This window comes from Falco biarmicus, chromosome 2 (genome assembly GCF_023638135.1).
Source record: "Falco biarmicus isolate bFalBia1 chromosome 2, bFalBia1.pri, whole genome shotgun sequence".
NCBI classification, from domain to species: Eukaryota; Metazoa; Chordata; class Aves; order Falconiformes; family Falconidae; genus Falco; species Falco biarmicus.
In genome coordinates this window covers 63,156,625-63,733,340 of record NC_079289.1, presented here as the reverse complement: position 1 = coordinate 63,733,340, position 576,716 = coordinate 63,156,625, and the positions used below count along the sequence as shown (strand labels likewise).

General features: G+C 41.5%; 5 protein-coding genes and 1 long non-coding RNA gene across 15 annotated transcripts; 3 read left to right on the top strand and 3 right to left on the bottom strand.

The window, feature by feature from the left end:
* Positions 1 to 5,093: 5,093 nt before the first annotated feature.
* On the bottom strand, positions 5,094 to 7,203 carry LOC130145125 (uncharacterized). The gene is made up of 2 exons (XR_008820380.1): positions 7,058 to 7,203; positions 5,094 to 6,510 (listed from the first exon to the last, which is right to left on the bottom strand). It is a non-coding gene; the product is annotated as an uncharacterized LOC130145125 (long non-coding RNA).
* Positions 7,204 to 7,288: 85 nt separating this feature from the next.
* Positions 7,289 to 44,959, top strand: CARS2 (cysteinyl-tRNA synthetase 2, mitochondrial). 3 transcript variants are annotated; one of them, XM_056329657.1, is made up of 15 exons: positions 7,290 to 7,557; positions 7,657 to 7,707; positions 11,748 to 11,865; positions 14,547 to 14,618; positions 15,229 to 15,334; positions 16,068 to 16,151; positions 18,948 to 19,077; positions 21,811 to 21,944; positions 26,159 to 26,226; positions 28,971 to 29,037; positions 34,061 to 34,196; positions 36,227 to 36,350; positions 38,337 to 38,435; positions 41,583 to 41,843; positions 44,795 to 44,959. In XM_056329657.1, exons 1-15 carry the CDS (start codon positions 7,349 to 7,351, stop codon positions 44,867 to 44,869), a joined length of 1,734 nt encoding a protein of 577 aa, XP_056185632.1. In that variant the 5' UTR covers positions 7,290 to 7,348; the 3' UTR covers positions 44,870 to 44,959. The 3 variants fall into 3 exon arrangements, with proteins under 3 accessions (XP_056185633.1, XP_056185632.1, XP_056185631.1); XM_056329656.1 differs by having other exon boundaries at positions 7,292 to 7,557; positions 34,058 to 34,196; XM_056329658.1 differs by lacking the exons at positions 26,159 to 26,226; positions 28,971 to 29,037 and having other exon boundaries at positions 7,289 to 7,557; positions 34,058 to 34,196.
* A 4,027-nt stretch (positions 44,960 to 48,986) lies between these two features.
* NAXD (NAD(P)HX dehydratase) lies at positions 48,987 to 99,417 on the bottom strand. Of its 7 annotated transcripts, none has more exons than XM_056329651.1 (12): positions 98,876 to 99,406; positions 96,608 to 97,185; positions 94,968 to 95,339; positions 91,419 to 91,569; positions 90,072 to 90,117; positions 88,269 to 88,357; positions 75,258 to 75,366; positions 62,081 to 62,131; positions 61,896 to 62,000; positions 61,416 to 61,536; positions 52,519 to 52,639; positions 48,987 to 49,396 (listed from the first exon to the last, which is right to left on the bottom strand). In XM_056329651.1, the coding sequence occupies exons 2-12, from the start codon at positions 97,164 to 97,166 to the stop codon at positions 49,246 to 49,248; spliced, it is 1,875 nt and encodes a 624-aa protein (XP_056185626.1). In that variant the 5' UTR covers positions 97,167 to 97,185; positions 98,876 to 99,406; the 3' UTR covers positions 48,987 to 49,245. The 7 variants fall into 7 exon arrangements, with proteins under 7 accessions (XP_056185626.1, XP_056185625.1, XP_056185624.1 ...); XM_056329650.1 differs by lacking the exon at positions 98,876 to 99,406 and adding an exon at positions 98,715 to 98,846; XM_056329649.1 differs by lacking the exon at positions 98,876 to 99,406 and adding an exon at positions 97,922 to 98,596.
* Positions 99,418 to 135,031: 35,614 nt separating this feature from the next.
* Positions 135,032 to 163,429, top strand: RAB20 (RAB20, member RAS oncogene family). Its single transcript, XM_056328974.1, has 2 exons — positions 135,032 to 135,415; positions 162,336 to 163,429. The coding sequence occupies exons 1-2, from the start codon at positions 135,244 to 135,246 to the stop codon at positions 162,854 to 162,856; spliced, it is 693 nt and encodes a 230-aa protein (XP_056184949.1). The 5' UTR covers positions 135,032 to 135,243; the 3' UTR covers positions 162,857 to 163,429.
* Positions 163,430 to 169,143: 5,714 nt separating this feature from the next.
* Positions 169,144 to 318,696, bottom strand: COL4A2 (collagen type IV alpha 2 chain). The gene is made up of 48 exons (XM_056327320.1): positions 318,570 to 318,696; positions 318,113 to 318,216; positions 317,915 to 317,975; positions 275,318 to 275,398; positions 222,322 to 222,456; positions 222,195 to 222,239; positions 219,977 to 220,093; positions 219,207 to 219,278; positions 217,662 to 217,697; positions 217,505 to 217,567; positions 215,195 to 215,230; positions 214,484 to 214,525; positions 213,889 to 213,963; positions 212,747 to 212,791; positions 211,462 to 211,524; positions 210,696 to 210,740; positions 208,290 to 208,343; positions 207,971 to 208,037; positions 206,472 to 206,573; positions 205,932 to 206,087; positions 204,857 to 204,949; positions 204,377 to 204,543; positions 201,521 to 201,593; positions 201,327 to 201,433; positions 199,924 to 200,125; positions 199,111 to 199,170; positions 198,262 to 198,324; positions 194,604 to 194,711; positions 192,518 to 192,739; positions 190,135 to 190,296; positions 189,380 to 189,550; positions 187,971 to 188,114; positions 186,596 to 186,721; positions 186,077 to 186,258; positions 184,700 to 184,763; positions 184,229 to 184,303; positions 183,510 to 183,617; positions 182,439 to 182,546; positions 181,090 to 181,161; positions 180,575 to 180,700; positions 179,052 to 179,168; positions 177,291 to 177,452; positions 177,057 to 177,155; positions 176,238 to 176,384; positions 175,516 to 175,632; positions 174,506 to 174,697; positions 173,842 to 174,128; positions 169,144 to 170,864 (listed from the first exon to the last, which is right to left on the bottom strand). Exons 2-48 carry the CDS (start codon positions 318,154 to 318,156, stop codon positions 170,610 to 170,612), a joined length of 5,148 nt encoding a protein of 1,715 aa, XP_056183295.1. The 5' UTR covers positions 318,157 to 318,216; positions 318,570 to 318,696; the 3' UTR covers positions 169,144 to 170,609.
* A 71-nt stretch (positions 318,697 to 318,767) lies between these two features.
* COL4A1 (collagen type IV alpha 1 chain) lies at positions 318,768 to 443,473 on the top strand. Of its 2 annotated transcripts, none has more exons than XM_056327321.1 (52): positions 318,768 to 318,907; positions 372,051 to 372,101; positions 390,006 to 390,095; positions 390,186 to 390,230; positions 391,804 to 391,848; positions 391,953 to 392,015; positions 392,119 to 392,172; positions 392,318 to 392,344; positions 393,666 to 393,749; positions 393,862 to 393,924; positions 394,964 to 394,999; positions 395,555 to 395,596; positions 397,188 to 397,277; positions 397,883 to 397,918; positions 398,060 to 398,119; positions 400,237 to 400,281; positions 400,504 to 400,557; positions 401,035 to 401,076; positions 401,962 to 402,055; positions 402,711 to 402,746; positions 404,302 to 404,466; positions 406,245 to 406,340; positions 407,310 to 407,393; positions 408,070 to 408,140; positions 410,782 to 410,973; positions 411,782 to 411,950; positions 412,200 to 412,292; positions 412,391 to 412,495; positions 414,001 to 414,098; positions 414,390 to 414,540; positions 414,877 to 414,990; positions 415,393 to 415,560; positions 416,110 to 416,199; positions 416,775 to 416,927; positions 419,806 to 419,904; positions 419,996 to 420,085; positions 420,944 to 421,083; positions 421,976 to 422,102; positions 422,207 to 422,287; positions 423,046 to 423,144; positions 423,659 to 423,709; positions 425,587 to 425,772; positions 426,435 to 426,568; positions 429,580 to 429,652; positions 430,324 to 430,395; positions 432,384 to 432,512; positions 433,919 to 434,017; positions 434,166 to 434,378; positions 435,887 to 436,064; positions 438,871 to 438,985; positions 440,032 to 440,204; positions 441,951 to 443,473. In XM_056327321.1, exons 1-52 carry the CDS (start codon positions 318,845 to 318,847, stop codon positions 442,030 to 442,032), a joined length of 5,010 nt encoding a protein of 1,669 aa, XP_056183296.1. In that variant the 5' UTR covers positions 318,768 to 318,844; the 3' UTR covers positions 442,033 to 443,473. The 2 variants fall into 2 exon arrangements, with proteins under 2 accessions (XP_056183296.1, XP_056183297.1); XM_056327322.1 differs by having other exon boundaries at positions 421,976 to 422,106; positions 422,211 to 422,287.
* The last annotated feature ends 133,243 nt before the right edge of the window (positions 443,474 to 576,716 follow it).

The following is a 576,716-nucleotide window of genomic DNA, read 5'->3' as shown; positions in this document are numbered from 1 at the left end:
GGCCGGGCTTGAAGGGCGGTGCTGGGGGGCGGTGGCGGCGGCCCAGTCCCGCCCGCGGGGCCGCGCAGGGCGGGCTGCGGCCGCCGGGGCAAAGCGGCGTTGCCCGAGCGCGGGGCGTACCCGGCCCCTCGCTGGGGAGAAGCGCTCGCCTGTACCCGGCGCTTCTGCTCGGGCTGTGCCCGGAGCCTCGGGCACCCAGCTCCGCCAGGGTCGGCGGTGTCGGGCGGGGAAGGCGGGCCTGGAAAACCTACCTCGCCCGCAGCGAAGCAAACCAACGCAAGCTTTCTGCCTCAGTTGTCTTTTTAAAAAACAAAAACAAAAACGTCACCGGCAATCCCCTAATTTAGGGGAGACTGACTCATCATTCCTAAACGCTCAGACCTGCTGGTACAGTCGCTGTTTATTAAGGCGGTGATGTTCTGCTGCTCGTAGGGAGCAGGGGGAGCGACGGCCTGACTAAGGACCTCAGCATCTTAACCCCCTTTGAGTATTTCTGCTACTGTCATCAGCTTGGTGTGTGAACGCCCAGAGTGGGGTTTCCAGGGGAGTGCAGACAACTCTTTACCAATCCCTCCAGTATCCAGTGGGAGCCAGCCTCTGAAATGCTACTGAGGAGTGGAGATGATACCATAGACTAAACCTATTTTGAACTGACCCTGCTCCACCGCTTCAGGCAGGTTTCAGAAGGCACTTGCTCATTTTTCTGAAGATACCTGTAAGTTCTGTTCTTTTCTTCCCCTCATTTTCCGTTTCCATGAGTTGCTGTACATGCCGATGTAAACCTCGAAAACCTGAGATCTTATGTATGTAAATTATGGTGAGTACTACAACATCCAGGCAGAGCTCCAAGCCAGTGTTTCTCGAGCTGTGCACTCTGGTTTACAGTGGCATCGAGAACGACTTGTGCAATGGCAGTGCTAGCCTGGGAACACCTATTCTAAATTTTTGGCACCACCTGGGTAGTTATAGCCTGTTTCACTCTTGCCTTGAAGAAGCTGAGCCACTGTCTGCAATTGAAGGTAGTTAGTCCCCTGGCTAGTATAAGAACCCAAGCTATTAATTATGACTCAGTAGAGGCAAGACATCTGAAAAGAATTCAAATGAGTTCCAGAAAGTCATTCTTGCAAAAATGTTAACCACCGTTCTAGACACACAGTAGTAATTACACATACTAATAAGAAATCGGTTTGTAAAAGTACCTGCTAATTCACTAAACAAGAATTTCTGTCCCTCAAAAAGAAAGGTACCACTTTCAAGTGTAGTTGTGGCCTGATAGGCTTCTGTGATTTGCTCAAAAGTATTGTTAGGCTTGGATGCACTGAGGACAGAGAGCTTGGTATCATCTGCCTCTTAAAAGTGCTGTCTACTAGATCTTCCTCTGTTAGCCTCTCATGTTGCCAGAAGAGTGACTGAAAAACAAACATCACAGGACATTGCACAAGTCCTAGGGAAAGAATGGGACTGAGCTCACCTGAGAATGCATTGGGTATATGCTCTGAAGGTCCCCTTTCACCGTTCTCAGAGATTCTCAGTGCTTTGTGTAGTGCTGTAATCAAATATACTTGTACCCAGAAATACCTATTTTCTGCACCCCCTCTAGGCAGCATGTCAGCCATCATTTTGGAAAGCTGCAGGAGGGGTGTGTGTGTGTGTGTGCAGAAATCAGGTATACATGCACATCTCCAGGTTGGAAAGTTTTGGAATATTTGGAGGTAATGCCCATTGCCCATCTCTCCTTTTCTTCCTCATCTGCTTTCTTTTTATTTTGGCCTCCTGCCTCTCAACTGCAGTAGGAGAGAGATGGGAGATTCTGAATGGAGTTTCAGTTCTTTTTTTTACATATCAGGGGCCCATTTCTTACTCACTTGTGGAGCACTCACAAGTAGAAGCATGGGGAATGACTGTCATTTATCAAAATTATCAAATTATCAAAACAAGAAAGCAAGCTGTGGGCTCCATTTTCTTCTCTTTACAGGAGGACAGATTCTAACTCTTCTCCTTCTGTTCCCATGCCCCTTTGTTCTGATTACAGTACATCTTTCCTGTTTAGAAACCCAAATCTCTGGGGTTTTCAAAAGTTCCTCGAAGCTGTTACCTTATTAAAGATCTAAATTCCCAGCAATGGGAATCAAGGGAACCTATAACCAGATCAACAACTTACACAACTACTGTGTAACATACATATTATGTATACATCTATAATATTATATAAAATTATTTCATATAACATATACATATTCTAGTTATCCCAGCTCATCAGCATAAAGTTCAAAATTCTTAATATGAGCAGCATAAAATCCCAAACCTCCAAATATGTTCCACAAATGCAGACGCTGAATATGTATGAGGATAGTTGGTACAAGGAATTTTGGCTACCTCCTTTCTCTTTCTCTGCCTTGGTTCAGTACTGCTGTATGAAATACTATGTAATCACTTCAGCTGTGTGTCTATTAGAAAAGACAGTGTCTTCTGATCATTAGTCGTTACACTTTATAGGTACAGACGAATCAGATTACTTACTCCTCCTAAGGAGTTGCTGTTTCTGCACGACTTAATAACTTAATCCTTCCCTTCTACAGTTACATATGGTGGGTTTTTTTTTTTAACAGAACAGCAAGAGGTTAACATGCAAGATGAGCAGAGCTGAGGTTTGCAAGTACGGAGACCAGCAGACAAGTCCTATTTCACACTTTCATGCAATATGCACTGTCTGTGCAGTAGACAGTGTATACTATTTACAGATATTTGGGCCAGAAAGTTACCTGTTGATATTGGCAATTATGTGGGATTAATGGCTTCTAAAATCTGGAAAACAGATCTAGCTGAGTTTATCCTTTTTCTGTTTCCCATAAAGGCTCAAGAACTTTCCAAACACTTACCTAACATAGGCCTGCCATTCTAAACTTCTTATCTTTTTTTTTTTTTTTTTTTTTTAAAAAAGTCAGGTCCTACTTAAGAAAACATCTGTTTCACTGGATACAGCTCCTCATCTGTCCCTCAGCTTGCCCTGAGCCTGTTGCACTCACTGCCTCTTTTCACACCTGTTTTCTGGCTGCTGCCATCCCTTTTCTTGCACCAGCTGCACCTAGTGAGCTTAAACAGCACTGGCATTATAGGTGATCGAAAAATTCTGACTGGAACTAGTAACTGTGCATTGCAGTACAGGGCCAAGGCAGAAGTACATCTGAGTTGTTCCAGCATGCATATCAAAGGGAGCTTATTCCATGGGCTGCACGTTCCCACAGTGAGTTCAAGAGAGACACCTCAACAGTTGGTAACCACTGACAAAGACACTGATCTGAGCCCTGACTGAATTGATACCGACCCTCAGGCTCGTTTCTGTAGACTGCGGTGCATACATAAACACTTCTGATGAAAAACGGGCAGCATTTGTTAGAGCAGCTGATGGGCAGGTTGTTTGAACAATAGTAGATGGTGTTGAAAACGCAGGGTCCAGTCTATGAGGCTTTTGATAAGAGCGGGAAAGTTTATTTTGTTCTTCATGTCCACCAATTAAATTTCTTTTGCAGTTTTATTTCATTTCCCCAGAATCACACTTTTAGAATAGGTATCTCAACGTGATTTCTCTTTCAGAAAACATACTCCTTATTTTGTGATTATTTGGGAGAATGGCCACTCAACATTTACAGTATTTCTGACTCAAGCATTTGTGATAAGCTTGAGACAATTTTTATCCTCCTTTTAAAAATTAAACGAGATTCTTAGACAAGCTGATAAGCACCTAGGTTTTGTAAAAGTCAAAATGTGTCTGTTATTGCAGACCACTATGGAGTGCCAGGAGAAAGTCAGTCCCCTGTGGTGGATTTAGCTCATCTTCGCTTTTGGTTTGTAGTTTGTCCTTACAACACTTTTTCCTCCCTTATTTTCTCAGGGTCAGCTTCCTTGTCAGGTTCCTGAACTAGAATCTGACAAGAAGAGCCACAGATACTGGAAACGTGCTTTTGATAACACAACAAATGCAGCCTTCCTGCTCTGTCAACAATTCTAAGATGGTGTGGTTTAATTCTTTAGAAGAAAAATGCAACACCTTTAATAATAGGGGGAAAGCTTACAAAGCATGTATCTCTTAATAATAAAGAGGAAGGAAAAAATGAATTTTTAGCTTAACTTTCATTTATTTACTTACAAAACATGCTCTGGGATTTGCCCATTGATCTTACTTCTGGGGACATATCTTTTAAGTAGTCCTGGGACTGGAAGCTGGAAAATACAGGAGGAGCCAGGTGAGCCAGAGCCCCCAGAGACCTTCCCTGCCCACCACAAAGGTGTTGCAGAGCCTCTGGTGGTGAGCACACACAGCTGTGCTTCTACCAGATTTTCTCTTTGGATCAAGCCCAGCCCGGAAAGAGTGCCTTCTTGCACATGCAGATAAAGGGACAGAAAATACATAAATCCATTCTAGGGCGTTCAGGAGTCACCTCTTTGCCTTAGTAAGCTCCAGTTTTTCTTTAAAAAAGAAGCAAGTTTTAGCCTTAACGGCTCCTAAGAAAAAGTGAGAAGATGGCCTGACAATATCAAATACATGGGTGTCCCCTTGAAACAAGTTTACCTGAAGCTCAGGCAGACACACCTCAGTGGGATTCTGACTGAGATGTACCACTCTGCAGACTGCATCTCCTGCTAGCCATTCAGCAGAAAATAAAGAAGTAGCAGGATTACAGCAGGCTCAGGCCGAGCATTGATCAGGTGTACCAGCTGCTGGCAACCTTTGAAGGCATCTTCTACTCCAGGTGGAAGAAAGATGAATCTTGTGATGGAGGCAGAAAATCCTTTGCCGCTATTCTGCCTCTCTGGTAGATGACTATTGTCTCATTCCACATGTCTCAGGCCAGGAATAAGTATATCAGGAAGGCAGGTATTTATAGGTGTCAGGAGAGGTGTGCCCACAGCCACAGACCGATTGTTTCTGAGAATGTTGGTATTTTTTAAATAATGAATTTATGCTTCTAATCCATCAGGATTAGTATTGCTTTTCTTTTGAGATTATATTTTTTTACAGTACTTGTAGAATACCTTCCACCATTCCATTGAATTTCTTCTACTGCATAAAAAAAAAAAATCTCAAGTGTGAATGATGTTAACTGTTTATTTCAGGCATTAAGGAATTCCTTTCCTACCTTCAGAAAATCATGTTTTATAGTAGGACATAGAGGTTTCTGGACTAAATCCTAAAAGCTAGTCTCGATAGCACAGGCACTAAGCCTTCTGAAACCACCAGGGAAAGAAAAAGGTCTTACATTCTTCTGATCTGTTGGCAGTTTCATCCATGATAGCTAAACCTGGAATTAAGGCTAAAAAACATCCATTGTTACTTGGCATTGATTTGGACTCTGTCAAAGTGCTCGGCATTGTACAGAACAAAGGAGACAACAGAGTTAATGACAACTCTTAACAGGGTATGTGTTGAACGGCAAAGACATCAAGACCGTCTCACTATGGAAACTGAAATAATTGGTTTGTGACGCTTCCTGAGAAATATAGGAAGCAAACATTTACAGAGGTTATTGGACGGTATCTTCAGTTTTATCCTAGCTAGTCTCAAATTAGCAAGCCCATTAAACAGGTTTCTTGTCTAACCAAAAAGTTATGACTGTTAAATGAAAAATATTGTTGAAAGTGCGTATTAAGAAAAAAAAAAAAGGGCTTTGTATCAGATACTCTCTAAAATGAAGCAAGATGTAGATGGGCATCTATTATTACATAAAAGCAATTATTTAAAATGATCATATTACATATGAGAAAAATCTATCAAACCTGTCCCTGGCAGACAGAAGAGGAAACAATGCAAGGACTTCTGTGAGGCAGCTCACCACAGGCAGACCTGTTCCCTGCAGCATCCAGTCACGCTGCGATCACTCAGTATCACCTTCCTCCCAAAGGCCAACAAGATCCTTTAGCAGGTGAGTAACACAGTGGTCTGGGAGACCTGAAAAGGCTCTCCTCTGAACAGCCTGCGTAGAGGCTTGTATGGAGGAGGACAGTCAGGGCAGACAGCACGCGCTGGAACCAATGGTTCGCTCTCTCTTCTCATACAAGAGCAAGGGTGGCTGCAACTGGAGCTAAAGGGCTTCAACTTCAACACAGGCCAAGAGGATGCTTCCTAAAAATGGCAGCACACCTGCGGTACTCCTTGCCAAAGGCTGGAGTTGATGTGTATTCACAGAGGCCAGGGAAATTAACGGTAGAGGGAAGGTAAAAAAACTGGGGGGCGGGGAGGGGAGCGGGGAGAACTCCAAAGCATTCAGCTGAGGATGTCATCTGGTCTGAAGCTGGGAAGCTGGGAGACACTAGCTGGGAAAATATTATATATGCTTATAGAGTTCTCACATGTTTCCTTGGTACCCGCTGGCAGTTACTTTTGGAAACAAGACGCTAGTTAAAGAAGACTGTTGGCACCATTACGCCTGTTCCATTATACTGCTATTCACTCTAGTTTCCCAAGTGGATCAAGGCACTGCAGCCAGCTAAGCTCCGTTTCCTCGGTACGCTCTGAAAGAAAGAAAGAAAGAAAAAGAAATCCACAACGAGATGAGAGAATCATCACCAGAAAACACACACCCTTCGCTTGTCCTGACTCCGGGAAGGAAGCGGCCCTTCCTTGGCATCAGCCGGCTAAAGCCCAGGGTACCGCACCGAGCGCCGGCCGCAGGTCACTCAGTTTTGAGACCGCCCAGGCCGGGCAGGGCTTCACAGGGGCGCGCGGGGCAAGGGAGGCGCGGGAGAGGTTTTTGAGACTGCGATGTATTAAGCCCAGCCTAGGAATGTCACACCACGCTTTTCTCCCAGGAGCTAACAGGCTGCCCGCCGCTCCCCGCGCTGATAGGCGGCGTACAACGGATTCGTCCCCCGCGTTTGACCGGATCGACTCGACACGGCTGCGTTAAACCTCCGCTCGCAGCCCGCAAACGCCGCGCCACAACCCACCGCGCTGCCGCCGCGCCGCAGCACCGGGCTGGGTACGCGCTCTTCGGCCGGATCCAAGCGGGGGGTGCGCCGCCCGGCCCCGGCCCCGGGCTCCCCAGCCCGCCCGACTCACCGAGGTCCGCGCCGAGGAACGCTGGGCCGGGCCGGGCTGGGGGCGGCCGCAGAGGTGACCCCGCGGCCCGGCGAGAGGCGGTGGCGGCCCGGCCGCGCCCCCTGCCCGCCGGCCCCGCCTCTTCCTGCCGCTCGGGCTGTAGCTACCCCGCTCGCACGCTGTCAGCCGGCACAGGCGGCGCGGCTGTCGCGGTGACAGGCGCGGCGGGTTGTGCCCGCTCACCTCGCCCCTCCCCGCGGGGAGGCGGAGCCCCCGTGTCCCCGCCCGCGGCCCGGGGCTGTGGCCGTGGCCATGGCCATGCTACGCGGCGCGGTGGCGGCGGCCCGGCGGTGCGGCCCCGGCCCCGGGACGGGCAAGGCGGGCGCGCCGCGGCGTTACAGCGCGGCGGAGCGGCGGCGGTGGGTGCCGCCGGCGGGGCGGGACAGCGGGATCGTGGCTTACAACAGCCGGAGCCGGAGCAAGGAGCCGCTCGTGCTGGGCACGGAAGGAGTGGCGACCTGGTAGCGCCCCGCAGCGGGCGGGCGGGCGGGCGGGCGGGGGGAGCGGGCGGCGGGGGCCGGGCTGGCCGTGACGGGTGCCTTTGCCTCCCCTCTCCGCAGGTACAGCTGCGGGCCGACGGTGTACGACCGCGCACACCTCGGGCACGCCAGGTGAGTCCGTCCCGAGTCACGCTCGGGGGGCGCTTGCGCGTGTCGCGTCCTGCGTGGGCCCGGCGGCGGTGCGGGGCGTCCGGCTGCGGCGGCAGCCCGTGTCCCGGCTGGTGGCGGGCCCCGCTGCGGGGGCGCTGGCGCTTCGCCTCCGGCCCCGTGCGAGGGGGGAAACCCGTGCTGGTTATATATGTATATATGCTTATTTAATATTATTTTTTTTTTGTCTCGGCCTCAGGAAGGGGCTGTCGGTGCAGCTCGCACCACACAGCAACAAAACGGGGGGATGGGAAGCATTAGGAACGTGGGCTTTTCGGCTTGGTAGGGTGAGCTGTGCCAGGTCACAGACCCAGGGGGCTTGGGGTCCAGGGGCAGGGCCACCTCTCTGTGCAAAAGCGTAGTTTTCCTCGGATGTGATTTGGACGCCGTGTCGGCACCAAGGAAAAGCCATTCAGTGCTGAGCATTAAAAAGATGCTTTTAAGGTTAACAGCCAGGTTAACGCATCTGTTCTTAAATCTGCAAAAGGCTGGGTAGCTTGAAGGCCTTTTTGCATAGTAACTCTGCAGTGGCTTACTGTGTTTAAATAAACCCCAGAACAGCACAGCATTTTTTCTGTAGGTCATTAGGATAATTACAATAATAAACCAGCTTCATTGTAAGTAACTTTGGAAAAGTGCTTTGGGTGCAGCCGGTGGTGTCAGGATGACGTGCCGGAGGCGAAGGTGCAGGGCGGCTGCAGCAGCGCAGCAGCTCCTCGCTCCTCATTCTTAAAAGAACAAGGAGCATTGGGCTCCCTGGAAGAGCAGGGGGCTTCCTCAGGTAATGCTGTCTGTGTGAATTTCATAGCTTCTGGTCCTGTTTCCATTCAGAAACTTGTGATGAGTTTTGCTCAATGCTGAGCTGTCACAGTGCTGCACAACTGCTCCTTCTTTCTGTAAGAGGGAAGTTTTAAAATACCAGTCATGTAAAAACTGTTGTTGGCAGCCTCTCCTTAAACGCTGCTATACTGTTGTGTGCATGTAGTGGTGTCCTCCTTGCTTTTGTCCAGTCATAGCAGAAAACTAAGCTAGCTTTTTACTGGTGATTTAAAAATCAAAAAATCTGTATTTTGAGTTTTTTTGTTTGTACTTAGTACCCTTAGGGGAACTTTAAAAAAAGAAGGTTAAATACACAATTACTGTATTTAAATCTACAGTTGTTGTAATACAGAGTATGTTACAGTTTACCTTGAAATAAATACAATTTCAAGTCATTACTTGAGAACATCTGTATAAAAAGATGGTAATAAATTCCTCGGGTTTGTCACTCATTTGAGGTTCTCTAGTATGGTAGAGCCTATCTTCCCTGACGTGTAACAGAAGAGGGAATTGCAGATGTGCACCTGTCCGAAGTGGTGTAGTGGATCTAGAACGCAATGTTTGTAGAGGTGAAGAATTTTGTCTCTTGGTCTCGCAGCTCTCTGTGGCTTTTGGATGTCTGCTTTTGTCAGTGGATCTCTGTGTTCTGCCTTTAGGCTCTTTTGATCAAAGGAGGGAATAGGAAGGCCTTGCTTGCTCTGCCTGTTCTCTTACCCATCTCTTCTTATCCCATGTCTAAACCAGCAATTTCAAGCTTTCCTGATGTGGAGAGGTTTGCCATACGTCTGTGCTACCTGGGTTTAACCTCTTCACTTACTGATTTAAGAAAGCATAGTTAGGGCTGAATATTGCCTTTGGAGTGGTGTATTGTGCAGATAAGTAGCCTTGTTTATACTCTTTCTGCTGCCTCTTTAGCACCTTCACGTGTTGTTCCGCTGAAGACCTTCCTCTCTCTTTTCTGATCAGTTAAACCCTCCAGTGTGTGAGGAGTTGGCTGTTCCTTCCCAGTGTCTGTAGTCTTGCACATGTAAGTGTTGGCAAGCTGTTGCTCACCCAATTTGTTCAGGATGGTGGAGTGCTCTTGATTTTATATATTATTATTTTTTTAACTTGTGGTGGGTATTTTTGTTTTGGTTTTTTTTTTTTTTTTTTTTAACCCCAGTAGCTACGTCCAACTATAGAGCTTTGGTAGGTGCAGCTGAAATGCATGCTGCTGATGGAGATGCGCTCGGAAAAAGCATGAAGTCAGGTGGAGTGGTGGCTGTTGTTACCATGCCACTCTTGTAAAATACCATCATTTTGTTGTACTCTTGCAATATAGTATCACTAGAATTCCTTTTTCCCCTCCTTCTCTCATTTGCCTTGCGGCAAACATGGCAGGTAATAATGCAGAAATGAACTTGAGATTCTTGAGAGGAATTTGAAAATAGTAGCATTATTATTTTTCTCCCCTCCTCCTTCCCCTCTACAAAGATTTTTTTTTTTAATTTCTCTAAATAATCCAACTTTCTGTAGTATGTTGTGCTTCCAGTCTTCAAAACAGGTGCTCTGTATGCCTCAATACAACAACCAAACCTCATCCTACACAGAAAATAAAAATCAGACTGGTAGATAATGCCATCTTTTTCCCCTCAGTTCTGAGGCTGGTCTTGATCGTGCCAGTATGAGCTGCAGCCTAGTTGGCATCCAGGTTCCTGGCTCAATGCTTGGAAATAAGAGTAAAACCAGGCAAGAAAGATTTCATTCAGTCTCCTGTGCCTGTTCTGCCACCCCTCTGATTTTGACTGCCTTTTTTTTTTTTCTTTTCAGTCCTGAGGTGGTAAGGACCCTGCTTTCTGAGGTGTCAGGAGATGTGCTCTGGCTCTTGCAGTGTTTCTTCCATCAATTCAGTTGGAAGATTAGAGGAAAAGAAGCAGTGTGAAATTTGTGTCTGCTCTGGGAACTACGACTGCAGGGCTGTTGAATCTAATATCAAGCTTTTGATGCTGCCATTGTTGCTCTGAACGGGGTCCAAAGACAAATGTAATATTCTTATGGTATCATGTCACCACATTAGATGAACCGTACTCCCGGTGAGCTGGTATTCATTAAGAACTATCTCCCTGGCAGCAAGGCTTTCAAAAAGCCTTTTTCAACATGGGTGTAGTGTGAGCAACAACAAAAAGTGTTTTTCTTCATTAAGATACTACACATCCGTAAATCTTAACCTTAATGCCACCTGGTCCTGCAGCTAAGGGGAAGGATGCAAATCCGTTTCCAGTATCTGCTTACACATCTTTGCTCTGACAGCCACAGGAGTTGCAGCTCATGGAGGTGAAGTGGAAGCCTGTAGGTCTGCGGGTCTCCTTTTGGGCTCTGTTTTCTCCAAAGCCAGCAAAGGCAGAGGATTCTTATCACCTTACAGGACAGACCTGGAGCTCTAGTCACCTTCTAATATCTCATCTAATAATTGAGTTTTACTCAGTCAGAGTGTGTTTTGAGACTTACAAATGGGGAGTCGGCAAGCAGAAGGGTCTGCCACAGCCCTGTACAGCTTGTGGGTATGCCAGTCTATCAGCATTAAATACTATGTTTTGTGACAAAGAGCCTGAATAATCTTGAGAATTTATTCTTAAGCGTAGATAAAAGAAAATAACCCACAGAGCAGCTCTCCTTTGCTATCAGAAAAGATCTGTGGTGGTGTATGAATGAAATAGTTTATCAGTGGCTGGTAGCTGTAGTTACTCAGCCCTAAGAAAAGTTCATTTGAACCCTGTTTTATTTCTCCCTCTTCTTCTGCCCTGTGGCTTTTGAAAACCTGTTAGAATATATGAAGCCTGAGTGATGTAGTTCAAGAATATCTGATCTGTGTGTCTTCATCCCTTTGAGAGGGTCTCCTGGCTCGCTTGTAGCTTCCAACACACTTTGGTGCTTGAATAAAGAGATGCAACAAAAGAAAACTCAGACAATTGATGTAATGTGTCACTAATGCCAGAAGAGGGTAGGCCAGTTCAAGGGATATTTGCTTGCCTTTTGTGCAGGTGTTAACTGGTTCTGGAAAAGCACTTTATGCACTGAAGACCTTTTCATTGCAAGTGTTGGGAGTATTTAGATTGTCCCTGTGCCTGTTAGTGCTGTTGGTTCTTTTAAAGTTTATTCTTACTACTGGATGTTTAAAAGATCACTTTTTTTTTTTTCTTTTCCAGCTCCTATGTTAGGTTTGATATAATTCGAAGGATAATGACTAGGTTCTTTGGAATTGAAGTTATCATGGTGATGGGGATCACAGACATAGATGACAAGATAATAAAAAGAGCCAATGAGGTAGGTGTTTGCTGCAGTCTCTGACCCAAACTTTTGGTATTTTCTACAGCTACTTACATAGGAAAGTTAACCTAGGTTTGTTTTTGTTTGGTTGGTTTGTTGTTGAGTTTTGTCTGTTTTAGTAAGTATTATTAAATGTTTAATAAGTATTAATAAATGTGGAGATTTCTGGTCCCTGGCATGGCTGTAGTGGGGCCAGGAGCCTGGGAGGCTGGGCATCAGGAGCCATGTGGAGGTAAAGGGGCGCAGAGCTGTGTGAGGGTGACAGGCAGGGCGGGCTGTGTTACAGCACCCACGGCTGGGGTCCTCCTGCCTGCGAGGCCAGCGGCGAACAAAAAGCCAGGGTGAATCCGCAGCAGAGTGAAGGGTGTCTTATCCCAAAAGCATCCCAGAACTTAGCAACCAGGAGGCTTCTGGCTGAGTTCTGGAGAAGCCTTGTGGGCTGCCGAGATGTGGCCTTGCTACCCGCAAGGCCGAGGGCGGTTCCTGAAAGGTGCCGAGCACCATCTAGCTGCAACATCAGCGCCGTGGAAAGCTTTGTCAGTCTCGTTTGAGTTTGTCACCTAGGTGAAAGTTGACATTGAGTGTAGGGGTAAAGTGGTGAAACTGGGGCTGTAAGTGGTTCTCAGTTGCATTTTAATCGGACCTTTTTAACCAGCTGAGCTTGGTGAGTGATTATTCCAATTATTTTCTTTTTTTCTTTCTTTTTAATTTAAATGCTTTTTGGACCCTGAAATGCTAAGAATGTTTTCTGTGGCTTATTCTACATTTTGAATTTTTTTTTTTTGTTTTTAGAAGCTGTAACTTATGTCTGCTGGATCATAAATGAATGTGTTGGATCAAATTGCAGTTGCAAGCTTTAAGCTAGTTTCTTGGAGCCAGAGAATTTGATGGCTGTCACTTTTTTATTTAATCTTTAAGTAAACAGTTACTACTACAGTTAAATATAGGGTACTGCATTCAAACAAATAGAAGCACGCTGCTCCTGTAGAAATGCCTGTGTGGTCTTCTAGTCCATTTACTTGCAGTTTGCTAAGGCAGTAGGCTATCTTAAAAAATTGTAACCCCCAGGCATTATAAGTCCGTCTGTGAATTTTAGAATTTTTCCTTATTGTCAGAACATTACGGAGATTATGTTTGAGGAGGCGGAAATGACACAATGTTTTAAAGAATTTGTGTTCATTATCTGTATCCTTTGGTCTTACAAAGTAATCTTTCCATGGCTTTTTAGTCTCTTTCATGCCTGCTCTGCTCTGTACACTTTGTTTGGGCGGCCAAGGCCTCTACCTCAGTAGCTTGGTTTTGTTGGGACCTCTGTACCTGAAGTGTTACAGTGGTAGGATCAATGTGCCTAAGCTTGTTCTCCACCCTCTAGTGGGTTTCATCTAGAGAAAACCTGGAAGTTGTGTATCTAGTCTATGATGAGCATGCTGCCTGCCCTCAGTGGTCCTTTGAGAGAGAGAGAGAGAGAGAGAGATGAGTGTCTGTGTGTGTTGAACATCCATCTCAACAGGAGGAATTTCCCCACCTTCCTCCTATAAGCACCTTTGTGTTTCTGTTGATGGAAAAAGCAGCTGAGCTGTCTGGGGAGATGAGTGCAGTTGCTAGGGTCTGGAAGAGCACTCTTTCTGGTCTGTAGGCAGGAGTATGCCTTCATTTCTCAGTGCTGAGCATCTTCCTCATTTCATTGCTGGATGAGCATCTAGTCTGTCTTCACCAGAACTCCTGCCTTGTCCAGGAGCTTGTCCAAATAGTGGTACCCACCAGCACTCCAAAAATCAGATCCCTTAAAGATGTTCCAGTAATGAATTGGAGGTGTTGAAACTGGATTTATTTTGCTAATGATTCAGTTACCTGCAAACTGGAGAGACTGAGTATGTTGTGTACTCCTCAGAGAAGATGTAAAAGCTCACGTTTGAAACACTTTGATATCATGGTTTTGCTTGCTAGGGCAGGTTTTGCTGTCATACATCTTTCAAGCTCTGACGGCTTCTGAATATTTGAGAACAAGTATCTTGCCACATGCAAGTTGTCTCTTTCCTTTTGGGCTGCACTTTCTTGTTAGCTCTGTGAGCATCCCTGTTCCTGTCCATTGCCCCGTGAACGAGAAATATGGAGAAGGTGCCTGAGAAGCGCCACACTTGATGAAGCGTGGGACTGAATTTCAGTTCATTTCCCCTGATTGTACAGAGATCTACAAATAACTGTGATCAGCTGCAATAGCTTATTTTTCTTAATCACTGAAAATTAATACCTTGTCTCATCCTGCAAGTGTCTGATCTGTCTTCCTGACATTTAGGTGGTATCTGTGTCCCCTGCCAGTAAGTTAAATGAATTTCATGTCCTGTGTACTGTAGTCTATCTTGTCTCTGGAAATGGAAGACCCTCTCAAGAGGAAAATAATGAGAGAAGGAAGGAGTTTATTTTAATCTTGGGTTGCTTTCTCTTAAAAGATGGGTATTAATATTTTGGTAATTCAGAAGTGTAAATGATATACTACTTTAAAGTTATTTATAGCTTATATCTCCTCCACATCAATGTTAGATTAATAAGCCTTTCTGATTCTTTACCTTGGGGGCTTTGTAAGTCTTCCAATTAGCTACTAACTGTCTGATAGAAGATTGCAATATTTTATATTATTACTTTGATTTATGATTTACTAATCTGCTTCTCTCTTTCAGATGAATATATCGCCATTAGCTCTTGCTCGTATTTATGAAGATGACTTCAAACAAGATATGGCTGCCTTAAAGGTACAGATATTCAAGCTTCCAAATTTAAGAGTATTTTAAAGTAATGTATTTTGGCAAGGAATCTGATTTTGACAGGATGATCTGAAAAAATAAATTGCTTGTGTGTTGAAGCATTGCCTGGAAACTGAGTACTGATGTACTTTTTTGTTCTTCTGGAAAGATACTGCACACCTTTTGAGTAAGGAAATGGAGGGAGAAGAAAACCATAGCTTTAGAACAGGGGTCCTCAAACTATGGCTCCCCAGGGTCCTCAGTCCAGCCCCCAGTATTTACAGAAGCCCCTGCCCACCCCCCCCCACCCCCCACCCCCCGCCGGGGGTTGGTGGGGAAACCAAGCAGCCGCAGATGACTGCCTGCCACTGCATCCGCGCGCCGGCCCCCTGGTTAAAAAGTTTGAGGACCCCTGGTTTAGAATGAACAAGTTTAACTTCCTTTTTTTTGTGTATTATCTTAAATTCTGCCTATGAACTTTTTATGATACTTGCAATTTATTTGTTTTTAAAGATAAATTTGAGGAGAATGTTCTTTACAGTTGGTTTCTTAGGGTGAAAGAACTTGTAAGCAGTGTGTTTCATGCAGGTAACGAGATGTTACTCTTTCTTTGTTTAAGGTCCTTCCTCCTACAGTATATATGAGAGTGACTGACAATATTCCTCATATAATTTCCTTTATAAAAAAAATAATTGCTTGCGGACAAGCTTACGCAACCTCGCAAGGTGAGACTTCTAGTAAGGCAACTCCTTGTTCAGCACATGTACAGGAAATTGGCGCTCTTAATAATCCTGTTTTGTGATCAAATGAGATACCCTGTGCCAGGCTTTCCTTCTGTTGATTAACAGACAGGGTGTGAGCAACTCGTTTGTGATGACATGGGTGGGCAGAACAACTATTACTCAATTTCTATGTTAGATGTAGCTTGTTATTTAATATAATAGTTTACTGTAATGAACTGCCATCTAAGCTGCTGTGGGGAAGTCCTAGCCTGGCTTCTACAAGGGAGCTGGGGGAACCTCTTAGCTCTAAGCAGGAGGTGGGTATCTCCTATGTGCTGTAAAAGATGTGCTTGTGAGGCACAATATGTGGATTTTTTTTTTTTTTTTTAAGCAGAGGTGGTGGTGGTAGAAGGATTCGAGTGCATTATAACTGGAGTAGCAGCAGGCTGCGCTGCTGGAGGGGATTGCTGATTGTGCTTGGGCAGGGGAGAACCTGAGGAGACCTCCAGAATGCAAAGTTATCCTGTATGCAGAATAAGTAAATGTGCTGAAGTCAGTGAAAAGCTGGTCACATGGAAACTTCTGCTACTACTTTTGCAGTATTTCTGAATTTCTAAATCTGAAATTAAAATGGGAATTGAAAGGGCATTTTGTTTTGCTTTCAGGAAAATGTTGTCTCCTCATCATGAGTGTGCCCCATCTTTGCTATAAAACTAAACTTTTCTTTTTCTGCTAGGCAATGTTTATTTTGATGTTAAGTCTTTGGGAAAAAGATACGGAGTGTTAACTACTATTTGTCCTGATACCCAGGATGAAGCAGGTAAGTTCACAGCACCAACTTGTTTGTATTAATGTATTGTTTGAAGTCCTGATATATCTCTGTGTAAACTTTCATTCAACAGTCTGAAACAGTTTTCTAACCTCTTGTGTATAGCCAACACTTCGGTTAATTAAGATTGCATTGCTTCTGTAATTATCAAGGCACTTGCTGTTACCAGTGCAAGAGGAGATGTGGCGATCTCTTTTCATACTTGGTTCCCTCTACACCTTTGTTCTGGTACCTTAGAACAATTAGGAATCTTAATCAATTTTATTTATATACTTGGGAGTGGTACATATAAACTTCATAGTGAGGTGGTGGTCTCAGCCATTGCACTAGCCAGCAGTGAGATAGTTAAAGGTAAATGCAGGGAAACTTCAGCTACTGTGTTATTGTTTGGGCAGTTGCACTCCTCGGTTGTGTGCTAACTGGATGAATTTGCTTCTTTCATTACTTCCCACCAGACTACCGCTAAGCAGCCTGTTTGTGTGAGTGAGCAATCTCTTGATAGGCTGTGCTAGAGCATGCCTGTACCCTGGGCTGTGTGTTTTTTTGCTCCACTTACCTAGTTGCTGAGCAGGATTGCTGAGCCTCTTTGTAGCTTCTGTTGAGTTGAGTCTGATCTGGTCTCTGTGGTGGAGAATTTGACGTGGGTCTCCTGCATCCTTTTGCATGCTGAAGTTCAGTATTTCTTCATTGAAAAAAATCTGTTTGCAATTACTGAAAATGCCTGGCAGGCTGATGCTCGGGTGGATTGCAGCCAGAAACTTCTCACAGCTGCACTTCAGCATTACAACTCACAGAGGGAATGTGTTTTGTCTACAGTTATTTAGAGGCAGTTACCGACTGCAAAGGCAGCCAGCAGCCCCCCTGGGCTGCACTGGGAAGAGCATTGCCAGCAGGTCAAGGGAGGTGATCCTTCTTTGCTCAGCACTGGTGAGATTCCTGGAATGCTGGGTCCAGTGCTGGGCTCCCCAGTACAAGAGAGATATGGGCATACTGGAGAGAGCCCAGCAGAGGGCTACAAATACGATGGAGGTACTGGAGCATCTCTTTATGAGGAAAGGCTGAGAAAGCTGGGACTGCTCAGCCTGGAGAAGAGGAAGCTCAGGGGCATTTTACCCATGTGTACAAATACCTGGGGGCGGGTTAAAGAAGATGGAGCCAGGATTTTCTCGGGGTGCTTGGTGATGGGACAAGAGGCAATAGGCACAACCTGAAGCACAGGAAATTCCACCTTTTTTACTCTGAGGGTGATTAACAGAAGAACACGTTGCTCAGAGAGGCTTTGAAGTCTCCATCCTTGGAGAGATTCAAAACCTGACTGGACACCATCCTGGGCAGCCTGCTGTAGCTGTGTGTTCTGATCAAGGATTGGACTGGACAATCTCCATATGTGCCTTCAAGCATCAACCATGACTGATTACGTATTTTACTCTGTTGCCCCTCAAGTCACTTACAATTAAATTTACTGTTATTTCTAAAGACTGTTGTTTTGCTTATAACCGAGAAGGTGAGGAGTGCGCTTTTTTTGTAGCAATATGCTCAAAAAAAGGCAGAAGAGGCATGGAATCAGCCAGAGATTTGCAAACTAGCGAAAGAGCCAAGATGAAGGTTCATTGGGTAAAAGTAGGGTTATATTTCTGTCCCTTTATTTCTTATCAAGTTTGAATGATGAAGCAGGTGTAATGGATTTTTGTAATCTGCTAGTCTTAATATTGCATGATGTTCTGAATAAAACCTCTGTATAATATCAATAAAGTACAAGTGGAATGGCTCAAGAAAAATGACCACCTAACAGATCTCCAAAAATAGCTGTGAATCATCATTAAGATGTGTTGATACTGGAATGCTCCAGGGATTGGTTCAGACCCAGTGATACACTGTGGTTTTGTTAGAGATCTGAAATAAGTAGAGAAAAAAGTAGATCGAGTATCAGCTGCTGATGAAACGGGTGAGTCATGTTAAATAAGGGAACTTAAAACAGCGCAAATAGCTTGCCAAGCTGGAGCCTGTCAAGCCAAATAGGTATTTTGTTCCGCATAGGTCAAATGCGAGGTTATGTATTTGTCAGCAAAAAAATATGGAGTCCAGAACCCTGTTCTGTAGCTCCTGCCAGGTAGTGGTTTGTATCTGACCGGGGGTTACAAGCCAGCAGAGATGAACTCTGTGGTACTGTGGCAAAAAAGGACTGAATCCTTGGCTGGCGTAGTGAAGGAAGCAGCAAATATGGCTGGAGAGGAGACCTTTGTAGAGAAGCAGTTGGTGAAAATGGTACTGGAAGGTTGCTACTGTCCAAGAACACTCATTTCCACGCTCTTGGTTTTATAGAATCTGAACTAGAAACTATTTGTGCCCCAGAGAAACAATAGTGTGAGTTGTTGGGGTTTTTTTTGTTTTGTTTGTTTGTGAGTTTTGGTTTAGGTTGTTTTTGTTACTTTGCTGCTGCAGTGCAATCCGTTTGTTGAAATGGGCTGATAAGTAACTAAATGAATGATGTAAAACCAGAGAAGGCCAAAAGGAGTAAAAGGATAGGATGTATTAGAGAATCATGAATTCGTCTTTTTAGCCTGCAGAAATCTAATTCAACATTTTTTATTTTTTTTTTTTCAAATGCTTGATTGGGAAACTGGAAGCCCTGTAGAAGGAGTAAGGGTGGAAAATCACAGGAAAAGAAGCTGAGCAAAAGGGATTAAGAACAGGGTAGTTCACTAAACACGCATTTCCACTTGCTTTCATCTGGTCTTTTTTTTTCTTTTAGACATTTCCCATTAACCAATCACTTATTCTTGGCAGTTGAATCTGATAAACGACATGGTAAAGATTTTGCCCTGTGGAAGGCTGCCAAACCTCAAGAGCTATCTTGGACTTCTCCCTGGGGAAAAGGAAGACCTGGATGGCACATTGAGTGTTCCACAATATCAAGGTCAGATTTCTTGGATTTTAAATCTAGTGCTGGTTTTTGTTTTCAGTCACAGCACAATGGTAACAGCAGTTTCAAAAGTGTTTTCCAATCAGTAGAAAGCACCAGTTTCCATGTGAATACTTTGTGCAATTTGGGATGTCACACGTGTCCCAAAACCTCTGCTTTGCGTTAATGGCACAGCTGTCTTGTGATGTCTTGGCACTTTCTCTTGAGATAGACTTGGTATTTAAAATAAGGTGTGCAGGATCACGCGGATAATTATAAATCTTGAACTGAGTAACCAAAGTTTTAGTGAAAGTTATGGTGGTACTTTCATTTACCTCCCTTCCAGTCCTTGCAGCCTCCATGAGACTCAGTTCAGTGTGTAGTGCTGTGTCAGGAGGACAGCATATGGGATTCCATCCTCACTCCAGCAAGTGCATGAGATCTTGCTGACCATATCTTAACAGCAGTTGTGGATGTTCATGCTAATAACCTAAATGTTTTTCAGCTTTAAGTCAGCCACAGTATTAAATATTCTGATTTCTCTGTGGCAGTATATTCTGTGGGCATGGTGTGAATTGTGCATAGTATTGTTTTGCTTGTAGTTCGTTTATATTAATTTGCTCTTAATTTGGGAGTTTTATTTTCTCCAGAGAATAGTAATACTTTGTCCTGCACTGTATTAACTTATGACCTATTAGTTTGTATATTAAAAAAAGAGACTTTAAATCTTCTCTCCTGGAAGATTGATGGTGATATTTAGTTTCACATTAGTCTCAGATCTTTTTTTGGAAGCTAATAACAAATTATTTAGATCTGGCCCCATTTAACTTACGTTTTCAACCCAAACTGAAAGCAGATGGAACAGGTACTTTAGGTTTGTTTCATGTGCTTTGCTGGTGCACCTGAGATTAAGTCATTTCTAACATTGTGAAAAGCATTTATAAGGGTGATTTGCTGTCTGTAAATAGTTTCAGCACTGTGAAACAGTTCTTAAGGCAACTGAAGTGCACAAAAGCGTGCTGTATTTGAAGTGCAACCTGTGACAGAAGTGCACAGGTAAGAAATGCCAATTACAAAATGGCTTATCTGCTAACATGGTGCTGTTTATAGTCTGCATTTATTTCTGTAAAAACTTTTTTTACCGTGGCTGAATGAGGCTTCTGCCATGTAAATGAGAGTTGACCCATGCAGAATCTAAGAGTAGTAATCCTGGACTGTGAAAAACGGAAAGCTTGTTTTGGTAAGCTACCTAAAATGTTTTGCTGTCCCAGGTCAGCTATCCAAGGCCCATGTTAAGCAATACCTACTTACCCAGCTCTTTTGTCAAAGACCATAAGGCATTTTAAGCAAGCTAGGCAAATTAATTTAAAGTCTTTGAAACATGCCTGAGGAAGGTGAATGAGAAGGACGTTGGTCTCTAGCATGGCATGGAGGAGGGAACCACCTGCTGTGGCTTGTACCTGATCTCCTCTCTGGGGTTTCCCTTGCGGTGAGATGGGCTGCTCCTCCTGCCCTTGAGCATTTTGCAGATCTGTCTCTCCCCAGCTCTTAATAGTTATGCTGGAGGAGACAGCAAGTGGCTAGTGCTCCTCTGTAGATGTCACAAGGGAAGGCATGAGCCAGGGCCATTCCCGGGAAGATCTGTGCTTAAGCTGATTTTGGAGCAGACAGGAGGAAGCAGAGGAGCATGAGCTTGGGAAATGCCAACAGCTGGTCTTTATTCTGTCTTCTCTCCTTGTTTTCTTTTCTTCCTGTGCCCCAACAGCTTCTGCAGAGCCATCATGAGCCAGGGTGTTTTGTCCCAAAAAGGGACAGAAGTATTAATACCTAGCCGACAACCAGGAGTAACTTCTCAACATGACATATGGGATGACTGTGTATCTATGTTTACACACGCGTGCATGCATGTGTGGGCCTTGCCTTTTGTCTTCTACTTGTGTAGACCTTGTATCTTCCCCACCTTGAGTGTCCCTGGTTTCTGGGCACTTAGCATTGATTTACCTCCCTGTGTTCTCGGTTTATCATATGGGCAAGTTAATGACTTCATTTTGCCCAATGTGGCCTAGCAGGGACTGGCTGGAACAGTGGATAGTGTAGCAGCCTTGACTCCTGGTGTTTAACAAGAGAGCATCTAGGTCAGTCCCACTGCCACGTGAATACCTCACTTCCAGCCACCAGTGTTTGCAGAGAGACCTGTGCCACGCAAGCCCGTGGGTGACCTGCACTGGTGCAGCAGTGGTGTTGGGCTGAGAGGAGTGGCCTTGGGAGATCAGAGGCATTGATGCTTTCTTTTGACATTATAACAGTATAAGACTAAGCGTTTTCTATCATGACTGCCTACAGTCATTGCCTGAACTCTTACAGAAAAGGTACAAGGTAAAGAAAAATAATACCAAATTTACAGACATGTTCATTGCTTTGAAGTTTTTAACTTCGCAGATGAAGGTGGCTGTCTGATTCTGAAACTATAGCAGAACAAGGCAAGGAGACATCCTGCTTGCCATTCTTTAAGTTAGGAAAAAATAATTGCTCCTGCTGAGGAGAATTTTGCGGGCAGATATTGGTCCTGTCCATCCAAGTTCTTCTGCAGTTTTGGTATCCAAGATCATTGTAAAGTCTTGTTTTAAAACTGCAGTCATTAAATTGTACGCTTAAATTTACGTTCTTTTGTCTTATTCTTTTCTGCATTTCTTTTTGTAAAAACCTTTTGTAGTATTCTACTTACCGACCAGGAAAATATTGTTACAGTGCAGTGTTTGGAAAGCAGCTGGACATCCATACTGGTGGAATAGATCTTGCATTTCCTCATCATGAAAATGAAATTGCACAGTGTGAGGTGTATCATCAGTGTGAGCAATGGGGGAATTACTTTCTGCATTCTGGTAAGTAAAATACTAATCGCCCAAGAGGCCTCTACAAATGTAATGGTTCGGATTTTAAGATTTAGCATTTCTGTGGTATGAAAACAGATACTGTACTACAGTGACCCAAGTTCCTGTCCTCACTAAATGAGAATGAATCTTGAAAATGTAGAATTAATGCCTTTATTAATAAAAGCAGTTACAGTGATAAAGCCCTGAGTTTCACCTAGGGAAGTCTCCAACTAATAACTGTACATGCATTGTCCATGTACAGTGTTTACATCTGACTTAAAAATGTGGGAAGAAGAGTTTTTCCTGTACAATCTCATTCCCTTTCATTTGAGTTTCCTCAAAATTTGAGGGTACCCTTTGTGATCTTTTTTAAATTGTATTTTAGCCGTAACAGTCCTTCAGGAAGAAGATGAAAATAATTGATACTTTCTATATGTGTTTATGTAGTTCTAAAACCCAGAAGTTCCTGCTGTCTTAGAACCAGAACCTGCAGTATCTGATGGCGAGGAATAGAGGTGGCAGGTGGGGAGATAGCTGATTGTAATGCTTTAAAAACATTGGGAGCAGAATAAATCAGTCTTTGTTTTCCAACATCTCCAGGCACCAGTTGCTTGTGGGCTTAAAAATTATTTTTCAGTAGCGTGCAAAAGTGCATAACGTAGCCTGTGTCTGTAAATAGGTGAAAGGCTTTTAATAATGATAAGATGTCTGTAGTACTGGAAAGAAGAGTGGAGAGAATGCTAAGATACATGAACTGACAAAGCTCACAAAGTTGTGATCCTGCAGAGAAATATCTGAGCTGGAATGTTTGTATGGTTTGAAGTGTGGGGGAAGCGTTGCAAGGCAGATGCTCTGCTGCAGCAGCCACCCACTGGACATTCTAGGTGTGCAATTTGTATCCCTCTAACTACTTAAATTCTTCTGGGAAGCTTTTTTTATCCACCAGTAGCATTATGCCTAGTAATGGCTATGAGAAACAAGATTCATGCTGAAGACCAAGTGTGTCAGATGCTTTGGTCTACTCGGGTGAGGTGTGGCCAATGAGGTTGCTGGTGGGTAGAGCTAAGAAGATCTTTGAAATCTGAGCTACATAAAACCAAGTCACTTGCCCCTCAGCTCTGTAGAAAAGTGGAGATACTGAGTCTTGCCACTATGGTCCCTTAATCCTCTGTAGTGCTTTGACCAAATTCAGTGTGTCTCTGCTTTTCTATGGAGTATGAGTGACTTGGTATTGGTGTAGCTCATGGATGTTGGAGACCTTGTCTCTCTTTCCCCAGAAGTGAAGTCACTGCCCATGCCTGACTGAACTCTATGAAAGTGTCTTTTACTCCCTTGGTCTTCAGCATACAATACTGCCTGGCATCAGGTAGAACTGCTCCTTGCTGCCTTTACATGACAGTGCTTTGGTGAAGTTTGTTCTTCTTGGTGCACTCATGGTGGTTCTGGATGGTCAGCTGAAGTCAGTGGAAAGTCAGGTTCCAATCTGCAGTCTCTTTTGCTGAACAGTACTTTGTGCAAGGTGTCTTGCTGAGCTCTTTGAGTGCTTCTCTAAGACCTGCAGAGTTAAGCCTGTGGTACACTCTGTGAATTACTTGAGCTTCCTTTTTTACATATATTTGTACTGTATGGAATGAATATTGAACTCTAGTTCCAATTCCCAGTGTAGAGCCTGTTGTAAATCAATAGCAATTGTCCAGAGGGCGGTGCATGCTCCAGGGTGTGCTTTGCTCCTGAAGTGCTGGAAAACTGTTTGCACTTCCAAAGAGATGCACTGGTTTCTGCCAGGTGGAGCTTTCTGCTGAATGCTAGTGAATCTGACTTTCCAAGCGTGGAATTGATACTGTAGGAGAAATATTCTTTGAAACTAACTAAAGAGGAGTAAATTTGTCTTGGGGGGGGAAAAAACACCCTCGAACTTAATTCCAAGGGCAATTTATACACTGAGGTTCTCTAGGAGCTGACAGATTACATTGATTAAGTCAGAAAACTTTGCTGGAGGGCGATAGTATGAATTATTTAGGGCAAATGAATCGGGTTCAGAAACAATTTATTCTGGAAACAGACTTCAGAATTTTAGCAGGCTCAGAATTGGAGGAGCAATCCCCATTAGAGGAAGAAAATCCCTGCACTGGGGATAAATCTTCTTATAAGGACTTTATTTTTAGACTACTTATACTCTGGGAAGAGCGCCAAGCCAAAGTTGTGAAAATCCTTGTATTTTGTGGTCCTTTAATGAAATCATTCTAAGTGCTGAAACTCTTGAAGAAGAATATTATTTCAAATTCCAATGTTACCTGTACCTTATTAGGAAAACACAAACAAACTATTTTAAGCTTGGCTGCCTAAAGTTAAGTCAGTCAATATTTAGGCACCTTTGCAAAAGAAAAAAAAAAAAAAATAATTATACCCTTGCTCTTCCCCTCCTTCCAGGAGAAGTTTGCGGGTTTTACTTGTTGCAAGAGCTGCAGTTGTCCAGTGCTTCTGACAGCCTGAGTGTTCTTATTGAGGGCCCCAAGTTTAATGATGCAGTGGTGAAAATGGCCTCACCTGCTAGCACTCAGGACAAATACGATGAAAATGAGATTTTTTGTTTGATCATGGACTTCTGCTGTAGCGGTTTATGTATGCACGGATCTCTTGATTCTATCCTACTCTCCATAGTGTGTATTGTGCAAGCGTAAATTTCCAGGTGGATGGGGTAGGAGTGGAGGTAGCCTTCTTATAGAGAATTCCCACTGCTTTGCCTCATTGTTAGAAATAGTTAAGAAGTGAAACCAGATGCTTTTCATGTCCATTTGCTGGGTCTGAGCATGTTGCTTTTCTATCCAGATGAGTGTAATGGGGTTTTTATCTGCTTGTGGAAGAGAGGAGGTTCCAGGCAAGGCTGCAAAAGCAGCACTGTACGGAGAGTAGCACAAAATGCAGACAGCTGCTTGGGCTGCTGAACAAGAAATGCCACCTCTGCCACCACCTGTAAAAGCAGAAGCCTGATCATATGCTGTCGTTGCAGAGCACTCTGAGGCACTGGTAATGCTGGACTGCCAAACCTGAGAGAATGCTGAGCGCTGATGTGGTAGTACAGAGTAAGAGGAGTTCATGCTTAACAGTCTGCCTCTGAGTACAATGAAGTGCTGGATCCTGCACGTCATGAAGTGCCTGAAAATTGCGTTAGTTGTGGGTGCTTGGTAACTTACAGGATTGCTCCTTCTATTAGGAGAAGCCAATCAAGGCTTTTAACATCTCTGAAATGAAGCTGAGTAGTCTTTCATTGGCTAAGTCTTCAGCATCTTTCCAGTGCTGTGAATAATTGTTTTCCATCAGTGGTGCTGTGGCTGGCACAGATGAAGCTCGGGAGCGTGCAGCCTGAGGTTGCCCATCTTCTGTCTTGCTTTGACAGAAATTTCAGTCACGAAGCTGAGCTCTGCATACTCTCCTAAATGCAATGGAGATGGTCACTGCCTTTTTCCTATACCACAGCCCGGCAGAACAGCAGTCAGCGTGGGTATTGAAAGCTCTAGTAATGCTCAGAGACTGCATTTTAAGATAAGCTAGTTCAAATTGGGCGTCATAGCTGAATCCCTCCCTCCAGGCTTTTGAAGACTGAGAAAAAGAAGGGGGGAGAAAATAGGGAAGGTGCAGAAAATTAATTTTACACGTAAAGGTGTTTTGAACCAGCATAATAAACCTGGAGTTAAAAAAAGCGTAACAGCCACCAGCAGCAAGTAGTAAGTACAGAAAATTGTTTGAGTTTCAAGAATGTTGTGATGTAAGATCACCGGAAGATCTTTTAAAGGTCTTAAAATATTGCTGAAAAGTCAAGAGTAACAGATAAGGCACTTTTCTGTGAAGACAAAGTATTTGCTTGCTTGTTTTTACCAGTCTATCGTCAACTCTGAGCAGGGAGACTTCTTGTTTTTTCCTTATCAATGTTTCTGCTCGTGGTGGTGGTGTTTTGTTGGATATTTTTAAAAAAACATTTTATTTTACTGTGTCTTAATTCACCCAGTGAAAGTTGAGAATTGAGAGGTGTGCAGGACTGCAGGCAAAGCTGCTGAAAAATGCTACATGTTGCATTGAAATGGTTGGTGTGTGCCCATCACAGCATATGCTGCCTCCAGCGTTTCCAGTGTCTCAGTGCAGTCTCTAATTTGCTTTGCATTCAGAAGTGTGCTCATTTATCCTGATTGTGTGTTGGTTTTGTTTTTTTTTTTCTTTTGTTCTAGGGCATTTGCATGTTAAAGGAAGTCAAGAAAAAATGTCCAAATCATTAAAAAACTACGTATCAATTAAGGTAATCTCTTCCTATGAATTGAAGCAATGTATATTTGTAATATGTAAACGTTAATCACAGCTCTCTTTTTCTCAAAAACTTTGGAGCATGTGCTTATGCTGCGGTGAAAGACCTGAAGTGGAATGTTTCTGTAGTGCTGGTGTACCTGTTATTGTGGATCTGGATGTAGGAAACCCATTCAGACTCAGTGTTTGCTTATGTCGTGGATCTTGCTGACCTGAGAGTGTTTGTAGGAGCAACGTTTGTGCCCAGACTTCTGCATTATAGGTTTATGGCTGGACTTGATCTCAAGTGCCTTTTCCAACCTAAATTACTCTGTTCGATAGTGATGGGTTCTTGTCCGCCTGCTCTTAGTAGTGTATATGCTTTTGGGACTTAGAAAAGAACTGATATTTTCCCTTGTTCTGCTTTGGGTGAGATGGGACAAAGTGTCAGCATTTTGTCGGGAAGCTGTTGGATGTCCTGCAACTGCACTATGCCAGTGCTTGCTCGTATTCTCCTTTATTTTTATACAGTGACCTTGCTGATGCCCAGAGGGCTTTTTCTTTTGGTAGCCACAAGCCATGTGAATATGTCCTGTTTTACCACGTCCCAAAGTTTTTGGTGTAGCCTAGAGCAGGGTTTCTCTGCCGGGTCTGTGCAATGCAGCTGTGCTTGGTGCAAGGGTGGCTCCCGAGATGGCTGACGCCTATTGCTGGAAGTGGGTAATTTCCATCCTTTAGACAAAGCTTGAGAGGCTGTTTCAGCACATATGTTCCCCTTTGCCCTCACAGAAGACTTGATTAAAATCCCTTTAAAAAGGAGTTCAATATGAGCTGCTTTATTCTTAATTCTCCTGATGTTGTCTGGGTACAGCTAAGCCTTGTCTCCCCCAGGAAAATTACCCGTCACTCACAATTTTCATGGAAATTTCCGGAGTCTCAGCAGATGTTGTGGACAGGGTGGAGAAATGGCCATGAGTGCAATGCAGGCAGTTAAAAGTAACGTATAAAAATGCTCCCCTTCATGTCTGCGGTGGGACTTATTTGTGTTGAGAAAACAAAAAAACTTCAAGTCCGTCTCTCTTCCCTTGCGGTCTCCACTTTTAATTTCGGCCCTTAGATACAGCTAACAAGTATTAATCCTTCCCTGTAAGCAATTTTTCAGTCCAGTGAAATAAATTTTCTTCCTGTGCAGCCTTCCTGCATCTTGGAAAGTTAAGCCCTGTGTGGAAGTCTTTATGCCTGTTGCAAAAGAGGGGAGACCTGTCCGGGACCTGCCCTTGGTCCTGCTGCTGGCTGCCTGCATTGCAGGCTGTCACCTGGGCACAGCTGCCCCGCACCCTCCACATCCAGCTGCCCTGTTTTCCCTCCCCCTTGTCCTCTTCTCTGATTATTTTTTTTTAAACAGCTATTAATTCTGACCCCCAAAATCAAGCACGTTGGGGTAACGCACAGCTGAGCAACCTGCTTTGAAAGAGCTGTCATACTTTCTCTGGACTCCGTTTTTAATGAAATGCAAAATTGGTTTTTCTAGTTCAGATGGTCCTTTTCCAGATTTGAATTTATTTCTGTACTTTACTCATATTGTTCTACTTCTATTTATTAGTGTAAAGCTTCTGGGCACTTTGGGTACACTCAGTGTAACAGAGTTTATTTAAAAAACAAAACAACACACACACCCCTGCCCCAAACCCTCAAAATCCAAAAAACCCCACCCACCAAAACAAACAGTATCACTGTCTATTTCTTGATTTAGCTTGCTGTTATTGCCTCAGTTTCTACTTTCACTTGAAAGACCGCACATTGCTGATGCTTTGCTACCTGCAGTGTTCAGGCTGCTTTAGTCTGGTGGAAGAAGCTAAATTTCAAAATGCGCATCTTTAAGCAAAGGACACTTTCCAAATTTTCTCAATTGTACTGACTTCTCCTTATGATTTTTCTGTTTCGGTCACTTCAGTGGTACAAATTTATCATCACCAATCTGCAAATAAAAATAATAAAAAAACCCAAACAGGCAGGAATGCAGTGTTTGGTTAGTCTGCCAGTGTCCAGCCTTGTTGAGGGCAGAGTTGGAAGTGATTGAATGTTTTATGAGTGTACCTGCCAAGCAAGTTCTTTATATTATTAGTATAAATTAATTATGCTTGTAGTAATGGCAATAATTTACTGGTTACTATAGTAAATTATTTGTAAAGCTATGTAAACATGAGGGTGAAATTAATGAGGTTTCATACAACACAGATAAATTCTAGCAATACTGAAATAAAGTTATTTTTGTTTACTCCCTGTTTTCCTTCATATTTTAGTTGTGCAGAAAAAGTACACTTACCTTCTTTTTCAAGAAATCTTTTTTTTTTTTTTTTCGTAAAGTTTACAAAACTTAGAAGCTGTCCTTCCCTGCAAGATTGTATCCCAGTCTTAGTCTGGCAATTTCAGTTTGGTTTTTTTGCAAAGATCGTTATACAGTGTGTGTTTGATTATAACTGCAAAGTACTTTTCGCTGTCTTATGTTTGATATTGTGTGTATATTTATTCTTGCATATATGTATGCACATCTGTCTTACATGGAATTAATTATATTTAGTTTAGGCTTTAAACCAGTGTTACAGTTTAGAGCTTTATGCCTATCTTAAACTACAAAGATGGGTTGTCACATTAGTTTGTCTGAAATATGTTGTGAAACTAGTGTAAGGGGGGTGGAACAACTCTTGAAGAAATTGTTTGATAAAATGCTGAAGCTGTTTTTTTGTGGGTGGAGTTTAGGATTTCCTGAAGAAATTTTCATCGGATCAATTCAGGATGTTTTGTTTGCGCAGCAGATACAGCTCAGGTAAGGAAAACACCCTTATTTGATGAGAGGTGCGTGGCTTTCCACCCGTGCTTCCCAGGCTGGTGATGCAGAGGTGCGGTGGTGGAGCGAGCTCTCCCTGTGGTGCTTTGCAGTTCCCCTCCGGCAGGAGGAAAGGTTGGCAGTGCTCTGTGGGGCTGCTCTTTGGCTCTCATTTTGAAAAGCATCTTTACTGAGCACAGCACATAACCATTTGTCTAAATACCTTCCTGAGCCGCAGTTAATTGCAACTCTCAGTTAATTGCACTTTCAGTTAATGAATTACCTCCATCTCTGATTTGCATCTGTTGCAGTCCCTTGTATTTCAGTCACGATCAGCTGGTTTTTTGAGATATATCTAGGCAGAGCTTTGCCTTATATTCCCACAGGGTATGACAAGGGCTTGCTAATAACTTTTTTTATCTCCCTGCTGTGTTACCATTTTTTGTCCCGTGGAGTTACTGAGTGTTCAAGCATTTCTGTAGTGCAGTGCAACTCACTTACACCAGCACTTGATAACCTAACGATCGTCTTACCCTGACAAGCACTGCTGGTGGGAAGAGGTGTGGGAGATTCTGTCAGCTTCCCAGTCTACACCATGGTGTTTCCAGCAGGCAGATGCTACTTTGAACTGGAAGAGATTTTTGTACGGATAGTGTTTTTACCAGTTTATTGGGGCCTGCCAAAAGCAGATGGTAGTTCCCTAACCACTGCTGGGTCATCTGGCTCGTTGCCTGTCCTGACGCGGTAAGGGAATGGTGGAGTGTGGGACAGCACCTGCTGCGTTATTTCAGCAGGTCTCTAGCCGCCTTGGGTAAAGCACCTCTAGTAGCATGACTGGGAGAGCTGGCGTAGTTAAGGCTCTGTGGCTTTGCTGTGGTCCATCGGTGTGCAGCTCGCTGCACACCTTCATAGACGTGCGGCCTTTGTGCTGAAAAGTCTTTTTGCGTGTTAACACCTGTAGCTGCTCACAGGAGCCACTCGTCTGATTTTCCTGGTGGAGCTTGCTTCTCCTAAGGCAGCTGAGGACATCGGGCATGCCATGTATCTCTGGAATATTTCAAAGCATGGGATAGTAAAGAGACTGCTGGTTGTTAACTGCTGACCTCCACGTTGGTAGTAAGGGAGGAGCACGTCCAGGTGGGAGGCTCGCTGCAGAACAAGCTGCTGTTTGGAGCAGGAATGGGGGCAGTCATCGGGGAGCACTGTCACCGCAGGCTGAGGCAGCGGGATGGTGGCATGCCTGGCTGCTTTGGGGCGATGCTGCAGGACAGTGGCATGCCTGGCTGTTTCCTCTAGGTCTCTGTCAAGAGATGAAATACATTGTGCACACATAAGTGGCTCCCCGGCTGCAGCTGGGGCACTTGGGAGTCTTGAACAAACGTGTATATAACACAGAAGAGGAAAAAAAGCTAATACCTACAACGCTGTCATATATGTTTGTCCTGTAAACAAAAGCCAAAAGCCTGGCAGTTTCTAAGCCTGCCTTAGAGCAAGCAGTAGCACTGGAGCCCTGCAGCAGAGGGTTGCAGGCTGGTCTTCTCTGCTGCTGCATGACAACTGGCTGCATTTGAACCTCTGTGAGACAGACGTGACCCCTTTTTTTTGCCTTACTTCTAGGTTAAACGCCTTCCTGTGATTAAAAGCAGAGGGCTACCTATGCAAATATAGGTGGCTTTGAAAGGATATGGTGGTGTTATGTCAGAGTACAGTGCCAGTAACTCAAGTGGCACATAAGGATTGCTCAGAGGTCCGCTGCACTTACCACCTCTGCCTTGTGATGTAGGGTGCAGCTCTTCACTGCCTGATAAAGAGCCAGAGTCAGTCTCTGCTGAGCCAGGTATTTACTATGCAGCCTGTCAGTTTGTCCCTGCCATCAATTCACTTTGGTCTAAAAATAAGTTTACCACACTCCTTTTTGTCTTGCTGTCTACTTCCTAAGTATTTTTATTTGAAGTGAGAACCCAAGCACCTTCTGTTTGTTCCCAGAAATGTTTTTGTAGTCTAACCTGTTGGCGATGGCTCCTGCCATCCCTGCTGGGGAAGGAGAGCCTTTTGTAATTGCTGAAATCCAGGTCTGGGGGCTCGAGTGATGTTACCGCGCTCGTTGGATCCAGCCCGTAAAAGATCTTCGTAGGCATGCAGATGAGGGCAGTGCCTGGCAGTTGGGAATGGCGCTGTGGTTTACATGGATCTTGGACTTGGAATTGGCCTTTTGTATGGTCTGGGCTACCGTAAAAAAAAAAAGTGGGACCCTCCAAACTGCCACAGCTAGGGAAGGGCAAGGGCTGGAGGGGTGCGTGCAGGCAGGTGTATGTGTTTCGTGGGAGTGGGGGGCCCCCCTCCCATGGCAGTCATTTTTTGCAGGGAGGATAAAGCTGCATGCCTTGTGAGGAGGAGGAGAAAAGTCAGAGGGAAGAGGCTTTGATGCAGGACATCACCCTTCTTCTGGAGCGTGTCTCAGCAGGGGGTTCCTCTGCTCCATCGCCCCCTCTGCCTGCTTAGGCTGGTGGAGTGGAGCCGCTCGGGGTTAAGCTGAGCTCTGGGGGCAGTGGTGGTGATCCAGGCTGCCTCTTTTGGCCGATGCCTCTGGCTGTCCCCTTGGCCTGATTCACCACCCTTCAACCCACCTGGGGCTGCTGGAAAAAGATCTTCCCTAGGTTCCACAGGCAGTGGCGTGGTGCCCCGCTACCAACGTGCCTGCCAGGCTGCTTCTGGCTGCATCTGAAAAGGAGAGGTGCCATCTCTGAAGCCCTCTTGGACCCCGTGGTGGGGCACTGCCTTTCCTCTTGCATCTTGTCAGGCTTTGTTTTATGCAATTAGGTGAAGGGGTTGAGAGCCTGCTGCAGGCAGCAGGGTTCTGTCCCCAAAAATGCTCTCCTGGTCACCAGAACTGCTCCAGTGATTTTTTGCGAACCTCAGTGAACTGTAACATTTTGGTCCCTGTGGTCTTCAGTTTCTTGTTGTGCTAATAAACATGCATTTTGTAATTTCGATGATGTAGCGATGATGCCCTCGGTGGTGGAGGAGGGAAGGAGCAGGGAGTGTGATAAAGGTTTATAGAGCCGGGCTTGCCTGTGCCCACGCAGCGGGGTTTGCAGTGCCTGCAGGCGGTGGTTTAGAAAAATGCCGTGAATCGAGGAAGAAGAATGGCTTTAATCAGAGCAGGCTGCATCGGGATAAACTTTCATCACGTATTCCTTACAGAGTTCCTGTAACCAGGGTAATCAGTTGAGTAATCTTAGTGGATATAAATGATCTCTTTCAATATCTCAGTTTTCTAAAAGTCTGTACCTTCGTCTTTTTAAAAGCTGGGTAAAGCTTGTTGTAAAACCAGTGTTAATGAGGCAGTAATGCAGATTTTTAATTACACACAAGTGGAAAATCTGACAAATATGGGTCCAGGCTTATGCCTTAGTTATACTGGGGTAAATCCTACAGAAAGTCTGTTTAACCAATTAGGCTTCTCTGGGATTTAGGCTAATGGAACCGGGATCAGGTCTCACATCTGGCTGCTTCTGCCCTCTTAGCTCTGTCCTCCTGCTCAAACTGCTCTAAGGAGCCTGTGTCTGGGCAGCGTTGGGTCATTGCACAAAGCAGTCTATTGTAATATGTGCAGTAGCAGAGGTGTGAGATTGCTGTGGGAGCTACAGGTGATGCTCAGTGCCGATGAGATTAGGAATACGCTGTAAACTGTAGTTTGGATGTACCTTAGTGCAGAGGTCAGGTGTAAAGTGTCGAAGCAATACTGCACGGGCTGCAAATGGCACTTTGATATCGGTAATCAGCTCTGGTGTGATAGTGTGGGAAGGATCGCATTTAAACTTGGGCCTGTCCTTGGTGGACACAACTTCCACCAAAGTCAGGTGAGCTGTCTTGTGTGGGGTCTGAGTGCTCTTTTACAGAAAATTGCATGTTGCTGCACAAACAACAAAAAAAACGCCTCTTGCTGATGGCAGCTTGCAGTAAAAGTGACAGGAGGCCAGTCCAGCACCTGCACTTCTGAGGGTGTAGGCAAGGCGAGAGGAGCCTGCTCAACCCTAAGCTAGCAGAAGTGGAGGCCGATAGTCCCTGAAGCACAATTGCCTGCTGAAGCTAGTCCTGCTGAATGCAGTGAACGTGTCTCTGTACCTGGATGCCATGTTAGTGGCGGGGACTCATGTCTGCTTGGTCAGTAGAAGAGAAGCACTGTAGGGTTAAGGTATAGCAGATCTCATCATAAAGCAGAGCTCTGTTTAGTATGCAATGAATCATTTACCTTAAGATTTTAGCTTTCTTTCCAGGGACTTAGATGTAAGTGTGTAAGTTGGGTGTGATGAATCCCATCCCAGACATGCCCTTATGAATTTAAGCAGTTTGTATTTTCTCTAATAGTTGCTATTGAAAATTAATGTGATCAGCTTGATATTGTGAGGGAATTGTATATCTAGTGAAGAATCTAGACTGCAAAATCTCAGGTCTGTCTAGTTATTTTAGATGTTGGTGGAGCAGCCCTTTAGCTATAAGTGCCTGTATTCAGCGTAGAGTCAGTAGTGAGGGGTTAGGTCTTTTTGGAGGTCTCCAAATGCAGATCGTGTCTACGTAAATTGGAATAGAAGCAAAATTAGGGGTGAGATCAAAGGTATGTCTTGCCAACTTAAATCTGGGGGAATGCTTAGACATACATCCAGTGCAAATGCTTTGGAGTAATAACTTCACAGAGAGATTCAATAATGAAGAAAAAAAAAATTGAAGTCCAGTAACTATTGCTTTGGTCAGCTTCCAGATGCTTTTTTTAATCAGTTTGACACCTTTCCGGTAGGTTATACTTTGTCACATGTAGTGATTGTCTATATATTGATGTAATTCACCTAGTGCACATGAATAATGGAGTTTTTAATTAAATGTGCGATTAATTGTAAGAAAAATTTGCTATGACAAATAACAACAAACTTCCTGGAATGACTGCGTCTCAGAATATTGTTCCTACATATGACAGACAACATCCTCTCTATCATAATGCCCTGGTAATTTTTTTTCTTAGCAGTAGAATTTAGTGACGAGAGCATGGAAGATGCAAAGCACCTTCATCAGGCAATCTCATCGTTTATTAGAGATGCAAATGCTTATATAAAAGGACAGCTGGTATGTGACCCTGTTAGAGAAGACATACTGTGGGAAAGGTAAGTGCACCTCCTGTATCTTAAAGATTGTGATTATGTGAGCAGTAGCTTGCTGACAGGCTCAGAGGGGTGAACAATGTGGTGTTCTGAGCTCTGTTTAAGAAGCAGGACGAGGAGGACTGAGAAGCAGTGTTCCCTGCCAGCCCTCACCAAAGGCAGCTTTTTTAATCTTTTTTTTTTTTTTTTTTTTTCTAGCCAGCTGCTTTTCCTTGTAGTCTGCTATACTTAGTTCATTGTATTTTTAAAATCGGTGTTATTTACCTAGTGTGCCTGTCCTAAGACAGGCATTTTTGCCCCTCCTGAGTGATGTAGAAGGCAAAGCTATGACTGCAGTTGTGATGCTACCTGGTTTATAAGTAGAACTGTCCATTAGTGACTGAAGAAGAAAGAGCACAACTGGACAGTAATACCCCTTAGGCACGTGAGCTTGTAACAAACCTGGCTGGCGCTGTGGTGTGCAGCAGAGGAGAGAAGGGGTTACTGAGAAACTGGCCAAGGGCAGAGAAGTCACAGGGAAAGAAGAAACTACAGTTGTTGTGACCCTGACAGTGATGAGGAGAATCTTCTTTGGAGTCCCTTAGGAAAACCAGATCATCTTCCAGGAGAGAGACGTGTGGTGTGTTGGGTGCAAATCTGAGGGGATGAGCGCAGTGTCCTGGGGTCAGGGTCGGCGGGGTGTTGAGCACCATAAAGAAACATGCATACCGGCAGCTCTGGGACCTACGAGCGGAGGGGAGCGGCCCTGTGCTGTAGACGTGGTGCTGCACCTCGCTGTTGGCTTGCAGCTGCGCCAAGGCTTGCAAGGGGTGCTGGAAGGTGTTACAGGGAAGTGGAGTTAACTAACTAGTTGTGGTATTTAGCAAAAGCAAGTCCTTCAGCAGGAGGCTGCAGGAGACCTGCTGGCGAGAGATAAGGCTGAAATGTGAGGTGTATGTGGAAGTTAAAATGGATTGTCAGTGGGGGACATGTGGGAGGGCACAACTTGCTTATCAGTAGATGTAAGAACAAGCAAAATGAAACAGAGCTCTTAATTAGGAAAGTGGTAGATGCTCGGTGGAGAGGGGGAAGCTTTCAGGAAAGAGTGTTGGGAGGAATGAATTATGGCAGCAGCCACATGGTGTCTGAGGGGAGGCAGGCATTCCAGGCAAAACCACTCAGAAACAGGTGAAACGGGCAAAATGGGGTTCAGGAGAGACGCAGAGGTACTTGAGGCTCCCCAGGTAACCCTGCTTCTGGAGCTTTATCGTGAAATGGCATCCTTGGGCCAGTGCAATCAAGGTCCAGTTCGCCTGGCTGTGTACAAGAGTGCACTGCCAGCAGCTGTTTGCAGCTCACCGTTTACTCCTGCTGCTGTCCTCATTCTGCTGCTCAAAGCAGCTGCAGTCAGTGGCACTGGTTCTGCAGCGGTGAGTGCTGGTTGCCTACTGGCTTTTGGCACTGTTACGGAGGTGTTTCTACCAGACCTTTCCATCTGGGCCAAGCTGAGTGGAGTTCCAGAGCTATGATTGGGCTTAGCTGGGAAATGAGGAAGCGGTGCCCTCTTCCGAGCCAGATCCTGCCATCGGGACCCCTGGCCGACCCCGAGTCAGCTCTCTTGCCAGACACTGGAGTGATGCTTGTGATGTGGCTTTGGACGAGAAGCATGCCCTTAGTGTGAAAAACAGGCTGCTGGGGAAAAAAAAAAAAGAGGAGGACTTAGAAAAATCTCAAATGTGCTTAACAGCAACCTTATTTTCATCTGTTTTTAAATTATTAAGGCAAACCATGCTCAGCTGTTGTTGGCTCCTGTGATTAACCATGTATTTATTGAATGGTTGTAGCACTTTGGATTTTGACAAGTGTCGAGTTTCTCCCTTGGCAGCTGGAAGATGTGTTCTCCCTGATCAGTGTAGCATCGCCCATCACAGGATAGCTAGGAAGGAAATGACAGTGTCCTTTCGATGACTCCCTCTGGCTGAATAGCTGATGAATTCAGCGTACTGCTGGCATCTTGTTTGTCTTATCTTAAATGTTACCTTTTCTTCTTGAAGGCTAGCCAACACAAAAGTAACCGTGAAGGCTGCGTTTGCGGATGACTTTGACACCTCCAGGGCTGTTGCAGCAATTATGGACCTCATTCACCATGGCAACAGACAGCTTAAGGCTGTTACTAAGGTAACCCATTAGGATACAGAGATCAGAAAATGACAGCTGTCCACTGTCCTACTGTTTAATGCAGACAGATTAGTTTATTGTTCACATAAGAAACCAGCAGAAACAAAGCTCCATAAATTGTTGACCTTAATAGTGCCCATTTGTCCTGATCACATCACAGGAATTGTGTGTGGCTATTGTTTTGTGCTTCGTTGTGTCCAAAGGATGTTTCTTTCCTGCTGCTCTATATTATTTATACCTAAAGATTTTTGAAAGTCCTGAAGCTGTTGTGGCATGCTGCTGATTTTAGTGCTGGTTTTATGTTCTTACCCTGCTTCTTTGCTTAATACGTATGCACAGAAATCAACCTAAATTGGGAAGTGGGGGGCGGTTGGTCGCTGCGGGGGCTTTGGCAGGCAGCCCCAGGTGCACGGGGCAGTCACGGTGGTGAGTTCAGCTTTGGGGACTAAATGGCTTCTGCTGCTGGCAAATTATAACTGCGGCCTCAGCATGCCTGCGTGAGTCTGTCTTCAGATGGCTTTTGGCAGATTGAGACCCTGTTAAGATCTCTTGATGCTGACACAAAGGAGGCGTCTGGTAAGGACCAGACCCGAGCAGGAAGCACAGGCTGAAGCACTTTGGGGTCTCCTTTTACTAATGGCTTCTTTTCTTGCTCGAGGCGAGCGGCTCTGGCTTGTTGCTGTGCTTCTTGATTGCCGATGTCATCATGACCACCATGTTTGTGCTGTAAAATAAATAGCGATAACTGACTTTAAGAAAGAATTAACCTGTTGGTTTAGAAATTCTGCCTCCTTCTGGTCCTGTTTTGGTGCTGGTTTTAAATTCTGTCCTTAGCCTTACCTTTACAAAATGACTCTCGCTGAATCCCTGACCCGAACCAGTTTGCAGCAGGGATCTGTAACAGCGTTACTGCTTCTAAATACAAGTAGCCTCATTTTGCCAGTCGTTGCTTGTTTCCCCCGAGTTCCTTCTGTCAGTGGCTTTGTTGAGAATTCGCTGGGGTATTTGTGGGGTGGCTGACTCAGATTTCTGGTTGCGGTGGTGGAGCTTTTCTGGGTGCAGCCCAGCTGTCTGAGCGTTACTTCATACTGACTGCGTGTAGTTTTTCTCCTTAACTGTGAGTAAATGCACATAAATATAACTACTTATTCCTCTTTTCAACTGTCTTGTCATTCTTAACTTAGTTGACATGTTCCTGTTTCTTTCACCTGGTGGTCCACTTCGGCTCCTTCCGGTTCAGATCTTTTGCAAATTTTAACTTACGGCTTATTTCAGGCCCTAATGGAGATGCTGGATAGCATCCAGTACCAGCTGCTAATCCAGTTGTGTATGTTGTCATTCTTTTTTTTTTTTTTTTTTTTTTTTTTTTTTAGGCAAGGGTTAGTTCCTTAAATTGCTTCTTGGTCTATTATTTCACCTTGATTTTTGTTTTTTGTGTGTGAAATAAATACGGAGGAAAGAAAGAAAGAAATGTGTTCTTAAAAACGCTGTTCTGTTGCTGGTGCTACTGGAACATGACAAAAACACCATAAGCTATCTCAAAGCAGCCTTCACGTTGCTTAAATCAATAAGGCACTCAAAAAAGAATTTGAGGTTTTTTTAAATCACTTATTTTATAGTTGCCCTTGAAGCTGGGATTTTGTTCTTTTATTTTGTTTTCATACACACGGCTCTTTCACGCCCAGAAGTGTTATTTTTAGGTCTAATTTACTGCGCGCATGTAATGCATGGCAGCTTCACGCACCTCTTCTCACTGTGTATGCTGGTAATAATTTCTTCCCCTCCCCCATTTACTTAAGTCTTTTGCCTTTGTGTTGTGAGGTGGTTTTAGATCTCTGTAAAAGTTCCCTCTGGGCAGGTGTTTACTGGTGGGGGTAGATCTATATAATTAGTCATAGTTTTCCCTTGTGGACCAAGCTACAGAGAGATGCTGAGTTCTGTAATGTGTATTGACTGGACAATCTCTTTTGAGTGTTTTTCAAACAGGATGCTGGATCTCCTAGAAGCTCTGTTGTGTATGGAAGCATTATTTCCTATATAGAAGGCTTTTTTAATGCCCTTGGGATGTCCTTTGGAGAAAGACAGGTACGAAACATGTCTTCTATGTGTACTAGTATATGGTAGCAGCACCAGTGTTTTGGTTTATAGAAGGCTTTCCGAAAGCATCAGATGTAACAGTTATTTATGGTTTTAGTAAACCTTTCTGCACCGCTTGCAGTTTCTGCTGTGATGTCTTAAGAGAACATGTAAGCAGGTGGAACAAAGTGTGGGCTTTCTTGTTCTTGGAGGTGCACCCATGTGACTTCTGAAGCAATTATGCTGTGGAAATGAAAGTCTGAGGAATGAAACAACGAGAAGATAGCATTGGAGGTCTTTAAGTTGGTCTTGTTATGTGTCTGGCTTTCCCCTGGCTCTTCCTCTTCTTTCTGATGGTTGCACCCAGGCTGACCTTGATAGCTGTACAAATATTTGCAGTTGTGATCTCCCTGCACAGATCTTCTTCTTTCTGCAGAAAGCCATGGTGCGGGGAAAGGGGCTGCTCTGCCTTGAGCTGTGGCAGGGTGCGGGGAGGGGCAGGCAGTGGTGGGGAGTTGCGCCATCATTGGAAATACTTTACATATCCTCTGGTACTTGGAAAGGTAGAAATGGTGAGGGGGGAAGAAAAGGAGAGAAAATCTCAAAGTACTGCACAGGGAAGAGAGTGATAAATATGGAAGTGATATCCCGATGTATGGAAGGGGAGCATTTAAAATGACACAAGGTGTTAAGAGACTAGCAGGCGGTTCTGTGCTTGTCTCCTGCACAAAATCTGGAGCCGAATGCCAAGAAGTTGAAAACTTCCTTTAGAAAAACTGTTCTTCAAAAATTCCTTTTGGAGAGGAGGAGGAGAAGAGGATAAGAAAATGTAAATAACATTATTCATCCTTTGAAAGTCAGGCAGTATAGCAATAAATGCATTTATTTACTTTGCCTCTTTGTGTATTTTTCCACAGTTTCTTTCAAAACAGCGTTTGGATGTGAATTGGTTGTGTGTTACTCCTCATAATGTGCGGTTTGTCCTGTTAATTTTTAGCGGTGTACTAAACACATCTGTAAGTTGGATGGCAAAGTCATTCCTTTAGATTCTGGGCTGTCTGTATGCAGGTGCCTGCTGCACCTACATTTTTTGCTGAAACAAGTGTGTGAATGCTTTTCTTCTTTGTATGCTGTGCTGCTTTCTCTGGGATGGCAGGGTCAGCAGAAGATGGTGCAAGGTAGGCAGGAAGGAAGGAGCAGCACATCAGACTCTTCTCTGTCCCTCTGCTCTTTCAGCTTCCAGTAAATGAATCAATCAAAGCCTTCATCAGAAGGGTCCGTGGGCTGCCGTAAGCTAGTAAATTAAATGGTGCAAGGGTTGTTCTCTGACCTTGAGACCAGCTGCAACAGCTCAGCATCCAACCTTTCTTGCCCCTTAGCCAGGTGATCCCGGGCATGCAGCTTGCTGGGAGCAGTCCCTGACCACCACAGGTCCCAGCATGCGGGCTGCTGGGAGGGGGCTAGCTGGCCTAGCTGCCACTGTGCGAAGTTAATACAGAGGCTGCAAGGAGTGGCGTTGGGGCCCTCTTCATTTGAGTATTTGCATATAGCCTGTGGGTCTGTCTTGCTCTTAAGGCTAATTAGCCGAGATGAATCCCACCCTACAGTCTAATGTGGCTGCCTGTGCTTTGCAGCGGTGCAGAAGTAGGTGGAGAGAGGCACCACCCAGGGACGGTCTGGCAGTTGTAAAATTAAGACTGCCTGTGTCTGTCTCTGTGGTGGCAAGGGAAGGAGCCTGGACAGCCACAGGCAGGTAAGGTGAATCTGGCTGAAATGACAGTGGGTGGAAACCATCACGCCCATTGCAGAGCTGGGGAGCAAAAGGTGAGGGCTTCTGCTCTGCTGAGGTATGCTGTATTGTGGGTGCAGCTGGGGGCAAACAGGTGATCATCTGTGGGGTAGGCAAGGGCCAGATTTCCATATAAAAATTCTTACGAGCTCTTTGGATTGGTTGGTACTTCAGGAGAAGAAACTGGAGATCAGCCCTGAGAGGCTACACAGTGTTTTACATGGAAATCTGCTGGTTCATCTCCTAAAGCTGCCCCTCCTTCTGGAGGACCTTGCCTTGTGTCCTGAGCGGGTGCCTGGTTTGAACGTTGGCAGTGGTGTTTGTAGAAGTGTTTCCTGCTCCCCTCATCGTTTGTCATTGCTCCCCATTCTGTATGTGAGCATTTATCCTGCTCTTTTACCTGCCCCAGGTTACAATGGAGCATTTCGGCTGCTTAGATTTGTTGCTTTCTTCAATCTCATAACTTCCTCTTTAATACGTTTACATGCTTTGGAATTCTGGGGACTTGGCTACCTTTTATGATTATGGAGAGCATCTTGTACCTCACTCTATCTTTGATAGCTTCCCCCTCACCTCCTTCTCCTCCTCCTTGTTTGCTGCAGTCAACGGCCTCTGAAACTACTCCCTGTCACTTCCATCCTGCTGGTCAGTGTCTAAATACAATCCCTTCTGGCTCTAATTACTCAGCTGCTCTTCTGCTCCCAGCCAGGCATCACTGCCGGCAGCTTCACCCCCTGGCCTTGGTGTGCTTTACGTTTCAGTGCTCCGTTGTCTGCTCCCCCTCTTGTGTCTTAGCGATAGGGGAGGTTTTCTGTAGGTGCAAGGAGAAAGGGTAATCTAGAGACTTAAAGCCAGAGTACGTGCTCCTGGTTTTGTGTTTCCTGAAGGTCTGGAGCTCAAAGGCCGAGTAAGGGGCTGGTTTGCTCTCTGGCTCTGCTGACCTTTGCAGCCGAGGGGCCGTCTGAGCTGGGGGCTGGGCTTCCCTTGCTGTGTCGCATGGCTGTTGCCAGGCCTTTCTTCCATTAATTTGTCTAATCCCTTTTTAATTTATGCACGCTTCTGGCATCTTGGAGGTTTCCTGTGGCGATGCGTTCCACAGTTGGATTATGCAGCATGTTATGGTCACGTGAGAGCTCTCTGCTCCAAGGTAGAGGCTTTCCTGCACAGGAATATGCTGAATTACTTCCAAGTATGACTCTACTGTAACTTTTTGTCTGGCATTAGTGAGATTGTGGCATTTTAATTGTACCAATATATGGCAGATGCACAGTGAAGAGAGGTGATGAGGCCTCAGTGCGTGCTACTGAGTTGGGCTTGATTTAAAAATCATTCGCAGATGTTTGTAAAGAAACCTGTTTGATTTCCAGGTGGCTTTGGGAGGAGACAACTCTGCTGTGCTCTCTAATGTCATGGATGAGCTTGTAAAGTTCCGCGCAAAGGTCCGTCATTACGCGCTCGCTCTGCCAGAAGCAGCAGGCACCGTGCCGTTGGAGGGGGCCACGGCAGCCAAAGGGCCGGAACAGGAACAGAAGGAAAAGAGGCAGCAGTTAATGCAGGAGAGAAAACCGCTCCTGGAGGCTTGTGACAGTCTGCGTGGAGACCTTGCTGCCTTTGGAATCCACATAAAGGTAGAAGACAGTAATAACCCTCTTTGTGAGACCGATAGTTTTTAAGACAACATTTGTTTTTGCCCTTTGTGCCCCTGCAGCAGCTTTCGGTGTTGCACCCGGCCCCTGTATGACTGCAGCAGCAGGAGGTGGGAGCTGAGCCCTTGCCTGGTTGTACCGCTAGCCTTCTCTTCTGCTTTCCCTCAGCCTCGTGTCTCCGTGCAAGCTGTACCTGCTTCTGCAGTTAAGGGTGTGCTATATGCGCACTGAAAATCCTGTAATACTCAGAAATCCCCAAGCTGCTCAGATTCAGTCCGGAAGGAAAGGTTATGAGTAATGCGTGCAATCTTTAAAAAGACTGCAGAAGAACTGGAAAGTAAACTGAGATGACTTAAATAATGCCTTCCCTCTACCCCTCCCCACATTCCCCCACCAAAAAAGTCCTCACCAGAAAGCCTCCTCTGTCTTCAGCAGCTCCGTTCCCAACTGTTCCTGAGCCACAAGTACTCTGATTCCTGTACCACTCCTCTCTCCAGCCTACTTTCTACTTTTAGCCTATACCTGATGCCAGTGTTCTTTTCCATTACTCCAGTGGTGGCTCAGGAGAAATCCCTTCATTGGCTTACTGTCCCCTCCTGGTCTCAAGGTGCTATATTACTACTTTAACAGGTGCTGCTTCTTCCAGTTCCTCTTGCTTCAGTACCCTTCCCACCTCTGCTCCAGCCCCTGTTGGGTCAGTGTTGTTCCCTATGTGAAAAGTAATCCTCCCTTTTCCCTCCAGCATCTTTCTTCCTCCCTCCAGTTCATGCTGCTCAATTTTCCCCTGGCGTGGGAACTGAGCCTTGCACGGTCTCCTTACATTGTTTTACCGGTGGGAGGATATAAACCACAGTGACATTAGGGAGTGACAGCATACATCCTCTTTCATTGCTGAACATGAGACGTGTCATTTGTCAGCACACCTATTAAGAACAAATACAAGGCATGGTCAGCTGTCCCATGATCTCAGATGAAAGCGAGTGTGCTGGTACAAACTGGGGAGAGGGCCAAAGCACAGTGGTGGTGAGCTACAGCTGTGGAAGCAAAGGAAGGCTGTGGGAAGTTGGAACGTCTGATTCCTTAACTTGTTTATAAACAAGCTAAATCCTTGCTCCACTTACCTGTCAAAGTTGGCAAATCCTAATAACTGCACTGAGACAGTGTCTTGGACAAGTCTCTCCCTTTTGATCTATTTGGCAAAACCGCCACAGCCCCACCTCCACCTTCTTGCAGATTTGTTTTCCTTTGTTTTTAAAGGAATTTACGGACATTTAATAACCTTGTAGAAATTTGCCTTAGCAAGGATTCAGCCCATTCCATTTATTTAATTTTTTTAATAACCTGAAGCTTAGCATAATCTGTCTCCTGCTTGTCCCAGAGTAGTTTGCTCCTGAAGATGAAGCATGCATGCACATATGAGTGCACACAGCTTGTGTCCAAAGCTGAACTCTGCTTTTTTTGCTGATACGGTGAAAGTATCTGAAGGTGTGCTGTGAAGGTTGCCTTTGCAAATCCCAGAAGAGTCCTGAAAACCAGGTGATGCAGCTTTGCGGTTCCTCACGCAGGCTCGCTGGAGCACATGATGGACAAGCCGTGGTCCTGCCCAAAGCAGAGCTCTTGCCACGCTTGTGCTCAGCATGAGTCTGCTTGGCTGGGTCGGTTGGCCACCTTGGCTTGGCTATTGCCAAAAATGCCGTGGTAACACAGCACCTAGCAGCTGCGTCCTGCTCACCTACTAAGTGCTTGAGGAAGTAATTTGAATTTCTCTCTTTTTCTACCCAGCCTCTGATTTCCATGAAACTTTTATAAGGCACATGATACACACGCAGTAATGCATCTGTTGATAAGCTCTCCTTCTGTTGCACGGGGCTGAAGTCAGCCAGCAACTTCTCGAGTCCATGTGCAGGAGGAAAAGCAGTACAACAGATGGAGCAGACAAGCCTCACCTCCACCCAGTGCAGACTAGGAACCCCTTCAGGGAGGGGCTGGCCGCTCCAGGATGCGAATAGCAATTTAAGAGTATGCTAGTAACTTAAGTCCCATAACAATCAGCTTTGTAGAAAGGGTAATTTCTCCTTCAGCTTATAAACTTGCTGTTTCTGTACACTGGTTTCTTTTCCATGCTGGTCAATGTAGACAATGTTCTGTTTGTCTGAAGTTACAGAACTTGTAACAAATTGATTAAAATAGCCACCAGTCTTTTCATGTTGTTAGAGCGTGCTTGAAATGCAGGCTAATCTGTGCTACTAAGTGAAATGTAGTAATTGGGTAATTACACATCAGAAACAGTTTTCATTTTCATGTAAAGAAAATTCCACATTGCATTGCAGCCTCTCTCATGAGACAGAACTCATGTAACACTGTCATGTTTCAATATGCAGATTAACTTCTATTTTCAACTATTGCAGTCAGACAGCCAGGCCTTAATAGTCAGAAATGTTCAGTTTGACTGTAATATCCTCTTTCAAAAATATGACAGTATTGCATTACAGGTATTTACAGCAACAGGCTACTATCCTAAAATTCAGAAGATCAAATGTTAGGTAGTGTATTCTCATGTATTGGCCATAAGAGCAGCAGTTTTCCATGTACATGAGTCATTTAAACAAGAAAATGTGATTGTCGGAGTTTATCAGAAGTTACTTGTATGAGAGAGACTACACACTGCTGCAGCATCCCACACTGAAGAGATCACATCTCTAGTGTGGATTTTTTGTGTCTTAACTGGGGAGAATTACCTGGGTTTGGTGTACAACTTTGAGCATTATTGGTAATAATGGCATTCCTGTGAGATGGCATTGCCACCTCTTACCAAACTGGACGATAGCTTTGCTGTATTAAGCTTGGTTAAAAACCTGCACCTCCAAATAGCTGCATGTGTACGATCCCTTTGTGATCCAGCCTGCTGGGACTGACCCGCTTGCTTCTTGCAGGACAGAGCTGCTGTCTCAACCTGGGAAATTGTGGAAGGAGGCCAAGCAGAGCAGCAGACTGAGAAAAAAAGCTGATCCTTCATCCTTGGACTTGTTTTTTATTTCAGCTGCTTTGGCCACAGTTGTAAATACTAGTACTTTCCAAATAAAATCTTTGGAACAGAATGGCTAACAAAGATGTAGTATATAATCTGAGCAAAACTGTTGATGCTACTACTAGGTAAGTAAATACAGGACTCGCAGCAGGTGTGTATGCAGCGCAGGTGGTGGAAGCATCCAGAATACATGGCAGTGTGCAAGCAGCTGTGTTGTCTGACACAGGCCCCAGTATATTCTCATGCAGGCAGCGCCCCAGCCCCGACTGCTGTGTGATCTCCCCTTGCCCCCTGTTTTGCTGAGCTGGCCCTGCGATGTGTAACACAGTGAAGACAGAGGCAAGAATTTAAGCCTGCCTTTGAGGGTGAAAACACTTAGTTTTATGCCCAGTGGTTTAAACAATTGTGTTCCTGTCAGACGTAGAAGGAGCTGACACTTCTAGCCTTGAAGCATTTCCTTGTTGCGGTGTTGTTGGTGTGGTCCTGTGACATCTTTAAGCCTGGTGTCACGGTGTGCAGTTAAGTTATCTGTGAGGCTGGGTGTCTTGTCAGTTTGTGCACTGAGATTTCCCCAGCACTGGGATTGCAGCATGCTCAGTATCTCTCCATCAGAATTGGGAAGATAAAGGTAGTATGTTTAGTTATTATTTGTTCGGTTACCTTTTTTCTTTTGCAATGTTTGTGTTTAAAAAAAAAAAAAAAAAAAAAAATCATCCCTGGGTGGTGTGGCTGTGGGCAGATGCAGAGAGGCCCGCCTTACACATGAGGCAGCTGGGGTTCTAGTGGCTGAGTTTATATGGGGCTTGTACTTACCTGCTGGTGTACTTTCTTTAAAACAATTTACGATAAAGAACAAAAATAAGAGGGGTGTTTGGTATGTCTTGCCCCCCCTCCCCTGGGCCACTCTGATCTCGGGAAGATCCCCATTATGCCTCAGCCTCCGTGTCATGAGTTGGGTGGTTAAGCATCGCTTCGTGATTCTTGCCTGGCTGAGGTGGGAAACGCCACTGACCATACAGACACATTCCTCATCTGAATCCTAATGCCCCCTTGGGGCGTTCCTTATCTGAATCCCAGTGGTGCGGTACCGCTGTCACTGGTGTTTCGAAAAATTGCAGCAGATTGGGGCCAGGATGGAAAATTACTGTCGTCTCCACCCCTACAAACAGCGGTCGGTCCCAGGGGAGGCCGTTTGGCCTGGATGTGGCCTGTGAACGGCGTCTCCCTCCGAGCAGGATCCCTCTCGGAGCTCGCCAGCGCCCAAGGGTGCAAAGACAGGAGGGCCCAAGCTGATGATGGAGCCTGGCTGATACCTCCATGCCTTAAGGCACGAGCCTTTGCCTGCTGAGAAATGCAAAGGCGTTTGACGTATCTCCCTGAACTCGAGGGGAACTTTTGGTACATAGCTTTTGTACACTTGTATATGTATCTCTATACATCTATCTCCTTTGTGCTTCTAGGCATGTGTGTGAATGGGTGTGGGCACCTCGTAACAAGTACAGAATGAATGTTCCCATCTTGGCTCTGTAATTAACTTACTGTTGTGACTGTAGTAAATACTATTGATCCACTTTGATAAATTAGTCCATGATTAAGTGCTGCTAAAATCTTGTGTTTGCCCTTAGCTATAAACTGTTGTCCTAAGCCCGAGACTAAGATCGGCTCTACCTGCACCAAAGTTCTATTAAGAGTTTAGAAGGCAAGGGGGTCCACTCTGAACCTCGTGACACAATAGGAGGGTCTCTTTTACCCTTTTAAGTCTTTAGTCTCTGTGTACATTCCAGCTTAATTTTAATTTGATTCTTCTTTGTGTTACTTACCTACATGTGAACCTTGCCACCAATCTTTGTGAAGTTACACTCCCACAAAATCACATTAAAACTATTTTGCTAATACCTTTGGTGTTTCTTTAAGCGACCTAAACCACTCACTCGTGACAGGGTTCATCCACAAGGATTTTCATTTGAAAATACAATTCACACAAGTAATCTGTTCAAAAGGATAAAGGCTTTATTTTATATTGTTGAGAATAAAATGTGTAGCTGTTTTTTCTGCTCCCTTTCTGGTTATTGGTACTGCTGGAGAAGATGGGGTGTTGTCATTGGCACGTTGGCTAAAGCTTATTTGACACTGTTGGTATTTTAAATTTGCTAGTGGCTGTATTGCTCCAGTCAACTAGAACGAATGGCAAACTTAGCTGGGCTTCTGTGGGGAACGTGATTGGAACACACCAAACAAAGTACACGCAGTTAATTTGCTATTCTTTTTATTTCCTACCAAAAGAAACTGCTACATTTCCAGAATGTTTAAAAATTGTAACAATTTGTATACATTAATGAATAACAGTTACAACTTCTGTGTAGCTTTAAAACCAACATGGCAGGTTGAAATCTGTACTGATTTCTGTTAATTGACTTCACCTACAAATGCCATTTAATGGTAGTATCACTGATGTTTTAAATACAAAAAAAAAAAAGCTCATTTTAAAGGAAATCCAGTAGCTGTTTTAAAATCAGTTTTAACTTTCTGATTTTATTTAAAAGGAGTTGAGCTTCTCAAATAGTTTTAATGGGAAAAACAGTGGTTGCTTGGTTTCCCCAAAGATGTAGACAGTTTACAAAACTGCTTAGACACCAGAATCCCATCTCTTATGAACAGATGTTGCTCTAATCTAAAAGTCTGTGAACCCTCATAGACCAAAATGAGCAAACGTTTTAAACCCTATTTTAAAAATAGGTAACTGGTTTGAAAAGAAAAAAAAATGCATCGGGGTGAGGTAGTAGTCACAGTGCATCCAGAAATATCAACTATAAGGGCTGAAGGGAAATACTTGGAGCAGCCTTTCTGACTGCAGGTGTGTTCTGTGAGCAGCTATTGCAAGGTACGAGAATGCAATCTGACTAGTATGCGTGACACCATATTGCAGTCTAAAGCTAGATCACTGGAAAAGTGGCTGCAATGAATATATAACATCTATTGCAATAACTAGACACGTTTTATGCTTGTTCCTGCGCTTTAATGAGTATATACAGTTGGAGCTAGATTGTAGATTTAAGGGCAGTACCCACTTAAATGTCCCATGAACTTGCCCCTCTTTCCATATTGGTTCAATCCCTACAAGCTTTGACTGAATTTCCAAAACTTTAAGAAATGATACTTGTGCAAAATCCCACGCAACTTCCCCTTTATACCCAATGTTCATCTGCCCTGCCAACGAGCCAGCCAGCTCTGGCCCTGCCTGTCTTGCTAAGGGTTGAGCAAAAAGCCCCGGGAGCCAGGTGCTGCACTTGGAGCTCAAACACCAACCACTTTTTTTCTGTTCCTGCCTTTGACTTGCAGCACGTGGCTGCCTGCACAACACTAAGAGGGTACAGGCACGTGCTGCTGGCTGCCTTCTGTTCCTTCAGTTCGTATTTCTGCTGGTTAAATGTATCTGCACACTGATCTTCCTCCTTAGGGTTCTGACTCAGCAGGCAATTTGAGTTTTAAATTTTTTTATTTTTTTTTTTAAAAGCACTTCACTCTTCCATGATAACTAAGAGTCTGACCAGTTCAGTTGGGTATCGCTAAGTTTCTTACCCTGCCTCATACCTCTCCAAATGGTAATTTCACAAAGTTCATCATATCCAGTTCAATATGAGTCAAGGCCAGCTAAAGGAATTTTTTTTTTTTTTTTCAGGTAAGCATAATTACTGTTTAATGCTAATATACATACAGTATATCCTTATTCTGCAATGGGGGAACCTTTTGAAAAAAAGAAAACCAAGATGTTGCAGGAAGGGATGTCCTGTCAAAACGAACGCTGCCTCTGGACTGGGAATGGGAAAAGGCAACTAACTACATTCGAAATCTACAGCAACTCTCATGCATTCCCTTTCCAAAGAGGCTGACTTTTTGCTTTTTAATATACTAGTATGGCAAAAAAATGAAGTGCAATAGCTAATTCTAGTCAGAGGATCTAAATGAAAACATGACAAGCTTGAAGAAATTCAGTTGAGCTGGTGGAAGAATTTTATCTAAGTATCAAGTGCATTATTTTTTTTTTTGCTGTTCACACTTCAGTTATTGCTCAATAACTATCAAAAAGAACAGAGGAATTACTTTCAGTTTAGTTTTATTATAACAGATCTGCAACTACAGCTTATTTCAGCCAAAACATTTTTGTATTCCAAACTCTTAAAAAATATCTACATTAATCATATTTTTCTATTCTTAAAAATAAAAAAAAAAATCTACCTAGCATACCAATGCTGCTACAGCACTTGAAAGGGTGCATTACTTATGTAAATTCTACAGTAAATGTAATTACTCTTGCAGTCATTGTTCTTTCTCCTCTTCTCCTCTGCTGCTTTGGCTTCAGGTTTCAAAAAGTTTGTTAAAAGCTGTTCCAACTTCTGAAACCATGTCAGAGGCAGTCATTGAACGTCCGAATTTTTGAAAGGCTTGGTGGTTAGACTGCCTCGTAAGAGAGCAAGCTCCAAATGCAGCCACTAGAAAGGGATTTTGACTAAAAGGAGAAAAACAAAAACAAAAACCAACATTACAATCTGAACACTCTTGTGTAATTCATAATGTGGTGGACAATTTTTGTACCTATAAGTGTTTGTCAGCATTTTCAGGGAAGTCTCTCAAGCAAACATCTGTGTTTCTTAAGATTCTTGCATTGCAGAGCACCTTTGGCTGAATTTTTTTTTTTTTTTTTTAAACAAGTACTTCCCATGTCACAGCACGTGACTGGATGAGAAACACCAGCAGGGCCGAAGGATGCAAAAGCAAAGAATGCTTAAAAAGTGGGCAAGAAGGTGTTCCATGTCTAGTTTTACCAGTTTGAAACTTCATCCTTTCATTCAGAGGAAGACTGGCAACCTTTTAACTCTTCTTCCTCCCCACATGCTGGGCAACTCAGTTTAGTTTTGTATTGCGGGGGGTGGGGGAAGGATGTGGGGATGCGGACAAGAGATGATTTTTCAACAGGGGCATAATCACTGCTCCAGGGCCTTCATTAGATCAGCTTAAAGGGGGCACCATGACAGCTGCAGACCCCAACGGAAATATTAAGGCACATTCTTAACACTTCCTGTGTGCTTAGGAACTGCCAGAGCGCACCCAGCCCCAGGCCTCGGGTGCTAAACCTCCCCTGGAGAAGGCAGCGCAGCCCTGCCACTTCCAGAGCACCTTCTCACAGGCCGGGCCACAGCAGCTGCTTCTGCTGCCTTACAGCACCAGAGCAGAGGGAGCCAACTGCAGAATAATTTGGGCTCCGGTTGCTGCTGGCTGGTTTCAGCTGGGATAGAGTTAATTTTCTTCTTAGTAGCTGGCGCAGTGCTGTGGTTTAGGTTTGGTGTGAGAACGGTGTTGACAGCACACTGATGGTTTTAGCTATTGCTAGATAATGTTTATATGAAATCAAGGAGTTTGCAGTTCCTCAGACCCTGCCAGCGAGAGGGCTGGAGGGGCACGGGACGTTGGGAGGGGACACAGCCAGGGCAGCTGCCCAGAACTAGCCAAAGGGATATCCCGTACCACGGGATGGCACGCTCAGTATATGAACTGGGGGGAGCTGGCCAGGGACTGGCTGGGCAGCGGTCAGTGAATGGTGAGCAACTGTATTGCACGTAATTGGTTTCCTTTTCTCCCTTCCCTTCTCCCTCCTTTTCATTATAATTGTTATTTATTTTTATTATTAAATTGTTCTTATCTGAACCTTGAGTTTTACATTTCTTCCTGATTCTCCTCCCCCTCCCTCGGGGCAGGGGAGTGAATGGCCAGCTGTGTGGTACTTAAGTTACCAGCTGGGGTTAAACCATGACAAAACCTGAGAAAGCTCAGCCTCAGCTGTAGCTGGGACAGAGCTGCCTGTGAGTCACTAAGGACCTACTGGCTCCTGTGCCAAGTAAGAGTTTTGTGAAGGATCATGATACAGAACACAGCCAAAGCAGAATGTGGGTTTACAATTAGGTGTTACCAGGGCAGCTTTGTGTATCTTTTCCTTGAAAACAGCAACTGCATACACTCATCAAGGTGCCAGAGTTCGCACTTAAGCCATCCTGAGAGTCAATCCTGGATGCTCAAATATTGCCGTGAAACAAGAGCTGTTGCAAGGCTTCTGGGCTCAAGACAGTTAAAGTTCCTATTTCTAAGGTTGCTACATAACCAGTTTGATACACACTATAATCCAAAGACATCACCTTAGCATCCTGTCTACTTAAGTAAACAGGGGAATCCTACCTACTATGCCATTAGTACCCCTGAAAGCCAGTACAATCTTAATGTTTCGAAATCCTGCTCTGCAGAGACCTGTTTTATAAAAGCAGAGCTGACCACATGCATGAAAGGACTGGCTGGACTGCCTGCAGTGCAGCCTACAAGCTGATGCCCTGATTCACTAAACCAAAAAAGCTCCTCCTTTCCTGAAATACATGAGGTAAACAGGATTGCTACAGCAGGTGTTTGAGAAGGGTCACCTTAACACCACCACAGGAGATACAATGTATTGCTGATGCCAATTATACTCTCCCACTTTTCCTTCATCTATAAAATAAATGAGTTTCTAGGCAAGCTGTTTGGAAAAGCCACAGGAGCCCAGGACAGGACAGCCTGGAGAAAATGTGCTGTGTTTGCTAATCTCTTCAACAATTTAATACCGATCTGTTCTATACCATGCAAAAAAGAAGTCACTCTTCTAATGAAGTAAAACAAAATTCCTCCTTTAGTGGCAGCTGCGATTTCAGGTACACAATCAATCTTGATTTCATTTCTCACTGTTAGATTTCAGAATTTTAAAGTCTGGTTCAACTGGTCCCTCATTCCTCCTGGGGGACCAAGTGCAGTTGCTCTTGCAGTAAACGCGAGCACAGAGTAGTTAACTCCTGTGGACGTCTAACCATGTGCACCTGCATGTAGCATGCAAAAGACAAGAGACCTCCACCCCTCGAGCTTCAAGGGCTCCTTACTTATTGGGAAAGGGATTGTTGTTTCCTAACTGCCTGTGTCAGGTTCCTTTCAACTTTATTTAAAGCAGCTACTTTCACAGAAAGACTACATGACTGTATGGAGCAACTAGTCGGACAGGAATTGACATAATTTGACAGGAGAGCCAGCTGCATGTATGACCAAACTGGACTGCCACTTGGCCTTAAAATGGCTACCCTCTTTGAATTGTATTTTATTTCCAAGTTTCCACTTACCTGCCCCAACTGATTTACTTTGGTACACTGCAAGAGGGTTCACCAAATTACAAAACCAACACTAAATGACACGCTTTCTGAACTACAGAGATGTTGCTGCCAGTGACTACCACTTATTTATTCTTCATACTTTCTGCCTACATTCGATTGTTTTGAAAACACCTACCTCATACATATATGTCCTGGGGAATCGATCCAGGTTCACCCTCTTCTTCTGCCTCAAACTTGGGAGATGCTAGATTACTGAAGAGTTTGTCGTATTAAAATTGTATCTATTATGCAGACTGCTCTAGAACACCCTTACATTTTTCAAAAGTACATGGATACCTTAGTTCCAACAACTTCCATTTCATTTGGAAATTTCTGTAACAGGTCTACAACAGCTGCCACAGGAGAACACAGACTCACAGGAATTAAAGAAGTTATTAATTAATATTCATACCCATTTGTTTTTTCTGCTCCAGCAAGAAATGCCCAGTGTGCTAAGACTCCAAGAGAACCAGAAAGGAGGTCCCCCTGTCCACCACATCTCCGGCTGCTTCCTTCATGACTGCATACAAGTACTATGAACAGACAAATCAAAAACAAAGTCATGTGCGTTTTTTCTTCCATTTACAATGATATCACTGTAGCTGTGAGGGTTAACCTCTGAGGCACACAGCAATTAACAGGTGAGAGATTAATCACAGGCAGCAGCATATGCCGAAATACACTATTCTTAAAAAAAAAATATTATTGCATTAACATTTTAAAAATACTTTTGTAATTCCTTTTCAATCGTTTACGAATAACATCACACAATGTATATGCTTTCTCCACTTCACTCAGCCTGCACGGAAGATTCAGTCACTCATAGGTTTAGTGATTCACGTGAACTGATGCTGCCATGATGAGCGATCACCCCAAACTGGACCAAGTACCTCCACAAAGCCACCGCACAAACACAGCTCTCCAGAGTCTCTGATGTTCAGAGTTTTCAAACGTAAACCAAGGTGTTTTACAAAGAACAAATGCAAAATAGAACTAAAAATCTCAAATCTTCTGCCGTGCTCATGAGAAAGGTGTTTTACTGAAAACAGGCTTTTCCTTGGCCTTTGTAAAAACTATGCAAAGAGAGAGTTCTCAGCCAATTAACGTGTTCTCAGCATCCACGTGTGTTTCTGTCGGCGGTGTCACTGTGGATAGGCTCTGTCAGAATATCAGATGCTACATTTCTCTTTTAAATATACAAAGGACCTTGGGCAAACTGATCTTTGTGGAGTTTTAACTGTGAAGAACATGCAGATGTTTTCACTAAATTTAACTCCTTTGTTCTCCACTCTCAACAAGCCCAAGCAGATAGCCTGAAGGATACATAAGGCACACAAAAAGAAAACCGCATCAGTTCTTCTACCCTTCTTGAAACTGTCTTGTGAGTATGTATCTACCCTTAGCTTTCCTTCTTGCTTGGCTCTGAAAAAAAACCAGGAGAAATTTATTTTCCTCTTGGAGAACAGAAGAGCTGGTATAATCATCAGTGGCCAAGTAGTGATCCTTAGCATCTCCAGTCACCTGCTGCGGAGCTGCACAGGTTCAGGACTATGCACACGATCATTTGTGTGCTCCTGAGCACGCCAAGTACACAAGCAAAGTATAAAGCAAGACACTGCTTCGACAACAGCTCTCACCTCCATTTTCTCAAGTCACCTATGCTGGGTTTCTCCAAGGTGTATGAACAGAACAGCCCAGCTGTTTTAGAGGGAGTGCTATCTATATTATTAAAAGGAATTTTTCTCTTACAAAAAATAGGAAAAATCTGCACAAAACTGAAGGACTTGCAGATAAATCTTAAATAGCAGGAGGTAAAAAACTACTTAATGCAAATAAACCCCCTTCCAGTTCATTAGCATAATTCATTTCTGCTTTTTGTTACTTGGTGCAATAAAGAATTGTACTTCACTTCCATTTCCTACCGATTCTTCCAGCAGTAATTGCTGGGCTCATGAGGCCAGGCAGTTGTGCATTTTTTCTGCCACTGAGAGGGCAAAGATTCATTAGTCACCGTGAAAACAGTAGACACTGCTGCAGCACTGCCAGCAGTTAATTTTCCCAATCACTCTTCTCCCCTCCCCCCTCCCCCCCAAATTAAGATTCTGGATGTGTTTCTCAGTGAGCAATAGTTAATGTCAAATTTCACAAGTGTAATGCTCTTCTGAGTTAGCTGTCTGAAGAAGGTAGGCCCATTCAGGTGGCATAATTTTGGTTTGTTTTTTTTTGTTGTTTGGTGGGGGTTTTTTTAATACGGTGCTTTGGAGAAATTATCTCTAATTGTGCTACTTTGAAGATGGTATCTCAGAGGATTTTCACTTTGAGGGCTTGAACTCCTGGCAGGAGGCAGGATGGAAATCCTCTGTTCAAAAGCTTTGGGGCCTTCTGACTGACAGCTGAGCACAAGCCCCCGCTTATTAGCTGTATGTCACCATCTGCCACTATTCTGTAGTCCCACAACCTTCCAGTCAGTTTTGAGCTGTACAGGAAAGCAAGACCTCCTTGAACCAGGCCAATTATAATACCCTGCTACAAAAAAAAAAAAAGAAAAAAAAAGAGTGGTCTTTTGTTTGTGGATTTTTAAAAAGTAGGTCTCAAATACATGCAGACTACCTCATAGGCAACCACAAAAGCAGACCTTTGTACCTGCACAGAGGTACTGGAAAACAAATCCATGCAATACCTTCAAAGAAGCAGAACTACAGGAAATTCATTTGAATGAGGGGGGGGAAAGGTATAACGCTCAGGCAATTCTTGTGCAGAGGCTCAGTTCCTCAAAGAACACCTCAAAATAAAAGGATGATGAACATTACAAAAGGCAATGGGAAAAGCAATGAAAAACTCCTCTGAACTACACTCACTGTTAAAAGCTTTCAAAATAAAAGAAGGAATCCCACACTACCATCAGGACGAACTGGCATACTGCCAAATCTGCAAGGACAAAGTCTTCCTGATGCTTTTCCCAGCCTTCTCCTGTAACAACAAAAATAAAGCTGCTGTCTTCCCACTCCCCCAAACCCAACTTCCCCCACTAAATATCTGGGACTCTCTGTGAAGACAGCTCAAGCAGTTCTTTAAGGACCCCAGAAGTGACATCCATATATGCTGCAGTGACAACCAGTGGCAATGTTACAAGACCTCGATTACACTGACATGACTGAAGAGTCAGTGATGATGCTGAGAAGACAGGCAGTTCTATTCCCTGGAGAGAAGCAGAACGATGTATTTACATGAGGATACAGTATTTTCTGGCCCATTGCTCAGTAAGACTGTACCACATTCAACCAGGGATGAACGTGTACATCACAAAGCCTATGAAACATGGTTCTTGGAATAGCTGAGGACACCAAGATGACTGGATGCTGGACAACAGGGTACTGCAAAGACTGAAATCACCACAATGTGTCAATGTTGAAAGGCAGCAACCAGGGCCACTTAAGGTCAATCAGTTTGACACCAGTCCCATTCAAAATAATGGAGAGGTTCACCTATAGTTCAGCCTTAAGACAGAAACACACAGCCAATGCCAGCCAAATTGGCTGTTGGGGCAGGGTGTCTTGTTTTGTTTTTTAATACGTCTGGGCAACCAAATCTGATACCATTATTTCACAGGGCGATAAACCAAGAAAATCCACCTCGTAACAGAGTCTTTTATCGAAAACTATGCAAAATAACTTTCTGAGAACTAACCCCCCCAACACCCACACCCCCCCAGCTCCGTAGCACCTACCCACGGAGCGTACATATACTACCATAAGAAAAGGCCAAATGAAATAAAAATTGACGTAATTGAAAAAATTGCTGAATGAAGTATGGCAAGGAGATCTGCTGGTGTCAGAACCACCACAGTGCTATTCAACAGTTTCAACATAATCTCAGCAATTAAACACCACATAAATATTGCCAGAGCTGTATGCAGCAAATGTAACGCATCCCTCACATATAGTCACCCGTATTTCTTGCTTAGCTAAGCCCATGTAAACAATTTTTACCAAAATCTGAGTGCAACAGAAACAAAAAATTGAGGGCTGTCATACTGACAGAATATTAGAAAGCGGAAATTCAGGAGTTTTTGGCTCCACACAATTCCCCAGACTTCCTAGGTAACTACGTCCAAGTCATTTAGTAGCTCTATGTTTAAGAGATTTCAGGCCATAAAGAAGTTACCATTAAACCCTTTTCAGCACTCCTTGAAGATAAGATAAACATTAGCATCTGAGGCAGCATTCAGCCTATGGTGTCATACTTAATTATACCATTACCAGCAGGAACTCCCAGCCCAAACTTTGCTGGCAGATCAAAGCCCAGAACAACCCATTTACAGGTACGGTGCACTTAATTAAAAAAAAAACCAACCAACAGTCTGTTATGTAACTGAAAATAGCTGTCCTCTCTTTAAAGGAAAAAAAAAATTAGGATTTACTAATTTCTCTGAGATCAAGCACTACAAGTTAACTGGGAACCACGAGTTTTGATACGGCTGTACACAGGCAGCCCCACTTGCGACACTAGTTCCCAGACACATTACAGTCAGAAAACCAAAGGCCCATGTACAATACAAAGTACTGTACATCCCTGTGCTCTTGATTCAGTGTTCACACAGTAGTGGAAACACCCCAAACCCTAGGGATTCGGTTTTTATGTTTGTATGTAGAACACAGAATGTGAAATATGGGATAGCTAGTTGAGGCTAAACATGTAATATTGATGATGACAAAGAAGGCCAAAGAGCCTGTATGAAGCGTCACATCTACTGAGACTGCAGACCGAAAGACAGCCTGGAGACTAAAATTAAATTCTTGAATCTCCAATGTCCTGAACAAGTTCTTTTCATTTTTTTCCCAATTACAGAGCAGGAGTATTACACTGATTCTGATGTGCTCAGGAGTCCATATATGAAAGATACGACCATTCTGACTGCCAACATGATCCAACTAGATTGGATCAGCTAACACCAGCTGCCCCACAGAACAGCAAATACTCGTTTAATTAAAATACTTAGGATTTCCATTTTCTATGCAAAATAATGTAGCTATCAAGACCATTGTGGTCCATCAAATGCAAGGTTTAGACCATTATCAGATCTTCAGTAAAATATTTTACAAATATGTATCTCTGACCTGGCAGATACTCACACTAGTAAAAAATTTATCTTTTTCCTTTTGCAAGTTAGTTCACAAAAGCACATAGCTGGAGGTTGTGGACTCCCAGAAACATGTCCCAAAGTGCATACAGACAGGGAAACAAAGATTAATGAATTTGGCTGGAGAAATCACTCAACTGATGTGGAAAATGTAAGTTGGCTTTTATATAAAGGGTGCTTATACTTTTATATTCCCTAATCACACTTTTAAAACTTAGATAGGTCCTTGAGTGTGAGACACCAGGCCATTTAAGTTACAAGAAAATGATCCAAATTTTACAGTACTTTTCTCGGACAGGTGCAGGAGCGCCAGAGGACAGATGTGATGACAAGTAAGCAGTGCCAGAGAGACAGCAGGCTAGGCTGCACATGTGACGGAGAGCGCAGTGGCACAATGGGCAGGAACCGTGACACCTCTGTTTTGCTCACTCTGCAGAAGCAGCACAGGAGACAAAGGTGCTGCCTCTCACTTAAAAATCTAGGCAAAATTTGCTAGGCAGCTGGACATCGTAAGAGCTTTCAGCTGAGTGAGTCAGGGACTGACAAGCACGGAATAGCTTCCCTTTGCAGCTGCAGAGGGAACGAATGGCAGAAATCAGAAGTGCTGCTTGGGGATTTGGGGCAAGAGTTGGCTTTTGACCCCACAGTCAGTACTCAATAATCTTGCTCACATGCTGCTTTGCATTTCTTCACCATAGCTATGGCTGGACAACTGGACAGAAACTATGTTTGGCTCCAGGCTCCAGGTGAAAGCAGTCACAGGCAGCAGTGGGCTGGTTACCCATAGTCTGCTTTTTGGAAGGGAGGAGAGGACAAACACAAGTGCTGGGGAAAATGCAGAAAAAAGTCATTATAACATTTAAAAAACAAAAATCCAAATCCTTTACTTCAAGGACCTAACCAAATTTTAAACATGTTAGGAACTAAGACTGGTATAACCACACTTTATTATTGACCAGTTCTCCAAAGAATAATGAAAAGAAAACCTTAGAGAGCTGTGCCATAGTGAATAAAAGCTGACTTACCTTTTACCCACAGGCTGAGTACTCATTCCTACCCTGGTCAGTGATGGCACTGATATCACCTACCAAGAGCATGGTGAAGCTCATCTTTGTAGAGCAGGGAATCAACAACTGTAGACCAAGCTATAATGTGAAATTGCAAAAGGAAAGAGAAAAACAGTATATAAAACTTAATTTTAAATTTTGGTGATTACGTTTACAGGGCAGTTGGCAGCTCATAACTGTAAATGGAGATAAATTTTAGAAAAACCTCCTTTATAGTAGAGGACTGCTACTGATTTCACAGAGGCCATGTATTGATTCAGTACTGATTTTAAGGCCATAAAGAACCACCTGCACCATCTAATCTGATCTATAAAAACAAACCTCAAAAGTGTCCAGACACTTCACAGTTTGGCAACCGATCAAAGTTCTAAGTATGTTATTGTCATAGCTAATTTCTTCGTCCGTTAATAAAACCTGCCTTTTAATCTGAATTTATTAAGCTTCAGCTTCCAATCAGAATGTATTGTGCTTGTCTGCTTAGATGACAGAGTTATCTTCTGACAGCAATCCTTCAGCAACACCTGTACTTCCAGCTCACTATTCAAATCACCCGGTAACTTTTTTTGTCTTCAGCTAACAGAAGTCAATTGTCTCTGAATTTCCTACTGACTCATGAATAAAAGTACTGTGAAAATAACCACTACAATCACTCTGAGCTATAAAGTATTCACCAAGCCAGCCTTCCCTGCTGCAAAATTCAGCATCCTCAAAAAGCCTTCCTTCCAGAACAGCCAAGCACAGAACACTAAAACTACATAGTTAAGTTTGCAATTTCCGGTTTTCCTGGAGTGCACTGAGACTTACTTTTTAAAGTTTTTCTTCCCAGAAAGCATGCATGCAGTATATTCCAAAAGGAGAAAGTTTAAAAGTCATTTATGGAAACTACAGTATCAGTGTGCTAAGCACATAAGCTCAAGCAGTAAACACCTGAAAACAGGTAGGGCTTAAGCACTACGAACAGATGATGACATGAAAAATGACACAGATCTTTTCATAGTATTTGATTGTGCTCAGAGGACATTGGCCTGATCCAGTGATCTGGTTTTCCCTCACACTGGAATCATGGATGTATGTTGTCTTAGCTGAAAAAAAAATTACATCAGATCAAAAGAACAGACAGATGAAAAAAGAAGTTAGGAGCGAAACACCTGGGAGAGAATTCAACGTCAGTAACATGGCAGCATGTTCTGTGTTGTGGCACAGAGCAGACAACAGAATCTTCTCTCTCAATGTAATTTTGCATTTGAGAAGCTTTTAAAAAATTGACTGACAGTAATTCCCAGACCCAAAGAACACTCTTGTTGAAAGGAAGCTGAAGTCTATAGTTTCTGTAAAATTCTCAGGAACGTTCTTGCAAGCAACACGAACCCTAAAACCAGTATTTGTAACAGGCATTATAACCTGTATTAAACCTGACAACTGCTTTCTTACAGCTCAGCAATGCTGCCTGTAATGTCTGTAATCCAGGAAAGAGAAAACATCAGTGACAGAACCAAGGTAAGAACAAGAGAGCAGCCCTATAGCTGGACATCAAACAACTGCTGTAAAGGCCCAGAACTGTTTTTATTTCAAAGCAAAGAGCCACTTAACTAAGAGAAAAAAATATCAGAACACAACAAAGAACAAGGTGGGATAAAAACAACAAAGAGCCCCCAGAGCAAGCAAGCCATACATCAAACTTGTGCCACACCTGAACATACGAAATTGAAATTGGAAAGAATTTCAGTTGTTTCCTGGTTTTTTGAATCCTGCATGACAAGAGACAATGGAGATGGAGTGTCCCCTCTCTTCAGCAATGGTGGGGGTACACTTGTCTCAAGAATAACAAAAAAGAACAGAAGATATACTACGTAATGTGCTCAATCTAAAGCGCTCACCCAGTTTTCCTGACAGGCATTAAAAAAGCAACAACTCTGCATAAAAAGAACACTGTTGACATAAAACCAGTGGAAGAAACCGGTACTTTCTACAGTGCTCTAAAGCTCTCTAGCTGGCATAAACTGGAGGTGGGATATTTTATCCTCTGGCAGAGTTCATCCTCCCAGTTCAGCCTGGCCTGACTGTCCAAGGTTACAAATTAAGTCTGCTATGGGTGCAAATATGACAGCAGACTTCATGCAGGGCAACTTGGGTACTATATGACCAATCAAAGTCCTTCACTACATAGGTGTAACTACATTGCTTCTAGATCCCAGCTTGCTTCACAGTCTGCTATAGTATCTGTACTAACAGGGGCATGTAGAAGGTGGCTCTGCACAAACTAGTTGTCATATTACATCTGTTTTTCTGTTATAAAAGACTCCTAAGGCTTCTGATGATGAAAAATTGACTGTATATACAAAACGGTTCTGAAGTGGCATAAACGTTTAACGGAGATTAGCATTTCAAGTAATTAGAAGCAGAGCTGCTGCTGGTTATGTATGTGAAGTAAGGCCACGTGGTCAAAATGCGATGAAAGCACTCATGAATTACTTTTATACTGATCACAGCAAATGATCAGTATAAAAAGCATCAGACAAGCAGCTAGGTTTGTTAAGTATACTTTAACCATATGAGTAAATGACTGTTTTAAAAAGTTGTAATGGCAATCTAGAGTTTATTTTTTTTTAATTGTCAGTGTTAACGTACAAGTCATATACATACAGGCTAATCTACAGCCCCATGGTGGGCAGTATCAAGGAACTGAGCAGCTCATGAACCTCAAGACATCTTTGTTTATCACACACACCAATATATTGTGAAACAACAATATTATTCTGCATTAATTCAGCAACGACATCTGTGCTTATATAGACCATCTCAGCTAAGGACTTTAAAGCAGTTCACAAAGATTAAAAAATTAATTTCTCGATAGCTGTGTAATGTAAAATATAAGTTATAGCCATTTAAATGAGAAATGAAATCAGCAACTTTTTTCAGCAAATAAATTAAGTTGCACTCAATCTACACAAATCATCCAAAGGTGATCTGCAAAGACAGCCATCCCTCCCCTTCAGCCTTCAGGGGAATACAGTCAACCAATTATTACACAGTCCAACCACTGGACTATAACTGAAAGCAAACAAAACAATCACGTTGCTAAAAGCAAAAGGCTTCACTTACCTTTCTCTCCATCTGAAATAAGATCTCTTTCTCCCTTTTGAACAATTGTCAAATTCCCCATGGCTTGGCTGAGTCTTAATACACATCCATGATGATCACTACTGTCTACGGGGTCTCTAAGCTACAACACAAGAATTCCATACACAGTACATGTTTTATACTAGAACAACATACTCTAACACATGCTATTTCAGCATATGTATGGGGGGAAAAAAACCAAAAACCCCCTAGCATCATCAGTCTTTCCAGGTATTTTTTTTCTATACCCACTGCAGTACCAAAAAAAGCCTAAGAAAGGGTCGTCTTTTTTAAAGAGCTCTGTTTAACAATATCCATTGTGGCGATTATCCTACGGAATAAAAACCCTCTTCCATGTAAGAAACAGCACATAATCTTTAAGCCAGTAATAAATTGTTTATTTCTAAAGACTAAAAGACTAAACTTGCACGTACTTAAAATTCAAAAAGGAAAACAGCTCACCATAGCTTCATAGAGTCTACTAAACTCCATATAGTTTGGAGTAAGAATAGCTCGCTGATAGCCTTGAATAAGAGAAGGCTGCTGGGAAATGAGCCACAGTCCATCCTGCAAAAACCAGTGAGAAGAACATTTACTGAATAGATTCTTAAATGTCAAACAACTGACTGAATCAAGAAAATACTTACAGCATCAATAATGATAGGAATTCCTTTCACTTTCGATTTTTCTATAATACCCTGCAAAAAGTTCAGATAACTTTAGGATACTTGCTAAATTAAGTCTCACAAGATACAAAACAAATTAATCCAATAATTCTGATCATGTAAGTTGTTTTTACAAAATAAGATTAAAAAAACAACAACTGTTACAATCTACAAACTAATGCAAGATTTTCATATCAAATAGTAATTTTACAGTTACATTGTTTTCTCCCTGGTTCAAGTATAAGCAGTGTCAACAGCGTTCCTATAACTGACACCAAGGTGTTGATATGCAAACAAGCAAGCAATCTCCCTCACTCTCCCTGGGGCAGGAGGCATGCAATGCCAACAGAAGTCGCACCTGGTAAACTTAAATCTCTAACTTTTTAAAAATATAAGTAATCAAAATAAGTATTGCCACGACAGAAATCTACCAACAACTACAACACTGATTTTAGTTGCTTTTCTGATGATAGCCCCACTGCAATATTTGAGTTTATGTACAAACAAACATCCCGAGACAAGCAGTATGTAAGATGTTACTTCATTTATGATCCTGGAGGTTTTATACTTTCAAAGCAAAACCAAGGCAGTCCAGACAAGAGACCATTTGCAAAAGCGTTTTTTTCAGCAAGGAGTACCTACTAGCAGACTGTCTGCCCTTGTTCTCTCTCGTAACCAAGCAGCGGCAATGACTGATACTCAAGCTTTTTTAATGAGCAATGGCTGACAGTCAAGTTTTTTGAATGTTCGTCATTACCAACTTGCCTTTGAAGCTGGAGAGTTTATCTTTTTACTGTATAAGATAACCGAGGATGGTATCCATCCAAAAGTCTAATTATTTTGGAATGCTATTAAGCTTTTCAAATTAGCTATCATATGGCACTGAGCTTCACAAGTTAGCAAGACTTTATGTGAGGAATAAGGAAGCAGTTTTTAATTAATGTTCAGGGTATGAATGTCCTTCTGTTCTTGCATTGTGGTCAAAACAAACACACTCTACCTTGTTTCCTGTAAATTAGTAATTATGGAATATACATAGCCTCACAAACTCACTCCTACCCGATTCAGTTTTTTCCAGTACCCAATACCAGTAGAAATCTTTCCCTTCTATTTTTAAATGGAGGATCAGAATTCAGCAGTGTACTTCAAACCTAACACTACTTTCCTTTGCTTGGGCACTGTTTGCATGTTGGAAGCAGGAGACTGGAACACTACCCACTGCTCCAGGCCCGAGGACTTGTCTCAACACACAGCTGCGGCTACAGTAGAAACTACCGCAGAATAAAAACCTTTCCATGACATACACACATTTGCGCAGGTCTCTGCTCAGGCTGGGTGTCACAGACTGCCAGGTGCCCCCCCCCCTCCCCCGTGGGATCCCAAGGGAACACCACAGGTCTTCTCTTACATTCAGCTACTTAAATAATTTTGAACCAATCACAAGTTTTACACAACTCATACCATTCAGCTACTACTAAATTATTCAAATTTATGAATAAGTATATTTAACAGCTGTGCAAGGACGGAATCTTAAAACATGCCTGGAATTAGTTGTGGCATACTGAAAGCCAGAGAGCCTTACTTTCAAAGCTTTTAAGAAATTTATGAGAGTAATTTCTTTATTCATTAATGTTAATCTGCATGTGCACAACTCAGTTTTCCTTCACAGAAGCTGTACTGCTTTGCCCCTGCTGTGTTAAGTTCATTAACGATTATGTTTAATTTGACTCACTTGGTTATAATAATATAAGGCTGTGGATCTAGCAACCACGTTTATGGGGTTTTTCTTTTATATAAATGAATGTTACACAGCCAACAGTCCAATTATTTTTGAACCATACTAAGCTCTTCTGATTAGATATCATATGACACCGAGCTCCACAGGTTACCAAGATATTACGTAAGAACACATTCAGATCATCCTCCCCCAATTTTTGAAGATAGAAATACCATTTACTGCAACTTTTTCTAACTGGTTTTAATTACAGTATTTTTGTACATTAGCAGCTTCACCAAAATACTTCAGTATACTTAAAATGATTACTGCTCCACTTTCCACTAATATGAACTACCAATTTATTCTAGTATGTCACCTTTAGTAAGCCAGGCTTTCATGACACTTAATCTTTTAAAACCAAAAAAAAATTTCCCCAACAGATTCCATAAGGATGTCTGAAGGAAGACACCAGATCTCAGAAATCCTTATCCTTCTAAACTTTTCTCTTAAAATGCATTATGAGCAATCCAGGGAACTCATTTTGCCATAGTTCTATTCCTGAAACTGTTAAGGTTTGACTGGTTGCCATTACTGTCTGGCCTCTTTTCATGTTTCCTCATAACTGCCACCTTGACTGGTTAGAATTTATCTTTTTGTCTCTATATGTATCTAACAGGCTAAATAAAAAATCCTGAAGATCATCGTCCACCAAAAGAATGCAACTGTAAGGAAAAAACAAAAGGTGGAAGTTACAAAGCATGGAAGTATAGGTACGGGTAAATAGCTTCTGGAAGGCTGGGTCACTGGAACACTCCAGAGAAATAAGGCATTTCTTGCTAATAACTTTGTGAGTTCCTACCTCTCCAGCACATCCTCCACAATCCTGAGCTATCTGACCTCTGCTCTAAAGAGAAATTTCATCTTGCTAAGTAAAACCTACTGGCCAAGCAACTTTTATTGTGTACTGAGTCTCTGAGGTATCAGTTTCTAATCTAACACACCAAGTGATCTTTGCTTTTTCTTTCTATCCTTATAAAACAAACAATCGGGATACAAAGTCCTTTGTGTTATTTAGGAAGCTCTTTTCTGATTTAACAAAACAAAACAAAAAACCCTTCCTACCCTAATCATTTTCCTTTCCTATTCCTTCCTTAAACCCAATCAGAAACTGCCTGGAGACAGACAAGGAACCTCAGAGAAGAAGTTCTGGGGAGGGAGCGGGTATTCTGGCAACCCTAATAAAGCAGTAACAGAGGTAAGAGAACCCCTGTATGACAGCCACCTGTTTGAAGGACACAACATACACTGGAGAACCTGTTTCCTACTGATTGTGGACCGGTCCCATCTCACCTGCTGCCATTTAATAAAGGTCAAATGATTCACCAGTGGACAGTAATTCATCCTATGTAGCTTAGACACTGCATTTAGGGTGGGATGAATCACCAACAGACATACCTGTTTCTCCTCAGCTATCATAAAGGGAGCAGAGACACTTTATTGTTTTATTTTTAGACACCAAGAATTAGGTGAGATGAAGCCCACTTTTAAATGCTCTATTACTGCAAATACTCTATTAAAAAAAAAAACCCAAACCAAACAAAAACCCCAACCAACGTGTCTAAGAGGTGTTTACAGCAATAATGGCAACATCCTCTCCTCTATGTAGGATATTTTTTTCCTGGAATCAAAAATCAATTTTCAGCTGAATCACTATCTCAATATTTGGCATGGACTTTCCTGGTTAACACTTGCAGCATACAGAAGAACGTTCACTGGTAATTGCACAATTAATACAGCTCAGACTAACTGCTTTCACACCAAAACCTATTTAATGGTTTCTGATAGGACTCTGTGTATGAATAGGAACCACCTGTTCAGTTTTATCCAACATAACAACTACTTATATGGGAAGGGATTTAGAAGACAATATCACCAATTGAAAATACTAAGAAATGTTACTAAGATAATCAAAACACCAACCACACAAGTGAACAGCAACACAGAGAGGTATCCAAGACATCACTCCTTTCCTTCAAACGGCATTTTGAACATTAAGGTTTTGGAGAGTCTAGCTCCAAGATATCCCAGTGGACTACCCTTCTGTGCACAGAATATATTATACTACAACAGCAGTGGTTCAGCTTGGTGCAGACCAAGGCAGGAGCACTTGCCTCACTCAATTCCTAAGCACTCGAGGGCATCCAGAAATGAAGGACTGGACGCTCAGAGCAGAGATGAGGAGGACAGAGTGACACACTGTTGCCATCCAACCTCATGACCCGTGGTCACACTGGTTAGCTAAGATACCAAAGACTGAAATTCGGATCCTTCCTCTGTGATATTCACAGCCAGGCCCAAATGTCAGTCTTCTGCCTTTCATGTAGACAGTCCTAATAATGGGGGTTTGGGCAGTCTCTTACTAGAGATATTCTACTTTCTATCAGTTCAGTAAATACTTGGTGGCTCTCTGAAACAGTAATTCTACAGCCCACAACATCTGGATGAGAAAAGGGAAACAAGTTCCAGCCTGCTGTGATTAAAATCTGTGATGATTAAGTGTATTACAAGACTGCAGAACTCATGCTAAAACAAACACGTAACAAGAGTTTCCTCTCCTAATAACTGAACACAAATGTTTTAAGTTTCTACCACAATTAAGCCAAAGAGGATATGACTTGGGATTCACACATCCCATGAAGTTGTTGTATGGTACAACCTCCCACAGAGTCATCATTTATTAGCAGCACAAAATACTTGACATTTAGGAATGCCCAAAACAGTATTTCAGTGACTGCAGTTTTTGGTGGAGATGGCTGACGGAAGAAGAGCCAGAGGTGGGGTAGAATTCACCTGAATCTACTACCTCTCTATTCCTGAAATACAATTTCCTGAAAAAATTCTGTTGTCTGCGTATCCAGAACTTGTATGCAAGCAACCTACTCAGTAAGAACTGTAAAAAAACCTTGTCACAGTAGAAACCAGTGGTCGGTCTGAATAAAGGTAACCCTTTAATTAGGAAAATTTACAAAGTAAGGGCAAAGAATGTATGTGTTTAATTCTTTTATTATCATGCAAGCTATTCCTTGAAATGCAATGCATTCATTTTGGTAGAAATCTCTGTTCTCTGTCCCAGCATGAGAATTTCAAAATAGGTTCCCAAAACCGAATTCCAAATGTTTTTTGAAAACCAAGCCCCAATACAACACCCCACCACACTGAAACCAAAACAACACACACATGAAATCAGAGTAATTCAGGCTGGAAAGACTGCAGGAGGAAGAAGCCTGAAGGAATGAATGGACAGGCTACTGCTGAAAGAGGGCACAGTAATGAGAGAAGTGTGGTAATACATCCATTTGATAGCCTGTGGCTGTGCTGTGCAACCCAATATTCACCCATACTGCACTAACACGGACATCCAGGACTCCTGCACACTTCCACAATTATTATGGAAAAATGGAATGGGCTGAGATGAGCCAGTGCAAGACACTGGCTGCAAAAAACAGCTAGTAGGCGAATGGGAGTAACATGAGGGAGGAATAAATTGCCACGGAGCTCCTAAGTATAATCAAAGGATATCTAATCAGCCATGGAAGTCTTCGTAGAGCAGCCACCCTGAGGCACCAGGAGCAGACAGCAAGTGAGGCACTCACAGTGAGCACCCACAGCCTCGAGTAAAACTCTGCAGTCAGTCTGGACTCCTCCACCCAAGTCCACGAGCCAACAACACCACACATATCTTATTTACTGTGCCTGCATACAAGCTGGTTCTCCATGGCTCCTTGGAAAAGACAGTTATGGACAGTTTTGCCCATACCTGACAGACACGCTTTCCAGCTTTTTTAATTAGATATGGATTGGCAGCAGAATGCCTGCAATGACTTTTAATAAATTATTAGTTGTATCACTGCTTGTGTCTTTCCTGATGAACTGGTTTAGCTACACAATAACTTTGGCATACGGTGTTCACAAAGGGAGGATTCAGGAAATTAGAGCCAGTAATTTTAATAAAAGATTGAATTTTAATGAAATAAACAGAAAACTAAAATAGCAGCATATATAAAGCAACATCTATCTTGCAACAGTAATTAATTTTCACCAAGGATGCACCACATTGTCATCTTTCTACCTTGCCAAGGAAACATACTGCAGGCAGTTTCCTTTACTGACACCAGCAACTAACTGCATTTCCTAGATCCCTCCAAGAGTCATGTCTTGGCCTACTCTTGGCAGAATTCCTTACCCATGTGCTCAAAAAAGTTCCAACATGCCATAATAATGGATGGCATTGACCATAATGATATCCAAAGATTTTAGCGAGCAGTATAACCTTGCCTTCAGCCCACTGAAAGTACACTCTACTGCAACCTGCAAATGCCAAGGATGTAATTACATACTCTGGTGTGGTAGAGATATGCAAATGTGCATAACTTGGCACTGGTTACATCTCCAACAACTTTAAATCATCAAAAAGGAGTGGCAGCCCTTTTTACAAAGAACCCTTTACTGAAAGTTAGGGTCTGAACCTGCTGTTGAAATACTACCTGTAACTGCTTTGTGTTTTCTGCATGGATGCTGCTCTCATCCAACAATCCTGACTCCATGGTTTTGTCTGGTACAGACAGATAAAAGGGAAGAAATAGCCCAAATTTCCCTGTAAATGCTGCAGCTGGAAGCACTTCTGCACACCCACCTCCCCAAGGTGCCCAGGAGGAACAAGTAAGTTCCACCCCAACACACTGCAAATCAATTCCTACAAACAGACACTGAAAGCCCTAGGAAGCATTTCTTCGTTCCTTGCTTCTAGTCTGGATAAATGCAGAGTTAGCAGGGACTCGGCTGCAATAGAGGTCAGGATGCAGCTCTGTGGTGGAGATGCTCTGAAAATGGGCTTGGCGTGCCGAACTTTGTAATTTTGCACAGCTAGAGGTAGACAAATATCCTGAACACAGGCTGTGCTCAAGGCTACAGTCAGGGTTGGTAGAGGAGAGAAGCTTCCCTAAATATAATCTATTTGACATAGGAGGTTTTGAAAAACATTAAAAATGGAATTTCACTGTTTGATATTCCTCACACTAGAGCCATATTTTCAGTAACTGGTTTGTTGGGTTTTTTTAAATTTACTCACTGCTGGAAATCTCCAGTCAGCTCTGAAACTTGCTTTCATTAGTTCCTACAAAATCATCCAAGAGCTCATTCTCCTTTCAAAACTCAGCAATATCAATCAAAAACTCTCTTTGTGGACAAGACTGATATAAATCACCTTTAACTAGCCTAATTGCCTGAGTTTTACTTTATACATCCTTGTGTGCATGACTATCACTAGCTCATTAATCACTCGAGTAAGCTGTCAAACCTCACATAAGAAATGACCGCTACTCCTACTACTTGAATGAAGAGTCACATAACAGGGATGAATATCCTTAAATAAACAGAGCACTCCTTTTCAGCTGTGCCCCCCAAACTCATGATCAACCAGACACCCCCTAAGAAATTACATGTATACACTTCCAATCCTAAACACATTCAAATCCAGTTTAAGCAATAATCCTGTTTAGTCCAATCCAAAGTAAAAAATCTAAATCAGAATAAAAGGCACAAAGTTTTCTCATGCTGTCTCATCCATTGAATGTTTGCATTCACAAAGCAAACTCTACAAGGTTTCCAATTTACGAATGTTAGATTTGGCTTAAGATATTCATGGTCAGCTGTTGGCATTTTATCTTACAATAATAAAAAAAATGAACTCTGGAATTTATCACTGTCAGTTTCTTTTCAGGGTTTCTAACTGAATGATGCTCAGGAAAGGCTGAAAAGGTACCCAGTTTCAGTGTTTTGCTTACAAATGCTTTTAAGTATCAAAATCAAGTTAAACAACAATATAAGCCTACACACAAACGGCAAATAAACATCCCACTTCACTGTGAATTACCTTCATCAAGATACATTACATATATTAGAAAATAAATTCTGCTTGCGAGGTGCATAAACCTGTATTTAAGGTCCTCTTAGCATATTTGCAAACACCGTTTTTTCTAATCAAGGCAGTTGCGAGGAAGCCACAGAATACCAACAGTTCCTAGCTCAACAAGAGGATCTCTCTGCCTTGAGCTGGCATTCCCAAGCTTTATCTGCACCATCACCACCATCACAGAGAAGTAACTGCATCCTATCCCAGCAACTGCCTCATCTTAGGTGAAGGCATCCACAAATTCTGACTCTCATCAGGCTGTCTGAAAGCCATGAGGCTTGGCTAGTAAAAGAGTAGTTTTTCACTGGATACTACTTGTGGTATACGCATCAATATTGGGGGCTGGGTGAGGGCTGAGAGAAATATAGTTTACATGCACATTCTCACAGTGGGTGCACATACATGCCCTCTGGTTTTTGCTTCTGTAGCATCACAGGCACGAGAGACCATCTACCTCACCTCCTCCTAGCTGAGAGACGAGAACAGAAAGCAGCATGTCCTACCTGCTACTTCAGTTCCCTACGAGCTGCTGAAGCCCCACAGCAAGAACCTTCAGAGGACTTTCCAGAGGGTATAAACAGGGCAGGAAGCAAACATACATGACACACTGAAGAACTGTTTCTGGTAAATAATTCCTCTGCTAACTTGAGCCAACATGAGCAGCGATTCCAAAGAGTAACACATCCTGTTGTTCATATTCTTACATGGCGGTAGGTACCACAGACAATGTTACTAATCTACTACTAATCTAATCTACAATACTACTAATGTTGCAACTGCAGCATTAGCCTGGGATGCTTCTCAGGTGTCTTGTATTTGGTACGAATGGAACCCAGAAGGCTGCTCAGATATCAACAGGAAAATGCTTCTCAAGGCGCACAGCGGCAGATTTTAGCTTTAACAGACTGCTATGACAACAAAAGGTGGCTCTGTTTTCTGTAGTCCTCTTGATCTTGCAAGCAACAGTACAGAGATAGTGTACTGAATCACCTGGTCCCACTCTCACAACTTATTAAGGCTGTGAAGTGTTGCCTAAATCCTGAAGGCATGAGGTTTGAAAGCAGGAAATTAATCCAACCAACCAAAAACAAACAGAAAAGCTGGTACCCCAGCTGAGGTGGAACTGAGAATCCATCTGAAAGAGAAAATCTCAATGGGCTCTCTCTGGGCACACTCAATGGAGTCACATGGATGTCACATCCATGACAACAGCCCAAACCTCTCCCACCCTTGGACAGATGCTAACTACAGCCGAGACATTTCCACACAACCTTAAGATGATGTCACTAGGGGTGGAAAATGAGATTTCTGAAATTTATATCCCAACAGACAGCAGAGATCTTCAAAGGCAAATGACTGGCTGAGGGTAGCATTGCAGGGCGAGGGGGTAGGGGGAAGAGAAACAACAACAGCAACAGGCAGAAATGGCAGCTAGGCAGGGTATCAGCCAAAAGAAGAACTCAGGCTGGTATTCAGGACATTTTCTTGGAGCTAAAACAAAGATTAAGGATTGAGCAATAGGAACAAGCATGCAGTTTGAGAACAGAGTCAATTTTACCATGTAATCTGTGTTACACAGAGCCATTCTTGCTATTAATCATTACCTCTCCTACAGGAGGGAAGCAAGCATGCTCTGCTGTAAACAGCAATCTAACTTTGCTGCTGCAAAACGAAACACAGCAAGACTGGAGTGGCAGAGTCCAGGATTTGGTGCTACCACTTCAGGGAGAGAGGCAAGGAACCCAGTGACAAGCAAAGGCAATTCCGACTTCAAAGTCTTACTTCAGGTTAAAGACAGGACTCTTCATATGGATGAATGCTTTTCTTTGTTTGATCCCGACAGTAACTACCATTCCACCAGCAATTCTGTATCAGCCCATTTGACTGCAAAGCCACTGGCGTACCCATTAAAGATTCACCAAACTCAGCAGCAGAAAATTTGACAGGAATATCACATTCATGCATGAAGGAATAGGGGAAAGGAGATGACAAGAGGCTGGAAACTGATAAAGAACATAGCTAAGCCTGTAACTGCCTAACTGCTAGGCAGCAGCAGAATGCAGAACATTCTGGAGCATTAGGTAGCATTGTCTCCTCTCCCAGAGGGCTATGCAAGGAATAGAATATTCTTTCCAAAGTCCTCTCAGGAGCTGCAGTCATCACACTGCAGGAGCGGAACTTGGTTCTCTCACAAACCTGAGGAACAGCCTTTGATAGCAGAGGCAGGAATTGCCGAACTTTCAAGCCTCAAGCTACAAGAAAAATCAGATCAGAGTAAGACCAGAAGTGCAAACATCCCTGGAACAGCTGAATGAAGAACACTGAGGTGGGTAGATATAATAGGGTCATAATACTGCTATTGTGTGAAAGAAGGAGAACATCCAACAGCTTTGGAAATACGCTGTTTCTAAGCACTGACTAAGGACAGCCATAGGGACTTTGGCTTTCCTTCCACATGGTAGCTAAACTCTTTCTCAACAGAATCTAAACTATCACCAGCAGCATACCAACTCAGGTGAACTCAGGGAGGTAACAGTACTGTCACCTCTGGCCAGAATCAATCACAGGCACTGAAAGGGAAAAACAGATGGCCTGAGGTTGCCTTCAAGGAAGCTGGCTGTGGTGGTCAAGTTCCACAGCAGGTGTGGTAACAGCATTTCAGAAGTCTGAAGTAGAATGGGGAGCAGAAATGCTTCAATCTGTACACTGCAGAGCTGAGAAGTGGAGCAGAAAAGTGTTTCAGTTGAAGAGAAATAGCTTGGACTGCTGATTTGCTCTGGAGTTAGAGGGTCTAACCAGGCCAAAACTAGGATTGCCACATGTGCATGGGATCCAGCTGCACAGCTATTAGGACACAATACATTTTTTCTTTAGGGGATTCTTCTGAAGCTGCAGCTCCTGGTCTTGCAAAACCCATGGCTAGAAAGCTCTGACAGCGCATCAGCCCTCACCCAGGCAACTGATGAACAGCATGTGAGGGTTTTGGTACAGATCCACACAAGTGGCATATGAGTGAAGGATATAACTTGTAGAGTGTCTGCGACAGCCAGAACCAGAATATCACAGGAAGCCAGTAAGCATGTATGTATTCCAAGAGTATCACTATCCTCTCAAGGAAACGATAAATAAATAAAAAAATAAAATATCAAAGGAAACTGATCACAAGGCATTTCTTTTCCATCAGACCATTGAAAGATGCTGACAATCCACAGTGTGCACACTGCAGGCATTAAGTGTAAGGGAGGCAGGTGACACAGTAAAGATGCTGAGGAAGCAAAGCATTCTTTGATCTGCAGAGGCAAGATGCACCATCTGGGCAACAAATACCCAGGCTATTCCACACTAAAATGCTGTCCATGGGCTGTATACCAGAAACTGCAGATTACTGCATTTGTATCTTTATTTCTCAATGCTCAGAAGACAGAAGCAGCCCAAACACATGACGGTTTGGACAAGAACATTCATTGGCAACATGCTGGCATAATACCAACAAGGACTGACATAAGAACAGCATCAGAGAGGTGACAGACCGCTATGGCTCAGCAATTCACTTGGGCAGTAGGAAGAAGAGGGGAAGCGCTCTCCCATTGTCACTGCCACTCCGATACAAAACCCTGACCAGAAAGCAGACACTAATCTACATCTCAGCCCTGTATTCATTTGACAGCATGCTGAGGTTAGCTTAAAGGGAAACCAGAAAATTAGATACCCAGCCAGACTCCTATAAAAGTTTAAAATAGCAACACTATCACCACTCGCTTTTTTTGTCTTGAGGGTGAAGAGTGATACAAAGCTTAAAATTCGCTGTTGAAGCAAGGAGACTCAGCCTTTCCTCAGCACAGAGAAGCACCAGTCTTCCTGAAGGAGGCAACCAGGGTTCACTTGTCCCCAATTACATGTTAAAAAAACAACACTGGGTAACTAATGAACACTTACATAATTACAGTGAAGACAAAGAACTTGAGCTTTAATGTGACTTGAAATTAATAAGGTCAGATCCACAGCTCGTATGAACACGGCCTGAGATTTTAGCATGAAGTAACTTCCAAATGCCTTGTCTTCATTGGCTGGGTTTGTTTCTTTAAGCTAGCTCACACAGGACTGCCAGGCTGAAGTAAAAGTATGCTTGTAATTCACTAAGAAAGCAAAATTATTTTTAGCAGTGATAAAAAAAAAAATTACAATCAAGGAATCTTCCAGTAACTTCTGTAAGATAAGCACATTGACAGATATTTATAAAACCCAGATAGAATTCTGATATAAAAGAAGCCTATGTTAGATACCGTTGATATTCTAAATGAAGTCTTACTTGTTTAAAGTTGTTTTCCTTTAGAAAAAACCCTATTAAAAAAAAAAATGGAAAAAAAAAAGAAAAATAATTGCCCAAATTTTTTTTCTGTAAAAAGGATTCTGAAAAAAATGTTTTTAAAAAAGAATAAAACATCCATTGAATTTTTCCATTCAGAACAGAATTTGATTTCTGGATCAGCTGTAATAAATTTATTTTTTCTTTCTTTCTGAATCCATGCTCTTTATTTGTTTTACACATCTGTATCGTAAACCAAACATTTTTTGGAAGCAGAAGGAGAAGTAAAGAAGCAAAGAGCTCCAAAAGCAGCTTCCTCTAACAAAAGCCTAGCAAAGCCACTCTCCATAGCTCTCAAGGTATCCCAAACACCTTGGATAGCATGGCCTCCAGTCTCTTGCCTCCTTTGTTTTGCAATTTCACTGTGTAACTGTCAACACTTCTGTAAATTATATTAATTCCACTTGTTTGTACCACTGATTAATTCAGTAATATTTCTCAGGGAAGGAAAAAAAAAAATCTTATAAAATTAGATTGACATTAGACTGAAAGATATACTTTGAACACACAAAGATGTGTTGAGAGTAATACAAGACATCATCTGGAACAGTGTAAGTACACGTTATTTAGAGAACAGAGCTATCTATGCTCCTGTTTACAGACCTTCACTAAAGCTTGAAGGAAAATAAATTACCTCTTCATCCAGAGGGGAAATTTGAAGCATTTGATAATTAAGAGTATTACTTCTCATTGCAAGGGGACATAGTCCCTGTTCTTTGGTACATCTCCTGATACAAATTGTCAAATATGGTTCCGAAAATTAGGAACTCAAATTCATATTTATGTTCTTACAGTAAAGGTGCCTTCCACCTAAGAATGCAAAGAGCCCTTTATCTGGAGATGTCAACATCTATTTCTTAATTAGCAACTTTCACAAAACAAAAGCAAAGCAAAACAACCATATGGGTACCTAAAATTCCGAGTGATGCTTACAGTTTAATAATGAAGACCATGACTAACAGCTGTAATTTTCAGTCAACGTTATTTTATTAAATTTGTTATTTAGAAACCCTATCAAAAACATTTGTGGAACCAGGTAAAAGGCAGGAAATTGGTTAATAAAATTCAACATAAAGACACAATAAAATACCAGTATACACATTACCTTAGCGTTCTCAAGTAGAACTTCATCTCTACCTAAGCCAGGTCCTATGACAACTGAGTGCAGTCGCGGTAACCACTTTTCCACCTCATGGACAGCATTGGGACTATCACTAAATGGAATTGGGAAAAAAAAGGCAAGTTTAAAAAGGCTTCATTTTAGTATTCTCAGAATCTGAGTTGAAGATGAAGACAGAAAGAGGTATTTCCTATCCTGAGTGTCAGGCAATTTTACCCTTCAAACTACCAAAACTCTGTAACCCCGGAAACATGGAATGGTTTGTCCAAATAGCTAAAATGAAACATTTCTCTCCATTCATTCCTTAAGGGATACCACATAAAAATGAGGAGGTAATTGCAAGTATCCACTATGGTTGTTACAATGTAGAAAAATAAAATCCAAGCAGGAAACCAACAATTCTTACAGTCTGTCACAATTCCCCATTTAATGCTTCTTTGCAGAGATTACACCTTGGAGAGAGATCCACTATCTCACAGGTATATACTGCGGCTTGCTGAAAACGATGCAAATATTTGTTACCCTGCATGGAAAAATGATAAATCTACTCATATACTTTTTTTGTCAGTTGCTTCACAAAAATTTTCTCCAGCTGAATTACTGCCAAAATGTCCCCTCTGCCCAAAAGGCAAAAGGAGAATCAAGCTATTCAGTAAGGCTTAAAAGCTTGCAATGCTTAAGATTTCTGTAGGACTCAGGTTTTGTCTACATTGGAAAAACGGTGACAAAATCCACTGCCAAATATAGCTGCCACAATACAGCATTCAGCCGCTGACCAGAACTGTTTATTTTGTTCTGATTAGTTTTGTTGTGTAAATAGGTCAGAATATTTTGAAAGCACTGCCCAACAAGGTAGGTTAATTCTTAATGACAGTACCAAGGGAAAATTTAGCCTCCCTCCCTCCCCACCTCCGACATAAGCGATGACAATAAATTAACATTTTAACTGAAGGATGGGGGAATAAAGCTCCCTGTAGGCTAAGCAAGGAGGTACTGTCTGACACTATTACTTAGAATATTTTGAGCTTGCAATACTTCAACAAAGCTCTATTATTACGGATGAAAGCCCTTGCATGTTTTTCATAACCAACAGCTGTACTGATGGGACACACCACTTGGGTACAAGTGTTTTGGTCGCGTCTGGCAGAATCAGCAAATTCCACAACAATTTCTGCAAGTGCCAGGCAGGAGCCCAGAGCTTTTGCAGCTGCACCGAGCGAGGCAGCCCGCTCAAGGCCGCAGGGATGCTGTGCCTCGCCTGGCCAAGGCCACCGACAATAGCTGCTTCAGAAATCCCTGGCTGCAGCAGTGCCGGCTCCCCAAAGGCGCCCCGTGCTGACACCACAAAACAGCTCTGTCAAAACAAGGCTGCTGCGTGGAAGCGATGACCCGCAGCAAGGGCAAGGGAGACAACGAACCACGTGAGGACACTGTTGTCCCTGAAGCAGTCCCCTGCTTAGCGAGCTGAAGTTGAATTTCCATTTGAACGATGCAGCTCCCTCCCATCTCCTCTCACTCGCAAGGAAACAGCAGTAGCTTGAGAACTGCCGCACAGCTTACCCTTTTTCCCCCCCCTGTATAACCACCTATCGGTTTATGATGTAGATACAGGCTGGCAATAAAAAATGATTCAATAAATACTTAAAGCACTATTAAAAAAAGCCAGTGCTTTTGTACATGGTAGGTTGGACATGTGAAAAACTGTCTGTGAACGAAACTCTAATAAAGTATCACCAATTCTGAATACAGACCACTTTTTTATTTACATGCTGAAACTGATTTTATCTCTAGAAAAGAAATATGGATGTCAAATAGATGTATTTCTCATATAAATCATATATATCTATATATCATATAGAAACAGGAATACTGCTATATATACAAGGATGTTTGAATGGATTGGGTTCAAAATACCTCCGGATAGTAGAAGCCAAATACATTAAATAAATGTTCCATTAAACATAAGCTAAGAATAGAGCCATAGATAGTACCATAATTGCTCTGCTCTTTTACAAATATCTCATGCTAATAATCTCAAGGTAGAAAGTATGCCAATTTATTTATATTCAGGGTTGAAAAAAGGTAATTTTGTCTCCAGCCCAACTGATAATGTGCACTCTTCAAAACAAAGCCATCTCCTGGGAAATGAACAGTCCAACATTAAACCACTCCTGCTCACTTTGCCTCTGGTAGTAATAAAAACCTACTGTAGAGCTTTTCATCTTCAAAGCATTTTACAAACATTACATTCACATAACTCCTTTGCAACTTCACATCAAGAAGCAACCCAAGGCACATGAAGGGCCAAGAGATTTAAAATGGTGATAATTACTATTACGTTGCAAAATCAGCTATAAAAACATGCTGTAAAATAACTGATGGGTTTTGATTCTTCATAAAGAAAGGAGAACGAACATGGCCTCAGAGAAGCACCATGCCAACTACACTTTAAGAGACTGGATGTTCATAACAGCTGTACTGATGCAGCTAAAGACACCTTACAAATAGCCTGTATCTACAGCTTCTCTGAAAGTGGAAGGGCTATCGTGTCATCTTACAGTTTATTCCCACACACAGACATCAAAGTCGTAGCATTTTAAAGCTGATAGGGTACAAATGATTCACATGCAACTTCCTTCAGGAAGGGGTGTCATACTGAATGTTCATGACCATGGGATTTAGCATGAAGACAGAAACTCTTCTAGCTCTTAACAGCTACAGTCTATACAGAACATTTAAACATGCCCCAAATAATTCTCTACGCTGAGGTCAGCAGTCCTCTGCACCCTCAGGCTTCAGAGCAGGTAACACTCAAGCTGCCTATCAAGCACAGTCCCTGGATCACGTAGTTCCTCACCAGTTGAAAAAGTTGTTGGGAAAGGCTAGCTGGCACAGGCCAAAATCCTTGCCAAGGATCATCTGGATAATTTGCCAGTACAGATAAGCATGTTCAGGTACCTGGGAATAAATATTCCTTGGCAGTGTTTAGTTTATTACTACAGAAAAAGCCAATGTGTATTCTTGTTTGCCTGTGGATCAGAACCAGACCAAAAAAAACCCAAAATAATTGGGAGGCATTAGCACAGAACAGGAGAGGTCCTCAGCTGTATGCTGTGTACTATGCTCACACAAGTAACGTTGTTACCTTCCTTTGTCCTTTCATGCCAATTTCTCCACCTGATTACTAACCTGATTTCAAACCTCTCCATTTAATTACCACCTCCACTGCCCAAGACATGCATGCACAACTGAAATTAGCACTGCATTTTTTAAAAGAAAGGATCTAGAAAGGTATTAGGCATGAAGAAGTCCCCTTGATGGTAAGAGATGCAATCTTCAGGCTCTGACAGAAAGGGATCAAGTAAGCAAGAACCAGTATTGCTTTTAGAGGTATAGAGCCATACGATATGTGACTTGGCTTTTTTCCAAATAGGAATCACAAATACAATACCCCTTCTCTAAAGCACAAAGCAATCCCTTGCGAGGCCGCAGGAAAACAGCATTTGAATTTCTGAAACGAACGCAAAAACCTTTGAGAGAGACTTTGATTAACTAAAGGTGAGGGATTTCCCAAAATAAAGCAAGATTTTTGGAAAGGTTATGGGGCAAGAGACTGAGAAACAGTCTGGCTTTCCCATAATTTGAAAATACAAACCATGGACATACACGACAGGGATAATCGGGGAAGCTGAATCCAAGCAGTAACACCTGTAAACATGGAGAGTGAACTACAGTACTGTTGTGCAGATGTGTGCAATTAAAGATTCTAGTGACAGACCACAGCTGTAGATTTGCAGGGAATGGACAGATCTTCAGACAGCTACTTAACTTCAAGCTAACCACTACGTTTTATGTGACATGTTATCAGATGCCATTCTGATGAAAATCTAGATTATGACAGCTCACTATTGTTCAATCAAGCAAGCAACCAACACCCCTTCAAACCCCAAAAGCTTTTTCAAAGTCTTAGCTTGTCTGCAAAGCAACCAATAAAAGTTCTGACTGCATACAGAAAAGAACTATCACAGGATAAACACGATTAATAAGGAAAACTGAAGGAGCTTCTGTAACTTGTCTCATATCTGTGAAATTTAGTAAGTAAGAAAGTGTTTTACACTACTGTCAACAATAATTCAATGAATTTTATATATTAGTCAAAGCAGATCTAAACAAATAAGCAAGCATACAGAGAGTCTCACAGGGGGCCACACTATGAAAAAGGACCCCACAGATGTTTACCTATCAGTTTCCTTTGGCTATTAGTGAGAAGCAGGGGAGAAAGGCAAAGTTTCACTCAGTGAAGGCTGAGAAGACTGTGATCCCTTCGAAAGACAGACACAACAGCTTTTATCATTTGCCTTCCTTGAAATCCCTGTGTAGACAGAGCCAATGTGTGGTGTTCAGCATTTTGTATGTTCACCTTTTTGCTCTTTTCTCCACCTCCAGAACATAGTGAGAAAAGTACTTTCCATGGCAAAATCTAGAATGATTCTTCAAATTAAACAGCACTGTGTCTCTCAAATGGTGAGGACAAGTTTTCTTTGTAAATTATTGGTAGCTTTAGGTAACTTCTGCCAAGTTAAAATCAATACACACAAAAAAAATCCTTATGTCTTGCCACCTCAATTATTTTTGCATACAGGAACAGCACTGGTTTGGTTATGGTGGTTATGGCAGTAATTGCTGGATTTAGTACTGCATGGTCTCACTATTGCCTCTTAACGCACAACCTCACAGTCTCTTACAACACCTTTAAATGAGTTTTGAAAAGCTAATACAGAAAAACTTTCAGTCAAGTTTTTTATTCCTCAGGACTCTTCTGTATTTCACTATGACACAATAAAATTTAACATAAAACACAGTTCTGTAGATTTTCATCTTGGTGCAAGCTGGATGTAATAACCCTCCCCAAACCAACAAAAAGCCTGAAAAAACCAACAGTGGCTACTGCTCTTGTATCGCTTAGTTTCTGAACATCTTCCACAGCAGTTTGTAACAGACATTTGACAGGTACCACCTGCTTGAAAGTCTGCTCTAGGCTGGTCACTGCCTAGAGTGGGAGGACACCTGACAGTTAGGGCCTGAAACGCAACTCCCATCCTCAGCCCTCAAAAAAAAGATAATTTTGCTGTAGACTACATTTTATTCAAACACTGGGTTTCACCAAGGCAATAGCTTTAAATTATTACAGAAATCTCTAAACACAGCAGCCTTCCTCATTCAGGATGAATGACAGTTACTGTTGTTGCTTTCTATTGCTTTCTAGAGAAGGGAAAGGAATAACTGTGATAAAGTGCAGCCCTGTCATATTTTACATGGAAACAAGAAAATGTGAAGCAAAGTCAGCATGGGTATAACTGTGAGCTACAGAAATAGTAGATAAGCATGAATGACAGTGCAGACAGGAGGCGGTGAGACTGCAGCTCTTCACATGTGTTTTAGGCAGAGCTGGAACCACCTCAGTAATCAGAGATGAGGTTTGGACCTCACAAAACACCTATGAGTGAGACCTCCTGCTAGAGAAGGACACGGGACACAAGCAAGACTGCTGTCACCTGGTCAACTATACAGCTCCTTGCTGGACAGCATATTTTTTAATTCTGCTCATTATCTGTGCACACTCGGTGTGACTGAGGCAACTCCAAATGCATTAAAATGTTTCGTTGCAAAAGTCTGTTACGTAAACTCAGTCAAAGCCACTTTAAGAGGGCAGTTTCAAAAGCCAGCCTAGAGTCTTCTCTTCAAAGATGAGAAAAACTCTCTGATCTGAGGATGAAAGAGTTTTGGTTTTGTTTGTCCAAGCACTGCAGGTAATTATACTAATGTGAATCAAATGTTAGACCTGCTGACATTTAGATCCTGTCATGTTATACAGTACATCAAAAGGGTGAAAGATGGGACATAATGCGTAGCTCCAGAATTTAAGTAGTTATCTCAGAAAGCTAATCATTAACTACTGTGGTAAACCTTGGGTGAGGTCATTATTGGAAACCAGGCAAATAAGATAAGGAAAGACACTATGCTGGAAAGGTTAGGTCAAAGGAATTAAAGGCAAAACCAAACAGTGCAAAAAATGTTTGAGCATAAAATTAAACTAATTCTGTATTTCAAGAGTAGCTATATATGTCAATGTTTAAATCATCATTCTTGTAAATGAACTTCTAATTTCCAGAAGACCAAAAAGCTTGAGGCAGCCTCTTTTGGCCCCACGAACAGAACTGGAAATAACTTATTCTAGAAAAGATCATTCATTCCATTACCAACTGATGTGTCTCTCACCAAGCGCCTCAATCAGGTAGAGCAAATCTCACATGGGCATGAAGTTGACTGGATGCAATTTAGAGACCAAAAAGACATATATTTAATAAATTAAGATTAGTATATTAAAATGTCCCAAAAAAAGTTTAGAAGACAGAATTGTCATTTTCACCTAATAGGCTGTTGAAAGATCTTTCAATAGTGTTTAATCTGTAAATGCTGGGTAGACAGTATCTATTTTTTCTGCTACAATCTGGTTAAATGACAGAGAAGAAAATGAAAAAAAAACCCACAGACTGTAATGAAAGAGGGATTCAATACTATTCAAATCAAGCGTTCCTTTTCAGCCATTGAACAAGTTAATTTAGACACCAGAAGTGAACCTAGTAGGCTTTATCTGAATATTAACAACACAGCAGCAAGAACAGCAACCCATCATCCAGGTGAAGCACAGGTGTCACGAGCTCACAGTAAGAGACTGCTCTTAATATGTAGATACCACAGTATTTACTTGCTCCATATTCTACCTTCAAGGCAGCTAGAGTGTGAATCACCTACTGAGGTACACATTTACAAAAATGCTGTATTTACCATACCACATTTTTTATATCATAATAATGACAACAAACCCAAAAATGTTTTCCACAGCTGTTACTAGGACACCAGACTCTCATTTAGATATCAGATCTGTTTTAGTAGGGATTGGATTGTCAACACACTACAGGCATCAGAGCCAACAACAAACTCTTTAATAATGAACCCAAATGCACTATACAAAGGGGGTCACCTCTCTCATGCACAGCAGAGCCTCTCACATCCTGTCGGAAAGAGCCTCAGAGGAGAAGAAGCTATTGCTTGACTATTTTCCGAGCTTTCTCACACAGACATGACAACAGCAGTCAAGGTCAACCTTATCTAGCCTTGTAAAGATAGCACAGGTATCAACACAATCATTTTACAACTTGCATTTAGATATATCCAAATATTTAAAGCAGCTGTAGTATGTTTTGATCTCAATCACATTACCAAGGCACGTTGTAACACCATCACCCCCCCACCCCACCCCCCAAAGTATAATGATAACAAAATATCTTGACCTCATATTTTCAGAGTTCATGGAAGTTGTCTGGACCTATTAATACTTCCTGTGAACTGACTTGATAAGCAGAGTCTGTCAAATATTCTTTCAAACAGACTACAATTAACTAAAACCATGTGACAGAATGAAGATGACAATGTAAATTCCCTCAGAATGAAACAGGCTTAAAACATCCCCAGAAAAACTAATGCACTTTTCATTTTTAAATGTTAAAACCAGTAAATAAAGGGACAAGCTTTTATCACATCAATATCCCTCTTTAGTTGACACTCAACTCTTAAGGCACAGATGATAGCTGAATCAATACCCAGAAGGCTAGAGTACTTCAAATCAGCTGTGGACACATGAGAAGACAGAACAAGTCTCAGCCTAAATGTCTGCTTTGCTGATTGTCAGCTGGGAAACAGACCTCAAAACAATGAGACCCTAAAATCTTCAAATTAATAATTAAAAATACAAAAAAACAGAAGCAAATCCCAGGCATGCCTGCCTTCACTCGAACTCAAGACAGATTAAATACCAAAGAAATCTAGTTCTGGTGTCAAATCACAGCAGTATGGCAGGTGTTCAGAAGGATGAATTTGGCCAGGATCTAACTGGAGTAAAACGCTGCTACACACATATATATCTCTTTCTGATGTATCAGAAAGCAGCAAGCACAGCAGCACTCCCCACAGTGATGCTAAAAATCTTTGGCTACTTCTCACATTTTGAAGAGGTGGCAAAACCTCTTTTAGTATCACCTGGGTTAAGGACCTTTGCAACAACAGGGAGGAAAGGGACTACAGTATGGGGTGAATACACCTCCTGTCTTTTTATTCATTCTGCAGCATACAGCACAGAAGCAGCAGCTTTTTGCCAAGAAAGCTGGACACAAGAACACAGGTCCATAAACAAGTTTTGTTCACGGCACTGCACAACAGGATTAGAAACAGTTTAAACATACTTCTCTGAGTCAGCACATACAAACTGACCTTTATCTCTCCCTAAGTAGTTTGAAAAAAAAAAAGAAAAAACCCAAAAATGTTCTCATGTGATTCCTAGCTAGGCTGCTGTCTAAATGAGGGGGAGAAAGATCACAAAGTTTGTGTCTGCATGTTCTCTGCAGGTTTAATAGGGATCCAGCAGCCAAGTCACTTGGGAGGCATCTTTTGGGTAATAGGAGCGATCTGTGCTTTCTCCTTGACTCTCCCTGGTGACAAGAATTCTTGCACTTCTTCCAGCAGCTGATTCAAAAGAGAGGTTAGTCCCACATTACACAGAAGTAGTGTTTAATAGCTACCCTTGGCTAACACAAATAAAAAGTATGAGCTTCCTCCCACAAAGGACCAATGTTTTTGAATCTCCCCTCCCCATAATGAATCAGAAAGAGACAAAAATCTCAAAGATTGTTTGTGGGCCTTCTTTAAGACACTTGGCACTGATAAAAAGTCCTCAAATAACTTACGAGGAGCTCGCTACCCATGATTCGCTTTCATGATTTTTTTCAAATCATCAAAACATAGACAAAATCCAATAAAACCAAGTAAAATATGTTCCAGCAACACTGATCTAAGTTAAGCTTCTTCATTAATGGTAACTGGCCTCAACACAAAGGCCAGCCTCATCAGAGTTTTCTCCCCAGTTATTTTTATTTCAAACTGAAAAGAACAATCTTTTCCAAAATCCAAACCAAAACTTGAACTCTCCAATGAACTAGAAGACTTTCAGCAATTCTGGCAATCTTTACTAGTCCATACAGACCCATTGGTATAACCAGCTGGGAGGAAGGTTCTAAATCCGTACCTAGTTCAAGGGTGACTTTTTTGGAGATAATGGAAAAATTACGTGACTTCTTCAGGACCACAAGAAATTGATGACCTGACATCTCATTCTACTTCTCTGATAAAACTCTGGAGATCAAGGAGTGTATCGACTGTTGACTTTACAAATTGTCTGACAATCAGGTTAGAAGTGGGCTACTCAGCAGTATCTTGATCTTTCCTGGCCTACAGAGAAAGAAAAACTCTGTAAGATTATAAAAAAAGTCCTTGCAAAAGGAGCATCTAACACAATAGATTTACCCTCGCTTCTTTTAAAATATAACCAGCTGGGTTCATATAGCTCATTAAACTCTGTGATCACTCACCTATCAAGACAGGATAAGCTAACCCAACACAGGTATCCAAGAAATCTATTCAACCTGACCTGAGTGAGGGAATTAACATCGGGAATATAAAAAAGCTCCTGAAAACTGTTCTCCAGAAAGTTGCCAACACTAATGCAAGAATGTAAGTATAAACACATATAAAGTAGAAATCCATACAGAAAATGCGTGTAATAAAACTCAATAAAATGCAAAACCTAAATTTCATCTTGTCTGCATTTGTGCAGAGTTTGCCACAGGAGCATGTTAGCTGAGAAAACAGAAGAATGTTGCACAAACTGGGGGCAGTGGTGACAAAAGCAAGGCAGCTGTGCCCAAGACTCAGTATACTCCCTATTCAAAAGACCTCGACCTCTGCAATACTCACTTTTCATTTCTCCACAGGGAAGCAGAAAGTCACTCAGCAAAAATACTGCACTGGTTAGCTGGTCAGTTTTTAATTAATACTTTTATTAATACCAAGTCGCCATTGAAGGGGCCATAATGCATTTGACAGAATCCCTGTATAAAAAGGAAAAGCTACTATTGACTATTCATGGCCCATTATTATAGTTGTCATTATTCAGCTCAGGTGGTGAGGATGCACAGAGCCAGGTGCTGAAAATTTGTCTTTCCAGATCCCAGGCTACCATGTCCAGTCCTAGCTCTCTTACCTTAACTCACAGGAACAGGGAATGAAGTAATGAGACAAAAACCAGAAAGTTGCGTTATGTGTGTTCCCAGCACAGGATGTTACACCAAAAGGGATCCCAGGATGGTCTGCAGCTGGGGCCACATGGAATTGCCCTGGCAATGCTGCAAGATAGATGACCATTTCCATAACCCTCCTTCTGCAATCTCGCTCACTCTCACATAACATTCATTGCATCCTTGAAGTGACAGACATTTGCCAAGGACATGAAATGCAACAGTGCAACTTCTAGCTCTCACATACCTTCCCTAGTCATGCCACACAAGATCCACGATGGCAGCTCTAACAAGTAAAAAAAGCCCTTACATTCAGGGGGCAGCAGCAAAAAAAAGAGCATGCTCTTCCCCTGAGGTGATCCTCTGTGAGGTGAAGGCAGTAGGGAAAGGTAGTAGCAGCCAAGTCACAGAGCAGATGATAAAATGTCAGACTCCTGGCACTACAAAATGGCAGCTGAACCCTGGCGAAATGCCAAGCTGTTCAAACAGTGAATTGAGGAGTACATGGGGCCATAATTATGATTAGCATAATAAGAGAGTGGTACAACAGCTACCTAGTTACTCTGAAGGGTCATGGAGAAATCATAACAAAGCAAAGTTTTAAGGAGAGACACAAAAGAAAACAATGACGTAGCTGCTCGGTGGGTTTTACCCGGAGGTTCTTCCATGCGTGAAGTGCGGCCCCGGAGAAAGTACAAAGACTGTTTAAGAGATCAGGCTCTGAATCAAGAGCGGCTGGCCGTGCCTGCAGAACTCGAATGGCTCCACAACATATAAAAGATCATATGAAAAGTGTGACACTGAAGACAAAGGACTTTACGAGAAAAATAGGCTGTTTGTGTAAATTTGAATAAAACCTGGGCTCTATAGTCAGTCAAGAATTCTTCCTTTCTAACCAGAAAAGACTGTTTTCTCTTTTCCTTGAATGAAGCAGAAGAGATAAAAATACGAGAAAATTTGACAAACAAAATCAGAACATTCTGATATTTGCATTTTTAAATTTTGAATGTCATATAAACAATATTTACAGATCCATTGCTTCATGCAATTAGCCAGATGTCTGGGTGAAATTAATCAGAGTTGTAATAAAAATATTAAACATTTGAGTTTCAGACATAAAGCTATATGGATATGAAAATTTCTAGATTCACTGCACTTAGTACATCTGGAGGAATTTATAGACAGAGTTGAAGTTTAAAATCAAAAGTTGTCTTTGCGAACAGAAAGATCAGAGTTTTCTTTAAGATGTGAATTCCACAGAAGACACTGAGAATCTGCATATAAAAAAAATATCCTTATTTAGTAGGCACAATCTGGACCTACATGAACAGAATTTTTACTGTTTACACATTGTCACCTCCCTTTTTCTCTATGCTGCTTCTGCTTCTATTAACATTTTCCATTGCCACAGACACCAAGAACCTTGGGCATACAAAAAATGCTTCTCCCAAGGCAAGGTCAACTCCTTCCCATACAAGACAACTCTGTGCTGTACACTGAGCGTCATCCATCAAGACAACCTAAGTTACAAGCTAATACTGCTATTGAGATCCTTCATCTCATTTGTTATCATATGATATCAGACATCAACTAAAGATGTGCCTTTTGGATTTTAGAGGCTAATGCAGTTGGACTGGTAAAAAACCTACCCTTGTATCTTCCCCTTGCTTTCAAACATCATTTTTTCCCTATCTAAAATCCACAAAGTCATGGATTTCTCCTCTCTTTGGAAAAAAACCAAAGCAACAAACCTGAAACCCAACAAAATACAACCCTTGATATCTGCCCGTTTAACTGACTTCTTTCTAAGCACCTCTCTCTACACCAACAGAAGTGAAACCCACCTTTAGAATATAATAAACTTATGACTTCCAAGCGCTGGCATGCCCATAAGGGAGATCATATTCTTCTTCTTGGGCACTGAAATATTTCTACCGTCATAAATCCTTCCTGACAGCAATTTTAAATTATGCTTTTTCTAGCTTAATCACAGCTTTGCTATGTACAGCAACACACTGTGACACGCATTGGTGCAAGCTAAGCTCAGGGAAATACACCTAAGACACACACCTTAATTCTCATTTGCATTGTAAACCATCATAACACCTAATTGAAACAATTTACCCTGTAAAAGTTCATCAATCAGTAACGTACTTCAGAACACAAACTCAGAGAAGCACACACCGATTTTTCCTATTAGAACAGCTACTTATTAAACTTGTCATCCTCTTGTTAATAAATTCTGTATTTTAGCTCATTTTAGAACACACATTTATTCCCAGGAATAGGTGTGTATCTAATGCAACATGAAGAAAAATGAGAATCACCATCCCTCTTGCCCAGTAATTTTGCATAGATTACTATATACACAGCAGTGACAGGAAAAAAGATATGCTACTGTTAAATACTATTAGGATTGAAGAAGCAAAAGAACACACTCTATTTGCTTTTCAAATGCAGATTCTAAAATGCTGACTTGTAGCGATTCTTAGTTCTGGATTTTGCTACTGTTCACAGTTAAACGCATTACAATCACAGAACACGTCAGCAAGTAGTAGAAAGCAAGATCTTTGCTTTTCAACAAATTGTACTTCGACAGTAACGAAAAAAATTCACAACTGATTGTACCTACATTAAATATCTAACTGTTTGTAATGTAAGGACAAACCCAGTAGGTTTTGTAAGCTCCAGCTCATCCACCCTGTAACTCAGAAAAAGAAATAACGCAAACTAATCAACTGTCAGACTTAAATGCTCAAACTAATAATCCTGACTTGCTCATTTAAACAAAAATTAAGTCACTTACAGAACTGGATGAACAATCAGCTCTGGACTATATGATTTGATTACTGTTGCTGCATCTTTGGTACAAAACACATGGGACAAATCTGCACCCTAAAAAAGAAAATTTGCAAACAGAATTACCAAATTTATACTTAATAATAACTTTATCATTCCAAATTTTACTCAGTGAATAATTCACTTGAATTTTACTTCTCAGTAGTTCAAGCAAACTTTATTTTTTCTATTTTGGCACAGACTATCATGCAATGTTTTGGAGAATTTTTTTTGTATCCAACTTCCAATGTAATTTTTTTCTGTTTCTCACCAACAGGACGACTGAAAATACAGTCATTGTGTTTTGAACCTTTATTCACTTCAGAAATGTTTCTCATTTGCAGATGAGCAAGACTAAAATGTCACATGTACAATAGGAAGAAAGGCAAAAGAACACAGCTGAACAAGAGACAGGTTACATTACAGAGGAAAGATAGTACTGTAATATAATTGCAAAATACAGCTATGGCAATCTTATGTGTATCTTTCCAGCCCTACCATTTTTACTCAGTGGGCCAGATCCATATCAGGTAAAGGCTGGCACAATTTCAACAACACCCCTTAAGTTAAATAAACATTAAAGCTGAGGAGTTTAGCCTCAAGCTTCTGTTATCAACTCAAAAAAATCAGACATACATATAAAAACTATGTAAGCAGTGACCAGAAAGCTTGATCTTGTACCTGTCTTGCATATTAACATTTCCCAAGGTTAAGAAAGTGTCTGTTCTGCTTTATTACTATACATTTAACATTTCAAGCTACCAAACAATGCAGGCAATTGATCCTATGACTCTTTATGTGCAGATGTAATGATCTGAGACCAAGTGACTTCAATGGGGCCCTCCTAGTATGCTACTGTACTTGCACAAAGTGAACAGAAAGCTGAGCGGCCTTGGTATCTTATAGAAGATCATTAAATAATATAATTTCAGTTTTAAATCCTTGAGGGACTGCAGCCTGGGGGGGGTGGAGGGGTGGAAATGCCGGGATTGGTTACCTACTTACTGAAACAAATCTTCAAAAGAGAAACATACACAGTGAACTGAAAGTACTGACAGACTACAGAGTACTGAAAAGTATATGTGTTAGGCAAGTATGATTTTTTTACATTTGAATAATGACCACTGTATTTACATAGTCCACAGTAAATATATTTTTAGCCAGTTAATATGTCACTAAAATAAGGAAGCTCACACTTCTAGGAAAAAAAAGCTTTGAAAATACTTCTGCTGAAGATTATAATGTAAATAAAACAGGCTATTAAAAATCACATTAAATTTAATCAACAATTTTTAGACTTAGAGCACATAAGAATTTTACTAGCCTGAAGTTGTAGGTTTTGAAAGTTACTTCATTCAACACACTTATCAGGTCCAGAAAAAAATTCTGAAAAACTGACTGCAGCACTGAAAACACAACTTTAAACATTAATCTCAAGCTATTTTGTTGTCCACTTTTGGAGAAAATATTTCATCAAGTTTTGAAAGTTCCTATCCAAGTCTCTGATAAAACAGTTCTGCCTCCAGAATCTTCAGTTTGTTAACATGTTTAACTTCACCTTGTACAGAGAAAATACAGAAAACTTAGCAAATGACACATATTTACAAAGTATTTCCAAATATCCAGAACTAAGGATTTTCTTTGTTAAATAGAAGACCTTTTAGAACTCAAATTTCACATGCAGCACAGAACGAATGCTTTTTAAAAAATGGCACTTCGCCAATACAAATGATGAAAAGTTCGTTTTGGATTGGTATAAAAGATCACGTACCACTTTGAGAGCTGTAATTGCAGCAAAATATGGTGCTCCAGTGTATCTAGAACGAAATACAATTTAGGTTAGGAAACACAGTCATGAGATTAGATAATCTTAAAATTAGCCTGCCGTAATGAAGTCCCAAACCGAAGAGCAAATTTTTTTAAGTTTTCCCTTTTTTTTTTTTCTCTAAAAGACAGATAGTCTTGCTACACTGAAACCAATCTCAAACCTTGTTCTGATTTCAAAGGTGCAGGATTTCACCTTAGCCACCTGATCCTTTCATAGAAATATTTATAAAGATCATGCCATAAAAAACCCAAACTTTTCTCAGACAACCAACTTAAAAGTTTAGAGGCAAACAAAACAAAACAACGGTCAAGCACTGTTTGCAAGTCAAATCTGGGATCTGTGACCTGGATCAGTCCCATCTGGTTTTAGATGCTGAACTAAAGTGCCAAAACTGTGATTCCAGTTGCCCTAAATTCTCTTTATGAAGACTGAAGAGAGAGATATGGGCAGAATCACCCTCCAGAGGTGCTTACTTCTGCCAAGAGGTAAGAACCTAAGCCCATCTGACCAGCAGGAAAACTAACTCCTGGCTAATCAACCCAGCTATAAGACAGCACCTTTTTGCTCATCATGGAATTTTTATTAATGGCAGATATCCAATGGCAGATCTCTCTCACAGGAGAAAGATGCCATCTCTACTCCAAGTGGGGAAAATGAAAAACAGGAAGGTGTAGTGCCTCATTCAAAGTATTGTGCAGATTACTGAACATGGTCAAGAAAAGAACAGCACCTGATTTCTTTCTAGGTCAACAGAGCATTTAACTGATTTATACTTTATCTCTTTTTTTTCTCCTGAAACACACTATTTCTATTATTCCAGAACATAAAACAAGGTATTGACAGAATCTAGTAACCACTACATTTTATCCTAATAAAAAGTACACAGTAAGAAAACACTCTATTTCTGATTTAAGAGACCCAGTTCCCAAGATACCAAAATGTATTAAAAAAAAAAATTAAGATGTGCCACTGTCTTACTCTACTTATTCTAGAACTTCGTCATGCAATGGGAAAAGAGTAACACTGAAAGCAGAGAGAATGTGGTGGTCAAAAACCAGAGAGAAGGTAGACACAGACACAAAGAGTGTTCTGTTTCAACCACATTTACTACCAAAATTTTGCAACACAACTGCAGGGAAACATGTTTTTTGATAAGTATGCATGATCATGATGGACTAGTAAAGCTCTCTGGAAAATACTCATGGAAGGTGAGTTTGAATGGCTTCTACAAGTACCTATGACATCCTCAAACTCTCTCAGAAACAAAAATAAAATCTCTGTTTTACTTACTCTTGACATCCTCCAACAATGCCTATGCGTCCATCTTGACCTTTATGCCTTTTCCCTGTTAAAGGGGGGATAACATTGCGCACCAGTTGAAAAATATTCTCCATATCCTTTAGAGAGTGTGTTCTGTGCAGTGAAAAAGATCTCTCTATAACTGAAAAGAAGAAAATAAGTGTTACTTTAAAGTATGTTCTTCCTTAAACTACTATCAGCATTTCTTTTGAAACACTATTCATAAACACTGATAAAATCAGAGATACAAAGTGACATACTTCTAAAAACCAAATGCTTCATCACTCAAAGGAAAACAGTAACTAGAGAAGGTGATCATTTTAAAAACGAATTTAGGGTCTGATGCAAAGAATATTCCCATCGACTGCTCACAGTCCTAATTTAGGGCTTAGGTACAGAAAGAAACAACCACCCAGAAGAAATAACCCATAGCTACATGAACATTTTGTAACTAGAAATATCATCTTAGTTCAGCCTGAAATCACTTCCACAAATAAACTCAACAGTAATAGGTACACTTAGTAAGGGCTAAGCACATACAGATACAGAGCAAGCACAGAGCAACTAAAACCACATTTCAAATGTACACCCTAGCTTTATTTTTTGCTTCCCCTTAAAGACTTCCACCTCTTAGCAGAACCACAGCCTATCTCACTGCTTTTTTTATTTTGGCAGATGGTTACAAAGCGTAATGGAAGTCTTTCTGCAAAACTATAATCCAATGCACTGGATGCACAACATTACAAATAGCACACAAAGATAATTTTAAGCTATAATACCACTACAGATCTCTGATGCAAAGCTACATGTCAAGCTACATATTACAACAACTGCACACTCAGAAGGCTACATATTCAAATTAGTGTTTCAAAAGACTAGAAAAATTTAGAAGAAAGTATTTCAACAATTACAAATAAAGAGAAACTGTTTACCTAACATAGGACAAATCTGAAGATCAATACTTCTCTCAACAATGAGTTAACTATAAATTGCAGCAAATACACTAAAAGAATAAGCACTTGTATTTGAACAAAGCTCCTCATTAACTGCACAATTCTGTTCATAAGAGGGGTTTATTTGAACATTAGTATTAGTCTCCTAGACCTTAACTCTGGTTTTTCACAGATCTTCTAAAAAGTTTTCAAGGAACTGCTATATGGTAATACATTATTATGTAAAAAAATCCCATGATAACTCCTTATTTTCAGCTGTATGAAACTTAGTAACTCCACCCCCTAATTCCAAAATCGGGGTGGGGGTGGGGGGTGGAGATGGTGGTGGTGGTGTAGGAAAAACTGTTCCAGAAATTTTGGACATAATAGTGGGGAAAAAATGTAATACACAAGAAAACTCTGCATCTGTGCGCTATCAGCAGAAAGCATCTTTTTCTCAGTCTTCCACTGACTCTACACCTAAACCAGACACACTAATCTTCAGTAATAAAATGCTTTAGTGTTCAATAATGATAAATACTCCTGGCTGATCTTTTGCTTTTAAAATCCTTCTATAATACAGGCATCCCATTCTTGCTGAGATTTAGAAAAAAAAAAAAAAAAAGAAAAAAACACCCTGTTTTGGACTATGGCCAAAATAGCACTGCAGTGACCCAGAGGAGAACAAAACGCTCATCTCCTCTGGAAATAAGGCAGATTATTGTCTTTAAATCACACTTCATACACTCAGTGGTTTTCAACCACACAAGAAATACACTTATCATGTAGCTTGCAACCCTTAGAGTGCAATGTTGTTAAGGAGGTCCTCTGTTTCTTTGTCATTTTTTGTTTATATGTAAAGTAATTGAATAATAAAAAGGGAGAAAACAGAGAATTGTACAAACAGCAATTCTTAATAGAGCCCCACTCTATCTACAGAATCACTAAGGCATATTTAGCTATACACAACTGAAATCTAAAATCCTTATCAGATGTGCTGACTGAAGCATTATTTTCACATTTTATTATAGCTTTGTTACACCTTCACCAATTAAAATATTAAAATAAAAAATTAAAATATGATAATCCCGAGTTGCTCTTGCTATAGTTAAATATATAATGCATTTTTGCACAGTGTAGTATGATTGTATACCTACATGATGAAATCCAGTAAGAAAAACTGAACTTTAGTTTCAAGTCTTTACAGATACTGAAACTCTTTCAACACAAAATGTCTCAGAAGTAATGGCAAGTTCTTGTAGGTACCATCACCCCAGTCTAGAACCTTAAACAATTTCCTAAAGGGTTTTCTAAAGCGCTCCAGATTTCCTTTTAACTTAAAAGTAAAAATAACATTTAAAACACAGAATCCATATGTATGCTGTAATTTACCTACAGAAGTCTGCTGCCATCAAGGAATGCTACAGACCAACTGTCCAGTCAAGAAGAAACACCATCAAGTCAGCCAGCCTAAACCTTCAATAGGCCTAACCCCCCAGTCCCTCATCCATTTTACAGGGAAACGCAGTAGGTAACAGAACTGAAAAGGCTCCAAGATCCTCTCAAGTAATCATAGAATGCCCTTTAGGGTCTGGCATGCCAGATTATTATTCAGCACTGAGGCTGAGTGTTTTTCTTTCTCTTCAAACCACACTTTTTTTACCTGAGCAGTGTGAAATTCAGAATTCAAACAGAATGAGACTTGTTTCATTTCCACGTGGCAGGCTACAACCACTAAGCCCCAAACTGACTCTGGTTTCAGCATTGATAACAGTATCCCTGTTTTCCTCCTGCCCATGCAGTCTACCTCCATGTACAAAGAGACCATGATAAACATAAATGACATGGAGCCACAGATCCCGAGTCTGATAATGAATGCCAATATCTGATTATCAGCTTCTGGCCCACGCATACGGTACAGAAGGAAACGTCCGTGCATAAATTCTAATTCTAGAGTTATTGCTTTGCCTTTTTATTCAAAATAAATTCAGACACCCAAAGAATTTATAAATGAGCTAGTGTAGAAAAAAAAATATACCAATATTTTCATCTTCTATTACACCCACTACATATAATGATGTTTAATTTAAAGATAAGATTTAGAATTTTGATTAAAAGAAGCTGGATTTTAACATTTGACTGAGTTCAGTGTAGGCAAAACTTCACTCTTTTCCCAACCCTGAAAAAACACATGCACAGCCACAACATCATGTACTGGGTTACGCCTGTTAACAGCAGCAGAATTTCCGCTACAAGGTACCTAATGTTTCCAGACAATTTTCAGCAAAGGTGCTACTTGCCTTTTACATATAAAACTTCTAACTTCACTTTACAGAACTGTGAATGTGGAAGGAAGTCCCCAATGTTTACAGGGTTTGAAAGGTTTTATTTTTTGCCCATCAAAATTTGTGTTGCTAATGTATCTATATTAAATAATCAGTACAATGGTACGAATGAGGTTTTAATTTCATTTTACATCAGACAGACACCTTCACCACAATATTAAATAATTCCAATTAGCTTTTATTTCCAAAGCTACTTACTACCAGTGCTTTCACACAGAAGTTTAAAAAAAACTAGCTTTTATTTATGCTATAGAAGGAAGTACCTATCGGTGGAGAAAGTGCTGCTGTCATAGCATTATAATTAAAGTTATCCCCATATGAACGATGGTTCGCTCTCTGAGGCGGACTTGCTGGTATAGATTGTGACCTTTGTGATACCGTAGAAGAAATTCCTGCCAACATCTGTCCCAACATCTGTAACATCTGGAGCTCTCGAGCATGCTCAGCTTCCCGACGCTTGTCCTCAATTTTGAGCCTCTGCTCTTCATATCTGTAAAATTTCTCTTCTGTATCCACACTCTGCTGCAGGAATTTTTCCATCATTTTATCCAATGTTAAATTTGCATGGCGTTTTTTTGATCTTTTGGGCTGATTGAGAGGTGGGGTAATAGTTGGAGCATTAATTTCTTTAAAGCCTAAAACAAGAAGAGAGACAATTATTTTTCTGAAGAAAAGTATTTTTCTAAGAAGCAGTTAAAAAACTCTCTATTGAGATGTGCACCTAATGCGCCACAATGTTGTTATACTTTTTCAAGGTGAATTGTACTTATTTCAGATATTTTTATTTCAGAGTACCAAAGCAAAACCAGAACCTTCTATAAAGTTATAAAGGTTACAGGAAAATCACACAGAGGCATCTTTTAATTGTTGTAGTACTAAACTTCAACAATAGGAGTCTTTTTGATCTTCTAAAAAGGTTTAAGTGAAGGCTATTAAATAGTATAGTCTCATTTGTGTATTGCAGGTAATTACATTAATCTAAATTGAGTTTCAGTCTGCTGGCATTCTGAATTTGCATTTCAAAAGACATTAGTGTAAACAACTCTTTGATGGGGTTTATGTGCAAAAAGAAGGTTGGTAAGATGTCAACCAATTGGCCAGTTCCTCAGTGATGTCAACTTCTGAAGACAGGTTCATGTTTGTATTAAAACCACAGCACTAGTCTAGATTTAAAACAAACAAATAGCACTGTCCCCCCTCCTCCACAACAGAAATACGGAGCCGAGGGTAAAGAATGAGCAAGGAAAGGACAGGCTTTATCTAAGGGCTGTTTCTGTCCACATGCCCGCTAAAGTTAGCAGCAGTGTTTCTGAAACAACTCAAGCTATTAATTCCATAAAAGCTCTCCCCTAGATTTCTTGCCCATCTGCAACAATAAGCAGATTTTTCAGGTATTCTCGTCATCACCATTTTAATACCGATTAACAAAACAGTACAATAGTCTGCAGGGAAAAGGCAAATCCTCCAGCGAGGATGCCCGTTTTCTTGTACGGCGCTACCTGACACTTTGTCTTGCTAATCTCTGCGCTAGTTTTCCATTGGTTTCCTATCGATAAACACCGATAAAAGCTCACTATGGTCTCCGTCCCCCAGCATCTCCCCCTACCCGGTTTGCAGCGTTTCCCGCCCCCCGCAGGAGCCCGCTCCCCCTCCAAGCGGCGGCGTTCGCGGGGGGCGGGGGGGAGCTCTCAGGAACGAGCAAGGTGCCGGGAGCGGGGGGAGACATGGGCGGATTTCGGAGCGCAGCGGCCGCCGCGAGAGCCGGAGGGTATGGCAGAAGCCACTAGAAGCACGCTAGCTGGAGAGAGACACCGGCAGTTGGGCTGTGAGAGCCCCGGGGGGGCCGCGCTGCCCGAGGGGTGAGGGGAGGACACCCGGCGCCGGGAGCCCGCCGGCTACTCACCGTCGCCCGGAGGCACGGGGATGGCGAAGGGGGGGCACTCCACTTTGATGGGGTGGTCGGCGTAGGAGGAACACTCCCCGGAGTCCTCGGTGAAGTTGTCGCGGGGGGACTCCAGCTCGGCGTCCTCGTCCAGCTCGGCGTCCACCTCGCGGCTGTTGTGCGGCGTGCCCGGCGTTGGCGGCCCGGCCAGCGGCCCCGCCGGCTGGGCGCCGTCGGGCGGCGGGGCTAGCGGCTCGGGGGCGCCGTCGGGGCCCCCCCGGCAGCTGAGGATCCGGTCCATCTCGTCGTAGTACTTGCATATCTTGCGGGCGTGCCCGTTCTTCTTCAGCCCGTCCCGGGCCTGGTAGTACTGGCGCTTGAGGCCCTTGATGCGGATGCGGCACTGCTCGGGGGTGCGCTCGAAGCCCAGCTCGGCCAGGCGGCAGGCCACGTCCCGGTACACATGGCTGTTCCGAAAGTTGCCGTCCAGCGCCGACTGCACGTCCGCCTCGCCCCAGATCTCCAGGAGCGCCCGCGTCTCCAGGTCCGACCACAGGAAGCCCCGCGTGTTCGTGATCATCCTTGGCCGGCCGGGGTCACTGCAATGGCCGCGCACGGGGGAGAGGGAGGGAGGGAGGGAGGGAGAGAGCGAGGGAGGGAGGGACGGAGGGGGGCGGAGGAGGGCGGCGGGGAGGAGGGAGGGGGGTTTAATGCCCGCACTCGGCTCTCCCAGGGGGCGCCTACGCCAGCCCCGGCCGCGGCAGCCGCGGTGCGGCGGAAAGCGGCGGACAGCCGGGCCCCGGGCCCCGCATCCCAGCCCGGGCCGCCGCCGCTCGCAGCCCGCACGCACGCGAACAAAACTTTACAGGCACCGCTTTGCGCTGCGGGCACCTGCAAAAAAAAAAAGGGGGGGGGGGGAGGGGGTGTAAAAAAAACCCACCAACGACCCACCTTCTGCTCCCCCGGCTCGCCCCCCTCCGAAAACAATGACAAATAAAAAATGAACAAGCGGGCGCCCGATGCGGAGCTGCGGCCTCCTCCCCCGGGGCAGGACGCGCCGCCACCCCGCTCAAGCAGCCGTCCGTGCGCGGCCGCTCCCCCGCCCCGGGCTCCTCCGGGAGCGGCAGGACGACGGCGCTGGCTGGACTTGGAGGCCCTGCTCATCACAGTGCGCCTCCCTGCCTGCCTCCTCCCTTCCCCCCCTCCCCGCCGCAGTGGAGCGCGATCCCTGCACACACACACACACACACACACACACACACACACGCACGCACTCGGGGGGCTGCGGCTCGGCACACGGCAGCCGAGAGCCCGCGGCTCCGCTCGGCGCCCTACCTCAGCCCGGCACACCGCCGCGCCGCGCCAGCACGGGCACAGCATCCCTGCCCCCTCCCCAGGGCCGCCGTGTCACTCAGCAGCGGGGCAGGCAGCCAGGCTCCCGCACGCACGCACTAGCGCACACGCACACAAGCGGTGCCTGCGGCTCGGCTCGCCCGCGCAGGCCGCCACAAAAGCCCACTCTGTGGCTGGCGGAGACGGCGCCTCCCGGTGGCCCCCGTCTGGGTCGGGCAACCGCTGCCCTCGGCGGACCCCTGCGAAGGTGCCGGGGGTCGCTCCTGTGTGCGCTCCCCCCCCGCTCCCCGCCCTGGCCGTCCCTTCGCAAGGCAGGTGAGCGGCCCGGCCGGCCCCCCGTGGCAGAAGGGGGTGCGTTTCATTGTGCCGCGCCGCCCCGGGGGCCCGCTGCCGCCCACACGCCGCTCCGGCCCCGGCCCTTTCGCTTTGGTTTTGCTGCGAAACCGTGCTCCGGCGGGAACTGCGGGGCGGCGGCGCCAAGCCCACCTCCCCGTCACGGGGGCCCGCCGCCGCCTCCCTCACGCCCCGGCCCAGCCCCCCAGCGGGGCTGCCCGGCCGAGGCCCTGCGAGGCAGCCCTTCCTTCCGCGGGGAACACCCGCCCGCCCACGGGCTTCCGCGGCCCCCCTCGGAGAGCAGCCCTCGGCACCGGGAAAGCCCGCCGCCGCTGGGCGCACTGCCGGCCCAACGCGCCCACCGCCCGGCCCGCCCCCGCCTCCCCTCAGGCGCAGGCCCCACCCCCTGCCCGCCACAGCCCCGGTGCGGAGAGGTTTATACCTTCATCGCACCGCAGCCAGAAGGCCGCGGCCAAGGCCAAGGCCAGCGCAGCCAGGGCGCCGGCGGTGACAGCGCCCTGTCCCCACATCCTCCCGGGGGAGAAGGCAGGGGCTGTGGCCGGGCTGGGCCCCGCGGCCCGCCGCTCCGCGGTCTCCTCTTACCTAGCCACAGCGCGGGGTTCCCCACACCCCTCGCCAAGCAGCGCGCACAGCTCATCGGCGCGGCTTCCGGCTGGGCGCCGGGCCGGGTAGGGCCAGGCACGGCAGGGCAGGCCAGGCCTACGCGGGCGCGCCCGCTCCGCTCCGCGCCTCCCCGCGGCGCGCCGCGGCCTCCCCCCACCCCCGCCGGCAGCCAATGGCGGCGCGGGGCCTGCGCGGGCGGGCCGCGCTGAGGTAACGGCCGCGGCTCCCGGCCCCCCGGCAGCCGGGCAGGGCCGCTGCGGCCTTCTCTGGTGACGGGGCCTGCCGCCCGCGGGCCTCCCCGCTGCCGCCCGCCCCCGGGCCTCCTGCCCCCGCCCGCGCCGCTGGGTGTCGGGCGGCGAGGTAAGGAACGGGACAAGGCCGCGCAACGTGCGCCCCGGCGGCGCGGCAGTGCGCCCCGGGCGACTGTGTGGCAGGGCCCCGGCCCGGAAGCCGAGAGATAGAGCCGGGAGCGCTCGGTCCGGCCGGCGCGGTGCTTTGGTGCTGCCTTCCTGGCCCGTTTAGTTGGAAACAATCAAAACCTAGGAATTACCATTTATTGTTCTCTGCATTTGAAAGCTCTTCACATCCCTCACCTCACCAGGCATTTCTGAGCAAACACCTGGTTTATGAGTGTGATTCATTTCTCAGCTATTTCTAGCTCAGATGCATCATTTCAGAGCACTATTCTTGTGATATTTTCTTTGACTCTAAAACACACCAGAGCCAGTAAAAATACTGGCTGATGTTCACCTCTGGTCCTACGGCACCTACTTAATTTAAACAATAAATCAAAATACAGCATCACCCAGGAAAAACTAACATGATTATATGCATGAGAAATCTGAAACATTAAAGCTCAAAACAGCTGTAATTTCTGCTCTAGACCCCCGGGTATTTCAAGCAAGAGTGTCATTATTAACTCATAAAAGCTTCTAGCCTAACTACAGCAGTAAAATGCCGATGTTTCAATCAATTAGTATTTTGAAGGGGTGAAGACAGACAATATTTGCCTTTACTGTTGTGTGTTACAGATAAGCTGTGGTCAAACAGGCCTGCTGGTGGACCAAACCCAAGCAGGAAAGATCTGTGCCCTTCAGCTTTGGAAGCATCGCTTTAAACAGGCATGCAGGCTGCAAGACAACCTGAGCCTTTAGTAACCCAGATTGAACAGTAACCCACGTACCAGAGCAGAACGTGGATGTCTGACAAGCTCACTGTAATATATTAACTTGTTCATTGAAAAGTTACTCTTCTATAGGTCCTGGTATCTGGTAAGATTTTAAAAGCAATACCGGATCGGTAAAATTTGCCCTGTATTCAGGCAGCTTAAATAATACTTTTTACACTTTGATTATCTGTCTGTGTGGCAACCCAAAAGACAGATTTAATGGCCAATCACATTTAGTTTTTACATGAGTTTTCACCCAGAGAAAAAGGTTATTGGGTTTTTGAACCACCATTTTCCTTATACTCATGTTTTGATTCCAACTGGAAGGATAAAGAGCATGTAGATTTCCTGTAACTCCAGCAGTGATGTAATGTCTGGAAGAGAGGGGGGAATGAACGATGTAAATGTTTTTTTCATCTCATCGGGTATCTCTGGCTCCACCAAAAACACCTTGTGCCCAACAAAACAGAGGGGAAGAAAGATACAGTTGTAATGTTTTTCGCTGGGTTCTCTGGTTTCCTTTGTAGCAGAGATGGAAGCAAGTTCTTCTGATGCTGCAGAGCCCTTAGAAGTTGTTTGTGGAATCAGTGAAGTTTTCAGGACTCAATTCTCAATTCACATGTGGAAGAAAACCTAAGGGTATCTATGGGCTTCCTCTATGCCAGTGTTGTTAGGTTGTTATGTACAACCTTGACACCAACTAAAACAGTCTAGCTACTACTATTGGCCTACATGAATGTAAGAACTTTGAGCAAAAGACATTGCTGCCTCTCAAATATTCTACTATTCTGCATCTAATTCAAGGTACCTTCTTTTGGTACGGCACTGGCTGCCATCTTCATACCCTGTGCAGTATAAATCCATAACTACCAGTGCCATCTCGGAACCCAGCATCAGCGATGTTACTTCACCGGAGGATGGGGCGGGGAAAAGGAGCCTTTTACAGAACTACAGAAGGTAAAAGGTGTATGAGGCAAAAGTTCACACACCCACAATAGAATTAAGAGGAAAAGCAAATGCAAGAGGCACTTATTTCTTTAGGTATACACTGTGTGGTGCATTTTTTATCAAGCTTCTTGGTCTGACAGTTCTGTCACTTTGCTTGTCCATCTCTTCCATTGAGGGAGGAATGACCCTGAGGAATTCCCTTTCATGCCTTGGGCAAAATCCTTCTGGCTTCATTGCTTGTTGCTCCATTGCTGGTCCCTACCTCTTTCTCAGTTTTGCCTCTCCTTCTCTAGCTCTTGATCTCAGCCTTCAGTTCCAGCATTTTAACCCTTATCTAGCTGCACTGTCACCGCACCATATCATCCTCATTAGTGGAATAATTACTGCAACCTCTTTCTCCCCTGCTACGCAAAGAAAGACTAGCCATCAATGGCCAACCTGAGAATGTCCTACTACTGTCAAGGTAAGCAAGAGCGTGGAGATTTGACTTAGTAGTAGATGGCAGCAGTCACTGACAGCTGATGCTTGCTGGGAACAGAATGTATATGCACAGATAGGGGGATGTATGGACTATAAGTTAGATGTCCCTAGGTAGAGACCCCAAAATAGTGACCACTCTGGACCATTTTGTGGCCTCTTCTGCAGGTTCCTGCTCAACCTTTGTTCACAGTATTTCTGTTTGGTTTTTTTTTTTTTTTTTCCTTCTGATCACTTTGTACCCACTTGGCACTTACATCTGAGTCCTTGTCATCCATTTGGCAACTGTTGTGCAACCCTGCCTACCCATCCCATTCCAAGGAGAATGTGAACAGCAGGTGGCAATAGCAGAGCTTGCAACATTCTTTGTGTTCTCACCACAAATAATTGTCAGCTTGTACTGGAATCATTTAATTTCATAAATATTATAAACATATCCATGTTAATGACTCTAACAGGAGGTTTAAGCATTCATTTGGAGCGAGGGAATGGAAGAACTGAGAGTAATAAGTGCATGTAATTGAAACTGCCCATAAAATATGACCAAAGATCTCTTTGTTGTTGAAATAGGTATCTGGAAGCACTCTTCAGAGTGAAAAAGTGGGAAGTCCTCATTTCGTTTGAATGTTTACCTAGCTAAATTGTAGGAGTTAGAATTGATAGTGGTAATAGACAAGGCAGTAATGGCATATAAGATCAAAAGGGAGCCAATTCTTTAGATGTTACTAACAGTACTATTTACTGCCATTAAAGCGAGTGGAATGAGCATGTTTTACACCAAATATTACGTTTCTCTTAGTACAGAGCAAAATGTGTTTTTCTATGGTGTAAATTTTAGTTTGTTAGTTTTGCTGTCTCTAGGCTGCAATGAAACTAGAAAGAGGGTAAGAAGACCTGAAGCTATAATAATATTCCTGTCACTATGCTTCTGTGCATTTTTATATTCAAGAGGAAGGATAGCAGCAAGCAATTAACAGCAAGCTGTTACAAAAACACATCAACATGCTTCGGTTTACCTGTAAAGCTTACTAAACAGGAATGGGCCAAAGAAGTGAAAGGAAACTGTAAAGGAGAAGAAATAGGTCATTTTTGTTTTATGCGAAGTGAACAGTAAGGTTTTTTTTCTTTTTGCTGAGTGTTAATGCTGACAAAAACAGATATCAAAGAAACAATAAAGAGAATTTTTCTGTTTTGTCCCCTTCTTAGAGCAGGTGGTAAGAATGATCTATGTACTGGAATAGAAGCAAAGATAGTTTTTGTGGCTCACCCAGCCTCTTCAAACAAGTTCCTGATACCTAGTGCAAACAAACATATATAAACTCACACATCTTTTAAGCCACATCCAAAAAGTTAAAACAAATGGTCTCTTTTTCATTAGGGAATAAGGAGACTCTAAGAAAGTAAATATCATGTAATTACACCATTTTCTGTAAAACTTCTTTTGCTTTGTCCTTTGGTGGCAGAAGGCAACATTTGCCAAATCCATTAACTTACACAATTTAAAACACCACTATTATTATGAAATATACTATTAATTTATGTCAGATTTTGCCATTCAATAGCTACATGATGTTTTATTTTAAATGTATTTATTTAGATGTAGCTGACTGTGGGGCTTTGTCTGGGTATTCTCTTTTCCATTGTACAAGTCAACCTCTTGCTCAAAACTCAGCTTTATGTGCATTTAAGAGACACATGGATACTCAGGATGATGGACAGATTTGTAAAGGATAAATCAGTTTTACCTTAAATGACACAGTGCAGTTCAGTCTTGGAACCACAGTATATATCGAACATGACTGCTAGAAGAAGACAACATGCTATATCCACAAAGGGATTTAAATGCCGAAAGGTTCCTCTTTCAGGCACTCTGCTCCGTTTTTTTTTCTTGTAACATGCTGCTGGTTATCTCACAGATCCAGCATATCAACTTTAGTAGTTGTGTCCCCAGTTTTTTCTGGAGACTTTGTAGTTGCTTTCCCCACAATCCCTTAAGCCTTGCATTTGTAGTCAGTCTCAGATTGCTGTAATACCACAGGTAATGTATTTGCCTCCAGTTGCTTCTGGAGTTGTGCATAATCTTGTTGCCCAAAGGAAAAAGCTGTAGTACTCTTTCCTCCCTGCAAAAGCTGTTCATGTTAGGTATTCCTGAGATCTCCTGTATGTAAAGTATACTCTAGTCCTTAATATGCCTGCTTTTAATGTACAGGTGTTAAAATTTAACACACATACCTCAATTTCATTACAGCATCACCTACTTGAAAGTCAGCATATATGCATGTGGATTATTTCTTCCTGTTGTTGCCACAGCTGTATAAGTGTATGGGCAGCAACAATTCATTTTCTTCCTGCCGAGGCCAACCCTGCAAGTTTTACTGGTGTAATTAATCCCATTGTGGAAAGAGAAGGTCATTTAAAAATAAAAGCCAAAATAGGGTAAGAGGGTAGATATAACTATGTCATTATAAAGTTGACACATCAGAATGATGATTTTCTTTGCTGTATGGGAATAGCTGTCTCAGTATAAAGCACGTTTGTACAAATGTAACTGTAGACATGTTAAGAAGTTGAGGTAGCAAGGAATATGTATTGCTTTAGTTCTATCACGATAATCAAAATGGTACCTATTTTTGACAGACAAGCCCAAAAGAACCTATGGCAATTTTAAATTACTTGGCCAATATTTTTCCACAAAGAAGCTTGTCGTTTCCTGTGAAGTAAACTTTTCAAAGCCACATTTCCATTTTCTGTCCTTCATTATTGTTAACACCTTTCCCAGAAAAGCATGCCACGTCAATGAATCCTGTTCTCCTAATAGCATGTTTTCATGAAGAACAGTTAATGAAGGAGCAACAAAGGTCAAGATGGGTGGGAATTTTATGTGGGGGTGTGGGAAGGAGAGTCTTGGCATATGGTTCCCCAGAACTAGGGCTGCCAAATGTCACGTGTCAAGAAAGAGGATGCATGACCAGGGAGGAAGGGAGGCAGGTAGCCCTTCTGCCCCTGATCTCCTGCAGTCACCTCTGGATTCGCATTAGAAGAGTTCAGGCAGCCCATGCCAGGGTCACCACTCTGCACCAACCCACCCCTCCTGCACTCCCACTGTCTTCCAGTGTCTTCTACCAAACCAGAGTCTCATTCACAAATTAAACTCTCAGTGAGTAAAGGGGAGAGGTCTCTGTGTGCCCATGCAGTTAAGAGAAAGTCTTGCTGCCCTGAGGACATCACGCTGGTGCTCCCCTGCTCCAGAACCTTTCCTCTCCGTCCACACATGGCCACTCAGCCCCTTCCCTTGCTGGCCAAGCTGTGGCTCAGCACCCGATGCTAGCTGGCTCCAGCCTTCCCCTGCCATGCACTGAGGCTGTCCATGGTGGGGTTTGCCCCCTCTCTCCCTGTGCAGGAAGCGGCTCCTGCTGCCGGCAGTAAGGCAGACACAGGCTGCACTCTACCGAAACCCACCCACGCAGGACCCTGATGGAGGAAACAGAAGAGGCGTGTGCAGCAAAACCCAGACACCTTGACAAGTACTAACCACGCCATTCCCTGGTACTGTGGTAGGGGGAAACAGGTGGCAGAGTGATCATGAGCTGGAATGTCTTGAGCTGCTGAGGGCAAACCTCAGCTAGGGATGCAGAGCTCAAGTGAGGGTGCAATACCGTTGCATATCATTAGCTTGCAGTGTTGGCTGATATCCTGTCGTGCTAACCCATCTTTTCAACCCCATGCAGGGAGAGGAGGGCTAAAAATCCTCTTCAGGTACCTCCACCCTGCAAATAAGGACTCCAGGACATTTATCTTCCCCATTCTTTAATTATACATCCCATTCTCTCAGGCTAGCACCCCTAACCTTTGCATCCCTACTCTCCCCTTCTTGTCTCTCGAATACCTTCTTGTCCCACTGCAGAGCACCCTTTGGTCCCTGCTCTGTGTTTTCTTTTGCAAAGAGGGTCCCAGCACTATGTTGAATGTGAGGGAACACCTTACAGTGGAGCAAGCACTACAGCTGGGTGCCGAGCTTCACACACTTTTACTGGATTGCTGTTATTTCCATGCAATATACTGTATGTGCCACAGGTGAGCAGTTTCTGCAGGTGACAGCAGAGGACCAAAGAAATAGTCTGTAAACTGCCTTCAGCTCAGTTGTCAGCCAGTGAGTTACCTGCTGTAAAAGAGACTTTTCAGGCACTGCCTTCCAAGTGGCTGTGAAGGCTTCCTTCCATTATATGGAAACCAGATTATCGCTGAACTTATTTGATCCACTCCTAGGGAGTAGTAAAATATACATTTTGCTCAGTAAAAACTCCATCTGGTCTCTGAGATATATTGGCATGGCAAGCGTCCACCTTCCATTGCTGTCGCTCGCAATCCCCATCCAACCACTTATCAGCTGATCTGTCACAAGAAGCAGAAAGATTTCCCTTGAATAGACAAAAAGTCACCTCCCTGAGGCCTCTAGTCACTGGTCCTGCCTCTATCCTGGCAACTGAAGCAGCACATTTTAAGGCTGTAACAGCCTAAAAAGTATTTAACAGGCTGTCCCTTCTGCTCAGGCATTCAGAACTGTCTTGGTACAAAGAAACTGTAATGGGGAGGGAAAGCATTGGGAATTAAAAACTAATCACTCTTGGTTTTTTTCTGGAAGAGCTCTTTCACAACGCTTCAGAGCAGAGAGGAGTTTGCTGGTTAGGAAAATCAGCAAACTGAATGCTGTTCTTTTGAGATAGAATGTGATGCCTTTCATTTGCAGCTGTGCACACAGTCTTAGTGCACCCTGTGTTTATCAGGTTCAAAAGCACTTTTATCAAATTCACCGAGGAAAACGAAGTGCCACAGGTTTGGGCTTAGCTATCCTTCTGATACCTGTGGGTGAAAGGCTGAGACGTCAGGTCTTTCCTTTCTCGGAGGGGGGACCTACTTCCGTCCCTCTTAGGCTGAGTTTATTAAAGCTGATAACTAACAACTGAGCTGTGGCAGTTCATCGCGATTACTCAAGTGACTCAGTCACCTTCCAAAAGCATCACATTATTTCAGGACAAAAATGTTACTGAGTAACATCATGGCAGTAAATATGTGATGGAAAAAATACTCTTTATCAGGTTTAACAGATGTTTGAGGTTATTAGCTCTTCTGTCAAGCGTGTTTTTGCATGTGTTTCGTTGAGCCTGTTCAGAGATGCCCTGTCTCTGTGCCCTTCTCCCTCCCTGGTTTTTGTCCTCTTGAGCCAGAATTCACTAGTACAGTCATTTTCTTGAGAGCACAAGGCTTCTCAGTCTTGTTTACCAGCCGTAAGATTAATCTTAGCTACTCTCTCAGTGATTCTAGGATCTCAAAGATGCCAAAGGACACCTATTGATACATTAACCTATGAACATCTCATGTGTGCAGAGTCTGGAGATTTTGCTTTTCCTGGGCTTCTGAAGTCTCATGTCTGTTACAAAAAGGCACTTTAGACTATTTGATGTGAGTAAAAAGACTCAGAATTGGAGGTCAAAGTGACAGAGGACAAAGATGACCTAATTGTGGAGGTGTGTGAGGACTGTTTCAGAGTAGTGGAAAAAACGGAAAAAAAGGAGGTCAAAAAGTTTCAGAAGATGCTTCTGGCTGAGTATTTTTGCCAGGTCATGAGCTGTAACGGGAAATATGGAGTGTAATTCAGCTCCAGATTGTAGACATCTAAATTTAGCTGTTAAATGTAGGTAACTGCCTGTGAGCCACATACCTAAACTTCCATTTCAAGCAATGGAGATCAAGTCCTTAGAGTTATTGGGGCCTGGAGAGCTACTGAGCTCATCCTAAATTAGACACCTACCAGGCCAGTCAGTCAAAGACATGCTCCTGCTGCTGCTAAGGTTCTTAAACTTTGGTCAGTATATCAAGTACATGCTCAGATGCCTAGGGTTCCCCAGAGCCAGAGGAACCACACACATCTTTCTGTTAGCTGTGTTGGTTGGGGGAAACTATGAACCTGTTTGCCCACACAGAAACACACCAGATGGTTGGGACAGCTGAGTGTAATGAATCCTTCCATGCAAGCTTTCTTGGATGTCCCCAAAGCTGTTCATACACTTGCTTGTTTCACATGGTAGACACATAAAGGATGTAAACATGGCATCAGCTGCTCCTGGGAAGCCCAAGAGCTTCATCTGTTCAGAGTCTCTCTGCCAGGCTTGCTAACATGGGCATAGTCTTGACAGTGAGGCTATGGACAGAGCTGTAGGACTCAAGGCTCTTTGATAAAAGTGGCTACCTATGTCTGCAGTAAACACTATTAATTGATATGATATGGCAAGACAACCATGGCATTTTATACATATGGGGTATATAGAGAACATACAGGGAAGGCTAAAAACAAATTGTATAGCTCCAGCACTAACATCTATAGCCTACTTGTTGAAAACAGAAAGGGCACTTTCCTCACGTATTTCTCTTTTATCTTACACTCTACTCAACCTAGAAGTTGGTTTTTTTTTAAAAAAAAAGCCCAAATAGACCCACGAAAACATTATCAAAGCTTATTTTTATCTCTTTCTTTGCAGAGTTCACTAACAAGGTTACAAATATTTTTGGTGTATTGTACAAGGATTAAAAGAATTTAACTACTAATGGATTTTCACAGTAGAACATAAGATGAGTACAGAGCATTTCTGGAAAGACAGTATGTTCATACAGTTCAACATAAGATGTGTGAACACACAAATACTGAACAGTGGATATAAAGAACAGATACCATCAGCTAACATAGGAGGATATATGCATAGATAATTAACTTGCACTTCATGAGAAGGTTCTTGGTCTCCTGCTGCTCATTGCACATTCCCTTCACAAGGTATTCCATGGTACATATCTACCTGAAAAGCATCATCAGCTTCGTCTGTGCCACTGTTTCTACACAGTCATGTCCTTTCTTACTGTTGTCAGGCTTCTGTTTGCAACTAAAGGCTGTTACTTCCATCTGCTGTAGGCAAAAATCTGTCTCTGAAAGACTCTTACTGTCCCTTGGCAGTGTGCCACACAAATGTCTCTTCACAAAACCAGTAGCTGTCAGTGCTAGATCTTAGGGACGTGGGATCATCTTCAGTACATAACAGTGCACCTTTACATTAGTTATTATTAGGTCCCTCTAGAAGATGAATTTTCTGGGCCTGGACTTCTAAGCCTCATACATTCCCCAAATGGGCAAAGTGACTGATGTGTAGCCCACTGTTCATGCAAACACAGAGCAGCCTGGCAAGTTGCAGTGCTATGAATCTTGTCCTTCCCTTTCTCACTTTTAAGGAAGAGAGCCTGAAAGAGAAGTGATTCCTCTCTTGTAACCTATATATATCACTGTGCTCTGCTGTCTACCCAACAAAAGCTTTCCTCTCTCCTTCCTTGCCCTTTGTAATCATTATTGACTGCATGATTCTTCTGATTGTCAATCAGATTTATAACCCAGGCAGCACCTTCAAATTAAAACTTGTCTTTGAGTCCCTTGCATCCAAACTATGCTTAAATCTTGCAAGTGACTTTTGCCTACTGTTCTGAGAAAGCGATCCTTCCTGTCTACTCACGCACCAAAAAGCTCGTCAAGTACAGGTACTGCAATATTGGAAGAAGAGTGAGAACTGCTATTTTGTGTCAGAATCCTTGTCTGTAATTCCTGTCATGCTTAGAAGCACTACTCACTGATCCAGACCCCATTGCACTAGGGATTGTGTAAAGCTTTTGTAAAAATCACAGAGTCCCAGAAAATTTTACAATCCAAGTATATGACACAACATTTGGGTGGATACAAACAAGCAGGCAGGAAAATGGAGAGAATCAAGAGGTCATTATTGATCAGCATGGGGGTGGCAGTACTTCCAGCACACTTGCAGCATAAATTTCAAGGTTTTTGCTGGAAAACTTAAAAAAGCACAATGCATTCACTGCATGAACATTTATGGCATTCTCCTCCCATACGAGAGGGATCACTAAAGGGATGCATTGAGAAATACAACTGATGGCCAGTTGGTGGCTGGAATCAGCATCTTTATAGAGAATGAGGGTAACAAAACAGTGCAAACATGTTATGAAAATTCTTGAAAATGAAGGCAAATATATATTTGGTAAGGGAAAAAAAAAGAGCGGAGAATGTGAACTTCAAAGACAAACTGATGGAGAGGAAATAAAAGAAATGAATGCAGGTCAGAAGCTGTTACCTATGGTGGTAAGAGTGCAACTTTTAGCTCAGCAAGTCCCTAAGCTGCTAACTATGGGAAGAAAGAGAGGAACCCCCTAAATTTCTAGTTTTCTGCCCACGCTCTGAGTATCTGTGGTCCACAGGTGATTTCAAGGAGTGCAAGATAAGGTAAATACAAAGGAGAAGTCTCACAAGTAGGGTTAGGCATTTGCACTGGCAAATGTTTTGGAAACTTTGCACTGAAAAGTAACGGTCTGTACATTATTTCCCCCAAATACACCTGATGACCAAAAGTAAGGTATGAATTCAGATGCCATGTTTTTATTACCAAGACAGATGGAAGAATGAAGGATGTATGTAGGATGTGGGACTTAGCACCAGAAACTTACCTGTATTACAGTTACATATTTCTTAGCTGTATTTAGCTGTCTAGAGAAAAATGATGATATTTGACTAAGATGCTGGTATCCAAATAAATCCAATTGATGTATAGTCCACATTAGATTATTTGCAGGATACTAAAGTGCCTCTTAAATTTATTGAGTTTTCCCACCAACCACTCAGCATGCTTTGTGCTACAACCCATTACCCCTGCAAATCTCTGCCTTCAGAGCCACTCACCTTGTTTCAGCTTTTTTCCCCTTAATATAAAATAAAAGAAGTTCTGAACCAAACATCACTTACAGTGAAATTCTTTTCACCTAACTCTTGTCATTTAAAAGTTAGCCTATTAATCTAAAAGTAAATGTACTGATTGAGTTCTGGACGAATAAATTGAGAGAGTGATTAATTTCATTCCTTAAAAATAAGTATGTACTTATATTTGTAAAGATATTGTAAGTCCTTTAAGGTAGGACTTTGATTTTTCTTGACCTTGATATCAAAACCGTGGTTCAAGTGCACTCAAAGGTAAATCCTGTATTAATAGTCACTTGTTGCACATTGGGAAACCTATTGAAGTATGTCACTGCCCCTTCCTTTCTCATCTATCTAGGTCTTCCTCAGGTGGAGAAGAGCCTCAGAGGAGCACAAAGATCTGGCTTTCCCCTTAGTACACAGTCAGGATGGAGTCAGAATGGATATCTGGGCCCCGATGCTCTTCGACCTATGACGTATTACCAAATAATCTCCCTTTATATTTCTTATGTAAGAGTAGTGTGATTTTTTTTTTTTAGCTGTCAGACATGGTATGCAAATCTGTAACTACTTTACAAAGCAGCTGTACAAAACCCAGGAAGGGAAAGAGGTTAACAGGACCATATTCAAAGACCTTTGGCAGCCACTTCTGCCTCTTTCCTGTATTTTTTATACTAATATCTTGACATTTTATGATGTTTTCTTATACTTTTTCGACATATATATATCCTGAGAATATTATTATGTTATTATTGAGCTGTTTATGTGTCCGTGACTTCTCATGATTCTTCTCATTTTTAAAATGTTCATTAATACTTTTGTTTGAGAAAAAAAGAAGCATGCGCAGTAATTCATAGGCATAGTAAACTTCAGAAAAGCTGCTTAGGTTTCTGAGCTCTCAGTTTTAATTCAGTCTGCCCCTTTAAAGTCAGCTGAACACTTAATACTGATGAGAAGACAGCTGGTTGCTCAGACATGGATGTACAACATCTGCTGGCTGCTGTATAAGCATAAGACTTGGAACAGCTTCCACTCACTGTGCACCTGACTTTTTTGAAAATGGTCCAGTTTTTGTGTTTGTGAACTGATTTGGTGCCTTTATTCATCATAGAGCATCTCTTCATCCCTTCTTTATTCATCCTTGAATGTGTGCCACACCATCTGAAAATAAAAGATTGAATTGGAAGGATAACACTTGGTTTTTAGCTTTTGCACATTTCTTCCAATATTTCCTTTAGTTAAAACAAAACCAAATTATTTTTGGAGTGCCTGTAAGTCCGTGTGACTCTTTGTCTCCCTTGCCACAGGTGGTAGGAGTGAGGAAATGAAACACCCAAATGCTCACAAGCTTGGAGCTATGGGCAAGGGGCTGCTAAAGAATCTGCATAGTGGTGAAGAGTGTCTGGTCCTGCAGCAGCTGAACTGTGAGGTCTCATTTCTTTAGAGAGGAAACAGGCAAACCTTGTGACTAGTAAGTGTGCACAAGAGATTAATTAAAACAGCAGTGCTGGAACCCACTTGCAATAAAGAAATTTAAAGAGCTTCTGGATCCCTGATTGTAGCTGGGTGAGCATCCAGCAAGGACAAAAATTTCTGGGGTTATAGCCCACACTTAAAATGCTTCCCATGCTGCTGGGATCTTTCAGCAGAATGCCACAAGATGGTCTGAAAGTACTGAATATGTACATGGCTTTCTAATTCTGAATACTTTCTTTCCAACACACAACGCATGCATGCCATTCCGTGTCAGTGTGAATGTGCTTGTACAGTTTGCTAAAAACATCCTTTATGTTAAAGTGACAGATGGGGAGATGGGAACTTTATTTACCACCAACACAAAAGTAAGAGGGGATGCATTTCATTGCCTCTTTCCACTTCACCTTAGGTGCTTTCTCAGGGCAGGACACGCAGACATACACACCTGTATAACCTCAAGTGTGCAAACTGATTCCCAGGGTGGAGTGGGAAGGCACTGATGTGCTCAAAGTTAGGCACAGGGCCAAAAACTTGCAGACCCAAAGTTGGGAAACTAAGTTCTCCAGGGGCAGTAGCACGCCTTCTCAGGCAGCTGGATATATATGTCGTCAACAGCATGCCCTCATCCAAAATTCCTGTCACTGTGTTTGCTGGCACATCACTTGAATCTCTTGGTCATGCTTAGTAGCTACAGATGGTGCTTCATGAATGCATCTACACGTGTTCTGTATTGAAGTTAGCTCCCTGGAGTGGGGGTGAGGGGAGCTTACTGGGATAGGTACTAGGTGTTATCAAGTTTCCAGCACAGCCAGGACTTCGGGTCTTGCCCAGAACCTGTAGGCACTGTTGCTATAGAAAGAATACCTTTTGCCTACTTTGTCAAAGTATGAGAGGATTTGCTGCCTTTTTTTTTTTTTTAAAAAAAGGGAATTATTTACAATTTCAAAGATTTCTACAAGGTATATTTTTGCTCCACTTTGTTAGTATTCTGCATTTTTACCCCTTACTGAACCATGCTCACTGGATTGCTTCTTGCTCTCTTTCCAAGCAGAATGTGTGAATTGTGCCAAGAAATATTGCACTTTTTAGGTCCCTGGCTCACCTGTACTGGACCAAATAACTGTGGTGATTTAGTCTTTAAGAATTTCAACAGCTGTCTGCTCCTTCCTTTTGCAAGGGAGAACAGAATTTCTTCTTTTGTCTGGGCTACTGCAGTCCATAGGTCAGGGTAGCAAACTCACTTCATCTGCTTTCTAGCTGCAATAACTTTGAATTTGAACAGTTAAAGTAAACTGGTACTCTTCCGACCAGGTGTGGATGGACTAGAAATGTTTGTGGTGACTATAGTGCCTTTGTCAGGTCCCTTCTACACAGATGCCTTATGAGGAAATATGGATGCACCAATCTCCATTTTTTGTTGTAGACAGAACCAGATTTGAGCTTATGCCACTGGTTGTGACAAGGCTAGAGTGTATTTGCTTGTGTACATGTCCAAAACCTTGGCAGGTGCGTTCCCTATGAAGGTTGAAAGTCAAGGGTAGAACTCATTTACTTTAATTTAGGTGTCTGAAGGTAAAGTATTTAGCCTTAGATTGTCATTGTAGGCTCCTTTTATAACCAATGGCCAGGGAAACATACCATCAAAGTCGATACGTGTCATCCTAAAATGAATGCCTATGAAGAGTCAGGCAAGTAAGAGAGACAATTCCTGTTTCCTTCCATTTTACTGAAAGAGAACATAGGGTACTAGCTCCAGCTGCTGTGAATGATGGTGGAGTGGTGGCAGCGTTTCAGTGTTTACTGAACTTGGACATCTCTTTCCATGGGTAACAAGAGTAAATCACAAATATGAAGGCATAAGAATAAGTGACAGAAGGACTTGAAGTGACAGACATTTACAGTGACCATCAGGACTGGATGGCTCTCCTCCAGAAGTGCTAAAGAGTGGAACAGCTGACTTGTTAATAAATATCTACAAGTGATCATCTCACATTTATTAAGCCACACTGAGATGAAACTCTAATCCTGACTCTTAACTCTAGCCCTAGGAATACCAGTTAAGTTATATTTTATTTTTGCATTATCCTGAGGAACACAAATATTGTTAACACTGAATTCATGCTAAAGAAATTCCAAAGAAATACTGACCAGTCATTGTAGTCTCATTACTAAGAATAGTAATTAGCAAACACATTGAGAATAACATGCAGTTATGCTTGCAGTTTAAGAGAAATTATCAGCTTTCACGAGGATAAATTCTGACTGCTTTTGTGTCTTTTTTTTTGTAGCAAATTAATAAACGAAAGGAGAAAAGAAATCAGGCAAACAATTTACAGGCTGAACTTTCATACAGTAGACTGTAAAAGAAGCTTGAAAACCACAGGGTTGTAGAAGTTGTTCTATCATTAATCAAAATCTGAAAGAGAAAGGAAGCAAAGGATGATAATAATACCAGTCTGAAATGATGTTAAATCTGAATTGTTCAAGTGACCAGTACACGTAAAAGTTTCTTGTGTACTATCATCAGCCAGAGTTAAAAATAGTTAGCTAATTATCATAAAATGTGGGTATAATCAATTAACAAAATGTTACAGATCTGAAAAATTATTTCAAGTGGGGGATTAGCACTTACTTTCCTTAAATTTCATTTCACCCAGCTATGCTGCAAAACCTTCCTACAGTATTATTTTATTCACATGTCTCATAGAGTGAAGAAGGATTCAGTTTCTTCATCCAAATCCCTGGAATACATCCATTTGATAAGTTTCAGCTTCTGCATTTTTTTGGTGTCCATGCAGTAGGATGGGAGTGCAGCTGGTCGCAGTTGCTCATGCTTTATACCTCTTGACATATAAGAGCCTGGAAAAAAGCCGCGAGCGTGCTGTCATGAATATGTTGGCTTGAACATTTGGCCAGTGGCATACAAAATAGAAACCCTAATGCCTGACGCCAGCACGCAAAACAGAGACTCAAAGTATGGCAATACTGCTACAGAGAGAGAAGAAAACAACCGGTAAGGTAACACTGTGTAAGGACATGGTAAAAATCTGACTCCAGTCTTAAAACTTCCTCTGGACTTTTGCATAGGTTTGCCACCAGGTTGTTTTGTAGGGGCTTGTGGCAACAGGAGCTTGGCAGAACTGTGCAGGCGATCTTATTCACTGAACAGTTGTGCTGACCAGGTGGTCCTCTGAGGTTGGCTGGGGACACAGACGCTTCTTTTTACACTTTCTAGGAAGCATCTGTATGCCATTGAGTGAGCCAGGAAAAAAATCTGTTCTTCATTCCTTGGAAAGCTGAGGTAGTACGGAAGAAATGCCTTGAGTTTTCCAGAACACACTCCTAAAATCATTTGGCAAAGAAGCGTGTTTGACCAGAGAAACACAGATGACAAGTATCACATTTTTGGAGGGGTGAGGTGAGGGGGGGAACTCCTGCAGTGTGGAAACAACCCAAGGTTGTTTTTTTGCTGCCTTCTAGACCTTGTAACACCATGGAAGTGTCACACAACAGGAGCCACAGGGTGTGGAAGGATTACCAGAGGCAATTTCATTTACCTGCCCTCTGCCTCCAAACTGCCTACTGGTACTGAGTGAAGAAGGTCTCGGTGGGGGCAAGCTTGTGGTAGAATTATTTCCTTGCTTACAAGGATGACAGCAATGGGTCTAACTCAGTTTGACACTTTCTTAACCTCATTTGAGTCCTGTTAAAGACAAAGTCTTCACCTGATCTGTTCTTTTTGCACACTCCTCTTCTTCAGCCTTTGGAAACACAGCAGCTTTCTGGACAAGAATTTGTCTCTGTCACTGAGAACAAGGTGGCTAACCAAGTAATCCAATCCAGAACCACCTTCAACATCACTAACACATCCATTAAGGCCTGTGAAGTACATGTAAGTAAAATTTATGGAACATGATTGTCATTTGCCTGTATCCAGTGCCTCTTAGACTGGCAAATAAATTGTTGAAGATTAGGGCTTCGTTATCCTCTTTATTGGAGGCATGAACTGTGGGATGGAATAGTGAAGGAATATGAATAATAACAAAGAGGAAAGTCACTCCTAAGGTTTTGGCCAGGATGGCATATTTTCAACGAGCTAATGAAGACTTTGCAACAACCCTTTTTTTAATGCCTTCAGCTTAAAATGCCAGCTGAAGGAATCAAAATTAGGAGTGTTCAGCAGAGCAAGAAAGACTGCAGAGGACTGCTCCCTTGAAAATTAATAGAGATGTTCTGGAACCCCAGCTCAGATGCATGAACAAGTCTGTAACCTCAACTATCAAAAATTCATTACATGTGTAGCTTTGGGGGATTTAACAAGCTGTTTGAAAGATTGGAGACTACAGGAGAAAGGAAAAACAAATTAAATATGTTTGTTACAGTATCATGACTTCATTTTGCCTTCAGAAACTGGCACATACGATTTGGCTGAACAGACATGGAACAGCTTCTTTTGATCAGCATGAATTACAATGCATTTTGCCCTGCTGCTGCTCTCTGTTACTCCTTCCATGGCTCAGATGGCATGGGGTTTGATTCATGAACATGCTTTACACAGGGTCATTCTTTCTTTTGTAGCCCCACTCATAATTATATAAAAAGAGAGTATCTACCTTGGGTCAGAATTCCCTTGTTAGAGAAAACACACACACATGCACCTTTTTTCCCCCCAAATTTGTTCTCTACAGTTTTAAAGGAAAACAACTCTGAAGCTCATAATTTCTGCTTTTACATAGTTTTCATCTAGTAAGAGAGAAAATCTTGAAATTAATAATTAGCTAGAGTCTCTTACAGAATACAGGCCTGACGGGACGCACTTTAATAGAGTCTCAGCCACTTGGAATTGAATGCACCAACTAACTCATTGGCCCTGCCAAGACCATTTGATGTAGGGATCTAGTTTTAGGTATCCAGGTAAACCCAGTTACTCCTCGTGTTCTATATTTTTGTGATTGGAGTGTGTGCATTTAATTGGTAAACAAAATTTAAACCAATGGAATATTATTGTGTTAATATATATCACCACTGAAAGACTCGGCCTGCTTCTGTGCTGAAAAAAGTTCAATTATGCCTTTTCAATATGGATAAAAGTAGATACTTTTCCTTTACTTTTCAAAAAAAACCCTTGTGCAAAATTTCATTTTGCACAGACTTCAGCACTGCTTTTATGCTCACATAGATGTAACTCTACAGGCTTCAAAACGGCCCATATTTTTTAACTTGCAGAAGACTTGGCTAATAATTTCCATTATTTGAGTTAGTGTGTTGAAACTGTTTGGGTTACACTAACATTTACAATCCTGCAAATGGTGTCAGACGCTGGCTCCTTGAAAGTAAGGCAACTTGCAGCTAGTTGCATTGCCGCTTTATTTCTAATGGCTTACAACACTATACCATGCCTGACTAAGAACCTTCTTTCTCTTTCGTTTTCTGATTTTGGCTGTCATCAGTATTTCAAGGCAGCAGAAGTAAAGGCTGCTCTTTCTTCTTAACTATCCCACCGACATATGGGCATCGCTGATAAACTGAAAACAAGGCAGCTCACCTCTTAGAAAAGTGTTTCTAACTAGCTGCAGGCACCAGGGTAACACTGGCTATGTAAGTGCTGCTCATGTACCCAGGGCTGGCAGAAGCTGCTCCACAGAACTCTGCAAGCAGCCGTGGAGAGCTTTCTACTCACCATGAGCAACCACTGAAATACATTCGAGAATCTATATATTATCATTAAGATTCATTACAAATGAAGGATAAATCCCCAAACCACCTAAAACTCTCAGCACTGCAGTTTGTGTAAAAGGAAATCCTCAGCTTGTTTTTGCCCCCCAGTGGCTCTTTCCTTACCACAACCTTTGCTATGCAAGGCACTTACCCAGATTTGGGTTAAGACGCTACGATATTTAGACCACAGCTAACTCAGAGTTGTTCATTTACTTTCTTACCATACAAATGGCTGTATTTTTTCATGCTATCAGAGTACTTAGTCTATTCAGAAGGTAATTGCTGAGGTGGGTGAGAAAACATAATGTATAGACATTTTGTTGCTAAGATATACTGACATTACATATGAATATAAATCACGATTAGGGAAGCAGGGGACGTAGAGGTGAAAAATGCCGTTTGATGGCTGACAGCATACTTGGAAGCCGACTTGACGACTTTCACTCCCAGCAGCCTAATCTAGTACACCTGCTCATTCCTGCAGGCTGTGCACAGTAAAGAGGGCTGAATTCCTCTTCCCAAAGCTTCAGAAGCACCCTCAGGTAGCTCCCAGAAGGTGAAGGCCCCTGTGATTCCTGTGGTCAAGGTAGTACCCGTCCACCAGGACACAGCTCTGCAGCCTTCAGGACACATGCTTCTCCAGCTGCATTTTCTGTTCTGCACAGCTCAGGCACTAGCAAAAGGGTGCAATGCATCTGGAGGTGGCCAGCAGAGAACTTCCTCCACACAAAGGGGCTTTTCACTGGCATTAGGTGTGCAGAGCAGGCAGAACTGTGCTGTGCACCGGCCGTGCTGCCCTTCTGTGGTTTACTGGTGCCAGGGGAAAAGGACAGACTGGAGAAGGACTGTCAGACGTCCATGTCCATTTTCCAGAGAGCCCCAAGATGGGGGGGCACCGGCAGCCTGCACACAGAGCCCCTGCACTGAGAAAATCACCTGCTGTTGATGAGGAACAGCAGAGTTTTTCATACATCTGTAAGCACAGCAGGAAAAGATATCCTCAGCAGCTGCCCCAGCACAGCTAGGTGGTAACACACAACCTGAAAATTATCCAGCAGGCAACAAGGGGACACCTGACACAGGTTTTGCTCAAAACCAGGCTTCTGCAAGGTGCATGCCTGCACGCGAGGGACCAGAGGGATATGCTGTGCTGCGGGCCTGTGAGATTGGAAGCAAGGAATACAAACTGCACTTTAAAGTTACTTACTTATTTTCATGCCTTTAAGGGATGCTGTCAGTCTGTATGCTTACCAGAAACAAATAGCAAACAAGTTTTTCATGAAAATGAGTGTGATCTTAACAGCATCTGACTGCACATGTGAACATTTTCTGAATACAATGACATTTCTATTGCTTTTTTATATAAAGCATCCTTGGGAAGAGCAATCCATGACAGAGAATTTACTGTAAAAGCAGGACAGAAAAAAGTGACTGAAGAAGGAAAACCTCATTTCAGTACTGTAAACATGGGAGGTGGCTGTTCGCATCCAGCTTGAAACCCAGCGCTTGCACTCAACACTCTTCCTGTGGCATCCATTTCCAAACGGCGTGAAGAGGGGTTCTCACGTTGGTCTGTGAATCCCCAGGCAGCGTTAGCCTCTGGGCTGTTATGACAGTCACAGGACTATGGCCACGGGCTCTGGACGCTCACATACACTGCATGGCTGTTGGGTTTGTGACTAATCCTTCACCATCAGCTGACTGTTGCCCTCTGCCAATGCTTCTTCCAGTTCTGAAATCATGTGAAGTCATTTCCACCAGGCCGTTCATCTGTATTGCTGACTTAACAGTACTTCTCTGACTAATGGTACCAGATTATTCCAGGAAATAATGTATCAGTTGACCATTTTATCAATGGTCTAAAAACCAGTATACACTCTTTTGTCTCCTTCAATTCAGCAGTGACCCCTAAACCATTTCCATTTCGTTCCTAGGTTCACGGTCATTCTTGATTACTGCAGTGGTAGGCTACGGCCTGTGACAGAGAACACAAACAGCAATATCCCAAGCATGTCAGCATCTCAGCGCAGTGTGACTGCAATACAAATGATTTTTGGACTCATGCTGTGACTGTTCAGGGGAAGAGCCTCTCCACCTCCACCACAGTATCTTCACAGCGCTTACGAGTGGAGCTTTTCCAGAGGGTGAACATCCTAGGTAATCTCTGCTGTTTGAATCATTAGTCTTTGCCAAATATTTCTTGCTGCGATAAGCTTTCAGTTTAATTTGTGGACAGGATCATTCGTATTCAAAGTTGCGGTAGCAGAGCTGTATCCAAACTGGATAAATGCTGGTCCTTACTTCCACGGTACTACTGCAGTTTCACGATGCTGCTGTTCCCTGCCTGAATTAGAGGGAGAAGGATTAAGAGTGCCATAGTCCTCTGCTGACACACCGGGGATGTGCTCCAGGAAAACACGCAGCCCCCTGCTTCCCCCGTCTGCATCTCAGCATTGCCGAGACCAGCCCTGAGCTACACCAGGGTGACCCCCAGCCAGGGCTGGGGTGAGACCCGCTGAGCAGCGGGAGCCCCGGGCACAGGCTCCGGGCAGCTCGAGGTCTCCCTCTCCAGGAGCAAGGCTGTTGAAAAGGCAACAGCTGAGGCTGATTGTCAGTTTGCCAGCTTCTTCAGAACGTAAAATTGTTAATCCGGCACTGAAGAAAAGCTTTCTGATTGCAGCCACACGACTGTTAGGCATCTGAGCATTCAGGTTAAGCAGTTAGAGAGCAAAAAGTAGCGAGGAAACACTTAGAGACAGCCGATCTCCCGGGGCTTCAGAGCCAAGGGGCTTCCCCTGACTCTTTGAAGCGAGTGCAGTTGTTAGCTGCTGGGGAGCAGTGGTGACCACGTGACAGTATTTGCCAGAATTTGTCCCCGATACCCTTCCCCACGAGGCGGGGTGGCCCCTCCGCAGCGCTGTGCGGCGGGAGGTGGGCTGAGGGCTCCGCGGGTCCGTCGGTGGGGGGCTGGCGTCCTCCCCGCGGCCACGGCAGCTCTGCCGCAGGGGCTGCTGCCTTTGGCGCTGCCACAGCCTGCTTACATGGGATGGGGCTGCAACTTACACCGCGAGAAAGAGGTGTGGCGTTAGTTACGATTTCCACGGCTACTTAATTTCCCTGGGAAGTGCACGCTTCGACCCCTGCGCCTATAGCGGTGTCCACCTTTCTCCTTCAGCCCTGGCAGACGTTTCCCTCAGCTGGGTGACTATAGCTCGCGGGCACCCGGCGCGGACCGGGACATTGGCAGCTGGGGTGGTCTGTCCCATTCCTCCTCATCTGCTTTCCTGCTGGTTCGACAGGCCGAGCTGAGGGACGCGCAGGCACAGTGACAAGCCCTACGGCTTTCCAGGGGCTCTTCCAGCGCAGCCAGGGGAACGGGCTCATTGTGGGGGCCCTCCTCAAGGCCACCGGTGTTTGTAGCCCGGATGGCCCGGGGGCCGGGCTATGTCTGGGCACTGGTGTCGCGCTGAAAGACCATTCAGCGAGGAGGGGCACCCGGGGCAGCCCGGCTGGGCCCCCGCCGCCGCGAACTGCTGGGGGTTCGGAGGCGGGAGGGAGCAGAGCCCCCGCACGGCCAGCGGGCCGCCACGGCGAGCCCGGCGGGGGAGGGGGCGACGGGTGTCCACTAACGGCCCCGGCCCCGGCCCCGGCCCCGGCCCCGGCCCCGGCCCCGGCCCCGGCCCCGGCCCCGGCCCCGGCCCCGGCCCCGGCCCCGGCCCCGGCCCCGGCCCCGGCCCCGGCCCCGGCCCCGGCCCCGGCCCCGGCCCCGGCCCCGGCGGCGCGGCTGTGCCCCGTGCTGCCACCTGCCGGCGCCGCTGCCCTGCAAAGCCCCGCAGTGAAACCCCGGCACCCCCAGACCTTCCTCCCCACTCCCCTCCTTTCTGCGCTACGCAAATTACCCCATATGATCCGTTTTCCAAACCCGTCTGGGACCAGGCATATGCCAAGCACTCGCATGACATCCAGCATGTTTCACTCTGCTTTGTAAGGTGAATATTAATAAAGCATGCTGCACGTTTATCAGGGGAGATTTTGGAAAAAAAAAATACGTCCAAGAGAAATGGCAATCATGTTTTTACTTTGCAAGAGCTTGTTTCAGAAGTAATTCCTCCAATTTGTGGCTGTGCCAATACTGTTGGGGCATGTATATTGTATATACGTCTGCAGTCTCAATTCTCCTCCTTGTCCAGATAAAGCCACCTGCCCAAGTTTGCAGCTGTCCAGGACTGCACCTGCTCCCTCCTGCCTGAACATCAAGGTTTTTTTTTTACATAGGAAAAAAGGACAGTGAACGGACAGGCACGGTGCTTCAAGCATAAAATCAGGACACAAGTTTTTAAGCCTCTAGACTTGGCAACAGAGAGATGCCCTCCCGCCCCATAATACCACCATACCCTCAATGTCCTATTGTGTCTGGAGCCATTCGTGTTTCAAGACATGGCAATGCAAATCTGCAAAACCCCCACGTACTGTAGGCCAAGACATATGTTGTAGATTCTTCCAGGATGTCTTCTGAAAAGGTACCTATCTCCCAAAGGATATCTTCTTGGGATGATCACTACAAATCCCATCGAACTGCAGAAACTGGATTTCTTCTGAACTGTTCCATGGTTGGGAGGATGTAACTTCACATCATCATGGAGGAAGTGAGCATCACAATCACCAAACTCCCATGATTTTGGACAAAATCCTGTGAATTGTAACATATCTGTGAGGGATGGCATGTGTGAGCAGAGAGCTCCTGCTTCCACCTTCTGATGAAAAATGTTCTTAGTCAGAGAGGGGAAGTTGATGCAACACATTAAAATCCTCATTTTCTTAGCCAAAATAGAAACGCCTTTATGGGTATTGCCTGCATTGCAGCCAAATTCATGACTACAGCTCCAAGTAGTTCAGACTGCCGTAATTCCCACCCACAGGCTTCTGCTGTGTTAGCAATAGTAAGGGTAAAGATACGTTGACTCAGCTCTCCTCTCTCTGACATAACTTGGGTCAAATGGAAAGGATTTTTTTTCTTCATTTTACTGGAAAAAATGTCAAGGCGATGACCTTGAGCATTCAACCATAAAACTATGGTGTCATGTGCAAATTTGTAATTCATTCCAAATTAATACCTTATTGTGCATTTTAAAACAAAAACCCCCTGGAAGTTACAAAAGGAAACACGGAGTCTCAAAGGAAAAAATGCACAGCAGATACTAACAAAACCCCACCTTTTTTTTGCCAGACTTGGCCCATGACTATTCGGTATTTTTGATAATGTCATGTAGCCAGTTACCTTAAAGTCTTTTGAAAGTCTGCGTAAACCGTGCTAGCCTTTTTTTTTCCCCTGCTTAGGAACACATTGAAAGAACTGTAATCAAAGAGGGAGATTTTCCAAGGTGAGACTGCTTGATTAGGCATCAGACTGTGACAGTCAGCACATTTGTGTGGATCACAAATAATGAGCAGAAAGCGTGCTAGAAGTGAATACTACATTTCTTCATGACAAAAAGCTAATAGAGGGTTGTCTCAAGTTTCTGTATTAGATATGACAAGGTTTGATATATAAAATAAAAGAAAGACAAAAGGCCAGTTAAAGAAGGGAGATGAATGAGGTAACTCTCACAAATTGCACAATCTGTAGGATGCATTTCTCTAACGCCAGCCATCTTACCATGCCTTGTGTAAGCAGGTTGCTTCACCCTACTCTGCTTGTCAGCTGGAGTAAATTGCTATGGTGAGGTTCTCGTTTCTCTTCACTGACCACAAAGAGAACCCAGACATCTACCCTCTCTCCTTGCTCACGTTTTCTTCTGCCAAGTTATCCTTCCTGCTTTAAGTTCTTTTATTTACCATGTCCAGAAAAGACAGAGCAGAAATTCAGAGAACCTTAAATGGATTTAACTGAAGGGCTAACACAATAGTAGGTGAAACTCACAGCTAATAAATGGGAAATAATTCACCCTGGGGAGACCTACATTGGCTGACAGGGTTTCCTTACAGGAGGCCTTCAAAAACACCTCTCTTCATTGACTGTATAGCCTATGCCCAAATCATTCAGTCTGGGAACTATGAGGAAGAAAAGTGGTTCACAGGTTGAAAGAATGCAACAGGCTGCTTTCAGGACAAGGTACACTGTATATCCACAGCTCAGGTCAGCTCATAGAATCATAGAATCATAGAACCATAGAATCATTTAGATGGGAAAAACCTTTAAGATCGTAGAGCCCAACTTGATTGCCAAGTCCATCACTAAACCATGTCCCTAAGCGCCACAGCTACACTCTTTTAAATACCTCCAGAGACAGTGACTCCACCACTTCCCTGGGCAGCCTGTTCCAAAGCCTGGCAACTCTTTTGGAAAAGAGATCTTCCCTAATATCCAATCTAAGCCTCCCCTGGTGCAACTTGAGGCCATTTCCTCTTGTCCTGTCACTAGTTATCTGAAGAGACTGCCCCCCACCTGCCTGCAACCTTCTTTCAGGTAGTTGTAGGGAGCCATAAGGTCTCCCCTGAGCCTCCTTTTCTCCAGGCTAAACCACCCCAGTTCCCTCAGCCGCTCCTCACAGAACTTGTGCCCCAGACCCTTCACCGGCTCCGTTGCCCTTCTCTGGACACGCTCCAGCACCTCAGTGTCCCTCTTGCAGTGAGGGGCCCAAACCTGAACACACGATTCGAGGTGCGGCCTCACCAGTGCTGAGTGCAGGGGGACAATCACTGCCCTGGCCCTGCTGGCCACACTGTTCCTGATACAAGCCAGGATGCTGTTGGCTGCCTTGGCCACCTGGGCACACTGCTGGCTCATGTTCTGATGGCTGTCAACCAGCACCCCCAGGCCCCTTTGATGCAGCCGGAGAGGATGGAGTTGATGAGTTTAAACAGACTGATTCACGAAGCTACTGTCAGGGTACCTACTTTGCACCTATGGTACAGGTGCAAAGGTCCTTTGTGCTGTGGAAACAACAGTTTCCACTCCTACCAGTTTCATGATGAGTTGCTTCTTACAGGATGCTTCCCATTGTGGGCTGAGGTCCTAAGAGCCCACCCATGACCAGTTTTTTTGTTTTCTGAAAAAAAGTGGACTGTAAAGAAGGCTAGAGTACTGTGCTGCTAATTCAGAGAAACAGTGTCAAAACTGGAGTCTGGGCTGTTAACCCCTGAGTACACCCTGGTGAACAGTTACTTTTACTGCTACATTTGTTATCATATTATATTAATGCAATTAATATGCACATACAGTAGATGCTAATCTACTCCTCTCTTAGAAGAGGCTGATTTTTTTTGCTGCAATCAGAAACACAGTTTGTCAAGGTCATGAATCATCTCATTCTTTGGAAATAGCTGATCTCAGGATGTGACCAAACCAGCTTCCATTTACTGGTTAATAGTTAACAGTTTATTTCAAGTGCCTGACAAATTCTGGGTCAGATGTCCTGAAAACATTTGAGGGCTCAGAGTTAATGTTTATTTTAGCGGGTGAAAATATGAACCACTTTTTTCTATAGTCTCTTGTGATTCAATTTTATTTCCAGCATGAAACAAATAGGGCACGAGCAGCCACCTGCCTCATCAGGGAGACCTAATAAGAGAGCTGAACAGCAAAATCTCTCAGAAATAGAAGACCAGAAGGCCAAACATCTACCCTCATCTTTGATCAAGTTATGCATTTTTTGCAAAGGTGTTTCAATTCTATAATCTCTTAACTACTATCTCTACTTTTCTTTGCTTAAATCCAGTAGATTATAGTACTTCCTAAATTCCACACTACTTCTTTTCTTCTTTCCTTTCAACTATCTGGGTCATGTCAACTTAAGTTTTATGATCCATCCAGCTGATAACTGAGAAACAAAAGAGCACCTATGGCTTGTTATTGAAAAACTTGAAAAATAAAACCTTAGACAGTTGTTAGCCTTCATGTGTGTCTAATTTACACTAGAGGATGCATTAGCCCAGAATCTGTGAGACCTTTGCAGCCCCTTTCTACAGTCAGCTCCTACCCTGACCGCACCTCAAAATCTCAGTCTCCCCAGATGAGGAGGACGAATGAGCCGTCATTTTCATCTCCTGAAATGCCACAGCTTTTAGATTAATGCTTTAAGACAAGCTGACCCACATTTCTCTTTATGTTTATATGTAACTGTAGCGGTTCAGGGGCTGCTTCATAAAACCATTCCTTTCACAGAGGTGAAGAGAATTCAAGTGGGAAACAGAGCAAGCGTACAAGAGCTCTGCCCTAGTAAATGCTGCAAGTGCTGGAGAGTTAGCAGCTTTGGGACTTTCTGATTTCCATTAGTCTAACCTTTTTATTTTAACGTTTGGCTTCCACAAGGCAAGGAGTTCTACAATGTAATCATGCACTGAGAAAAAACAATTACTTCCTTTGGTTTAAAACCTTTCACCACAAGATTATAATGGCTGCTCTCACTATTGGTAGCTTCCCTCTAGTTTTTCATCCTTTGTATTGGCAATTTGAGGACAGAGGCAATGAGGTAAGTGTTTTAGCTGGAGAACAAACTCCACTTCCATCCCCTGAATTGCCTAAATTCTTCCGTTTTAAACAGGCCTTGAGTTTCAAGTTACCGTTCTTATGCTTTCATACAAAGGTTTGTTACAACTCTTTTCTCTGTCACGATCGCAAGTTGTGCGTATAATGAATATAAGCTCATTGTGAACTTGCATGCCTTACCCTTCAAAACAGAGGCTTCGACCTGAAGCTCACTGAAATTGATGGATTTTTTCTACCTGCTCTGAAGATCACAGCTAACAAGTGTTGCTGTAATTTCTCCATTTGTACTCTATTGGGTTTTATTTCCTCATAACAGAATTTAAATACAAGTCCATCGTTCTTCACTGAAGAATTTTAGCATAGGCTTATTTTAGATATGCTTTTAATGGTTAATAGTACTCTTAAGAGCTAAGAAAATACTTCAGCACTCAGCTGACCAGCAACAGACTATGTGATCAAGTGCTTACTTGAATTTCACTGAGAATGGAAATCTTTGTCTACAGTCACTGATGTCTTCCAACCAGAGTGGATATTCCTATTTATTTTTCTTTTGCCCTCTTGCATTCTCATTTTCCATGTACATATTCTATAATGAAACTTTTGTATTACACTTTATATTCTGTCTCTTCTCTTTTGAACAAGGTCCCTTTTGTTTCACCTTTTAATTTTGATTATTTTTTCCACTTGGTTTCATTTGTCTCTAGTAAACAAATTGTCTCTTTTCTCCTTTTTCTGATTTAAGAATAGTGACCTTGCTATGTTATTTTATAGTAATCTCATCTGAGCTGTAGAGAATTACAAGGTTCTTTATTTGAATTCAATAGAAACAAGCTCACTCCAATAATAATATCTCAAGTTAACATCTCCAGTATGTTCTAAAAGTGCTCTTCATGCTGGTTTTTTCACTCCTTAAACAGAGCAGCTTTGACACAAGCAGGTATTCGAAGTCAATTAGACTATATCTTATTAAATCTGGAATGAGTTTCACCCAACACTTCTGTTTAAGTTAGGGATTTAGATTAAACAGCAACAAGCAACTTCCTGCAACTTCCTCTATCTCACAGGAGCTGTTTTCTCAGTGTATTAAAAGGATGCATATAATTCATAGTCTATGAAAAAAATATCTCATAATGGACAGAAACCTTCTCTTTGACCATTTTCCTTCTTCCGTCCTTTATGGTTCCAAGTTATCTCTCCGATTTACAAGTTTCTTGCCCTGGGTGCGAAGGAGGGTTGGGATACCTTATCCTCAAAGCTGCTGGACCCAATCAGTGATGTTTCAGGCCAAACATGGAACTGATTTTCTCCCATAAGCAATTTAAGCAATGTTTCAGCAAAGCTGGCATAAGTGTAAATCAGCACAGAACAACAGAATGGAGTGTTACATTTCTGCAATGCTCTGATGATGAAAATGTCGTGACAATACTGATTATTACTGGTAACTAAGTAGCCAGAGAAAGGCAATCTGCAATTATGTTTACTTCCCACTTGGCATTTCAAATGGAAAAGAGCAAGCAAGCAAATTTTCAAGTAATATTTTCAGAGCTGAAGCCAGACCGGGAGGTACTAAAGCAATTACTTCAGCAGCTTGCTTTTATAATGGGAGTCACCAGCAACACGTTTCATTTCTAGGTAACTTCCCAGGCTCCCAAGGAACATGACATCTAAAGTCTGGAAAGATGTCAAAACAGTAGCATGCAATTCACAGCAACTCAGAAACAAAGTGCCAAAAATATACTCCTTCAGCAAACATAATTTCTGTCAATTTTTTCCTGAAACAGAACCACATAGAGGATAATTATATTATAGCAGGAGAAAAAAGTTTTGTATTCAGCTGTGAAGAGTAGACACTGTTTGTCAGAGTTGATTTTAAAGTATTTTTGCTCTTGAATTTAGAGCAGGATTGTGTCTATATAATTAGATGGGAGAATATTTTTTCGAGGTGGCTGAAGGTCAAATCCCATCATGCTTATTTATACTTTGGCTATGAATAGTTCCACTGATCTCAATAAGACTTCTGGAGGAGTACCCAAGGTGAGTAATGATGAAAAACTTGGTTATTAAAAAAGAAAGGGCAAAAGCAAACCAGAATGGTTTCATAAGATCAATCAACAGCAAATTTCTAAATAGTGAAATTGAAAATGTGCTGGAAAGAATGACACAGAAAAGAATTCCCAGAAACACTATGATGTGAAGGGATCCACTGGGGAGTGGTGTATTTTATTTTAATAGTAAATATATGGATATATCGTAAATTATGGAAAAATAAGAAATTCTTAAGGCAGCATCTTTATGTAAACTCTCTACAGGATATTACAGTATGGCAATGTTTCAAATATAATGATGTTGCCCTTATGCTGTGTTTGAAATTATTTTAATAAACCTTAGGGTTGTTTTAGTAGGCTTTAGTGCCTGGATATAATGTCTAATACAGTGAAAGTACAACTAACTAGCTATCAACCCAAATCTGAAATACTCTTGTTTTTTATGTCCTTACACAAGTTAGAAAGCAGCTGGAAGTCCTCTTTCATATCCTAGGATGGAAAGATTTTCTGTTACAGAAGTAACTTACTAGCAAAATCATCATAGCATCCTTTTTTCTAGTTCTAAATTAGGACTACAAGAGGGCTTGGAAGTTTATACAGTAAGTTTCTAATTTGAAGACTACAAACTTCAGCAAAATTTTCCAGTATCGCTCTCCAAAAACATGCTGATATCAACTATATTTGCATATTCTAATTTCCACTTTGATCATCCTTTCTTCTCTTAATCTCCAAGTCCCATCTTCACACATGTAAGTAAATCATGACTGTCTTTCTACCCCTAATTACGTTAATATTTCCTTTCTAAATAAGTTCTGTTACCCACCAATAGCTGGTGCATCCCTTGCCCAAGGGCCAGATGTAGGTGGATGAAGCAAACACCCGTGAAGGGGTTCCATGCTTTCAGGAGCAATCACTGTGATAAATTTCATTTCACAGTGATCAGTTTATGATTTGAAGGTCACAACGTTATCTTTCTGTAAGGGGATAAAAAGACAGCTGTCCTTTACTGCCAAATGCAATCAAATTCTTTTGACCTTTAACAAGGGCCCAGAGGAGAAGTCCCACTTCTCTCTGCATACTGGTGGTATGGGTGGGTAAGAGTTCAAAGAGGAAGGAAAAAAAGGGATCACAATGGCTCATCTAGCCAAGAGGTGAATTAAAAGTGTAGTAACATGGCTAGAGGCAGGACAAAATATAACTCCTGACTGGATGTGATTATGCCCTGAGGCAAAGTTGTCTGTGACACTCCTTAATGGCCTTTTCTTCCTGACCAGGAACAAGGTGGACAAGCTTGGTACCACATGAATTTCTTCATAAAGAATAGCTATGGCTCACAGCCTAGAGAAATGACTTTAAATTAGGGTATAAAATGCAGAAGATCCTTGATCTGAATGAATGCCAATAGTAATAAGGTGGGCCTAACTGAAAACACAGGTCTATTTTTCTGTGTATGTGGCTTGTTAAAATTATTCACATGATGACAGTATTGAACTTGCAAATAAAGTTCCTCAAACTGTCACAAACACTGTAACTTCACACTGAAAGGTCACAAATTGTATTTGTTTTGGCTCCCGTGTCATTATTAGTCACTAGGAATGTGCCATCTGATTCTGCCAAACCTGCACACAGATTTCCATTCATGGGCTGCTGCAGTCCATAGGACTTCTCATAGATACATGGATTTGTTTATCATGAACAAGAATCTTGATGAGGTTTTAAGAACTAAAGCACCTTCTGTCTTACTACCAGGTAATTTCCTCCATCCCTTTCATGATGCTGGAAACAGTGAAAAGCTTTTTATAGTCCATAATTCTCTAACTTCTTGTAGGCATATAGACCTCCGTACACATCCAGAGGGCCCTATTAAACTCCAGGAACAGGATGTAATAGTAGGATAGCCTTGGGTTCTCATGTTTTGATGGACTCTGATTAGACCTTAAAATGCTGCAGACAAAGAAAAGAAACCTCTGCAAAACTTGTATTTTGTGTACTTACTAGAACTTCTGCATTGTGACCACTTTGAATCACAATTGCTTGCTTTCTGATTGAGCCCTCAATCCTATATTTCCATGTGATTTGGTGAGTACATCCAAGCTAAGCCCCCCAGAAATTCAGGACAAATTATTTTTCTTTCACATAGCAGAAAATCTAGAAAGACTAGAACATGGATTCTTTCATACAGTAAAACACACCAATCTATCTAGATAGGTACAAAATGCTGGAGGACCTGGATGATTCTTGGTGAATGGGAAGTGCTAGGGAGGAGAGAATCGAGCAGGCTAGCAGTGTGGACACAGCAGGGCTGCTCCCTCCACACGGTGCTGGCTGCTGGCCGTTCACAAACTCAGATTCCTTGCTGAAGAGAGCTGATTTGAGACCTTGACTCACAGCTAAGCAATGAAGGCTAAGCTAACTTCCCACAGAAGACCTGGCTGGGGACCTCCTCCTGAGCCCCTGTTTTCATCTGCACTTCTAGTATCTGTGCATCAGGGAAGAGCTTACTACAGCTTGGTGGCTGTATCTACAAGTTCAGGTTGCTTCATGGTTTCTATCTAAGACCTTCTTTTCAGCTGCCTGTAACAGACAAATTCTAATCACCCAGGTCAGGCTTTTCCATGATGAGGATGTCTCAGGTTGGTTAATTTACTTGCCTCATTCTCAGTGTGCTGTGATTCGGACACCTACCAGGCAGAAGTATATGTGCTTGTTCAGTCCTGGTGGAAGAGAGAAGTCCTACAGCTGAGGTGCTCCAAGGGCTTCGAGGGGCAGGGCACGGACACCTGCTGAGGGGAAGCAAAGGCCCATGCACCTCACTGGTGCTAGCGTGAGCTGCAGGTTGGGGAAGGGTCAGGCGGAAGCACAAGGAAAGGGGTGGGAAAAGGAGAGGGAGAAAAGGGTGGAACTGCAACCCTAGAGAGAGCAGACTAACTCCTGATTTGCTGTGCAGGGTGATTTTGCTTGACTAGGGCATGTAGGTTGTGGACTAATCCATGGGGTGAAGAGGAAGAGCCCAGTCTCTGCAAGGGTAAATATGCAGACAGAGCAGTGGCAACGTGATGAATAGCTCGCTCAGGCTTTGTAGCCTGAAAGAGAACACCTTGAGACTGAGCTGTAGGTAGGGCTGTCTGGAAGATGATGAGTGCAAATATTTCTGTTTAATGAGCATGCACGCTCATTTGCTCATTTAGAAGAAAGAAGTCATAAAGGAAGGCAATAAGCAGAAACAAAACCAGAAATTGCTGTGCCTCACAAACTGCTACCTGCTTGTAGCTTTTGCAGTGACCTCATGCCTCGCAAAGAGGTGCAACAAATAAACCGCTGGAGTGCCAGCACGTTTTGAGGACAAGGAATAAGCCGCCCTTATTGCCCTTCTCTTTTGTTTGTAAGGCCTTGCCTAGGATGCACTAGATAACTGAGGTACATGCCTCTATTTTATGGATTCATCCCTGTTTAAAAAGCAGCAGCGTGTTTCTTTCAGCAGTTTATACCTCCTTTTCACTACCAATAGTCCCACTGAGGTCCCCTGTGGTACCTCCAGAAAGCACTCATCTGGTTATGGATGTTCAGCATCCCAGAAGACAGAAACACTGCCAAAGGAGGAAAAGGAGAGGTGGATTGAGGTGCCGAACAGCAAGGCTATAGCAAACCTGTGACACGTTGGGAGCAGCAGTTAGCAGCTGACATGATATACACCTTCAGCCACTTGCTCAATTTGTCTCCAAAAGAAGATCATCTCAGCAAAAATCACCTCTGTTCTGTGACAAACATCTCACCCGATGTGAACTTACAAAATACTCTTAGCCTGGAGACCAAATGGGGCCCATAAGCAGGACAGTGTGTATAAATACCTAGGGAAGGCTGGCAAGGAAGGAAACAACAGGCTCTAATTTTCTCCTGCAAAATTAGGCAGCTTTCATAGTGTGGGAGACTAGAAAGGTCGAGTTGCCCTGACGCCAGTACAGCCATTATTGGCTCAGGTTTTTGGCTAGTGCACAAGGCTGACATTCCCATTCTTGAGGGGTTTTTACTCTAGCACAGAAATCGCTAGGAAACTTTAATGTGTTGTCTGCTTCCATAAGCTAGCCCAAGTGTCTGAGTTCCAGAACATCTGGAGACCAGCCATGGTGACCACATCGCCACGCTGTCAGAAAGGCTAATGAGCAACCTCACTGTAATTAAATGGTGTCCTCAGATGCTCTCCAATGAAAAAAAAATGAAGCCCAGACAGTATGTGCAGCCTGCATTCATGCACTACCCAGACAGTGAAGTATTCCATAGTCCTTCCTATCAAGCAACTTTTGACATTCTTCATGCCCATACTTACTACAGGGGAGACCTCCTGCTACAGGCCACTCAGTGATTTGGGGAAATCCTCTTGCAACAGGCCTACACATCTGAGGGCTCGAGAGCAAATTACAGGCTCTTAATGTTTTCCCAAATATTTTCACATATGCTCTGTTATTATCTATATTGCATTACAGACTATCATGAGCCATTCGACTTTAACAACAGGCGACTTAAATTGTATGCTGTAGATTGGAGTGCATTCAACAGAGAGAGACGTTGGCCGTAATAACCAAATGCACTGTGCCTAGCAAACGTGTCCTCCTGAGGTCAGTGGAAGCTCAGGCTGCTGAGGACTTCACAAACGTGAGTCTTCAAAAGCTTACCTTGGGAGCCCTTCTGCGTACCTTCTACATACCTGTCCACATCACCATTTCCCTGAATTCTCCCAAGGATTTGAAACAACACGTGGTACCCTCCAATACTATTGCGCCTGATTATCAGGGGTAGATTACTATGAAACAGAGATGATCCTTTAAGAGGTGAGTGGGAGGTGCACAGTAGTGGGATAATGCTCATCCCTGGCCCAGTCAGAGTCGTCAGCTGTGGTACCAGGTCCAAATGAGTATTGGGCCGGATGGATTTGTTGTCTCACTTAGCTAGGCTATGATTATACAAAAGTAATGCATTGCCATCAGTGCAAGTTGGCTGGTGGCACTTTCAGGAGAGCCCCTTGTCTGTCAGACTGCTGCTAGCTGGACATACGGACGCTCAGAAATGTGGGGATGTGGGTATCTGTTTCAAGCAACCATGGAAAACATCTGTGAAGGGAGCGGTGTTGTCTCTTTATCGTGTATGTTATTTATTAACAAAACCTAAAATCCCAGTTGCATTTTCAGCCTATTATTGAAACTGGCTTATGTACTAATTTCTCTGTGTCACTGTTAGAAACTATTGATACCTGGTTTGGACACCAGAAAGAGCTACATTTCACTAGTACATGCAAATAACTAAATTACAGCAGAATCTTGGTAAAACACAGGTATAATTGTTTTAAGTGCTTCAACTGATACGATTTGGTAGCAGAAGCACTGCTGTAAATCAATAGTCGTACTTAAGCTTTTAGGTGTTTCTTTATTATGTGGACAGTAAATCAAGGCATAAAGTGAGAGTACCTACACTGAGGATCCCTTTACCCATTCAGATCTTCATGGGCTAAGCTCACTGATAGAAGATCCTTCTTTCCTCTTTCTGAAATGGTGCCTGCCGCTTCAAAAGGGTGTAACATTGCACGTGGGAATTTGCAAATAGCATCCATGCAAAGAGAATGTGTGTTCTTTCTATACTTTCATACCAGGCACCCAGAAGAAACTTGCTAGCTTTGCACACCTTCAGGGAATCGCTTTGATTCAGTGAGCTTTTTTTTCCCAACTCTGGGATTGTGATGGGAATCCAGGCAGGAAACAGGAATCTGAGGCAAAGGCTGCACACACCACAGCAAAATATTGTCATACAGTGATGAAAGTGAAACATCCCCCACCTCACATGGTATTTCACACAGCCCTGAATCACATCCCATATTATTATTTTTGAGTCTCTCGTACAATTTCCCCCACCCCCAAATAATTTAACATCTTTGCTCTTTGGGTACCTCCGGTGCTTTAATATCTGGTGGATACCTGATTCTGAACTGAAATTATTTATCACCAGCTACAGCTGCAAAACCACAAATCTGGGCAGTAAAAGCAGAATAAGCAAAATTAACTGGGCATGGCTTAAAAAAAATACTGCTACGCAGCTATTCCTTTTTAGCAGGTAAGCTAAAATCAAAACACCTAATAAATGCGAAACCCAGACTGGCTAAAAAAATTCTAGCAGTTTCAATGTAAGATATGCAAGAGTGAGGATGCGTGTTCGTTCATTTTGAAAAGTGCTGCTACCTGAACACTTCTGTGTGGGAGGAGGGACAGGAAAGTGATAACGGCTAAGTTATCTTAAAAATGCTGTTTACAGTTGTTTCCCCTCCAGTTGGTTTACACATTATCCCTTTCCTTGCCCAAAACTTGTAACATGTTTACTTCCCATCAAAGTATCTTTCCAGATTTCTTTGGCACGAAGAGAACTGATGCAAAACCGATAAGCTAGGTCTCTGGGTGATGTAAATGATGGCAGTTCTGACACCCGAACTGGAATTAAGCTGAATTACAGCAGCTGGGCAATTGCCTGTGAAGGTGGGTAGACCTGTCACTTGGAAAATAACCCCTAGTTCCCGCAGAACAGCTAGCTCTCACCAAGGCCAACGTGCCTGGCAGCTCTCACAGCCCCGTGGGACATCCCGATTTCGGAGCAACTTTCTGCCTCTGCCTTCGCGCCCTGGGAGGGGAGCGGGGGACGCGGGTTTCCCGCTGGGGCTCGGCGGGCTCCGCGGGTGCTGCGGGGCCGGTTACTTCGTTATCTCCGGCTGGAAGGATTGCGGCAGCCCGGGGCGCGCCAGGATCCCCCGCAGGCTGAGTGTGGCCGGGCTCCGGCCCGACGCCCCCGCAGGATCCGGCCCTGCCGTGGGGGTACCGGGGCGGCCGGGACGAGTCCCGCGGCTCCCCCGGCGCAGGGCTGAGCCGGAGGCCCGGGGGCTGGGGGGTGCGCGGAGCTCTGGCCGCCTCCCCGTCCGCGTCCCCTCCCCCTGGCGCCGGCGGAGGGCGGGGGCAGGAGCGGGGCCGGGCCGGGGGTAGGAGGAGCCGGAGCTGGGGCCGGATCGCGGCGGCTCCGGCGGAGCCCCCGAAGTTTGCGCTGCCGGCGGAGGGCGGCCCGCGGGCCTTGTCCCGCCGCTTCCGGGGCTCCGCCGCGCCGGGCGGAGCGGGCCGGCGGGCGCCCGAGGGAAGCGGGCGGGCAGGCGGGCGGCAGCCGACCGCCGGCAGGACGGACCGGGCCGAGCCGAGCCGAGCCGCGATGAAGAAGCCGGACGGGAAGGTGGTGCTGCTGGGGGACATGAACGTGGGCAAGACCTCCCTGCTGCACCGCTACATGGAGCGGCGCTTCCAGGAGACGGTCAGCACCGTCGGCGGCGCCTTCTACCTCAAGCAGTGGGGGCCGTACAACATCTCCATCTGGGACACGGCAGGTGAGACCCCGCGCGGTGCGGTGCGGTGCGGCCCGGAGGAGCGGAGGGGGGTGTCCCGTGTCCCCGGGGGTGTTTGCCGGCGGGATGCTCCGCTCCGCTCCTGCGGGACCGGTGAGAGCGGCGCTTGCCTCCCGCCGCCTCGGGCTGGGGCTGCCCGCCGACGCCGCCCGGGTTTCGGTCACTGTGCCTGTGTTTGTCGTTCCCCTCGTTTTGGTTGGGCCCGAACGTAGGAGCTGTCGGTGCGGGGTAGCTGCGGTCGGGTGGCCTCGCTCGGGACAGCCTCGCCTTTCCGAGACCCGGAGCGCAGGACGGAGGGTGAACCCCGCTGTGCCCCGGCGCGGGGGGCCGGCACCGGGGCGTCCGCCCTGCCTGCCCGGTGCGTTATTTCGGTACTACCGTAAAGCCAAGTCGCCTAAAACGAACAGTTTGGCGGTAGGACAAAGTCTGAAAAGAAACACGTTTTTGACGGGCCAAAAGGGGCCTCACAACTGCTAATCTGTAGTGTCTTTGGACCTGCTTTGCAAAACGTGGGTGTACAGGGGAGGCTGCGGTGCCTGTTTGCTTCCTTCGGCTCGAGCAGACGGCGACTGACTGCACATTCAGGCAGAAGTTGAAGAGGTTACGGCTTCTGTTCATCACTTCTCTTCTCGCTGCGTGCTTTTGAATGCCCAGTTGATACCAGCTGGTGTCAGACTTTCAAATACAGGCAGCTCCCGAACCGTTCAGACGTGGCTTGCTCTTTCCCTGCAGGAATAAGAGCCAGCACATAAAAGATTTAATGTGTGGAGAGCATGGGCTGCAGGCAGTTTCTCCCTGGGATGGCAGTGAGGGGTTGTCTGGCCCACTGTGTGACTGCAGGCAGCATCTCCGGGATGCGGGAGGGAGGGCGAGTTGTGGTTTGAAGCCCCGGGATGGAGGACGTGGGAAGGCATAGGGTGGAGAAGTAGTTTGTGGTCTTGGTCATATGAATATCTTGGTCTTGGTTATTAGGTCAGGAAGCTCTGCTCTGTCATGCTGAGGGCCAGAGTAACCTGAAAAATTGGGTCTATGAGCATTCTTCCCGTTAAATTGCTCACGTGAGAAATATCTTGTTCAATATTTTCCTTGTTTTCACGTTTAGCCGAATTTTGTAAAAATTCGTTATTGGCAACATGGAGAATGCAGGTTATATATTCTTGTGAAACTTGGGGAGCTGCAGCATCTTGCAATATTCCAGTTTCCTCTTGATGACGTTTGGGAGGGAAGTTCATTTGCTGTGTCACTTCATGTCATAATCTAGTCCAAAATGTCTTTTCCTGTGTCAGGAAGGGGGGAATGAAACTGCCGAAGTTATGCTGAAACACTTTTTGGAGGGGGGGGAGGAAATGGTTAAGAGCTTTTGCTTTTTGCATTTCTTAATCTATTACTATGGTGAAAGCCCTCTGCCAGTAGTTCTGTTTTAAATACACTTTCCATGTCCTTTGCAGTATTTTTTAACAAAAAATAAATCTCCTTTAGTTCTAGAATTGACATGTTTTACTGTGGGCAATTGCTGCTTGTTTCTAGTAGGCCAGACCCACGTGGGTGATTAGCAGTGGGCTTTGCTTCAACAGAGGGTTATCTTGGTGAGATTGTTCTTTGAGAATTTCCCTTATGACCTTCTGCTTTTTTTTTATCATATGTGATAAAATGAGCCCCTCCAAAGTTTTGTCTTCTGGTTTTACAGCCCTTTTTTCAGTCGTTTATTCTTATTGCAGTATTTTATTCACTGTTAGTTGAGGATTCGGGTTCCAGCTCTACGTGGGATCTGGAAAGCTCCAGAGCTGGTTCTTCATATGCCAGGTGAATCGCCCAGGCTTGTGTTGTCTCAGGGCAATGCAAGTGGATAGAGCTCCTTGCCTTCCCAGTGGCTGGAGTTCCCTCTGCACCCTGGAGCAGGGCCACTGCCGATGCTGCTGCTGCCTATGTAGCACTGCAGTAGAAGCTCCTGCTGCTTCCCAAGCTCAGCAGGGAAGCCTTGGAATCCTGTAGCAGGATTGCTGAAGCTGTATTTGCAGAGTGCCAGTTGAGAAGTAGTGTTGTTTTGTACTGAGGGTGGCATAACGCATCTTCCTTGCTCTTCTCTGTTGTTGGAGCGAGTACTCAGCCCAGCATCCCCTCTCTTGTGTTTCAGAGGCAGGTATGGACTCTTGCACTGTCTCCCTGTTGACTTGCGTTCCTGCAGAGCAATGGAAGTTGCCAAGACCAGGCTAGACTGCGTTGGGGCCCGTGGGCTCTGGGCTATTAACAGCTCTCATTAATCTTCTAAGAAATAGCAGCTCCCAGAGCACACATATGCTTTCTTGTGTCCTGTGAAGAAGGAAGGGACCTTGTGGGTGTTGCAACTCTGATGTTAACAAGGGGATTCAAAAGCCTGTGGGTTTATTTTTTTATTTTTCTTTTGTGTGGACCTTAAGCTTTTGCTGGCTATGTGTCTGCAGTCCTTGGGCTGTGGCTCTTATCTTTCTGTGGTGTCGCTGTCTTATCTCTACCAGGTGGGTACCAAGTAAGCTTGGAATTTTTGTAGTGAGGAGGAGTTTAAAATTTAGCTCTTTTGTCTGTTTATTAACCTGACATTGCGTACTACTGAATTCTTGTGAAGCAGTTAATGGATCATCAAATACAGATACATTGTTTTCTCTTGTGTGTGAGATATGTAGGGGAATCCAGAAAGAAAAGATCGTCCAGGAGATTAAACATTCTTTAGCACAACAATATGACAAAAGTAGGGTTCAATGTTTGCAGCCATCTTACCTACCTAAATACTGAGTGCTGGCTCCAGATGTCTGTCTTAATACCCCAATAGTACTTTACACCATGTACAATGTAGAAATATGGAAGATTTTGCCTAGAAAATGAGGCGATGTCTGATAGTAACTGCTACACTAGTTCAATACTGTAGTAAAATACACAATTATATAGGATTAACTGGAATGCATGTTCTTTTTTAATTTTCTTAGTTCATGTTATATTTGGTATGTGAATGTATGTTTATTTTTGTTGTTGCTTGCCAGCATTATTTTGGGGATGTTTATCTCCATAGGAGTCCCCTATATTTTACTTTCAGTTCTGTTTGGTTGGCTATTTGTTATTCTGGTATGGGTTAGGCAGTTGGCTGTAACAATGTAAACCTTGATAAACCAAAGCTTTGTTCCTGTAATAGGGAATTTTGTTTTTACAAGATTAGACTTTAATAATTGATGAGGATATCCGCAGTAGTGGTGATCAATCAAAAGTTAAATATGTGTGGATGTTAGTACTACATCAGTTTAATTGCTGATCTTCTGAATTATTTAAAATGTGTCATTTTTACTCATCACACTCTCGATCTTGCATCACTTCTCAGTCTGTTATTCAGAAAAAATTCACATTTTTTCCAGGAAGAATTAAATTTGCTTGCCAAAGTGCTTAAAATATATGTTTCTTATCATTAACACTCAGTAAATCACAGAAGTGCACACCTGACCTGTTCTACCAAGACAGCCCTGAAGTGCAAATCAGTTAGTTATTCTAGGGAGGGCTCTTTTGGCTGTAGGTTCACACCCCTCCTTATCATGGAAAAATCAGCTGCTTAGTCTAGTCTACATGTTTCATATTCTTACCCGCAAGTCTTGTAAAATGGATGTGCAGAAGTTGTCAGACTTGATTATTTTTTTATGTAAATGCTCTCAGAGCAAATAATTCAACATTTCCAGTTTTCCAATCTGATGATTGTGAGAGAAGTTATTTGGCAATTGCATTCAACACAAGGAGACAAATAAGCCACAGATGGAAAAATACTTGGCAGAAGTATCATATGCTTGCTATGTTTCTATGCTCTTTTTTTTTTTCCTAGCCATCTGCTTTTGACTGTTTCTCCATTGTCAGGGTCTTGGATAGATGGTCTTGTGTCTGACCCAGCATGGCTGCTGTTGTATTCTTGGTTTAGAGAATTATTTATTTACTACTTATATTCTGGTGCTGCAAATTGTATTTGCTGTTCTCTATTGGGGTCAGTTAGTGCAAAGGAGTAAAAAAAAAAAAGTGCATAAACTATACAAAAAAGAGAAACTGTAAACTTTTAGGAAGGCTTAGTCTCCGAAGCATTTGAGTGTATCCTTTGAGACCTTCATAGTACTATGCTTGAAATAGTATTTTTCTGAACTAAGGAAGGTAAGCAACAGCATCAGCCAGAAGAACTTTCTCACTTTAAAGGATTGAAGGCTGGAGATTCAGGATGTCAAAGCTATATATATGTATATGTATGTGTATATATATACCTATCTATCTTGTAGGCAGTGCTGACAGCAACTGTGGAGTAAACCAAAACTTCCTGCTGGGTGTTGATGGTACGCAGCTCTGAGCTAGCACATAGCCTTTTTATCTCAGGCAGAGCAAACACATCCTGAAGTTCTGAGGGTCTCTGTCCTGCTCCACCTTTAAACCTGGAATATGAATGTGTTTATTTTTCTTATTAATACTTTAATATTATACAATAACATACAATTATATATTATATAGAAAAATAAAATATTTTTATTAATTATTAATGTTAGCTGCAGCTCACAATGTTGTGGGAGTCTTCTTGGGTGTTCAGGCATGTTTTCTGATGCCTTGATATTTCAAAAGGAAAAAGTTGTTTGTGTGTTAGATTTCAGTCTCTCTAAATTGGCATCTGTTCATCTGACGGATAAGTGGTGCTCCCAGCAGCAAGATTTCTTGATTATTAGTGGTCATGTTCCCTGTGTTGCTGGCATAGTATTAGTGGCCAACTGGTAAGTTAATGACAAGTATTTCATAAAGTTCACTTTCTGATCCTGTAAGTGTATTTTAAGAAAGAGGCTGGGTTTTGTACTTACCAACAGATAGTCATGCAGCGTTATAATGGGGAAACGTGAAGGTTAACTGGGAAAGCAAACTTCCGTTCTTTTCCTTCCTTTTATCTTGAGCTAGCTGTCTGCATGTGAGAACTGATTTGACTGTTTTCTTCTGTGAATTCTCAGCTATCAGTTCATATTTTTACACCCTCCACTCCTCTATTTTGCACCTGCAGATTTTTTTGGTAACTTTTCACTTGTCAAAGCTGGTAGGGAGAAGGGAGATAAACATAGCCTGGAAAAGGCTTTTTGGTGGCTTGGGTCAGCTGCAGTTTATCTGTGTAACAAACGCTTACATCTCTTGTGGCTGGTTTGCTGGTGTCTGATGGATTGTGCTGCTGGGCATGTGTGAACTGCTCGGAGTTTTGGATCTCTGATCACCAGCTGCCTGTGCTGAGCTTTCTGGGGCTAGGTGTGAGTGCTTAGTTGGTAAGAAGCATTAGGTTCCTCCATCCCTTCATTAGGCTTTGAGTTCCCCCCTCCCCCTGAATTTATTTGTTTCGATGTACGCTTCCTTCTGCACATGTTTTTCTCCTGGAAGGGGGGTGGCCCAGCGAAGTTCTCAGAGGAAACCTGGGATGGGTCCGTGCTTGGAGTATGAACTCAGCTCAGGTGGGCTGGCCTCGGTGCTGCCCCGGAGGCAAACCTTCCTGTGTGGCCACCAGCGTCCACATTGGCTGTAGGGATGGAGGGAGCATGGTCCTCCATCATAGTGAAACAGAACAAAGAAAGAGTTGGATTAAGTGGCATATTTTCCTCACAAGTGAAGACTGATAGTAGCTACTCTGTGATGTTCTGCTGGTTTTGATTTTTGGAAGTAGAGGATTACAACAGCGGAAAAGAAGCTACTCATGAGATAGACGGTTTAGGTAGGTTAGTCCAAGCCAAAGAGGACTCGGAGGCATGTGCCTTTCTGAGCCTGATGGAATGGTGACAGAGAAGCAGTTGGGGTTGGGTGTTGCTGAATGTGTGATGAGGTATCTTTAATCAAGGAGGTGGCTTGTTGGAAGGGTTTAGGGGATATCACCTCAGAAAGTGTCTTGGGCATCAGGGATCATTTAGTGAGGAAGGTGGCTGAGTGTGTATGTGTGCTCAAGAGGAGGCAGCTTAACAAGATATGAGACGGAAATGACAGAGAATAAAATGCCTTAAGTTTGTTGCCAATGAGTCATGGCTCTGGGGCCGGTTGCCACCGAGAGGCTTTGATTTTTTTGCCTGTTGCCTTTGGGAAAATTATCATGCAGAATATGGTGTTGGCCCCTGCGTATTGGTTGTTCTTAATTGTTGCATGTACAACAATGGCAGCTGAGGACCAGCGCCTCATACACAAATAGTGTGGCTTCCCTGGAATTACTGGGTACAGTTATAGTCCCCCACGTCTTTTTCTTTTTCAAGAAATTTTGAGAGCAGAAGTTCAAAGGGGCAGTACGGGTAGCTGCTGAGAAAAATCTCTTGTGCATGCTGGGAAAACCCCTGAAGAGAGTTCACTGTCAGCAAGCTCCATATCTCAAGCTTCTGAAGCAGGTTCAGAGGCAGGGATAATGGTTTAGCTTTAGCCCATCCCTGGAAGCATGGTTTTGTTGTTGGGAAACAATGTACCAGGTTACTTTTTTCTGCAATGTATATTTTCTGAGAAGAGCAGAAAAACTTGGAAAGTGATTAAAAGTATGAAGAAATAATGAATTGTCTGGAGAAACTCCTGTTTTCTGTGTCCCACAACTTAAAAATGCAACGATACATAAGTAAACTCAGAGGCAGCAAACTCGGTGCTGCTGAAAGAGTGCTTTCATATGCAAATGAAGTAAAAATATGGAAATACCTTGACAGAGTGAATTGTGAAAAATACACATCAAAAAGAAACAGGAGACAAAAGTAACACTTTGTTTATTCAGCTATGGCTAACTTGCTTTATTGAATGAGGAATTTTGCTTCTAATGTGTAATTTCAGTACCGACTCTTGGGGAGGAGAGCTAATGGGGAGGGTAAGCCACTTTGTTGTGACAACTAGACATAGACCAAGATAGATGCTGCGTACGAACCTCTGCGGTAACTTCTGTGTTCCAGCCCCCACATTAAATCCCCACTTTGCACGCGGTATTTAATGATAGCTTGCAAAGTGACTGTGCCCTTCTAGCCTGAGTGGGAAACTGCTTGACGGTTCAGTGAGACACTCTCTGAATAGTACCAGTGACCCTGAGGTCTGTGCAGTCAGACCCTGAGGTCCAAAGCAGTCCGGTGGCGTTGCAGCTTGGCAAACATTGGCAGCTTTGGAGTCCTCGGTAGCACCTCAGCTTCTATAATGAAAAAGGTTGTCTTTGCTTTACAATATTAGCCTGGAGTGAGGCTTGAGTTTGAGAGTCATGTTGTAAACGGGGGGGGGGGGGGGGGGGCGGGAAAGGGGTTAATGTCGACTATTTTTCAATAGCATCTGCGTGGAGGGTGGAAGGGAGAACAAGAATGTGTGTTTGTTTAGTCTCTGGTGCATGTCTGTGTTCTTGTTTTTCTGTGAGAAATGTGCTTCTTGCTTTGGCTGATACAAATGAGTTTGAAGTCCTTGAATTGATTGAATATGTCTATCTTAAATCCATGTTTTAAAGCCCTGGATCCCAAGTTGGAGAGGTACTGAGAATCTTCATAACGAAGAGTTTGTGCCTTTGGAATTGCATCCTTTCTTCCCTGCTTACTGGAGAAAAAGGTGTATTTTCCAGATACCTCTGTCAAAATAGACTTGTCAGCTGAAAGGTTAGTTTAAGTGTTGACTGCTTTATGACAGTGTTGAAAATGTATGAGGGAGGGAGGCATGGACAAGAGAAGTGGTTGGTCAAATAATGTAAATGCAGTGGCAAGGCCGCTGATGAAAATTGCACACATATGGAAACTCATCATTCTGGTGGATCAGAAGCAGGTGGGAGAAATTGTAGAAAACTTCAAAAGGGTGTCCAAGAACTGGATTGTTCGCTCAGTAAAACTAGTCTGCTAGTAAGGTGTGTGCAGAGGTGCACATAGGTGTTCTGTGCAAGAAAGCAAGTTATTAATACCCAGTTGTACTCTTCAGTTTGACTTCAGTATTTGTGAAATGTATGCCAGAGCTGCCTAAGAAATCACCAGTCTTCCAGCAGTTTGAGTGGGAGGGGATGGGATATTTTTCCGCCCAGTAGTTCTCTCTCTAGCTGAGTAAATAGTGTTGAGCAGAACAGCAAAAAGCTTCGTTAGCTGTAACGTAGAGATGAATGTGCACAAACTCGTGTTGACTCAAGTCTGGTAACTTCTGGGGTCCCAGGCACATTCCGTAATGGAAAACAAACTATTGTATGTTTAGGTGCCTGAACTTAGGCAGTCTGGGCTGTGACGTCTTGTTCTATTGACTATGCAATGAACTTTGACTCTTTCCTTTGGAAGGAAGGTGACGGTAGCTGCTTAAAATACAAGTACAGGACAGGTAAGTAGCAGTTAGCTGTGTGGTTTTACAACTACTTCTTTGAGAGCTCATGTATGGCAAGTACTTTTCTTGTTTCATCTCACACATACATAACACGCTAGGGCACACAAATGTCAAAGCCAGGGAGGCTTGTAGCCAGCTTCACAGTGCCTTGGCTGAGCTGCTCCTGATGCTAAGGCTAGTTTAAGTAGCTTCACGCTGCAATTACGTCTTATGTCATAGATGAGTTGTTTGCTTCACTACAGTTACTATCTTGTGTTGAAGCCACTAGCCATGTGAGCTTCCAAGTGACTTCTCCTGTGGCAGTGTTTCACTGCCTGAACTGAAGGTACAATTAGTAATTCCTCATCTGTGTCACATTATACTATTGCAAAATATCAAAACAAGTAACCTTTTTTTGGGTCTCCATCGAGAAGGACGCCGAGTCGGTCGGTGGTGGACACATCTGAAGCCATTAAAAATCATGCAACAGAAAGAATCATTTTCTTGCCCAAGTCTGAACGATTTGATTTCTTCCAGGTAAACCATCCTGGGATTTGATCAAAAGGCATCAAACCTCTGATAAATTCCTTTTCCTGCGCCTGTCATGTTAACTATTAACTTCATCTGCAATACCTGAAGATATGCCTAGGAAATGAGATCTGAACTTGGTGATTAAACTTAGCTTATGCAAGTGCTACTGCTGAGAGCAGAGGTGGTCGAAGGAAATGAGTTTTTTTTGCTCTTAATTTGAATGAATTCTCCTTCACCACAGAAGATCCAGGATAACATCCTTTAGGACAACCAGCTCAGTAAGCATACAAGATTTCCTAATCCTATTAACCTACCTGAGCGTGGAAAAACACCAAATCTAGCAGAGAACTTCTTAACATTGCTTTTTTACAGGGAGTTAAATAATCAGATGTGTTTGTGACTCTTGTGGTATATCTTTCCATCTCTTAGGAAGCAGACTAGAATTGAAGTTGGCTTTGCTTGGGCCACCAAGGAGCCATTCATGGAAGAACTCTGCTGACAGCATAAAGACTTGTGAGCTTGAATTTATTAGTGTTTTATAGATAAGCAAAACCAGGAAAATGTGTGTTTGAGCTCTTGCCTTTTCACCAATTCTGTTGGAGTGAAAATACATTTCAGTCTAATTTGTAGCATGGTGGACACTTCATGTACAGGACTCCAGGAGGGGAGACATTTAAAACTCTTAGTACTCAAACAGGCTAACATGTTATTATGAGTAAAAGCTTTTGTGCTTTTAGGTTGTTTCTGTTCCACCCTTTCACAAATCCTTTTTTTGTTTTTGCTTTTTTCTGTTGTGAAAATGACTTGTCATACCCTCAGCTACAGAGAATACCTCCTTTTCCCTTTTTTTCTGGTCTTCAGGTTAATGAATTGAAGATTGGAATAATTTTGTTCAATAATGATGAAGCATCTGAGGTAGCTACTTCTCCCTTTCCCTCAGCCTCTCCTGTTGTTTCACTAACATTTTTTCTTTCGTCTGTTCTGTGATTTAATATTCCTAACCACTGTTTTTGTACTTCAGGAAATTCCTGCAAAATACAGAGAAAATATGTTGTCCACCCATCCAACTGCTCTTATGTAATTATTTTAAAAATAATGGTCTTCAGCACAGCTGAAATAGTAGGATAATTTTGTTTTACATTTTGCAACTAATGACTACTTAGGAATTCTTAGTCATGTGTAATATTAAACCCTAGATATTTAAATGCTTGAGGTTTTATTTTTCTCTTAATTATATCATTATCTGTAAAATGAAGGATGGCTTAGTTAGACCTTCAGGGAAATGCTCTTCCTGTAAAAAATACTAGAAACTGAAAAGAAACAATTTGGGAGGCAGCACAAGAGGAAAATATGGAGTACACTTCATGAAGAATGTGAAGCAAAAGGTAGGTCGGTAGAAATAGCCCTTAAAACAAGAGGCTGGGTGATCATTTTTCTGCATGGAGTCAACCAACTTTGATTTCTGCTTTAGCTCGTGCTCCCTGGTTGCAGTGACCTTCAGTTGAGCTCCTATTTCCCTTTCGCCAAGGGGTTTGGGCTGATTGACTTCCCTTTCTGGTTGTGCAGGGTACTTCAGCGATGGGACTGAAGCTTCATGCAGTTTAATGCCTTGTGTTGTGAAAGTGCTCAGAAGTCCGGTTTCTGTTCTTCATAGTGGGCTCTGTGATCTGGATGTGCAAATCTGTTGTTGCTTTCTCAATTGCTGAAGTTAGAAGTAAGGCTCTTGGTTATATTTTAGACAGTTTTTTGTTTATTATTTATTTGTTTCCATTCTCCGGCTGTCTTTTGCGCTCAAAAAAAAGCAAAGATTTTGGTTCATTCAGAAAAGGGAGAAATTAGCAGTTTATAGTTAAAAAATGAATAAAAGAAAAAGCCCTATGTAGTTGAGTTGTCATCTTCCAAGTTTTGTAAAAGGGATCATCAAATCTCGTGGGTTACTGCAATTGAGACTTTGGTGTTCTAAGACAAAAAAACCCCAAACAACCCACTGGTATAATGAGTGATTTCCACAAACATTGCCCACCCCCTTCCTTCTGATACAAGTTGTTGCTTATTTAAAAAGTAAATCTCTACTTTTGTGAAGCTGAAAATGGCTCAAACTGCTCAGTTCCTTTGACCCCTGTCGGTATGATTACTTATGAGGAACAACAAATGCTCCTGTAAGACTATCTTTAGGATATGAATTTTCTCTCCCACAGCAGATAGCTATATATATCACATTTGTATTGTTTACCTTATCTCCTTTCCTGTTCTAGCACTGTGTGCCCCTTTCACATTGTCCTGCTCAAGTTTTTTTTACTTCAAGCCTTGGAAGACCAATGGAAGTGGAACAGTTGGCATCTCTCCTCTTTTTGAGTATCAGAGCTCTTTGTGACCTAGGGATGCTACCTCATTGCCTTAATTATGAAAGAAAAGGATGCAGTGCTTGCATATCTGTAGGCAGTTCCTTTCAGTAAGTAGCTTCCCCAAAGGATGCAGTGCTTGCATATCTGTAGGCAGTTCCTTTCAGTAAGTAGCTTCCCCTCATGGCCTGCGGGTTGAACGGGTAGATGCTGGACGATGGTAACATTGCTCTTTGTAGCTTATTCGGAATGGAAGGTCCAGAACAGAGTTGTTCACGTTTTTTAGTGGTACTCCCTTTGTGCCAGTTTGGAGAATGTTATTGAGATGACATCGATTTTTACCGTGCCTGTTATGGGGCTTTCATTTCTTTAATCCTCAGATTGGTGCCTCTAAACAGCAAATACTAAATATGTTCTTAAAAGTGCAGGCAGAGAAGCCAGAAGCAGAACTAAAAGGGAGTAGTAGTGCTGGAAATGTAAAAGTCATGTATTCACCTTAAACAGTGCAAGTTCAGAAAACACAAACCACGCATCCTGTGGTAAAATTATCTGAATGAGGTGAACAAGTTTTAAGTAGCTTCCCATAAACCCCAGGCAGCAGCTGTATGTCTGGCACAGTCTCCCACTTTTGATACTGGCCAAAAGCAGCCCACCAGATCACCAGAACTTCCTCCTGCTTTTGACAAATTGCAACTGTGCAGAAGCACCCTGTGAAGAAGACTTCGCTTCCGAATAGAAACCAGTGGTGCTTGGTAAGGAATAGAAGCAGCTGAAGTTTTCTTGAGGATAAATCAATGTGTGTATGAACTGCATGTGTTCTTCATTGAGAACCTGCCTATAAATGGACTGATATAGAAACAAATCATGAAAATATCTATTGAGTGGTCTACATTTATGTCCCATGTTACTAATGTGAGTTTGTCTTCAGAAAATAGAAAAGTAGATTTTTCATTCAGTTTGCAGGATCATGGCCTTTACAGATTTTATCAAGGCTTAAATGTTTTTCAAATTGCTAGCAGAGGTTGGTTTAAAGATAAACTAGCTAGCATATAGTTATCTACTACAGCTGAGTTCCATTTCACCATAAGATAGTTTAACCCTAGATAAGAGGCATTGACCAGGTGTCTGCTGGGGCAGACCGTCTGTGGGTGCCTGCTATTGATCCGGTAACCATAGCTTCTTAAGGCCTTACAGGCAACTCTGTGTTACTCGTTGTGTGTGCAGGAATCATTTCACATGTTTGAAACGTGACACAAGGTCACTTCTGACAAGACAACCTGCCAGTTCTCAAATATGTATTTCTGAATCCTGGTCTCTGTTTTTCAGAATATGAATGCGGGAAACATTGCCACAAAAGATGAGGAAAAGGCTGAGGTACTTAATGCCTTCTTTGCCTCAGTCTTTAAGAGCAAGACCAGTTACCCTCAAGGTACTCAGCCCCCTGAGATGGAAGTCTGGGATTAGGAGCAGAATGAATTCCCTGTGGTCCATGAGGAAACAGTCAGTGAACTGTTGCTTCACTTGGACACATACACAAGTCCGTGGGACTGGATGGAATCCATCTGAGGGTAACTGAGGGAGCTGGTGGAAGTATCTGCCAAGCTACTCTCCATCATTTATCAGCAGCCCTGGCTAACCAGGGAGGTCCCAGAAGACTGCAGGTTAGCCAACGTAATGCCCATCTACAAGAAGGGCCAGAAGGAGGATCTGGAAAACTACAGGCCTGTCTGTCTGACCTTGGTGCTGGGGAAGGTTATGGAGCAGATCATCCTGAGCACCATCACGCAGCACATGCAGAACAAGGGGATCAGGCCCAGCCAGCATGGGTTTATGAAAGGCAGGTCCTGCTTGACCGGCATGGTCTCCTATGACAAGGTGACCCACCTAGTAGATGAGGGAAAGGCTGTGGATATTGTCTACCTGGACCTTAGTAAGGCCTGGAGTTTAGCCTGGAGAAAAGGAGGCTCAGGGGAGACCTTATGGTTCCCTACAACTACCTGAAAGAAGGTTGTAGGCAGGCGAGGGTCAGTCTCTTCTGTCAGATAACAAGTGACAGGACAAGAGGAGATGGCCTCAGGTTGTGCCAGTGGAGATTTAGATTGAGTATTAGGAAAGATTTCTTGACCGAAAGAGTTGTCAAGTCTTTTTTAATGACTTCTTTTGCCAAGTCATCAAGTTGGACTTGATGATCCTAAGTTTCTTTTCCAACCTAAATGATTCTATGAGTCTATAATGTTGTGACTTGTAGACACCTTCTTTTCCCCAGTGGTGAACAGTGATGACTAGCAGCATTCAGCTGCTGTCTTGCACTAACTTCAGTTTTGTAAAAGCTAGGTTATTTAAAAGTATTTCTAGTAGGAGAAAAGATTTACGGAAATAGCGCTTGAAGTACTGTCTACATATGGGCTTAGTAATTAATTTTATCTCTGTAAGGAATCATGGCCAATATTCTTAGGTCCCTCTCTCCATACTGTAGCGCCCCAGTGCCTGTATAGAACAAAGCTGCTGTGAGAGAAGACGGTCTCTGGCTGTGAGGATTGGTGGGAAGGTGTGTTCCCAGGGATGTGTGACAGGGTTGTTCTCAAAGGCTTCCAGGCTGATGGCTGTTGCTTCTGGTGACCTGGTGCTGTGGTAAAAGCAGTCTGAAGATCCCTGAAAATGTCTGAAGACTGAGGGTTTTGCAGTGTCTTAAAACACTCTGGCTGGTGTTGTGGGATGGCCCTGAAGTGGGGCAGCGTGTGAGGGGCAGCACTGGCCTCAGTCACCTTCCTGAGTATGGTGGGATGGAGAGAAGTGTCATTGAAGTGGGGGTGATGGAAAATGGGTGCTGCCATAGTTAATGTTCTTGTAAATAAAGCTCTCCTGTGGGTCTGTGAAAGGGAAACGCTGACTTACTGTGTTACCATATGACCCTCCTTGGGTGGGTGTGCACAAAAAAGTTGGTAACTGCACGTTGGTGATTTGATTTCCTGTATTTGGGAAGAAAGGATTTGAGGACTGACAGCCAGGAGGCAGAAATGCATATGACGTGTTTGGGGTTGAAGTGGTAATACGGAAAAAGAATAAGGTTTCTAATAGATTAGACCATTTAATTTTTTTTTATGGCTGGATACAAAACTTAATCCGAAGAGGATATGCAGTCAGTTACAGTGAACTATTTTTCTTCTCTGAAACGTTACTGTTCGTAATTAAGGTGTTTAAGTTCATGGTATTTTCTAACTCAGAAAACGGTAGGGTATTTTATTGACTGGCTTGGTACGTATGTAGTTACCCTTCTGCAAACAATCCTAAGGGGAATTTTGATTAAAAAAAAAAAAAGCTGAAAAGGCATATCTAAGGCCAAAGCAAAGTATCTAATGAGGAAGTTGAAAAACCTAAGTAAACTTAAAAGAGGAATAAAAATGAAGAAAACCAGGAAGCATTTCTTGTCTGTGAGGGAGTGGGCAGCGGCTGACTTGCGGACCCTTTGCTGAGACCTGGCAGGAATGCCTGACAAGTGGCAGCATTTCGGAGTGTGGGGTGATCTCAGTTAACCTACCCATCCCTGGATTTATTTTATTTTTTAAAAATTACACACCTGTCTCTGTGTTTGCTTGGGTGAACTGGAAGCCAAGTTAACTTGCCCGTTCCTTATTGAGCAATACAAACCATTCAGTATGTGCGGAGTGACCTCCTGCCCCGCACGCCTGTGGAACCACGCTGAAGTATGCCCGGCCGTGTGCTCCTGCCGGGGCTAGGGACCCGCTTCTCCCTTTGAGAAGCAAACTTTGGGAGGGTGTGGGCTGTGAAGGTCTCCTCTCTGAGTGACTCTGAAGAGAAGGGCCTGGTAACAGCCTCCACTTAGCAATTGCTAGAGAAGTGGGCTCATCTGCAGTGCCCATTTCCCTGTGGAAGGGAATTGTGAATTTCAGGAAAAAGCATTAGTTTTCAAGTACTGGAAAGAAAAAACCAGCTGCTTTTAGAACACATCCTGTGGAAAATGAATTGCTTTTCTGTAGGAGGGTCTTTTCTTGGAGGACATGGGTTGGTGGTCCAGTGGGCATTAAAACGGAAAGGTATGTTGCACAACCCAAAGCCAGCATCTCGTGCAGCCCTGTCCTCTAACTGGCCTCTTCGTTACCCACCGCTGCGCTACTGACCGTCAAGCTCTGCTGCTGCGCCGCAGTGTTCAGTGCTGTTGCTTCCTGTAGAACTCTTCCAAAGTAAGTCAGCAGGGTTTTTTCCCCTTCATGGTTTGCTTCCAATCATATGTTTCCTTAAGAAGGTAATTTGCCAAATGGCCACTTCTTTTTAAGTAGCAGTTTAAAATTGTCTTTTAAAAACAAGGCTTCAGAAGAATTCTACATCGACGCTTACATTTTACTTCTATTTAAATTTCTAAATTCGTCCTTGCAGTCCTGCTCTCATTTTAGTAAAGCATACAGGAGCTTCATAAATTTAACTCTCAAGCACCCTGCCACATTTTCTTTGCAGTTGAGATGGTGTCGATGCTGTGTTGCAGCTGGAGTTCTGATGGAGCATTTACTTATAGACATGAGGACAATGTCTCATAAATCTGGCATGCCCTCATTTCTTTTGCCAGACTTCAGTGTTCAGGTAAAACATCTTTCTACAGGACTGTGAGGTTTCAGAGGGAAATAAATACTGGTGGTGTCTTTCTCAGTTTGTGTTGCAGATGCACTCAAGATATGCTTGCTGGTCTGGCAGGGGTAAGGTCAGTTCTGTTCATCTTTTACAAGGTACTACCCTTCCAGACAGCTGAAAACACATGAACTGCTTGAAGCTTCTGGGGTTATTTTCTTCTCTGAAAAATAAACACATTACATCAAGAGAACTAACTGAAATGGGTAGTTTGAAAAAAGTAAGTCTTACCTAGCTAAATGAAGAAGTTACTCGGGATTGTAGAGGCGTTAGTGGGTTCTTTAACTAAAAGTAGGTTTTGGGTTTTTTCTCTTTGCAGGTCTAGCCAAAGTTTTTGTTGGCAAAAACGTGCTAGGTAGTGTGTTTAGCAGGTTTTTTCTATGTAATTCTTTGTGTTACTAGGCATAATATGATTACATTTAAAACTTTGGATAGAAAGCATATTGGTGGAGTAAGATTGGTGTTTCTATGGGAACTTTGATTTTGAAATTAAAATTCTTGTGAATTTAGAAGCTTGGGCTTAATTTCATTATTAGAATGGCAAGTTCTGATTTATTCTAGCGAAGAAGAAAAATAGTTCTGTATTTATGCAACAGAATAGATTCCAGATACTCTTCTGTCTCAGAAGAGCTGAAACTACTTTATGGGCTTAATCTTGTATGTAATAGGGATCTTCTATATAGAGGAGAAGAAATACGGTAAGAGCAGTTTTGCAGCTCCTTTGTGTGGTGAAGGCGTTGCTGGTTATAGATACTATGAGTACGTATTTAGTCCAAAGACACTCAGTTTACAAGTCTCTTTACAGAAGGATGATTGCAGCTAGAAATATGCAGACTAAACAAATGTGTAAGGCTGCAAATGAAGAGAGGTTAATGGTATGGGGAGCTGGTAACAGGTTAAGCTAGATTCATTTGGGCAACAATACGCATTTTGCAAGGTCCATTGAGCTGGTAGTAGATGACAAAGTGAGCCCTGGTGCCTTGTGGTATCCCAGAGCCCATGAACTGTTCTGGAAAGTGTACCAAACGTAGGGAGGGATGAACGTAGTGAGCAATTTAAGTAACCTCATAGCTTCGGTAAGACTCTTTTACAGTCTTGTTTATAGAATAATATGGAAAAATTGGAGAAAAGAGCTGTAGGTATGGTTAATGGTTTAGAGGAATGTGCCAGAGGCAAAGAGCCTGAATATAAAAAAAAGTTGATTTCTCTGGCTTAACAAGAAGGAGGTTAAGTCATATAGGAATACCTTTAGGGAAGAGTGTGGAGTTTTTCTGGATTTTGGGGTATGTAGTGATTTTTAGTTTTGGGTCTGGGTTTTTTAAAAGGATACTTCATGAAGGTGAATGTCTATCAAAATCCAAAGCCTGAAAGCTGAAATACAGCAACCTAATTTGTGGGATATTACCTTATCTTTCTTTTTCTCCTTTATATAGTAAAAATTCCTCCTCAGTCACAAGATGAGGGCTGAGTGAAGTTCTATCATCTTTATTACACAGGAGATCAGACTCAAATGAGGATTACGCTTGATTTCTGGCCTTGCTTTGTGAATATTCCCCTCCCCCCCCCCCCCTTCTGTCCTGTGTTAAATTGATCTTCTCCTTCCCTTGAGTATGTCCAATGGGTCTGTCTCTGGGAACCACTGATGGAAGTCTTCACTGCCAGTCATGGAATGAAAATGAACAAACTACTCTTCAGGGATGGATTAAAAAAAAATTTCTGGGAATATTGAAACTAGTTCATGACCAAATAATACAGGATTTGACAAGATGACTGAGGGATGTTTATTATAGTTGAGGTGTGGGTGAGAAGGCTTCATCTGCCGTAACCAGCTTTTTTGGATACCTCTGTGACTCGGCATGCTCTGCAGCATGTTACAGTGGATTGATGGGCACTGGTGTAAGCTGCTAAGCATCTGCTTTAATTCAACTACCTTTATAAAATGAAGCGTTTACTTAAAAACACATTTCTCCATAACCTATCACACTGTTAACTGTCAAAAAAACACAGCAAATTTTTACCCATGTTTCAGCTGTGGGTTCTTTGAAGGTGTGTTATGAGTTAAGGCTTACATGTCTTTTGAGTCATTTCTTCAGCACATCAGAAAAATATTGTGACTAGACATTTATTTTGGAGCTTCTACCAGCACATGCCTAGAAAGATATCCTTTTTGGAGGATATGAAATAAAACTGACGCTGTAGCAAAAATTCTCATTATTTTCTGGTTTGCCATTTTTATTAAATGGGGTTTTGTGTGTGCCCTTTTGCTGAAGAAAAAGGTACTGCAACAAGCTGTCTTCTTCAGATAAAGCTCAGATGATCCTGTAGATTGTTAACGACATCTTAGGGAGTTTGGCATGTGATGTGCAGCATACCGTGCTGACATTATTCTTGCATAACTTCTCAGTGTGCCATTTGTCCTAACAATAAAAGGCCTATTTAAGTGAACTCCTTTGGAAGAATTGTTTTATGTGAATTGTGCCAAAGTATCATTTCTGGAATGTTAATTGAATGGTGTTTTAATAGTGATTAAAGAGTCGATTGAAACCGCTTGACCTGTTCGTATAGTTCAAGTTTGATGGGGGAAAGCTGTTCTCAGAAAGGATAGGGGTGTGATGGGGGTTGTGCTCCCAGCTGGTCAGGGATGTCTTGAATGGGTTGTGCTATAGTCATTCTGGGTGTATATAGCAATAAAAGAAAAAAAGGAAACAGCCAAAACAGAATTATGAGCACTTTTTACTGATGGAAAAACATAAAAGGAGAAGCAAATTCATAATAGCTGCTGCTATCATCTGTTTTTGCTGGCTGTTAAGATTAGTCTCCTTTTGAAAAGGTTACAAACTTAGAAATAAACTTGAACCTGTAAAGAAATATAGACAACGTTACTATTAGCAGAGTTATTAATCCTTTTAAGGGAAGGCTCACCTCTCAGAAGGTAGGTGAAGTGGCTAGAATTTTAGGGTAAAATCTTCTATGTACTTTGTATTTGTTGCTCCCCATTGAAACATTCCCTGCAAACCTTGTTAATGGCCTATCAGTTATTTTTAGTATAGTTATTATATTTAAAGGAGATGAGAAAGAAGTAGGCTAAAAGAATGCTGGATACATTTTTTTCACTAAATATATTACTATTCTTTGGTATAGAGTGTACTGAAATTTCCAGTTCCAGTAAGTAAATACCCCCTTTTTCTTTATTTCAGATGCTTTCTAATGATTCTTTTTGTTTGTTAAGATTCTGAGTTCATTCCTTTCCCAGCCATGCTGGTGGTGATTACAACTCAAAGCCCCCTGAGTTCATATGCTGCCTTTATATTAGAACTAGCAAGAAGACCAAAACTTCATACCAGATACAGGGTGTGGTGGGTTTTTTTCTCTGTAATTCGTATTTATGCTCTTTAAAAACTTCTTTGTCCTGCTTTATTTTTGTGTTTGTGTGTGTGAAATGTAATAGGGGGTAGAAATACATGATTTGGATTTTTAGTACCCTTAACTAATGCAGGGGAAGTTAGAAAGAGTGAGTTGCTTTTCTTAATGCACGCTGGTAGCTGCTGGTGTGGAGTAGCCTTCCAGCGGGTAGTCCTTTTCTCTTGGCAGAATGTTAACAGCTAATTTAGATGCCTGAAAGGATGTTGGTTTTGTTACATAAGGGAATGGAAATAAAGGAGGAGTTTCATTTTTTCCCTTGTATATTACGTTGGAGACAGAATCCCCAGTAGTAAGCCTTGATGCTTGGTAACGGTAACGGTAATCATCTCATCCAGTTTTTCCTGAACACTATCGCAGTTTCTCCTCTTACATTATGGAGAATATATTAACATCTGTTAAATGTTCCTGTGTGAGCTTTCAAGGGACAAGTGGTTATCCTCCAAAGATAAAAGATAATATTTATGCTTCTTTTAAAATTGTGCTTAAGAATTAGTTGTTTCAAACAGCCCTTTGGTTATTTATTCATTGGTGTGTATTCTTCCTCATTTTTGCTTCCTATCAGAATTTAGGTTCCCTAACAACATAGTTCACATGTATTTTGGAATGTATTTTATCCAGACACTGCTGGATCACTGATAATAGTTTAGTAGATATCTAAAAGAAAAAAAAAAAGTCTCTAATAGTTTTATTTACATAGAAGGGTGCAGCTTAATCTCTCAGGATAAAAGCCATACTGTGGTACCATAGCACATAAATCTGGGATTATAGTGCCAAGGCATTTCCTGTTTCACCAAAACCTTTATCTGTGTGCAGCTGGATGACTGGTTGGATTTTTCTCAAGTAACTTATCAGGCTGTTCAGACAAAATCAGATCTATTAAATTGAATATTTTAGTATTTGGTAGAATTCTATTCTATGAGCTGCCAGTAGATTGTATAAGATTGGTGTATGTGGATTCATCAGGGACTAGATTATAGGCACATAATGTAATGCCATTTCCAGGTCAGGAAAATAGTGTTACATTCCTCCTGTGTAACAACGCACTGAACTCTTGAGGTCTGCCTTTTATTCAAATGTCATGGAGTTTATTGTGTTAGAAAGCATCCTCTGGTTCACTGTTTATGGTTCCCAGGACTTTCTCATCTGTGGCAGACAGTTCAAATACATTGTTGGTTCCTTTGAATCTGGGTTTTGCATCCATTTGAATATTGTCACCTTTTTTTATGGGAAGATACTTGTAGTTCTTGAAGCAAATGTCCTGAGTATATTTGCCTTCCTGAATACCAGCCTCTGGCAGAGGAGGAGACTGGCTTATGCAGTATATTTCCTTTATATAAAAGCAGCAGAATAAATACTAAATAATGTCAGACTTGGATCTTAATAACTTTGGACCTAAGCTTGTGAATAACCTGTGATAAGGGGGGTGTGTGTGTTGGTGAGAAGGAGCCATGTGTGTAACATGATGGATACTTTTATATGTTTTTATATTTTAAATTGAAATGAGAAGAAAAATGCTTTACAGACTGCAGTTGTGTTAATTGTTCCTATTTATTGCAAAAGTGTTTTTGAATAAACCTCATTTTCAAAGACCTGAGGGGTTTTAAGTAATTCATAGCTAACGATCATATAGTGGATAAGTTCTAGTCTTTCTAGTCATCAATTTCTGTGTCCAAGGGAAACATTTGTTAGTGTGGGTGTGGTCATTCTAGTCTGATAATTAAAGCTGAGTGAAGGACAGGGTTCATTTCAATTGTGCTTTCTTGTCTTGCCTAAGCGAGAAGTGAACGGCTGCTTCTGTTCATGTGGCTTTCTCGCTCACGCTGAACTGCTCTTTTGCAGAAGGAGCTTTACAAGCCTAAAATGGTTCGTGTTTGTAGAGTAGGGATGTTTGCAAGCTCTTGAGAATGTCAGACTCCCTCAGAACTCAAAGTATTTGTTCATTAAGTTGAAAATACGTAGATTTAAGGGAAGAGATGGTCTCACAGTTTTGAATCTTCTTTTGTTATCAGGTAGTGATACCTGACTTGGTGATTAAGTTGCATTTAGAAGTGGAGTAGGTTTGTCCCAATAGTGTATTACATTGAGCCTGCTTTCTTGACTGACTGTTTTTGATGGTTTTTCTTTGGAAAGCTGTATTGAAGAATTTTCCTTTGTTCATTGCTTACTTAACACATGTGGTTGTTATTTTCTTCTTCTATGTATAGCTCTTTCTACTTTAAAACATGAAAGTGAAACTCTTTGGATATTAAGATCAGTACTTTCCTATGTTTATACTATGTTCTGCTTTGGCCAAGACATCCATAACTAATTTTAATAACTTAAATAGAAGCTTCTGCAATGGGGCAGAGTTCATGCCTTGACTGTTGATTCATATCTAAGTAGTGAGTATAAACAAAATAAATGTAATCTTGATTTTTAGTAGAGCTGGAGATCTGTTGCATTCTGAAACTTCAATATACACAAGTATTTCCTAAAATGTAGCATTGTGAAGGTATAATACTAGGTGAAGGTGGAGTTTAAATTAATTTTGTAGTTGGTCAACTGTAATTGTTTTGGTGGTTTGGTTGGGGTTATTTTGGATTTGTGGTGATTCTTCTGTTTAGTAACCCACCCCACCCCTGAGACTTTATTCTATGGAAAATTTTGTCTTGGAGGAAACCCAAATGTTGGCATTTTTCTAATGGATCAGGAAATAATGTATTCAGACAGCTCCTGGATATGTAAAAATTGAGCTCTCCAGTGCTTTCTGACTCATTTGTTTCCACTAATTCCTACTTATGTCCTCCATGTTAATCCTTTGGGACAGTGAACTTTTATTTTTATCCTCAAGTAGCCACAGGCATATCTCGTTCTTAATAAAGCTCGTGACTTCAAGGAAAATGTGATAAAGCTACCTAGAAAAATAAATACCAATCTTGAACAAGAACCTTGACTTCATCACTGTCAGAACTTGGCAGCCTGGCTCAACATGTGGGCAGGGGAATTTTTCTGAAACCTTTAGGGACCCTTATTGTTTGTCCTTTGACAGTATGTATCTTGGTATACGTGCACAAACAGAAAACTCATTTTCCAGCAAAATTGTTTCCTCTAATGTCTTTTAAAGGGTCACAACTTTACTCCTTTGTCTTCAAACAGATGGAAATCTTGTTCCCTTTTTAAGAGGGAGCTGCTTTGTCTGTTCTTGTGATCACGCAGATGTTCCTGCTGAGGTAACTCAAGAGCATCAGGGTCACCCTTTGAACCTTCATCCGCTGCAGCCAAATGCTCAGCTCTCGTTTCTTTCTAATACTGATTTCTGTGGTGTGTCATGGGTGTCATACTTTCTCTTTTCTTCCCTGTGTTAGCAATCTCCTTAGGGCACAGCTGCCGTGTCTCTTCACGTACACTCAAGTTCAGACTCTTATAAAGGAGAAAGAATTTGAATGGCAAAACCTAGGTGATACCTTGTGTTTGTGTTAATTCCTATCTACTGTTCAGATTACAATTCTGCTGAAATTACAGTGGAAATCCTTGGAAGATACCTGCTTTATGGACTGAGAACTTTCTGGACAGCTGTGTGCTCTCGTTCATTTTTTAATGCAGTGTTAGTATGCTTCTATCACTCACCTTCGTGTACTTTTCCACACTACATGTTTACTTTAGGAGCTCAGGATTTAAGACCCCGCTCAGACTGTGTTATCAGAGTAACAGCAGTACTTTTTGCAAGTACTTTCTGGAAGACCTTTTAGCTCTTTAGTATTTGTGGTGGTTTATTCCCTCATGAGTTAAAATTAACACCCTGTTTTGCGTTCTTGTATGTGCTCAGCGTTGAGAGATTTAAAACTTGTTCTTCCAGTAGAGGGATTTCTTGAAAGAGTGCGTGTGTGGGAAGTTATGCTGCTTAAGAAGCTGTGGTGAAAGCCTTTGAAGAGGTGGTAGGTAAGGAGCATTCAGATCTGGCTGGAGGAAATCTTTTGCTCTCACAAACATCAACAGCAACTTCACAGGCTACTTTGGATACTGCCCTCGGGGACAGTGGGCAGGAGAGCTCCAAGAAGGAGATGGGGGCAGTGGCTGGCACTGCTGCTGTCAGTGAATCCCACAGCTGGGGAGGGCTGGGGATGCTCGGTCAGGCTGTGGTCCCAGCCAAAAAAGGTGTTTGTGTGGGCTGCTGCCTTCCAGCTGGAAGGTGGGAGTGCTGTGGGAGGCTGGCTAGACCAAAGCCTCAGCCTTAAGTCCAAGTCTCATCACTTTAAATCTAACTTTGGTATTTGTCAGGCTGGCGTCTTGCAAGGTCTACTTTTCCCTTCTTTCTCCCTTGGGTTTCTTACAAACTTTACGGTACTGAGGTCCTTTCGGCTTCAGACTTCTTGATTTGTTTATGACAACATCATAGGACTTTGAAAATTCTCAGTGGCTGCACCGCTCCTGAGTGGGTGAAGTCTCCAGCAGGACTTCATATACTTGGTGGAAGAGCCTCTGAAAAGCTAATGGTGCTGCAGGTAGTGTTGTGGCTGTAGGGTTATTGAACTGCTGTAAAAAAGGCAAAATGCAAAGATTAAAAGAAAAATGGAAATTAGTTTTTGGTTGCTTGGCTTTAAGAAATTGCCCTAATGTTGTGCATTTGAGGTTGATTTGGTTCTTCTTGCAGTTCCTTTGATTGCAAATTATTTGATACTTCTGCTGCTCTTCTCCGTTACCTTTATTTTTTGAAAGAGTGAAATTGTTTAATTCTTGGATTCAGGGTTTACCATTTAATTTTGTTAATTGTTTAAAAAGGTATGTGATTGGAGTGGGACCAGATGAGTCCAGAGAATTAATAATTGGCTATAAGAAGGAAGCAGCTGCTTGCATGCATTAAGTTTTTCACGCTAATGTCTGATACCATTTTACCTGACACCTTGGAGACAGATAAGATGTTGGTTTAAATACTTTGTGTAGTTTTGGGGTTTTTTTCCCCCACATCTAGGGTTCTTTCAGACCATAAGTGCCTGAAGTGGTCTGTGCAAGGGAACTGTACTGCAAAAAAACATTATGCATTTTTTCCTGCGTGGTAGATTTTGCTGTGTGGGTGAGTGAGAGAGACTATCCATAATTCCTCTGACATAATTGATCCCTTATGCAAAGTAAATTCTTCTTACTGTTTCTTTCCCCTTTTCAACAATATATTAGTTGTAGAAGTAGCCAGTTTGTAGTTATAGTGTAAAAGTGTCATGGTTTATATTATGCTGTGCAAGATTAGATTAGCATACAAATTCCGTAAAACAAGTACTAGTATTGTTCTAGTATTTGGTTGCTGTAGCAAATGATTCTGGGGGCTGGGTTTTATGGCTTAGGCATCTGAAGTGGGAGAACGAGGGAGGATGTATGTTCCATTGTGGTTTCCAGACCGCAGTATAATCAGGGTTCGGATGAAAACAAAGTAGGTCATGGCACGAACGTCTACTGAAAAATTGGAGATTTCTAAAGACTCGGTTGCAGTGCAACTAAAAGCACAACTTTGAACATGAGATTGCAGGAAAAAGTGTAAAAGCATTGACCTCTTCACCATATCCTAGTCTCCCTTGCCCTGACCCAACATACCTAAACAAGGGCATATACTCCACACCCCCCCCCCCCCTTTTTTTTCCTACCTACCAGATCATTAGTTAGAGAATTTCTTTCACTAGGGGAAAACAATTGGAGGCTATACAGAATTGCACAGAAGCAATTCTCAGTAAACTTCACCTAATGCTTTTCTGAACTCTGTTCATTAACTCTTGACTTCTGCAATGTCATATAACACTGCCAATTATCCACTGTGCAGGGAAGTATTTAAACTACATGCATGATTTTTTCAGGTGAAATACTCATTTTCTGTGTTATAAGAAAGAATGAATGCTTGTTCCTGCATTGCTTTCTCAGTATTAGGCTGGAATTTATAGACATCTGTCTATACCCTTTTTTCAGTCATTCACCAGCCTGAGAGATCCCACAATTTTTCCTCATACAAAAATTTTGCATACTTCTGAGTGCCCTCACTGGCTTCTTTCTATATTTCTTTATTGTGTACTCTTACACTTTTTCAAATCTATTTCTCTGGCAGTTACCAGAATTTCTCAGTGTTAAAGGTGTGGTGAGCTTTGGGTTTTGTGTTCTAGCTTGGTGTTTTTCAGTTTTGCTTTACGGATGACTATGAACACTTTGTCTGTCTTCTGGTCACTGTGGAGTAGAGTCCTGAAGTTTGTCAAAGGACTTACTACAGGGACTCAAAGATCTTCTTTACGTTTTGTTTCCTGACTGGAGATAGGCTGTAAGTTACTTTCACAGTGTGCATGTTCATGTGCAGATGTGCTTTCCCAATATATGCTGAATTTCTTCTGCCTTTCCTATTCCACAGTCATTTACAAGGGTTTCATAATGCTGTAACTCAGGGTGGCCTGTAGCTTTGTGCAGAAAATGAATGTAAACAGATCACTTGCAGATTTTCTGTAAATGGAGGCTCTGTGCAAAGAGACTATGAAAAAAGCTGAAAATTTATGATTCTTAAATGATTCTCAAACGAGCATAGTCGGATAGTTGGCTTTTTTTGTGTGTTAATTTTTTTTTTATTCACACTTCTGTAGTGACCTAAGGCTGGCTGACTAGCTGGTTGAAATCTAGTGCGTTACCCTTTTCTCCATCAAGTTTTGGGGAGTCAAGTGAATGTGCTACAGCAAATTCTACTTGTAGCTGGTATTTGGGGAAAGTTGCAGTTCTCTATAGGAATGGACAACACTGTCTGTCTGTCTGCTGCCTCGTTTCCCTTAGTCCCTTTGCAACTAGTGAAGAACATTGTTTGGTCCCCAGAATTTAGAGAGTCAGTTTTGTCTTCCAAGAGATGAATTTGATGGAGACCATCAAGGCTTAGCTGGAGGTGCTAGTAGATATTCACTGAATGATCAAGAGGAAGAAACTTTTTGTTATTAACTGTTGGTTGTTGAGTGATGGTGAGGGCAACATAAGGGATAAATTATTCTTAAAAAGTAGTTAGGGTTCTCCATGTAGTGTGTGTTTAATACCCAAGAAAAAGTGTGAATGTTTGTGGTTGGGTCAGATACATACCATACAGGCTATATATGATAGCATTAAAAACAAGTCGTTTTCCTGTAAAGCCAATGTACCTGAGAACTGTGAGCACGTAGCACAGGACTAAATTGCTTACAACATCCTTCCGAACCTAGGAAGAAGTGGGTTACTGACTTCGATCCAGATTTCTGAACTAGATGCACTTGAAACTGTGTACTGAATTTGTAGGAGTAGTAAGTAGTAGCAGAACTTGAAACAGTAGAACTTAATTTTTGCTTATAAATGGTTAAGTAGGTGGAATGGGCCAGCTGTGGGTGCAAGCAGGGTAGTAGTTAATGTGACATAAATAAACTTTTTTTTTTTTGCGTTCTGCAACTGCGAATGCTGCGTCACACTTGCTCGCTCACTCGTCTATACAGATTCCCTGCTCTGAAATGGAGCCAGTGGTGAGCTGAGCTGTTCTGTAGCACTGTTTGTAGCGCTGTCGTGCTCTTAAGGAAAAGCAGATGGAAAAAACTGAAAATGCTACAAAGAACACATTTTTACCTTCACTGCTCCATCCAGAGCTGTGAAATTGGCTTAAAATTCCTTAAACTCTTTCACTTGGTTAATAACGTATCTTCCAGCACACTAACTTTGTGTTGTGTTTAAACCTTTGCCAGGACGGGAGCAGTTTCATGGCCTCGGGTCCATGTACTGCAGAGGAGCAGCTGCTGTGATCCTCACGTATGATGTGAACAGCCTCCAAAGCCTGACGGAGCTGGAAGAAAGATTCTTGGCACTGACAGACAGCGCGAGTGCTGACTGCATCTTTGCTATTGTTGGAAATAAAGTTGACCTCACCAATGACTGTGCTTTACCACCGGATGAAAATAAACCTGAGAAGTCTGTTGCCAGCTGTGGCTCGAAGGTGCGAAAACAAGTCCATGCAGAGGATGCGATTGCGCTCTATAAAAAAATACTGAAATACAAAATGCTAGATGAGAAGGATGTTCCAGCAGCTGAGAAAATGTGCTTTGAAACCAGCGCGAAAACAGGATACAAGGTGGACTACCTCTTCGAAACTGTGTTTGAGATGGTAGTCCCAATAATTGTACGGCAGAAAGCTGAGGGGCCGCCGCAAACTGTAGACATCACAGACTACAAGCCAGCAAAAAGGACAAAATCTGGTTGTTGTGCCTGATCCATTTAAGTGACGTACGAAAAAGGGAGGGATTGTTTGCTCCAGCAAACTGAGGAGTAACAAGTGCTTGCTGTTCACTGGAAAGGAAAAGTCAAAGAATAACTAGACTGAAATGGTGTATGTGGAAAAAAACCAAAAACAACCAAACCACAAATCTTCTGGCTGTTAAAGGTTTCTGGGAAGCTCTGTGTATGAAAATAGGAATGTGAGCGAAATTACGAAGGAAGACTTGCCAGTTTCCATGGTCTCTGAAGACAAATGGTGTGTTAGTACAGTTGGTAGCGACAGTCATTTGAACAGTTTTGAAGGAGTCTGATTTCTAATGACTCTCCATTTCATGTTGCATGTAAATGATCTGTTTGTGTACTCCTGACAGCTTTCACATGATTATCATATTTCCCCTTGTGATTCTAACTTTGGAAGATTCAACACATGGTACTTTTTTATTCTTAAAAAAAGAAAATCCAAGTATAATTTATATTTGTAGCTAATAATTACAATCTTTTTATGTCAGATACGACTGTAAGATTCATCAGCTGAACTATTAAAATCACTGTGGATACATACTGTTAATTTTCAGACTTTATTAATGTGAATTCTCCTTCCATAGTGGCCTTTCGTGTATTTACAGGCAGCACCACAGCTCTCACTTGCGAGTTGCAGGGGGAAGGTTTTTTTCCTTTCAGTTTTCTCTTGTAATTCTTTTTGATGTGGATAGCAAAGTTTTTTTGGGGGGGAAGTGGTGTTCTATTTTTGTCTGCATTTTGTAGAGATGTCTTTGCAGTGCCTATAGGATACCAAGGTGCTGAATACCCCTGTTTTGTCTCCTTTCCAATTCCTCTGTAGTTGTGCCCAGGCAAAGCTGCAGCTCTGAGTTTTAGCAGCTATGCATGGCGTTGCCATCTACCTGGCAGGAGGTGAGGGCTGGCATTTTCTGATGTGAAACTGGCTAATGCAGGAGGAAGGGAGAAAGAGGCTGCCAAAAGTGGGGGTAGAAAGGCGCGTTAAGGAGCATTGATGAGGTACATGGTTTCTCTCCTGACTGCAGTAAAAAGGGGAGGGGGTAATTCTCAATACTGTTCCTAAACTTTCCCAACGCTCTTGGCTACAAAGAATACATGCAGTGATCCAGGAACTCACACTGAGACACCATAACCAGAGTGAAGAACTACTAGTTTAAAAACCAAAAAAACCCACAAAACAACCCCATCCCCAATCCCCTCACCCCCCCACCCCCTACCCCCTGGAAAAAAACAACCAACCAACCAACCCACAAACCAAATCTTCCCAAACCAAAACCAAACAACAACAGAAGGGGAGAACCCCCAGAGATGCAGCTTGCATGTTTCCAGCTCTGCAGGTTGTTGTGTGGGGACTCCATCTTCCCATGTATGCTTCTGGCATAATTTTCTAAAACTAAAGGTGGGTTGTTTTTATGTTTTGTCATTGCCTTTCTCTGTTCCACCTAAATCACGGTTGTTTAGTACATAGGGAGACAATTCCTAAATGAATAATGAATGTATTACTAAGTATATTTAAAACATGTTTTTTTCAAAAGTGCGTCCTCTTGAGCAACTTGCTGCAAAGCAGTACCTTTATTTTCTGCTTTCAAGTTTATGCATGGAGCACGTGTAGTGGGGAAGAACGGCTTGAGAGGAAAAATCTCTGTACACTTAATCATAGAATCATAGCATGGTTTGGGTTGGAAGGGACCTTTAAGGGTCATCTACTGCAACCCCCCTGCAGCGAGCAGGGACATCTTCAAAGAGTTTAGCTTGCTTAGAGCCCTGTCCAACCTGATCTTGAATGTTTCCAGGGATGGGACATCCACCACCTCTCTGGACAACCTGTTCCAGTATTTTCAGCACCCTCATCAGAACTTTCTTCCTTATATCTAGTCTGAATCTACCCCTTTTTTAGTTTAAAAGCATTACCTCTTGTCCTATTGCTACAGCCCCTACTAAGGGTTGTTATGTTTTGGATTTGCTAGGGGTTTGCAGTTTAACACCTGTCAATCTGTTAGAGACTTAACTGCACCTGCTCTGTGGTATTTAAAACTGCATAAAATTAAAAACCTTCTAGCTATTAACAAAATTCTAAGGGCAGTATATAGTCTTCCCTCAGGACTGGAAAGAGACAAACAGGCTACAACCTCAAGTCATCTTCATGACCAAAATGATCTGCCGACACATCTGTGAGAGGTCCACCACTGGCTTTGCTGCATCTGTTGACAACTGAACTGGCAGCACACACTGGTTGCAAGGTCAGGCTTTTGGGAGATGTACACCTAGAAGGTACAGAACAGAAGAAATATTTGTAAATTTAACATCTAACACTTCTTAAGATAAAAATATTTCCGATTCCGTTGTACCAGCGTTGGATTCATGTGAGATCTTACGGAATTCTTGCAGTCTTTCCAAAAGCTCCGGCTTGTGTGTTTTCACTGAAAAAGATGACGCAGGAACCAGACTTGCTTGCTGTGCTTCAGCCCTTAGGGCTAGATTTGTCTGGCACGATGTTTGTGGCTTTTTAGTGTTGCTGGCTATTTTTCCTTGGGAAATGTCTGGGTTATGATGTGCTATCACTCTGCCGGCCTGTGAGAAATCATGGGGTTGCACAGCAGAACCTGGGAGGATGTGTAATACATGGGAGCTATTGATAACGGGTCAGGAGGAGCTGTGGATTGCTTAATATGCATGCTAGTCCCATTGCTTTACTACCGTCTGAAGTCAGATTGTGCCTTCAAGTAAAACTTTATGGCTTCTGGAGTGTGATGGTGGATTTCTTTTTATTAATTTATTTTATTGGCAATTTAAACTCTGCTGTAGCTGAGCTCCATTTTTACAGCCCGATCTGTTGCAGCAGTGCCTGTGCATGTCTGCAAGCATTATTAGAGAGCACAGGTCAACCCTCAACACTGAAATTGCACAGGTTTTTTTCTTTTTAGTGGTGTTGTGTGGAGGGTTTTTCTGGGGTTTTTTGGTGCCTTTTTTTTCTTTTCTTTTTTTTTAACCAGCATACCAATATGGCTTGCTCTTGTGCTTATTAAGTGGCCTAATGTGAATTCATTAATTTCCCTGTTGCTTCTGCAGATGCATCCTGATATCCCAGCACTTCTAAAGGCCACCCCCATCCCGCTGTCCTACATAATTTTACTGGAATAATTCAGTAAATTCAGTGGCTTATTGACAGGGAGGAGCAGTGAAGCTGCAGGGTAGGGACTGGCGGCCCAGGAACTGCACTGATGCACACTTGTTCTAATTCTTGCCTTAGTAGCCTCACAGCCTAGCAGCTGATGTACTTCTAGCATAGCAGCTGTGGGCTGGGCCACTAGTCAGGCTGGACCAGCGCTAGGACACACACTAAACAGCAGCTGTGCCATGCACCTCTGCGATGCCAGCTCTTCTGCATCCCATCGGCTGCAGCAAACATTTCCCTCCGTTGCAGCGAGGTTGCTTTCCCTATTGATAACCTTGGTGCACAGCCTGGAGCTGGGCTGGTCATGGCTGGAGGCAGGTGGAACCCCTCCCTGCCAGGACTAGCCATGGTGGGTGAAAGTGGGGACCCAGGTGCTCTGCCTGCTTTGCCTGGGAGGGGAACCTCATTTTACAAGTCTCCATTTCCCCCTTCTTTCTCCCCATTAATTTTGTCTGGGTTATGTGAAGTTTGAACAGTGAAATAGAAGAGGTGTTATTTTTGGCCACACTGGGTGAATGTGAGCTGTAGGCTTGCCTGTGCCTGAGGTGATGGCCGTGCCAGGCTGTGACCGAGGTTACCATTGGCCCCCGACAACCCCAACGAGGCTTCAGGTCTTGCAGGGGCCAGGAAGGGAGCCTGAACCGCTGGGGCTGTGCAGTCTCCTCCTCTGGAGACATTCAAAACCCGCCTGGATGTGACTGTGCAGCTTGCTCTGGGTGAACCTGCTGTAGCAGGGGCTTGGATGAGGTGATCTGCAGAGCTGCTTTCCAGCCCCGACCGTTCTGTGATTCTGTGGGTGCCCATGGGGCAGGCAGTGCTGCTGAGCCACCTGCTTTGGCTTAGTTACGCCCTTGCCCATGTCATGGCGTGAAGCACCGCTGCCTGTTTTACTTCTCTGCTCATGGGTCAAGGGGTGCAGTGATGTTACTTGTTCCCCTTGTCCCGTATACCTTGGGCTGTGTGTGCCTAGTCCCTGGTGGCTGTGAGGCCAGGTCCCAACTCATGCTCGCTGGGTGCAGGTGGCAGCCCCTGGTGATGTCGCTGGTCCCTGTGCTGTTATAGGGGCTGCTGCTGACTGCCTGGGGTGCCAGCAGCACATCAGCAGTGACCTCCCAGACTCTCTTCTGGCAGCAGCCCAATACCTTCTGTTGTGCGGTCATTTACTGCTTGCCGTTTGCTAATTTTCTTTTTCCAGCAGCCATGGGCAAGCCCAGTCATGTGGGGCGTGAATGAACTCAGCTGATCTGGTCGATACACTCTGAGGAAATAATTGGCATCAACTGTTGCTGCTGTGTTGACTTCAGTATATCTGTGCCGATACACTGATGTACTGCTGCCTGCGGAAGGGGAATAGAATCTCATTTACCTTCTCCAGGCTCAGCAGCATGTTATACTTCAGTGTGTTTTGAAACAGGAAAGTGTAGGAAGCAAACGGCACACTTTGAAGTTTTAAAAGATTTGACTTGGTCAAACCCAGCCAGAACACTTGTGGGTTTTACGTCCCAGGCTGGAGCTCTACAGTTCAGTAAGAAGATTGTTTTGCTCTGCTGTAGCCGTTTTTCCTGTATAAAAACGTTTTAACTTCTTGGAAGTGGGTTCTGGGATCACAGAATTGTGGAATGCTTTTAGTTGGAAGGGATCTTCAAAGATAATCTAGAGCAACCCCCCCTGCCATGGGCAGGGACACCTTCCACTAGACCAGGTTGCCCAAAGCCCCACCCAGCCTGGCCTTGAGCACCGCCAGGGATGGGGCATCCACGGGCAACCTGTGCCAGTGTCTCGCTACCCTCATCTGTAACAAATGCCCTCCTTCTGTCCAGTCTAAATTGGACCCTTCCAGTTTAAAACCACTGCCCTTTGTCACGCCAAACCCTGGTAAGAAGTCTTGCATATAAGCCCCCTTTATAGGCTGATAGGCCACTATAAGGTCTCCCTGGACCCTTCTCTTGTCCAGGCTGAACAGCCCCAACTCTTTCAGCCTTTCCTCATAGGAGAGGAATTAAACTTGCAGCTAAGAGGCAGTTTGAGTAAGTCCCCTTCATGCTGTGCTCTAGGTTGACTCACCAGGTGAAATCCTCTGGCTGCTGCAAGTATTCCGCGTGTTTGTGTGCACAAGCTCCCTCGCCTTCTCAAACAGCAATTACGCAGGCTTTGGAGAAACGCGGCTGTGAGTACACATACCCAAAGCACATGATGTACGCAAAGTACAGAAGTTCAAGTCTGCTTGGCACCTTGGAGGGTTTTGTGGTTGGTTTGTTTTTTTCCTGCACCATGCCTGTGCATTCAACTTGATGCTGTGCCGATGCTGTGCTGAACAGACTTGTAAAGAATAGGTTATGTGAGTCAGAAAATTAAGAGGCAAAACAACTGTTGGAAGAAGACCAATCTGCTAAATTTTTACATGCAAAAAAAATAGAAAAAACCCCACCTGCATAGGAAGATTAGGCAACGTATTAGCCATGACAATCCAAATTGTTTTCTGTTGTTGTTGTTGATATAACCGTTTTTTACAGATTTGTATAATCTCTACTTGAATTCTCTTAAAACACTGAATATGCTGTATTGCCAGAGTTGCGTGCTGTAAAAATCACAAGTGGTAACTGCGTGATCGTCCCATGACCACTGACGTCTATCAGCACCTGGAAGAGGTAAGTTGCTGATTCTTGGATGTTTGTTACAGCCATTTAAAAGAATTGGTGAACATGGAATAGATTTGGCTTGTGTTGACTGCAGTGTTTTCAGTTCTGTTTTATTTAGCTGAAACAAATACTAGTGTGATTAATTTGTTTGAGGGCTGCCTTTCAGAGCTCCAGCATGGCCAGAGAGCTGATTTCAAGCTCATTATGGTTATTTATAGTTCAGCTTAAACAAGCAATTTTAGAAACGGAGCTTCCCTCTTGAATCTTTTTAAGGGCCACGAAATAAACAACTGTATTCCTGGTTGAAGAGTTTGAATTTGAGTGGAAGGAGTTTTCGGGTAGTGCTTTTCTAATTCCTTAGGTGCAGACAAAGTAATTCAACGGAGCAGTCCACATGTACTGTATAGAAAGCCACTGTTTACAAAATGGAAATCATCAGTGAACAAGGTGTAGAAAAAAACAGGTTTTATTTATGATACAGTGAGGATGGAATGTAATTACAGAAGCCAAGAAGCACCTCGAGCGGGAGTGAGGTGAACTGTTGAAAAATCAGCTGTCATTGGTATAAAAGTCTCTTTGATTTCAGTTTTAAGAATTCCAATAAATAATCACACTATGTAAAATTTGGAAATTTGCAGCTGATCCCTCCCTTGCAGTGGTGACTGACAACTTGGGGCTAAATTGCTTCTTTCTACAGAAGGAAAGAGCTAGCTGTTCTGGCCACTTATCAAGCCTGGCATGCAGTAACCTAGTTCCCTTTGGGAAAGATGGTGCCAAATAAATGCCTTGCTTCCTTCCTCTTTGCTTTTGCAAGGATGGCTGTGTACAAGTTGGAATGGTGGCCATCCCATTGCCACGTGTCCCCAGCTGCCAGGACAGCACGCCTTCAGATGGACAACTGGCAGGTCAGGAAGTTCTGCGTTTGCAGGTCATGTATTATCAAACAGTATGTCCTCCTGCAAAACCTAACATGTGCAATAGCTGCTCCAACAAGAAGTGGTTAAAAACTGTTTGTGATGAGTGGCTTGGTATCAGAAGGGAAAAGCTGCAATGCAAAAGCCAATCAGTGCTGCTGCTGTGTGGGTGGTGTGACCCAGCTGAACGTCCACAACACAGTGGAGCAAGAGACCTTTGTAGTGATCCTTTGGCCTGGGGTATATCTAGAATAAAATCATCAAGCCTGTAAAATAAAATGCTGATCTTCATCATATAGTCTTTTAATCAAAATAGGAAGAGTTGAATTTTGTGGTCACTATTTTGAGGAGGCCTGTGGGTTTCTCTGCTATTGCCAGTGGTTAAGTGCTAAAGCATGGTGAGGCTTGAAAAAAACGAATACCATAAAAAGATGATTGTTTTAGGTGTGTTTGAAATGCCCAAGCATAAAATACTAAAATCAAAGTTGGGTTTCAATGCTGGACATAAGCACTTCCCAGAGTATATTTTCAGTGTTTTGCAAGGGTTTAGCACTTTGATCACCCTGTGTTAATTTACAGAACTGCAGCTGTTAGTGTTTAGTGTTGTGAAAAATACAGTAAATAGAAAAGATACATATATTCTCTTTACGTAAATGTGGTGGGTATCTGATCAAGGTAACCATTCATTACTGCAGTTTTTTGGGTGTTTCAAAACTGCGAGTATTTGTATCATGTGGCAAATGATGTAATGTTAAGACTAGCAAAAATGTGTATATATACTGTATAGTAGGACAACACAGCACTAGATGTGTGTTAGACTTAATTTGTGTTACACTTAATTTGCTTTTACAGACATTGTAAAAAATTAACTTTTCATTCAGCTTTTGAGGTAATAAGTTAAAAAAAGCACCAACATGATTTATTCAAATGTCTAACCATCATAGAAGGTTCCACTGTATAAGAACTACATGATAAGCAGGTTCCTTATACTGTGTAAGACTTCTATAAATTTTTCATACAGACTTGACATCTGCTGATATGGCTTCGGATGAGTCCTGCCTTGAGTGTATCTGCTGAAGGCTTGCTTTGAAAGGGCTGGTCGATTGTAGTGAGCCAGAAGCTGTATTTATTTGCAAAGTAGTGACAGGTTCCGCGTGCGCCGTTGCATTCGATGAAAGGAGTCGCTCTGAAATCTTCCAGGCAGCTTCCAGGAGAAACCAGTGACTGTCCTCCACCTTCATCACCAGCAGCAGTGTGCTAAATGAGACAAGGAGAGGAGCGTTCAGAGTACAACCTCAGGCAATGCTGTCTAAACCTTATATGTGGGAAAGAGGAAAAGCACTAGAATTGCTCCCAATTCTCATCTCCAGAGCAGACAGCCAGTTAATCCTGCGACTCTGTAAGGCTTAGGGGTTGGGCTATGCTTTAGCTATATGAAGGAGCTAGCTCATATGTTGATGCCACTTTAAAATCTTCTGACAAACACCTTTTCTATAGTTAAGATTTTCACTGCTGGAAGTCTTAGAATTGGAGAATCATTTAGGTGGGAAGGGCCCACTGGAGGTTACTTCAGCCAGTTCCATGCTCAAAGCAGGGCTGAATCCTAAGTTGCCCTTGGTTACCCCAAGGCACTCTTGAGTTGTTAGTAACTCAGAGGATGGAGTTTCCACAGCCTCTCTGGGCAACCTGTTCCTCTGATTTCCCTCACTGAGAACTTTCTACCATATACTTAACTTGAATTTCCCTAATTATGAAGTCTATCTTACTCTGCATCGCACGTGAGGAGCAGTGTGGAAACAAAATTAGCTTCTATACAATAACTAGTTCCCTCTATGGCACATTCTTTGATAGCAAATTACACCAAAATCATGCATCTTTACACCACTCAGCTGTTACCTTTGACACATACTGTGGTAATGATCAGAATGTTACTTTTCTTCTGTCAAAAGCATGGCTAACAAAGCAGGCATTACCTCTGTCCCTTTAAGAGCTGTACAGCTGCATTTTTAAGTGAAGCCGTTTAATTTTCTGTTAAAAACGGAAGGAATTTGAAGTATAAAAGAAAGCAGCTGGAAAATAAAGTTGCTAAATAGTTTTGCAAATGTAGGAAGAAGTCTGGGCACACCCAATATGTTTGCCTGCCTATGTTTTAATAAACAACATGCTATAAAAGTGTAAGCTGTAACCGGCTTGGATTATGCTGTGAGAGGCCCATTGTGTTTGTATAAATGAGTAACAGAAGTGTCCACCTTTTAACAGAAGGAGGGACTCTTGATCTCCGGCTGGCGTTACATGTTGCTGAGGTTTAGATAGTTGTTTAAAAAAACCAACCAACAAAATAACAGCTTCCCCCCCCCCCCACCTGCAGCCTACCAGCTGTTTTACAAATTTGCAGAATTTGCTAAGGTATGAAGTTCAGGAGCAAACCTGTTCTAGCATCCCTCCACAAGAACAAAGTCAGTAGGAAGCAGCGTAAACTATTACAGCTTTGAGGCCTTTGCAGCTGGAGCTGGAACCGCACTTGCTGTTTGAGCCCGGGCTTGGGAGCAGACCTGCCTGACAGTCTTGGGATGAACACTGGCATTCCTGCGCTCAGTGTACGAGCTCCAACGGTACGCCTATAATGTCTCTTCTTGTATAGGTCAGGCCTTTTTTCCTTCTGCAACGCTTGTGCCACTCTATGAGATGCATGTTAGTGGAGTGCCCTTGCTACAGGAACTCTTAGTGACTTCTGCGGCTGTTTGGGCAGGAGGCCATGGTGACTGCCTTCATGATTGTACCTTACTCAGGGGAAGGAGGTGACAAATTTAAGCCAAGGAAGTAAAGCAATGTGTACTCTGAGATAGCCACAAGTGTGCTGCACTTCTTCCACAGTTGCCTAAGAAGCAAAAATGCATACACCAAACACTTAATTTGCTCTAAATGCTAGCTGGGAAAATGTGAACTCTTCTCACTGTGTGTTCCTTAGTGCTGGCAGACTCTGTCCTGGCACAAAGTTCCTGCTGAGGTGACAACTTCGCTCTTAACAATGCTCAGTGTTTACATGGGGCTTTGCAAACATTTAACTAATCCTTGGCATTCTTGTGAAGTAACTATGAGATTGGTATCAGGGCTTTTTATAGAAGCAGAAGAAAGGTCAAACATAGGGCTCGTCAAAAATTCAACCAGCCTTCTCAAAACCTTTTTTTTTCTCTGTAACTAAATGAAAACTATCAGATTTCCCTTTATGTTTTTTTCTGAAAAAATTAAGGTTTTGGCTTTTGACAAACAAATGGTTTGCAGGTAAGATTGATGACTGTTCTTCTATGATGTTTTCTGCCAGAGAAATCCTATTATTTTCCCCAACACCATTTACTTGAGCATTCAGTCCAGTCTTCAGTAAGTTAAAAACATGGGCATACTGTTGCAGGTTTTGACTCTCATGTGCATCAAGCAAGTCAGAAAAAGAAGCATCTGTCAGATCATTCACTGACATTCTATCTGCTCTTTACCATGTTAAGCCCTTCAGCACTGACACGATCCCTCTGTACACTCTTGCAAGAAAAGCAGGTCAGGCCCTTCATTAGGTCTTCCATGGCACACCTAATGCTAAGCTTTTCTGTAACATCCCAGTTCCTAATTTTAAGATCACAAGAGCTAAGAGATCCTATATCCCATGGCTTATACAGCTCAGTTCTTGTTGGCATTTGAGTTACAACAATGAAGTTTAATTTTAAAAACAACAGGAGGCTGTCTCTCTTTCCAGCCTAGGTGAAATACTTTGGCTTCTAAGTCTTCAACCAAACACCAGTGATTTTAAGTTTCCGAAAGAAGGGGAAGTGTTTTGTTGTTTGGTTTTTCTTTTCTCTCCAGATTAGCTTCTTAATAGTGATGTACATAAGTACCTCCCAATCTAGCTGCGAAAATGCTTTGTAGGCTACTGTCGTATCTCAGTGCAATTTTATTTGTTAATCCACAGCTGTCCCTGTGTTCTGCTCACTCTGAGGCACTATTTTGTACATCAAGTAAGGACTCCAGATGCTATTCTGACAAGAGGCAATTTTCTCTGCAATTCACAGAAATTTTGTTTCTCCTCTTCTGCTTATCCTAGAAACTAGTTTTGTAGTTCCCTCGTTCTCTGGAACGATGCATGGTTTTGGTGTTGCTGGCTCTAAAACAGAGCAGCATTCCTAGTATCTAAGGCTCAAACTTAAAACCCAGCGCCACACAAAACGTGACACCGGAGAACAAATACCATAAGGAAGGAATATCCGATCCACAAACTGCGCCAGCCTTCAGGGCAGTGAGGAATAGAAGCTTCTTGGCTATGGACAGCAATTGCCACAGCTGGGGCCTCACAAACGGAGCAGCGGCTGATATATGGCCTAATCTCGTCTTCTGCCACAGGCATCATTGGAAGAGGTGCTGTAGTTGAGAGCCAGTAGGATTTATCATTTCGACTTGCATAATAACAAATATCCCCAGGGTTACAGTAGAGGAATGGCATAGTACTAAAACGAGCCAAACATGAGCCAGCCAGCCCTGTTAAAAGAGAAGAAGAAGAAAAAAAAAAAAGAAGACATTATGGCAATCATTCTTACAGAAGACAATGCATGCTTTCAGTTTCCTGCTCCTTCCCAAACACGTGTCAGTAAAACCCTGCAGCCCAGAATGTTTTCCTGGCTTTACAGGTCCCCTTGAACAACACTAATGATATGCAGGAGCTCTCTCAGGGGCACTTTATGCAGACATACAGTTTTTATCTTCTCATTTTGGTGTTTCCTAAGCCCATTCACTAAAGTCCCGCCTGTCTCTTAAGCTCTGTGTATTTATTTATTTTTGTTCGTTTCATCCAGAGAATTGAGGATGATTTTCATCCAGATGGAATCGAGGCTGCTGCTAGCAACACCTGCACATACCTAGATCCTGGTTGTGTGCTTTCTCTTGTCCTTCGAAGTACAGTAAGCTGTATCCACTCCAGAGTTTGTTCATGCCAACTGGGCACATTGGCTCTTGGTCGGACTGGCTGTGTTTCACCAGCAGGTAGCCCATGCTAATGCTGCGACCCGGCATGCCTGGCAGCCCGGGGCTACCGGGGCGGCCTCGCTGACCTTAGAAAGCCAGGGGAAAAAATAATACAACTTACGTTTGTGCTCCCACAAATAGTCTGATGCTACTTGATATTCCAGCTAGGCTGCTGATGAACTAAGCTTAATTGCATGATGCCTCTTCTTATGGTAAGTTATTGTTAAAAGAGCTGTAGTTCTAGGATTACAGCAGTTGCTTTTGAAGTAGATTGGTGCTGGATCAGGCACTATCAGAGCCACAGAAAGGCACATACAAAGTTACGATGAATTTGAACATACTTTGTGCAATACAGATGAGCATTTTTCCTTTAAAACGTTTTCTTAGTCTAAGATTAACCAATGGTTTTTTAATAGGTTGCATTTGCTTCATACAGTTAAAACTATGCTCTGCAAATAACCTTTTTCTCTGTGTACTTAGCCAATTAAGATAGTAATCATTCTGCTCTTTGATTGGATAAGTGCACAGCTATTTCTTTTACAAACACATTCCCTTAAACATCATCTATCCAAAGACCACCTACTCAGCCATTCATTTCCGCAAATGTAGCTGTTAGCAAAACACTAGGCTGAAATACTTGAGAGGAAACCAATATACAAATACACTCACATCAAAATAAGCATGCTCAAGAGCGGACTGACATCTACACCTATGGAAACGTATCCCAAAAATAGTGCTTTAAGGTAACTGTTACAAGTTAGTTAGTTGTCCCTTGTGAAAAAGCTGTGAAAACAGAAACTTCCTCTCTCCTCCCCTCCTCCCCATCCAGTGATGTACTAACTACAGAACAATTTATGGAGTGAAGCAGGAAAGAGGGAAGGAAGTGCTGTGTGACATCTCTTACCTTCAAATCCCACTGGACCCTGAAACCCTGTTGCTCCTTGTTCACCTCTGGAGCCAGGGGGAGCTGGAATGCCATCTCTGCCCTGGAGTCCTGGCTCTCCAGGTGAGCCCCTGAAACCTTGCACCAACAATGGTTATAAGCACAGTGATTGCAGAGATATCAATGTGCTACCCCCTTTGTTCACATGTTCCGTATGTTTGGTCCTATCTGCCAGGTTTACCAATTTACACTAAAGGCAAGATGCTGAGGTTCTTGCTCAGGCAAAGAGCACTGGCTTCATTGGAAAAAGTTGCTGGGATCAAGATTACATGACCACACAGCCCTAATCTTTCACTTTTGCTACCACCATGCACCTGTGATGAGGTTTGTAGCAAGAGGTGCGCTGCATGGGGTCCACACATCACTAGTGCTACATTCCCTGGGTTGATAGCATGCCCCCAAGGATGTGCACTTTTCCACCAAAGACATTCAGTCTTGATTTAAGTAAGATCCATATCTGGTGTTGCTTTGGCTATGTGAGTCTTGTCAAAGTATTCTCCTGTTTTGCTTATGTTCTGAATGCTCGGGGGAGGAGGAAAGCCAAGCCCTAGCTCTGAAAGACCAAAATTTGACTTTCCTTTCTGACCTACAGAATTCAAAGTGGAAGAGAGCCAAAGCAGTGCTGTGGCAGCCTCACTCTGCTAAGGGAAACTGAGCTTTCACTCTGACTGTGCAATTCCTACCTGGATCACCTGGTGGACCCTGAGGTCCCATATCTCCTGGGCTTCCTTGAGGTCCTATATTTCCACGGGGTCCTGGTGAACCTTGCTCAGCAACCAGCCTTGGAGGATGAGGGGGCAGCCCAGGAGAGCCTGGAGGACCCTGAAAGCCTGTGATTAGAAGCAAGATGAGATAGTTTGATTAAAAAAAACCAGCAACCCTTTATTTTCCTGAATGTGCTTTCAACTACAGATATGTTGCTGTTACTTGGCTGCTTATGTAAGAGAGGGACTGTGGTCTGCAGCTCATCGCCCTGGGTATAGCAGCTGTATTTATTATACTGGGGGAACATGTGTGAGTATGGTGATTGTCTTCTCTTGGATAGCACACAGATAAGCATGATGCTACTGCTCCTTCATTTATGACACAGGAAGCTGGGAAGTTCCCCCCAAAACAGCCAACGGCTCTCTGAGGTGTGGCAACATCTTTTGGTGGGCTTTGACAGACACAAATACATGATGGCATAGACAGAGTGAAGGATTTTAAAGATATTTTTAAATATCCAGTATGTCTAGTCTGGAGGATTTGTTTAGATCAGGAATTCTTTTTTTTTTTTTAAATCCTGAAAATAGCTCTGATTTTGGAGTTGGCACTCCATACAAAATAAATTCATAAAGACAGAAAGTTGACTACCCATGTTAAATACCGCTGGAATTTGCCAGGGGTCACAAAGTCACGCAGGTTGGAGAGGACCCCTGCTCAAAGCAGAGCCAGCTAGATCAGCTCTGTGGAGGTGCAAAATGAGTAGTTCAGAAACGAGTCACACATCCGACTGCACTTACCAGTTACTCCTCTATCCCCTTTGGGTCCGATAGGTCCCAAATCACCTGGAAATCCTACTGTGCCCATAAAGCCGATGACACCTTGTTCGCCCTTTTGACCTTTAATGAAAAATGACAGGTGGCATTATTGCATTTCAACACAGATCAAGTGAGTGCAAAAGTCGTGTTACTAAAGCTGCTGTAGTATAGGAGGTTCCCCTGCCTCTGGCCAAGGTCAGTGTCTCCTATCCTTACCTTTAGGTCCAGGGTACCCGGGAATGCCAGGTCTCCCTGCTGATCCAGGATCACCTCTGCTTCCTTTTGGGCCAGTTTGTCCACTCACACCTATTTGTCCACTTTCTCCTTTGCTTCCTGGTGGAGCTGGTGTTCCAGGCTGCCCCTGTAGTCCTGGGTAGCCTGTTTAGAGCACATACAGGTTGCAGTCTGTTTATACTTATGACTTGGGCACAGCGGAAAATAACAGTGCTATTTAATTGTATCGCATCAGGTTTTATTTCCTTAATTTAAGCAGGGAGATAATGCATAGTTCCCCAATAGGCTTACTCAGCACTCCTACTCCTGCTTTCAGGCTGGCATACCCTTCTGCTGCGGTGGCAGAGGAATTAGAGCATGAAAGCTCCCACAAAGCACAGTGTCATCTCAAGCAAGATTTCAGAAGTGGGGTGCCTGCTGAGATAGAACCTTCAATGAGCTGTTCCTTCCCCAGCAAATGCTCCACTTCAGTAGCTGCCTCCCTGCTTCATCCTAAATTGTCCAAGTAACTAGAGAGAAATCGGAGAGCAGGGAGTACCTGACTCAGTGCCAGGTGGTAAATAAGCCAAGGACTTACTGTTCTGTGTATCTTAGTGCTTCGGCTGAACATCTGGATACAAATAACTACTTCATGCTGTCTTGGGAATTATGGGAACAGCTTCTTTTTCCAGAATTACATACTGCCTGAAGCTAAACCTGGCAGGTTTCTCTTCAGTTACCTCTTCTGCCTAAGAAGACATTTGGACCTTGTTTCCGAGGAGAGAGTGACTTACTAACAAGGGGTTTGAGTGGGGCATCTCTCATGGTGCCTGTTGAAGCTGGATCACATGTGGATACAAATGCAAGATGCATGTGGTAAAGTAAGAGTAAGCCATGCCTGTCTCACCATTTGTGCTGGGAGGTGGTGTTCCTGTTCTCACTCTCCTGGCTGCTTCTATTTTTATCTTTTAATCCAATGACTGCCTGGGGAGTGGGAATCAGTATGCAGAGTCAGGCCAACTAACGTTCTTTTTCCATTTGGAAAGGCAGGTATTTTGTTGGTTTTCAACTGGTTTGCCTGTTGTAAGTTTTTGCCGCATTTACGTAAAAATTTCCATGCACCACATAAAGATGATAGTGGGACACTTGCAACTTCTGCTATAAGCTCTTCACAGTGGCACTACAGTTTGAAATGATTGTGCAGTCCAATGAGCAGCAGGTGTATCAGCCTTTAAATACTGAGACACACAGAGTGGCTGTTTCATATGTTTGAGAAAGGCAGGCTCATAGCATGGACTTTTAGAGAGATGAACTAATACTTTCCACTGTAACTTAGTTTGCATGGTAATTTTACACAGGAAAATTTTGTAAGTGATTAAGAAAATATTCTGTAGACTTGCAAGTCTGCCACAGACCTCTGATTTGGAAGTAGTCGATTAGCATAATGCATCTGAAAGTTGTTAGAGAATTCTGGTTGATCAAATCTGTTATTTGCATGTAAATCAAACCCTTCCATCAGGACAACCTGAAGGAACTGCCCTTTGCTTTTAAGAGGTCTGTCCCTATTATCTTATGTACCATTAGTTCTGTCCAACAATTATTCATACATTTTAGTGTGGCGTTTAATAGGGATAATTTTACTAAATCAAGACAGAAGTATCAATGCTGCTGCTAACTCAGTACTTACTCTTCTATAGTTGTCTGAGGGCACAACCTTGTACTTAATCTTTTATTGTTGTCTGAGGGGAACAAGCCACGAATTACCTGGCACTCCGTCTAGACCTGGGGAGCCTTTATCACCAGGGTATCCTGATATATTTGAAATCCCAGGAGGCCCTGGAAATCCTTCCTGCCCAGGAATGCCAGAAGGGCCTTGGACTCCTGAAAGGAAGAGAAGAAAGAAGTGCTGCAAGGAAAATACACAACTGCAATCATAAGGACTCACCTTAGACTAAGGAATTGTATTTTCAAAATGGAAAACACCTGCAGTACCCACTGATTTTTGCTTTATTTTTTCAGATGGTGTTGTGGAGGTTTTTCTTAAAAGAACCAAATACTAGTTCTGTGCCAAAGCTCTCTGGATAGCTAATTACATCTCACTGTGTGGAATGCTAATGGTCTTGCGTCTGCCAGGTAAAATATTATTTCAAGATAGGAAGTATTCAAAATATTCTAGGTATATTGAAGCAGACAAGAAAGCAGCTTTGTTCTTCACTGTCCTGCAGACTCAGGGGTCACAAACACTTAGGGTATTTTGGGGGGTCAGTTAAAACCAAAAGTTTCAATCCAAGAAATTCTCTATAGATGAAAATTACTAAATGGCCAAAAATCTGGCCCACCAATGACAGATTATTCTTTTAGGTAGATTCAAGTTGTCAGGAAGCCACAAAAACCCTTTTGTTTATACTTTGAAAAAAATCTGTAATATTTAATTCTGACAAACAAACATGAATAAGTGAAATAGCTGTTTCTTCCAGTGCTTAATTATTGATCTCTGAATGGTGTTTGAGGTGGCACAGCATGTTAGTAACAACAAAGCATAACACAGAAGAACAGGAATGAGCCATTGAACCAAGTAGGCAAAGGCAGTAAGATTTTATATCTATGTTAGTTCTTAATCCTTTCAGAGCCAAATTTTGGCAGACTTTAAAAAAAACCCCTGAAATTAGTTGATTCATCCATAAGATCAGTCTGGTTGCTCCCTGATGGAAGAATAACCGGTGGTGAGCCATACTGAGATAAGTGTAGCCCACTACAACAAGGTGGGTTTGAGCCAGAAGGCTGTATGCTTACATTACACGAGGGGTGATGGTATGAGTAAAGCAGGGTGCATGGGAATAGAGCCCAGGAGGAATCAGTGGGACAATTACACATTGATGGACAATGAGGCTTTCAGAAGAAAAGTGAACATTGACAGATCTGCAACAAAAAGAAAGAAAGAAAAGCCATAGTTTATGTAACTGGAGCCTCATTAGAAATATTTTGGGAGCTGATGGCTGAGAGTAGTGACTGGCATTTGTAGCTTGCTGAGCAAACCGGGTGGTACAAGATTCTGCTACCATGGGGAAGGACCCAGGCTGTCCTGGAGGGGCTGGCTTGCCCCGCACTGGGCAATACACACCACAGTTTCTGAGCAAGGGCTGGCAGAGCTGCAGCACCAAAGAGTGACCTTCCCCACAGCATGAACTCTCCTACACAACTGTCTACACTATACTGCATTTTGTGACATCTATGACACCCACAGCTGAAACAAATAATAGGTAGATCTTCTTCTCTGGAATACAAACCTGGAACACCTCTGTCTCCCTTCTGACCCGGAGGTCCTTGACTGCCTTCCACTCTGCTTGGCTCTCCTGCTTCCCCTTTGTCACCCACTGCACCTGGGAAACCTGCAGAGCCATAGCCATCTGGACCTGTTGTGGAGTTGTTCAAAATTAAGACAAAAGCTGAAATGTTTCCGTGCATAACAATGTACCAGCATGCTAACATAGACGTATAGAGCATGTGTATTTACTTAATACATGAGTCTGTAATGGCTCATTATGGGGAAAAAAGGCCTCGAAGCTTCAATTTTGTAAGAGGAAAGACATTACAATTTCAAGTTGTTTTCTAATCCATCTGTGTGGCAGCATATATTGTGTGAAGTTGTTTGCCAGAGCCCATAATAGCAAAGCAAATTCCTCCCATTCCTAATGGGTTTTGGGTGACACAGTTAAAGTCACATTGCAAAGATCTCACTGACCAAACTCGTAGCCAACGCAATGGTGTGCCTGTGAACAGGCAGAATAAGAGACTCACTCACCTGGCGATCCTGGTAAGCCCTTAGTGCCTGGTAAACCATGCAGTCCGCTGATTCCTCTTAAGCCAGGCAAGCCTGTTTTAAAATTGCATTAATTATTATCCTAATAGTTTCTATGAGTCTATATGTATTCCTAGGCAAAAAATTCAAATGCTTGAATAAACACTATTCTGTGTTAAAATATTGTGTATTATATGCAAATGAATTCATAAGTTAATTAATACAATAAGCTTATGAAATACACCACACCATGTTTTTGTGATTGGCAAATTTTTTTATTGTCCAATAAACTCCCTATGAGATTTTTAATAGCTCCGATCAGTCTGGTAGCATGCTGTTAGTTCCAGTCTCACTACCACAATTTTTTTAATAACCATTTAGTTTTCCGAAATCTTCAAACCAAGATAATTAAGGCATAATTGCAAGCTCTAAATGTGATTATGACGAAGCTTTCTTCAGAAGAAATTGACTCTGTGTCATTTAAAAAAGCCAACAAAACCCTAACAAAATGTCTAATAGCTGCTGCTGCTGCTACAGGTAAAATTTATGCCACCTATTTGTACCTGTCAAAGTGTTAAGCATAATGTTTAAGCTAGACAGATATCTCCAATCAATGGCCAGAGCTCTGGAGGACAATTCAACCTCACAAAAATAATTGTCTGGCTCTGTCTTTACTGTCTATAAAGGCAGCCTTCATAACTGCATTGGCTTAGATTTGATGGAGATTCAGACAGATGAATCTTACTAAAAGCGGGGCAATTTCTGGCCGTACTGTAGAAAAATTCTGCTTACTTAATATATTAAGGAATTAGGTGGCAACCAATGAGATTCTGTATCCTGTGATACAAACAGCTTCATTTTAAGCTATCACCTGTATTTTGATAGCAGAATTCTCTGAGAGTCATTTATCCTTAAAACCAGAAATTGGACCAGTTCTCAGTTTTTGGTGATGATGTAGGACAAATATATTGTTTGCTATCTAATGCCACATTATAATAGTCTAATACTGTATATCACTACCTTGCTGCATTTTTTTTTTGTTTTTTGTTTTTTCTTCTCAGCTGTCACAAAAAAAGAAAAAAGTTTCCTGAAAACTGTTTTCCTGGTTGAGGGAGGTCATCAGCAGTTAAAGTGAGCTCAGTGGAGATCAGTCCTTCAGAAGCCATAAATCAGAAAGCAACTGATCATAAATCAGTTAACACACCTGGACTTCATGAGGAAGAGGAATAAATATTTACTAGAGGGACCTCTGCCACTCTGAACTGCAAAAAGCCCCCTTTCTTCTTCACCCCAAAAGAACAATAGCAAGTGCTCACGTGGAAGTGACTTAATAGTTGAAGCTGTATGAATACCTGCTTGTCCTGGTAATCCAGGCCAGCCGGGAGTTCCCTTTTCACCTTGAAATCCAGGTGTCCCAGGGCTTCCTTGCTGCCCCGGGGGGCCAACCAGTCCCGGCAAACCTGTGCGACAATGATGAATCATTGCTAATGAGTGTCCTTAAAACCAATAGCCCAAAACACAGACTTGTGCTACCTTCGTTCTCCCAGGTAGCAAAATGAAGGCTTTCCCCTCCTAATGTCATTGTATGACACTGCACTGCTCATCCAAGTGGGAGAAAGTTAAGGAGAACAAAGGCAGGAGAGGCAAAGTGTAACAGAACAATTAATTAAACACCTCAGGTTTCTGACAAGCTCCGAAATACAGTGGGATCCTCCTATTAAAATGATAATTTTACTTCTATTGCCGGTTACAATAAGCAATTTCATTTATGTGTACCTCAGTTTCCTTTTCTGCCACATCTGTTTTTCCTTTCTGACTGGACCGCTGGTCTTACAAAAACTGTTTCCCTGTGAGGTACCTACCAAAACTACTCCAGTCTTGGCTGGAGCTTCTAAGACCTATAATTACGTAAAAAATGTGGAGCAACTGTTCTGAAAGAGCATCTTCATGATCCTCCTGCAATAAGATGTGTTCTTAAGCCCTGGGTTCATGATCTAGCCAGAGTTCAGATCCCTAGTACTCTTGCACAGCTGGCCAACAAGCCTGGCTCAAAGGCTTCATCACTGGGTTCTGGGGGATATTGACTTAATTTATGGCAGAAAAGAGCACTGAAAAGCCCACTTCCATGTAGTATTGAGACAGCATTAGAATACCTGAGTATGTCAGCATTACAACACTTTGACTGGACACATGATCACTATAAAAAGATCACTATAAAACTGGTATGAAGCAGAATTAGGCTTTTGAAATTTCCTCTTAGTAAGTTCTACTCCGAGTTCCACATCCTTTTCACTACTCTTTACCAACTTACAGAATGTTCAACATATATAAAAAACCTAATGACTTTCTTTTGAGGGAGAAGAGATTTTTCTTTCTCTTCTTAAACAGTTTTATTCTTTGAAGCATTAAAAAGAATATTTTACCTTTCTGTCCCACAGAGCCCGGGACACCCTGTGTGCCCTTGAGGCCTTCAATGCCAGGGAAACCAGGATCACCGCCTTCGCCTTTTTGTCCTGTGCTTCCTCTTGTGCCTGGGAAACCACAAAACCAGTATATTCTTTTAATAATCTCTATATGACCCTAAGCTAACAAGCATAACGTGAACTTGGCTACTGAATGGGTCCTGGTCTTGACACATAAAGACATTCTTTTAGTCAAGGTGCTTGCATAATCTGTGAGAATGAAGTTTTCCACAACATGATGGCCAAACCATCATTAAATTTATTTTTAAAAGCACTCCCCAAATTATGTGGAATATGACACTGATGTTCAAGCGTACTGCATGTGCAGGAAATTTTAATACATTACCTAACCAGCCCAATCCAAAATCAACCTGACTCTGCTATCCCATCTTCCATAATCATGGCCCAATACTGGTCCTTTTGACATCAATGGCAAAAAATTACAAAGAAATGTTTATCAGAGTTGCATGTGATGTTTGCTGCTGTAACTGTACCTTCAGTTGAAGAGGTAAACACAGCACATACTTATTTCAATAAAGAAAAGATGAACCTCTTCAGGAGCTGTCATGAAAACACAGGCTCAACAGTCATCAAAAGCCCATGGTAGGCTCCCCCTCCTTTCCTCTGTGGACTTTAGTATGTGAAAAGTAATACATGCAGAGCAACTGTGAAATTAATACCTGTTAAGCCTGGCACACCAGTTTCCCCTTTAAGGCCTGGCATTCCTGGTAAGTTTACAGTATCTCCTCGGTCACCTATTTAAAGCAAAAATGAACACATGAGCAATCAAGCTTTACTTTAAACAGTATTTCCTGTCGTTTCAAAGAAATTGCAACTTACGAAACAAAATTCAGCAATTATCATCTTTAAAGAATAAAACAGGAATAAGTTAAAGAAAGGAAAACATAAAAGTCTCCAGAACAACCACCCACCCTACCATGGGTGGATGTATCCATGGACAGTACACCTTGCATGAAATTAACCTGAAAAGGTACTAACCTTTTCATAGCTTCCCACAACTACAATATCATTCTGTCAGACTGTAAGAAGACTCTTTAAGACTGAAGACCCCTAAGACTCTTCAGAACTTAATGCTGAGCATTTGATGGGTAATGAATACAAAGAGTGCTCAGATAAGAGAAAAAACTCACCTATTTCACCGTGTGAGCCAGGTGTACCAAAATGACCTGAAATTCCTGGAACACCCTTTTCTCCCTGTCATATAATTGAAAACAGGTGTTAGTTAATGAGCAGCACTGTTTCGAAATACTGAAAAAAGGCTATTAAATTTACCATTTTTGAGTTTCCATAGTACTTTATAGAGTCATTTGGCTTAAATGAGTTAAACCAAACCAGTACAAACCAAGGGACAAGTTATGTTTACCAAGACTGAAGTATGAAATTGAGAACATCCTATTACATGCACATATATGGGTACTGAGTCCTTGTGCTGGTTTTGGCTGAGGTAGAGTTAATTTTCTTCATAGTAGTATGGGGCCATGCTCTGGATTTGCGCTGGAAACAGTGTTGATAAAACAGAGATGTTTTTGTTACTGCTGAGCAGTGCTTACACAGTGTCAAGGTGTTTTCTGCTCCTCACTCCACCCCACCCCACCAGTGAGCAGGGCGAAGGTTGCCCGGGGGACCGCTGCTCAGGGGCTGGCTGCGCATCGGTTGGTTGTTGGTGAGCAATTGTTTTCATTTGCATCACTTGTCTTTCTTGGTTTTGTTTCTTGTTATTTTCCTTTTCATTGCATTTATTATTGTTATTTTTTTATTTTATTTCCATTATTAATTCAAATTACCTCAACCCACAAGTTTTCTCACTTTTAACCTTCCAGTTCTCTTCCCCCATCCCACTACAGGGGGAGTGAGCAAGTGGTTGTGCGGTGCTTAGTTGCCAGATGGGGTTAAACCACAACAGTCCTGCAGTCCTTGATTTTGATTAGGAAAAAGTCCTATTAAAATCTAAGGGCAAAGCTACCTGAGAAAGGAGCATAGTTTTTGGCTCTCTTAAATAAATGATGTCTGTTAGTCTACTGTTAGGCCTTTTGTAAGAGTTTATTTCTTCTCGTGTAACTTATTTTGCAGCCAAAGTGAATCATGGTGAATTACCCTCTAAGAACTGAGATTCTTAAACTCTTTTACTGTTAGATGAGGGACAGTGAGTGGTTTTTGGCAGTGGTACCATCAGTTCTGCGAGAAAGGGAAGAGTAAACCCAGTGTTGAGAATAATTTTTATGAACAGCTATGGCAACAAGACCAAGGATCTAGAAGGAACTGTTTGGTCCTCATTGGCGAAAAACGGACACGTGAAATTTGAATGCCTCCCAATAAGAAAAGAAAGCATTCTGCTTAATGAACATCGGAGGATCAAGCAAAAATTTGATTTATTTATTCAATTTTTATTGCATATTAATCTTTGCATTGTAGCTGTTCAGCACAATTTCAAGGGGTAAATGCCACTCCCTAGAGAAGCTGAATGCCAGCACAAGGACACCCTTATTCCCTCATGGGCATGAACTCACCCTGCCTCCCGTGCTGCCAGGGAAGCCTCTGATGCCAGGAGAGCCAGCTGGGCCAGGATATCCTTTCAGACCTGTCACCCCTTTCGCTCCGATGTCCCCTTTCACACCTGCCACATAGCTGGGATGCCCAGGGGACCCTGGAGTTCCGGTCTTTCCAGGAATGCCTGGCATTCCCTTGCTACCTGCAGGCAGGGAAGAAGAAAAATAATGATGATTTAAACTGTTAAACCTGGGAAGGCTGACTTGCAGTTGCCTGTATGTAAGAAATTTTCCTGCTAGCAGCCTTCTTGAAACGTGGCACCATGATGTACAAGTACAAAAGGGCAGAGCACCCACGTGACATAACCCTGCAAAGCTTTTCTTGGGGGTGGCTCTGTGAAGCGCAGCTACGAGAGACTTTGCTGGGGGGCCTGCAGTGTAGTGGTACAATCAGCAGGGAATATTTAATATGGTAACTGAGAAAAGTCACTGATCGATAGTCCTGAATGTGCTTTGCTTTGTTTTGCTGTGACCACTGACCTTTTAAGCCAAAGAATCCCTTTGTGCCCCTTTCTCCAACATCTCCTTTTTCACCTTTAACTTCCATCATCATGCTGGGCTTGAGCTTTGGGGGTTCTCCCGGGGGGCCTTGATCCCCACGGTCACCTACAGGGTAAAATACCCAACCATGTTACAAAAAGCTAGTCAGCGGCGCTGTGTAGGAAGTGAACAGAAGAGTGAATTTAGCAAAAAAGGATTAACAGATAATCTTGCACAAGCTATGGAAAATCCACTTACATAAAAAGTTACCTGTGCCAATACAACATGTCAGCAGAACAGTAAAGCTTAAGATAACGTGAAAACTGAGTTAAACTTTCGTACATACAGTCCTGGGGAGCTGGACCCTGATTCCTATGTGATAGCTGATTTACCTCTCAGCAGATTAGTTAGGTATCATGTGTTTATAAAAAACCCAAACACACACTGGAGAAAGCACAGAAAAGTGGGTTAGCTCCAGTGAAAGGGCAACTCTCAGCCAAAGCACGCCTTGGCTGAAAGAAAGTGTTTGGATTTGTTACCAATTATTTTTTCCTGGTCTCAATTTGAAGGTTACTGGTGACATCAGTAAATAATATCCTGAACAAAGGACCCAAACAGACTGTATGACTGTTACTAGTTCTTTATGGGATGTAGAGACAGGCCAGCCATCCAGACTTGTCTCCTATGAACATGCACTTATATTCTTATACTTCTTCACCAAGAAGTGTATTTGCAGTTTTCTTCGCAGTGGGTGATTTCACACATGCCTTTTGCTCAGACCTCCCCTGAATTACTGGGAGCACTGTCTCGCAACCTTTGAATTGCAGACCACTTTTCTTAATTACCTGTCTCAGGGTCCCTAGAAATAACATTTTGGCCTTGTGGTGAATCGTGTATTTAGACATAATGTTATGCAAAGAAAAGAGGACTGAGTTAGCTTTCATTTCACCGGTGATGATATCAACTGATACATTTCTGACTTTTAACTACTTAATTGCTTGGTTTTCTGAATATTTCAGTTTCTTTACAGGGTAACTGAAGCAAAATCTTAATCTTTTCCCCCCAAACACCTTACACTTCCTGGGAAAAGGCTCTGTTAGTTCTGCACAAGCCCAGAGGTGCCACTCTTTGAGCTCAGCTGAATAATGAAATGTCTGTCTCCAACCTTAAATGTGTAAAGATTCACAGAGAAGTAACTTTTCCCTGAGCCTAAAATCCAGGCCTCTTGGCCAGAGGCCCATGTGTGAAATAGGTAGAGGAATGTCTGAGCTAAATTTATCAAGTGAAAAATGTGTCGTCTTTGTCTTTGTGTCCTTGTAAAATAGTTCTCCAAATGTGAAAAGCAAACACAGTGGTATCATCCATAAACAAATACCTTTAAAGCCACGTGCACCCTGTGAGCCTTTATCGCCCCGAGCCCCAAACGGGCCAAATTCTCCTTTGATTCCCTTGATGCCTGGTCTTCCTTTGAGGCCTGTCATGCCTTTGAAACCATCAATGCCAGGTGAACCTCTCAAGCCTTTAAAGAAAGATGGGGAACAGAGTTGTTACTTCACTCAGATTTCTGCGAACTAAGTAAATGTGAACCAGCAACGCGTGACTAGAATGGTACGAAAACTTGTGTAGCGGTACCTATGGCTGGGTGCCTTGATGCCTGGGGCAATCTGCAGCTCTACATCAGGCACCCAAGCTCTCTGACAGGTAAAGAAGAGCCGGGGTTCACTAGACTGCCTCAAATGGCCAAGAGGAGATGTTGTGGAGATGACCAGAACTTTGTGTCTTCTTCTGAAAGATCAGCTGAACCCCTCCCTCTCCTACAGATAAGCTAGAAAAAGGGACCTAGTTCCAAGCAATGTTTTCAGTCTACCCATTCTTCTACATGTGGAGATACAAATCATGGGTCTAAGTCTGGCTGGCTCTCTTTCACCAAAAATTCCTGTACTCCTCTTTTCTGAGCAAGAGGATGCTGTTTTCCATGGGTCATTCCAACAAATAGTTCATCATTCCTCACAAGTGAGACCTGATCAGTACTCCAGAGTTGTCCTAGGAAAAAAGTCCTATCTTTCCAACTGATGAAATTGCAACGTGCACTTTTAGGCACGCACCCCACCTTTGTGTTTAACTTGGCTTCACATGGAGTTCAATCCTGTTGAAACTCCCTGTGTGATGTAGACAGCTTGCATTATACATAATGTTTTTGTGGCTGGCAAGTGAGAATCTCACCTTCTCTATAAGTGAGACTGGTATCCTGGTAAAAGTCAACATCAAGGTCTTGTGTCTGGCATTGCTCACTACACAACTGCTAGCATTAAAAAACTTAATGCAAAGGTTTGGGGAAACATCTCTTTTATTTCATTAAAAGCTAGTGTGACTGGGACAAGGGAAAAATTTCTGGAGAGTGAAAAAAGACTGTATTTTTCAAAAGGAGAAATAAGACAGCCATTGCTCTTCTAAATAGGGCTGCATGTCACAGGCCAGCATTTTGACAAGCACAACACAGGCGTAAACAGCCAGTGATTCTGGAATATATTAGGCACATGACCCTAATTCTTCTGTTTTAAACAGATGTAGCCCAGTAGAGAATGTGTCCTGTTCATCTCAGTACAGAACAGCTTTAAGCAACTTTTTTCTGTTTCCTTTATTATCATGAGTTACGAACTTGCCAAGGTGTTCTATGCCTATGGTTTTCCTATGTGACTAGCTTTAAGTAAGGGAGTAAATACTGCAGATCTGTCTACTGGTATGAATAAGCAACTGTTTTCAAAGCAGCCATCCAGAGCTCACCTTTATCTCCTGGAAAGCCATCCATTCCACTTATGCCAGGGGGACCAGTCACACCACGTATACCTTGTAATCCCGGGTAACCTGTTTCACCTTTGTCACCAGACAGACCTTTGAGGCCCACAGGGCCAGGAAAACCTTGCTCACCATCTTCTCCTCTAGCACCAGGTGGACCTGCCATGTAAACAGGGAGATTAAAAAGCGTTTGGACATACATGATGATTCCATACAAGGTAGCTCAAGAGAGAGAAAACTGCTATCCTACCAGCTTCATGTTGAGGGGGGAAAATTAGGATTGTTTTCGGCAAAGAACCACAGAAATGATTATAAAGACAAAACAGCTCATCAAAGCAAACCAGTCTCTCTACCAGCTTGGCTCTGTACCCACTCCCAGGAAGGATCTTCCTCTCCTCTTTAATTTAAGAATTAATCCCCTTTTCCATAAGACTACTCCCATTCGGTAGCTCCCTCCTCCCAGTCTGCCATCAGCAAGTTCTAACCTGGCTTGGTGGGTGGCTATAGAAGGAAAAGCAGCAGCTCTGCCAGTGAGGACCGTCATCACCCTTGCTTCTCACCTGTGATACCAGCACAATTTGCAATCACAGTGTCTGCACCATTGCTGTCATTTCCCTGGCTGGGAATTAAAGTGTGGTATCTGCCACAACCCCAGGCTTAACTTTCTGCTGCAGAAACCATACAGTTGCCCTGCCACAGGGAACCAGCAGGACGAGTGACACAGGACAGCAATCGTTCCTCACCCACAGGTCCTTGAGAGCCAGGCCTGCCATCTGGCCCACGGTTTCCTGGTGGGCCTGGGAATCCATGTGTTCCTGGTGTTCCTGGCAATCCCATCAAACCGGGGAGACCTTGTGGCCCTGGATCTCCTTTGGGTCCTGGCAAACCTGGGTTACCATCTGCTCCTAAAATGCCATAATCATGCATTAGAGAGCATAAATATCTAGAGAGCTTATTATTACACATAACTTCTGCGTATACACTAGTCTTTCACAGGGTATGTATTTCCTTTGAAAATTCAGTGAGAACAGGAAAAGCAAATTAAAAGACTGCTCATTAGTTTTAAAATAATCGACATTACCAGTAATGATCTCAGTATTTGCATTGGAAAGTTTGACTGGCTCTTTCAAATGAATGGAAACAATTTGCACCAGGTGGATATAGACAGAGCAGTTCTCTTCCATTTTTACCCCAGTAATTCTGCAATTCCTGATCTCTCTCTTTATCACATACGTCTTTGTAAGAATCAAATCAGGCAGCTGACTGAACCACTGAAATAATGCTCTGTATCTTTTCTAAAATGTGATAGGCAGGAATACAACCATTTAAGGCAGATGGTGGGTTGTGGTTTTGCATTATGCACGAATTTTCAAGTAAGGTCATCACACGGCATTGTTACAAGATTCATACAAACACCTAAGCAAAAAGGCCCTGATTCTACATGACTTAGTGCACTGGGTGAAAATTTACAGCTCTATGATGTAAAAGCAAAGGAGGTGTCAAGATTTAAAAGGTAATGCCTGCTTTGCATTCAGATTGGAGAAGCGACAGTGTAAGAGACCTCAAAAGTACACGACACTTTAAAATCCATGCCAAGTGGATCTGTTTCTCTTTATTCAGGTTTTACATCAGTGTAGGTGCACTGGCTTGACTGCAGTTAAGGTGCTTTGTAACTGAGGTCACATAAGGTGAATTTTCTCAACAACAGAATACAGGCTTTAGCTCTCTGTTCTGAGGAGACAGTAGTTTAAGTGGCATAGATGATACGAAGGAATCACTAGCCACTTCGTATAAAACTAAAAATCAGTATGAATAATTAAAATTTTCATGTGCTTTTTTTGGAGCCATTCTGTCAGAACTGTAAAATAAATCAGGAACAGAGAAACTAGTAATGCTTTTTCTTTTTGCTGCACTTATTTTTCGTTCTTACTAAAAAACTTAGTTTTACAGAAATGCTTAGAGAGAAGGTACAAAGTCACACAAATTTTTTTTCCCCTTTTCAATCCATGTTTTACCTTTAATTCTTCCCCTTTTCAGAGGTGTTAGCGATGTTCTGTGCCTTTTCTCAAACTTGTCAAGTGCCACAGAACTGCCTTCATCTCTTTCCTTCACTCTAGGGCTCTACTGAAGGTGAAACCAGCTCTCCTCACTTCAAATAACTCATGTAATATGATGCTGCTCTTTTTTAAATTGTATTGAAAGTAATGAGAAGAGTCTACAAAACAGGTTCCTGTGATATACCTCCTTGCTTTGAGCTAGTCACACAATTACTACTCCTTTCTCACTTCTGCAACAGGGCAAGGGGGTAATCAGCAGTCCTAAATTTAACTCTGTGTTCAAATGCTACTGAAACTCTGTATCAGGGGATGCTTATTTCACATATGCTTTTGAGAGTCCTCCACAGAATTCTGAGTGACAAAGTCAGATTTTGTACATAAACTATGGTTCTCTCTGTTTTCTATAAGGAGTTTAGTGTGTTTTTTTTTTAGCTCTGTGAAATAGTGAAATAAAATGAACACCCTAAAAAGTTATGAATAAGTATATAATGTTATCTTTTTCTTGTTTCTGAGCGCCCAAAGACTGACCAGGTAAAATGGCTTATTAACATTTACTAAACACTATGACCTCTTAGTTAAAATTTACAAATTCTGCATTAGTGCAATGTGCTATCCTGCGAAGTCATGTCTTATCCAAACGTCGCCTGGCATGGGAAACAATCTCCATATTATGCAGTATGTAAGTTAAAAGTCAGGGTAATAACTATATCACCACTCCCCTAACTACAGTGGGGAAAAATTAACAGCACATCTGAACACAACAAAGATGAGCAAAAATCTGGTTCTTTGGTATCCAGTTGTAGCTGATTTGCTGTAATGTAATGTGAAGGAATGCTGGCCTTAAGCAATGGATCTCCAGAAGGTGTTTGGAGGACCCAGGCATACTGGTAACAGCTGAGGTAGATGGGGAAGGGCTGGGAGATCATCAGGCACTGGGACTTGATGCTGGGGTCATCAGTACTTCCAACGCATCCTAACACTGTCTCTTACTACTCTCACATCTCCAAAATTTGGCTTAATTTATATCACACTCTTACTCAAACATTTCTTTATTTGAAATAGCTGTTACCTCTAGCTCCCGGTACTCCTTGATCTCCCGGCACGCCTTTCAACCCTGGGAAGCCAGGGAGCCCGACATCCCCTCGGGAACCTGCTGCTGCTCCTAAAACGTCACCAGGCAGGCCCTTCAGTCCTGCCGCTCCCGGAGCACCGGATTTTCCCGTAAGGCCTGGGTGTCCCTGCAGTCCAGGTAGACCGTTCGGGCCCCTGTCTCCCCTGGGCCCAGTAAAACCTATAAATAAAACAGGGACTAGGTATTACAGGGTTCACTACAAATATTGGGAGTTCAAATCCTAGATACACCATCATAATGCCTTTTATATTACTGTAATTTTCCTTAGTTCTTAGCGGAAACCTATAGAATTGAACAAAGTGTTACATGCATGTTTTTAAACCATGTAGCATTTATAAGAACATTTGACCAAATGTGGAAATTGGCAGAACTTACAGATGACCCCTCAGGATCCCTAGTCCTGGGTGATAAAAGATCCACAGCTCCAAGCACAGTTACTTCTGTGCACCTATTTTGACATGGCTATCGCAGCATTTTCTAGATGTCATATTCTGTAAAAAATCAGTTCCTGTACACAAAAACCTGCTTTGATACACAGCAGGGGTAACACATTTCAAGGGGTGAAACTTGAAAAAAAATAGAAATTGCATAACTGGCAAGACCTGGGGGAGTTGCCCAGATGGGTCATTGCTGTTGCTGTTCCCCACACATCTCAAGGGACCAATGCCAATCGCTTCAGACTCTTGATGAAGGAGTGCCATCATCCCTGTCCTCTACCCTGTAGGTGAATGACTGGGAGGGCACAAGCCCCATTACCACAAATGACAGAGGAAAAGCTTCTTGTGGACTGGGAAACTGGACCTGCACTGGAAGTTAAGTCCAAGCACTGGTGAAAGATAGCATGGAAGACTGCAGAAAATTGCTCTGAGTGCCAACCACGCTGTGGCCTGGGAGCCTCAATTTAGCATTTAGAGCACTCTTCAGAGCTTAGCAGGGAAAACAGAGGTTCATGGTCCTGCCCTACGCTGCACAGAGCATGTTTTATGATGCATCCCTTGCCTGTTGAACAGAAGATGCATCAACTCTTCTTTTGCTTTCTCTTTTGCCACTACAGATGCTGTAGATGAGCCTGAAGAATACTTTCAGGTCATGTGCTGCCTTAGGGAAAAGCAGCAACTGGGCACTGGTTTCAGGAAACTCTGCAGCACTTCTTTGGAATCTGAGGATTTAGGGCTTTGAAAACAGATAGATGGAGAGAATTTCTAGAGAGCTCCTAAATTAAGTTGCATCAATAGCTCCTGAAATGTGCTACAGAAAAACCTGGTGCCCATTTCTCTGACCTGATTAACCTGATCAACCACAGGGAAGTGATAGCTTCTGCAGTAACTCTTGCTGGACTGACTGATGATCCATGAACATACTCACTGGAGCTTACATGAGTATGCAGTGCCATTATTTGAGGCTCATCTGACTTACTATCTATGAACAGATCAACTGTACATGCAATTAATTCATGTGTCTTGGACATCCTGGAACCTCTGGAGAGATACAGAAGCCCTGGGGTTTAATCTGTACCTGTTACAGACTAGCCTAAAATATGACAGGTACTGAACACTTGCAAACACTGTTGCCACCTACAGCCAAGGCGAGTAGCTAGTACTCTGCCTCTGATACATCCAGTATAATTTATGCTAATGCTGGAATGAGTTAAATAGAAATACTAATACTAGTATTTTTTCCTTTCTGCATCATAATTCTAAGTATATTCCATCTGGAATCTGAAATATCTTGTTATTGAATTTCTTTATTTCTATGTGAATGTCATGAATTTTTACTGTCACACAGTTTTGCACTATAAAGAAGATTTTAAAAGGTTGGAGTCTATGTTACTTTTCGTAATTACAGAAGTTGCAGGAAATCCTTTTAATTTGAAAAATAGCGGTTTTGTATAATAACTTAATGTTTGAATGTGGAAGGGAAGATAAGTGAAAAATGTATCTGGAAGCAAGTTTTTCTGTTTCAGTGACTATAGTAAAGAGGCCAAAAGTATATAAAGAATGACTAATTAATTATGTCAATATACCTGGAGGACCTGGGTATCCTTCCCGACCTGGATCACCTCGTGTACCATTTGGCCCTGGGTAGCCCTTTGGACCTGGATCACCTGGGAATCCTCTCACACCTTTTGCACCTAAATTACATAAAAGAAAGTAAATAAGTGTGATCTGAACAAACAAAACAGAAATGTGCATATAATGTAAGAAAAGGTAGTGGTAAATAACATCATGTGTTTTTGGATGCAGAGATGAAAATTTTGTTTAAATTAAACGGGACGACACTGTAGCTCTTTAGCAGTACTCAAGAACAGCATCAAGACATGGACCAAAATCTAGGCTAAGTGCTCTTACAAACACAGATTAATGTGACTTAAAGACTAATGATATGGAGACTACTAGGGTGAAAATAATCTCACAGACTTTTGGAGACTTTATTTTGTAAATTAAGGCTTTTAGCTTAAGGTCAAAAGCCAATGTCAAAGAAGAATGCTCAGCAGAAACAGGCATGAGATGCTGTAGCAAGAGCCAATTTTTCTCTTTCCTGCTCTACTGATCACAGAACAAAAAGAGACTGGTTTAGATAAACATGAAATAGAAATGTAAGGCTAAAGGTTAGATCTAATCATCCTAGAAACTGAATACAAATTAACCAGCCTACTTACTATATTTGTAACAGTACAGGCCTATAGCTTTGGTAGGAAAAGAAGGGCTGTGCCCTGGAAAAGTGTTCCTCTGGCACTGAATTCATGTTCATATCAAGTTATATCCTGACAAGTAAAATAAGACTTCACTTCCTTGTGATTTGACATTTGGGTAAGGGCAAATATTACTGTTTCTTAACATCTCAAAACCTGCAAGCATTTTGTAGGATTCTTTTGTTAAGTTTATGAAATCATATTATTTTTATGTTATATTATTATTTTATATTATTATTTTATGTTTTTTCCATACAATAGTTTTATTACATGAGTCTCCCTAATTCATTATCTTCCAAGATCAAGATATTTTGGTAAAGTTCTTTGAAAATAATTCCTGTGGAATGCTTTGTTTCCCTACCTCTCCCGCTCCTCAAACTCCTTAAGTTTCCAGCTAAGGCCTGAAAGTCAACGACATGCTTTAACATTTTAAATGTTGTTGCTTATCGTCACCATGAACTGCAACTCTTTTATTTATGACACTGAAAGCAATTTTCTCTCTACTTCTAACTATGACAAACCAAGGAAAATACCACTTGAATGTTGAGACTTCCTTATACTTTAGTTTTCTGAATTCCCATTATTTAACCATGATTTTTTGCAGTTTTAGCTGTTGTCTGTGAAGGGGAGAAGGAAACCTTTTAAAAGATCACAAATAAGGTGCATATAAATGGCCAATGCAGTGTGAATAGCATCTTCCCGGTGCCATACAAAACTATTGTTCTCTCCCTTATATGAACAATAACTTATCAGAAAGCAATTAAAAAGAAAAATCCTTTCTTTCAGGTCTCAGTGAAAGATTCTAACGTACCTCTTACCCAAATAGCATCTTGGTTTTCTTTCCCATCTGTAATAACTGACTTTTCATTCATTCTGTTCAGTATTGCACTCATTAAAAAGCCATGTTAGAGAAAGAAGGTGGCAGATAGAGAACGCAACCACTGCTTACCACCATTAGCTCGTGTTAACATGTTGTGCCAAACAGTAGTAAGAAAAAGGTTTTATTTTAGATCAGTGTTTAGTTTGCAATTGCTTTAGCTGTTTTTGAAACAGAAAACAACTTAAACATTTCATTCAACAGTGATCACATAGGTCTTGAGACTACTGAATAACCAGGATGTAACTTAGGGTGGGCTGTGTATGTTGCCAGGAATTTCAAAAGAAGTCAAGGACATAAGGGTGTGAGACTACAAAGATTACTTCTTAGTTGATACACTGGGTGCCATCAGCACCCAGGACACTGAGAGACTTGGTTGTCTATAGCAGAGCTCCATCCTGGCTGAAAAGGAGGAGGGAAATCTTGTGGACAAACCCACATCACTCTAAGCAGACAATGAAAATAGTGTAAAGGAGGTGTTGGTGCTTTTGTGCGAATGTGGAGAATGTGGGTAGGAATGATGCTCCAGGAAGCTAGACTGACACAGCTATAGCAACAAGAACCTGCAAAAAGTTGCAAAATGTGCCCTGTTCCTCCTGGGTTTCCAGCTCCAGAACTGCCTCAGGCTGAAAGTTGGCTATGAACAGAATTCTGCACTGGACTCAGCAAGGGGCCTTTTCCAGTTTTTGGAGGGAAGGGATGCAAAAAAAAAAATAAAATCTTAAATTTACTAAAACATATGAGCTGACAAAGAAAGATTTGTGAAAGAGTTAACCAAGGGCACAAAATACAAAACACACAAAACCAGCATCACTTGTGTTACAGCAGTCTTACAGCTAGGAGTTAAATCTGACTGTATTTGCTGAAAGAAAAACCTTCCAGCTCATGTGAATGAAAGAATAAACAAATTGTCTTACTCAGAAAAAAATTACAAAAATGGCAAAGAAAACAACCTTTCAGAAGCATTCATAACAACAAACTAAGCCATTAGGACTAAGGAAACACAGGTCAGAGATACACATCATCTTTCAACAGAGTGAAAATGTTCCCTTTTAAGATCCATTAGTCTCTGATAAATCAGTCCATCAATTCATGCGTGCCATAATAAACCTTGCGCTGGAAACCCCCCCGCCCAAGCTTGACCTTAAAATTTATAGCCCAGATTTCTGACCTTGGCTAAAGTATGGGGGGCATAGGAATGGGTGCATCAAGAATTTTACATTTCCCCAGAGTTTGAAGGACCCAGTCATGGTTTTCATCAGTACTTTTACCAGCTGGTGATGAGAAGAATTTCTGAAAAACAGCTTTATTGCTTAGGCTGGGAGAACACAAACTTATGGGAACTACCAGCGCTGGTCAGAGGATCCCTTTTCAAGGCCAATCATTACGACCACTCAGTACACCTGGTCCACATTTCTCTCAATTCCATCTCACACAGTCCTTCAGACTGTGTCCCCACCTCCTTTTCCTCTTCCTTTTGGAAAGAGGTGGGGAAACTTCAGTGCTGTGAAGGCCCAGGATCACCAGTTGGTCCCTATGGGCTATGGTGGACCAGCTTTGCAAGGAAAAGCATGCGTGGCTACAGACAGCACAACTGCATTGCATCAGACAACCTGGCCCTTTACAGCGAGCTGTCTTAAAAGCCTTTAGGCTTGCATGTACTGAAGGCACTCTGTATATCACATGAGGAGAAACAGTAGGAAGGATCTTCCACAGTCCTCCATTGCAACCTTTTATCACCCTGCTCTCAAGAGGACAGGATTTTTCCTTGTGAAGTGTCCAGTCAGCTCTGAGAGACCTCAGTATACTCTCTAGCAATAAACTCTCTCTGTAACTCTTACTTACCTGCATGTGGAGAATAGCAAATGAGCTGTGCTTTCTGCCTCCTGTTTTATGGCTGACCCTTATTAGCAAAGGCAGAATTAGCTCAGGAACAGCGCAGCCACCTGGGATGCATGCTGCTTAGATCTCTCTGCTGGCTTCAAGCTACCTCTGCCTTCCACTGTAATTTCTAAAACTTGCTGCCTGCTAAGGCTCAACTTTAATAGATCTGGCAAGATCTCCCTCAAAATGTCGTGTGTGTGTGAAACAAAGGTGAAGGCAAAACGTTACCTGTGGCTCCTGGCAGTCCTGGCTTGCCTTGGGATCCCTTTGGTGGCCTCACACAGCCCGCACCTGCAAATGAAGAGGGTTAATAGCACTGTATGTGCTCAAATGCTGCCTCTCATCAGCTCTGCACCTGCAGTTGAGATCACATCATTAAAGTAGGTGAATGAAATTAACAGGCAAAACCTTAATTTAAAAAAGGTTTTATTTTTCACTAGAAAAAAATTATTGGTTGTGGGTAGTAGCATTTTCAGGGGAGCACTCACACTGAGCTGCATCCCAACAGCTGCTCTTCTGCCTGTTTTGCCGAGGCTATGGTGGCTGCTCCAGCTAGACTGGCATAGGAAGGGTAGTCCAACCTCATGGATGAATGTATTTTTCAGAGTGAGAGAGACACTTAGTTTCCCTGTGGGCAATTTATACCCCTGAAGCAATAAAGTAAATTTTTGGTAGAAATGAAAGGGTTTTTTCTTTATGGGTCAAATTGCACTGAAAATCTTCACTCAAAGATTTTCTTTAAAAAAAGTTGCTTACATTTTCTTGGGCACCTAATTTCTGGGACCATCATTAAAATTGCATGGTAATCATTATTTTGTCACAATAAATACTCAGGAGCAATGAAATAAAGACTTTCTGAATTGCAAGAATAAAACTACAATAATTTCAGAATATGTACAATTTGATTAAATTACTTTAGAGCTACATACAGTATACGCATGGTTATTTGTGACCTGAAGTTCAAATAGTTTACAATCAAGAGCATCCAAAGCAGTCATCAGAAAGTAAGCATCAAGCCATAAGAGCAGCATAAGACTAAATATTAAAATATATTCAAGCCATTTGTATGTACAGTACCTGACCATATTGGCTCAGTTGCATCTCCTCTAGAAAAGTCTTCAGTGACCTGCCCACAATCTTATGAGCCAAGAAGGAAAAGATAGTTATTATTTAAAAGAGAGAAATCGTAAAACACTCTCAATTCTAACTAAAATGTCTATTACCACATCCGATAAAGTACTCTCATATGTATTATGCATACATGCAACACAAACTATTTCCTATAACATACTGGAACTCTCTATCCATATATTAATTAGATCCAGGCTTGAAACCTAACCCAGTCAGAATTAGGAGGCTCTGTGTCCCAGGCACTGTGCAGGGTTGGCAGGTGCCTGCTCTGGCTTGAATATTCTGCCAGGCATCCTGAAGTTGTGCAATAGAACTTTGAGCCTGAGCTCTTGTGAATGTAGCTCTGGCATTCTTATGCTGGAAGGGACTTGGAAAGCTGCAGAGACGCTATGAAGAGATCTGAAAGATGGGTACATGATTTTCTCTGGTCATTTAAAAGATTATGTTGGATGGGAAAGACCAGAGAAAACCACCTGTGAGTACTCCAACAGCAGGATGTCGCTCCATTGCTTCTGACTGCTTAAAACCTGAAAGATGTTACTTGCTGGCACTAAGACATTCATTCATGCTATTTCAATACCTGACATCAAACTGCTGGGACCTCGGAAGTATTTCCTTCTTTAAGATTTCTGTACAACTAATATTTTCACCCCAATAACCTCCCTTTTCAACAGCGTGCTGCACAGATGCTGCACACAATTCAGTAATGATCTCCCATGGCTTTGCTGTAAGACAGAGTCACTGTTAGAAGTGCCTTACCTAGTTGGCCAGGCTCTCCTGGCAGACCGGGCAGACCTGGAGGTCCTGGGTTTCCATCTTGTCCATGGTCACCTGGAGGACCCCGGTACCCTTTTGGGCCAGGAAATCCTTCACCTGGCAGGCCTGCTTCTCCTGGAAAGCCCTTTGGGCCTAATTCACCTGGATAACCAGGATCACCAGGGAAACCTCTGATACTGTCACCCTGTGGGAAGTGAACACAGGTGGTCACTCCTGACTTTGTTGACGAAACAAACATAACTCAAACAGTTGAACTACTCTCATGAATGACATCTTAGAGGCAGTAATTTCTCAGGTGTTGCATCCCAGCTCTTTAAATCAATATTGCAAATAAAATATTTTTTTTGAAATAATCATCTGACATTCATTTAGACCCTATGGAAGAAAAGGCACAAGAGAAGCACTCTTAGAGGGAGCACTCCCCTAAGAATGCGGACCCATGAATGGCACTTGGGCAATATGAATCACTGCTGTAGAGAGGCTTACTGCCCTTTCTGAAAAGCTGCAAGTGCATTTTGGGGAAACCATATGCATCACTAGAAATGTTCTGTGTGTCATTTACTTCTGAGACCTTGAGAAAAGCTAACATAAAATTGTGCCGTGCCCAAGTGGGCAGATTTTTTCTGTGTCTGTTTCTCTAGTGATATTTCCACACTATTGAATCAATATCTTACAAACCTCACTAGAAAATGTTTCCATTGTTTCCAGCCTCAGACGTATCAGAAAGTACCATCTTTACTGGTATGAAAAAGCAGTGTGGTCCAGATTGGGTAATATGGCTCCAGCCCATTTTCAAATATCATGTAAGAGCACCCCAGGGTCCAAAACACCATTTATGATGGGTGAGATGAATTCCTCTTGCAAGGTATTTAATTTTTTCTTTTGCCTACCGAAGGAACTTAGAAAATGAACTGAGACTACATGTCTCACTACTAGATGGCTACAGTTAGTGAGGTGCTATCAAGCATATATATGATGACACAACCTACATTTTGGGGGTGTAAAATTGTGGTAAATTTTGCTTTTCTTTAACTCAGTCATAACAAAGTTGTTGATGTTCTGTCACACAGGATCTCTCTTAGACAATGCTAGAAGGAGTCACTAATAAACCAATAATTATCACAAACTAACCAGTAATACAAGCTGGCCTAAATGGGTTATACACTACTACTCAGTTGTTTAAATAAAATGGAAATAAAAGTGAAAGATGTTATAAAAACCCTGAGAGCAAGCCTGATGTTTAATGCATCAATAACCAGCAAAGCCAGTCTAGTTGTGCATCGTTATCTGTGAGAGAAGGATAGCCTGGTGATCATAACAACTCAGAACTAAATGCATTAGCAATTGAGTGTGGTGGAAACGATCTAACTGCATTTGCTACCTACCGGAAGGCCAGGCTGTCCTGGTAAACCATCTAATCCATCTCTACCTGGGAAACCATCTTCACCTCTGATACCGGGCAGCCCAGGATCTCCTCGGATTCCTTTGGTGCCTAAAGAAGACCCTTCATTGTGAGGCCAATCTCTCATGAAAGGTATAAACAACAGCAAAATACAAGTGATATGAATTTTTACTTTACCTTTTGTAGTTATGTATAAAGAATCTCCCTTTTCTCCTTTTGGTCCAGGAAATCCATGTTGACCCGGAAATCCCTGGTTTTACATACATTGAAAAGAAAAAAAGAAACAGAACCACTTAAAAAATAAGTATCAAGATTGCATTTCCACTGCCCTGCCTAAAAAAATAAGTCTCCTTAAGTTTTACTGCTTCCCCGTTATTTTCTGTGAATGATTTCCTCTTCAGTAATCCTGTTCTTGTGCCTGAATCTTTATTAATATGCTTTAATAGACAAGGTCTATGTTACCAAGGCATGGCAGGGGAGCTTCTGCATGAGGATGGCATTGGGAGAGCTGTGGCTTTCCATGAGCTAGAGTCCTGCAGATGACCGCAGCTGCAGAACTGCATTGGAGAAAACATGGTTAATTACTCAATGTTAGCCACTGAAGAAAATGCTGTAAGCAACTCTTCGGCACCACGGAAACAAAAATCAGTGTTACATTGACCTGCAGCCCCTCCTGCCCAGCACTATGTAAGAGGACAGCCTCATAGCTGGTGGTGGATTGTGGTTCACAACACTGTTGTGAGGCTGAAAAGTAGCACTGTCTTCATTTACCAGAGACAAGAACTTGGGCAGAGTGATTCAGTGACCTACCCCACATCACAGACCTATGGGAAAGGTTTTGGTTAGAAGGGAGAGCTGGAGGTCCTTGGTGCAACCCAGAACTTGGAGCTAGAGCAGGCTGCTCAGGGCCTTGCCCAGGCAAGCTTTGAAAATCTCCAAGGACGGAGATTTCCTCTCTTGCAAAGGCAAATGGTGATGAAGCTAAAGACCAGTCCCTGGCATTCCTGATGCCTTGGCATAATGCAGAATCCTCCTGAACAGCCCACCTGAAAAGTGGTACTGCTGGCTTCTGCCCAAGAGCCTTTCAATCATGGGACCAAACCCATGGTAGGTGCCAAGGCCCAGAGGTTACAGACTCATTTAACGTTGACTGTTCTACACCAGTTAGCTTTAGTTCTGAACTACATTCATGCTCACTAAAATACAAGCCACACGTTAGGTTTTCCCTAGCCTCCTCTTAATGAATTCCAGGGCAGACACTGAATTAAAGGGATGTACCTGATGCATTTATTTTTTATTTAAAACACTCCTGTGCCATACAGTATTTAAAAGGCTGTCTTTTGCATCACTGCCTTTTACTGACATTCTCCAAGATTTTCTTGGGTGAAAAAGCACGTGTGGAAACTGTATGTCAGCTACAGGTCATCTCTACAATACAGGTTTGCAGTTCTGTAAGTCTACGGTGGGAGATGAGATTTGAGTATAAGGATCCTGCTTTACCCGGGCCATATTTGCAGACTGCTTTTTTATGGTCAGTGAAGCCACATCTATACACCACAGTAAAGATGTTTCTTCTGGACATTGCTTTTTACAGGGCAAAAGAAATGTCAGGAACTTAATATCATGTGTACTATTTCACTGACTATATGACTGCAGGAATCTTCAGCAGTAATACTGCATTAATAATATGATGTTCACATTGCTATTTTTTGCTCTTCGAGGCTTAGATGTTGTGTACAATGAAATTTAGCACACAGGTGTTTTCAAAGTGTTTTCCAGCTGTTTCCAATTTCTTTTTCTCCACAGAAAAAAATACCCTTTGCTTTGGATAAAACGTTATTTTCATTAAATTGGTATAGATCTGATCTAGATTAAGTGTATTTATTGTCCATAAGTGTAACTTGTTGAACATGCTCAGAGTTATGGAGTCACTTCTGCCTAAGAAAATGGACCAAGAATATTTAAGTTAAATTATTTTACTCTGAATTTGTTGCAGACCAAAAGCTGAGATAAAGTCAGGGCTTTGCCGCTGAGTAATATTTTGCACTGCTATGCTATGTCTATACTACATCTATACTACTGTCTGTTCTGTAGTAACTTAAATTCTGGGATGAAGATACTGAAATTCTTCATTTCAAAGGCAAAAAGCCTTGCAGAACTCGCAAATTTTTAACCAGTTTCAACACTGAACTTTTTGAAAATATTTCTGTCAAATTTTATGACTTCTGGAAAGTATAAATTCTCATACAAGTATTTTGAATTTTCAGAAAAAAGTACTTTTTCTGCTTTTTTTGACAGCCACAATCAAGTCAAAGTTTATTTTATTTTAACCCTAAAAAATCCCAAACTTAGGCTAGTTGTGAGTGTTTGTATTTTTAATGTTCAGAACGGCCTAAAGCACTAACTGAAACATTATGTTTGCTCTGACATCTTTGCAAAAACAAAATCAGTTTTGGGCAAGCTTTACAAAGATTTTATTCTAAAATCTTGAGAGATGTGAATTCCTGAAGTCAGTTCTGACTGCGAGGAGCCGTGATGCAGCTGGCATACTATATAGCACAGCACCTTTAAAAGTAAATAACAAGCAAGCAATTATAAACACAGCCCTTTTCTGTGGGTTATTGAATGGTGGGTTTTAGGAAGACTTAATGTATTGTAAGCAAGAACCTTACACTGCATCATTTTGACATATTAGCAACAACCTTAAGTTACTACCAGAATTGTTACCCTTCTAGATGGTCAGATCATACTTAGTAGTACAGCTGGATGAAAGGGTTCTGCTGAAACAGCTTTACTTAAATGGAAAGATTGTGGAAATCTTTTGCCTTCCCAAAACATCCTATTTTCACCTCCATACTAGCAATTTTTGGCTTTCTGAATTTTGTAGATAGCAATCTGAAAGCTGTTGAAGTGGCACACAAAAACCTAAATAATAAATTTCACTGTTTTTCCATGGAGCTTTTCCATAGCTTGGATTTTTTTTTTTTTCTAGTAGGAATATAAAACTATGCAATAAAGAAACATGTATCTCACTTTTGCTCCAGGGTAGCCAGGAATACCATGTGGTCCTTGATCACCAGGTTCTCCTTTCCTCCCAGGCTGGCCAGGGGTTCCTGGAAAGCCAGGAGGGCCAGGGGGACCAGTAGACCCCCTTCTCATTTCATCACCCACAAGGCATGTACTGCAGTCCCCTTCTTCACCTAAGGAAAGGATTGGCAAGAGAAGAAAGAGTGCTCTGTCACAACAAATAGATGTTCAGCTCTATTAATTTTATATATAGACTTGAGAATACTTGAGTAGTTTCTCAAATACTTGAGAAAAGTACTTCTTTTCTTTTCTTTTTTTTTATTTTTTTTTTTCTTACAAGAAACTAACACAGTGTTTCCGTGTTGTGTTAGCCCCGGATCAAATTCATCAGTCCCCAGGCATGCCATAAACTCAGACTGAATACGACAGGAGCTTTACACAATGCGTAACAGCAGGTCATCTACTGACTTATCTGTTATGACCTACCTTTAGGTCCTTTTTGCCCTCTTGGCCCAGGGAAGCCTTGCATGCCAAATCTACCTGGCTGCCCCTCCTGTCCTTTTAATCCAAAGAGAGAACCTAGAAGTTTAATTGAATAAAAATATACATTAACCTACTGTAGATTTACTCTTTTTCTCTTTCCTCCCTGTTCCTTTGAGCTGCACTGCATCTGCCCTTTTCTGTTTCAGCTAATGTCATTTACTGCCTAACCCAGCCTACTATCTACCCCCAGCTCTCTTCCTCGCTCCCAGCTTCCCACACCTGTTCTCAGTTGCTCCCATCTGCTGTAGCAGATGATCCTTGCCATACTTTGCTCTCTCTCACCCTGAATTCCTTTGCAGTAGCACAGACCGCTTGCTCTGGATCACCTTCTGCACATCCTTCTGTCCACTCCTGCTCTTGCACTGCAGTGTGGCACTTTTCGCAGAGGCACGGCACAATCTCAGTCAGAAGTGGCCTCTGGAGGCCACCTGGTCCAATCCTCTGCTTAAACCAGGGTCAGCCTCAAAGTTACAGCAAGTTGCTCAGGGTCTTGTCCAGCTGAGTATCTCCAAAGATGGAGAGTCTACAACCTTTCTGGGCAAACTGTTCCCCTCACAGTGAAAAAGGTTTTCCTAATATCTAAGCAGAACTTCTCTGTTGCAGCTTGTGATCATTGCTTCTTGCCCTGTTGCTGTGCTCCTCAGCGAGGCATCTGATTCCGTTTTCCCTATAACCTCGCAAGAGGCAGGGAAAGATAGCAGTCAAATTCCCCTTAGCTTTCTCTTCTACAGACTAAGGAAGAAATCCAGCTCTCTCAAGACACTCCTTGACACTCATATCCTCCCGCAGCCTGAAACAGACCTCCTTTGCTTTCAAATGTTGCCAGGAATGTCTAAAACTCATGTAAACCTCTCCTTCATTGACAAATATACAACACTTCTCCCCTGTGTGTCCTCCCCACTACTCATTTAGTTTCATTCCCACAATCTACTTTCACACTTTGCCTTGCCAACAGCTATCTTTCAACACAAGCAGAGATGTTCCTGTGAATGCTCATCATCTCTCTTCATGCACTTACCAGGGGATCCAGTAGGACCAGGTGGACCACGGAGTCCTGGTGCACCGTGCTTACCCGGAAACCCAGGGGGACCTGCCTGGTAAGCTGGAGATCCTAATTCACCTTTTTCACCCTTTGGTCCCATTTCTCCAGGTAAGCCTGGCTTATCCCCATCCGCTGAAACAGAACCAGGGAAGAAGTTCAGAACAGTTTCTTAACAATGCTGCTCAAAGAGCTGTAAAGTAGCAGAAGGGAAAGGTCATAAAACTGCATCCAGCATGCAAGGAAAAATGGAGATATTTAGCACTTTTCACTTGAGCAAAATCACTGTCAGTTATGAAGCAAGGCTCTGTCATCATCTCTATTTCTGTTGTTTTGTCAGAGACCCATCGAGGCTGAAGGAAAATGGCCCCCTCAGTTTTTTTGCCCCTGCAGTTAGTTATTTACCACTCTGCATTGTGTATTCCACAGTCTGCACAGGTATTTCCCCCACCCTGACCCTGTTCAGTTAAAACTTGCTATAAAAATAAACTATTGGAACATGTGTTGCTGGCGTGTTACCATCCGAGAATCCAGGAAGACCAGGCAGCCCACGATCTCCCTCCTCTCCTGGGTCTCCCTGTAGTCCAGAAACACCTGGAAAGCCTGGGTCACCTCTTGCTCCTGAAAGACATCCCCAGTTCCACAAAACACATTAGTGTGATGCTGTTTGTGACTCATAAATGCTGACTTGTGATACACTGCAGATTGCTCAGTTCTTAAAAGTAAGAATTAAGAACTTCAAGGGCTTCAGAATATTAGAATATAGAATTATTTCTTAAAGGTAACATTAGAAATGCAAAAACCTGCTACGTCATGCTGTGTCAGTCTGAATAAAGAAATACATCTGAGATATTTCTGTAAAGCCCAGATTCCTGGGAGCTGAGCACGACCTGTGACAGGAATGGTGTGAAGCCAGCACGCCCAGGAAAAAGGAGAGCATCTCTCAGCTCTTACCAATACGCTGCTAGAGCTACATTACTCTGGGAAGCACAGAAGACCAGGTGTCTGAGGAGAGCCCCTCTTTTTCCTACAAGAAGTTTCCATTATAACAGATGTATATGTAAGCTTTCCTCTGCTCCCCAGTACCTAAAGCATCTGCCTGTGCCCAGCTATTGCCTGCAGAAAGTATCATCCTCTTACCAAAGGTCAATGATACTTAGAGGATATACAGTGTATCCAGCCTCCTGCCTGCTTTCTCCTGCTCCAAAGAGCCTGTCAGGGTATTTGGTGTGATCTGAACAATATATTGGGCCTCTTGACCCCTTTTTCTGGGAGGAAGGCAACCATTCATTGTTAGACTCTGGCTTTCAATAAGACTAGCAAACTCAGTGGTACGAGGACACGGGCTGGGGCAATGGCATGTGATCACCCTTACTGTTTGCTGGCACCTTCCCTGGAATAGTTTTGGCCTTGATGAACTGATATCACCTTCTACGTGTTTCTAGTCTGGCCAGTCAGAGCCACTACAGCTCAGCAGGACAGCTGACAGTAGGTGCTACAAGTCTAGTGAAAGATCACAAAGGAAATCTGCCAATTTAAAACAGGAAAAAAAAATTCCTCTTCTATTCCTCAAGGCTTTTAAGATGTTGGTTTTGGGGTTTTTTTTGGTTGTGGTTTTTTTTTTTTTCCTAAATACTAGCTTATAAGAATGGTGTCTGCTGTGCTGTCATTGCTGCACTTTATCCAGTCTCTGAAATGATGCAAAAGACAGACTCTCCCATTCTTCCTTTCACTGGACAACAAAGTCACACACCTTTTTGCTTGCTTTTTCTCTATGGACACAGGAATGCATGCATGCCTTTTGTATGGCAATTCAGCTTCAGCAGGAGTGACCAAGAAGCCACTTGTCTGCAAAAATGTGATTAGGGCACTCTCTCAGAAGGCAATTATACCTTCTGGAACAGTTTAGCAAACACAGTGGTTTAGGAAGTTGAATTATCAAGAGTTTCATGCTTTTGATCTATGTAGAAGATAGTAAAACACAGTTCAGATAAGCAATCTAAGCGAAGAAGACATACCTTTCCTTGGGATACGGGAAGGAAAATAGGAAACTGGTCCTGGAGGACCAATCTCCCCTGGCTCCCCCTGTTAACAGAAGTTGGAGTATCACATCTAAGCACATTATTCTAGAGAATTTCTTTTAAAATGGAAAGGTATGCCCATGAAACACAAAGAAATAAACTTTCAAAAGCACTTTAAAAAAATCTCAGAGATTTCAGTTTAACAGCCCATGTAACCAGTTCTACAATGACGCCAAACAATTGTTATTACATGACAGGAAAGAAAGCAAAATGACATCTGTTTTATTGCTTCTAGCAAATGAAAGTAAAGCAGTACCTTGCTTCCTCTAGGACCATAACCACCTGGTGGACCATCAAATCCTGGAATACCCTGTAATACACATAAAAATGATTGACTTTTCCTTTATCAGAGAGAGAATAAAATTACTTGGTCTGTAGCAGCTGGCTTCCTCTGATGTTAGTGTGAAAACTATGCAACAGAGCTGAGCAGTTTGTCTACTGGGCGTGTAGTTACTTGGGCAATACCATTCAGTCCCCCTGTGTTTTGATACTCCATCTCTTGGACCAAGTCTAACTCCTGTCAAAGGCCAGAGGGACCTGCTGCAGCGCAGGCTCTGTTGCCCCTGGCGGTGGCACAGATGGAAGGAGCACCTGCACTTTAAACCATTCTGTGGAGGCTGCAGGATGAGGGAGGAGAAAGGGGATCCCCTCCGTGCTAGTTGGCCCTGAGACACGTGGGCCAGGCAGCCAGAACACACCAAGCTGCTGCAAAAAGACTAAATGAGTCTGAATCACTACAAGTGGACATATTTTCACTGGAATGCAAACAGCGAGCAGCAAAACAGCACTGAAGTGCACAGGTCCTTTTTGCTGTTTTCCAGGTTGCTGGAACATGTTTGGCCAAAGAGAGGTTCCCTGGCTGACCAAGAAAAACTCAGGACCAGCCTTGAAGGTGCCTTCATCCAACTCTCCCACCCTTGGGCACGTTGTATCCCAGAGAAAATCTTCCATCCCTACCTCAGCAAATGTTATAACATTTAAGGCGCTGCCCACTTCATTCTTTTAAAAGGTTTGAAATCCAAAGCATGTGGATTAAAAAATGTGCGGTAAAACATAGTACATCCTATCACATGAAAGCATATTTTAGTTGCTGGGAGTGCACAGAGCAAAGTGCAGATTTCAGTGGTACTGATACAGAAAAGATAATGTCTCCTGTGTGCTTTACTCAGCTCTTTTGACAACTTTAGTCTTCTACAGAAAATGTTCATATGTACTCTGGAAAGAGACCAATGTTAAAAACCTAAGCTTTTAGTAGAAAACAGTGGCTAGATCATCAACTGATATCAACTAACACAGTTTCACTGAAACCAGTAGATCTGTATAATTCATACCAGTTAGATTATTCACCAGCTTTTTTAAAATTCAGCATCTCCCGAGTTTCACAGTGGGTACAACTCCTATACGGAACTTGAATGTGAATAACAAGCTCTGTAAGTCACTTATGCCGTTTTGAAGCACTACAAATACCACAGCTCTCAGCAAGATGCCACAAACTGGACGGCACACTCCAGAGACCTTTCCATAATGGCAACGGTCCACCACTACATCAGAAAAGGAGCCTCTTGAGCATCAGGTGTAAAATCCGTTTACACTAGGTGGAGCTAGTGGTCTAAAAGTGAAGCCAGCAGCCCTCATTGCGACCATCTGTGTGCAAGCAGGACTTAACCATCCTTTCTTTCTTTAGAATCAAATCACTCAAAAATCAACAAAAAGGAGGTCATTGGGAACAGTAGATTGAGTAGGCTGTCCCCTCTTATACATATGTTATACAGTGATACTCCATCCAAACTGATGCACCTTCTGGTAAAATTGTTGGCAAGATTCACCCTCAATAAGGGGAAGATGCTGACCATTTCTGACTGCAGTATGGAGTATGACTCAACCTACGTTAAGGTCAACCAGCGGGCTTCCATGGGTTTTGCATCAGCCTCTCCACATATGTATTACTGATAGCATATTCCCTTCCACACTGCCAGGTTTTGTAATTGGACCAAATAGCTGCGCAAATGTGATTTTTCATATTTTGTGTATTTCGTGTCCCATGTGTTTCATGTTATTATTGTTATGCCTGGTTGCAGGACAAATCCTTTAAACAACTAAGGATGAAGAAGTACAGAAAAGTCATGCATCCCACAGCTATTTGAATACCTCATGGAAGTGATTTCTAATGCTGACTGAAGAAGCCTTTTTCTGAGAACAAACAGAAAGTATTTTAAATATTTGGGTGTATTTCCATGGGGACAGAGATCTAACTGGTATATTTATCAGTTTCCTTCTCTTCTTCTTCTTTTGTGATATTCAAGATAACCATACATCTCAATCACATCTGTAGATAGCTATTAAAAAAAATAAGTTTCTGCATTTTGGAAGAAAATTTCAGAAATCACGATTGCAGTAACGGGAACAATGAAAATGACACCTCCCTGTAGTGCTCTTAAACAATGCTCATGGTTTAAGCAAAACAGAATTTAATTATAGGGCTAATTTTTTCTCACGGATGAGAAAAATAACTGACCCCAAATTACAATGACAGATGAATCCAGATAATATTTGTTAGACTACAGCTGATGTAATTATGGGCAGAATTTGTCCTCTACAGTTTACTTTTCAGACAGATTGTCTACATATGTGTTAGAAGAAACAGTCTTTATGAAATACTCACTCTTTCGCCACTAAGTCCTGGAAAACCATTGATGCCAGGCAATCCCTATGAAGGCAGAATACAATTAGCAAAATAAAGTTACATCCTAACATCCTCATGGTTAAAAACCATTTTCTCTCTCAGATACTCTAATCTGACAGTTCAAAACTCATAACACTAAGAGTCAGAGTTCAGATACTTTTTCAATGAGATTCATGTATGGTGCAAACAGAAGGTCTGAAATCAAATCTGGTATTTGATTTTTGTCTCTTAATCAATACATTGTGAATTGACTATGGAGATTCTAAAGATGGATGAGATTTTTTAAAAATGTATGCTGAATACTGTTCTCACTCTGTTTAAACGCTTTAGAAACACTGCCCCTTCCCCCCCCCCCAAAGCATCCATAGATGCTACAAGGTAGCACTATTTAAATTATCTTTTCCTCTGGTGTCACAAGTAACTAGAGCCAAACTCAAGTTTCTTAACCATGGTCTGAAGAGAGCTAAGATGAAAACAGTGAAATATAGTCTGCGCTGAGGACCAGAACAGTAGCTGTGGTTAGTGAGCACAGCTTTAGGTAAGAGATGCACAAGGCTTCCCAATGATGATATAGGCATAATTTTCACTTTCTTGTATCAGGCAGTTCAGAGCTGGCCACAACCTGGTAGGATGAAGAACAATAATTTCTATAGTTTATTAATCTGTGTTTTCTTCCTGAAGGCAAAGTCTCAGCTTGGAATTGCACAATCAGCTGGGTGAAATTTAATTTTAATGAAAGACTCACCCTTTGCCCTGGGAAGCCCATTACCCCTTCTTCACCTTTTTCAGGAGCATAGAGAAGTACACCCTAGGAAACATTTCAAGTCAGTTCAACATATTTCTTCATTATGCGCAAAAAATATTGTAACACTGTTTTATGGAAGCTAAACAGGAAGAAAACATCATTGTAACACATGGCAGATCTAATAATAGCTGCATGTGAAAGAACTGTTGTCCTTAATTTTAAGTGTAACATGCTTGCTTCATTACAATAGCAGAAGCAGGCCATTAGGGAGAGGACAGGGTTTCCCTCCTATCATCTCCTCCTGCTTTATTTCTTCTGTGGCTGCAACTCTGAAGAACAGTCAAAGCAATTGTTCAGCTATACAACCAATTCAGCAACTCAGCTTACACCCAAACCGTAGCTTCAGAGAGCTACTTGGCAAACACAGGCATGCTGCTATCCATCCTACTATCAAAAAAACCCCACAAACAACCCCAAAAAACAACCCGGGAGAAACACATATCCCCTTTTGCTATCTCAGCATAAAATCTCTGGTTTTCCGCATGTAGACAACAAAATTTTACATGTGTAAAATCTGACCAACAGCTGAAGAACTGGTTAGCAACTTCACACAGAGGGTTATTAGGGCTCGCACTGTGACCTTCTCCCATAACCTTGTGGAGAAGCTGACCAGACCATCTGAGAAAATAAAGCTCTGCAAAATGCTCAGTGAGGCATCTCTAATTGGTAAAGACTGTATTTTAAACCACTCTGGGAAGTAAAAAGGAACCACTCAATAGCAAAGCTATTTAGACTAGAGGTTGCCTGCGAGTTAACTAAACTACATTCAGTCAAGCCTGGTTGACAGCTCTAAATGATACAGCAACACATGGGATTACTGTCTACTTACTCAACACATTTAATGACCAATGAGACCAAAGGTCTGCATGTGCTAGACAGTAGGCTGAAAAGAATTGAGAAATTTTCCATATATACTTATTCAATGAAATTTAGTGGATTTTTTTAAACATAGATCAGCAGCCCAGCAGCAGTAAAAAGATTTATTAATAGTTAAAGCTAAAATTAAAACATGTGTGAGGGAAAATCTTATTTTGGTAAATCAGTAAGAGAATGATTGATTGCACTGTGGAGTTATTACATGTCATGTTGTTCAGTTTTTCTAAAGCATCAAACTGCTGTCTCTGATTACGTTGCTCCTTATCTATATTGCATCATTTCAATGACGAATGTACCAGTATTAACTCCAGTATTATTATTTGTCTTTGTTCTTCTCCACTTGACTTACTGGAATTCCAGCTTCCCCTTTTTGTCCAGGTTCTCCTCTTTCACCCTATCAATAAAGTATTCAGATATGTTAGGCATACCCATTTACATTTCAATAATTTTTGTACAAAAAAAAATAACAAATGTTTATCAAGAGAAAAAACACTACTCTTGTGCTGTTCTTTGTTCATACACTTGTCAAATGAAACACATGTTTTCATAAAAAGGTTTTAAAGGTCCTTTTTTAAAAAATATTTGATATTTTTTTCTGAAAAGGTTTCTAGGAATGTAAACAGTTCAGGTTGTTTCTAGGCTTCTTCATGAGATGTCCGGGTGGTGAGTGTCTGAGTAATGACCACAAACAAATGCGCATTCTCCCCATGTAAGTAGCTCACATGTGGACATCTCTGCTCAGTCACGGAAATCCCAACATGCATGTTACTTAATGCAGACTGCAGACTGTCAAAGGCATTTGTAGATCTTTCAGTATCATACTAATTTACTTATTTTAATGCAGAAATTACATGAGCCACATGAACTTTCTAACTCCAAATGTGTGATGAAAAACTACTGGCTTGGAGGTTGGTGTCTAATACAGAATATACACGTATGGGGTATGAGTACCTCTGCTCCCAGCAAGAAGCAACAGATGAGAATAAACTGCATCTTGCTGTTGAAGATTTCTTCAGTATGTATGAACAAGGCTTAATTGTAAATATACAGATATCTGCACTACATAGATAAGTTATATAAACAAACACAGTAATTCAGATAGCTTCCCTAAAGATATGATTCTTTTACAGGAAGAAAATGTCACTCACTATTATGAAAAATAAGATATTGTACGATTTCTCATCAGGTATTTCTGCTTGTAAAATGAGATGATGTGAGTGATGGCCAGTAGTTGCATACTTAAACAAAAAGAACAAGTCTGCCTAAGACACCTCGAATCTGTGAGAAGTGCTTTCTGAATGATTTTAGCCATCATATTCTCAGTAAGTACTTCATGATACAAGCTATGGGAAAGCAGCAGATTTCTATTTTGCTATATTAAAGCCTTCTAAGTACTATAGGTAAAAGCACATCACATTTGTACAATATTTTAGTTTTGGTACTGCAGAGCTCTTAGTTCCTTGTGTATTTGGCAAAATACACTGTAGTTACCTTGTGTTTGTCAGAGGGGACACCCATCAGTTCTCTTGTAGGAAGGCCAGGTGGACCTGGAGGACCTGGGGGGCCCTGTAGGAAAAGCATAAGGGTACGTTTACCAACAGTTATAATACTTTGTCAAGCTGTTCATCAGCACAGGGTCTAAGGAACTGCAACAAAAGGAGCAAGGTAGATTTGCCCCTGGTAGGAGTATGGTTCTAAATTTCTGAATAAATTGATGGCAAGATAAATTTATTTTGTGCTGGGGTTAACATATAGCAATACTTCCTCTTGCCCTATGTTTCCAGCATGATGGTAAAGATTATTGCTTTATATAAAGTGATCTGGCTCTACAAGTATCAGAAGTGTTACCTCTGTGTTGGTGTAAATGAGTGCAACAGCTAGACCCAGACATGTACAACTTAGTTCAGCTATGACATTCCTTAGGGAGATTATAATTACTTTCAAAGCTATACTTGTTTGTTTTTCTCTTATAATTACATAATACAATTGCAAATTGAGACAGTGTATAAAACAGGTTCCTTTATAAATAGCAAATAACATCAACCTGTCCTTTAGTAGTGATATTAATTCATTAGTTTTCATTTACCTGTTCGCCTTTTTCTCCAAAGAAACCAAGGCCCCTGTTGCCCTGCAAAAACAGTAGGTCAAGATTTACTAAGTGTATGACTCAGTTCTCTAATTTAAAATTCAAATTTAAACATGCTTAAAGGCCTTTTGAGGCTTACAAGGCTGTAGGACACCACGGAAGGACTGCAATCAAATAGTAGTCTAAGTTTACGTCTAAGTATTTTTATAGATTTAAAAGTACTTTTATAGATCTAAACACTCAGAAAGACAACTTTAACTAAAATCTCGTGCTACCAGTGCTTGTTACAACAGACTTTGAGTCATTCACTGAGTAACACTTTAAAAAGATCAAGCATTTCTTTTGCAAGGTTTTTAATAGCACTGGATGTTAAATAAAAATACCTAAGTGGGCTGGAACAATGAACTCATGTACTTTTTCCGCTAGAGACGTAATTGTACCTTGTAAAGACTGCAAGGATTCTCTGTTCATAGGAAACTACTGTGACTACAGTAGCAAATTAAATCTGGTTCTAGAACTGGTTTAATCTTTTCAGGATAGGTGATCCCAGTGTAAGATTAACTTCTTGTGGTATGCAGCCAAAAGAGAAGGTCTTGTGCTACACAGCCTTTGGTGCAGCCTGTAGTTCTTTATTTTACTGCCTTCAAGTGGGTCTCGGATAAACCTCAGCGACACAAAATTGACATAAACAACTCTGACACATAGACTTACTTGTGGTCCTAGTGGTCCTGGGGGCCCTGGTGGTCCCTGGGGAAACACAACAGGGGAGAGCAAGTTACTCATTGCTTTCTAATCAATGCATGCAGGAGGTCAGTTACTTTATGTCTGAAATACAAGTAGATATTTAGAAGGTTGTGTATTCCTCAGCATTCGATGTGCTATCCTCACTGTATTAGCTGTGCTTACTGTTTTGAAAAACACCCTCCTCAGTCACACAGTAATCTTTCCTGACAGAATAACAGTCTTCCAGCTTAGACCTAGTGTAATCCTGTTTTTATTTCAAGTAATAAGAACTTGTACTTTTGGATCCTGAGTAACATTTTAAGCTCAAACCTAAAGCTAAGCACATCTCTAAGCTACACGGGACTGGTGTTTCGGTACTGCATCTGTCTGTAAAGGGAGTTGAACTACCACATGCATCTCAGATTACCTGTTTGGTATTGTACAGAACGAGATCAAAGGAAGATGGTGGGAAATGAAACTATAACAAGAAAAAAAGCTACCTGAGTCTTACAAGAATAGCACTAGGAAAGCCATGAACTGTAGAGACAACCTGCCTTGCTTCAGTCAGCTATGGCAGTTAACAGGCCCCAAAGGGCTCTACATTTAAAAACTCTGTCAAATGTGGGAAAGGTGGGGTGAGTAAGAAGCATGAGCTGTTCAGAGAAGAAGATGGTGAACAAGAGGGATAGAAAAGAGAGAGCGTTGCAGATGGAACTGTCCACCTACTGAGCACTGAAGGGGATGTAACTGGGTTATGCAAAAACAAGCCTAACCTGCTAGGAAAAGATAGTAACGTTCTGGTGAGACCTGAAATTGTTAGGCATCTCTGCCTTGCTACGTACCCTTGTGTGCAGGAACAACAGACTTGTTTTGAAAAAATTACTTTTGAATCAGTTTTCGTTAGTCAAGTAGTCTGTGAGCCATTGCCTAATCTACTGGGCAGATGCACTGTGCAGGGCATCCCACTGCCTGGAGGCCCTGCAGGGACTTGGGGGACCTGTGCTTGCCTTCATGCAGTATCTAGAACTTAGAGAAGAGGAATAATGTAAACTCCGACCTGGGAAATGCTCCCTGGTCCCTCTCACAGGTGAGTCACAGCTTTAGAGACAGTAAATATAGTATTTTGTTAAGAGCTGGAGATGGTGGGGATCCATCTACTCTGGAAGACTGTTCAAAAGAGATGTTGCCAAGATGGAAACCAGAGGGATGTAATCGTGGGGTTCAGAAAACGTATGGTTCATAGCACTCCTAATATCCAAGACAGAGTACTGGTAATATAAGTCACTGCAGGCTGGGCTCCTGCGTGAAGCTTATGAACTTTGTGGATTCACTCTAGAGGAACAGTAAGTAAAGGACTTCAGAAGGACCAGAGGCAAAAGATAAGGTGCAGCTTACTCCAGATGATAAAACAGGCCACTACAGAAAACAGACTTTGGAAAATCTGTGGATTTAGTACTAGAAATGCTTTCATTTTTTTTTGGAGGTGGGTGTCCCTCAAAGCAGCTGTGGAGGCTGCATATAAGAAGCCCTGAATTATTTTTTTTTTCCCCTCAAATCAGTGATGCAGAGCAGGTCTGAAGTGAATCTTGACAAAACAAACAAAAAAGCAGATGCTACATATTTGTCTTACAGGCAAATAAAACATGCCTAAAGACAATGAAATATGTTGAATTTGAATATCTGCTTTTTGACCCATAGAACTATAACCATGGTAATAAGAAACGTAGAAAATGGTATCTGGAGAGAACACAATCTTCCCAAAGAACTATTCAGCAAGAGTTGTCAATGTCAATGCTGTAAATGTTGATTTTGGAAAAAAATTACTGAAAAATGGTTTAAAAATAAAGTTGTATTCTAAATACTAATGAAGAATGTTATCTATTCAATCTCCTGTGGGAAGTGCGGAAAGCTAATATACACATCCTTTATAAGCTGAAAAGATAACATAATTAGGTCCTGATATCTTTGATAACTCAGTGTAGGGGGTTGTAGAGTGGATAGCACTGAATAATCTTTACAAACAAGACTCTCTTGAGGAGGTTAATGAAATACATTATAAATCAAAAGCCTCTGGCAACACAGGGTGAAAGAAACTATGGCTCTTTGCAACAGTCATCCCTGTAGAATCAGTGTCTCACAGTGCTTTTTAGAAGGTTTTGCATCCAAGGACACCTACGTGCTATTTCTAACCTGTTTTTTCTATGCATTTGATAGGTTGCAATCCAACATAATGGAACCTGCTAAGATAATTCTTCTGTTAGGTTAATTTTCTACAGAACGTATTTTAAATATACTTACTGGTCTTCCTCGCTCTCCTCTTGGACCAGCAGGACCTTGAATACCCAGCGTACCTGGAGGTCCCTTTAAAAAAAAATAAAAATCCAACCATCAATTAATGTTGTTCTGGTATCAGTTACTATGGATATTTTATCACATTCACTGTAATACTACTTACTGGAAAACCATTGAACCCTCGATCACCAGGTTCCCCCTAAAAACCAAAGAAGTAAAAAATCCAATAAATACTATATACATAACTGAATAAAGTCTTTCTCTCACTATTTTTTTTCTCATTCCAAAAATAAATCATAGCATACAGTGCTACAGAAACCCTTACATACAGATGCATTCAATAGAGGTGTTGAGATAACCAAATGTGGACCACCATGGATTTTGTACTTTCTATGTCTAGCGTAGTTGCATGCAGTACAGTGGGAGGGTACAAAGTTGGCCAGGGAAGTTAGGGATCCAAGTTACAATGGACAACAGACCATGTTTAATTCTTTTTTGAAAATTTGTATCTAACCAGTGGATTAATTAGGGCTATAACCTTAGCTGAAATGTACAAGCTTATTTTTCATGAGTTGCATGGGAATTACCAAATGATTTTGATTCTCTTCTGAGTCACTAAAAGCATTTGGAACATACTGTTTTCAGTGACCACATATTTTAACTGCAGTACATGTTGAAATGTTTTTGGAAATTGGATCCAAAAATGTTCTAGCGCAAAGACCTTCCAATACCCATAAATAATGTGGTACTCAGTCCAGACACCTTCAATCATTTTGAATAGCATCCTATCTATCTAGTTAATTTGCATTTCTTTAACAGAATAATTTGTGGAACCAAGTACTTTCTGAAATGAATAGAGGTGTCAGTATCCATCCTTGGCCACAATATACTTGAGCAATTCTTAATCATTACTTAATCATCCCTAAATTATTCCTAATTACTAACAAGTGCAGATTTAAAGTTTCTGAAAGGAAAAGGCAACTTACAAATATGCCAACAGAAAAACCTATTTTGGTGCTCGTCACTGGCACAAAATATACATAAACAATGTCAGCAGTTCCTTCTGTGCTGAGTACAGCTCAGATGAAGCATTGTACATAATTTTCTCACAGTTTATACTCCAACAGCATATGTAACCCCTTATCTTCATCTGATACCTTCAAATTATACAAGACTACATATACAAGAAAAAGCTACAAGTAATTACAAAACAAGTTTTAAAGATTACAGTAAAAGCACCCATAGGAATACTTGGCGTTTACTAAATAACTAAACAATATATTGATGCATATTTTATCCAAAGTCAACCAAACTCCTGCATGAGAATTATACATAAAGGATGCTAATAGTAAACAGAATCATTCAATGGACAAAACTATGGCAAAGGAATGATTTTGTTGTGCATGATACAAAGGTAGTCATCGAATAAAAGAGTAATACTTGAACTACAACAGGTCCAGTGCCTCTGCAATCCACCTATAGACTGGAATTCCTTGCAAATAACTGTGTGGAGATTTATTCCCCCCTGGATATCAGATAGTCTTTGCTGTAACCAGAGAAATCAGAAACTGCCTTGCAAAGTCTATAGACAGAATCGAAGTGGGCCTCTTGGAAGGTGCCCATCAAAGTGTAAGAAAAATTAACTCTCCGTCATCTGCTTGTAAAACTGTACTGAGCATGAATAACTCACAGGAGTTAAGAGACGTACCCTGTATCGGCTTATGATGTCCGGTGGCAGTATATAGGGCTCCCCCTTCTGTCCCTTTGGCCCTTGGACTCCCTGGAGGTGACCAAAAAATAGTAAAGTAAGCTTTGATATCATATATGTTAATACATACACGGCTAAGAGTAATGAGAAGTATTGGTTGGGGTTTTCATACTGCTGTTTAGGGGCTGACACTATGCCTAGCTTTGAAAATTAATGGTTTAAAAACAAAGTGTAAACCCTCACAGTACATAGCAGAATGAATTTTGGATTCCGGGGGAAGAACCCCCCATTACATGGGAGCGGTATTACTGGGTAGCACCTCCTAGCCAGAGCTGCAGCTGCAGCTCTCCAGGGCTGACGTGCCGTGGGAAATCATGGAGACCCATTGCTCACCTCAGCATCATCTTACGTATTGCGCCATGGAAAGCCAATACTTTGGCCATGGGGCAGGGAAGGAGAAGGTTACTTTCATCAGAAATTGTGAGTTTAATATTATTTTATCACTACTGGATAAAACTATACTGGTTTTCCTGAAGTAATCTCTCTGCAAGATCTATGTGGCATGTACAGCTCTGGTCAGAGCTCGCAGCCCCAGCTGCAGTTTAATAAGCAAGCAGAGTGCAGTGCGTCCATGATAAGTCCGCACAGATGCTCTGCTGGGCCAAAAGGGAGCTCCATTAAGAGACGGCCCATTCTCTTCCAACACACATGTGAATGAAACTCAGTTCAGCAATGATCTTAGCTTCAGGTACTTGCTGCCAGCTACTTACAATGGTACCAGGGAAACCAGAGACTCCGGGAATTCCTGGGTCACCAGGATCACCTACTGTCCCATTACAGCCGTCATGACCCGGTTTCCCCCTTGATCCTGGCTGCCCTGGATGACCCTGTTGAAGAAAAAAAAAAAAGTGTTTATCTATCCATCTGTTTCTAGTTTTCCTTTTCCTGTAGTCACACAGTATTTAGACATTCTCACATTAAGCCCAAGGCTTGGATCCATGGGAAACTATGATTTTCAAAGACAGAAACAGACAGTGCCTTTTTTTAATATAGCTGCAGCTTGAACCAGATGCCCCAGACAGCATGAAAAAATGAGTAGTGAAGGACCTTTCAGAAAGGGTAAGAAAGCTATCTTCAATGCAGGCTCTGTTAAGCAGAGAACTAAGCCAGATGATGCTGCTGTGCAGGGAGCCACCAAGAACTGGGATTGTTAAGCATTTCAGTGCTTCACACTGGAAGAGTGGGAATAAAGGTTCCTCACTGGCTTTGAACAGCTTCCAAGCTGGGAAAAAAGTCAGAGATGCTTTAGGAACTAGGTTGAGTGCCGTGATGAGGCTGTAAGTACAGAAGAAAACAGCATGGCTCAAAGCAAGGGAGCCAGGGCACTGCAGAACCTCCAGACAGAGCCTCCCATCTCAAACTGGATTTCCATTGCTGTACCTACATTCACCTTAATTGCTGATGCTTTTGGTTTGCACTGAGGCTGATGAGAAGCAAATCTGCCTTTGAGCAGCTCTTTCTTCCCGGGGACTCAGTCAGAAAAACCAGAAACTAACATAAAACATTTCTCCCTTCTCCTCTGTCTAGAGCAAGAGTTTTCTCTTTGCTTCTGCTCTCTTGCTTAGGAGAAAAAGAAATCTGTTCGGTTCCCTATGTAGCTCCATCAGGTACTAGTATTAGACACCCCAGAAGAGATCCAGGCTTGCCACCATCCTCTCTTGGCTTTCAGCCCACATCCTAGCACTGTGCCATTACAGTCTGCACACGCGCCTATTTACTTGCCTTCCGATGGTCAGCGCTAAGCCGCGGCCTCAGAAAACTGGTTGGAGAATGTAAGCGAGTGGGAAAGGCAAGGGACCTTGAGGACAGGACACAATGAGCATGCAGGTTCAAGTACTGTCTGAAGGTATTTATCCCTCACAGTGCAATGTGGCGAGTTTGGGAAGGCAGGGCTAAAAAAGAAAACTTCCTCAGATGAGAGAAGCAGTCCAGCTATAGCAACGCTGAGCTTCACAGGGCAGCGATTTACTCTCCTTCCTCGGATGTTAGAGTCCTCAGAACAAACAGTATGACGTGGTGAGACGAACAAGGTCCTTGGCTTCAGAAGGGTTAATAGGAATGGGAAAGAGGGTCTTTTCCTTTTCCTTTAAGAGTGAGAAAGAGGGAGAGGGGGAAGATTGTTAGAGAGAAAGCCCTGAAACTCGATAGGGAACTCTTCTGGAAACAAAAAAGGGTGAAAGCAGAGTGGATGTGGATGCGTGGGCTGCAGAGTGGGGCCCCGGTGTCAGGGAGCACTACAAAGGAAACCCAAGCCTGGGAACTCTGTCCAGGGATTCCAGTGACTCAGATTTCTTTGTTATTTTATGACACAAGATGTAAAGAAGTGTAAGCTGGGAAAATACTGTGCTGTGAACTTTACCCAGTTTTCCTCTTTGAATGTTTCAGTTTCATGGACCTGGTCACTTTGTTCAAAGTTTGACCCTGTTTAGTGTTCAGTTTTTTAAGACTATCTCAGCATGCCATATGAGCTATAAAGCAAATAACAGTGGTTAGTAGTCTTAAAATTATTGGTCTTTCTACGTGCTTTGCAACTCTGAAATAATTACGGAACGACCCACTGGTATCCTTCATCACAAGCTTAAGAGATGTGAAGGGCTTATCTCACAGCTCTTTCCTACAAAAGAGCATACTTAGCTGGGTAACCTCCAGGGACACAGGAAATTCTGTCCTTTCCTGTCCCCTTTACAAGGGGATTTCTTCACAGGACAAAGCAAATGTACCTTAATTATTTGAAGGAATGAGAGGGAGCACAGTTTCTGCTCTCTTGTGTATCTGCAGTTCCACACACTTCAACAAATGCCCTTAGCTTAAGTGTGTGGCTGGTGCAGAATTTAGCCCAGAGATTTTAATTACAGTACAAAGGCTTTAAACCAGACTGCAATATTTGCAGTTGGTGATTTCTTAAAGATGAGGTAACTGGCTACTTACAGGAATGCCATCTGCCCCGGGGAATCCAGTGACTCCTCTTTGCCCCTAGAATGAAACAGCACAATTAAAACAATGTTCTGCCCAGTATTTTGCTCATTAGCTAAACCATCTGATATTCAAAAGTTACCATTTCTCCTTTGGGTCCACTTATTCCTGGATATCCTCTTTCACCTTTGTGACCTTTGGGACCCTGCACTCCTGGGATCCCCATCAATCCCGGTGGTCCAGTGAACCCCTGTGATCCAAGGAGTCCTGGCTGGCCCTGATAAAAATAATAAAAAAGCATTTATTTAGGAACAGTTGTGATGCACGAAGATGGATTAGTTATCACTGCTGCAATGGAGTCAATCTCTTAAAGAGAAAATAAACACAGAATCTCTTTCCGTTCCAGTAGCCCAGACTCTTTGATGAATGTCATCTGGCAACACCACGCAGGGAAACTCCAGCAACAGTGACCACATTGTGTGTGACAAAATCAATGCATGGAAATTAACACTCAAGTCAACATTCACCACCTGAATATTCATGGCTATTCTATGAAAAAGTGTTCTCTTTGGAATAAGGCTTCTCAAGAGTGATCCTCACTGACCTACAACACAACCGACTACACACCAAGCAAGTAAAATGTGTTTAACTGTGAAATCTGCTTAGTGGCTGTATTACGTACAAATGGAGTCTGATATTTAATGGCAGGAATTTCTGCCTCTTTGAGGTTGATATCTCTATTTAGCAGTGTAGTCTGAAAAATGATTTGGTGTACATGCATCCACACAGGTTGAAGAGTTGAGTGCAGGGCTCGCTTGTCATTCTCCCTTTCAGCACTGGTTTGGCTCTTTCAGGCCACTTCAAACATTGTTAAAAAATTATCCCCTTGTTGACTGCCAACATCACAAGGCTCAACAGGGGAAAAAATGCAATGACACAACGGTGGTTTAAGTAATGGGCTGTGACAGTATGTCTGAGATCTGTGAACCAAAGTATCTGAAAGCCATTCCAGACGTAGTGTCACCAAAGGCACATATGTTTTGCATGCTCTACAGTACTCAGTGCACTAATGACACTAACAGCAAATTGCCACAATCTTTTCTGGAGAAATACCCTTCAGCGGTGCAAAGTACCATTTACCAAGACGTTCTAATTAAGCTGATCCTAATGAAAATATTTTAAAATTGCAATTAAGACTTTTCACAGACCAGTCTGCAACAGCATTGGTTTCTCATGAAATAAGAATTACAGCAAAACATGAGCAAACAGATATTTATACAAATGAGCTGATAAAAAATTAACACCTTGGTTTAGTATAAAATCTTACAGACTCACCTACGCCTGCAAAGAAAGAGCTAGAAGATGAATGCGATCCCTGTCTGAGAAGAAAAATAGTACAACCTCATTTAATGCCATTGAGGTGGGATGAGCAAAGGAGGGCAGCGCAGGGAGCTGAAGAAGTGAACCTGAAGATATCCTAATTTCTTTGTATTCAGGGAGTTGTAGTAAAGATACTGAACAACGCCTTATTGATATTAGGCAAAATTTATTTTATTCTCATATTGAAGGATAGGCCCATTTGTGACACACTTTCAAAACTTCATTGTCAACAATCTATCTATAATTAACATTTATCTATGCTACAGTTGTCTTGACAAACCTGAAAACAAACATCATGACTGAAACACAGCTTACTTCTAGTTCTAAAAAAAAATCAATTTTCCACACTGCTTTTGCGGAAAATGGCTGTCACAGCAGTTGGAGTAGTTTTTATGTTTTAAGTCTTACTGTATTATATCCAGTGAGTCCATACTGAGCAGCTGAAATAGCCAGAGTACAAAACAGTGCAATTTTTTTCTTGGAAGAAGACTAGGAATGGGCCAGTATGACAAATGAATTACAGGTTGTTTCTCAGGACAGGTGACCAGGATGGAACTCTCACAGTATGGATCTCTTTCTATATTGTTATTATTAATTTGACGAAATGTGGTTTAGTAGCGTTGCCAAAGAGCACCATGGATTTAAGTATTTGAGCTGTCAGTGTGAGAAGAGAATCTCTCCTCTGCTTACAACTAAGCCCAACTTTATATAGCATCCCTACTTCTAAACCAAGACTATTCATGTGGATTATTAGGTGCTAGCAGGCCAGGTCTTTTCAAGTTAACAAACTGAGAAGTAACAAAGGTTATATGAATGCACATAAAATATAATTTGTGCTGGCAGGAGGCATACACATCTTAACAAGCAGCTGCTCATTTCCTTATGCCAGCCACAGCTGGCTGTTACAAAGGCATCTTTCTCCACATTCGTAGGTTTCATATTTTGAAAAATCAGTGAATCTCTAAAAGTTATGCTATGAGGTGCAGACCCTCGCCTAAGCAGATTCACAGTAAACATATTTTCTTAGTTACCTGACTCAAAGAGGAAAGGTGCTGATTAGAAGCGCTAGAATAATGACTTAAATCTGAACCAATATTCATCACTGTGAGCTCCAAGATCAGGAAGAAGTCTTTTCTGATGTCACTTTTTCTTGATTTATCTTACCTACTATGCCTCAGAATTTAAGTATAAAGAAATTAAGCGTACAAAGGAACATACACCATGAAACTGCCTTTTAAGGGAAATAATAGATATTTCATTCATTAAAAAAAAATGCAGTTTGTACTCTTTATTGTTTTTTGTAAAGCTGTACCAATTCTTATGAAAATATCGATCTAAAATATTTCCAACTTATAAAGCCTTAAAATTTAATTAAATACTTAAGTTAGTTTGTTCTTCCCCATACACACAAATCTGGAAAGGAACCTTTAAAAAGGATGAAAACATATCTCATACACCTGCAAAGAACACAAATTATGCAAATTCAACTGTAGAGATTTGAGTTGGATCCAGTTTCAATTTAATTTTGAGAAATTCCGAATACAAATGTTTCCGTTACTTCCACAAAGAAAGGCAAACATGGATTCCGTACACTGAAAATGCTGCTTCATTTCTGAAGTACCTGAAAAGCCACAAGAAATCAAATAAATTCCAAAAGCTACTCATCCACCTGAGATATGCAAATCATCTCTTCAGTGCCCATCTATACCCCTCCTGTGGGCAGCAGGCTGCAGGCAAAACACATGTAAAACACTTAATTGTAACTTCTGATAAAATGCTGGTTATGTTCAGAACTGTTAAATCCGTGCCTGGATTTCTGCAGGGGCCACACAGAGCTGTAAGACATCAAAGGTGCCATTACAGGGAACATGGTTACCTCTAGTTCCTACACCAAACTCCACTCTCCCACTTCCAGTCCCATTTTTCTGTCAGGTGTGGAGGAAGAGGTAAACAAGGAATGGAAAATGAGGAAGAGAGCTGGGCAATGCCAGCGCCCCTTCCTCATGCTTTCCTGGTAAATATCTGACCATTTGTTTGCTGAGAAATAGAGGTTATTTAGTATTATTTCCGACAAGGACAACAGAATTGATCCTTCTAGGACCAGTTTAGCATGAAGCTAGAGTCAGAGCTCGGGAAGTACTTCATATCATGACAATGTTTGTGTAATTCTTCAGCCAATTAGTACCTTAGCTTGTTAACTGAATTAACTTTGTTAACCTTTGTTAACTCAGGCTTGTCAGCTTTTACTCTGTTTTCTTTATGTTAGATCTTTTGTTGAAGATGTCCCTTGTTCATTAGCAAATGACCTAAGAATGTTCTCTCTTTTGCAAAGGTCATCGAGGATATTTAAGCAAAGACAATCAGTTTGAAAGGTTTAGTCAAATAAAGCATGACTCAATTAACAGAGTCCTGAATTCCCCTGTGTGAAACATGCCATGCATGGTACTGCTCTGCTTGAGCTCCTGGAGGGTCAGAAAGCGAAAGCCTAGAAAATTCTCTAAAGATGCAAAATGGTGTCCAGAATAAATTGCCAGGTAAAAAAATCCAAACCCAACGACAACAAAAAGGCAAGCCTAGTGAAACATGCTATCCCTATCTGTTGTATTTTAGACAATTCATCAAGTACTTTCTCTGGTGCCCCCTTTTCTTAAATGATAAAGCAATGCAGAAACGTGCTCTGGCCCACAGTGCTCTCAGGCAGAAGGCTTCCCATTTTGCTGGGGTGAACTGGAACTCTTCTGAATCCAGGACATAGCATGATTACTTGGTGTCACCCACCACTGGATTTACAGGCCAGTCCTAAGAGGCTTACCCAAGCGTGCATGGCATGCTACGGCCAGCACCTCCAAGGGAGCACGCAGAAAGAAAAGGAAAAAGTGGGCTGACGGAGTATTTTGGAGACTAACATGAAGTTTTTTCTTTGTTCTTATACAAAACTTCCACAACTGTTCAGATAAATTACAAGGCGTCCAACGGCAGCATACGTCCTAAACAGGCGTTCCCTGCTTTGCTCTTCCTGCGACTTCAGTTGACTGGAAGAGGTCTCACACAATTCATGTGGCTGGCCCAGCCATGTGCAAAAGTTATTTACAGAGAGAAGCAAAGGTCAGAAATTGAGGAAGCCTGGAGAAAATCTTCCCAGAAAATATTTGCGATGTTGTATATACATTGTTGCTTGTCCAGTGACGTGCATGAAAGAAAGTGCCGTCGGGGCTGTGACTGAATTTAATAACTACATTTTGCAATTAAGTCCCAGTGGACTTAAAAATATTCTGAACAGACTTTTAAATCTGTACTGAATGTTCATGTTCTGCAGCTTGAACTTTAATTTTCAGTTCTTTTAGGATCAGTCAAATGAAAGAGATGTCATGTTGCAATACTTTCTTCCTTCTAATTTACTGCTAAATTTACAGTGTGGAAACAAAACTGGTAGAGGAGGGTAACCTAATTCTGAGAGCAACCAATTGTTTGAGATGCTATACAAATATAGTTACAATAAATGACAGTACCTGCTCCAAAGGTTTTAAAATACAAGAACATCATCATGAATTGCTGAGAAGTCCACCTACCAGCACAGAGCTACAAAGAAAGGAGAAAACTGTTGATTCGCAATACAAGGAGACAGAATCAAAACTACTGCAGAGCTTCACCGTCATTGAGCCCATTTCTCCACATTTCATTACAGACTTCCATTTTGCAACTGCTTCTGGTATACGGAATGTGATGATTCAGTATTCCCCACACGAAAACGATCCTTGTAGGTCATCATTTATTTAATAGTGGACAAGACGAAGGGAGGTTAATTCCCTGACATTTAAAAAGGTCACTGGTGAAAGGACAAGTTCACTTCCTATGGGAAGGGTGATCTGACCGTGACAGACAAGTGGGATCTGGGACTTTTTGTAAGAGAGCTCAGCCTGGAACGGTCCCCGGAAGAACAGATGGGGAAAGGATGTGACAGCAAAGACCTTGATGCAGGACCACTACAGGGAGACCAGCAAGTGGAGCAGAGAGCAACATACCAGGGAATAAAATTAGTTATAAGGAAAATGAGCAACTTCTGAGCTGATTAAAAGTGCTAACCCAGGAAAAAGCACCCCTGCAGGCACACAGGAAAGAAACAGAAAAGTTTTAAAATGTAACGCTGGCAAAATATGGAGAATGGGGGGTGTAAATGTAGGGAATTTTTGAATCTCTCAGGCATCTTCTCTGGAGGTAGGTATAGAAAAGCAATTGTTGAGCCCAACTAAAAAAATGTATGACCTTCGTGCTCCCCCACTGTCCAAAAATATAAACTACAAGGAACAACCTCAAGAACTCTGTTGTGGCGCAGAGTGAGACTGGGATGTGCATACCACTTGGCATTTCTCCCGCAGCATAAATCCAGGAGTTTACAGATTGAACATATTAGAGGGGAATATGTGAGGGAAGGGTTTGGAGTTTCAGCTCCATGCAGTGTAGGCTGTGCCAGAAATACTTGAGGTATGGGCTGCACAGCTTTGAGCTGAGAGGCAGAGCATCCTGCTGCCATAGCTCAACAAGTTCATTTCAAGTCAGCGACTGCTTCTGGTGGCCCCAGGCTGCCCAGCATGGACAGATCTCCAGTGAGCTTGTCTCACAACACCCTCTGACTATTTACAAAACCAATTCCAAAACAAGTTTAAGATCCTGTGGGTCTTAACTGATTATTTTTGCATAATCTTTCTATGGCAGGGATACATGCGTAGTCTTCCTTTCCTGCCAGCCCTACTAAGATGGAATTTTTGTTTACCCACACTTCTCACTGGTTACTGGAATAAACCAAGCTTAAAATCCCTCACTTTCAAAGCTTCACTGGGTACATCTTCAGTCACCGATAAGCACATCTACTATGACACAGAAGACACTGGTACATTTCTATACCATACATCATTTTGCTGTACATTGATAATGTAGTTTGAACAGATCCATCTGCCTCAGCAATTCAGGAGGTCTTTTTTTTTTAGCAAGTTTTAAACATTTTTGTAATTCTACCTGGGAAAAGCAGGTGAAAACAATCTGTGGAATGGTAGAAAATATAAATATATAGAGCAAAACATAGCTAATGCTAGCCACTGGAAATAAAGATTATCTGGGAGAAAATATCCTGCAGTTTCTGCAGGCTTGGTTGTTAAACGTATTAGCAAGTCACTTTATTTCTGTGTCTTCTGCAAGTTACTTTATTTCTGTGTCTTCAGTACTGTAATAATGACTATTTTCTAAAAAATGATTAATCTCAATTTGCAGTGAGCATTCAGAAGCTCCTCACTAGGTGGCACCAGCCATTGCTGCTGCACACAGATCCCACCACCTCAGGTGCACGTTTCCAGCATATGTCATAACCTTCAGGAAATCTGATAAGGAGATCAGGTAGGGTCAAAACACCTTTGTGCAAGGTCTAAGGCAACAAAAGCAGAAGGCTTCCTGCAAAACGTCTGGCAGTGAGACAACTGGGAAAGTGCAGATGAAATGGAATGAAATTCATCATGCAACTGAGCAGCACGGCTTCCTGCAGTGCCTGTGTTTCATTGTTCACTCTTTAATTCATGTAGTATAGGGACTTGGTCTTCTAAGAGGAACGAGAAAGACTTATTATTTCTCCAGTGGACTGCAAAATTTACGTGTAGTATCACAGGCCTGCACTTTCTCAAATTTATGTTCTGAATCTGTATTTTACTGCAGGGCTGGCATTAGCTTCTGCCACCACATGGTTACCAGTGCTAGGAAAGGATGGACTTCTGTGATCTAAATTGAATATTGATAAGCAAATGATGCAAAACTTTCTCAAGTGCCTTAAGCTATGGTATTCAATTCTTAAACACAGAGTAGCACTGAAAGAGTCATCAGGCTTTTAAAAAAAGTACATAGCTAATGGTTATTTCTATTTTTAATTTATCTTTTGCTACTTCAGAGAAGGCTATTTAGCTGAGTTTCACATTCCAGCTTGTTTTCTCAGAAAAAAAAAAAACCCTTTCCTTCTCATTTGTTAAAAGGCTTTTTTTATTTATATCAAAAAGTAAACAAAAAATTATAGAATTCACTTAAAGTTAAAAATAACTAAAAAAATGAGGCTAGTTCAGCCTAGTGGCACGGTAACAATTTGCTGCTCTTTCAACTACACTGTCTGAACATGCGGCATTTTCTCTCAGGACAGCAGTGACCAAATGACATTAACATTAATTCCAAAGCAGTGATTCAGATTGCACACTTTTATTTTTTTTTAATTAAGGAAGGAATAAACATTAAATCTTCATAAAAAAAGAACTATGAAAGGGTTCTCTTTACCAGAAGCCACAGTCCTTTTCTGTAGTCAGTAAATGAAATAATTTTGTACTGTTTTCTGTTCCCACAGTTTGATCTAATTTGTGATCTTCCAGAAAGTTGCTATGTCACCCAAGAAGATAAAACATGTGTAAAAGAAAATACATGCTGGAATGTAGGTCAAGCACTAAAAAGAACCAGTTAAAAGTATCTTCACAACACAAAATACATAAGAATTTATGTCAGAAAAGCTTTCTGTGCTTTGCAGAGCTGCTGTAGAAAGAACGATACTGGGACCACAGCAACAGTCTTTCAAAGAAAAACATCCAAAACGGCAAGTCTAGACAAAACCTCACAAGGATTTCCATACTAAGTCTTTAAAGGTTATTGCGTAGAGGAAAGGAGATGAGGAAGGAGGAGAAGATGTGGGAAGGAAGTGGTGGGCAGAGGGAAGGGTGGTTTTGTTTGCAGGCTCAGTAAGGGAAGAGCTCTGAAACTTCAAAGCAGCATCTCTGCTGAAGTATGTCTGCACAGACAAATTGGGAAATTTGGGATTAGAGTTAAGACATATATTAGCAACTATATCTATCTAGTAAGCATGCTTTACTGAATTAGGTAGTAGAACTTGTAATGACTTGAAAGGCATGAAATTTATTTTAAGGGTTGTATTTATTGAACAGATGTAGACATTTATCTACATGCCATGTAGTCATGCAAAGCTCCTAAGTGGTGAGAGTGATACCTTATGGCGTGATACATCCTAATGCAGATATTAACAAATCTGCATTAACAAATGAACAGGGTCAAACAAATGAACCCTGAATGTACCCATTTTTCTGCCCATTCCTGCTTACAAAAGGAGTTTAGGTCCCTAGCTCAAATGTTGGAACTCCACATCTCCATTTTCTAAACTGTGCAAGAAGGCAATATCCCAAAAGATCAAGTCTTTGTAGTTAGGATTTAGCAGTTAGGATCAAGATTCCAATAAATGTGAGCATGAGAATTATGCTGCATGAAAAAGGTGCTGGATATAAATGCAATAAATGTACTAAACTTGGCAGTCAGTATATGCCAGCACCATTGCTACTGGTGGTGCAAACCAGTAGGATTTTCTTGGGAGTTAGAAATGTTTCAGTGTAAGAAAATGATCAGATGATAATGTTGTGTGCTCAAAAGCATATCCATTTATTCCAAGTATAACATCTGGCCCCAACCTTGCTTCCATTTTTTGTTACTCAGATACATGTTTCGTTTAGGCTGGTAGGAGCCACATAAATACCAAGACTTCTGTAGAGCTTCAAGACTTCTATATAGCTTCTTGCTCAGTTTCTATCATCTTTATTTAGGGCATAACAAAATCTCTGCTTAGACTGGGCTCTGCTAAAATTCTGGTATGGGGCTCTGGTAGGACGTAAGGGGATCATGGGGAAAGCTTCCTATCTCAGAAACCTGCAGAGCTGGGGCTGGCCTGACGCTGTGCAGCCTCAACAGATGCTTTGGGTTAGTGCGAGAGCGGATGTGCGATTAATGGAGCAACTCACTTTATGTTGGTTAAACCAACCTAAAAGAACTATAAAACCAGAAAAAACCTACTGATATTGACATGTCAATATTGTCTCTCTGACTTGCAACTACGTACTTTCAGAAAGAGTTAACTAAAATAACTTTGAGATGATACCTTGAATCAACTTGAAGTTGAGATCATGAACTAATGATGTTTTATAGACCACTAAAATGACATTGATTTATCCTAGCAAAACTTTAATTGCTATTTAATTAACTGGAGAAGATTAGTTTGATAGCTGACCAAAAATTCAACAGAGAGGAAAATCGTCTTGCCAAATTTGCTCTTACAGCAGACAAATACCAAGATGATGGGTGTGGAGCAGGAGGAAGCAGGGAACTCCCAGTTAGTCAGTGACAGTTGCTGTATCATGCCCAGTGTAAAAGGGCAGACTTTGGTCATGGTACCTAATAAACATCTGACTGAGCATTTCGAGGGACAGTGAATGCCTCGCACGTTTTTAGTGTGTGTGTTTTCAGAACAGAAGAAAATTCTATTCAATCAACATGGGTTTTGACAGGATTAAATAAGCCAGACACTTTCCAGGGCAGCATACAATGCAGTGCAATCATAATCTGCTAGTATCTACACCAAAATGTATTTCTTTTTCATTCTTTCCATTCATTCCATTCATTTTGTTATCATCACGCTATTAAGATCAACTGCTTTTCATGACTTTTTAAAAATCACAGTTCACACAAAATGCTAACAACTTGCATAACAGTGGGTCGGTGGTTGTAAGGTTGCTGCTTGGCTAGCTTTGCTCCTCAAGGCAAGACAACAACCAGCACCTGCTCGTGTTAGAACATTCAGTCATAGACCCGAAAGCCAATCCGTCAGTCCAATTGCTTTCAAATGGCTTCTGGTAGTGTGTGGGAGTGTTCTCAAGATCCTAAAATTCAGGAAGTTCAACACAGATGTTTTCTGTCAGTAGGCGTTGGAAGCACCAATAGTAACATCTGTTCACTTTTCATATTTGTGAGAACATTTTTTTTCTGTCCAAAACCCAGTCACTGTTGAAATTTCCAAATTGTGCAACTGGCCAAAATGTTAAGCTCATTAGGCTCCATGAGTTTAAGAGTATGTGAAAATTAAAACCCCTGCAGGAGTTCAGTCTATCATATGCCAATTTTTCCATTCTGTGCCCCTCTTCTGTTTAAACAAAAGTATAATTATTTTTGTGGTGGGAACAGCTATCAGAACTGACTTGATAATGCAAATCTAAGTTACTACTGGATGTTTAAACTGTAGAAATAATTTAATTCTCTTACAGAGGCTGTGACTTTTTTAGTGAGTTGTATACTGAAATATGCTCTCTAGAGCTCAGCATACACGCTCTAGAAACATGTACAAGGGACTTGGTGCAGACCTTAAAAACCCTCCCAGTCCGGTCATGGGAATTTACAGTTTGGGACGATCTCCGAGTTCCCAGCAAGGCCAGATGATTGGCTCTGAACCGCCAGGAAGGATGGGGGGCTTTAAGGCAGATGTGTGCAGCAATATGAAGAATCATTGTTGATGTGGAATAAGACACATTTTTTTTCTCCTAATGCTTCTGGACAGATGGGTCTCAAGAGCAGCAGGGTGCTGTGAGATCATCTGAATGGAGTTTGCACAGTTGTTTTCTCCACATGACTTGCTAATCTTGCTGTTAGTATCAATGCGGATGCTCTAGACATTTCAGCAGCCAGGACTCTGCTGAAGCCTGTTGTTGAGTCAGCTTATACTGAAGCTGAATGAACTCTTATGCCTTCCAGTGGATGTGGCTTGTTAACATCACAAATACTCTAATGCAATCACTTCGATGGTCTTTAAACTGAGCCTGGCTTCGTGTTGGGTTTGGCTCCAAAAACAACAAATAGTCTAAGTAATCTATGAGAAGCCTTGCCATCTTCAGGTAGTAAATAGAAATACTAAAAGCTGTAAGAAATTGTCTTTTATATAATACAATTAAGTTACCTGTCTATCATATACACAGATTCACAGAAGATTTTTGTAAGTTGATGGTAGTCGGTGAAGCTGAATGATCTAGGGAATTTCTGTGATCCCACACAAGTTTGGGGTTTTTCCTTGAAATCAGGAAAGAGTAAAAACATTTTCTTTTCAGTCATGAAGGCAATAGTTGTAATCATACACCTGAAAAAATATACTCTCTCTGTTGAATGTAACTTGTGATAACAGTCCTGAAGAGGGTCAAGAGTGGAGTATAAACTTGAACAGGAAGGTATAGCTCTCCAGATCCATTAAGAAAGATCTAGTTTTTCTATTACATTTAGTTTGAGATAGCAATAACGGGGGCCAAGAGTGCCCACACATCTTCTGCAGATTCCAAAATCTCATCACTCATGGGAAAGGATGTTCTGGAGAACATCAGCAGCAGACAGTTCCACAGCTGCTCAAGGAGAATGCCTATTTATCATTTCAAATGTTGATTTCAAAAGCTACTGGTAATTTTTTAACCATTTATTGTAGGCAGTGTGGGCTACGCAGCTGCTTCAGCAAAGGATTGGGATGAAATCAGACAAACCAATCTGTTTGATCCTTTACTCCTTTTCTTTCTGCAGATACTGGGGGAGCAAAGATACTATAAACTGTAATGGCAAGTTGCTTTTACCTGAAAGACATTAGTTTGACAGGCCCTGGAGAAAATTAGTGTTGTTCTCTGCTAGTAAATGCAGGTAATATAAATGAAAAGAGAAGCCTTCCAGACAAGGAGAAACAGCAGAAGCAGCCTTCCTGTTCTATGGGAATACCAGAGAGATTGCTAAAGAATTTGTCATGACTACTTATCCGGGTCCCATCACCAGGAACTGGTTTCAGGCTTCAGCTTGAGGAGAGCACCTTCAGCATTTCAGATTCTGATTGCGGAATGAGTCCAAGCTATGTTAAACTAGTGCCGCCTTGGCTAAAACATGGTCTGCTTGCGGTGTTAGTTGTGTTGAAGAAATCAGTGCTGTGCAGTGATGTGCTGTCTTCATGAACTTATGGCAATCTACTTGCAGGGATGCTTCCCTCAGCCTAATGGGAGAGGCTGCATTTATTGACAAGGAAATTCGAATTCCAATTCTAAAGGTCAGAATGGTGCCGTTCACACGCTAACCGTGACCCCGAATCTCTGCTAGGATGCTTCACCTGCTTTACCTTGTCTGCTACAGGCAAGGATGAAAGGAAGCAGGAGATAAATTTGAAGCTTCTGATTTCCAAAAAACTAACTAATGCTGGAATGTCTGTATCCTAGATTTAGAGGTCCTGGATCCTCCAGGTACCTGAAATGACTTCAACTGCCACAGGGAGCGTCAGCCTTCTGTACTTTTGACAGAGGCAGTAACAAATGTACTCCATGTTCATGTGGCTCCTCTGAGTTTTTGATCTCCCTCTTCCCCTTTTTCCATGAAAAAAAGTTTCAGTTTTAACTTTCTTAACTTCTGCATCTGGGAGGACTTACAGGTTTTACCTAGCTTCTGAAAAGAACCAGTGCTAGCTCTCCTATGTAAGCTAATGCTTATATTTTTTATTGCTTTTTTTGTCAAGAGGCCAAGGACACTTGTTATATGAAAGCAAACAAACTCTGAGCAATACAGTTATTGAGCACTACAGTGCTCAATACAGACTGTGATAATGTGGATGGCAAAATGAGTCACTACAGCCTGGAGATTGGTAACCCCCAAATTACCTGGACAATAACCTGGACTAACCAGCTATTACCTGCTCTGTCTAACCCTGCTTGAGAAGTGGGGCTGGGCTAGATGATCTCAAAAGGTCCCTTCCAACCTCAACCATTCTGTGATTCGGTGAAATACAGCAATACACCTGATGTTCAAAATCCTCCTTAAAATCCTGCAGTTTAGCTGTTTGCCAGGTCTATTGCTCAGATCTTCTCTGTGATGTCTGCAGAACTTTTCCCTGTCTGTGTACGTATTTATTCTCCCCTTGGTTTGCCATCTTCAGATCCTTGCGTGTCTAACACAAACCATAGAGCACTGTAGTTTCTTTTAAAGATAAGGGCAGGGAGTCACTGACGTGAGGGGGTATACTTCCTTACTGTTAAAACTGATAATTACTATGAACTATTCAGGCAAAGTTAGCATTATTAACAAAAGCCAAGATGCAAGATAATAGCTATCTGCCTGTGGATACAATAGCTGTGTCCTTGTTGCAGACATATTTGTGTATGTGTGAGGTCTCTTGTATCTCTACAGTTTAGATGGGTGCAGTATTTACAAGAAAAGCTAAGCTTCTGGTTCTGCCACGCTTTGATAACCTCAGCTGAAACCTCGCCAGACCTGCCACTCCACTGACTTACTGCTTTATGCAGACCTTGCAGTTCTGAACTACATTGCAAAAGCTGTTAGTTGTTTTCACAGGAAGACATCAGAGAGCACTTCTGAGAAAAAAATTACCTTTTTCGGAACACAGCCTGATATTTCATGACTTTTTGGCACGAGAAGTAACTGAAAGAGAGTGCATCTAAAAGGAGAGATTTGAAGAGTCAGAGAAAGAAAGATGATGGAGACAATTCAGGTTCCTGTGAATATTTTGGAGTTCGGGCTTACTTCTCTTCCTATCTGCCCTGACACCTCCAAACAAGCAAGAAAGCCACAACAGACTTTGGAACACATATATGAAAAGAAGAATATACATGAATTTGTCCAGTAACAAGCACTGTACTAAGAATCAATGAAAAGTTATTTCTAGTTATGCTGGTTGGTTAATGCAACATTAGTTCCATAAATATTAACCCAACTGCAATGAAGAAACCCAGAGACATGCCTATTTGCACATTCTTTTTGGTTTTGATGATTTTATCTACTTTCTACACATATTAGATACCTTGAGAAGATGGAATTCTAAAAGAATATAATTCAGTAACCCCATGGGAATTATGCAAGTCAAGAAGAATTTTAATGAAGCATCACAGAGAAAGCATTTACATTATTAACTATGATAGACTGTGGACAGAAAAAAAAATCAAAACTATTTCCTTTCAGCATTCAATAAAACTATTTTATTCTGAAGACAAATATGATTTATTACAATTTTCCAATTAATTTTAGTTATTTATAAAGGCCTGTCTAGACACTGAAATACGGATGTCTTAGATTTCAAATTATCACAGACATTCAAATAATTTTTTTTGTTCTATGCAAAGTAGTTATGAGATTTCTGAAGAAGTCCCTCCTAGACTGAACTTTTCTCAACAAATTCAGATCTCAGTATGCAGAAAATTTGGCGGGGGTGGGGCGGGGGAAGTGATATGTATTTTGAAAATACAGGAGAAAAATTAAGGAAAACAGCTGGAAATACATTTTAATATCTAGCAAAATATTAGATTTAGTAGACTGCTTTTCAGCATTTAAAGTAAGTAACTTGCTACTTCATTCAAGTCATAAGAGAACCTCATAACTCAATCGGGTACCTAATCCTTAACAGCTGAAGTCAGTGATGATTTGAGAAAACGGCTAATTGACAACAGGGCACAACATTCTCTATTGCACTGAGAACACTGCTGCCCTAGACTGCTGCTGACACCATCAATAGTAGAAATATATAGTTGAAAGTAAAAAATAAACAGCTGAAAGTAGTTGGATCAAAGGAGAAAACAGCAGGGAAAGCAATAGGAAGGGTGAGGAATGCCCCACCGGCGCAGGGAAGGCAGGGACGCCCACAAGCTAGGATCAGTGACTGCCTCCCTCAAACGCAATTACTGAAAGGCTGTTCAGTTATCTGTTTCTTTCTAGTCTTTTCTGGTCCATGCTGTTTATAGAGCACATGTATTACTTTCCTTCATATATAAGATACAGGCATTAACTGGTATGCTTTTAAGGAATACAGCTTTCAGCTTAGAGAAATGGACACTAAATCTTACCCCGACAGTAAGCAGGCAATAATTTGTTCACTACAGATGAACAGATCAGTAATATTAAGGAGGGACATCAGCATTTCTAAAGCCTTAGCAGCCACGTGTCAGCCATTATCCTATTTAGAGATGTTAGAATGATATGTCTGAGGCAGAGGGCAGCTGGGAAGAGATGTGAAGCTACATGTAAACTCCTGGGAAGAAAACTGATAAGAGACAGACTTGATGCCAGAACACCTCCATCTCCCACAGCGACAACGCTGCCTTTAAGCCATGCTTCAGCTATCAAAAAATACAGACTTCTGGTGGAGCATTCACAGGATAAAATAGGGAAACTCCTGGAAACAAAATTAAGTAAGAATGAAAAAAGCCTTTTTGCTTTGTTGTTGTTTTTTTTTCTGCACTCTCTCTAGACTAGCAGTAGCAAACAGTAGCTAAACTGTAACTATTTTATTAACGAGCAAAGTACTATAAAATTTACTTTTATTTTAATGTTTGCCTGATATTAAAGAGTCACTGCAGGATAAACAGGCAAAACTACAGCCTTCTCATGCCTCAGCGAGTAAGTGCATGGCTTGAGACTGGTCTGCACTGAGGTAACAGCAATATCACTCCTGTTCAGTGAACTGAAGATGGGAGGCACCCGTCGAGAACACTTCTCTCCAGTGGATGCCCAGCACCTCCTCATGCTCACCTCTCTGAAACTCACAGTGAGCCTGTTCCACCCTTTGCAGAAACCTCCCTGGCTATCACAATCCCTATCTCGCCTCAGGAGAACCGCAGGTTTCACACAAGCCCTTCTGAATTGAGGTGTATTTCTCTCAGTTTTATATTTGCTATTTATTCTTATTAGACTGCTTCAGCATCAACAGCAATCCTTCAACACAGAGATAAACAGGACTTCTTTTGTTTATGGACAAAACTAAGAGACGAACATTTCAGAAGACAGTTTTTGCACAGCTGTTAATTCATAGAAGAAATACAAAAGAAATGTGTTGGGATAATAATACACAGTGACAAAAATATAAACAGAAAAAGCCAGGCTGTTCCTCAATTTAAGCCTTGTTCAGTCATGTGCTAGCTAAAGCATGCTTACACCCTCATAATTAAAAAAACATCCAGAAATTTAAAACCACTGAAGCCACACAGCAGTGGTACTTCTCCCACCATCCCAAAGATGTGTAGTAAAAAAAAAGAAGTTAAATCTCTGCAATTAAATAGAAAATATGCAAGTAGCCATTTAATTATTTTTTTTTTACATTATTAACTTCTTTGCCTAAATCTAATGGAACACGTGTGTGTTCAGTAAAACGCATCCGTATCAGCTCCAGATTAAAAACACTGATGACACAGTTGATCTTTAATTTCTGGAAATTAAAGAAAAACATTATTGAAAATATTAGATTCTAGCTGTAATCAATATGCCTTGTTCCACACCAGGCACATTTAGGTGGTGGGGATTGAAGTACGATGCTCTAGGCAGACACAATTATCGAAAGGGCATCTTGCAGGCCATTTTCAGTGGACAGAAGACAAAGAAATCAGAGGATTACTCCAGCATGTTCTCATAGCAAAGCCAACTACCACCAGCTTACAGTCCATGAGTATACAAGGAGCCAGTGACTGGACTGACTCTTGAAAAATGGGCATTTCATGATCTTCAAGATATGGTCCAAAATATGCCTATCTTTTCAGGTAACTAATACTCTATTAGACTGAATATATGATATGATTATCAAACTTCATTCGAGGTCACCTGTCTGCAGCCACACCTACTTCTTATTTTTTTGCAAGCAATGGTTGGGGGGTGTCAAAAGTGCATGGGAAAGTCTGCGAAGCAATTTAAACTACTTAAAACTTTCTCTTTTTAAATGCTCCTGTATATCCTTCAGGAGACTTAAATGGTACAGCATTGAATAATTACTTGTAATAAAGTTGTGGTATGAACACTTCCAAAAATTGTACTTAATGATTCCTTTATCCAAAGCTTAAATTTTGCCTTGCACCACTCTTGCACCACTGCTACACGAATGAATATCCCTGATGTGCAGTAGCACTTGGAAGAGCCACTAGCTGGCATTTCTGGTGAGGCTGCTGGCCTAGAAGTCACAAAGCCACCGGTTACACCATACTGCCCTGCTACTTCAGCCTAAAAAATGTGAAGTATGAGCTACTTCTGGTTAAATTACGCCCATGCTAATTACTTGGCTGAAGCTCATTCAGCTCCTTTTAAGGAGAGAAGGGTGCTGTGTACAGTGGCTGCTCTGCTTGTTGTCCTTCCTAAGGACCACAGGAACCCAGCAGGATGGTTGAACTCTTAAAAAAGACCAGTGAGCTTTGGTGGTGCCTATTTAATGGGACTGCTCAACTGAAATTGTCCCAAACTGTTAGCTGCTTCTTAGAGCGTCTGCCAGAAAAGTTTCTTCAGCTTTCTTTGGGAGGCAGAAACAAGGCATGCGACACAGCCATCTCCATTTCACCTTCTTCTGAGTGGATTTCCTTTTGGCAGTATGGAGGGAAAGGGTGAACACAGGAGATCTTCCTTCATGGGGGCTGTTGATCTGCCTTTCCTAGTCTTCGCTGCCACTCTACACTATCAGCTCTTCCTTCCGTTGGTCTTCATGTGGACGAGAGGAATGAGGTAGCACCCAATACTTGTACACCTACAGTCCTGGTCAGTGCTGCCCATCTTCCTCGAGTAAAGAAGACTTTCCATATGCTTGCTATTGATCTACAGTAGGCTCTACAAAGATAAAAAACCAACCGGCTTGTGTGCAGTACTCAGTTTTCTTTACAAAATTATGTAAAATTCACAGAACAATTGCAGAGATTCATTTTAATCCCCTGCATGAAGACTACAACACTAAAAATGAGCACAAATGCTATGAAAAATGAATGTTCCAAGGCCATGCTATCACAAGCATGAAATACAGAGCTTCTTGTTTAAATTCTCCCACACCATTCCAGTCTATTCCCTCCTCATTATCTCCACTGAAAGACTATTCATTCATGATAAGTTGGTTTGATTAGTTCAGATAATTTTCCATCTTTGTTCACATGCTCTGTTCTGCCTCCTGCAAAATTGCTTACAAGCTGCAGACACGGCAAAGAGTTTTTGAGTCACCCTCATGAACTTGCTCCAACATTTGTCTGCACTGCCCAGTGCCTGAACCCACCAAAACAGACATCATAATGTTCGTATGTGGTGCTATCAGTTAAACATTGGGAGCTATAGCTGGAGAAATAAGGATTATAATTACTTTTGGTAGTAATTATAATCAGATGCCTGCAACAATCACTGCGGTTTTGCCTGATCATTCAGTTGTTGCTCAGACAGACTATCCACAACATGAGTGGGAAATTCCCATGTGAAAAGATTCTGGAAATGAGGTCCAAATGGTGCACTTGATTGGTTTGAACAGAGAAAATAAGTGGGCTTATTGTCAGTTTATTTTGATTATGGGGTACCCAGAATAAATGGACTATACCCCAATAAATAACATACCTTTTATTATCAAAACATAGTAATTTCATCATTATTATGTATTTTAAACATTTAAGAAGTAGTGGAAAGAAAAAAATTACTGGCAACTGATAAAGACATACTAAATACTTTAATCCACATTTTATTGGTAAACAATTTTCTGACACATTTGTAAGTAAATAGACAGTAAAACATATCTCTAGACAAGTATCAATGTAGATGGATAAACAGTCTGAGAGAGGAGGTTTCCAAAAAACCTCAAACAGGAATACAGTGTGCTCTCAGCAGCATTACTTGGAGTGAAATGTTATGCCCATGGATGGTAAAGCAATGAATAAGCTGCAGTCAGTCCTAGTCATGAAGTGCTGTGTTTGAAGGCTGGACACGAATGCCAAAAAGTCTGTACAATTAAGTGCTACCAGTCTGACGGACCCCAAGTAAGCCATGTAAGAGTTTATCACCCTGTGAAAACCCGGTGTAACACAAGCTCAACCACTGCATATTTCCAGCTTTTCTAGATCTGCAGGGCTAAACAAAGCTGGGAACAGAAAGCCACACAAGCCATCCATCTGGATGGCAGTCCAAAGACAGTTCAGCACTTACTTAACCTTAGGACATAATCAGCCTTAAAACCAGAGCTGTTATGACTATTTTGCTGAATGTATTTTTATCAGAAAACACCAATCTGTCAGAAAGGATTATCTGAGTGGATCGGTTTAGCAGACATTGAGCAGGGAGAAATGGGACAGAATTCCCAATTTCAAAATGGGAGTTTTGGTCAAAATGAGAGAAGGTGCCAACTGCTCTGTTAATGAATGGCTACAGCACTCATAGGAGACATGGGAAGCTCAGGTTCAAGCCCAGAGCACAGCTGGATTGCCATGTCAGTATTTCTTTTTTCTAAATGTAGTTTTCCATCTCAGTCCTTTAAAAAAAGATTCTCAGTTTTGCCTTATTTAGGAATAAGATATAGCAAGTCTTGAAAATATTTCAGGTCAGCAAAATCGGCTCTGTTAACATTTGTTCTGCCACACACTGCCCAAGAGCAGTCTCCTCACTTTTGTGCTGGAGGACAGAATGTTTGGATCTTGCTGCCTCCTGCCTTTTACACCTGCTATGCTGTGAATGGAGCCAATGTCACCAGGCTGGCTCTCCTGGCCTTATTCCAGCATAAGATTTCCTCATGCTGGAGGGAACCTCTTCAGCTGCTTTTACCGAGCAGCTTTAATACCCCTTTCCCCTCTGTGGTTTTCCAAATGGCAACTGGACAGAAATTTACTCTTCCTTATTTTTCATCTTCTTCCCAATGGTATAACTTCTGTACTAATATGGCTTTGATAACTAAAGTAATGGAGGTAACAGCTTGTGCACTTAATTAAATGGGCTTTTATTGTCATTTAACTTTTATTTTCCCTAATCTTCATGTGAAGTGACATGCAAGCATACATGCTGCAAATCAGAACTCAAGTTTAGATGTATTTCTTTCTGAAAGAATTAGAAGAATTAGTGAAAAAGGAAAGGGTATTCAAAAGGTAGTACAGACTGAACACAGTGCTGGAATAGGACATTCACTGGCATGCAGCAGTGGATGCAGAAAATGGTTCCCACTGCAAAGAAATATTGATGGTGGAAGTCTGCTAGAATAAAGTTCTCTCTGGGTCAACTTCTGGCCATTTACAGTTTCCTTATGTTAAAATCTATGATTCATAGGGTTTTCTGCCTTTCACTATAAGATTTTCTTAATTTGGAATTATTTTACCGTTCAGTGCACAGCTATCACTGCTATTTAAACAGTAAGTATGTTGCAATAAACTCTATTGCCTTGTCACCTCTGATTAACTCCGCTGAGTTCAATTACACCACTCCGGTACTAGACCAGTGCAGCTGAACTGGGAACAAATTTGGGTCTAACAGATGTGTGATGGGAAAATTTCCAATGTCTCTCCTTTTTTTTCTTAGAAAGCAGTTCAGAGTAAAAGCTGGTTTAACTCTGGTTTCTCATAGCTCAGAATCCCTCAAAATAACAAGCTTTAGGAATAACATGGGAATGAAAGAAACCACACTAATATAACAAGAGGGAATAACAGCTCTGCTTAAAACACAAACTATTTCACATGCTTATTCCTATCTGTATTATATAGAATCCTTTCACAAGCATTCCAAGAATGTGCCATTTACTGTTAAATCAATGAAGTCAAAGAGCATGGGAATGTACTCTGAGATCCCAGAAGAATCCATCCAGATTGTGCTATCAACAACCTGCAATGCAGTGCAAGGTTGAGACCGAGCCTGATAATTTGTCCAAAAGCTGAGTGATCATTTTTTTGAAAGGCTCAAATGTATGCATTTAAAGAGTACCATTTGTGACTTTCTCTCAGGAAAGTTAAGCAAAGTTGGAAAGCCATGCCTTCTTAACGAACATATTTTTTTTTCTCTCAATCTATATGTGAATGTTTATTGAAAACAAATTGTATGTGAGGTATTCTAAAACAATCCCCTGAAAACAAGTAATTGAAGCTTATTCAAATACATGGCAGAAGCAGGAATTTTGCTGAGTTATTACATGCTCAGCTTTTTCATCCCATGCCTTGCCTAATGTTAGGACCCCAGCTTCTGAGATAAATATGATTCTTGTATAAACACATTCTTTCCAACAATATTCATCTGGCTCTTTGTGTCTAAGAGAATATGAAATGTTACAGAGCTCTCAGCACTTCATTCCCTTTCTCATTCAGCAAGCAAAAATAAATCTTTGCTTTTTCTGCTGGTATATAATATGCAGTGCCAGAAGCTGCAAAATCCTTCCCTTTTCTAGTAGTGTCTAGTGCACTCAAGAACTCATTGTTAGCTACAGACGTTAAGAAATGTTAAACAAAGCTGCTACTGCATAATCACCTCCTCTTACATGAGCTCTTGCGATAGGTTTAATATTCAGCTGCACTTGAAGAATATATTTGTTGAGATTAATGTGGCATCACAGCCGGACTGCTTGCGCAGTTTTATTCAGAGTGGCGTCAGCATCCCTGCAGGGCGATCCAGCTAGTCTATTTAAAACACATCTCAACAAGGCAAGAAATCAGATTTTTCACAGTGAATGCTCTGGAAATTTCACAGGGGAGTGGGGAGGTTTCGACTTCTGTTGCTCTTCAAAAGAAGTCCTCATACACACAGGACAGAATTCACCTCTTCCTTTTCAGTCTGGGCTACATTTAAAGAGAAGGACCCAGGACAGCTTCCCAGCTCCTGGATCCATAAGCTTATCCTACCCATTTCCTCGTTGTGTATCAGGATGAGACACAGGTGCTGCTTGCCTCCCTCTTCCCCTTCCTCTACCCTATACTCTACTGGAAGATCACGAAACTCACAAAGACGGAAGAATAGAGCTTGCAGGGGCACCAGCACTTCAAGGCTGGCTGCAAGAGGACCTGCAGCGTACTTCAGTTTAGACACCCCTCTAATGAAACAGCTGGTACCAAACAGTTACACGGGGACAACAAGCAGAAACTAAGAACACGACCATGATCATGGAGCAGATCCTCCTGGAAACTATGCTAAAGCACATGGAAAATGTGCTTATTGGCGACAGCCAACATGGCTTCACTAAGTGCAAATTATGCCTGACAAATTTGGTGGCTTCTTATGATGGGGTTACATCATTGACAGATTGAGGGAAGAGCGACTGACGTCATCTACTTGGACCTGTGCAGAGCTTTTGACACTGTCCCACATGACATCCTTGTCTCTAAACTGGAGAGACATGGATTTGACAGGTGGACCACGCTGTGCATAAAGAATTGGCTGGATGGTTGCACTCAAAGTTGTGGTCAACTTGTGCACTCAGAGTTGTGGTCAACAGCTCAATGTCCAAGTAGAGACCAGTGATGAGTGGCATTCCTCAGGGATCCATACTGGGACTGCCACTGTTCAACATTTTTGTTGGCAACACGGATAGTGGGATTGAGTGCACCTTCAGCAAGTTTGCTAATGACACCAAGCTGAGTGGTGTGGTTGACATGCTGGAGGGAAGGGATGCTGTCCTGAGTGACCTTGATAGGCTTAAAAGGTGGACCTGTGTGAACCTCATGCAGTTCAACAAGGTCAAGCGCAAGGTCCTGCACCTGGTTTGGGGCAACATCCAGTATCAGTACAGGCTGGGAGCAGAATGGATTGGAAGCAGCCCTGAGGAGGACAACTTGGGGTGCTGGTGGATGAAAAGCTAAACATGACCCAACAATGTGGGCTTGCAGCCCAGGAAACCAACTGAAACCTGGGTTGCATCAAAAGAAGCATGTCCAGCAGGTCCAAGGAGGTGATTCTCCTCCTCTACTTGGCTCTTGTGAGAACCCACCTCGGGTACTACATTCAGCTCTGCAGCCCCCAACATAAAGAAGGACATGGACCTGTTGGAGTGAGTCCAGAGGAGGGCCATGAAGATCATCAGAGGGCCAGAGCACCTCTCCTATGAAGATAGGCTGAGAGAGTTTGGGTTCTTCAGCCTGGAGAAAAAAAAGGCTACGGGGAGACCTTATAGCAGCCTGCCAGTACCTACAGGGGGCCTATAAGAAAGATGGGGACAGACTTTTTAGTAGGGCCTGTAGCAAGAGGACAAGGGGGAATGGTTTTAAACTAAAAGCTGGTAGTTTTAGATATTAGGAAGAAATTCTTCACTGTGAGGGTGGTGACACACTGGCACAGGTTGCCCAGAGCAGCTGCGGATGCCCCATCCCTGGCAGTGTCCAAGGCCAGGCTGGATGGGGCTTTGAGCAGCCTGGTCTAGTGGAAGGTGTCCCTGCCCATGGTGGGGGGGTTGAAGCTAAATAATCTTTAGGGTCCCTTCCAACCCAAACCATTAATGTTTCAATGGTTTTGTGACTTCATAGTTAATATACCACACTAACACTCTGGAGCCCTCAGTGTAAATCTCAGCTCTGCCATGGCTTTCCTTCTTAACACTGGCAAAGCTCTTACAGCTGGATCAATAGATAACACCTCCTTTTCTTCAAGGCTCTGTCTCTTGCTTTGATAGGCAGCATGTTCTGCAGTGGCAAAACTGTATCTTTTTCTTATTATTTGCATCACTTCAGCGCCTAAAGCCCTTTTTTCAGATTAGGACCAAATTTTGGTGTGAATAGTAATGATAGTAGAATAGCTGTAACTCAAATCTGTCATACTAATTTGGAACTGTTCATTAAAGAAGTCCATGTTTGTCTTTTCTTTATATTTCACATTACAAAGAAAACTTCATTCAAATTATCTGCATGAATTTTCTTCACAGTAAACTCATACTAATTGTGAGAGTGATTTGTTCAGTAAAAGCAGGAGTAAGCCATCTTGCACACATACACACAAACAGGCACATGGAAAGTTCCTCATGCCTAGCATGCAGGTGTCCATATTTGTGGAGGAGGGGAACCACAGTTCTTTCACATTTGCTCATCATCCTTACTGTGTGCTTGCTGAGCTCCACTTTCTGGAGGTCCACCTCCGGGGAGAGAAATGTGATATGGGCAGCTTTCTATATTTAGATCCGAGAACAACTGAGAAGCCCAATGTCGGCTGCACTGAGCAGCTTTTCCGCCTATTACCATGTCTACAGCAGCCTTGAAAACTCACGCTCTGCATAGCAAAGGGCCATGTTTCTTCATCAACTACGAGTCGGCTTATACTCCATTGGCATTTGTAGAGCACATCAGTAATACCGAGCCAAGATAGTGTATAGATGAAAACCAGAACCTGATCCACCAAAGCATCCTTTTCAGAGTTACATTGCTCCAACTGTAACACAGTGCTTTGCATAAAACCAAGGTTATTTTTTTCTCCCTAGTAAGAATAATGTACTTTTATGGCTGAGTTCTCCATCAGTGTATGCTTCTGACACAGGGAACTAAAAAAAAATATCTTTTCCTGTTTCTTTGTCTGTGTATAACGACATGTGCCAAAAGGAAGTTTGGACATCATTATGCAGCTTACTGAGAAACTATCTAAAACGTGAGGTTTCTTCTTTCCTACTAGCCATTATGATTCCTTATCTCAAGTATTCAAACTATTTGCTAATTAGTCTCTCTTCTGTTGTTTTTTTGTGCTTTTTGTTGCTTGACAAAGTAGTTGCTAGGAAAATAATAGTAACTTGTGGACACGAACATTTCTGTCCATTTTTAAAAATATTGAAAGGCCCTGTTTTTATTGAGTAGGAATGTTAATATATCTCTGGGAATATCCTTGTAGAATAGCAGGTTGAATTTTGTTGTAAGATTGAAAAGCTGGTGAAATAAAGTGACTGAGTCTTTTTGTGACTAATTGCTACCAGGAGTTATTCCTAAAGCCTGATCCATACCATTAAAATGAATAGAAAACCGACCCCCCTGTACTTTACATAAGATGCATTAGGGGTAAAGGCTTCAATTATTTTTCATTGCAAAATCTAGTTTCCATTTATCTGTTATCTTGCTCTAGCCCTAAGGAAAACCAAAACATTTAAATATGCTTCTCCATATATTAACATATTTAGGGTGCTTTTCAGACATATCATGCCCACAAAGTTGCCAAAGTGACTTAAAAGCAGAGGAGAAAAAAAGTGTGACCTGTATATAGGAACAAGAACTTTTGACAAGAGTTGTGCAGCATTTTGCTCTAGCTGGCGCTAGCATTGCTCGGCTAATGCACAGCAGAAATTCACAACTAAAACATGGAGATGGAGTGGTTGTTTCTTTTAAAAAAAGGTAGATTATATCAAAACCAACTTGTAAAATCTTCCAACAGAAACATCTTTCCATCTGCTGCTATAGTTTCTTTATCCTGAAATTGTTCTGTGGAATTTCCTGTTTACTCTCAATCTCCTAATTTATAGATCACGTCCTTCAACACCAATGGAAGAGTTTATGTAATTCCCATTTACTGAATTCCTTCATTATGCTCTTCTAGAACAAACTGGATTATTATCTTAGTGTGTTTAAGTTCAAGAGGTTTAGCATTTCTTTATCATGAATATATCTACAAACGTCAATTTAATTGCAAGTTTGAGCCTCTTACTGACAATTGCCTGATAAAATAAAAAAAAGAAAATGAAATTCAAACTGCTGGAGTAAAATCTACAGTGTATCTTACAGAGTGACACTACCAATAGTTTTGAATTTCCTCACTTTGTTGGTGCTTCCAGTAGATATTAGTTCTATCTCAAACACCAACAAAATATAATGTCTCCTATTCAGTTACCTTCTTAAGAGATCCTTCTCATCACTTTTATGTCTGATCTCTACGTATGGGATCAGCCTGGAGCAGACCCTCCAGTGTGAGAGCTGGGAGAGCTATAGGTGACCAACTCAGATGGTAGAAGTTTGCAAAAGGAATTTCCCTTTCATGGAGTCTGTAGGATAGACAGCCTTTCCATAGGGCAAGCCGTGGGGCTCACCCCTGCCTATACAGATGCCTCTTGAGCTACAGAGACTGGGATTCAGTTCTTCTAACCGCCCCTCCCCCCTTTTTCTTCCACCCACACTTCCTTTACAGAAAATTCTCTGTAGCAAAAGACAGGCACAGAAATCCAGCCTGTGCTGTCCTTCCTAAGCAGTATTTATGGAGGAGGATGGATGAGTCACTTTTTCCATCTCACAGAAGCACACACTTCCACCCTTAGCCCATCCACTGCCGGCAGCCTTCCTGCAGCCTGTAGATATGGAGGAAGAGAGCCCTGCAACCTAGTACACGCCGCCATTCCTCTCTCTGTCACCCAGGTGACAACATCACCTTTGAGAACGGCTTTGGAAAATCGTGATTCAGTTTATTTACTAAAATAAGATTTATAGCACTAAGTCCTCACTGCATTTGATTAAATAACCCTCATGCCCCTTCACCCTGACTCCTCCACCTTCTCCCCTGAAGTCATGTGGCAGGAAAGGCCTCCTCATCCCCTCACCAACACTGCCGAGAGAGGGCTGGGTGCTCAGTGTCCGCAGCAGGAGAGGCTGAGACAGCACTGAGCTGTCTATTTAAACACCATGCTGGCCGCCCACAGTGAGCAAGCTGGGCATTGCTATACCTTGTAGCCTAACCTGGTCCTCAGACAAAAAAAGCATTACACTGGCAATACCCCATTTCCCTCAATTTCCAGCAACTTTATTCAAACAGGGAGAGGAACACAAACATGACAACTCCCCCTCTCCAATAGCTTACCAAGGATCACGTCCACCATGTAAACATTTACATAGAATGGACTTAAGCTATCTTCTTCCCCTTGTGCAGCCCTGAGTCCTGCTGCATTTAGACCACTTTCTTCTACAGCCCAGGTCACTGCTCCTCCTGCTCCCCGGCTGCTCATCTCCCTTTCTGGCCTTAGTCCCAGCCACCTGCTGCCAGTTCCTAGACAAATCACATCCACAACCTTCCTCCTGTCTCCTTCACCATCCACTTCCACACCCTCCCAAAATCCCTGTGCCAAATAGCCACTTGGCAAGAAGAGCATCTTCAGGTTCATCCTTGAGTGCACATTCCTTGAGAGAAAAGCACCAGTTAAAAGAGAAGGGTGAGGTTGGCCTGAGAATAGGCAGGGAGAAAAAGAAAAACAGACAGGCAATGAAAGCAGGGTAGGAAAGTTCTACACAGACTTTGGAGATTCCTTGCCTGGTAACTTAAGGATTTGGTGAACCTTAGAGTGAATAAAACATCCCGCCTCATTTCTACTCTATAAACTGGCCTTAAAAGAGGGGAAGAAAGAAAACAACAAGGAGAAGGTGGCTGGAATACTTTGATTAAATTTTTATGGGGTGTGAGATGGCCTAAAATCTGTCACTGAGAACCAGCCAGAAATACAAAGAGCTAATCTGAGGACTTGCATTTTTTGTTTCAGCAGAAGAAAGTATAAAACAGACAGAAATCAAAACAGAGCTAATTTTCAGGAGACACTGGGTGGTAAGAAGTTGTGTTTTGTAAGAATAAGCCATCAAGAAGAAGAATGCATCCTACTTTGATTTTTTTTTTCTAAACATGGATTTGAGGTCGATAACAGTGAATGAGCTCACCTCCCAGTAGAGATAAAATTCCACTCATACAACTCATTAGCTAAAAGACAGTCCTCCTCATACTATAACTATTCCAATCAACTCCCCCCCCCCCCCCCCCCCAACTTCCCCACAATCCCCCAACACCACCCATAGTTCTCAGTGCATTGGAAAAGGAGCTGCTGACAAATGGGAGAGCTGTCCATCTACTGAGTTTTCCAAGTGTTACGTTTTGGCTATTTATTGGCATAGTTACATTGCAAATGAACTTCTCAGTGATATATTCCAGCAAAATTTTGACCTAAGCAAAGCATGCCCAGTCATTTTTGCCAATTGACAGGGCTTGATTAAGAACCCTGTTATTTTTACTTTGCTTTGACTGGTGTTGAAAAGGCAGTCCTAAACAGGCTTTTCTCACTTTCTGGAATCTTAAGGAGTCGAGAAGGTATCATACTGCATGGGTAGAAAGCATTGCGGTCCGTGCAGTGCTGTGCACTTACAGGCTGCCACATTAATACCTTCTCATTCTGATTTACTACCCAGCTATGAAAACAAGATGTACTGTTGCGCAAGCATTCCTTCCAAACTGATAAGGGAAATGATATTAAAACCCAAAGGGGTATACACAGATTTCCACAACTCCTGGAGAGTGTCATATTCTTCTCATGCTCCCTGCCTTTTACCAACTAGATACTGCAGTTTCTGCCACTTTTCTAGAAATATTCTGAGCCTCCTGGAGGTTCTGACTGGGGACAGAAGAAACCTTCTAGTGACAGGAGGACTGTCATATTGACTGACAATCCTTACAGTATTTGTTGCAGAGATAGTTGTATAGTCCATGGAATAATTCTTCACCTCCTCAGACTTAAGGTACAGCTCCCACTAAAACAAAGATTGCACTAAATATTGAACTTCAATATTCAGACACATACACATTTGTCCAACACCAGATTCAACTCTGAAGAGATGCCACAACAACATAATCCAAGATGGAAATGACAATTGTCTCATCTAATGACCTTTCTTGCCTCTGAGTTTTTGAACACTGTAGACAGACATATATACCCCATAAGACACAGGAAGTAATCCCTACGCTCCTCTCAGCACTGATAAGGTCTTGGCCTGGTAATCTAAGTTTAGTTCTGGACACTACATTTTAAAAGTCAAGAGGAAAACAATAAAGAATGATCAGTAGTACAAGAAACTTTTTATTATTATTACTAGAAGTAATAAAACGAATGAGTCTGCTCTCCCTAGACTGCAGCAGCAAAGACTAAGTGGGGCACACCAACAGAGATACTAGCACGTGCACTTCAGATATGTTGACAAGCTTGCTGGGTAAGACTCCGGAATCTCCAGAGCTGGAGGTCTTTAGGAGAAAGTTAAAGGTATCTCTGTTGGCAACAGGAGCAGATAGGGCATACCTTACAGTCTACTAGGACATAAACAAGAAAAAAAGCCCTGTCAAATGCAGTAAGTGCTTATTAGTTTTACTATCTGCAGACTCTCAAAGAGATCAAGGCCTCCATGTGAGAGGCACTCTATATGCATACTGAGTAACAGTTTAGAGAGCTTTCACTGTAAATAAACAAAACGATTGAAAGAGGGAATTATTGATATTTTCTTTACTAAGGTTGAGAGCCTCAACCACAGTAGCAGTAACCAAAAGACAAGAACCTAGTTTCTGAAAATGCTCAGTACCAAACCTGGCTCCAATTTTCCTAAGGAGCGCTCAACTCCCTATTAGTTACTTCTTGTTAAATAAGCACGGTGACAAAAAATCAGCGCACAACGGACACAACTCATTGTCAAACACTTTCAAAAATTTGTTTTGCTTTGGTAACTAAAGAGAACTGAGCTACTGAGAGATTCACCTTATATGACTTCCCTTCCAACAGATCAGGAGTCTGTGGGTAAATCAAGAAAGGAAGCAGTGTTTCCTGAGAGCCCAGGGCTACAAACAGGACAGCTCGTCTGAAGGTTGCAGCAACTCCTACACCTCATTTCTGCCCATGCACTGGCTCTGGGCACAACTCAGACACCTACACAGCAACTACTAAACTATCAGAAGTACATACAGATGGGTCAAAATCAGTGCTGATTCACTGCAGTAGGGTGAACTGCAAGCTGTAGGATTAGTTGCTGCTTCATGACCTGGCTGCCAAAACGCCCCAGGAGCAGGGACAACTTTATGTATCAGAGGGAAATACTTTTTGCTTCTGTTTTTTGGTAGTAGCTTCTCACATACTCCCATATTAGCAAAGCTTATACTGAGGCTCCCCACCGACAAGCTTTATAGGTATTGAAGTACCTTGTACCTCAACAAGTCCAGGAGCCCCAGAATGGTAAAAAGTGCATTTCTGGTAATTAAAAGGTAGAAGTTACATGTTTTCTAAAGACAATACAGAAATATAATGTCTTTGGGGAAAACCTCCTATTTTTGAGAACAATATTTCTGATTCGGTTTGTTTGCAGGGCATGGATTACTCTAAAAGGTCAGATGGTACACTGTAGTAATGCCTGATTTCACCATGTGCATTCTTGATTTACACAGTTTATTGAAAAGTTTAAAACAGCTTGATGTTAATAAAATCTGCCTTTTTTGTTCACAATGACAGTTACAATCTGACTGACAAGAATGGAGAATGAGACCCAACATAGACCATGCGTGAGGTGCCCAGCTGATAGGAGACTGAGTAGCTTCATTTTCTTCTTGAAGATGATGCTGATAGAAAAAGCATCTGTCAGAATTTATTACAGGACAGTTAATGACTTATTATCTACTGACATCAGAGAGACTTTAGAAGAAACACGCGTGGGCAAAGGAATAGGAATGGAAGAGAAACTACCTACATGGCATCTGACTACAACTGGTCCAAAAAGAGGAAAATGTGGTGCGCAAGTGGATCAGAGGTATTCTTGTTCCTTCCTCACCATGGGCCTTCACTGGTTTCTCTCCAGACCACACAGAAACTACCAACAGTCAGCTGTACACCTCCCAAGCCTCATTTCAAGATCCCAAGTGGATGTTAGTAGTCCTTGAGTTTTGTGGCTACCTCTCAGTTCACAAATGATTTTAGCAGAGGTGAAGGTGGACTCTTGTCACAGCACTATCAAAATTAGGTGGCTGCAACAAGGCTTTTACCATCACATATGAAGTTAACTTCAATAAGTAGTTCCCACTCCTCACCCTGGCACAGCCACCAATCCCCCATAAGGTTTCAAAAGTTCATCTACTGTCTGTGCTGTTTCTTTAGCCTCCTCAGACCAGTCCTCCCTGCTTCTTGCCTCTGCTGCATCCACAGTCTTCCTTCCCCAGGCTCCTCTTCCAGCCAGCCTCCCCTCATCCAGGCACCCTTCTCCCAAGGCCTCTCCACGTTTCTCTTACATCGAGGGTGCTCTGCCTCTCTCCTCTGCCTCCTCCAGGTCTCTTTCTACCCAGGGATCCCCTTCCATCCCTCTTAGAGCTATTTAACTACTTAGCAGGAACCAGCCACAGCTGCACATTATCCACATCAGCCAACCCACCACCCCTGAAGCAAGCCCACAACTGTATATTATCAATGTTAATTAACCTGCTTTCATTCTCTACAGACGCTATAGCAAAGGTTCCATGCACAAGTTCTACAGAGTTCACCTGAGTTGTGGCGTTATTCACCTAAAAAATCAGAGGTGATGGATTTAGCCTACAAGAGGAGCCTGAGCTCAAGTCCAAAGTAACAGGGAACTTGTTTGTTTTCACTCTTTTTCTCAGTATAACTTCTTGTTCAGCAGCACTACACCGTGCACTGAAAAATCTGGAGAAAATCTGCCCTGCTCTTGACCTGGAGACTATAAATAAATGTGGACAAAAAACACAGACAATAGCAGACGATTGCATATTTTTACATAAAATTATAGCAATATTCTTCTTCACAGACATTATTTGTTCCCTTAAGCTCTTGATAACTTTGTGCTTAGTGAAAATGGTTGTATGTGCGTGTGTGGCACTTTAATGTAATGACACAATCTGTAAGTACAATAGTCTACGTTTTAATAACGCTTCCTCACAAAATTTTGAGCACACAACTAAGGAGTTAAGTAGTTTCCATGTTTGTTTTTCCTGGATCCTGTTCTGAGACTATCTTCCATAGCTGGAAAAGGTCAACATCCTACCATTAATACAACATTATTCCCACAAGTTTCTACAACAAAAAAAAGTTTTCATAAACAAAAGGCATTTTTTTAATGTGGTGCATCAAGAGCCATGTTTACTTGTGCTGTTATTTTGCCAGTACCTTATGCTTTAGAAAAGATAAGGCTATTAACAGAATTTTAAATACATATTTTTTGATCTTATTCCACATCGGGATTGAAAGAAAAAGTTACTAAACTGTCCTCCCAACTTCCTCTCTTGAGAGGTCAGACAACTTGGCAATCTACCACCTCTGAAATAAAAGTATACATATGTATATTTGAAAGAGCCACAACATGTAAAAAAAAATCATATACAGTAATTAAAATTTTTTATGAACTTTGCTCTGAAAATAAATAATGCTAACATTAAGAAACCAGTTTGAAGTATTTTATAGTTATTACAGTAAAGCCCTACAAATCTTCTCATAATCAAAATGCTCAGAGGAATTTCTCTACTTTGACTTTTAACTTACTTTGTTCCTATGCACTGCTTGGCAAGAACAGTTCATCTGGGAAATGCACATACATTTACAGCCTTTCCATTTCTCAGCTTTCTGTAATACTTTAAGAGTGTTCACGAAAGCAGTACCAAAGTACTCGCATGACATCTGGCTAAAAATGTAAAAGGACAAAATATTGAAGAGTGAGTTTTTTTCTTTATATATAGTTTTCAACTTCAGCACCTGTTTGGATTGCTCACTTGTTCCCAATGCATATGATTTGCATCCCTTCTCTCCAGAGAAACAAATGCACAAAACTGGTATGTACTATCCAAAACATGGTTCCCACTATTCCTTCCCTTTAATCTTTCAAATCTAATGTGGAAAGAGTGTATTGGAGTAGTGGTATCTGAAAAGGAAGGTGTGGTGAATGAAATTAAATATGTGATGATTTTGAACTCTGAAAACCATAAATTGTTATTATCTGTTAATCTACCTGAACTGTCTGTTCTCTACAGCATGCCTTCCAGAACATAATAAGCGAGCTGGTGCACACTATCAGTTACTAGTTTTAGATGAGAAATGCTCCTGTTAAGTTTTCTAACATGAAGGTAAACACAGAATTCTGAAGAGTTGAGGCCATCTTTAACCCTCCTGCACTGCCCACACTGTCTGTCTGTGCTGGGTCATGGCATAGGTCTGCCCTGGTGTCTGGGCATGTCTCCTTGGGGACCTCTTTCTTTGAAGAACTGTTTTTCCTCCCCATGCTCCATTAAGGAAAAGGATTTTGTGTCAGGGAAGCAACTTTTGACCTTTGTTTGAAACTTGGGCAAGTTATGAACCTTTATAAAGTTGCATACACTCAACAAAGGTTTCTACTTTCAATGGCTGAAACATGGGAAGATTCCATTGCTTCAGAGTGTGCCCAACCCCCCGCAGCTTCTTGGCTGGACCAGGCTGTGCAAAGACGGAGCACCCCATGTGGCTGGATCTGTAGCATATCCTGTGCATGACTTGCATGCAGTGACATCAAGATTCAGGTTAAAGACACGGAGGAGAAAGTGCAAGGGGGTTATCCCTAGGTATCTCATCTAGTTGAGATACATAACACCCCAAACAAAAGGAGAGGTACAGAATACAGAAAACCATCTTGTAACACGGTGATAAAAGTAACAGTGTCCTGAAGTGGTTACGGGATCACACGCAGTAGCACAAGACAGAAAGCAAATGTGCAGTTCATATTACTTGCCCTCCATATCCACCAGCCACAAAGCAGTAAAAATACATATCACACCAAGAGCAACAGAGGATATTACATCATTTCAGGGACACATCTGACTCTGGCTGTAAGAGAATCCGGAGGAGCACAAATGTCAGGCTAAAAGCTGGCAGGAGCCAAGAGAGCTTTACAAGCACCATGGCATTGTACAAAGGCATATGCACTGGCCATAGACTAAACTGGCCTAAGTTTCAAGGTCATAAACAAAGCAGGGGATTGTTTCACAGCCCCCATCAGAATTTATTCTTAGCATATTTATCTGACTGAATATTCAGAAGTCTGATAGGAAGTAAATGAAATTCATCAGTCATCAGCTGGCCAATGCTCCTGCATCCGAGTGTTTATGGGTTGTGCAACATTTCCTCTCCCAGGGAGAAAAATACTTGTTACAAGACAAAATGTTTTTTTCAATCACTGGTTCTTAATAACAATTCATTGCTGAGGTTTCCTTTTCTTTGGCTCTGCTTATCTCATGACACTTTAGTATCTAAATATTAGTCGCTTGTTTGAAAGACTTGCCTTATATCACTATGTACACTTTTACAATTTTTCTTTCTGACTACCACACTCCCCTCCTCCCAACCTATCCTAACCAACTCAAGGAAACTTCTGCCTGTTCTACGATTACGCCAAAAGCTTTGTGCCGATGGAAGAAGGCACTTCTAAGAAGGAAGTCTTGATGCTATTTTGCTTTAGAGAGTAGTAGATTAATATCTCTGGACGGTTTTATCTCAGTTAACCCCTGTAAGTCAAATTTAAGCACAGACGGCTATTTCCTATTTCCATTACAAGAAACTGAAAAGTTCTCACAGAAGAGTAAACTGGAAGCTTAAGCATCTTGCTCCTGGACCCTCTGGAATGTCTTCATTACTGTTTCAGCTTTGATTTAAAACACCTGGGTCTTCCCCCAGTTAAACACAATAAAATTCGTCTCTGATGTTTCTGCTTTCTTATGAAAAACGCTTTGCGCCTCTCATGAATTCTTAGATGCTTAGTTAGCTCTTAAAAAGCCAAACCTTACTTCTTGCCATATTTCAGTTCTGAAAGCTTATCAGACCAGCAACCATAACAGTGATCAAACCAGAAATGCTCTTCTTGCAGGGCTTCAACCAAGGCTTGTCTGGTAGAAACCGCTGTGATTTACGTGGCGAGCACACAGCTGGGGTGGGATACCTCCCACAACTTTTAATGTGTGCCTGTAGCTGAAGGGATTAATTTGCAACACATGCCCAAAGGGTATCATGTACTCACTTAAAGATGCTGGTTAATTGATAGATGTTACAAGACCCCAGGACTGACTTGCTTTCCTACTGAGTGAATTTTGAGGAAGTTCTTCCTTGAATTAAATGGCTGTTTAGGGGGTAAGCTTAAGTTTGACTTACATTTAAATTCATGGTAAGACTTGGTAAGATTATAATACTTGAGAAAACACAAGCTGACCAATCTTCCGTCTGAAAACTGTTGTAGATGTTTGAATAAACAAACTTCAGGAGTAGATGAACAATTAGAAACTAATACTAGGTATGGGATTTCGTTATCGGAATATTTTTAACTGAATTGAAAAAGAAATTGTACTCCACCAGGCATGGAAAACAGCTATGCAGACTCTTATTGCATGAACTTCCTGAGATTTTCAACAGAATTTGGTTTACAGAATTAGTTTACAGTACGAAAAGATCTCTACATCAAAGATCTCCTTTTGAAGAAAGGGATTCACAAGTGCCTACAAGAGTGTTCCAGCAACTGTAAATACACGGCAGAGAAGTATTTTTATCCCACAAAAATGAAAAGGACTCCTGTTGATTTAGTACAGAGAGGCAGGAACATGTTTAGCTTTACAATTACGTCTTATTGCAGGAGGGTTTATTCAGCCAGTTGGTGTTCTGATTTACACCGCGCAAAACATCTTTGAAGTCAGTTAAGTTACACAATGTATATAAATCAGGATAGGTCTCTGCCTGGGACTAAGAATAGATTGAGATATTCTTTACAGGGAAAAGGCAGAACACAGTGTCTACAAGGGGGAGAGTAAACAGCAATCCATACTGCAGCTGTGTAAATGCAGTGAGCCCACAGACTCGGCAGACAATACGATATGTATACTTACACCAGTGTGTTGGGGCTTTTTAAGCAGATAAAAATAATCTTTTTTTTTAAAAAAAGTGTACTTACTGAGGGGTGGTATTTGTCATTTGTTTAGTTTTGGTAAACATGAGGGGACAAGCTGTCAGGCAGGACACTGAAATTATTTAGTCGATTTTTGGTATGTGACTGATACAATTAGCACTGGCTAGCAGAAACTGTTTCTCAATAAAACTGTTACTTGTGACAGCAATGTGTATCTTTGATGGCTATATACATACTTCATACTAGAGAGGAAAGTACTCCGGTGTGTCCCTCCAGTGAGTACTGGACACGCTGGGGAGGGAGATGCAGGGACAGGAGGGACTCCTTCCCCCAAGGGGGAGGACCCCCATTCCTCTGCCTGTTTCTTGCTCTGCACACTGTGTATGACGGTGGGGCACAGGCTTAGTCTCCTGCTGAGTTGTCAGTGTTGGCTCCTTGGGGCAGTGCCAGGGTCACCTTCAGGGGTGATCCAAGGGCACCCTGATCCTTCCCATGGGTGCATCCTGATGAAGGAACCCTGTCTTCCTTGGCCTTGTTAGCAACCATGGATCTGGACTAACCCCAGCAGACCTATTTCTCCACTTCCATGCATCTGGAATAGCTCAGATGGCTTCAGAGGCACAACACAGGAGGTTGCCAGCTCAGGGGGCAGGAGGAGCAAGCCCATTCTCTAGCACACTTGACTGAGGTTACCACTGCAGATCAGGCCCTGGAGGTGCTTGATCTTGTGGAGGTGGCCTGCATCTTTAACAACATCATTCCAACACATACCGTTCCCCTTCTCAAGAGATGCTCGAGCCGTTGTGCCAGATAGAAAATATGCCACTACACACTTGCCAAGCCCCAAGAAAATAGCTCTAAAGGTGTGGAGGTGACCAGCTCCCCGCCAAGATGCTGACCGTGGCAATGCTGAGGCCAGTGGCAGGAGGAGGGCTGTGCCTCCAACAGCCATGGTGTGGCAAGTGTTAGGTCCTGTCCTGGAGAACCACAACTGTGTTTCCTTTTCCCCCTCCCCTTTCTGCCCAGAGAAAATCCTGACACTTCCCACCCTGGATAAGCTGTGCCAGGCAGTATGAGGGGACCAAGGGAAAAAGAGAAGGGGAGGGATACAAGGGCTGCTGCTGCCCCAGCACCCTCGCTACCTGCTCAGGGCGGGAGGAAGCATGGGGGCCTGGTGGCCTCCAGCTCCTCGTTCTGCACAAGGACGCATTCATGATCCTGGGTCTACAGGTCTACGTGGTCTGCTTACCCTTCCTCTGCATTTTTGCCTGCAGGCACAGGAATAGCTCATTTTTTAAGGCCAAAGGTCTGCTGTTAGCAGCAGCTACATTTTATGATGACATTTTTCAGATGGCTTTACAATTCACCAAGTGGTTTTCTTAGACATGCTTCCTCTCCTCAGGCTGCTCTGCTGTTTTCCTGGGGGGCATATTGGTTTGTTCCCATTTCCTTTGATGATAAAACGCCCCTTGTGAAAGCTTTCTGGTCCTTCCCCCCTTCTGTGTTCTGCTGAGCTCTGGATCTCTCCGTTGACTTCTCTAATTTTATTGCTGTTATTTAATTTCATAAACTGCCTTATTCCATTTTACATTTGTATTTCATAGCACATCTGTAGCATTTGAGAGTTCACTGCATGGATGTTTCAAACCACACCATAGGATCTTGGCAGTTACACATGACTTCAGAGATTTTATACACATATATCTGACGTACAGAGGAAGTAATTAAACCATATGGATGTCTCCCATACAGTAGGAAGCACAGCACAAATCTTCTCACTTGATTTATTATAACCTTATGTCATTTAGCAAAACCAACTCTGCAACTGTTTGAAAGAAAGAAGCCAGCTGAGAAGGAGGGAGGGGACCTGCATGGGGAGCTGTGGTTCAGGCAATTTGGAGCAGCTTTACATGCCTGCGGCCATACAGTGCAGTCAAGACCTTGCTGGCAGCACCAGGTATGAGCTAGCAGAGTGCAAACTCTGCAGTTTAGTTTGTGAGGCTTCCTAATGAGAAAAACAAATGGATCTGTCCTCAGCCTGCACATTTACCTCTGCCTCTGCTCTGATGGCAGGGGCTAAGGAGGAGGGGCCGCAGGGGACAGCATCAGAAGCTGCCCCTTGCTACACAAGGGGAGCCCACTGCCCCCATTCTGCAGCCTTGCTCTGGGCAGAGCTTGAAGAAGGAAGAGGCTGGACTCATGCAATTTAGCTGTCCTGTCTGCAGGGCATGCTGATGGTAGGGGAATGGCCCCTACAGTCTCTGCCACGGTGCAAAGTCCCTAGCAAATATAAATAAAGTAAAATAAAAGCTGGGGGAAAGGGTGCAAGATGGTGATACACTGCACATCTGTGCCAAGCACATGGAGGACGATGCTCTGTAATGGAGAGTTAGTCTCATGGTGGTAAGTATGACAGTAGCAGTACAGTTATATCTGAAATGAGGAGTTTCCTGTGGAAAGTATATTCTATCCATAAACCCACATGCCAGTGCTTGCCCTCACTAAATACCAGAATTATGAAAATAAAAATAAATAAATAAATAAAAAAAAATATATAAGTCTAACATCCATAGCGCAGTGTGGTGTCTTTGGGCTCTTTGCTGCTGGAGTCCCTGCCCACTGGAAAGAAGCTGTCACTGTGCCCTTCTGCATGCTGCTACCTCTGTCACTAGCATGGAAGTGCTAGTAATGCCCTTGGCCCTGTATGAAGAGCCACACGCAAACAGCTCCTGCACCAAGGAGCTTACATCCTAACATAGCCAAGCACAGCCTGCTGTGCAGACCACGACATCCCACGTTGCTGGGGGATGAGTTTGTCTCACAGAATTGGTTTCTCTCATTTCTCTTCCAGGCTACCAAGAAGGGAAGCATCTTACAGGAAGCCCTTAACACAAAAAAGGGTGGTGAAATGGCAAAGGAAGAGATGTTGTGTGCTTGGGAGCAGGTAACAGAAAGGTCATAAAAGAAATAGAGAAGAAGGAGAGGATCTAGAAACTGAGAAAGAGCCAAAAACCAAGAGGTGATTTACGGGGGGGGAGAAAGAGTATTTGGATCAGAAGAGAATAATGCATACATATCCATGTCCTTATCAGACTGGACAGAAAGACTGTATTGACTGCTGTACCCTGAATGGAGTGAAGCACTAGGCGTACTGGGGAGGACACTGAGCACAATAACTTTCTTTTTTGCTCTTACACCAATACTATGCTTTGCCAGAAACCTTGGAGCCAAATGCATCTGCTTTTAAAAAAGTTATAAGGCTTGATAATATCTCTTTAACCAGTAAGGAGAACACAGATATTTCACAGACATTTGCAAAATTAGTTTTGCTAACTAATAAAATAAGCAATTTCATTGAACTACTATGACCCATATTAGAAAAGAAACATAGAAAATCCCAAGGAGCTTTTCTTCACTGGGCATCTGCGATAATACTAGACAGAAAGGAATCTGACAGAATAATATAATCTTTTAATAGAAAAATAATTTTAGCCTGTGGGAGAAAAAACGCTGCACAGATGTTTTGTTTGGGCTTGCAGATTATTCATTGTCTAGAACCATTCGCCATGCGTAAAACACAGACTTCTAACCTTCAAGATCTTTCTGCATGGTCCCAAAGTAAATATCTAATTATAAGATAGTTTAATGCTTGTCATCCTTTTCCAGATCAATGTAATGGAAGCGCTTACATGTACTTCCACAGTCCTGTTCATTACACAAAGACACTGAAAAGTATTTGGAAACGTTATGTACAAACTGAGGTAAAGAAGGAGCATTTATTCTCTTAAGCGTCAATAAGAAAATGCTGACAGTGGGCTTGGTCTGCCTCAGCAGATACTGTTCATGAGGACAGTCTGCCCGTTCCCACATTCCTGGTCTCTCCAGGTCAGACTCAAAGGATTCCACTAATAGTTTGGTACTTACGGAAGCAGACAAAAAGAAAATGGGTCAATGTTACTTGCTCCCATGTGAGAAAAATACAGAAAATAGAAACAAGCACCATTTGAGAAACTTGTCAAGCCTTGGACAAGTCATGAGAAACTTTTACACTCTCTAGAGTGTAATTTAAGTGTTAAAAGATGGCCTGGATTATCCCCCTTGGGCTCCTTGTGCGAGCTACAAAGTTACAAAGCAAGGCCATCATCCACCCACTGCATGTTCTTTAAACTCCTGGTCACAGTAAGCGAAATTGCAAAACTTGGCCAAAAGCAGAAAAATATCTTTGCACAGTAAAGTCTGAAAGTCTAACCAAATGGACAGTATATCTGTCCTAAAACAATCCTGACAGTGCACTTCATTTCGATAATTAAGTGTAATTCATATGTGAAAACCAAATAAAAATATCAATGATACTTGAGAACGTACTGTGCTGTACAGACACTATTGACCGGAATGAGTGGGAAGACTACACATCAGCAGACAGTCATGAAATGGCTTAACTGCAGGTACTTATTTTCTAAATAAGGTAAAATATACTTTCAGTATTTCATAGGAAGACAGGAAGGAAAAAAAAAGTGTTGTTTAATTTTAAGTATTTTAAAATAGTTGTGAATCATATCCAAAGTGTTCACATCCCAGCATCAGCTATTGTGACCAAAGTTAACTTTGCACTACTCATCAACAGGTTTCCTTTCTATTATTTCTTCATTACAGTTAAGATTTTAGTCTTATCTTCTGCAATAAAATGGTTCTTGATTCCTTACTGTGATCTCTCATGCTTTTTTCCTCAATGTCTCATTCCAATTTGTGATACACAGATGGCCAAATACACTCTTAAAAATGCTGCCATCAAAATAAATTCCTCAAGTACCTTCTCAATTTATTAGCAAACTGCCATAATTTTTTTTTATTATTATTTGAGCATAACAAGCCCATAAATCAATGGAATATATAGGTAATGCAAAAGGTATCAGATGGTGTCATTTCAAACACAAGAGCTGAACTTGCATTATGACTAGTTTATCAGGCACATTTACTTCAGTCATAATTTTGTTCAAACTACACCCTTGGTATTAATTTTGATTGACTACACTAATTCTTGAGCTTTTTCCAACACTGTTGAATTGTTATCTTGTCAGTCCAGCTGAAATTGCAAAGGTTTTTGATACAGGCTTGTAGAAGTATCTGCAAAGATCTAACCTAGGTCAACGGGCTTTAGAAAGTATGTGCAATATCTGTATCAATGCTGCATACCTGTACTTATTTTGCTGGAGATAATGTATGTCAATCTAGTTTTAAAAGGTGAAGTTGAAAATGAAAGTAAAAAAGTGGATGTGTCCTTTTGACTATCTTTCAGTCAAGTATCATTCTTTTTGTCCTGTATGGTTGATATGAAAATGTTTTGGAAGAATTTTGCTTTCAGGGCTGGAGCAAAAGACAGAGTCCAATTTGTTAGCTTGGGATGGGCTTAACAATACTGTAGTCCTTTAGATTGCAAATATATACAATTTTTAAAGGTTACCTATGGAATAAAAAAATGTTTCATATGTGGCTGAAGCAGAAATGCTCTGCAAAATAACGAAGCGATAAAAAGGAGGCGGAAAATATTTTTTGGTCAATGTGCATATTTTGTTTGAAAGAAAGACTCGATTTGAGTTTAGTTTAACTTTTAAACATTCTTTACAATATTCTGAATAATTACACATGAAAACGTGATTTTGGCATGAAAATTTAATTGCATTCCTGCATGTATTGAAGCAAAACACCCTGCTTTTTCTTATACATTTTGCATTTTTTATTTGAAACAGATTCTTAGGAAAACCTTTCACTGACTCTTCCCAAATCTCAGATTCTGTGTAGAATGCATATATGGAAAGAAGATTCACTGCTTCTTGGTCATGGGAAAGTTATCTAACCTCCATCCACCAGTTCAAAAAGATCTCTGATGTTGATTAAACATGTATAAACAGAAGTAAAAAAAGGAAACTTGCATATTTCACTCAAAAAATTGTCAGGACAAATGTGCTTAAGAACAGCAATTAGCAACCAACATGAGTATCCCGCTACATAGTTGATTGACAGTCAGTGTAGCCCAGGTTAAGTAATTTTCACTAAATAAAACACTAGGTCATAAACTAGGTATTAAGTTTCGGACTGACTCAAGTTCAAGTTCTATCAAGCAAACCTGTACCCCACCTGCCTTCGGTAGTTAACCCTAAAGATATGGGCCTATTTACTGCTACCAGTTCATGCAATTAAGCCTTAAGCCCAAGATATAGAGCTATGGAACAATATAAAGACTTTAGGGGTTTATGTATGCTGGCAAGACCTTGTACAGCAGTGTTTTGAAAGTATAGACATAAACAACAGGACGCATTTGAAACTGTACCCTCCAATACGTGTGTAAAAGCAAACTGTACTCTTGTATCTGAAAGCAGAATTTAGCTTCACACTATTAAACACTTCTTTATGGTAAAACTCTTCCTGTCTTTTGCCATCACCAGTAAGCTGCTCCCCACTATTACCTTGGCTAGAGAAAAAAAGAAAATTAAATCTCAATGTACCATACCAGACTTGATTACAATATTGAAATAACGGAAGAGTGCCTTTTCCTGTCCATGCATAATGCTTATTAGTACTATAGGTATTTTGCTTTTAAATCTGCCACCATTACAAATACCTCCCCTCTGAGGGCAGCTCCTCTTCCTGGAAGTTTCCAGAAATTTAACCTTGGCCTAGGAAGCAATGTGAAATTTTGAAGCGTCTTTTTTTGGTACTTCATAGCCATTCCAGGGCAGAACTGACAATATTTCAGAAGATACATGATCAAGCTCCCCAAAAGTAGAGAGAAAACAGGACATTTTTCAAATCATTTCTGTCTTGGGAAGGTAAGAACAAAAAGAGAAGGACAAGGAAGGGCAGGCCACCACAAGGCATGTAAGCTTTGTAAATTTTTGCCTTGCGTGAACAGTGGGGTTTCCCCTGGTAGTGGGTTCATGTTTGGGTGTTTGCTGAATGGCTTCCTGGGGATGTCTGATGGCTGTGTGAACTAGCAAGGTGGTTCCTTGACCCTTAAAATGGAAGAGCTTGCATCAGCCTGTACACAGAGGTCAGCTTGCCTTCACCTTTCACCTCACAACTTCTAGATACATTTCAGTGAGGAGAGATCTTCCTTGTTGCTACCTAGCTTAGTGGGTAGAGCAGGGAAAGGGAAAAGTAATCCCCCTCACCTCTCAAAAGAGAAGTTATACTAACACAAACTTTCAAGAGCTAACAAATTGTAAGCTCAGGATGCAGCAGAATCTAAGCAACAGAGCAGAGACCACTCAGTTTGTTGCAAAGAGAGAGTACAAGGCATGTTATTGCTGATCCAAGAGGCAGGTTTTGTATGTGCAGCCCCTGATCCTAGCTGAAGTCCTGGATTTGTTGTCTAGAGGCAAGAGTGTCTGAGCTGGAGAGAAACAGGTCTGCAGGCAAGGCCTGCCAGGGTGTAGTGAAGCAGTCCCATCTCTGCTGTGGCTGCCCTCATATGGCCACCATCAAAAAAACCTCCCGATGTTGATTAAGCTAGTATTTAGAGGATGTCAGTCTGAGGGAAGGTGGATAATCAGCTTGGAATAAGGGATCAAATCTCTGACAAACTCTAGCCTCCAATGTCTGCTTGGTGTGAGGATGTTCCTGGAGCAGAGTGAATCTTCCAGGAGAGGAACCAGGTGATGGCAGTGGGAGGTTTGAGTACTTGACACAGATAGCTGGATTTGAGACAGCTGAGAGGACTGAAAGGCCCACCGAGTACAAAGGTAGCAGAGCCCATGAGATGTCTGGATAGGTATTTAGACTGGTAGAAGGCAGGAACCAGTGGTCACAATCCATGTTATACCACTAATGAGGGAGAGTAGGGATGTCCTACGGTATTAACTCAAGGCTGCTGTGTGGGAGACTAGAAGTCCTTGCAAACTTTTTGCAACAAGAGAAACCTGCCCAGGAGGAATGGGCTGGACTTCAGTCAAAAGGCTGTTATTACTGAAAATTAAAAAGTTCACAGAGAAATAGTTAAACTAGAAACAGGGGCAAGACTGACAACCATGGTGGAGCACCTGGTTCAGACTGAATGAATTTGTGAGGGACACATGGCTAATAATGTTCAAATCATCCCTGAAAAGGCAAGGGAGGAAACAAATGGCATAAATGCAATAAATAGTGAAGGTAAATTTACAGTGCCACTTGTCTGGAACTTGCAACAGAGAATGGGCAAGATTTCTAAGTGCGTCTACACCAATTCTAGAGATCGAAAGAAGAGGATTACAGAATTATACTGCTTGGCAACAAATGACAACTCTGATATAACAGGCATCTCCTGCTGGTGAAAGGAGGATAATCAGCAGCATACAGGGGTGCTAGGCTGTCTACTTTACAGGAGTGACAGAGAATGAGATACAGCCAGGGCAGTGGCACAGCATGTGAAGGCTAAAACAAAGTGTAACAGGAAAAAATACTGAGGGTAGAGGGCAGCATTAGGGAGTCCTTGTGGGTGAAAATAACAGAAAGGTAGGACTTGATTTGTATTTAGGACTCCCCTGTTAAAGACACTGATCATGAAATAGTGAAAAATTAGAGCAGCTGCAAAACTAGGTCATGTAGCAATTTGGGTGATTTCCAACTACCAATGTACTGTCAGGCACATCATTTCATCCAGATGAGATAAGGAGATAAAATTTTTGGACACAACTGACTGCTTCTTAGCACAGTGAGCCCTGGAACCCATAAGAAAGGATGCTGCTCCGGATTAAGTCTCAAGTACTGCACGGGACCTGCTTCAAGAGGCACTAGTGGGAGAACCACTCTGTAAGAGCTTCACAGTGCAACTGAACTTAATGCTGTAGTGGGATGGAGTAAGCCAAACAAATACATCACACAGATACCCAATTTCAAGATGGGGAGATACACAAAAATAGCAGAAGCCTAAAAAAAACAGTCACAAAGGCAAGAAGCCTAATGCAACCTAGAGGCTTTTAAAAAACACTGTATTAAAAGTCCTGGTAAACTGCATCACGTATCAAAAAGAAAGTAAAACAGTTCAATAAAAATTCTGCATAGCTCATAAAAAAAGCAAGGAGGCTATTGTAGGGAAAAAGGTTAGCCTTTAAAAAATTACTGAAATGAACAGGAAAGCCCTAAAAAAACCAGATCAAGAATAAATGGCAACTAGGATGACTCAAAAAGAATGCCAATATTTTGCAGAAGATCATCAAGCCAACAGTAAAAAATATTTTTTAAAAAAAGCAAGAAGCCATCAAGGGAAATAGCAGTACCATATGATGCCAAAGGCTTATAAGAGGCACTGGGGGATGGTAAGGCCATAGCAGAGAAACTTAGTGCATAGGTCTTTACTGCTGAAGGTGTTTGAGAAGGTCCCAAATCCAAGTTATTCTTCGATCCAGATTATGCTCAGGTAAATATAAAAGAAGTAGTAGATAAAACAGGTAAAGCAGGCATTATTAAGTGAACAGGAATGGGTGACATTGACCTGTGACTTCTGAAGGAACTCAAGTGTGAAACCGCAGAGCTGCTGGCCAAGGTGTGCAGCCCGTCATTACAAAGTGCCACTGCACCACCGTACTGGTGCCAACCAGGCTCCCATGTGGAAAAGAGGCTCCAGAGGAGACCCTGTGAACTGTGGGCCAGTTTATCTGACTTTCCTGCTTGGTCAGGCAGTAGTCTAAAGAATACAATAACTGTGCACAAGGACAAGCATGGTAAAGCAGGCCCCAGTGAACGCAATATATTTGGATTTTCAAAATGTTTTTTACTTAAAACAGGTCAGACGGTGATCTTACATCACTTGAGTAGCGAACTCCTTGATGTCAGTGGAGGTTGTGAAGACACAGAGTTACAGCAGCTTCAAAAAAGGATTAGACAAATTCAGGGAGAAACCCAGATACTGAAGGAACACATATATAGGGTGAGCTTGGGTACAAGGGAAATGGACTGCAGAAAGTTGTCAAACCTCTGTGCTCCCCATAAATAGCATCTCCTACTGCCACTGTTGGGGACAGAGTAGTGGGCTAGATGAATTAATGAAAAATTAGAATTCTCTAATTTGAGAAGATGCTTCTTATGTTCTTATTTTGCAAAACCAGAGTAAAATATCAGATTTCATCAGATATTTATTTAATGTTGTAAGAACATGCAGGGGCATGACGAAGAAGACTAACGTTCATTTGAAATTAAATCTGCTGAGGGATGTCACTGACAAGAAAGGCTTCTTCAAGTACATCAGTAGGAAAAGGATGACTAGGTAAAATGTGGGCCCACTGCTGAATGAGGTAGGTGTCCTAGGGATGAAGGATACAGAGAAGATGGAGTTACCGAATGCCTTCTTTGCTTCAGTCTTTACTGCTAAGGCCAGCTCTCAGGAATCCCAGACCTAGCTAGAGGCAAGAGAGAAAGTCTGGAGAAAGAAAGGATCCTCCCTTGGTCGAGGAGGATCGGGTTAGAGATCATTTAGGCAAACCTGACACCCACAAATCCATAGGCCCCAATGGGATGCACACTGAGTGCTGAGGGAGCTGACAGATGTTATTATTAACCACTCTCCATCATCTTTGAAAGGTTATGGAGGACAGGAGAGGTGCCTGAGATCTGGAGGATCTTGAAGACTGTGACTCCAGTCTTCAAGAAGGGCAAGAAGGAGGACCCAGGAAACTACAGGCTGGTCAGCCTCACCTCCATCTCTGCAAAGGTGATGGAACAGCTCATCCTGGATAACATCTCTAAGCTTGTGGAGGAAAAGGTTATCAGGAGTAGTCAACATAGATTCACCAAGGGGAAATCATGCCTGACCAACCTGATAGCCTTCTACGATGGAAGACTGGCTGGGTAGATGAGGGGAGAGCAGTGGATATTGTCTGCCTTGACTTCAGCAAGGATTTTGACACTGTCTCCCATAACACCCTCATAGGTAAGCTCAGGAAGTGTGGGTTAGATGGGTGAAGTGGATTGAGAACTGGCTGAATGGCAGAGCTTAGGGGGTTGTGATCAATGTCACAGAGTCCAGTTGGAGGCCTGTAGCTAGGGGTGTTCCCCAGGGGTCAGCACTGGGTCCAGCCCTGTTGAACTTATTTATCAGTGACCTGGATGAAGGGTGAGAGTGCGCCCTCAGGAAGTTTGCTGACGATACAAAACTGCGAGGAGGGGGGGATGCACCAGCAGGCTGTGCTGCCATTCCGCAAGACCTGGACTGCCTGGAGAGGTGGGAGGACAGGAACCTAATGAGGTTCAACAAAGGTGAGTGTAGGGTCCTGCACCTGGAGAGGAACAACCCCATGCACCAGCACAGGCTAGCAGTTGACCTGCTGGAAGGCAGCTCTGCGGAGAAGGACCTGGGAGTTCTGGTGGGCAGCAAGTTGCCTATGAGCCAGCAGTGTGCCCTGGTGGCCAATAAGGCCAAGGGGATCCTGGGGTGCATTAGGAGAAGCATGGCCAGAAGGTTGAGGGAGGCGATCCTCCCCCTCTATTCTTCCCTGGTGAGGCCACATCTGGAGTGCTGTGTCCAGTTCTGGGCTCCCCAGCTCAAGAGAGACAGGGAACTACTGGAGAGGGTCCTGCACAGGGCTACAGAGATGATGAGGGAACTGGAGCATCTCCCTTATGAGGAAAGGCTGAGGGAGCTGGGCATGTTTAGCCTGGAGAAGAGAAGAACGAGAGGGGATCTTATCAATGCGTACAAGTATCTTAAAAGCACGTGTCAAGAGGATAGAGCCAGGCTCTTGTCAGTGGTGCCAATGACAGGACAAGGGGTAATGGGCACAAACTGCAACACAATAAGTTTCATCTGAATATGAGAAAGACCTTCTTTACCTTGAGGGTGACAGAGCCCCGGAACAAGCTGCCCAGAGGGGCTGTGCAGCCTCCTTCTCTGGAGACATTCAAAACCTGCCTGGATGCAACTCTGTGCAGCCTACTCTAGGAGAACCTGCTTTAGCAGGGGCTCGGACGAGATGATCTCCAGAGGTCCCTTCCAACCCCAACCATTCTGTGTTTTTATGATGTATCAACTTACACTAACAAAGAGCTACAAAGGAAGTACTGCCATTACACCAGCTTAGAAGCCAGTTAATTGTGATCTTCAAGAATTGCACTAGTAGCTGATAAAATGATTTTACTGGATTTAAACATTTCCCTAAGATATAAGAATGGAATTGACCTTAGAATATTTAAGTGTTGTATTTAGTTGCGTTTTTTTTAATTACGAAGAAAACATCTTCTAGATCTACCCCATGTATTAAGATATAAGCTTCTATGGAAAATGCTTGTAAGTAAAGATCAGACACTATATTTCACAATTGTACAGCACCCAAAAGCAGATGGAGGCGATTATTTAGTGAACTGGTAATAGCTTACCCTTGGTGACTGCATTATGAAAAGCAATATAACAGATACCTGTAAAAATGTTATAGTGAACCCTCATGTCAGTCTTGGTTAAAAAGGAATGTTTAGGCATTCCCAAAAAGTGGCCTTTATGGGGGGACATGAAGTTGTCTTTTCATTTCAGTTTCCATTATTCCAGCCCCTTGCAAAAACAATAGCTAAATGGCTCGAGCACTGTTAGATGCTTGACTCAGACAGAAAGTACAAAGTGAGATTTCAGTAGAGTGCATTTTCTCACTCTATAGAAAGACCAAAAAGATTTCTGTTCACTTCCACCTTCTACAAAGCCTTCTAGGTTGATTATGAACTTCAATAGGTCAAACAGTTGGCCATTGTACTGAAAGGAGATATTGTTTCCTATATAAATGCATGAACGTTTAACAAATTTTAAAGGTGCATATATTGTACTTTGCACAATATATGGTTTGCAAAGAACTCTCAGTCTCAAAATTTTAGGAGTTGCAGTAAAAAAACTAGAGGAAAAAGAGAGAAACCAAAGGTTTTAATTTGGATTTTTCCTTTAGTCCAGGGTTTCCATTTCACTCAAAACAAAATTTCAATACTGTATCAGTGCCTCCTTTCCCTCTTATCCAGGTAGCTGGGTACTCTTCACAGTATTTTCTCTACATGTAGCTTAGGGAGAGGATAAGTCTGCCGTCTAAGGAGAACAACTTAGGAGAAGTTGTCTTAGAGGAAAATGATAGATCAGTCTGTCTCATCTTAAGGACAACAAGAGTCTGCTGTCTTTCCTCTCTCTTTTCACCCTCCACTGAGGCTTATACTGTGGTTTCTTTTCATGTGGGTTTGGACACTCCTGCAGGAGCTTCGATGCTTGCTAGAAGTTGGTTGAGCTTTTTGCCAGCTGTGAGAAGGGGAGATGAGTCTCCAGGCTTGGTTCCTGGAGCCACAGCTCCACTACCTTGCAAGGTACAGTTAGATCAGGGGTTCTCAAACTAGAGGGCTGGATACGCACCCCCCCGCCCCACCCCCCCCCCCCCCCCAGGGTCCTCAATCCAGCCCCCAGTATTTACAGACACCCCCCCGCCAGGGGTTGGGGGGAAACCAAGCAGCCGCAGATGACTGCCTGCCACTTCATCCGCGCGCCGGCACCCTGGTTAAAAAGTTTGAGGACCCCTGAGTTAGACTGGGTATTTGTGTCCAGCTGTTCTGGTTTCAGCTGGGATAGGGTTAATTTTCTTCTTAGTGGCTGGTGCAGTGCTGCTTTGGGATTTGGTGTAAGAACAATGTTGACAGGACACTGATGTTTGTAGTTGCTGGTGGGTAGTGTTTGTACTAAGTCAAGTACTTTTCCATTCCTCAGGCCCTGCTAGCGAGAGGGCTGGAGGGGCACAGGACATTGGGAGGGGACACAGCCAGGACAGCTGCCCAGAGCTAGCCAAAGGGATACTCCATACCATATGGTTTCATGCTGAGTATACAACTTGGGGAAGAAGGAGGAAGGTGGGGACATTCAGCTTTATGGCATTTGTCTTCCCAAGTAGCTGTTACATGTGACAGAGCCCGGCTTTCCTGGGGATGGCTGAACACCTGCCTGCCGGTGGGAAGTGGTGAATGGATTCCTTGTTTTGCTTTGCTTGTGTGCGCAGCTTTTGCTTTACCTATAAAATTGTTCTTATCTCAACCCTTGAGTTTTACATTCCTTTCTGATTCTTCCCTCCATCCCTCTGGGCGTTGGGGGATTGAGCAAGCAGCTGTGTGGTGCTTGGTTGCCAGCCGAGGTTAAACCACAACAGTCCAGCTAACAGTAAATACACACCTAGGTTAAAGTAAAATAACTAGGCTGCAGTGAAAAAGAATAAATATTAGAGTGTCATTAGACACTAGAAAAAAACTCAGCTTATGGAAGAAGTTCCCTCTACTCTTTCTCCTCCAAAGGTGTGAACTCAAACGCAAGACAGGAGGTGGGAACTTTAGGGGCATCATGTACGGTCCAAGAAAAACATTCCTTTACAGAAACTTCTCCAAGCCACAGCTAGGCATTTGCTGTGAATTGCAAACATGGCTATCAGCAATGTCCTATGATTCCCTGAACATTTCAATTCAACCTGTTTTCCTCCTGGGAACGAGGCAGAAAGTGCCTTTTGCAGATGTTGCCACAGCTCCAGGAGCAGCTCTGATGACAGGCAGGAGGTTGCAGGTTAGCCACTACCTTTGCTTTGCTGCAGCAGCTCCCTCACCACTACAGCAAGCAGATGAAGCTTCTGCTGTTTCATTTTCCCGCACCCAATGGATTTTGCTGAGTTCTGTCTGAGCCCAAGGAAAGTTGCAGGGCCAAGCCCAGCCAAAAAAGAGTGGAGGAAAAAGTAAAACCACATACCTCTTCCCAGTAGGCCTGCCAGGCACATGCAGTAATTTCTGCTAGGTGGCCTTTTGAACCTAGAAACTGCCCTTACGAAACACAATTCAACTTTCCTGTGCCTTCGTGCCTAACCTTACCAGTCCTGAACCAAAAGCAGTGTATATAGAAGCACAGGGCTTCCAGCTGTCCTGCACCTGGAGACCTGGCACAAATCACCAAAGCCTGGCTGAGTCCTCACACATCGAGCCAGCACCTCTCTGCCTCTAGGACAGAGCCCCCAGAAGATATCAGTGGGTGTATTTGTAAAAAAACCCACACTTACTTAAAAACAAAAACCACTGGATTAAGACAAAAAATAAAGAGAAGCATCTTTATTTAAATGCTGTACCTTAAGACTGTAAGTGAAGCAATGACAGAAAAGGAATAGAAACACATATAAATAAAAAATAGCCATTTCCTCAGACCTTCCCTACTTTCATAGTTTGCAATTGTATTTACTACTCCTATGACTTTACTTCATTCAACAGCTTCTGATATTCATTCAGTAGCAGCAAACCAAAGCAAGTGGTTTTGTTTGCCTGGTTTGGAGAGACCTGTCATGAACAGAAGGTGAATTTCCAGAGGATGGTGGGGCTAGCAGCTGGCTGCAGACCCTCGCCATGCTGCTCTCACCAGAGTTCCAGATGCCCTCCAAGTGACAGCTCTGTTGCACTCGAGATGGAGAGTCACTGCAGAAGCTGGCTCTGACAGACTGCTTCAGGCACTCTTACAAGTGCAAACACGCAATATGTCTATTGTGCATGTAATGAGTCACCTCGAACAGAAAATGTGTGTCGTGCCAGATTATACAGAGGTTTTGTGAAAATAAATATTCCCATTGAGGATTAGCATGAGACCAGAAGCTATGCCAAATTTGACTAGTCTCTAAACGCCTATCTTGTTCCTTAAACCAGATGTTTAACAGAGATTGTGACATCTGAAGAGACCAACAGACACAAACTAGATGCAGTGTGTGCTGACTCAGAATAAGATGTATCATTTCAGAGAGTTAACGTACAGTTTTTGAAGTGTTATATATGTTTAATATATATTACATTGAACATATATATAAAATATATGTTTAAATCACTTTCCCCAATACTTCTTCACATCGTGCACAATTAGCCACAAGTAGCAAAATATAATTTATGCTTTGTAACATCCTCCTTTTCTCTTTTTTAGTGTCTATTTAAAGGGAGGCTAGTGTGATTAGTTACTGGGGTTGCTTACTTCCCTGAGATAAACGAAAGAGTCAGAGTGGCAAGCAAGTGCATAAAATCTGCCCTTATCTCCTAATCCTACATACTAAGCAACTCACAGGGAATTTCTCATCAGTGGCACCTAACTGGCTCTCTACTCTGGTAATGTAACATTTTCAGCTTTTCTAACCTACGCAGTTACTTTTGTTTAGCTACCTCTTCTGTTTTGCAGCCTTGGCATCTTGAAGTTAAAAGTTATTTAGTAAGGAACATGAAAAATATTTCAGTCACAAAATCTGGTAGTTTTGCAACAGATATTTTCATGAACTCTAGTGAACAAGTACCTCCATGGTTCATTTTTACAACCAAAAGAAATGACACTGAGAAAAGAAATAGTAATGTCATACTGGAAGCCATTTCATAGAGCATCAGGTTTTGAGTTTGCCCTTGGAGGGAAGTGGCAGGAGGCAGTCACCAAACTTCATGTGCTGGATAATGAGGGTACGGCAGTAACAGCTGGAGGGAGCTCCACCCGAAGCTGTGTCCTAGGGGAGGGCTTGTTCCTCCTCAGCTTCATCAGTTTGCCACTAGGTTATTGTAATGGACAGCAGACTGTGAGCAGATAATGGTCAGGGGATGGGAGTACAACCATTATGGTTCTCATAGCGTGGTAACTCCAGGATCATCTGACTTCCATGGAGATGTTGGGACTTCTGCTGTAAACAAGAGTGTTCCTCGCCTCCCACCTACGCTGTGGTTTTCCTACCACCTTTTCCTCCACTCAGACATGGAGTCAAGCTTGAGGAATGCAATGGGAATGGGAACTGATGGCCTGCCACATGGAAGGAAGGCAGAGAATGAAAAAATCTTACAAGGTTTCTGGCAGCAGAACAAGCATATGACCTGCCACCACATCTCTTCCCTGACCTACTCTTAGAGATGGGTGGATGAAAAAAGCTGAGTCATTGTCTCAGCTGCAGAAGACCAAGCTGTACAGAAGGAGCCTGCCAGCCAGGGCTCCAAGTCATATAAGATAGGAATTGCCCTACTTCTCTCAGCATTTTGGCAGCAGGTGGCTAATTCCCTCCACCCTATCTCCCCTCCTCTGCCCTCTGTCCTCACTATTCCCCAAAACAAAGAACAGACTACCAGCAACACCCTAACGTTGGAAGTCCTAAGCAGCTCCCAGCAAGGATTTCAGGTTTTGCAGGCCTGGTTCCCTTTTGCTTTAATAGAAATCACATGTATGGGGTATATTTTCATCAGATACCATTTCATTAGAAAGACTTCAAGAACATTACTGAGTGATTTTGTCCATATTCGTTTAGCACTGTTACACAATCCAATAACACTCTAGCACGTAGCATCCCTAAAATTCTGATCCAATCAGCTCATCCTGGATGTCAGGTCCCTTGGTCCTAAATTTAGAGAGAAGAACCTGCTATATTTCATAACCAAGTATTTCTTCAAATCTACAAGGTCTTGAGAAAGCAAAATGAAATGAGAATAACTTTTTCCTGAAAAAGAGTAATTGTTTGCATACTCTTAGCAATTTGATGCAAGTCCATCTATAGCAAAGGGTATTGAACTAGTACCATCAAGAACATTTTACAGGAAAAAAATGTTACATACACGGCTTCCTTTTTCAGGGAAACACTGACATCCTCCACTGCAGTCTCTGCCTCCACATGGTCCTGTGTAAGTCTTTCCACCCTGCAAACCAGAACACACATAAAACAAAAGTTAAAACGAATCAGCTACAATACCCGGCACAGCACCATAAGGTTTGATTAGCAGACTCACTGGGAACTTGCCCAAGCAAAGACCAGGATCAGATCTATGACTTCCAGTTAAAACCTCTTCTAATCAGTGCTTAGAAGCAACCATGAGTGGCTTTCCAGTTCTTCGAGATCAGCATCAAGAAATATAATGTTACTCTATTAATTTCCCTCCACATTTTCAAAACATTGCAGCTCCATGCTGAGCAGTATCTCACACATCTTTTTGACACATGCAACAGATATCGTATCACAGAGGCACAGCTGCTTGGATTCTTCAGGGACATGGACTAAGTCCTAGGTCACAATGTACCACATCCTTCTCTGCATGCTCTAAATCGTTGCTATATTTTAAAATATTTATGAGTGGACACAAAGGAAGACATAGGTATCATGTTCAAAATTATAAGCCAGTCTCCTGCCCTCTCCTCTTCAATGGCTGCCTGTTCTGGAGGCAACTAAAACTTGCTAGCGACCAACCGCTGTGACCTAGAAGGCAGACCTAAAGTAGATGGCTGCAGTTACATCTCTCCTGCCTGTCCAGAACCACCTTGGCCCGGGCCACAAACATATGGATCGCAAAATATGCACCACTCCATGCAAATCCATCCTTGGACAGACTTCCAACAGGCAGGCCAGCTCAGATTACACCTAGGATACACCGCCTGCACGAAATGCAGCAGCCACAGTCACTCTTGTTCAGAAACCTGAACAGCAGAGATGTTGTGCATGCAGTGGTATGACTTATAACTGTAACTTAATAATTAGGAATACTGTGAAGACCAGCCTGTGGCCCACCTAAACCCAGAATTTTGAACCCTTGAAAGTGCCCCACCAGCCTAGTAAGTAATCTGGGAAAGGACAAAGGGACCTCTCGCCGCTATTTCTGACTCTGGTTTGCCCCACAGAGGCTATTTAATAGAGCCAGGAGAAAAAGAGAGGACTGAAGTCTAGTGGCTACAGGAAGGACATCTTGGACCCACAGCCGCTCCATTCAGGGCGGCTGCTAATTTTCACATGAACCACTCTTTAGATAAATCCTCAAGGAACCCCAGGTATAGTGTACAGAGTCAGGCTCCATGTCACTTGCTCCCCTCCTGGCTGGAAGAACCCTGCTGCAGCAGGCACAAATGGTCCCTTCACCCTTCCTGCCTCCCTGACAGCTTGAGCACATCATCTCTTGGAAGAGAGGCAACAGGGGTATAAACAAGCCCCCAGAAACAAGATGGGTGCTCTGAGCTGCTATGCTGTTGCTTAAATAGACGGTGATGCTGCTAGCCTTGACTCAAGGAGCTAAAAGACCAAGAGGGACCACCACTGCCATGCTTAGCATTTTTCATGTAACTACAAGCAACCCCCTACTCAGTCCCTGGGGTTGTTGGGTCACATACTTCTGCTGTTACTCTACAGAGAACCTGAAAACACAGTTCTCGGCTTTGGATTCCTCCCCGGGAGCCAGATGAATAAAGTTATGGAGCAGGTACCAGGCATTGCCTAACCCTTCCTTTGGCCGTATTTGTACAAGAGGCTCTCAATCTTATGACAAGCAGTAATAACAATTTCCCAAAATAAGTTCGTACAGTTGTCATGAGCGGGTTTGTGCCTATATCTTAACTATTTTTATGTATTAAATACTTTTGATTCACCTTTATATTTAATTCTTACATTTAATGAAATAAGTAGGATTTTCATACTGATAAAAGTCCACAGAACTGAAACCATGCCCCAAGCTGTTTAAAGGTTAGGTGCTTGGTTCAAGAAATTATCTTGAAGCATTCTACTTCATGTTATGAACTTTACTTTATGTTTAGGCTATTGTTTAGAGGAAATAATAAACCAAGACAGTTTTATAAACGCCAGCAGCTTGCTCAGGCTGGTCTATTTTTTGGTTTAATATTTGGATGGCTACAAATTCACTATCTCCATGGTTTTTTTTTCTTATTAACCTATTTGCAGACAGAACGTGCATCTCTTTCTCAGTATCCTTCATCCTTCATTTCACAGCACTTCCCCCTCAACTCCCTTTCAGAAATTAGGAGACAGTTCTATTTGTTTCTATGGACACCATGCAGATGTACAACCTGTGCGAACATACTCCTCTGCAGGATGCAGTTCTTCATTAAGGAGCAGTGTGCCAAGTAGTGCTGCCATTAATAAGAATCAGTTCTTAACTTTTATTAGAGAGTTGTTTTGGTTGGAGCTGTAAATAACAGTATAGCCCAACCTAACAGTAACAGACTGACTGATACAGTAATTTTATCATGTGAGTTTTCAATTATGCCTACTGAGAAAACAACAAGGAGAACAGTAAGTTTCTTTCTTTCTTAATTAGCAGAGTGACTAAATTTGGTAAACTGTTGCTAAGGAGAAAACAAAGTATGAATCAGACCTATGGCAAGATATTTGTGCACTTGTACAAAAAAAAAAAAAAAAAAAAAAAAAAAAAAAGGAGGCTGCTAATGCTTATTTCAACTGGAAGAAGTTCAAGGTCTATTGTTTGTGTACTATCCACCATCCAGAATTTTAATTTGCATGCTAAACAATACCAGCAGCTAATGTGGGGACACAATTGTTTTCTTCCACAATTTTAGGAAGCTTTTTTTTTTAAGTTTTCTCATTTTATGTCCTTTTATGCACATAGATTCTTCAGATAATGAAGAGAAAAATCTGGAAGATTCTCCAAAGGTAGGAAACATAATGGGAAAACATTTGAGACCCGCATTAATATATGTCTCCTGTATTATACTTGGGCTTGCCTTACTGCCTAACTTCCAGTTCTTCACTTTTTGACTGCTAGTGGAATGACTCTGGGAGCTTCTAGTCACATGTAGCATTTTCTACTTTATTATCTATGAGTGTTTATAATTTCTTGAAGGCAGATCATTGCACTGTCATTTAATCTGACATTAATGGGAAATTACAGTATAAAACATTATGGTTTAAAAGTCTGTTAATATTAAAAAATAAGTTTGTCAAGAATCTTTGTAAAACTTTGTCAAAAGCATTTATACACATGGACATACAATTGAGATGAAGGGAAATCAAATGGACCTGTATCAGTCAATAATTAGAATGCAAAAAGCCCAGTTCAAAATTTAGTGATGGACAATGTAGTTTTAAAGTACGACCACTATTTATGACCTGAGGAAAACAGGTTTCTGGGAACATAATACCAATGGTGACAACCCAATGTAGTTGTTTTGTTCTGAGACAGATGTCTGGACTTTTTGGTCAGTGGGGAGAACAGTCAGTCCTAGGATACAATTTACCCCATCCTGAGACTGGCATCTAAACTGGCTGACTGCATCTCTCCCAGAAAGCACCTGCTGCTTTCTCTTAACCATAAAGGTGGGTGGAGGTGACTAGCTTACAAGCAGACGTTGGCCCCCCTGTAGGAGCCCAACGACAGGGAGATGAATCTCCTGATTTGCTCAACATGTAGTTAAACGGAGAAAAGTGCATTTGCAGCAGAATGGTATTCTAGGATTTGTACTACCAAGCTGGAGGACTGGCAATAGCCCCCAATTCTGAAGTGGTCTGCTGAGAAAACCTTCAATTTCAGCTCTTGCTCATGTTTTGGATGATTCCAAATTCCACTAATCTCTAAACACTCCAGAGTCCAGGCAGAGTCTAGATGGGGTTTATATAATCTTTCTGCAATATAGGCACAATATTTGGCTGCTGTTGTAGACCCTCCAGAGAATCTCATCAGATCTATTTCAGACATCTGAGTTAAATCTGATCCTAGAAGGGTGAGGGGATTAGAAAGGTAGCCTAGGGTAATCGGTTGAGATGTCCAGCTTCAGGTCCTATGCTAAGTGTCCAAATCTCATCCTCAAAGCTAGCTATGGACTCTGATGGGAACACTGATTGTGACAAAAACTATTTAAGAGCAGACATATGGTGCAAACACAAAACAGGTTATACCACTGCACTGGTATGCAAGCTCTCAGTGCATAAGGTGAGGTGTTGCTTAATTAGTATTCACTTGGGGAGTCAAGACTAAAGTACAATAATTCTCTCCAAAAATACCTAATATAAATGAAATGTAACCAAAGGGTCAGAAGGCAGCTTTTGGAGGCAAGGCTGTCTCATTTAGTCAGCTGTAATGGTAATAGCATATTGAGCCAAAATTGCCTAGGTAATAGTGTCAGAAACACTAACTTTTGATTATAAAAAAATTGGGACTGATGAGGAAAAAGTAACTAGGAGTAGGTTGTTTACTTGGGAGGAGTATAAGCAGAGAAAAGGAGGTGCAAGGGCAGTAAAAGGGTGGAAAAGAAAAAAGGAAAAAAAAGAGGGCATCCAATTAGATGAACAACAAAGATGGTGAGGATATGCTAAGAGCAAGAGCAGAAACACCTGCAAGGCAGTGGTGATACTGACCTATGGGCACAAGCCCACTGGGACCCCCCCTGAGAAAGCCTGCAGGCTTCTCTACCAGGCATGTCCCTGGAAAGACTTGCTGAAGGAGCGTGGAGTAAGAAGGGATAAACTTGTAAGGAAGGTATTCTCCTGAATACCAATCACAGGAACAAAGGCAATAGAATTGCAACTCATAGCCCTTTTGTGCAATTTATAAGATTTCTTTATAGTAATTTTGTATGAATACTACTACTAACAATAAGCAATAGAATTGTTGCAGTGATGTAGTTGTGAATTAATACTACTAAAACCACTGGTGTGCTACTTTGGCAATTAAAGTATTATTGGGTTCTTAGAGGTGTGTTCTTTAACCAGCAAACATTGTATGTCTGATATCTCCAGTCTAGAGGGGGATTTGTGGAGTAAGACCCCTGTACAAAGCTTCCACTGCATCCTGGAGGCACCACAGCATCCTGTCCATCTCCTCCTGTGGGCAGGAGGGCAGTTTTGCTTCTGGTCACACATACAAGTATGTGCCATCCCAGCCATGTGGGTTCCAGCCGACTTGCTCTGGGATCTGAAAACCAGGCAGAAACTACCACACACAAAGGGCTGGAGACAGACCCCCAGCTCTGTGGAAAAGTGGCACAGATCCCCTTAGGTCTGCAGTTTTCAAAGCTAGGCATCTCTAGAGCAGATTTTTTGCAGAGACCAGGACAGAGCAGTCCAGAGCAGATTAATATCTGTCCAGAGCAGATTAACATCTGCACTTTACGCCCTGCCCTCTTTTATTTACCAGCTTAGATATCTCCACAGGGGCCCATATGGGTATGTCCAGTTCATGGAGCCTGACCTACTGGAAAATGTGGTTACAGCTCCTTTATTTTTAAAATAGTGCTGGAGAAGATGGGGTAGAGGAAGACTGGGCAGAACAGCTCTACACTGCCCCATTCATTACACACAATAGCACAGCAGTCAACACAGTCTCTTAGGAAATGGGAGACCTAATTGCACTTCTCTGACAGAGAAAATTAAACACGCATCTGCCCCTGGGAAAGCTTTAACCAGCAGGCTGCGAACGAGGCTGGAATGGATGGAGAAAAAGAATGAGGAAAGCAACAGAAAGGGAGCAAAGGAACTTTTCTTGAATCTCCTTTTAATATTGTTGGGTCACTGTGCTGGAAGGAATATAATAAGATTGATGGTTCAAGGAACATGAACACATGAAAGCGAAAACTTAACTAAGTGTCATCTATGTTTGTAAAGGTTATACATTTGCGTAGTGTAAATATCTTCTCATTTTCATGTATGTGAAATAGCAAGCATAAAATGGGGGTGTCCCAACACAAAATCTTTTTTTGCCCTCTCGCTTTTCGTAATTTTTTTCATCCCCAAACAGTATTGCTTCTGTACTTACACATCTTCAGCCAACAAAAGACAACTTAAATCCAGTTTCCTTCAGCCAAACACTTAAGAAACCCAGAAACATATATGCAATTGTCTTTAAACTTTTCCACACATTAATGATTTATTTATTACTGATCTTGGCCACGTCTGTGTAATCGTTATCTCTGTGTGCTCATTCAAGTACCTTCACTTCAAGGGCTGGTATGCTGACAAAGAACAAAGGCAACCAGAGGACAGACCTCAAAGTACAGTTCTATGAGTGCAGAAAGACCAGGAAATATAAGCCATTTCCTTACATACAGCTCAAAAAAAAATTACGGAAATTATAATGAAAATATTGCAGCCTGGAATCAAAAGACTCTGCACACCGACATCTTCTTTGATAGTTTTATAGGTTGCAGTTGTGCATTAACTTCTGTCCTGGCAAACACCATTCTTTTCTCTCCATCAATTGCAGCAGCTCCTCCAAGACAGTTAAGTTTCACCAAGAGGGGTTTTAGAAGGTTTGGGAGCTTGCTGAAAAGCTGAACTATGACTAGGGGTGCTGACATACCGCATGCCTCTGCAGTATGGCAAAGAGCAGCACATTCTGATGCTTTGTGTGAGACTTCAGCCTCGAAGTCCCAAGGGGATTCCTGGCATGCCTGCAAGGCACCCCTCTGTGTCACTGCCAGGGAGATCAGACCAGCCCACACCTCCAATATGGACCTCTGTTTCCACATTTGACCTTCAGCTGTCGAAACTCACATAAACTTCAAATTTGGTTTATAAGGCCCTGACTTAGAAACATTAATTTTATGTTTCCTTCAAAAGAAAGGAGAAAAAACTAAAGTAGGAGTATGACAGGGTATTCCGGCTGTTGATGAACCAGACAGAGAGGAACTTCATTGGTTTCAAATGGGACTGCACAGTCGTATTTGCTCAAATACAGCATTTTACTCCTTAAACAGTCAAAAACATTTGCTGCCTGGGTGCTAAACTTATTTTTCTAGAAACATGTATAAACAACCATTCAAAATAAAGTATGGAGAATTGTGTCAGCAGGGGAGTCCTCGATTGCCCAGCACCAGGCTTGGTCTGGAAAATGCTCTGTCCTCAGTTACAATGCCAAAGAAGGAACCAAGCATCTGAAACTGCCTGCTCACAGCCCAGTAGCTACTAGTGCACCGGATAGTAAGACCACTGTGAAGACCTTAATTGGCAAGGGAAAGGCAGAGATAAATTGGCACATTCAGAGAGGAAGGAAAAGATGTGGGTGTGGATCCTCTCTCCAACTGTTCTGAGAATTATGTCGCTAAGAAGTAATTCTTTCTTTCATATTTGAATGGAAGCCAGAACCTTTTCTAGACTGGATACATGCAACTGGAATAATTTAGTGTGTGATCTCAATATCATACGAATGTTTACACTTCCCACCACAAGCAGAGGGAGCCATGTATTTACACATCCTTCAATGAAAAAAAACCTGGAGAAAGCTGGTCCTGGGGGAACACGAAGAGACCTACCACCAGCTATACTAACAAAGCTGTCTCCTAACAACTGCCTAATGCAGTCTTCCCTAATTCAATGAGAACAGCAATGCTTGCAGCAATCAATTATGAATTACCAATTGGTGCAGAGTTTCACATGCCACCTCCCTCTTATGATGGAGTGCACAGAGAAAACTGGGAGGCAGGCTGCTAAGCAAGCAAGCAGCTTGCTTTGGTTCTGAGTCCTGACGGGCTTGGGAACGTCGACAGAAGAGGAATATCCAAAAGCAGCACTGCTCCCAGGGACTGGGATGCCTGTGCTCAATGTTTAGGGTGAGGGAAGAAAGGGCAAGAGAATACAAAGGCTGAGAAGACCCCAACAGATGGAAACTTGTCTTCTCAAGTGTGTCTCGGCAAGTATGTTGAAGCCGGCAATGGGAAACATGAATTCTGTACCTCTCAGAAGTGAAGCTATAGAAGACTTTCTTCTTATGGGCTGGCTTCTGACTTTTGATTATATGAACTTTCTGGCACGTGGCCTTGATTTGAAAGGCTGCATAGTTTCATTTCAAAGTGAAACTTCACAGCTCCACATGTTCATTTTATTTGGGGTACTATTTACCATCGCCTCTTCAAGTTAAAAATTTCTATTGTTGCAGTCTCGAGACACTGCCTTCTAACAACTGCAGAAGCAGACATGATAACAGTATGAACCGACCCGTCACATTTTCATAAAAGCATTTCTAATTTTGTGGCTTCCATCCAAACACATCTTTGCCCAGCAAACCAGATGGAATCCAGAAGGAGCTGCTGTGATATAGTAGGCATTAAAAAAAAGGTGTTTAAGAGGCTCAGTCAGAGAGTAAATCTTAAAAGCTGCCTAAATATACAGTACAGATATTTAAATAACTACCCGGGATCTTGCCCATTTGCCCAATATCAAGTTGCTTGCAAACAGTACATTTCTGAGGAAGCAATGTATGCCGTGGCATAGTTTTCTGTCACAAAGTCAGTGAATGGGGGTCTCATATTTTGCTGCATTTTATCTCTTTTCCCCTCACAGAGATGTTTATGTGTTATCCTAAGACAGGGACTAGAATATAAGATGGGAAAATCGAGTTAAAACATTTTAAAATGTCCAACAAAAAAAAATAAATGTCACCACTATAGACAAATTTATCACTCCTGCTTATTTTTGAAGAATCTTTAATGCCATGGGAAAGGGAATCCTAAAAAGCAAACTTTTGTGAATGAAGCATGAATGTGCTCCAACTCTCAGGAGCTAATGAAGGAGGGTTAAGATGCAGAGGGCTTTTCCTAGAACAAAACCGCATCCAGAAGAGGAAGAACAATGTCCTCTGGCACTTCTCTATTTGAGACAGGTGATTTAGTTGCTTAAATGAATGACAATTTTTGTCTTAATCATCAACTAAGGCTTGAACATGCACTAGGAAGACAGAGGTAAGCTCTTTGAAGAGTGTGCAGCCATTGTTGAAAATACCTCTTACATCTTACAAAAGGGCAAATGTTACGTGGTCATCAACTGACACCTACGGCCCATAGCGATTACAGAAGGACAATCGAAGTGTTGCTCATGAGCACTACATTTTCAGTTTTCCCACCTCAAGAATCGGGTTTGCTTTCAGAAAGAAACCCCACAGATACGAGTCTAGTAAGAATTTGAAGCTGGAAATGTATTAATAGAATTAAACAAAACTACATACATTAATCAATACTATTAGTTAAGGCAAGCCCATTGGTTTCCCTGATTATAATGAGTACTCAGACACTTTGTGAATATGTAGATGCCTGGATTTAGGTGAATTCATATCAACTGACTCTTTGTTCAAATGGGAAATTTTAGCTAAATCTGAGAGAAAGGTAGAAGTAGAAGTAGCTGAAGGAAAATCTGGATTGTGAAGTTAAAATTTGTTTTGGTATCTTGTTAAACTTGACTATCTTTGTAAATGCATGTTTTTAGAGACACACAATATTTTAATCTATTATCTTTTCTTATAAGATAGCAGACTGTCATCTAGCATCCAACATGGCATTTCTCATCCAAAATGACGGTGGTCTTCCCTAGAAATTAAGCATATCTCCACAGAAACTACTTAGATGGTTTTAAAAATTAGTAGAAGTCAGAAGTGTTTTCTATCTATCAGTGATGAAGAAAGCACTCTGACTTGGCAAAGCAGACTTAATCACTTGTTAGGGAGTCTGTGATGACAATCTCCACTGAAAGGCACAGTTTGTTTCTCTTTTAATTTTTATTCTATTATTTTATGCAAACCACTGTGTATTTTGTATTTGATCTGTACAAATGTAAAGGCTTATGCAAGGCATAAGTTAGTGGACAGAGTTATCATCTCATAGGTGCAGTTACACTGCACAGTGGATCAAAAATATTTTCCACAAAGGAATGAGGGTAAAGACACTGTCGGCCCTTAAGCTGAATGTGGCTTTTGTCCTATATCTTATATTACTGGAATAAAATCCTCCTTTCCATCCCTAAGAACAGAAAGGCATTTGTTCACATACTAGTAGTATAATAATGAAACACAGCATCCACTCATTAAAGTAGCAATTTCTATATTTAACTACTTTTAGTTTCCGAAGTCTAGTCATTTTCAGTTCTGGAAAGACATCCAAATAATGATATCATTTGCTTCAAACAATAGAAAGTCTGGATACTATTCTATATATGGAGATTCTTTTAGTCTATTTATAAACCACGCCAGTTATTTGACCTGTCTAGTTTACTCACCTACGTAAATTGGCAGACTCAGGAAACTGACTTAAGAACATATTATTCTTAGTGACTGGTAAACCTTAAGTTGCTAAATTATATGTCAGATATGGATCCAGTATTTCTGAAAACTCATCTGCACCTATTACACTAAGAAGCAACCAACTTGCCAATGCAGGGCAGATTTTTGCTTTTGAACCGGCAGCATTAGCTCTGCTTGCGGGGAAGGGATTGACAGAAAGCAGCCGGACAGCTGTTTGCATGGCTGCATCATCTATATTTCTTCAGTGCAGTGCAATGCTACCAGGGTTTCCCGAAATGTAAGCATAACCACTGAGATTTTATTCCAGTTTCATGTTTTCTATAATTACTTAAAAATGCTTGATTGTCTATGAACTGCATTTATAAATTGGATTAGTTTTCCTCTGAAGAACAGCTATTTACAGCCATAACCCACTGACCTGGTTCTTACAAATTCAGAGATCCTGGGAGGGTGGGTTTTTTATCCTTGGGAGGGGTGAGGTTGGTGACAGTTTTTAATGGCCATTTTTAACCCTTTTGTGCCTGAAGAATCAAATACAGCAGAGAAAGAAAGAGAGCTGAGTTTCAGTTCTCCCTGCAGAAATATTTACTGAATTCCAATTATAAAAATATACCAAGAACTAGAAGTATGGAGCTATCACTGAGAGCATGATTTGAAAGGAATGGATTTGCACAGGTTTACCAGTGATGGCACAGATTGACTGACACTACTTTTATCAAACATGCTGATGGGTAAGTCTAGTCCACTATAATGCTCACAGCCCTGGCTCAGTTTTCAGAGTTAGCAGTTAGACAAATGACTGTAGTGAAAATACTAAATGTGGAAATTTGCTATGCAATTTTTCAGAAGTGCTTCTTGGGACTGGACTGGTATTTCCTTAAAAGTAAGAAGAATGGATAAGAGATTTGCAAACTGGAAAAGAACTGCATTTGATGATGGAAGTGTTTACTGCTAACTGCTTGGTCAGATGCAACACCCACCATTTCCTTTCTATTTTCAGTCAAGAAAAATCCCATGAGAACTAGCTTTCTTACTGACCCATTTCACTTTTCACTTTGGATTTCAAAACTTAACCTTCTCCCTCAGCCGCCTTCTCTCTGCTCTGAGTTGATCAGTGTTGCCACTGGTAAAAGCCTTGGGTAAAGCAGACTGTGTAAGGGGTATACCAGATAAAGAAGGAATATTAGAGGATGTGATATATCAAGACCTGCAAAAGCTCCCTTTCTTTTTTATTTATTTTGCAAATAAGTTGTCCCAATGTACATAAGAAGCACCTGAAAAATTCAAACAGGAGAAGCATTATAATTCCTGCTCTTGAAACTTAAGTGATATATTTCAATTCCCACTTCTACCAAAAAGCTGGTTTAGTTACTTGCCTTCTTGGGAGACAAAATCTCTAGCTCAATGTAATGCCTGTTTTGTGTATTTGTATTTGTAGATGTCAAAATCTGAAACCTGGAATGGCCAAATTAAGTTCTCCTGGATACTAAAAAATAAATGACAGCCAGGTTTTTCTTTGGATATTTTTTCATCCTTCATACCTGCTTCTACATAAATTTCATGGGAGGGGTGGGAAGGTTTTTTGGTGGGGTAGGTTCAATTTCCTTCAAAATATCCCACTGACTATACAAGAATATTACCACAGCCACACCATGAAATGCTGCTCAGGAGAAGATAATGTAGAGTTTACTTTTACCCAGAATAAGAAAAACGGCTTATCTTTCCCACATGTACCACTGACTTGTGACTTACAGCCTGCTTCGGTTCAGTTCAACAGCTGGGCTGATTTCTGCAATGTTGCAGAACTGAGTTAAATACACTTTCCCAGAGTCGCACGATGAGTGACTGGTTCAGCTTGGTCTAGGACCCAAGACCTTTCTGCCTTCCAGTCCATTTCCCTAACCAACAGACAAACACTGTCTGCATTGCTGCAATAAGTCTTGTGGCTCAGTCTCTACACCAAAAATGCTCTTATCACAGTACAAACAACTAACATACTGACATTATAAACAACCAAATATCAAGCTTCTTTAAACTGACTTAAGTGATGTCAGTTGGCTTCTCTTTCACATCCTTTTTCATTATATGCTTGTCTTTTTGCAAACAGAACTACAAAAATGTGGAAATGTTCATGCCTTCGCAGTAAGAAGTATAAAATTCATAAGAATAAAGTAAGGAATATACCTATAGTACACTGTATCAGAAATTAGATGGGCTTGAGTCTTAGAAGAGGTAGAACAGACCCCACAGTGCTCATCAAGCTCAAAGGTCTTAGCAACTGGTAACTGATGCTTTATTCAGAACATGTTTCCTGTATAAGCTGTACACCCCACCTAACTCAGGAAGGATGACTCTGAATTAGGAATGTTGCAGAGGCAACCAGCAGACTGGATGTATCTGTTCAGTTTTGCCATAAACACCTTTCTATGAAACTCTGCACAGGTGATGTCAACTCAAAATGTTGATTTTGAGACAGAATGCCCAAAGTCCAAGAATGGATCTTAGAAATAATTTGTCAGCAATGGTGTGGAAATAACCTGGGACTGCAATGTTCATGTGAACAGGTCACAATATTGCTCAGAAAAAAAAAAATCCAAGCTCTATCTCCTTGCTTGCCTCCCTGAAACTTCACAGATTGTATCACATACCTCTGCTTGGAACAGAACTTCAGATTGGAGACCAGTAAGGAGACTGTCAATGTCTTGGACAGGTACCACCTTATTACGGCAGTGGACAGGCCTCCCTAAGCTCCAAAACATAAAACCTCAGTGGCTTTTACCTGATGTAAGATGCAAGCCTGGTAGAAGAAAACAGCCCTCCACATGTAGACTGAGGAATCAGTACCCTAGAGAATCTTTATGTAAGTAAGGTATGGCTCAACCACTGTCAAGACTGTTCTTCAGGGGCCCTTTGGTTTCCAGCACAAAGCCACAGCTTCATTTTTAGGTAACAGAAAAATAAACATTTGTCTTGTCTTTCTTTTCCCTGATCATGGAAAAGTCAGTATCTATGTCATACTTTGTAAGCAGGATAGATCTCAAATGCAGTAAGTTTCTGGAAGAACTCCACTATGTTTCTCCTCCTAGCAGAACCTTCTCTCAGCATTTACTTAGACTCAATGCTTGAACTGCTGAAAGCACCATTAAATTGCTTCATTGCTGCCTCTTCACTAGACCTTCCTTCTGTGTTCTTTTTTTCCAGCCTCTAATAAATTATTCCGGTTGATTTTTGAAAGGCAGGTCTTTTTCATGAAAAGGTAACAGCACTGTCACACACTGGATCAGTAATGCAGTTTTGAGCCCTATCACACTTTCGTCAGCAACACCTGTTGTTCACAGATGCATCTCACTAAGCATGCATTTGAGGGGCTGAGCACTGATCGTTCAGTGCCTGCAAGCTGCATAATTAGAACCTCTTTTCTCCATCTAATGAGATGAGCAACAGTCCCCAGAAAATTCTCTGTTTAGACTGCTTACTTTGTAATCTCTTCCCTTTTGCAACCTGAAAGGTAAGAAGAGGGTTTCCCTAGTCATCAGATCCTGGAACCTCTTTAACTGAATTGGAAAGATGCTAAAAAACGTCTTGGAGGCATTTAGTCCAAACCTCATCCTCCTTATTTCCTTAGTGTGTACTTACACACACACAAGTGTAATTAATTTTCCAGCTGTGAAGTAGAATAGTTTTAATTCTGGCTAGTTTTCCTTTTCTGTTTCTTCTGATGAACTGGCTTCCACTCAGGCAACTGCTGCTCGGTAGCCAGAGACCCCTGATCAGCTGCTACCTTTGTTTCAATTTCAATTTTGCTGCTGAAGTACAATCTTTTAGCACAGTTGGATCATTTCTCTACAGCTCCCAGTTTTCATGGTGCCAACTGTTCACACAGTCCATTCAGAATATTTATTCTGCAGTTCTTATTTCTCATAACCCGAGCATAATATTTCAATTTCCCCCGACTTTTTTGACTGCTGCCCATTACTTTCCTTATGGATACACATGCTCTTTCCTTCTCTCTATACAACACCTGGGTCACCAGATCATTTGGAGAACTCCCTAAAGTAGGTTACAGTCACACTAACATTAACTTGTATTTTGTGGCATTAGGGACTCCCGCTGTCCACTGTTACACAGAACACTGGCTTTAGTAGCTTAGGAGAGTGTTTCTTCCAACTGGTGTTCTGGTGCTTCTTCTATATTATACATGAGCCAGATTTTGGAGTCTAGGTCACCACTGATGCAGACAGGCAAGATACTAATATGGGCATGACAAAAACAATCTTTGAAGACCTTGGTATGGTAATAAAGCCCCCTTATGGACTTCCTTTCTCCTATTTATTGAGAAAGGGTAACTATAATAACAAATTTTCCAGAAATTCTTGTGACTTTCCGATGCCCTGCTTCTTCTTACACATCCCCAAAAACTATCTTCCAGTGCAAATAACCACTAGGTCTGAACTCAGTTGTCCCACTAAACTCAACTGTACCCCTTAATCATGGAAAATGAGCCTCGATGATCAGCAGCATTCATAAAGTGTGATGTTCTTGGCTGTGAATTCCTGCTACTATGTGAGCTAGGATCCCATGGAAAATCACAAGCTTTTTTCTGCTTCTGCTGTTTTTTATTATCTTTAGGTAACTAAGAAAATGTTAGATTTTGTGTTTTCCTCACTAAGCCACAGAAATAATATAAAAATAATGTAAAAAGCTACTCGTAAAATCTCACAATAGCAGAAATCTTCATTCTCCACACAAATTCACTTATTTAATTCCTATAGAGTCAACCCCGGTATGCTAGTCTTTGTAAAAAATTGCAACAAATGTGACTTACCCCACAGTGGTTAAGAGTTTAACTCTCTCCTGTCAGCTTTTTCTAGCAACAGGGGACCTTGAAGAAACATGACTTAAATGACTGAAGACAACAGTTTATGCCAGATGTTAAAAGAGCACTAGGATGCGTTAAAACAAATGGTTGGGTCTTGTATTTTGATAAAACATGCAAGTTACTAGCCACCCGTTTCCTACCTTATCTTTTTTTAACAATTCTACGCTTTCCGTGGGAGAGCAGTATAGCATTAACATGCTTTGCTGTGTCTGTTTTGCTAGGAATAGATGGCACAGCTGGCAAAAGGAGGTTAACTTACTTCTCACTTCCCCCCCTGCCCCCACTGCACCCCATCCCAGGAAGGCAGTAGGAAAAAAGGAATTGTTCTTCTCAATTGCACATCCATCCTGTCTCCTCCTGGGAAGACATCTATTTCTTATCTTGTCTGTTTTACATCTCTGAAATACGAAGGGAGAGTTCAAAGGAAGGAAATCAGAGAGAAGACAGAGAGAATTCTATGTTTTAGAGCACTGGAGGGAACTGTTTCTACATACCAGAAGAAGGGTGGGGTGGTTGGTCGTAGTGGGGACAAGAATGCTGTAGGTAATGATTAGCTATAAAATCTTCACTGATAGAAAAATAAAACTTTTTGATGAAAAGGAGATCTTTGATCTGCTATGTGCTCTTTACACTTTTGAAAAAGACATTAAATAAATATCTTTAGATTATTTCAGCCTGCAAAGTTCTTGTCAATACTGACTGACCAGCACGTCGAGGGAGGTAATTCTCCCCCTCTACTCTGCTCTTGTGAGACCCCACCTGGAGCACTGCATTCAGCTCTGGGGCCCCCAAGAGAAGAAGGACATAGGCCTGTTGAAGCGAGTCCAGAGGAGGGCCATGAAGATGCTCAGAGGCCTGGAGCACCTCTCCTGTGAAGACAGGCTGAGAGGGTTGGGGTTCTTCAGCCTGGAGAAGAGAAGGCTCCAGAGAGACCTTACAGCAGCCTGCCAGTACCTACAAGAAAGCTGGAGAGGGACTTTTTACAAAGGCATGTAGTGATAGCACAAGGGGGAATGGCTTTAAGCTGAAAAAGGCTAGATTTAAGTTAGATATTAGAAAGAAATCCTTTATTGTGAGGGTGGCAAGACACTGGAACAGGTTGCCCAGAGAAGCTGTGGATGCCCCATCCCTGGAAATGTTCAAGGCCAGGCTGGATGGGGCTTTGAGCAGCCTGACGTACTAGAAGGCATCCCTGCCCATGGCAGGGGGGTTGGAACTAGATGATCTTTAAGGTTCCTTCCAACCCAAACCATTCTATGATTCTACAGTTGTCCTCTGAGACCCTAGAGAAAAGATGCAGCTGTCTATGTTATTCATGCCACAAAGATAGAAAGGAAAGAAAAACATCCTTTTTGCACTATTCTAGGAGACACAGCCCCTGGAAACAAGGACTTATGGCTAAATCTAGTATAAATAATGTCATTTGGTCATACTTCAACAAAAGACAGCAGGGTTAATTTAGCCTCCCCTCTGGGGATCATAAATGAACACATGGGTTCTCTGAGAAGACACAAAGAAATTTTAATTATATCATTTAGAAGAAGCTCTGTTTAAAGAACATAGACTTGAAATACATGAGGGGCAAACTTCAAAAGATCTGGAGTTACAGATAAGCACCCAAAACAGAGAGTATACTTATCTGAATCTTATCGGGACTATTCAATGCTCTGTGAAATGGTACCAGAAATCCTGTACCAGCAGGCCTTCTGCAGCAATTTCAGAACTTCCTGTCAGGCTAGAAACCTGACCTGTTTGGTGGAAATTCCTCAACCTGGACCTTGCGTAATGCTCAGAACATGGCATGAGAACACTAAACCCAGTAACTTAAGAAACTCCTGTCATGTAAGTGATAACCAGGTATTTCAGAACTCAAAACTCTTCATGCAGCAATCGAAGCTTGGACAAACTCAGCTAGTTTCTCCTGTGACAGCAGATGGTCTGAGGAGCAGCCCTTTCTCAAGAAGTCCCGTGGATGAGTTTTCTCCACAGCCTAGAGAAGGAACATCATCTGTTGGCATCCACTAGTGAAGGAAGAGAACAACTGACCAGGCTTTATCAGGCTTAACCAACATTTATTTTCTACTATTTTGGGCCCTTGTGTTCAAAACAACTAAGCTAAAAAGTGTAGCAAATGGTTTGCACAAACACATTTGCAAAAACTCGGGTAATTTTTCTGGGCTAAACAGTGGTCCTAATAAACTGTCTGGTCCTGAGAAGTAGAAAAAAATGTCTACGTAGGGAAAAAGATTCCAAGCAGATTATTTCTTCCTTTCTTTTCTTCCTTTAGTAAAGAAAGAAGTCTTAATTCTGTACGCCTGTTTTGCATGGCTGGGGCTCTGTATGGATCCCTGCACTTTCTGTAAAGGACCAGAAACACCGCAGGGACGGTGGTTGCGTGGTAGCTGGAGACCAGAGAAGGGAGTAGTCAGGAAGCTGGCTGCCAGCACAGCAGTCGCAGCAGCAGCAGCGACTAATAGCAAAACCAGTAGTAGAGCTCAGTGTAGCAGAACATGTGTGGGGATTAGGGCCAGAGCAAGTTCAGCTGCAGACAGCACCCACCCCCTGCGAGACCCAGGCACCCTGCTCCTGCAGGGCTGGGAGGTGGCGGGGAACAGCAAGCTATCACAGCCACCACCTGCAGCTCCTGCAGGATGGTCTGATGCTGCGAACATATTCCGTAACGGTAGTTTTGCCTCCTGCTGTGGATTACTTAGGTTTTCCAAAATGACGTATGATTAATTGGGAGGTCGAAAGAACAGGGAAGTGTAAAGATTTATTTATTTAAGTCCTTTTGTTTGATTCATTGTTCCTGTGGAGGGAAGTACTGCTCAATAAGAGAGCGTAATTTAGATTGCCAGATTTCTGGGTGGAGCTCAAACGGGTGCAGTTTGCTTGGCTCTGCAGGTTGTGGGTTGTTGGGGTTTTTTTTGGTAAGGAAAGTCAAAATTGATTATGACCTATATTGCTTCTTGCCAGAGAGGTTTCTCTCATGCTGAATTCCCTGTTGGGTTACACATTGGTCTACCTGAATGATGCGGGCAGATACAGATGTCTAAAGAACCAATGCATACAAGTTGGTATTAAATCTAGAAGCACAGGTCTCCTGTACATAGATAGATGTGATTAAGTGTAATTTATCGGTTGGATAGCTCAGCCAGGAAAGGCTGCTATTGCAATCACATTGTCAAATTACACTGCTGCCAGTGGAGCACCTCTGTGTGAAAGGCTTTGCCTTTCTGGCTTTATCTGTAAGAGAAGCTTTTGTCAGCAAAATGTATAGATGTAATACCTAGATGGCTGGATTGCAGACCTGGCTAAGGATTGCTTAAATAGACCCTTACACTTAACTACACGTCTAAAAGGATGCAACTGAGATGGCATAATGCAACACTGTTCATTACTTCATAATAATAAGCTTACTTGTAAATATTAAATGCCATAATAATATTATTCAAGTACATGCTTAGATATTACATGTTTTTGATCGGGTTTCTGATTTTGAGAGAAAGCATATAAACTACGATAATTCATTCTCCATATTAATTCAGATATGTTGCTTTTTAAAAAATCATTTCTCTTTTTTTCCTTTTTGGAAAAAACCCCAGTGAAAATTGAAATTTCAGAGGAATTTATTCTTTTTGCAGAGCTAGCTGTGAAAACATGCAGAATTTTCTGCTTTCCCATAACAAAACTTCCTTGGCCTCCACCACCAGAACTACCTGTTTCTCCAAGTGCAGAACACACTAATAAAATATTTATTGTCTATGAAAGACATTGGCAGTGTTTTTCATACCATCTGCATTCTGACTCCAGGACTTCTCAAGAGCTGGGTAAGGGTGCTGTTTGCATGGCTTTCAAAAACTGGGCAAAGAGTGCTCGACATGCCATGCGAGGTGAAGAGTCTGTGCGTCAAACTGTTACTGACCCGCATCACCCCAGTGCACCTCACCCCACATCTGCAGCCTGGACACCACGTTCCAGCTTTGAATAAAAGCATCCTCCTTGCCCATTTCTACAATAGCTCCAAAAGTATTAATTATTTCTAATTTGCAGTGCTGAAACTGTGTTAGTATGTCAGTCACTTTCTTTCATCCTAAAGAAACTCTGTTTCCATAACATAGTACCTGTGGCATATATTTTGTGGCATGGTTCAGTACCAGAGCTCAGGATGTGTACTTTGCATTTGCTTGCTGCAGGGCAGATGTTCATCCTACCTAAGTAACTAGCTGGAAACCGTACCATCTGAGGAACTGATCAAGATCAGTACTACCAAACATTTTCATTATGCTGTTTTTTAGCAGCATAATATGCTTTTCCTAGTAATTCTTAAGCTAGAAGTTCAATATAGTGCCTAAAAATGCATTTATATGCTTTCTGCTACTGTTTTTTTTCTAATCCTTGGGCTCAAAAATAGCAAAAATTAGTTGTGTGTAGTAGGAGACAGCAACAATAGTATCAAAACACATAAAAGCCTTTAATCAGCCAAGGGAAAGTCAGGAAAGAATATTTACCTTGGTCTTAATTTTGATTTTTTTTGTATTCAAACAAAAATGTAAATGATTACAAAGAGGGTTTTTCCCAATGTCAACTACATGTTTTAACTCTATACAGTCAGGTCAGAAAAAGTTACACGAATGCAGCATACTCTTTGTAAATATAAAGAATAGAAAACTTCAGTATCAAAATGATAGATCATTTCTTCATTTCTTCTTTTGGAGTAGGAAAAAATGTTTTTCAGATATTTTTCAATGAAATTTATTAAATATGTTTAAAATGTGACTTCTTTTCTTTTAGATTAAAAGTAGCACAGACCTTCAGGAAAACAGTAGTAATAGAAAGGTCAGGCAACTTTCTTTTCCATGCCTCCATGTAGTTCAGGTGCCCCATGCTCTAAGACTCCTCCACCTCAGGGAGGCTCGCCCAGCTCCGCTTTGCTGGGGATATCTGATAAGGCTGCAGGTTGGACTGACAGGACTGTAGGCCACAAAGACCAACATGGCTGTTCCAGCTGTCTCCCACGTACAGCCGGAGCCTGCAGATATTACTGGTGTAGCACAGCCTTTCGCACCATACCGCTAGTCAAAAGCAGAGGAGCATCAACGGAATATGAAAGGCAGTTTTGGTATCACTTTGCTATCTGATCTGGTTGAGGCTATAGCCTTTCCATGGAGGACTCCTGTCTTGTTTCACTAAAATCCTTTCCTGCACTGAAGTTTTCTTCTCCTGACATTCAACTACTCCCTTTCTTTAGGACATGGCAACACCTACCACATCAGGAAAACAGAAGGTACCACAAGCAGCATGTGGAGCAGGTTCCTGGCTAGCAATGCAGAAAACAAGAATGTTCTTCACTTGCATGTTCATTTGCAAGAGCGAATATTGCTGAGAGCTCCCAAGCCTCTGTTATCTCTGTGACCAATCCCTGGTGAACAGCCGGCAGCAAAACGAACTTTCCAGGGTGGCTGAATATCAAATAAATTTGCATTGCCTGGACTACAGAACAGCACTATTACCACTTATCTTGTTATGACAAAGCAAGTTAGCATATTTGTCATTCTTTACTGGATAAATATAAGCAGACACAGGGGTATGTAGGGACATAACATCATTTTTCCTGCATTTCTCAAAAACAGCAAAGCTAAGTGTCTTCTCTGTAAGTGCAGGATATTCTAAAAATAGAAAAACAAAGACTGCAGAAGGGTTTCTGGGACTTAGTTTTCTAATTAAATAATGGGAAGAACAGTTCCCTCCATCATTCCTGTTCTCCTACATGTCTAACTGTCAGCAGGTTGATGGAAAGAGCTGTAGTTAAGAAACAGGGAGTTGAGGTTCATCCAACTCAAAAAAAATGTAAGAGCACTACTGAACTGGAAGAAACTGAACTTCAGTGTTAAAGCAGTATTACATAGGGGGGCACCCAGACTTGCTTGAATGATGGCAACAACTCTTGCTTTCACAAGTGCACACATCTATTCTTTGAATTCACAAATTCAAACCTGTGCAACCACTTCTTTAATCCTCCTGTTATATACACTTGCTCCCATAACACCCTAGCTCTAGCATCCTCAGCTGGAGCTGCAGATACCCTATGGGCTTTGCAGTATGTCCATGCCAGGGGGCAGCGGTAGAAATGGGTACTTCTGATTTTGCCTACACACAGATGGGGACTCAAATGAGCAGAGCTGGAAGCTGCCGTCTCTAGCTGGCACATGTGCACCACTTTCAAACAATGTGCCTATATGGCTTTTCCATCAACAGTCATAAACATTTGGCTCCTTGACGCAGCCTGAGTCATGAAGCAGAGGTCAAAATCAGCCTGTCTCCAGGTTGAACTTGGGTATTAGAGATCTGGCTCCCCTTCACTTATGTGGGCCCATGAAGGGAAAATGTTCATCAGTGCTACTTCTGAGACCAGTGTGTGGGAAGACCACAACAATAAAGCTGGTAATTTAGAATATTCATGCTATATAACCATCATAAAGATGAGGCAGCTGTAACAGCAAGACTGGGTTGGAGAGAAAAACGTGATGACTTGTAGAAAGCAGAATTAGGAAACCTAAAATCTCAGGAAGCACATTAAGAAAAAATAAAATTTCATTTGACTGCTACTTTGATTCTTCTGACTGCACCAAAAAAGTCATATAAACTAACTCCTGTGCTGCTGCTTTTTCTTAAGCAGAGGTATGCAAAGTAGCTTTAAACTTATCTCTTATCTCTATGCTTGCTGTATATGGAATTTTCCACAGGAATTTTTCTAGCAGATGTTTTTAACTAGAGTTAGTTAAAAGCATGATGAAGCCCTAGCAGGGAAAATAAATAACAGTGTTGTGACACTAGGAACCCAGTTGCCATCATCAGTGATGAAGAAAGATAACTGCCTGCCCTGAGCAAGAGTGTTCTGGTGGTCTCAGTAAAATCTAAGATGGAGGAAAACGAGCTGGACCGAGTTCAGGGAAGCATGAGTATTGCCTCATATACCTTCAAATTATAACAAGCCTTGATCAGTTATTCACCAATCTTCAGTATCAGATTTTAGGAGCACTTGCTATGTATCGGGAAAATAAAATGTCTGGGAAAAGAAATTGCCTCTTATCCAACTGGAAACTAAGAATGAAAGGCTGGGGTCCTTGTACCTTTAAGATGGAAAGCATTTATCCTACAGAGGAGTTCTTCTTAATTAAACTACTGAAGGTAGCCACAGGGGACACAGAGGGGCAGGGAGAAGGAATTGGGCTCTCTGCACATTTCATGCTACCAGTGCAGCTTGAGGAAGGAAAATGCCTGGAGGAAGAAATGGGGAGGAAATTCTACAGGGAATTTTGTAAAGATTTCTTTCTCAGTTTTCTCATGGAAGAAGGTGACTTGAACAGTTAAAGATAAAATAAATGCTCCATGAAGCCTCCCATGACTCAAATTCTCATGAAAATGCCTGTTCTTCTACATGCAACACTAAAAAAAGTTCCTATGGAACAATTTAATATAATTAGTTCCATCTAATCAGCACAACTCCACCACTGATGTGCTGCTTTTGCAATACTAGAAGCAAAATTGAGCATGACTGAACTCTTTTCCTGCAAAGTCACATTGCTATACAAATAGTAACTGGCTTCAGGCTACAACATCATGCTGCCCTTTGAATCCAGGTTAGCCTGCGTGGGGTGGTTGCACTTTCAGGCCTCTTTGGAAAGGCAATGAATGGACACTGTGGGTGGTAGGTTCCCACAGTGCTAATGGTCACAGAAAAAAATGAAGCAAGACAGAGGGCAGGGGAGGAGAAAAAAGAAAGTAGAAGCAAGAAGTGGAAATCTATTATATGTCCACAAAGCTCAAAGGGGAAGAATAAACAAAGCACTATTATTCCTTCTGTTGTTGCTTTTTTTTATAATTCATTTTCTGTGTTGGTTTTTTGTTTTTTTTTTAACTAGATTTCTTTCATCTTCATGTCTCCTGATCTTTAGCAAAAAAATATCATGTTGAGATGCACTCAGGCTTAAAAATGATTAAACGAACCACACTGTATCTATCTGCCCCAGTGGCCCTTTGTGTGGAGGCACTTCCATGCTTCCCTGCTGACCAGGTGGTGAGCCAGGTAGGAAACACGTGGCGTGGCGCACTCCAGCAGGCATGCTCCCTCCACCACTTGACCCCAGATCACTGCAGTGTGAACCAGGGGTGTCACACATCCTTTGGGGAACACCCAGCTCCCTGTCCACTGGCACTGGGTGAGGGCTGAGCCAAAGCTGCCTCAGGAGAGGCTACAGCAGATGCTGATAGCTGCTGGAAGCCAGCAGCAGCTTCCCCCAATGGGCACCTCACCCCAGAGATGCATTTGAGAGGGTGGAAGATGTTTCTCATTACAGGCATGTGATGCAACAAATATAGCTAAGCTGTGCCCTGCAAGTTCATTACAAATGAAAGCCACTCAGCAGTAAATAAAAGTGCCTGAAGACTGAATGTGCTTGGAGCCACAGACCCGAATCCATGTTAAGATGCACAAGCCAGCAGTGTTTTCTAAATGACAACTGGCTATGGATACCTGGAAGATTAGATGTGCTGCTGAGACACTTCAGAAGGGCCTGTTTGACACTCATTGCACCAGGGAAGAGACACAAACATCTCCAGAAGACAACCAGGTCCAGCTGTCATGCCTTTCTAGCAACAGGCTCAGCTGTGCCCAGCAGGTACCTCCACCCTGGCAGTCAGCCTAGACCTACAGTGGAGCCATTCCATGGCTAATGCTGGGTGAGAGAAAGCCAAGTCTTTTAAAAACCTGACTCTTCCAAAGCATGTCACATTAGACATTTACTATTGGCAGCACTTCAACCATTATGAGCAAGAAAACATTGTATGACTAAGTTTATCAGCTTGACAACTTACATCAGCAAGTAGGCAACAAGATTTTCAGATATTAGGAGAAGCATGGCCAGCAGGTTGAGGGAGGTGATCCTCCCCCTCTCCTTTGCCCTGGTGAGGCCCCACCTGGAGTGCTGTGTCCAGTTCTGGGCTCCCCAGCTCAAGAGAGACAGGGAACTACTGGAGAGGGTCCAGCACAGGGCTACAGAGATGATGAGGGAACTGGAACATCTCCCTTATGAGGAAAGGCTGAGGGAGGTGGGCATGTTTAGCCTGGAGAAGACTGAGAGGGGATCTTACCAATGCATGCAAATATCTTTGGGCCAAGTGTCAAGAGGATGGGCCCAGGCTTTTTTCAGTAGTTCCCAGAGACAGAACAAGGGGCAGTGGGCACACATTGCAGCACAGGGAGTTCCATCTGAATATGAGGAGGACCTTCTTTACCTTGAGGGTGACAGAGCCCTGGGATAAGCTGCCCAGAGGGGCTGTGCAGCCTCCTTCTCTGGAGACATTCAAAACCCACCTGGACACAACTCTGTGCAACCTGGTGTGGGTGACCCTGCTTTAGCAGGGGCTTCCAGAGGTCCCTTCCAACTCTGACCATTCTGTGATTCTGTATAAAGTTCGCTTTTTCCTGGCAATGTGGAGAAATTCTTGGATTAGCAGTCAGCAAAAGTAGTGGATGTGTGGCATGCATTCAGAAGTATGAAAAGAAATGCAAGGACTTAGAAATGCATGCCCGCTAATGTCTAAACTTACTTGGGAAGGTACATGTTACTGTCCTAAGTGTGCAATTAATTTCTATAACAGACTTTTCAGGAGATCCTATTATATCACAACCATTGAATTTATAGTACTTGAGGGAAGGCTTCCTCCTGTTTCTTGGGACACCTCCCAGGAGAACCTGGCACTGTAATGCTTGACTCTGTAAATACTTACTTTTGATAGTATAACTTTCTTTCCAGCAAATGCGTGACTTTTGGCTATTTTTGCAAAAGAGATTTGGATTTATCTATCTGCACGTTACCCTTTAATAGGCTGAAAAAAATTACTTTCCCTAAATGTGGACTTTGAAAGATACTAAATTTTGTGAGTTACTAGAGTATAATTAAAGAAATTCACAGAAGGGATTATTTTCCATGTAGGATGAATAACATGTATTATACAAACATGTACAGATAGGGAAAACTTACAGTCTGATTAACCCACAAACTTTGTCCCAGGCCAGACATTTTTTCAGAAAATACCTTCTCTGCACAGAAAATAGGACCTCAGCCAAAAGACAGACTCTTATAGTTTTAAATAGTTTTAAATAGTCAGTTTTAAATAGCCAGAAAAGCAAAAACTCCTTTACTGTGTGCTTCTTCATGAGTCAAACAAAGGTGTGTATGTTCCACTATATGCTAAAATACCCATTTCCAAAGAAGCAAATACTTGGTTGCATGATATTCTTATGCGGCACAGACCATTGTACAAACTCTTGATTTTGAAAACTGTAAACTCAAAAGAGGAAACAGCCCTCAAGCCAGTTGTATCCAGAGAGATGGACTTTACAACGTATTTGCCAGTGAATGGTAACAGTAATTTCAACCTTTCAGTCCAAGAACAGCTGCACTTTCTAAGTAAACTATGATTGTTTCTTTGCATTATTTTATCACGAACACCCCAGTTAGGTAACACACAATCTCCTCTTCCTATTCCTATTGTCCTCCTTTATAAACTTAATTAAAAGGTCTAACTGCAGAGAATTGTTTGTAAACAACTGTAAACAATTCTCCTCTTCAATGGGATGATCTCTTTTCCTAGATTCTCTCTTCACCCTGTGAAGCCTGTACTAGGAAACAACAAAGTAAACAATAGAAAGAAAGAGAAAAACCCACCAGGCTCTAGATCAGTTTAACTCAAAGAACTTAACTTAATATTAAAGAAGTTAATTGAAATAGTGCGGTAGCTTTTCTGATTAAGAAAATATTGCAGGCTTCAGAGAGTACAATGCACTCTGTCCCAAAAGCACATACTGTTTCAAATGAATCTGCATCCATATAAAGAAAAGATGCTGCATTACAGACCAATCCTTAATTTCTATTAGTAGTTCTTAACAGATCGACATCCAACCTTTTTATAATGTCAAAACTATAAAGAAAATGTAACAAAAATAAAAAGAGATGTCTGCTTCTGTTCCTGTGGTGCTACTGCCTGCCTTTGTGGTGGTACTTCTAGCGCTGACCTATGCTGGATGGAAAGATCTGCTGCTACCAGTGTAGAAGGTATGTGTGCAGTATGTATGACCACAAAAGGGGAAAAAACCCTTTTGTTTGTGAATGGGGATTAAATTCATACTTCTGACTACTGCAAATTTGACAATGATCGCCACAGCTAGGTGACCTGGATTTAGATTAAGGATTTAGGATTTTTGCCACTGTGCAGAGTAAAATTGCATTGACTGATGAAATTTTAACCTTACAAATGGCAAGTTATACTGCCCACAGTAACAGCATCTTGGCGCTGCTCCGTGTGCCAAATAAGACAATGAAGTTAACAACATCAGGGTAACGTTACATTTGTGGAAATAGGCCAACTGATGAATGATACATATCTGAATTTCCTCATTTCCTTCCACAGAAGAATTTACTATTAAATGTAAAAACACAAGGGACCTAAATGAAAATAAGTAGGACTGCTGGTTAAATAATTTGAAATCACCACAACTATCTTAAGAGAAAGAAAACACAAGAGAATTAACTGGAATTCACTACACTGTAAGGAGTAGGCACACCAATCTCAAGTTACTATTTTCAGCCTAGTACACATAATAGGACAAGAGGGCAAAGGTAGAAATTAAAGAAAAACAAATTCCAGCCGTCAGGAAGCATTTTTCACATGAGAATCATAAATGTTGGAATGCTCTATCAAGTAAGGTTAATGAGGCTAACAGCTAGCAGCCAAGGAACATAAAATTAGATGGCATCATGGGTGTATGACAAAAAAGGAAACAATTTTGTAATTATCCTGAAGGCAAGAATGCTTCTGATGCTTTTTGCATATCAACATACATACAGGGCCACATTTGCCTTTCAGTTACATCTGCAAAATCCAATACCCATCCCTAGGGGAATCACACAGTGTCTGTGACAGGATAACCTGGTCCATGGGTTTTGTGGAAGGTATGTAAGAAATGAGAAAGGAAAGGTTATTTTTCCTTAACTGGCTGTGATTTAAAAACTAGGTTTGTTTTTTCCAGTTTGCTGTAAATTGCAAATTTCGTATATTCACTTACAGTTTTATACGACTAAGTAATACCTAAGAAAAATTTACTCTCAAAACTGTTCTCATGGAGTAACAAAGATAATAACTTCACTGCATCACTCTGACTTGATGCTGTATGACATTCTGATTACGAATCATGTAGGAAATTACCGTCCAACAAAACCAACACAATATATGTTAAATGGGTTCAAAATAGATATTTTGCTAAAGTGTCAAATTAAATTCCAGTTAAAGAGATGTGGGTTTTTTGTGACACCCCATAGTGACTGATTCTTCACCCACAGCTATTTAGCAGCTGTGTAAGTTACATGGAAGAACGTATAACATTTTCACGGACAAAGTTAACTGATGTCATGAAGATGGGGCACGACAAAATGAAGTAGAATCTGAATAAATGCTAAAATGAGGGCAATGAAAATACATTTTAGCACTGCCTGTTGTAACTTCTTACCCATAAACAATCAATCCGGGGGCACACAGAGTAAGAGAGACTCTTTTTGGTGTATCTGTTTCTCTGACAAGAGGCATAAAAGGGTCCTGATAATCTGTCACTTCACATGAAGTCCCAGTGCCACACTACAGTGAAAACAGATAATATATTTGGCCATATAAACTGAGTAGTACTGAATAGAAATAATGAAGTTATGCAACTTTCTTTGTTAAGACTAATGAAATGCTTCGTCCAGTTGTGACTGACAATTTCAAGTACGAATGGAAGAGGACTTGGAGTAAAGCCGTAGGGAATGATCAATGACTTGGAAAAAAAGCTTCTTTAGTGACAAATTGCAGGTGGATAATCTATGTAGCTTTATAAGAAGAAAGTGAGAATAAGGGTTTAAAAAAATTGCTTCCCCAGATAGCACTGTCATCAGCAATGGTGGCAGACATCATGGATATGCCATTCTCCCAGCTCCATGTCTGGCCTTGTAACACTCCAAAATGGGTTAAATTCTACAAACCATATATATATATATATGTATACAGTATCTACATAACTAGTAATGCTGAGCTCTTTCATCTGCTTTGCAAAGGTAAAACAAAAGCTGAGATAGATTTTAAAGCTAGATCAATGTGGCCAAACATCTGTGTTTATTGTGAGAGTAATCAAGTACTGGAACAACTTAGCAAAGGCTGTTAGACTCTCAAACATCGGAAAAACAAAAAATATAAATGGGATGTTTCCCTAAAACCAACACTGTAATTCAAATGAATTCAATTCAGGAAAATCTCACAGCCTACGTTATAAATATTAGTCTTGTTTTATACATCCCATATTTTTCTTTACACCAATATGTCACAAGAATCAAGTGTACTCTATCAAACTGAATCCGTACTTTCAACTGACGATAGGCAAGGACTGCAGATGAGAGATAAAAACCTAACAGTTCAGTGCTGTAAGTCTTACATAAGAAAGTGTAATGTATTGGAGTATCATAGGACTGAAATTAATAAAATTCCCAGCTGGCTGCTTGCATGATCATTAAGTCAAATCCCAGACATAACTTCACTGGTTGATAACAAATGTAGGTGACCAGTTTGGGGACATATTCTGACTCACTCATCCAGGACCCTATTCTGAACTTCTGGTTCCTAGAAATTAAAACCCGATCCTGCTTATAATAAAACATTTCTCAGCTCAGACAGAGAGCTACAACATAAACTACAAAACCAGGAAAGCTAAAAGATGTATGTAATGTTAAGTCACTCATTATTACCTGTGGGAGGCTTGGAAAGCAGAACTTCAGTAACGATTAACATGAATACCCACTGTCAGCACACACAGGCAGCATTTCTATTAATTGTTACCCTGAACATTACATTCAGTCAATTCTATTGTGTTCCGTTGCATCTCCCAGCAACCAACAGAAAAGGTTGAATGCTTATGGCCTGATCCAAAGTGTGCTCAAATCCATTGATTTAAAGGTGGTTTCTACAAATATGCTGCAATCTCAGTTTAAAGACTGAAAACATTAGACCATTTGATAGCACCAACTTAAATTAAAATTTTCTGTTGAAGACAACATGCTGTTTTGCTTAAAATCTAGCGGCATGAAATGGCTCTCGTAACACTGTAGTTAATCATTACAAAATAGTTAAGCCAGGAAAGTATTGTGTTCTTCATCCTTAGTTATTTAGAATCAAGGCAACTGGTCACATGTCCTTAATAATCAGACAGAATCCACACAATAATATACCAAGATCTCACACTGCTAAGTGTTTACAAAGCATGCTGAATGTACTCTTTGGAAATGTGACCTTTTGGGGCATGTCTAATGCAGCACATAGCAATACAGCACAGAGATTCAAAAAGCGGGTTTCAAATGACCCGGCCTTGGGTACTGTATCTGGCCTGAATAGGATGGGTTGCTGTGTATTTGTAAAATCTCCTAGAGGAATTCATTAGGAAAGTTCCAGCTGCAGAAACACAGGGCTTACTGAAAATAACTTTTATCTTGGCAAGGTAGCCAGCTCAGTAACCAGTAGTGATGGAAATCAGCAGGCAATAGCATGCTACTCTGAGTGTGGAAGGATACAGTATTTCTTTCCCTGTTATTTTGAAAGTTGAGAGGTGTTAACAGATAATGTAATGCAACTGCAGGATGGATGTGTGTACTGAATGCTAAGGAGGAGAAAATGGTTAACAGCCGTTTATGCACCGTAACAGGTTATACACCAACAGGGAGAACGAATTTCCTCACCCCTATATGCTTGGCCAGGTAATACGCACCTTCTACATCGTGCAGATTGGGGCATGGCTCACCTGCACCATGGCTGCAGGAAGACCAACACCACAGGGATGGACGGGCAGTGAGTCCTGACTTGCTCACACTCCCTAGTTAGTCAATTACAGCTCTCATGTTGAGGTCATGTTTTAAGAGAGTCCATGTGGCTCTGCTGTTGCAGAGGCTGATGGAGTTTGACACTCATGCTTGAAGGAGGAGAGCTGCGTGGGTCTACAGTGGCCAGCATTTCCAGGTCTCCCACAGGCTCAGCTGCAAGCTCTGTCCTGCAGCTGGATCCCTTAGGGAGCTGCTCTCTGCTTCTGCTTGTGAAATGCTGGAGCTTCCCCATTCCTCAGGTCTCCAAGTTTTCTGGTATTTGTCTTGCTGCTTTTGGCCATGCAGAGATTTTGGGAACAGATCATCAGATCAAAAGGTCAGAAGTTTTTCCTGCTTGTGCTCTGGAATACAGTCTTTGTGTACATTGCTCATTTGAAAGGCGCGAGGGACAGCTGATGTTACTAACCAGACTCTGCAAAGGCTAACCAGACTCTCTAAAATTACATTTTGTTCTGAAGTACCAGAAAACAAGGAAATTTCTTCAAGCTATGGCAAAACTGAGTTGGTCTTTCATCCAAACATGAAAGAAAAAACCAAGCAACAACCTTGCACTTTTATTTTAATTCACCACTGTCCCACGTCCTTTTGAAGGAAAACTGTACTCCCTTTTGACAGTAGGCAAACTTGGAAGTAGGAAGATACAGTAAAAATTCTGAGATTGAACAGCAAGATTTCTGCAGCTGAAACAACTTCAGGGCAATCAGACCACAAAAAGACAACAGAATGGTCCCAGGCCTGGCTTCTCAGCTACTGAGAAACAGGACTTTCCTTAAAGAAGAGAGTAAATGTATATTTACAGAAAAGCTGCGAACATGGGGGGATCTTGAGGTGAGAGTTGAATAGTCTTAGGAAGTCCCTGTACTTCTTTAAATAAAGAAACCCTGTTTCTTCTGCATGTACATAGATGGGTTTGTGAGTTGACATTTCTGCACAGATGAATGGATTACCATGGGGTTGCCCATGACCTGCATGCAGCACTGTAATCTTTCTACAGACTACGTCTGCAGGGTAAGTAGTGAAACTACTTGGATGTGCATTTTTATATCCTTTTATCTCCTGAGAAGGATGAACTTTAATCTCCCAAAATTAATTACAATATTCTATGAAGTTATATGTCCTTGTCTTACTGGAATATTTTTTTTTAAAGCCTAATGAAAGATTGGTAGCCTCAAGGCTAAGAATACATGGCCAGGGCAGATCTCAGTGTACCTCTCTTCCATAACGAATGACGGCTGTACTTGAGTTCCTCTCTCCTTGTTTACAGATGTTACTAGCTTTATGGAAGGCAGCGCATGATACATGGCTAACATGGAAATTGCATTAACTGAAAATTAAATACCTTGAAGAAGTAGTAACATTACATCATCCCTAATTTGAGATGCTTCCAATGAAGCAGCTGAGAAGCCTGGAGTCCACCTCATGGAAACCAGGTTCTATACACAAAGAGCTCACAACATGCCAGCATGATGTTTCTGACTGCCTGTGATTTAGTCATATCAACTGCTGTATGTTTTTCCTTGGGAAAACCACAACAGACCAGTTGGTTCAAAGCATGAAGCCCTGCATACCTGTTAAGCAACCAGCACCACGCAACCATGTTGCTGCAGGGTTCACAGAGATTCCTTACTCAGACAAATTCAAGACTACAGTCCCAGTCTTCAAAGCAATTTATGATCCAGCCTCAAACTACCCTATGTAGTACTGTGTCCCTAAGGCACAATACAACTTCAAGCATGAGATTAGAGCTGTTAAAGCAGAGGTAACGTTTCTTAAAGTTCTCTAACATCTTCGGCTATAGAACATACCTTATCAAGAATGGCCACTCTCTTATCCCCTTGAATGCACAAACAGGATTATTGTGAATGAGTAACAATAAAGAGAGTTTAAAATTTCCTTCTTACACAGAAAAATCATCAGATCAGTATTGGTCAGAGCATGCATTGGACAGATGGTATAAAATGTTTGGATCTCAATTTGATGGCATAAACTCATAAGAGAAAACCAATATTAAAGAGATACAATTTTTTCCAGATTGTTTCCCAGTCAATTGGCCATATAAGTTTATTTAAATAATCATTCCTTGGAAGGGATTCAGGTACAGAGAGTTTGACATGTGGGAACAGCACTATGTTTCACCCTCTTTGAGTTTAATTAAGTCTATTTACTCAGAGAAAAGGAGTACTAATCCCTTTAGCCCCTGGGTCCCTGAAAGGATGGAGTCGCAAGAATTCCTCTCCTTAATTTTGAAGACTGGCACAAAAGCTAAGCAGACTATCTTATAGAAGACTTTTTTGTTTTTTTTTAAAAGCACCAGTGTTAATAGCTTCATAGCTGAGGCAGCAAGGCTGTGATCTGCCAAACAAATCAAAACTTTTTACGCAAGGACTGGAATAGAAAAGTAAGAAAGAATCCATACGGGAAGCTGGCAGTGTGTGACTGACAACTGATAAATCCCAGTTCACATCAAATGAGGACAATTAAATGCCCTGTTTTCTACTACTCACCCATCCTTGACTATATTCTAAAACCAGAAGGGAAAAGAACACATTTTTTGCCACTCCCCTCATCCGACCACTTCATGTAGATGGAAAATCTCTTGGGAGAGGGAGGCAGCTGAAGATGTGCTGCAGCGTTCACAGTCTCCAAGAACAGATCCCAGTGCAGCTGGGGAGTGCAGCATAAGCCACCAGAAGACAAGCATGTAGCCAAGTGCTACATACTCTAGTTGCGGTCCTGTCCTTGGGAAGGACTATTTTTCCTAACACTTAGGCATGACAGAGGATGAGTAAATAGTTTTTTGATGTTCTGCTTTTGCAATTTGGTTTGTGAGCTGTTACCAATTTACATCTATTTACATAGGGGTTTTTTTTGTCCTTTATTTTACTTACATAATGTAGATATCAACAAATAGGCACAATAATGCCATGAAACATCACGTGACGTTTAAAATGAAACTATTAGGAGGGGTTTTGGTTTTCCTTGGCACAAATTTCCTATTTGAGCGGGTGACATTGCAATACTGTTGCAAAGCATGATGCAAGTATTCAGAATGCTGACTGACATTTTCTGTACCTGACCATAAAATAGTTCAGTTACTCTATTTCATCCCTGTTCAGGTAAAACTACCCAATACACTGATGCATGTGAGAAATGAGTGTGGGCCTTGATCTCCAGCCAGTTAATGTCACAGTCTAAAGCACACATGCTCCATGTCTACATTAATGTATTAAGCAGCCCTGTTCCACACATCTTGACCATCTGTACTGTTTCACTGTCAGAAAGGTCCCGTGCATATGCCTGTTGTTTGGTCTAGGAAGCTTTCGCTTGCTGTGCTTCAGCAAATGCATTTTTGGGCATGATGCAGGAGTCAGTGTAACGTAAGGACCACAGGCAGTCTCTAAGGGGCCACCCTGTTTTGGAAACTAAGGAGGCTAATTACTGAGGCTAATCACCAAGGCTAATTACTGTTATGGACATGGACAGACTGTGCCAATTGACCACAAGGGCAGAGAATACACCTGGGACTTTGTGGTTTACTGTAAGGGACACAGCCAGAGAGGAAGCAGCCTGTGAGCTTTAGTGAGTTAAGAGATAACAGATGTGCTAGCTACTTTGTGGGTACGTACAGAGGACGGAAGATTTGGGCAACTTTATACCTATTCCTTTACATACTCTTACCACACACCTGTAAAGCACCTGGGGAGAACTCAGCTTCATCCCCACACTGCAAGGAAAATGCTTCAATTTCCCCCTTCACTTCCTTCTTCCAGTCAATGTCACTTAAGACTTTCCAAGTGTCATGCAGAGACGTTTGGGCCAATTCCAGCAGACTGTTTCTCTGGCTGCTGGCTCGGGGAGATATGCAGGCTTCCCATGCTCCACAGCCCCAGTGGCTATTCCCAGCCCTGTGAGGGAACGGCATTCCTTTCTGCCCACTCCCTTCGCCGCGGCTCAGCCCAGGACACGCCGGCAGCCCTGGTAAGCAGCACTGCTGTCCTCCTGGCGTTGCTCCCTGGAGTCTCTGCACATGTGTTTGGGATGCCGTGAGACTCAGACCAGGTGGCTGAACATCAATTAACACGGGGTCAGTGAGGCTGCAGCTCAGATGTAAAAATGCCTTTCCTCATCTGTTTGCAGCATGCCCAGGGACTGCACAGGCAATGCAATCAATGCTGTGCCAAGAGTGAAGCACACATGAGTGCAACGGGGAAAGCCTGCTAAGCTTTCCCAGTTTCCTGGCCCTACCTTGACAAAAGTTTCTGGCCCCCACAGCTGCAAGGCGCAGAAAGCGTGGGCAGGACCTGACAATGGAGACTCCTGTGGTACAGGCAGAGAATCACCAGTTTGCACTGATGCTTTTTTTCCCTTTTCTTTTTCTTTTCTTTTTTTTTTTTTTTTCTTCTTTTTATACAGGATGAAGAGCAGGTTTGTTTCCAAGCCTGTGTTTCCGGAGGCTGGGGCATGCAGCAAGGGGGTCAGGTTCTTGCCAGCCAGGAGCTGCAGCCTCCTGAGGATGGGCAGAAAGGCACTTATGTCGCTCTGCCTGCTGCACCAGGCACTGACAGCCGGTATGCAAGCTCTAGGAGCTACATTGGATGTAAACACCCAACAAGCTCAGAGCTGCTCTTTGCTTTTTAATGAGAGAAACAAAAAGAAGAAAAAAAACCCCACCCCAAACCAAAAAAACCCCAAACATCTGCAGAACAGGACAAATGCAAGGGTTTGTGTTGTATGCACAATATTTCATTTTGTCTGATATCCCTTTTTTGTATACAGCCTGATTATATAGTTGGAAGGTAATTTTGATCAGCAAAGAACCTTTAAGCACCTGGTGAAATATAAAGGAAAAGTACAGTAGGAATAAAGAATTTATTACTTGGCTCCATCAGCCAATAGTGAGAGGAGGTGTGGGCATGATCTGCAGCTAAGACCTGCCAAAAATAAGCCAAGCCCTATTTATCTGAATGATCTTTACTTGCTGACTTCAGAAAGCTACTTCAAAATAAAGGTTGGGATCATTTATGAATAAGTAGGACACCCGAAAGACCCCAGTAAGTGTACATCCTTGGTAACTGATACAATTTAAATGTTCTGATCTCACATGTCTAAAATAAAAACAGAACTCACTGGTAAATTTAATGTTGAAAATCGTGGTTTTTTTCCTGACAAGGCCCTTTTTGAGCAACTCTGTCAGGAGAAGAAAAGCCAGATAATGCCGCTCTTCAATACACATGGAAGGCTCCGGTCAGTTTTGAAACTCTGTCTTGGCCCTCTTAAAACGCGCTAATTTCCCTAAAATTTCCAACGAATTTTCAACCTGCTGGCAGTGGCCCTGGGGGAGCCCCAGGGCCAGGCACGGGGCCCTGGGCCAGCTCCCGCTGCAGCTGTGCAGCCCGGCATGGCAGAGGGGAATGAAGGGAGCTGTGTGGGAAACAGGCCGTGAGAAGCGGGGCTTCCCCTCGGCCTGCCAGCAGCTCGTGAGCTCGGGCTGAACGCTGGGCCTGGGTGCCGGCCTGTGCTGTGGTCAGCCATGCCCATCCCCTGCCCTCCCCCTGTGAGCCCATGTCCTGGCCTAGCCTCGGCCTGTCCTTGTCCCCATGGCCTGGCTCTCCAGGGCTGTGTTGGACCCCAGCGACCACCTCTGGACGCGCCGGAGGGTGGGGGCCTTGCCCAGCTTCCCACTCCGGCCTCCATCTCCTGCCCCCCGGCCCCCCTGCCCACACTGGGTGAGAACAGCTGCATCACCCCTCCTTCCCAGGATGTGCAAATGCACAGGCAGAAACTGAAAGATGGCATGGAAAACAGAAGATGCAGCAGCCTGCTCAAACACTGTAGCTGTCAAAGAGGGGAAACTGTGCTGCAAAAGCACAATCCGGCCTGAAGTGTGTACAATCACTCATGCGAATGCAAGTTAGCTCATTAACTTCTCTGTGAGAGCTTTTCCCTTGCTACGCATTGTTTCTAGGGTCTGACAACAAGGAGCTACCCTTGCCAGCGTCGTGATTCACAGCAGCACCTTCAGCTTCCAAATGCACAAAAAAGGGCACGCAAAAATGAACTGAGTCACTCAGAAATGTCTGCATGATAAAAATCACATACATTCACTGTGAGCTGAGTCAACTGCTGCTGTCATTTCTAAAGAAAATAACTGTTGATAAACATCAGGAAATACTGCGAATTTCACTGTGCTTTTTGCTCCACAGGAGCAAACAAGGTACTGTGAATAGCACAAGGCACTGGCTTCCTAAGGGAGAAGGGGTTAGAGAAGATAAGCTGCCTTCTTTGGCAAGCAAAGATATCATAACTAAGCTACTAAATTAATTTTGAACTCTCCCAAGATCTTGGATTGGTATAATAGAATATGAAGAATGTTCCACTCCTTGACCAATTTTTGGCTCAGAAAAACAAAAGCAAAGAACTAATATAGTCTGGTTGCAGACAAGAAATTCATTACTGCAAAAAGAAAAAAAGATCCACTAATCCAAACAGTGTTCTGAACTACTGAATTAAAATATTTGTAAGAAATGTGTTTGCTTATAGTATATATACTGAATAAGCCACAATGCAGCTTTACATTTTGGTAAGGCAAATCTGCTTGGACTTATAAATCATTTTTTTTCACAAAATTTAAAAAATACATGGTAGGTTTAGTACCATAATGCATAAAGACTTCCTGTGGTGCAATTACTACACAATAAAACCCAGATGTGCTGCTTTAAAGGCTCAAGGAAAAGCAATGCTGTAATTTTGAAACTGCTTCAGCTACTTCCAGAGTAAGGTGACAAAAATAACAAGATCATTTTATTACATGATAGTTTACCTTGTCAGGGTTCTTGTCTCTCAGTATCATCATTTCAACCTCTGAGAAATATGGGGAGCTGACAGAACTCTGTTTCTTCTACCAAATGCAGCACAACTGTATGACATGCCACTTAACTCTAAAAAATAGAATTACACTGAATATACTATTTCAGACATTCATTCAGCATGCTTCTGATCTCACAAGAAAAAGTGAATAAAGAATGTATGTGTGGCTTTGCACTGAGAGACTAAAGAACAGGGACGCATGTGAGAATCTCCTTCTCCTTGTCACTAACTCCAGGGAGACAATATATTGCTTTTTAGGTAACGTGTCTTTAGTCCTTGAATGAATAACTTGAATCAGTGTTAGGATATAACTGTATGCAAAGAATACTCTTTCTTATTTAACCTACACAGACATAGCAGAAATGACTCTTAGAGAAATCTTCCTAGGAAGAGTAATTAATTAACAGGAAATTAGGATGGGTATTGGCTTCATAGGCATGGCAGTAAAAAAGAATTTCAAGGAAGAACTTGAGGAATAACAGAATCACAGAATCACAGAATGGTCAGAGTTGGAAGGGACCTCTGAAAGCCCCTGCTAAAGCAGGGTCACTCACCCACACCAGGTTGCACAGAGTTGCGTCCAGGTGGGTTTTGAATGTCTCCAGAGAAGGAGGCTGCACAGCCCCTCTGGGCAGCTTATCCCAGGGCTCTGTCACCCTCAAGGTAAAGAAGGTCTTCCTCATATTCAGATGGAACTCCCTGTGCTGCAATGTGTGCCCACTGCCCCTTGTTCTGTCTCTGGGAACTACTGAAAAAAGCCTGGGCCCATCCTCTTGACACTTGGCCCAAAGATATTTGCATGCATTGGTAAGATCCCCTCTCAGTCTTCTCCAGGCTAAACATGCCCACCTCCCTCAGCCTTTCCTCGTAAGGGAGATGTTCCAGTTCCCTCATCATCTCTGTAGCCCTGTGCTGGACCCTCTCCAGTAGTTCCCTGTCTCTCTTGAGCTGGGGAGCCCAGAACTGGACACAGCACTCCAGGTGGGGCCTCACCAGGGCAAAGGAGAGGGGGAGGATCACCTCCCTCAACCTCAGGATCCCCTTGGCCTTCTTGGCCACCAGGGCACACTGCTGGTTCATGGGCAATTTGCTGTCCACCAGAACTCCCAGGTCCTTCTCCGCAGGGCTGCCTTCCAGCAGGTCAACCCCTAGCCTGTATTGGCAAGTGGGGTTGTTCCTCTCCAGGCGCAGGACCTTACAGTTTCTTTTGTTGAACTTCATTAGTTCCTCTCTGCCCAACCCTCTAGCCTGTCCAGGTCTCGCTGAATGGCAGCACAGACTTCTGGTGTATCAAGAGACATTTAAGGAAACTTACTGATGAGTGGAGCAGACAGCATACGGGGAAGAAAGGACCAGAAATAAGGAATTTAAAGCTATGGACCATGACTACGTTTCCTTGTATGCAATACTTGCACCAAATGTGTTAGTCTTTCTGACATCAAATACTGATGGCTGAAATCCTGGCTCTGATAAAAGAAAAATCAAACCCCCAATTTGGGCAGCTGTCCTGCTGCCCATCTACAGCATGATGCACACTGTGACCCTCTCCACGGACACACCACTGCCAGATCAAGGCATGGCTGTTGGTGTCAGTGAAAGTGAGGGGATTTGCCTTATATACCTGCCTGGATGCCACCTCCTTCAGTCAGGACTTTTCACAGTTCTTCAACAGAGTTGCCCCTTCTTCACAGCTCCAGGACTGAACATAGAAAGAGTCCTCTCTGAACTACCCAAAAATTCTTTCAGGGTTCAAAAAAATTTTGAATAGATTGATCAAGTATGCTGGGAGGATCCCCAGAATGCTGGGTTTTTGTAAGGTATCATTATTCTGTCCTCAAAGATGAGCCAAAGTGTACACATTGTTTAAACAGACACAAATAAGACATGTCTGTCAGTGTGGAAATGCTTCAAATTAAGTTGTTCTAAAATAGGATTGCAACATGTCTTTTGGGGGGATCTCCCTGGCAGAGCTATTTCTGAAGCAGCGAACAGGCAGGGAGTCTGGTATTTCCAAAAAAGAAATTAATTGATTCACTTTGCATGCATGAAGTAATGTGGCAGAAGAAATTGATACATCAGATTGACAACTCATTCCTAGATCACCTGGGCAGTACATATGCACTATTACATTTTGCACACTGTGATCCTACTGCATATATTCACGGTGCATGTGCCCAGCAGGATGGGCCAAGTGATTACTCCACCCTGGCTTCTTTCAGCCTGGAAATCCTGGGTTAATGTAGAAAGTCCTCCTGTTGCAGCCAGACAAATGTTTCCAGATGCAATAAAACAGGACACATCTGGGAAAACCTGGACGTAAGATAGCTACAGAGCATTGACACAGTTTAACTTAAAACAATAACGTAGGCATCCATGTGAGCAACCTAATTTCTCTATGAAGTTAATAGAAAGAAGTATATAGTCCTGTTGGTTTTATCCTCTCTTTTTTTTAAGTATTGTTGCTCCGCCCCATTGGATGCCATTCCCTCTAATACATCCCACTACAATGTCAGAGAAATCATGAGAATTGTATCTCACGCACTACTTTAACTCTGTTTTCTTTCTATATAAATCTCTCTATATATGTTCTCCTTTTCAAATGTCAGTTGTGATCTGTTACATGTAGTTGTTTTTGCAAATGTTACTCTAACTCACTCTCAATTTTCTTTCTTTTATCTGACAGTCATTCCCCTCTTTTCTGGGACTACATTGGTCCCATCAGGATACAGCTTGAGGAAAAAAAAGTAATTTTCATTAGGAGCAGTTTAAAAAAAATATATACCAAAAGGGCACCAATAGAGAAATGTTAAAAACTACTTAGGAAGAAGTTTGCTTTGGGAAATACAAAAGAAAAAATATCAGCACTAGCAGAAGATACATGCTCTCTGAAAAGAAAAAAAAGATAATTCAAGAATTATATTTTGGATGCAATATATTTGCAGAGACAGAAGGAAAAGGAAGAAATCTGCAAACTTGGCTAAACTTCGGGTAGTTAGTATAACTTAATTTTATTTAAGCCACATGAATTCTTAAATCTACAATTTAGAGTAGTTCCAAAGTTATTTGAGGCCTTTAACATCACCAGCCAGTGTATGCCAAAGAGTGCTAAAGATAACTGGGGCCTGATCCACTCTATTTGGCCGTCTCTCCTAGGATTTCCATTCAGGGACTCCTCTTAGTTCTTTTCAAGGCTGCAACCAGCATCCTCTCCTCTTGCCTGAGACGCCGTATCTTCTTCCCCAGTCCTCAGATATCCTAAACATCCTCCTCTTTTTTTCTTCCTCTCCCTTCTTTCTCAGCTGAGAAACATCCATCTCCCTAACAGCTAGCAGCCGCCTGCCAGGCAAGACATCCAGTCAAATGTTTCAAGTTCCACTCTTCCTCTCTCCCTCCTTCCTGGCTTCCTCCTTAATCTCATTCCAGTTTCTTCCTATGTGCAATTTCACTCATTCAATAACACTTATCTCTAGCAGCTGTAACTCATTCACATGTCAAACTCAGCTGCAGCTCTGCTTGTCTCATTACAGGCAGAACCATGACTTCTAAGATCTGGTCTCACAAACTTTAATAATTCATAGCATTTTTTTTTAATCCAAGCTAATAAAACACTTCATAACATTAGCACATTAATTTGTGTAACCAACAGTAGAAGAATCAATGTGACAAACAGGATTACAATATAAAGAACACTACTGCCAGCCACCCACCTGCAATTACTCAGGTGCTGCTGCTTCTTCCCACACATGCCTACTTTGTCACTTTGCAAATCCACTCGACCAGAGCTGTCACCGCAAGGAGCAAGACACCCCCCTCCTTCCACCCCCAGCTGCCTGCTCCCAGTCCTGTGCCAGCCCAAGTTTTTATGAATACAAGTGGTGATATGATCTAGGCTGAAGTTAGCCCTCACCCCTCTTCCCTTTTGGGCTACTGATTAGTTTAAACAAGTAATTTTCCAATTCAGTTCACGACACAACTACAGAAAGTCCTGTGCTGACCAAGGGAAGGGAGTGGCACACGGGTGGAAAATGGGATAGATATTTCGGTGGCAAAGCAGCTCTAGTTTTTGATGGAAACATGACCAAACTTCCTCACTCGCGTTCACTGGCATGTTTCATCTCCTGTGTAGCTGCCACCTTAGGAACTTTAAATCAGGGAAGTTAGACCTCCAGGCAGGCCAATTTACTCTTCCAAGATACTCTGGGAAAACCAGCATGTGGAGATTCAAGCAGCTATGACCAGACCGTATCCACTAACTGAGGTAGCTCGAACACCTCTTTGGTAGACCTGTATACTAACATGGCAGCATGCAGTCTACAAGCAAGAACATGAAGGAGAATGAATTATCCCACGGTTTAGCTGAAACTCAGGTATCACGCTACGCATGCTACAGCACAACTTCCTGAAAAGAAGAGTCATACACAAATGCTGCCTTTTTATGTCAACTGATCCCAGTGATTTCATCACTGGGCCTAAAACACTTGCATTATCACCAGCCGGCTCTGGTTTCAATAGCGTGTGGTAATATTATCATCCACTTACTGCTGCCTGGCAGAATAATGTTTCTATGAAAATATGGCAAAGAAAAGTAGCACGTGACAGTCAAGGTCCTCACTCGTGTCCCTTCCCATAGGGCAGTGGGTCTCCAGCCTGCCACCTCTTGCTCAGCCATGATGTGGAGAGACCAGCCAGCCACACAGACTGATAGAAGTTCTACGTGCCAACTGCACTTGAGTGCAGAATTATCACATGTCACAACACCTGCTGCAAAATCCCTAGTGTTTCCCATTCCTTAACATATTATGTTATCTCACCACAAAACTGTAACCACATCAGGTACCTACAAGGAGGGCAAAGTCATAAAGAAGGGGTGAAAGCTGCAGACAGTAGGATTAAAATGTAAGTTCAACAGCTTTTGAAAAAATGTAATCACTTGAACATGACCGCAGAGTCTTAACCACACTTGGTGGCTGACAAATGCAGCCACAAGCCAAGTCTTAGCAGCCCTTCAGCCTGCTGTATTCAGGCCTGATTCAAAGCCTAGGCACATTAATTACAAGTTTCCCATTAAATTCACCAAACTTCTTAACAGGCAAATGTTGTACTCCTGTATATGTTACTTCTCATCTCTTTCACATCCTTGTGACAGTAATCCAAGAGCTTAATAACTGTTTACATCAACACCTCAAGCAGATAGTCCTAACCACCTATGTAGCGCCTAACTGATCTATTGTTGGATTTAACAATGTAATTTAAACAACCATTTATTTATAAACATGCCTCTGATTTGTAAAACTAAGCCATAGCTTCAACTTCTCAGTCCTCAGATGAGGTCTGTACTTTACAGGAGATATTTCATCTGCAGGTTAACTTATCCAAAGTACTCTCTGGTATCTACAGCACTGCATTTTTTGGTGCATTTTTGGGGGGCTTGTGTTGCTATTGCTTTAACAAATTACCCAATCTGAGCAACAGTAACAGTGGAATACTTCAAACAACTTGACAGTGAAGCCTTACACATCTCTGCTAAACATCATTTTGTTGAAAGCAGTAATCTGTAAAGCTTGTAGAGATGATTTGTTGGTTGTTTCTTTTAATGGAATGATAGATAAGCCATCTGGCAAAGGAAAATGCAGTTCCTCACTTTCCGGTACCAAGGAAACTGCTTTTTCCTCCTCTCCCTCCCCAGTAAAAGTCATAAGGCATCGTACTTACAGCATCAACTTTGACGGCCGACAGCACGACTTCCATCAGGATCAGCAGAAGCCCCAGATCCCTGCAGGGGAAGGGGAATAAGCACGACACTGCTTTAAGCTAGGACTAAACAAGCACGTGACAAAACTCTGCAGCTGAAGGTGACAATACGACTTTAAAAAAGTTGTTTCCAAAAGCTTGCCGAGCGGAATTACTTACTGACAAATGAAAATACGTGCACTGGGAAGCTGCGAGATGTCCATGTTCGCTCCTTCCCTGCCCGGGGGTTCGGCTCAGGGCTTCCTCCCGCCGGACGGCCGCGCCTATAAGGCAGAGGAGAGCCCGCATGTAATGCCGGTGCCCCCGGCGGAGGTCTCCGGGCTGGGCGCCCCCGCGCCGCTGCCAGGACAGGGAGCGGCCGGGCCGCTGCCGGAGGAGAGGGGGTTGTCGCGGCGCCCCCCGGCGCTCCGTCACCCGCGGGGGCGCGCACCCCGACGGGCTGGGCAGAGCCAGCGCCCCCGGCCCCCGCCCCGGCCCCTTCCGCCGCCCGGCCCCGCGCCGCTCCGCTGCGCGCCGCGCTGCCGTGCCCTCCCGGGCGGCCGCGGCGGTGTGGGGCGAGGTAAGCGGCGCGCCTCTCCCCTCCGCCCGCCCCCCCCGCCGCCGGCCCGCCACCCACCCGCGGCGCGGAGGAGGAGGAGGAACTGCGGCCAGCGGGGAGCGGGAGCGGGCGAAGTTGCGCCCTCCCAGGGTCCCCGCCTGGGGGGAGGAGAGGGGGCTGCCGACGCCCATCGGTTACGGCGCGGCGAGTCCCTCGCCCCCGAGGCATTGCAGGCGCCGCGGCCGCCACGGAGGGGAGAGCCGCGCATGTGGGGCCGGCCCCGCGGAGCCCCACGCTGAGCCGACGGCGCCCCGCCGCCCAGGGACCGACGGCGCTGTGCGGTGCGCGGCAGCATGCGGCTCTGGCTGGGCTTCGGGCTGCTGCTGAGCGCCGAGCTCAGCGCCGTGTCTGCCGCGGTGAGTACGCGGGGGTGACTGCCCCGGGCTGCGGCACCCCTCACGGGGAGGCGCGGGGCCGGGCCGGGCCGCCCGCGTTGGGGGGACGGCGCGGTGAGCCCCCAGCCCTGCCGCCTGCCCCCGCGCGAAGTGCGGGGCGCCCCGCTCTCGGAAGGTGGGGCAGCCAGGTGGGCTCGGCGGGGATGCCCGGTTGCTCGCCGCTGCCGCGGGGCTGCGCCCGCTCGCCGGCCCTCCGCGGGCGCGCAGCGGCCCCGGCCTCCCCGCGGGCTGGCGGCGGGGTCCGGGCGGGGGCGCGGGACGGGCCCGCCGCGCTCTCGCTCGGCCCGGGGCGCCGCGGGCTGGGGAGGGGATATGAAGCGCGCACCCACCGGGACGTAAAAGTAGCCAGCTGTGTTTCCACGGTGAAAAAGAAGAAAAAAAAAAAAAAGCTTTTTGTAGAGGGGAAGGGGGGGGAAGAAAAAAAAAAAAAAGTGGTTGGTTGCTTGCATTCAAAGCGCCGTGCTCGTTGCCTTTGACCCCCGCGATGGGCATTAGGCTGGAGACCAGGAAAGATCCCGATGTTAATGGTTAAAGTTGAGTTTTGGCACCTTTCCCGATGGAGGCAGATTGAGCTACAGACATTTGAAATCGAAAGCATGCAAGTAGTCTTAAAGTTTTGCTAAGGGAGCTAATTTTATCACTGAGATATTAGCTATCCACTGTCCTTAAGTTAAAGGACTCTCTTTCCTGGCACTCCTGAAATATTTGCGCTGTTCCTTCTGTACCTCTAAGTAAAGGGCAGTTGACATAGTAATGTGAAACAGGTCATCTTCTCCTGTCTCCTTGATCTTTTGCATTGGACTAGGTTGATACTGTAGTAGTGAAATTAAGGGATGCAGAAAACTCATGTGTAGGCATGGGCAGATGGGTTTTTGTCATGCTTCCTGTTAGAAATGTAAGATCCTGGGTTAGCATTTTCATCAGTAAAGGAAGTATGGGAAGGGGTTATTTTAAACTTTTTTCCTGTGGTTTCAGATGAAATTAAGTTATATAGTAAATTATGATATCCCTGTGTGACCATGGGGATGGTATGTATGCCTTGAATCAGCTGAAGTAAGAAATGCACTGAATGTCTGATGTCTTATCTGTTGCTCCTAGGCTGATGATATCAGGCTTACTGTGATTGCAGTAAATCACTTGATGGTGCACCTTTTAAGTAATTTGCCCATCACTTGGCATTAAGCTGATTGAGCTGTATTCCTTTCAGGATATAATTAATTTTAATTAATTAAAATCTTTTTAAGTGATTCACGTTTGAGTTCTGGATTTGGTATTCCTAGAGACTTAAGTACCTGTCTGGGATACATGTTTCCGTCTTGCACTGTAGAGTGAAGTCATTGGGTAAACCATGACTGTCAATCAAAACCAGAAGACTATGTAGGGAATAGGTGCTCATTAAAAGAAGATACAAACTTTAATATCAGTTGTACAATTTCAGGTCTTCTGTAGCAACTCTGAAGAGGCTTTGTTTTAGAAGTGTTCTGTATATGCTGGATAAATTGTTTTGTTAAAATCAAGATTCCTTAAAATGCAATCTGGAACCGTTAATGGTATTATGAAGTTATCCTCATAATTAGCTGTTCTTTCTATGCTATGCTGTCTGCAGATTTACAGTTCCTCATCAGCGTCACCGGGAAACACAAGTATGCTGTGGAAATTGAGCTGCATTGCAGTTTTGTTGCCTTAGATAAACTTTCAGCCGAACATGGGTGGCCTTTCAATCAGTTAAATTCTGTTGGCATTGCCCCCAGCTCCACACTGTTGCCTGCCACTAGCAACTACCCAAAAGGCAATGGAAACTGCTGTTGACCTGCAGTATACCAGGTGGTCGAGGGGCTTCTGTTTGTAGGTCCCTGAGCTGGGCTGAACCCTCCGAGTGATTGTGGCTGCGTGGTGTGATCCACTGTATACCTGGGGCAGGATCTCTCACTTTTGGAGAGCTGGCAGAGCTGGCCTGGTGCTCACAATGTCCTCAGATGAACGCGTTCCCACTGTTTACATTTAGAGAGTAGTTGTGTTAGCTGAGCACTGCGTGGTAGGCAAGCTTGTGTGCAATGCTGTTTGCAATAGGTTGAATGGAGCAACAACTTTTCTCCTGCAAAAAAATGATGCTGGCTCCTTCCTTCCCCAAAATAGCTGAGATTAGCAAGATATTTTTAAAAAATGTATTTGTGCAGCCACGGTCTTGTGTTCTTAATTGCCCTTTGTCACAGAATCGCTGAGGCTGGAGGGCACCTTGGAGATCATCTAGTCCAACTCCCTGCTCAGACCAGGGCCAGAGCACTGCTCGAGGCTGTGTCCAGCTGGGTTTTTAGTATCTCCAAGGATGGAGACTCCTCAACCCTTCTGGGCAACCTGTGCCAGTGCTCAGTTACCCTCACAGCAAAGAATATTTCTTCGTAAGTGCAGCGTGGATGCGCAGAGGTAACTAATTGAGATGTGAGAGGGTGCCTGGGAATGCAAACATAGCAGAAGCGGCTTGTGCTAGGTTGTTGATGATTCTGCAGTCTAACAGGGCTGGCAGAGTGAAAACTTGTTTTTAACACTGATGTATCCATGATTAAATACATACAAGGAGGTTTGGAAGGACTGCTCTCACAGGGGCATTTGACCTAGCAAAGCCAGCCTTGAGCCAGCTGCTGTCAGGATCACATGCCTCAGTACAGACAAGGGAGCTGCTCCGTTGCAGCTCCCACTACTTGAAATGCGGCACTATAAAATGCATCCAGATGTGGCACTGGAAGCGCAGTGTTTTTTACATTGAACAATTATAATTAAAATATTAATTATAGCTGATCCGGGGTTTTGTACTGTTCTGTGTTCTTAGGAGATTCATTTTCAAATTATAAGGAGAGCAGAGTAGAAGACAGGGCAGTAGATTAAGATATTTCCAGGTCAGGCTGAGAGACTGCTCCCATGAGACGGTTACAGGAGAAGCTTGTTTTGATGGATCTCTGCAGGGGATCTCATTTCTGACACTCTTTAGGCTGCCATTTCCTTTGAAGAAAGTCTGTTTCCTAACATTAGTACTGCTTGGTTGAGAGTTGACAATGCCATGGAAATCCCGGTTTCATGTTTTGGTACCTCATCAACGCTACTGCAGTGCTGGTCCCTGCGCTTTCTGTAGCGGAACAAGATCTTCCAGCTGTGCTTGAGTCCTGGGGCAAGTCGCACAAGTGGTCTGCCTGCCATATAACACGGGGGTAATGGAGATGAAGCCCTGTGTGCCACTGCTTGGTGGTGGGCTTAGCCATCTCTCAGAGTTCCCAACCCACCTCCCTTTCCACTCCTAGTGTTGGCGAAATGGGAGCTGGGCCAGAGCTGAGAGCAAGCTCTGTCCAGCTACTAGGGGAAGGCAGGCCAAAACAGTGATAAAAGCAGGCATAATTTTTTCCATGAGGGCAATGATGATTCCACCAGTGCTATTTGAGCTGAATGTCTGATGGTAGCTGGGGACGCGCTGGTGGGAGGCTGGGAGGTTCCTGTCCCCGGGTAAGCTCGGTACAGGGAGTGGTGCCTCATCCATGGCCAGGCAGAGGCAGCTCTGCTGTATTGCCCTCACGCCTTCCTCGTGTCACCCTTCCTATTTTTAAATCTTATTTGGGGCTGCAGCCTGACACATGCAATTCTAGGCCAAAAGCAAAAAGAACATATTGCTTCCACCTAATCTGAACAAGTTTTCTGTTTCTTTTTCATTAGAAATGGGGTTTATTGAGGTGAAATGTACAGGATGCATAAACCAAGAGCAGATTAAAAAAACGACTTGGGCTTTTGGCATGTGGCTGAAGAGAAGTCATATGACTGAGCGAATGACTGGCAGCACTTCACTTGGGTGTGCTTTTACTGGTGGAATAAGGCTGGGTTGGGCACCTGCCTTCTACAGCCATTTGCATCTAGGGCTGCCGCTGTCCCTCCGTGCTGAGAGACCTATCCCCTAAGACCATTTGACATCTTTGATCCTGAAATCCTTAATGTCCTCAAGGACTTGTCAATACCAAGAGCACTTCTAACAAACCCTGACAGGTTTTAATTCAGGATGGAGATATGGTCACTTCAGTTCAGAAAATATGGCCAGAAGGAGACCCAAATGACTTCCAGTAAGTTAAGTATTTCTTGGGCTAGAAGGCTTCAGAGGGAAAAGGGAAACAGGTTTGGTTCCTCCTGTCAGGCTATGGTGGGGTGTGGGAGGGTCTGAAGCACAACAGAGAAGTACAGAAGTATAACACTCCCCTTTCCTCCTGTTGGATTGAGGTGGCTTGGCAGGAAGGGGTATGAGACCTGGGGCGGCTGAGGGTGCACCACAGAGGGCCGTGAGAGCTCGGGCAGGCGGGTGGCCTTCAAGCCCATGACAAGGAATGCTTGCTGAACATGCAGCAGTGGGGTGTCGCAGCACTCTCCAGACTATCAAGCTGCAACAAGGTCTTTTACCATTTCATACCAGCACACTCTTCATGCCAGTCTCTCTGCTACCTTCTCCTCATCTCACCTCATCCAGGGCCCATTCTCTCTTCTCTTGCTTCTTCCTTGGCTGCTCTCTCTTCATTGGCTCTCAACCCCTTAACAGAACCAGCCACACCTGCACCTTATCTATATTGGCCAACCTGATACCCCTGAAGCCAGCCCAGAGCTGTATATTATCAATGCTAATTAGCCCAGCTTCATTCCTCTACAGTGGGAAGTCGTTTGGCCAAAATATATACAGAGTAAAGTGCATGGGCACTGCTGGGGATGAGGGGGCAGGTCTGGTGACTCCTTGCTCCGTGAGGGAAAGTCTTTGTCTCTGCTGTCTTTCCTGCCTGCTTCCCCTCTCCCTCTGGCCACCTCTTCTACAGCATCATGGCACAGGGCGCCAGAGTCAGGAGAGAGGGGTAAGCTGTTTTGGGAACACGTACCTGTTGGCTGCCAGCTGTGTAGGAGAGTGCAGTCCCTGAGCCTCCCCAAGCAGTCAGTCCTGACTCATCTCTGTGAACCTCATTCCTGGAGCCAGCTGTTGAGTGTCAGCACACGCAAGTGCAAGTGCATTCCTGGACCGTCATTCCAAGTAGCATAGTTTTGGCTTCTGAGCGTCTGTGTGTACCAAATGCCTGCAGAACTACTGCAGTGTTTCATCATAACTCGTCTGCTTGGCATATATAGTTCTGGGCTTTAATTAGGTTATATAATGCCTGAGGTTATGCTGGATGTATATACTGTTGGTTGCCTTGATCAAGTAGAGAAATGTGGGATAGCTGCTGCAGGCAGCTAAGACAATAGTTTTGAAAATGTCAGAAACCATCTCTAGGGATAGGCTTATGAATATTGTTCTTTTTATAGAACTAGACTAAACAAAGGAAGATTCAACAACCTCAACATGAGAATAAGTTGATTTACTTCATCAGTGTTTAAAAGATACATAGTACTCCCTTCCCAGAATTTCTGTTGACTTTCCCATCACAAAGGCCCTTAACCCTGCAAAATTTGGTCAAAGGGAACAGTCTGGGCATGGGCTGTGACGCGACTGGAGTAGCAACCTGTGCCTTTAATGAGTAATTGAAGGCGTGAAGTACTGCTGCAATTTAATGATGATCGTGGGAAGATAAAATTTTGACTTCTCTGGGCTGTGACTGGCTGGAATTATTCTTAGCGATCTAATACATCAGAAAAGTATGTGGCATTAGCCCACCAAGAGTCTTTATATAGCAGTATCTTGGACAATGTGGAAGTAAAATACAGAACAAGTTAAAACATTGTCAATATGGCAATTACTGTCATGCTATTCTGATCTGCGTGACTTGCATTAAAGGAAAAAGGCAGATGTATTCTTCACAAAGAGTATGAGTAGATAGTGCAAAAAGCCATTGTCTGTTGTTGCTCACTGGCATGTATAAACAGACAGAGGATGATCAAAGATTTAATCAGAAAAAAATTGTGTCCATTTTGTCTTTTAAGTTTGTATTTAGTATTGAGAAAAATACATGTATGTAAGTAACAGGTTTCAGTAAATGTTTCGAAAAGCAAAAACCGGACTGTTTAATCTTCCTTTATCTCTGACATACTCTCTTACAGAAGGGGGAACTTGGATAAACTTTCTAAAATGAAGAGAAAAAGAAAAAAAAAGCACAGTAGTATATGTTTATAAGCACTTTAGCTTCCAGTCGCTTGTACTTCTGCTATACCCTGTTCAGCTCTGGGTTCACTTATTACCACTTTGATCAGTCCAGTATCTCAAATACGTATTTATTTTTTAGGAAACCTCTTACATTGTGCCTGCTTCCATCACATTTCCAATGTGGGCAAAAAGCATAGTATGCTTTAAGGTTGTATTAGCCCTTCTTAGCTTAGGTGGATGTGTGGTTTTGGTAGGAAATACCCCTTCGCACCTCTGATTTGCCAAGTCGTCAAGGGTCTGAAAACTTTTACATATGGGTTCCAATGAGAAGTCTAGTCCTGCGTTTATACTAGTGCTGGGGTCTTTCAGTGACATCAGTGCAGTTCTGGTGCAAGGTGCTGTGGCACAGGAGCAAGCAGCAGGTGCTGCAGCCTTGGAACCTGCTTGGGTGGAGATGAGTCAGCGTTGCCTCACAGCCCACAAAATAACCTCTTTTTTTTTTTTTTTTTTTTTTTTTTTTTTTTTTGCCTGCCCTGGACTGCCTTACAGTAACTTAATAAAAAAGACATGGAAGAGTTGAAATGAGGGAAGCCAGAGAAGAGCTGGAAAAAGATGGGGTTCCCCCTCCCCCTTTTCTTTTTTCATGTTACCTTCACGTCAAAAGGATGCTGTCCTCACACATGTTCTGAAATAAATAGCATAAGATTTTCAACGATGTGCCAACTTAATTCACAGAAAGTGTGAATTGTAAGAAAATACAGAGAAAGTAAAAACTGTGTTTTTAGCAAAGTTATTCAGCTGCCTTTATGGAATTTTATGTAGGCTGGAGGGTTTCTTTGGGTGGATCCAAGAGGAGGACTACTGAACATCCTCTGTTCCCCTCCTTTCCTCTGCCTTTTCTCTCTGTGTGTGCTCCTGCTGCCTTCAGCTTTACTGCTGCTGGCAAACAGCCTCTTGCAGGGTCTGAGGGAGGGTGTGCATCTTCAACAGAACAATGTGAAGGCCAAAACACAGAGTGCTGTCAAGTGTGTGGAGTAAACAAATTGCAAAGTAATTAATTTTCTTTCATCTTTTTGTGGTTTTCATCCCCTAGTAGCGGTGACAGAGAGAGCGTTTTGAGATTAAGATTTTCAAGATGTCTGAGAGGGAACTGATGGAAGAAATTATCAAAGTTATGAAATAAATGTAAGAATAACCCTAATAAACAAGAATTACTAGGAAGTACTAGAATATTTTAATTGAAAACCAAATGAGTTAGGTCTTTTGCATTCAGAAGAGATATAGCTTTTTACAGATTAAGCATGGGACATATTATCCATTATCTTGTCTGTCGATAACGATGTATACCTTAAAGAACATTTCAAATGCTGCAACTGGGAAGAAGAAGTATGTTTTTAGGTGAAGTTTGTCCCCCCACTGGAGAACCCTGTCCAGCTATTAAAGTGGGAGCAGAAGAGGTGTGCTGAAGAGCTTGAGTTTGCAGACTCCGTGCTTTGTCTCTGAATTAAGATGAAAGCTGCAAATCATTTATAGATGTTGAACTTTTCTAAAATGTGCCAAAAGGCTTGTGGTGTTGCCTAGCATTTGCTAGGAGAAAATGGCTTGAGGCTACTACATCACATCTCTTCTACCACCTTTAAAATCCAGTGTCCAGCCTTTTCTCTGCCCATGTTTGTATTGGCTTCTGTGGTATTTGTAATGTCTCCAGCTACATGAGAGATCTGTGGTTTCACCAGGGCAGTCAGCCTTCCTACTAGGTGCCCTCTCCTGTGTCTTCTGTATGTGAGGATGCTGTCTTAGCACTTGGGGCAGGATTCTGGTAGAGCATTTCTAAATGGTTTGGTGGATGAAAGTTTATGTAGTTGATGCCATTCTTAGGTAAGGATTGTTTCTACAGATATTCATGTTGGAAATTTGCAGTGAAGTATGTAATCTTTCATGCATATAATTACTAACTTAGGGGGAAATATATTGTTTTATTAGCTGGTACTATTTTAATAGATGATTTGTAGGATCCTTAGTTTAGTATGCAAATACCAGAATGAGAAAGGCTGTATTTTATTTTTTTTTTGTCATGACAAATGTTCAGTTGTAGCTAAGGGATAAAACAAATTAGCCCATTTTCACTGGATAGCTATGTGCTGACTGGATATTGTAAGTCTTTTCGTTTTATTAGTGCAGTTGTTTGTCTACTGGAAAAAAACTTGTTTTCTAGTCTACTGAAGACTTCTGTTGAAGTATTTGATAATCTAAATGCATCAAAACAAATCCTAAGTTTGTAATGAAACCCAAATAAGGCTGAAAAATTACACTGGTGTGGACTTACAGGGCTGTAAAGAATTAGAACAAAAATTTGAAGAAGAATTAGTACATTAATGGTTTGTATTCATGGTGCACATATTAAGGGAAAAATCAGCTAAGTGAGGGTAGACACAAACATTCCAGGAATTTTCACATTGTGCTTGAAGCTCTGTCCCTTTTATGGCAATGGTAAGTCAGTTATCTGCTAGCAGAATAAAAAAGGATAAATTCTAGCTGCCATAAACCCAAGATGCATGTGCAAACAGTATTCAGGCCCAAAACTCAGAAGGTATTTTAGCTGTAAATACATGTGTGTTTTTAACATTTTGCAAGAACAGGCAAGGAATGCTAAAATGATGTAAATGTTTGTAATATTATGGCTTTGTTTTAGAAAATTGTGAGTTTTTTTTACTGAAACAATGATTATTTTTTTTAGCTGAAGTCTATTGAATGGGGCTGTATCTTTGTTACAAACAGCTGCATTTTTGAAGTCAACATGGAGTATTTTGAGACAGGTAGGGAATAGCAAGAGGTATAAGTGAAAATGAGAAGAAAGTAAAAAGCTGAAAATTATCCTAGGAAGTCTGTGGTGTTTTTTTTTTTTTTCTTTTTTAAATGGTACAGTGATTCTGAAGAGTCAAGGCTGCATGACTCATCCCAAGGGGCTGGAGTAGAAGCCAGGGCAAGAAGCATCCCGGAAGCCAGGGATTAGAAGAGATTGTAAAAAATTGGTATTACAAAAAGAAAAAATCAGGAAAGAGTGAAAGGGCTAAGTGCTAGAGCCCTGCAGTTACAGTTTTGCTTAGCTGAAAAACAACTGTGTGAGCTGACTCTGGCTCCTGGCCCCTGCCACCAGTGGCAAGGACCCCCCAGCTGGCAGACCAAGCCTCGAAGATGTTGTTCCTCTGATCCTTGCTGGTAAATCCCAGCTGGGGGAAGACTCAGACATGGGTTCTGGTGCTGTTAATTCTTACGCAATGTAATCCTACTGTCTGTGACTTTCTATTACTATTTTAAAACTTACTTCCCATTATGGACCTCAGTGATACAACAAATATTGTACCAATGCTTAAAGCCCTTGGGTTAAATAGTGTCTCAGCTCATGCCCTTGAAAATGCCAAAATAATAGTTCAAATCATGCAGAAAAACAAATGCATCTTGCTAGGGACATGCCTTTGAAAATGTGCTCTGATTCACACTAGTCAGTCAAACTAGATGCTGATTTTTGGTGTGTTTTCCAGGAATGGTGTTCTTGGTTGGGTCAGAGTTTGTGATCTTGAGTGGACTGGATGTGTCATGAGCATAGAAAAGCTTTGAATGTTAGCCTCTGAGACGTACAGGCAGGCAACTGCCAACCTCACAGTGATTCTAGCTCAGTGCCCTCTGTCCTGTCAGGTGCAGAGTCATTTCCTCAAAATTGCTGATTATTTCAGCCTCCATTTAACTCATTTTTAGGGTAGCTGAAGATGCTAAGTTTGTGGAAGGAATTTTTCCTAAAGCATCAAGGAAACCAAAGAAGATGATGGTGACAGGGCAAAGCCAGAAAACTTGCATAGGTCAGAAATGAGGACTGTTTTGTAAGGATTCTTCTGTGTGCCGTCATTATAAGAATCATATTTTCTTCTTTATGTCCTCAAATAAAATCCTCAAAGGAGCCAGCCTGGCAAGTGATTGCCTGGTACCCATCTGTGTCACCACAGTCTTTGCAAAGGTAACATACACGCCTACTAAAAGGTGTTTGTTCTAAATACTTTCCTTGCATTCAGAAACACTTTCTTACCGATACCACATGAGCTCCTGGTGCTGGAATGGACTTGGCAATGTGAGAGTGAGAGAAAAGTCTGTGAGGTCCTGTAGATACACTAGTCCTGGATGCTACTAGGCCCTCAAGAAGTACAACTGCACAAAACACGTGTAGGATATTATCAAGACTAACTGAACCTTTGTTAAGGCCTGAAATGGCATCTACAAGGTCCATGTGGGGCTTGAAATGAAAGCCAATGTATTATGATTTTGGTCCACTTTTAATAAAAAGTTTCCTGGTTGTTAAGCTAAAATGATTCTATTTAATTTTATAAAAGAGAACAGCACACAGAACTTAGTGCCAGTGCCAAAACAGACCATGTACTGAGTGTCTGTATTCTGTTGAGCTCAGGTTTATTTTAGCTGCGCTGTTATCCTGTACTGTAAGGCTCGTAAGCAATCTTAAATTTTGTAAATCCCCATTCATTGTCATAAAGTCTGAACATATCATGAACAAAACATGAAAAGTTCTACATTTCCCTCTCTGTGCTTGCTCAGATGCATGCCATCATTGGTAATGGGCAATTACACGGGACTGGTTTGCACATGGCACAGTGTGTATCTTTATTTGCCAAGAGAAGTGTACGAAATTGATTGATACGGGGAGGTGCATATGTGATTATGTCATGTCTTGTATTGTTTTTGATAACACCCCTGCGTGTCTGATAAATGTCATTCAGCTGTCGAGAAAATTATTTCATAGTTCTAAAGCCAAAGATATATAAATCATAACAAATCAGTCATGAAGATGGAGAATGAGTTCTCTGTGAACTTGCACATATTACTGGATGTGAAGTGTTGCTGAAAAGAATTGAATGTCGTGGTGTACTTAAAACGTGAGCCTCTTAACATGAATTGTTCTGTACCTGAAGACAACTAATGAATTTCTGGAATGTTAGGTAAAATGGAAAGCTTGGGTACAACATCACTAGTTAAAACTGAATTTATAATATTGCATGTAAAGTGATCTGTTTCTTGTCACTGTTGTTTGCTGTGTTAGAAAGTGTAAAGTACAGAATTCCTGTGCTTAGATTTATAGTATTAGGTGGAAGCTGCCAGGAAAGCATTTTTAAAATCTGAATCACACCATGCTAAAGGCAGAATTGTGATGTACCATCATAACTGACCAATCTCATAGTTGTCACTGGTGGTGGGCAGTGATCTGTGTGTTTCCTTTGGTACCAATTATTAATCTGATAGCCCAGTATCAGGTGGGATAATTCATAGGAATTAGTCATTTGACTGAGTTTTTGTGCTGATGCTTCAGTATCTGACTGGCTGCAGGAATTATTTAGTGACCCATTAAGTGTATAACTGTGTCTGTCATGGAGAAGTCTGATCTTACACTTCTTTAGACTGGCTATTTCCCTGCCTTATTTAGAGGGGTGGAAGAGGGATGGGACTGTAAAAGAACCAAGGCACTTGGTGTGTTGTAGTGAAATTCTGAGGTATCAGCTGGGCAGAGGAATAATTTCTAAGTATGTTGGCTGGGTAAGGTTGCCCTCCCAACATGCCTTCCCATGTGTGCTGTGCTCCCTGTGGGAAAGATGGCATTTCAGCCTCCTCCTTACACCTGCTTTACTGTGGCATATAAAAAAGGCATACCAGCTTTTTCTTCCCTGGCTATTACCTCCTACACATAAAACCTCGCAGGCGAAATCAGCACCGTTTGTCCTTTGCTGGTTGCCAGCAGCTGCATTTGAAGCAGGAGCACGGCTGAGGCTTGGGCTGGCCAGTAGCAGGAATGGGCTCCTGTGGGACAAGCAGCAGCACCTGCTGCCCTTCATCCTACAGGTGAGGCAGAGGAGTGCTGATCAGCTGGCAGGCTGCACATCCCAAGTTGGACCCTTGGCGGTTGCATCTGCTTCCTGTGAGCCCGAGATGACAGGCAGGGATCCTGCATCCTTGGTCTGTTCCCCTGGGACTGGAGAGGTTTGATCTGCAGCCTGAAGTGGTAGTGCTGCTCCGTCCTTGCGTGGAGTCACCTTCACAGCCGAACTCTCCAGCTGATGGTGTAGGGAGCAAGAGCAATGCCTCTTGCATCCCCTTCTCAACCTACAAGCGATAAGAAAGGGGAAGGAACAAGCTGTAAAAAGGCCAGAAAATGTCAGAAAGATCTATGTGTCTTTTCTTGGTCTTACGGTGTTTCAGTGATTTATGACATGAGAAATTACTTCTGTCACTGAAGAATTATGTGCAGAGAAGTAGGCTAGTGGTCTTGGTCAGCACAGTAAAAATGAGTTTTGTCAGCTTGGCTGCCTGAAGGTTATTTGATATTCACAGATTTACAGAGAGAAAAAGAGAAGCTGGTCAGGTGTCCTGTCCCTGTTTTCCTCCCTTTCAACCAGCATTACCCTATTCCCTAGACTGAAGTCTGATGTCATGTCTGTAATGACTTTATTTTTTTCCATATATGTTTGTTTCAGTGTTGGGACTTAGTGTTGATGGGCCGCTAGCTTCATAAAGGTTCGTCAATTAAAATATAACAGAACATGTGAAAATATCGTGTAGTATCAAGAAGCCACGAAAAGCTTTTGGATGTGTTGACAGGTGAGAAACTACCTGGGTGTAGGGATTAATGTAAATTAATATGGGAAAAATATCTCCTGAGGCTCTAGGCTGAGTCATCAAACAGATTTATTTATTTTTTTTAATAATAAAGACATTAACAAAGAGATGTCTTCCAAAATGTTGTCAGTAGAAGACAAGGCAACTTTTTCTATAGAGTTTGGTTTAAGATTTCCCACTGTTAAGTGAACACTTCAAACTATCTTCAAAGCCTCTGGGTGTATTTCTTGGTACCTGCTTTTCTACATGTTGTAACTCTTTAACAGTGCAAAGGAGATGAACTACTGGGTGGGATCTTCTGGTAGCGTTTTAGTCCAGAGGTGTTTTCGGGGAAGAGGGATAAGATGACTGAAACCCGTAAAGTTTTGTGACTGTGCTCAGCTGGTGTATTGTCTCTTTTTTAAGGACTACTGACAGTTGGTATGGATCACAGCATCTAGAATGCCAGTGAAATTCAGGAACACACGTGTTTTGGGGAAGAAGCAGCAGAAATTGTTTAGGAATAAAAGATTACTTGTTTCTTGGGTTTTTGTTTCTTTTTCGAGGCCTTATCAAGAAATACTGGAAAAGAAAATTTTGCAGAAAAATTCAAAAGAAATGTACATTATGTATTTTTGTCTCAGAATACGCAGAAAAATAATTGCTAGGGTAATGATAAAAATGCTACCACTGTACTTTTATTTATCAGAATTCTTTCTTGAATTATAAATAGCTTGAATAAACAACTTCATTTTGGAACCTGCAGTATCAGCCAAACACAATTCCTGTGCGCTGCAGTCTGTACTATTTTCAGACCTGGTCAAAAAACATTTCTATGTCTATACATTAGCATATTATGTTTCGTAACTATGGAATTTTTTCACCAGAACCATCTCTTTTATTCTTTATTATAAAGTACCTGTGCATGTACTTGTTTCTGAAATCTTCATTTTTCTTTACAAGTTAATGATACTGACACTATATCTCTTTCAACACTTTTTTTTTTATTCTAGACATATACCATTAGTGCCTACTCACAGAAGTATCTGTTAATAACACCCCCCAATATTACATGTAATATTCAGAAGTATTTTATAATTCATTTCATGCAAGTATATCTAGCACTGCTTACTCCTTTTAAGACTAAGAGTTGCATTATGCATAATGTAGATAAAACCTCATTTTTTTAAGCAATTATCTGTTGCAGATACATTTTTCCCCCCCTTCCCTCATTCCCTTTTATTTTTGTTCAGGAAAAATGTATGTGTCCCTGACCTCTCTCCCAGAGCCTTTAAAACTCCTCACATCTAAGTCAGGACCATGGATCTAGATGGATAATCAAGGAAGAATAATAGGTTCCAATGAATTTCTTTTCCTCCAATAAAGTTGGCATAGCTGTGTGGTAAAAATAGTGTGGGGGTTTCTTCTCTCTTTTTCAGGTCAAATTATGAATTCTCTCACTGTGTAGTCTAAGTTTTTTTCCAGTTTGGTTTGTTCTGTGGCATGTTCATCAAACCTTTTAGGTATGAAACAGTAGACATTGCATCCTGTCCGGTGGTAGAGTGTCTGTTTCAGAAATAAATCTCTAATGTTGCCTCTGGTCATACACTGCCATGCCACAAGCCCCTTGAGGGCTGTTATTTTTTGTCAGAAGTATACAATACGCTCATTGCATTTCCAGTGGTTGCCCTCCGATTGTGCACCCACATGTTCCCTCAGCTACAAGCAGAATTGCAAACAGGTTCAGGTACTGCAGCCTGAAGTGGTGGATCTGGCATATTTCTAAGGAGCGTGTCCTTGAGTACAAGTAGTGTTCTTGGTACTGTTCCTTCCTTTTCTCTTTTTTCATTTGGTGTTCAAGAAGGAACTCTTCTCCCTGAGCAGCTCCAGCTGGCTGCTTAGATACCCTGTTGGAGCAAATAGCATGGATTTCTAGCTCCATAAAGCTGATCAACTGCTTATCTGCTTCCTGTCCTAGAATAAGTTCAACTTGTGGCTGATATAGTGGACTTCAGGAGATGTTGCAGGCAGTATCCAGTCCAGCTGCAGGTGAATGTGGCTGTCTGCACACGAGGGAGCAGCCAGTCCCTGTTTTGGCAGCCCTAGGCAGTATTTTTAGCTTCCCTGTGTCTCCCTCTCCCAAAAGTTAAGTAAGGATAACTAAACTTCCTCATCTTCAAAGTAGGATATAAGTCAGTTGTATGATATTCTGTGATAGGGATTATACAAAGCCTGAAAGTGTATAATAAAAATGCATTTGATCGATTAATTTTCCAGTATCACCAGCTTCAGGAATAAAAGGAGTGTGCATGTCCCAAAACTTGGCAATGCACTCGCACCCATCACTTAACATGTAACTCTGGGTTGTCTAGCTTTTTCCTGTATTGGCCCTTGCTGTTCTCATTTTTAGGTGTTTCTACAGTAACCACAGAGACAAACATTCGAAGAGGCTAAATATCAGAATGGGAAAAAAGATGGATCATCAAGGGGAATTTTGTCAGAGGGTTCAGGATAGGGCACCAGATTAACTAGGGATTTCCATCTGAAGCTTTTAATTTTGGCTACTTCTTTGTGACACTCTTTGAGAACAAAATTGTTTCTAACTTTAATGATAATATATTTAAAAGCATATATTCGAAATTGTTTCTGCTTAGGACCATAAAACAGAAATATTTCTTTTTTTTTTTTTTACAAGAAAAGGCAAGTATTCACAGTATTATTTGGATGAGTAAAGATAATAGATTTGAATTTTGATATCCAGTGTAGAGGAGGAAAATAAAAGTAATTGGACAGAATAGCTTTAAACCCACATATTTTATGATACCTGCCAATTTTTCTGAGGCAAAACCAGCAAAGATGTCCATATTACATTTATTTCAGTTATTTAAAAAAGACTTTTGGAAATGGAAATTTTAACTTTTAAAATTTTTTTCAGTTTCTTTAACGTGAAATTCCTTTCCAATGAAAGAAAGGGAAATGAAGTAAATGAATAAAGGAAAGGCTTGCCAATAAATGATAAGATTTGGATTGTTATAAATAACTATAAAAAGTTCAGTGTAATAGTATGACAGTATGGTACCTGCTTTCCTCTTCCTCCACTGCTAATTGAAAATAGAGGGGGAGTGATTTAATTCTTCATGATTAATTTTACATCTTTGAACAAGATAGGGAGTCCAAGCTGTTCTCAGCTGGATAGCAAACAGTAGAGCTATTCTTTTTGTCCCAAACCCCTGACCTCGTAGGGAAAAGTGATCCAACTGCTTCCAAAATAGGCACATCTGTATACTGTAGTACTTTGTCTCAGGGATACTTGATGTATGCTCCACCAGCTGGAGTATGGGTGAGATAAATGCAGAGTTGCAGAATAAAAGGCATGAAACTACACCTCATCCCCCCAAATTTAGGCACCCCTACATGTTTTTTGTTTAGAAAAGCTATGTCAATCTATTTTAGGTAGTACAGCAGACAGCTGCTGTTCTTCATTCTCCTCACTGTTTGTGGTTTTTGGTGGGCACCTAAATACTTTACCTATCTTAAATACACTTACAAAGACTAAATCACTCCACTGCATCATTATGAAAGTAAATTTTTCTGTATTCGGGTGCTGAAACACAGAAATGGAGATGGAAATGCAAAGCAAGCATCCAATCAGTTTGCTTTACTCTCTTTTCCCCTTGAAAGTGCAATGTGTATGACTTTCAGAAGAAACACTGAAATTTACACATGGCTATAAAGTGAGGGGTGGATGTGATTTTACTTTTGTAAGCACTGTGTTTTGCTTGTAGACTATTTTCTTTGTTGAGTTCAGAATAAGAGAGCTCCCAGCTGCTGTCAGCTCCTTGCCCCAGTAATATCAACTAGCAGTGAAGCAGGTATTGAAGAACCCATTGGTGGGGAAATAAATCTGCTGCTTTTCCTAAAAGAGAAGTAAGAAGAGGCAGCCTTCTGAGCAAACCTTCATTCAGCTGTCGTAGTAGGATTAGGAGAATAGGCTAACCCCACTGGCAAGATATTGGGAGTCAAGATACTTGGTCTCCATTGTAAATGCTTTGTGATTAATTTAACAGCGTTGGAGAGGACAGGGAAGCAGGCTGGACTGACTTACTGGCTGATGCTAAAGTGGCTGCATCCCACAGGGCTGCCAAGGGAGACATTTCCACTTATTTTCCTCATGTATGTTAGCATCAGGTTTTGTTTTGCTGTAAGCCAGAGCCCATTTCGGCCCCGCTGGTTCCCAGCATTGGCTGCTGATACAGCTGGCTGCGTGACGGTCCGCGTTAGCACAGGAGAGGGAGCAGGAGCAGGGCCAGACCACAAATGTTAACAGAAGCAGGGATTTTGGGCTGTGCAGCAGATACTGTGTTAACCACAACTTCAAGGTGTGGTTTCACATCAGAGCTGGACTGACCTAGAGGAGGGGTGGAGGATGAGTGGGGCTGACCTTCTGGTTGCAGCCAGCTATTAGCTGGCTTCCCCAGACTGCAGCCTTGGCTCCCTCTCCTCTGTTTGCATTTGGAACAGCGGTGGCCTTTAAATGTGTTTGCATGATGTATAGCCAAATGCACTTCCCTCTTGCTGCTGGCCATATGCTGACATAATACTAACATATCTTTGCACAGAGAAAAGGCTTAAAGAATATTCTGTTTTCATAGTCAAGCTCTGTGCAACCTAAATATGGCCCCCTTTTGCATTATACTAACCTTTAATTGCTTAATGGATTTCACAGGATACTATCCCATTCAATACGCAGAACAGACTGTGCTCACTGAGTGAGGGAGGTTGCAGGGTTTTTTTGCCTTACTCTTCACTTCTTGGACTTGCTTCTGATTTAGTATCTAATAATCAAGTCATGCTTTGAAGGCAGAATTGCCTTTGGCTTCTTATAAGCTTCCTGTGGCTTTTATCACAAGAATACCTGAATGCTTCAAAAAACTACGCACTGATTTTCAGGCGCATACCCGCCAGATGGAAGGAGGCAGTGTATTGATACACTCGGCTATTTCACCCCATTCTGTCTGCATGAGCCTGGATGGTGCTTGAACCTTTCCTAAAGTTTTCATAGCTATTTGCTGACTTCCTGGGAGAGGAAGCATAGAGAAGGTGATGTCAAATGTACCTCCTAATTAACATTCAGTAGCATTTCATGGTTTACTTTTAACACAGTAACTTCAGCTGAAGCCAAGTCCTTGAGATCTTTGGTCTGAGAAAGGATCTAACACCAAAGACATGGAAAATGGGGAGCATGCAATTAGTGCCTACCAGTGAAAAGTATTTGTGCAGCATCTTCAAGGGATTTCATGGTAGAGGCAGGGACTGGATCCCTTTCCCCAGGGCACTGCTCAATCGCCTTAACCAGGAAATGTCTTTGCAATTATCTGTCTCGGCTCTCCATGCATCTTGCAGTAACTGCAGCAACAAAACAGCGATTATGCAGGCAGCCTGACTTATGATAGCAAACCCTAATGCTGAGATTTCATATTCTCTTTGAATGGACCTGCGTGGTCTGGCACTGGCTGGGGATGGCTATGCTTTCTAATGGCTCATGCCTGTTTTCAGAAAGGGAAAGCATTTTCCACTAAACAGTTCCTTGCTGTGGCTTGCTAGGCAGCAAAAGTGCAAGGCAGTTAGAGTGGTACGAGCTTGGCCAGACCAGGCTGGTGTGGAGGACTTCGTTGCCTCAGAGCAATAGTAAGTCGGTGTGTTCAACCTATGCAAGGAAAGCAAGAGAGTTGCTTGTGAAGAAGGGACCCTTCTGCTCAGGGGAGGGCTTGTACGGAGCTCCCAGAGTGCCTTTAGTTTGCATTTCCTAACTTGCCTTAGCATGGAAGGAGAAGGTTGTAAATCAAACCCCCTCAAAAATAGTTGAAACAACAAAGTGAATTGAACAAAAAAAGATAAATGCAATCATTTTTCGATTTGACACTTTCAAGAAAGGAAGGTTGTGATAGCTCTACCACAGAGATTGTGATGAGAGGTAGCAGTTCCCTGCTGCTTTCAGTTATCCCATCAACTTGCTCAGGGCATGAGGAAGGTGTGGTATTTAAAATCCTTTCTCAAAAACAGTGGTGAAATGGAAGTTAATTTTTCACGTCTCATCCAGACTATTGTCTGGATTATTGTAATAATACAGTAGCCACTGTTAGAAAACCACAACAGCTACTATTAATGTGCTGCAGTAAACGAGACTGCACTCTTTGCTTTTTTCTTCTCATTTTCACAGCCCTGACTGTATCAGTTATTTTCCTTTTACGTTATCTATTTATCTGATCTGTTATCCTTTTTCTCCTCACTCCTTTGCCCTGATAGTCCAGTCCCAGTGTGTTTGGCTATCATTTTAGTCTTACCCTTCCCTCTTCACAGGAAGCCTTACATATGTTGACAGGGCTATGACTTTTCCTGTAGTAAGGAAGAAAAGTGTATGTGGCAAACCACAGGTTTTGGTGTTAGCATTGTATGTACCTGAATATTTTGCCTTTTAACTGCTGATGAGCAGGCAGTTCCCCGTTTACAAGCTGCTTAATCTGGTTGATTACAACATCTATGTTTAGTCTGTGCTCCTCTTTTGGTTTTCCTTTCCTTCTGGAGAGCCATTGCCAGATATAACTTGCATGTCTGAAAACATGGAATAGTTGATTGAACAATTGCCTTTCTTTTTCCCTGGAAATTGGTCAGTGGGTTTTTGCTTTTGTGAGTTTCCATGTTGCATTTATTGCTGTCCACTCCACTATTGCTGTGAGAAAATAAAAAGGTCAGATGCTGCAGGACTTCCTTGCAAACCTGCTTTTCATCTCACAGATATGAAGTTTTTAAAACTAGCTAAAAGCTTTGTTGAAACAACTGGAGAATGATAAAATCTATGAATTCAGCTGAAGCAATGGTAAAACTACAACGCAGTTATTTTGGGCTTTATGTAGAGTAGACAGATGCAGGGTTTTGCAACCTGTTTTGAATTATCTGTGGTAGTAGAAAATCATATTTTACTGTTAAATGTGTAAAACTTGAAGTACTCCTAAGCATGTTTCTCCTTAGAGAGTAACTTTCTGAAGATCAGCATTAGCTCTGTGACATGGCATGTCCTTCTCTACATGCAGTGCCTTCTACATGCTGTTGGTAGCAGGTAGTCCCAGCTGTTTACTGATGGCAGTGAGCACCTCAAAACTAATTATAAAGCTGGCGTGCATTATAGATGTATTAAACACAGAGTATATTGTGAGATGTTTCTAATTATCTGTTTAAAGTAGTGATTAAAAAAAAAAAGCCTTAGTTGTCCCAAAAGATCATTAAATGCCTTTCCTGAATCAAGTAATTTGACACTGTGAAGCTGAATAAGCAGTGTGATGTAATTTTATATAGCCCTTCGGACAAAAAGAAATATGTAGTTTTCAGTCTAGTAATAGGCTGAGCGGAAATACAGTAGAAGGGGAAAATTAGGAGGGTTGAGTGTGATATTATAGCAGGTGTTTTATAGCTTGTACATGCAATAATTTCAAAGCTTATAAGGACTAGAAAGCTCCCCGTGGTTTCAGTGTGCTTTAGTTTAGATCTTGAACATTGGACTTAGGGCTCTGCTAAGACTAAGAAATGAAGAAGGAAACCAGAAGAAACCTTATAGTCAAAAGTTTATGCTCCATTGGAATTATGTGTTCTGATTTTGCTAAATGGGATCAGTAAATATTGATGAATAATTGCAGGTAGGTATGATGACATAAACATGCGGTTTAGTAAGAATTCCTGAAAAGTTTGGGGAATGATGGGGGTGGCTGCTTTGGCTACTGCTGGTGTTTGAATAAGAACCATTTTCTTTTAATTCAAAGTGAGCAAATATTAGAACTACATCACGTCTTTTAAATGTTTATGGGTGTCATGACTTTCATAATGCATAAAACTACAAGGAAAAAAGTTGTTCTTTTTGAACAGCAGGGTTTTAAATTCTCACTGTTGGTATTTCATTGGTTTTTACGACCTTCTCTTTTAAAGAGTTTTGCTTTTAATATAAGTGAGTAATTGTTTTACATTTTCAAAGGAATAATAATGACATTGTGTTGCATTCTAGATAGTTCGGAGTTTAGGAATGTGACTTTTATTTTAAGGTTGCATGGGATCTCCCAAAGGCATTTCACTTTTGACCTTTAGATGAAATAAATGGATGTTCGTTTTTTTGTAGAATGGACAGAGCCTGCTGGTGGAGTGTAAAGGCATTTCTTATTTAGCACAAAGTCAAGCTTTATGTGGAGAATTAGATATACAGATTAAGTAACAGTACTAAAATGAAGTAATGCCAATATAATGCCAATCTGGTTCCCTCCCTAAAAAAGTTTACATTCTTAGACTCCAACTGCTAATGTACATCTTTGTTACTAGCCCTGCCTTTAGCTCCTTTGCTTCCAGTTTTCCATTCATAAATTCATAGCAATAGAGATAGATGCCTGTCCATGTACGTGTGTGCTGAGGACCATCCTTTATTTCTTCCAAAGTTATGGGTGCCTGCCATGTGAGTCAGTACATGTCTTTGTTAGCAGATATGTTTAGTTTTCACAGTAGAACAGTTTTGATTGTAGCAAATAGGAAATAGATGCCTAGATTATGACTTCTTCAGTACATATACCTTAAACTACGTCTTCCTATTATGTTGTTTGCAACATGTTAGTTGTTTGACCTGTTCCTCAAGGGACTGTATGTGCATGGCTTTAGTCTTTTAAATAAAGTACATATGATGTAGATGGATCTTATATGTTAGAGAAGGCAAAAAAAAAAAAAAAAAAAAAAGCAGAAGATGGAGAGATTTATTTTGATGCTCTGTAATCTGTAGAAATTGTTTCCTGGCTGTGAACTAACTTTTCTGAAGTTCAGAACTGATCAGATGGAGCAGACTGTGGACTCTGCCAGCTGGTTTGTCCGGCTTTCCAGCAATGGTGTATGCCACTGTGGGGTGACCAAGGTTTGACTGTGCAGCTATGAGCACTGCTCTGTGCAGTCCTGTCTGCCCTGGGAGGGCTGGACGCAGATGAGCAGTACTGGAGGTCCCCTATCCTGGTGGGGGCTGCGGCCAGGCCTGAATAGCTTGACTTGAACAATGGGTGCCACAAAGAGGAAATGCAAATGTTGTTTCCCAGTTATTTACTGTACATAAAAGTAGGTCAAAGTAGCGTTGAAACACCAGCTTCCATTTTCAGGCACTTGGTTTAGAGGTACCAACAAGGACGACAAAACTTGCCAAACTCCTTCCCCTCTATCAGCTCCCCTCTGCTGAGCCCACATAGTTTGCAGGAAACGTCAAGAAAAAATGTTATACAGAGAAAGTATTAATCACTTTCCCATAAACTTTACCTTGAATCCCAAGTGGTATAGTATGAGGTAGAGTATATCCCAAGGGCAGAGTATGGCACCTTGGTACTAAACTGTCATGCATTTGCTTTTTCAGGAAAGTTATAAATGAGTTTCAGTATATCAGTATTCAGTATTTCATATATTCATATATTTCAGTATATATATAAATGGATCAATGCTCAGTTAAATTTTTTTACAGACTTGGTCAAAATCTGAATCTTGTACAAGCCTAATTTGGCTTTGGGCTTGAAAGGGATTTCACAGAAGTAAGGTCCTTTGAAGAGCAGCTGCTGCTAAAACTGTTTGAGAGGCCTGAGCTCTGAATGGTGTGCATTAAGTGCAAATGATTTCTTTGTTTCACTGGGCCTCCTCACCTCTGTAGCTTTAGCTCCTCTTAGTATTTAGATGAAAGAATTGCAGAGAAAGTTAAAACTTACAGGCCCCAACAGTGCCTGCAGAGTTGCTTTTGTAGGCGAGAGATGGCTCCAGCAGATGAAGGGAGGAAAGAAGATGCCTTTGTGTAGGCTCCGGGCTTTGCCGCTTTCCTCTGAGTATTTGTTTTGTAGGTACACTCCGGATCTTTAATGAGCTTTCTATACCACTTGCTCCCAGTGCTGAGCTCTGGTTTTGTGAAGAGAATGGATTCTCAGCTCTCTCCTTGCCTTTGATTTTATCAAAGGTAGAAACAAGGGGGGAAGAGGCATTTCCTTTCCCAGTATCCTTCTCAGCAGTGAAAGTGATAGATGGAGGGAGCATCCCGTGTGCCTACTGTTTATGCTAAGCAAATTGGACCAGGCACTGGTTCCACTCTTTGCTGGCAAGGATACAGAAAGAGGTGTTTGTCCTGTGGGCTTGAACAAACCCATTTTCGTCTGATGGTCAGTGATACTTTGATTTTGAAAAGCTGTGGAAATACTTTGCGCAGATTTTCAGTCTGGTTTTGCTTATGGAAAAATAGACAGGGGAGTATATCTGTAAAATAAAATTCTCATCAACCTGTTTTGAACTATAGGCATATGAATTCGGGGAAGGTTCTTTAATTTTATCAAAGTATACCTGTGTTAGAATAATCAGGTAGAAAAATGGAAGCAAAAACATCGGCAGAGCTTCCTGTTCCTTCCATGGTGGGGGGACAGGGGGACCAAACTATGGCTGTATACGGGTGATGGTGGGAAACAGCATGATTCAGATGCACCCAAAATACAGTTTCCTGTTTTATAGAAGCAATGAGTTCAGCAATTTCCCTCTCTGTTGGCTGCAGAAAAAAATACATTCTTGTGCTCTTCCGAGTATTTAACCCGTCATCCAGTTACAGTTGTGAAAAATACAAAAAGCTTGGAGTCCATAAAAGGAGATCATTTGAAGTTAATAGAGGGGTGGCTCTGTCTTGCACAGAAATCAAATGCAAGCCATTGTGCATTTCATGCGTGTTCTGCTCTATTAAATTAATCTGCCAATTTAATTCATGTCTGTACTGAACAAAACTTCACATGACATAACAGAAATGAGCTTGCATTTCTGCCTTGTTGCCTTAGCTCTTTTATTGTACTGTAACTTTCTGCCAGCTTGAGGACAGCAGGATGAGCCTCAGCGTGCATTGAAAGGCAGGAGATTGAATAGCTGAAGCTCAGGAGCTGATTACAAAGTTGGCCAAAATGCTCACCCCCTGCCTCTGCTGTGCTCTCTGATACATATTAACCTACACTGGTTAAATATACAACTTGATTTATGAAGCAAAAAATTGCTTCAGCAAATGAAAGCTTACCTAAGCCTGTAGATGCAGGATACTTCATTGCCCTGATTTTTATTTCTTCAGTTAATAAGGTAGTATATTAGTTACTGAACTTAATGTAGGGTCCAATATATGAAGTTCTGTGCGTCTGAGTATATTCAATGAGGCAGAAGCATCAAAATCAAGAGGTCCATGATTGTCCCTGAAGTTTAAGGCTAATGGATTTGACAGCAGAGAGCTTCACATGTGAAAAGTTTTGTCCTAAAACACTTGAAACGGAGATTAAAGAGGAAACAGGCCTGCCTAGGTGGCTGACAGCCATCATGATGGAGCTCACTTGGGATGCCCTTGCTGCTGAGTGCTGTGCTCTCCCTCCCCTGTACTGCTTTAGCTTTAAGCAAGTGGGAGGCATGGGGCCCCTGTCTTCCCAGAGTAAACCTGATCCTCTTCAGAGGAGCTGCCATATTTCTGACATCAAACAAGCGTGGTAGGGGATAGAAGTAAGCCTCTGTTGTGTCCCCTTGTCCTCTGAGAGAAGACCCTGTCGCTGCAGTGGAGAGGAAGGTGACAGCTGGGACATGGAGGAGGGAGGAAAAGGTGATTCTCGTGGCGGTGGTCCCATAACCCTGCTTTTAGCCCTTCTGCTCCAAGTTCCATGATCTTTCCTGCCTTTGTGCACCCAGAAACACACTTTCTACACATCTCTGCAACACAGAGTTGTCCCTCAAACCTTCCTGCCCCCAAACCCTCCCACTCGAGAGCTAACCCTCCTCCTCCTCCTCACCAGCTCCCCTGTCCTCCATCAGTTGCTTTGCTGGCCAAGCCTCACACCCCCTCCTCTCCTCCCCAAGAACCACTTCTTATTTCTAGAGGCTTTTAAAATATAGTAGTCTGTGATTGTTGGAGATCTACCTGTACAGGAGCATGAGGGAAAAGTGAAGATGTAACAGATGGGAGCCCTAATGTATGCAACCTTGTTATGCTGTCACCAAACGTGACTAATACTTGGAAGACTAATGGTCAGATGCCATCACTGATGTGTTAACTGAAGACGGCTTTTGTCTTAATCTCCTATATTGCAACATGTTGGAGATGTGCGTCACTAGATGTTCACTGTTGAAGAGTACTGATGTTCTTCCAGACTCTGTATGCTCAGTTTTGAAGACTTTGGCACAATTGTTCCACTGTGAATTTTAGAAACATATGTTCAGGAATATATATCTTTCATATCCCATTTGTGCAGCTGCAAACAAAAAACTTGGTACTATCTCTTACTTCAGGGGAAAAATTGAAGAACGTGCTGTACCCATGTATGAGTCATGGTTCATTTATTTTCTATGAGAAAATTTAAATGCATGACCTTTGTCATCTTTGTGTACAGTGGAAAAAATATACCAAGCCAGGAATTTCAATGGAAGTCTTCTCAATAACCAAAAACAGGCAAGTAAGTTCCCATTGGGTCCTTTTTTTTTCTTCACTAAATGAGTCTTTACTGTGGAACAAATGATGATGACTGCCTGAGAATTTACAAGCTAAATAATCTTCGAGATCATACAGCCTCCTTGACTAATCAGCATTCTCTGATCTTACATCAAAGGAATGGGGCTTTTTTTGGTTGGCAAACTGAGGCTCGAGCAAACGTGGCTGCTTCTATGTTTTGAATTGAAAGAATTTATATTATTAATTACTGGTTAATATGGATAATGCATTTATTGCAAATGGTGCCTGTAGATATGCTCTGTTCATTTGGTGCTGTACTGAAATGGATGAAAGATGGTAAGGGAAAAATCAAAACAACTCCACACCTAGACCTGAAGGAGAGCTAGAACATCTAGGAAAAGGTGTATCTCCCAGGTTCTTTGCTTCGTGTGCTTCAAGTAGTGTTACTACCCAGTGCACTGTGTAATGCAGCAAGCATTTCTCATCCACCCCCTTTCCCCCCAGCTTCTCAGATTCTTTTTCATGGAAAGTTAATGTTTGGCTTGGTGCTAACCTAACAGCTTACTACAGCTTGTGCTGTGGAACCAAGTGTGCCTTGTAATGGATTAGATACACGTCCTTCGAATAAGAGGATTAGTATGTCTGCTGTCCAGGGATATTTGTGGAGGCGGCAGAGAAATCAGAATGGACAGACAATGAAATGCTCTTTCATTCATGCCACAATTTTTGTGAAGTTTCATAATGCTGGGTTGTTTTTTTTTGTGAGTGCATATTTTCCTAGTCTATGTTCTTGTTTTACAGTTTTTATTACTTAATATCCTGTTTATTAACATACATCCTACAAAAATGAGCCCTAACATAAAGGTACAGCAGTTGCCTGGTGTTAACATTTATTGCAGGAAAATGGGAAATTTAGAGTAATTTTTTAATCTGAAAAGGGAATAAACATCCGGGAAGTATTTTAGGGGTTGTGGTTTTTTAGATCTGATTTTCACCTGTTGTGAGGTGAAATTTTAGAATTATGGAAATGGTGAGAAGTTGTGAATTATGGTTGTTGATGACTGGGAATTACAGTTTTCGTAATTTCTGAAAGGAAAAGAAGTAGAAATTAGTTGAAAGAATAAAGTTAAAGTAGATTCTCTTCAATAGACTCCAGGATGCTTTGGTAGGATCTTGTTGGAAGCAAGCCTAAACATTTAGTTTTGTACCTTTAAGCAGTATAAATGATACAACCACAATGGGAAAACCAGAAAGCGTAATAGGAAACTAACTGAGCGCTTCACTGAAGAGATTGAGTGACATGTAGCACATTATACAGAAAATGGCAGTGAGGCCAAATTACTAGGAACTGTTATAAGTAAGTATCATGGGCATGTAAGGACATGGAAAGGGCAGAATGAGGTAAAATGAACTGGGGGCATAATAAAGAGAGAATACTCCTTGTGCTTGCGGATGGTAAGAGAAAACATAAGGCAAAAATTTGCACCTTAGTAATTGGAGATGAAAACCCCATGATGAGTGAGGCTTATATGTTCAGGTGGTTAATGCATGCATCATCAGGAATCTGAGCTATCTTGGGGAAGGAGCAGGCTAGAACCTACTTAATTTAGATGGATATTTTAAAAACATTTGACCCTCATGACTCGGAGTCATGGCAGCACTCACAGCCTAGTTTTTTTTAAGCTGCAAAGCCATCAGATGAAGCAGTCTCTCTCCTGCCCCTGCCCACTCCCAGGAGCTTACTCCCACTCCTGAACTCTGCCCCTTCTTGTGCTGCCACAGGAATTCATCCAGTTACATGGTAAAGCAGGGCAGGGAATTGATGTGGCTCAAAAAATTTTACGTTTTAAAAATCCTTTGCTGTATCAAGTTTTTGGAAAATGGCTTTCACCAACCCAGTCTACTGCATGCTTGAGCTGCTGGTAGGAGAGGATCAGCGAGAGGTCTGCTTTCAGCGGCTGTGCTGACCTCAAGTGTTGGTGGACCTACAGCATTGCCCCATGGACTTAGGGCTGCACTTCCATCCTGTAAGAACTAGAGGTGTAGCTGTGTGTTACACCTGACCCAGGCAGCTCTATCTTCTTACTCCTAGCACTGTACGCTCATTACTTCTCTTGTTGCTGTAATTGTTTGTCCTGCTCTGAGCCAGTTCAGCTCACTAGCCTGTGAAGAATTACTCTTTTTAAAATAGTCTTTTTTGTGTGTGTGAGAGAGAACAAGATGATTCCTTGCGGTGGCAGTGACTGACTGAAATATACTCGGTTATTAGCAGTTATCTTTGAGAAACGATGTGAGGTAGGAGTCTGGACAGAGCATTTACCTGCTTCGGTTTGCTTTTCTTTAAAAGGTGGGAAAGGAGTATCCATTGAACTAATACAGACTAATCAGTTTATCTCCAGTTCCCCAAAGATTTCCCTGGCCGGCTAAACGCAGTGGAAGCACCCGTGTAAACAAACACCCACGCAGCTCACGCTGGCACCAGCTGTATTAAATCAGTTCAGTGGCTCTGTAACACAGTGACAAGTGGTGAGTGGCAAAGCAGCAGATAACAGGGAACTCGGTAACAATTTTAACATGGCTCATCTAATTCATGGTGCAAATGTCTGGTCAAATGGTGGAAGGAGACTAGCATACCGTCCTCTGTGGGAGGCTTGCATATCCTGTCTGGAGAAAAGGGTGGACATTGCTCCTCTGAAATGAGAGGAAAGAGAAAAAGCTCAAATCTTGAGCTATATAAAAAGTTGTTGAGAAGTGCTTAAGAATAAATTCACTTTGTTCCGCAGGTGAGAAAAAAATCATTACATTGCTAGGAGAAGGATTCAGATTAGTCATTACATTGGTAAATTTTAAGAATGACCAGACAAGCACTATGAAGACCAGGTGTAGTTGGTGCTTCCTCAAGGCAGCAGGCTTAGTAGCTTCTAGGGTTCACTTTTCAGGTATCTTTTTGGTTTTTTCAACTTAAAGAGGAAACACGGCACTTAACTACTCATATACACCTGCAGAAATTCAGCATGTAGACACTGAGCTACAAGGTAACCTCAGAGAAATTGGTTTTGCTTCAGAGGGGCTGAGAGACTGCTAGGCAATATATGATGTTGTCCTATAGTTGTCTCAAACATTGGCAATTAAACTCAGTTTCAGTGTGCATCAGGGAATGCTTGAAAACTAATGAAACCTGTTATATTCATATGTTTCTTTATTCCCCCTTGTAGGATGCAAGAGGGAAGTCCTTCTCAAAAATCACTTTTTGTTTAAAGAATGAGGCTATTGGAGATTGTTATAAGTAAAATGGCTTTCTTCTAGTGTACCTCAAACTGAGTAAAAAATAAATATACAAAAGGTTTAGAGGTTCTTTAGCTCTTCTTTTAGGGTTGTGCACTGATGGAGATCCTCCTAACTGCCTGTTCCTGACCCTTGGTTTACATTTTTTTCAGATCTCAGCAAAGAAAAGTGGGGAGAAAAAAAAAAACCAAAGGATTTTTAATTTAGGAAGAAACACTAGTGAAGATTTTCTTTCATAAGAGAAACAATAAGTTTTGAAAAAGTGCTTCACAGAAAGGCCATACCTCCATCCAGTGCTGCTTGTTTGTAGCTAAATTTACCATTCTCCCAGATTCTCCATATTGCCCATAATAGTGAATTTTTAATCATCTTTGAGAGTGAATGTCTGGGAGAGTTATGAGGCAGTTCTGAAAAAGTTCAGTGAATGTGGCTGAACTGAGTGAGAACCTGTATAGGAGCAGAGAGGAGTTTTAAATGTTTCTCAGGGCAAGGGATGCATGTTGCCAACATGCCAGTCAGTGTCGAAGAAAACTCCAGGGTCTTGTGAAAGGCTCTTTCCTCACCCCTCTTGCTTGCCCTCCCACGTAGCACAGCTCAGCACTGCTGGCATTGTACACAAAACATATGTATTGGTGCGGTTAGGCAAGAAGACAGAGCCATTATATTGTTCTCTTAATGCACTTAGCATATGACCTTGCATGTATCTGCGGCTTACATTAAATTGCATGAGCCATGGATTTAGTATTTTGCAGCAGTTTTTGAAGCAATGTATTTGTTATAAAGATAATGCTTCCCCTAGTGGGTAAAGGAAGACTGTATTGTTACAGTGACATGTCTTTGTAACTTGAGATGGCATTTCTTTTCAGAGCTTAGACTTTATGTGTGTAATTATAATAGTTAAAAGTCCAGATCCTCGGTATACTAAACTGCAGGCAAACACAGTTCAGTAGAGGGCTGAAAACCATTATTTATTTTTTAGTGATTTTATTCATCACTTAGAAGCCAAAAAGAAAAAAAAAAAAAGAAAATTTAGCCTATATTCCCTCTGTACTTAGATTTACAGAAATTTGAAATGTGAATTAATGAAAGTAAGCCAAACTGAGAAGGATTTTGGATAGCAAAAAAAATTAATGGAGGGCTGGGGTTGGGTGGCAGCACCCAGACTAGAAGGGCCAGAGAGGGAGAGGGAGACTTCCCTATGGTATCCTTTTTCCTTGTAGTCCACAGTCTTGACCCAGTCTCACTTTTCTGCTCATCTCTGGCACATCTGGGGGACTCCTCTTTTTTTCCCAGCTCTTCTTTCTTCCTGACATCTCCTGCTCACCACTCTTGCCCTATGAATTGAACTTCTTCATATATGCCAAATTGCTATATCTGGTCCCAGACCTCTGCTGCCTCAGCAACAGAAGACTCTCCCAGTTCCCTTGCTGAGGCTAGCCTTGCTCTGTCTGCCGCAGGTTACAGCTAATGACAACACCCTCACCTTTCCCCAGGTACCCTGGGCTAATGTCCTGGCAGTCTCTGCAGTCCATACTCTTAGCTGGCTTTCCCCTCCCCCCCCCCTCACAGAACCAAAACTCTTTCCCTCTGACTTTGGGCAATTTCTGTCCTCCCAGTTTCCCAGTATGGAGAGCAGCCCCAGGGTTTGGTTGCTGCTTCTCTTTTCTGTCAGTCCTGCCCAGTTCTGAAGCTGCCTGCAAGTACCTCCCCATTCTGCTCATCCCAAGGCTCCTTTGCCGTGCTGCCCCTGGGAGGCTGCTTCATTTAATCTGCCTGGCCAGTTGATCATGATAAAAGGGCTGTCTTTTTTCTCCTCCCCCCCTGCTGATTTGCATGTCATTGAATTATGTTGGTACTTGCAGTTTATGTGTACTTAAAATAAATTTAGTATTTTATTTTTTAAAAATTGTCTGGTTAAAGCATGAATGCATGATGCTAGGCTGAGAGCAAAGCTCACCTCAGTTGAAGTAGCTCATCCCTAATCTGTTGCTGAAGCTGCTATTCTAAAGAATGCTGTTTTTTTCTTAGAAACATTTTCTCTCTTCTCTTACTAAATGGTGTAAAGGCAGCTTTATGGAGAGTGGTGTGCTCTGAATACCATGTCAGTAAATTGGTGAAAATACAGACTGATTGTCTAATGAATAATCTAGTGAATGCTGGTAGTGGGAGCTTATCTGATTTGTGTCTTTGGGGGAATTCATTGAAATGAAGTGTATGTATTATGAAGATTGTACGCAACAAGTACAAATTTTTGCCTCCATTGGCATGAATATCCAGCTGCCCAACTGAATTTCCAGCATTGAAAACCAAGAGTATAGTGAAGAATTATTTTTCTGTTTTTAGTTTTGTTACTGTAATTCCTTCAGTAATGAAATACAAGTGTGCCATGGTGTGCAAGTATCCTAAATATCCCTACTTGATCCACATGGGCTGGTGATGACTTTACTGTTAAAAGAAGCTGTTTCTCATGCAACTCTCCTAGAAGTCAAGGGTCAAAAAGCTGTGTAGATAAGTGGTCACTGACTATGTTTAAGAAAATTTCACAGTGCCATTTGGACCAGCGTAGTTAATACTGTGTCAGAGTTTACAACATTTCCTGTTTTCAGTGTTTTGTAATTGTAATCTAATCTCTTTTGGTTTGGAGGTGAGATTAAATAATTGCCAGGGACTAATTTTCGAAAACTGAAAGTGCATGAAAAGTCAGCTGGTTTTGCTTGAAAGTGAAAATATGAAGTGCAGTAGGCTTCTGTTTTGAAGTGAAAATAGGATGACTAATATTACAGTATTCAGTGTAGTCACTGAAAAACAGCTGTTCAACACGCACCTCTCAAATGTTATTTTTTCTAGGTAAATGCAAAGACTTTGTAGAAAACCATTTCTGTAATAATCCATTTCTATAATCCACTTCTCTAATACAGTAAGTATCACTTTTCTGTATCCTGAAAGTACCTTCCAAGAATTCTTAAGCTAGTGCCTGTAAATTGAATTTATTTTTATAGCCATTTTATTATGGGATATGCTCTTCTAGGATTTATAAATGAAATAGGATATATGATGTCCAAATGGCTAACATACTGCCACCATTCATCTAGAATAAACAGATAACATTCAAAATTGAATCTGATAATCCTTCATTAGACCTACATATGACTTCCTTTAAGTATGTGTGAAGCTGTTATTCTAACTTATTCTTACTCTGCTTTTTATACGTCATCATATTTCTGTCAAAGGGTACCTTTGTTCTGCTTGATAGGCATTTGAAATTAATTTACTACATCTTGTATTTTAAAGACGGCTAATTGTGAAGACCACAATATTTTTTGCCTGAGAAGGTGCTGTGGGTTAAACAGTTGCTCCTGCAAAAGCCTGCCTGGGGAAGGAACTGCTGGAGCAGTCTCAGTGACTCCTTCTGCTCTTCCTTCCCTCTTAGGGTGAATCTCAAACCATTCAGGAGTTTGTTGAAAACAGGACATGCAATCAGGGAGGGGTGAAATGGAGCATATGTGCAGTGCACAGAATGGGCAGACACCAGACCAAATTGTTAATTTCTCCCTGTTTACCCATGAAACCTGTTTCCCTATTCTTAAAACTTCATATGTTCATTGCTATGAACCTAAGCTGATGGAAGGGTAGAGGTCTTGAGCCATTTTTGTGTTGTGAAAACGAGCAAGATCCTACTAATAACTGAGGAAAAAGTGATTGAGGTTATTCCCCACTTAGATATGAGAAAGTTTATAAATGCTCTAAATGCAGGAAAAGCTTCAGTGAGAGTTGGAGCAGTGCTGAGACAACTGAAAATGGATTTTTTTTTGTCCTTTTTTTGTTGTTGTCTTTAAACCACGGGAATCCTTTAGTGCCTGGAAATGTTAGTCTCCAGAAAACTGGTGTAGTCTGTAAAGGACACAGTTTCCCACTCTTTCACTCTAGTTTTCATACACTAAGGGGTTAAGAGATGATACTACTTGTGCAGTCTCTTCCAGCTAACTTCCCTGCCTCTCAAGCATCATTTATTTTCAGAATTAAGCATCCTCAGGCTGGATCTAATCCATGCCCTAATCTCAGCAAGACCCTGCCCCTGCATAGCATTGCTCTGCATCACCCAATGCAGATATGATTGTGGCTTCCATTTGAATGTCACCCACATAGGAAGAAGTTAGAATTTTCATACCTGGTCACTAATGCACTTGGTGTTATAGTCGGGGACAAAGCGTAGTTGTTAGTAACTCAGTATGGACCATGTTAGAGAGAAGATGAACTCTTGTTGATGAGAGGAAACAATTGCATCTAGTATGTGTTGCAGATATTTAGGAGTGAGGTCCCATGGTCACAGTTTGTCCTTCCAGATGGGTTTGCGCAGCAAAAGATGACATTATCTGTTTCAGAGCTGGATTTAAAGAAGTCACTGTTACTGGGAGGAGGAACGGTAACTGGCTGTTTGCAGTTGCAGAACCAAACAATCCGTTAAATGAAAGCAAGGGCCTCTCCTAGAGCTGCTTCTGCTGTAGGAGATAGGGATTCCCTTTCTGGAAGCGTGCTGCTTACATCTTGTGTATTTCTGTTGTACATGATTGCAAGTGACTGTCACTTCTGGCAGTCGTCTCAGAAATTTCTAGTCATTTTTATGAAAGATATGGGTGAAACTTTTTTTTCTCTTCAGGAACGGTTTCCACACAAGGGTTTTCCTCCACTTCTTTTTTTTTTTGAAAGGCAGTTTTTGAAGCTGGGTTTTATGGTATGGCAACTCTGCTGGCTGAAATCTTATGATTGGGCAACTATTCCACTGATTTACAAATTACATCCATGAGATGCATTCATACACTGTAGTTCATACTGCAATTTAGTTTGCTTTAAGAATGGTCATGCAGACTAAGTAGTAGGCTCATGAATTCGCCATACATTATCCAGGTTACTGGCCTTGCATTTGCATTGCTAGACCAGCTCTTGCGACTTCACCATCATCCAAGTCCACGTCTTGTCGTGGCACACAGTTAAAGCATGTGAATTGGCAGGGTAGATCAACAACCAAATATTAATGATGCTGCATGCCTTTATGAGGTATAACAAATCTGTTGTATTACCGTACAAGTAAGCTCTAAAATAAAATTAAGCCTTCTGGGACTTATCTGTGGTGTGAAAGGCCCCATACAGGACATGCTTAGTGAGGGCACACCACAGATTGCCAAGAGCAGGATAGCCATTGGCCCGGCTGTGTGCTTGTCCAGCACTGTGTACCTGTAAAAAGCCAACCTAAGGATTCTTCAGAAAAGAACAACTTGAGCATTTGGAGAGCGGTTTGGTTTTGTCCTTGAGCTTTTCACTGCCAACAGTACCTTAAGGTCACCTTACTGCCAGCAGTGTCTCCTGGTCAGGAATAATCAAAAACTTTCTGTACCTTTACACTTGTTTGTTAGAGCCTATTTGAAGTTTGCTTGTGATTCAAGTATTTAAGATGTTTTAGGGCAGCTTGCACATTTATTTGAAGTAGCACTCAAAACGGAAGAGACCAGAAGAGTGTATGAGGAGGGGAAAAAAAGTATGTAAATTAAGGCTCCTTCTGACTTGTGTTTCAGAATGAATGCTTTCATGCAGTATTTGAAATTAGTCACTATTGTCAAGAGAAAACAACACATTTTTAATTGAAGTGGTTTGTTTGTGGTTGGTTTTTGTTTTTTCTAATATGTTAAAGGAATACACGTTTTTCTGGATAAGAATGAAGTATTACAATACCTACAATTTTTTATGTTCCATTACTCTTCCACAATGATTTAAAATGTCTGGAAATAATACATTTGAGGTTTTGCAAAGATAAAGTTCAGATGCTTTCTTCTTTACAAAATGGTGACACACAGCCATCTAAAAGGAAGGAAGGATGTGAAAAATAAGACCAAAGGAAGAAGGCTGCTCTCCTAATGAGTATAGCAGAATCTTCTGTGGTACTAATTGCCTAATGTTTCCATCTTCCCACAGATGCTATTTTTGTATAGAGTTTTTCCAAGGGATGAAATAGTGATTCCGTGATCTAAAAAGTGATCTGAGTTACTGTAACATCAGGCCTTGATTGGGGTGGTGTAAAAGCATTCGTATTTTTGATATGCGAACATTTCAAGAAGACTGTTTCAGTACATTGTATGATGACCTGCTTCTGAGCTAAAAACAGTGGGTTTTTTCAGTTAAAATAATTGTCTTTACCCAACCAACTCTTAACTTTGGTTGTGATATTTTTTGGATCTTTTCAGAAAGTCTGCCAAGTGTGGAGACATGAGATGACTTCGTAATGTGCTGGTTTTAAGACAGAATGAAGGTTTTAGCACATGTGAGAAATAAAACTGCTGTGTTGAATGCATATACATTATTATTATTAGGAATTAAATTCCTAATTATTAAAATTAGGAATAAATACTGATAAAAACAAGATCCTGCAGTGGAGGTTAGAGAATTCATGATGGTCTTGCTTTTAATTTGGCCAGTTGGAAGGTCTCTGCAATTCATAAGGCTTTATAACTTGGAAAATTAGACAAAATCTAATCATATTCACTAAATGAATGGGTGCCCAAAGTTATGCTGCTGTAGCCATATCTAAATGAGTAACAAGATTTTTCAGAATCGTTGGGTACTCGTGGAGTTTCTGATCACATTCTTAGGTGATGTGATGGGTGCAACACTCTATTGAAAGGCTTTGCTGCAATGGTTTGGATCTGCTTTGTGCTCTGCAAGTTTGAAAGTTATGAAGCATGTTTTGATTTGTACAGAGGAAATACTAATACCAATGTTAATGCTGTTGCTAAACTAAGCTTTGCAGGTGTTTTTCTCTTTTCCAGTAGTGTTTCTGATGACTTTTATTTTTTAAACTTGGATGGTCTAAGTATTGCCCCTCTCAGCAATATTATCATTTAGTTGCTCAAAACCTCTTGGATGTTCAGAACCCCTTGAAGGCCTTTTGACTCACATGGCCTATTTGGCATCACTTTTGTCTCTTTCTAGAAGGAATTGTGAGAAGGTGACAGATACTGTGGGTGTGCATCAAGGAAAAAAAACTAGCCATCTCTTCTTTCAGTCTGGGTGCATTTTCTGTTCCATCCTTGTAGCTATTCTGCTGCTGTGTACACTTTGTAAATTGCTGTGGGATACGTTCCTTCTGGGAGATGCTGTGGCACGAGCATGTTTGTGACTACAGATGCTTGGATTCTGAATTCTGTTGAAGTCCATTGATGAGAAATTAGTTCAGATTTTTTGGGGTTTGGTTTTGTTGGGTTTTTTGGTAGTTGGAGTTCAAAGGAGTGCCAGATAGATCAAAATTGCAATGTATAACCTTAACTGTGCTTCTGTGGAGGTGTATGCAGGTTCTGGAATCAGAATGACCTTCTCCTCCTGCCCCTCCCCCTTGGGATAACCTGCTGCTGTTCTTCCTGCTGTGGTATTTGCCAACCAGAACTCCTAATCCCACACATCAGTGCTTTTTCCTGCTTTCCTTTCTCCGCCCTGAGTGCTCTGAGTAGTGCCAGCCTAAGGTGTTGCTCATAGAGGTCATGCTTCATGAAGAAATGACAGAAGGGTTAAATAAAAGAGTCTGTCTGAGGTGGTGTTGGAATGTGGACTGCTGGGGAAATGGGCTGAGCTTACCTGGCTGGTTTTTGTAGGTGAGAGCACTTTTGCTCCACATGTTTCCTAGGCTTCCAGTTTTGATCGTGTGTGATGATAGGGATATAAACTGTTCCATCTCTGATGACTCTGAGGACTACTGAAAGTTGCACAGTTTAATCATAAAAAGAAACTTCTGTTTCTTTCTAGCACTCTATATGACTTTGATTAAAAGTTTCATCTTTATCTTAATAGGCTACTTTTCAAACCCAAATTAATTTTAATTGAAGATCAAATGAACTGTTAGAGACGGGGAACAATAAATATTGTAAAAACTCAATCTAAATAAATACCTCCTTTGAAGCAAGCACTAGTGAAATTAAGGGACTAATTCCCTTGTAAGACTTTTGCTTACATTAAGTCTGGTTAAAATATGATAATGGTAACTTTATCAAACAGACTGAATGTGACCTAAAAGCTTAAATTATTTAATATTTGACTTTTTTTTCTGTTTCAATTTATGAATTACATCAGCCAGAAATATGACCTATGAGAAATCCAAATGGAGTTACCATTATCCCTGTGCAAGAAATGTGAGCAAGTGTGATTTTGGCTTTACAAGAATGCTTTTTCATAATCACCCTTTGGTTTCTTTGAAATATATGTACTGTTTTTGATCTTTAGCGTGCAGATTTCTGATCTGTGAGACAGTCAAGAGGATGACACATTTAAATAAATTTTAAAAAAATCCTGGAAGATAACCATAGACTCACATAACTCCAGTCTAAAGAACAGTGCCAAAACCGAAGGGACCCCGGGTAGTGATGAATACTTGCAACACAGCTGTAAGGCAGTACTCACAAGTTTAAGGTTATGTATAGGCAGCATCGATGCCCTTTTGGTTAACGAGCCACTTTTATTAAGTAGATGTGGTAATTTTAATGACTTGAGGGTTTTTTTTAAGTTTTCACACAGTGTAAATATGAGATTTCAAAAAAGTGTTATTTAGATGTGTGGTTAAAAGTGTGGTCTGTTCTAGGGAGTGATTTGGGAATACATCTGGAGCATTAAGGATGTTGCTATGAGAATGACATGTTCTGAACTTTGAGTTTGAATATGACTTTTGCAGATGTGCTGGCATTGAAAGGTGGTCTCGTGATGTGACTTTGGGTGGTTTTGCTTACATTTATCACTTCTATTCCTATTTTTTGGGGGGCACTTGTTACTTAAAAATGTCAATATTTGCATTTCTTGTAGTGAAATTGTTAAGCTGGACATTTTTTCATCCATGAATCTACTCAGAATATTCTGAAACAGCTAGACTAATTTATAGTTTGCAAACAGCTTTAATTCTAGCAAAATGCTTTTCAGTTAGAACTGTGTATGAGTCTTCCCATTTCTTTTGTACATGACTTGAGGCAATTTTTAATTACCTGAGGATAATTTTCTTGGATTTATGCTTGTATGTTAGTGTTGGGAACATATTGCAGATCACAAGGATGCATACTTATGGATGCAGGCTAATTATAAATTTTAGATTTCTTTAGCAAAGTTACAAACTGTGTGTGCTGTTAGATGTACTCTGGATTACATGTTTTCCAGAGGTGTTCATAGGCTGGGAAGGCTCTAGGAAAGATCATTGGGAAGCTCCTTTTCAACATCTGACTGAGTTCCCCAAAATTTGCAAATTACGGCGTGAAGGCGTGTTGCTAGTGCCACAATGTATGATCATTTTTGACAAATATGAAACCTGGCTAAGCTTGCAATCACATTACAATTAACTGCTATTGTGAATTCAGCTAATATTCATAATGATCTGAAGTTGATCAAACTATTTTGAAAATGAGGACACTATCTTACAAACCAATAGGAATGAGGTTATTAAACAGAAGTCATACAGGTATAGAAAATGGAAAGTAACTATCGAATTCATTCAAGAATTTAGACCAGCGTAACTTTAGACATACTTTGAACCTCCTTCCACTAATATCAATAGAAATGGAAGTGTCTTTGTTAGTAAGTGAAAGTTATACTGTTGGAGAAGGGAATACAATAAATAATATTTCATTTTAATTGTAAACTCTGTGGATCTCCTTTTTTTTTTGTCACAATAGCATGCAGTAACTCATAAATATATCCCAATAAAATGATAAATGCTTTTGATAATTAAAGTACTTGTGAAGCCTACGTCAATCTTACACCCCCCACACGTCAGGCTGTTCCTAGACAGTTCAACCTGTGGTCCTGCTTGCATTGTCTTGCCCCTCCACTGTGGCAGCATTTTTTTGATTGACCCCACCCAGCATGAAGGTGGTTCAATAAGCTAAAATGGGCTGTTAAAAAAACCGTGGGGAAAAAAGTCACTGTATTTAGTCCTCATATATTTTAATGCCAGGATGGTTTTGGTGTGTGCTAGTGGCAACACAGGAGTAGGACTTGAGCTGCGGAAGGGAGAGGACAAACCTGTGGCAGGTCCCACCAAGACTGAGCTCCATGGCTTTACCTGTTGTGTGAACCAGCCTTTCAGTGAGTTGCAGGAGGCGTGGCCTTCGTTGTGTCCTTCGTCTTGCCATTTGGGTGCCTTGAGCCTATTAATGGCAGGATATTTTTTGGAAAAACTCTAAAATTGTTACTCAGCCCTCGTATATAATAACCCATGTTCAGTGATTATGTTCAGTGATTTCAGAAATTTTTGATTGATTTTTTTGACAAAGAATGAGGTCTTTAGTATTGAGCTTTTACGGGATGGATGAGCTTGGTTTTTTAATTCTAGATAGCAAGCAAGGATGTTGAAGCCTTTTTGTGTCTGCTTGCTTCTTGTTAATATGTGGAAGAAATCTTGTAGCTGAATATTAACTGGCTGCTTCTCACTGTTTTTAAATAAACTGTTCACAAAATATTTACAGCTATATCTCAATGTTCATCAATGTTTGCACTTCTGCTGACCTCTACATGTGGAATGCAGGTTCAACAAATGTTTAATTTTACTCAGCTATAGCTTTTCCATCACTCAGGAAGTGGCCATAGAAAGGAATGGATTTTCAGCTTCTCTTCTAAATTGCGTTATTTCCGTTTCTGCAATGAAAGCTATTTACTTTTCTTTTTGTACTTAATTAGTACGGCATTTTTGTAAACTGTCAGATATTAAACACTTCCCTGGATGCTCATGAAGTATGTTTTTATTTATGAAATGCAGTCAGCAACTGAAGTGGTACAATAAAAATTACGCCATATGCTTTACAAGAGGAAGAAAATCAATTTTTGTCAGCTTCCTGTCTAGTCAACAAATAAACATAAAAGAAAGAGAGGACTAGCAAGTTTGTTTCCTTTTGCGTCTGGCAAATGTTGCGCACTAAAATAATATTTCCTGTCGCTATTTTGCTCTAGTGTTCCAACACTTAAATTTTTACTAAAACTGGATTTTCAAATGTCAGTTTTTAAAAATATGGGTTTGAGAAAATTGTGTCTGTTTTTCATTTGGGCCAGACGAGTAAATTAGGGTACATGTGATTAATACTGATTTTATCTTGTGACTAAGTTTTAAAAACGCCAAAAGAATCCAATTGACCAGCCACATTGCTGTGAGCGTGTTCCACAGCTGAAAATGAAAAAAAATGAGCTGTTTGAAAATCAGTCTAGTTTAGTCCTTAGTTACTGATTTTGAGACAAATGGCCTTTTAATAGATAAGTTTCTTTGCAGTACAATGTGAATCTAGAATGTCACAATCCAGATTCCAAGTGAAAATGTTTTCTGGACTAAAGAGCTGATTTGTATAGGAAGACCTGACAGGATAGTTCCTGCCAGTGTGAATATTCTGATGTGTTTATATAAGGAATGAATTCAGAGCAAGTTAGAGGATTTGGGCTTCCGGACTTCAGCCACACGAATGATTTGCATTGACTTGCTCTGAACATATTTATGCCGTAGGACTCAACTAAGAAGTGGATCCAACAGGAGGTGTAACCACCTCAGGCATGGATTTAATGGGACAGAGTGTGAGATGTAGATCATCTAATCTGCGCCTAAGGCCCTTTTCCTTCCCATGTGAGATTGATGTTTGTTGGATGAATGAGGAAGACAACAACATCCTGAAAGGGATCCAGTTCAGCCACTCCCTAAAAGACTAATATACACAAGTGCCCAGAGTTCTTGCAAGTCATACAAGTCATTGTTAGCTTTTACATCCCTGTGTGGTGATAATGCTGCTCATCAGGTAGCAGATGTGAACTCTTCTTCGTAGCTCCTAATTCTGAGAGGAATGTCGCAATCCATAAATTAGACTGTAGTAAAGCTCATCTTCATTCTTTTTGTGGAAGTCAGGTGTGTGAGTGTGTTTGTGAAAGAGAGAGGTTGTTGCTCACTGAGAGAGATATTTCCCTGCTTCTGGCATTGCCTGTGCAGGATCTAGAGCCACCACCTTGCTCCAGATGTGAGTTGCTGCCTCAGCCATGGGATGTTGTAAAGAACTTGCAAAGTGGACTCGTGAACTGAAACAGTGATTTGGGACTTGCTTCTCAATGATCTGTTGGGTTGCTGAAATTTACAGGTGGTTTGAGGGTTAGGGTTTGGTTTGTTGGTTTTTTTTTTTCCCCCATCTGATTTTTTCCTTATCTCTAGACCCTTTCTTAAAGAACACCACCATTTGGACACGCCCATGAGTATTACTACTTAGCTGGTGCTTCTCAGAGAGGAGTGAAGAGGCCTTTGGGACCATTTGCTTGCAGCAGCAATGAAAGAAAAAGCACACTTTTGCCCTTTGGTTAGTTGTCTGTACTTCTGAGCAGTAGTTTGTCTGTACTTCTGAGCAGTAGTTGAGTCCATTTCTTTACTGAGAAGGGGCTTTTGTAAAACCTTGAGCTTTGCATTCTCCTGTGAAGACAGGCTGAGAGAGTTGGGGTTGTTCAGCCTGGAGAAGAGAAGGCTCCAGAGAGACCTTACAGCAGCCTTCCAGTACCTACAGCGGGCCTACAAGAAAGCTGGAGAGAGACCTTTTACAGGGGCACGTAGTGATAGGACAAGGGGGGATGGCTTTAAGATGAAAAAGGGTAGATTTAGATTAGATATTGGAAAGAAATTCTTTACTGTGAAGGTGGCAAGACACTGGAACAGGTTGCCCAGAGAAGCTGTGGATGCCCCATCCCTGGAAGTGTTCAAGGCCAGGCTGGATGGGGCTTTGAGCAACCTGGTCTAGTGGAAGGTGTCCCTGCCCATGGCAGGGGGGTTGGAACTAGATGATCTTTAAGGTCGCTTCCAACCCAAACCATTCTATGATTCTATGAAGATAAATTTCTCTTGCAAGTTGGGGTTCTTCAACAGCCATGGCCATATCCATCTGGGGTCTTTAAATATGGAGTATTTTGAAATGTAGTTTTGAAATGTAGCCAGAACTGAGTGAAGTGTTTCTGGAGTGTGCAGTCTTTAGGAGAAAAGGCCTGGATGTGTCCTGAAGAGAAGGCAGCTCATAGTCAATGGCATCCTTGACAGAAGCAAAAGACAGAATTGAGTGGCCTGTGAAGGAGCAGAGAAAGCAATGCTTCCCTGTACAGCCTTTTTAGGAACCCAAACAGATAAATGACTAAGAACTTGTTGCAAAACCCATTAGTTTAACTGAACCAAAGTTGTAACTTGGAGCTTAAGAGAAGATGCCTATGTAGATTGTTGACTGTCAATTTGTTAAAATACTTGAGAAAAATGCATAGGGTAAACTTCTGGTACTGCTTCCAGTCCAAAATTGTGATAGGTTTATAATGCAAATACTCCTAAAACAGATTTCACTTTAGGAAATGCTCTTCCAATTTTAGGCCTGCCCTGTGATGCTGCAGTTTTTAGAACTGGCTGGCTGCAACAACTGGCTGAATGAAATATTTCACTAGAGCAATTAAATGCAGATTTTTTACTGTAGCAGTGCTATTACCATAGGATGAACCTGTTTGGAAGATCTTTGAGATCTGTGGGGAAGAAGAGCAGGTTTATAAAATGAATTTTTGTGTGTGTTTTGGCTGGCTGCTAAGTAGACTAAACATGATATACGCTTTTTAAATCCTGTGTTTGACAAGGATGTTGGACTGCTGTGGTTACTACTGCTGTTTCCAGAATACTGTAATAAGGTTCTTAAAATGTACCAATTAATTGCTCGTTAACAATCCTGTGACTCTTTGTTGAGCCTGTTGGCCAGAGTGAGGCTACCACTACCTTACCTTTCTCCTCTTCCTGGTGTTATTAGGAGAGGAGTCAGCTAACCTCCTATCTAGTGCTGTGAAGTGCAAACGGTGTACTTAAAATTGTTTATGTTAAGCATCTTTAATTTCTTATTTCATTGTCACAATTTTTGAAAAGTTTAAGGTTTCTTTTAGAAGAAAAGACAACTTCACATGAAATGAGTGTTATTTTAATCAAGAAATCATTTAGACAGTTCTGGTAAGTTTATGCCATAAAACCCGCATACAGACTAGTAAAATTTGATAGTGTTTAAATACTCCATCTGACAGTCCTCCTGGAAGGATTTTAATGACAAGTCATATATACCTGCAATATGCCATGGAGGCCAGCGGGGACTTCCCTTAATGTTTTCCTTGCAGAAGCTGCAGCATTTGACATGTAGGGGTAAATCTTCTTGGTAACAGGATGCTGCACCTGTCAGATGGGGCCGTGTGTTGGGGATGCTCACACCGTGCAGGTACAGCCACAGCTTCAAGGAGTGGCTCTGCAGTGGCAGTCTGTCTGTGCTGAAGGAATGCTGCCAGCACGCCTGCAGAACCCTTGCTGCAGGCACTGCGTACCCACATAAAGCTGCATCACTTCCTAAGTCATGCCAAATCAGGCTCGGGGAGAGCTGATGGATAAGGAACTGGTGATGGGGAGCAGAGGACTAAGAAGGAGCAAGCGGACACCGTTCATGCAGTGTCTGTGACATGGAGGCAGGAGGCCTCCTGGGCAAGGTCCGGCCCAGGGTGATGGTGTTGCCTGCACATGTGCACACAACCTCCTCCGCTGGTGATCAGTCACAATGTGGGAGGGGGTTAATGGGACATTAGGAGTTACATGAGCAAAATTGCAGTGCTCAGAGCCCACCCAGAGGAAAGCCCTGCTCAGGCAGTATGAGTTCAAAACACCGCAGTCTGTATCTGTGCTGGATTGTACGCTGCCTGGGTTTCCTCTCTGGGCCCAGATCTAGAAGTCCAGTTTATCTTCTTCTGCTTTTCTCACATTCTTTGGTGTGCATCCCAACCAAGAGGATTTCACCTCTCTGTTTATTTAGTCTGCGCAAGGACGGCCAAGAAAGAAGCCCTCCACTTCCCCCCAGCACTGTCTTGTTTTAAAGCTATTACTTTTAAATGTGTTTATGTTGATGTTTATCAGCTAAGGAGGGGAAAGCACCACTCATGGACTTGCAGTAAACGCTTGCAAAATGGCTTCACTGGCTTCCTGTGTATCCCTCCTGAGGCATCTCCTGTGCCTTCAGGTTTACAAAAGTGCCTTGAAGAGGGCTGGGGCACTGGAGCGCTGCAGGCTCGCCCTTGCACTGCACTCCGTGGTGTGACAGGGCTTGCAGCAGCCACGTGAGTACTGGTTATTAAAGGGGAGACTTAGCGATGGCTGTGGACAGCGTGGCAGAGAGATGGCGTCTCCATCAGGGTAACTGCCCCGCAGCTGTGGGGGTGGTACTGTGCCCTTTGCGGCCCATGGTGGTATGTGCAGGCTGTCCCTGCCGGGCTGGCGGCCACCACTGCCTCGCCCTCAGCATCTGCCTAGTTCTGGTGGTGCTGCGTTTTGCCTGCCTGCTGGAGCTGCTTTCAACTGGGCTTTCAACCACGCCAGCACCCTTGCCCGAACTTATTATTGGTGCTGTTGTGCTTGTGAAAATGGGGATGCGTGCTGAACAGCAAAGGCACAGATGCTGGAGAAGCTCCGAGACATTTCTAGAAAGCAGTTAAGCCCTGTGGGGGTGGGTTTACTGGGAGGATGGCAAGGAGACTGATGCTTGTCCCCTGACATCGCCGGCCACTTCTGGTAGAGGCAGAAGTTATGGGACACAATTGTAATGACGCTGTTTCCATCTTGCCATGTTATGGCTGCATCCAGCCTTGTACTGCTAGCTGGTGCTGGAAGCGGCTGTGCTGATCCATCCCAGAAGGCAGCAAGAAAAACAAACTCCTGTGATTTGTTTCAGAGGCTGCAACCTGTCCGTCTCATGAACGAGAATGAAGATTTCCCTTCAGCTTGTGTGCCTTGCGGCTGCTAACGCTAGTTACACTAAAAAGGCGAGTTAGAAGGCAGGGCATTTGGATCTGCATCGGGCAGGGCAAGGAACAGTTTGCTTTGTACGCTCCCGAGTAGTTGCATATGAGGCGGGTGGTAAGCTCTGCGAGAGCCATGGTGGTTCTGCAATAGGTTCTCCTGTCCTTCCCTCATATTTTTTTAAGTTAGCAAGAGGAGGAACGGGAGTTTCTCAGCTGTATTGCCTGGATCCAGTTTGCCCATTCACAAAGTAGAAGCATAAGGTAGGGATTATTGGCAACGGTTACCATAGTTGAATTTAGGAAGGGTTGTGCCCTTTGAAATGTATTCTTGAAAGCGCTTGTCACTGGTTGTCAGAGAGGCCTGGAGTATGCTCTAATCCTCAGCTGTTGGTGAAGTAACACCAGTGACTCTAATACCAGAGGATCTTACTGGCACCTGGAACCTTTTTCACTTCTTTGAAAACATAACCGAAAGCGGAGTTCTTAAATAGAAAAAGGGTACAAAACCTACTGGACTGATACTCACTTGGTGAATACAGTATTCTCTGCTTGCTGGAGGCTAAGCAGGATCTGTCAGTCTGTGGAAACAGACCTGCTAGTAGATAATGCTGATGAGAAACTTTATAATGATCACACCATTAGTTAATATTCACAAACCAGTTTTCTGCTTTGAACTGTGCAGAACTGAGTGTTACAATGCACTGTTCTGAAGATTTCACTAAGTAAGCAAATACCTTGACTGTTGCCAGAACTTCCTGTAAAAGAATGTACTTAAAGGAAACAGTTGCTTTAAATGCCATTTTTGTCCAAATGTGGAATGACAGGAATAACTTTATATTTCCTGTAAGCTAACTGGAAGCTCCCTGGATTTGCATTGCTTTGTGAAAATGATGTTCACATCACCAACAGGAAAGTCATGTTCGCAAAGCAGCTTTCAGGGGACTCCCATGACCCTACCTCCAGGACAGACCTCTAGGGAATTTAGAAAAGAATGTTCAAAAATGAGGTCCCAGCAACAAAATATTTCAGCTCCGGCAATCTGGTATTCTTTTGACTAAGAAGATGTGCTCTTTTGTAAAACATCTTTTTAGACCAGTGCTAATTTACAAAATAAGTATTTTCTGAAATAATTAATAGTAAGCATTTAAAAATTTACTAATATTGCACTGAATGGCTAAAATACGCTGGAGAGCTCCGATAAGAATCTGTGGTCTGTCTGCAATTTTTGTATGAACATCCTGTATGATTCTGGTAATGCTAAAACAAAAACAACAAAACAACCCTCCTCCTCAGCCAAACAGAAAAAAACCCTGCCAAAAACGACAAACAGCCCCCCCCATGTCCCAAGAGCCATAATGAATTTTTTCCCAATTGCCCTCGATAGAGCTTTTCTTATAATCAGTTGATTTTCTGAAAATTGTACAAGGCTTTTAAATAAAACCAGAGCTGAATTGTTGTAAATTAGTTCAAATTTCATAACTCACAGTGATATTTGAGACAGTTAACTTGACATTCCTTTCAGATATTATCTATGTGTTAATTTGGGACTCGCTTAAATTTTCCCTTAGACTAACAGGGATACTGAATTGACACACTGATGCACTAGTAACCGTGATGTACCGTGGTTTTCCACTGTGTAGGTTTGTTCCAGGAGATTTTTCATCTGGTCTAAAGCAGCCTCTAGAAGATTTATTAGAACACCTTTGCATTGATAGAGAAATGAGTGGGGACCACTTGTGCTTTCTTCTGTCCTACTTATGTACATCAAGCTACAGCCAAAGGAGGTCTACAGGGGAATGAGTATATTAATTCTTATCCATGCAAGGTTTAATAAACCTTTGGAGATTATTGGGTTGCACTTACTTCCATTGCTTAAATGTAGGCATCTGGTGCCATATGAGATATTTACATAGGCCTAGCAGATATGACCTGAGACCTAGGGGAGAGCTGTTGCCACCTGGCCTAGCAGCTTGAAGCAGGTGGTATCCCACAGGACATCTTGAATGGCACTGTTCTTCTGTGCTCTGTAAATACTGGATCTGTGGACATTTGAAATGACATGACCAAGGACTTCAAATAACTACTACATGACAGAAACTTCCAGTGTTTGCTGACTAGAGCTGAACTTAATTTGGTGACCTAGAAGGTGAAAGCTGTAAAACCAATAAGCCTTCCTTTGGTTCAGGGAATTCCCTGAACAGTCATAATTGAAGTCTACCCATGATTTGCTGGGGAAAAAAAGGGGAAAAAAAGGACACAAAGATAAGCTGCCAGCTGTGGTGTTTCTTTTTCTTAATGGTGGAGAAAAAGAAATTGGGAGAGGAGGAAAGACTGGAGCTTGCTAACCTTATAAAATCATGAAGTGGTGCCTTTTGTCCATTATTTATCTGTCCATAGACATCCAAAATTGATGCGTTTACAAATGAAATGAGAACTGTGCTCAATTTCTGCTCTTGCTTTAAGTCCTGAAAATGAAGGTCTGGCAGATGCTTTTTTCCTGAACCATTTTGAGAGTTGAGGTTCCAATCATCAGTCTGGCACAACTGGCTTTGTATCAACTCCTGTAAGGGAGTATTACTAAATTTTGCTAACTTGATAAGACAGTCTGGATTTTTTTATTATCCTCTTCATTCTAGCTAAGTGTAAATCAGAAGTTTTAGCAACATGATTTTTTTTAAAAGTTGTTAATGGACTGCAAAATCAGTTAAGAAAAATATCAAGGTTAACTGGATTATCACAGTGGTTTTCTCTAATGGTACTTTGCACACAAAAGAGCAGTTTGCCTAATTCAGTACGGTTGTATCTAAAGGGTAAAGACAAGAATAGTAATACAGCCAGGGAGCTATTTTGACATTCTGAAGAGAGAAGAAAATAATGAGAGGAATGCAAGATAAGTGTCGCAGTTGGCATCACCTCCCTATTTCTGTATTTGGTGGGATGTGAGACTTGAAGATGTTACTGATCAAGCTCTCATGTCAGTGACATGAGTTGTACATATGTGTGCTTAGGAAGAGGTGAAGTGTCTGCTACATAAGGATAAATCTGTCGGGTTAGCACAGGGGTGGAAGGGGGTGGGTTTTGTGGAGGAAGGCGATTCAGACTTAAAGCTGTCACTGTCAAACAGGCATCTCGTTGGCATAGCCATTCTTGGAGTTTCAACTTGCAACTGGTGTTGAAATTCAGCTCACAGTGGAGTTCGAACTAAAGCGAAGTAGAGTGAGAAATTACACCGTTTCATCTGAAAACTTCATCAGTTTAAGTGTCATGTCTAAACAGAATATGTCATTTTGTAACGAATGAATCATGAGATTAAATAATCGTGATGATTTTTACTCTCTGAAGCATTTCAGCTATGAATTAGAAACACTGTGAACAGTCAGAGAATTTTGGTATCTCTTGTTAAGTCTCACCATTTATCTGTTCAGAGCATTTTCAGTCATTTGAAAGACATTGTATTTTGGGCAGAAGTGACTACATTCCCTGGAATGAGATTTTAAACATCAACAGACTTCAGTAAACAGCAAGAATTTAATTAAATCTCTACCTTACACATGTGCTTTACAAGATAATATTTGAACTCAGTTGATACCTGTGCAGTTAGTCTAAGCTGGTAGCCAGCTCAACAACTGAAACTCAGCAAGCAGAGTCTGAACAGATGTTGTGGGAAAGAACATTTGTCTTGAAAAAAAACACTTCTGTATGAGAGTGGAGCGTCCAAGAACTGACTCGGCCTTTGTATTTTTTTGGAGATCTCTGTAGCCTCCAGAAATGGTGCATTTCCAAATACGGCAGTTGTCTCCCTCCTAGGCTGCTCATCTGGCTGTTTGCATCGTTCCTGTGCAAGTTCCAAGCCGTAGTCCTCAAATGCCAGGAAAGTAGCTGGATGTGGAAAAACAGGGCAAAATGCAACAAAAGTCTGTAGCTACAATCTGACAGATGTCTTGCAGGCTGCAATGCAGAACAGAGTTTCTTCTGTGTGCTGCAGGAACTTTAGCAGCCTTCTCAGCTCTGTCACTGACAGGACAGTGGCTGAGAGTGTGCCTAGAGTGCGTAGAGTCCTAAGGCTCAGTGCGTGTGTCACGGAACTTACAGGTCTGGGTTGGGGTGTCCACTCATTAGCAGCACTTTTTTTGAACTATCGCTGTCCTTTAGGCAGTCTGCATGTAGCGTGTTTGTATGTGAGATGTTGAAGAGATATAATTTTTTTATAGTTTAATACTGATTTGCTAGTGTGATTCACTAAGCTTATCAGTTGCAGACAGTCTGGGAGAATGAAATGGAACGGAAATGCTTGTTAAAAAATGAAGCGATTTATATCGCTAAAATGAGCTTCTGCTTCTGGGCTGACTGATATTTTGTGGGAGGAGTAAGATTAAATGAGTCTTCAAATATTATGTGAGAGGCTGGCCTGTGTTGCAAGGAAGCTATGGCTATTTGAAAACTGCTAGCCTACCATGCAAAGTAGGTGAGGTATCACGGTGCACCTGGCCAAAATCTTTGGATTAGTCAGTAACTGGCTTCTAGACAAGGGATAAAAACCCTGCCTTTTCATTCATCTCCCTGCCCCCACCTTGATTATGCTTCCTGCCCAGCACCATTACTTCTCTGTCTGGACACTTGGAGGAGAACAGTGATTGCTCCAAGCTCCATGCATTAAAGAGGATGTCTGGGAGATAGGACAAAACTATTTCTCTCAATTTGTCTCATCTCTAGTCATGTGTGACAGGAAATCATGAACTGGATTCTTCATATCATGAGACTGATTTAAGATCATAGAAGTTTAGAAATAACTAATAATTTGCACAGTTTCAGCTTTCTTACCTTGTGATTATTCCTTCAGGGTGAAGTTTCCCACTTATGAATTGTGTAAAGGCCTTAAGTCATTCCTAGATAAGTACCAGAAATACGTATCTCCGTATCTACAGTTTGAAAGATACTCAACTGAATTTCTAATGATTTCTGAGGAATGGAGAGCTATTGTTAATATCTATCTCATTCTGTCTGTAACCTCTAGCCCTCTGATCCTCCACATCCAATTTTCTCTCCATTTCCCCCATGGTTCTCATACAGAGCCCATACTCCTTTCTGCCCGGTCTCTACTGCTTAATCCTCCAAGGTGTGCTTCATCTCCATTAAAGGCAAAGAACAAAAATAGGTAGGATGGATCCCAGCACAAAGTGCCTGTTTCTTGCCATTGAGTAAAGGGCAACTGCAGTGACTAGTAGAAGTGTTTGTGCCTACACTGGGTTAGGTGAACCCAGACCCTGATTCCTGTGCCTGCTGTACCCATCTGTAACCACCTTCCTCTCTCCCAGTATCTCATTACTTAAATGCCCCTTTGACCTCCTTAAATTGATGTTTGATTAAAAACCTTGTTCCAGTCTGGCCCTCCCATCTTCCCAGAGGACCAGGAGGAAAAAGCTCATACTTCCTTCTAGCATATGCAGAATGTTACCACATCCCTTAGATTCAAAAATACATTTTAGTAGCTGAGGATAAATAACTCTATCCAGTAGTGGCTGTCATTATTGGCCAGCCTTCCATCCACCTGCAGAAGTTACAGTCAGTGATGGCAGGAGATGATGCTACTGTAAAATAAAGGCAGAGTTTTGTAGGGTAGGTGGCCCATTCTGACTTAACAGGATACAGCACTTGCTTGCAAATAGGATCTTATGCAGCTGTGCTCCCTGACGCTCAGTACCTTCTTCCCTTTCTCACCTTTGGTTATTGTAATTCAAGGCTTAAGAAACAGGAAAGAATGAATATAGTGGCGTCATTTTGGGGAGCACAAAAAGAGACCTAAAAGCACAGGTCCATTCTTCTGGCCATGCTAAATTTAAGAACAAAACCCGCATTAAAAATAAATAACAACATACTTTTTTTTTTCTAAAATGGTGCAGGTTAAATAACAGGCTGAAGGAAATATGCGGGGATTGACATATGTTTATAGTAATTCAGTGATGTATTTTAATTACATTCCCAAATGCAATTAAAACAGACCGCTTCTGAATTTAAGGGGTGTGTTGATAAAACTGATAACATTCTACATGATGCTGGAGGAGGAAGTATGAGCTGCAAGCATGCGTCTTCCAGCTGTGAACTCATCAGGTCTGAAAAGCTAAGGGAGGTCACAATGGGTCACTTCTTGAAATGGGAGGCCCAATGTTTTTCCAGGCGTAACCATGTACCATAAGCAGTAAAGCCAATTATTCAGTGGGTGGCACTTTTCCCTCCTGGTCAGTACTGTGTTGGCATTGCAGCATATGTTGGTATAATTTTCCAATCTAATTCTCTTTCTGCAGTATATGGTAAATGCTTGTTCTAATCAGTGTTAATTTTCGTCTTTCTGTGCATTTATGATATGGCATGGTAAAATGCTGTAATAACGTATGAGAAAAAAATCTGATTATTTTCGCTTTATGTGAATATGGAGAAAGTTTGACTTCAAACAACAAATTCAATGGATCTACATATAAACAAAGGGATCTCAACAAAAGTAACAAATTTTTCAGGAGCCGGTACTTTAGATTTATCGGACAGCCTTTAATCATTTTATTTTCAGTACTAAACCCCCATTTTTCTTTCATGCTTTACTTTAAAAACATATTTACCAAGTGAAAATGTTACTGTGTTATCTTTCTGGAGTTATGATGTCTATTGGTCTCATTGGCAGTTTTCCAAATTTAAAATGGATTAGGTACTTTTGCTTTTAATTTCCCAGAACTACCAAGGTTCCAGTCAACTGTGAAGCTCGCAGGTGTGGAGGGACAGGTGCCCAGCATGTGCGCTGAGAGCTGTCTCTGGAGAGCTGCTGTCTCTGACTGCTTCTGGATAATGGCTTAAGGGACTGCTGAAGGGTCTCACCTGCATTGGTGGAATATCCAGTGATACAAATGTTTTGCTTGTTTTCCTCCTAGTTTGTTTCTGAGGGTCATGACAACAGCAAAAGCAGTAGACTGTGAAGTTACTCACTGGTTGCTTCGTGACTATGAGGAACGGTGGGGAGTCACCCAGATGTACTGAAGTGCACACAAGTACTTCAGTAATGCAAAGTGACTGTAAGCTTTTACCTGTGCATTAATTAAGCTGGCTTCTTCCATATTTTATCACCTTTCATGTTTCATCAAAAAAAAAAAAAAAGTGGCTTTTTATGATGATGTCATAAAAATCCCAGTGTTTTGATTGCTGTTGACTTGATCTAAATAAATCAACCCCCAGATCTCTCAAGTCTTCGTCTTAAGGTTTATGTGAACAAACGCGTAAAAGCTTTTAGTAGCATTTCTTAATATTAAGCTTCTTTCTCAAACACCTACTTTGAGATCTTCTCTCCCTTGCTTCTGAGGGAAGTGGCACTTAGGAGTATTTCACGTGGTGAGACCAGTTGATGGGACTAGTGAGGCCAGCTGCACAGTCCACCTTCCTTCCCTCCTGAGATGAAAATGCCCTGCTCAAATCCTCCCATCCACTTGCCCTCCAGAATTTCCCTTTACAGACTCCAGATAGACTTGGGAGTCTGTCAACATCTATGCTGAAGTGCCGTTGTCTTCTGCAGGTACAAGTTGGCTGTATTTTTACTTCAGTTTATCTAGTGTAGAAACCCTATAAGGTGATGCTCTCCTAAGGAAAGCCTTTCAGAAAACAAAAATCTCTGTAGTATCTACTGAAGAATAATTCAGACTGGTTGTGCTTTTGTTCATGTTTTCTCTGCGTTCTCCTGCTGCAATGAATGTGCTTTTGCTGAGTGGAAGGTTTCTCATCATAATGACAATTACAGTTAGTCATAGAGGGCAAGAAAGAAATATCACTTGAAATTGTGGTAGGTGTAAGAAACAGGATCAGAACCCTGGAACTAGACATTGCCTGGCCAGTAAACATCAACAATTGCCTCCATATCTAATATTTGACATTAGGAGCAGCTCCCTGGCTGTGGTTTGACTTGATTTCATAAAGTATGTCCAGGCATACTTCTTGGCATAGTTTCCTGTGGTAATTATACCAATATTTAACTTCCTTTAAAAACTATTCTCTTCCTGTCAGAATATTGCCAATTATTGATAAAAACATCTAGTAAATCAATAGCAAGAGATCTCATGGTAAACACCCAAAGGTATAGACAACATTTTTGTATTCAGAAAAGAAACAAACTCCATATTCCTCACGTCTGATGTTTTTTCTCCTTAAGCATAGAAGATAAATCATGCACTGCAGTTTCACCACCTCTTGCTTCTCAAAGCAATGGCAATTATTTATAGAGGTTAAGTATTTATGCATAATGCAAGCCATTTATTAACAAACTAATATTAAAGAGGTGCTTCTATGACTAGATTGATTTTGTTTTAAATATTCTGCTGGGCTTTGAATGTGTGACTATAGAATCCTTGAAGGGGAATCCACTTGTTTTAAAGTGAGATGTTCCTATTGCTAGAGCAGAGTATGTGTATATTCTGTAAGAATGAGTTATTTTTTAAATGATGGCCCAAAATACAATGATTTAGAAGGACTATAACAGTTTTCAGTGGTTAAAAGCAATAGCAGTTTCTTTTCTTCTTTTAGAAAGACATCTTTTATTGGACTGTGACTAAGACCAGAAGTGTGCATCTATATAAAGATAACAAAGTATTGCATTGTGCTTAAGCAAACATTCCCCAGGCTGACCAGCCTTGCAGTCAGGATGGTATTGCTGTCATCTCTGTGTCGTTGCAGTATGTTCTGCCTGTCATCTGGTTCAGACAATTAATTCTCAATTTCTCTTTTATTTTCAGGGTTGTTCCGGTTGTGGAAAATGTGACTGCAGTGGAGTAAAAGGGCAAAAGGTGAGTAAGTCAGCTCTCTGCTTCATTATCTCGTTTATTTAAACCACACAGTGTATTATCTAGTGGAAGGCAGGTGAGCCATGGGTTTCAGTGAACACTTGCACCGCCACAGAGCATTGCCAAGGCCAGGCCATGTGCCCTTCGGAAGGGTGTCCGAAAAGCAGCCAGCTCAGTGGCTGCAGCAGCTGAGGGCAGGAGGGCCAGGGGTGGGAAACAGCTGAATGCCCTCACTGCAGGGTGAAGCCCCTAGCTCCGTGCTTGGCTGTGCACTTCGTCCTTCCCCATCGAGCGGGATGCTAGCCTGGCATTCTTACCTTTCCTACTCCTCACATCCAGTCTTTTCAGTGAGTAGCAGGCTTGACATCCTGACCACCTCTGGAAATGATGTGAGCAGTTCAGCTCAGAGATGCTGCCTTCAGCATGCTGTGCAGATTATTCTCCAGGAGGGCTGGGATGCATCATAAGCAACATAGCCTGACCAGGGCTGGCCCTGAGATGCAGTGACCTGTAATAGGAAGAAGGAGGTTAATAATCAATTTAAGTACAGAAAAGTGTTGCAGGTCAAGAAAAACAAATAATATTTAAAACTTTTTGACAGAACCTTGCAAATGGGTTGTACTTGTTCAGCTATCCAAACTTCCTGTGTATGAAACAGAAAAGGCCCTTCAAATGCTTCTTTTAAAGCAGTAACAGAGAAGAAAAAATACAGTGTACTTAAGCATTCCATGAATTCCCCCGGTGAATTACTTGCTTTTGTAAATATTTCAGACATTCAGTCACTCTCCTTATCTCTTCCAATTTTCTGTAGAGATTTTAATCTATAGTGTGTTCTGTTGTGCATGCACGTGTACTGTACATCTACCATTATAAATGAGTGCAAACCAAAGGTTTTACCATCCTATGATTGCAATGGGAACATTTTTCAAGGTAAGTTGTTTAGGTCACCCAAAGGAGTGCTTAGAAGAAGTGGGGGTTTTGTTTGTTTTTTGTTTGGGGGGATTGTTTTGGGTTTTTTTGAATAAATATAGAACTGTTGTTCTACATTGTCTCACATGTGATAACTACATAGTTAGGAATGAGGGTTTTAAGAGTATTTTTTGGTGGCTTTTCTTTGGTGTTTTTTGGAACAAGGAATGTTAATTATTTAATTGGAGACCCAAGCAAAGACAATTTTCTTTGTAACAGAACATAGATTAATTTGTGAGACAGATGAACAGTGTTGAGGTTCAAAATATCTTTTAGATGGAGTCTTCTTTTCTTAATGACCCATTAATATCTGTTTAATAAAAGTCAGCTATATATTAAAAACAAATAAAACAAAGGTTTGGGAAAGGTTGGGAACTCTGATTTTATTCCTTGATACCTGATCTTATTTTTCAGTAACAAGAATGAGAGAGATAATACATTGTAACTCTCTTGCTGAAAGCCATTAGTTTTCAGTTCACAGGGTATGCCAGCATCTTGTGACTAGAACACTTTAAAAAATGATAGGTTGGGGAAATAAATTGTATTAAACCTTAGCACTTCATTTATTTCTGTCTGCAGTTCTGGCTCTTTGCTAAAGCCTTGCTGGCAGTTTTCGTTTGCATAGTCCAGAGTCTCAAAAAGTTCTTTTTGAAAGACATAGATGCTTGTCTGATATGATAGAAGCCAAAACTATCTCAAATGAACATAGGTTATTTAAAAACATGGAAGAGAGAAAAATATCAGTCCATAGCAACAGAAGTCATAGTAAATTCCATATCTTGTGCAGGCTTGTCCAGCATCAGTGTACTCTGTGCTCTTCCTAATAGGTTCCATCACAAACTTCTCTGACTTTAAACATGTGTGCAGTAAAATAATTACATACTTTCAGACTGTGTAGTAAATTTAATTATTGATATTAGAGACATCTAGACAGGTGAATGAATAGTTATACCTAAGAAACAATATTCAAGAAAGGCATTTGAAGGTATTTTGGAATGCATGAAGAGGTAACTTGATTCAGATCAATATATATCAATGCTTGCTGATCATGTACCACTATGAGGCTTTCAAATGTGTATTTAGCATGTTGAACACAAAACTGAGTTTTATTTTAAAACATCTGTCCCCCACCTTTGTTTCGGCCTAGTGCAGCTTTTCGTTCCGATTCTTCACATTTAATGCCTGTCTAGAATAAAGACAGCCTGCTACCCAGTTCCAGGTGTGAAGGCAGAAGTTGGTGAGGGGAAGCAAGGGAAGTGTCCTTTGAGCTTGCCTCTGAGATATTTCTTTCCAGGCAGTGCCTTTGGATTTGAAACATGTCTCTGCTAGACATGGTTCCCATTAATGCACACATCAGTAGTGGTACCTGTTATCTCAAAGACCTACATGAATGCTGCTTATCAGAGAAAGGACCGATTAGAAACATTGATCCTAGCCAAGATCCAGGCCCGAAGAGGGCAGCCATGTCCAGCTCCTGTGGTACCTCAGGAGACCACGTTAGAGAACATCTGCCTCCACTTCTCACATAGCCACTTGCATGGGAAGCACGTATCCATTCTGTCCCGCCCCATCCACAGTCAACATGTGGCCTACACTGGAAACCCTTTTGATCTGGCTTCCGTGTTGTGCAGAAGTGCACAAATTCTGAAGGGCCTTTTCCAATCCACCCACACTCTTCAGCGATGTAACCACACCAGTTTACTGCCGTGGGAGCTTGGGGAGCTGCGGAAGTGGGTGCTGGGTTTACCCTTTAATGCCTTAATTATTAACATCTGGAGGTATATTTCCTACCATAGTGTGGGAAGAAGTTCCAGACTCTACAATTTCGGGGTGGGGTTTAATTAAAATACATTTGGCCAAATAATTATATTAATGATCTCACCAGTAAAAGTGCTGAAAATAGTATTTGACTAAAAAGCTGTGAAATGCCCAAGCAATATTACCCGGCAGCATTTCAAACATGGAATAGTAAATTATACTGCCATATTTTTCTCTCTCATTTGAGAATCTTTTCATCAATATGACCATTTGGATGGCCATATTTAGAATACATTCAATATGTTCACTCATTAGACTGTTTCCATGAAAATTTCATGTCTATGCCAAACTCCTTTAAGATGACTCATACTATATCAAGGGCATATAATTGACAAAGTCTAAGGGTTTTCAACCGTTTCAGAAAATCACGGAATGTGAGTGTAATTGCAACAGATGGCTCTTATCCTAGAAAGCCTTTATTATTACACTGAACATCACGCTGTTATTTTAAGCTATATAATGTCAAGTATCATGTATGTGCTGAACAAAAGGTGCAGCTATTTTAGAAAAGCATAATATTGCTAAAATAATAAATAATACCTTACTGTTTTCTGTCAGATTAGCCTAAAACATCTTCATTTATTTCCTCTAACACTTTTTATTTGGTTTTCTGCATAATAACTTGACTGTTCTTTCTAACCACTAAAGTGTGAGATCTGTTTAAACCGATTAGAGTTTTGAATGATTGCAAACATTTTGTTGGGTTACTCAGAAGTACACAAAAGCTATGTTTTCTCTTTTATGCCCACCTAGATTCTGAGAACAATTTCAAGCAGCTGTGGAGATAAGAAGTGCTAGCCATTAATGTGTGTAGAAAAAGCATGTTAAGCATTTAATTACCATTTAGAACAAAGGCTGTATAGAGCTGAGTAAAATTCTCCATGCACTGACTTTTTCCAGGAATCTTCATTCTCTCATTCGTGACCATTTGCACTCATTTTACTCCATAGCAGAAACATGTATAAATGGAGGCAACACTGGAACTTTGCTGTAACTAATATAGAATGATCAGTCTTCTAGCATTTATTAGTTAGAATGCATTGAAGTATAAACCCTCATTCTTTAGTATAAGTCTCTTAGGATGATTTCCCTGTCTCATTATTACCCATGGAAAGTTGAATTCACTAGCAACATCAAATGTGATTTTGTCGTTGCACATTAGGTATTGCACTTTACAAAAAAAATCTGCTAAGATATTCTGAAAGAAAATAGAAAATGAGAATAGAATTAACTCTTACGTAATTGCTAGTTTTAACCTTTTAATGGTTTGAGATGCAAGAAAACTTGAGCAAATCATTTTATATTGGTGTATTTTGGTTTGCCTAATTCTGAGACTGTATCCGTGTTATTATACCTACATAAAATTCACTTCTGCATTTCCCTTGATGGGTGCATCATTCCTGTGTGGATTGACTGTGCTGCGAAAGTACACAAACTGGCTTTGCTTGTCAGGAAGCCAGGTAGCTCTGTTACTGGCTTAGGCTGAGAGTTACTGGGACATCTCTGTGGTCCCCTGTCAACATGAACCAGAACCTGCACGCTCCTACACACTGAAAAGTCACACATGGTTTGGTTGTCTGCAGGTGCTTGTGCTTCTCCATTTTCTCTGTGTAATGAAGAGTTGACTGTTCCAGTGGGCTGTGTCCCTGTATGGTTGTGTTGGGTTGGGTTTTTTAAGGTTTACCAGATTGGAAGGGCCTTCAAGGCTTTTCCTGTCATTTTAGGTATCAAAAGATAGAGCAAAAATATTTGTGATATTGATGAGTTAAAACAATGTAAACCCCCTTGTTGGAGGGAAGCTCTGGCAGTCAGTGGGAAGATCACTATTAAGTACTTCTGAGTTTCTTTACAATATAGCAGAGGGCAACAAAACAGTTCCTTTAGTGGAGCAAATCAGTAATCACTAGATCTGTGCTTTTCATATTCAACCTGTATTAGCAGCATCAAGACATGTTCATATTTTACACTTTTCATGGGCGCTATTTGGCTTTTATAAGTTCTTCGGTAGTTTTGCTTAGTGTTTCTATTTAAGTGGCTGCTGTAGGAACTTACCTTGTGTAAGCACCTGTTCATGCCTGAGCTGGAAAGGGTATGAACTGAGGACACTAAGGAAACCACAGGGAAATAATATACCCCAGAGAGAGCCATGACGTTGAAAAGAGGGGTGACAGGCAATATGGAAGGAAAGATTGTGTTTGCAGTCTGGAAAAGGCTAATAGATAACATGAAATCATCTAATCATTCCTGAAAGGGAGAAATCAGAAAACCATAATAAAGTAAGTGAAGATATTGTTCGGCTGCAGATCTGATATTCTACAAGGAGACTTGTGGTTCTTAAGTATTTTTTTAAATCAGGCCATTGTCACAATGTTTGTGTCAATTCTGCAGTGGCAGTCAAAGAAAAAATAATCCTTTTAATTCAGATCAGGAAAAAGGAACATCTGTTTCATAAAGACAGCACACAAACAAAGCTGCTATGCTGGAAAAGAATGAGATGTCAAAAGACTTTGAATAATATTGATGGAGATATGCTAAGTATTGAAAGTTTTCTACAGTTTCCTAACTGTCAGACCAAACTGCTAAGTGGTATCTGGAGCCATCAGATTTTCTTAGTTCAAAATAGTCATTGGAACCATTTGGCCCATTTGTCCAAATGGGACTGGATGTCTCTGGCATAATTTTCTGTATTAAGATGTATTTTTGCAGTCGGTGTGGTACGGATTACGATTCACACAATGGATTACACTGATGAATTTACCTCTGTGGAAAGAGTGCTATAAAAGCAGATATCCCAGTGATACTATGTGGTGGGGTATGCTCATATTTAGTTTTCAGGGCTGACTTCTGAAGGTTTTCACAAAGTACTATTTCAGTTGGCATATTATGACCTTTTAAGCAGCCGTTGCCAGATGCCTATCTTTGCTTGTAAGGGTGTTGGTATAGGCTCAGGCATTTCTTCATGGAGCAGAACATGCTCTCTAGCTTCCCAGAGTTTGACTTTACATTTGTACAACTGCTGTTAGTGTATGTCTTCACTATGGTTTCTTGAAGGACTGCAGGGCCTTATTTTGATCTGAAGTATGTGATCCTCCAGTGAAGTCAGTAAAGTTTCCCGAATGTGAGATCAAAGTAAGATGAGAAAAGACCTGTAAGATTTCCGCTTCTCTGAAATCTGCGATCTGCTTGCTTGGGAAGTGGAGCCGCCCAGTGCCTGTGCAATACCCATGCATAGTTTGGAATCTCCCCAAATGTGACATTTTGTCCCTGCAAACAAAGTCATGCTTCCAGTATCTACTGACTACGCAGTGGTTATAAAATTGATATCCCAGTGTGCAGTTTTTTTATTATCCGGTCATATGCATGACAGCACCTGCAGTCTGCTTCTGCTTGCTGAATGTTCATCTTACTGCCCACTAATACTCTGTGATGCTGACAGGATTTTGTGGGTATGGACTACAGGTCTGGGACAGCAAATGTCCGGAGTACAGCAGGAATACGTTTTGTAGTTGACCCCTCAGGCTTCTTTAAATCATTCTGCCATTCAATTTATATTGTGTTTACAGGGGATCTCAAACTAAGACAGCCATTATAATTGACAGTTCTGTGGTATGTCAGTTCCCACACAAGCATTTAATACTTGATGCAGTTAAGTAATGAGTCTCTGCCTACATTTTCTCTGTAGCAGTATTCACAAGAAGCAACCTGGGCCCAAATAATTATTACTAGGAAACCACAGTAGTATGTAACCTCCTTAAATCACTTTCTGGCCTTTCTAGCCAAGAACAAAAAGCAGTTTGGGGGGTTGTTTTTGGTTTGTTTGTTTGTTTGTTTTGTATCTCATACTAGTAGTTGCTTCTCTTTGCTCAGCTACCTCCTATTTCAGATTTTAGACCTATGTTTTCAGTGAGAGGTGATAACTTCTATTAGCCAGTGAAAACATCAAGCCCTATGATGTTAGTTTTCACAAATGCAGATCTGAATTCTCTTAGAGTTTCATTAAGAAAGAGTAAAAAACCAAATTTCATACAAAATTCTCAAAATCACTTCCAGCAGAAGGAATAGCAAAACTTGTAGCCATATATGCCTGGAAGGAGACAGAAAAGTAAGAAGCAGCATGGAAGTGGGATTTTCAAAGAGGAAGCCTGAAGTAGCTGCTAAAAAAGTGATAGTGGAGTACTTTGTCACACAAGCAATTCCTCACCAGCTGGAGAGCCTCAAAGAAGCTTAATATCACAGGAGCAAGAAGGGTTGAGGAAGAATTTTTAAGAGATGTTAAAAAATATTTCCCTTTCAGGTAAGTATAACACCTGAGAAAGTGTTACAGGGCAGTAAGTAAATTGAATTACAGACAACGTAGCATAGGAAGTTAACCTAAATGATGAAAATAATTAGTAGGTTTCATTAACAGGTAGAATGTTCTCCTATGTCATCTTTAACAACAGAAGAAAAGCAAAATTAAGTTAAAGCAAGGGGAAAAACAACTTAGGCTCCCATCCCGAAAATTATGTTTCTATCTGTTAGAATATTTCAAAGTAACTAGCATAGCAAAACCTACCCATAAATTTTGTAGCTCTTAAAGAAAGCATGTGACAGCTTCCACTGAAGTTCAGCTGGAATATTTTTAAGTGTTTTGATATGCCAACAAAAATAATTCTCACCAAGGCTTGTGTCAAAGATCAGTGTGCACAGTTAAAGTAAATACTGAGTTGAGTGAGTGAACACTGGCATCACATTGGATGTCCTCTTAACTCTTCTCTCATTCAACACTGTTACTGACTGTAAACGGACGCAAGAAAAGTATTTCATGGCTAGTTAGCAGAATACTAAAAGCCTGGAGGGGATTTGGTAACCCTCCGTTTTGTTAGCACAGTTTGCTCGACTGCCAAGCAAAGACTGAAAGATGCTGCAGAACTGCAAACCAAATGGGTTTAAGCAGTAGTAGGGGAGGGGGTGGGGGGGGACTCTAGTACAGAGGGGCAGCCTGAAGTGCCCTCTGACTCCAGCAGGAAGAATACCAGAGGCTGGTACAGTGGAGCAGTGAACAGAGAAGCCACTGCTGCTGCCAGCTGCATGCGGCACCTTTGACAAGATTCGCAACGTAAGGATGTGATTGTAAGTCTTTGGCTCAAACTTCATCTCTGTCCGAAAGCGTGGAGATGGAAGCTGGAAATCCAGCAAGGACACATGCAGCCTTGTGACAGTCATCCAAAGGGGTCTCTTTAGGAAGTTCTAGGTATTAAATGCAAATAATTTTATATTGATTGAAGGCGTGGCAACCGCGGGATGCCGTTTACCTCAGGAAAAAAGGAAAAAGTTAATGCTGGTAGAAGTGAAGCTCCGCGGTTGCAGGCCAAGTACGAGCTTTGGACCACAAAACTGCCTGCGCACCCCGCCCCTCGCTGCGCGCCGGGGGGGGCCCTCCCGGGCCCTGTCACTTCCCCGCCAGCTCCTCTGGGTGGCACCCGTGCGTCGCCGCGCTCCTTTGGTCTGACAGGCCCCGCACGCACCCTTGCCTGTCCGCGTCCGACACCCCCCCACCATTTTTTTTCCTTTTTTCCCCCATTTCCTTTTTTCCTTTCCCCCTCATTTCCTTCTTTTTCATTTTCTCCCCATTTCCTTTTTTCCTTTTTTTATTTCCTTTTTTCCTTTTTTCCTTTTTTCCATTTCCTTTTTTTCTTTTCCTTTTTTCTTCTTTTTTCCTTTTTTATTTTCCTTTTTTCTTCTTTTTTTTTTTTGTTTTTGTTTTGGTTTTTCATTTTTTTCTTTCTTTCTTTTTTTTTATAACATACCGCTCCCCCGAAAGAAAACCTTAGAGCCACCTACAAAGCAGCAGACCAGCTTTTGGGTGGCATTCACTGATGACGATGCTAGTATCCTCCACAATGCCAAAATAATAATTATTAATCATCATTGTATCTTTGTTAGCTTAATTCATTCAGGTTAAACAACCTTGGAGGTACTACAAAGAAACTACATTGTAGTGTCTGTTCTCTAGTGGATCTGGTTGAGTGGAGACTCTAGGGATTAAACTAAAGAAACACGGATTTACATTTTTGAGGTATAATGTTATCTGCTTTGTGGTGCTTTCATGATAAAGAGTCAGAAGCCAGAATATTTCCTCTAGTTTTTATAGAAAGACACTCTCCTCCTATACAACTTTCAAAGTGTTTAAAACTGTAGAAATGCTGTTTCCAGCCCAACCCAAAAAAAGCAGCTAGACTAGCACTGTCTCCAATATTACTGCCTGTCATGTACTCTCTAAGATATGAACTACTTCATTATGAGAACTTTATTGCAGTCTGTACTGTCTAGGACCAGCTGCCCATGTTTTTACTATTTATGGAAGAGATTATTTTCTGTAAATATGTCCATGACAAACCTTTGGCAAGAGAATAAAACTTGCATGTAACGTCACATTTCATTCCAGGTCTAGGATCTGAACAAAAATAAATTAAAAAAATCTGAAAAGTTCAAGACCTTTTTTTTTCTGCTGTTTCATCTTTAAATGTGAGCCTTTAAACAATGCCAAATGCAAACAAATGCTAAATAATTTTCACTAATGAAGAAGGAAGGGTGTGGAGCATTTTTACCCCTTATATTCTTGGACCTTCAGCACTGGAAGTGATTTAACACAATGTGCAATAAAACAAAGGAAGAGTTACTCAGACCTAATGAGTTCAACAGATGATTGGAAGGGGTGGGAAATACAGCACTCTTTTGATTCAACCTGTCTCCAGGTGATAGAATTTCCTTTTTTTTACAGTGCAAACGCATTTGTCCTTCAAATGTCCTCTTCCCTTGTGGCTCTTTGAGGTTCTTCTGTTCCCCAGGGTGACTCTAACTGATGGGAAGAGGCTCCTTAACCCTCGTCTGATTTAAAAAACTAAAATGCTTGGAAAAACCTATGTGTACCTTTGGTAGAAGGTTTGTGTGAATTTCTCCTGAAACATCATGAGCTCTTTGGTTGTGGGGTTTGGTTTTTTGTTAGTTTTTTTGGGTTTGTTTTTGGGTTTTTTTGTTGTTTTTTTTTTAAATCGAGAGAAGTTTAAACATAAAGGTAATGAACCACATACCTTGGTACCTTGGTGTTAAACTGCCAGGCTTTGTGCAGGCAGACTTACACAACTGAAAATAAAGTTCACTTGCAGTCTATTGACTTCAGCTGTCTGTTAGTCTTGCTTTCATATTCCTGTCTTTCATATTCCTATCTTTCATATTCCATGCCCTCAGTCGTGCTTTGAGATAGACTACTGGCTTATAAAATGTTCAAGTTAGGGGTCATGCATGCCATCTTTTGTGAATGAATGAAAGGTGCATGTACTTCACTAAACATCAGTGAGTTTTTCTTTTTTCTTTTTCTCTATTTTTTAATGCAGGGAAAAGAAGCAAAATAATATTTTGCTGTAAGCACAAATATGTTCCTTCTGAGCATCCTAGCTACTTCTGGGTCTGTAATATTTATCTACACTGGATTCAAATACCACACAAAAAGTACATCAGCCAAAGGCACACAAATGTAAGGAAACATTGAGAGCTTAAGTACATGCATCAGGAAGTCCTAAAAAGTGAAATTTGGGCACCTCCACTGGAAAAACTGAATACTGCAGTTGGAAAATGAGGAATAACTATGGGTGGGCAAGAAAAGGAATTACATGAAGAAGGCTTGTTAAATCATGTGGGGAGGGGCCTTTAGTTATAGCTAGTTTAATTGAAATTGTATGATGCTGATAGCCAATCGGTTGCTTGACACTAATTAAATGGAAGCTGAATCTGTAGCCATGACTGACTTTTGAATGTTAATTTTACTTCACTGAGCTTCTTATTTTACTTCTTATTCAGCTTGTAAATCAAGTTCAGACACACTGTATATCCACCCACTTACTTGCACACCAACTAAGCACATACACACTGATACGTAGAGAAAAGGATAATCTAAGATCGTCATTTCTATTTTAATACTCCTGGGAAGCACTTAGCGGCTTCCTGAGGAATGCTCTGCACAGCCATGAGGTGACACTGAAATATGCTTTCAGTCTAAGCATTCTTTCGTATTTAGGAGGCAGAGTCCCAGGCTGAGTCCCTGAGCAGTAGACTTGAGCAGCTCTTTAATTAAATGTTTATACTGATAGATTCACTGTCAGCGGTTTGGGTTCATTTTGTATCAAGCTGCACAGGTTCCTTGGTGTTGTAAATTCATGAGTCTTGGAAACGGATACTTTCCTAGTAGGAAGGGTAATCCTTTCAGGGAGTGAAAAACCAGAGCCAAGTGAGGTGCCATCATTTGGTGATCAGAGTGGAGGTTCTGCCCCTATGCATGTGAACCTGTATGGCACTGGCTTTTGCGCTGTAAGTGGGCATTTCTCAGTGTTCCCCCCTCGGAGTGCAGCCTGAGAATGGGCTTAATGGCAGGGCTGAAGGAGTCTCACAGGTGCAAGTCAGCAAAGGGAGAAGGAGATGGCAGAACCATGGCAGAGGGCGTGACCAGAGTGCGCTATTCTCCAGCCGCTGTTGGGGTAGCTCTTTGTCGACATACATGTCTGCATATAATGTAGAACAGCCCTGGTAATGCTGGAAGTTGTGCAGAGGACTCATCCAGCCCACAGCCAGCCTCACTGTGGAGCTGTGTAGGTGATGTAAAACTGTCATGGCTGTTCCTTCTGCTAGTCATGCCAAAAATGCTGAACTCATGTTTCCATGTGAGTGAGCTTTCTCAGATGCTTCCTGGCAGTGCAAGAATCCAGATTTTGCTGACTCTCCCTGCTCTGTCCTCCCTGACCTGCTCTTCCATTCTGCATGCTGTCAGGAACTCAGCCTCAAAACTTCTGGTGAGCCAAAGTCTTTGCAGAGCTCCTACACAGATTCTTTGCATGTCTTCACAGTTATGTTTGTGTAATTAATTACTGATTACTCATGTGACTCCAGAATTGTATAGCTATAGCACAGATTCTAGTGCTGAAGGATGTGCAGTGGGAATTCTGTAATGTTAAGCATTCTTAGAGCATTTGAGGACGCTTGCCCTGTGAGCATATAGCAATAATTCTGTTTGACGGATATGTACTTCACACTTTCAATAAAATACTGAAAATGGTAAGTGCAGCTGAGGACAAACAGATGATATTTATTGTAAATTTATTTTTAATCCTGAAAGATATTCGGGGCTGGTGCTCCCTCTGGTGGTTAAAAATACTCCTTCAGTAAAGAATTGGATTTTCCCCTCTTGTCTTCACGAATGTAACACTGATCCAATTACAATTCTGTAACTTGTTCAGAAGAGTGTGGAGGGAAACATAGTGACTTGAGAGTGCTACTCAGGTGGCACAATGGTGTTCCCCCCTTAATTACTGGTCTAACACCTTGAAGTCAATTCACTTGAGCACTCGCAGCTGTATCAGCTGAAGGAACAAATACAGAGCCTGCATTCACCTCTCATGTGGCTTGGGCTAGGTCACGCTGGAGCATCAATGTGTGAGGAATGTTTTGGATGGTGGGTTTTGTTAACAATTGTACCTAGGTCTCAAGCTAATTTCTTTCAAAAGTAATGTTTCAGACTTTCTAAAATCAGTCTGAGGATAAGAGAAAAACAGAAAAGAGTGCTGAATTGTCAGGCCCTATTTCTGTCTTTTTGGAAACTGCATCCTCAGTTTGCATCTTGAAGCTTTGCCACATGTGCCCTTGGTGGTGTTTTGGTTCAATGAACGTTAAATTTTGGGAAGAGGAAAGCATGAGTGAGAAGGTCTGAACTTACAACAATGTTGGAGTCAGCAGCAACACCATTCTGAAGATGGCTCTCTGGCAAGGTCAAGCATTTGTTGGCTCCCAGCTCAGTCCCTCTTGCAGCAAAGGCACAGCTGAGAAGCTCTGGTGGATGAACTCCAGCAACCCCCATTGTGCTGGTGTGAGAAGCTGCTCTTGCTGCTGTTCCACCCAGTGTCCTGTGCTGCTCTGTCCCCCTCACATCAGTTTTTGCAGCTGTCTGGCCACCTGATGAGCTCCTCAGCTCACTGAGGCCAGAGCAAGCACACTCCCTAAAGAAAAGTGAGCAAATTTAGTGAGCTGAACTCGCGCGGTGAAGGCTGAGGGAATCGTACCAGCTGGCATAGAGAAGTAGGCACCATCCCTTTAAAAGGCATAGGATGAGGAGAAGGGCCCCCTTTGCTGGGTAGATCAGCTCAGCTGCCCTTTGACATCTCTTCCTAAGACTGGTTTTTATGCCTTTTCAGCTGAAGGGCAGGCATGTATCTGTCCTGCTGTCTCAGCTGCAGAGCGATTGCTGGTAGAGGCAGATGAAGTGTCTTTCAAACGGCTTTGAGAAGTTCTGCACATTTTTATTCACCACGTGCCTGAGTCTCTGGAGAGCCTGAGAACATTATATTAGTACAGGCCCAGACACCCTGTGAGCCCACACTTCTGGAAACAGTTGATTTATATCCATGTTACCAGTCTCTTAAGTCTAAAATCTCCCAGTCCAGCAGTCCCTAGGCAAAATAACAGGGGAAACAATTTATAATGGGGTGGTGTTTATTTCCTCCCCCTTAGCACTTAATTTATTACAGCTGAATCTTCTGAAACTACTTACTTCATGTGACTTTCTTGCTTAGCAATCTGCACTTGTTCCATATGTCAAACAGCATTGCACAGCTAATTTGGATGGGTATGTGCCAGAAAAAATACCAGCCTATGCAGTTACACTCTTAACAGGTTTGCCTCTGTTTAGAAGTCCATTCAAATGCTTTTAACTTGAACTATCTAATGCAAAGGCATTTGGATGCATTTCGCAAAAGCTGGCCTAACACAGGCATCTTGGTCATTAAATGAGTGCAGCAACAACTGAGCACTTGCTGTCTTTTTATGTAACACCTCTGCATTTTCAGCAGGTGAATCGCAGAATATTCATTTTTGTGAACTGAGAAATGAATTCTCCTTTGTGCTCTCTGTCAGTTTGCATTGAATCAGCAGAGGTACATAGGACTTGGTTACATCTGTTTTAATTTTTGAGTCTCATGAATTGATTTGTAAGAAGCAGAAGCTCTTTCAATATTGCTTGCCAAGATTTTGCAGCTGTGAATATTGGAACTTGAATAATACATATTCCTTGCGGTCAGAGTCTAAAGCTCTTCACGCATCACAGCTAGAAATGTCAGTGCTGAGCGAAAAGTAAGTGGGGTAGCAGTGGTGATCTGGTGCTTGCCAATTTATGTAGTGTGGATGCTTAATGAGTTGCAGCATAAATGCAGTGCAAACACTAGCTGTTGGGTTGGAACACTGAGTGAAGAAAGGAACTGAGCAGGCAAGCAGGGAAAGGATGCTGCTCAAGTATTTCCTGCAATGCAAGGCATCTTCAGGACATTCTTATATTTGTACTGCACAGCATAATAATTGATAGCTTCATCTAAGCTTAAAGTTCCAAATAAGCCACTTTGTGTAGGGAAGCGGCAGTACAAATGTTGCTACCTGGGTGACCTCTGTGGGCTAATCTATGCAGTGACATTAGGACACATGGAGCTCTGTATTCACATGACTTTATAGCTTCTAGATGGTAGGGTTTCTGTACTCTCTTGTTCAGTTGTAGACACTTTGAGACTGATAGAATTTTGCTGTAATATAGCGTAGTTTCACTCGTGCCAAAAAGATGTCTCTTGGTGGAAGCTGGCACTAAGTGGAGCAGGAATATTGAATTAAAACCTCGGTTCATTAGCACTGCTTCTTTCCTTACACTTTTTGTCACGCACATTTTCTAAGACTGTTACACAAAAAGGCAGTGTGACACCTGGACTAAAGAAAGGGGCTGGAACTCAGGAGACACCCCTAAGGTCTGTTACTGGGTCTTGGTGGAATAGGTTGTTCTAACTTCTCTGAGTTTTTGTGGATGGCGTGGAGGAGGAAGGTCCTATTAACGGTGTAGCCTGAGACTGCGCAAGTTCGGGCTACTTACCCAATACTTACTTTGGACTACGTACTCCCAACTTGCTTTGCAGTGAAATGAAATGAGAAGGCAGACTAGAGGGAGAAGTGTAAACAGTGTCCATGCTCCCCTGTTAGAACAAGTGGCCAAGGTGGCAGGTTGCATGCAGAGAGGGATCTGGCAGCTCTCATACGTGCAGTCACCTTCATGTTTTGTTACTTCCCTCTGGCAAATCACAGGCAAAAACATGAGCTGAGTTCCAGTATGAGAAACCATGAGTCTGCAGTATTTGGGACGGTACAAGCCCCCACATACTCAGGAGTTACGTTCTCCAGGCCTTTGAATATCCAGTAGCTTGACTAGATGTCCAGAAGTCCTGGAAAAATTGCCAGTTAGTTTGCTCATTGGCTTAACAGTTCAAGTCAGTAAAATAAAATGTTTCTAGGGAAACCTGGATGTATCTTAGCTTGAAGTGACTCGATATGGTCTCAGCTCTGCTCCTGCAGCTAGGTTTTGCCCCTCGGACAGGGCAGCCTGGGAGGTTGAAGACAGCCTTGAGAGAGTTTACTGAAGTTGCCTTGGAAGCCCAAGTTTTTATTTATTTCAAACCTTGAGTTAACCTCCTTGGCAAGCTGGAGTGGCCATTACCTTAGTGAGCGATTTACAGGCACGTTAAGGCTCTTTTACAGTGCCAGAACAGTCTTAAGGGAGCCTTAGACTAAGCGAAAATCTGATCTGTAAACTTCAGTTTTATCTTCCCTTAAGAGCGGAGGAAAGACTATTTCTCTGTGTTGCAGGGTGCAGTGGTTCAGTGTGTTGAAATCCTCAGATGGACAGAACTCCTGAGTGCAGAAAGCATTAGTCATGTTACACATGACTCATTTCTCAGTGGGTGTCAAAGTAATTTTCTTCTCATTTGGACATGTTGTGCTTTCTTTCAGCAATGGAAAACCCTGTTCTATGTACTTGAGTGTCTTCTCCCTCCTTAGTCCAACTCCCAGCAGGTCATGAGAGAAAGTGCCCAGGGTTTGGTGTGAAATCCTGCTCTGAAGTGACACAACATCTGATTTTGTAGAAATACACTTGTTCCTGCAGTGCTAATTAGCCATCTGAAGTACGGGTTTAAGAACCTCAGTAATGTATTTAACATTTCAGATAGCCTTCAGGTTTTTAATTACTTTAACACTTATTCAGAGGCCTGGATCCTGATACATTCTTCCTTAAAATATTCTTCAAAACAGTTTTAGTTATTTTAGAACTTGGACATTTTACCTCACAGCTGACCTAGAAATATATTTCTTCAGCTGTTCTGCTGCTTACTTGGTTTTGCTGTGTTTTGTGGTCTAACACACTAACTCAGATTTGGGTTACTAGCAAACTTTATTCTCAAACCATGACAAAGAATACTGGGGAGTAAATAGAGGAGATCATGCCGTTTCAGCACTTCAAGGAAAAACTGATTGTTTGCCTCAGAAAGTACCTTTTTGTTGAAAAAAATATTTTTGTGGGAGGAAGGAGAGGAGAAACAGCAGGAGAATTTATCCTGGTAGGGTATTTTAATAAATAAAAGTTATTTTGGTTTCAGTTTCTCATGCTCTTATCATCTTAGTTATAGTTTTCTCCCCTCCTTCCTCCTTGGCCCTGCTCTTCTTACCCATCAACCACTTCTCCTGTCCCTTGTCTCTTCATCTTCTTAACAAAATCCCAGCCAAGGAGCTAAAAACCAACATCACCCCAGTAACAAATCTTCCAGTTCCTCTCGTCTTCCAAGACTGTAACTAGCACCACGTCCGTGATTCATAAGTTTCCTCTGCCTGCATATCATAACCTTTTCTTTGCAAGGTGCCTGTTGTACCTACCTCAGGAGCACGCTTTCCAAAACTGATGTTCTTCTTTTGTGTGCTCAGTCCTCAGCTGACTGCTGCAAGTTACCAGCGTATTGCTGGGAATCTTTGTCCTGAGCAAACAGAAGAGTTTTTTGCTATTCACCATCCTAAAATCCAATTACTAAATTGCTTGTTAGTTACAAATAGCAATCCTACCTCTCACGGTTTTGGTGAAAATACTTAAATCTTTGCATAGCTTCATTTTGTGTGTTTTGAATCTTGTTGGTTTTATTTTCTTATTGGTATCCTTTAAAAATTGGTCTGTGTTTTGAGCTTCTAAAAGAGGTGCCATGTTTTTTAGCTGCTGTCCAAACTTGCATACCTTTTCCTTTTTGCAGCTGTTCACTAATGTTTTATTCATTCAATATTCTCACATTTTTGGACAATATTAAATGTTTCTCCCCATTTTGTACCACACCTTGAAAGGACAATTTCCTACATGGAAGTTTTGGGGTTTGCTTGATTTGCTTGATTTGCTATTTTCTGGCTTTGACATGCATAATTCTTTTTCCCTCTCCCCTATGTGTAGATTTTGCAGCCTTTATGAAGTGTTCATCTTGGTTTCACTGGGAGTCCAAGTATAGTGAATGTATGATAACTGCAATATTGATCTAGAGTGTGGATGGATTTTCTGCCTCTAGATTTCTTTGATTTAAATACATTTGGGGTTGTAGGGAGAGGGACAGCACAGAAAACAGATGTCCCATACATTAAAGAAGAACCTAAAGGATGACACATACAATCTCTGTGTTCAGCTTCTTGGGAAGATCCTGTATCTTCAAGCACTCTGTCTCTGAACCACCCTGAAATTCCAAGACCAAGTGACAAGCCTGGTCTCCAAAATCTGCTGTTGTGAATGATATATAAGAAGAGGAATGGTATTAGCCATTCGTACAGTAGTGACTGAATAGTGATATTTGTGGGTTTCAGGCATTTAATTGCTGATATGGGGTGTTAGGTTTTCTAGGATTTAGTGTTATCTCTGAAGGAATGCAGATAGGTCTTACTAGAGGGAAAATGGCCTTCCTGATCCCACGGGTATAAACATGCCGTGAAGAGTGCTGTCCAGGGAGACAGAAAAAAGGTTTTACTGCCATTCAAAGAGTGCTTTTCTGTTATGCCACACTCATCTTCTGCCAATCTATTATTGAACCAGAAATATTTCTTTGTTTATAATAATCCTTTCTTCAAATACTAATGTAAAATGTTTGCTGTCATGTGTAGTTTCTTACCACCTAACAGGTTTCTTGAGCAGAGAAACAGGGGATATGTGGGTTGCTTGAAGAAGCAGCTTCAGTTATTTAATTGCTAATGAGTTTTCTTCTTCCACAGGGAGAAAGAGGCTTGCCAGGACTACAGGGTGTGATTGGGTTTCCTGGAATGCAAGGACCTGAAGGTCCCCCTGGGCCACCAGGGCTTAAGGTAAGAACTTAAGCTTTAGTATTTAAAACACTCAGATTTCCCTAAATTGTCGTCCCTGGGAAAGACAAAGCTATCTCTTTTCCTTTGCAGGGTGATACTGGAGAACCAGGACTACCAGGAACAAAGGGAACAAGAGTGAGTTCTAACTTACTTTTTTTTTGCAATTCTGATGTCTATGGGTTTATATGTCTTTAACTCTCCTTGGCTGCCTTCAAGTGCAAGATGGGGTTAGTCTCTTTGAGTTAAATCAATGACATCCCCTTGTGCTGCACAATGATTTCAAAAGTCTTGCTTTTGCCTTTGAAGTTCTTTCTGCATTGGGCAGTCAGTGCCTTTGTCCATTTGCATTTTCACCTGGTACTTACCACTGCATCAACAGCACTGGTTTTAATATGCCTTTGATATTTTTCTGACATACCAAGAAGCTTTTTCCAGCTTGAATATGAACCAACCTTATTACTTCATGCAAAATTCTCCTTTATGTTTGCCATCTAACCTCCCTGAAGCGCTCTAGCAGAGATGCTGACACACCCATGAGCATATACATGTTAAAAATGTGCATAAGGTGCAGAGCTGAATTAAAGCCAGGGATAAAGATCTCTTGACTTTGATAGAAGAGGCTCTGAATATGTCTGTAACCTTCCTGTTGTCATTTCTCTTTAATGTGGCACCTATGTAACACTTATTTTAGCACATTATATTATCCAGGGCCATGTCTTTTCAGGTTTTGTGAGGTGCCAAGCCCATTCTAAGCATTTTCACATTTCATAATATAATGATGAAAGAGGATTCAAATGACTTGACCAGTAATGATGCATACATTTTCAGCTATACTCTTCTGTCCACAGATTTTCAAAATACTGTCTCAGTGTTGTTTGCCATTTGCCTACAGTTGCTGCAGCACATAACTGCAGTTGTTGAGCTATTACAGAGAGGGTATTCTGCTGGATCAAGAGATCCTTATTTCAGTCCATGGTGTTCATGATACCCTGGGGTATCCAAAGTGTTAATGTGAATTCTCAGCTCCTGGCAAATGTGTTTTTGTGCTACAGTGCAAGTAGACTCTTCTAGCAATTATAAAGTTTTGGAAGATGCAAATATGCTATCTGAGCACAGGATTCCCATACATCTTTTCTGCTTCATAATACATGTATTAGGAAATACTGCATGAATATATAAGCTGGTAGAATGAAAATGATGCGCCAAGTCAAACTCCTGATTCATTATACTGAAATACTGTTCAAGGAGAAAGGGTTATCTCAACCCCATAGTTTTTTTGATGATGAGGATGTATTGATACACTGATCTGGAGTATGAAACAGAGAAGCATCTTTACAGTGCATTAACATCCTCGTCTGCTATGAAGAGGTGCCTGCAGTAAATTTCATTTTGGGAGTGATGGGTGTGAGAAGACAGAACCTCTGCATTCTTTTTTACCTGTACGTAAGGCTGTGGTCCAGTTCCTGTTGAAGGAAATCCATATTGCTGCTTAAAAAGATAAAGAAATATAGAAAGTTGCTTTCAGTTATTGATTACTAAGGTGCCATGTTTGAGAGGTTTTGAAGACTAGAGCTATTTTGTCAAGGAACTTTAAAATAAACTGTTACTTGGTTTTTGACTGTCACTGCTGGAGATGTGACTTGGACTACAGCTTGTCCTTGCTGTTTTGTGAGTTTGTCATTTCAGTTTATGTTTTTGTCAATTGCAGGGCCCCCCAGGAGCATCAGGCTTTCCAGGAAACCCAGGCCTTCCTGTATGTATGAAGTTTATGTATTTTTACAAAGTACATCAAAGTTTTAAGTGTGACATCTGACCTGGACTATTGCTAATACTGCTATTTTCTTTCTTTTCATGTAGGGCATTCCTGGACAAGATGGCCCTCCTGGTCCACCTGGCATTCCAGGGTGTAATGGCACAAAGGTGACATTTACATATATTTATAACAGCATCTCTTGTGTTGAAATAAAAACATCCCTCAAGCATATGTTCCCTAAATAAAACCAATTTCTCTCTTTCTCCTTAGGGTGAAAGAGGTCCAGTAGGTCCCCCAGGTTTACCAGGACTGACTGGGAGCATAGTAAGTAGATTCTTGCATGCTTGATCCACTTATTTCAACCCTGATTCTTGAAATGCAAATATAACTATATGAAATGATACAGAGTATAAGATGTAAAATATCAAACACTGAGGACCAATAACATCAAATATGTCTTTTTTCACAGGGACCCCCAGGACCTCCAGGAATGAAGGTACATTTTGCTCTAAGTATGTTCTAACAGTAAGAATTAGGGTGAACTCTACACCCTCTAAGACTAGCAGTTCTTACTTAAGGACTGAAAAAATGTACCACCATGTTTCACTTTGTACTCTGTTCTGCAGTCCCACTAAATAAAGACAGTGGGGCGACCTCCAATTAATAACGATTGAACACATGAGTTGTTCCATGCAGGCCTTGAAAGTGTAAGTATTACAGAGATTACAACAGAAATAAGTAGTACATATCATTAATTATGTATAAACAGTGTGGTGCCCACCTAATTGTGTATAAAGTTTTATACAGATTTTGTGATTCAAACATTTGTTTTGATACTGACATTTCATTTATCTAAATAGTTTCACACAGATAATGTTTGTGGAAGAAGGTCATATAGCCTAAAGTATGAGAACCATCCAACACATACTAAACAGTTTTTATAAAGAAAAAATTAAACTACATAGGTATCTGAGTGTGTTTTGTGAGCTGGAGAATGAAATATTGAATGTTAACGGAAAGCTTTTGCTTTTTAAAATGAACAGATATAATTTGGAATTGTAAGCTAAACATAAGTCCCAATGTAATCTCAGATTTGTAATGACCTGACTACCTTAAGCTGTAAAATTCCCTTTTCTCTTTCTCTCACATGGGAAGAACTGACTTAGTCTATTCACTGACGTGCTCAAATATTTGTCCCCTAGGCATGTATGCATGGGTACACAACTCCTGAAATAAAATTACTTACTATATTGCAATTTTGTACAAAAATGCAGGGAAAATGGGATCTTTTGCTATCAAAAAAGAGAAACATAAAGAAGTGGATAATGATCAGAACAGTTTTCTGAAGCAAGACAAAATGGATTCCTGTTTTGAAGAAAAAGGATGCCATAAATGGCTTTTATGTCAAAATTAGGTATAAGACTGAATATCTTAGCCTGGAAAAGAGACTGTTACACTTCTCTCAGCAGCCAGGTCAGATTCTCCAGTTATGTGGTGACCCTGTCTGAAGTAGTGATAGATTTGGTGGGAAAAATCTTTCTGATTACCCATTAAAGTATAGGAAATCAGGATATGAAAGAAGATTTCCTACTGGAATCTCTTCAGGTGACTTTAAAGGTTTGACAATTAGGGTCCTCACTTTTAATATCTCTTGCTATGTTTCAACTGAATTAAAAGAAGTAAGATGACTTTTTTTTAAGTCAGCTTTCCAAATGATTCTTTGCATAGCTCCAACTTCCCTCTCATTGCAATATTAGTGGTTTTGAATGTATTTGAATGGATGTTCAAGTATTATTCATTTTCTTTTCTTGTTATAGGGAGATCCAGGTGAAGTGATTGGTCTTTTACCTCCTAGTGTGCTAAAAGGTGATAAAGGCTTTCCTGGCCAACCTGGACTACCTGTAAGTCCAAATGATGTTTGAATAGCAGTGAGCTTCAATTAAAATTATATCAGTATCATGAAATTACCAAGCAAGTATCGCTTTTTAATTATGCCATTTTAATTTTTCATAGGGTCCACCTGGAACTCCAGGGTTTCAGGGACCAATGGGGCCACAGGGGCCTCCAGGAGAACCAGTAAGTTTCCTCTCATGCCGATCTGCACTTTACTTATAGAGCTTTATTATAGGAAAGTTCTACAAGGTGTGTATAGCCAGTGTTTGTTGGGGTTTGGGAAAGACAACCTGTGGTTCCAGGCTTCATGTTTAGACTCCTGGACTCTACCGTGGCAGGAATGACTGCGTAACGTAGGTTTTCAATACCAGCTGCTCCTACAGTCATCTACACTTGCAGGCTTGGAGGACATTTTTGTGTGGGAGGAGCTGTAATATTTATTCCTCCTTTCCCCTCTTCTCCCACTGATTTTATAGAAAATAAACTACAAACCTAGCAGCCAGATCTAAATCAAGATGTTTGCTGAGGTTGTTCCTATGGGCAGCCACAGTAAGCAGTACGGTGGAAAACAGGATATGAACTGTCTGTTATTATAGGAATTTATTTTGTCAATTATAGTAATTGACAAATGCTGAAGGCATTTCAGCTATTTGGCATTTTGAGAGGTCTAACAGATACCTAGTATCTTCTCTTCCTGCACTGGATGCAGGTAACACTAGCAGCAATCAGTTATTGCCATCTGGTCTACGCCATGATTCTGGCCATGAAAGTGAGCTGTGTGAGATCTCTTATCCTTCTCAGGAAAACTGACAGTGATGTAAAGGAAAGCAATTGTACAGTTTAGTCAGTATTTGCACTTGCTGATGTGAAAAAGAACAATTTTAATGAAAGAAAGGTGAGGACTAATATTTAGCATGCAAGACTGGGAAAAAAAAAAAGTCATCAATAAAGTAATTTTACAGCGCAGACGTTTTTGATTGTCTCTTGTCTAGATGCTGATTAGGTCCAACACTTAACTGCAAAACAAGGTCTGATGAGATATCTTAGAGACAGATTCTGTTTGTTTATATTATTTGTTCTAAGTTGTGAGTACTGCACAGTAGCAGACTTTACATCTTGGTTTAATGGGAAAAATTGCATTTTTTACTATCTTTATAGAATAACACATTATTCTACCTAGTGTAATATATACATATATATGCAAAAATGTATTGTTTTGTAGGGTCCCCCTGGGCCACCAGGACTCCCAGGCGAAAAGGTAAGGCTCTGTTTATTATAAAGATGAAGTCTATTTGTTTATTTATTTGGCACACCAGATCCCCAAAAATCAGGAAACTTATAGTTCTAAAGGAGTGGGGGTTTTACACTCTGGGATCTATTTTTATGTCTTAATGGGCATCATAAAGAGATTTTTAACACGTTTTTAATGTTTTTTTCAATTTTGTTTATATCTGTTATCTCACTTGATCAAATCAGTAGTAATTACAGCATTCTCTGGTTATTTGAACTTATCTTAAAATGTTAAATATGTCACAAAAATGTTGAAAAAAGGAGAACACTGACAATAAAATTATCTGATAAATTTAATTCTTTTTTTTCAAGAATTGGTGTGACACAGGACTTAAAAAAAGCAGCAGGGGATTAGGACATAATATGTATTTGTTTCACACATGCATTTAAAAGACACATTCTGTCTTTTTTTGCCTCTCTTAACTTCTCCCGTGTACAAAATACCTTCATATGAATGTATAGTTGTATGCATGCATGCACTGCTGAGAAAAATTGACTAAGTACGTGTGCTTTGTATTTTCAGGGCTACATGGGCTTGGGCTTTCAGGGTCCCAAAGGTGAAAAGGTAGGTCTCTGAAAAACTTCTAGAGGACAACTGTCAGAAATATTTTTGATATTTTGTTTTAAATAAATGAACTGTTGGAATCAATCAGTGGAGAAAAGCAGCACTGTAATTTTTGGAAGACTTGAGTAAAGCTGTAATTTACACCTAAATGAACAAAGTTCACGAACGGTTACAGAGTTTGCTCATGATGGTGCTATATCTGACATTAATTTAGGTTGTTACCTGGTTTTCCAGCTGTGACCAGTACTGACTACTTTAGTTTGCAGTAGGCAGGTCTGGAAGTATTTACTCTGTATATTGGAACTCATTGTGTTATCTATTTGAAATTGATTTAGTTCTGAGGGATGAGATTTAATGTGTTGTCCAGAATTATCAGAATTAGTTGTGGTAGGACCCTTGAGGGCCTGTTTTGGTAGTGTATACTTTTAAAGCATATCTTTCAGTTGTCACCTTTTACTGTGTTTTGACTCAACCAGGAGCAGCTTTCAGAGCACGCAGACTGGTTTACTTTTGAATGACAGTGAGCCAAAAGATGTGCTCCAGGATCCCATTTATTCTCTTAACCAACATCAAATGGGTAGTAAAACATGTTAAGTTTAATCTGTTACCGCTCCCACTGAGAGGTCTAGGCTAAAGCGCTTTATGTTGTGTTTTCAGGAGCCAATAAATGCATGCAGTCATGGGTTATTCGGTAAATTGATAGTGCGTCTTAGGCCTTCCCCAGAAGCTTCTCATGAGTGTCATTGACAGAGGCCTTTTGGAGTATAAGTGTTACTTAGGTGGGTTTATTTAATCCACCGCCTTATTTATGTATTTTGAGCCACACTGTTCCTGATGGATAGAATCTTTTGTGGCATGACACGCTGTTGCAATTAACTTGTTATCATAAAATTGCTTGAAAAATATTGGTCATAGAAGCATATGGAGATTTCCTGGCCTCCTCAGATTTGTCTTTAGCAAAAAATTAATGGTATTGCTATGCATTATGGCCTGATAGAAATGTATCAAGCTTTTTTGGAGCTGTTTTACTTTAAAAGTTTTTGCATTATATGAGGAGATGAGGTTCTGACCTGGCCATGGACACATACATACTAAAAAAGTATGATCCACAGTTATCATCTGGGAAGTTGGCCTTTGCATAATGTTGTAAAGCTAATGGAACACTATAAGCTTGGACTGACATTTTCCTTTAGGCATCAACTTTCTGCAGCTGAACTCTTTCCCCCTAATCTGCGTCCTCCTTAAAGGAGGCGCTAAAAAACTTCTGTGCTATTACAATACTGATATTCAGCATTAATCAATCTTCACCCTAACAGGAAATGCAGAGATCTTTCTTCAGGGCAGTCTCTATCTGTCACCGATTATACAGTTGTGTTCCCTATCTGTGTGTAACCTATGTGGTTACATACAGTTGTGTATGTAACCCTTTCTCTGACTGATTTTGCCAAAATAAGAATTTTAAAAGAAACATTCATTTAGCTATATTTTTAAAAATGAGTTGTGGTTCTCTTTAATGTTATTGGTCTTAGTAATGTTTGTTCTCAGTGTCGGTACCATTTTCAATGGACTATCCTGGATTTGGTGTTGACAGGGAGAACAAGGAGTAAGGGGCCCCCCAGGACCCCCAGGACCAGCACCACATATGAAAGAAAAAGGGACTGAAGTCATAAAGGGAGAAAAGGTGAGACCTTAAATAATTAATCTTGTTGTAGTCTTCATTAAAATATGATCAATAGGAATTAACAAACAAAAGTAAAACAGAAAGAAAAAAGTCACGTACAGCCAAATTTTTAAAAATTTCTCCCTGTTTTACTTCATAAATGAATTTTGATTGTCTTTCTAGAAGTTCTCTGAAAAATATATGGTAAAGGTTAAATGCATAAATAATGTGATAAGTAACACAGACAGCAGAGGACTTTCCTGAGGAAGGAGGACTGATAAGCATAGTTCTGTAAACAACAAATATTCTAAAAATTTGAATTAAGTAGCTTATACTGGATTATCATATACAGAATCACATTCATGGAATCTGAGTGCTAATGAATTTTTCTATTACTGAATTAAGCAATCTAAGCAATATATACTAGTATAATAAACTAGCTCAATGGATTCACATTTTGTGTTTGTCTAACTTCTTGCATATCATACTATTAGGCATAGTTCTTGAAGCAGAGAACAGGGTTAAATGTGCTTCTGCTAACATGAAAAATTAAATTATTTGCAACATAAGTGAATAATGGTTAAGGTTTTGTCTACTAATCTACATTTTCTTAATGATTTCATTAGGGTGATCCAGGTGAAAAGGGTGAACAGGGAGCCCCAGTGAGTATTGTGTAGATTTTTTTTTATTACTATAAAAATTGTAAAGAATCTGATAATGTCCCTAAGTATAGCTGTTTGACAAGAGCAAATTTCCTTTAGAATTTGGCAGTATTTTTGATCTGGTGTGTATTTATTTTCCAGGGATTGCCAGGTTCAGGTTTCAGAGGAGAAAAGGGTGAACCTGGGAAGCCTGGTCCACGTGTAAGTATGCTCAATTTTATCAGTATCATAATTACAGTCATTGTATTGTTTCCGTAAGATAATTAAACTTAGTAACAATTAGTGAAACAGCAAATTTGGTATATTTCAAGCAAACAGGTTTTGCTGTTGGACAGGTGTACAAGTCAAAGTAGTAATAACATACAGTAATGACATGCTTTCAGATAAAGACACCTAACAGTAGCTTGCAGTGCTGAAGGCAAAGGCAAGACTCACTTTGATCCCAACTGAAGCAACATTAAGTCATTCCAGAACAGAAGAAAAAGCAAAGAAAAACAAGTCGCTCTGTAGGAGTGACTTTAGCTACATGGAATGTATTGAATGTATTTCATATACTCTTGTGTGCAATCTACAAAATAAGCTTGCTTAGCCTAAAGGTACTGTTTCTTACAAAGGGAGCAAAAAATATAGATGACTGAGATAAGTTCACTTGCTACTTTCTAGCCTGACTGTAGAAGCTTGAGGACATAAGGTCTGCTATATTTGCCTAGTCTGACCGATACCATAGTCTCATAACTTTCATAGCTGAGCTGGTAGCAAAAATACACATTTTCTACATGCAAACGTATCTAAAGTATTGTTTCTTAAATTGTGGGTCTTCATAAACTTAGAAAAAGTACCAGCACATCTGTAGGCATTGAATTGTACTTCAGTCTGAAAAAGAGATAATCTCCCTCTCTACTGTACTACAAGGTCAAATGTTCTGTTATCTTTTCAGTAAAGATACATGATAGGATTATCTTTGCTATCATGTATGTATTTTTACTCTTACAGTAAATGAGGGCTTGAAAACTGGAAGAATGGAGAAATGTTGGCCTAGAGCTTGTTGAGGAAACCAGAGCATTTTGAATTGTTCAAAAATACAGCTTTCAGCTTCTAAAGACTTCCCTGAATACCTTTTTTAAGATATTTTATATATAATTGTTGCTGTTCAAGGGAATCATAGCTACTTCTGAAATTAAGATAAGGCTTGGAAGGTGAACAGATGTTAAGATCTGATATTCTAGTTTCATGGAATGAAACCGTATGATTAATTCCAATCACAGGGTACATTTGAAGACTCTCCTGACTTTACAGATCATAATTTTAATTGATCATTAAAAATTACTTTGTAACCCTTTTTTATAAAATACCATAGCTGCACACTTTGGTGCCTGTTCATGTTTGTTGTATCATTTTTATCCTTCAGTTACATTGTTTTAGACAGATTTTTTTGACCTAAACTGATAGATTAATTTTTTAGACTGAATTGCATACACTGTTACTTTGCGTATTAAGTGTATACGTTTTCTTGGGTTTATGGGAAATATTCGTATTACTTATGATACGCATACAATCTAAGCACTGTGACACCAACTAAAAGCCAGTTTCCAGTGGATTAGGCTACAAGCCTAGGTGCCAGTCCCTTCATGGTCCATAAGAAGAGGAAGGGAATGCTGAAAAGTAGCTTAATCCATCTAGATAATTTATCATCTGCCTGTTAATTATCTCAAGGAAATCTAATCCCCTCTTAAGATAACACAGTGGTCTAATAGTGAATCATTTTGTTCTGGAGAAGGGAGTCTTGGATTCTAGGTTATCATCTGCCTTGTGATTTGAAATTGTAACTCTCACTTTAGAGGAAGTGGTTTTTCCCACTAGATTACCATGCGATCTGATATGGGACCACTCTCCAAGCCCTCTGCTGAAACTGAGCCATTGAATGCCTAGAATAAGTGTTTTGTGAGGCAGGAGACTATATATGTAGGAATGGATTGCTATGAAGGGAAAAGTTTCTGGGTCTGGTTCCAGTTTCCTGTGCTGTTGATATATTTGTCTTGAAGCCTCCTTGACTGGGAAATCTGTATGTTATTCCTGGATCTGGGAACAAATTTGCAGAATTTTATTTAATTTTGCAGCTTGCAGGATGTTAAGTAATGTAAGTACTAGGCAGTCACTATTTGCCTACTTTATACCCTGTGCACTGTTAGCTGCGTTAGCATGCTTCAATTAATGCATTATAATAGTGATTGTTTTGTTCTAGTGTTTCACCCACTGTGTTTAGACATTGCATGTATGTGGCCATCTATTTAAGCAAAGTGGATCTTGGTGTTTTACAGGGAAAGCCTGGAAAAGATGGTGAACCAGGACCAAAAGGAGAACCTGTATGTATTTTACTGAATTTCCAGTGCTGTTTCTTACATTCAAAGCAAAGAACTGTCTGTGTATTACAAAATGGTTGAAATTTTCTAGCCATCTGAATTGTTTGCTTGAAGTTGTTGCTTTCTGTGAATTAGTGACTATTTGAAAATTTAAAACTTAGATGCTGCCAGGGCTAAGATGTAACTATATTTGTCTTTGCTGGTTTTTCTGTCTTCTACACACAGGGTTTGCCCGGTGGGTATGGGGTTCCAGGACGACCCGGGGAGCCTGGTGCAAAGGTGCGTAGTAGCGGCCTTTGAATCCCATCACACAGAATGTGGAGTTAAGAGCTTGTATGGCATGTTCATAGATGTGCAGTAAAGCAACAAATGGACATAAAGCCATATTAAATGAATGTTACTAAGTTGTGAAGTCATCACTCATTGACTGGGAAAAGTCAAAATTAAGGTAGCATAGGTATCCTTGGTTTACATATCTTACATGAATTGGTTAATGCAAGCTTTATTTTCACAAGCTTTTTGCCCAGCCAGTATATGTACAAGTGTACTTTACGAAAAATTCCAGTTTCTCTTTATGTAGTGTAAGGCAGTACAGGCATGCAACCTAACTACTTGCTGCTTATTGTAATGGCCTGGGTACTTATCATTTGGAATTTGTATGAATCTGCATCAAGGTGTTAATTTGCTAAGGAAATCCTACTTTGTGGAGAAGAAAATCTGATTTGGATTTAAAATGTAAATTGTATTTTGATTTAGGGTGACAAAGGTGATCGAGGTTTTCCAGGACCTCCAGGAAGAGTAAGTAAAATAAATTCTCGTTTTGTTTTAAACTTCAGTGAAAATATAAATTTTGTGAAATTCAAAGTGCTCAAACAGTGAGGAAAAAAAGAAAACCTATGCATGTTCTGACCTCATTATAATCAGTCATATCCTCAGTTTTTCTTAATGGAAACAGAATTTAGATACGGGTCTTTAAGTATATTTGAAATTTGGGAAAGGAGCTCTCAAGGGAAATGATTTTCAAATATTTTCAACTATGCAAATGATAGGTATTGTTAATCATACAAAATATCCAGAAGAAAGTTTGAAAGAGTAAGTCTGTCAGCTTTACAGTCTGTAAGTTTTTGAACACTTCAAATAAAAAATAGCATTAGTCAGCAACAGTTAGATCATTGATGGTCCTGCTTCCCCAACATGGAGGAAAATTCCCAGCATCTGCTGATTTGATTTGAAAAATTGTGCATACTTCCTGAATATTTTATTGTAAATGTTAGTATCCTATATGTCAAGCTTGTATCAATGTTGGCAGAAATTGCGAGAACAGAATATTTTAGTATTTATGTTAAATAGAAACCTAATGGGTCAGCGCTTAGACCACGCTGAGGTTTCTTGGCATCTTTCTTGTTCAGAAAGGTGCTATAAAGCTCTCCATTTAATGCTACTACTGATTTGAAGGAATTTTGTCAGAATAAGAAATACTTTTTTCTCTGGTAGCTCCTCAACAGCTATAACCCTCCCACGGCAGTTGTTATGTATCAGTGAAATTGCAATTATAACCAAAACTGCTCAAAATTGTTATTACAAAACAAAATGGCCTCTGTACCATCAGGTCAACACAAGGGAGATACAAATGAAGGCACAGGTGTATGTTTCTAGTGTCCTAGTCTTTGTCCTGTGATTCAGGTTATAGATCCTGGACCAATAGATACCTTTGGTGAAAAAGGAGAGCCTGGAGTTTCAGGTTTGCCTGGACTGAAAGGCCAAAAAGGTGAAAAAGGTATGTATTTTTTCTTGTCTTTTTGACTGAGTTATGCTTTTCGTTTTCTTATTAAAGTAAGTTCAGGTTATACTATCTGTGAGCTCAGGAGCTCTATATGACAGTGAAATGTTTCAGTTATTAATTGCTTTCAGGTTATTACTATTTGTGGCAGTTTGTAGGATGCCTCTGCTCATCATAAATAACACTGGCTTTCATTTATAGATTGGAGAAAGATAAATTGGGATCTGTTTTTATGGCAGTTAAATAATCCAGTGAGATTATTTAAGAAAGATGGAAACCAACACAAGCATAAAGAAAGTAACAATGCAGAGTCTTGAGACTACTGTTAAAAAGTCAGTAGCTAAATTTTAGTCTTATAATTGGCTTGCATAATTTACAAAATTCTTCAGTAAACAGAGTAAATCGAGCAGTCCCTTTCCCAGTTTCACCATTACAGACTTTACCCTATTGAAGAAATATCAGTGGAGAGTATGGCACACAGCAGGGCCTTTTCCCTAAATGTATTGTTTGCAGGTATCTATAGATTATTTAACTTAACCTTTGCTTCAGGGCATACTAGCTTGTAATGTGTACTTAAATAACATATGCTAAAACTTCACTGATGTTGGCATTGCTGACTTAATCACCTAAATGAAAACTTCTCTTTCTAAAGGTTTCCCTGGTATACAAGGAATTCCAGGACCTCCAGGTATGAATTCATGGCCACTGATGTTCACTTTTTTCCTGTGTTGTTCTTGGGTGAAGAGTACTGAGAGGTGTTCTCCTTAGCTGCTGCCAGTTACTGCCTTGACTTACAGAACACCCAGGCAGTGGTCTCTGCAGGGGTGCAATCACACCTGCAGATGACTTTTCTCATCTTTTTGATGTGATCTGGCCTTGCTCTTTGTGTACAGTCCTGATAACTTCCTGCTTAAATGAAGAAGTAGTGTGCACAGGTCATCAGTGAGAGCGCAGGGAGCATGGCTCCATCGGGCAAGAAGAGCTGTAAAATGTGAATATGTGCATATGTACCTATGTATGTATACTTATATGTAAATAGTTTGTTTTTCTCTCACTTCAGCTCTGTATGGGTTTTCATAATTTTAATAAAACTAGGTTTGCAGGGAGAAATAATATTTATTAGATCAAAGTAATTCCTGAAGGGTTTCTGCTTTTTTTTGACTATGTCATTTGATCTAATAGAAGTTATTTCTTTTGCCTGCAAATGTTGCCTTTTTCATAGTCTTAGCATCTTCACATCTGTGACAACACTACTATTCTGTGTATATGTACATGTGTTTGAACTAAACTATGATATTTGCTTTTTAAAAATCAAGCAAATCATCTGTGGAAACCTGACTTTGGCACATGATGATACTATTATTACCTCCTTTGCTCACATTTTCTACCTTGACAGTGAGCTAAGTAAGGAATTAATGAGAGCCAGGGTCAGATAGTTTCTAGGAAATTTTTCACAGTTTAGGGAGGAGATACTATATACTGCAGGCTATAATAGTCCCTAAAGAATTCTGTGTGACAAGACAAGAAGAATGGTAGCTCTTAGTCTGTCATTACCCTACAGAAATTGAGATTTGTGTGACTTCAGTATCTTCCTGCAATGTTGCAGAAGACTCAAAATGGTTTAGCGATCAAGTCTTATGGTTAGTTGTGAACTGAAATAGCTCATTAAAGTATGAAGACGTGTGTGCGACTGTACCAATAGCTAAAAGCAGATCTTAAGTGGTTTTTTTTCTAGGTGTTTAACTGCTTCTCTTTATTAGCTGTTTGCTTATTAATCTTACCACCAGTTTTGGTTTTAGCATTCCTGAAATCTGCTAGCATCTGCTAGTATTGAATACTTATTTACTGAAGTTCTTAGGTACACTGTCTCTTTCTAAGTGTGTTAAAGGTTTGGTTTATTACAAGATAAGGAAGTATGTAATAGTTTCTAAGTGTAATATATAAATTCTTGTGTCACCACTCTTGACTACCCAACAAAAGTTGATTCAACTAAATCTCAAAAAGGCACTTAGTACAGACTATATGTATTTGTGTAGGGACCTAACCAAAGTGAGTTACTTTGAGCTGTAGTGAGTATATAATCTCAATTTTACACAAATCACCAACAGTGAAAAAACAGTCCTTTTTTATTTTGCACTAACATTTCTTCAATTCTCTCTGAAATGTAATGGAAGCTAACATGTTGATAATGTTACTGTCTTTTCACTTGTCACTTTTTCATGTATGTTTTACTCTGTCCAAAGGTCGACCACTTCCAGACAGGGTAGGATCTCCAGGTGTCCCTGGAGAGAGAGGTGAAAAAGGTGAAAAGGGTTCTCCAGGGTTTGCTTTACCTGGACCCCCTGGAAGAGATGGTTTCCCAGGTCCCCCGGGGTTGCCTGGCCCACCAGGTCCTCCAGGCAGAACAGGTAGGTAAAGCACTCGGTTGCTTTTGCAATGGAGACTCCATAATGCACATTGAATGCAATAAAAAAGAAAAAAAGAGACTAGATTATAAAAGCTATAATCAGAATCCATATGCATTGTGGAAGAAACATATCTGAGTTGTTAATGGACCGAGTAAACACTTTTCTGCAATGCAACAAGCTGCTTGTTTCCTTACTCGGACAAGGATTCTTTGCTAAATAAATGTTTTTAAAATTTCTTCAAAAGTTTGTTAAAATAATTGACGTTAATACACACTGGTTTCCCCTGTGTCCTAATGTTCCAACCTAGATATATTTGTAGATCTTCAATTAAAAAAATAACAGATATTTATATTGTTCTTGGCATAAAAGATGGCTGTTCACTGTCACAATTTACAAGTCAGCAGTACTAATCTATGTAACAGTTTGAATGGGTGTAAGAACTGCAGACTGAAATACTAGTCTGCCAAAAGTTTTTATTGTAAAATGAAATTATCTTACAGGAGAATGTGGTCAACATATGCTTTATGGAGGTAAATGAAAAACTAGTAATGATGTGACAAATGCATATTAGTGGTAATGAGAACAGCATTATACAGCTGTGTATAATTAGTTTCTGATAAAGCATTTTTAAAGAGAAAAATGTTTTGGTTTTACTCTGCAATGAAGAAATGAAAAAAGTACGTATGAAAGTGGTCCAAGCTTGATAGCTCTTTCCAGCTGATGTTTCAACTCTTTCGTTGAAAGAAAACTTTTGCTGTTGTTGATACTGATACAGTGAGTTAAAGTGTCATTTCAACATGAAGAATGATTTCCCTTTTACAGTAGTTTAGGTAGGCTAAAACTATTGAAAGGGACATTATTCTCTATGGAATTCCTAAACCAAAATACTTTGTTCAAAAACGATTGATGTTACCTAGTTGTTGCTTTGTTTGCCAATGAAGCAATACAAAATCCAGCACCTAGAATACAGAATTAAATAGCTAAAACTTACCTTGCCCTACAAGGAAGAGCAATTCCTGTTTTTCATACATGTTTCTGTCACTGCTTAATTCCACTCCTTCCCCAGACACTTCTTTAGCTTTCTTCAAATGCATAATGGGAAACAACTTGTTTTCATTTACCTGTTGTTTGCCAAACATTTTGACTACTGGCTTTGTCCAAACTGATGTCATACTGTATTGGGTCAGAACCTCTGTCATCAAACAGAACAAGCATAATTTGTATTCTCATATTAAGCCTGCTAAATAAATGTTGTTTATTATCTATTTCAGTTCCCAACATACGAAGTTTTTTGTTTTCAGAAAGCTTGATCAGTGTGATGAGGTTAAATAGATGTTAACAAGATGTTTGTGACCTAGAAATTTTCCTAAAACATTGAAAAGAAAAGACAGGGTACAAAAATCTCTACTTACTTAATTTATTCAGAACGTCAATATTTTCTATTCTCTTCAGGGCCAAACCAGCCATTTTTCACCAACAGCACTTTTCTTAGCCAAAACTTAACATAAAAGTAGATTTTATGTGAAAGTTGTTAGCAACCTTACTATGGCAGAGCCTGTCTTTTTCTGTGTAATTCTTGGGGTTTCTTAAGCATTATGTATGAAATCAGAATACAAAATCCCAGTTGAATTTTTCAAAGTGAATCAAATAGAAAAGTTAAATGCTATCCTGACATATTAGTCTTCATAGATACATTCAGCTGGGACATTCATAAATGTAGCCCTATAGTGGAAACTTGTGTTTGTCAAACAATATTCTTTATTGCATTTCCATTACAGATGGAATTGATCAATGCCAGCAGGGAGAACCTGGTGCACCAGGTAGTCCTGGACTTCCAGGAAGAGATGGATTTCCAGGAGAGATGGGGGAGAAAGGTAACACTATTCTAAAGTGATTGCTTTCTAATGCTTGTACACTGGAGCTTGGGTATGTAAAGAGGCCGAGCAAGTTAGGCTGGGTCTGGTGAAAGTGTTCTTAAAGTTAGTTAAACAAATAGTTCATGGAAATGGAAGATGTTTCTTGAGTCTTGGTGAGTAAAAGAGGGATACTGTGTATTGAGTTGTGCAACACAGACTTCACTTACATTTCATTCAGCCTACACATTGGTGGAAAGTGATAAAGGATCACACAGGGCTCGCAGGGTTGAAAGAGGAGCTGGGAAGAAAGAAAGAGTTGAATATAGCCCCACTAAGTGTAAATTGAACTGTTTATGGGAGTTTAAGATGTGAATTCTGAGATTAAGAATTAGGGAGAGGCAGATGAGTTAGGAATGGAAATGGTTTATGAATCATTGCCATGGGTATGATTGAAGCTAAAATTGTAACACCTATAAATAGGACTGTCGACCATGTGTTTTTGCAGCATTGACTAAATGGACATATAAAAAAATAAGCTGCACTCGTTTACACAGTGGTTGATCCTTCCTCATCTCATTTGGCTCACTGCTTTGCTAAAACTACAAAACTGCAGTGACTATGGAGGTTCTCCTTTTTTTGCTTTAATCTTTTTGTTTCTTCTATACCCAGTGTATATTTCTTTTCATCTTTTTGATCCTCTTCAGCCTGGTCCCTTTTAAATGTTCTGTTACATATTATCCCTAGGATAAGACTTAAGTTGATTTTCATGCCATTCCTTTAAAAATTTTAAAGAATTTTGAATATCAGTTTGCTGATAAATTTTCTTTGAAGCATGTAATTAGAAGTAGCACACTTGTTGTTTTTTTTCTTTCAGCATGTAGTGTATTAAATTGACATTTTCCCCTGAATTCACCTGCTTGCAGTTGTCTAAAATCTTTTCATTGTTATTAATTAGTTTTGTTGTTGTTTTGTTGTTCTCTTCATCAGGTGACAAAGGTGAATCCTGTGCCTTATGTGATAAAGTAGGACCACCTGGACTTCCAGGGCCACAAGGGCCACCAGGTCCAGCAGGTAAAAACTCATTAACTACATAGGCTAAAATCTAAAGATGCAACATATATGATAAAATTAATTACTTTTTGTCCCACTAATGAAATTATTTGTGAAACTACTGAAAGGAGGATGGAATATTCCTATTTTTGGCCTGATTCCAAATATGCCACAATGGAGGCTCTTTGCAGACTGTGGCCTAAATATTTTCACAGAAGACTGGGAAAGTGAAAAATAATGTGGGAAGCATTTGCCCTATGTGCCCAGGCTTGGCAGCGGCCCATACATACATTCCCAATCCTAGCCAAAAAAAGAAAAAAGCTATTTTTCTGCTGCCATATGAGAGAAGTGCCACATGCAAACAGTGATATTGTACATAATGTTTGTTCTAGTGGCTGTTAAGAAAAATGAATAAAGTTTAGGTAGTTTCAAGACTGCAATGGTTACATGATAGGTCTGAATAGTAAGGTTAATTCATTCCTAAGTCAAACGAATCAACTTCTGAGTTTATGAATGCAGACACATATAGCACATAAGCACATGAATCCAGACAATTTCACTGACTTTAGCAGCGTTATGTTGATGTGACTGGGGATGAAATGAGACACTTTGAGAAGGGTCACAAAGAATTCAGATGAAATGAGCTATTTGTAAAAGCATGTAATAAACAGAATTGTGTTTTTGTCTCTCTGATAAGGTTTTCCAGGACAATCGGGTTTCAAGGGTGACAGAGGCTTACCTGGACTTGATGGCCTTCCAGGGGTACCTGTAAGTAATGCCTTGCCAAATGCTATGTGTCCTATGAGACGTGATCAAAAAACATGTTATTGTCAATGTGGTTGTATAATAGTTCTGTTTAAAAAGAGACCAGCACAGTGATATGATAAAATTAAGGAACAATGCCTAGCAAAATAAAGTAGGAAGCAGCATGGCTGAGCTATGAGAGTTAAAAAAAGCTGTCAGAAATGGGTTATATTTCTGTGTGTGCCCATCATATGGAGTCAGCAGGACACGTGACCTTCTGGCTGAGCAAGCTAAGCGGTGGAGTTGGGTAAAAAGTAGGATTTCACAGCAAATAGATGCAGGTCTGCCCTGACCTTCTCACAAGTCTTTCCAATAACTCTTTGCTGCTGTGTACATATATACTGAGAGAGAGGCAGTGCCATCTAGTGTAGCGTAAGCAGTCTAATATTAGCATGCAGTATACTTTGGCAGTTTGTCTGAGTTTTGAGATGTGTGCAGTATGTTCCATAAAACATAATTAGTTATCAGGAAAGCTAAGTACTTTTGAAGAAATAAAGGAAATCTGTGAAAGTGGATAGTACACTGATAATATGATCACTTGAAATTTTGCTGACACAGCGCAACATAGCTTTCAGTGAGTAAGGCTGGCTATCAGAAGCAGAACAGTCATAAGCATATCACTTGTCTAAAATGTAACACAAATTACTCCTAGATGAGCACTGTACTAGCACAACTACATTTGATCTTGTCAGAGTTCACTTGAGTGTCCCTACGTACACTGTGGTATGCTGTCAAGACCTACCTTAGCATACATGTTCCTGTAGTATAACGTGGATTTTGACACCATTTCTAATGTAAGTAGACTGAGTTTGTCGGAGTCTTCCCAGACTTTTTTCCCCAAAGCTGTTTTCTCCTTCCAGCTTATCACTTTTGGCAACATAACTTCCCAGTGACATTCATGTGCACTGCCTTTAACACACCAGTTACTCAAGCTCCCTCTATCACCAGTGGTGTGAGAGAGGCACCTTCAGAAGTTAAACCAACCACCTGTATGAATTCCTTAATCAAGGAATCTATTTCTTTCCCTTGAGTATAATAAAGCCTAGATGCCTGAATTCAGCCAATGAGTTAGCTGAAATGGAATCCATTCTCTATTTCCAGTACGATAACCAAGATTGTATCACTCAGTGACTGAATTTACTATAATGCCAATGGGATCTGTGAAAGAAACAGTGGAGAAAAATAAAAGATATCCTAATGTATTTAAACTTTTTTCGTGTCTGCATTTTGTTCTCACCACATGTTTTGCCACACCTTTATATTTTCCTTTTATTGCCTCTTAAGTTCTGTTCATGTCTTTCATCAGACAAGGACTGGCTGCTGTTCTGATTGCTTTTAAACTTGTTTTGCTCCACAAAGTTCAGCCAGGTGGTGATCCAGCATATAGTTTAGCTTGGAAAAACTACATAGAAGCCAGCCTTGTGAGCTCACATTGTTTAGAGCCGTGCCAGAGCATCAGAGTCTGATCCAGGACCCATGAAAGCTAATGGAAGGATAGCCTTTGGCCGTATTCTGGTTGAGGTTTAAGTGGAGGGCACACATCAGCCATAAGCAGTGGACATTGCCCATGAAGTTTGTGCTTTACTACCCTAGTGGGTAGCTTTGATTCACATTGTTCCTGTGAGAAAATTTCATCTAGGTCCTAGAAATTATGTAGGGAAAAATTGGCATTCTGGAAATCCTATAGTGTATTATTAGGTAGATAATTTCTTCACAGGAGACCTTACAAAACTCTTTTCTGAGCATGTGCATAGTATTCTGATAGTGCCAAATGGCTGTGATTTTTAATTGTACAAAATCAATGAGCATTAGTAATGAAGGGGAATGTGTATTTGCATCAGCTAAATGTCATAAATAAATTACCCAGGGAGAAGCTTTCAGCCTTCAGCTTTAGCTCTTGTGCAAATAATATTTGAGTTTTGTTTAAGACAACTAATTTAATTTCATGGACAAGCTATGTATTTTATGAATATTAGTTGATTTAAAAGCTTTTGAAAGAAGGAAAATCATGGGTGGGGCTTGTATAAGCAGTTCAAACCTATAAGTTTGACTGAGTTTGTCTTTGCATAATGGAATTGTGTCATTTTCCTGTATTGGTACTACTGCTGGTATTGTGAATTATCATGGAATGTAGAGATATTTTTGTTGCATTTCTGTTAGGGAAATAGGTTCCACAGTTACAGAATTCAGTATTTAAAGTTTGGAGCAGACACTTTAACTCTGAAATACCTCTTTAAAAAGCCTCATTTACTGTGATGCTGATATTGTATAAATGCGCATAACTGAAAGCCAGTGGATAGTCCGTTGAAAATTCAGGGTAGTTTTTTGGTGTCATGGCCTTTAGTTCTTGTGTAAGTTTATGTGCACCATCTAAAATAATACACCTGTGATATGATAAATGACAAAATGGTCAAGACAATGTGCATTAATTCCTTAGTCACACTGCTGTGTCCTGGAAAATATTCTCATTTGACCTCCTTAGTTGAAAACTTAATGGTTTACTTGATTTCGGTGTAGTCTTTAATTTCTGAATATTTTTTTTTCTGTTGTATCAGTTGAAGTGTTGGTAGGGCAACTGACGACATTTGAATTTATAAAATTTCAGGGCCCCCCCGGCACTCCAGGACTTATGGGCAGTCCTGGGGCAAAAGGAGAACCAGGAGATTTTACTTATGATTCTATCCTGAAAGGTGAAAAGGGAGATCCTGGTTTCCCAGGACAACCAGGTACTCCTGGAAGAGAAGGAAGACCAGGAAAAGATGGATTGCCGGGTCTCCAGGGTCCAAAAGGAGCATCGGTATGTGTGTTTCTTTATGTTTACATATTGTCCTGCTGTATGTTTATTATGTTTACATACTGTCCTATACCTTCCATCTTTCAGGCCAGAATTCATCTGCTTTTATGCCCTAGACATGCTTTTGTTCATTGGTCATTTGTTGGTCCACATCTTGTCCTTACCTTGAGTAGTTCATTCTTGCTCAGGGGAAGACTCCATTTTCCCTGGAACCAGTGAGGAAGACAGTCCTTCAGCAACAGACTATTTCAGAGTTAGATTTTAGCCCTTTCCTTTTACTTGTCGAGCAAGATTACTTCCCCCACAAAGCTGTGGGCATGGACAATGCTTTTTTTCCTTTTTCACTTTCTTACAGCTCGATAGTGAGAACTAGTGTGGATGATTTAGCTGGTATCTGGAGATGATTGAAGGAATGCAATTATCCAAGTAGAGATTGTTAAGACAAGGTTCAACTCTGTTCTAGCATACTTTTCTTGTGAAAACAAATGCTTCAAAGTCTTGCTCTAATAGAGAGTTCAGTGTGGTATGGATGTGGAGCTGAATGCAGAGCTCACATGTCCTCCCAGATCCACCACTGGGAACACAGCCTACATGTCCAGTTAGCTGCACTGAATACTAGGTATGATTTCCATGTGCTATTCCATATGGACCCCGGTTCTGTTTCCATTGAACTCAGTGATAAAAAATCCACTTTCTTCAGCATTACAGATACCTGTGCTAAATCCAAGTTAGAAAATATTCAAAGAAAGAGAATGACATGTTCTGTCTTGCTAATCAGGCAAGAATTACATTTATACTTTCCAAAAATTAGGGTACAGCTGGCTTGAAAGGAGAACGTGGTTCCCCTGGCCAACCTGGATTCCCTGGAGTACGTGGTGAAAGAGGTTTTCCTGGCCCTCCTGGGATAGGCGCTGCAGGATTACCTGGTGACAAAGGAGATAGAGGCTTTGCTGGAACCCCAGGTTTACCAGGCCTTCCAGGTATTGCTATTGTATGCTTAAAAAAATTGAAAATAAACGTACCGCTTAAGTGTTACAACTTAGAGGATCACTGGATCTTAAGATGGAAATAAAGACTTTCTAATTTAAATCTGTGCTTTCAGCAGTATAATAGCAGCTTTTTGAGGGAAATTTTCTTGAAGAATTTCTTATGCCAAATGGGATGGTTTAATTAAATTCCCTTGTTTAATTTCATCACTTCCTGTACTTAATACATTTTTACATTCACAGGAGCAAAGGGTGAAGCAGGACGAACTGTACCACTCCCTGGACCTCCTGGGGCGGATGGCCTCCCTGGGCCACCTGGTTTCCCTGGACCCCAAGGTACAGTAACCTGTTAATCTTTGTCTGATGATCATAATGGTTCTGTTCCCCAGAAGCTAGACTTTGTATTAACATTTGTCTTGTTTTGACTTGCAAAGGTGACAAAGGGAATCCTGGGCTTCCAGGTAGACCCGGTCTGCCAGGAGAAAAAGGTGCTGTTGGACTGCCAGGTGTAGGGTTCCCTGGACCTCCAGGACCCAAAGGTAAGATAAATTTAGCCATCTAACAAAGCTGATGTAACTGAGTGTGGATGGAGGCCTGTAATATCATCCAGACATGCCTGCATGAGATATGGGAGGTGCAGCTGAAGAACCTCCCTTCCAAAATTCCACAAGCACCACAATAAGCATACTTTCAACACACACTTGCTGTGTGCAGTGATGCAGTGCAGATACAGACAGTATCAAAGCTACTGCCAGAATGGAAAAGTGATTTAGTACAACATATTACACTGCAGTAACTGAGGTTGCTGAGAGATGAGATGACCTTTCTGAGAGATGAAGCACTGTGTGTAGTTGGTCCAAAAAACGTGCTGATGTAACTATAACATTCTTTGGCCGGAGCTTCACAGCTCTGCTGTGTCCCAGGTGGCTGAGAGTGGTTTAGTTAGAATACCAGCTCGTTCAGCATAAGTTTAGTCTTCACTGCATGGCCATTGTCAGAGTATGCACGTAACTTAGAGGGAGTCTAGGTGTTCGTACTCTATTTACAGATTTTGGGGAGATGTATTTCATAGTGCTGCTACTCATTTAGAACTATATGACGGAGCTTTCAGCAGCCACCTCAATACCCAAAATTCTTGTGTATCTTATTATTTAATTTAGTATTATTCCACAGATCAGTGAACTGAGAGGGTCAGAAATAATAATGAGAAAGGGCAAATCTTTACCTGTGACCACCTCTAGTTCCTCCAAGGCTCGTGTGGGACGAACCCGAACGGAGGAGGTTGGTTGTATCTGGAAAAGGGTTTCTGTATGCTCTTTGATGCCAGTAAGAAAGGGATGGCCTATCAAATACATTTCTTTCAGGGACTCTTCCTTGAATTCAGCTCTGCCCAGTGCCTTTCCTGGGGCTTAGCCTAAAAGCTGGATTTCCCACTCCATGAGACCTTTGCCTGGGAGAGGAGCTTCATCTCAATTTGTTCAGTGTGTGCTTGTGTTGAGTGAGTGCTGTCTTCCAAGTGATTTGCAGAATGTTGTGTGTATTCTTTCTGCATTCCCAAGGTGCAGTGCATGGGCCAGTTGTGGCATAGAAACCTTCTGTGTGCAGCCCACAGTGGCGTGTGTAAGAATGTTACGCAGCGCATACTGAACTAAAGGTGTTGATTCACAGATGGATTTTGTTGTGCATCCCTCAGTCTGGTGCCCCACACGTTAAGTTGCCTTTTTTAGAGAAGACTTTGGGAACCCAGTTTTGCAGACAGGATGTTTCTCAATGACATGAACCCACAAAGCTGTTCATTTAAGAGGAGACATTTATTTCTTCTGGGTGGCTGTTCCTCATCAGAAGCCAAATGCTGCACGAAGCTCAGCATTTGAATCTCTATTGAGACATTTGGGTGCTGGCATCCCTAGAAGTTTGACATGAAGACTACACAGACCTTTTTAAACTTATCCCTGTGAGGTAGTTCAGTTGGAGGCTTGAAGAAACAGCGGAGGACACTTACAGGCAGAGTCAGTAATTATGTGAGTTTTGATTTCTTTTATAGGTTTCCAAGGTCAGCCTGGTTCGCCTGGTCTGCCGGGGACTCCGGGAACCCCTGGACTGGATGGTTTGCCAGGTGTACCAGGTTTACAAGGTCAAAAAGTACGTGTCAGCTGCTGGTACTGTTACTTGTGACTGCCCATGTTAACAGGAATGTGTGCAAAGATCCTGCTCTTTAAAAAAATAATAATAATGTTGGCCAAACTGCCCTTCATCTTATGTTTTCCACTGTGCACACAGAGGAACAGAGCAGATGGATGAATGCTTGACATTAAAGCTAAAGGGCTTACGGCTCCCCCTTGAAGTCATATATAGCTCTCTGCATCGGAGTGATTTAAATACACTCAGTGAATGAATTCTTGGTTTTGATGTCTATTGTGCTTCTTTGGCTAGGGTGAACCTGGTGTAGGTCTACCTGGCCCTAAGGGGTTGCCAGGCCCTCCAGGCCCTGCTGGCATCCCTGGAGAAAAGGGAAATCCAGGACTGCCTGGCTTACGTGGTGAGCAAGGCTTTCCGGGCATACCTGGACAGCAAGGATTCAGAGGTAATGTCGCTGGAAAAATGCAGATCTCTATTTCTATATCTTTTTAAAGGCACTCCCCTACAGATGTAGCAAGAAGTCTATTCACCACTGAAATATCCTACTGATATCTCAGGGAATCACCCTTTTTCCTTCTCCTCGTTTTCTCCTACCAACCACTGGTAATGAATGCTAGCTGCAAAGAGCAGCCCTTCCTCCAAGCCTGGGTGGGAGGTATTAGAGACTGAAATGAGGTCTTCTTGGGCTGGTGCTTCCAAATTGCCTTGTCTAGCATCTTCAGCAAGAAAGATTTCCAACAACATTGGAGGACACTCAGCCTGTGTGTCTGTCTCCCCACAGGAGACCCTGGCCTCCCAGGACTGCAAGGCTTGCCAGGCTCTCCAGGTGCACCGGGGGTGGGCCCGCAGGGATCACCAGGACCTGCTGGGCAGCCAGGACCCCAAGGACCACCAGGTGAGGGAAAAATACTCCCATGATGGTGCTTAGGAGAGGACTTTCAGCATAAATGGATATTGGCATTGGTGAAAGTGTTGCTCGTGAACTGTTGTGCAGTGTGAGGTCGGTGGGGGTGCACGGCGGGGGCATGTCAGCGGTCCTCCTCTGTTTGGTCCAAAACACAGGGCTAGGCCTCCTGAGAAGCTTTTTGTTCAGTCCCCTTGGGTCATCGATGGATAATATATACAGGATCAAAAGTCTCACTCAGAAAATTAGGACTATTTCTGCTGTCTGGCTTTGAGTCTTCATTCTTCATGCCATATAGTTTCTGAACCGCAGGTGGACGTTATCAGATATTCTTGTTAATAATGTTGTCTCTGCTCTGTTTAGGACTAATCCTGTATCTTCTGTTTTTCCCAGGATTTCCTGGAATAAAAGGAGAAAGGGGCTTCCCTGGTGTCCCAGGCCTAGATATGCCAGGACCAAAAGGGGATAAAGGTAGCCAGGGCCAGCCCGGAGTGCCAGGGTCTGTGGGGCTACCCGGCCTGCCAGGTCCGCAGGGGGCTGTTGGGCTGAAAGGATCAGCAGGTAAATGTCTTTCCTTCGGAAACCAGCATCTTTGACAACTGTTTTATTAAGTTGTGGTCATAAGCCCTTGTACTCTGTTAGAAAGTGATCCATCAAACAGCCCAAGCTTGAGAAAACACATGAGCTGACGTCAGTAAGGCAGCTCTGGGCACGTGTAGCTGAACTGCTAAAGTCCTTTGGTGGATCAAGTCCAGCAACTTGCAGGAACTAGCCTTTAGCCTGTAATAATAAAAGGGGATTATTCTGCATGGTTTCAGTGACACAATGTGGTTTTAATAATGCCTTTGTTAGTGACAGTATTGTTTACTGTAATAGGAAGTTTTAAGAATTTGTCAAAAACCCATTACAAACTGTTTCATCCTGGTTTTCGTAACACTATTTTTACTGTTGTTTTCTCTATCAGGCTGTTTAGGTTAATAATTTTCTATGTCCCATTTTTCTTTAATTAGGGCAATTCCTAATATGATAGATAGTAAATAACTCTGTTTCTTGTACTTCTTTACACTGCTTGTTTTATTTCTGTTATTCACTGTTTCACTTTGGTTTCAGGAGCCAAAGGAGAAATGGGAGTTATGGGAACTCCTGGATTGCCAGGAACTCCTGGACCAGTTGGAGATCCGGGGTTGCCTGGTGAAAAAGGTGAGAGAGAGATTTTTCACAATCAAAATTGTAAAATCCACCTTTTTCCTGGCAGAAGTCAAGTCTGTAAATAACCAAATGTAAGGTGTATGCTTGGCCTAAAGAATGCTTTATGTCAAGTAACTTCTGTGTAAGTTAAAATAGTGTAATTTAGAAAGCCATATCTTAGAAGCAGTCATGTATTTGGGCACCAAGCAAGATTTTTGATCCACTCTCCAACATTGTAGGTGCGAGGATGCTATAGATACTGCTCCAAGAAAAATACTGTGTTTGAAATTATAAAAAGCCACCAGGAAGGTCTTCATTAAATCCTGTATTACTGCCAAACTCCTGTCTCTGTTGTTTTGAGACTCTAAAATTAATGGCTGTGAAGTGGGAAAAATATGCCAACTTTTTTGACAGAGCTGTTGTGAAGTCTTGATATAGAATAACTTGGTACAAGATGAATGAGATGTTCTAGAGCATTGTATTCAGTGCTCAAAATTTGAATAAATAGCTGATTTCACTTGTTGCCTACTAAATATTTTTGTGAAGCTTTATATGCCACTATAATATTCTGTGCTATCCCTTTATAGGTAGCCAAGGTTTCAAAGGTGTAGTTGGACCACAGGGTGATCCTGGTGTCAAAGGAGATAAAGGTGAAGCTGGTCTCCCAGGAAAACCTGGAACGATGGACACCATGGACATGGTTAGTCTCAAAGGCCAAAAGGGAGATCAAGGAGAAAAAGGTAACTTCAGTCTCGAACTGTGGATAAGCGTAATTAACACTCATACACTCTTAAAAAGCAATGCTTTGAGTTCAGTTGTATATGTTTTATACAACATTTTAAAAAAAAAGATTAAAGAATTTCACGCAGCAAAAGCAAATATTTTTCCAGTATCGTTCAACTCCATAGAAACAAAGATTAATCACAGACAGAAGAGGCTTTGGTTGTATGGAAGAGGTTCAATTTGCTCTTACAAAATCCATTTTACTTATTTTATCAGAAAACTCTTTCAAAAGAAAAGAAAAGAAATTTTAATAGTAGAAACCAGAGCTTGCCAGAAGAGAAAAGCTGTCTTTCATGTAAAACATACAGTGGAAACACTGTTGTGGCCATGAAGGCCAACTGATACTGCAGGAAAAAGTGGGCAGCCTTTTTTGGCACGCATGTTTCTCTGTGACCTGAAGAAATTTCAGGAAAGATGCACTTGTATGCCACTGGTACCAAAAGATCAACTTATGTCAGTTTAGAAACATCTGGAAATATGCAGGAGAAAGGCAATCAGCTTTCTGTTTAGATACTTAATAGTGGTAGAGATACTAGGTTTTTTTAGACAGTGCATTCTTTTTGGATTTTTAGTTTTACTACTACATGGAAATTTAGTTGTTTAAGATCATTCTGCCTCCTCGGTGGGTTTTTTCAAAGAAAAAATATTGTGTATTTTTATATATGTATTTGTCCTTTTTTAATTATGATTTACTTTTTATTACTAAATTCCATAAAAATTTGTAAATAAACGATAACTGTTTTAGTTAAAATAGAAGTGTAGGGCTTAGAAGGGAGCTACCGAGATCAGGTAGCCTTCTATTTCCCTCAGCCAAATCCTTCCGCCTTTCATTGTGTATCATGTTTTCTGAAATAATTATCATTCTTGTTATTCTTTCTGACTTCTCCCCAGTTTGGCTGCATCCTTGTTAGAGTGCACTTTGCTGAAACAAGTGAAGTACTTCAACTCAGGGCCTGCTAGAAAGAAATTTCCCTTTCTTGAAACAACAGCCAACTTAATTTGTGGTCAGCTGTAATCCTTAGTCCTTTACTTCTGAACTGCTGCCTATGCAATCATTTTTCATTTTGTATGCATGCTTTTGACTTACCACCACCACATATGTGGTGTATTGTGCTTTTTCAATTTTATGATATTGATTTTCAACCTTTATTCCAACTCTTCAAAATCCTTCTGCAGTCTAATCCTGTCCTCTTTTCAAAGCCTTTCCAATTTAGTGTCATCTGTACATTTCATCAATATATTCTCTCTCGGGCCCAGAACAGAGCACTTGAGACTCCTTTCCAGTTTGCAGTGAGTCACCAATAACTATACTATATTTGGACTGTGGGAACAGGAGAGTTTTCCTCTGGGTATCTCATATCTCCATGTCCTGACTACTTGTCAGAAGACCTGGGCTCATCTGTCCCAGCTGAGTCTCAGAGAAACCTAGGCATGTGAATAGGCAGAGCCTCCCAGCTTGGACAGCCAGGGACTGCAGGGGAGGGCAGGAGCAAGTGTGGAGTGGATCTGCCTCTAAGCTGAGATGCAGTGTCTGAGAGCACTTGTGTATTTGATGAGGTTCCCAGCCTAAAGATTTCATCTAGATTAATTTTTCCTCATTTGTTTCTGATCTTGATATATATGGTGGTATGAAAAGCTTTAAAACAAATCCACATAGGCTGGTTTTCATTACTTTCTTATCTGCTGTTGACCTGTAGGTTGACTGATTGCTAAATAGTTGTATTTCCTTTCCAGAAATACAAATTAGGCACATTGGATACATGCATATAAAGAAGCCTTTGCTGAGAAATTCAGAAATTCAAATGGTTCATTTCTTTTAGTTTCTAACTTAATCTCTCCAGTACTAATAACGCATGCTTGCAAACTTGTATGCTCTACCTTTTCCTGACCACACAGTCTACAGATTGGCCTGGCTCACACAGCCTGGAAGAGTAGGTTCCAGACAGACCGCAGCCTGAAAATTTGTGCTGCTTTTCTGCCCATCTCATCCTTTTCAACCCAAAGATACTTAGTACCAGCAGAGAAAAATAACCTAGTTATACTCCATAACTTTGCTGATCTGTTAGCTGCCTTTATCTCTCTAGGCATGAATATCACAGTAATGTTTTGTAAAGCTTCTAAAATACAAACCGTGCAGAAAACGTACAGTATTTTTACAGAAGATTGTCATTGACGTTTAATGAAAAAAAATGGTTTTGAAATCTTGGGATGTTTTTAATAAATTCCATTTAAAAACATTCAGTGAGCTATCGTCAGTAACCTATAGTCCTGTACTATATATGCAACACTAACAGAAAGGGTTATGACCAAAAAGCTTGGATTGTAAAGCTGGAGAGAGGCACAACACAGGATAAGAGGTGGAGCCTTGTGGAATGGTGAAGATGCTTTAACATTAGATAGGACTGAGGAAACACAAAATTCTGGCTGTGAACTGGTTCTTCCCATGTACCGTTTTAGACAGCAGAACAGTCAAATCAATCATTTCTGTTAAAACCTGATACTGTCTGGCACTTCTGAAGTAACTCATTAATCTAACTCAAACACATGTTTGTTTGCAATTTCTTTTAAAGATGTAACCTGACTAGTAATTTGCACAGACACCTGTAAAACTGTAATAATTTGCAGCCTTTTCTCAGCACTGGTTTAGTGACTGGACAGTTGTGTTTTACTGAAGTGTGACTCTACTATACAATCTATGAAGCTTGCATTCAGCTATTTCCTTGTTCAGCAGAGAGAAGCACCAGTGATCAAAAATTAGCTAGAAGGATTATTACATGACATTACAGTGAATTTTGATAAAACTGATCTCACTCTGTGTGTTTGCTTGGTGTCTAGGGGACCATGGAGCAACAGGAGAAAAAGGGTTACGCGGGGAGTATGGAGAACCAGGAATTCCAGGAAAGGATGGTGAACCTGGTACTCCAGGACAGCCAGGTATGTCTGAAGCTAGCAACAGAGAGACTGTTCATCAGGTATTTAAAACCTCTTTAACTAATGGGACTCTTAATTTCTCCACTGTCTGTAGGACCAAAAGGTGATCCAGGCCCCCCAGGGTACCCAGGAGATCCAGGAATTCCAGGACAAAAGGGATCAGTTGGTGAAATGGGTTTGCCAGGTACTGATGGCTGGGAATTCCTTACTATTGTTTCCCTCAAGTGAATATAGAACAGAGACCTGTATGGAATATTTATTGGTTGGATCTACTAAACAGTTGCACTGTTTGCAGTGTGTGAACTTTAGGCTTTTGGGACATTTCTTTCTCAAGCCTATTGTGATATACAATAGGATGGTTTCCCAAGTTTTTACATACACAGGCTTTAGCTGGATATGTAGGATTTGTGTATTTGTCACAGGCAGCGGTTTTTCAAATGATACCTGTTTGTCTGTCTCTGCTAGCGTGTGAGCTTAAGAAGCATTAAACTTCTTGTGTATTTTCCCCCTTCTAAAAAGATTGGTAAGTTGCTGCTGCTGCATGTTAATCACAGACTGTAGTGGTCCGAGCAGAGTGATGGTGTGGAGGGGATTGGTAAAGAATAGAATGGAGAAGAACCTATATCTTCACACGGAAGCTTTGTCTGGAGTCAGATGGCCTTGTGCCTAGCATGTTTAGGAAATCAAAGGTGAAAACTGAAATGGTAAAGAGGAACAGAATAATTTGCTACAGCAGAGTCCCTTTGTCACTGCGTTCCTGTTAGAAACTATTCAAATCAATGTAAACTTCTGTTCAAATCATATTTTTAGCAAGAGCTCTGTTTACTCTGAATCCAGGATTACAACCTTTCCTTATGAGGAGAGCTTTTCTATAAAAAGTCCCATTTAGACGGTGAATTTCAAAAGTTAATTTACTAGCTATTTTAGTGAATTACATTGTTTTCGTAGCTCTGAATAGCTGAGACAACACTGAGAAATGACTATCAACACTGCTAGGGTACCGCTAGTTCTGATACACCCATTTTTCCTTTTCTCTTGCTAGGAACACCCGGAGAAAAGGGTCTGCCAGGAGTACCAGGTTCACCAGGCACACCAGGGTTCCCTGGCCAAAAAGGTGAAAAAGGAGACAAAGGAGCACCAGGTTTTCCTGGAATTGGCTTTCCAGGGTCTCCTGGTGAGAAGGTATCTATACCCCTAAGGATTTAATTGTCTGTCTCTTCCAAGTACTTAATTTGAAAAGATGCTGTTGGCCTTTAAGCTATTTTATTATATTTTCTATTATGTTCACTTAAATACCTGATGAGAAATTTGAAAGCTGTGCATATGCATGGGTTTAAATGCATTCTGTTTGATGTGACCATTATCTCCAGGGTTCGTTCTTACTCTGTCTCTTCAGAATAGGCTAATTTACAGTGCTAGAAATGTCAGAGGGGAAGAACTTTTAAAATACTAAGTAAGTGCGTGCAAAGGGCTTCTTACAGAGTGAATAATAACACCGAAATAGTGTTTCTGTACTTTCACAGAGTTGCTGGAAAGCTGAAACAAACCATTAAATGCTCAGATACTACTGAAAAGAGAACTGTATTGATACTGTCTGTAAAGTTAATTGAATCTCTGATAGTATTCTAATGGATTCTCATTTGTTTCACATTCATTTTCCTAGCTATACAATGGCAATAATCACGAATTTATAAGTAAAATTTGTAAAAATAAAACTTACTAATCTGGTTGTTATCAAACTTGCTGAAGACTTAAAAAAATATTTTTTGAAGATGGTTAAGCGTAATAAGTAAGTTAAGAGGCTAATTTGGAAATGACTTTGTAAAACCTGTCATAAAATGCATAGAAAACTACTCATTTTTGTATGTAGGTATTAAGCAATTGCTAGAAAAGTCAGTAATTCTGATAGTGGAATTTAATGCAAAATTTAATCCTAATTACTTTGTTTCTAAACGGAAAAAGAATGAAATTCTTTGTAAGTCTGATGGATGAGGGGTGACATCTACCATTGCAAACAGAAAAAGCTATTTCAGAATTAATGTGTGGATTTTATAATGTGTGCTGCTTCTTCTAGGGAGAACCAGGAAGAACGGGTAGTCCAGGTTTATCTGGAGATAAGGGTGAAAAGGGTAGTGCAGGAATTCCTGGAATGCCCGGTGCCCCAGGTCCCAAAGGATCCCCTGGCATGGCAGGATTTCCAGGCAAGTGTTTATGCTTTAATTAAACAGAAATGGCAGAGGAAAAGTAATGTGAAACTTAAACTAAATATCCCGCATATAAACTCACATCTTCTTGCTTTCTTTAGGGAGCCCTGGCCGCCACGGAGAAAAGGGTGAAAAAGGACTTCCTGGCTTAAGTGGCATTCCAGGTTTAAAAGGAGAACCAGGTAGATAAGAGATATAAAACGCCAAATGCTACTTGAAGTATTTATTGATCACGTCCAGGCACTAGCTAAAACAAATACTGTGGCATTCTACATTCATATTGGCTCATCTATTTCCTGGTACATTTGTTCATTTCATAAGCAAAAATAGACAGTGCTGTTTCCCAGGTAAATCTAAGTCAGTGTAGTGTGGGGCTAAATACCTATTTTGCACTGTTTGTGGAAAAGATTTTAGCACCTTCCACAAGACTGGTGCTATAGCCATTAGTTCGGTTGTTTCTGAGTTCATTTAAAAACAATAAAGTTGATCCATGGGCCCAGACCTGAATCACCACATTAGCATTATTACACAGATGTTAAAGAGGAAATAGAGTAAGGAGGGGAGTGAGTCCATTGCTGCTATGAGTGTAGCATTTTTGAACTTGGAGCCTTGTGTTCTTAGTTTACTGGCTGCAGGACACATCAACTCATTGGACAATGGGCTGTGCTATTTACAAGTCTTTGTTGGAGTTCCTGCACTGTACACTCACTGAGATTCATGATAATTAGCTATATTAAAATCTGTAACACTTGAGCCATGTCTCACGCTGATTTAATTCAGAAGTAACCTCAGAGAAAAGTCACACTGAAGTCATTGTGCAGTATCTACTTCGTCTCTGTGGAAGCAAAAGAGTGAGTCAAGCTTTTCTTTAGAGGAAGAAAATGTGTAAACAAAAGTCTGACGATTCTTGGGTGAAATGACAATGGCAATGATTTTTCAGGTGAACCTGGTGTTCCGGGTCCTGCTGGTTCCATTGGACAGAAAGGTGAACCAGGTTATGATGGGATTCCAGGTGCAGCTGGTGCCAAGGGTGAACAAGGTACTGTGACTGTCATGTTAATTTTATGGGGTACAAAAATGCAGAGAGGCAGGCTACACAAGAGTAGCTGGTAGAGGGGTGTGCTGGGTTTGGTGTACTTTGGATGGAACCTTAGAAAATAAAGTTAGTGTAGTGTCTTGCAAACTACTGACTATCATCCATCACTGTAAAGCTGATCATTTAGATGAACAACTGTGTTTAATCAGTCTTGAAAGAATTTCTTCCACAAAAGCTGGCAGTACTTTAAAGAGGTGGTGAATTTTGGAATTAAATTCAGTCTGTAGCTTAGCTGTGAAATAATGGAGCAAGCTTTCTTAGGGTATAATTTTCAGTCATACAGGATGCATTGTGCTACATACAATACCAATACACAACAAAGACAGTCTCTGCCCTGTAGAGCTTTTGCATAAAAAAATTATTTAGATTTTATATTTGCTTAATAGAGTTTTGTTCTTTACAGACTAAACTTAAGTACTGTCCCATCTTCTAATTTTTTGCTGCCTCTATATTACAGGTATTCCAGGTAGAGGAATTCCAGGATTTCCCGGTGCAAAGGGAGATAAAGGTAAGACACCTCTTTAAACAAGCAGCGAATGTCCCTCCCAACAGACTATAACCGTAATTCTGTAAATCAGAAATACTTTATACTTCAATCTTTTACATGCTATACCTTTTCAGAGTAGGCAGAAACTCTGAGAGGCTCAAATACTAATTTCTGTTACAGTGGCAGCATCTTGGACATGAGTTAGATATGCCCTAAAATAGGTAATTATTCATAGTGTGGAATTTATTGCAAGCTGTGCTGTGATGAGGTAATATAAATAACTCCTGTATTTGTGTGCTGTGCTTTTGACTCCAATTATTTTTGTTTTCCTACTAATTCTGCAAGAATCAAAATCTAGTGAGGCTCTGTTCACCAAACAGCTAAGCATAATAGTTTCATGGCCAGGATACTGCAGTGATTTTTTTACCCAAGTCTGTTGTGCAGCCCAGATGTAATTTTATTCATTGCTAAAATAGTTACTCTGTATAGCTCAGCAGAGCATGTCTAAGCTATGCACAGGAGCGTGGTGCAGAGGTGCAAAAGACAGCAGAGACCTGATGAGATCTTACTGAAAATTGTTATTGCCTGGACTCAGGACTTACTAGCTCGGGTACAGGCACATAGCTATCACAATTTCAAGACCACTTGTGGTCTTGGCTAAAGTGCATCACTACACTGTGCTGTGAGAATGGCTTGATTGGCTTGAGTCAGTGCTTGTTTAAAGTGTTTGTAATGCACCATGCTCCATTTTATGAAATAAGTATGTCCTAGACAATAGATTGCAATAGATACAGTAGTGAAGAAATATCAAAGTGCTGCTGATAAACAAAAGTGGATGCAGTTAAAGGCTTTTCAATTTTAAACTTTCAGAAAACAGAAAAGATTCAAGTAGTTCGTGTATGAAATTAACATGACATGATAGATTTTGAAAAACTTACATAGCTTAAAATGCCTGACCTCACTCATTCGTTCTATAAATACAGGAAATTTGTGTGGACAATCAAAAATGAGAAACCAGGCTTTTAGAATATGTTTTATTTACCATCTTAGAGTAATTAACGGTCATTAATTGCTGCGAAAGCCCTAACGTTAGAGAACTTATTCCAATAAGCAAATTTTCCAATCATAGCTTAGTAAGGTATGTAGAATGCTAGATTATGAGAGCATTTTTCTCACCTCACCCATCTCTCTCATTTTATCAGCACAGCTCATTTAAAAATATCTGATTTTAGAGTAAATAGATATCCAACTGACATAGTTTGTGTTCCAAATATTTTGTAGTTCCAAAAAGTCTAGGATTTAAAGACCCTCTTCTGCTTAGGCAAAGAGCCAAGGATAGTGTTCTTTACACATTTTCTCTTTATTATTGTACTTACACCAGCTAATCTATATACTTTTTTGCTCAATCATGATCTAAAATTTGACCGATATTTGTGCAAGCCTGAAGGTAAGTACTAAGTGTCTAAATCTAGATCTTAATAAAAAACATATTCCATTTTTCTCCAGGAGCAAGTCCTTTTATGCTTAGTCAAGCAAAACATCCATTACTCAGCTGTGACGATAATAATTGTAATGGAGTAAGGCTTTAGGGGGTTTATATTCTTTCTGTAAAGACTCATACAGAGATGCTGAATGTTCATCTGTTTCTAGAGTGATTTAAAATAGTCCAGTGATCAGTTTAGCTAAGAAAAGATATGTCAGTTTAACTACTCTTTTCCTCATACTTTATGTCATGTGGAGAATAATACAGTTTTCCTAAAGTTTTGCACTTTTATACAAAGGTATAAAGGCAAGGTTCTTAAGGAATAAAGCTTACTGTGAGTAGATAATAAGGCAGAAGGTTTCAGTGATTGTGATTCTTTCTCTAATCGTGTTTTGGGGGTTGTTTCAAATCTTAGGTGCGAAAGGTGATGTGGGTTTTCCAGGATCCCCAGGAAGTCCGGGGATCCCAGGCCTGAAAGGAGAACCAGGATATGCTGGTCCACCAGGTCCTAAGGGAAGCCAAGGTCTTCCTGGGCTACCAGGAAGTGCAATTGAGGGCCCTAAAGGAGACAGAGGACCCCAAGGCCAACCTGGTCTTCCAGGTAATTCTTTATCTTTAGTATTAATGTACTGCTGTTAAGCAAAGCTCACCTAATTAATTAATGATTAATCAGTATTGCATATTCTTGTTTATCCTCTTCTCACAGGTCATAGCTTCCCTTCATAGGCAGTTTGGTGTTATGTCCTAGGAGAGGCTGATTTTATGTCCTCAGGCAGTTGGTTTTGTCCAGGAATCTTTCTGATGTTGAGAAGTTTGCCTCCCATTTCCATCTTTCCCTCTGGACTTTATTTACTGTTGTGAGGCAGCCATGGCTGTATGTTCTTATGTCCTGGAGTGTTAGTGTGTTTAAAAATGGCCCAGTGTGGCCGTACCTTGGCAGTGGCCCTGTGCTAGAGGTTAAGGAGGGGAGCAGAGCAGAGCTGCAATATGTCTTTAGTATGTTTATACCTGAGAACATACCATCTGTTTGTTCTGCACATAAAGAGAACTCTCCGCTATTTTCCATCAGTCACAGGCTGATAAATGTTAGGATGGGGAGTCATATGGACCTCCCTGCAACAGATTCCTCTGCTTATTTTCTTGAAATGTTGTTACAATAATTACTTTGGTTCTGCCTACCTGTAGATTGAGCCAGCTTGTTCTCCATCAGGTACTGCTCTGAACAAATTTTGCCACTAAATAATGTCTTCTTCTGGCTTGCAGGTTTACCAGGTCCAACAGGGCCACCAGGACCCCCAGGACTGAAAGGGGCCAAAGGAGAGCAGGGGAGCAATGGTTGGCCTGGGACTCCTGGCAGTCCAGGAGTCAAAGGTGATCCAGGTTTCCAGGGACTGCCAGTAAGTTACTTTTAGTACCCTCCAGATATGCTGAAAGTTGGTTCTTGTAATTAATGGATGTATTAATCATAGATATTTCTTGTTCAAAATAATGATACTTTATGCTCAAAGTGCCTTTGGACTCACTGCTGACGATGTCAAGTCAGTCTGAAAACATTTAAGTTCTCTCCTTCTAAAGGCTTCCCGGTAAGCTAATGAACTTATTAGAAATTTATAGATAGTGAGTGGTAGCATACAACACCCAGAATATAATAATTTAGAGTGTATTAACAGTACAAGATGGCTGCAGCACATCCATAAATCCTACAAATGCATTAGTAGTTAATTTTAAAGGTTGCATATTTCATGATAAATTGCCTTTTGAAAATATCTGAATTGTTTGGTTTTGTTATGAAAACTTCCAAATAAAGTGCACTTTCAGTACTGTAAGTGATGAAATATAGCTGCTGATTTAGAAATACAAACAGGCAATGATATTAGTACTTTGTGGTCGTATATTATTCATTTTCCCTGGTCTAAACCAGTCCCTTTTCTGTGTATTAGGGAGAATGAAGCAGAATAAGACAGTCACCCAGAATAGTTGGTCTTCTATACTCTTCCTCTTGGAGTGTCCGCTGCCTTCTTCCACACTGAAAAATACAGTCTATATTTTAACTATTCCTCTTTCCTACTAAGAAAATAATAAAAATAAAGAATTATTAATAATAATTGTGATTATGATGATGATAATTTTGGAAGAAGGAATAGGAAAGTAGGTGGATATGACTCAACAATTCCTAGTGTACAAAAGGAAGACTCGGGAATAGGGTCCTGATGTGAAAAAGCAGGATACTGATAGTGGACGTAAAAGGTCCACATTATTCTCGATAATGCAAAGATCCACTGTATCCTTTTGTGCATCCAGGATTCACTTCACAGAGACATTCAGGATTTGCTTCACTGTTCTGACACCAAATCTTGGCTATGCCTTTTTATCTTTGAGATCACACCATACCAGCTTGAAGGAAGTGAATTTCAAAATAATATTCTTATTTTAAGAATTTGCAGTACTTCTGCATAGTGCTAAATTTCTATATCCCAGGAAATTCTAAAGCTCTTTACAGGCTGATATTCCAGTCCAAGACTGTTTGTTTATCAAGAATGGGAGATGCCAAAGGATTTTGATTCTGTGCCTTAAGCCACAATGCATGGTATTGGGTCGTTAACTCAGTGTGAAATGCTCCAGTGAGAGTTATTTCAATAGATTTCTGGTGGCACATACTAAGATGGGTTTCTAATGTCTTTATCCTCCCCATTGTGACAGGCTCCTGCCCTGATTACGGCTCAATTGCTCATAGAGGTTGCCAGGTATATGGTAACCTATATCAGAAAGAAGATTTTGTTACAAGATGGGTGACACAGCCTGTCCAAAAATCATATCCAAAAGAAGTGAATGAGGAGATTAGACTGTGAAACACAAATGGGTTTTTCTGTGCATTTTAACACTGAAATGAGAAAAGAACCATTTTCATTTTCACAAACCGAAATAGTTTTGTTTTGTTTGGAAAAGAACCAAAGCAAAACATTGTTTGCCAAGCTATATCTGATGAGGAAGAAAAAAAAAAAAGTTTAAGAAACTGCATACTGTTGTGGAAAAAGTATTTTGATGGAAAGCTTCCATGAAACTCTTCTTATGAATACTTCTGTTTTATAATTATAACCTAAAAATATTTTAAAAAGCCTCTTTTAAAGAGGTCATCTGACATGTGACTGTCTTCTGAATGAATGTTAACCCTCCTGTTATGTGTTACAGGAGTTCACATCATGATACAAAAAGATGGCCGTTTCTTTAAACAGTTCTGCATACTGTGACTATATGACTGAAGGAAACCAGGGAACCTTACTTCATTAATGCCTCCCTTACCACTCCGAGGGCAGCGCTTCTTTTGTTTAACTTTGGAAGCCTCACTGCTGACATCCATTTTTGAACTAGTCATCTCTTCTCCCTTTATAGTCAGTGGAAAGAATCAGACGTTTGTAGGGAGCCATTCTTCTCACCTTCATATAAACATCTAACTTATGTCAAATGAAAAATCAGTTCTGTGTGTATCTATTCTGTTGCTCTGCAAATATGATAAGATTAATCCTACCACTAGTATTATTTTTCATTGAGTACTGGATTCACATCTCCCGCCTCTGCTCAACACGTTAATTAGCAAAGGGGTTTTGTTTCTTTCCTCCACTTGTGTTCCACATTTTATTATACTGGGGACTATCACTGCCATATTCCTTAAGCCAGGGCAAATCTCTAAACTATACTTAACAAGCTTTTTGCAGATGATCTGCAACAGACAAAAGAACAGAAAATTGGCAGTCCTTTGAATGACTATTCACAGCGTCTTTTGAAAAGTGGGCTTGTTTTTCCTTGAAGTGAGGCTACAATGAACTTGTGACCATTAATTTCAGGGGAGCAGTTTATAATAGTGAAGGCAGAAGGAGGAGTTCATGTTGTGTTTGAAGCGTTTAAATCCTTGAGTATTTTAGCCCTGTTGAAAAGTAAAAATCTTCAGAAAATTATAAATTGTTGAGCACATTTGATTTCATTCCATATGCGAATGTAGAAGTTTTCAAGTCTACTGTGGTCTAGAGTTACCCCATTTGATTATCTAAGTAGCCACCGTCTGCTGGGTCTGCACTGAAATTATTATTTGCTTAGATTTCTGCTTAGTGATGGTTTTCATAACAGCATGGTCTATGGCTATACTTTTAATTAGCTATACTGTTAGTGAGACCTTATTCTATTATAGTATCTTTGTAAAGCAATAAATAGTTGAGTAAGAATAAGGTGTTATGCTTGTTCTTGTAAGAGAAGTTTCTTATCTAATCATGGTAGAGAGTAACCATTCCTTAAACTTTATGGCTTTTCTCTCATTTTAATTTTTTTTCATAGGTTTTTAAGAAATACACAGCCTATTTGTGAGTTGTATCATAATAGTGTAAGATAACTATACTTCACATTTTCTTTTATACAGGGTAGTCCTGGTTCACCAGGAGATACTGGTCCTAAGGGTGATCTGGGACCTCCAGGAGTTCCAGGTATTCCAGGTGAGAAGAAAATTTACCATATTCCTAAGAAGTATGCAAAGATGTCTCTTTCATATCCTTCCTCTCTCAAAGAAGATGCTTAAAGAATGTTGACTCTATGTTACAAATTATTGAAACAGGACACTGAAAGCTGCATCAAAAAGCACACAAAAGCATTGAGATTTTTCTCGAGGTTTTTTGCCTTTTGCCTGTTGTCTTGCTTTGCTACTTTCAAGTGTGCACTTGCTTTAAAAGGTGGATGTAAAATCAATGGTTTAGACATTACCAGTTAAGAATCTTCAAGATTTTCTTGAGAATTGGAGAGGCAAATGTTACAGCTGTATTTGGGAAAATCCAGTCTTAGTATGTCTCCATTGCTGACCATATTGCTGCTACTGTCACCATCACATACATGAAAACACCACCTGTATAAAAAATGTTTATTAATAAAAAAACTAATTCTTGTAATTTCGAGAAATATATTATTAACTAAAGTAAGATAAGTCTGTTTCCAGTCTTCATTTCTTTGGTGGCTTAGTGCTGTTGTTTTTATCTTGTTCTGGCAAACAGGTGAAAAGTACTTGTGTGAATAAAGTCATGGCCCTTACCTGATCATGGGGTCATACATGATTATTCTGCACATATCCTTCCAAATCAATTAATTTTTATGTAAATATTTCCTTTGACTCCAGGTCCAAAAGGATCTCCTGGCTTCCCAGGCCTTAAGGGTGAGCGAGGTGACCAAGGTCTTCCTGGATCTAAAGGTACAATATAAAGCCTTGCTTTTTTTCCCAGATGTTGTTGTTAAAATGGTCATTTGTAACTAATTAATGGGTATCTCCCTCCCCTTTATTCAACGCAAACAGGTAGAATATGAAACCAGATATCATGATATCAGCATCTGAATGGTCAGATTAGATTGAAGTATTGCATAGAAAGTGAATGTATTTATCGCCTGCTCTGAAAAATCAATACTGAGGTTTTGTTATTATTAGAATCTTTAATTGGTGTCCTAGAACCATAGAATCATAGAATGGTTTGGGCTGGAAGAGACCTTTAGAGATCATCTAGTCCAATCCCCCTGCCATGGGCAGGGATATCTTTCACTACATCAGGTTGCTCAAAACCCCATCCAACCTAACCTTGAAGATTTCAAGTGATGGGGCATCCACAAATTCTCTGTCCCAGTGTCTCACCACCCTCACTGTAAAAAAAACCCACATTATTCCTTAAGTCCAAGCTAATTCTACCCTTTTTATGTTTAAAATCATTGCCCTTTGCCCTGTCACTCCAAACCCTGCTAAGAAGTCTCTCTCTATCTTGCTTATAAGCCCCCTTTATGTATTGAAAGGCCACAATAAAGTCTCCCCAGAGCATTCTCTTCTCCAGGCTGAGCAAGTCCAACTCTCTCAGCCTTTCTTTACAGGAGAGGTGTTCAGGCCTCTGACCATTTTCCATTTTCATGGCTCTCCTCTGGACCTCCTCCATCAGGTCTTTGTCTTTCTTGTACTGAGGACCCCAGAGCTGCATACAGTACTCCAGGTGGGGTCTCATGAGAGCAGACTAGAGGGGGAGAATCACCTCCCTCCACTTGCTGGCCGTGCTTATTTTCATGTAGCCTAGAATACAGTCGTCTTTCTGGCCTGAGAGCACACATTGATGGCTGATACCCAATTTTTTGTCTACCTGTATCCCCAAATCCTTCTCAGGGCTGCTTTCAATCCATTCATCCCCCAGTCTGTACTGATATTGGGGATTCCCCCAACACAGGTGCAGGACCTCGCACTTGGTGTTGTGGAACTTCGTAAGGTTCACATTAGCCCACTTCTCAAGCATGTCAAGGTCCCTCTGGATGGCATCCCTTCCCTCTAGCGTATTAACTACACCATGCAACTGGGGTCACCCGCAACCTTGCTGAGGGAACCCCATGCAGCCTAAGGTCTGGACAGCTATTTCAGTCCTTGGGAGGTCTGTTTGGGTGGAGATATCAGCGTAGATAGTCTGTAGTGCTTCTGTTTGGGTTTTGGCCATAGCCTTGTAGTTGCAGTGTTGGACACCATTTTCTTTCAGCCGGTCACAATCTCCTTACAGTTCTTAGAAAAAGAGTCCACTTTAAGAACGGTAATTCTTTTGAAAGATGTCATCCTTCTAATAATAATTCCATGGAGACCTCTGGGTTGGCTTGCAGAGCCATCAGTTGGTTGGTGTGACTGTCGGGGCTGCAGCCTCAGCCTGCCGGCGAGCAAAGCAGGCAGCCGCCCGGTGACGGGCAGTGTGCAGCTCTTCTGAGCAAACCGCTGCGCAAACTGCCAATGCCACCCCCAAGAGATGGCACTCCCTGTTTGCCCGCGCTGGTTGCATTGCTTCTGGTCAGAGCTACATCTGTGGGGCTGCTCTGTTCTGTCTGGGGAGAGATGAGAATGTGGGAGGTAGCAATATGGTTTTCAGCAGCAGCCTGTGCAGCTACTTAGGTGTTACCAGAAGTTTCTAAGTGGCAGAGGCCCAGCTCAGGCTGTTTCCCCCATTGTCCCTTGAACCCCATTGTCTTCTACCCTCAGACAACTTCAGGTTTGGCTTCTTAACAGGTATGGCTCTACTCAGTGCACATGAGAAGTCCTGGACACATTGATGACTTGTAGGTATAGGCTCTGTTCTCCAACTACATAAATGGCAATACAAAGTAACACTGTTTTCTCGCTTCCTTATTGTGCAATACTACATACATGCTGACTTCCTCTGTTAACATTGGCAGGTTTACAAGGCCCACCAGGCCCACCAGGTGCTTTTCAGCTTGTTAAAGGGGATCCTGGCTTACCTGGCCCTGTAGGACCAGTTGGTCTCAAAGGTTTCCCAGGACTTCCAGGTCCCAAAGGACAGCAAGGTGAGACTTTCTAACTTACCAGTACAAATCCATTTTAAGTAATGTAAAAAGAGGCCAATGGTAGGCTAGACATTGGAAGATTTTTTGTATAATATTATCCAGCTTTTAATAGCCACTTAAATTGTGATGAGGAAGAGAGTCCTTTTTGAAGCTCATCCAGAGGAGTCCCAGAAATAGATGCCTTCCTAGTAATTTTTTTATATGCTCTCACTCTGCAGTCATCAGTATCTGAGATTAACTTTAAGCAGAATGACTGCAACACAGTGCTCATCCTTTCCCCAGAATGTATTTGTTGAGGTACCTTCTTTTTTCAGTGTTGAATCCAAACTTAATTACTGTGTGTGTCTGGGAGAAGACAAGCATGAGGAAAAACACCTTAACCTTGGAGTGGAAAGTGCTTCCTCGGGAAGCTTGTTCCACAGTCCTAGATTTCATCTCTTAGTCCAGATATTGCAATTTTTAGAAAGAAAATGTGAACTAAAAAAAATTAACACATTAGGGAATAAGGGAATGGAGCAAAAAGTAAGACAAATAGAATGCTGGCACAAGGACACATGTCCTTCACAATGACAGCACATGGAGAGTGGGAGCTCAGAGGTATTCTTAAGCTATTAATATTCTAAGGGAAAGCTTTGTTCCTGATTGTTTTATGAGAAGATGATGGGGTATTATGGTGGAATATAATTGAAGTAATTGATACGGAAGTTTGCTTTTGAAGGTGGGGTTGCAATTCTGCAGCTGCTAACCATTAGCATATAGCTGTGAAATAATCTCAGCAACTGAACACAGCATTGGTTTGCTTGTATGGGATATGTTGCTGTTTTCTAGCAGTCAGTTCAATACATGAACACAGTATTGCTTTCTGAGAGATCAGGAAAAGGACAGCTGTGACAATCTGAAGCTTCGGATATGCCACAGGATATGATATGGTGTTAACTTCTTTTTCCCAAAGTCAGAGTTGCTGAGTTTATGTACTCAGTATAAATACAATCAGACTCAAAGCATCCCTAGAAATTGATAAAAGGAAGACATAGCATATGTCTGAAAACCTGTTTGGGAAGCAGCTAGGAGAATGCTGATTTTCATGACCTTACTTTTTGTGGTCTGTTTTTGATTGAGTCATATGATAAGCAGAGAGGGAGGAGATTGCTGCCTTTCCTTTTCATAGTCCAGACAAATACTAGTTATTTTAGAAGTACGCCTTCTGCTTACTTCTTTGTTCTCTACTATAATCACTTGACTTGCAGTAACCCATGTATGTGCTTTAGATATTGAAATATACACACTGAATCTGCATGAATTTAGCTTATGCTGAGGTGTGCCTGTGCTGTACTGTATTAAAAGCCAGTAAGTCAGAGCTAACATGAGGTATTATCCGGTAATAACTAGTCCTTGCTTTTCAACAGGGGTGACAGGACCTTCAGGTGTACCTGGACCACCTGGTAGTCCAGGGTTTGATGGTAAACCTGGGCAAAAAGGAGAAGCTGGTCCTTATGGTCCCCCAGGTAAGCCCATGAGTTCTTCAAAGACCTGGTTCTTTCATAGAAAATTAACATAGGAGATCAGGTGTCAATATATCTATTTTCACTTCTTTAGTTATGTAGGCAGAGTACTGCTGTTTGTAGAGATGAAAAAAACCTCTCTGTATTGTAGGGCCCAGAGGATTCCCTGGTCCACCTGGCCCTGAAGGTTTGCCTGGGGCTATGGGCCCACCAGGTGCACCATCTGTTGCTCATGGCTTCCTTGTTACTAGACACAGTCAAACCACCGAAGAACCATCGTGTCCATTTGGAACAAGGCTGATTTACCATGGCTACTCCTTACTTTATGTACAAGGGAATGAAAGAGCACATGGCCAAGATCTGGGTAAGCAGAGACCAAATTAGAATTCAAATAGAACTCATTACAAACCAAATGTTTCTTTCATTTGTAGAACTGTATTGAACAAACCTGTGTAATTATTCTTGGCTAGCTGGTTGGTACAAATACAACCTTTTAGGCTGGTACAAATAATGGTTTGGTGTATAGTGGAAACTGTGTCCGTTTAGTTTTTATTTAAGAAAGTTTTTATCAAAGCCTTTGACATGGTCCATCCATAGTACCTTTGTAGTCATAGTAGCAAGTTATGGACTGCCTAAGTAGATGATAAGGTGAGTGGGAAATTGGTGCGTCCATCAAGCTCAGAGAGATGTGATCAGATGTACAAAGTCTGAGTGGTGGTTGTTGATTAGTGATGTCACTCAGGAATTAGTACTGGGTCAATACTATTTAATGAATTTATTTATGACTTGGATGATGGGATAGAGTGCACTCTCAGCAAGGCTGTGGGTAATGCCAAACTGGAAGGGATGGTTGATTCACTAGTGAACGCAGCTGCCATTCAGAGGGACTTGGCCAAGCTGGAGAAAAGGACTGAGAAGAACCTGAAGTTCAGTGAAGGCAAATGCAGAGGAGTACACCTAGAATGAAATAAAGTCATGCAACAGAACAGACTAAGGGTGGAGCGCTATTTCCAGTAGCAGCAGTAAAGACTGCTAGAAAGCTGCTTTGCAGAAAAGGATCTGGGAGCCCTGGTGCACAACACTGAACATGAATTAGCAGTGTGCCCTTGAAACAGCTACCCCATTCCCCACTGCCCAGCCTACTGGCCTCTGTTGGCAAATGTGCAAACAGCAGATGGAAGTGATTCTTCCCCGCTGTTTGGCCACTGTGAAGTCACATCTGGTAAATTGTGCCCAGGCTTGGGCCTCCCAGAGAAAGGGAAACTGTGATGTACCACAGTGAATACAACAGCTATCTACTAAGATGGCTCGTGAGGTCTGGATAACCTGATGGAGCTGCGTTTGCTCAGCCTCAACAGAAATTTAGGGAGAAGCCTTTTTTGCTGTCTGCACATAGGATAGAGAAGATGGAGCCAAACCCTTCTCAGAGGGGCTCAGTGACAGAAGAAGAAATGAACACAAAGTATGAGATCTATTCCAATGAAACAAAAAGAAAAGCTTTTTTAACCATGCTAATGCTCAAACACTGGAGTGGGACCCCAGAGAGGTTGTTGAATCTGTCTTTGGAGATACTCAAAACTCAACTGGCTATGGACCCAAGCAAGCTGATCTAACTGGCAAGGGGTTAGGACAGATGACCTCTAGAGGTCTATTCCAGTCTAAATTATTCCATAATTCTATGGGCAAGATGGGGCTACCCCTTGCCTTGCCCTGTTCCTTCCTTACGGAGCTAAGAGAAGTCACTTTGGGAGAGCTGGGCCTTCCAGAGTGAGTGTCATCTGCTTTTTAGCAGCTCCTGGAAATATTTGTTTGGAGGTTGGCAATGGTTTAATAAAAATGGGTTAACAAATAACCTTTCACTTAACATTTCAGGCACAGCAGGAAGCTGTCTTCGTAAATTTAGTACCATGCCTTTCTTATTCTGCAATATCAACAACGTATGTAACTTTGCATCGAGGAATGACTATTCCTACTGGCTGTCCACTCCTGAACCCATGCCGATGAGTATGGCTCCGATCACTGGTGATAATATTAGACCATTCATCAGCAGGTACGGTTTCAATTTTGCTGTGTTTGTAAAATGAAGAAGCCTGTGAAAAGTGCATATGGTGCTTTTTTCTTTTTTTTTTTTTTTAAGAAGGCTTTTAATCTGTATATTTTTATTTCCTGCCTTTAAATTTAAAAATTTAAAGTTTGAGATCCTTTGATGAAATGGTTCAGTTTAGACTTTGATAAAAAATAAATCCATCTGGGGGAAACCCAAACAAATGAGTAGTCTATTTTGAGTCTAATTGAAATGAAAAGAGCTACTTTGAAATTATGTTTTGCAAAAGCTATAATGTACTTTGAAGGAGAAAAAGTTTTGAATTTATTCACAATTCTTATCTAAAACACTTCCGTTTTTGACTAGCCATAGCTAGGAGCTCTTTAGGGCTTGGTTTCTTTGTGCTTGAAAATGGTTGCATTATCATACAGTAGATTGCTAGGTTTCTTCCATTGTTTTGGTCATACTACTTGAATACAGCCATTATTGTCTGAATTAAAGGAAATGGTTGCAAAATCAGTCATCTATTTTTTAATAATTCTAGATTCTCAGCTAGCATAAAGTGTGGCACTTGTGTCAAACATGACTGTTCTGCCATCAATTCAACATACTGAACTTTTGGTCCATTTTAGATTTTAAGGCCATTAACAAAAACTAACCTGTCATAATACGCCCAGTGCTGAAGGCAGAGGTATGAACAAGAGTGTGGTGAACAGCATCACTGGTGAGGGAATCTTAAACTTAAAATTTAGATGATAATGATTAGATATAGGCATTACTATGATTCCTATCACTGCTTCTGATCAGTATCGGCTCTTGCTGATCACCCTTCCTGCCATGTAAAGTAAATAGGAGTGAAGATTGCTGTTATTATTTTCTCAGGTTTGTATATACCCTCTGAGAGAAAGGACAATTCAAATCATCAGTGGGTTGTAGTCTTGACATCTTGGTATGTTCAAAAAGCTATTTGGCATTGCTGCAAAACGTTCAGTATTTATTCCGCATAACAGAATCCATCTTGTGTCTGCAGTTGTACTCTCTGCTGTATTTTTTGTTTAGTGCCATAGAAATTTATATGCCTTGAAAATGAGTGGGCAGATTGAGGGCAAGATTCTCAAGAGAGGCTATAGTTTTTATGTGACGTTTTTGATTGTTCATTAGATGTGAGTGGAAGGGGCTTGACTTTCAGAAAAATTCAAATGACCAACCTCTGAAATTCATATTCCTCTTATGCCATAGCTGATCAAGCACCCAAAATAACCTTTAACAATCACTTTTGAAACTCTTGCTCAGGGAGGTACCCACCAACATTTTGCTTTATCTTATGCATATAGATGAGCTTTTGCACCATAAAAATGTATATGGGTGTATATATATATATGTATATACACACACATATATGTGTGTATGTGTGCATGGGTTTTTCTCCTTTTAGCCGTAGAAGAGAGTGAGATAATTGTAATACACATTTTTTAAACCAGCAAAGGATCCGAGAAGACTATTCTTTCAATTTATTTTATCAGTCAAGGCTTTTAAACCAAGTGTTTTCCCTGTCCAAAAGTTGAAAAGGTGTAGAAGTGTCACTTGCTGCCTTGGGTCATGGGATTTCTTTTCATGTAAGGCCTTCCACTGAAATACCAGAAATCTCTTGAAGCAAAGCAGAGCTCCAAGAATAGAGACAGCTTTACATTCTTCTTTTAACTTACTCTTTCATTGATGTGTTTCTTAAAATAACTGTCTTGCTTCTGCACTAAAGATGAAGGCAGTAGGTATGACAGCAGTCCTCACAAGTCAGAAATAGAAGGCTTTCATTCTGAACTCCTTTGCTTCTGTGCATTTTCCAGAATCCACCTTAATCCATTTTGCACTTGATTCTTTTCACCGCTCTGATAACAAGAATCAGACTGTTTAGTTCTAAGTATCTGTTTCGAGTCTTTTTCATCATTGCTAACTGCAGTAGCCAATTTAGGAGTTTTACAAGGAAAAATGGATTATATCTATTAAATTCCTTATTACCAGCTCCCGTATTAAAATTTCCAGCCCAACTTAACATTTTTTTATGATTCTCCTGTGAAGGCACGATAGGTCATTGGATTATTCGGTAACCTAGCAGTTCTGAGACACAATGGATTTATCTAAAGTAAAAGAACTGGTGCTGCATAGCTTTCTGAAGAGTAGCTTTCAAGTCCATTGTTGAAGTTATTTCGCGAGAAATCTCTTACTGGAGATGAAGACCACAAATGTAAATAAAAGCCACTTTTAAGGAAAATGCATGAGGCAGAGTCTGCATTAGATTAGATTAGCAGTGATTACCTTTGTAAGACATTTTCCAGAGAGATGGCTTTCTCTCTGGAAGTCACTCAGGGCTATGTTTAGGATGATGAATTGCTGTTACTTGTCTCTCGTCACAGCAGACCACTTTTAAGTGATACTTGCTGAGTTACAATGTTTGGCTATTTGCCTTTCATGTTCATGACATTGAGCACTTTTAGAAACTACAGTACAAATGGGACTAGAAAAAGACAAATATATTTGAATTCAAATAAGATATCTCTTGTTCTTTGCTCATAGAAAAGCTAATAGGAATAAGACTTAATAGTCAAGCTGTCCCTAAGCAAATGAGAAGGAAAAAAAAAAAAAAAAAAAGAAAAAAGAAAAGAACCAGTTGTTTGTTTTTCTAAATGAAATGTTTTGATTTCCCTTTGGTTTTGAAAGTGACATTTTCTGATTCAAGATTCCTTAAAATAACTTCTGAAAAAGGAAATACTAATCCTCAAGTGTGTGTAGCTCATTTGTGTCTTGGTATTTCTAGATGCTCTGTGTGTGAAGCTCCTGCTATGGTAATAGCTGTTCACAGTCAAACAATTCAAATACCACCGTGTCCTGAAGGCTGGAGTTCACTTTGGATTGGTTACTCCTTTGTCATGGTAAGTGTACTGGGGCATATTCTGAGCTGACAAAACCACTTCTTTCGAGTGTCTGATCTGCACTCCTGCTCTGGGAAAGTTAATATCTGACTAGGTCGCTTCAGGTCTTAGAAGGGCATTAGACCTCTACCCTTTCTGGTGACTTAAGATTCTGGCTAATTGCTAAATGAGAATAATGCAATATAGCAATTAGGTGTTCACTTTTGGGGAAATGCACACAGCTTGCTTTCTTGTTTGCAGCTCCAGCACAGGATCCGAGGGCTGAATAAATGAGGAAGCAAGCATAATTTTCCATTGTCTTTGTACATCTATGTTGCAGCCTTGCAGTAGCTTCTTAGAGTTGTAGCATATCAGTGCCTATCCACTTCCCATTTTTTGATGAATAAGCCTTCAGTTTTCAAATGGCATTTTTGTCCTTTTATCCAGTTTTTTCAGCTGTATCTATACTAGCAAAGCAAATAGGGCCAAGGAGTGGCTTGGAAGAGCCACTCTGTAGTCTTCCATATTGTTCAGTTGTTAGCATGCTTCTTGTCATGCTCACCACCTATATCAACAGACACTCTCCCAGGCAAGGTCTGGACATGATCTGAGAAACAGCATGGATCCAAAGCTGTTAGCACTCCGCAGTGGGAGAGAGGCCACTGTGATGTGGGGCAGGAACTGTGTTAAGCTATTCAGTATAAACCCTACCCGTCTGTATGTCTTCTGGGTTGGAGAGCTGGCCCTGGTCTGTTGCTAGCATAGAGTGCTATATGGAGTTCTTGGGTTCTACTGTCAGTCCTGAAGGATTTCTGTACATAAAGCTGCCTCTGAAGTTGATGTTGCTGGTGAATTGTGCTGCAGTTAAGCAAGAGAACCCAGTGCCACCTCAAGCCCTTCAGCTCTACCTTCTTGCTCTTCCTTGAGCTGAGGGACAAAACAGCAGACAGACGCAACAGAGAACAAGGAGAGGCATGTGAAGAAATACCTGTGCAAGAGAGTTAATAGGTGTTGTAGCAGAAGAGGTAAAGAATCCCTCTCTGACTGATACTTTTGCATTTTTCTAGCACACCAGTGCTGGTGCGGAGGGCTCTGGCCAAGCCCTGGCGTCTCCTGGTTCCTGCCTAGAGGAGTTTCGAAGCGCTCCCTTCATTGAATGCCATGGCCGGGGCACCTGCAATTATTATGCAAATGCTTACAGCTTCTGGCTTGCCACTATAGAGAGGAACGAGATGTTCAAGTAAGTCCTTGATTTATTTATCGGTATTTGAGACTTAGTCAAGGGTTGTCACTGAATAAGAGAAGTATTGTTTGAAGGTAATACATGGTTCAAGTATTGGCTGTGCCCCAGCCTGGTTAGTATACGCAGGTAATGATTTTTGTAACAAAAAGAAAAAAATCATAATAGCTTTTGGGGGAATTAATGAATGTATCTTCCATTAGTGTTTACAATGTGTCATTTGTACCTAGCATTTTGCTTTTCAGAATAATCTAACGGTGTTTGCATTTCCATTATGTTTGTATTCACCGAGTGGTAACTGGGATAGGCTGACATACTGGCTGAAATTAAGTTAGAATATTACATTCCACTCTAGTGGGTGTTAACACATAATAGAACCACTGGAAATTAGTGCAGGTGTTGAACTAAGTGAGCTGAACAATTATTTACCTTTTCCTAATGTAAGAGGAAGTAATGTCGGAATAAAATGCAGTTGAAGGCAGAGGCCTTAGACATTTCTTCAGTCCTGCTGATGTTCTAATTTGAGGAATTAAGTGGTAGTAGGCTTTTTTCTGGTCTCCTGCACATAAGTATTTTTCAACACAGTCTAATCTGCTCCATACAAATTTTATTGATCTGTTAGCATATAGACCAGTTCCCAGGTCTGCATAGCTTGCCTGATTAGCAGACATTCCTCTAGAGTGCAGGCAAACATCTTCTTCACTACAGTCCATGCTGCTGCTTCTGGTACCCTTCATCTGATACCCTTCATCTCTTCATGTCTTCTACATCTGTGAATGCTCCTTAGCCTGTCTCAGTCAGATTGTTTAACCACTTTGGACTGTTTGTCTATGAGAGAATTGTCAACTGAGTAGGTAGAAAAATTGAGCACCAGCACTGATTATCAGTGGAGTTGTGATAATCTCATCAACCAGAAAAGCTACTGCTTAAAGAGCCCATTTGTCAGTGCTGGGGTTAAGCATTGGCTCCCTAGGAAAGAGGAAAGCTGGTCAGAGGAAAATTTAGAGGAGTCACCACTACAGTTGTTTTTATTCATTGAGTCCTACCCAGAAATCTGTGAGCTTCATATCCTTTTCTGGCTACAGACTGTATCTCAAAATAATAAAATAATCCCATATCAAGGGACCTGTCCTACTATCACAATTGACAAATACTCTTCAGTTTCCTCTAAACTCATAATCCTTTTTAAAGAAAAGTGCTAAATGTAAGCGCACTGTTTTCTGAAAATGCTTTATTGCCAGTTGCTAGGAGTAACTGCTTATGATAGGTTAGAGATTAAAGATTTTGGTTTGTCTTTCTGTATGACATCATGTAATTTCCTTTGCTAGCTTTCCATTTTTTCTGTAAAGTCACAAGAGTTAGCAGAAACCCATGAACAGTGAAATGTCTTCAGTTTCTTAATATTTTTTTTACTGCCCAAATTCCAGCATGTTTTCAAACTGCTGATTAAACAGGTAGCGTCTTCCAGTTAGGAAAATGTTCGGCCTTGTGACAGAACTAAATTCTGAAGTAACTGGAAGTGGACAGTGTTTAAAACTAACTGGTTTTGTGATTGTGATAGCTTGTGACCAAACTTGAAAGTGACTATACATTGGAGAACTTAAGAGACACCTTCTTGATTCAGCACAGCTTGAAGAGGCACTTGGCTGCATGCAAAGTTTGCGTTGTCAATTATAAACCTGAAAACGGACTGACTGTATCAACAGTTGTTCATGGGTCTTTTCATTTATTTTTTTTTTTTAATAGGAAACCAACTCCCTCAACTTTGAAAGCAGGGGATCTGCGCTCCAATGTTAGCCGTTGTCAAGTCTGTATGAGAAAAACATAATGACTTTTGAATTTCAACTAATTTCACACAATATGGTGCTATTCGTTTAACAGCAATGAAGCCTAGACATATATCATATGTACCTCATTGTTGTCCAATATGAAAACAGTAAAGTGCCTTTTAGGAACTTGCATAACTAACACACACTGCTTTACTGGCCCTGTCCTTGCTGAAGAAGAAAAGAGACAACAAAGATAAGCTTCAAATGTTGACATGCCAAATGGCACTTTTGATCAAAATATATGTATTTTTTATATAAATGCAATGCACTGATAGAATAAAAAGTCAGCATTTATCCAGAAAAAATGCAAAGGTGCTAGGAGGTATGCAGTTCTGCCTTATACTGTTTGACCCCCCTTTCTCATTCTTGTATTATATATTTTGATTCATTTTTCTTCCCCAGATAAGTTTGTTGTTACCGTTATCTAGGTGTCTCGAAATCCCAGACTCTTGGGTATGTACTTATTGTTCCTGTACAAAGCAATACTAATGTAAAAAAGAGTTTTGGGATTACAGACTGTGGTTAAGCAACACGTAACCATCTTTTCACAACATAGAGTGCCATTCTGCAAACCTTTGCTTCTGTTTGTAGTCTTCAGCGTTACTGGTTTTAATGGGTCTACATCTGGAAGAGATTGCCAAACTGGTTTCCCAAATAGGCAAGTAAGTGTTTCTGCTATGTTGGTACTATGCAGCTTCTTTATGCAGTAGGACAAACTTTCCTGTGGAATAAAGAATGATCCAGCGATGGTCAAGGAAAAATTATATATAAATATTTTAGTAATTTATATAGGTATCAACCATTAGGCAAATCAAGCTCTGAGTTTATAATTTCAAAAAGAAGCTTACAAAAGTTTTCTTCTTTTCAGTGTCATGAATTAGATGTTAAATGCCAAAAGATGATGTGAAATGTTCATTTTACATAGGCCATTTCAATACTGAAGTTGCAGAGACTGAACCCGGGTTAATAGCTATTTGTGTTTATTATAGTAAATCCCGCTTTGAGCTTGTAGTCTTTATTCTGTATTTAATATTTTTCAGGGTTTTAAATGCTACTCACACACTGAATGACTTGATTTTGAAAAGTATAAAGCCTTAATTTTGTTAATATTGTGCCAAAAAGATTCTTCAAAGTGGCCTCAGAAATATTTCTAAAGAATTTCTGTGCAATAATACCATTGTTTGAGCACATCTGTGTCCAAAAGTGTTTTATAGACTATTACCATGGAAATACCAAAAGATTTTTACAAATGCCAAGGCCTTTGTGTAATTTCTTACATGTGTATTTCTTAAGAATTCAAGTTTGTAATAAAACTATTTGTGTAAAAAAAAAACAGAAGAAAAGAAGAAGTTTTTACTAATTTGTTATTAGCATTCCTTTACAGCAATGAATTAATTTTTAATGAGCTACCAATAAATGCACAAGCTTGATGCAATCCTAGATTATTTTTGTTTTGCACATCTTTCAGATGTACAAAGCATCTTCAGAAGGGGAAAACAGGACACCCGATTTACACCTCTATCGTTATTTTGTAAGAACTGTTACCGATAGAAAAAACACATGGATTATGTGCCCATTCCTGAAGTATGTTTGATTTGAACATGTTACAAAAGTCTGCTAACTTCATCTTAGCTCATGGGAAGCGATCAAGTTATATGTATTTTTCACTCTTCCCTTGAATTTTTCATGCACAAATCAGAACTGAATTACACAGGATAAAAAATAAAATATGTCTTGTAAATTTGCTTGTAAATGGGCAAGGTGCATCTTGGCTCTGGTTGTCTGAAGAAGAAATGGGCTGTGATATCTTTTTCCTTAGGAAAAGCACGTAATTTGTTAATGTTGCATGTGGTTTTCCAAAATTTGTAAAGAAGTGGCTGCTGTCGCTGCTGACTTTCACTTAAAACCATTGAGGACATTGGCTGGCCAGATGGCTGAGGGCCCCTGTACAGAAATTGGCCATTTCCTTTGGCGCCAATTCTGTCTGATGGAAGTTTTTACAGATGATAATTTTATTTATAAATGACCAGTCCTTAGAGAAGACGCTTACCAGCCTATAAAATACAAGAGTCTGGTTATGTCTAATCAGCCTGATGCAGGGTTTTCCGAAGTGCTGCTTGTTATTCAGAAGAGGAGGAGGAGACTATAGGGTGATTCCTTGTCGCATCTATGAAGAACTAAGCAGATTTAATTCAGCCTTCTCTAACTCAAGAGAATCCAAGCTGCTGCTCAGACTTTTTAGTTGCACTCTACAGCTTATTTCCTGGTCAGCTAGGGATTTAATTTGCTTGGTTCGAACCTGTCAGAAGTGCCAGACAGTTGAATTTGTAAAGTCCTTCATATATGTTCAAATCAAATCTGTATGTAAGAATACAATTCCTTTTGCCAGTGAAGGGACGGCTCACTGCAGCTGGGTGTGTACTAACCTGTGTTTTCTCAACTAGGAGCATTTTGGAAACAAGGTCCTTTGAAAATTTTCAACAACTGTTTGAAATATATATTGATGTCTTACATATCTAGTAGTAATTATTTATTCCGTAACCTCCAGCTCTGAAAATGACTGAAACCATTGTCATGCTAGCGATGCTGTTTCTACTTAAGCCAGTGAGTAAACTTTTTGGAGGTTATCAAATACCAATCAGATCTACTGAAAACGTTGTGAACGCCAGATTTTGATGCCCTGAGCGAGGAAGAGCCCATGTACTAAAGCAGAAAAGCAGTGTGAAACACTATCTGGCTTTCAAAAATCTCCAAGTGCCCTGTGTTCAGCCATTTACAGCCAGCGTAGTGGCTGCAGTACAGTTCATTGTGTGAACAGCCGACCGCAACCGCATCGTTTGTTAACACTGCCTTGCGTAAGGTTAAATCTGGGAGGAAGCTTTCCCGAAGAGGTGCAGCTTTAGTTGGCCCGGCCGCGGCTGGGCGCCGCGCTTGCAGCGGGAGCCGTGACCCGCAGGGACACGCCTGGGACAGCAGGTGGCGCCCTTGCTCGCCTGACGGTCAGCCCGGGCCGGGCGGCGCGGCCGCCGAACGTCTCGCTCTCTAACCCGCTAAAATGCAAAGCAGCCCGACAGTTCCCTCTTTTCCCAGGTTTCTGTCTCTATTCCGACGTGTTCTAGTCACCAGCAGTTTTCCTTCTGAAATAGGAACGCAGCAATCTTCAGTTAAAAATAAAATAAAATAAAATTCTATACCTAGATAAAAATAGACTGTAATGAAATAATCCAGTCTGTATCTCGAAACGAATGATCTCTTAGCCTGCGCGTCTTTTCTGATAGATGGACATGGAGTTTGTAATTCTATCTTTTACCCTTTTCACAGTGGTAAATTCCTTGATGAAATACACTTTTTTTTTCTATGAAACAGGACTCCTGAGAACAATATCCCCATACTAGACTCCCAGAAAAGTGATTGTATTAAAACCATACCTTTTTATAATTGAAATCATAATGCTGCGTGACTTTTTGAGAATTCCTTTCCTAACTTTCCTGTTTTACAAATCTTTAGTAATCTGCACTAACTACAGAAGGCGGAACATAAACATGTAAAACACAGGGTCAGGCACATGGGCCCCAGAGCACCCACTAAACCCAAGCCAGAAAATATGACGCAAAGAAAAACTGCTGACAATTTGAAATCACAAGTGTCTTGGTATTTCCATCCCCTGCTGTAGCAGCAGTGTTGGCCACACCTGCTCGCGGACCTTCGGAAGGAGCCCAGCAGCATTCTTCCTGCGGCTGCAGTGGAGCTTCCTCACTCTCTGCCACTGACGTAGCGGCCGTGATGTGTTGTCCATCGCATTTCTACCTCTTCATGCAGAAATAATCTTTCTTACAAACTTCACGTCCTGAATTAGATAACACAGCGAGAACATGAAGCACCAATGTGGATCCTTGAATGTATACATCAGGGTCAGGCTAATGCTGAGACCAGTGATGGTCTGGATATTAATTAATTGTTGTAAAGGAAAGATATCCGGTGGCCACATGGAAGCATTCAGCCTCTATTTTCAGTTTTACATCAGTCTGAAAACAGGGAGGCTGAATGCTTCCATGTGGCCTCTGAAAGGAAATCATTCCACCCATTCACTTAGTTACAGTACAGTTTATTTAATATGAACTTGGTATTGAGGGGTCCGTACAGCATAATTAGAAATAAAAAATAATACGCAAACTAACTTACAGCACTAACAGCTGAGCAAAAAGCTCCGCATGTTCTTTATGGAAGACGCACTAACAATCAGAACAACTTCAAAAAATAACTTCCTGAAAGTAAAATTTTTTAAACCATTCTGTTCCTTCAGTGTCGGAAGAAAGTCCTTCCAAAAAGTGCAAGGAGGGAGGTGTGTAGTTTTTGGTTATATCTCACCAGTAAACAATATGCTGCTTGTGTTGCTTGAGGTGTTAATACCTGTGGGAGGATAAACCACTACTGCTTCTCATGAGCTCAGAAATGCTTCCTATGGCAAAGGGAGTTCACCCAGCCAGGCTTACTGACGCAAACGTCTGTCTCCAGCTCCCACTGGAAGAGGACGTTACTCTGAGCTGAATATTCTTACTTACATTTCGATGCTGATTTGTAAAGATATATTCCTTTCCAGCTTCTTATTTTCTTTAAACCAAAGAGAATAGAGCGTTGCTTTTATGTAAACAATCAAAAGATTTACAAATGTCTGAATCTTACATATGTTAGAGAGCTGCCTTCATTTTCCTCTGGCTATATGCAGTCAGCTATATTTATTATAATTGGCATGCAGAGGACAGAAGATTTGACAGAGTGAAAGTTATAGATGGAACATGATCATTTGATGCTCTGTCAACTCCTGTCTTGCCTGAGAAAACATGTTACATTTCATGCGGAATTGTGGCAGGCTTCATTTGTCATCTCAGCTCCATGAAGTATGATGTACACTGTAGTAAATAAGCATGTAAAATGACCTGGCTAGGGAAGAAAGTCCTTGTAAAACAGTTTAAAGAGCATTGATCAAACCTTTTTATTATTCTCAGTGCACAGCTTTTAGACTGGTGTAACTCACCGTATGCTTTCTCTGGAATGTACCTGTCAGGCTTGCACCAAAGTGGTTATTTTTCACCATCGGTTGCTGGAAGAGGTTCAAAGTGGAGAGTGCTAGCACATGCCCAGTGCTATCTTCTGCCAAAGCTTTTGTTATCTTTGTGGACATAATAGCTGGCAGTAGTAGATGTTCCCCTCTTCCTATTTCCTCTAAATAATTACAGTGGCATTTTTTCCAGCCTAATTTTGGACATGAACCTGTTTATGAGATGTGATCAAAGTGGCAACAAAATCACAGGGACTTGAATGCAATCACATGAATGCCGTGTCAAGGATTGTTTCTGTGTGCCACTTTCAAAAATGTATCTGGGAATCCCCACACTAGCTGTGATGCTCAGACGCTGGCTCCCAGGGGAGATTCAGTAAGTATCATTTTACAGTTATATTGAGATCTACCTCCTACTGTCCTGGCATGGATGTGTTGCAGCATCTGCGGGAACTCTGACAGGTAAGAAGGTGAGTACCAGACAGAACTGAACGAAGACTCTTGGCAGCTCAACAGGCATATCTACAAACAAAATGACTGCTCTCATCTCCATGTAGACTGACTGCAGCTTTTTCACAGATTTTTTGACCACCCTTGATCAGCAATTGGGAACTGCCAAGCACCTCTGTTCGGAGCCAATGCCATCCAGGCCTTTTAGCATTGTCCCCGAACTAAGGAAAGGACCTAGCCCAGGGCAGCAAAAGATACACACTGCCTTATTCTCTGCCCTCCCTTTCCCAATAAAAAACACATAGAAAAGAAAAGAAGTGCTGGTGTTCCAACAAGAATACACTGCAGCTCTCCTCCTCCTCTGTTCAATGGCAAATCGTACTTCAGGGAAAGATGGTGACCTCTTTAAAATGGGAAGGAAAAATCTGAAATGGAAACTTGAGAACATTCTCTAGATTATGTATTAACATTGTAACGACAGTTACTCAGAGTAAGAAAGTCAGTATCTGAAATGCTATAATCGTCTACAGTCATGAGGGAATTTGAGGGATTCCCTATAAAGATGGGGGTTTCTTAACTGGAAAGCTAAAAGAGCTATGAAGGGCAAATTAAACTAGCTGAATAGACTGTCCTGAACACAACCTTATACATTTGAAATACAAATCATATCCAGATTCTGGAGATTACTGCAACTGCTAGTGGTGCAACAGCTTTTCTGACAGAAGGCGCTGTGACCTGGGGATCACAGGTATGAGTAACTGCGGGGAGAATAATTGGGATTCTGCTCAGATTAGGTGCTTTGGAGCCCCTGCAAGGTTTCACTTAGACCTGCTTGATTTTTCAGAGATCTGATCTAAAAAAAAATGAGTAGGTACTACTGGTCAAAGCCTGAGATTGTCTGAGAAGGCATTTGTGAACAGGATCTGGAAGCGCTTGGTTCACCACTATCAAAAATATGAGCTCTTCTTTGTAGCTTTAGCAGCAACACATGCTTTTGGTATGTTTTGTCCTGACCTATTGTAGTCAGAGAAATCTAGCCAACACATGTATATTAATAACTAATAACAAGAAGTAGATTTCTTTCCAGAAACACGCTGTGCAGTGGAAATTTTTAAACCTTTTATCTTCTTTTTCAGGCAAATTGCAGAGAAGCACAGAGAGAAAGAAAAAAAAAAAAAAAACCAACAACCCTTAGTTGTTTGTTTGCTCTTGCAAGGCACTGAACATGACCCCTCAGGAATGTGTAGGAGAGGAAATGAAAAGCAGACGTGGGAAGCTGAAAAGACAGCACTTCTCCTCTATCATTAAGTATATAATAAGGTAGATTACATCAGTTGTTGGCCTAGTCTCCCTGGTGAACAGGTGTCATAGATACAGCACTGTCTAATCAAATATTAACTCATCATGTGGCAGCAAGTACTAGGAGAGGGGACATGTAAGATCATCTACCTCCTTTCACATGCAGCCAGCTCTTCCGTGAGGCACTAAGGTTCAGCAAAGGACATTCTTGTCATTCTTACGGAGTGAATCTAATTTTATATAGTTGCATAGACTTGTGACAGCCAAATTTTTTCTGCTTCCTATAGCAAAAGTACATTGAATGCTAACATCTGAACAGCCACAAATTCAAAAGAAGGGTTATGTTTATGTATGCAGTTATAAATTAAACCCCGAAGAATATAGGATTAACTGTCTTCAACCATTACTTGCAGTAAAGTGATGTACAAGATTTTTGATTCATATATTTATACGTTTTTTAACATTGCAGATAAATGCCATGGCTCCCATTTTACAAGCAGAAAAAGTGGAAACGTAATTACATGTAATTAGTGAGAAAATAAGTTACTCCTTAACTCCTGGACCAGGCCTGTCCTTGCTGGATCATGGTCTGCCCCAAAGTGTCAGACACTCCTGAACAGTGATGAAAAGAAGAAACACTTGTTTAGGGTTTGAATATTCCATTGCATTTGTTAGACTTTTTACTTTATACAATCTTATATAGAAAGCAAACAGTTGCAGTAGTTTTCAGGTGGCAGCTGCATCAGATACGTGGGTATTGTACATGAGATGTCAAATAACATGAGAGGAGGCAACTGACAGTTGCCTTGTGACTTCTCAGTCGCTTTCCTGAAGAAGATCACTAATGTATGGTATTCAAAGTAGAGCCTCCAAAGCCAACTAATGATAGATGAAAAAAGGCAAGACATTTTTTTCAGGAAAGGCAGCATATCACTTAATTTTTTTTTTTTCTTTAGGCTCCAGGAAGAGTCAGTATAGAAGGAGAAATAATGGCTAGGAGAGGGTGTTCTGGATGACCAGATATCCTGACGTACAAACTCTTAAAAGTGTTGTCCTTGATCCATCCTAGCTGTACTTTTTCTGAGATCAGAAGCCTAAATTTCCTTCACATGGTTTCAATGAGGGGGCTAAACGCTCTTCCTGTCTGATAGAGCAAGGACTTGGCAAACTGGGTGCAAATTGACCATAAAAAAACCCTCAGCCTGTTGAGTCCTTTATAAACGTCAAAGAGAGATTTGGAGCTGTTTTTTCCAATAAAAATGTTGGGGCAAAAAAATGTTAAGGCCTAAAAAAATTGCATAGTTATTTGATGGGATTGCCTGGGCTGGCAGGACTGAAGAACTTGGATGCTTTCCATCCCAAACTGTGTTAGCACTTACTGGACAGAAATGCACAGCTGTGGGCCATATCTGCAGTTTCCTGTTATCAGTTATTACCCTTCAATTTTCTGGTGGGATTATTATTTTTTATTTATTTATTTATTTATTTATTTATTTATTTATTTATTTATTTATTTATTTATACACATACACACACATACATATATAAAATAAATATAAGATACATATGTATATCAAATCAAGTTACATGTATTGTACATCTAAGAACTATTATCTCATCATCTGTACTACTCGTATAAAATGTTATTAAAAATCAGCTGACAGAAGGGTCAACCTGATGTATAAGAGCTAAGAAGTCCTCCTCTGTAGTTTTTAATTACTCGGTGAAGACAGGAGGTGTGCCAAGAGCTGGAGAGATCTAGGTGCAAATTGTAGCTCTGCCTCAGCTCCACCTTGAAGGGAGATACAGGTGCAGAGTAGTCCTTCTCCACCACGCTTGCTCTTGGGAAGAAGCCCAGAGGCACAGGAAAGGATGGACAAGCTGGCGGTGAGTTCCAGCAGGTTCACGATGTGGGCAGTCAGTGAGTTAGGACTGGCGGGTACGTTGTGGGGTAAATCTGCTCTGGGGCTGGTGCATGGCCTACAAGCACACCACCTGCCCCACCATGCAAACACAGCTGGTGTCATCCCGCTCTGCTTCTGCTCAAGTCAAAGTTAGTCCATGGGAGCAGAGCTGCTGGTGAGGCTTGAGCATCCTGAAAAATCCCTTGTGATTTATTTAAAAAGAATGGTCCAAAACGTACCTGTTGATGACAAAATGACATCAATTTATCTGAGATTAATTGAGGATGTCTCTGGGGGTTCTGTATTGTATCACCTTCAACATCTTTTGGATACCTTAATGTGACAGAGCCAGTGAAAGAAGGCAATCTTGTTGAACTCTTGCTTCTGGAAAAGAGACCAGTAAGAAAGAGCTTGTCATCAGTTTTTATTAACACTAAATATTTTAGCAAGCTCTTGCCATTTTAAGTATTGTGGGGAAAACAAAGCAGTCATCTGCCTCCTCTAGCAATTTTCATAGCTCACGAGACTAATCATTCCTGTCAGGTAGCTGGATAGCTTTTTCATGCTTTATAGCTGACAGCATTTTTGCATTTGGTATTGAAAGCACAGGCTTCAGCCTTATGCTGCAAAGAATATCCTGCATATTTTAATCACTTCCCAGAATCATTCACTTTTTGAAAGAGGCACAGCACTGCGCTGCAAAGCACAGAAAGGACAGTGTTGAGTCTACAGGATTCTTACTCTCCAGAGGATTTGTTGGCAGAGGTGTAATGCTCTCAGTGAAAGGCACCGAGAGCAGGCTCCCATGTGATCTTGGTGAACTTCTGATCCTTACTTTTACTTCATCCTCAGCGTGTGCTGTGAGTTGAACTAGATTTTAATTTTTTAAAATAGCCATATTATTGGTGGGTCCTGGAGGGCTTTTTACAGAAAAAAGAGACACAGAATAGGAATATTCTCTGGGTTTTGTAAGGAGAAGTGGAGACTCATTAGCAACAGAGAGATTCTGCTGCAGTAAACTTGTACTGGTGGGACAGGTTTAAGCGCTTAATCCTTTTGCTGCTCCTGCTATAACAATTCCTAGAATATGGCAACACTAACAGGATGTTTTTCATAGAGATTAAAAAGGATTATTCATTTTAGTGACTCATCTCCAGCCAGTCCATTGTTGAAAGTTGTGGCTGTTGTACAGTGTGTTTTCCTGATGAAAGCAAATCAAACTGAAGAGACCTGTTCCTTTACAGCCACCATCTATTCTAACCTTTGCTCTCTGTTATCAATGTAACGGTTAAAAATCCCAACAAAGTCTAGTTCTTTTCAGCATGTCCTATGGCTAGCCCAAGCATCTGTCTCTCCCTGTCCTTTACCCCTACAGAATATTCAGAGACAAGCACCACACCACCACGTCGTATCTACCCCTCTGTTTTGTTTCAGAGTGGTGTATCACCTGAGTGTCAGTATTAGGGGGCACATCCTCATCTAGCCCTGCTTAGAATTTAATTCTGGGAACAATAGGACCATGAATATTTTCTGCAACAAAATAAATCCTCTTTTGACAAGGTAACAAGAGCAGCTGGGTGGAAGCACAAGAGCAAGTAAAATGCTCCACAAAAAGATGCCAACATACCTTGCTTTATTACAAAGAGGCAGGAATTGTGGTGCTGAGTAAGGCTTTCTATTCTCATGTTCCTCTACTATATACACACAAAGTCTGCCCCTTTTCTAAGGGCAAACTATAAACTTCTGATTGGATTAATTTTCTGTCCTCTTAGTCTGCTTGGAAAAGGTTTAAATAGTGAGAACAAATAACAAAAGCCTTTACTTTAAAAAAATATAGCCTAGCTTGGAGTGTCTCTTTTAATATTCACTTCCCTGGCACAATTAAGGAGCTTCTTACCTTTTGCTTATCATCAAGGGTTTCTCTGCGAAAAATTTGCCATTTTTTTCATGCATGGGAACATGGATTTGCTTTCTAAGAGCTACTTCTAATCTTTCAGTTTTATAGATCTTCTTCTGGCTTGCTACCTACTACTTTGTGGACATGAATTGCCAGAAGTCTTTTGAAGTATAAGAAATGTAGGAAATGTGAGAGAACTTTCTGGGATATGTTCTCTGAATAACTAATTGTAATAACCAGTAACAAAAGCAGTTTTCTTACATTGTACAGAAAATGGACTTCTGTTAAACACCACGGAGCAAAAACTGCTTGGATGAATGATTTTCCTGTGAAGCAGGAAATATATGTTCTCTTGCCATCATTGACACGGTACATACTGCCATCTGGGTGTCCTGAGAAAGCACCTGGCTTGCCTCCTTACCTGCTGCTTTCTCCGTGGCCACATCAAAGTGCACTATAAACACAAAAGTGTCATCAATGCCAAGCTTTCAACCTTACATAATGCCATTTGCTCCTGGCCTTTGCAATGTGATTGATCATCCCCGTTTCCCAGGTGGAAGAGCTGAGGCAAAGATGCCCATGAGCCATGGGCTGGGAGTAGAGCTAGAGCCGGACTTCTTCACACACTCAGTGCCTGCTCTGAGGCCATGTCCACACGCCCTGCTGTCGTTGCGTCCACAGCTACTACCAATCACTGCCAGCACTTTACAGCTGTATAAAAATATTCCTTCTGAAATGCTGAAGCACGTTAAGAGACCATACGATAGTCCTACCTTTGTGTAACCATTCATGCCGCAGTACTAATCCAAAATCATAGCTGACTTTAAAGGCACTTTTTCTGCTCCACTTTCTTCTTCTGTGCCTAGGTAGCTGAATGCTGGTGAAGTGCCTAATTTTACACGTTATTTGATATGTGTCTGTGTGGGGGTCACTAAGAGTACATTAGGAACACAGTGACATTTGTCATTCAAACTATCACATCGACCAAGCCACTGCGAGCATTAATTATTTCACAAGTGACTGCACTCAGTTATGTGTCTCAGGCTGGCATATTGCCAAAGAAGGGCGCTTTTAAAAAAAAAAAAACAAACAACAAACTTTTTTTTTTAATGAGTCAAAATTTTCTTTCCACACTAGTACCCTGTTAGATGGGATCGTAGTCCTTAGAATCTTTCGGAGGAATGTGAAGACACTTTGGGTAACAAGCTAAAAGAGGTTAGAATTGCAAACTGCTAGCTGTCCTATGTTTTCTTTCTTTATGGCGGATTGCTGAGGTTCCTGCTACACCGCTCAGTCTTTCAGGAACTGGAAGGCAAGAAGCTATTTCACTGCCCACAGGAACTCGGCGGGGGCAGCGGGGGGGGTTGTATTATAGTCAAGTAGCAAGAAACCGTTAGGATTGGTGCCGTTGCCAGGACATTCACACTGTAGTTTAAGTCTTTGTCATGCATCCATGAGGTTTTTTCTTACCATAGGCTGAACCGAGAACCGTAAACTGTACTGAAAATCAATATAATTTAATAATGTATTATAGAGAGGACAAACAGGATTTTTCTAGAATTTAGGAACAAATTGTCTGTAGATTACCGCTGATGACTTAATCTCCATTTCATTCTGTGAACAATAGGACATATGGCCAGCTGGGGTTTACTAGACACTTCCAAAGCATCGTTATTTCCAGTTAGAAATGCTATCCACTGTGAAGTCAAATCCCCACAGTGGAGGCTGCTGAGCCTTTGCACTCTGCCAGAGTACAGGCGCTACCCTGATCGTATGTAGCCCAACTGGAGCCATGGCTGTGACAGGAAACTGAGCAGAGATGGGGCAGCTTGGAAACTCTGTCCCTGGTCATTATGTTCATTGCTGCTATAAAAAGACTTCAGTCAATTATGAATTTTGTCAGAACATTCTAATACAGATGGAAGGAGAAGGTCACTTTGAAAATAGCTCATATTTATTTGTCTGTCAATGCTCACAAGAAATTACACACATACACCAGATGCTAGACTGGCTGTGCCCTTTGTTCATAACACAGGCAATTAAAACAAAAAGAAGAATGTCCAAGTGGTATAGTTTTAATAATCCCAAAGATTAGCAACTAATCCTAAACCATAATGAATTTTCCATCAGCATGACTTGTAGGACACTGTCACTATAAATCTAGTCCAATGAAGTCCATTACCCAAAGGAATGCAGAAAAACAGAACAGAAGCCAGGGTCAGCGATGGAAAAAATAAAAATAACAAAACATTGCCAGGAAGGTGCTGTATTGACAGCCTGTAGATGGCAGTGCACTCAGCTCAACTCCTACTCGCATACTCTGCAAGTACCTTTAAGGAGGTAAACATCCATCATCTTTTTTATTTATATTTACCAAGCCTTTTTACCAATTATTTATAATTACCAAGTCTTAGTGCCACATGGCTACCAGAGTCCTTGTCTTTAATCGCTTGTGGCCTTTGAATGGCTGTTAGGCATATTGGGTGAAAAGACTTGCACTTCTGCTCAAGTATCTGAATTCTGGACAAAATAGTTCCACAGTTGTGACCCTATGGAGAAATAGGTGTGTGAGGGGAGACATGTCCTTGAGAAAATGAGAAAAAAATCCTGTGGTCAGAGCATGCCTTTGCTGATTACGTTGTATAAGCACTACCATTGCAGCATGAAGTACCTAAAAGTCAGTCCCTAATTGCTCTTAGTGACCCACAGGTAGTTGAGGCCACAGCCCAAGGAAGTCTGAGGTTCTGGTGCAGATGAAGTATCTTAGACCCAAACTGTGAACCAGAAGCCTTCTGTTCAGAAGCCAACTTGTCTAGGAGGGGAGTATGACCTGAGAGAATGTCTGAAACGGTATCAAAAACATATCCATGTGGGCAAATGCACATTTGACACTGTCTCCCACAATGCTAGAGCCTGGATGGGTGGACAACTAGACTGGTTAAGAAAACAGATAGTCAAGCTCAGAGGGTCATGGTCAGAGGATCATTTTCTGCCTGGAGCATGCCACAGGGTAGGTACCACAGGGTCTGTCTTGGGACTTGTGCTGCTCAATGTTGTTTTATCAGTGACCTAGAGGAGGTCATGGAGCACACTCTCATCAGATTTGCAGATAATCCAAACTGGGAGCGGCCGGCAAATACTCTCCGTGGAAGGGCTGTCATTCAGAGGATCCTAGGCAGGCTGGAGCAGTGGGCCAACAGGAACCTCTAGAAATTCAGGAAAACAAATGCAAAGTGCTGCACCTAGATAGGAAGAGTGTCTTGCAGTGACACAGGCTGGGAACAGACTCCCTGCGAAGCAGCTCTGGGGAAGGGGCTCTGGGGCAGCCAGCTGGGCAGGAGCCAGCAGCGAGCCCTGGCAGCAGAGATGGCCAGCAGCATCTGGGGCTGCATCAGCAGAAGCCCAGTGAGGAGGTTGAGGCAGGGGTTGTCCCTTCTGCCCAGCCATTCATTGTTAGGCCACATCTGGGTACTGTGGCCAGTTTGCTGCTTCTCAGCGCAGAAAGATGCTGACGACCTGGGGTGAGTTCACCCCCATGATGCTCAGGGCTGGAGGGTGTCCCTGTGAGCAGCGGCTGGGGCAGTGGGGCTTGTCCAGCCTGGGGCAGAGATGGCTTCAGGGGCACCTCACAGCCACCCCAGTGCCTACGGGGAGGGGATGGGGAGGGGGCAGCAGGGCAACAAGGTACAGCAGGCGTGAACTGAAACGAGAGGGGTTCAGGCTGGGTGCGAAACCTCTCCCCCGTGAGGGCAGGCAGGCCGGGGGGTGGGCAGAGGGACCGGCTGCCCGGGGGGGTGGGCAGGCTCCATCCTTGGGGGGTTTCAAGACCCACCTGGGCAAAGCCCTGAGCAACCTGGTCTGATCCCACAGCTGGCCCCGCTTGGAGCAGGGGTGCATGAGGGACCTCCTGAGGTGTCTTCCAACTCAAATTATTTTATGATTCCATTATTCTAACCAATAATATTAGATGTAAGAATGTGAAGATCTCTCACATTGTGGTGGCTATTCCCATCCAGCTATGCACTGGTGATAAATCCTGGCTGGGGACAGTAACCCAGACCCATGCATAATCTTGACTGGCATAAATCAGTGTACACTTTATTGACTTAAAGTGTTTAAATATAGCAGATGTTGTTGCTCATTTTTTCCTGTGAATGGCAAATTTGTCAACATAATATTTCAATGTTTCTTCTCAAATATGGAACAAAGAATCCAATTAAGAGTTCTGGTTTTTTTCCATCACTATTTACAGTTCACCGCCAGTGTCCTGTAATGGACCTGAGTGTGACTTAAAGAGTACATTTTGTTTCTAATTTGTTCTCTTTTGAAAGCTCTGTTATCATTTTAAATTTTATTGGTCATTCACTGTGACTGGTGACATTTCACTGATTCCGTCAGCTTCCACTATCTCCTTCCTTTTTAAAGTTAAAACCTATCGTCACTGACATTTTTCTTTCCTTCCCAGATTCTAAGCATTTATTTTGAGGATTTCTTTATCCCTCTGCATCTTTTTACTTTTAATCTATTGCATTTTTCACAGCTGCTCAATCACAGTTTTTAATTTAGAATCCAAGAACTAATTCTTAAATGTTTCTTCGTGTGCTTTTTTTAAAGCATCTCTCACTCTACATGTACATTCTACTCGATAATGTTGCCAATTAGTTTAAACATTTTAAAATGACTATTTAAGGCCTGATAAAATATAATGCTGATTAATAGCTGTACTGTGGTCAAATAATTTTAACCCAGTCATGATCATTAATACACAGGCAAGCATAAATATTCTAAATTGTCAGTGAATATTTGCCACAATGAGCTCTAACATGGTAATTCTCTTATCAGCACCTGCTGTGGAAATTTTAAAGTCTCTGTAGTTACCTTACCTAACTCTTCACCCAGACATAGCTACTCACCCTTTTTCAAACTTCCATGAAAAATGTCCAATGTCACTCATTTGTTGCCACCACCTAAAAAAATGTGGCCCTTTTTCCAAGTGTTCCTAAGGTAGGTCCTACAATATAGCTAACACATGGACAAGGTGACCTCCAGAGGTCTTTTCCAACCTCAACATAGTAACTGTACCCATGATTTCTCCTGCAGTACCTTCAATATCTGCTTCCATATTATCTGTGCTCACTGCTTCCAATTTTATGCAGCATCTACCCTATCATTCTTTAACTGCATCTCACTGAGTACATTATAAAGGCTGGGCGCTTCAAAGACCCTTGAACCTGGACAGCATCATGGTTCATAGCAATGTGTTTTTCAGACTGAGAAGCAATATCTGATGTCTTAGTCAGTGGGATCCCATAGACTCATTGCTTTAGACCATGGTGTTGGTGCCACAGCCTTCCTGACCCCCTAATTACCAAGGTAGTTTTTCTTAGCTAGTGAAGCTCTGGTTTCTAGTTAGATGCAGAACATGCATCATGGCAAGAGAGTAAATCAAACAGACCCAGGAATGGAGAATACAGCAGTCTGAAAAATAAAAATATCCTGTGAAGACCCTCCAACTTTGATCTCACCTTTCTATCATATCCTTGGTTTGATTAGTGGTATTGCACAATATTGTCATTCCTTCCTCAGACTGATTTTCTTTTTCTTACAGAACTGGGGTCCCAGGGCTCCTTTCCTTGTCTGCTTTCTAGGAAAATACATTGATGGACAATAACTGTTGTTCTGTTCCTGTATGCAGATGTTCCATGCTTTGATAGCCCATGATGTTTCTGCCACCTGGGCTGTACCTTTCCCACCAGGGCATGATGCCTTCCATGCTTGCTCTGCTGCTTCTCTGACCCCTCCCCATTAACTACTTCAACCTACAGGTTGAGAAATTGCACTCTCAGAATTTTTAAATGCTCCAGTAAGTAAAACCTAGAACATTTTTATTTTTCTTAACTTAATGCTAGAGGTTCAGAGTAAGAGACTCTTGAGTCTTCTGAGAAATAAAAAAGCAGGGGAGGCAGGGAAAGGTGTGCTCACTCCATTACTGACCACGTTCCAGCAACTGACACATCGCTGGGTGTAACCCACAGCAGCTATAGGAACTGCTGTAATTTAAGGCAGGGATTTTCCACTGGCTTCAGATCCTCCAGACTTATGAGCTCTACAGTTGTTCCCCACTCTACCTTGGAAACTTCTGTACCAGGCCTGTGAAAACAGCCACCTATTTTGGCCCCGACCTACATTTCTTGGGTAGAACCAGACCTCTGAAGCTCATGCAAATTCCCTAAATGCTGTTTGATTATCTGGGGCTATATGGGACGGATGCTGAATTGGTACCTTCTGGTTTCTTACTTGTATGTACACGTGAAGTACCTGGGTGTGCACGAATATGTGTATGTAGCTTCAGCTACATGAGGATGCATCTGCACCTCAGTGAGATAAGGCAGCTCCACTTTATGAAGCTGAGCTCTACCCTGTTGAGGGATAAAAAACAGTGGACTGGGCTCAACAGAAAATGAGCTCTCCACCTGTGAACCATCCAAATATGTGCATCAGAGACTTCAAATTTTGCTGCACTTGTAATCAAGGTTGTGCAGATGCCTATGATTTTGAGGAACTGGATCAAGTGTAGTGAGCAAGGATATTGCAGTTGAGGAAAAGATGAAGAGGTAAAAAAAAAAAATCCGATCTCAGTGATAATTATTGTGTTGTTATTTGTGGTGAAATATATGGGGTAAGCCCATACTTTTGGGAGAATCACTGAGAAGCAATTAATATCCAACCACACAGGGTCATGCTTTGAATCAGATTTTGAAGTCAAATCTTGTGGGAAGGAGAAGGATACTGTTTTAATGCAAAGATGCATAAAAGAGAGCAGCCTGTGCATGAATGCAATATCCAATGCACAGGGAACACACAAACTGAAAATGAAAAAGCCATCAAGCAAAATACATAAAATGAAAACGCACATACTTCCTGCTTCATTTCACTAAGTAGCGTAGGCTGAATCTTACCTGAAGGATGGATGTGTAATGAGTGGATGCATTTTTAATGCATTTGTTCCTCCTTTAATTTAGAAAGTACTCCTGTTTTCTCCAGCCTCTGAGAGGAGGTAATTCCCCGTTCAGGCTCTCACTCCAAGCTGAGCCCTCTATCCTGTTGTTGCCCAGTCCTGTACACTTGTACTGCATCTCGTTGTCATTAAAAAGAGATGAAACAGAAGCACAGAGGAGATGCCTGGCAGCAGCATTTTACTATGTGTCAGCACTGTAAATTGCAGCAGAGCTAAGGAGTGGTTCTAACCCCTGAATCCAGCTAGCTGCCATAAAACAAAGCACTTTTTTGTCATTTAAATGCAGCACCTCTACGTTCACAAGCTTTCCTGAAGACTTTCCCAGTACTGATGTGATCTGACGGGAAGCTCCTACCACTGCTTTGGGCCTATTTGCTTTCATATCCTAAATGTGTGAGTTTCTTAGAAAAAGGAATGTTGGCAAAGTTTTAAATTACTTACAGCAGGTAATTCAAAAAGAGGCAGAGTAAATGAGCCAAAATCTGCTCATTAAGCCCCTGCTAGTGTCCATCTTCACCCTGACAAAGAGATAACTTGCAAAGCTGAGCCACCTGACTTCAATTAATTTGGACACTTGGGGCAGTCCAGGAATGCACTAAAGGCAGACATTTCTCCAAGAGACACATTTACACTGATACGTAAAATATGAAGCTATGCCTACACATTCCCAAGAATTTCTTGCTAACTCAAAAGCTACAACATAAAGTTACCTTTTTATTAGCTCTGGAAATCTAATTTCTATTAAATGCAGTAACGCAGCGACTTCTAAAATTGCAAGGTCCATATTGTTTGGGCCAGTCCTATTCAATTGCAGGTCTTATCAAATTAATTTAGCTATACCTTTAAGAATCCTTAGCATATACCACTGAAACTAGTTGTCCACCATTATCCAGAAGCTAACAGTGCTGATCATTAGCTATATACTAGACAAAGCAGACCTCTGTCAGAGCCCTTGGCTCTGAGTAATTCCTGAAAAAATACAGATATTATCTGGGAACAAATGTTACCTGCATGAAATACTCTGAATGGCAGAATAAAGTAGCTAAAACCAAAAGAGCTGAAATTTTCTGGAAATTTGGAAGGCAAATGGCTTGAACAGTGCTTTATTCAGTATCTGTGTTTTGCACTGACAAATCTGTTAAGTTTTGTCATATATGCCAAAAAGAAAAGCCAAGTAAAGTAAAGGAGCCCATGCTGATGTCACAGAAAAAGTCTGCATCCTGTAGCAAAGGAGACAGATTTGTTTGTTAAGGAGCATAGAACCAGAAAAGATCTCTGGATCTTCAGTATGGTGGATGGAAAAAAACCTGTGTCCTTGTAAAATCTTACTCTCAGTGCAACGATATCATCTTATTAAAAGACACTGCAGCTAAACCAGGTGATTGTACAAATGAAATGTGGTTTTGCTTGACATGTTATTTGACTAAGTTCTAAGTGCAACTTTGTCCTGGATCTTGAATCCTTTTTCTAGTACTGAAGAGGTAGCGGGGCTATGCAGCTGGACAGCAGGGCACGGTCTAGTGGACATGAACTCAGGCAGATAGAAAGGATCATGCATTTAAACAAATAAATCCACCTTGGTAGAAAATGGTCCTGAGTAATAAAATAGTGATTAGAGAAAGCAGGATGGTCAGGCTCCATACAAAACCACTCTAAAATTATACTGGTGAAGACTGGACTGTTCCCCCCCCACCCCCCCCACCCCCCCCCACCCCCCCCCCCCCACCCCCCCCCCCCCACCCCACCCCCGATACTTTAACAGACAAAGGAATAGTTGCAGCATGACACACAGATCTCCAGGTCACAGTGAACCTGGAGCTACATGAATAAAGAGCTGATTTAAGACCAAAGATTAGTAGATACTCCCACACTGCTGTTTGAGTATGGCTCTAAACATGCAGTGAGCCCAAACTTGCTTCACATCCACACTGTGGGTTGCAGACAAGCTGGGGTGTGTGTGTGGGGGGGTGCTTGGGCTTGGATCAGCTGTGAGTTTAGGCATGAATTTACTCTTTACAGTAAACCCATCCTACCTAAATCAGGCTTTTTAGCCTGGGAAACGGGCTGGAAGTGTGCAAGAGACACAGGCATGAGGCTGCTATTTAGATTAGTTAATAGGCTGGTTATAAATATCACATTAACATCATGTAATCATTCTCACTTCTGTTATCCTTAGCTGGGAAAAAAGTATTGGGAATGATATTTTCAAGGGAATTTTCCGCAAGCCAGCTGAAACCAGTTATGTTACATGCAGGCGCGTGTAATGGGCTGCTGTCGGCTGGAGCCCAGACGCACAGTCAAAAAGACTTTGTCAAGCCTTTGGCTCTGATGGGCGAGTGAGGAGCAAGCAGGTTATTTCTAAATTTTAGCAGCTAGTCTGTGTTAGTTAGCTCACTTCTACGTGCAGTCTGGACACTCCCGAAATGTCTGTCACAGGACATAAACATTTATGATTTCTTTAATGCCAAATCCTTGGGCTCAGAACCAGTTAAGGTTAAATGAATACCTGCTATTATTCTTTGCTATTTCAGCTTAAAGTAAACTCTGTATGCTTAGTTATTTAGCAATCAGTTACTTCATGGTTTTAGTGAGTGTGAAGACAATCATGCCTGTCTTGCTGGTTCACAACACCCTGCAGATACAGTCTCAGTTTCTCAGTGTGAAGGAGTCCACAGGGCCACCAACACTGGCAGATGTGCTGATGCTGTGTGACTTCTGCTGAAGTGGACTGAAAAACCCCTTCACAAAGCAAAACAAATCCATTGAAATAAGGGAGACCTGGAGGAGACTCTCACCCAGCATATTCTCTGGCGTTAGGATCTGATTCTTAAGCTTTGGGTGTAGCTGCCTGCTCCACAGCCATGTCTTTCTCACTCGCTCATTTGTTCTGGCTTCATGCCTGTGTTTCGCTTCTTGCTTCTATAACGTACAGTCACATGGCATACAGACCCAACACCACGCAAGTTAGTTTTATGTATTTTTATGACTGATGAAATCACTAAGCAGCAGCCTCTTTTTTGAATAAAGATTATAAGCTTTATTCTCACAGGGCTTGAGGCTTTGTTAAGAAAGTAGCTTTGCTTAGCAGGAGAGGTTTTGCAGCCAGTTTCAAATCGCAGAAAAACTCTCAATATATTTGTAACATCTTCACAGGTCCTCTTTGCCTTTCGTTTGCATCGGTATGTTCACATAGATGGAATTATCAGCGAGAGGTGTTGTTTGCTTGGGTTTTTTTTCCTTTTGTGAGGAGTCTTTTCTTCATGACTTGTTTGGTACTGAGCCAAACGTCAGTGGTATAAACATAAGTGATTTTACCCAGGGTAAATACCATCTATTTTTCTTTGCTGAGACTTTAGAGTGTAACCCCACCCTTCAGGGCTGAGTTACGATCATACCACTCTTTCAAAGAGGAAAGTCAGGTTACAGTGCTTACTAGATTAACCAAACATGAGACATGAATGCAACAGTTCACAATCACAATGAGTAAATGCCCTTCAGAAACAAGCGTTCCAGTTTAGCAGAACAACAAATTAGCTTGATATGAATAACATTTACAATAACTTCACAAGTAAAGCTGCCATTTGGTTCTGTTAACCGCGTAAGACACAAAGTCACAAGGTGAAACGGCCAGCTGCTAGGAAAGAGAATAAAATTCACTCCTTCTTATCAGGGCTGATTAGAAATAACAATTATTGCACCTCAGTTTGTGTTCTTTTTAACCTGCTATTGCTCAGCTAAAGGTCCTCCTTTCCACCAATGACAGTTTTGTTAGACAAATCTTGCAGGTGGTGAACTGCATTCAGAAGGCACATAGCACTCTGCAGACTAGTAAGAAGGTGAACCTACTAAAGGATGATCTTATGCGTCTTTTCCAACCTAAATGATTCTATGATTCTATAAGAAGTTGAAATATCTAATTCTGCAAACACAGGTACATGATCTCTTTGATTTCAAATAAGAACTGTGATGTATTTTTCTCATATGTGTCTATGTTTGCTAGATTAGGCCTGAAGCATGTACCTTAATGCATGATTTAAAAAAGAAAAAAGGAAGGAACTTTTTTGGTGAAAGAACAGAGGAAATAATGCCTTCTTAGGCTTTACTGAGTTTACGTATCTTTCAACTTAAACTATGTATACGGGTTAGTGGGTTTTAATTTATGTGTATGGTGGAATGGAGGTCAGAGTTGCAAAACCAAGTAATGAATAAAAATAAGAAAGAATGGTTTTTACCAGGTGAGAAAGCATAGTAATAGTGGTGCAGAGTCTGATGTTAAGAAACAGCCAGAAGGCAAGGCAGCAGCAAAACTCTCTCTCTGCTGATTTTAAGGTTGGAAGGTGAAGGAACAGGTTTTGAAAGCAAGATGGGTAACAGTTGTTACATGAAAAATCCTAAGCAAAGACATGCAAAGCAATGGTCAGCAAAATATTCCCTGCTCCCATCCCTCACATTGTGATTTACTTCAGACAGCTTAGCACAGAAGAGTTTAATGCTTACTGTGCTTTTGGATGGCGTGATTTTGTCATGAAAGCCACACATTTATATCAACAGTAGAATGTCTGTCTGGAGGCCAGACTTCACCACACTTTCTGCATCTGTGGGCGTTGACTCCAGTCTAGTTAAAGAGGCCGAGATCATGCCCTGATGACATTTCACACATAGGCAGATCCTGGTTTATTCTTGAAGGACCTAATTTGAGCTGGAATTTGAACAAAGCACAAAACAGAAAGTGGGAAGACAAAGGTTTTCTGAGATATAACTAAAGGGAAGGAAGGATGAGGCAAAAGCATTTAAGTGATAGGTGAGATTCAATTTGAATCTGAGATGCCTAAATTGTGGTTATGGTACATAGGTGTCACATATGGTCCACTGGTCTAAGCTCCCACTACTGTCAACAGAGGTTTAGTCGATGGGAGCCAGAGAGAAATTCAGCAGACAAGTTGCTTGGGGCATGATTCAGCTGTCTAAACATAGACATCTAATGCCAGTAGAGATGTCCTAAGCTGTGCCATCTGGCCTACAGCTGCCTCTCTTGAAACAAGTAGGACAAAGAGGTCTGTATTATGTTTGCCAGTCCACACAGATGTCTCAGATACCTGCATGCATCTGAAATGGATGCTGGACACTTATGTCTGGGGTACATTTGAACCAGCTGAATCAAGTCCTAGATGCCTGTTTTAGAACGAACGTCTAGAATGCTCTCCAAGCTCTCCTAAATTTAGGTGTTTAAAACTTGGTATGATTCCCATACATATGTCAGTTCCAACTTAGTCGTTATTGCTGCCCTCACAGGTGTACAAGCTCCTACTGAAGGTGAGCCATGTAATCTGAAAAAGGTACTCAAATGATACTGGGGGATACCTACTGGTACTCTCTGACATACTTTTTTTTTTTTTTTTTTTAATTTAACTATGATGGGAGATAAAACTGAGTAACTTGCACTTTAATATCTGATTTCTAAACACCTAAAACGAGGTGAAGTGAAACCCTGTCTAGGGAACTAGTTTCAGAAGAAGAATTGACAAGATTCAGGTCTGGTCTACATAAAAAAAACCCTTTTTTCCACGTAATTATTGTTACAACTTTATCTGTACGATTGCATACTGATATGAGCACTTTTATTCTGGAACCATTTTCTAATTTTACTTACATTGTTTGTGAGGAGGCTGTTGCAAACCAGTTCCAGGATAAGTGTGCCTGTGTGGTATAACTCATACATTTCACTCCAGGGACAAAGGGTTGGGGATAGAAGAAGGGAAAGGAGAGAAGGGCTGGTAAAACCGATGTCACAGGGGATGTGAGTCAAACTATGGACAATGGTAGTAGAAGGAAGCACTTGTTTAAGTTTCTTCTGATTGTCTAATAGTGGTGATAAAATGTTGGCTTCATTTTAGACTTAGTGGCTGCTCCTTTCATTGTGCGCCTTTTGTTCGATACAAATTGTTTCAATATGTCTTTGAACTGCTTGTTTGAACACACAGCTTAATTCACTTCCATTTTCAAGAACAAAGTATCTCAAGCACACAAAAATGTTTAGAAATAACTCCACACTCATAAAACATTAAAATCTTTGCAAGTGCCTGGAGTAGGAAATGCTGATGGTTTGTAAGATGTGCAGTCTGTTTGAAAACAAATTGTATATTTCATTTAAAATGAAAGTATGTAAAAATAATTTGTTGGTTTAAAGCAATTTTAATTTAAGCTGTCCCTTAAAATTACTTCCATTCTGAAAGCTTCTCATTTTTGCTGCCATTATCAGCAGTGTCCAATCCTGCAAACACTTATGCACGACAGGACAATTGCCATAATCTAATTGACTTCAGTGGGACAACACCTGAGAATAATGCTACACCTGACAGTTTTTGCAGAAACGGTGTCACTAAGCAGTATCCCTGCTTCCCAGCTGAGAAACCTAACTTCAGCTGCTTGTATGGCATGTGCAGGAACCATATCAGAAGGTTTCTTACATACAAAACCAGGTAAATCAATCTTAGCAACAGTTCTTACTGTAAATGTTCCAACCAGACTTTTAATCTTTCATCCTATTAACTTAGTAGCCAGTTACTGCTCACAGTGATCCGACCTTTCTTCTGAAGACAGCATGGATTGTGGTCGGCTGAGGACTAATCATCCTAGGGTTACAAATATGCTTCAAGATGTGTATCTGTAATGATTCTCAAAACAAGGAATAGTTTGTGTTATCAAGAACCTATGGCACAGCTATATAAAAGGCTTTTGTAAAAGGTATTATAAAGGAAGCAGAGAAGACATTATTTCAATATCTAGTTTTCTGTGCCATGTTTCATGAGCCTTCAGCTTTGCAACTCTAAATTAAAGTTGTCTTTGTATAGGTTTTTTTGTTGTTGTTGGTTTTGGGTTTGGTTTTTTTTTTAAAAAAAGAAAAAAACACCCACCTTTCATTTTGTTGATGCAAAGCCAATCCAATTATTCCCTCTTAGGAAATGTCTGAATCACAGTCTTCAATGTGGAAACACGGGAAGCCTAAGTCACCTTTACCAAGGAATCCCTTCGGTGGAAAGTCTGGAAACTTTACAGTGTTATTTGGTATACTGGCTGAGGTATTTTTGTTCCATTAAAAACAGATGCTATTCCTTAGTATTAAGACAGATTAATTTCACAGATACAATGGGATCCTATTATAGCAATCTGGTTTTGTTTTTAAACAGAACAATTTCATCGTATGCATGATGCCTGGCTATAATATAACTGTTTTGATGTGCAAATGGAAATCTGGGAATCTGACTTTCTTACAGTATATGTAAAAGGTCGCTATATTTGTAGACTCTAAAAGTAGATTCAACTGTACAAGTGTTTGAATACATACCATCTGCGTTCAACATATGTTCCTTTTAGGCCTAAATTTGCCACTGCCATTATTTCTTTGAAATAACTACAATGCACTTCAAACTGACTGGGCATCTCAGAATTCAAGATTAATTGACAGCCATCTTACAAACACTTGACACATGTTAATAGTAACTTGCTCTGTAATTAACAATGAAAAAAAGAATTGAATTAGTTGTGAGATGAGGCACTTCCCAGCACTGTGAGGAGAACTTAGTGTGGCCTGTGGTAGAGCCAGCCATGTACAGATTTGAGCTTCAAAAGTGGTAAGAGAGGACCTTGGGAGCACGAGCACAAAAGGCGAGCAGCCTACTGTATTGTTGTCACATCTGGTCCTGGAGACGGGAGTGAATGGGGCGCTGCTTATAAACAGCTGAGCTGTGGCACAGCTCTCCTGCAGCCTTTCCAAGCAAAGTATGTTTTCAGTGGGTAGAGCCTTAGTTATGGAATTTAGCTCTTTTTCGAGAACATCTGTGGCTTACTTTCATAATTAGAAGGGCAGTCCACAAACAAACAACTTTTTACACTGGGAGGAGAAACGACATCTCAGAAAGAAGCTCAGGGCTTCAGAAAGATGCAACAACTCACAAGGGGGAAAAATAAGCAAGTAGCCATGCTTTTCAGAACAGCATTTATGATACTTTTTGGTAGTATCATGTCACTGAACCCTGACAATTACATGTGTGATATAAAATGAAATGTCACTGGGTCTTCCATTTATTATACTCCATCATAATTGATAGCCTGAGTCTTTCCAGCACTGGCTTTGATCCTGTTGTTTGATTTATGTGAGCTGACTCCAGTGCCTTAGAAAACCTCAGCTGAAATCAATGGGGTTGTGGAAGGGTGTGGATTTTTGCCCTGCAGCTCAGGTTGCAAGATATAAAAATAATTTTATAAGATTGAAAATTACTTTTTGGATTTGCTACTATGAAATGCCAGACTAACGTACTCAAAATTTTTCATTTTCATAAATGCACCTGGTGGTACATGACTGGAGAATGTGAATTTCTGGAACGCTGGGTTGAATCATTGTGCACTTCCCAGACAAGCACTCCCCTGACTCACAGGGCATTGAGACTAATCGATGGATAAAGAGATTCGAACCCAGCTCATGAAAATAAATGAAGGAGAGGAAAGCTGACTGTAACAACAGCAACAGCAAAAAAAAATATCTTTTTATCTTTCATATCAAATGGTTGAAAAAGTTGTCACTATTTTCCCAGTGCGAGGAAACTCAGGTCTTACCTCTCACAGCTTACTCATCTTCTCAGACTTGTTCCCTGATGCTTCTTTAAGGTTTGTGGCAGCCCTTCTCTTGGTGACTCCTTACTGAACAGAAGAGCAAAGCACCAATTTATAGACAAAGAGGCTGCTTGCAAGCCCTCCCTGAGCTATTCTAATATTATTTATTGTTCTATATATATTGGCTAAAGTAGATTATTTTAGTAGAAAATAAACACCTATGTAGCTATGAGGATCTAACCAATACTTATTATAAATAAATGTCACATATTTGTGTATTTGTTTGCACATAAAATAGTATATAATATCATAATATCTAGTCTCCTAAGACCAGTGGGGAAGTCTGGAACATGGAAGACTTACCCTTGATGAAGGAGAACCACGTTAGAAAGCACTTAAACAAACCAGACATACTGAAGTCCATGGAGCCTGACGGGTTGCATCCACAAGGGCTGAGGGAGCTGGTTGGTGTCACTGTAAGGCCACTCTTGATTATCTTTGTAGGGTCATGGTGCCTGAGGGATGTGTCTGAGGACTGGAAGAAAGCAAATGTCACTCCTATGTTCAAGAAGGGCAAGAAGGAACATCTATAGGTCTGTCAGCCTCACCTGTTAACCATTTCCAGACATGTGAAGGACAAAATAGATGATCAAGATTGGTCAGGAAGGTTTTAAAAATGGGGAATCATGTTTAACCAACCTGATAGTCTTCTCCCATGAGGGGACTGTCTTGGTGGATGAGGGAAGACTGGTCAATATTGTTTAACTTGGCTTTAGTAAGGCTTTTGACACTGTGTCCTACAACATCCTCACAGACAAGCTGACAAGGTACAGATTAGGTAAATACACAGTGAGATGGATTGAAAACTGGCTGAATGATTAGATCCAGAGGACTGCAATCAGTGGCACAAAGCACAGTTTTAGGCAAATCACTTGGAGTGTACTCCAGGGGTCAATACTGAGACAATAATGTTCAGCAACTTCATTAATGACCTGAACAGTGGGACAGCGTGCGCCTACAGTGAGTTAGCAAGCAACAGAAAACTGGGAAGAGTGGTGGATACACCAGATGATGTGCTGCCATTCAGAGGGGGCTGGATAGGCTTCAGAACTGGGCAAAGAGGAACCTCATGAAGTTCAGGAAAAGAAATGCCAAGTCCTGCATCTTGCAAAGGAATAACCCCATGCACCAGTATATGCTAGGGGCCACTCAGTTGGAAAGCGGCTTTGCAGAAAAGTATGTGAGGGTCAACAAGCTGAGCATGTGCCAGAAACGTGTCCTGTGGCGAAGGCCACAGGACAGCATTGCCAGCAGGTTGATGAAAAGCATTGCCAGCAGGTCAACGGAAATGATCCTTCCTCTCAGCACTGGTGAGGCCACATCTAAAGTGCTGGGTGCAGTTCTAGGCCCCCCAATACATGGACTTACTGGAAAGCATCCAGCAAACAACCAGAAAGATGATGAAGAGACTGGAGCACCTCTGCTATGAGGAAACACTGAGAGACTGGGACTGTTCAGCCTGGAGAAGAGAAAGCTGAGGGGGATTTTATCCATGTATATAAATACCCATAGCTGGGACCAAGGATCTTTTCAGTAGTGCTTAGTGACAGGACAAGAGGGAACGAACACAAATTAAAAAAAAAAAAAAACAAAACAAAACAAACAGTCTGAACATACATACAAAAATGTTTTACTGTCAGAGCGGTCAAACACAGGAATGGGTTGCCCCGAGAGGTTGTGGGGTCTCCATCCCTGGAAACACTTAAAATCTTACTGGACAGAATCCTGGACAACCAGCTCCATATGACCCTGCTTGAGAAGTGGGGCTGGACTAGATGATCTCAAGAGGTCCCTTCCAACCTCAACCATTCTATTATTCTGTGATATTCCATAGTACAGTTTTTTCTGTGTTCAATTGCATTTGCTCATCAGATATAAAAATGTCTGTCATTAATATTGTACTAAGTACCACTGCCTTTAAACCATGGTTTTTAAAATGCAGCTATTTGTGGTAGAAGTAGGGTTTCACACGCCAGATAAATAAGTGAAGTACTGGAATGAGGCTTTCTTAATGCTATATTCTATGTTGTTTAGTGGCACAAATGTAATTTATTAAGGTAAGAAAATTAGTCTTCAACAGCAAAAATCATTTGAGTATATTAGACACTTCATGTGAAGACAATTGTTGTTGCTACATAAACTCTTTCCTCTCAATAATGCTGAAGTAGACAGTTTGTCCTTTGTTCTTTCTTAATGCACATTTGTCTGTTATTTCATAGTCGCTGCACAGAAACAGCAACCACTGACATATAAATGAAAAACCTGAAGATGTGCATATTTCTGGAAAGAATCAGATTTCTATGCAAGTTCTGTCCAGTTGGTCACTTCCCAAGAATACTGGACTGTGTGACATATGCACACACTTTTGTGTTTGGGAAATCCCAGAAAGGAATGCAACACACTGTATATGCCCTCTGAGTGCCCAAACTGGACCTCCCTACCCCTGTTTCAAGCCCGTCTCACCTTCTGTGCTCTCACACTCTACCTTTCTCCCCAGAACAATCCTCTCCTCTCATGCTTCTGTCCTCTGGGCACGCTTCTCAGGCACAGCCCAATATATGGACACTATTCCCTGCCACAGAGTCCCAGCCCTCCCTCTCTCTTCAAATGACCGGCTAATTCCCATACTCATCTCACACACTCCCCGATCTGTGACACAGACCTGAAGTGCAGGTCCCAGATGCTGCACCCAGAAACAGCAGCTGCTGCTTTGGACACTCACTGCCAAGTGTCAAGGTTGAGCAGTACAGAACAAATGACATATGCTGCTGTGAGTCCAGCAGTAACAGTTCCAATTCTACCTTCTCAGCCCCAAGACCTGTATAACACATTTAATGGCTTCTTGGTTGCCTGGATGGCTGCAAGGTTCTCTTATAACTGGATCTGCTCCTTATTTAATACAATATAAGTGGGAGTCTATTAAGAAGGGTAATATACAGAGTGCTTAGGGCTGAATTAGCCATGAGATGTGTGGGCACATGCACTGGCACTGCTCCCCTCTGCTATCTTTCTAATGCTAACAAAACCAGTTCGAGATAAGGGTAAGAGGGAAAGAACCTCAGGGCTACTAGATTTGGAGATCTGCAGGAAACACAAGTGATGGGAGAAAAATCTTTGAGGCAAGGTGAAGAGAAAGATAAGACCTGAAGCTTGCATACAGTTAGAATCATGGTTTTGAATGCCGTACTGGGGAGTGGTTTTCTATCCTACTGCTACAGGAGTGTTCCTCTTAAATTTAGTGATGTCAGTAGGTACTTGTAACGTTTGAACGGCCAAATGTAGTAATTCAGTTGCTGCTTTGTTACTTGCTAGATTAAACACTGATAGTCTGATAGTAAAGGATAGCCCACAGCCTTTTCTTCTGGCCATTATTAGCCTCCAGGCTGCCAAACTTTTATTTGTTTTGCTAACCATTCTTGTTTCCTGCTCCTTCCTAGAAATCACACTCCAAACTGCCCATTTTCACCTTTCCACCTCCTTTCCCCTTGCTCCAGTCTTTGGCCAGGTCCAAATCTCTCTTCTCAGGCTTGTTCTTCCAGTGCTGCCTGCCGAGGTCCTTCCTTCTGTGGGCTCTTCCCCCTGCCCGCAGCCCCGGCCACCCTCACCCTGCAGTCCTTTCCCTGACCTGGCCTCTCCAGCTCCAGCTCGTTTCCTGCTTTGCCCAGGTAAAACTGAAGTCTTGCTCTGCCCTCTGCAGCTTCCACCTGGAACATGTGCAGGAGAGATGCAATTTCTAGACAATTAGCTAAATATCTAAACAGGTGGAATCACAGTTTTTCAAAGGCTTATAACTGGACCATATTGGATGGGAAAAAGCAGGAGTTTTTTTACATGTAAGCCACTCATGCCCCCTTGGATTTCAAGTGCCTTCTGTGAACCTCTAAATTTAAGAACAGCTTTTAAAAGTTTTAAAAAATGTACAAAACGGTATCCTTTGCCCATACCCACTGGTGGCTGGACCTTGCTGTGTCAAATTTTCCACAAAAATTCAGCATCCAGTGTCCTCCTCAATTGGAAGTCTTTCATACGTGTAGTTAGAGGTTGACAAATCCTGTGCTGGGATGTCTTGTTAAGAGCATTATCACGAAAAGTGCCAGGGTAGCTTCCTAGCAGGAGTTGCTACCAATCCCACCCAGTACAGACATGGGAAAAAAAAATAATATTTAAACCATGAGCTACTGAACATTCTAGTAAAATGTTACACTGATGCTGTGTTTTGGTGTCACCTCACCCAAGACTTAATTAAGACAGATTGAAAAGCACACTGACTTCAATTAGCTTTATATCAAGTTCTGACTGAACAAACAACCATCCATTGGAGGTAAGAGAGATGATAAACATGGGCAGCTTTTTTTTTCTTTTAACATGAATTTGGAGGAGGGAGAGGATAATGGGCTGATAAATGTTTCATTTCTTCTTGTCAGGGTGGAAGAAAGGAAAAATACACCCAAGATGTCTCTTTAAAAGATCCATTCAAATGGGCCACTGTCGAAGGAGGTAATTATTTTTTTACCATAAAAGCTTGACAGGTTCCTTTTAGGGCTGAAATGCAGAAACAAAATGAAATCTTTTGTATGATGGATTGAGTTAATGCACGGCAGCTTTCTGAGTGGGAAAACCAGAGAAGTGATTAAGTTATTTTTATTACTTTAGCTAGAGAGACGGGATACTGCTGCTACAACTAGTCACTGGGGTATAATTAATAGACCATTTGCTAATAGAATATAGAGCTTTAAAGGCAGATGTCATTTGGGTTTTCATCTACCTTGCTGTGTCCCAGAGGGCTGTAAAGGGCACGGCACTGTATGGCACAGTCTGAGATGTTCTCCTGGACCCTGCACAGTTAATCTGGGTTGCTCGGAGAGCCCTTTGCTGTGCAGAGGTCTAGACAGCCTGCGGGGCCTGCCTGGCTGCTGCGGCTGGGCTGCGAGCCGTCTGGCAGCCCGCACGTCAGGGCGTGTGCGCTCGGCCGCCAGCTCTGCCAGGTGCCAAAAAAAGTCCCAAACTCAGCTCGGCAGCAGGGAGAGGTGGGGCTGTTTTGCAAGAGGAAACAAGGAACCATTTTTTACCATCCCAGGTCAGATAGTGAGGGTTGGCTGGAGAAGCGAAGAGCTACCCACAGCCTTCGTGTGAGCTCTGACCTGCTGGTATATGGTGAAATCCCAAGAGTGGCACAGACAGAGTTTCTGTTCGTGTCACCCCATCAGAGGTCCCCTTCTTCCTTGTCCACTTGCAGCCATGAAGGTGTTGCCTGTTAAGGCTAACCTGAGGTTAGCTGACAGAAGTGTAACTTTCCAGCATCTCTGGGTGTTGCGGGTCTTTACAAGGGGAGAGGGAGGAACCTGGTCTTACTCCAGTTGCTTTTCATGTGTGTGCTGGTCCGAGGCAAAAAAGAAGCAAAGTCAACCAGGAACTTGAAAATAGGTGTGTAAGGGACTCCCTGACACAAGCAGAGACCTAGTCCAGTGTGCTCTAACACATTATCCTGGTTTTAAGATACATCTCTGTCCTGGAGAGCCAGATTCAGATTACTGTGAACTTCAAGCTGTCCCATTTTGGGCCAGAGATGGGGTCAGCCTCCAAGTAGGATCAGTACAGAGCTCAGAACCATGTCTTACTGGTACTGCTGCCTCTATTTCTTACTTTGCTTCTAGATAGGAATATGGACCTAAGTGTTTATTTACACGTTACTGATTAAATTGTTATTTACCACTGGGGGAAAGAGCATTTAAGATAACGTGTGTGGGAGATATTAAGAAAATAAATGTAATGAAAGCTCAGAAGGCTTGTGTTTCCCAGAAAGGTTGCTAAGAGGGAGAAGAAGTAATTTGTTGTGGATGCAGTGTAATCTTTGAAGCCTCCCAGTCTATTTCTCTGCCTCTGACACATTCTGCAGGATCTCAGAAATCTGAGATTCTGTAGGGTCCAGACCTTTTTTCCATTTTATTCTGAATTCTTTTCAGTACTCTAGGTGTTCCTATACTGCTTGTATACCTGTTAAAAACTTTTCTCCCTGAATCCCTCAGCCTGCAGTCAGCCAGGGAAAGGACATATGCGTGCCTGCCTTCTCCTCCCCTGCTCCTCTGCTGTCCACGTGGGTTTGGTTTCACAGCTTACATTTATTTCTCAATCCTCATGGACGGAGTACATTGAGGAGCTGCTACTTTTCCAAGCATGGCTATTTTAGCGATCGTGTGTGAAGCAATTTAGGGCCCGTTAGCCGTGAGAGGGCTTCGAGGAGCCTCCTTGGGGGCCTCCCCTGCTTTGGGCTCCAGGTCTCTGCGCAGGCCCTGGCCAGCAGTGCCTGCCTGAGCGCTGTGGCCGGTCTTGCTGACCCAGCCCCGTCTGCCTGGCTGGACATCCCAGGTTCCACCCCAGGGCCCTGCCCAGCGCTGGTGGCCACTGAGGACTGTGGGTCTGTGCCAGGGGGGTAAGGGCCGGCCCACCCTGCCACTGCCTCCAGCTCTGGCTCCCCTGCCTGTGCAGGGCAGTGCGGTGGTGTAGCCGGTCTCATCCTCAGACCTGCATCAGGGTTGTTTTTTTAATCTTTTTTTTAATTATTATTATCTATTTTCTTGTTTTTCTATTGGTATAGCTAGTACCACAGCAGGTAGTTCTATCTGTGGGTTTTGAAAGCTACCACAGCAGGCTCAGACACACAACAAAGTTAGTTTCTGGAGCTTAACAAGCTACCGCACATCAGCTGCCGAGGTAGCTCCCTTTGTATGTTCTTAGTCTGCAACAAATGCAAGATAATTCAGCTTATCTTAACTCTTTATTACTGCAGGCTCAATTAAATCCAATTACCTCACATTTGCAAGATTACACGTGCAAGATTACACTCACACAAGATTACTGCTGGTCGGCTGATGGTGGAGGATCTGATGATGGCTGAACCCAGCCTAAATATTTCTTACTACTCTTAAGAATAATTTCTACCACTGTCTGCATCTCTTTTGAGTTTGCTCCCACAAAGCTTTATCTCCAAGAGAGGGTGGTGTGCTTCTAAGTGCCAATGCCTGTTAGTAAAGGAATTTACATCAGGCTAAACTGGTGACAGTGGAGAGAAAGGACCAGGCTCCGCAACAAATGGAAAGTCTTAGCCACAGGCTTACATGATACTCCAAGAATTGAAAGGTTAAGAAATTCCCTTACAGCAACCCCAGGCCCTGCACAGTTAGCCAGAATTTATCAGAGACGTTTCTAAGGATGAAGTCATGCAATATTTTTCTGTTACTATTTGGTGTGCTTCAACAGGAGAGAAATAAAAGCTCAGATCTCCCCAGTACATTTACAGTTAAATTTTGGAGAAGTGTACTGCTAAGCAGGTACACAGGATGAAAAACTTAACCAGAAGAGATGGAAGAATTCAAGGTATACATGAAAAAGGATCAGTCCAGCAGGAAGTGTTGGTGGGGGAAGAATGGGAATACAGGCAACATCTGAGGAGACAAGGAACTTTCTATGAAAATTGGGCCATAAATAGAAGGACCATTTTAATATGGCATATATTCCAAGGCCCTGATGAGTAAGATATTTATAGAAAAAAATGGCACACATGCTCTGCCATCTGAGGCTTAGTGACTTCCAGAAATCTGCTACTTAGGCAATCCATTAATCCCACGATAAAAGCATGTGAAAACGGTTACAAAAAAAGGTGCATACTTTTTTTCATAAAACACGGCAGCATGTGCAGTCTGGAGGGCAAGGTGAGCACAGATTACCTTTGCACATTAATATTAGTAGCTGGCTTTTCAGATAAGGTAGTAATGGTTTGTAACAGTGTACCTAAAAAAAAAAAAAAAAAAAAAAAAAAAAAGATCTTCATTTATTTCCCTCAGGCAGATTTTATGGGTTTTGAAGAGCTAGTTTTGTACCAGAATGATCCTGAATGCCATACTGCTAGCACTCCAGAAAAGTATTCCAGCACCTGCTCTCACACAAAATTAGCTAAACTTATATTCCTAAAAAGAAGAGCAAATGAATTATACTATCTGTTATTAATAATTTTACATGTATCTCCCAAGAGCCATGATACTGTAAATATTCAGCAGTTTCTATTCATACAGTAATAGGAAGAGGTAATACACTATATTAGGGATAACTTCAATTTCAAAATAAGTGGAGGGCCAAATGTTTGATCTATATATAACACAAAATGCTTTTAAAATGTACGCTCCTACAGTTTTGGTTATTGTTCAATGATAAAAACTAAAACCCAGACAGGAACGAACTATGTCCATGTCAATTTGTTTGTACAGCACCCTTTTTGAACACTGTGATAGATTGTGAGTCAAGTGGCTTGCTCTTTATGTTCAGTGCATACAACAGGGATTTCAATAAGGTCAAAACTAGTAAGGTAAACCTTGAAAGCATTTGCTATTTATAAATCACTGAACTTCGAACAAGTACACATCATACACTGGAATCTGACCTTAGCAGAAATAAAATCTAAAGGGAATTGAAACTCGCACAGTCGCTACACCACTTCTCACACAATATCATATTTAAAGCACATTCTCCTAGAAGCTTCTCCAGTGAATATGGTTCATAGGTTAAAACGTTCAGCTTCATTTATCATAGCCTTAAATATACAACTTCTCTAAATGTGAGTGGCTTTAAAGAAAAACAAATAATGAAGAAAGAAATTGGGACATCACATTTATGTATTTTTCAAGGTAAGCTTAAAGCCAGCCCAAGAGGTATAACTCTGGGGTCTAGTTCAGTCTGGTTCCCTCCTGCCAACTGGCAACACTGGGACAGACACTCCAGATGATTTTACAGTTTAAATTCAATTCTATCAAGACAGAAATAAACACAGTAGTGATTTTTACTGTTCATCTTTACTTGTAAAGATGCTTTAATACAGAATTTTCCAGCTGAACTCTGGGAAGTGGCAGATCTTCTGTACCTGCTTTCTGTGGTTCTACATCAGATATGTACTGAATCTGATCAGCCTCATTAACTGCAGATACGATAAAGAGTCACAAAGTGCACAGGTGATTTTGCTACATAGAACTGTAGAAGTCAGGGCAAAGGCATTCAAAAGCCTGTTCTATATACAAATCTTCCAATTCCTAAGGCAGCCTATGATGGGGAGGTATGAGAAGACACCCCTAATGCTGGCTGTGCTGTGTAACAAAACAGCTGGGAGAGAAGGGGAGCTGATATTATCTTCAGCTGACCTAGATGGATTTGGAAGAGGATATATGTCTACAGCTTCAGCCAGGGGTTATAAATATGGGATTAAGTTCCCATTCCTCTATGCTACACTTCCATCTAGGAAAGCTGAGTTACCTCAGTGTTTCCACAGTTGTGAACTACTGATCTTTGCCATAATGGCTAAATAGCCACAGTTTTGTTCCAGAGCTGTCTGTCACCCATTAAAATGACCCCTTTGGTGAGTTTTCCATATAGCAATTATATTTGGGGATCAAATCTTTTTGGTGGCAAACTATCATTCCTGTAACTGGCACTCAGTAAACGAAAGATATGTTTCAGATTTTGGAGACAGAGAGAGATGAAAGACTCTATGATCCTTTTAACAATCTATCAAAAATCTGGATAATATATTTAGATAAAGAATCATACAATCATAGAATTATTTATATTGGAAAAGACCTGTAAGATCACCAAGTCCAACTGTTAACCTAGCGCTGCCAAGTCCACCACTAAACCATATCGCCATGCACTACATTTACACATCTTTTACATACCTCCAGGGATGGTGACTCAATCACCTCCCTGGGCAGCCTGTTCCAGTGCTTGACAACCCTTTTGGTGAAGAATTTTTTCCTATTATCCAGTCTATACCTGGGCCCAGTACTAAGCCCTGGGGAAAGCCATTTGTGACAGGCCACCAACTAGATGTTCCTCTGTTACCACAACTCTTTGGGCTCATCCAGCCAGTCAGTTTTTTTACCCAGCAAACAGACACCTATCCAAGCCATGAGCAGCCAATTTCTCCAGGATAATGCTGTGGGAAATAGTGTCAAAGGCTTTACTAAAGTCTAGGTAGAATGTCTAGGTATAAAACATCTAAGAGAAATTTTACAGCCATGAGAAAGGTCTATTAAGCTGTCTGAGAGGAGAAGAAATTATGGAAATGAAAGAAAATGCACAGAAAATTATATTCTTCATGGGACTGTCTTCAATCTATTTGCAATGTCCTCAGCTCTTTTCCTGCACAGTATGAAGCCCAGCTGTTGATCAGCCACACAAACAGTGTGGATGTGACTTACATCATATTTTAACCATGCCAAAGTGACTTTCAGTGGGCATGCTCCATATGTACTGCTATAAAAAGGAAAGAAGGAAAAAATAAAAATAACCAACTCATTTAAGGTCTATGAAGTTACATTACCTGGTATAAATAAATCCAAAATTACAAAGTTGACAAGAGTCTGCAAATGCCCAAATGGGGGCATATCTTGGAATAAGCAGTTCCTATGATCAAACCAGACCTGGCTACAGTGACCCAGGATAGATAAATTCAAGTTATCCAGCACCAGGGTCTGAAACAAGCCAGAGTTCTGAACAAGTTCAGAGCTGAATCAAACTGCATTACACTAGACCCTGTGTTGGGATGGAGCTGAATGGAGAATCCATTCAACTGTCATTCTGATACGACTGGTACTGTCTCATGCTAGTATTACCCATGGCTTTTTGTTCATTTTTAGAATCTGTAGATGTAAGTGCCTTGGTTCTGATGCATGCACTTCTAATTAAAGGAAATTTGTTCTTTCCACTCATGCGAGGCTCATGATGAGAACGGACTTGTTCCTACCCATTCTATGGCATGAAGTGGGCACAAGTTTTCTCAGTGGTCTGTCTTTCAGAGCTCTGGCTTCAAGGAAAAAAATCTGATCTGACATTTATAGTAGCGACTTTCAGCCCAGCAGTGACCACTAAACAGGTCTGGCTGAGTCTCTGCTGCAGAAGAAAAGAGGTTCAGTAACCAACCCTCAGCCCAAGGCTAAGTGTCACAGACTGCATTATGTCCAGGGTTAGCACCGCTAGATGTTATTTGCCCTAGTAAGGGCAAATGGGAATAGTTTGAAACAACACCCAAACAGTAGGAATGATCAGGTCTCCAGGAGATGAACTCATTTGCTTGTCCTTTTGCTGAGCAGCAGGGACTGTGCTTGTGGCTTCCGAGAGATGTCTTGCCTTAGAAGGGGTGAGAGGAAGAATGGGTCTGTCCTGGCCTTCTGCAAACCAACCTTCAGAAAAGAGTACAAAAAACTAAAGTGTTGCTTTTAGAGATGCCAGACTAGTGTTTCTTTACACTGCTCTTTTCCAGGGAAGTCTTCATCCCACATGATCCACCCAAAGGGAAATAAATAGGAATCTACTTACTTGCTTTATCACATCAGGGGCTCAGAAGCACTTCTGGTACTTGTGTATGCCTCTCACCTCTCCCCATGCAGCTCTAGAGCCTTACCTTCAAATTGAAAATGCCTGTGTTGGGATACTGAGCAACCATCTTTGGCCCCTTCCTTGGGATACCCCAGTTTGGAATTGTGCTCTGTGCTGCAGAGAAGACCAATTTGCTAGCACTCTTAGGTGTTTTTCTCTTTTTGGACTGCAACAGAAAGTACTTTGTTTGGGATTTGTTTCCTTTTACCACCACAGAACTGTTCTTTTGTTGTTGATCTTCTAGATCAGTTGAAGGAATTAAGCAAACACACTGTTTGTCAATCTGACAAATGGAAAGAAAGAGAAAAGAACAAATTCAACATCACAGGATGCTAAGAAAATTACTTCTATTTTTAGCCTGGTACATTTTCAGACATGTAAACACCTCTGTTAATTGCAGACCCCGCGGCAGTGCTCTAGGGATTATTGAATTGCTTGGAAAGCTGGCAGCCCTATATGGCATACCAGTGAAGGACTTGACAAGACTAATTGTGTTCCAAGTTGTTTTCAGCACCAGTGGGAAATGAGGTCTGTGTCCTGGATGTACTGTACAAACTACGTAGTAATGACGGAGGAAAGGGAGGTGGGAAGAGTGAGGTGCTGAATAAATGTAACAGGATCTATAAACATATGACATTTCACTAATATATTTGGCTTCTGGAATTTGAAAAGCAATTGCACGCTTAAAGGGAGTGAGATGTACTATCAAGAGTGCCTGTGTTTCCCACGGAAATTTTAAATGGCTGTTAGATCTTGAGTATATCTTTCTACTGCTCTTCCCAGTAACAGTAAGAATACAAAATTCATTATTAATGAAGTTTCCCTTTAGACATAGGATTTTTTAAGTCCATATAAGTTATATTTTTCCCTCCGCACACTTATGAGGCCTAAAATTTATGTCCACAAAGTTTCAAGCTCTATTAATAACATTTCAGGATTGTCCTCCCTTGGAAATTCCCAGTAGTAGCAAATGATTTGCAAATACCTTTTTACTTGTCTTCCTGTCTTCAAACATGGGTTTCCAGCTAATCTATTGCTTGAGTGACTTATCTGCTGTGCTTAAGTGTTCCTTAAAGAGCACTTAATTCAAAACCTGTGTGAGCAGGTGAAACTTCTGTGGTATTTGCACCTGTTTATCTCACATTTAAAATTGGCTTTGTTCATCAAATTCTATATATCTAACCAAGCTACTTCCACAGCATTTGGAATGCATTCATCAACCTTTATGTGACTCTTTTGGTTCTGGTGGGAGGAGGCAGGTAACCTTTTATGGCTTAGAGCTCCAGGAAAACTAGCTTGCTTTCTGCGCTGCAGGAAGAAACATGCCATAAAAACACCTCATTGAAACAGATTTAACAACATTTCCCCTTTTTATGAGCACAGCAGCAGATTTGTGCTAGGTCTGGCTTTGGTGCCTTCTTGCTTTTCTCTGGCATATGCTGTTAAGTATACAATCTACACAAAGCGAGCTGTTTCTTCTTTCCTAGGGTATATCTTCCAGTCTTAGTGGCAATGCAATCTAAGATTGTGATCATACTCAAGTGTGCTAGCTCTTAAGAGCTGGTGTTATGAGCCCTTTGACTGAAGGTTTAATAACAGGAAATTTTGGGGAAAGCAATCTCAAAGGTAAAATGATGGCATCATGGGGCTCGGAATAATCTGTCTGCCAGAATAGCAAAAGGGAAGCTAGATAAAAGGATGAAAGGATCTGAGAGGAAGTATGGAGAAATGGAGGCTTGGGGAAAATAGCCAGGAAATCAGAGAATGCCTGGAAGAATATCAGGGGTGTGATGGAAAGAGATTGTGAGAAGAAGCATTTCCAGAAGGGAGAAGCCTGGCAGAGAAATATATTAAAGTGATGCATGCTCTGGCTTGGGGGCCGGAGCAGACTGAGGCATGCAATGTGATCACCCTCCTTCTAGGGCTCTGGGCCAGAAAGCAAAATATTTTTTATGTTTGGGAGCAGATTAACAGGCAAACTATAAGCCCATCTTCCTAAAGGTATTATGCAGCCTTTTGTTGGTACACTTAGAACAAACTGGTGAAGATGTTACTTTCCATCAAATTTGTTCAGTTAGATCTGGAGTGGGCAGGTCCTGAAGGATGCATGTATCCCACTAAAAAAAAAAGTGTGTTCTCTGGCCCACCAAGCAAGTGGCAGTGAAATGATAGGGCTAAAATATTTCTTCTTTCAACCAAATAAGCTGTTCTTATCCATTGTCTCTACTGGAAGCAGACCTTTGTCTATGTTATGCCTGAATCATGCTTGAATATTGGCCAGGAAGAGTTGAACTATATGAGGGGGCCTACCAACAGTGTGGCTGGTCCATGGCCTTGTTTAGTTTCCCAGCAAAGTCATAACCCATTAAAATACACTGGGATTCAGAAACAAATGGGAGAATGATGTCTTGCTGCAGAGAAATTCTGAGTCATTCTTTAGCTCTGAAAATGAATGTGAAGTCTTAAAGGGATGTTTCCAGTAAATGTAGGTTTTCCTGCTTTCCACCATGTCTGTCATGAATGAGATTAGCATCTAAAACCTGCATGAGGATGAGCATAGAGCTGATCTCTCCCAGTCTCCCTTATCAGAGTGATGATGACAAATTGATGGGGGTGCCAAGCTACCAACAGAGCCTCGGGATGGTGCCAGCACTGCGATGTTTTTTAAAATAAGTTTGAAATACATCAAAAAAGGTTGATATAGGGATGACAGGTTCAGTATAGGGATAGTCCCCTTCTGTGGGCATCCTGAATATTTAGTGATGAGGTAAATGATGATGGAGAGAGATTAGAGAGATCAGTTCCAAAACGCTAAGGTAAGCATTCATGATTATTTTGCTGTACTATCAAGAAAGTAATAGGTAACACCTGCATTGCCGTGTGTCATGATGTAACCTGCAGCATGGTTTCCTGATGATCTAATCTGGTGTCATATTTGGAAAATGTATCTATCCCACATGCCCTGTCCTTTACACAGTCTTGAGATAACAGGACAAGGGAAGTAAAATTGTGCATCTCTTTGCAAAATAGAGCTAGGATGTAGCCAAAATACCTGTGCAGATCCATAAACTGAAGAGTGCTCAAAGCTTCCCATCACATCCTGTGCAGTTGCAGTGTATTTAATTTTTGTTATCATGAAACATAACTTTTTAAGAAGCAATAATAAATCAGTTCATAAGAATCTATTCTGAGAGAAGCTGTAACCATCAAGACTAAGAGCTGCTATGATTACTCCACAGACATCAGCACAAAAATGGCAATATATTCTGCCAACAAATAATGTGCTGTTCCATTGCTGTAGGACTATCAGCCCCAAATTGCCATCTGTGTCTCCTGCAGTGTTCAGTGTCCCATGTGGCTAATTAGCTGGCATATGCCATCATGTGAAAGAAGGAATTGTTCTGCCTTGTTGGAGGTTTTTTTTGTTCAGAATTTTAGATATCTACTAGTCCATCTAAAAGGCAAAGTGTTTATTATGAGGAACCATAAATGTTCTGAGCACTACACAGAACAAATAGGATCTTGACTGTAAAGAATTTATCTAATATAGATGAAAATCTTAGAGGGGCATGGAGATGACTAGTCACACATTTTCAAAATTGCTTCAGATGGAAAACCGAGTTTTCAAGAAGAAAAATTCACAAGAAATTCATACTTTGAACTGACTTGTTTTTAGGTAGGAGCTGACCACAAGTTTCAGTTCAGATATTCTGCTGCAGTCTTGCAAAAGTTACGGTTAGACTGTTCGGGGTTTTCTTTCTTCTTTGTATGTAATTCCCCTTCATGAACTGAACTGCAGTCCCACAGATGCAATTTCATCTCTTGCTAATAGGAGACCATGTGGTGTCTCATGGAAGGTGTAGGCCAAACAGTAAACCTTATTTACAGAGAAGGACATACAGCAAATAGTCTGTAAGTCCCAGTGGAATAGAAATATTTCACTAAAAAGAGATTCATAACAAATTTTCACAAGGCAATTTAATTTCATTGGTTTTGTCTGTCTTTCCCTTGTGGAAAGGCACTGTCTCCATGCCAAACAGACATCAAAGAGCCAGAAGGGTGGGGGATTTGTAGTTGAAAAGAGAAGAGAGGAGACTGGTTTCTGAAATACTTGGAGCTGACAATACTGCTAATAATCTGTGGCTGTTTTTTAAAGAATTATAACCTGGCAGAATTGTTCAACTTCTGACTCTAAAAGGTTACTGAGATAAATATATGGTTGCTTACTTTAGCAGTATAAGTTTGCCTAAATAATTTTTCAAACCTTAGAGAAAGAGAAATTTGGCCTGTGATAGCTATTCTGAAGCAATGAAATATTGTCTAGATATATTATCCAATATTATTATTCATAATTAATAGGTATTCAAGATTATTATGACTAAACTCTTTATCAAGGTATGGCTAAAATGCTTCTGCTGTGAGTACTCTGGGATATAAACCACCTTTTTCTATCCAGAATCTAAGGCCAGTACTGAGTGATTCCTGTTTCATGCACAGAGGCTCTGTTGAAAATAGATTTCCAAATAAAGCCCTAAAGGCAGCAGGGAAGGTGGGATGCAGCAGCAGGACTCCTTCTTCAGCAGGAATTTTCTTGTTACTTCGTGGAGCTAAGAAGTCAGTCTGTCAGGGTTTTGTATCTTTCCAGCTGAATCCCATACATGAAATAATTTCCTATTGCTTGTGGTTTAGAAAGTAATTATCAGGCCATGCCCAGAGAAAATTCAGGGTCGATCTGAAAACTTCAACAATTTAGCTGTGATCGGAGCAAGCTAGATCTCTGTGGAGACCCCCTTAGATAAGTCCCACTGATGTTCTAGTGGGCTTTCAAACGCTGTTTGCAACTTCAGAACTACTATAAATCTGTAATAAATCACTTCAGCAACCTCCCTGAGGGGCTTCTATCCCAAGTAATTTGCCAGTGTTCTTAAACATGCTTTACTGTATATTGACACTTTGGCTTTTTGGTTATTTCTGTTTCTTGCCTGTATGAACCACTCCTTAAAATGGCCTGTTTCCCTGGCACCAGGAATGAAACTGGAACAGCTTGTCCTGGCAACTGTTGCTAGTCTACGGTAATTGGATGTATTAAAAATAAAAACAACAACAAAACAATTGTTTTTCCTCATTCCTTCCCAGTAGAAATCAATTAGTCACAGCCTTTATTTAGCACATGTGACATTTACCTAAGCAAAGGCAACTGGTGAGCCGGTTATGTGTAACCGTCCTGGGGAGCACAGATCTTACTCATGCTCCAGGCTTCATTCTGTTGTCCTGCTCGTCACCAAGGGTTAGTCATTATTCAGGGTAGTGCAGGATGTTTCTGGTAATAGCACAAGCTGCTATGAGATCCTTTTTGCCATGAGTTTGAAAGGAATTGAACGGGGGAACTACTTTCTTTGCTTGCTGTTGAGAGTACTCTCCAGCAGCATGCCATGCAAAGAGCTTCTCCTGCTGGGCTTTATGCCAGGGCCACATCCTCAGCATAAGCTGTCACCTTCGGTGCTTGCTGGCTGCTGTACATGAGATCTCCATGTGCTCCTGCTCATGTGAGGGCTTGTGCAATAAATCACAGACTCATTCCTCCATCAGACAGTACCTGCCCCGCTCTCCCCTCATCTCCATCCTAGCAGTGCTTATCGCCAGGCTCCAGGGAGGAGTGCGGAATCATTTTATTTTCTTGACAGGTGCCTGATACATAACATGTGGGTGCATGTTGTCTTGGGAATGCTGGTCAAGTCAGGTCAAAATCCAGTGGGGGAAAAAAAAGGATAGGAAAATCAGGAAAGTCTTGGTTTAGTTTGTGTGGCTTCATTTTGGTTGAGGCAAATCTTGTGGAACTGGACTCCCTAGGGGACTTGCTGCAGATTTGGATTAATTTCCCTTCTTGGACTGAGGTCATCTGGAGCTACAACACCCGTGTGTGACAGAAACACCTTAGCCACCTGGTACAAGGCAGATGATGTCTTGATATAATCTCTGAAAAAAAACTTGTTGGTTTGACTGTCTATCTTGCCTGTATTGGTATGCAGCTGGGCAGCAGTATAGCTGGAACTCTAGGAACCTGTCCTGCCACATGGTAGGTGCCCTAATAACTTGATTTTCCTTTCTTGCATCCTCCTGCCAGAGTGACTCCAACTCATCGTTTCCTTTGCATTTATTACCAGCATCTAAGAAGGAATTGAGTCAAATTAAATGTTTAATGCAACATGGGAAGAATTTTCTCATTGCTTCAACAAGAAATATCAAGAATAATTCTTGTTTTGTGCCAAACTGAATTGTTCTTTTGATTTTACCCCCATTGACATCACATCAACCATTATCACTGTCTCAGTTCTGACCAGCTTTGTGTGTTGCCTGTGTTTTGTGTGTTGCCTGTGTTTTGAGAGGTGGTTTCTGTCTGTCAACTGTCTCGCTCAGAAAAAAAGGCTTTTTCTTTTCTCTGACAGTATCTTGAAAGAAAAATAATGCTCTTACCTCTCAGTTTCATCTAGGCATCACCCTGCTTCTGCAAAGCAAGCTATTTTGGTGCATACATTCACATGAGGACTTTCTTTAACTCTATCAGCTGGTGATTAATAATTACTTAGATTCAGAAAATATAAAAATTTTATTTTTGAAAGATACAGCGCTTTACATAAAAGCCTCCAAGGGTGACTTTGAAGTTTAGAGATAATTATTTGGCAAGCAATGTGGGGTCTGCTGACATGGTTGGTTAAAGAACATATTGTGCTAATTTGCAGTTATACTAACAGAGATAAGAAGCCTGAACTACAGAACTGAGTACAATCAGGGGCATGTAAATGGGACCTATGTTATGTCTGCTGGATCTCCTGAGGTTCTGGCTCTAGTTTAGAGCATTTCTTTATTTAAAACCCCACTGTCAGAAAGAGAGATTTGTTGGATGTTCCAGAGGAATGTGAAAGCTGGAAGATTCTCTAGAAAATTAGATTTACCTTTAATGCTTGATTCATCTATTGTTACCTGCTTTTCCTCTCCTGGCCAATTATAGAAAGTATGAATTGTATTCCCATTTTAATACATCTATCAGTGTTAAAGACTTTATTGGATGAATTGATAGGTTCTGAACTTTGCAAAGACTCCACAGGTGAGGGTGTAGGGCATCAAATAACTGTAAGGACATTGGTCTTCTAGTTTCACCTTACTGAGAGTACCTCAAGATGAACTTTGGTTATTTGTGTAGGAGTGATTTAAAATACCTGCTCCATTTTTCTGCCAGACATTGTGACCCCAGCAGCAGAGACAGCAGAAAGGGTGATATACCCTTCTCTGAGCTACAGAGGTCATAGCCTGGTGTATTTACTGAAACTGCAATAAGTCTTAGCTTTTGGGTAGTAACTCCTGGCTGCGTGGGCAGGCAGCTGAGAGTAATAACCTCTTAAATTATTCCAGGGTACAGTACAAGAACTCATTTAGAGGTACTCTGCGTAATCTTGGGCCTATATTTTCTAAGGTGTATCTCCTTTCATGAAGCTTTTTTGTACAGGTTGTATGTTTGCATCTTTGTACATGTTGTCTAATATTAGGCTTCTCATCTGTGCATGAAACTGTCAAGATGCATACATGAAATTGTTTTGTGTGCAGCATGGGTGGATATCCATGCATAGTACCATGCATAGTACAGATCACTGTAATGTCCTGGTGCCTTTAGAAATCCTGTTTGTCTGCCTTTGTAAAGTGGTTGATAACAGCACCATGCTGCAGCACCTGGTTGGGAACCAGGAGATGGCAAGTCAAAAGTCTGACATTTCTCCTTCATTCCAGAGGTCCACAACATGTCAGGCTTTGGACTTATGTAAATCCCATGTGATTTCCCTGGGGTTCTCACAGAAAGCAAGATGCTTCTTTTTCTCTCCCAGGAGCTTGGAGCTGCTGCCTCTTATTGATGCTCATCAGGAGGCCATGCCCACAAACCCCCCGCCGTGCCCTGCTGCATGAACTCAGAAACTTACCTGTATGCCAAGTTTGGCGTGTGCGCTGCTAACTCCTGCTCGCAGGTGGAGCTGTACTGTTCGGTTCTGAGTATCTTCAGAAAAATCTTATGGCATAGAAAGCTTTGTGGATTAGGAGGCAAAAAAAAAAAAAAAAAAAAAAAAAAAAGGCTATACAACCGTGATGTTATGGGTTTGGTGTGGGGTTTTTTGTTAGAGGGTTAATGATGTGCTGTAATTCCACATAATTATTTTATTCCTAATGGACCCCAATAAAAAGATTAATAAAGATATTATGGAATAATTACTTTGGTGCTCTTTACATAGACAATGCAACAGCAATGAGTAGTCTAAGATGGGGCAAGCAAGAGCTATGACAATCCATGTCCCTCCTCACCAGCACCTCTTCTGCTGGTCTAGTCCTTCATCAAAAGCTTTTAAATAGGCTTTTGAAGTCACATTGACCTCAGTTGGCTTTGGGATCTCAGAATTCTCTAAATGGACACTACTTGCACCCTTAATTCTTGGGATTTCCTTAGGAACTTCTGATTTGATTTAGGCCTACATCTTTTTCAAGTTGAAGTCAAAATATTATTTCCCTAGCCTTCATATGTTTTTGAAAAATATTGATTTATAAACAGCTGTACTTGACATTTCATTTGGGATGGAAGGGAAGCTGGTTAGTTGTGGTCCATGGTAGATATATCTCTTCAGGAAATGCTTGCTAGAAGCAGGACTTTAAGGTTTATCTTGGCATATCCAAAATGGATATGGAAAAAATAACTTAAATCATGGTTCCAGTTTTTGTTGTTTCTGAGAGTTTGGTGCTTACTAAAGTGTAGTATGCATGTATGTATGTATGCCAGGACAAAGATACAGTATCAATGAAGTTGTGTGTGAGGTTTTGCAAATAGTTATCAGGCATGTCAATTGTGACACATGTGAGCCTCCATTCATGTTCCTGTGGCTTGCAGCTGAAGTCATGTAGGAACTATGGTTAATATGAGCTGATATCAGTTAAACATTAGTGGTCATACATGTTATCAAATCAATAAAAGTGCTGACCTGCTTTACCTACCCCAGCTTGAGCACCGTTATCCTCAGGCTGGCACTTGGAACTGGAGCCCACTTACAACATCTGACAACTGCAAGGCCAGTAATGCCAGGAGGTTACTTTAACCCATAAATGATACCTCCTTTTTCTTCTGGGAGGGTCGTTTTTATCAAGTCTGTTTTCTGTTTTTTATTCTTTTCCTCAGAAAATGAAGACTGTTAACACAGTCCAAGTACATATTACATTTTGAAAGGGTTGATGTTTCCTTTTTTCCATATAATCTTTGGCTGCCTCTACCTTGAAATGTTTCTGTTCCCCTCCCTCTGGCCTAAAAAATTCTGATAATGGGTTTGGGTGAAGTCATGAAAAATAAAAGTAGTGAAATGCATAAAAAAATCAGAAGGGTGTCTACTTTTCCTTGGATTGCTTCCTTTGAATAAGGTCTGAAGCAGTTTAAGCAAAACATGATCTTTTCCTCTTCCATTAGTTGAAGGTCAGTCATCAGTGGGTTATACATGTGTAGAGAAGTTACCTTACCATACATAAATTTTCCACTCTTATTCCTTAATTCTACCTTGTTGATAGCCATGCTACATTGTATAATCTCTGTAATCATAACAAAATTTTGGAATTATCTGTAAGCACAAGCTGCAGTTCTGATTAGATACCTTTATTACTTAAGTTTTCAGCCAAGCTTAGATTTGTTTCCCTTCTCCTTCCTCACCACCAGATTGTAAATATTCCAGTAAAAGAAGACTCAAGATCTGCATTTAAGAATGATGATCTTATGAATGTTGTTGACTTTCTTTGAAGAAGAAGAATCCATAGTAAGAGGTCTGGTACTGAAGGTTCTTCCCTTATACCCCTTCCCCCAAACCTAATCCATCTGGGTTCTACTCTGAACCTGTTTGTAGCAACTTTTATACTATAGTTTCAGGTTAGGATGTATGTGGATTTTCAGTGCAACTGTGGATGCAGCGGTAGGTGCCTGGCACCTGAGAGTATTTCAGATGTATGGTCTCAAGGATTGCTGTAGACCACCTGCGCCGATTTTCAGGGTAGATGTGTGAGAGAATGCCTATGATGCACAGTGGTCTGGTGTTCAGAAAGCAAACTTGCTATCTAATTTACTAGCTTGCTAGCTCGCTAGCAAACTAGCTCCTGAGAATCAGTTAATGGTAGATCGTATATCTGAAGTCAGCACTGCATTGTTGAGTGCAGCCGTAGCCTTAAGAGCCTTTAAAGGATGAGTGGCTATTACTGATCCATAAAACATTATTGTGTAGCAATTTATTCCACAAAACCAAAATGATATAAGGAGAAATTGTATTCATTACATAAACAGCACACTTCGACAAACAAGATTGGCATTCTATAAGCACACATGTAAGAATGAGAGCTTCATAAAACAAATAATGAAAGGAACAAACTGTTACAGTCTGATTAATTTCAGTAATTTTGTAATTGAAAATTTCCACCCACTACGCATGAGAGGAAAAGTACACATAGTCCTGCACAGCCATTATGTATCTACTTCTTAGACAGTGGCAACCATGTTAGCTGTCGAAATGACGGCTTTGGGTCCTCTCCATTATTTCTTGACCATTCACAGAGATATCATTGCTTCCTAAAGTTAGAAAGGGAAAAAATTGTATTTTGATAATGAATGTCATTCCTAATTGGAAGAAACAAAAATTTTAACCAAAACAAAACTAGCTATTTAATTGAGTTTTTTTTCTCCAGCAAGAAAAAATAAGCTTATTAGGAGGAAAACTGTGTGATAGCTTACAGTTAACTTCTTTCAGACAGCAGTAATGGAAACTGTCCTTTTGAATATAATTGCATATGTGAACAATCAGTGAGATCTGCCAAAGTTTTCATTGCTGTGAAGTTAATCTTTCATCTTTTCAAACATTTATTTATAGATCCAGATCAGTTACAGGAACAGCAACAGCAGCTATGCCCTCAATTATAAACGTTTGTTCTAATTCCTAGAAAAGTGTACATGTATATACACACAAACACACATACCAGTATTCCAGACACACACCAGAAACTTTACTGCTAAAAGTAAAATTGAACTCATATTTTCCATTTCCATTTTTTAACCTACTTTTGTGTTGCGCTGCAAATTTTACTGACTTATTAGGTTCAGACATTGCTTATCATTCAAACTTAGGTTATTCATACAAACCGAGCCTGAACATCAGATATTGGAAGGTCAGTTTTTGGCACTGCACTTCTGGAAAGATGTGAACCACTTGGAAAGGATCTGAAGAAAAGCAACAGGAACGAGTAGAGGTCTAGAAAACATAACCCATGAGAAAAGATTGAAGGTACCACAGTTGTTTAGTCTAGAGAAGAACAGACGGAGGGAAAAATTTTTTATAGTTTTCAAATATCTAAAAAGCAGCTACAATTATCTATTTTCCAAGCTGATGGCTGATGCAGCAAGAAGGAATGATCTTAAGCTGTGGTAAGGGAGAGGACAGAGGAGACGCTAGGAAATACACTGTAATGGTATGGCCAGAGAAGCACTGGAAGGGTGCTGGAATCTTGATCATCTGGAGATTTTAAAGAGCAGATTAGAAAAACATCAGCCAAGAGTAGACTTTGGAAGTGGGGCAGGGAAAGGAATGAAGGGACTGAACTAGGAATTTTTTTTTAAGATCTTTTGAAAACTGCTTGTTTCTGGATTACATGATTTTACATTCTGGGGCTGTTATTGTAGGTTGTTACCATATTCCCTTCAGTACCCTTTCAGGCATTCATGATAGCCTGAGGACAGATCTCATTTTCCAGACTAGGATGCACCAGTGGAAAATGTTACCAACCCATGTCATTCATGCAGCAGGAGCATATAATTTTTTTGTTCTGTCCTTCCTGTCAGCTACCAGGGTGGCTTATGTGGATGCTCCAAAACCATTTCAGTCAAAATAACTAAATTAGTAGAGATCTATTTTTTAAGTGTGCACGCTAATCTGATTATCTCTTTTGACTAAGCAGCTTCTGCCAGTAGGTCTCCAGGAATCAATTGATAAGGAAGAGGTGAGGCTGGGCTATTTGGTTGAGTATGCTTTCTTCTCCCCTTTTAGGACTTGCAGACAATCATAATTGTCCCTGTTAATCTTGCTGCTTTCCTACTGGCCATCCTTTCTTCAAGGAACAAATCTATTTATCATTTCCTCACATCCAATTAATTTTTAGATAGTTTTTGCTCTGTTGGACAAAACTCATTGCCAACCTGACACACTCTCTAGAGAGGTGTGCTGCTTACTGGGGACTCTTATCAGAGATGTCACATGCAGATTACCAGGACTTGTACAGTCCACTAACTATTATCCACTTCTGTTGCTTCACATGGGCACCAGCGATGTAGCCAGTAGCAGTCTGAGGAGTATCAAGAAGGAGTACAGGTCCCTGGGAGCAGCGGTAGAGCACTCTCCAGTGCAGGTAGTTTTTTCATCAATCCTCAAGGGAAGAGGTGTGAAACGCCCAGTCAAATCTGGTAAATCAACAAGGGGTTACAGGACTGGTGCCACAGCCAGGGGTTTGGCTACTTAGACCATGGGACTCACTTTGAGAAACCTGGTCTACTGGGGGTTGGCGGGGTCCATCTGTCAGAGAAGGGAAAGAGCATCTTTGGTCATAGGCTTGCCAAGCTGGTGAAGAGGGCTTTAAACTAAAGTTGCTGGGGGAGGAAACTGGGAGGAAACTCCTACCAGTTTGATGCCAGTGCCAGCAAGAGATACCCAGAGCCTTCAGAAGGATCACAGGTCACCAGGAGAGCACCTGAAGAGCAGCACAAAGGAATTCCAGCCACTCCAGCCAGTACATCAGTTTCATCAGGGACCCAATTTAAATGCCTCTATGCTAATGCACGTAGCATGAGTAATAAACCAAAAGAGTTAAAGATGTGTGCACACCTGCAGGGCTATGATCTTATTGGCATAACAGAGATGTGTTGGGATGGCTCCTATGACTGGAGTGTTGTGATAGAAGCATACAGGCTCTTTAGGAAGGACAGGGAAGATGAGGAGGGGGTGTCACCCTCTGTATTAACGACCAGCTGGAGCGCATGGAGCTCTGTCTGGGGATGGATGAGAAGCCAACAGAGAGCTTACGGGTCAGGATTAAAGAAAGAGCAGGGACAGGTGACATTATAGTGAGGGTCTGCTACAGGCCACCCTACCAGAAAGACTGAACAGATGAGGCCTTCTGTAGACAGATTGGAGCAACCCCATGTTCACAAGACCTGGTCCTCATGGGGGACTTCAACTACCCCAACAACTGTTGGAGGGACCACGCAGCAGTAAATAAGCAATCTAGGAGTTTCCTGGAGTGTGTTGATGATAACTCTCTTCTTCAAGTGATAGACGAGCCAACAAGGAGAGATGCTATGCTGGACCTTGTTCTTACCAGCAAGGAGGGGCTGGTGAGGAATGTGAAGCTCAAGGGCATCCTTGGTGCAGTGACCATGAAATGGTGGAGTTCAAGATCCTTAGGGCAGTGAGGAGGGTGCACAGTAAGCTCACTACCCTGGACTTCAGGAGAGCAGGCTTTGGCCTCTTCAGGGATCTGTTTGGGATAGCATGTACCATGGGATAAAGACCTGGAGTGAAGAGGAGCCCAAGAAAGCTGCTTAATATTCAAGGATCACCACCTCCAAGCTCAGGAGCAATGCATCCCTACAAAGAGGAAGCTGGGCAAAAACACTGGGAGGCCTGCATGGGTAAACAGTTTGCTCTTGGACAAACTTAAAAAGGAAGCCTACAAAGGGTGGAAGCAAGGACAAGTAGCCTTGGAGGAATACAGCAAAATTGTGCAAGCAGGAAGCAATCAGGTTAGGAAAGCCTGATAGAATTAAATCTGGCCACAGACATCAAGGGCAACAAAAAAGCTTCTATAGGTATGTCAGTGATAAAAGGAAGACTAGGGAAAGTGTGAGTCCTCTCTGGAAGGAAATGGGAGGCCTGGTTACTCGGGACATGCAGAAGGCTGAGGTACTCAAATGATTTTTTTGCTTCATTCTTCACTGGCAAGTGCTCCAGCCACACCAGCCAAGTTGCAGAAGGCAAAGGCAGGGACTGGGAGAATGAAGAACTGCCTGCTGTAAGAGAAGATCAGGTCTGAGACCATCTAAGGAACTTGAAGGTGCTCAAGGCCATGGGACCTGATGAGATGTGTCTGCAGGTCCCGAGGGACTGACTGATGAAACGGTTAAGTCACTACCTATCATATCTGAGAAGTCGTGGCAGTCCAGCGAGGTTCCCACAAACTGGAAAAGGGGAAACATAACCCCCATTTTTAAAAAGGGAAAAAAGGTAGACCTGGGGAGCTATGGGCCAGTCAGTCTTGCCTCTGGGCTGTGCAAGATTGTAGAGCAGATCCTCCTGGAAACTACGTTAAGGCACATGGAATATAAAGAGGTGACCGGTGACAGCCAAAATTGCTTCACTAAAGGCAAATCATGCCGGACAAATTTAGTGGCCTTCTACAATGGGGTTACAGCATTGGTGGATAAGGGAAGACCAGCTGATGTCATCTACTTGGACTTGGGCAAAGCATTTGACAGTGTCCCACTCAACATCCTTGTCTCTAAATTGGAGAGTGGATCACACAGTGGATAAGGAATTGTCTGAATGGTCGTACTCAAAGAATTGTGGTCAATGGCTTGATGTCCCAGTGGAGACCAGTGATGAGTGGCATTCCTCAGTGGTCTGTACTGGGACCAGCATTGTTCAACATCCTTGTCGGTGACATGGCTAGTGGGATTGAGTGCATCCTTGGCAAGTTTGCTAACCACACCAAGCTGTGTGGTACAGTCAACATGTTGGAGGGAAGGGATGCCATCCAAAAGGACATTGTCAGGTTTGAGAGGTGGGCCCATGTGAACCTCATGAAGTCCAACAAGGCCAAGTGGAAGGTCCTGCATTTGCATCAGGTCAGTCCCAAGCACAAATACAGGCTGGGCTGAGAATGGATTGAGAGCAGCCCTGAGGAGAAAGATTTGGGGGTGCTGGTGGACAAGAAGTGCAACATGACCTGGCAATGTGCCCTTGCAGCCCAGAAAGCTGAGCAAATTCTGGCCTGTGCCAAAAGAAGCGTGGCCAGCAGGTCAAAGGAGGTGATTCTTTCCCTCTGCTCCACTCTCATGAGATCCTACCTGAAGCATTGCGTTCAGCTCTGGGGCTCCTGCTATAAGGACATGGACCTTTTAGATCAAATCCAGAGGAGAGCTGCAAAGATGGTCAGAGGGCTGGAGCACCTCTCGTGTGAAGACAGGCTGAGAGAGTTAAGGTTGTTCAGCCTGGAGAAGAGAAGGCTCTGGGGACACCTTACAGCAGCCTTCCAGTACCCACAGGGGGCCTACAAGAAAGCTGGGGAGGGACTTTTGACAAGGGCACATATTGATAGGACAAAGGGGAATGGTTTTAAACTGAAAGGGGGTAGATTTACATTAGAGAGAAGGAAGAAATTCTTCAGTATGAGCATGGTGAGGCATTGGAACAGGTTGCCCAGAGAAGCTGTGGATGCCCCATCCCTGGCAGTGCTGAAGGCCAGGCTGGGTGGGCCTTTGAGCACCCTGGTCTAGTGGAAAGTGTCCCTGCCCATGGGAGAGGGGCTGGAGCTAGATGATCTTTAGGGTCCCTTCCAACCCAAACCGTTCTGTGATTCTATGCTTTGTGCATCATGGGTTGTACCTCTGACATTTTTTACTGGACATAGTTAATATATGTTAGGATAACTTACAGCCAGTGCAAGACAGACTGGGGTTGGAGGCTGTCATTATCCTCAGAAAGGAATGGGCAAGGTAGATAATGCCTTACTGTTGTTTTAAATATCATACTCTTTCTTGTATATTGCTTTTCTGGCAAACTGAGTCCATTCTTCAGGAACTGCCAGCATCAAGCTGATAATGCATTACACACTGCAAAATCAGTCCAAGAAGTTATAGTGGTAACTGGCAAGGCCTCCTTTTCTCAACAGCCTGCTAATATTTAGAGGGTAACTTGGACATTTCAGTTCTTTGCTAGATGAAGCTCAGGATATAACTTTAGATTCTGAGTAAGAAAACAGAAACTATTCAGACTGATCAACTGGTACTTCTCAGACTCTTATGCTGAGACCCCAAAATGGCTCAGGGGTTGTGCACTTCACTTCTTGATGCCTGGATTCAAGGCGGACCAGCAGAGCCAGATGTCTCTCCCCTCTCTTCACTCCACGGGGAGGGGAAAGCATCTCAGAGCAGAGGGGGCTGAAGACACCTGTGAGCTGGGCAGAAAGCTACCCCAGCTGCCCACTGAAAAACATAATGGGTAGATATGCCCTGAAGACCCTGTTTTCTCCTGGGGCCTGTCCTAGCCACTGAGTTATATCTGGAATGCTGTGAGATTCATGCGGGTCTTCCTCTTCTTGAAAAGGGGTCTGTGAGTGACATGCCAGAGAAAGGAGATATAAGTGAGAAGGCAGATTGGGGAGAGATGCTCATCCTCAGCCTGTGAGGCCACCTGGGATCTAGTCTGAGCCTTATAGCTGTGGTATGCATCAGCAGGCAGCTGAATGCTGCTATTACAAGTGAAAATGTGAGTTATTCTCCTTCTGACCCAATGTCTCTGAGTGAATCTGTAGATACCATACCCTTACAGAATGATTTTGGTCAGAGCTGGAGAATGCCTTCAGCTTTATGTCTCTCACACCTCAGAGCTATGCCCTACCTGTGGAGTCTCTGGACATATCCATCACCTTCTCTTCCTCTAGCTACTTGTGACAAGGGAAGTCCTTACCTGCTCTAGTTTTGAAACAAAGGTAAGGAAAATGTTCAGGACTGTGAATCTTGAGGGAAAGGACTGAACAAGGTGCATGCATCCCAAAATATAAAACAAAAACCTTCCCTAAATAACCCTTGGTTGTCTTAGCTGTGCCCATACTCCGTATGCTAGCTGTCGTAGGCTATTGTGATCTGCTCATTTGCCGCATCTCCTGTGCTGGCCTCTTTGGAGGAGGCAGTATTTTGCAGGACTGGAGGGAAAATACTGATAGACTTTGAAGACATTGTATCTTAGTTAACTGATGTGTCTGTTTAGAGATAATGTAAAAGACGGGGGTGGGGGGAGCTGTCTTCTTGACAGGGAGAATCTTTGTATTACACAGATATTTTTTTAGGTACCTCACAAAAGCAGGCGTGTTTAGCCATACACTGCAGACTGATAAGCCTGAGCCCATAACTGCTAAAAGGCTAAAATAACCCCCAAAACTTCCTCCAGATTTTTGAAACCTTGCATCCATCTGCCACATCTCTTGTCATACCTTGCATTTCTGGATGTTCTAAAAATCCCAGGTGTGTATATGCATGACTCACACAACCTCCATCTGCTCTGTAATCCATGTCAGGCATAAGAACCTTACATCACTGCCATGAAGCCAAAGGTCTCCCTTCAAACTAAGCACACTTTTTGGGTGGTTATAATGCTGTCTTAAAGGGATACTCCCATCTGAAGATTTTGATCGTGCAGAGGGCTATAAAGGTTTGTATTCTTATAAAAATATCGGTAACACAATGGATTCCAAGAAGCCCATCTTTTTACAAGAGTTCTTCAAGATTTAGAATTGTCATAGAATTTAGCATGACCCTGATCATCCTTGAATTAAATATTTAACGTTGTTTTTGTTCTTCCTGATATTTGCAATCACTCATTTTATAAAGACAGTGCTAATTTTACAAGAGACACTGCATCTATGGTCTATCATTCTGTGCTGGATATCTGCTTTCAAAGGCAAATACAATCAAAGGTGCATTTCATTCAGACTAGATGTTGAAATCCCTACAGATAGAGCATAACACTAATTAAGATCAATACAATTTGTTCAGAGTGTTAAAAATAGCTATGAAAATGGAAGCTAGTTCCATTTTGTAAGTCCTCAGCTTACAGGTTTTCTTACAGTTTACAGATTTACTCACATTAATCTAATGAAATTTAACAAGATACTTAAAAGTATGTCCACGGTTTCTTTTAAATAGTTCCTTCTATCTATAAAGCAGTTCTGGAAACAATGCATGACAAGACAGAACTTAGAAATCAATGGCAAAAGGTGTGTGGCAGGAGAAATTAGTAATACTGTTATTAAGGTGAACATTATTTTGCATGTATACTGGTCAGAGTAGAAGGACATTTACCAGAGCAAACCCTGCTATCTAGAAATACAACATTGCCTAAAACATTTCAGTGACACAGCCAAGGAGTAAGTGACTTCAGGAAATCAGAAAGAACCCTGGTTTAGCTCAGGAAAGCCAGCTCCTTTTCTTGAAAAAATTTCATAATCGTTTACTTGCATATAAATTGTAAGTAGCAGGACACTTGAGAGAGTTGTACAGGCATGCTTTGTACGATGAGCAGCCTCCTCCCATCTGTAGTTTTCGGGGACAGGGAGCAGGGAGAAGTAGCAGCATTCTTCTTAGGGTCACCATTCACTCTTCAAACAGGACATATATGGGAACTAGAATAACACTGGTGGTGTTCTTAATGTATATTAGAAAGCACCAAAGTGGATATAATTTATCCCCACTGCTATCCCAGATGCCATGGAAACCCACCTCATATAAGCCAGGACGTGTAATACTCTTACTGAGGACCAGCTGAAGACCTGATCAGCTTTCTTGTATTTTTTCAGAAGTGAATAGGCAAGGTGACTAGAACTGCCTGAATCCTCCCATAAAGTTTCTGTGGCTGGCTTCTGTAGGTTTGCTTTGTGTCACAGAAGACAGATGTTACCTCCATCACTCACCATCTTCCAGCTGCATCCTTCAGCTCCTTCACAAATCTGAAATGAATCTTACAGTGTTGAGGCTTAGAAAACTCTTTTCTCTAAAAGCATTTCTTGTTAGCAGATGACTAATCCTTGCCGTCTCTGCCTTCTTGTGCTGTTAGGAACTTCCCCTTGTACTGCTTGTGTTTTCCTATGTCTCAGTGCTGCAACACTTGCATTCATAGGTATTCTGTTTTTTCACTATCTGCAACAGCTGCATTGGTGACAGCAATTTGTGTGTGTATAAGTACCTGGGGAAAAAAAGTGAGTACCGTGCTTAATGCTTTGGAACACTTTGATAATGACGACTGCATATTTGTTTTCTTTAAGGTTGGTCAGTAACTATTGGCAAGGTGCAGGGATGGACTGCTTCTGTCAGCCCAATTGGAGCGACATTTTTCATTAATAAACTCAGATTTCATTCATTTTTATTGTTAAAATATTTACACAAATATTGGTTTACGAGTTCTGAGACCAACACTGTGTTGCCTACCATATATGCTTTGCCTCCAAAGGCTGTTTTGGTAAAAACCACTCCTTTGCTGCTTCCTTCCCCTGTTATTGAAGGTAACTCCTGGCAGAGGAGCACAGGAGTATACTACTGAATTAGCTTTGGATGCCATCACCACCTGCGTGAAGTCACTGTCCTGAAGAGAGCGAGCAGAGCAGAAAATGTGCCCTCACCTTGGTTGTTCCAGTTCACACTTAAGCTGCTGATGACAGTGGATTCATGTTAAGATGCCAAAGTGCAAAGTGCATGGCTTTCTGCGAGGTTTCTCCTGTGTCAGTGGTGGTGACCACCAGCAGAAGAAAAAGAAGCTGCACAATACAGAAGGCACGTAACATATTCAGTTGCTCCAGCTGTTGACCAGTGAATGTGATTGTCTGTCAGAGCAACTGCAGTCAGAGATATCGCTGCTAGTTGTACAGGTATATCTGGACATGCTTTGTAGTAGCTACCTTGGACATGGCCTGACAAATAGCTGAGGCAGCAGAGTCCAGTGCAGGCTGTGTTTCCAGCTATTTATTCAGCTTCTCAGGTGGTTTGCATAACCCAAGCTGAGAATTGTGCTGCCATAGCTACAGAGTAACATCACTCCTGCCAGTTTAAAGTTAGACTGGGCTGGTGTGCGTGAGCTCCAGTCACAGCTCCACACAAACAGACCAGCTCCGCCCTGATTTGTTTGTACAATGGGGTTTCAGTTCCCCACTGGGACCCTCAGGCACTCCTGCAATAGAAATAATAATGAATCATTAATAACTTCTGCTGAATCATTTGAAAACTATTCACTGTGCAGTCAATGTTTATTTATTAGTGCAGAATAGGTGATGCAACAAAAGACGGCAAACAAAATGAGCTGTGGACTGTTTTGTTCCCATTCATTGTACATTTTCTTCTGGGGATAATTATGTCTTAAAATGAAAGCAAATTATGTGCATTTGTGGTTGGAAGGATTCCCCTTGCCTCCAAATATCTTCTTAAAATGGCTTTGTTTATTAGTCCTGGTATTGCTCTACTATTAATGCAGTACTGATAAAGTGTCTGGAGAGAAGTGTTATTTTTCCAAAATAGAGTTATGAGATGTCAGAACCGGGTATGTTCTGTCCTTCTGTTAATATTTCTATGTTCTTTTGGCATAAATTCATGCCAGCCTCCACCTTTGGACCCAAAACAGCTAGATGGAGCTCTTTCCTCTCTAATTAACAGGAAACTGTCTTAAAGAACTAATTTAAAATCTTTGGACCAACCCTGCCAATGAAAATATTCTCATATTTTAAATAAGATAGGTCTGAGTAAGAAACATGTAGGAAGGTTTTGCAAGATTAGACCGAAAGGCTTAAACTGGAAAGACATTAGTAACATGCACGTGAAAGAGCTGGTTCTGCAGAGTGCGGACTGTTGACAAAAAAGACAAAATGAGAATGAAGTACAACTTGAAGGTTTCTGTGAAGCAGTATCTCTGTAATTTATATGCACATATATACAGAGGGTTGGATTAGGTGATATAATGGTCTGTCTTTGACTCGATGAATCTAGACAGGTGTCAAGTGCATTCATTAGTGAAGATGTCTAAGATGCTGCTTCTAAGAAGCTGTGTTGAAACAAGCCAGGTAGAGGTCCTATGATCTTAAATAGCATGGCCAAGAGAAGACTACATTGTCTTGCAAATTTGCAAAACAGGGCAGCAGTCTCAGATATTCGTGCTAGTTACTCCTGCTAAATTAGGAAAATCTACCCCAGTATGGATATATTTCCTTCCGTCAGTTCTCAGGAAATTAAGATAAATGAAAATGGAAAACTATTTACCTTTAAAATATGCACAGTAAAGATATGGAACATTTATATACATGTAGTTAGATACTTAGTTTGGAACAGTAAAGGTAACTGTAATAAACAAAGATCTGAAGTTGTTTACTCTTTGTTTTCCTTTGTAATGCATACACTTATGCTGGGATTGCACCAAAATCTCTTGGAATAAATGGAATTTTTTTCCCACTGATTTTGGGGAACTAAAAATAAACTATATCACATAATTTCCTTCACAAACAACTCATCAAAATCCACTCTTGAGACTATGCTTCTGTCAACTGCTGAGAGATTCTGGTTATAGACAGCGACACAACCGAGCCGTCTGCTTCCGCTTTGTTCTCCCCTTCGTAGTCTATCAATACCATATGCTAGCAGAAGAACAGAACTGCAGTGACACTTTGTGGTACCCATGCATCACCTCAACTTCAGAGCACACAAACATTTTCCAGAGGCTACCACAACCTCCTAGTTCTGCTGTCTAAGGACTGGAGCCTGTCTTCCTAGGCAGCTGAAGGGTGGTAGGCATACTTGTTTCCCTTAAGTACCTCCATTGCCATGGCCCAGGATGGAGGACTCCAAAGTAGACCCTGGCATCTTCTCAGCTGTATGTGGCACTGTGGGCTTGAAGGAGTCTATCTGAGCCGCATAGTTCAGTCTCATGCTGTTACAGTCAGACACAACTTCTATCCCTCTTTGCCTGTTTAGCTCCAGTTAACAATAGTTATTGTTTGTTGCCACAGCTCCTACTGGAAAGCTGTTCCAGGACCTCACTGCACTGAAGATTAGAAACCTTCTCATCTCCAGCTATAACTTATTAATAGCCAGTTTATACCTACCTGTTCTTCTACAAGTATATCTGAGAGTTTAAATAGATCTTCTCCCTCCATGGTGCTAATGGAATAGAGTCAAGCTGTGGCTACATTAGCAAATTAATTTCAGTAATAAGACTGGATCGGTAGGCAGAAGCAGTCAGTGTTGAGACTCCTGTGTTACATCCTTTATGGGCATTTTGGAGTTTAATTGGGATATGATTTATTCTGGTTGAATGCTCCTACTGCACATGTGGTTCAAAGCTTTCTAAAGGAAACCTGTGCTTCAGACCTTTTCTTCCTGAATCTAGGGCTCCTCTAGGAAGTGCCACACTGTCCATTTGCCTCATGCAGTTTCACGCCACTGCTCACGGCAGTTTCCTCACTGCTATTATCTGTGTAAGGTCGAGCACTTGGAAGTCTCACTTCTGTTCCAGCTCATGCTGTCTCTGCTTCACACCACCTGCAGCTTCATCCACCTCCCTCCTCATAGCCTGCGTGGTGTCTGCTGCACTGTGCTGCAGGCAAGGAGTGAATCTTGTGGCTTCAGTAGGTAACCCAGCAGGACAGCCAGAGTGAACTGACACCTGGACTCCCATATTTCTGTGTCTGCTCTGACTACTTTGCCCAGACTTGGTCGGTGGTTTAGTTGAGGCTACCGGGACTGCATCACCATAGGCATGACCAGTAGTGGGTATGAAATTTCCCACTGCAGTGGAGCACCACCAAGAATCTCTCTTGTGAGCTGGTGCCAGGACATTGCCATCTTACATGAAATTTTTCAAGCTGGTATCTGTCTTCAGAATAGCAGCTGTAGCCCTACAGAGCCTTACAAACTTCAAAGGCTGGTCTGTGGCTAACCAATGTGGGATGGGCAAGTCCACCACGGGCAGAGTGCAGTGAAGCTCTCCAAGACCATTTGCCACAGCTGCTTCCTACATACAGTGCAAATAAGTGACTCCAGCAAAATCGTTGAGACCTTTGCAATCCAGGGGTTGCAGAACTGAACGTATCATGGGGGAGAGGGGCAGGGCCCTTTTTTCTCATCTACTTCCCAGTGCATGGCAGCTACAATCACCTAAACTGCAAGGGCTACACTGCCACTTGTTGTTCAGGCCTAAGGCAGGCCACCATGCCTTGATGGAGTTCGCCGTAAGGACTCAGCATACTCATGTGTCCTGGTTTCAGCTGGGATAGAGTTAATTTTCTTCTTAGTAAGTGGTGCAGTGCTGTGGTTTGGATTTGGTGTGAGAACAATGTTGATATCAATGATGATTTTGGTTGTTGCTGGGTAATGTTTATACTAGGAAGGACTTTTCTTTTCCTCAGGCCCTGCTAGCGAGAGGGCTGGAGGGGCACGGGACATTGGGAGGGGACACAGCCAGGGCAGCTGCCCAGAGCTAGCCAAAGGGATATTCCGTACTATTGAATGTCATGCTCAGTACATAAACTGGGGGAAGAAGAAGGAAAGGGAGGTCGTTTGGCATTATGGTGTTTGTCTTCCCAAGAAACCATTACATGTGATGGACCCCGGCTTTCCTGGAGGTGGCTGAACAGCTGCCTGCTGACGGAAAGCAGTGAATGAATTCCTTGCTTTGCTTTGCTTGTGTGTATGGCTTTTTCTTTACCTATTAAACTGTCTTTATCTTAGCTCATGAGTTTTCTCACTTTTACCCTTCTGATTCTCTGCCCCGTCCCCATGTCTACCCCCTCTCACTGTGGAGGGAGTGAGCGAGCGGCTGCGTGGGGCTTGGCCCCCAGCCAGGGCTAAACCACAACATCATGCCTTCTGCAGTTCTGGTTGTGAAGTCAGTGGGGTGTTAGTACCACATTTTCAAGCTGAACAAGGATCATTCAGGGCACTCAGACCCTGTGGAAAAGCTGCATATCCATACATCACTGGATCATGAGTCTGTACTGAGGACTACACCACCAAGGATGGGAATGCTCCCTTACTGTAGGGAGCTTCTTAACTTATGTGCAAGTCATGTGCATTTGGCCAACGCACTACAAGCTGAGGGGCCACACAGAGCAGCCTTGATGCCAGTGCCATCCAGATTACGGGTGCCTGTTTGTCCTGCAGGGTTGTGGGGGAAAACATTTTAGAGTGAAACTGGGAGGAACAGTTTCTTCAGGAAAACTGTGCACAACCTGTTGCAGTCTGTGCACAAAACACCCAGGATGGCCTGCATGTTTGGGATGCTATCTTTTCCTTCACTAATGGAGAGCATCTGAGATGATGTTTTCATGTCCCCATCTTTTCCAGAAATGGAAGTCCATAATGGAAATAAAAAAGTTTTTTTAAAAAAATATCCCAAAATGTCTTTTAGATTTGTTTAGTCCTTCTTTTCCTCCAGGAGAGGCTATAGGGGATTTCTATAGCCCTAGAGGCGGCTTCAGCTACTCACTGGTAGCACTCAATACACTATCCCTTTTCAGCAAACATGGTTACTCTAGTTAAGTCTTCACCAGCTCTCTCTGCCTCCTGTGACTTTTTCTGCATATCACTATGTGCTTTGGCTCAATAACTCTCAGGATACCACCCCCACCCCCCATTGCGGTGAATCTCCTGCTCTCACAGGTCTTTCCTGGAGTAGCTGTTCTGGGGGATGTAGCAGCCAGAATATACATGCAGCTCAGGTGAAAGGGGCAGTGGGTGGGTGTGTTTTTGTGCTGCTCAGCAAAGATCTGACAGGAGAAGGGGGCCTTGAGGGTGGTTTGCTTGCATGTGGCACTGCAGGGAGCTGGCAGCAGACATAGTGGTGGGAGGGAAGCTTGTTGAAGGCTCTGTTAGTTGAAGCTGCTTGGGGGATGGGAAAACCGGTAAGTGTTGAAATAGTAGAGCTAGATGGCCCTGAACGGTGGGAGGGGACCCCTCAGCAGGAAGATTCTCCCTCTGTGTCAGACAAAACTTTCTCTTACTCCTCCTTCATTCTATTCAAATTTTAGGGAAAAAAAATCTCCCATCTCTTCTGTGCCTATGTTTTTGCCTCAAATGTTTGATTCACAGTGAGACTGAGCCCTTCCAGCCGCACAAGTTGCCCATGTTCCTTACGCCAGAGTGACTTAAAGCTGGAGTCCCAGAAACTGTGCTTGCCCTTTCACACACAAAGCACTTAGGGGCCAAGCTTTCTGCAGTGACACAGCTGTTCAAGGAACCACTGCTACACTTTCCCATGCAATGGTGGGCCGTTAGTACCCACAACCCACACTCCCTTCTCCAGCAGCTTGCTCCATGCAAGAAAAGTACTGCATATGCCAGGATGGCCCACAGGTTTATCAAGCTACAATACCTGTAGCTAAGCAGAAATGGGTTAGCATAGGTGACTTCATCTCCTGAGCTGACAGGCCTCATCGCTGGTAAGGAGATCAACATGGTACAGGGTGGGAAAGCTAACATGGCCAAGAACTGCTGAGGAGCAAGGACAGAGAAAGAGAAATAGGGAAGGGATGCAGGGGGTGGGGAAGAAAACAGTCAGCAGTGCAAACATCCCCCTGGGGAACAGTCCCTGCTGCTGTCAGCGGTGTAACACAACTGAGCGGGCTTAACGTAGGTAAAAACTGGCTAATATGGCTAACAAAAGGGCAACACAATGCCTGTAACTGTGCCTGCTGAAGAGATGAAAGCAGTTGCTGTGCTGTCCAGAGCTTGATCTCTCTCTACCAGGCTGTCTACCTGCCATTGCTGCTGTGGAGATCTCTCTTCAAATCCCTTCCTCCTCCAGCTCCTTCTCTTCCCAGGAAGAGCCGGGCTTGAAGCTCTGAAGAAAGGTGGAGGAGCTGCTGTTGTTGCCACTAGTCTTGCTTCTGAGCTCTTGGCCCTTTTAAGCATCTGGAATAATCCTTGTAACACCAGTTCTGAACTGACTGTCTCTTCCCCTTCCTTGATGCTCCCTTGAGCCCTGCACCATCCTCTGGGGTGGCCTTTTGAGCCTTCTGCTTACAGCAGCATTGGGATGGGTGGGAAAAGGAAGGACAAGGCAACCTCTGTGCCCCATCTTCATGAGAGGGCTCCTGCAGAAGGGAATAGCAAGTTTGACAGTCCCTCTCTGCTTCTGAGGGTGCAGTGCCCTGTTCTGCTGGCTGCAATCATCCTCCCCACCATTCCCAAGCTGACATGGGCACAGCTTTCTGGAGAGCTGGAACTGAACCTTTTCTACCCTGACAGATGACTCTGAGAGGCATGTGAAACCAAGGTCTGAATAGCCTACCAGGTACTGATAAATTACCTCTACACCATGTCCAGCACTTTGACACAGGAAACAAAGTCTCCAGTGGGCAGTTAACCTCTGCAACAGATGAAGGCAGAGCAGCAAGAAACTTCAAGTGTTCAAGTGCTGAGAGGGGCAGAGCAGAGAGCTGCTGTTAGGCAGCGAGAGCAGAAAGCTTCCTCCATGCTCACAATGATCCCTTACTTTGCTTTCACTGGCTGGAATGTGTATGTATTGAGCCAAGACATTCTGGCTCCCCGAGGTAGTAGATGAAATTTTTGATTGCAGTGAAGACATCCCCTCAGGATTTGCCACAAATCTGCTGGATGCCTTGCTACCACCTGTCAGACTGAGGAATGGTCTGGGGCTGTGTGCTATAGGTGTTGTGCAGAACCCTGCTGGGTGCTCCCTCCAGTAACCAAACTCCCAGAACTGCTGCTGATTCCAACACATGTCCATCTTCCCATCTCCCCAGATCATGAGACATCATGCTGTGAACGTCTATTAGAAATTATGGTGTCTGCGAATAGGATGGAGAACCTTTTCAATCTCTCCGCTTTTCTTCCAGGAATATAAAACCCACAGATTTTCCTCTGTTTTCAGGCTGCCTGCTGAAATAGTGAGCAAAACTTCTCTGCCCTAGATGATGTGTTCCTGGAAGCATATTTTCTCCAAAACTTCATTGACTATTTGGTGCCATAGTGGATCTCTATGAGAGGACAGGCATGACCACAGGAAGTCCTGGAAGGAGGCAGTCATGCACAGGCATGCAGAACCATACAGCTTCTTTTTTGGTGTGAGAAACTGGAAGAAAGACAGAGAGGAGTGGTAGTCAGTTATTAGCAACTTTGTGTTGTAAATACAGGGAAAACTTTTAGCATCTACTTTTCAGTCTCATGACAGGGCAGGAATGGGAGCAATAGTGTTATTGCACATGATGTCATCACTACATCTTCAGATGATAATCCAGTGCATAAAGGAAGGAGGAGGCGCTGTGCAAGAGCATCAGTCCACAGAAGGCTGAGAGGGATGAATCACCATGGTGTGCTGTGCTGCATTTCCAGCTTTCCTGGATGCCTGGGCTGAACTAGATGTACCTGCTGGGTGGGATTGGATGCATGGTTTGGGATGTAGACAGTTGCTACATGGAAAAATCCTCTGGCAGCTTATAACCCTTGGAGGATAGTTTGCAATAGTGGTCAGACCAACAATATGCTAAACCACAGCTCTAAATATACAGCTGTAATACAGCTGCTAGAGGTTCACTCCTCCTCTTCTTAGCCCAGAGACATGAGTATGAAACTCTACACTTACCCATGCTTGAATTAACCTAGACAAAGGGTGAGTGTTGCAGGTCAGGTCATGGTGGGAGTGGCCAAAGCACGAGCCCCTCAAAATGCCCTCATATGCCTTCTGCGGGGTTTAGGGAAGCATCTCTGGGTCAGTACTGGCCTGGTGGCACTGTGACCCAGGGCTATGGGGGTTCAAATAAGCAGCCAACTTTGTGGTGGATTCCCAACCATAGAACTTTTAAAGGTGTCTGTAATGGGCACAGATCTTCTCATGTCCCCACAGCGTGATTATTTTCTTCAGAAAAACTGCCTTTCTTTTCTTGAATTTCATGCAGCATTGCTAGCAACCTGCTGATACTTCCATTGTGCTATTCAACTGCCCAAGTAGATATCAGCCTGTTCATCTCACAATTTTATGAAAGATGTTATTTCCTCAAGTCTCTGTGAATCTTCTAGGAAAATGGGCAGGTGTCTGATAATTTGGCAGACAAAACAAAGATTGGAAGTTGGAAAAGGAGACAGTGACAAGGTTGGGTTGGTAACCAAAGAGAAGGGTAGCACACCCAGGAACACCTCAGTAGAAGATGAAGGGTGATTTACAAAAACAGCTAAGGCATAGCAGTTGTTGATAAATAGAAAGGCAGAGATGGCACTTGTTCCTTTGCATGGCAAAGTTTATGGTGTTGTGGGATCTGTGAAAGTGTCAAGAGCCTCCTCACAGCACAGATATTTTATGTAACACCTGGTGGCAATGTGGCCCACACCTTGGCTTGAAACCCACCGTCTCCCACCGTCTCCATGGAGCATCGGGGCACTTCTGAAGAGCCAATTTCATTTTAGTTCTCTCCAAGGGGAATTTAACGTGCACACCAAAATCATTCTGCTGCCTGAACCAAGGTGCTGAAACAGAGGCAAAGAGGGAACTCTCTTCAAAAATCCACAACTGTTTCAAGCCACAGTGTCCATTTAGACATTACTTCATGTTCCCTTCTCGGCCTTCAGGGGGTAAGGGGAAACAAGCTAAGATTTTCGTATTGGTATCCTGGCCTTGTAGCTGAGATGTGACACTACAGATGGGTGCAATACTTATAGGATCCCTAGTCTAGTTTCCATGCCCCCTTTCTCTTGAGGAATTTGGGTACAGGGAAGCTTTTTTGCATCTGCCCCACCCTAATGTAAAAGTAGGTATCTGGACCTGAGGACTTGGAAGCATCTATAGGTCAGTAATGTTTACATGACTTGTAGGCTGTCTCCTCTGAACCTACTATGTTGCAGTACAATAGGTACTTCGATTGTATTCAAAATGCCTCCTACTATGTTCAAAAAGGCCAGAGTTGATGGCAAACCTACCTCCTTGGTTATATGTAGAGGGTGGGGTTTTTTCCAGTAGTGAGAAGGTTGAACAGAAGTAATCTAAGTCATTTGATTAATTACAAGTAATTACAATTACCATTGTATCTATGTGCTTTTAAAAATTTCTCTCCTTAAATGATACTTTTGGAACTGAACAAAGCCGGGGGGGGTGGGTGGGGGTGGGAAATGGACTAGATTTTTTTTATTCCACCAAAGTGTAACAAAAGGCTGCGGTTTTAATCAATTCTGTTTCCTCTCTTTAGGAGACAGTGTGCAAAATTTTGCACATAATAACACATATTTTAAAAGCAAATATTTGATGTAGAATTATAATTATTAAAAAATGAAATTAAATCTTTCCAGTTTGGTGTCTGGCATTTCCTCTTCACTACTTTGTATCTTCCAGTTGGATAAGCATCAATGAATCATCATAAGGAGTTTGCCTGAGGTTCAGCTATGTGATCACATCTAACTTTGTTCCTCACAACCTGAGGAATTAGCAGGAGCATAAATTAAGAGTTTTATCTACTTCAACCATTAAGCACAAATATTCAAGTTTCATACATCTTTTTACACTTATTATGTGATGATACTAGATGATCTTTAAGGTCCCTTCCAACCCAAGCTATCCCATGATTCTATGATAATCAATATGAGATTTTTGTTTTCTTTTGTTCTTTTGATGTGTTTCTTTGGAAAAAAGATACTCTGATGTTTCAAGATAAATCATTCTGAGATTTTGCAGACTATCAGACACTAAAAATCTCCTGAAATACCTGATAAAAGATATTTACAATCAGGTCTGTTTAATCCTACATCAATCATCAAATCCCATTTCTATATAGGCTTAGAAGAAACTTTGGGCTAACAAAAGGGTTACAGGAAACCAGATATTTGGATAAAATAAGAGGCATTAACCAGGTCTGAATGGTGTTCTGCAAAACAAGGAAGATTAAATGCCACTTCAGAGTTCAGAAGGGCAGATGAGAATAACACTGCATACTGCCGCCTCTTTGCCCTATTAATAGTAGGACCTGGGGTGAAAAGTCCCTTGATGGCCACGGGCCTTGTGGAAAGCTGCCAGTGGAGCCCAGCCACATGCGCATCGTGGCAAACGAGGTTCAGGGACGCCGCCTGGGACACAAGGAGGTCATTTCTGGCATGCAGGCAGACCTGGTTGATTTGCAGTGCCATAGGAGAGAGAAATCAAAGCAAATCCAATTTTAAGCACCCTGTGTTATCAGTGCCCTGCTATGCTGGTGAGCGTCACCTTTGGTGTCCTTGCTTTCCTTCTCCCATTTTGAACAGCCTAAGGAACACTTCCCCAGTACAGCTCAAGAAGCTGTCTGCTATCTACTTCTCCCTAAGCCCTTTTCTTAGGACATTCTGCTAGAACCCTGGGGGAAGCCACTAGTTTATAATGGCAGTAGGGATACCTGTTATTAACTAGTCATTAAGAAATTAAGTTTTACTTGATTAGGATTCCTATAGTTTATCTACATTGAATCATATGCTTAGAAATATTATGCTTGTTATCCTTCTCTTTCGCCTTTTGTTTATAACACTAATTTGTGTTATTTCCTATGCTAAAATGTAGGATGTTATCAGATGTCTGTGGAATGGAAGTGACCGTGTCTATAAAGGGATATTCTACATAACTAGATGCTTCTCTGAGGTGTGGGAGTATACTGACATAACCATTTGTGCATCTGCGCCTCCTCTGATTCCTTTCAGACCCTTATCATACTCAACATGCTTCAAGTGCGAGAGCATTTTTTAATTTATAGTTGAATATTAACCATTTCCTATTTATCGTCTCAGACAACCCGGTTGGGGATAAGGCGAGGAAAGCAAATGGTGAAAGAAATGGTGAAAATACTGCGTCACAGGGAAATCAGAAAAAAATCAGAAAAAATGTTGTCAGACTAAACAGGATCATTCCTTTCCAGGCAGCAACCAATATCAGATGCTTTAGGAAAAGTCACATCTAATATCCACAGAGTTGGTTTCTGACGCTGTTTATGGCGTTCTTTCCTGATCTGTTAGTGATCTAAAAAATTTCCTGTCCTTGCGTATATCTGAAAAATGAGTCCTAAAATGGATCAGGATGTTTTAAAATAGAAAATCAGGAAGACATAGCTTCAAATGGAAACATTAGGATTAACCTTTGTGATGATGGTGATAAAAAATGATAGCTGTGAAAAGTCATCATCAACCATACCTGTAAATTAACTTCTACACTGTGTTAGGGAAACTATTCCTTCCTTTTCTTTTTATTAGCTTTTTTTCTTCCTTCCTTCTACCCTCTCCACTCCCCTAAACAAGGGTAGAGAGGGAAGGTAGGAAGAGAAAGAGGGAGCAGCTAGTGGAAAGGTATGGTTGGGCAGGCTGGCAGGCAGATTAGCCAGGTGATGGATGATACTCAGGAATGTTTTCACACTGTGCCTCCTTAATTGCTCTCCATGAAGTAGTAAACTAAAGAAGGAAGGGCTGATTTTATTTTAATCTTAATTGCTCACATGACCAAAGTTCCATTTCATCAGACCCTTTTCCTTGTCAGCTTGAGCTCCCTATCGTCCCATCAATGAATGTTCTAATTTTTCTACTTTTTATATGTCTTATATATTTTGCTATTCAACTTCTTGACTAACAATAGCAGTGCAGGCTCATGAATGCAAAAGGGGAGCAAAATGCATGCTTACTGTCCTTGGATTATGTACCACCTGCTAGAGTGCAGTACAAAACACTGTCCATGTTATAAAATCAAAGCATATCAGAGCAAATTGTTAGAGGAGAATTTAGCCCCCCACAACTCCCATACACTCAATTCAAGTCTAAGGGAAGATCCTATATAAACGTTTGATGTACGCATTCTGTCTTTGATACTATTATATTCCCAATGAAGAACAAAATTGAAAGCTTCAATTAAGCACAAGTACAGTAAGAAACAGGAGGCAGTGATGGGCATAGTCTTTCTTCCAAGGAACAGCTGTGGCAGGCTGTAGGCAAATGTAGGGTTGGTTGCACAGCTACATACATAACCCAGTTTTTCCATGCCAGAACTAGACTTTTTCCAAGAGCCACTAGTGCCTGTGCCCCCCCTGAGGGGCTCCCTATCAAAGGGGCTCCCTATAGAGGCTCCCTGCCTCTGCAGTCAAGGCTTTAGGACTAAGCATGGTCAATGGCAGTGAGCTCCCTGCTCGAGGCATCTTTGTTGCTCTTCTTGTGGGCTGGAGGTGAGGATGAGTAAAATATGGTCTCTGAGCATTCTGGCAGAGGTAGCATGCTTCTGCTTTTTCCAGCTGGGGCCTGTATGTTCATTTCCACAAGTGAAGGGGCCTTTTCCAACTTTAGATCACGCAACTTAAAGTGCATATTCAGTAAAACGACTTAGATAGTTGCAGTGCAGTCCCACTTTGCTAATTAAACCAGAGCTGTGTTTAATTCATTTTGACAGCACACTTCTTCCCCCTGTTATATTTGTAACAGCAGGAATCCTACTCACTGGCTAATAGTTCCACAGAAACATGCAATTACAGAAATTGCCTATCAGTCTTTGTGTCTCTTGCTGCAGCCAAGGTAGTGAAAGCACTGAAACTTATCTGACCAGATGTGAACTGGGTGTGTGCCATGAGGCTTTCCTGTCCCTCCAGGCAATCATAGGCAGCACAAATTCCTGTGTCAGGAAGGGGACAGAAGCATAACTACAGATGTTCTTAATGGCTGTCAAATTCCTCAACCCTATTTAGAAATAAGCACTGTTCTGTCTGATCCCTTGAGCTAACACTTGGAGTAGACTTAACTAGTTACCTAACATAAAAAGTGAAAAAGAGAGTAGGTGTATGGTGTGAATCCATGGTGATGCACAGATTGGATGTTAGACAGTAAGAAGAAATTATGTTTCCTTCCATCTATCAGCTAACTGTGAGAATGGCAACCAGAGAAAATACAGCCTGGTAGGAGAAACTGGAATCTACAACAGTGTGTCCATTGCAACGCATTAAAGAAAGATAGAAGTGATAACATCTGGATGCATAAAAGAGAAGAAGAAAAGAAGCATTGCCCTCAGAAGAACAAAAGCTGATGATTTCTTTCCATCCACATCTACACCTTCTGTGTCTGTTCATTCACCAGTGTAGCCCTAGGGTGCTCTTTGAACAATGGTCCGTAAGAACATTCCCAAGTCCAGAAAAATGTTTGAAAGTGCTGTCTTTGTCCATTATACACAGCATCTTAACCTGTAGCTGAAAATACAACACGGGAATTCATTAGATGCCACTACACCTCTGTGAGGCGGGAAAGGTTTGTCTTCTCTATTTTGCAAAGAAACAACAAGCGACAGCAATTATTAAGGCTCAAGTATAAACCTGCAATGTCAGTAAGAAAGGTTTAAACACAGTGCAGCTTTCCTCTGTGCAACTGTCATTGTCTTCCTTTTAATACATTTACCAGCTCAAAGAAGAATGAGGAATTCAAGCTAATAAAATACAGGGAATTATTCATGTAGGCTAACCACAACCTCGTAGGGCCAGTTTCTCTTGATAATAAACGCAGGCAGTTAGGATGAGCTGCCTGCTAAAGGAGACTCGCTCTGTCTCATTCTGTCTCTCTCAGCTTCTGAACACAGATGACCAACTGCACATGGCTTATAAGCAGCTTGGAGAAGACACCCATGTAAGAGCAATGCTGAATGCTTGAGGTTAGGCAGGAGCTGAGGCCAGAGGGCAATCCAGACCCTGGAGTGGGGAAGAAGCTGCAGACTCCAGCCCTGGCCTTTCATGCCCCTTTCTCAATCCATGGTGAAGAAAGGAGACCCTTGGTCAAAACAGCCACCTTCCTCCTGGGACCAGCCCTCATGTTCCTCGTCTCCTTGGATCTCCTACGTATGTGGTGTGTGCTTTACGACTCTCGATTGTGCAGATATGCTATACGGTTCCTATTGGCAGGAAGACCGATTACCCTGCAGTCATTTAAGAAATTATGCTCAAATTAGCAGGGAGATACCCTTCAGGGTGAGATATGGTGGTTTAAAGTTATTTTTTATTTCAATTGGAAACAATTTTTTAAACTATATGGGTCCCTGACAACATGAGAGTTAAGCACCTAAATACCTTTAAATCTGTTGTTCCTAATCCATGCTGAATATGCATTACCACCTTAGGCAAAACAAGACACTTGAAGGTTTAATGTTTGATCTAAGCCCTCAGCTGACATTTATCAGAACTGGTCAGGTGCCTGTTCATTTATGTTTTTCCAAGAAAACTATTTCCAGATAATTATTCTAATTATTTTCTCTAACAAGGGAGTGGGATTGACAAATATTTCACAACTTATTTCACTTTCTACTCTGACATTCACTTTTTATGTGTGTGTTTGTCTTAGTGAGCAAAGAGAGCTGGGACAACACAGCTGACATAAAAGCGCAACCCTTTGTTTTTTTAGTATAGAATGACTCACTTGGTGACCTGGAAATTTATTTCCATGACAGCCTTCTTGAATGGCATATTTGCCATTTTCAGTTTACTCTGTGTGTGTTTGCGTATGCGTGTGAGCGTGTGTGTGCACTGGCAGGTGGGAACAGTTCCCATTGATGAGAAAGGTGAGGAGGAGGCATTGAGGAGATGTTATGAAAGACTTAGAAGGAAATGGCACGGGTAGTTGCCAGAGTGAATTAATTATTAATGTTTATAGCTTAAAAGTTTTTAGAAGCCCAGCTGTTCAGGGTATGTGTGTGTGTACGTAAGTGTGTGTGTGCCTCTGTGTGTGTGTGTATGTGTGTAAATATAAAGGTTAATGACTCGCGCTGTTCAGTCAATGAATGAGTAAAAGTGCCCAGACTTCAAGCAACAACTAGCAGACACACCTGAGAATATCAACCCTAGTAATCATCATCCAGAACCTGATAAACAGTGAAATTTCACTTGTTTGGGACTTTCTGGCAGCCCTGATAGTATCATTACAGTTTATAGGGTCCTTTATGACGTCACAAAGAGACATATTGCGTTTTTTATTACAAAAGTATTGTACATGTTTACAGGTGAATGATAATACTTGAGATAGCAGGCTTTGTTTTGTGCCAGGAGGAGCCATATAGCTGGTTTGAAATGGTAGGAGCCTGGTGTTCCCAGAAATGACCTGTATTTAAGGAAACATTTGCAGAACTAGCCAACATCCAGCTTGGCATGAGAGCTCATTTTGTCTTCATTTCTGAATAACTTATGGAAAAATTTCATAAGACAAAAACCGCCCTAACCCAAACAAGCAGAGAAAGTTACAAATTAAAAAAAAAAAAAAAAAAAAAAAAGCACTAGGACACTATAGCTGAGCACAAAAAAAGAGTTCTAATTTTTGTAATGAATCATTTATTTGCAAAAAGGAAAAAGGAATTACATTTGTTTGACTTTTCACCCCCTTCTTCAGGAGTAAGAGCTTTTGCTAACAGCCTGGAAGGCCTAGGTCTTGCTCTTTTCTCTGCTTAAGTGGATTTGCACCTGGACCTCCAGTCCCCCAAGCACTGTGTCTGAATGCTCTGAAGCAAGTTATATGGTATCAGCCTTTCTGGCCGAAGCTTTCCTATCTGTATGGGATCCTGAAACATGCACTGAGCCTGGTATTTGAAACCATGCATAAACTGCTTCTAAAACACACAGGAATTTATTCTCTCTGCACAAATAAGTATTTAAGCATTTTTTCTCTAGTGAGAGGAAAGGGTTCAAATATTTTCAGATGGAGGAAATTTAACCTCAGATTCCCACAACTTGGATATCTGAAAAAGTAATGATAGATATTTTTTTCCATGCCATTTCTGCAACCAATCCTACATTTATCCTTTCTTTTCCATTACCTCATTGTTGGTTTTAATTAGCTTACTTGGAAATGTAATTTGTTCTAAGGTTTTGGCTTTTATTTTTCTTTCACTTTATCATTTCAACAAGACAAATGGGATGCTTTTATTTGTTCATGTCACAACATTCTCCAGCTTTTGCTCTCAAAAGCTTGATTGCACCTGTTATATTTTTCTTGCTTAAAACCGAAGCAAATCAGTGCTCATTGCTGGCCAGGACACGTAGTTCCTGACTATGCACAGAAAATACCTGAGCAAATAGAGTAATATCACACCTTCAAGAAGTGGCTACAGAGAGTGGACAGAAAGGACTCATCCTCAAAGCTCTGAGGTCCTGACTTAGATAAAAAGCAAAAGCTAGACCAAGACAATTTCAGTAAATCTTTGGTGCTTTATATCAAAAGAAGTTTTAGAATTGTAAGATTTTATATATATGTGTGTGTGTGTGTGTGTGTATAAATATATGTGTGTATGTATATATGGGAATTTTTAATAGTCAGCAAATTCCAGTTAAAGTTAGATTTCTTTCTTCTCTGTCACTTTACCAAGTTTAATGAGGGATTAAAGCTGAGACTTGTACACCCCTGGCATGAAAGTTTCATGCATAAGGAATTGGGGCAAGGAGAACTGCAGATTCTGCTCTGGCAAACTCAGCCACATGCACTCCTGACCCTAGAAAACCAAGGAAATCACAGACTGAAGTTCTACACCTGAAAAGGCCCACTAGCACTGGAGATGTAGAAACTGATTTCACTCAGCTGGTGTAGAAGTGGTTAGCATCCAGAGTTTGAGTCCACTTGCAACATACTGATTACTGTTCACAGGGGGATTAGGCATGGTTGCACCTGAATAGGTTAGAAGTTAGAGGACAGTATGTTCTTATCAAATTACATTACGGATTGCAGCTCCAAAACTTGTCTGTCAGGCTTCTGAAGGCCAGATACCCAAGTTTTGTGCTTATAGATATAATGTACACAACATCCAGAAGCTCATCTTCTACTGTCTTCATTATAGTACTCCCACCCTCAAGGGTAAGGCCAGAAAGCCAAGCATCAGTGAAGATAAAGTCTTCATTAGTTCCCTTCTAGAAAGACAAAAATCAGCTTTAGCTTGTGTGTGTGTGTGTGTATGCGTGTGTTTGTAAAGATGAGAGAACAGCCACCACTGCTGTGAAAATAGACACATTTTGCCAAAATCTGGGGTGGTTCAGGGCAGAGGTTTATTGAGAGTTAGAGAATAACGCTGTGGGGCAAAAGCCCAACATGATGTGGAGGGGCCTTAGCATTCCTCACCTAAACAGTTTTCCTCAAAGCCTCTTTCCACACAGAACTGCCCTGACATGTCATAGCTGAACACTAGCAACGTACCAGATATCATCATACAAGTGTTAAAAACCTGAACGATGGCATGCCAGACATGCATCATGTGCAGGTGAAACCTGCTGAGCCCACAGCCATGGAGGCCTCACAACAAGTGGCAGTACCCTTGAAAAGGGGGAGCTGCCTTAGACCTTGTAGAGTCATAAATACCAGCTTCTGTTCTCATGCTTTGTCAAATAAGACATCAAAAAATGTTGGGGATATTCTTCAATATTCCTATGTGTATAGATTGGGGGTGTGGGGGGCTTTGGGTATCTACCCAGTCCAGACACCAGATGTATTTGTAAACTACTGCCTAGGTATCTGAAAAGGCATGGGGCACTGCAGGTTTTTACAGCAGTATAACTCCCTCTTCAAGCTGCTTTGTGTTATGATTACGCATACTGTATACATGGCTGTTGGCAAAAGCAAATAAAAGTTATAATAGATCCACCTTCATCAACATCTGACCACCTCCAGACAACTGGTGGTGTGAGCCATACATGCCTGTTGATCTGTAATTCCTTCACTCTCAGCAGCTGCTTGCCCTCCTCCCACCCCTTCCTCTCAGGGCGCTTCCTACTTGAAAAGCATCGCGCATCGGGGGCAGACTTTTGCCATCCCTGCTGCTGAGCCCTTTCTTGGCACCAGTGACTCATTGAATCATGTCAACCCTGCTGCCAGCCATACAGCATTCTGCTTCTCCATGCAGACCCCTCTAAATGTATGGCAAAGAACTCGCATACCTTGCCAGTTTTCCCTTAGTTCTTACCTAGCCAGCCACAAAGCAAAAACAATCGAAAAATAACTTGTCACTTTGGTCCCTGAAGCATGGAAAAATTAATACGTCCATTGAAATGTGTTCCTAATAGAAAAACAGGAAGGTAGCTGGGAGAAGTTTGTTAATTTTTCCAAATAATAGCTAACATTCATCAGTACAGTTTAACACAATTCTGTGAGTAGGTTTGGGGTAGCAGTTCTGAAGTATAAGAGAAAAGAAGGGTAGGAACATGAAGCAATGCACTAAAATGAGTTTCTGTACCAAACAATGTGATGGCAGTAAATGCTGCATCTCTTTCAAAAATATTGTAAGGGATGTTCATGAGATCAAAACCAGAGAACCATTTCTTCAGTAACTAGTAAATTAAGTGGAGCGGTAACCAAAATTAGAATTACAAAATGCTGCAATGAACATAACAGGGGAAAATAAGCACTGCCTTTGCAAAGAAAATGTCTATTTGTGAAAATCTCAGCACAACAGCAGATTCTGAGGGATGGGACTGACAAAACCCAAGAATTGCATTTTGTATGAAAATTTGCGCTTTGAAAAGTTTGGATCTTTCCAACTTTTTGTTGAAATGCCAGGAGCTCCTGGTAGACAGAAAATCCAAGGACACATCAGTGGACTTCAGCACTCAGTGTCTTATACCTCAGCACTCTCCATCCTGGGAAAGAGCCCCGATTCTGCAGCCCTGGCCATCTTCCTCCCTTCCTTCCTCGTTCTCTCTCTCACACATACCACCGCCCCTTTTTGTCATAATTTCATGTGATCTTAACACACATAGAAAGGTTGCCACCGAATGTTTCTTTAGAAAGGCAGAACATTTGAAATAAAAGTTGAATTCCAAAATAAAAATGTTTTATTGAAAAATCCCAAACCATCTTTAATAAAAAAGCACACAGCCTTGAGATCCAAAGTGCTTTTATTAAATCCTGTCAGAAAATTTTTATAATTGTAGGTATGTATGATAAATAATGCTATCTATTTTGAATTAAACAGATTTTCTATGGACTGCTGGAATCAAAAGTGACAGTCAGCACACAGAAAAAACCATTTTTTTCACCATCTGAACTGTAATGAAAATCTCTGTTCATAATGTATCATCAGTAATAAAAATCAAACAATGCTAAGATAGACAAGAAGATGGAGAAGAATATGGTTATGTAAACTGAGAGTATGCCAAATGATGGTAGTCATATCTAAGAACAACAAAGCAAAACAAAATAAAGCCTGAATTGAATTTTCATGGTAATGGGCTAAAATCATGAGGATTATGCAGAAACCTCTGCATCATGAGAGCCTGAGATAGTTCATGCTAGGAAGAAGACAAGTAAGACAGACTAAAAGACAGAGATAAACCATTGGAAATCTAAATAGAGAATGTAGACTGGGAGATTCTTTTTATGGGTCTCATAATATGAGAGAAAGGGGATGGCCTGTGAAATTTGCAAACAACAATTTTAAACATGGTTTAAAGGAAATGCTCTATATGCAATGTGTAATTATTAAGACTGATAGCTAGAAGATAGAGGTAAAGGGTTTAGCAGGATTTGAAAATGATTGGACTTTTATACAGGTAATAAGGACATTCATAGTTAATTAGGATAAGAAACTTGCAGGATATACCTTGCATATACGGTGCAGTATGGCACAAGAGAGCCAGTAGAGGTTAGGTAGATATTTCCCCCATGGCTAGATTATTCTGCTCCTCTTCATTCTGTGTTTTCTTTCATCTTTTTCTGAAACATTTGCTGTCACTCAGGGTGACAAATCAGCCTGTGAATCAATGCTGTGTTGTCAAATGGTAATTAGAGTGCCTAAAAGACACTAAGGTTAGAGAATTTTGCCTGTTTGATTCTAAGACCTGGATCTGGATCTGGGAGAGATGAAAACCTGTTACAAAACCAGTATTTTGCTCTGCACAGGTACATCTCTTCAGATCACGCACGGAGTTGTTGGGATCCTCATGATCTTGGAAGCTTTGTGCTGCCTACTGACCTTGGGGAAAGCTGGCTGATGCCTTCCCCAAAAAAGTCTGGTAGGATCAGCATGGGCTGCTTTGTCTAAGAAGGGATTTTCACAGACAATGACCACTGAACCAAATGAGCTCTAGGACAGGGCGCAGCTGGGGCTGATGGATGTACTCTCTGGCAGCAGAGGTGACAAGATCTCAGAGGACACCCGCATTTCACCAAGTGTCTCATGGGATTCAGGGTCTTGGTTCACTGGGCTCACTTCCAGCCCCCAAACCTTGGTGTCTTCTCTGTGATAACAGGGAAGAGGAAAGATCATGTTTTCCTGTACCTCACCTCACAAGAGAGCTGAGGTCTGGCTGTAGCGCTTACCTGGAACCAGAGGTTGGCAAGAAATCACTGATCTGATAACAGACATAGTCTCAGAGACGGGCTGAATCATTTAAAAAGGATGAGAAAGTTACAACTCCGCCTGATCCACAGTGAGATATGAATTTCTCTACTACTGTAACACAAGTTTTTTTCAGCTGCTTAGGGAGACATACCTGTAGCAAGGATTCTCTATTCATTAATCTCAGTTGTACAGCATCTACAGCAATTTTGCCATCCAAAAACTGTTGCTATTATCACAGTATTGACCAACTGATCTATTCTCAATAATGGTGGGATGGTGATCTGTTGAGGGTGACAGAAGAATTTAAGTCTTTTGAAAAAGGCTGAGAAATTTTTTTAGAGAGTGCAAGAAAAAATTTTAAAAAAGGAAGATTTCTATCCTTGCTAAGCCTGTTTACATCCAGCATTGTCAACTGGATTACAATAAATACGTAAGAAGACTGTATGCCTTTTCTAGGTCATTCTATAGGTCTTATTGAAGGATGGGATAAAGTTAGATATGGTTCTTTACTGGCTGTTTTACCAGGAGTCTGGCCTCCTGTTATTTTAGGGTTGTTCTTAGACGATTATATGGGATGTGGAAAATTCAGCCTGGAGTTTCTGAGAAGCTCCGTTTGTTCAATATTTCATATTTCTTCTGTGGTCAGGCCTAGAGGCAGTAACAGAGAGCAATGCCTTCTGCAACTCTCTGAAGAAGAGAATTTCCACTCCAAAGTTCTTTTGTTAACTAAGGTTTTTAATAAAATCTTCTCTCTTAATATTTACACTGTAAAATTAATGTTGACAGCATGTGCTTGACTTTAAAATTACTGAAATTCTTACAATAACTTTAAAAAGTGTATTTGCACGGTTTATATGTAATAAATAAACTATGTTGATACCAAATGTCTATGCAATACCATTCTCAGTTGCCATAATATTGGACAAAGCGTTATAAATAACCTACAGCTTAAAATTTGTGGATACACAGACAGGATACGTGTGGTTTAACCAGACTAACATAAAATTATTTCATTAAATTGTTCTTTCATATAGTGGAATCTGACTGATAGCTGCATAGCCTATGAAACCAGTCATACACATAACACAGGTGTTACAATGTAGATTAAGGCTTAAAATCTGCAACAAAAGTATTACACCTTTAAATGATTTAAAAGTAACTGTGACGTTTCTCTGCACATACCCACCATAATATAAAATATTTTAGGAACTCTATTTTTCTTTACTGGGTACATCTAATTAGTGAACTTGTTTTTCTGCTACTTTCTTAAAGAACAATTGAAATTTTGGGACGTGTGTGTGAACACACATGGATATTTTTAGGAATTTGTGCTTTTTCAGCTGAAATCCAATATACCGTAATATTACAAACGTGTCAGAAATTTTTCTTGCTTACATATTTTAAGCAGTTTTCATTACTGTCTGTGCAATTTTTATGTTTCTGGTAAACAGCAACATGTTTTGCAACAGGCAGAGATTTGAATACCAGCACTTTGCAACAGGATACAGAGATATTTTTTATAATTAAATTTCAAATTATGTGGTTGACTAATGTCAGATCCCCTCATTTTTTGTTAGAAGTAACTGAAACAGGGACGAATTTAAAGAGACATCTGTCATCAGAGGGAATGCTTTCTGATAAAACAGCAGCTTAAATACATCTGTATAGGAATGCATTAAAAAAAAATATGTATATATACACACACCAAAACAATACCTTTTCAGAGCAGCTTTTTACACACTGGTATTAAATTAATTCCTATGAGAATAAATATTTTTTTTGTGCTTTTTGAAAAAATGCTAGCAATATTACTGGTCAGTTTTAATACTGGAGAAACCTGTTAATAATCCCAGGTTAGTCCATGATATTGTCAGTGAGAGAAAAGGGGAATATACTCATGTTTATTGGACAGCCAGTTGAGGTAACATGAAGAAATCTTCTGACCTCGTTCTGATCTCAATTACACTGCATGAAACCACACTAATTCTGGAATTAGTCCTCAAATAATTCAAGGAAGTTCTGAACTGACATTGCAGCCTTTGGAGTAAAAACTGCTCAAGAGTTGCCCTGTCACTCAACAGTAATCTTTCAAGTTGCTCTTCTGAGGTTAAATAAATTCTTTTAAATCTCCCAGAAAATGCTTTTGAAATTAAAGGAATAAAGTTTATATTATCATTACCACTTTTAATAAGACTTAAGGCATTTTTTTGTTCCTATTGCTCAAGTTACAATAAACTTAAAGAAATCTCATAATCTGTGAGGAGTCTGACTGGTCTTACTGAATAAGACACTGCTTACCATCAGGAAGGGAATCAGAGTTTTTATCAAAAGGCTTTGATTATTTGCTGATTTTCTTTTTCTTCTAGCTATTTTAAATGCTATTTTAACCTTTATCTTTAAAACACTTTTTTTCAATTTCTTTTAACATCTCCTTTGTTTATATACTTCACTCTCATGACTACTTTTTTCATGTTCATTACCCAAATGTAGGCTGATGATATTCCACTGAGCCAGGGGAATTTAAAAGGTGAGGAAAAGTTCTGGGAGACAAGGGAGAGGGCAGCAGCAACTCAGCAGAGTGCAGTTACATGTTAACGTTGGACAAATCAGTCCGTGTTTGAACGGTTTCTGAACCAAATATATGGAAACAGAAGATAAATTCCCAAGTTCTTTTCATACCTCTTCATAAGGGTCTGGCCATATCAGTATTAATTATACAAGGCTATATTTTTGTGTATAAGGTTCTCTGCTGTCATAAACATGGTGCTTGAAGCCATCTCTTCACCCTCTCATGGGTTAAAACATGACATGCTTTTCAGAGCTGAGCACCTTTGTCTCCTACAGAAACAAACACGGAGGAGTCTCTCAGTCCCCACAAGTCCACCTGAGTGCCTCTCCTGATGAGAGCTCGGCCTTCTTCAGAAATAAAGGTTAATTGGCTGATCAGGTAAAATACAATTTGCCGCCTTGCTGCAGATTAATACTTAATCACGCCCTTGCGTCGGTGCAGCTGGCCCTAGCCCCACCGTGCAGTGCCAGCTGCGGGGCTCTGCCTTGCCCTCGGGCCCTGCAGCGCTGCAGGCAGCGGGCAGCCGGGCAGCTGCTGTCTTAGAAAGGAAGGAGGCAAAGTTCACGTGGAAACTTTCAAGTTCTTCCTCCAGCAATGCCTGCATTTCCATCCACGTGCATATGTCACATTATTTTTTACTTTGACAGAAAACATGCCTGTTCTTAGGGTGCTATACAGTTTGCAATGCCCGATGTCTTAATTCTTTTTCAACAACATTTTTATGTGGCTCAGCTCTGCTGGTAATTCTGATAAAGATGATGATGATAAGCACGAGGGGGCTCATGAAAGCACAATGAGAGGTAATTCAGGATACACTGTTTCTGGTAGGTTGAAGGAAGGTAGCTCTCTCCTTATATGACTCTTTTTTATTACTGTATTGTGTAAACATAAACTCTTTCATGTCTGGTTACTTTGTTCATCATGTGGCTGTTCATATACTTACATAATTTCTTAATTAAAAATTGCAAAATCTTTACAGTTTCATCTCCCTTGTCCTGTCTCAAAATTAACCTGATGAAAGAAAATGCTACCAGGCCAGCTGTGTGCTGTTCAATGACTTAAATAACTGAGGTGGCTGTGTTGCACACTCCCTGCAAACTCGCTAAAGCAAAACAGGTTGAACAAATGCATCCTCATTTCACTGTGAAATTTTTCCATTTGCCATGGAAACTGTTTTGATTGTTAGTTCAAGCACCCAATGTTGATACTTGGAACTCACAGGACAGTTTTAATCTTAGAAGTAGCTAATTGTGGACCAAGAATTTCTTTGGTACAGTCTTCAAATATTTAACACCAAAAAAAATCTTAAAAGAAATTAAAGTTTTGTTCTCCTCACCATTGTAATACTAAGGAGGAGGCAACTTCCATTTTCAGGAATTCAGACATGCCCTTTTGGTTAGTATTTTCCCCAAAAAAACATTACTTACCCAAAAAAGCACTGCCTGAAGGCAACACACACTACTGGATTTCTCTTTTCCTCCTGGCATTGTACTCAGTTTCTGACTGTCTCTCACCCAGCTGCAAAATAAATCAGTGCTACCAGATCCTGTTTCTGCAAGCAAGCCCCTGGGAAACCTATCAGTTCACATAGCTTTGGTTTTGCTCTTGCTTTGTTGGGCATTATCTTAGTACTACAGCTGCCACTGACCAAAGGAATGTTTAATTGCTGCTTCGGTATACATTGAAGGATGTTTAATGTACACATTACCTTTAAGCACACCTATACATGATAGTAGCTTTTACCGCCTTTCAGCTGGACTTAAGTCTGTTCTGTCCCAGTACACAAGGTGCTGTGCATTAAATCATATGACAGGAGATTCCCTGCACATTGGACCACCATGTCTGGAAGATCCTTCATACGCGTGTGTTGTAAGAAGGGAAAGGCTTTGATGTGAGGTTGTAGCCTGGGAGAACTTGACTGTTTCAGCATATATTTGAGATCCTTTCTGTGTCTAGTACAATCCTCCAGTTGATCATAGAAGAGGCTGACCAATTAATTTGGGTAGAAGATAAACCACACATAAATTCATGAGATAGGGCCTTTGTGGTGGGGAAGGTGGGAATCAAATGCTGGAATCGAATCAGAGCTCGTGAGCTTGTAAAATAGACCCCAGTGTTTCACTTCAGTAAGTGACAAGACATCAAATAAGGTAACTCTTGCTTTACGCCACAGGGTTAGTAATACTTTATTTTTGCTCTGAACCACAAAGAAAAGTCACCCTCAGAGATTCCAGGTATATAATGAAGTTCAAATGCATGTACAAAGGGAACTGCAGTTGTCTACTTGGGAGAAACATTTTCTGGAGAGATGAGGCACACCTCTAGGCACCTCAACCTCTCCTTCTGCACTCCTCTGTGGGGATTCTTTCTGTAAACTGATGAGTGGCTGATCAGTCATCTTTCATTCTCACCTATGGCAGGAACCAATTCCCACGCCTATTCAATCCTGATGCAACATTTACTGAAGACAATGAAGAGGTTTGATTTCGGGCCTGAAGGCATGCCTATCCAAAAGGCTGTCTGTTTTTTACAGGCTGGTTTAATAAAAGTTATTACATATTCTTACAAGGTTTGCCTAATGTATCTTTTGACTGTTGCTTCTATAGCAATACAATTAAAGCCGTGCTCAGTTGAGAGACACAGTATTAAAGACCTATGTCCCCTTACAAGTGCTCCTCTTGAACTTGAACATTTGAATGTCCCTAAGCACAGCTAGGCTCGGAATGTGAAATTAAGTGCAAGACAAATGATATGTAAATAAACAAATAAAAAATTCTAGAGAAGCTGTTCAGCTGTTTCAACTGCAAAATGAGTTCCTCAAAAGATTATTCTAGGTATCACTTCTTTTAAATACTATGAAATGCAGAATCACATTCTCAAGCATTTATATTTTAGCTAGAGCTCTGTCCCTAGTTTACCGCACTAAAATTAGACTGAGAAGTATCATTTCTGTCTCACCAAGTATTAGCAGTCATATTTTCATGGCTGGGCTTTCCCCAAAAATATACATATATGTTCTGTGCAACTACTCTCTTATGAAGATATCACCAAGAGGAACTAATTGTATGATTCCTCTTTCACACCCCTGGGGTGCCAGCTTGCTAGGTACCACCAGGCTGAGCACAGTGTAGGCTCAGTAACAGAAACCTTCCTTTTAAATACCTTCAGGTCCCCACAGTCTTCATCTCTGAGGGAGTGACCACAGATCCTCTGCTGACAGCAGCAATGCCTCAGTGGGAGTGCCTGGCAATCCCCACCGCTGCCCCCTCCACAGGTTCACTTGTGCTAGCACTTTTTACCCTTTTTCAGCTTTAACCTGGCTAATTTTGATGGATGTGGGTCAGGGACTGACTATCCAAGTAGCTCAGCCAGCAGGTCCCTAGGACAGTAATCTCTAGCAGTCTGGCAGTGACAGCCCTTAAAGGCGGGCTCCCCATCTCTTCCCCCTGCAGCTAGCAGAGAGGGAATGGTGAGCTAATCAGTGAAGTTTTTGGTTGTTTTTTCTTTTTTTCTTTTTAATGTTTTTGCTTCTGAATCCTCTTTAGCACCAGAACAACTAGTAGTCTAATGGCAACATGTGCTAGGGAACAGACATATGAATTTGTATAGGAAGGAATATAAAAGGAGGTATTAAATCTTAAGAATATAGAGGTTTTATTTTTCCAGGCATTAGTGAGATTATACAACTACGGAGGAGGACTGTCTTCATGCTTCCCCTAAAATTCTTTTCTGTAGCTCATTGAGCTTCTGATTCATTCATTCTGTGCAAAACAGAGCGATTACAGAGTTTAAAAGCCTGTGTCTTTATTACTGTGGGTGTCCTGTTCCTCTTCTTTTTTGTTGCTAAGCCAAATGGGTGAAAAGAATGATTTCTTTAAACTATCTTTTAGTCCAGAGCTCATTATAAAAAAATATTAACCACTACTTCATAACTTTTAACAGATGAAGCTTTATCTTCTGAGGTGTGAAAATGTGTTTCTTAACAAAAATGTCTTTTCTTTTTTTCTGTAGGCGCTGCCACTGACATCCTGCTGCCTGGAGATCAGAGGGACCCGGATTTCTTCCTGCTTAACTAGTGCAAGGGCAGACCTACATAGAGACTGGCAGATGCTTCCCTGGGAGAAGCTGGCAGCTCAGGCATAGTGGGAAGAGCAAAATGCTTGCTTACCACCTCTGTGCTCCACCAGTAGGGAAGAAAAAAGGGGAAAATAAGTGGTTCCTTAAAGCAGCATTTCCTGGGCCCCGCTACAGGGCAGGTGTGTGGTGGTACCATTGGCCTTCTGTACTGGGAATGGACGGGTAGGTCAGCACAGGATGTCAGGGAAGGCAGCTAACTGGTGGCACTGGTTCAAAGGTACAGAATATTTTCTCCCTTCAGGTTTTCTGCATCTGAACAGAGGTCACAGGCAGGTGAAAGGGACAGGCAGTGCTGACCACTTTGCAGCAATCTAATGGGAGCCACTTAAGCTAGGGCTGTGTTGTCCTGCACTTCAACTTTGGCTTGTACCAGAGGAGAATGCTGCAGAACAAAGCCTCACTTAACCTGTTCTCCTTTCTGCTTCCTTTCGCTGATCATTTCTCCTTTCCTCCTCTGCTCCCCACCTCTCATATCATTCCTGTTTCTCCTTATGCTGCATGACTGTTGAGACATCAACAACAGCCAATCTTGGCAGTGTCTTTGTCTTGGGATTGGTTGGATTGCCTAGGATTCCTTGCCTCAGAACCCCAAAATCTTTTATTATTTTGTGAAAAACTTCAATGTCTCATATAAATTTTGAATTGTGTAATACTACTAAAAACTTCACACTAGCTTAGTTCCTTCATCAGGGGTTCTCAGACCATTTTCAGTGAGGATGGCAGGATTTCTATAATTTCTGCTCTTCCTAATACACACCTGAGTAAACTGAGGCATAAACTTGTAATTTGTCCATTCCATGAAGCAATTTGTTCAAAATTTGTCTGAGATCACACTGGGGTCTGGGACCTCTATCACCTGTCAAATCAAAGCTGCAATATGACAATAGTGCTGCAAAATGGCATTATCATCTCTCTTCATTCAAAACAGTCTAATGAAAAGTATGCAAATGTTTGACTTGTACATCAATTGCATGGTCCTCAGGTAGCCAGGCTAGGAGACAAGTCACCCTTCTGAAGTGGGAAGAGTCTTCCCACACTCATATCCCCCAGCAGAAACTTGTCTTACCTCTTCAATACCATTGAAGCATGATGCCACTGAAGCTTTGTGCCAATAAATATCCCCAGGATAAAGCTGCTTACAAGTCTCTGCCATTCATGAAATTCTCTAAATATTTGCTGTCATGTGCAATATTTCAAAGGCGTAACAGTAAGAAAATGTGCGCTATTTTACAAGGGTGAGCTAAATGAATTTCTTTTGCCCTGTGCTTGAGATGAAAAGAAATCAGGCAATTAAATAAGGAAGTCTGGGGCCCATTTTATGGCATCGTATGTGACCGCAAAAAGGAGAGTGGTAATTGCCATTGGTGTGTGATATCCTTTAGCAACCTGACTCAGAGAATATCTCTGCATCCTAGAATGCCGCTGTTTTACAAAGCCTGCAGGCACATCAGTCTTCAGTAAGAGAGTTCACCCCATTAAAGCATTTAAAATTAATTTTAGTCCAGGGAATTCAACTCCTGTCTTTAAACCTTTGCAAACAATTTTAAAGCTGCCATGTGTCATAAATTCATGGTGGTCTGCAGAGGTTTTCTTATAAGCTGAACAAAGCATAACAATTACATGGGGGATTCAGCAGGGCCAAGTTGAACTGTACAGATAATACACTTAGAGAAGAGTTCTTTCTACCTTTTACAATAGCTACTCTGTGTATAAAGTCTACAGAAAAATGTCACTGTGATAACAGCTATCCCTTAAATCAGGCATGTTATAATGAAAAGACAGTGCCATTCCTTTATCCATATGACAGTAAGAGAGCAAGGTAGGTATCATGTCCCATAGCCAACACGCTGTAATATAGGTGCAGTTTGCCATATACCATGCTGAAATTTGTCCTGTTCTGCTGCAAAATATGGGGAATTCTGCTGCTATTTGACTTCACCTGTTCCTTGTTACTGAAGTATGCAAACGTATATTGCACGTTCATCACTTTGAGGTGAAATAACATGGAATTTCAGCTCTTGCCCATTTAGCTTGACAACCACGAGACATAGTGCTGATAACGGCTAACATGCAGCCAATACCTAACTGCCCAGGCTTCATCTTGTAGGTTGTTCCCATTTTCTTCCTGTTTGGCCTCTGTCTTCTCATGTAGTAAGGCAACGCTGACTCCCACCTCCTCTTTGTCAAAGTTTCTGACCTTCACTACCTGTTATGCTTCAAGCAAGTACTCTGTGCTTTCACTGCTGCTGTTTCACTCTGTAAACACACCATTATTGGTGCTAACTCTTCCCTGGAGCCAGCGCATGACACTGATGCTTATTGAGCTGATCCCTGTGACCCTAATGTGTTGCTGTGCTCTTTGGCAGCAGTGACCCATTGCAGTCCCAAAGGCAGCGATTCCATTGCACTGGCAGGTCTCAGGCTGAAGCATCAACTGCTCATAGGATGCTGTTTGCCCTCCCATTGGGTTTGCTGATCCAGCTCCCCTCAAGGTTACACTCCAGCCTCAAAAAGTGAAATAATCCAAGTTAAATGCCCTACCCCACCTTGCACTAAAAATAGTGGTGGTGTTTTTTAAATGGGATCACTTCTTCGATGGTAGAAAGAAACAGCTGAGATCAAAGAAGATGGACATCTCTTAAAACTGTTTCCCTGGAGAAATCTTAAGTAAACCCTTATGCTCATTTATTTTCTGTTGGTATTTACATGCTGACTCCAGTCATAATTAAACTGCAAGCTCCTTAGGGCAGACACTAGCCTTTTGTTCTGTGTTAATTAGCAGTTTATGCAACAAGGCCTCTGTGACTCGACTTCTGAGTGATACAAAAATCGATGTGTTATATTTTTCAGGTTTGAGGGAGGTTTTCATGGTCTTCACACAGAGAAGACTGACAGCTGGTTTAGAATCATAATGCAAGCACATTAGTTGAATGCTGCTGCTAAAATGAGAAACATAATTCAGTTGAAGCTTAGCCCTGAATGATCATATTAAGGATTTTGAGTTAGTAGTCTACTGTAGTCTAGTCACTCCCATCTCTCCAGGCTTTATTCAGGCTGTCTGCACCGTCAGTAAAGGAACAATGCATTGATTTACTCCCAGTTTGTATTTTCAGTGTTTTCTGGAGTGGTTAGGGTTGGAAACGTATTTGTTTTCCTAAGTTAAACCTTGGATTCCTGGGGGATTCCAATGGGCTGCTAAATTTGTAATGGCTGCCAGGAGCAGCTACTGACCAAGTGTCTTTGCTTTACTGGCTCAAGTCTCCAGGTCAGTTAGAAAACAGTACATATTTTCCACAGAATTTTACAAAAGCGCTAGAAACACTTCCCTAAGGAGAAAAAAAATCAGGTATATTTCAAATTTTCTGTGCAATACTAAAATTGATTCTGAACACTGGAGATGTTTCAGTTGCTTAACTGTTGGGTAAGAAAAAGTGAAAGAAGGAAATATGCTATGTGAAAATTTCCTTTTCAAAGTAATTTCTTCATTACAACTTTTAAATCATCTGTATTTGTGACAAATAGAAACCACATGGGGATTTAAGTTATTGTTTGTATAATGTGTCAGAGAAAGAAATTTAGAGCTTTTTCCAAGCATCAGAGAAACATTAGGAGTTCAAAAACTGTCACCAGTCTCATTAATCACCCTGGATTTTTAAGTATGTAATTCTAACCATGCTAAACAATTAAATCAAAGTTAAAGCCAAAGTTTTCCTTTGAATATGCATACGCAGTATCCATTTAAGTCAATGTGAGGACAAAATTTAGCTCTTAAGCTTTTTAACTGATAAAGTCCTAAAATAGCTTTACAGGCAAGAATTTCCTGGCAAGACTAGAGTTTTGTAAATCTAAAAGCATGCAATCATATTTCAATGTAAAATAGCATATAAATATGAAGCTACATCTTGAATTGTAGCCAAATGCAACACTATATCAAGCATGGCTCAGAAGTGCTATATAAAAAATTAATGCTTTGTCAAGTTTCTGTATAGGTATATAACAAATAGAAATTTGCACATACATATATATCCTTGTACAGAATTGGAAGCTGCCATTGTCCATTTTGCCTCAGTTATAAGCTGTTTTGTTAAAAGGAATATAAAATTTAGCTTTTAAAGTCAGAGCAGGATGTAAGTGGAGAGTATTTCAAGGGGAGTTTAAATCTAAGGCCAGGTTCTGATAAACTACTGCTACTGCGCAGTGCCATACCCCTCCATCAGCCACACGCAGCTCAGGCAGTGGCTTCCTCCAAGAGTCAAGTAAAGTACTTCTGAGTTTAAATATCACGAAAGTTTTGATAAAAGCCTTTTAAACCACCCACTCATTTGGGTAAATCTCAAAAGCCAGTGAGAAATTTTAACATGTCAGAAAGTAATAACACAATTAATCTTTTTCAGAACATTTTCAGTTCCTATTTGACTATTATACTCAGCCTATATAGAACCACCCTTATTTAACATTGTATAGACTACAACTTTTTATTTCCTTTCCTAAACCTGATGTTTAGTGTTGTGCATTGCTGGAGCTCCATCCCAGAGGAAACTGCAGTTCAGCAGTGGAGCAAGTGATTTCTCTATAGATGGTATTTGAAGTCAAGTGTTTAGTGACTGAAGCAATGGGGAAAGCAGAAGCCATGTTGGGATGCAGCACTGAGGATTGATGTTGTCATAGTGATAAATCAAAGCCATCTCTGCAGCAACATTATGAACAAATGTTAGTGGCTCTTGTCAAGGCCAGAGAAGAGGACTTTGAGGCAGTTGGTAATAAGAGCCCAGACTACTGCTTTAGTTGTATGAATGGAAAACAACAGGAGGCACAAGACCAAATAGGAAAAAGCTCTGAGGCTAAAGAGAGTGATGATGGTAGAGTACCTAGGGACAAGTAAGCTTTCTTTCCTTGACACAGGTTATCTGGGTATATGTTCACATTGTAGGTCTGTATGTAAGGACACTGAAAATAAATTTTTCTCTCTATGTCAGTAATACCTATAATGTCCACAGTTCAGCAGTGAAGAGTCCTGGAGTGAGAAGGAGACAAAGACAAGAGACATCAGTGGGACCTTTCTGAGATGTAACCAACTAGGAAAGGGAAGCTGTGGAGACCTAAAGTGGTTACTTCAACTCTGATGCCCAGCCGGTTCCTTCAGCCTGAGCCCACCCATCAGCCAGGTGCTGAACTGCCTCAGTTACCTGTCTAGACATCTCAAGTAAATCATATCTAGTGACAGCTACCTAGCACCACCAGTAGTACTTCCAGGGTGGTTGCACAAATGGATCTGCTGTCTGAACAGAATCAGAGCATAGAGAATGGGGCAGACCGCTGGAGGTAGTCTCCCAACTCACCTGCTCAAAGCAAGATCAGGGCTTTTCTTAGTCAAGCTTTGCCTATCTCCACATATGGATTGTCCACAGCTTCCCTGGGCTCCTGTTCCAGTGTCTGACCACCCTCATGGTGAAAATATTTTTCTTGTATGAAGTTGGTAATTGCCAGTGTTACAGCTTGTGCTCATCGCCTCTCCTTCTTTCTACTATGCCTCCCTGAGAAGAGGCTGGCTCCGTCTTCTTTATACCCTTCCTTGAAGCAGCTGCAGACAGCACTAAGGTACCCCCTTGGCCTTCTCATATGAATGAGCAAACTCAGTTCTTGGAAGAGGCAGGACAGAAGACTGAGTCTAATCATTTGAGCCACCCTCAGCTGTGCCGTCCCCACTACTAAATCGGAGCCCATAATGCTGTCAGTGTGGAAGTAGCATCTTGTTGCCTCCACTCTGTTCACTGAAATAGGACTTCTTCTGAGCCCTCTTTGTAAACTAACAGTTTCTTATGTTAAAGAAAGGCCGTTGTATCTATGATCAAGTTCTTATTTTACAGACAACAGTTCTCAAGACACGTGTTACAGGAAAACTGCTAGCCTTTCCATCAAATGGTAGAAAAAGAAAATATCGATTCTCATAATTCCTGCTGTTTGATTTCTAAAAGCAGCAGAATGAAAAAAAATAATGTTTTTCAGGGAAAAGTAAGTTAAAGCAGGATTTAATTTGTGAATGTCTTAGCTTTTTCTCTGGTACCGTTGAAGTTTTCAGAGGAGAGGGGTTTTTGCATTCCTGCTTTCATAAAATATGCAGCAACACACCAAGAGCCCTAAACCACATAAAACCATAGTGGATTTTCCCCCTGTTTTTCTCCCAGATAAATTAACTCATCTTGAAGAAGCAATATCTTCTTGAAAAAACTTCTATCAAAACACTGGTCATGGTTGCCTTCCATCTTCCCCACACATGCATCTATTCTAGCATTCAGTATTCGGAACACCATAAATTTCTTAAGCTAATTGAATTAATTTTATGGAACAAATGAGAGTACTTCTGTATTGATTAGTAAGTCGGTTACATTGGAAATTTGTCTGCCAACTGACCTTATTTTAAATATCAACGCAAGGAGGCTTTGCTTCATCTTTCACCAGTGCTTATTTAAGAATGGCTTAATTCTGTCAGTTCCACTGAGGCTTTCTTCTTATTCCAGTGAAGGTGAGAAAGAACCCCCACAGGTTTATTGAGTCTGAATGCTTGTATGAACAATGCAAACATAGATGAGGATTCATACCATTTATTAGTGTGTGTGTATCTACATATATATACACACACAGAATATACACAGAGAGCGTTTAAAAAGGGCTAGCATAAAATTACATTTCAGTAGAGTCCAGGTTAAAAAACATCTTAACTTAATGTGTTTTGATAACATTCAGTTTTACTATTTTTATTATTATACATCTTTTAAAGAGACTTTTTAGAAGGTCTAATAATTAAAGAACCTATAGAGTCCCTGCATGCTGGTCTCAGCTCAGCTCATACATCTCTGCCACTTATTGGCTTGGGACATTCATAGGTTTGTCAATTTTATGCAGACATGTTATCGTATAGCTACTGTTTTTCTTTACTGTTTAAAAACCATGGAAATGTTTCTGAGAGGGACACTTTCTGGTTACATGCTCCATTACATCCCTGTTCATGCTGTTCTTTCAGAATCCAGCTTGATCAATCTGCTGTCTCTGATTGCAAAGGTGGTTTAAGAGCTCTTACCCTCCCCACCTTCGTCTGCTCATTCCTACGACTGAGCAGGAGGTCATTGCCTCCTCAGCAGTGCTGGAGCGAGTTACATCACTGAAATAACCCAAGGTTTTTCTTCAAGCAACTTTCAAGAAGTATTGGTGGGGTTTTGTTTGTTGTTTTGGGTTTTTTTAAACCCAGTATGGTGGCTGGCACAGCTCCATAGAATTAAACTAGCACAACCGAGGAAGTGATCAATTATAGCTACGGGGCAGGAATAAGCAGCAAATGGAGGAACCTCTTAAATCAGCTGCCACCTGAAAAAAAGTTCCTGTAACTACATCATTATGTGATGTGCTGGGGGAGTAGAAGAGTATTTTTATGAATATAACTGCAGTGATTCATGTGTTTAGTGTTCTGGAATGTGTTGAGCATATGGTATTGCAGGCTTTATGTAAGTGACCTTGCAAGTTTGTATTTTTAAATCTATTATGGAACAACTAATGAATAGGTTCTGATTTCTCCTTCCTAGTAGTGTAAATCTTGAGGTTTTGTTAAGTACACTGCTTGGGGCAGACCCCGCAACCATTCCTGTAGGACAAGCATTTCTTTCATCCCAGTGGAATGAGGAGTCCTCCACAACAAGATCTCTCGGGAGATTTTTGCTCCTTGAATACGCTACCTTGGGTTTTTTCCATGGGAAAAATTATGTGAGCCATGAGAGCAATTCAGAGATATACTGTAGGCAAAGCCTTATTCTCCAGGAGCACAAATAAGCTAGGAATCATCCTACTGTTCTTATTACTTGACAGAGATATAAAGATGTGACCATACTAGTGAGTGACAAAGGAGCATTGCTGGGCCCAGAAAGCCCCTCACCCTTGGTGCTGTGCTGGTGGACATTTCCCCCGTGGGCTTTTGGCCTGGCATCCTGTGGGTGCTGTACTGAAGAAAAGAACTTGGTCTGGACTTCTTAGTTAGCTCGTTGACCACCCCAGTGAAAACCTGGCACCTACACATCAGGGCCAGCTGAATCTTTCTTCCAGTTTTTATAGTTTATGAGTGAATACCCAGTGCGTCATAGCACAAAGCATTTTCCATGGGGACATCAAGGCCCTAACGGCATATTGTAGGCAAATACATTTCCTTTGTGTTGCGCTTGAGTTCCCACACTAGGCATTTAATGATTGCATACTGTGTTTTGCTGGCTTATGAATAGTGCCCGAAAGCCGTGATAACTGTATTTTTTTACTATAAATAGTTAATTCTGAATATTAGATCAAATAGTGTCGAAGCCTTTTAAGTCAAAGGCCTCAATTAGTACTTTGTGGAGTTCTGGACTGCCTTTGGTGACACATATGGTCTGCAGGGCCTCAGATGCCGAAATCGATCAGAATAGCTCTTCCAAAATAATTACTCCTCTGAGCCATTCTGCAGGCACTAATCCAAAATGTAAATGAGCACGTTCCAGAATAATTACTCTACTTACAAAGCAGCGTAAATATCCTAAAATGTAATAATTTATATTCCAAATTAGATGCTTTTTATAGAGGAGCCATTCTAGAATATAGGAATAGCAAGAAAATACGTAGACTGTGTTAGGATTTTGATTACTCATATAATCCCGGTATCAGTAATTTTACCAAGAATTCTTATATTTCAGCATTCCTAAAGCCATTTAGAGTGTGCACGGTTGTTTCAAGCACATCTACAAAGCTAGATGATTATGTCAGATGTATTTGTACCAAGCAAAAAATAAATTGAATTTGAGTTCCCAGGTTTGCATATTTACTATGGAGATAAGGATTTTTTTATAGTTTGAGTACAGCACATCCAATGTAATGAACTAGTTTACTTGCTTGAATGATAAATCGACTGAGGCCCCATTTAGATGAACATTTATTTTTGTGGCAGAGCGAGTTCACATGTCATATCTCCCCATCCGTATGCTCTCCCATTGCACAGCTGCACGGTGAACCAGGCTGAGAAACTGACAACCCAGAAAAACACCCAGAAAAAGTATATCTTTTGGTCTGTCTTAATTCCTTACTCCACTTTGGGGTCCTTATTTGGCACCACACACAGTTGTACTGCACATAATGTACATGAACAGGGAAATGAATGGTAGGCTGGCAACAACAATCTACTTTCCTTTTATTTCCTTGTAACCTTCCATTGCTTTATCTAAATGTAGAGAACTTTCTGCTATTAAAAGTGACAATGAATAATTTCCAAAGCAAAAATGAGTGTGTGTGTGTGTATCCAGTTGCTGTCAATCAGTCCAGAGGCACAGAGTTGTGAAAGAGGATCATATTCCTTCATCATCTTTCAGTAACTATATTAATTAATGTTGTGTTTAAAACTACATTAACTTTTATCTTTTCTTATAAGACACTGTACTGCTTTGTCAGTGTTTTAGCTTCTTTTCTTTTCCCAGTGGCCTGTAAGAGTTTGGTTCAGGTCTCTACAAGTAGCATGACCTGCCTGAAATTGTAACACCCCAGTTCTAATTATTTGCATGCAAAATTAAAATGCAAGAGAGTAATTATGCCAAAAATGTTGTCTTGTCTAGACAAAGCCTTTTAAGGTTTTGGGGATGGCAGAAGGCTTCTGTACTTGTGTCTAAGAAATTCTGCATGCCTACTGTGCAGAACAAGCACCCTGAGGACAACACCTCTGGGACATGTCAGACCTGATGATTATCCATACATATGCACCAAGACTATTAGTTTTTGATAGTGTCAGACTCACTACTCACAGGCTACTCACTGCATACTACATGGATTAAGGCCAACATGTTCTGGCTGTGTTGGCTTTACTTCATACCTGACTTCTGCATCAAAAATGACCATTGGTTAATAGGGTCTTCTTCAACCTAGACAAAAATTCTGAGTGGTAAAAGGCAACTAGTCTAGAAATTCATGGATATATCAGGTCACGTTCCACAGGAAATCTAATCTTAGGAGAAGCCTTTCAGATAGAAGAGTCAACTGTGAAAAGAACCCTGAAAATGTCTTCTGGAAGGCGTCCTGATAATTAAGGAGCTGAAATTCAAGCAACTACAACCTTAGGAAATGTTCTGTGAATGTCAGTGCACATCTTTGTGCATGTGCCAGATTTTTGAATGTATAGCTTTTCCATTGCCAGGGCTACAAACGTGAAAATGTCTAATAAGTAAGCCTTGAGCCAAGCAGAAATGAGACAGCCAGAAAAATCTGGCTAACCCAAGCCACTTTTTGATATTTCTCTCCAGAAGACAACTATAAAGCACTAAATTTTAGGACCAAGGCTTTTTACTGTTCCTAAAGTGTTAGCAGGAAGAGCACAGTAAAAAGCCGGGGCCAATAAATTGTTATGAAAAATCATTACTGAGCAGACACAGAAGCCAAATTAAAAATAGGACTATCATCACTTTATTAAGAATCATATTTTTTAAAATGCCTTCAGGGTAGTGCTTCTCTTACTTTTGCCCTAAGACCAAATCCTGGTTCTGCATGCAGTTATCCCCAGACAGGCACACACAAACACTTATAGACAGCTTTATTTTAATATATACATATACCCTAAACAGGAGAAATTATACATGCCATATCTTGTGAAATGCATTCTGTCCACAAGCTTAAGCAGTCTTCACAAGAATGTGAGTACAAGCTGTGCAGTTACTTCCATGACTGTGTATGAGATAGCATGAACTGGGTCAAGTGATGGGTGGCAGCAGTCCAGGGTGCGGGAGTCATGCGTCTGATGTGCGTGCATGTGGCTGTGTGATGGGGGCATCTCAGGGCGCTGCACATCACATGCTGGGAGGGTGGGAGAGAAGGGAAGGCTGTACTGCTGGTCTGTGAGATCCCCTGTGGAGACACGCTGATAACTGGGTAACTAAATAACTGGCTCCTTTCCAGCTGACAAATGCCAAACACCAGCTGTAGCCTGAAGTGGGAGAGTAATCATGGCACTGCTCTCTATGTGCATCATGTTGGCTTGTCCAGGCAAGAAAGCATCCATGTACAAACACAGGGCTGATAGTTTCTGACCTTTAAATCGTACCAGAAAACTCTGTTCCTGCTCTGTCCTTATGTGGGGAGTTTTTGAAGAGAAAAGACAACCTTCTGGCCGCGTGGCACTTGGAGAGCATGGGCTTTGTAACAGCTGCCTGAACATGACCCAAAGTGAGAAGGGCATTGATCTATCTAACAGAAAGGACTCGGTCCTGGAGGGATTAAGAGGTAGAATTTCAAGTTGCCTTCCTCCTATGAGGATGAGATGTCAGTAAGTGACAGTAGAGAAAAAGGCTGAGATTGTATATGGCAACCAAGGACTTCCTGGACAGATGCTAGGGCTGGATGACAGGGGTTTTATCGGTCTTGTTTATTTGATGGCCATCTGACCTGTTTCTTAGAGTGAGAAGTGGGTCTTACGACTGTTTCATATTTGCTCTGTCATTCATTATCACACTTTCACAAAACTGATCAGCAGTAAACATGATAGAACCTTTCTGTTCTTATGATAGGAGTCATAAGAAGGCATTATTACAAGTTGGGCTAGGATGTAAGACAGGACTTAAGGATCAGAACCCATAAAAAGTCAAATGCATATGACCAAACCTGCAATTTAAGATTCCCATTTAGGTACTGCCTTGACTTGCAAGCTCCTTGATGGGAACTGTGTGCATTTCCCACTCACCCTTTGTGAAGACTTCAGTTCTCACAAGTCTGATTGGAATCTAGCTGCTCAGCTTCACTGTGCATAATTGCCGAGGGGATCCTAAGCTATTAAACATTATCAGAGCACACTGACAACATACCCACAGGACTGGGCTCTTCAAGCAGTGTTATTGTTTCCACTTCTTAAAAAACTGGATAAAGCAGTGTTCTTCTTTCACAATTTCGTGGTCAGAGTGTCTACTCCAGAAATGGAAAACCCAATTCAGTGCCCTCAGATCAACACCTCCTGTCTGACCGTGGCATTGTCTACCATGTTTTCCTCTCCACTAGTTAAAATTAAAAGTTACTGTACAGAAGAGATTCCAGCCTTACTGGAAAATGAGATGGAGAGAGATATAATACTGCATCTCAATGGGCATAGCACAGAGCTGAGAGCACGGAGTCCATTGCTCCTCTTTCCGAGACAATTTCTGTGTATCACCCAATGGCTATTTTACTTAAAACACAAAACAAAGATGAGAGAAGGGACTGGAATTCAGATAGGCTCTGTTGTGCCTTCAACAATAAGCCAAGGAGTAATTTTTTTGTCAGTATCACATGCTTGGTCTCTAGCCCTGACAGTTATGTGATAGCCCCCCTTCTCTGTTCACTGCAAGGTGAAGGAAAGGTAGATGATGGCTTTCATGGAAACCAATAGCAACAAACTCTGAAAAAAACCTGAATTAATCTGATAGCTTCACCACTTGGCCTAGTGGAAGGGGTTTTTTCTTGGCTTTTTTTCTCAGAGGGAGCTGAGAAAGGGTAGGGCATGTTCTTCCACCCAATGCTCACACACATTTGGTAGGGCAAAAGTCTTCTAGCCTGAACCACAAGCAACTAGTGGAAAAAGCTAGGGAAGGAGTTGGGCTGAGAAAATGCTTGCAGTTGCCCACACAGAAAAATGAAATGGGAGAGACAGCCTGTGCTGATGGAGAGGCTGTAGAGAAATCCAGAAATACCAGTATGATAGCAGTTTTTTCCCAGAGTTAGCTGTCCCCAAGCAGGTTTGCCAGAAGAGAAATAAGGTGAAAGTTACACTCCATCAAAAGCTGAAGAAAGGGAAAAGTCCCGTGATGCAGTCATCTCAGAAGAAATTCTCCCTACCGATGGTTTGACTGAAAAAACTAAAGGACAGAAATGAGCTTAACATGCTGTGACCCAAAGAGACGCCATCATTTGACTCACTTTCAGTTTGCTTTATGCTTTCACTGCTATCCTGCTGGAGAAGGTGAGGCAAACCCTTCCTTGAGAAAAGAGGATATCAGAAGTGTTTGCACTGCTTGCATGGGGGAACATATGGCGAGGTGGAAAGATGGAGCACAGCCAGCTGGGGAGTACATTTCCGGGGGCTGTACAAGCAGTATCACATCACTGCCAGAGTGGCACATGGCTCAGGGCAGTCGAGTTCAGGCCCTTTGCCCACATTGCCTGCCACCAACTTTCTTCCCTTTTGAAATCATGGGCAATGAAGAGCCCCGGGTCTGCAGAGGTGACTTGAAGGGGCAGCCTGGAGAAGATATCAAATTGTGTTGCTTCTGCTTTCTCTCACAGCTGTCGTGGCTTGTTCCTCTGTTTGCTTCCAAGCCAACAGCAGCCTCACCTGTTGTCAGTATTCAGGCTCTCAAGCTCTTTAAGCCCTTTGCTGAAAGATGCTCCCCAAGTGTCAGCTCCAATCATGCCTAAGCCACACCAGTGAAGATGCAACCCCTATAATAGTATGCAGAAATTATACTGAAGTGATAAATACTTGAATGATTAATCATTAGTCATATGATTTGCTCTGATAAGCTAAGCTAGAACAGCACTGCTGTCTTGATTCAGGCTCTGAAAGGAAGTTGGTTGCTGCAGCACCTAAAGGCAAGCAGCTGCTCCATGGCCAGCCCCTCTTTGGATTCCAGGAGACTCTGTCAGTTTGGTCTGCTTTCTGACTATGTTGGTGACACCTAGGCACAACCATTACTTGGGCTATCCTGGAGGTAGATCCTAGGGTCTGTCTTTTCTAGATTGCAAGGTAACCTGTTGCCCAATGAAACCTGGAGCCCATCTTACTCTCAGTAGTAATGTAATAGTTTTGTTCGCTGACAGTCTTCCAAACAACATTACTGAAAGTATTTTTTCTGTATACTGTGCTGTTAGCAGGTACCTCCTACAAAGCCAACAGAGACCTGGTAAATACAGTGACTGTGTTAATGACTGATTAACGAAAGTGAAAGCCAAGTTATAATGTCATCAGCTTTGAGAAAATAGCAGAGGCAAACCCAACTATTGCTTTCTTACACTTTAGTGTGTAAGTCCTGCTGACTTCTGAGATCGGTAGAGAACCGAATCTCATGGTCAGCTGGACTACATGGTCACCTCTCCTCACTAGCTGCAGCAACCCCAAGTTTCAAACTTCTGTAAAAACAAGGGAGGGTCCTTGAAGGCCAAATAGTGAGTGCTTCCTTAAAGCAGTTAAAATGCTGCAGAGTATGTGTGCATTTAAATGTACGTGTGTGTGTGTATATGTGACTGTAATAGAGACAATTGTGTCAGCACTGTAACAGGAAGGTAGATGGCCTTTCTTGTTTTGAGTACAAGTAGTCCTTTAAGTAATATCACGGTTGCGTAACAGCATGGAAATTTAAAGCTGATCTCTGTTTGCTCTAACAAATGTAAGGCTGGCACCCTGTCAGTTATGACTCAAGTAACACATTGTAACACTTCAACCATATTGAACTGTGTCACTAGAAGAGTTATTTCGTACTCTTATTTTCTTACTTATGGAGGAAGAGAAAGTAGCAGAATGGATATTATTTTTTCTGGTGAGCTGTGGGTTCCCATTCCTTTTGAACGGGATGCATTCTAATGTGATATGACTGCAAGACTGGCTTTATTACAAAAACGCCTTACCCGAGTTAACAGTGCTGCTTCTAGAGAGCAACTATGTTTTACACAGTACTCTTTAGTGTAAGGTGAGGTAACAAGGTCATAAAAATCAGAAAAAAGAAAAAGATTTAAGGGTTTTAACTTCACTGCTGACCAATGTGAGGAAAATAATTCCCTCTGTTTCGTCCCCTGCTTTTCTGCAGAGAGGTCTGCAGTCGCTGTTACTGAAGACCACTGACCAAGCGATGGAACTGGAACAGCTGTGATTTCATCCTCACTTTACCTCTGTGCATTAATGTTGCCCCATCCTTCATAACGTTTTGTGGAAGTCCAAAACATCTAACACTTGCAGTTTTCTTTACTGTGTTGTCGTGGCAGTTTTTTATCAGACTCTATTTTAATCTTTATTTTCAGAATTAGGCAGCTTCTCTTGGTAGTCATTTTATATTTTGTTCTGAGTAGCAAATCTTTTTCATTCATTCCCCTATTGCCACCATTTTAAAGTCACTTTTCCTCTTTTATGTTGCAGGATACAATACTCGTGTGTCATAACTTAATCTGGTGTTCAGTTCAATACACAGTTAACTCTTTTTTTCCAAGAGTAGCTGAGTACATACCCTCCTTTCTTCCTTTGTTCTGACAAAAGCTGCTTCTCTGTCTCCTTCTCTATATATTTGCTATAACGTAGCTCCCTGATCTGCTGCAAAAAGATGAGAATGAAAGAAAAACTTTGTGATTTCTCCTTCACTTAAGTACTTCAAGCAGCATTCTGTCAGCAGTGATTTTCTCTGTCATCCTGTATAGTCAGGTTCCTCTTTACCTATGGAAATCTTACAAGCAGCAACAGAAGTTGATAAAACTACAGAGCTTGTCATGGGTATTAAGAAACAAGTAGCCTTACCCAAAAGTGTTTTTAACTAAATTGTTGTCTCCTTTTGTTTTTAAACTCATTAGGCATAATTGCCTACATTCATACACAAATCTCATTCTCTGAAGTGTCTTGAAGGCTTGAAATCTTAAACCTCATTAAATTAGACCTAGACACAAAAGGGGCAGGTGTTACCTTTGACAGTGGAATTTCTGGATCATTTAGGTACTTTGGATATTTTTCTGTAACCTTAAGCGATAAAGGAGGCTACACTCTATTTCATGTTGTCAACAATACAGAACAAACACAGGTCTAAGATAACAAGCTTAGTTTTCACTACTTTGGAAACCAGTGAAAGAATTGGATGGTTGCAGTACACCACACTGTTTTCAAATACTTTTCTGATGCACTCCTTTACGGTCCCAGGTAAATGATGCTACTGTAGGTACATGATGCTAGAAATAAAAGTCAGGTTCCACACGGGAATGTTTGATGCAGAATAAGCATGGATTCTTCACACTACCAGTCCCAAGGAGTTGTGTTTCAGATGATGTTTTAAAAACTGACTTCAATTCATTTGTAAGTCGTTGTTGCCATTGCTGGTAATATGCAACAGAGTCTCCTAGCCACAAAACAGCCTGCCTGAAACTTATTAAGATCTCAGTATTATTGACTTCAGCTGAAGACTGTTTAAAGCTGGGTTTTGACTCATGTTTAGAAAAACATTTAGCTGGGAGGTGGCCATTGTCCCAGCTGCCCACCCTGCTCAAAGTTTCAACCACAATAAAAAAGAAGCTTAAATAGGATTGACATCCAATCCTTCATTGCTGTAATTTCCAGCATGACATATTAATGTATGATCAGCATTAACATAAAACCACTACCAGTTTCTGTTTATGACTACAGGACAAACTGTAAACAGAGGTAATTAAGATATCTGTCCTGCTCAGCCACTGCTGGGGGAGGCAGAGAATAGTTGTGGGTGCAAGCTGCCTCAGCTATCCCAGCTGAATTGGCCAGTGAATACAAGCCTGAATCTCTTTAGGAATTGTAAGTTTATTCTACCAGAGCTGGAGGTGTTCATGTGTCTACCTAGAAGATCCATTCAAAGAGATCATGAGTTCCCAGACAAGCAAGTAAATAAGTCCTAATTAGACTAGAATTAAGGCTGACAGTATGTTTCTGAGGCTTAATTGTTACAATCCTTTCATAAAAGATGCAGATGTTAAAAACCAAAAACCAGAGAGAACGAAAAAAAGCAGTGACAGTTTTGACAACAACTGATCTTGCAGGTGACTCAGGTGTTTCTCCTGCTTCTTTTTATCTTTTCCTGGGGAGTCTTGTTAAGGTTATAAGACAGCAACTCTGGGCTATGCCCTTTCAAATCACACCTACCACTCATTCTTTCCTTACATATTCATTGTCCCATCACTCATCTGCTTCCATCTGTCCATTTGCTAAGCTCATTCACTACCTACTTCAAAATTATCTCCCCATCCACTGAATGAGGGATTTACATAGCTCAAGGAGTTTATTTTCTGTTTCAAACTTCTTTTTCCTGCACTCGAGAGTTTCCTCTCAGAGATGGAGCTGCAGAAACCCCTGAAACTTGAGAGACGCTTGCTCCTGGCACAGTCCTGACTCCCCAGAAAGCCCTCAGGAGAGCTTTTGACCCTCTCCATTTCCCTTCCTGTTCCCATTGAACATCAGAAACTCCATAGGAGCAGGGTGAACTTCTCTGCTCCCATGAAATTTTTCAGTCACTGCACTTATAAAGCTAGTGCTGGGCTCTGAAATGCTCCAGACTAAATTACTGACTAAGGTTAGTTATAAAGATAAATCACAATGCTTTTTATTAATCATAATGTTTGAACTTGAACATTTTCTGCAATGTACCCCCCTCAAAATGATTTTGTAGACAAAACCCAAAAACCTTGAAAATTAAGCTTTTTTTTTTACTTTAAAACCCAACATCACCATTTTTGGTGATGAAAGGTTGAAAGTATCTCTTATCCCAGCATTTTGTAGTCCTGAACTTACTCCACAATTCCAAAATTTTAGATAATACTTCAGTTTACAGAGCTTTGTAAGATTATGCTTTTCTTTAACACCATTTCCCTGAGCTATAGACCTTTCTTTATTTTTTAATAGAAGTTTTCTAGACATCATTGTTATAAAGAATGCCCAAGTCTTAAAACCAGACATAAATACAAAGAACTCCAAATCTATCACATGTAAAATTTGATGTTTAAGCCAATTTCTTTGATTTTTCCTTGACTCATGGTTCTTGACTGCTGTGATTGGCAACATTCAATAAAAACTCATTAAAACTTTGCATTTTTCTTCTAACGGCCTTGAAATCTAACTTTATATTCTTTTCTTCATTTCCAAACACAAAAATCCTTTCAGGGTTGTGAAAATCTGAGCTGTAGCCCACCCCTTGCCACCTCATTTCCTAGCTAGACCCAAAATGATTTTTTATATCCCACTTCCAAAGGACTTACCTGTATAAAATGAACGCGACAGTAAAAATATCATCTGGCAGCATATACGCACTTGAGAAAAATTTTTCTGGAGACTGAAGAAAATAAGAGCAAAAATCAAATTTAGAAGAAACAAAAGAGGAGTGCTAATTATGGACTTGCTGCCACCATTTCATCTTCCACTTGCAAAATGCAAATATAATCCTACTGAGTTGTTTAAAGATCACACGTCTGAATTACAAAACGGCATGTGCCATAGCCTTCTGAATAATCATGTTTGCTTAGGATCAATGTATTGAGTGACTGAAGGAGATATGTCCGTCACTGTGAATGTCATGACACACTGTACATCTGCTGATAAAGCACATGTTTACAGCACTGGACCTTGGGTGCTTTATAATTCTAGGTATAACGTATATCTGTGTTTACAATTGCTTCAGTTCGTAAATATGCTAGTGAATCACATTATGTGACTGTGGGTAACATCTAAACATGACTTACATGTAGATAAAAGCAAGTTTTTTCTAAAATGCCATGGGAAAGGAAGAGGTAGATTCATTTGCACCTTTCCGTTAGTGCAGCGGCTAGGCTGTTGCTGGAATTGGGCTCTGGTCAACAGGCTTTTGCTTGCTGTGGAAGTTTCCTCACTGGTACTACACATCACATAGCTGCCTTGGGTGGCCTAAGGGCAGAGAAAAAGCTTGTCTTTTCCAGCTTCATTCCCCACGCTCAATGGAAGGCCTCTTCTACATCTATTTTCCCTTATCCCCTGCTGACCCTGTGGCAATTGTGGGACCACACTATGTGCTCCCCTCCACAACCCACATGTGGGTGAGTACAGCAAAGCTTGCATCCAGCAACTCCCTCTCCCTCACTGGAAGGAAATAAATAAAAGCAAACTGCCCTGTGGAGTCACTGCACCAGGTGGACTGAGATGAGCATCTTTTCCTTCAGGTACCACCACCTCTCTGCTTCTGCTACAGCTTTGCAAGAAAGGGTTTTTGACTTTGCCCTAGGTCAAAGGCTCCACCAGATTTTCAGATTTGTGGTTGGAGGCTGTTTTTTCTTCTGGATAAACAGCAGGAGGAGACAAGGAGACACTCTTTCAATATCTTTATTTTGCTTTACATATCAGGACTGCAGTAATACACCAAAAGCTTGTAAATCATAGGCTGAAACTTTGAGGCAGTGAGAAGTTTCACGTGAAATCTATTAGATTTTGTCAAAGAGCCGCTAGCAGACCGTATGCTGGCAGTTACAGGAGCCACATGGTGGGCTGTGCAGGAGTGGTGTCCATCTGAGCAGACCCAAGATCAGCACCTTTCTGGGCTCGGCCAGCAGGTAGGGAGGTCATTTTTAGCTTGCGAAGGGGAGCTACTGCTTCTGGCTGCTGGGGAGAGCCCGAGAGGGAGTCTTGGCTCTGCTCCCTGGCCGGACTCGCACACAATGAGCCCATAAGGGCTCTGCCAAGTCCCTGCTGGTGTCTGGCTGCTGGCTGGCAGATGTAAATGGCTCCTTAGCTGGAGGGTGACCATGGTATTCAAAGCCAACACACATACACATACAATGAATATTTTTATTCCCTCATATAAATTGTTAGACATTTGCTGCCAATTATTTGCTAGAAGTTAAGGCTTAAAAGCCTTCTGCACTTCTTTTCTAGCTCTTTCCCCTCTCCCCCCCCCCCAAAAAAAAAATAAAATACAGCATTAATCTTGTTTTGGCTCTGAGCATTTCACATTTTATTGTTTTGATTTAAGGTGATATCTGGCCACTAGTACTTCGTCTATATGATAGAAAGAAAATTTTTGTTTTCCCCAGAAAATTTCTTACCTCTCATACAATATAATGACCTGTTAGCAAAGAGGGCCTGCTCCCCCAAAGAGCAGAGGAGCTCAGACCCAGCTTTGCCTGGGCTCAGAGTGAGTGTGGTTGTCATTTTGGCACTACCAGAAGTCTTGCCAGAGTCAAAGACTGCAGGAATAGGCCAACGTTTGTCCAAAAAGTGCAGAGAGCAATACTGTCCTTCTTAGGCATCTCTTTTGAGGCCTAAGGGCATTAAGCATTACATAAAAGCTAAAGTTCTGGTTAATATTTTTCTGCATACAAAATCAGACATTCATCTCCCTCTTTCCGCTTTCTACAGAAAATGAGGAAGAAACCTTTAATTTAATAAGGCATTTCTCATTGCAGGCAACATGACTGCTGTGTTGTTTCTCTGGTTAGAAGACTCTCTTACACTTTGTATTCAAAGTACCTTTCTCTCTAAAATCTAAGTTATGATATTTTGACAGAGCTTCTACATATTTCAGAAATTCATTGACTTCAAATTGTTCTTGTTCTTCTTGGCATCCTTATACCATTACAATTACAGACACCTTTTAAATTTTGTTTTCTTCCCTAGTTTTCCTGTCAACACATCAGAATGAGGATGGCAGCTTCAGAAAGTATGCTCACTTAGTATTTTGACATATTAAAGATACTCACTCTTTGAAGTTAAGGGGAATGGGTTGTTGAATCCCCAGGTAACTTTTAATTTCATACAAATGGTACCTTCATGGTCTGCAGAATTTATTTCAGCTCATATTCAGCTTGATTTTTAGCTGGTTTTTTTTTTTTGCTGAGATAGAAGGTGGCCTTCTCAATTTGTTTCTAATGCTCCTACCACTGTGAACTTACTACCAGCCAAGTACTTAAAATTAAAACAATACACAAAACGTACAAAAAACTCATTGCAAGTATTTGATTCCAAGTCTGCACAGATGTGGAGAGGAAAAGGAACTAAAAATTGCCAAGTAACTTAGTGTTGTGGAATAAAGCTGTACAGGTGTGTTCCCTAAATGCAGCCTCCTTGAAGATATGTTCTGTTGTCAGTAGTCCAAGTGCATATTTTCTACAAGCAATACACTATTTGGCTTGCATCTATGGCTTTTGACAAATGTATTTAATATTTATCACCTTGTGGTTGGGTTATAGATAAAACTTATTGCCAAAACGGTCTTCCTACTGCTCCAGCATAAATCCATACATGTACCTCGTGACTATTCCTGATTTTTATGCTATGATGCCACTCATTTTAAACCTGCAGATGCAAACAGTACAGAAACTTAGTGTCTGCTCAGTTTTTCTGCTGAAGAAACAAGGAGCCCCATGAATTCAGTTTGAAAAGAGGGGCTTAATTCAATGGAATGATTTATTAATTTGAGCTCCTATGTCTGTGTTCTGTGCCTTTTATACTGCTTTGGCTTTTGCTGCCCACCAACTGTATCTCAATTTGAGGCTTTGAAACATCAGAAGGGATGTCCGTAACCTCAGCAGCATTACTCTCTGCTGGTATGAGTGGAATGTTGGCCTTGCACAGGGAAACCACATCTTTCCTTGTTGACTCCTACTGATAAAGCAGTGCATGAAAGCCATGGATACATCTCATACGTAAATGCATTTGGTTTGTTTGAACTGGAAACTACCACAGCTCATTGACCTTTTATTAGTTTACCAACAAAAATGTAAATGGTGGAATTTGTGAGCCAATGCACAGCAGAGGTGGTACACCCTGGTAAAAAATGTGTTGTAGAAACTTTTATTTGCATTCTCTTGTGTTGTCTAATGGAAATTAATAAATAAAATAAACTTTTGTTTTGTTTTTTTCACCAGCTGGCTTTCAAAGCACCTCCATATTTAAATGTGAACTGCAGATCTTTAAGTAAAATATAAAATTCTAAGCTACAATAGCAAGAAATTTAAGAAAATATATTCCGGATTGGTGATAAACTCTGTGTAAACTCATTTACATTCTACATATACTGGGTCATATTTTGACTTCAATGCAAGATCATTCCATCACGTCCAGTGGGTCTGGGTGCTTCTAGGTGGTAAGTACCATTGAAAAATAGTCCACTGACCTCTTTCCATTCATAACATGAAAATACAACAGGGTTTTTTTGCAAAATGTGGGATTTATTGCACTTCAGAGATTGTCCCAAAATCATGTAGATTATATTATAACTAAGTAGTGGAAAGATCTTTGAGTTCAAAAGATAAATAGACTTGTTGGAGCTGAAGAAACAAACTGTATGATCTGACTGGCAATACTCAATAATTTATTACTTTATATGGTGATTTTGTTTCAGATTTCAAACTCTTTTTTGTATGCCAAAAGTCTTTCAAGATCATTATGTGTCCAGAAGTCTCTTAAATATCTGGATATTTCCAGGGGGAGGGGAGTGTCAATTTACAGAAAAGATAAATATATTTTTTATTATTATTAAGCCACAGTTCGGTACAAAATATATAAGGCAAGTAAGACAACATATCTACAGGGTTTAAGTTTAATAAAAGTAGTATACAAAAAGATTTAGCTATTCTAACATGGGTAGAAAGAAATCTATAGGCAAGGGACAACCTGTAACGGAATAAGTAATTGACTTACTATGGAATAATTCAGGTCTCAACTGTATGTGAAGTACAGATAGTAGATATTTCAAAGCACAGCACACATGCACTGTACCCTGGACTGTAAAATAGCAAAAGTCCTTAGGTGAGAAAGAGGTTATGAGATAGGCACAAATGCTTTAAACAGCGTTACAAATGTGGAGAACAACCATTCTGGATTTCAGCTTGCTGTAATAGTACCCCCCTTGCTCAATGGAAGCTGATGCCTCTCATGAGATGAGAGGTAACCTTGAAGTTGCTGACACATGCCAGGTGACTAGATGCAGAATGTAACGCGTCCCCTACCAGCTCCTCTGCATGGCCTGATGTTGGTACCCTTCAGCTGAATTTCAGTGATACATTTTGTTTTGCCATTTCTCAAATCCGTGCATTTTTCCCTTCTAAAATCTACTTCAGAATGATTAAATTAAGGATATAGAATTAGTTTTTCTACCAAATGTGAAGTGAAATATTGATATCACAAAATAGAAATGCTCATCAGAATTCAATTTACCTCTTAATAATTTTTGTCAGTTTTTAGCAAAGAAGCAAGAGAGATAAAGCGTTCTTTGATGGACTCATCTGGTGGGTAGCTAAGGCACTTTTTAAAGAATAATTGAGTAAACTGCTATTTAAAATTATTAAGAATATAAGCAATAGTATTAAAATAGCTGCTCAGCTCCAAAGACAGCAAATAAAATTCTCAGCTACAAATTTGGTGGTGATCAGGAGGAGGGGGGTTACAAAGACATCTCTAGGCTTCCTTGTAGAGATAGTCCTTATCATGTAAACCATTATTTGTGACTTTGACCCTGAGCCATCAATTTTATTTCAGGACAATTCAAAGTAGTCCAGTAAGGTCTTTGTAAAATAAAACATTTTTACTATGGTAATCAGCAGTAGATGAAAATTATGCCATTCCCAGACTATTTAATGAAAGACTGTGGGAAGTTGCCCCCATCTGGTCCTCAAACCATTGAAACTGCTTGCCATGAACCTTCATAAGCAAAAGGCCATGAGGCAGTCTGCAAATAAAATCAAGGGAGTAAGAATACAACAGACATATCTGATCATAAAAGTTTGGGACCACTGTTGTCAGACTCTTCTTGCTATTTTTTTCTGTTTCCAGAGATGATAGTTTGAGAGCATAAAATGTAAGCACTCTCATGTTTCAGATCAATTTAGCTTTCTCTCTCCTCCACCGCTGAAGCTGCCAGCTCCTGAGGCCCTCCTGAAGTGACCTCATGTATGAAACGTACTTTGAAATATATTAATTTCTTAACAGTTCAGCCTATCCTTCTCATTATTCTGTGTCACAAGCTATTTCAGACATGAAGCTAGTCTTGCTTCTACCAGCTGCCATACAGGATTTACTGGTGAGGAATTAGTCTTTGGCGAAATACATGAGCACTATCTCCTTTCAGATATATTTGTAAAAACCGTAAAAAACTACTTGCTTTTCTATAAGCTCACTGTTTATCTGGACTTACAGTTTGTTGGTCTGGCACCTTTCAGAAGAGAATTCATTGTCCATGGACAAGTGAGCATGGTGGTTTGCTTTCTGAGGGTTACTATGTACACAGTAGTAGTGATGTCACTGCTGTCAGGGGACTCTAGCCAAAGTACTGCTTTTCAGAAAGAAACCTTCAAGCTCCTACTTGAAGACTAGAAGTCCTCAAGTGCCACAAAACAACAAATCAAAACAACAAAACAAAAAATTCCTTTTCCAAAGTTCCAGGTCTCTGATTCTGGTTAATATACGACTTTGTTTTCCCCGCTCTTGATCACATTGGGTAGGTTCTGAATGTGCAGGTAGTTGTGAGTGAGAACGGCTGGGATGAGCAGGAATCTGGATGAGCAGGAATCTGTATGTAGACCCTCAGGGGAAAAATCAATTCACTAAAGTGTTGTCTGCATCTGTGTACTTACAGAATGAAGTCTTTAGCAGATACAGATTAATATACGTTCTTTGAAATCTAGGAACTATTCTAATTTGCACTAGCCAGGAATCTTGTTCTTGAGCATCTTGTTTTCTTTGTTCTCCTGGACGCTTATTAGTTTTTAGCAATTTACTTCTAATAAATTTTAATAATATGCACCAATCTACCTATAAAATTTATCAGCATAACTTCTAGCAAAACAAGCCCTAATTTTGAGATACAGACAACCCTTAATACCTACTGAAGCTGTTGGGAGCAAACAACATAGCACTTCATAAAATGGTCCTAAGTTTTTATAACTAAAATGACCCATTTTATGTTATTCCATACTTACCAAAAGCTGACTGACATTAACTGCCTACTCAGCTTCATGATTCATGCTGGGGAAACTCAAATCACTGTTCTTAAGCATTAATAAACTGTGTTAAAATTTTCACTGATACCTGAACAGGGGTTATGGTGGTCCCCATTCAGTATGCTGAAGTTTTTAAATGTAGCTTTTAATCTGAATCTAAGGAAGTTGTATTACTTTGCGGCTAAGTTTTGAAGCAAAACGTATGTATTTGGACAGTCTTGCTGATTTTTTTCTAGTTAGAAACAAATATTATTAGTTATGAAGTTGCTGGAAAACTGGCTTAAATCCACAGCTTCTAGGTATTTTAGAAATAGTTCTCACTCTGTTTTTGCATGTATAAGGGAATATATTTCTGCAAGTGTTCTTCACAAAACACTTTATTTCATAGTAACTTCAGCCTGCTGTCTGCAGTGACTTTAGCTATAACTTTAAAAACTACCTGGTCAGGTTTGCCAATAATGTTTTGCAGATTTTAATTCCTTTGTTTTATTTATGGAACCCACCACTTTCCTACAGAGTTTTTCAATGCCTACAAGAAGAAATTGATATCTGTACATCAGAAGAGTTAATTAAAACAAAATTTCTTGCCTGAGACAAACTAAAATCCATAAAGAATAATCTTTGTACTCCTTACTCCTTTGGCATACCTTACCTTTGAGAATTAGATATATAACTCCTAGAGCTAAATATGATTTTTTTTTAATTTTTTTTTTTGAGTGACTGATAAATTTCCACAGGCCAATCTTTGGCAGCTTAGTGTGAACTGTTATTAAAAGGTCCTAATTTTCTAGAAGAGCTTGAGTTTTCTAGTCTTTTGATTTGCCTAATGTGAGCATCTGAAAATTAATACATTCAAGATGTGGTTAATGGCATAAAATGCTCAGTGAGAACACTGGCTTTAGATACTCTTTTCCCTTTTTCCTCCTGCCACCCTGTACTGTGGCACGTGGCTGAAAGCAGACCCTCAACTCTGCTGAAAAATTGTTTGTGGCACCGTGCAGTGAGGTTGAACATAGAGCTGAAAATCTTGCAGATAAACTCTTTGTAATGTGAAACCATGGCCCAGAAATCAGTTGTGACACTAGACACTGCAAACTCTTTGTAATGTGAAACCATGGCCCAGAAATCAGTTGTGACACTAGACACTGCGGGTCTTCCTGTTCCAGAATTTGGAAAATCATCTTGCTCTGTTTCTTCCATTTCTAAGAGTCAGTTAAATCATAGACTTTGAACTCTGTGTCTCCTCATACGCACACTTACAGAGATATTGTTCACAGGGTCTTCTTTTCTATTATGACCACATTGTTTAGATGTTATAAAAAAGCAGAGGCGTTTGCAGGTAGGCAAAGACTATCATTCCCTTCGCAACTCTTCTTTGAGGCAAAGAGTGTAGATTCATTCCTCCAAAATGATACAGGTTGCATCCAATTAGAATCTGGCAATCACTTTTGTGAAAAAAAAAAAAAAAAAAAAAAAAAATAAACAAGAAAATTTGCAGTGTGAGTTTTGTATTGTGAATTCTGTTGTTTTTATTTACCTGTCTCATGCCTGTGGGTGAAATTGGAATAATATGAGAAAAGTGATTATTTTTCTTGACAGGATAAAGACATTCATGATCAGAAGGAGGAGCTGCACAGTCACTTTGCACACTCCTCTGATATAGGAGGCAAAAGCTTACACATCATGGTGTCCTGTGCTAGAAGGAAACTGGTAAATTCAGGCCTGATTAAATATTTCTGGACGGTCATTCACTGTCAAATGTTCCCTATGGGAGCCACAGTACATGAAGAATTACATAGTATTTTTGGCAAAAGATAACACACAGGGCACCAATTGGTCTACAACAGTGATAATCATAACCTTGTTGAAAAATAACCTTTGCTTAAGCAGAATTAAGTAAGAGCATTTGAATGTCTCTCCTCACAAACATTACCCACTACTCTATCAATAGCGTTCACAGGCATTACATTCAGAGAAATCATAAATTTTGACTTCTTTTCCTCCCTCAAACATTACTTTGATATGTTAACTTAGATACTGTACTTAGTTGTATCCTAGTACAGAACAGGCTAGATTGCAAATCGCAACTACTTATGGGTCTACGGCTACTAAAAGAATAATTAATAGAAAATTAGGAAATGCTAATATGTCTGTGCTGATTTTCTTAACAAGAGGACATAAGGTCATACCTTTTTCTGTTAGAGTCACTTTGCTTCTAGCCATAATCCCAAGGGTGTTTTGATAACAAAAACTTAACTGTATCCCCACTGTTACAAGTTAGCATATTGCTTAAGCTTTTTATTTATGTGGATTGATAGGGCATCCGGGAAATGATTGTTTATTAGGAGAAAGCTGACATAAATACATGAAATAATATTTTAAGATATGACAAAAGCATTATACAAGCTGATGACATATTAGCAATTATTTTAGCAGCCATTTGATTAACCTATGGCAAATAAGCTAGTATATTTAATTACTATTTTATGTAGTGTTGATACTTGTGCTATAAATAACGGAATTACATATGGGTCACTCCAGTGTTTCATTGTGGAATTGTTTACTTGACATACTGATGTCATTAAATTATTATTTCAGATCACTGGGTAATCACAGTGACTTTTTACAAGAAGGAATCATCTTTTCATTGAGTCAGTTTCTAATTCAGTCCCTGAATTCCTTTAGTCCCAGATCTATTTTAAGCAAAATATACAGAGGGGCTACAAGTGTATTTGTATTGCTTACGTCTCTTTGTGTGAAATTCAAGTCTGAATAACTTGTTTGGGCTTTCCAGTTTCTGGGTGCTGACCTAAAGCCTGCTGAAAGCAAAGGAAGGGCTGTCAGATCTCTCAGTATTGCATGACAGAAGTGGGATAGAAATGAGTAACTGGCTTGAAGTCCACATGTTTGTGCTGACCTGTACCCACACTGCTTCAGGTCAGTCCTTATATAAGAATTGCCCTGAATGAGCAAGATGTGACAGGCCAGTGCTGAGCTGGGCAGTGAGTTAACAAACTATCTGTGGTGATGATTAAGACCAGGGCCAGAGTTCATTCCCTGTCTCTTGCTTATTTAGCAAGATATACCTTCACTGACCTCCCTGAAGTCTGAGTTAGACATTGGCAGTAGCGTTGTTTGCTACTTACTCATTTGGTATAGTAGGAACAATACGTAGAATGGATCTAGTCTTGACTAAATTCATAAGCTCTTCATGGAATTTATCCCCTTGTTTGCACTAAATGCAATGGGAATGAGAGTTCAGTGTGTCTAATTTGATTAATACTAGGTGAAAAGCATGGCTGTGCTAGCTAAAAGGTGAGTATGAATTCACAGTTTCATAATAGCTCAACTTCAGTGGTAATACTAGCTTAATGAGTGCCCATCCTTTCTCCTCTCCCTATCTCATTCAGCCCTTTTCTGCCCCCAGTTGCTCATTCCCACACCCTGTCCCCTCCAAAGCAAATGTTATTTTAATCCAAATCAGTTCAGTGATCCAGTTTAGATTGCAGTTCCACAAACAGTCGTGTTGACACAACTGTGGAGGTGGTACAATATGGGGAGGCAGGAATGAGTGGTTAGGGAGAGCACATTGTGAAATGGCAGCTTGAAAGTGATACCTGGAAATGAAAGACTTTTTACATTATGCCTATGGAACCACTATCATAATTATACATCGGCAAATCAGAACATAAAGCTCAGTAAAGAAAGCCAACAAAATAAATCACCTTGTCTTCATATAAACCCTAAAGCTGGGGAGTTCTCGTAATCTGCCTTTTTCTGGCTTCAGTTCTGCCAAGCTGAAGCAATAGCTGAAGTGTTCGAGACTGTCCTGAATTATAAAATGGGTTGCATATGTTATTGTTTTCCTCCCCTCCACTCCTGGCTGAGTTTATTTTTCATTTTGAATGTCTATGTCAAACTCTCTGTCGTTCTACTGCCCATCTAATTCCTCATTCAGTTTTATAGTTAAGCAGTAATTAGAACTATTGCTGGGGAAAAAGCACGTTTTAGTTATTTGATCCAGCTTCATATAAAATATAAATTCTCCAAAAGTAACAGTAATAGAATTGCAGAGGACCCATTCTGACCTCAAATTCAAAATAAAAAGGTCAAATCCTGTAGCTTAGAACATGTGTATCTTCTCATAACCATCTCCAAACAAAGGACAGTGCGGTTTATAATGGAGAAAAGCAAGACTGTTTTCTTTTATTAAAGAATTTGAATGAAGAGAACTCAGAAGAAAGCACAGTAACAGGTACAACAGATCCCTCCCACATCTCCATGCTTCTGTGGACCATGTCCTCCCATTTAGAGGTTTGTAGATGGACAGATTTGTTAGGGACAAGCTGATGTAACAGTGTGAGTAAGTGTCTCTACTTCCTCTATCTCCTTTACCACAGGGACTGAGGTGTGGTGGGACAAGAGGGGAGCAGGCAGTGGGGGGAGAAGGGCAGGCACGCCTGCCTGAACACCCAGGCGCTGCCCCTGTGAAACCCACTGCCCATCCCTCTGCTGTGAAAGGTGTAGAGAGCTTTTAAGTCCTTCAGAAAATCTTCTAGTAAAAATGAGGAATTATTTTTTCAAGGCATGAAAAAAACCCCAAACAAACCCTGATAGACTCTTTATTTGCCTTTAAAAATAAAACCCAAAACCCCTCAAACAAACAACAAAAAACAACCAGCTTTACATATTCATAAAATAAGGCAGAAAGGGGCAAAATATTTATCTTCCCCTTGGGTGCTAATAGCCCACAGGGACCCATGAGATAAGAGGAAAAGTCAAGCAATGAGAGAGCGACATAGCAAACCCTGCATTTTTTAATCAGGAATGTAGCGTGAGCAGGAAGGAGGCAGGATCAGGCAGGCTTGAATGAAAACATATTTGCCAGAAATTTTGTCTCTAAAATCTTTTCTGTGACATTTTTTAACAATAGAGCAGATTCCCCTTCTCTCACATACAGGGCAAGACGAGGCCTTAAAAAATTACTTCACATTTCTGTTTCCATTGTGGTGTGTTTACTGGTTGCAGTAATTTTATGATTGCTTTTCAGTGGCTTAGAGGCATAGACTATGTTTTATTTCTATATCAATATCAATACCATAACAAATTGCGTTCAGCAAACTGCTAAATCTGCTTGGGTTTTTTCATTGTCATTTCTCACCTAACCCATGGCAAATGAGTTCTGGCAGATTTATCGTGTGACATTATCCTCCCCCACCCCATCACTCCTTGACCTGACTCTTGGCCTGTCATGACCTGAAGGGCATGGAGGACCTTCCTACCCGGCCCACCCCTGTGGCTCCCCCCACCCTGTCCACCACCCCGGACGCCGGGTCAGCCCCCGGGGCCGTCAGCCCCCCTAGCGACATGGCAGCAGGGCCAGTTTCCAGCTCCCCACAGCCCCACCTGCCCGGCCGTGGGCCCCACCACACTGGGCCAGCCCCTGGGCCCATGGCCTGGCCTGGGCCTGTCCCCATCCCCACAGTGTGCCTGGTCATCCCAGGAGTGTCTGACCCTGGTCCCCTGACTGGGGCTGGTCCTGACCCCACCTGCGGGCTGACATCCCAGCTTGTCACCTCCTTGGCCTCGCCTTCCTCTTTGTTTCTACTCGTGTGATGCATGGGCTAAAATAGTGCCTATTTTTCACCATTTCCTTCAACAATTTTGCCAGACTTCTACCCTTCCTCAGAGACTGTGAGCCTGTAGTGCACTGGTTTATCTTGAGCTACCCAGATACTTCTTTGCAAAGTAACCACTACCAAAGCTATCCGTACTTCAATGTGAGCCTAAAAATATCACCGCCCCAACTGGGTAGGTATGCCCTGCATGCCTATTGCCTGTGCCTAAAAGGCGAGGTGTCTCCAGGATTTTCACTGCTTCTTGGGAAATCAGCCATGGACTGAACAACTTCTTTTTGGCTATTCCTATGAACAGTGTGCAGAAATACTGTGTGTTTGACAATGTCACTGGTTATGTATTCAAGCTTCTGTCTGTTCTGTGTCAGTTATCTCACACTCTTAGGCTAAAAAGAAGCCAGGCCAACAAAAGTTGTGTGTGATGGTGGAACAAAACCCTCTTCTGAATCAGAAAAATAGTTTCTCAAATGGAAAGTGCAAAGTCAGCTCTTACAGAGCTGCAAATTCAGGAGCTAGTCAGAAAGCTGAATACACAATAGAATTAGGAACCAAATAACAATTTTCCCTTCTGAATAAGATTTCCAAAATATCCTGTGGATTTTTAGAGCTCTGTGATATTACTAAATTTGTTTTCAAGATTTCTTTGTACTGCAGGGTTTCTGTATCACAGAAAACAGAAATTCTGGTCCTCCAGAGGATAAACCAAAACTTACAGCATCTATGGGTGGAGGTCCATGAACAGTTTTCCTTCTGATAATGTTTTCTTCTCGAGCGGCTTGCTTCCATTCCCTTACTGATATTTATCTCCTCAGTTCTGCCAGTGGAGTCACTGATAAGATTTTACTCAATAGAATCATCAAAATGTTCTACTATAAGAAAAATCCTCTAGAAAAAAAAAAAGTCTTTTCAACCCAGATTATTTCATTAGTCTATTTTAGACCATGGCACTGAACACACATTGTCCTGCAACACAGACATGGTTAAGGAGGTGATAAATTGTGGTACAAGGGGGAGAATGAGTAACTGCGGTGAGAAAGGATGGAAATACATTGAATTGGTTTTGCCACCAGAGAAAATGAAGTCTGGAACTACACTACAGCCCTTGCCTGAGTAGGACTGGACAATACAAAGATTAAAAAGCATCGATAGCTGCCAGGAGCTTGTCTACTTGAGCATCCCACAGGATATGCTGCAGATGCTGTGCAATAGTAGGGAATTTAAATAAACAAAAAAGTGCTGCTAAAACAAGGCTTCTAGGATTAAGCACAGTTTGGTTACAAAATTAAAATAAGTCTATCCTTCAATAGTAAATCAGCCTTTTATTTTTCTAGAGGGAAACTGGAACAAATATTTTTAAAGAGGTGCATATTTGCACATCTAGGCTGGTTTTACCAGAAACCTGTGAGAAAATCACAAAGGAATAAGAATTAAGACCAGTTGTGAGATTTTGAAGCTTTACAGGGAAAGTATTACCTGGGCTTGGTGAAGAAAAGTTTTGTTTTATATGTGTAAGCATATGCTCTTCATGTATTAGCTGACTACTCTAAGTCTATGGTGTTTTCAGCGTAGGTGCTGATTAAGAGCTTACACATGATTACTTGATAAACAGTCATGGCAGTTTAAGATGTTTACACCTGACATGTGGTTTGATGGTGGAACCATCCTCCAGCACAGGTGTTGTAAGGGATCTTGAGAGGGTTTCCTAGTGAAACCAGAGGTCTGGTTGGGTTAGTGTCCGTGTGGGTGCCTGTGGCAAAGCAGGGGGAAACACACTCCTGGGTTATCCCAGATGTTAGCTGAGCTCTGGGAGCAAAGACCTTTTGCTGAGAATTAGTAACAAAGCTCAGAGTCACTAACTGTAAGCCCCAGTTAGATCCAGAAATTATCACCTCTAGCACCTTTAGTTAATAGAGCCTTTGTGTTTCCCCCCCATTCTGCTCCTCCCTGGATTACACCGAAGTGAAATGTGATGGGGTCTGGCTCTCATCAGAGTTTAGGAAATTAGCCTACTGAATGCTAGGCTTGAACTCAAAAACTTCCAGATGTATCTGCGATGACTATACATAAACCAGAAAGAAATTCTGTGAAATAGTAATATTATTATTAGCTTTGCCATGGGTAAAGTGCATTCATTTCTCAACACTTACACTGAGCAACCACAGCCTCTAATAGACCATAAAATTGTTGACTGCTAGCTGAAAAGGAGCTTAAAATGCATACTGATTTGCAGTAATTTATTATTGGTCATTCTAGGAAAAAGCATGGAATTAGCTGAATACTTCTGTTGCTAATAAAGTTATACCAAAATGGGATTCCATGGGATTCTGCTATCATTCAAATATTATTAAACATGCTCTTAATAACCTTGCACTGTTTAATAACCTTCTACTGTTAATCTCTGTATAATGTGAAACTACGAATTAAGAAGTCTTTTCATGTACATGGGCAGAACTTAATTTAAAGACCTTGATGGTGCAATAAGCAGACTGAAATAAATTCATATTGCAAACAGTCAGCTAATGAATGCGAAGATAAAGAAGGACTTGTGAAGACAGAAGCAGTACAATGTCAAATCTATTTTTTGCACGATTTCCTACAGAAAATATTCCCATTAAACACAGGAATGTAGCAATACATGAGTGGTTTGTGCAAACTAAAAAATGTAAATGGTAAAAATGATCAATGAGGCTGATAAAATAAAATTTCTTTATATATATTCAGATGGAAAATGAAGATTAATGGACTCTAATTAATCCCATATTTAACTTTAGAAATCTACTAGCTTGGCAATACTGAATATCCTATTCATTTTTATTTTTGTATCAATTTACAAGCCAAGACTTACGCTCATTTTATAAACACTGTTTGTTCTTATCTTAATTTACCATTTGTGCTTATTTTGATTTAACTTTGATTAAATTAAAATCAGACCATGGCACTGATGTCTTTTGTTCTAAATTTTTCCTATAAGTTTTTTTCTTCCATTCTTAAGTGAACAGTCTGTTTTATTTTAATAGAGTAATTGAAATTCACTGAAATAATAAAGCTTACTCAGCTAGCATATCCAGTTGGTGTACCCCTGCCACACAGCCTGGACAGATCGCAGCATTAGCAAAAACATTTTTCTGGCAGTGATCCTTTCAGAAAAAAAAAGGCTTTCTTTTGTTATTTTTTAGAGGTTGGGGCTGTTTAACACAGAAAAAAGGCCTGGTTTTGAAATGCAAGCATGATTTACAGAGTGAGGTGATTTTAAAAATATTTGTAATTATTTCCTAATTAATAGAAGATAGAATTGCTTCCTGAAAACCCTGCTGCTCTTGTGCCTTGAGCCCATCCCAGCTATAACGCTACCACCAGTGTTTTCATAACAAAGTAGTAGAAGAGCATGTACTGTTCAATGCATTTATTTCAAGCCTGACACTATGCAAGCAGAGCTGCGGAAAGAGGAGAGTCACACCCTTCAGCCAAACGCTGGCAGGTCATTCTGTCTTACAGCACCGCCTGCTCTCACTGCACAGCCCTGGAGGAGTATCTCTGCTAAACATGAGGATCAAGGACCATCTCCTGCTGCTGAAACCAAGTGGCGCTGACAGGTTTATGCCTGCACTGCTTAGGCACAGCTCCTCAAGCAGGATGGGTGTCCGTGCTGTGAAGTACATTGTCCTGTGATCTCTGTGACGCCCCAGAGATCCAGGATGTAATTACTCCTGTTCATGTGGGAATATCTTTTAGGAAAAGAAGAGCCAGCAATGTTTGTTGCCTTTTCGTTGCTAAAATGGAGCTGTGAGAGCTTACCTCTGTATTATGAGGACCAGTCCCTTATGGCTTCTGAGGACTGGGCTTCTGGTTTTGAAATTACAAGTAACTAGCCTGGATTGAAATATTTTTTTTTGGTTTTCATTAAAACATTTCTGAGCTCAAATCCAGTTGTATTATACTTGCTATTTGTTCTTTCATTTTTCCAGCACTGCTATTATAAGGCATCTTTTGTGAATGAAGATCATGTCCATATTTTTTGACGGTTAAATTTGAAAACTTACTTTGAAGGGACATTTCAGATTCCGTAGGAAAATACAGAATAAAGAGGTTAATTAACAGAATGCTCAACAATCAATCATCTTCAATTAAAATTTGGCTATGGTTAATGCAGTCACAAGTCTGTGTCAGTCTCTGTGCTCCAGGGACAAGTCAAATACATAATGCAAATCCACCCTACTTCTCTTCATAACATTAATATTCATTCTATAAAATTTTCATGGTAGGTGAAGTTCTGCATTTTATTTTCTAACAGCAACTCAAGATAGCAGTTTTATGCTGGTCTTTTCATTGGTTTTCTTCATTCACTAAACAGTTTTCTTGTAGTCCTGATCAGGCAAATACTTTACCACCTGCTTACAGGTCTACTGCATCTACTGCATCCTATCTAATCAGTGCTGAAAACAAATCCATAAATAAAAGAGCTGACCAAAGAGGACACTATCAAAGTTAACTCCTTGGTGCTCCACATTCAACATGGCTTTAGAAGCCACCTCAATATAAGGCTGTCACCTCTGGTATCTGTAAAAGTAGAGGTGGAACTGCCAAAGATGTTCATTCCCTACTTTTAGCTATTGCTAAGACATTGCTGGTTTTTACACTTCTGCAGCGACCTGCAGGAAGTGATTGTTTGTAAACTGGATAACCAGTACTGAATTTCAGGGGACAGAAGTTGCCACTTACGGTTGTCAAAAAGCTTTACTGGAGATTGTGTTCAGTGATGTTAGAACTGACTACACAAATATGCCTCATTTGCTTCAGTGAAAAACTATCTTCAATCAGTTTATCTGGCTTTGCACTGCAGTGGATGAAGCATATTCACACAGTTTGTTCTGCCATGAAAGTGATATCCCACAGAGAGGTGATGCTAAGCAGCTAGAAAGTGAAAAAGTCCATGTGTTCTGCAGTGAACACCTCTCCATGTCCCACTGGGCCCAACCACATCAGACAGTCTGCTGAAGAAACACTTTCTAAATGCTGGAATTTGTTTTATACCTTTCTGAAGGTCTGTGAGGTAAGTTCTAGCTGTTCAATGTCCAAAACCTGTAATGGCACTCTCTGCATTCTCATCTATTCACAGGTTTCAAATACAAAGACAACAGCTTCCGCACAATCCTTCCCTCAGCCATTATCTACCTGTATTTACATTACTTTGCCAATTTATTAATATATTAATTTGATCCCAAATGCACAACACCAACTTCAGCCTATAAACAGACAGCTCCTGGGTTTCACCGTGACAGAGTTGGCAGGGCCCTGACTTACCACCATTGTAACAATGTCTGCAGAAGGACTTGTGTGAGCACTTTTTGATTTCTGTCCAAGTCAGTCTGGATACTGCAAACCCCCCGAGCTACTTCTGTGGGTAAAATATTTCTGTGGGTAGAAGGCAGAAATAATGAGCTGAGGAAGGACCATGCCTGGCCAGAACAGCTGCTTGAACAACTATCTGTGGGTGCAGAGCAGTTTAACATGGAATGGTCGCAAGAAACTAAAGAGCTCTCAGATGCTGGTACCTGATGATACTAGTTAGGATTCAACATGTTTTCCATGTCTGATAGCATCCAGGAAAGTTAATGGTCAGTCACCTCACTTGCCATCAATAAGCAAGTAATTTGATTGTGACTTACGAACATGAGACAAAGCCTGGAGCTATATAATGTTTTGGGTTTTTTAAACTTTGCTTTCTTAAATGTGTTTTTAGTCAGTTCATTTTTTATTTCTGCTTTTGAGAGTGTTAACAATGAACTAAATGACTATTAGACTTAGGGAGTACATTAGACTGCTTTTAATAACAATATAGTAACTCATCAGTCTTATGTTACCTAATACTCTCTTTCTGAAAGGCTTTTGAAAATCAGATACTTTCATTTACTGGCAAGGTCTGGATTGAAGAGGAATGTTGTCTTATGCAGCTAACTGTAACAGAAATTAATGATGCAGCAGCCATAATTCAAAACCAAGTAAACAATTTTGTTTAGTGCATAGACATTTTTCTCCATGCTTCAGGGCCTTAATACTGATTTCTTTTATACTGACCTTTGCTTTTGTCAATTGACTCTTCTGTCACTATCTGCCAGTTTTCTGTAAATGTTCATGCCACATATACTATCCTTTCTGCTATATTTTCCAGTTATTCCACAGTATGTTTCTCCTACTCAGCTCTCCTTCTCTGAAAACCTTGAGGAAACACGTGAATAAAACTCCAAGCTACGAATAAGTTAACTGCACCTTTTTTTGTGTGTTTTCTGAAAAGATTTAGAATTTAACTTGCTTCCTTTGTTTTGTTCCTCCCCCTCCCCCCACTTCTTGTTTTCCTCTTTCAAACTAGTCCATGCTAAGCTGCATTACTTTTTGCTTAAGGAGCTAAAATGTTGGGGCAGATATTTTGAGGACTTTAATAACTTTGTACTGAATTTTATGCATAGGTTAATTATGCTTTTTGAGTGAAAACCAGGTGAAAGACAGCAGCCTGATTTAATTTGATAGGCATCTCTCCTGAAACAGTCAGAAAATGTTGCAGTTTTCACCATGCTCCCTAACAGAACTAAGTGAAGTACCTTTTATTTTCCTGTTTTGAGCCAAAGTATGTTCTGAGTTGCCAAACAGGAGAATCAGCGTACAACTAATATTATTCCAAAGTAGATTGCTGAATGACATTTTGAATTATGTATTCCCACTATTGTGCCTAACCTCCTTGCAGTCTCTAATTGTGGGTCCTTTTTTGTGCATGTTAAGTAGTTTTTCATCTTGACTGAATTCTAATTTTATCTGAACCTTTGCTAGTATGCATGCAAATTATATAAAAAATCATTTTGCATTCATTTTGAAACTAGAACATGTTTTCAACAAAATGTTTCCATTTATAAATGTGAAATTGCAACTACTCCTAGCTTTGTCACTCAAAAAGATTTTTTTTCCGTGTTATATTTTTGAATGTATTTTTGAATATATTTATGAGATACACCTTAAATTCTGTAGTTTACAGTAGCATTCTTGTTAATAAGACAAAAATAACCTAAGAAATAGAGGTATATATTTACAACACAAGCTATATTAACACTATTAAACACAAGAATAAAATACTAGACAAAATGAATATAAGTTTTTTATTCTAGAGTAATGTTAAGGTATCTTTTTGCAAAAAAAGTCATAGTGTTCCTTATATTAATTTATGTGAGCTAAAAGATGTAATTCCATTTTGATTTTCTATATTTAAATTGATCCCACTCCACTTCTGATTACACACGTAATAATAGCTATTATTTTAAAATGAAAGGAGCTGCAAAGATGATAGCTTTCTAATTATTTCTTACCTAGTACTGAAAAGGAAGGACAATGAAATACAAATGATCACTTGAAAATCTAAGTGCTTAGTTATTAAATGATTGAAAGTGTAAAGGAAATAACTAATTTTAAAGTCAATTTGAAATGTAATTCCCCATTATGCCATCAGTGATCCAGGCATACTATGATTTACCAATGCAAAATTCAGCCTCGTACTAAGAAAGGGAACTATGTCATTAGTTGATACACCTCATTTGCATTGGTTTTCAATAGAGATAAATTGATGCAAGCTCGATGGAGTGCACTGTTTTGAACAATTCACGAGTTGTTTAACTTTATTACAGAGGTGTAACAGTAAAAAAAAAGCTGTTGATGAATACATTACCTTTCAACCCTAAGAAATCTTGCTGTTGCCACAGTTCTTTTGTAACTAAACTTCACCTAAAATTCTCTTGTAACTAGAATTCACTGTGTTCATCACAGAAAACATAGATACTGCAATGTCTTCCCAGTGAAATGGGACAATGTGCTGCCACTGGCCATGAAAATCAAACAATTACCAGGACTATTGAAAAAATAAGGCTCTGGAACAATAATCTAGTAAGGATAAGTTGGACTAATAACTTAAACTGTTTTGAAGAAGAACACTGATGTAAAATGGGTGATACTGTTTTCTGAGAATTGTGATGAGGGTTTTGTGATGGCAGAGGATCCTGACAAGAAGACACAAGCAGGTTCTTCACTCCCACGACGATACTGCCAGCTTTTACAGCAAGAGAAATTAACTCAAACACATGTACTCAAGTAGACTGTATGTTATAGAAGTTTCCAAGACACAGAACAAACAGTATAAAGTGCAACAATGACTAATAGATGAGAATCTGAACAGTGTTCAGACAGTAAAACAGTAATTAAAACCTATTTAAACATTTTCCTTGTGAAGTAATGGTACCTTTGAGCTATATATTATTGATTTAATATATTTTTGCCAGCCTTATTCAGGGTCAAAAGGTCAAGCCTAACTCCTAACTTGGCTACTCCTGTCCTGAAGTTCTGATCTATCAGTGCTAAAGAAATACTGTCCTGGCACCAGATATGCTAGACAGAAGAAGTACCAATGTAATTCGGAACTCAATATTGATCTAAGAGTAGTTCAACAATTGGCAATTGTGTAAGCTAATTGCCAACAATTAGCATAAAGCCAGCACACATGCATAAAAATCAGTCAGAATCCATTTTTTTTTTGTTTTTGTTGTCGTTTTTTTTTTCCTGAGTGGTTCAACAGTTATGATCATGGGTCCAAAACTGATTTAAATCACATCTCCTTCACTGAGTGATATAATAAAGAGAAGGTATAGTATTTATTGTTGTAGAACAATGTCATAAATATTCCAAGACCTAGAATATTTAGAATTCTAGTAATTTTTGGAAAATCTTACAAGTTCTCTAATTGTTATATTAGATATATATCTATCTAATTTTTATATTATAAAACGTAACTTGAATACACAGAACTTTTTTTCAAAAAAGTGTTCCAAAGAATTTTTAGCCACAGACAGACCAGATTGCTTTGAATACAAAGTCACTAATCAGTCATTTTGTTGGGGCAGTGATCTAAGACTGCACTATTCACCAAAGAGGTGATTTTTATCCTGACAATGCATTCACATCTCCTCCTCTGATCCAGCTAAAGCACAACCTTTTAGTTTTGGTAAGATCAGTACTTAGTGAGATCAGCAAACTGACCCATGTCACCTTGTGTGCCAGCATGGCGGGGGCAACAGGCACGTGTGGCTGAGGGTGAGAGGGAAGAACTTGCTCCTTTAGTGGCCCTGACTTTTCAAACTGGCTTAAACTGGCTATGACACCATGCCTTTGATGTGGTAAGGGCGACTTTCTCTAACTGTGTGAGGAGCTTCAAACCTGAGTTTTGGTTCCTCAGTGAGCCCTTCTCCTGAAGGCAATAGGACCTCTGCCAGAAGAGTCTTTTATTCATCTTCACAGACTGGCAATCCATTGGACTGAATTGAATTAATTAATTGATTGATTACCTGATAGTTTTAAGAAAGTTTGAGGAGTTCTTTTTTTTGTCTGCTTGTGTTTTAAGGAATGCCGCCACTGATTTCTCTGAAGCAGTACCTGGTAAGGAGCCCCAGATAAAAATTTCCCCTCTCCTAAATGTGAAGAGAAGAAATATGTGATGCTCCTATGCAGGGAACTGGGGGTGGGGATGGCGTGAGGGGTGGGGTGTGGGGAGCACTCAGTCTTCATAATGAAGAAAGAAGAAACCACCTGAAACATGTTAAATAAGTCAGCTCAGAGGTGGCCACTATGTAGCCATCAGAGTAACCATGGATGGTCTACAGAAACATTTTTTTTCATAGCAGTGGTCATTTCCCTAGTGTTTCCCACTGAAAACATGCTGTGTAATGGACACAAAGCTTGTTGTACTTCACCTTGTATCAACTGACTCCTTGGGAAGATACTAACATATGTTCTGCTAAGTCTCGGATGCACAGCTTCACACTGCTATGGTTACACTGAGAGCGGAGCATCAGACAGTTCTGGCTTGGATATGGACACACCAACTGCAATAGCAGTAGCCGTGCTTACAGGGTATCACTTGGAAAAAGTATGTGATACCAGCTGAAAATGCAAAATAGCTGCCTATAAAAGAAAACTTTAAAAAGAGCATGGTTGGGGCAACTTAGAATAGTATGTTGCTCCTGCTGGCTGGAGCTCTGCTCTTGTGGAAGAAATTGTTGCCCCTTTGTAAACCTGAGCTCTCTAGCTGCCACAGCCTCAAGCTTGGCATCTTTAAAGGGCCATCAGTCCCAGTTAAACCTAATGTGTTGGACTGTGCTGGTGTGGTTGGGAAGCAAGCACACTGGTTTTGCTGTAGGGGTGGTAACCTCCAGAGAGGTGCAGCAGATGGCTAGGGGCACTACCTGCTTAAATTGTTCCAGCATGAATCACCACAGGTTTCCTGGTGGCACCCTACTTTACAGCAGCACCTTTATGCAGTTCATTTGCTGTAGTTCATGAGGAAAACAGCCTTTTGCTTAACTCTCTTCTGAGGATTAAGTTAACATTAAAGAGCCTGAGACTTGGTCTCCAACATCTCATGTGGCAAGCAAACGGTATGTGTGATGACCTGGACAATCAGATCGCTTTCACACAGTGATCACATGTATTTTCTTACCTCTGTCTTTCTCTTTCAGGGCCTTAATAGCACAATAGCTCTAATGAATTCTAGAATCCTATAATTAAATCATAGAATCACTTAGGTTGGAAAGGACCTTTAAGATCATTAGGTCCAACCAGTAACCCAACACTGACAAATCCACCACTTAAACCATGTCCCTAAGCACCACATCTACATGTCTTTTGAATACCTCCAGGGATGGTGACTCAACCATTTCCCTGGGCATCCTGTCCCAATGCTTGACAACCCTTTCAGTGAAGAAATTTTCCCTGATATCCAATCTAAACCTCCCCTGGCACAACTTAAGGCCATTTCCTCTTGTCCCATTGCTTGTTACTTTGGGGAAGAGACTGACACCCATCTCGCTACAACCTCCTTCCAACCTTCTTGATAAAGTTGTTATGTTCCCATAAGAAGACCAGTAGTGTAAAAGGTGTATTTCTTAGTAAATTGTTGGAAAACAAAGCACAGAACAAAATTAATATTGACATTTTCTAGAGGTTCCTATCTAGTTCACCTTCCTTGGCAATTTAATACGTCCTGTTCATATATTGCCTTTCCCAGTAAGAAGTGTCACCTGAGTTGCCAATTTACTCTTAACTCTAGACTGTACAAATCCATTCTGACTTGTCTAAGGTTACACTTAGAGCCAAAATGTATACCTAATAAATGTGGCCAAAAGATCTCTCATTGTTTCAGTGGGTGTCAGCCCTTAAGACAAGTTAATTCAAACTGATTTATCTGCACCAGTATAAGTGTGTCCTACATACAAGCTCCACTCTCTAGCAAAAGCAGAGGTTTGAGCTTGCACACTAACTGTGAAATGTGATTTGGGACCTCTACACAGTCACGTGATGTCCATTTGATCCTGTTCTTGCCATTGAAAATGTAGGGGGATGACAAGTGAACTGTAGCGTTTAAAGAGATTGTCTCCTGTTTAGTCCTCCATCCCTCCTTTTTTTCCCTGACCAAGGTTACAAACACCTCATGAAAATGTCAGTACAGAACATGTGAATGATCGTTAACCAGTTTACAGCAGCCAGCGAGCTCAGCATAAATTTTTGATATAGGTGAACTGAAACTGTCAGGTTTTGGACTGACATGGTAACATGTGGGCTTGCATTTGATCCACCTAACTTCTGGCTGGGAACTGGTTCTCTGGCTAAGCAGTTGTTGCACAGGTGACAACACTGCTTATAATGGACTTTGTTTTGCAAACAGCAGCACACTCTGATAATGTTTTAATCTACTAGATCCTCAGTGTTCTCTCAGGAGAGGCACCCCTCTGTTTTCTCCCATTACCTCCTTTAATCTTTCTTAGGTAAAGCTAACTTGGTTAACACAACCTGCCAATACATGGCTATGGGTGATAGTAATTTCAGGCGCCACAGACAGACCTTGAAGACGATGCATGTCCACAAGGTAAGGTCTTAAACTGGAGAGCAAGGGTGACCAATACTGGGCAAGACAGCATTTCCCAGATGCAGTTCTCTGTTCCCACCTTTACTGTGGGGTGACTAAGTTATGAAAGAAGTTGTTAATGGCCATGAATTAAAGAACTGCATATCAATGCTGGCTTTATTTTGACAAGCCTAAAAACTTCGGGGTTATGGCTACTAGCCCATCTTGCAGTGGAGTAAGTGAACTCAAAAGAGGGGAGAAAGCTAGACCAAAATACATGACTGTGAACAGGAAACATCACAACCATGCCAGCATAAGCCATTCTTGCTCCTGAGTCAGTCCTGTGTGAGCATGAGTCAAATCCCTTAATCGTGGCAGCACAACCACAGAAGATTTCTAGCTATAGCACCTTATTGGGGCTCCTAAGCAAAGCCTAAAGTATGGAAAAAAACCCTTGTATTTAAACATTAAACAGCTGAAAGAACTGAACCTTTTCAAACAGGAGTAAAACCAGGTTAACATCTAGAAAATCTGTTGTCTTACAGGTATACTTTAGGAGGAAAACTATCTGGACATTTGTTTAAAAACAGTCACCTTTCTGTATGTACCATTTTTTACTTTCCCATACTCAGTGCTGCTGGAAAATTCCTGAAGTTCTTTCTTTAAAAAAAAAAAATATCAAAATGTGCCTGGATGAGTTTGTCACTCAATGATAGTAGTCATTTCAGACATACGCACACACAGAGAATTGCATATGCAAAATCTACTCAAGCTAGTATGACGAGCAGGAAACCAAAAAGAACTGGTGTGAAAAAAAAGGGAAGGAAGAAATGTAGTGATATAGTAGTCATGCACTGACTGTGTAGTTTCTGTAAAATATTAGGGGATAACCAGCCAATTAGTTTTGGTGACTGTGGGTCACCTAAACTTGAATGAGTTTTTCAGATTCTTGTGATTCTGTTTTCCACATGCAAAACTGACTGTTCTTAAAATATACGTAAATAAGTGTTATACACAAAGACAGTCCAGTCATAGATGTAATGAATCCAAATAGATTTAGCCTTAGCTCAGTTCAGTGTTATTTTCCAAACTCCTCTCTTCACATGCAACAGTCTTGCATTTAGAACAGGCTGCCTGAGGTCATAGACAGGATTTAACGAGTGCAAGCCTGCTTAAGGAGGCTGATTTGAACTGAGTGGATACAGAGCCTTATTTATGACACAAACATAATCTGAATGAAATTGGTTTATGTCTTGTTCGTGTTTAAGAGTACTGTGCTACCCTTATGCAATATTTGCATTGGAAAATAAGAGATTTGCAGGGGAGTGAATTGCTAAAATTATTCATGAGGCATTACAGGATTTTACAGCAGATCTTTCATAAAGGAATCAGGAGGGATACTGTGGCATTGCCTTAAAAATAAAATTTGGATGCTATGTGTGAAACTTTGTTAATTTATTTTATCAAAAAGACTGTCTCAACATCATTTTGGGTTCAAAATACAAAATCTCATACCTTCTAAATAATGCCTTTTGCTCCAGAACACTTGCAGCCTATCTATCTATGGTGTTAGTGCAGGCATTGAACATGGAGAAACGATTTAGGCAGCATGAGAAAGCAGCGTTTGGAGCACATAAGGTCATCTCTTGAATAGGAGGATTTTCTGCTAGCAGCTGCCACTGCTGAATCTGACCAGTGACTGGAAGGCATCATGCCAGAAGCTAGGACATAAAAAGATCTTCAGGCTGGGGAGCATAAAATTGAAACGGAGAGGAGCTGATCAGCTTTTTTTCTAGTTTTAAAGATAGGTCAGGGAGGTGGGTGAGGCAATGATTGATGGGGTTGGCACTTCTGGGTTTGTCTACGGGGGAAAACTGCACTGAGGTAAATTTAATTAGCTTTGAAGCCAGTATAGTTACTGTAGTGCCTGTCCATATTATGTACCTTCTTGGTATGGGAGGTAATTTTTCATTTTCAACCTGTCAGTAATATATTCAAGATAAATAGGAAAAATCTGTCTTACTCTGTCATAGAAGTGTACACATGAAAGTTTGCTCTGGTACAAAGTTAGGGCCAAATCCATGCCACAAAAGATTTGTCAGAACAGCCTTCTCAGCAAGTCCTCTTAAGACAGGGAGAACCTGTATGAGCAAGAAAAGTGCTTTACCTATGTAACATACAACAGTACAAAAGTGAAAAATAACCTGTACCACCTTTGTGCCACAGTAAGTGGGTTTCCCCTTGGGCTTTTACCAGTATGAAAAGGATGCAAGACAAAGCACATCAGCAGCCATTTGTACAGCTGCCAAGGGTACTTGTTACACCAAACTCTATATCTACTTAAATTCATATCTACCTTATTTTATACTATGCCATTCTCAAGACTAGTCCTGCATAAAGCCACCACCAGCCACACTAATGCAATATTGTGTCTGTGCCATGGTTACTAAGCATGTTTTATGCAATAGTGAACACACAGAAAAACATAGGTAACACATGGTTTTGCAGAGATACTATAATGGAGATGACTATTGATTTGGACTTGACTGCTAAAAAGATGAACTAATTTACTTTTTTTTTTTAACCTCAGAAAAACCAACATGTGAGCCCTCCTGTGCTAAAAACATAGTCAAGATAAGGTGCTTTAATTTTGTATTGAGGTGAATTTTCCAAGGTCAGTCCTAGCAAGAGGATAGGGCTGACCCTGCTGAACTAACCTTGTGGTAAAATTAAAGTATCCAGTGCTTGGCTGTGCTTTCAGTTTGGCATATCTGATGTATATTAGTGATTTCTATGCAAAAATAGTGTATTTTTTTTTTAGCAGCAAAGACTAATAATCATTATAATCCGCTTTTGTGTTACCTCAGAAGCAGTTCTGTAGTCTACCCTCCACACACGACAAAGCTTCTCAAAGAAGAGACCTACATTCTACATATGACTGAAATTTGCTGTGGACATCTGTATCTACGACAAGTTCTCTGAAACAGGAAGCCGTATGTCCAAAGTGTTTCATTATCCTTGGTGATGCAATTTGTGTTTGGAATAATCATGTCTACATAGTGCTCTGGAATTGCTGTGTCTACACAGCTGTTACAACACTGCTGCCTTGCATTCTTGGAAGATTCCACAGTTTATTGCTTTGCCCCTCTGGTTTTTTCCATGCTGCTTATTGTGAAAGATCCCTCCAGAAGGTAGTGGATTATTTCCCACGATTTCTTTAATTTCGTCGCAACATTCGAAGTGAGCTCCATTTTCAAAGGACTGTTGGGCATCCGGCAAGAAGCACTGAAGACCACTGGGAGATTCCTGGTGCTATTTGTATCTTTTTAGGGACAGGAAGAATGTGTACAGATGAAACTGAGCACAGACAACTAACTAAACTAATGCATGAAATGGTCAGGCTTATTATTGATACAGAACAGAGACAGCCAGCAATTTCAGCAGGGTTTGGGAATATTAACTTTCAAGAGCCTTAAATAGAGAAATTGCCCCACAGCTGTAAGAATGGAACATGTCATAAGAATTTCTCTTGGCACAGTGAAATATATTCATCCATTTTCATCTGAAGGCTTGCCATTCTCGTTTGGTGACCATTTCTGCAGACAGAAATCCACAGGAAAAATGGTCAAGATTATTGTGAAGGAGGTATGTGCAACAACCAAAAAACTGTCTGCCTTATATGAACAGGTGATGCACAGGCATTTATTGATGAGCTTAAGTATTTCAAGGTAGCCAGTTGTGTTTAGGCCATTAATGTAACCGATAAGGCTATTCTCACTTCAGATCACACCTAACAAGGCAGCATTTTTCTGTGATGTAGCAAAGACAGAATGATCACCATGGTAGATTTACTAATATTAGAATGATGTGATGGGTAGGTCCAAGAAACCTACATTTTTAGAAATGCTGGTGTATTTAATGTGCTTTTTTTTTTTTTTGTTAAAGGGCAAATATAGAAAGCAATAGTGCTCTGATTATTCTTGCCTGCCTGAAAGACTTAGCATACCCAAACACTCATGTTTCCCCGATTTATGAAGCCTTCCTCTGGATGCTTAACTAAAGAAAGGCTCATTTACACCCAAGTGGAATGATTTTAGGTTGTGCATTAAAAATACTCAAAAACTTGATGCTTGATTGGCAATATCTGCCTCATGTGAGAATTATTTCCTCTGTGTTTAAGATTCTTTCACAGCAAAGTGAACAGAGAAACACTGAGATGTTTAGAGTAGTAAAAAAACGTAGTGATGGTGTACACCTCCCTCTGATCAGGAAGACAACAGTCAGGGATGCCCTACAATAAAAATGTGAAACGAGGGCTGATTTGTGAACAAAATGGATAGTCTCTTAGGGCAGGAGTAGGGAAATTTGTATACATGGAGGGTTTAGATATACACAGGATTATTATTGATTTCTGAAAAGCTTTTTATATAATCAAGCAATGCTATGAAAATAATTTTGAAAGATATATGTTAGTTAAGGCAAGAAAGCAGAGGAAAATAGTCTGTGGAACTGTAGAAATGCGCTATCCCTTGGGCAGATGAATGAGTTTACAGGGTTTCATGCTATGCACACTTGTTGATCTGCAAGGTGGAATGTTGAAGGACAAACCTGTACCTGCAAACTGCTGTTAAAAGGTGCTGCCTCAGTAGGTGCATTGTTAAGGAAAGGCTGACAGACAAAGAAAGTGGGGTTTTTGTCTTTGAAGAAAGCATATTTAGAATTACCTTCTATTTCCTGCAAAGTCTGTTTCTGAAGGGTCATGACCATTTTCCTCTACTCTCTCTCCTCTTAATCATGCTGAATTTAAACTTATTTCCATTTCTCCATCTTTTTACCACTCTGTTGTGTTGTGTACACAAAACTGGTAAACATGGATCCCTTGATTTCCTTTCCTTCTTGTCTATATTGGACAGGTGTTCATCCAGTGTAGGCACCTGAGGCCGTGGTTGCTGCAATGTGGCAGTGGTGGGAAAGATTAAAAAGAACAGGTAGTCATTGCCCAAGAAATAGCCTCTGTGCCAAGAATAATAAAATACTGTATTTTCCTTAATTGCACAATATCCATTCTAAAGTAGAGTACTATCTTTGCATTAGACTTCTTTTCTAATACCTGTATTCTAATACCTGTACATCAGTATAATCCGTTAAATAAACAAGATTCTGCAGTCATCAAAAATGAAAAATGCTGAGAGTCTCTGTAGTTATTAAAATATTTGTTTTGTCAGAATTGGGTGATTTATTTTTTAACAACTCACTCCAAAGCTGATGGCATAATGAAAATAAGCCAGAAAATGTATTCTACCATTTTTTTCTATCCTGTACCTGTTGTTACAATAAACTTGCCTTCTACTCATTAAGCCACACAGGGCTTCCCCACTGGATATGTATCACTGCAGTACATGGTAGAATGGGAAAGGTAACCGTGATGAAGGGCTGTTCAGCAGACTTCATCTGAGAGTTGTTTTACATTCACAAGAAGTGGGACTGAAGATCTTGTACATTGAGACACGTAAGTGTTCAACTCCAAAGTGAAGTGTTTTGCTTCTACTGTGGGTACTTCAGAAAAGAAAATTCAGCATCAACTTTCATTAACCAGTGGTGAAGTTAAACACTAGCTATTCAAGGAAGATTACATTAGCATTAGTATGGAGGCCATATGTGCTACAGAGTCAGAGACAGGTGGGCACCTTGCCATCCATTAGAAGACACAAATTCAAGAACTGTTGTGAACTTGTGGTGAAGTCTACCCACAGTCAACTCAGTTAGGAATATGTCATTTGGGTCAAGGAACCAAAGGTGATCAGATACCATGATGTGCATAATATCCCTTGAATGCTCCTAACTATGAAAGGCAGGAGAACTCCAGCTAATTCTGGAGGCCATGTAGATGTGCAAAGGTCTTCTCGAAGACTGTGTGTATGATGGCGATGCATATGTATTTTGTAACCTTTGACAAAGTGTCTATTATGGTATATTAGACTGTATTAGCTGTATATTAGATATAAAGAAATGTGTCTTTATAAGACATGCCCATAAGTTAATTCTTAAATGTATTAGTTTTTACCATACTCACTGCAAGAAGCAGTATGATCACAACCAGATTAGCACATGAAGGTGCCAGTGTAAGTATAGCCAATACCAGGAGACTCAGTAGTCAGTAGCTAGCTGTATGAACAAAAGAATTCTGTACTTTCTAAGTGCATCAACAAATTTAATTACTTTTGAGATCTACATCACTCAGATAGGTGGGTAGTCCTTGGCATAATGCTTTATGCTTCAAAAGATATCAGAGGTATTCAAGCATTTGCATAGCTGCATATTTTGTAATATGTCTTAAGACTTGTTGCTTGCTTCAAGTCCTTGGTTGTTACAGATACATGCACAACAAGAACCTCTGATGCTGTGCATGGTTAAGCCTTTGGAGCATTCACTTAAAGACCTGCATGCTGTGATTTCCTCTCTAGGGTGATAGGTAGTAAGAAAGTTCTGGCTTGTCCGCAGGTTTTTTTGTCATAGCCTGTATAAAAAGAGGGAAACTGGTCAATATTGCAAATGCCTTAAATAATTTTATCTGAAGTGGTTTTCAGTCCCTAGAGAAGACAAGCGAATATCAATCTGACATCGGAACTTCACTGAAACATTGTTTGTAAATGTATAGTCATTTCTAGAGGTCTCCTGCTTGATGATCCGGGAAGAGTATTTGTTAAAATTACAGGTTTACTACCTGCACTGATGATTATCCAAAGTATTTCAGTGAGTCCAAGAGTGAACTTAAAAACCTGTGTTGCAAAAACCAGTTTATTTTGAGGATTTCCTGTCTCTTCATCTCTAGAGCAGAATTCTCAAACGCAAAAGAAATTCTTCACCCAGTAGCCAAAGTCTTCTTGAAGCAATATGTGTACCCAGCTAGCTATTTGCACCAAGTCAGCATGTTGAAATTTTTTGCCAAATTGATTGGCAGGTTAAGATGAGTTACTTGAAAACAGCTTCATCATAGTCCTTCAGATAACTCACTTATGGATCATTCATGCCACTATGGTTTTATTGTAGAAGGAAACACATTAATTTTAAACTTTAAGCTTTGAACACATTTTAAATGCTTAAAAACTTAAAGATCAACATTTTCAAGTGTAGCAAAAATAAAAAAATAATATTTAGGTAAAGCAAATTAAAAAAGATTAATTTAATTAACAGTTACCTGAATTAGAGAATGCTGTCTTGATATATTCAGTCTGATTTGACACAAATATCTACTTATAATCTTTATTTCCAATGTAAAGCTGTTTGGTTAAGAACCTTAAGTTTTTCATCAAATTTAACTAAAAATTTTAAACCCCTCATAGAATCATAGTCTAGCTTGCAATTTTGGTAAAAAAAGAAGAATGGCTTTAAATAATTTTTGTGTCTTCAAGATTTAGAGGCTCAGCTGCCTCTTTTCCTCATGATTATATAACCAACCCTTTTTTGGTTTCGTTTTTTTTTCCCCCCCCTCAGATAGGAAAGAAAAATGCAGTATGGATAGCCAGATGTAGAAGTCTGCAGTGCAAAGAACTGGATCAGGACTAATCACCCCGGGCTCCTTTTATTGTTGGGGGGTGGGGAGGTTGGGGGGCGAGGAGAAAAAAAGAGAGAAAAAGCACTTTAAGGCATGATTCATACCATCCTAATGTAGGCATCTAAAATAGGTCAGATTCATTGAGCTCTAAAATGTCTGGTTTTCTCTATAGACAGAGACATGGTCACGCTAGGGAATCACTAGCTTAGATGTGGATATCTATGTTATCAAGGAAGGTGAGATGATTTCCACCCCATGTAACTTTTGTGACCAAGAACAAATAGCTATGAAGAAAGAAACATTGCCTCTATAAAAA

Coding starts and splice junctions, on each gene's coding strand:
- CARS2 (XM_056329656.1), top strand. CDS start 7,349: ATGGCCATGCTACGCGGCGCGGTGGCGGCGGCCCGGCGGTGCGGCCCC. Junction 11,866..14,546: donor TAATAAAAAGAGCCAATGAG/GTAGGTGTTTGC, acceptor TCTCTCTTTCAG/ATGAATATATCGCCATTAGC. Junction 15,335..16,067: donor AGCTTACGCAACCTCGCAAG/GTGAGACTTCTA, acceptor TTTTTCTGCTAG/GCAATGTTTATTTTGATGTT.
- NAXD (XM_056329651.1), bottom strand. CDS start 97,166: ATGATCACGAACACGCGGGGCTTCCTGTGGTCGGACCTGGAGACGCGG. Junction 62,132..75,257: donor TTCTACTTGAGAACGCTAAG/GTAATGTGTATA, acceptor AACTTTTTGCAG/GGTATTATAGAAAAATCGAA. Junction 49,397..52,518: donor GGAGCAGAAAAAACAAATGG/GTATGAATATTA, acceptor TTCTCCTTTTAG/TCAAAATCCCTTTCTAGTGG.
- RAB20 (XM_056328974.1), top strand. CDS start 135,244: ATGAAGAAGCCGGACGGGAAGGTGGTGCTGCTGGGGGACATGAACGTG. Junction 135,416..162,335: donor CTCCATCTGGGACACGGCAG/GTGAGACCCCGC, acceptor AACCTTTGCCAG/GACGGGAGCAGTTTCATGGC.
- COL4A2 (XM_056327320.1), bottom strand. CDS start 318,156: ATGGACATCTCGCAGCTTCCCAGTGCACGTATTTTCATTTGTCA. Junction 317,976..318,112: donor GCACGTATTTTCATTTGTCA/GTAAGTAATTCC, acceptor CTTCCCCTGCAG/GGATCTGGGGCTTCTGCTGA. Junction 208,038..208,289: donor ATGGTCCTAGAGGAAGCAAG/GTACTGCTTTAC, acceptor TTCTGTTAACAG/GGGGAGCCAGGGGAGATTGG.
- COL4A1 (XM_056327321.1), top strand. CDS start 318,845: ATGCGGCTCTGGCTGGGCTTCGGGCTGCTGCTGAGCGCCGAGCTCAGC. Junction 395,597..397,187: donor AGGGTCCCAAAGGTGAAAAG/GTAGGTCTCTGA, acceptor TGGTGTTGACAG/GGAGAACAAGGAGTAAGGGG. Junction 397,919..398,059: donor AGGGTGAACAGGGAGCCCCA/GTGAGTATTGTG, acceptor TTTATTTTCCAG/GGATTGCCAGGTTCAGGTTT.